This window comes from Pseudorca crassidens, chromosome 18 (genome assembly GCF_039906515.1).
Source record: "Pseudorca crassidens isolate mPseCra1 chromosome 18, mPseCra1.hap1, whole genome shotgun sequence".
Lineage (NCBI taxonomy): Eukaryota > Metazoa > Chordata > Mammalia > Artiodactyla > Delphinidae > Pseudorca > Pseudorca crassidens.
The window spans coordinates 7,925,481-8,502,196 of NC_090313.1; the positions used below are offsets into that span (position 1 = coordinate 7,925,481).

Sequence of the window (576,716 nt, forward strand, 5' to 3'; positions counted from 1 at the left end):
TCGTAGAATTATTCATTCAGTAGCAGCTGAGACTGGCTGATGAATAGCTCTGCACCTTTTTAGAATTATTTTCAAGTAAACTGACATGCTGCTTTCTAAATGTAAACTAGATAGTATATAACCATGATGGCATTTTAGAAGTCATGATAAGGCTGTATAACATATGGAAATCTGTTTTTACCTGCAGTGATGAGATAAAATAGATGATTTCATTAATGGAGCACAAACAAGGTTTAGTACTGCCTGATGTGGAAAATTGTGATTTACCCTGCGCCACCCAGAATGGGATGAATGGATTAATGCCCCGAGGAATCATGTTAAGGGCCAGAAATTTAATATCAAGATGTTCTGGAAGTAGCATGTGAAGGGGAGAAAACTTGGCAAGATGAAAAAGAAAGAGGGGCTATGGAAACACATCCCAGCTCTTCTTTTTCTCTACAACATAACTGCCACATGTTATGGTCAAAAAGAACACTTGTTAAAAAGCAGACAAATGAGCTTGAAAGCAGCCTTCCATAGCTCAGGTAACACATAAATTATTCTTGGAGCCCTCAGGGAAAGTAAACCAGTCCCTCTTTTTAATCGTGTATGGTGTGATAGAAAGAAAATCAAAGCTGTGCTAGTATCAGCTGTGTCATTGAGGGGTGTAGCCTGCAAAACCTCTCCAGGAAGAAAGGAAACAAATGACTATAACTTCATGATATTCTAACCAACACAGAATGATGGTTAGAAATAGGTAGTGGAGAGCAGACATATTACCTATAATACCTGCTAACGAGAAAGTCTTACAAGGAATATTTTTAAAAACTACACTTTCTAAGTCTCTAGGTCTCCGCAAAGAAACTTTTTCTGACTAACCGCTCCGTCCCTGAGATAACCTTCGTATTCGTTTCCTATTTAATTGCCCATTTCCTCCCACAAAAATGAAAGTTCTAGAACACAGTGACATCATATGTTTTCTTCCACCTTTATTGCTCATGCCTAGAATAGTGCCTGATTGCTGAGTAACAGGTACTCAATAAAAAGGTGATGAATAAATATACCCAAGAACAAATTAACTACAAAAATGACTTGTCCTGTCTTTTTCTCAAGTATCTTAAGAATAAATAGAGTGAGCTGTTTGCTTTTTAAAAGTAACACAGAAATGTAATTCATTACACTTGGAGATATCACAAATGATATTGTAGTCTTACTAGTAGCAAAATTAAGTTTTATCACAGAGTTTAATCAGTGAATGCATGGTGCTCAAAATACCTAAATGCATGAAAAGTACGGTTTTGACAATATTTGCATGCCGCGGGTTGAAGCCCAGTGAGCGAGAGTCGCTGGAAAATGCGTTACACGTCATTCCACTTCCGGTTTTTGAATTCGAGAGTAGGGATGATGTAGGTGTATAATCTTGTTCTTGTATTTTGGTGAAAGACTCCTCCTCTCTTAAACAGAACAAACGGTGACCGAAGTCAATGCTTTCTTAAGAACCGGTTTTCATCAGCCCAGCTACCCATCCATTCAGTCAGAAGATGGGAAGGGAGAATAATGTTTTCATTCTTTCTACAAAGGCCTCCTACAGTGACACAAAAGTAGTGGAAGGGTATTCATGATATTTCCTCCTTCCACCAACTGCGTCTGATTCAAGGGGGCCCCCAACTCTCTCCCCAGCTGCAGAGGCATTTTCTTTATTTTGAAAGTTAATTCCACTCACAGCTGGAACTCAAAGCAAAGAGTGAACATGGGGGGAGGGGGGAGGCAAAAGCTTTCCTTGAATTTGATCTTGTACTTGTTACAATGACAAAAAGTAATATTCCTCAAGCCAAAAGGAGCCTCATTGTTTAGTTTCAGGTTACAGGCTTGGAAGCAGTGATCTGACGGGTAGCTCCGTGCTTTAACGCACGCATAAGCATTATTTATCTAGGCAGAGGCCCACTGTGCCAGACAGCTAGTGTCATTTTATAAATACGCTGCCCCCTTCATGGCACCAAGGATAAAATACTATGAAATCTAACCATGATCAGAACCTTACTAGATGTGTTATTGTCATTCTTTCACATTTGTAGTACACACATTGGAATGTTTCCTTCACGTTTAAGACACCAGCCAAAGACCACAGATGTCTACTATATATACAATAGATAACTAATAAGGATGTATAGCACAGGGAACTCTTCTCAATACTCTGTAATGATCTAAATGGGAAAAGAATCTAAAAAGGAGTACATATATGTAGAATTGATTCACTTTGCTGTACTGCAGAAGCTAACGCAAGATTGTAAATCGACTATATGTTAATAAAATTTTTTAAAAAAAAAAGACCACAGATGTGCATGCAAGTTTAAACCTGGTCTTTGTTTTAGTAAGTTCTATGAATTACATACTTTACACTCTTAAGATAATATGAGGGAGAAAAAGTAAATACTGGATATAAATAATAAACTAAAATGAATATTCTCTAAAATGCTCCAAGAGTAATTTCTGTTGATTGCTTTTTCAGAGGAAGCTGTTCTATTTGCTTCCAGATCATATTCCTCAAAAACTCTGATCTTGTTTACCTGGTAGATACGTATAAAACAGCCTCCAAGCAAAGCCTAATTCTCTTTCACCTCTTTAGGAGAGAATTAGGATTAGATATTATTAGGACTAAATATTTTTAATATTGTAGAATTTCCTCTTGCCTCTGTATCATATTAATACAGTTTAGCATGTGTATGAGTTTCCTCTTTTCAAGTATAAAAATTGCAGCAAACTTGATGCAAAACCACACGAATGCATTCATTTACAGTTCTGGAGATTAGAAGCCTGAAATGAGTTTTATGGGCCTAAAATCAAGGTGTCTTCAGGGCTGGTTCCTTTTGGAGACTCCAGGGGAGAATATGTTCTTCATCTTTTCCGGCTTCTAGAAGCTGCCAGCATTCCCTGTCTTATGACCTCACCATTCCAATCTCGGCTTCCTTTTTATCTCTGACCTCCTGCTTCCCTCTTTGATTCCATCAGGTCTATCCAGGACAGTCCAGGATAATGCTCCCATCACAAGATCCTTAATTTAATAAAATCTACAAAGACACTTTTACCATGTAGGGTACCATAGTCACAGGTTCTGGGAATTTGACATCTTGCGGGTACACTTTTCAGTCTACCACTGCATGCAAACCATAAACAGAAAATATATATTACCAAATAATTTTGCAATGCTGGGAAGATCAGACTGTAATTATTAACTATCACTCTGAAAACATATTACTGGGATAAAGTAATATCTAATTTCATCCATAAATATATCTTCATTACATGCATGCTCTTTTGGCAGTGATCTTTAATAAAAATGATCAAATTCAAAATATTGAAAAGAATGCTAAATCTTAATGGCATCACTTCTAATCATAAGTATGAAGAATGTATTTTATTTCTTTGCGAAAGGCTTTTGGAAAAGAGTTGGGTTCTTAAATCTTTTAAAGGATTCTCATGTTGTTGTTTTATGAATTTTCAAAATTCAGCATTTATTGTCTTCCTAAAGAAAGGTATAGTACACAGTGAAGTGACTGTTCATGGACAGAAAATATTAACCATAAGTCCGTACATGCACAGTCAGTAGAATTATATTGTTTATCTTTCATATAGGAGATTTGAAAATTGAATCCTAGAGCCATGGTCATATTAATAGTAATATAACACAGGTTAGGCATAGCAATTAAACTTTTTTGGCAGCAAAAAAAAAGTATGTGGAGATGGAGTTTGCATCATATTTCTAAAACTAAATTTTTAGGCACTACCTTAAATGGTTATCCACAGGATTTTTGAGGGATGTGGTAGAATTAGTTCTCTCCCTTAGACCTGATTTGTCCAAAGACAAATCGACTGGTCTCTGCATCAGGACAGTGAAAACAAAGCCCAAATCGTTAGATGGTACCAAGAAAACTGCATCTTACCAACACTCTAGGTTTATAACTACGATTACCTATTTATCACTTTGGGGGTGTATGTGTGTGTTTGTGAATATAGTTATACAAGAATCATTTCCTTCACATTGGTTTTCATACACCAATCACATCATTTCATTGTCTTGCTTACAGCTCTCCCATGGCTCCTTTATGATGTCTTATCATGTCTCTGTGTGAACTGGTACCGCTTCCTATTCCAGCCGTATCTGCTCCTGTCCTTCCCTTCTTTACCACACCCCATTACACCCAATACACTGCCTCCTACTTGTGCTTCAAAAGCATCCAGGCTGCTTCTGACAGAGGGTTCTGTGCCCTTAACATCACCTTTGTCTGTCACGCTCACTCCCACATCTTCTCATAGGTAATAAGTCTTTTCACCACTGAGATCCGAACCCTACCCAAGCCCTGCCTACTTTCATTCTCTTTTCAATGAAAACTAGGGTTTCATTCCTTCCGAGCACTCATCACCCTCCGAGGTGATTTTTATACTGGTTGTTTTCTGTCTTCCTAACTTGAATAAAAACTCCAGAAATGGAAGAACATTATTGCTGGTTTCATTGTGCTGTCCCAGCATATGGAACAGTGCTTAGCATATGTGACACTGAATAAATACAGCTTTTAATAATGATTTTATATAGTATTCACAAGCTCTCCTGCTTTCCCTAAGCATGAATAGCTGAGACAGTAAAAGTGCCAAATAAACTTTAGAAAACACAACATAGAATAGGTCTTAAATGGTTTTAAAAAGAAGGGAGTATCTATCACTTCTTTTCTTGCAGTTATCTTTCCAATTATTTCACTACAGGTGGAGACATTTCACCGTAACTCATATCTAGGGCATAAAGACATATGGAATACTTTATATGATATCTACAACCTACTACTATTATTGTTGTTATTATCATTACTATTATTATGTAAAATTTATCCTCAACTTTTTTATTATTTTATGTATGTTATCAGAACAAAGGCAGATAATCTTTCTAATCATCCAGTGAGAATTATAGCATGACTCCTTCTTCGGCCCTCCCTACCCCCCACCAAGAACAATTTTAATCAACCTGAAAGGCTTGATCTGGAGCACAATGACAGACATTTATGAGAGGGGTAGAGTCCAGAATGACTGTGAGAGATAAGTATGTATCTGAAATTAGGCATCAATAGAGAAAATTCTCTTTTATTATTGATAACTCAGGAAGTCTGCCTGTCAGCATCCTTTTGATACTCTTGTCTTCATCTCCTGAAACTTGTCTCTGCATTGTACAATAAAAATTCTTGAATTTTTCTTTTTTTAACTCTTCATCATAACGTTTAGTCACAATGAAGAAACAAACGAAAAAGAGAATGAGAGGGAGTGTAAGTTCACCAGTAATCATCGATTCCATTTTGTTCAATAAATACAAAGTTGTAATAAACAGCATGCTTGATATATACTGGGAAATATCCATGTGTTCCTTGTTCTAGTTTTATGGGATAGGCATTATTTGTGTTCCTATTTTAAAGGCAATAATAGGGAGACATATTCATTCAATTCTGCCCTAAAAGAATGACAACTTTGACTTGAGTAAAACACATGAAAATACTACCTTTAACTTAATGGAATGGGAGCTCTTAAAAGCACTAGCTGACTGAGAGTCTTACCCTCAGAGGTGTGCTCACACGTGGGGTCCATGCGAACGATCACCCATGCAGTGACTTGTCAAAGCAACCGCATAGTGTTTGGTTACTCCAGTTCAATGTTATGATGGCCAAGCAGGTAGACAGGCCTGTGGTATCAATGGGAGGATACTAAGGATGCTGCCAGTATCTTGACAATGGCTCAGTTCTTTCCCTCAAATTGAAAGGGAAGTAATTAACCACGAAAATTCACCTATTTTTCAAATTAGTAAATTCGAATAATTCTTCTTTCCTAAGACTCTTTCTCTGGAAGTAATGACCCTGAAATAGGGGGAAAAAATCATTTTAATGCTTAGATAGTATTGGAATTTAAACTCTTCTTTTTTTGAAATTAGTTGAAAATGTGCTAATTGGGCACTGAGAAACAACTTTGGCTAAGGATTTTGGACTTTCTTTTAGTTCTGTATTTTTCCTGCACTAATAAAAAAACCCAGAAATAAACCTATCTAAACAGTATGAGAAAGAAAAATCTAATAAATAACGAAACAGAAAATTAATTTTTAGACTACCTGCAGAACAAATTATAATCATCCTTTGAATGTCACGTACAGAAGTTGAGATATTAACTTCAGACATTTTCTCCACTATGAATCCCAGTTTTATTAAGTTTTCAGTAGTAGATGAAAGTTTCACATTTTATTAAGTCTTCAGAAAATATCCCAGGAAACACTGTGCTTCAGTGAGTATCAAACAGAGCCACATATAAACACTCACACTGTGCATATAAAGCAAATTAATTTTATTTTATTTTAAAATACAATTTGCTTCAGTGCCACTTGCAAAAGATATACTTTTCATTTACGAGAAATTAAATGTGAATCTCCAGAAAATAAAACATAATTATCTCTTAACATTGCAACTCACACACTCATCTGGAGAGGAACATTTCTCATAATTAGAGGAATCGTGAAGAGTATCTGTCACTTGTGGATGCCTTTATTGATTTGGTGCTTATATAACATAAAGAAAGATCTTCAAGAGGTTCTCACGTATGGGCTACAACAGTGAGAGCTTCCAGATGTCATTTTTGTTAAGTCTTTCACAATCCTTGGTCACAATTTTTGTTCGTGTAGGCAAACGCTTTTATTAAAATATGTTTCTTTCTCATTTTATAAGGGACCAAAGTCACTTATATTAAAAAGAACAATTGCAGGTGACTGTCAATGTTTGGAGGGGAAGAAAGTGACAGTAAAGAAAATGATAGAAGATGATAGATTCTTCTCTGAAAGTAGCCAAGTATCTAAGTTCTCATTGGCAGTTTAGCCATGAATTCTAATGCTGAATGCAGTCATCAATACTGACTAAAGTAAGTAAAAAGATGAAACTGTAGTGGTAAACACTTGTTTTATCACAACAAAAATCTTGTCAAACCAAGTCTTGCAAAAAAAAAAAGTTTAAAGTAGCAAATAATAAATCTCACTGTTTGAAGGGATAGAATACCAATAGTTGAATCTTTTGTCCCAAGATAGTAGAAAAATTTGGAATCAGACAGAAAACACGACAAAACTGGCTTGTATTAATATTGGGTCAGCTTATTGTCTTTTTAAGGGATGATCTGGGGATAGGCATCAAAATTTATATAAACTGAGTAATCATGACATAATGATGTCTTAGCTTTCTTTCCTATACTAGTGATAATAATAACATATGTGAAATGTGAAACATTTCCTTTGTCTCATGTCTTGGGTTTCTGAAGATCTTGACATTATCCTGGGAAACATTTCCCTACCTCAAAGCTGAGATCCACACATTTGCTTCTTGCTGAGTCTAAGTCAGAAAAGAATTCAACGGGATTGGGAAATGTGGTCCTCATAAAGATGTCCCTATACTGTCTGTATTTGGGCTCCTTCCAGGTACTGACCGTGTCTAAACAGTCTCCGTATCCCACACAATCCCTCACACTTCATAAAGCAGAACTGGACATAGATCTGTCCTCCGTAACCATCTGCCAAAGGATGAATTTCATCACTTGCACTAATATGCATATGCTCTTGTTCTGTTCATTCCTAGCAACAAGTTCCAAATCTAAGAATATGTGTCAATGAGATTTTAGGTGATTCATTTCTTCCAACCAGACTTAACGTAGTACCTTTATGTAATATAACACCACCATCACCAAGTGATACAAGATTTAAGTACAAAAAAGAAATCTATTAAGTACAAAAAAGAAATCTACAATCTATTGTCATGATTTAAGCCAATAAGTTCCAACCAAAATATAGCTGTCTAAGTCAACCTCTACCTCAAAACCCACACACCAGCCATGTTTTAATTGAAATCATATATTCTAGTGCCAATGGTGTGTGTGTTTTTTACACTGACATAGTTTATTTCCACAACTGTTCCCTTTTAGCTATTCTATGAAATAAAATAAAATAATAAGTCAGATTTGGCACCGAATTTTGGACTTAGTGACATTTATTTCATAGTTTTTGAGCTCTTGCATTTGTAAAATTTATGCTTTCTCACATATTTCAGAAAGGGTGCTGAAAATGAACAAATAAGGATGCTTGATGCTTGGATCTTAGTATTTAAAATGTCTGTTTCACTAAAAAGAGTTACCAAGAACACATCAGATATTTCAGGTTGAAAAGAAGTGAAAGCTATCTGCCTCACATTATTCACAGCCAATCCAAACAGGCTACTGTGGTATTCATAAATCCCTCTGAATTAAGTCAAACATGCATAAAATCAGGCTTCCTTTGTGGTAAAAATTTCTTCCAGCTGAGCCCGAGGAGAGAATAAAAAGTTATCCAAATACCTATTGTTAAACCGAGGACGACTTTACAAAGTAAATGCCTTACCTCTGCTGGAGTCTTCCTGACAATTTCCTAATTTTAATAAATTGAATGTGAGGGCTGTCGTCAGCCTTGTTTCCATTCAGAAATGAAGAAGATCCTTGAAAATGTCATTGTATTAGCTTAAAATAGTGTCAGGGTGTTTAGTGTTTTAAGTGGGAATCTATTTTCTTCAAGATTCAGGTAACTCACTTTGAAGTAAACAAATGACATACCTCCTTCAACAAGGCCTGGTGTTTCCTTGGAAGAAAAAAGTACAATTTGTTATGCTTCTATGAACAGAAAATAAATATGTTTTGCAAAGACAAGGTCCCTGTCTATTAAAAGAATGCACAATATGAGAGTTGCAAGTTAAGTTTTATTTGGGGCAAAATGAGAACTATGGCCTGGGAGACAGCATTTCAGATAGCTCAGAGAAACTCTCCAAAGAAGTTGGGAGACTGGTCAGTATCTATGTGATTTTAGTGAAGAGGGGTACGTGCAGTCAAACACACATTTTGGCAGAGGTTTGCTTCGAGTCACAAGGAGCAGATGTCACAGTAAATGATTTCAGTGCTTTTCTAGATATGAGGACATGCAAGAATTGGGCTCATAAAATCTTCTCCTGAAAATATCTGACTATCTAAAGGCTTGTTCTGCCAGTTTTTCCCAGAACACAGAATGCCTCATTCCTGTTCTCCACTCTGAACTCTTTTTAGGGTGTGTTGATGGCCAGTGGCTGCAGTGGCTAGTGACTTAATGCTTGTAGAGGCAGATGGCAAGTGCCAACTTTTTGTTGGCAGTCCATGCCCCAACATATTTAAAAGAGAATACTGTAACGTTATCTAATATATAATTATTGAAAGGAAGTTGTGTTTCAATTTTGAATTGGACCTAATATGAGAAAGGAGAGGCTATTCTTAATATAAAATTTGGGAGTGAGGACAAAAACAATCACAGTTGCCAAAACAACAGATATCCAAAACATTCATGTTGAGGAAGATTTGTACCCATTACAAGCCAGCAGACAACCACCAAACTTCCTACTAAGACTGGCGCAAAGATAGACCTGATTCATTTTCCGTTTCCAGATATTGTGCCATCTGAACATGTGGCTTATCTGACGGCACTGAAGGAGAGCAGAATTTGTCACCCCAAAATATACCGGTTTGGCATCAGAATTATTTTAGGCTGATTATTTTTAAGAAACAGCAGACACAGAGAAGATCTTAAAATCAAGTAGAAGTTACTCAATTTTAAGAAACATTTATATTTAGAAGAGAAGTCTCCATTCGTAAGGGTATCTCCCTCTCTGTACCAGGAAGAAAAGCATGACTCAATCTCTAGAAACTCTCATTAATGGAGAAGATGACAACTTAGTTCTGCATGACAACCATATCTTTGTTTATTGTGCTTTGCCTGATAAGCTGCCATAACTCTACCCTAACGTCTTCTTTTGTCTTTATCTGAAGACGGTCTTTAAGGTGGTCGTTTGTGTCATTTCAAAGAGTGACTCAAATTTTCCTGGCTGTCTCTCATATGTACAGGAGGTATTATTAAACTTCTGTTTTTCTCCTGTTATGCTATTTTTTTTTTATTACTGGGGAGTCTCAGCCTAGAAGGGTAGAGGGAAAATCATTTTTCCTCCCCTACATCATGGATGAAATCTTTCCACTTCCCTAAGTTACAGGAGAAGAATAAATGACAGTCCAGTAATTTTTTTACCAAACCCGCTGAGTTTGGGATTTGTAGAAGACGGTATCCTCATTTCAGATGTATGGAACACAGCCAACTCCAAAACCCTTTGCCAATGCAACGTTCTGATAATCGCTGAAACCGTGTGCCCTCTAATTGAACATTTAATCCTGGTCTCATTCATTTATACTTTAGCCATGGAGATGTTAATTTGAAAGAACTATTCTTCAGTACAAAGACCTGTCTTCTTTTTTAAGAGGTAGTGCTTTGCTAAAGGTTAGCAACACATCTTTCTAAAGTAGTTAAATTATATTTTTCATTCTAGTGACCTCATTTCTACCTTGTGGTTGCCATTCTTTTTAATATTCAATAGGGCTTTAGAAGAGTGGGATGTTTTATAGCAGGACAGTAAGTATTGCATATTGGTTAATATCAACTAGATGATTTATGAACCTTCCAAGTTAGAGATTCAGATTTCCCACAGTAGTGGAAACCCCACTGTGGAGCATGGAATGAAATGCATTTACTCACAGGTGAGACAGTACCCTGCTAACACTACAACTTCTTTTAGATAAATGTTCTTCACAGTCTAAGATATATGCTGCTGGCCCACAAATGAAAACCATATAAATCTACAAATTGAAATATAGACTTGAGCCATGAGGAAAACAGTAGTTGCTGACTTGGTGTCAAAAATCCCAGATACTGTTGCTCCAGTGGAAGACTCATTAAATTCTTCTGTCCAGGAATGAATATTGAGAAATTCTCCAAATTCACAGAACATCATTGAGTTGATTAAAATACAATGGTATCTAGAGACTTCCTTCCTTGACCTCTGCAATTAAAGGAATGAAAAAGATAATTAAAGGATGGTGTATTGAACAATTAATATATGCAATGTCTAAAGGAAGAAACCAACATTCTTAAGAACTAGTAAAGCTGTCCTGTGGAGGTTTGTAACATAAGGTTGGAGACAAACACATAAATCATTCTGACAGAAGAATCACTTTAAGTGGTGGATAGTTTCAAAGACTGCTTTCAGCACAGGGCATTAAAGATATATTTACTTTTACGCAATAGATGCATGTAGGGTGGTTGATTTTCTAAAAATACCTAGTACCTACAGCACAAATTCAAAAGAAGTTCAGGGTTTTTCACACCTTAGTGGTGTGGGGTGAACGTTACCATTCTTAAAACTGTTTTTAACCCTGCCTGTTTTCTTCTCACTCATCCTCAGCATTCAGTTTACAGTGCCTGGTATATAATATATCTCATTAATTACTTACAAGCTTATAATTACAAGTCATGTTATGTGGAAATTCAAGGGTGCAATTCAGGGTGCATTAAGAAAACAAAGGTCTTATGTCATCCGGGCTAAAACTGAATTCTTAGGTATTAGAGAAGTTTCTTTAAAAGCAGGGACAGGGCTTTCCTGGTGGCGCAGCGGTTGAGCATCCGTCTGCTGATGCAGGGGACACGGGTTCGTGCCCCGGTCCGAGAAAATGACAAAGAAGGAAATTTGGAGAATATATTTAAGGGACAGGAATGGGGAGAGGGAGAGAGAGAGAGAGAGAGAGAAAGAGAGAGAGGAGCGATGTGAAGGGAGTTTTATCACAGAATCTGTTTCAAGAAGAAACAACTTTGAATTCTATAGGGGAGAATTCTACAGCAACTTAAAATACTTCACTTTCCCTAGCTCCATAATCACCTTCTACAGACCTGTTCAACGGTTTCCATGCTAACATGAAACAAAGAAGCTAAACCAGACTAAATTTTCTTCTAATAATGATGACCAAGTAAGCCTCTAATATTTTTGTTCATTTCTTTCTTTTTCTAAATATTAAAAATAACAGCAACAATAATAACAGTATGTCTACACCTGTCTCCAATTCCATGCTTGTTCTTCATTCTTCAACCCCTTTCAACTTGTCTTCTATGTCCACAACTCCGATTTTTCTTTTTTTTTTTTTTTTTTTTTTTTTTTTTTGCGGTACGCGGGCCTCTCCCTGTTGTGGCCTCTCCCGTTGCGGAGCACAGGCTCCGGACGCGCAGGCTCAGCGGCCATGGCTCACGGGCCCAGCCGCTCCGCGGCACGTGGGATCCTCCCGGACCGGGGCACGAACCCGCGTCCCCTGCCTCGGCAGGCGGACTCCCAACCACGGCGCCACCCGGGAAGCCCCGCCACTCCGATTCTGAATGGCCCTCCTGATTAATGATCATCAGCAACTCACCAAATGCAAATTCCTTTTGTATAAATCATCTGCCATTAAATATAAGAAATACTTTGCACATTTTACAGCTACCTCCTTGAAATTTCTCTTTCCTGACTTGGCGTCATGCTCTTAGGTTTCTTCCATTGCTCTGTACATAATCAGTCCTCTCAAGTCTTTACCACAAGATTTTTACCACAATCCTTTTTTCTTATCATTGTGTAACAGGACAAGAATTATACATAGATATTTCAAGTAAGGACATCGCCAGTGCCTGCCCATGAAAAGAAAGTGTTATACTAGAGGTTAAGCTATAAACCTAACTCACTATATTATGGGACAGCCCATTCAAACATGGGCTGCCTGTTTAAATCAATCAGGTAGCTTTAAAATGACCAATTATTGGCCCCTCTCACGATAAATATATTTGTGAGACAAGAGGATATTTTGTATTTCTAAAAGTTCTCCATATGATTCAAATATTCAACCAGAGTTGAGAACCACTGATTTTGTGGGAGAAGGTTCTAAACATAAAATCATATACTAATAGTTAACTTGGGTTAATAATTGACTTCTCCTGGGAGCACAAGGGAACACTTTAGAAAGGGACTAAACATTTGAGGTCTCTGTTTAAATCTATTGATAGAAGGGAAAGGATTAAAATAATAAGTGCTGTTTTTCAGTTTGGCAAGGATTCAGAATTATAATCTGTAAGATGATTGGATGATATAAAGACATATTACAGAAGTAAAAGATGGGTTTAGAGGTGGACCAGTGACATAGTGGGCAAAAGTGTCCCCCAAGAATGAGTAGGGGTGGGAGATGTGAAGAGAATGATTTCCCTGATGTCCAAGTTTCTCAAGCCCTTTGTTCCAAAATAGCTGCTGGTCTTATCTTAAGGTAGTATGCTCTAGTGGCTAGAAACTAGCTAAAAAATCACTGATTCAGAACCCACGCATCGTGAGTTCAATCCTGGCTTTGCTTCTTTTTTGTTCTGTGATTCCAGACAACTTAATTCACGTGTCTTCTTCTGAATATTACCATCTGTGAAATCACAATGACTATACCTAAGATCATGACCATGACTGGATGAGATAATTGATATGAAAATACTAACACATATTAGGAACTCAGTAGAGAGTTGTCTTTTCATGTATTTATTTTCCACTAGAAATAAGGCACTTTGCCTATCCAATCCACCAGCTATTTTTTGAATGTAAATGGTGCATTTCAGTGTCTCTAATTTTTTGTATCTTATTTCCACTTCCTCCTCTAAATATCCTTCTTCTACTCACCACATACGATGCATTTTGTATCCTCAAAGACCCAAATCAAGTGCTGCATTTCCTGATTGTTCTAAATGTCCTGGCTTTGCTAAAGGTAGACATACAAATTCTAAAATCGTTATTTTTTCCCACATAGTAATATAGTACCCACTGATAAATTCTTATTAGATAAATGTTAAACATGCTATTTGTGCTTGACTATTTGAAAACCACAGAATAGGTACGTGTAAAACTGTGGACTATGGAATATTTGTATAAATAAAGATTTCAAAGAATATAAGTTAATAATACTATATACTTTTGCAGGGGCAGCTGACAGGGGAAACAAAAAAGAACAATGAACATCCACCATAAAAATTTGCCACAGTAAACAGAAATCATCATACCTTTCACTTTCAAATTCAGATGTATTTCAAAAGGGGAAGCAGAGGAAAGTGGGTTCAAAAATTCTTGTTTAAAACATGCCTTCCAAGGCCACCCACCCAATATTCTAACCTCAAACTGGCTAATTAGGTACACTTGTTTTATGAGCTTGTGCTTTAAGAACTAGGATAACTTTTAATAGCATAGCCAGGAAAAACAACAGAAGTAGAAAAATATTTTTACAGTTGAAAAACTTGGCACCGGTTTTTCTGCAACTGAGAACATATTTTGGCTATCCGTTATGATGCCTGGAAAGACAAAAAGAATTAAAATGCACACAGAAGGTTTTCGAAAAGAAGTTTTCAGTAATTTGCATATCGGCACAGAAATGAATGCATCCTCTTGACTGTTAATTTAAATAATCAAACATATACAGCATTATAAAAAAAGGAACAATGAACCCTGAGGGATGTATAATGTAGCATAAAATTAAAAAGAGGTTGACCTGATTGACATTAAATTTGATTGAGAAGCTTCTCTCAAAGGGTACCTGAACTTTCAATCCTACAACGATTTACGGGTCAAGTGAATTTCTTATATTAGTGGAAGTCTTTCATGTCAGGAAAAATCCACAATCTCTGAAATAGCCCCCAAACCCATTTATTTATTTGAGTTGAATTAGAACCTAAAAGACTAGGATTATTCTCATATTCCAAATCATTTGTACATAATGTTTAATTACTATGAATTTTACTTAACGGTTAAAATTATTATGGGTTTTGATGGTAACCGGAGGTTTACAGATGTTGGTCAAGTCATTCAGACGGGGTCAGGAAGAGATTTAGATCTTAATTTAGTTTCTATTTAATCTTTAAGACTATAAACCTTAACAACATAGAAAATAACATAGAAAATAAGACATTTAATTCTAGTTGTATTCTGAAAGCCAATTTTTTTATTTAAAATACATACATTTTACTGCTAATATATACATTTGTATATGTAATTTATAATACATAAGATAGACATAAAAATTCTAAAGATGTTATTTTTCCCACATAGTAATGTAGTAGCCGTTTGGTAAATTCTTACTGGATAAACACTAAATACTGTATTCATGCTTGACTATCTTAAAACCACAGAATTGATGTGTGTAAAACTATGGGTTATGGAATATTTGTACAAATAGAGATTTCAAAGTACATATATACATAATATGATATATATAATACATCTAAACATGTACATAATATATATGTTATATATAATGCATTGTATATTATAATATGCATATAAATATAATAGGTAAAATTTGTGTGTATATATATGTACAAACACATGAGCACACATATATCTGTGTATATAAGAGAGAGAAAGAGTTACAGAGAGAGACCTTTTATAGAATTTGGTTCATCCTGTTTGACAGTCATTGTTTCAACCAGATAAAGATGCTCTCTGTGATCTCGGATGGCCTCCGCCTGCAGCGGCTTGAAACAGGATGTCGGTTCCAGGCCAGAGACTGAGGTTAGGCTGCAGCAGGGATAGCGCTGAATCCTAGCCACTAGACCACCAGGGACCAGTGGCCAGTGACAAGGCCCTGGCCCATCAGCTGTGTAGATATGAATTTCCACATAGGGATGGAAAGTAGTGAGACAAGTGTTTATTAGGAGGAAAAAGGGTACGTGTGGATAGACACACGGGAGGACTCAGAGAGAGAGTCACTCTCTTGTGGGAGTTTGAATCACTTATACAGGCCATATCTTCCATGTTTCCTTTGGCCAATCATCTTGCTTTGCCTGGTTCTGAGTCCGTATTTGGCATATCTCAGGGTCCTCCCACATGTGAGCGCACATCTCTTAGCAAAGAGGTTTATGGGTAGGTTGACATCACCTACCAAGGGGTGGTGCCCCCTCCCTTTTTGATCTTCAAGGAGCTTTTCTGCGCATGTGCAGTCGTGAAGGTCCCCTTGACTTCGAGAATGAGGAATACGTGGTCTTTTATCTCTTATCTGGACAGGGCTTAGCTTCTCTTCCCTCCTGCTATTTTGGAGTATCTGTCCACAGGGGATGAACTCCAGTTGCTCAGCCTGGGGCCCATCTATCTAATGCCTCATCGGCACCAGGCTAATGGGATTTGGGCTGTCTGTATCCACACAGGAAGGATCCTGTCGGAGCCCAGCACAGCCCCCCGTCCCATGGAGCACTGTGTGGATTGGAGAGCTCAGGCAGCACCACCAACAAATGCGGGGGGCTGGATAAAGAGGAGGGGTGTCAGGAACCGCACAGGTCGAATCGTTTGACAACACATCGAGAGGAATTAGGAAACAACCAAGAATACTAAAGAGTAAGGAGCTCTGGGGGAGGGTGCTGAAGCCCATTAGTTATAAAACTCAGGGATATGGAGCTGGCAGATCTGAATGTTAATTCTAGCCGTTGACTGATGTGTCCTGGCAACATATGAATTGCTTCAGCAACTAAGTCCATAAAGGAAGAAGTGAGAATCCTGGATGAGCCTAGATTAAACTGAAACTGCTTGGAACAGAAGAATATCTGGACTGGATTAGAACAGACTCTACTCCATGAGCCACTTTGATGGAGAATTACCATCATTGCCTTAGTGATGACAGCCTTGAAATCAATATTACAACTCAGAACCCACCTGCTTTGTGGTTCCGTGTTTGGTAGTAAACTGTGTCAATAGCCCCCCTTCCAAAGGTCTTTTTTTTTGGTTGTTGTTTCTTTGCTCACATATCTTTAGAGTTAATATATTTTTGTCTCTGAGTACTTTTCCTTAATAAATACATTCGTAAAGCAAAACATTAAATAAGCTTTTTTTAATTTTGATTTTTTTAATATATTCCACCAAATTTTTACCAAGAAGTTTTTTAAAAGATTCATTCATAATTTGAAATACTCTAAATGGCAATGTTGGAATTTCAAAATTAAATATTCAGTGCTCTAAGAACTCTCATAATTTAAACAGTTCAGCTACCCTCTTCCTTTTCTTAAGTATTAAGTATCATTTTCTTTGCAAGATTTGTTTTATTAGTTGCAATTAACTAATATTAAATTGTCAAATAGTCATCTCTGGGCACACCCTTTGTGAGAGTAATCATTAACTTTCAACAAAAGTAAATTACAAGGAATATCCTGGTATTGTGATCACCCCCAAAGTGGGCTGCACCTCACAGCCAAAATAAGTTCCAATATTGAGACAGATGGTACCATACGTGCAGCAATAGAGTATGAATATGTGTATTATTCACTTGATGAGGCTTTTTGGAGAGAGCAGGGTCATTTTAAGACCAAGAAGATCCTTAAATTGTTTGAGGATTTGGGGTGGTTAGGAGGTGCGGCTGGGATGAAGTTTCCCTGGTAAAGGCCATGGCTTGTGTGCTTGGAGCATTCAGGGTTCTTATGAGCTGGACAAGATGGGGGCAGAAAGAGAAGCGGGTAGAGGGCTTGAAAGCCATTAGCAGCCAAACATGAGAACTGTAGTCAGACTCTATTATATTTCACTATTCTTCCATAACAAAACCGTGTTTGAGTAGTTCTGACCTGTGTTGTGCACTGAATTGTGTCCGCCCAGATCCTTATGCCAATGTGCTAAGTCCCAGGAGCTCAGAATGTGGCTGCATTTGGAGACAGGACCTTTCGAGTTAAAAGCGAGTCCTTGGGTTGGGGCCTCATTCAATATGACTGATGTCCTTATAAAAAGAGGAGATTGTGACAAAGACAACACAGATGGAAGGACAGCATGTGAGGGCAAAGCAAGAAGGTGGACAACTGCAAACCAAGAAAGAGGCCTCAGAAAAAAAGTAAACCTGCTGACACCTTGATCTTGGGCATCCAGCCTCCGGAATTGTAAGAAATAAATACCCAGTCTGTGGTGTATTGCTATGGTGGCCCCAGCAAGTTAGTGTACCAGGGTTGTCAGACACGCTGGTCTACTAGAAATCAACAACATCCATCAATTATTTAGGAGAAAACTTATTTCTTTTTTGTTTGTTTTATTTTTTTAATTAATTTTTATTGGAGTATAGTTGATTTACAATGCTGTGTTAGCTTCTGCTAAACAGCAAAGTGAATCAGTTATACATATACATATATCTACTCTTTTTTAGGTTCTATTCCCATATAGGTCATTACAGAGTATTGAGTAGAGTTCCCTGCGCTATCCAGAAGGTTTTTTTTTAATTTTTTATACAGCAGATCCTACTAGTTATCTATTTTATACATAGTGTGTATACATGTCAATCCCAATCTCCCAATTCATCCCACCACTACCACCCATCCCCAGCCCCCTTTCCCCCTTGGTGTCCATACATTTGTTCTCTACATCTGTGTCTCTATTTCTGCCTTGCAAACCGGCTCATCTGTACCAGTTTTAAAACTTAACATTTCTGAGGGAAAAAAATATATGGTTCAAAATGCATTCAAGGAAATACAAATAAAAGCCACAATAAGAGACAAATGTCCACCGACTAAAATGGCTCAAATTAAAAACCTTAATATACCAAGGGTCGGCAAGAATCTGGAGCAACTTGAACTCTCTTACACCGCTGGTTAAAAGGAAAATGGTGTAGCCATTGGCTATTAACATAAATTTACATACATATATGTTACATGACCAATCAAGCACATCTCTAGCTATTTCTCTGAGAAAATGAAACATCCATTTCACGAAGACTTGCAGTTGGATTTTCACAGCAGCTTTTTTCATTCTATCAGGAACAGATGAACCGTCCACCTGAGGATAGAATGTAAGGCTGAGAGACTAGAAGGTGGGCCACATTGGGCATTTGATGTCATTTCTTCACTCTAACGACCTCCTTGGAAAGAAAAGTTTGTGTGTAGACTTTCTGTCATGACTCAATACCCTCTGTCCATGGCCACCTCTGCTTCCGTATGATATGGTTAATAGAAGACACTATTGATGCTTCATCTAGTTATTTTAGAGATAACCATTGTCGATCCCTGTTTTACTTCAGTAGTGAGAAAAGGATGATCTCCAAGAGATAAAAGCCATGTTAGATCCCACATGCCACGGAGCGGCTGGGCCCATGAGCCATGGTCGCTGAGCCTGCGCGTCTGGAGCCTGTGCTCCGCAGCGGGAGGGGCCACAACAGTGAGAGGCCTGCGTGCCGCAAAAACAAAAACAAAAACACACAAACAAACAAAAAGCCATGTTAGAGAAAAGCAGAGCGTCTTACAAATGTGTCGTAGTCCGGCAAGAAGGTCCTGGTCATGATGTAGGACTTTAATTTGAGTCCCTGTACAAAACAACCTACCAAAAGTTTTTGATTCTTACTTTAATTCTGTTTTGATTCTATTAGTTGCCTCATTGGGACAGTGTGACAATTTCTTCAGGCCATAATAATGTCAAAATTGTAGCTTTCTAGAATCCATCTGCTTTTGTTACTACCCCATAATAACACAGCTGGGACCTGTTTTGAATGCTACTGACAGTGTGAGGGTCCTGACATATTATTTTGGAAATTTCTGCTAATTTATGTCACCAAAATCACTGATTTGAGACTGAGCATTTGCCCACAGGCATTGCATAATTAACTTTTTATCAATTACTTATTGAATTTGTAGATTGAACTTGTTTTTGCTACCTAATTCTGAGATATACTATTGATAATTAATCATAATCCCCTTAAAATGTAATACAATGGTATAGAGACAATGTGGTTTAAGAATGACATTATATCTTTAACTTTAATTTTCAGAGTTTTAGATAAAAGAATGAGACTGCGTTTAGATAATTCACATCAATGCAGAGAGGTTAGCTACTTCTAGGCAATAAATTAAAGCAGTCTAAAATAACTTTTCACTTTTTAAAAGAAATATTATTTGAAACTTATTTACATGGTATAGATCTTCCAGGTAAAGACTTCATTAATGGATTTATAGCAAAAATACTGACCAGAAGTTAGACTTGTGTTCACATCTAGCCTCTTCTATTTTGACATAAGGCATAACGTTTCTTTGTGCATTCGTTGTCTCCCCAAATCTGAATATAACGATACAACTGACATCATATGGGTTTTGTGAGATTCAAATGAGGTATTACATGCAAAGTATGCAACAAAAATCATATTGACCTTTTTTTTTTTAAACTCCATTCCAAGTATTGTGATACAAATAATTAGATACCAAGGTATTTAAGCTAACACACTGCTAGCTAGATAAACCTATGGCAAATTTCAGTGCAAGAAAATGAGGATGAACAGCCTTAATAAATTGTAAATTCAATATTAAGTGCAGGTCAGAGTACAGAGCTAGCGCCTCTTCATAGGTGAATGCCTGTGTCATGTGATGTGGATGAAGTCAGGAGCAAGGTTACAAGGCAGAGAGGTTAACACTGATGTTTAGGAGGCAATTCCCAGAGTTGATTATATTTGAGTAGAGTATTAGAATATGGAAATAGGGCTTCCCTGGTGGCGCAGTGGTTGAGAGTCCGCCTGCCGATGCAGGGGACACAGGTTCGTGCCCCGGTCCGGGAAGATCCCACATGCCGCGGAGCGGCCGGGCCCGTGAGCCATGGCCGCTGAGCCTGCGCGTCTAGAGCCTGTGCTCCGCCAGCGGGAGAGGCCACAGCAGTGAGAGGCCCGCTTACCGGAGAAAAAAAAAATGGAAGGGAAAAAGGTTGACACCAATCTTGCCATGAACATTCCCGTAGTTAATATTTACATCCGAAATGATAATCACTGTTGACAGGTTTTGTTATGATTTTAGCCATAAGGCAATTCACTTATTGCACCAAGCACTAAATATATATATATATAATTTACATTAAAAATAAAAGGAATTACATCAAAACATATCTGGGAAATTAAAACTTGATGTTCAAGTTGATTTAAGTTCCAAAAATATAGCCACTTGTCAAAATTTCGCAAGATACAGGCTGGACACTGAGAGTGTCTAGAATAGTGTCTTTTTTAGAAACTGGAGTCCAATTTACTTCTTTTTAAACTAAACGTTTCTAAATTCTTACCAAGCAAAACAGCAGACAACAATGACAAATATTTCTCAAGCACCTAGGCAACCCAGGAGAAGCAACATTTTGAGACTTTCAGACTTAAGAGTTCTTACGTATACCACACCGTGTGTTCTCCCAAAGTTCCACTGAAGAAGGGAAAACTAGTATTTTTGTTTTGTTTTGTTTTGCGGTACGCGGGCCTCTTACTGTTGTGGCCTCTCCAGTTGCAGAGCACAGGCTCCGGACGCGCAGGCCCAGCGGCCATGGCTCACAGGCGCAGCCGCTCCGCAGCATGTGGGATCTTCCCGGACCGGGGCACGAACCCGTGTCCCCTGCGTCGGCAGGCGGACTCTCAACCACTGCGCCACCAGGGAAGCCCGAAAACTAGTATTTTTTAATTTGGTTCTTGAAAGTACTCTAAATTAGAATGAGGTATTTCACATGATAAACAAGCAACTTAAAATGTTAAGTACGTTTCGCATTTTACTCATGACTGCGTGTGAATAAGGTCATTTCAGGTCATCCTGAGGATGACTGAGCCTGAGAGGGGCTGGAGGCTTTAACTATAAAGATTTCTTCCTCCACTAGCTTTATACAAAATAATGACTTTTCTCAGGTTGCGTTGGCAATTTTCTAACAGTTGGGCTCATTGACTCAAAGCTAGTCTAAAAGCCAATTTAATAAACTACAAAAATGTCTCTGGCTAAATGATGGCCTTAGATGAAGGCAATGGAAGTTACTCAGGTGGATCTGATGACAATCTTCAATTCACAGTGCTTTGTACCCAGTCCAACTCAAATGCCCTCCGGTTGGAAAACTTCAGGTAACTCAGAAGAAAATCCTTGACTTCAAAAAAGGTTGATATTTACCAAAAAGTAAGGCTTAAAGCATTTCAAGTAAAATTGTTTTCTGTAGCTTTAAAAATATACAAACCAAAAGAGCCACTTTCCCTGCATACAATTATCTATAATGGTCTAGAATTTATATATATAATATATATATTTTTCCCAAGAGGGAGGTCTATGCAATGAACAATACATGTTCTAGAAAGTGCGAAATTATGGCAAGCTAACCAATATAGCAAGCTATAACTTCAATACATAGTATTTCATAACTTTCTAGAATAATTGTTTTCAAATGCATCAATTTTAACTGAAGTAAATGTGCTAGGTTAACCAATCCTGTATAAAAATGCACTCCGATTTTTAGTCGTTTAAAATAGCAATAACTTCTCACCATTCAGTAAATTGCTGGGTGGTCCTGTGGTGCTTTCACCTGCCCTTCCTCACGCAGTTGCTAGGTGACCAGACTGGAAGACGGTTTTTCTAGCAGATCTGGCAGTGAGTGTAGGCAATTCCCTGGAAGCCTTCAGTTCTCTTGCATGAGGCCTCTCACCCTCCAGGAAGCTAGACCAGTTTCCTCCCATGGGTGTCTCAGGGTATCCTCCCAAGACAGGAAGATTGAAAACTGCAAGCATCTTGACATCTGGGCCCAGAATTTGCCTAACATTTTTATCTGGGTAAATCAAGTCACTTATCCAGGCAGACTGAAGGAGAGTAGAGGAACAAAACCGCATTGTAAAAGAGTATGGGAACAATTATACCCACTTTGAGAATAGCATAGTCTTCCTTAATTTCCTCATAAACTGAGAGACAAATGCCTCTATTATATTCCCAAGTACTGGTCCTATTTCCACAATTCTCATAATATTGAATGATATCCATTATGCTTTACATGTATGCCATTATATAAATTTGGAAAAAGTTCTAGACTTTGGAATATATAACTATATTATACCTTTGAAAAAAATATAAGAATAATTTCTATATTCACACTTTAACTTTCTATGGCATTTCAACCAAGACAATAATCTAATTAGTTAATTCTTAGTGCCGTGAACACTGACTGCGACCCCAAATAAATGCTGGTGCATTTGGATTCTAGTAGTTATTTATTATTCTCATTTATCAAATTCTCATTATCAAAAGTTGTATTCAGTATGTTAACTGATATGATCAAGGTTGAAAATGATAAAACTTTATAATGATATGGTTTACAATGAAGAATAAGTAATAGATTTATTATTTATGAAGCATTTATTTATGTATTCATTTATTATGTGTGTACCCTATTGTTTAATAGCTTTATCTGCAACATAATGTTGAACTCTATCTAAGTCAACTCTCTCTGTGGTCCAGGAAAACAGCAATGGTAGAGAAAGCTCCCTACCTACGTTTTTGCCCCCAAGAAGTTACTAACTTCAAAGGATCGTATTGCTCCTGCATATTCTGAGATAAATGCCCACCTCCATCCTTCCTAAATGACTAAGATAAAGCTGTCTCCATTCTTCCTCATAACCTCTTGTGGACTCTTGGGTGATTCTCTTGCTGGCCTGCCTCTATAAGTCCCCAGACCCTTTTCCATTTCTTTGAGAAGTTTCTTATTAATGATCTCCCAATTGCTATAGCCTGAAAAAAAAAATCACCTCCTTAATTGTCTAGAGCATTTTGTCTTTTACATGTGACATAAGTCAATATGAGAAAAATAGCAAAACAGTTTATTTCAATACAATTCAAAGAAACAAACTTTGTAAGTTTAAGCCTTGTGATCCCTTTCAAAGCTCTTAATTATCCATATGGTAAGTATAATCTTCAGTGAATCCAAATATTCACTTGTTCTTTTTTTCCCATTATTTGAAAGCCTTCACTCTTGATCAAATAAAATATGAGGCTCAATGACATGCATAAAGGATATATTCTAGGATTCCTGTAATAGAAAAATTTATGAGAAAATTCTAAAGAAATAACAAAGAGTGGCAGGGAGGAAGTAGGATTTTTGTGACTCACCTATTTTTTGGCTACTGTTCTCAATGGGAACATTAACCTGCCACAGGCTATTTTAACTTTCCCCTCCACAAAAATTTAACAACCATTTTTGGCTCTTTGATTTCTTCTGATTTTTCAATTCCTTAATTTAAGACTTTAATTTTAGAGGTAAAGAGAAAAAATATATATATAAGGGGCATGCTGTGTTTATGTTTGGTGGGGAGGGAGGGTAGCATACAAGGTCCACCATGTGTTTAGGGAAGGAAAGGGTCTTTCATCCTGTCTTAATATCTTTATCAGTTGTCTGCCAACTTTTACTTTAAAGGATTGTACAGTAAATATTTTCAGTTTTTCAGGACCTACAGTCTTCCAGCTACTCCTCAACTCTTCCAGAACAGCAAAAACTCAGACATAAACAATAAGTAAATCAATGGGAATGGCCACGTTCCTGTAAAATTTATCTACGAAAACAAGTAGCTGGCCAGATTTGGGCAACTGCCTGTAGTTTGCCAACCCCTGATCTAGATTTTTGGTTAATTTGAGAGAGAAGAAATAGAACCATATTACAAAGCTCTGTGTGTGTGTGTGTGTGTGTGTGTGTATGTGTGTGTGGTTTCCATAAGCTTTATCCTTGAAGACACAGTAATTGGATGAAATTGCAAAGGAATTTCTGAAAAACGCACATATGGACTATTGATTCTAACTTTTGGACCATCCACCCAGAAGCCCTAACCTGTCAGTTACTTCAGGTTATAATACACATTTTCTCTGTTTACCATCTAATTGATAGAATTGTTTAATTTCAAAAACTTTTAGGCAACGTTCTCTCTGCCGATATCTTAGGTGATTTACTGGAGTAAGCAGCCATCTAACAGTCATTAAATTCATCCTGTCTGATCATTTTTATAGACAACAGTCCATTCTGTTTGGTCTACTTTTGTTTATAAAATAACTAGTTTAAAATGGGTAAAGAGTCCATGGAAGGACAATAACAAGTTTAAATGCTCCTTCCAGTGATTGATTCTACACTCCCTATATTCATGGTAAATGATATAATCTTCATTAAAACTTTGCTTTGACCAACTGAGATAAATAACCAAAGGTAATCAGTTTTGGAATGATATTAATGTACTGCCCATGAGAGGCAATTCCACATTTCCATCCAGTGAGAGTGTTGGCCCAAGATATAGATTTTCCACTTTACCCTAAATTGGAACTAACATCATATTAGGAAACAAAGAAAATAAATTAAATCATGAAAGCAATTGTGCTGAAGTTCAGTAAAACCTACCATACAAGGCAAAATAGAATATATCATCTTCCTTCCTCTCTGAGAATTTGCTCTGTTGCCAAACTGTGTCCACTTTCCCCCAAAGAAATCTTGCTTTGTGTACTAGACATAAAACAAAATTAGTTGTTCCTGTGTACAATCCAGAAATGGAGGATACATACATTTACTGAGTTGGTGCACATCCATGGACAGTTAAATTATTCAGTTTTTTTTTCCCAGTGAAGTTTCAGATAAGGACTCAGTAAAAGATTATCCTTCTAGATAATTGTATTTATTTATTTTTTAATTTACTTTCAATTGATTGAAACATTCTCAACAATATATTTGATATTGGGATAAGCCTGGTTTTCAAAACATAAATCATTTCTTCTTAACTTCTCTTGAATCACTTTACTACTTTCCTTAAGTACTTGAGTCTTATTTTTATGTGAGGTTCACGATTTGGGAGCTTAGGTATATATTTGGTATAGTTTCAAGAAATAAATTTATTTTTCTTTCTCATTTACCCATAGATGTGTCCATACTTTGAAATCATTTTATAGAGGAAGGGGCCACTATTTTCCTGGTACTTTACTGAAATCAGAAGATTTTATTTGCCTGGAGAAACTGAATTTTTTGTTTTGGATCATTTTAGCGAAAGAAATAATTTGGATTTCTAACTTAATAACTATTCAAATAATTCAGTTACACTTTTTAAAAGGTGGTATATAAAATATAATTTTTCTTTTAAAGAGCTCTGTCATTTCCTGTGTGACTATCTCTACTCACCACTAAACATAGATAACTGAGGTTAAAGTGAATGTTTGACTTGAAATGAAGAAATTTTACATATATACATCACTTTACATAATTGATTCCACACACTCCCTGACTGGTGTTTTTAAATAATGTGTATTTTAAAATTAAGCCACATTTTTAAATGACAGTGAAACCTGCTTTCTCCCTGCCAAAGTAAATGGAACAGAGACAGCAGATATTCTCGCATTTGTGGGTTTTTTTTTTTTTTTACATAGTTGTCTCCATAATGTCTTAAAAACAGCCATTGTTATACAAGAACATAGAAAGGTCATAGAAGATTAACTATAAATTTAATTTGACACTTAAAAACTACTATAATTCACTTTAAATTGTTAAAAGGATCCTATAAATTTTAGATTCATAGCAGGAAACATTTAGTAGCTTGAAATAAAGAGTATTATTATTTTTACAGAGACTTTTTTATTGAAGTATAGTTGACTTACAATATTAGATTAGTTTCAGGTGTACAACATAGTTATTCGATATTTTTATAGATTATACCCCACATAAAGTTACAAAATATTGGCTATATTCCCTGTGCTGTACATTACATCCTTGTAACTTATTTATTTTATATCTAGTATTTTTTATCTCTTAATCCCTTTCCCCTTTCACGCCCCACATTCCACACCTCTAACATCTGGTAACCACTAGTGTGTTATCTGTATCCGTGAGTGTATTTTGGTTTTGTCATATTTGTTCTTTTTTTATATTTTTTAGACTACACATGTAAATGAAAAAACACAATGTGATCTTTGACATTGGTCTTAGTAATATTTTTTGGATCTTTTGCCTCAGGCAAGGGAAACAAAAACAAAAATAAACAAATAAGACCTAATCAAATGTAAAATCTTTTGCATAGGGCAGGAAACCATCAACAAAAGAAAAAGGAAACCTACAGAATAGGAGAAGATATTTGCAAATGATATGTCTGATAAGGGGTAATATCTGAAATATATAAAGAACACATAATTTCAATATCAATAAAACAAACAATCTGATTAAAAAATGGGCAGAGGACCTGAATAGGCATTTTTCCAAAGAAGACATATAGACGACAAACAGGAACTTGAAGAGATACTCAGCACCACTAATTGTGCAAATCAAACCACAGTGAGATATATCTCACACCTTTTAGAATCTCTGTCATCAAAAAGACAAAAAATAACAAGTGTTGGAGAGGATGTGGAGAAAAGGGAACCCTAGTACACTGTTAATGGGAATGTAAATTGAAACAGGCACTATGAATTTATTTATTTATTTAATTTATTTATTGGGCTGCATTGGGTCTTCGTTGCGGTGCACGGGATTTTCATTGCAGTGGCTTCTCTTGTTGCAGAGCACAGGCTCTAGGTGCGCAGGCTCAGTAGTTGTGGCGCATGGGCTCAGTTGCTCCACGGCATGTGGGATCTTCCTGAACCAGGGCTCAACCCCATGTCCCCTGCATTGGCAGGCAGATTGTTAACCGCTGCGCCACCAGGGAAGTCCCAGGTACAGTCCCTATGGAAAACAGTATGGAAGTTCCTGAAACAATTGAAAATAGAACTGCCATATGATCCAGTGTTTCTACTCCTGAGTATTTATTCAAAGAAATTGAAAACCCTTATCTGAAAATATATGCACCCCAATGTTCATAGCTGCGTTATTTATAATAGTCAATATACAAAAGAGTACTATTGGGGCTTCCCTGGTGGCGCAGTGGTTGAGAGTCCGCCTGCCGATGCAAGGGACACGGGTTCGTGCCCTGGTCCAGGAAGATCCCACATGCCGCGGAGCGGCTGGGCCCGTGAGCCATGGCCGCTGAGCCTGCGTGTCCGGAGTCTGTGCCCCGCAACGGGAGAGGCCACAACAGTGAGAGGCCCGCGTACCGTGGGAAAAAAAAAAAAAAAAAGAGTACTATTTTTTACAGTAACTAGACATTTGGTTTTTCTCAACTGGAAATGGTTGTCTTAATATTTCAGTTTTAGTAATTCATTCCAAGGGCTGTTTTCTTTAGTCTGAGTCTCTGCTTTGTTTCTCTGCCCAGCACACACACACTTATACTGAATATCAGAACTTTCTGTCCTTCCTCAAGGGATTCTGAAGATCCCGGGTTTTCTCCTAAACTTCAGTCTTCCTTACAAAGGCACCATCATCTGCTGAGACATCATCCTGATCTTAATTGCTATATTCTTTGAGCTCCCTTGTACTATTTTCTTCACCTGTTACACCACTTACTTTCTGGAACTACTATCTCTTGTGATTTAACGCTGATCTCTGATACCTACCTGACCTGTCTGAGCTTCCTAGGACAGCCATGGGTTGATATGGTCCAACAGCAGTAACAATAAATATTTAATATTCAACATTAATAGTAATGACTTGCCTTCATGTGGTATATTAGAGCTTTGTAAAATATTTTTCATAGCATTTCATCCAGCCCTACACCTGCTTTGTGATACAAGTAAAGCATCAATAAGTCTTTAAAATTAGACTGAGTCTCAGAAAATTAAAAGAACTCACCTGGTATTACAGAACAAAAAGATGGAAAAATGGGGGCTCCGCTGAAGTTTTCAAACAAATTTATTCATTCTAATACCTATGCTTATGCTGTCTCTGAGTGGGGAGAGAGACACAGAGTCAGAGACAGAGGAAGAGAGAGAATTTCAGTCTGGCTGACTCTCTTACCAATCATAGTTCATTATTTAAAATCGGTTATTATACACATATATACACATATTTGCAAACACACATGCACACGGAATAGTCACATAACTACTTCAGAGAAACCACCCATTGACCTCACTCTTATATCCTTTTTACTTGCTAAATACACAAAAACTAGACTTTGGAGCTCCAGGGAAGAATTACAGAATATATTATATTTTGGAAGTAATGGAAATACACTATGAATATGTAATTTACTACAAGATGCTAGATATACCAGAGGATCTTTAGAAATCATATTTGAAGTACTAAAAATCAGTTTGCATATCACTGCAGTAAGATATGTGTTGACATGAATTTTTGAATGACAGTGTTGTACTATTGATAACATTATTAAGTATCACCAACATAATGTTCTACTTCATGGCTCAGTGTGCATTGATTTACTCAGTCATTCAGAGATACTAATTAGAAAGCCACACCAAGAAGGAAACGGTTATTTTACTGTGGCAAAATTCTATTTAAGATATTTTTCAAAAATTAGTAACTAAAATGACCTACCGACAAAAAAAGAGGCAAATTCTAATGTATGGAAATATAAGTGATACAGAAATATGAAATGAATTACGTTACCTTACCATTTTATACTAGACTATATCACATCCAGTTGTACTTTCAACCAAATTTGCCTTTGCACAGTTTTAATTCATAAACCACTATTCATTTGAGAAAAGTGACAATTTAATTTTCTCAAATATAAATATTCACTAATTTTAGAAATAATATATTATCAGAATCACAGTCATTGCTTTAGAGATGGAAGCATATGAATGCATAGAAAATGTCTAAAAATAACATGTCATTTTTCAGCTGCTGGCAGATTAAAGAAAATGCCTCAGTACCTTTTAATCTCAACACTAAATGCATTTTGTTATGAACAAAATAAATGAGTATGACTCAATTTGTGTATCAAAAAACATAAATAGTTCTCATAATTTATGTTAACCACAAACCAGATGTTACTTTAGTAATTAGTTGAATTCATTCTAATGGATCTCCTCTATATATAGAAAAATCTTTCGTTAGCATACTGTGTTGTGGTTAACATCCAAGATTAATGTTGTTTTCCATTTGAAGCTACATGAGTTTGTTTTTAGTAAGCTATGCCTTTTTAAAATATAGTCTCCTTACATTTGTAACACTGACTTTTTAATACAGATTAAGAGTAACAACCTGGAAAAAACAAAGGAAAACCTAGGTTCATTAGGTTATTTCACTTAAAAAAAATAATTTTATCATTAGCAGCACAAACTATACACCACACCAAATATCAAGTGTGTTCGTGTTCAGTGTGTTCAATGTCTTCATGGACACATAGACATGTACACACACAAACAACCATTTGAATATCAACACAGAGTTCAACATCTGAAGGATAATGTCATTTGATCCCTTTGTGGTGGATCGTACCATTTCATATCATTTCATCAGTATGATGACAAGTGTATTATAAGATAGCATGCTTCTTTTGCAGTATAATCTATTAATGGCATAAAGTAGTGCTTTGTTATTTTAATAATAGACTTTATTTTTTGAGCAATTTTAGTTTACAGAAAAATTAAGCAGGAAGTACAGAGAATTCCTATAGATCATTTTACCACCCTTCACAATGCGTTCTATTATTGACATCTTGCTTTAATGTGGTACATTTGTTATAATTAGTGAACCAATATTATTATTAACCAAACTCCATAATTACATTCTCTTCTTGTGTTGTACATTCTGTGGGTTTTGACAACTGTGCAATAACTAATGTCTACTATTATCGTACCATACAGAGTATTTTCACTGCCCTGAAAACCCCTCTGCCCTACCAACTCACACCTACCTCCTCGTCTTCCAAACCCCAGACACCACTAATCTTGTTACTATCTCCCAGCTTTGGCTTTTCCACAATGTCATAGAGCTGGAATCATACAGTATGTAACCACTTCAGATTGGCTTCTCTCACTTAGTCATATGCATTTAAGATTCCTCCAAGCCTTTTCATACCTTGATAGCTATTTTTCTCAGTTCTTTTTAGTGCTGAATAAAATTTTATTGTCTGAATGTACCACAAAGAGCTCATATAGCTAGCTCAATAAAAAAAAAAAAAGCCCAATAAAAAAGTGGGCAGAAGATCTAAACAGACATTTCTCCAAAGAAGACATACAGAGGGCCAAGAGGCACATGAAAAGATGCTCAACAACACTAATTATTAGAGAAATATAAATCAAAACTACAATGAGCTATCACCTCATACTAATCAGAATGGCCATCATAAAAATCTCTACAAACAATAAATGTTGGAGAGAGTGTGGAGAAAAGGGAACCCTCCTACACTGTTTGTGGGAATGTAAATTCATACAGACATTATGGAGAACAGTATGGAGGTTCCTTAAAAAGCTAAAGAGCTACCATATGATCCAGCAATCCCACTCCTGGGCATATATTCAGAGGAAAACATGGTTTGAAAGGATACATGTCCCCCAAAGTTCATTGCAATGCTGTTTACAATAGCCAAGACGTGGAAGCAACCTAAGTGTCCAATGACAGAGGAATGGATAAAGAAGATGTATTATGCACGTGCGTGCGCGCACACACACACACACACACACACACACACACACAGGAATATTACTCAGCCATTAAAAAGAATGAAATAATGCCATTTGCAGCAACATGGATAGACCTGGACATTATCATACTAAGTGAAGTAAGTCAGACAGAGAAAGACAAATATCATATGATATTGCTTATATGCAGAATCTAAAAAAAAAAAACAAAAGATACAAATGAACTTATTTACAAAACACAACTAGGCTCAAAGACTTAGAAAACAAACTTATGGTTACCAGTGGGGAAAGGTGGGGGGAGGGATAGATTGGGAGTTGGGGATTGACATGTACACACTGCTATATTTAAAATAGATAATCAACAAAGACGTATTGTACTGTACAGGGAACTCAGCTCAATATTCTATAATAACCTAAATGGGAAAGGAATTTGAAAAAGAATAGATACATGTATACGTATAACTGAATCACTTTGCTGTACACCTGACACTAACACAACATTGTTAATCAACTGTACTCCAATACAAAATAAAATTTTTTTTAAATTCCATAAAGTTCCAAAAAGCAAAACTTGAATTTGCTGTGTCAGCAACTAGTTACATAGCATTTACATTTTATTTACAACGAACTATATAGAATTCACATAATTTTAGGTATTATAAGTAATCTAGAGATGATTTAAGGTGTATGGGCATAAGTATACAGGTTATATGCAAATACTATACCATTTTATGTCAGGGACTCGAGCATCCTCAGATTTTGGAATCCACAGGGGTCCTGGAATCAATCCCCCCCAGATACCAAGGGACAATTGTACTGTCCCTACAGGAAGGTTGTTATAAAGATGTCAAAACATGTACTATAGATTCTTAGATAACCTAAGCAAGTAAGTTAATTCAGGAAACCAATGGGCTTACGTTTACTAAAATCTACTATACAAGGCAAAATAGACTGTATTTTAGATGAAGGGTCATGATCATCCTTCCCCTGTGAGGATTTTTGCTTCACTGCAAACTGAATTCTTCATAGGCTGAATTCAAGTATCAAAATAATGTATGACAATTCTTGCCCTAACCACTGAAAGTGATGAAATCACTTTCCTAAGACATTTGCATCACTTAAATGTAAGTGATAACTAACTCTTCATTATATTAAAATCTGCTTTTGAAGGAAAGAGAAACAGTCCAATGAGACGATTGATATACCATATATTAATGTATTACCATGAAAAGTTAAATGATAGGGTAAAAATGAAGATATAAACTTCTGTCATCAGTATATTCTTACATGGGTAATATAAAGCCACTTCCTGCCTTTCTCTCTCTTTTTCTCCCTAGTATTTTCCTGTCTTTATCCATTAGTAAATAAATGACAAAGGAGAGGATCTCTCACATGATTACTAAGAGACCCGGGCTAAGCCCAGAGATTTCAAATAACTGTGCTATGGAGCTCCACTGAGTTGATTTCTGAAGTCGTGCTCCCTTTGAGGTCCCAAGGTCTCCTTTTAATATGACCCATTTACAGCAAGTTATATATATAAAAGGCATGATGTGCTCACAAATAAACATTTTAATAACTCAGCATGAACTGGAATTGTATAAGATGCTATTTTAAATCACTTCCTCTGGTATCCTACACTGTGCTTCATTTTTCTGTGTTTTCTGCATCTTCCAAACAAACATCTTCCTCTTTAACATGAATTCTATTCTTCTTAATGATTAATTTTCAAGTTTTGTGTTTCAAGTTCTGATTAGCTGTAAGATAGCTCATAAATATTGCCTATCTCCACAGAAGGAGCGTTTTGTGAAAGTGTTAGATTCGGAAAACAAAAAGATCGAGTTAACTTTAGCTTAAATTGTGATCATTAAGCCTAAAGAAAAGCATGCTAAATTTTTGTATATTGGCCATAGCACTCAGCATAGTGCCTACACCCTTGTAGTTTATAAATGTAAATTCACAAAAGGGTGACTTAAGTAAACATTGCGACCTCACGTCTGTAGCAAACGTTTGGCGACTTTTCTCCCCTTCCTTCCTTTCTCCCTCATTCATTCCTTCCCCCACCACGTGACCTACCTTGACAACCTTTTTACATTTTCTATCCTGGGTCCCCTAGACTCGTACTGTGAAGCTATTGACATTTTGTGCCCCATAGTTCTTTGCAGTAGGGGAGTCTGTCCAGTGTATTACAGGATGTTTAGCAGCATCCTTGATCTCTAGTCACTAGAGACCAGTAATACCTGTTACCATTGAAGACAACCAAACGTGTCCAGATATTGTCAATTGCCTCATGGGGGTTGGGGGCAGGTTGAGAATAATTTCTTTAGGGTGTGGTGTTACTTGCTTCACCAAATGACAGAATAAAGTAAGCTTAATGACAAAGAATCAGGGGAAGGTAGAACTTGGAGCAGAGATAGTTTTGGTGTCCAGTTATCTGGATTCCTGGAGGGTGTAGCTGGTTGTTATTTTTAACGTTTGACCAAGGAAACTGGTTACAGACATAACGCATTGTTTTGCATCAGTGCAATCAGTGCCCTGCTTTATTCTTACTTTGGGTGGAATATAGCAGACTGTGCATAAACCATAGTAAGACAATCAGACACTCAACCTATGGCTTGTTGACAGGAGAGAGTAAGAACCTTTGAAAAATAGACGGTGGGGAGAAAAGAGCGTGGTGCCGTCTGCTTTCTGTATCTGTGGTTCCACATCCGCAGATTCAACTAAGGATTGAATTGTTGAATCCCTGGATGTAAACCTGCAGATGTAGAGTGAACTGTGCTGTTTTATATAAGGGACTTGAGTATCTGCAGATCTTGGTAACCAAGGAGGCCCTGGAGCCAATCCCCCGCGGACACTTAGGGATGACTGTTTTTACCCTTTCTTCTTCCTGCTCACACTTGTAACATTCTTCTAAACCACAAAGTTACTTAGCACAAACCAGAGACCAACAAAGCATTCCAATGTTCTTTTGATTCTGAGGATGTTTCTGCACTCTCATCAAATCCATTAAATTTCATTTGACTTGCGAAGTCTTTTGTGCCAAGCTTTCACCTAAGAATCTTTGCTAAATATGTATTAGAGAACACTGGGATACTTAAATCTACCAATGTATTCTCTCGAGTCACTCTCTGGGATATTGCTACACATGTTGGAGAGAATGAATGTATTGTACTTTGCTTCCAAGAAAAACCTTTACGTTAGGTCCCCTGTGAAGGAAAACCCAAAATTTCCTAAATACATCTTACCCTGTGTGAAAATTTTCTTAGCGTATGTATTAAGATCCCTGTATAAATCACTGGGAGATGTGTACATGGTTCAGAGGAATTAATTCGTCTCATACAGTGAAGTATAGATATAACTAGGATTAGTTTTAGGTAATGAAAATCAAACTTCCATATTTAATGTGATGGATGATAATGAAGACTTCCTACAGTTAAGCATAAAATGTGTGTGCATGTGTGTTCGTATGTGTTGTGTGTATGAAATTATATGTATATATTTATATATATAGAGAGAGAGAGGGAGAAAGAGAGAGTTAATTTCTGTTCAGACAATGAAAAAATAGCAACTCTATGCTTAATAAAGTCATGTAAATTCAGTATGTCTAGAAAATATTGCAATTTATTTGGGATTTCTCTCAGGATAAAGTAAAAATTATCCCACTGCCACTGTTTTGAAGTACAGGGGAAAACAAGTTAATTTAATTAGACATGCTAATTGCTGGCTGACACACAGATAATAGAAAAGCATTACTTGAGGACCAGCCGTAATTAAAACAACTAAAGAATGTATTATGCACATACAATGAATGAAGTACCCTTTTTGTTTTTCTGATATGGCGCTTATATCAGAACTCTACACACAGCAGGTCAAACTGTAATAAACAAGTTGACTTTCCTGTTGGAAAAACCTATGCAGTTATGTTAATGAAGGGTGTAGCATCAGTGATACCATCATTACCCTCCCCCCCCCCCAGGACAGGTAAACGGATTCATGTAGGATGATTTAAATAAACAAAAATGGAAAAAGAAATCTTCTCAATCTTTCCTGACAATAGTGATCTGAAGAACTCTTCCATTTTCCACTGAATGCATCTGCCTTTTTCCACCAAAGAATTTCATATCTACTGCTGTAAATCATTATCTAGCATCGCTTCCTTCACTACAAGATAGAAATTTCAGGCTCGATGCATATAGAGTGCTGACATTTATTTGCTGAGATTTATATCCATTTTAAAAAGTCTGTCAACATCTGAGAATCATTTTTGACTGCATATCTGGCTTGAGACTTTGTGCCTTTTTTATATAAAAAAGCCCGTGGCAAACTAAGAAATCTAGCATTTTGTCTAAATGAATACATAATTCTACCTCTTTTTCCTTCTGAAGTCTTAGTTGGTTTCTTAAAATGTGTGTGTGTGTTTGTGTAATGTCAGTGGAAGAAATATGAAGTAGGCAAAAATTAAATTAAAGATTGTTACAATTATTTAGAGCAAATGATAAATTCATTTTTTCATTTGAAATGAACTTGCAGAAATCATTCAGAATTGGTGTTTAAAAATTATCTTTATTTAAAAGAGCATTAATTGTTTAATAAACCTAAAAATAGCACCACTTTAGGTACATCTTGAAGACCACTATATAATTTTTTAAAAATCCAAAATAGTGAAGGCATTGGGTCCTTTGGAAAAAATCCTAGGTGAATATTATTAATTCTGTAGTAACTATATAACAAGCAGCACTACTGAAGTTTTGGTAGCTCATATATAATTTAAAACATATATATAGGGCTTCCCTGCTGGCGCAGTGGTTGAGAATCTGCCTGCTAATGCAGGGCACACGGGTTCAAACCCTGGTCTGGGAGGATCCCGCATGCCGCGGAGCAACTGGGCCCATGAATCACAACTACCGAGCCTGCGCGTCTGGAGCCTGTGCTCCGCAACAAGAGAGGCCGCGATAGTGAGAGGCCCATGCACCGAGATGAAGAGTGGCCCCCGCTTGCCACAACTAGAGAAAGCCCTCGCACAGAAACGAAGACCCAACACGGCAAAAATAAATTAATAAACTCCTATCCCCAACATCTTTAAAAATATATATATATATTTTTAACATCTTTATTGGAGTATAATTGCATTACAATGGTGTGTTAGTTTCTGCTTTATAACAAAGTGAATCAGTTATACATATATGTCCCCATGTCCCCTCCCTCTTGCCTCTCCCTCCCACCCTCCCTATCCCACCCCTCTAGGTGGTCACAAAGCACTGAGCTGATCTCCCAGTGCTATGCGGCTGCTTCCCACTAGCTATCTATTTTACGTTTAGTAGTGTATATATGTCCATGCCACTCTCTCACTTTGTCCCAGCTTACCCTTCCCCCTCCCTGTATCCGCAAGTCCATTCTCTAGCAGGTCTGCATCTTTATTCCCGTCTTGCCCCTAGTTTCTTCTGATCATTTTCTTTTTTTTTTTTTAGATTCCATATATATGTGTTAGCATAAGGTATTTATTTTTCTCTTTCTGACTTACTTCACTCTGTATGACAGTCTCTAGGTCCATCCACCTCACTACAAATAACTCAGTTTCGTTCCTTTTTATGGCTGAGTAATATTCCATTATATATATGTGCCACATCTTCTTTATCCATTCATCTGTCGATGGACACTTAGGTTGCTTCCATGTCCTGGCTATGTAAATAGAGCTGCAATGAACATTTTGGTACATGACTCTTTTTGAATTATGGTTTTCTCAGGGTATATGCCCAGTGGTGGGATTGCTGTGTCGTATGGTAGTTCTATTTTTAGTTTTTTAAGGAACCTCCACACTGTTCTCCATAGTGGCTGTATCAATTTACATTCCCACCAACAGTGCAAGAAGGTTCCCTTTTCTCCACATCCTCTCCAGCATTTATTGTTTGTAGATTTTTTGATGATGGCCATTCTGACCAGTGTGAGATATCTCATTGTAGTTTTGATTTGCATTTCTCTAATGATTAATGATGTTGAGCATTCTTTCATGTGTTTGCTGGCAATCTGTGTATCTTCTTTGGAGAAATGTCTATTTAGGTCTTCTGCCCATTTTTGGATTGGATTGTTTGTTTTCTTGATATTGAGCCACATGAGTTGCTTGTATGTTTTGGAGATTAATCCTTTGTCAGTTGCTTCATTTGCAAATATTTTCTCCCATTCTGAGGGTTGTCTTTTCATATTGTTTATGGATTCCTTTGCTGTGCAAAAGCTGTTAAGTTTCATTACGTCCCAGTTTTTTATTTTTGTTTTTATTTCCATTTCTCTAGGAAGTGGGTCAAAAAGGATCTTGCTATGATTTATGTCATAGAGTGTTCTGTCTATGTTTTCCTCTAAGAGTTTGATGGTTTCTGGCCTTACATTTAGGTCTTTAATCTATTTTGAGTTTATTTTTGTGTATAGTGTTAGAGAGTATAAAATATATTTGGATCATAAACTGCTTCGACAGCTAAAACTGTTGATTACTTTGACAGAGAGTTAGAAACATGCAATAGACCTAATAAGGAAGGAAGAGTTAAATCCACTTGGAGCATGAACATGACGTTATGGAAGAAGTAAGCTGGTAAAAATGTTGTCAAATCAAGACTGAATGGAGAGGGACTCCCCTGGTGGCACAGTGGTTAAGAATCAACCTGCCAATGCAGGGGACATGGGTTCAAGCCCTGGTCCGGGAAGACCCCACATGCTGCAGAGCAACTAAGTCCATGAGCCACAACTACTGAGCCCATGTGCCACAACATCTTAAACCCACGCACCACAACTTCTTAAACCCACACACCTAGAGCCCATGCTCCACAACAAGAGAAGCCACTGCAATGAAAAGCACACTCACTGAATGAAGAGTAGCCCCCACTCACCGCAACCAGAGAAAGCCTGCACACAGCAACAAAGACCCAACACAGCCAAAAATAAATAAATAAATAAAATAAATTTTAAAAATATTTAGAAAAAAAAATACTGAATGGAGGAGAGTTATAGAGGCATATTGAACAGCCCAGAACAATGCAGAAGGTAGTGTGACAGGGCACAGAATGCTGGGAGAAGGACCTTTTGAAAATAAAACGATAGGCTAGGTGACAAATAAATGAAGGAAAGCGTCCTCTAAAAACTCAATCCTGGCTTAACTGACCAAGTGTTGTTGCCAAGATAGAAAGGGGGTAATCTGGAAGATATTGGATAGGTCTGGAGAAAACAACACGTTTTACTTTGACCCAAATTCAATTTAAGTTGAGGAAAGATAGACCTTGGAGCTTGAGAGAGACTAAGAGCTGGAGCTAAATATTTGTTATTCACTTACACTGGTTTTATTTAAAATTTCAGGAATGGAAAGGAGTGCTGAACAAATTAGTTTAGATAAGGGGGTCAAAGGATATCCTAGGGAGAAATGTCTAAGAGGTGGAGAAGAAAATATTGCCATAGGGAACATACAGTCAAAATTTCAGATATTAGAAAAAAATCAGTATCATAGAAACTAGGGAGGAAAACAGTTTAAGAAAGAAGGGATGGTCAACAGTAGTAGTACATGAAGATTTGTCCACAAGGATGAGGGCTAATGAGGAAGAAGAATATGTTGGTCGGTAGGTCATTGGTAATGTTTATGGGTGATTTTATTAAAAATATAGGGCTAAATGCCAGAGAAAAAGTAATTGTGGGATGCCTTGTATGACAAATAAAGACAAAATTAAATTTATAAATAGTAAATACATTTAATGAATATTATCATTAATTTTGCATATGCTATTTTTTTATTGGAAAAGTATTTTCCAAGGAAGAAGAACCATGCCTGTCTAATTCAATTTTATAGTGTCTCTAACACCACATTGGATTACTAGGTGCCATTGATAATCATGTTGAATGACACTGGGAAAAGATTAATATGTTTGGAGAAATTCTTGTGGAATTAGAGTTTGAATATCCTATGGGTTAAGGGTTCAAAACCCAGCTGTTTGGCAACTGTCAGAGCCAACCATCTATGAGTTAGGGTTTAAAATTTGCATTGCAAATAACCACCTGGTAATGATAGTTACTATGTGCCATCGCTTGCTCATTACACATAATGGATTGCCTTGGGAAGGCCAAGCATTCAACAGGCAGACAGCTAAAACTGTGTCTGAATTTTCATGCCAAGAGGAAAAAGGTGCCCATATTTTCAATACCATTTTAAATTATGGAAATCTCCCTCCTATCACATTTTTTAAATGTTTGGTTTTTTATCTTAACCTTAAACTTAAACCTTTCAAGAAATTTTCCAACTCTCTACTAAAGCCCTTTAATAAGAAGTGTTGCTTTTTAATCATTGTTCCAGCTAGGCTTTTCTTTCTAATCATCCCCTTGCCAAAGAATCCAAACAAAATGAATTTCCCCTGAAATTCTTCCTCTCTGCCTTCACTGTCATATTTAGCTCTGAAATGATTAACAGATGCCATTTATGGAAGTTATTCACAAATGAAACTTTGGATGAATTTTAAAATAAATAAGAAGAATTACTTTTCAACTCAGTAAAAACAAATACTGATGCTTGTTTTCACATCTTCCATTAATTTAAAAGAGTCTTGTACTGAGTAGTAACGAAGCCAATTTGGAGGGCCATGTAAGACACACTCTGATCTATCTCATTTCCAATTTCATATTTTTATGACGTGATTGAATTTAAAAGTGATAAAAAGGAATACCTTGAGATTTACTGTCTTAGGAGTTTACTGATAAATCTATGCAAGGTTAAGTACTCATCTGAATAATTGACTCGAAACAATGAGTAAAAAGGTCTAATCCAAAATATTTCCTTGCTCAATACCAATATCAAAAGTCTCTTCTGATTATGTTTAATGATTCTTTTATACTAATTAACAGTATTTAGCCAGTTGGAAACATATGCAGTAAATCTGAAGAAGCCCAGGAAGACTATTTTCTAGAAATGTAATCTTTCATATTTTTAGGCTAAGGGTATTATTCAAGATTCCATCATGTTTTATTTCCCTAGTAAGTTTAGGTAAATTTTATTTACAGATATCATAAACTCATGTGTCAAACAATCCCACTGAGAAATAAAGGAGATTTCCACAATTCAACTTTATTAGCTGGCTATTGGTAGGAAAATAAAATAAAATATGAAAACAGTTATCCTCTTCTTTATGACAGTGTCAGATGATTTGGAAAAACTTAGATAGTTGATTGAGAAAATCATATAAAAAGAACAAACTAACAGTTAAGAATCAGAATTTTGATTACTTATAGCTGAACCATATTCTCTACTTATGTCTTAATGCAATGCTTAATGCCTTAAAGAAATAAGTTAAATAAATTTAGAACAGAAGACATTATTTTATATAAAATGTCATTAGGTTTTTAGGCAAAAATCATGATTTATATAAATTTAGTTTATAGAGCTAGTAGTTCATTTATACAGACTATCAGTTAAGAGACCCATAGAGCATTTAAATAATTTGCCTTACAAAATTTTTATTTCCATAAAAAATTTTATTAAGAGGTTTAAGTTCTAGGAAGTTTAAAATATACTGATTTTTTTTCAAAAATTATTTATTGATAACCTTTAATATACAGTCACTTTGCTATATTCAGAAGAGAAAACATATGGTAAAAGATCTTAAGGTAGTCTGGGGGAAAGGCAACACGAACAATGCAAGACAGATACAATCAAAACTACAATACAGAGCATCGTGGGAATGTAGAAAAAGGAAAAGGCTCCTTTTGGAAAACCAGTCATTTTTGGCTTCTGGCCACATTCCCAAGTATACTTGCTTAAAGATTCCTCTCTCACTGAGGCTTTTCTTCAGTTGGTTCGTCTTTGCTGCTCTGTTCTATCCATTACAGTTCTACAAGAAAGCAAAAATCAAGAGCCACCATGGGCATGTGAAGCAATACCAGGTTTACCAACTGTTCTAAGGTGCTACTAAACAAATGGAACAGGTGATGTTCCTGGAGGTCAGAAGCTACCGTCCCAAGTGGAAGATGAAAAATGGTATCATGGTAGACCTGACCACAGACCTGTGAGCTGACACCTAAAACAAGTAGAGAAGGGCAGACATTCCTGAATGTTCTTCTTTTTTCACTCCAGTTTTTCAACAGTGCCTCCTGTTAACTGCACTCTCCAGACAGTATGAATGGAAGGGAAAAGGAGGTACAGATGGGGGTGGTCAAGGAATCAATGAACTTAAGCACAAACAAGCCAATGAGTCCAATTTTGGTATGTGGACTTAGCTCTCTGGGAGGAAAGATCTGTGATAGACTCTATTTTCTACTGATCATACCAGATACAGAGTGTTTTCTTTTACCCATATGTATATATATTTTTCCTTTCTTTTTCATTTTTTAAGAATTGGTATTGGAGAATTAATAAAAGAGAACTTTCTCTGAGTAGTCTTAGGTTCACAGAAAAATTTAAAAGGAGGCACAGAGATTTTCCAATTACTCCCTGCCCCACACATGCACTGACTACCCACTATCAACATTTGTTACAGCTGAGTAACCTACATTGACACATTCTAATCACCCAAAGTCCACAGTTTACATTAGGTACACTCTTAGTGTTGTACATTCTGTGGGTTTGGACAATGTATAATACGCCTATCCATCATCATAGTATCATAGAGAGTATTTGCACTGTTCTAAAATTGCTCTGTGCTCTGCCTATTCATCACTTCTCTTGTCCTGCAAACCCTGGCAATCACTGATATTTTAATTGTCACCATAATTTTGCCTTTTCCAGAATGTCATCTAGTTAGAATCCTACAATATAGATTTTTCAAACTGGCTGTTTTACTTAGTAATATGTCCTCCATGTCTTTTATGGCATTATAGTTCATTTCTCTTTTAGCATTGAATAATATTCCGTTGTCTGGATGTATCACAGTTTATTCATCCATTCACCAACTGAAGGACATCTTGGTTGTCTCCAAGTTTTGGCAGTTACGAATAAAGCTGCTATAAAATTGGTGTGCACGTTTTTGTGTGGACATATTTTCATCTCCTTTGAATAGATATCAAAGAGTATGGCTGCTGGATCATAGGGTAAGAATATGTTTAGTTTTGTAAGAAACCTCCAAATATTCTTTTTTCCAGTGACTATACCATTTGGCATTCCCATGAGAAAAGAATGAAAATTCCTGTTGCTCCACATTCTTGTTAGCATTTTGTGTTGTCACTGTTCCAAATTTTGGCCATTCTACTAGGTCTTCAGTGGCATCTAATTGTTGTTTTATTTTCATTCCCTAATGACATGTGATGTGGAGCATCTTTCATATGCCATTTGCCACCTATATATCTTCTTTGATGAGGTATCTGTTAAGAATTTAGCCTATTTTCCAATCAGACTTTTGTTGTTGTTAAGTTTTAAGACTCCTTTGTGCATTTTAAATGAAAGTACTGTATCAGATATGTCTTTGCAAATATTTTCCCCTGTCAGGGGCTTATCTCCTCATCCTTTTGGCATTGTCTTTCACAGAACAGAAATTTTTAATTTTAAGGAAGTCCAGCTTATCAGTTATATCTTTCATTGATCATGCATTTGTCATTATATCTAAAAAGTGATCACCATAGTCAAGGCTATCTAGGTTGACTCCTAAATTATCTTCTAGGAGTCTTATAGTTTTGTATTTTACATTTATATTTATGATATATTTTGCATTAATTTTTTGAGAAGAGCATAAGATCTGTGTCTAGATTCATTTCTTTGCTTGTGGATGTCCAGTTGTTCCAGCATCATTTGTTGAAAGAACTATCTTTACTCCAATATGTTGCCTTTCTTCTTTGTCAAAGATCAATTGACTATATTTATGTGGATATATATCTGGGATCACAATTCTATTCCATTAATCTATTTGCCTGTTCTTTTACTAATACCATACTGTCTTGATTATTGTATCTTTATAGTAAGTCTTGAAGTTGTGTAGCATCAGTACTCCAACTTTCTCCTCCTTTAGTGTTGTGTTGGTTATTCTGGGTCTTTTGCCTCTCCTTATGAACTTTAGAATCAGTTTGTCAATATCTATAAAATGACCTGCTGAGGTTCTGACTGGGATTGCATTGAATCTATTGATCAACTTGGGAAGAACTGACATCATGACAAAATTGTGTCTTCCTAATCCAGCAGTATGGAATATCTCTCCATTTATTTAATTCTTTTTTGATTTTGTTCCTTAGAATTTTGTAGTTTTCCTAAAATAGACCTTGCACAGTCTTTGTTAGATTTATGCATAGGTATTTATTTGGGGGGGTTACTAATATAAATGGTATTGTGCTTTAACTTCAATTTCTACTTGTTCTTACTGTTACATAGGAAAGCAAATGACTTTTGTATATTAACCTTTTATCCTGCAAACTTGCTATAATTATTTATTAGTTTCAGGAGTTTTTTGGTCAATTCTTTAGGATTTTTTGACATAGATGATCATGTCATTTGGGAACAAAGATAGTTCTATTTCTTCTTTATCAATCTGTATACTTTTATTTTTTTCTTGTCTTGTTGCATTAGCTAGACCTTCCAGTATGAGGTTGAATACCCCAGCAGGTGAGGCTCCGGTTAAGCAGTTTCCCCTGAGGGCAGATCTTCTTAGTTAGAACAGAGTGCTCTGGTTTATTTTGAAATCTTTCCTTTTCCCCTTCTCCTGCTAAAATCCAGAGGAGATTTTTCTCTGATTTTTAATGTGAGAATCGGGTTGAGCTCCTGGAAGTAAAATTCCCAATATTATGGAGGTCCACCTATGACTGGTCCCTCTGGAGTTTTTAACTCTCAGATTTGTATATGCTGAGCCTCCAGCAATTCATCAATTACAATTCAAGTTTTTCTACCCCAGCACTGGTTCCCATGGCAGTTTCAGCCCATGAGTGTTTGCTCAGGCAAGACTTGGCTCCCTGAATTTGCCTATCTGTCTCTCTAATCTTATGGCCCAAGGTTTGCTCTGTGCCCTCAGTTCTCTTAAGGATCCAAGAACAGTTGCTGATTTTTCAATCTGTTCAGTCTTTACTTGTTAGGATGAAATGGCAATTTCCAAGTTTCTTATATGCAGAACTGGAAACCAGACGTCCTACTAATTTTTTTAAGCTGTTTATTTTGAGATCATTATATATTTACATACAGTTATTAGAATTAATCCAGAAAGATCCCATGTACCCTATACCCAGTTTTTTCAACATGGTAATATCTTGAAAATCTATAATACAATTTATTTTAGTAGTACATTTACTTTTAAATTGTAGTCTCCTTTTCTTCACTCCCTGTGAACAATTCTGCTTCAGCTATGATGCTCTTCCATTTGTAGACTCTCTTCCAGGAAAATTAGGTACAACTGACCAAAAAAAAGCAGAGTCTCCAGCAACACCTGAGTTATTTCTTTCATCAGTTAACCATATATATGTATTTTTTTATGTAATCAACTGAGGGCTACTCAGGATTACATGAAAAAATATAATCAACTCAGGGCTATGTAATCTTTGAAGCCCAGGTCTGGGCTTCATCATAAGAACTTCTAGTTTACAGTTCCTGAAATGCTGCCATCTATTTAACACTTTCCCCCATGGTAACAACTTAATGGGACTAATAATGTAATATCAGCTCCTTTAGGCAAATAAACTGTTGTATTTACTAATATGCATCCAGTGCTAGATCTCTGTCTATCACATGGTTAGGACTCAATATATCTTTGTTAAACAAATAATCATGATTATTATTCAGTCAATAAGTTTCCAACTATATGTGATTCTTATCAGGATACTCATGTATCTCAGTCATTTTTAATATAATTTTGGCATCTGGGGAAATTGACAAAGGGAAAAATTTTGTACTAAATGATGAATTAAAAAGTTAACACACAACAGAATTATTGTATAATTATCAAGTTGAGTTTTAATTTTGTTTTGTTGCAATGTGAATAATTCACTAGGTCTGATATTTAATTTGTATTCCAACTGAATCTATATTATGTCATATTTTGTAGATTTGATGAGTGATCATATGCAGAAAACGTACACCTCCTAAATGTGTGTGCATTTGTGCCTGTATTCATGTTTGTGTGTGTGTTTATACTTACACATACACAAAAACACACACTTTTACTATTTGTAACAAATATATATATATTTACAATTATGAAAATGCTTAAATATGTATAGTATTCAGAAAGAAGTTGTTAATATTAAATGTACAAATTATAATTCTTACCTCACAATATTTTTCCATAATACAGTGTGCTATTTGTGATCATTTGTAAATGTACATCTTTCTTTAACTAACTTAGACTTTCAGAATTAAGGAAATTCCACAAATTTTTATTAGTGAAAATTCTGTTTTAGGAAGATTTTGAATACACAGTCTTGGCATAATTTTAAAAAAAATTTTGTAATGTTTGTCTTTAAAACTTGTTAATAGTCTCATTTCTCATCTGTAATGCATATACAAAGTTTATTTGATGATGCATAGAACTTCAAATCTAAGCAGTCCTCTCACTATTAAACATAATTCTTTTGACAGAAGAGCCAAAAAAATTATATTAAAACTAATGATATTTTGCACTAGATAATAGGAGACCTGATAAAGATTAACTTTGCTGAATATTGCTTCAGGTTGCATTTTTTAGATATTTTTGCACCTAATGAGAAAGAGGCCATAATAGTGATTTGTTCATATGTTCACTCTCATTTAAACATGAGTTCTTCCCACTTCCATATATAAACAAGGTATCCCACTCTAAAGGGGCAGACATGAATTCTTTGAAGCTTTGTGATTCTTTCTGTTTTGATGTTCCTTCTGGGAATGACATGAATGAACTCCACTTAAGAATCAGGTGTGTTGAGCTCTCTACATAGCATCCTGTGGTCAAAGGACATACATGACATCCTCATAAATTAAATGTTTATAGAAGACAATTGTGAAGCCTGAAGGCAAAGATTTATAAAGGATTTAACCTAACAGGTCCACACAAGAATGAAATTTAATATAAAAGTCAAAGGCTAGGATTAATAAAACCTGTATTTTTGCCGCTACTCCTTATGTCCCATGAACTAATTTTATCATCTCAGGCAAAACCTTCACTTTATTTGGCCTTTCTCTATTCAATTATAATATTACAGGAGTTCAGTGGGAGAGTGTCTAAAATTTGTTTCTGCTTCCATATTTTAATATTTTACTTTTCTTTTAAACACCTTTTTTATCTTCCAAAAAGGCAACCTATACATTTCTTTGTCACTTATCTCGTGTTAAACATTCGAGGATTTTTGCTTCCAAAGGTTAACATGAGTTCCTTGAGGGCAGGGGCTGGGTCTTTCCCCAGAGGTGCAACACTGTCCCCAGAAGATGGTGGATTTTAAATAAATGTCTACTTTTAAACTGAATGTTATCCCAAAAATTTCAGCAATGGCACGTTTTGTCTTCCATTTTGAAGGGCAAAGAGAAGACCAAAAGAATGTGATCAATCCATCAGGAACACAGGAAGAAATAGATATGTTCTAAAGGTGTGTCCAAGAAAAGAGTAGATCAAAGAAGATATACAGAAATTTCAACATTTTTAGAGTTATTTTACACTTTTGAAATATAGCAATACAATGGTTATATGGGTATAGCAATAAAATAAGCAGTAGCATTGAGGAAAAAATTCTACATGATTCAAAATGAGTTAAAAATGCTATCACATTTGGATATATAAATAATAAGGTTTATTTGTTGTTTTATAACACATTTCACAGCAATTCTAAAACCATGGATTATATAGTAGGTCATATGTTCACCAGCTTAAACTGCAAGGATGAGTGAAAATACTCTGCTAAGTTTGGCCTCTACTCAAACCTAATGCATTTTATATGTCAAATAGATTCAATGCATTCAAGGATAGAATGCAATTTATTTTTTGGCAAACATATGAGTTCCCAGTTTGAAGAAGATAGTATTGGAAAACATTTTTCAAAGCGATATTTTGATGCATGAGTATAAATCAATCAACCAATATAGTATTTGATTTAAACACTCTGAAATCTTTTTAACATGAGTTAGAAAAGCATTTCAGTGAAATGCATTTAGGTTTGACGTTCTTGCTTTAGATTTTTGGTTTTTCTTAATATAATTTCTAAAAATGTTCATCTAGATTTGTTCTAGCACAAAGATGTTTTCTTTTCAACCTTCACCTAGATTGCACTATAAGATTGGAGGTATAACTGTGATGTGATTGAGAATTTTAAGAAAATAAAGTAAATATTGTGGTTGTTGAGATTAATCCTATGCTCCTTGACAGAGTGGTAAATTTAGGTCTGCAAAGAAGGGTAGACCAATCTCTGCATTGAATCCTTGGCCATGGTTTAATCAAAATTGCCAGGTACTGATTTTCCAAAAGACCACTATATTATCTATTGCTAATGAAAGCCCGGTTCATTCCTACAAGACCAATTACAGTATCACCTTGATGGAGTCTTAGTAGTATCAGAATAGAAAAGTCAGAATAGGATTTCATGTACTGAGTTTGAGTGGCTTAGATCAGGCCTTTCAATCAAGAGATCTGAGCAGGATGGAACAAAGTGCATGAAATATTAGTTCAACATTAGTGCACAGAGTGAAGTGAGGACCTTGAAACAAGCCTGGACAAAAAGCAATGTTTTGATTACTGCATCCTTTGCTCAATTAAGTCATCAATTGTCCCAAGAAATAGGCTTGTAGCTGAAATGAACAAAACAATGCCTTGAAAGGAAGCCATTGAGTAATCTGTCATCAATGGCATTATTGAGTAGTTATAGAGTTATCTTCCTGGCCAAGAAATGCCTGGAACAAAGAGTAAACCCCCGTCTAGGGAGGCAGCTTTCTAAACTTTCATAGTTAAGTCATGTGAAGCCAAGGTCTCTCCACTCTGAAAGTAGAGATGGAGATCATTTCTGATGGCTGGGGAAGCTCTCTCCTGCTCTGGAAGTCGTCATGCAGGGACACCTGAACATTGCTCTTTTTGCTATTGTGAAGGGGGTCAGCCTGAAGTCCACACATGATAAAGAGTGAAGATGGGAAAATCATGCAGAAGACGAGTGAGAGCACTGACAAAACCAGACCCTAAGGTGTCCGTGGCACTTGACTTTTCACATACGTGAACCAATAAATTGACTTTATGGCTTTGGACATCCTACACTGGAGTGTGTTATTTGCCTCTGAAAACATGGTAATTGAGAAACACACTAAATCATTGATAATGGATTCCTTGGCAGGTAGAATTGATGAGTGGAGAAGAGACTGTTCCCTTAAAAATAATGATTGTAAAGAATATTTAAAGATATGCGGAGGCCCTTTAGAATGTAACATGAGGGAAATGAGGAATATATAAAACTTCATTTCATTAATTCAACAAATTTGCTGGCTACCTATTGTGTGTCACATGTAGTTCTAGGTGCTAGAGATATATAAGGAAATAAAATAGAAAAAGAAATCCCTGTCCTCATAATTCCACTTTATTTTTAAATAATATATTCATACTAAAAGAGGAAGTTCAAGGGATTATTAACAGTAGTTACCAATAAATAGTGAGATCATGGCTGCTTTTATTCTTTGTATTTTATATTTTTAAAAATACCTATTTAAAAATTTTCCACAATAAACGCTTATTATCTATATTCCTAAAAATGGCTCTAAAAATACTAAAGAAATGGAAAGGCATTGATAATTTGGAAAAAGATTTCTTTGGCTTTAACCCAATCTGTATACACAAGAAGCATCTAAAGCTACCCAAAATATAACTGACTTAAGATACCAACTGGGAATTTCCAATTCCCATCTCAATTATCTTAACCATGTCCAATAAAGAACTCAGAGATGTAGATAAATGAAAGACAATTTACAGTGTTAGTCCTGAGAAATTACTTACACAACAGAAACAGACCCAAAGACATAGAAAACAAACTTATGGTTACCAAAGGGGAAGTGGGCGGAGAGATAAATTAGGAGGATGGGTTTAACAGATACACAATACTAGGTATAAAATAGATAGCCAACAAGGACCTACTGTATAGCACAGGGAATTCTACTCAATATTTTGTAATAACCTTTAAGGGAAAAGAATCTGAAAATTTTTACATATAAAGTAGTTAAATATATATACACACACACACACACACACACACACACACACACACATATATATATATATATATATATATCCTAATCACTGTGCTGTACACCTGAAACAAACATGACATTGTAAATCAACTATACTTCAATTAAAAATCAACAACACAGTTTATAATTTTTAAAAAGGCTGGTTAAAATTTGTACTAGCCTGTCCTTTTACAATTTCAAACACACTTGTTTACCACAGAAAACTTAGGACACATACTAAAAAGTGAAAAAAATTAACATATAATATTACAACTCATGTAATTATTGTAAGCATCGTTTGTTTCAAAATTTCATATCCTTAGATGCTATTATTGGAAAACTGTATCATTCTGTATATACTGATTTTCAATCTACCTTTTAGTCTATATTTTTATTACCCCTATTTTAACAAGATTTACTCTATTACGAATATCTTGCCTTGCATGACTTCAAAAGAAATGAAGATTTCTAAATGTATTTTTCGTCCATAATTAAAGGTACATTTCTTTTTCAGGAATCTTTTACAGATTAACATGTCTTTGCTTTAATGAAGTTTACTTAATATCTCAAATATTAGAACTGAAAATTAAAATAAACTTATAGCAAGGGAATAAAAAACAATATATCAACTATAATGGTAGAAATTGCTTTTTCAAACAGTGTACAAGGTTAAAGAAAATAGGAAGTAACTTGACAGTTGTGTGTATATATATATATATATATAAAATCAGGTAGAAGAAAAGGTCAATATCTCCGCCACACATCTAAAGTTTTAAGTGGTTTTACTTATTCACTGGTTACATATCAATTTTCATACAGCAAATACAATTTTATGACAAGCGACCTTATCCCTGTCAGTTAGAGATTTGTCTTCCAGCTGCACATCAACCCAAAATATATTATTATTCTTATACTCTTACAGGAACACAATAACACATCTTCATTAAATGTCAAGTGTTTATCTTATAAGACTTAGAGTTCATAAAAATATAATAGAGAATTGTGTCACAATAGTCAATTTAACATGATATAAGTTAACATTTTAGGAAAATAAGTCATACTATAAAATGTGGTATCCATCAGATTTTTAGTATTCTGAAAAGTCTGCCAACTGAAGTTTTTACTATCTATGTAGAATCATAGAAACAATGTATATTTATTTTATATTGTAAATCATTTTGGAAGTATTTTTCTGTATGTTTGTTATGTATAAATACATTCTTTTGTCAAAAGAGCAATAAGAAGACATTTACGCAGCAAACCATATTTTCTTCCCATGTCCTCTTGCTTTAGACCAATAAAAGTGTTGGTTCAAAATCCAGTCATTTGTCTTATATTCTAGTTCATCTTGGGTGGTCTTTGATTTTATTAATATAACAATCAATGCCAGTCTTTACTTGTCCAATCAAGATTCTACATGGATAAATATCTGACATATTTTTCAGTCAGATTTTATTACAATAAAATAGACAGAGCTAACGTTAAACCATTTGAAAATGTGCTTTTGCACTTAAAAACAAATGAAACATTCAGAGAGATTAAAATATAAGAAGTACAATATGTATGAATAATGAATATCCATAGTAAGTCTTGTATTGAGAATCCAAAAAGGGAGATGAACAAAATCACATAATGGAATACTTGTTGGGCAGATCTTACTGTTATTTCCCTCCTCCTCTCCCCCTCCCCTCCCCCTCCCCTCCCCCTCCCCTCCCCCTCCCTCTCTTCTAATCTACTTTAATATTAATGTTGGGGGAGACTTGTAGGAATGTTGCAGCCATATTCAGGTTGTAATTAGATTTTAAGAATCCCTTACAATTTCAGATTCTTCCATAACTTAAAATGGATCATCTGCAAGGCTTGGATTCATAGGCAACCCATGTTATTGCCTTATTACCTTATTTATTAAAATCAAATGATGGATGAAACATTTGAATTTCTGTTGTTCTTTTTGAAACGTATTCCATATGAATATTCCTTAGAATTGATATACACTCCTCTTCCAGCTTCTAGAGGCTGCAGCATTCAACTGGTTCCTAACTGCTTCACTGCAATCTCTGCTTCTATCCTTCTATTGTCTTCTCCTGTTGGCTTTGACCTTGCTTGGAGAAGAAAAGTTTTTCTCTTCCTTCTGCACTTTTTTGGCTGGCCTAATAATTAAATTGACATAAGACAGAAAAACAAATTTAATTTCGTATGAATGGGAGCTCCACAGAGATATGAGAGGCTCCCCAGCAGTCAGGTAATTGAGGTGTATATGCCATCCTGAGCTAAGGAGATGGGGATGGAGATCTGGGGTCTCAAAAGTAAGGAAAACAAGTCTAAGGAAGATGAGAAAAGCAGATGTTTAGTAAACAAATGTTTGCCATACCATGCAGATATCTTCCTAATATAAAGAGTTATTTTTGGTATTAGCTCCTTCTTGGTACAGACCCTCTATCTAAATTTTTCTAGACAGTTAAGAGGAATGTAAAAAGCTCTTATGGAGTCTGTTGGTCCTTGACTGTCTTCCTCTGGAAAGAATACACATGCCAAAGTGGCACATTCTGGGGTGGACAGCCCTGAGCCCTATCACATTCTTTCCTATGTCTTAGGAGAATGCCCTACTACTAATTATTTTCAGATCTGTTCTGCTCTTAAAAGTCATACTTCTAGTTAAAAAGAGACAAACAAATGAAACAAAAACTGTATTTTTGAAGTGAGGGCAAATAAGATATGTTATTTGTCTCTATTTTGTAGAGTGATTATCAACAAACATTTATTAAGCACCTAATATGTGCTGGGAAGTCTGTGAACCACTTGGGATATTTGGGTAAGTAAGATAGAATGCTTATCTAGAAAATGAACACATGGCATATGCACACAAGTATAATCAAATTATCATACACAGTAACCCGGTGATAAAGCATTTGACACATAAAATCACGTAGGCATCCATAGAACCTTTTACTGTGAAAAATGCAACTGGTTAAATATTTAGATATTTCACCATATTTACATGTCGTGTTATATCATTTATGTATTTTACATAACATAATGTTGTACCATATATTTGTAATTTATTTTATTTACCTATAAGCACATTTTGGCAGTAACTTAGACTCTCAGAGAATTTTCAGTAAATTGACAGGAAAATTAAATAAAACAAACTATCAATTCAGCTAAATAATTGGCCAAGGTGTCAATTCTGTCAAGAAATTGTTTCGACTGAAATGGCTTGTTGTTTGATGAAGTTAATTTTTCAGTTTAGTCAATGCATTTAAACCAATTTTATGTGTGTATGAACAGCTTTAAACTGCTGAGGGATTCCGTTTCCAGTCCGAAGTAACTAACCTTAATGGGTCTCTTTGATGGTATTGCCTTAATATTCAGAGAAGTCAGTGGTCGTCCCAATAAGAAATGATAAGCGTAGAAACATGTTTTTGAAGCATGGAGTAGGATAATTTAAGAGCCTAAAAGCCCAGGTACAAATAATTATACAGAAAATTGGTTAATTACAACTCAGAGATAAGTGGAAAGTGTCCAACTGCAACTGGAATTGCTCAATTGTCTGCACAATTATCCAACTGTAGCAATAATTATTGGCTGCTAAATTTTTTCTCTCTAAAATAAATTCAATACCCGTATATGCGTCTTAAATCTCAAGTACACATATTGCACTTCTAAAATTTTCTTCAAAGCATTGCTAGTTTCCATCCTGCAGATTTTCTTGAAAACATTTCCAAGTGTATTATCTAAAATTAGGTATAAGACAAAATTAACAATTAATGGACTCAATATTATACCCACATAATTAATTCTCTTCATCTATATAGCATTTACTGAGGAAGATTATAGGTTAGTTTTAGGTCAAAGGGTGCCTCTAAGAGCTCATTCAACACAGAACATCCATTTTCATCTGGTGAACCAGCATTATGCAGACACTATTCGGCAAAGTTATTCTTGAAAATAGAAATTATTCATAGCATGTATATTGCTCAAGTATAAGACCATGGGGGAGCAATGCCTTACTCAGGAGTAACAGGAGAATTCCAAGTTTGCTTTACAAATATTTTACTGTTTTCACATAGTAGATTCTCAAAATAGTTGATAAACGTAATTGACTTAATTTCCAAAAGATAAGGGTGAATGCATAATAATTTAAAATTAATGACTCCACAGAAGCATACATTGCAGACCTGTATTTTGACGTTGATTGTAACTCTACTTCTCATTGCACCTCCACCATCTTTTGTGGGCTGGGGGATAATATTCAGAATCTAAGGGATAAAAGCAGCTTGAAGAAGAATTGTTAAAGGACAGATTTGTGAGAGATATCTGTCAAAAGAATGAAAAATAAATACACTTTTAAAATAAATGGAGAAGAAGGGAAGGAGAGATGAAGAAAAGGTGGTTTTGCTAAGGTAGTTGAAAGGAAAATTTTGAGGTGAGCATTATAGGTTTTAGGTCTTAATTCCCATAGTAACTTAACAATGTCAATTTTAATGCATTCTCTCCCAGGAAAATGTTGAAGAAAACAATCCCAACATTACCTATTAATCTCTATTTTCAAGCTTGGTAATTACACAAATTTTATTTTTATTTAATCATTCAGCCACTGAGCTGCTTTTAGTGAAAAGGCAGATGGCTGTGGTGCCCATTTTTTAACTGTGAGGGTCACCTGCTTTATTGGAAAGAGTAAATGCCATGAGTTCTAATGTCGGCAGCACCACTTCAAATCTGAAACTTTGGGTGACAGGCTTAATTCCTCTAGCTTTGGCTACTTAATCTCTGAGTTATGGAAATTGTCCTTATTATGGATTGAATTGCGTCCCCTGCACGTTCACATGTTGATGTCCTCACCGCTACACCTCAGAATCTGACCAGTTAGACATAGGGTCTTGGAGATGTAATTAGTTAAGATGAGGTCACACCAGAGTAGGATGGACCTACTAATCCAATATAATTGGTGTCCTTACAAAGGGAGAGACCCGGAGACAGTCATGCACACAGGGAGAAAGCCATGTGAAGATGAGGGAAGAGATTGCAGTGATGCAGCAGAAGCCAAGGGATGCCAAAGACTGCCAGCAAAAACCACCAGAACCTAAAGGAGTGTCATGGACCAGATGTCCCCTCACAGACCTCACAAGGAACTTTTCAACTCTGCCAACATCTGTATCTCTGATTTCTGGCTTTTAAATCTGTGAGAGAATAAGTTTCTGTTGTTTAAGCCACCCAGTTTGTGGTACTTTTTACAGCAACTGAGCAAATCTGCCTATGGTTCTGTCACTCTAAGTGTCTGAGTTCCCACTTACTCATTAAATAGGGGCAGCAAATATAGCACAGGCTAACCCAGCAAGAAGGCCATCAAAAGTGGTTTTAACATATGGTAGTGTTTAATTTCTCTGCCTGTAAATACATATTCAGAAAAGGTTCTCTTACCTATTTCTCCAGCAGAGGGTAGGAAAAACTTTAATCTGCATAATGTAAGGTCTGTTTGAATAGAAGGCTTTTCTATGGATTTGACTAATTGCTGCATTGATTTTTGTTGATATGCATATATAATATACTTTTGTAATAGATTAATTACACAAAACCTTAAATTTTAGAAGGAAAATATGAAAGAAGTTTCTTGAGGGCATCCTCTCCCAAGCCATTCCCACCATCTTTTCCCCCGTGACCCCAGCCCACTCATGTTCCTGTTTCTGGAAAAATGGAAGAATGTGTGGAGGAAAATGTTGCTTGATTCAATAACACTCAAATGGTAAAAAGAACAAAATACTGTTTTATCAATAAATAAAATTTGAAATATATGATCAAAAGTCATAACCAAACAGAATTCTTCAATTCCTCAATTCAAAACTAGCAGTCCATATTATGTAAGAAAATCATCCTTTGAAAACATGAAAATTATGTGATTCCAATGTTCTCATTAAATATAGTTTTATTTCAGAACATAAATTGACTTGATACTTGTTTCATTTAATTTACTAGATTCATTCCTCTGTTATTATTTTTTTCATTAGTTTTGGTTAAGAGTTCCATAGCTTATTTAGTGTAATCTTTAAATTCAAGTTTCAGCAAATGAGTCTGATACATTATGCTTTTGATTCATAGACTCAGTACCTTTGGTACACCACTTGAGAACTAATCGGATATTTCATTATGAAGGACAAACACGGCACCCACTGGAGGGCAAGCTCTCAGACCAAGACATATTGGTTCTCAGTTTCTGAGATAACAGCCTAGAATACACCAAGATGCTCACAGAAAATAAAAGCAGGAAAACCTTCTGTTTTCTCCAGGGAACATTATTTCAAAGCTACCGCTTGCTCACATATTGCCACAAATCGTTGACAGTTTCAGCTTGGCCATCAAGAACACATTACCTCTATCCACTGTGAGAAGAGAACTGTCAACAATATTGATCACAAATATTTTCATGCCAAGAAAAAGCCGAACACCGAATATGAGACACCAAAAAGCCCCAAGGTGTGTGAGTCCAAAGTTATACTGAAGTCTTTTTAAGTTGCTTTCAAAAATGACATGAACTGGTTAAATCAGTTCATGTAATTTCCATAAATGTTTGTTGACCCTTGTTTTCGGGAGCAAATGATTACAAGATTACAATGAGACCTATCTTTACCACCAAACAGCTCAGTCTTCACATAATTGTTTGAAGATGCACTTTGAAAATGTATAGTAAATGGAAAAAAAATAATAAGTAAAAATCATACATCCAATTTTAACCATATATATTTATATACATATATACACACACATTTCTTCATTATTGGTAAAAAAAAAGTTGATAAAGCAACTATTCCAATGAGTACAAAATGTTTACAATATTTCATCAAGTATCCTAAATAATTTATGAGGTAACAGGAAGCATATACCAAATATAGAGATATTCATTGCACTGTAATAGAAATAGTCTGGTGTGACTTAAATCTCTAATAATGGCAAATGTTAACAACATTATTAAAAATCCATTTGAGAGAAAACCTACAGCAATTTGGTTTATATTTAATATTTTCAATATTAACATGTTATACTAGGAAATACAAAAAGTGAAATTAACAGATTATAATGCCCCAAATTAATGCATATGTTTTTAAAAATAATTTGTAAAAGTTATTCACTCATTAGCACAATAATTGTGTAATTACTCTACACTAAATCCACACTATCGATATAGTGTAGAGAAAACATGAAAATTATTTAATGTAAACAAAACCTAGAAAGGCTGCATTTGCTGATTTATTTTAGGGGTTTTCATTTTCTTGGGGATAGAGGTGCTTTATAATTTGTATAATGTAAACACAAAAACTACCAGTTTAAAAACCCCATTTAAGGCATGGTTATGCATCCATCTAGCAAATATTTATACACCATGTCCTCTGCCACTGTATTAGGTGATGGGAACCCATTAGGTGATAGTCAGATTTCCTTCTCAAGGAGCCCAGGGTCAGTAAACAGTGAATTTTGATACAGAGTGATAGATTTTTTGGTGGATTTATACACAGGTGCTATAGGAGCCCACTGCAGGGGACAGCCAATGGGGTTCTGGAGAGTCTCTATGAGGAGGTACTATAAATAAATAGTTTTAAAACACACTTGAGGACTTCCCTGGTGGTCCAGTGGATAAAACTCCACACTTCCAATGCAGAGGGTGTGGGTTCAATCCCTGGTCAGGTGACTAAGATCCCACATGCCTCGCAGCCAAAAAAAATAATACAATTAAAAATTAAAAAAAAAATACTTGTGTTTGGTGTGTTTCTTGCTTTACTAAATCATGACTGTTAATCCATGCTGGGAGAGGACTTCTAGTTTGATTAAATTCATGTTCTGAAAGCGAGACTTTCCAACTTATATTTGTTCGACATATGATTTTTCAACTTTATAGATGGTGAGAAAGCAAAACGCATTCAGTAGAAACCATAGTTCAAATTACGAATTTTGATCTTTTCCTGAGCTAGTGATATGTGGTCTGATGATGGTCTCTCGTGATGCTGGGCAGTGGCAGTGATCTGGAGGGTAGATAGCCAATACACTTACAACCCTTCTTTCTGTGCGTAGACAACCACTACGTTTTTCACTTGCAGAGCATATTCAATAAATTATTTGAGATATTCAAACTTTATTATAAAATAGGCTTTGTGCTAGATGATTTTGCCCAACTGTAAGCTAATATAAATGTTCTGAGCATGTGTAAGGTAGGAGAGGCTAAGCCATATTTGTTCAGTAAGTAAGGGATATTAAATACATTTTTGACTGAACGGTATTCTCAACTTACAATTGGCTTATTGGAGTGTAACCTCATCGTAAGTCAATGAAGAGCTGCAATTAAAAATCAATAAAAATCTACTCACTGAAGTTTTTTTTTTTCCCCCTTATATACCATTATTCTAGAATATTCATCATCATGAACCACTCCCATCTATCCATTCCCTGCTCTGGTAAAGCTAACATGATAAGCAATGGGGTACAAAATGTTGTGTCACTCCTGCATGAGACTTGGAAATTACTTGAGATGCTCTACAGTGTACTAAACAATAAAAGCAATACCATATATAATAGCAATGTTATTAAATAAAAAATAGACAGTAGAAATAATGAGATGCAGGAATTCCATGTTGCTTGTGTGGAGTTGCTTGAGTGTTCACAAAAGGAGACAGAATTTAAATAATACTAGTATTATAAGAATTAAACAAAGGAAAGGAGAATGTAGAGATATTTCTGGGATTTGGGAAATGGAGTTAAATATACAATTTTCATAGAGTTGTTTGTTTTGGATAGAAAGAGTTGCAGAGCAGAGTGAAGTAGAAGACAGGAGAAGACTGCAGACAGCCTGACATAATGAACCATGTGTTTGGACTTCATTTTAGATATCCATAGTATTCAGATTTCTACTTTTCCCTATGGTAATTGGGTGTTGTGAAATTGTATAGTACCTCTAAAAACCATACCTGGAAACCCATCAGGGCTACGTTTTGGAAGCAGCAATAAGGTGATCAGAATCCCATAACTTCTTAACTCGTCTTTTATCTCAGAGCTCCAAGAAGGACAATTTGAACATCTCTGCTTATAGAGACAGAACAAACATCAAAGGGTTAGGGTATGTCTCTGTGTGTTTGATGAGATTTGGGGTGACATTCAAAGAGGGATCAAAAATAATATTATAGATATAGGATTAAGAATGTATTGGACAAAGAGAGATAGGTATAAGGATTCCAATTAGATATTCACAAAAATCCATTAAAATATCCTGAGGGTGCTAAAAATGGGAAATTGAGAAAAAAGTCATAAATTCTCAATATTTCCTTAGCTTTGACAGTGGTGTTAAATGAAATATAAGATCAAGATTTGAAATTGAGATCCATTAACATAATTTTGTGAGAGGAAATAGTGAGTTACTTCAGATAATCTAGTATTTAGATATAAATATTTCATCCAATCAGTTCCCTAAATCTTAAAAAAAATGGTGAAGGTAGAGCTCCATTCTAGGAAACGACATATGCTATAGAAAGAATAAGACAGCAAGGAAGTTTGCATCAAGCCATAAAATACCTAAAAATTTTTATGATTAATGTTGCAATGGTGTAAACTAAATGAATGGAAGAAAATGTTTGGAGAAAAATCATAACAATCAACATTCTCTAGACTACAAAATTAAAACTGCATTTTCAAGAGGAAGATAATTGTGTGAGTGCTTTGACACTTTTTCCATATCTGTGCTAAATAGCTTTTATCTTGAACATTTCCTAAACATGAAAATTTTTGAGAGAACACAAAATAGATGTAGGAGTAGAGTAGACACATTTTTAGTAAAATAATTGAAATTATTACTTTATATATAATTTAATATGTATGAAATCTTATAATTTATGGTAATATATGTGATAATAATTATAACAAATTATTCCTTCCTTTGAATTCCTATCTAAAATATAAAATGTTAAGCATAGAGTTCTTTTTCAATAAGTACTATTGAATTCCAGGATTGTTAGGCTACACGAAACACAAGATTTAGGACTCTGCCTGCTTATATTTAAGGCAAAGATACACCCTTTAAGTAAATAGTTATTATCAACAACAAACCAAAATTAAATTGTAAAATATTTTTTAAAACTGGATTTTCCATAAAGGAAATATATTAGTGATAAACGCTGCAAAATAAAGAACAAAGATGAACTAAAATGCACAATTCACAAAGGAAGTAGTGAACCAGTTCCATAACATTTGAACTGTTCAGCCTGATAAAAAATATAAAAATAGGTCACATTATGGAAAGAGGAGAATATTTTGAAGAGACAATGATTTTAGAATTCTTCACTAAAAACATTTTTTAAATTCTTTTACAATTTACGATGCTTATTGAGAGGAAAGCATTTTAGTATGACTACTTGGAGAGCTTAAATGTGATCAAGATAATTGGAAAAGGGTTTAATTTTGCCCAAAGCAAACAAGAAGATGAAAGACAATTGAACAATTGCTTTGGTGGAGGAACCAGAGGACCTACTGTTGTGTTGGAATTGGATTGAACTCCTAGAATTTTGTCAGGATAAAGGATACATTATGCTCCCCCGAAGAAAGGAACTGGCATGGGATCACCTTAGGTCCTATTAATAGGGTCATTTGAAGCAGGAAGGAAACCTAACAGGAAGGAGCTGCATTTTCAGGCTCATTCTGGCTGTGGTGTGGGAAGTGGACTGTGGCAGAAAGCCTGGAAGCAGCCAGACCAGCAAGAGCTCTACAGGGATTGATGAGGTGACTGGTCCAACTGGGTAGTGCTATACGTGTTAAGAAGCGGTCAGACTGTGCATATCTAAAGAAGGGTGTTCAGTTGTTGGGAACTGAGCAAAAGAGAGGGGTCCAACATGAAACCACAGGGACTTCCCTGGTGGTCCAGTGGTTAGGACTCCAAGCTCCCAATGCAAGGGGCACGGGTTCATCCCTGGTCGGGGAACTAAGATCTCCCCATGCTGCAAGGCGTGGCCAAAAAAAAAAAAAAAAAGATGAAACCACAGGTTCTGGGTTGATGAATGGAGCAATCACTTATTAAGAAGAAAACTGTGGGACAAGCAGGTTTGAGGAGAAAAAATCAGAGTGCTTTTCTTGATTTACTATGCTTGTTATATTTATTACACGTCCAAGAGCAATCATGGGGCGTGCATTTTGTTCTATTCAGTTTTCTCCTCAATTAACGGCAAGATCACTTGGATTAATAAACATAGATGTTAGTTTTATGAATAAATGAAGTCAGTTGCTGCAAAAGAATTATTGATTCTGTGAGTGGATGAAAAAGAGCTTTAAAAAGTTTAGGATTATATAAATGTGCCATAGTGTGTTATTTATTAGTTAGCTCTAGACTAAGGCACCTGCATGCCTTCTGTGGTTCCCACTGCTTGTGTGTTCTTTAAAGCTTAACATAGAGCATTTAAGTAATGCACAATTACATTCTTTCCCAGACTCCATAAAACTCAGTTCCCATGTGGAAGACACACTGAGAGGTAATTGGTGACATAGAAACAAGGGATGATGGTAATTACTGCGGCTCAACAGGAACTCAAACCTACAAGCCACATGACTCAGGTGGTTGACATTAAAAGCCCTCAGTAACATGCCCATTTCCTGCCACTCGGACATGCACTGACTCCTTCCTATTCCAAGTCCCCCAAGAAGAGGATGCTGAGATAGAACTAAATGAACAAGGCTTTTATTAGGGAAAGTGCACGAGAGAAAGTAGAGAGGGAGGGGCTGGTAGAGCACAGTGTGACCCTGAAGGAAGGAGAGACGGGGAAGGCAGGTTATATGCAGCGTAAAGAAGTTTCAGCAAGGCCCTCATGAAGTGCTTGAGCCAAGGTCCGCTGTCAGAGTTGTCCCGTTTCCCAGAAATGTGTTCACCTTAGTATACCTCCAGCACCACTCCATCTTTGAGTGACAGCAGACACAAGAGTTGGGGCCTCAGTACAAATGCAGTGATGGATTTCAATGCTTAATCACTGGGGCCCTTGGCCAATGATCTGCTGAAGTTCTAGAGGAAAGCATTACACAAAGATAGACTTGTATTGAGCATATGTGAGAGGTATTATCTGTAGGTCAAGTGGATGGTCGTTGGAAGGATGCTGACGAGGAGAAGGTAGTCCCCACCATCATATTAGAGTTAATTGTCAAGCATTAGTATTAGCAAAGTAAGAATTTCAAAGAAACCTACTTTCAAGTCTGTTTGGACTGCCATAACAAAATATCATAAACCGGGTGGGTTAGGAACAACAAAAGTTTATTTCTCACAGTTATAGCGACTGAGGGTTCCAACATTAAGGCACTGCCAGATTTGGTGTCTTGTGAGAGCCTACTTCCTCATTCAAGGCTGACTTTTCTCTGGAAGGGAATAAGGAAGTTTTCTCCAGCCTGCTTTATAAGGGTACTAATTCCATTCATAACGGCTCCACCCTTAGGACCTAATCACCTCCCCAAAGCCCGACCACCTAATACCGTCCCCTTGGAGGTTAGGATTTCTGCATATGAATTTTGAGGGGACACAAGCATTCAATCTATAGCACTTATTCACGTGGATTATTGTGAATATATCCATGCATTTCCCCCATGACACTCAGAAACCCAGGCCAATTGGTAATCATTTGGTTCAAGGATAAAACAATAATAATAACAACAATAAGAGTAATAATATAGAGACAATATTAGGTTTTTACACTGCCAGCTATACGCCTTAGGAAATAACATATTCAACTTATTTATGGGATGAGTGTTGTATTATCATAAATATTGTACAAAGGAAGCAGCTGAGGTACAGAGAGGTTACATAACTTCTCTGAGGTCACATAGCTAATAAATTGGAAAAGCTAGTTTCCAAAACAGGCACCCCAACTCAGAACACCGGACTCTTAACCACTAAGGTATCTTGGTTTTCTTTGGGGTTTTAGACCACTCAGAAATCGTTCACAGAAATGATTTACTTACTGTGCCCTTAATATGACTACTCATAGCATTTTGACTACAGCAAATAAAATGAATTATTTTTTTTCAACTTCAAAATCTAGAGTTTTGTAGCAAAGTATTCTCAAAATATTCAACATCATACCTCTTAGAGAAATAAAAATCAAATATTGCAGTAAATGTAGTAGAGCCCAGGTGAGATGAAGCTTTCTTGGGGATTGCTTAATATAAAATTGGATTGGCGCATCATTCAGGCATAGCTTTGAAAATGGTTTGTCGATAATAATACAATTCACGGACTATGGTGAGTGTTAATTTCAAAGGTTTAAAAAAATGTGAATCCTTCTTTGTCAATCTGTTAACAAAATGACCATAAAAACATTATACTCAAAGAACTTCTTACATCCTGCCTGGTTAATTATAATGTTTTTTATGTTGAGCATATCAATTACCTTTCTTTTTTTTTTTTTTTTTTTTGACGGTACGCGGGCCTCTCACTGTTGTGGTCTCTCCCGTTGCGGAGCACAGGCTCCGGACGCGCAGGCTCAGCGGCCATCGCTCACGGGCCCAGCCGCTCCGCGGCATGTGGGATCTTCCCAGACTGGGGCATGAACCCGCGTCCCCTGCATCGGCAGGCGGATTCTCAACCACTGCGCCACCAGGGAAGCCCATATCAATCACCATTGATCTTTGCTCTGAAAGCATTACAAAGTCTTAGGAAGTCCATGAAAGGGTGTAAAGTATGGGTCCCCTGAAGTGCAATATATAACAGTTAATTAAGTAGCTTCTATGTTAACAGAAAAAAAATAGCTAGAAATATGACCACTTCAACTCTCCCTAAGAAAAGTAATCACCCAGTCACTGGTAATATTGGAAAGGATGAGAAATTAGAAATTCATAAAATCTGTATTTGCATGAATCTGTTAGTAAAAAAATTCTTCCAAATATAGTGGGGTTTTTTTTTGTTGTTAATTAAGTGACATTCATCTATCTAAGGACTTGAATCCAAATTGTTACTATCAATCAGAGTCATGAAAATAAACCAACTTTCAGGGCTCAAACTATGTACAGGTGGGGAAGTAGGTGATTTTATAGGGACTTGCCAAGGGCAGACCACAGTGAGCAAAATGCTGTCTACACGTGCTGGTATTTCAGCCCCCAGGAGTCATTTTTGTCTTTAGTGCAATTGCTTAAGAAGAAATAATAAATTCATCTATGAATATTATGTGAATTTATTTTATTAGAGGTTTTTAAGACTTAAAGGTACTAAGAAAAAAAAGACATCCCAGCCAGGTAAGCTAAGATGCAGGAGAAGGGGCGAAAACTTGCACAAAAAGTGGGGTGGGGGATGGAGGTGGGTGGGCAATATGAAGAAGGTAGGACCACACTGGGATAAAAGTGATCAGATGTGGTGATCAGGGGCCATTCCCACACATTTCCTTACAAAAACTCTGGCGCAGTTGTCTGATTTAACTGAAAAGATAAAAACAAATAAGCAGTATAGCAAAGGCATCATTCTGCTGCCTGCGGTGTAAACTCCCCTAGAATATAAGGCTCATGAGGAAAGCAACCATCTCTGTCCTGTCCGCTGTGATATCCTCTGCTCCAGGTCATAGAATGAAATGAATAGGTATTCAATGAGCTTTGGTGACTGACTGAAATGACTGCTGCCAATGACTACTCTTTCCTTGTTGCTCTAAGACGAAAAGGTCACAGGGACAAAGGTGCCTTAAAAGAAGCATCCTCATTCTACGACAATACTCTGTGTCAGGGTTAAATAATTGGTAGAACATCATTTACAGTATCCATGTGACTCCATTTTTCGCTTAATGTATCTTAAATCATATAAAGTCTATCTACTGTCTAGATGATGTTTAGATATACTATGTTCTCTAATAGTCTGTTACAGAAACAAAAAGCACTTCTTGAGGTTTCTACTTTTCAAAACCATGAAGATCTGTGTTTCATTAGGAATTTTCAGGTTATCAAACAAGTATAGTGAATCCATTTTTTTTTCAACAGCACCATCGGAATGATTTTTTCTTCCAGATCATCCTGATTGTAATGTATCATTTTTAAGGGACCTCAGTTTGGCCAACCCATCTCTTTCTCTTGGCCCTGAATGGACAGAGAAAACCCTAGACAAGCTTTTGAATAAGCAGAGGACCTTTGCTTCAAGAACGTTTAATTTTGGTCTTAAAGTTGCCTTACAACGTTCTAGGCGGCCTGCTGAGTTACCTCATTGAATCCTCAGGTTTCCCACTAATATTTAACTTAGAAGACCAAGGATCTCCACTAGTAGCTGGTGTCCAGTAAACATGACTAATAGAACCAGGACAGAGACCTCTACTTCCTCCTATCAAAACACAGTAGAGAACTAAAAGTAATTCAACTCATATCTCATGACAAACTTTTTGACATTCCCTTTCCTATCTACTTGAGTATTTCTCATGTTACAAGCACTACAAAGCCTTTTCTTTGCCAATCTGCCTGAAATTCTATACTCAGTCCAAAGTCACCCTCTCTCTCCTTTATTTCTCTCTTTCTCATCCCACTTATGCATCTCCAGATTCTCCATATATTAACTAATTTAATACTGACAACAATGCTATTAGAGAGTTATGATTATTGTTAACAATGTGATCATTGAAATTGTGGAGATATAAAAACCAAAACTCAGAAGCCAAGAAACTAGCCCAAATATGCAACTGGTAGAGGCAAATTTTGAACCTCACAGTCTGACCTTAGAAAGTACCCCCACTACCCCATTCTCCTTTGCCTACTATTGGGGACACCCTCTGTTTCTCTTGCCCGCTATGACATCCCGTTTATATACACAGAAGAGACTCAGTGCAAATTTGTTGAATGAAGGCAGACGTACACAGTCCTTGTTTCTGTAGGATGAAAAGAGTCACAGGAATGGAAATCTTCTTTTAAAAATAAAAGATAATTCTCAGCTTCTGACAAAACTCCATGTCAATGTTAAATAATTGCAGGAAAATTAATAGAGTCAAGATAAGGAGGAAAGGAAGGAGATGCATTCTGCTGATTCTGGAAGTATAATCCATAAATGTCTACCTCTAGCAGTACCAAAGGAAACATATTGTTACGAGTTGAATTCCCTCCTCCACCCCAAACATATCTTGAAGTCCTCACCCCTAGTGTCTCTGAATGCTACATTATTACGAAACAGGGTCTTTACAAAGATAATCAAGTTAAAGTGAAGTCATTAGTGTGGACCCTAATCCAATATGACTAGTGTCCTTTTAAAGGGGAAATGTGTACACAAAACAAGCACGAACAGAGAGAAGACGACGACGTGACCACACGGGGAGAATGCCATCTACAAACTCAGGAACACCTGAGGCTCTCAGAAGCTAGGAGAGAGGCATGCAACAAATATTTCCTCACAACTTTCTAAAGTCAGCCCTTCTGACACCTTGATTTTAGACTAGCATCCAGAGCCGTGAGACAATACATTCCATTATTTAAGCAACCTGGTTTGCGTGCTTTGTTGTAACAGCCCTAGGAAACTAATGTCCATATCATTTGGAACATAATGCTAATCCTTTCGTCCTAGTTTCAAAAGGCTGAATTAATTAAGTCAGAAAGAGAAAAACAAATACCGTATGCTAACACATATATATGGAATCTAAAAAAAAAAAAAATGTTTCTGAAGAACTTAGGGACAGGACAGGAATAAAGACACAGATGTAGAGAATGGACTTGAGGACACGGGGAGGGGGAAGGGTAAGCTGGGACGAAGTGAGAGAGTGGCATGGAAATATATACACCACCAAATGTAAAATAGATAGCTAGTCGGAAGCAGCCGCATAGCACAGGGAGATCATCTCGGTGCTTTGTGACCACCTAGAGGGGTGGGATAGGGAGGGTGGGAGGGAAATGCAAGAGGGAGGAGATATGGGGATATATGTATAGGTATAGCTGATTCACTTCGTTATACAGCAGAAACTAACACACCATTGTAAAGCAATTATACTCCAATAAAGATGTTTAAAAAAAATAAAAGGCTGAATAATCATTCTTTCACTCACAGGCTAAGTGAGTCTCAAAGCCTCAACCAGTATGTGCTGAATTGAATGACTTCTTTAAGTAATAAGGCCAGAAAAAATGAAAGAAAGAAATTTGTATCTGTTGGCACTTTTATTCGTCCTTGTTTGCTTATATTATCACCACTCCCTTATTATACAAGAGCCTTGAAAGGAATTCACCTTGTGTTTACCCAACAAAACACAAGTAGTTGCATGGTTCATTCAAATGGACACTTTTCGAGTAAGGAATGAGAATTTGTTTGGATAGTTTGTTCTTCTAAGTGAGCGCTTAAGAAATGGGAAAAAAATATATGATCATGTAGCCTTGTGAAGACTCAACTGATTTGATAAAACTTTTAATGAATAAAGTCTGAACTCACATTACGAAGCCTTCTTTAAAATAAATTGTTTGTTCCATTTTAAAATACAAGTAACAATACCAAAAATAAATAAGGCAAACTCAGCAAAGTGGCTATTTGAAGAATATTTCCCCACCGATACATGTAAAATTTTGCTTCATAAATCGTATTACTAGCTGTAGGTTCTTGGAAAAAAGTAGCTGGAAAACGCTTTGATAAAAACAAGCTTCCAACATGGACAGCAACGTGCTGTACAACAAAACAACCATGTTTCAAAAGCAGATGATAATTATCCTTTTTCTCACATGCCCAGCAATAGTATTGCTGAAGTGCTAGGACTTTTAAGTGGGAACCAAATTAATCTTTATTAATCCTTGTCCCTCTGATTGCATAATGTCTGAATTTGAATGTCTGATGTGTGACACTCTCTTTCCTTTTCCTACGGCAATCAGAAGTGTGAAAATAAACCTTACGCTTTAAAAGAAACGTCAAGTTTGAAAAAAAAATAGATATAATCATCTGAACTGAAAAAAGGGGATAAAAAAGACTTTACAGGAGAAAAAATATACACTATGTCAGAGTTCCAGACGTGTTCTTTTATGTTAATATATTCACTGCTATATGTCAGGGTTGTGAAAATAAGCGGCAACACGAGGAGGCAGGTGGCCAAATGCATATAGAGAAATTTTAAAAATTTGTTCATTTGCATTTTTTGAGAATCTCTCTTTAGAACTTAATTAATACCTTTAAAATTACTTCCTAGAATGATCTGTGTATGGGCCCAATTGAAATTGCCACTAGGTGCTAATTAATGAGTAAGGTCAAATCCCATAATAAATAAATAAATGCAAACACAAACACCTCCCAATGAGGCGTAGTGCCTGCCATTCTAAGTGTTTTTCTTTGCTCATCTGCCTTAGGGCCCCAACACACCGACATCTAGTGAATTTTACAGTGTCAAATTAAGCCAAACACCGCAGTGTTTAGTTATGCTTCCCTAAGGTTTGATTCTACTCTGACCTCTGGATCCCAGAACTTACAGACTGACGTCTTAGCACACACCCAGGTCTGGCTGGCTTGCCATGTCTCATTCTGACCTGGCTCCCAAGCATTAGTTATTACACAACCTATTCTGACATCCTAACATCTTCTCTAAGATTACAGATCTCTTTATTTCTTCCTGATGTCTCATTACTTTCTGATCTATTCATTCATCTTTATACAAAAAATCATCAGTCTGTACATTGTTTTAAAGGTTAGAAATTGTATATGTAACGTGAATAAGAACATGATGTCATATTATTTGTCTAAATTCCCTAAAGCAACATTAACATTAAAAACCAGATAGAGGTATTAGTAGCCTGGCGTAGTCCTGACGAGGTTACCACACGGTTCTGGGAGACGAGCTGAACGGGAAGCTGTCTCGGTAGAGGGTAAAACTGCAATGAGCAGAAAATGTGGGCAGCAGGGGTGCCGGCAGGTTCAGCACCACCAGAAACTGCTGCTTTGGACTTTGGGCAGTGCCTTCATTGGGCACCAGTGGTCAGTGGGTGGTCAGCAGTGAGATGGGGGTAACTGCCTGACATAGGGATGACTCTCTCACTCCTCAGCCCAGAAGTGGGCACTTCAATTCGAGATTTTAGAGGAGGCATATTCATCCTAATTACAAAGGGGTAGGTGACCGAGGGTCTGGCTAAGCTGCATCTTTTGGGTATACCTGCAGGGATGATCTATAATACGGCACAGGTGTGTTCTGCTTTTGTAAACCCCACATTTCTGAATTCAGAAACACATCTAGCTCCCGGCACTCTGGCCACTGAACTGTGGCCCTCCATCCCACTACCGATACTTCCTTTCTATCCTCCACCCTGTATCTTTCCTTCCCTTCGGGACACAATGCTTCCAACTATACATGACTGGGTACCTCTCATTTCTCTTCCTTTACCCTTCTCTTATCGTGCTTTCATCTTTATCAAACTAGCTGGATTGAAATCAACCCAAACGACAATGTCATCAGTGTCATTGTTTTGTATACTCATTTTTTGTACCTTTGCCGTGACGTCATGCGCTTCTCCATGCTTAGGTCCCAGGCCTCTGAACTTCTTACTCTGCGGATGTCACCCTGGGTGATCTGCTCTAATCAAGACTTCAAACTCTGCCTGGCAGCTTGCTGATTTACAGCTCTGTGTTGGAAGGAACCCCTGACACACATGTATACACACTCATTTCCTAACACCTCCACGTGGATATCACAGAGGTACCTGAGATTCAGCATATACAAAAATCAAGCTCATGATCTGGACCCCCAAACTGGTACTCATCTTGTATATCACTTTTGAAGGAAGCTTACCATCATCTCTGCAGCTCCACAAGCTATAACTATCGCTGAGTACTTTCTCTCTGTCACCTCCTACACTTTACATGTCACCAGTTTGACTTTACCCCCTCAAAATTGTTTACAACCGTATCCTTCTCTAGGTTTACACAGCTACCACCTAGTTAGTAAAACTAATGCTCACTGAGAACTTGGGAGGTGCCAGGCTCTGTGATAATTGTTTATGAATTGTGTCATATAATCCTCGCAGCAACCTTATCAAGTGTACCCCTACCATCTCCACTGTACCCATGAGGGAAGCGGGAGTTGGCGATGTTATGTGCCGGGACTCTCACAAAGCTAAGTAAAGACAACTTTTATAAGCCTAGAGTGTACGACTCCTTCCGGCACTTCTCGGAGTTATTAAGCTTCACTTCTTACCTGTAGAGCTGATTTAATTCCTAATCAGTCCTCCTCTAACACTCAGCTTATTCCTTTCAAAATATTCTCTACCGTTCCTCTATTCAGACCTTATAAGATTTCCTCTGGCTCGCAGGTGAAAGCAGAGTTCTGATCAGAAACCTACACATCTCTGTGTGACTTGGTTTGACCCCTTGCCCAACCCTACAGAAGGCTGACCCACTGTTTCCCTCCTTCCGCTTCTCTCTGCTACTTCTGAGCATCAGTACATCGGCTTCTCTCTTCTTGACATTAATGTGGGTTTCTGGAATGTTGTTCTCCTGCAAGCATAATTATCTGATTAACCTTTGAATTCCACATACCTCTGTAAAATACAGAGGGGCAAGAACTCATATCTAGATATTTTTCACCATGCCTACACATAGTACTTAATAAATATTTGTCAGGGAAACATATTTTCTTTTGACAACCATATAATTCTACTTATATGAGGGTACTATAAAATAATGCATACCATTTAAAAAATGTGGGGAAAAAAATTTTTTTTAATTAAAAATGTGGGGAATTGGAATAGATTCAAAGGGTTAAATAGAAGAAAGAAAGGAAAAGAAAGAAAAAGAGAAAAATCATCCATTGATCTTCATCCAGAAACAACCATATTTTATTTATATTTTTCCCACTATTTTGCCATTGACAGTTACATATCATATTATTTATACATTTTCTGACTCTGCTTTATTTAACACTTTATTTTAAAAGTTTCTCATAGTACTAACAGCTTTAATGCTCATAATTGTAATGTATGTACTAATCCATTGGGCTTAAATGCTGTAATTTACCAAACATTCATCACATAATTAGCTATTTAGATTACTTCCAAGTCTTGGCAGTATAAATGATGATCTAATAAACATCTCGGCACATAAAGTTTTTCCCCCTATTATATTTTCTTAGAAGAGTTACCTGATAGGACAATTGGTTAAAGAAAGATTCATGACTCTTTCAACATTGTGTGTGCCTATTGCCAAGTTATTTCTGAAATGATTTACCAGTGACTAGGAAAGCCATATTCATTTTTTTTTTAGCCATATTCATTTACTTGCAAGAATTAGTTGTCCTCCATTCCATTTTTGCTAAATTGTTAGATACCAAAATACTATAATTATTAATGTGTGTTTCTTTAAATTTATCGATGAATGCTTTATTACGATAAATTCTTATCTATATGACCTCACTTCTATTTTTGTATTTATCAGTATATGCGTGTGTGTCTATGTATAGATACATTAGTCTATATATTTCTCTAATATCTATTTATCCCATAATTATTTAGATATAAATTTAGATACATATATATGTATATCTCCATATGATGGATAACTTTTTAGATATAGATTTAGATATAGACACAGATAGCAATATGGACATCAATACAGATCTATTCTATGTGTCAGGAAGTGAACTGGACTCTGAAAACACAGGAGTGGAAGAAAGAGCTTTCTGGAAATAATGGAAGAAACCAAGAGTAAATAAGTTTGCTACATATAACATCGCTTTTTTATTTTTTTCCGGAATATCAGAATTTAAGGCATATGGATTCAAGCATTATAATAAAATCCAGGAGTGATTTTTCAAATCCTTTTCTGTCTTACTTAGTGTTTGTAATAATTTTATTGACGTTGATGTCATCTCTCCCCGTGGGTGGAGGGGAGAGACAGTGCATGGTGTGATTTCTCTTTAGATACACACTGGTCTGAAATATCTTGGCACAGCTGGAGTAAACTAAGGGGAATGCTTCCCCATCTGAAGACTCTGATCTGGGTAATTTCAGTCTATTCTAACATTCCTGGCATGTACCTTACCTGAAGTTCATTATTAGCTTCATCAAAGGAATCACATTTCTTGAAATGCCTGCCTATAGCACCCTAGTCCATTGGGAAAACTCATTGGCCAGCCATGCTTTCCCTAATCTCCTGAAAGATCGTAATTTTTAAATTCAAATTAAGATTTCCCCATTATTTTAAGGTTCTTCCTACAGATTAAATCAAGAGCCATAGCATGAGACTTTAGAGCCATAACTTTAGAGCCGTAACTTGTGATCTCTCTAGTTTGTATTAAGTACTTAATAGACAATTTTTTAGTGTGTGTTTTTTTGCACTTATTGCATTGTAAGTGTAGGTGCTTTCTTTAGGTTTTAATGAGACTGAGGATATTAGAATGATTGGGTTTTGCACCATTTTGCTGTCAGTTAATCTTACATTGCCCTAAAAACAGGCGTAAACCATCTACTTCATACTTTCTCATAGTGATTGATCTATTACCCTAGAACTTTGAACTTTGAATTGCATGATCAGCCTACTGAGTACCACTGGGTCTCAAAATCATGTCCTATGGACAAGTCATTGATCCAACTGAAATGAAAAACTGCAGTGTAGCCAAGGTCTAATCTCTCCCAAACATGTCAGGATTTTCAGAATGTTTTTCACGAGGAAATAAAAAACTGCAGAGAATATCAAAGAGCTTTTTGAGGAGTGTTCCACACACCTAATAACTCAGTTGATTGCTCTTCAGTTGAGATGAGAAAATGCTAACATTTATGTAAATCAAATCTAGGTAGAATGATAAGCAGTAGTCACCAAAATTGCTAGAAAGTGAAAACTTAGGGCAGAGATTTGAGTAGTCTTTCTATTTTTTTAGCTTCTTACACATATCAGAAACGTTCCGGTACATATTAACTTGCTATTGGGACTTAAAAATCAAGTCTCATGGGAATTTTATACAAAATTTTAATGTATAGTAATTTTTTACTTAGTTGATTCACCACATCATTCTGACCCACTTTTTGACCTGCAGGAGTTAGATATTAAATGTGAGGGGTTAAACAATGCATTTTTGGTTTATTTTAAATTAACCCATATTTCTCTATATCTCAAAGTCAAGGTATAGACAGTGGAGGTGGAGAACATCATTGGAAAAGGATTTTAAAAATATATTTGTAGAATCCTGTCCTTCTTGTGACTCTTTTTCTCAGAATTTGAAGAAATCAACATCATTATTATTTCCTTTCTCATCATGTAGTTTGTCCTTAACTGTTGTTCCGTTTCACAGACTCTCTCCTAAACTTCTGGAGAGAAGGTAAACCATGCCTGAATATAAAGAATTTTAAAGAACACCTACAGTCAAAATTAAATTACTTGCATTTTTTTCAGAGCATGACCATTTAATTTGGGTGTGGAAGCCAAGCGATAATCAAATTCTTCTAAGATAAGCATTAACCAATCTTCACAGAATTTTCCATGTAAGTTTTAAGTCCTACCGTTCTTTCTTATGGTTCTCGCCCATAGCTATTGTAGATTTAAAATACATTCCCTCCTGTGACTATTTGCATGTTTCTTAAATTTCGATTTTAAAATGTAGGGGAATGTAGGAAAGTCATTAGGTAAAGTTATTAATACCTGAGTTTGTACTATACAGTGTAAAACTTTCGATAATATGGTAATATTAAGAGGGGAAAAATAATCTCAATTTAACACATTTCTAAAAATCTGTCTTTTGTAAAAAGCCAATTTGGATATGAAGTTTTAATTAACGAACATTAATTGGGAATCTATTGTGGAATCAACACTATGGTAAACACTGAGAATGGCTAGTGAATAAGGTTCCTGTCCCCAGCAGGTCCCTGCCTTATGTGCTAGCAAGGGTTGATAGACATACGTGTAGTTGTAAAAAGCAATAAAAAGGATAAATGCTGTAATGGAGTTATCTACAGAAGCGGTAGGAACTTAAATACAGCATAGTTAAATACACCCGAGGGGCTAAAAACAAAACTATGTAAGGGATGTAAACCTTAGGCTGTATCTTGAAGAATGAATAAAACTACTGAGAGTATTTTTGCCAGTGTAGGGGAAAAAGTATTCCACCCAGATGGAATAAAGATTTGATCCTAAACTTTTCTTAGGGTAAAACATTCAGTGCAATGTACCAAAGATTTTGGCAACTTTAACTAATCACATAGTATAAAAAAAAAGTCATTATTAGCTTTCAATAATATGCGAGTATGTTTTGCTTATATACAAAATATAGAGGAAATTTTAGATAAAACTCCAGTGATTGAAGCTCTTGTGAAGTCACAATTCTAAATGTCTCAGTTCAGATAATTACAGTCCGTGGGTAAAATGATGTTTTTGTTTTCTTTGTTTTTTTACGTACAGTTTGAGTCACAGGAAAAAGGGGCCTCCAGCTTCAGGCACAGGGTTTGAATTCAACGTTGCTGCTTTATGAATAGTGGACAGCCTCTTTATCGCTCTGATTAGGTGTCCTTTTTTTACCATTTGCCTGCTAATTAAAACAGGGGTAATAATAGTGACTTTTCCTGACTTTTCTGAATTTCTATACACAATTCTTGAGCCATGTTAAGCCGTCAATGACTATTATTAGTATTATTATTATCACCACTATCATCATCATCATCACACTGTCACTACTTTTCTCATAATTCACTTAGGAAGAGAATGTGATGTTAATATGAATGAATTAAGCAAGAAAAAGTTTATATTTTTAGAAGAGCAAAGCCAACTATCTTTTATTTCCTAAAGAAATCAGTCATGACAGAATAGGAATTTGTTGTTTTACCATTTTTTTTCAAGAAAATTTTATTTTCACATGAAAATTGCATTCAAAATATGTCTTTTGGATTTTTCCTCAAGCAAGTATAAAAATTGCCAAATACCTTTTACTTTATAAGTAAATAACTCATTTTTGGAGACCTACATTATTGCTATTGATATAAATATCTTGAACAAAGGATTTCTGTAAGTTATGGTTGATGACACGTTATCTTTAAGATCTAAAATCAGGGAAGAACATGAACTAAAATAACATTGTATTTGCTTTGCTTTGCAGAAGATCACTATCCCTTCTTTTTAACATCACTGGAACAGAATATTAAGTGCTGGCACACAGAATAACGTCTTTCTATAAGGATTTGGGCGGTAGTTTTGATTTGGGAGAAAGAGCATTGAACTCGGTGCCAGAAAACATATTTAAACCCCAAATCTGTCTCTTACACACTGTGGAATCTTTAATCAATCACTGAATTTCTTTGTAGGTCTTTCCTTAATTGACATTGAAATGATAAAATCAACCATTTGTTTTTCTTGCAAGAATGCTTTGAGAAAAATATTTTACTGACTGCTCTCACATCTACAAACGTAAAGTAATTAATATTACTAATTAATATAGAAGTTGTTGTCATTTAAACTACGAAAAATGTCTCCTGGTCCATTTAATGGGAGAATATATTTTCTAGCAATGGGAAACTTTCTTTTCCTCCGCTCCACAAACAATAACTAATTCATAATGATTATGTGAAATGTCTATGTCAGAAGCCACTGCTGCTCAAAAGTTGAACTGGGGTTTGTGTGTGTGTGTGTGTGTGTGTGTGTGTGTGTGTGTGTGTGTGTGTGTGTTTAGCGAGAGAGAGAGAGATATGGATTTTTAAAGAATTTCTCGTTCTATATGCTTTCATTCGCTAAATGGCATCTGTATTTGCTGTTAATTGCATATAAAAATCAAACCAAACTCTACAGTTCTTTTTTTGAGTTAGCCTTTGTTTGATGTAGGGACTGTAACACAGTTAGGATTCAGAGTTCTCCGTTGTCCCCAGAAACGTTTGGCAATGAGCGCTTCTTTTATCTTCCTTCCCATCTGTAGTGTCTCACCTTCCACCTTTGCAGGCACTATGTAATTATCATGTCCGCGGACCACTTTTCTTTTCTCCATCAGCTTTGACAAGAAGATGGATCCTCTCGCTACAGAGTATGTGTCATTGTTCATGAAGCGCTTGTCCAACAGGATCTTAAATATTAATTGTGAAAAAACGGCATGGGGTAAGGATCTTTGATGAACTAAAATTACTGTTGTGCCATAAGGTGGAGAGCCTTTAATTTTGCCATCTGGCTCTAATTGACAGAGAATGACTAAGAATTGTAACCTGAAGAATTGGTGAACTTTGCATATGGACAATTAACTAGAAAAAGAAAAAGCTAGTTTGGAAAATTGTATCTCTGAAAACGAGGTGTCTGAATACCTTCAGATTATGCAGCCAGTATTCCATCAACGAGACACATTTCTTGCACTGAACAGTAGCTTGGACTGCAATTAAGATGAATGACCATGCAAGGGACCTAAATAAAGATTTCAGTTTTCTCTATAAACCATGCCCCAAGTCACACGATCTCTCAGTGTTTTCCCTGCCCCGTTTCCCTAACACTTCCTATTACAACAAAGATATCATTTTGCCAGATGTCTGACAGGAGGTGTAAATGTCTCAGGCATTTGATTTAGTAGATATTTATCTCTAACAGAAAAAAGATGAAGAAACTTGATCATAAGTGTTTATATTTTAAGTTGAAATTGATTCTGAGTTTATTCACAAGATCAGTTTGTATTTTTTAAAGACACACAAAGGAGAACTGAATTAAAATAAACTACTAGATGCTTTAAAAAAATTAATATACTAGAACAACTTGGAAGAAGAGAGTTATTAACCTGCTGATACCAAATACCAATCTGTTTACAAATTTCATTAATTATCTTTTTCTTTCAAATCAACTTGCTTAGGCTGCTTATTTTTTTCACTGGAAAATCATTGTAAAAACATTTGTTTTTCTTATAAACATTAGCAACAAGAAATGGCTTTAAAAAAATAAACTCTTGAGATTTTGACCATTACATTCAAATAGTAGTATTTGATGTTTACATTTTTTTTAAAGCTCAGGATTTTAAGCATGAAAGTTATGTGTGGGAAAATATTATACTGGATAGATTTTAACATTTCAAATTAGATACAATGAATATTATCATTGTAAGTCTAACAGATACCTTAGATATCACCTAGCGTAATCCTCTCTTTATAAAGATAAAAGAACTGAGACCCAGATCGGCTGCCCTCAGAGTCTATTCTGTTGACATCAGAATCAGGAGGAATTACAAGTACAGTCCCAATGCATAACTTATAGCTTCAAGATCAAGGGCACTTTATGGACAAAAATAATTAGAGAAAAACTATATCAAAAGCTCTGTTTGGGGCCTTCATTTAAGGTTTAGAGGCTACCAAAAGCATCAGCTAACCTTGAACATTGCGAATTTTAATGGAGTGAGGAAAAAAGACAACACATTTTGGGGGGGGGATACATCGGTGTTTCCTATGGAAAATATATCTGGAAGAAGGAAAATAGCAGATAAGATGGTTGTTTTCAATAATTCCTTGGGAAGCTTCATAATATATGAATGAACAAAATTGGGTTTGGCAATCTTTTTTTTTTTTTTTGGCGGTACGCGGGCCTCTCACTGTTGTGGCCTCTCCCGTTGCGGAGCACATGCTCCGGACGCGCAGGCTCAGCGGCCACGGCTCACGGGCCCAGCCGCTCCGCGGCATGTGGGATCTTCCAGGACCGGGGCACAAACCCGCGTCCCCTGCGTCGGCAGGTGGACTCTCAACCACTGCGCCACCAGGGAAGCCTGGGTTTGGCCATCTTGACAGCTAAATAAAGTTTTCAATCCTTATTCACCTCTGTGGCATCATATGGTAGTAAAAGATATATTTCTGTGATTTATTTTATAAGCTCTGTGCTTCTGTTCACCTCTTGAGGTGGTGTTGGCATTGATTTTTAGAAGGAAAATAAGCATTTAGGGGAATGGTATGATATGCCACTGCCTCTGTTTCTGGCCATGATAATGGTTTACATGTGTCGAAAACTGTCATTTCAAAAATAATAAAAATTTTTTAGAAAATATATACAGGCTGCCTAAGAGTTACGCCAAAACGTATTTTCTTTTCATCATTTCAGGATATGCAAATCGAATATCTTCACCAAGTCACTCCACTTTAGACTGCTGAAACACCAGAGGTGGCTGAAATTTTCTCCCCCTTGAATCAGTCAGTTTGATCAAAAGGAGCCTGCCGGTATCACTCCATTTTAATCTTAAATAGTTAATTAGAATAATGTATATATTGGGAAAAAGAGGTGCTTGCCTGTCCTTGGAATAGGCTTCCTTGAAAAGCCGTCTAAGTTAAGGCAACACGTGGACCATACAAACCAATGAACACTTTTCCAATCTTCTTGTTGCTACTTTTGAAAAAAAAAATCAGTATATTTCTCCTGAGCCAGTGCCATTCCCCGTGTGGCTTCTGTACACTTCTACTAATCAGTAATGAGATATTCCATACACTGATACCAAGCTTCTATTTCTCTTCATGCCTGCCAAAACATCCTTTTTTAATAATACCCTAAAATAGGTCTTTCCTGTCTTTTCTCTTATATAAATGTATTCTTGTTCCTGTGTTTTATTAACACTGCCGGTGCAGTCTCCTAGGTAAAAGATTAATTATTGGCTGTGATTCATAGAAATGGAGCAGTAACTAAATTAGTGAGGGAATGTATCAGAAAATCAGTCACTGTTATATCACTGATAAAATTCTTTAAAACGGAAATAAACACTCTTAAGTATAGGAACATGCCCATATGTCTGGGAAAAGCAACTCAAGCCTTTTTATAGAAGTGTATGGATATGCCAAAGAGCATTGATAGGCAACAACCAATGCCTACGTAACGCTGAGAAATGGGTCTGGCTTTATTTTGATGCTGCCCCTTCAGTGGATACCACTTTGTTGCTCATTAATTAAATTTCCGTTAGCTACATTTCTGTGAACCCTCAATAAATAGTGGGTGCTAGGGGAGAATCAAAACCTCACTGCTAATAAAAGTTGTAATTGTGATTTGCAGTCTTTGAAGTTTTGTTTCTTCTTTTTTCCAAAATGCTGTTCCTGAGACCATGTTTTGCTTTCTAGCTTCTTTCGAGAAGTCAGTAACTCTCAACTGGCATTATACGGCAAAGGTTTATTAAAACATAATGGGCTATTGATAGTAATCATTTTGGACCAAAGATTATGAATAATCCAATTTGGTGCACCCAGGAGCCACATTCCATAATAACGATAATAATAATAGTAATACAGATAAAATTGGAGAATGTTAACATGAACAGGAATCATAGCTTCCTTGCTCTTTCTTTTTCTCTTTTACTATCTTTCTCTTTCCAACTTTTCAGCCTAGGTCCCAGCCCTATTTGATTATGGTCTCCGTGAAGCTTGCTGTCAGCTTTTCTGGAACTATCTCATGCTGCAAATATATTAGTGTCTTCTAGTTTGTTTCAATTGAGTTGCTGCATTCACTGAGTGTAGAGATCACCAGAAATACCGATCAGGAAAACGTAAGATTGTGCCATCCCAGGACTGATGGGTTTGACGAAAACTTCTATATCCATTCATTGTTTTTCAAGGTACTGAAAGTATTGTCCTCAAATGTGTCGATAAATCAGTTAGCCAGAAAGTGATTTATTCCAATTATATATTGAATCACGCATAAAGCAAGGTTGAGAAAATTCATTGAGATATAAGCAAATGTCAGAATGTAGCTTCATCTAAAATTTGTAGGATTCATGTTTAATGCACCAGGAACATTATATTAATGATGTTGCATTAAACCAGGATGGACACCCAAACTATTATCACTAATAACATTTAAGGGTTGTAGAACCATATTGAGTTCATCCTTCCATTCCATTTTCATTACACTTGTTCTGAAGCTTTCAGTTTGAGACACTTCTTTTAAGTAAAGAGTTTTTGTTTGATTTTAAAAAAATAAGTAGAAAAATGTGATGAACTTGTTTTTTACCTCAAGGCAAACAGAAACTTTCTATCTTGGTTCATATGTAAATGATATACTATAATTTAAAACAAAGTTACAGAATAACAAATGCAAATGTTAAATATGACAGGATACTTTTGAAGATGTAACTCGTGTCAAAAAGAATGACAGAATTTAGACATGTTTGTTTGGATTTGGGCTTTGTCACAGTGAACCTGCTATTGTCACTTAATTATTTTAACACTCAGGTTTTAAGGTCAAATTGTAGTAACTACCCCTTAGATTTGCTGAGAGATTATATAAAATCATACATGCAAAGCTAGTAGCACAATATTTGGCATAAGGTAAGTGTTCAGTGTGTGGTAGCTATTTAAGATTTGACCATTATGAGTTTTTAAATAAAAACTATTTTAACAAAATACATCTAAAACAACACCAGAAACTGAGGAATATTCTAGTATATTTATATGTATCTTCATGATCTTATGCTTTTTCAATCTATCCTATTAGAGAATTTTCATGGAATTAGCAGCAATGTGGGCAATACAAACACAACAATAATGTCCAAACTTCATTTTAGTTTTATATTTAACTTTTTCATTGAAGTCTTTTACAATATCTGTCATTATGTCCAAAATTGGCCTATATTATATATTTCAATGAAACATCAGCAAAAATAAATCATTGCCGGTTAGCATCAACTTACTTCTAAGATGATGTTTCTCCCGGATTCCCCAGATGTGGTGATGGCTAGATTAAACTCAGTGGTTTTTACATCACTGGTGTCTTATCACGTAATACTTATAGAGATTGAAGTGTAAAGAAAAATAGAAAGTTGTACATGTAGTATATACGTATTAGCAATAATACTAATTTAATATAATTCTTTTTCTTTTTTTAATATATTTATTTTTTTTTGGCTGCGTTCGGTCTTCGTTGCTGCGCGTGGGCTTTCTCTAGCTGTGGCGAGCGGGGGCTACTCTGTTGTGGTGCGCAGGCTTCTCATTGCGGTGGCTTCTCTTATTGCAGAGCACGGGCTCTAGGCACGCAGGCTTCAGTCGTTGTGGCACCTGAGTTCAGTAGCTGTGGCTCGTGGGCTCTAGAGCACAGGCTCAGTAGTTGTGGCACACGGGCTTAGGTACTCCGGGGCATGTGGGATCTTCCTGGACCAGGGTTCGAACCCATGTCCCCTGCATAGGCAGGCAGATTCTTAACCACTGCGCCACCAGGGAAGTCCCAGTTTAATATAAGTCTAATTTATCATTAGTTAAGTGGGTTTTTGTGATCCAAACTAGTGCCTCAATCACCATTAAGCATACACTACATTTGTAAAATTGTTTCAAGTTATTTTGAAAATTTGGCTATCTAAATGAACATTATTATTTTCAAACACTTAGGTATTGGTCAAAAAAGCAAAGCTATTTTATTGGAAAGTAATAACAGATAAAAATGTCTAAATGGTTTATAACTAATTTGGCAATAACGTAATTATTTCAAAACAAGAATTTTGAGCTTTAAGCATGTAGATTTTATTTTATAATGAAAGTGTAATAATTTATTGGACTGTTTTATTTGTGTGTGTGTTTTTCCCCAAACTTCGTTCCTACCCCCCAACCAGAATAAATACTATGTTTTCCAAATTGTATTGGAAATATTGACCTAGTGATTAGGAAAATTAACCTCTAAAGATACACAATAGAAATGACAGGAAGATCTCAAAGCAGGGGTCAGCAAATGACCTCTCACGACGAAACCCATTTTGGTAAATAAAGAGTTATTGGAACAGAGCAATGCCCAGTCATTTAGGCACTCATTGGTTGCTTTTGTGTTACGATAACTGAGCTGAGTATTTGTGAGAGATGTTATGGCCCCCAAAGTAGAAAATATTTATTTGGCCCTTTATAGAAATAGTTTCTAACCTCTGTACAGTATAACTTGCTAATATCTGGAAGAAAGAGTGCTTATAACATTAGAACTAGTTTCCAAAGTTAACATGGAAACTCATTCTACTTATTCTTTAGAAACCTTTGGATTTCACAGGCATTTGTGGAACATATCTTTTTTTTACATAATTTACACATAAAATTCTTACTTTTTCGTAACACAGAAATATAATTACAATCTGCACAGAGCCTTATCTTTCTAATTTTGAAAACAGAGAAAGTGCCTTTTCTCATTTCTCACTCAGCTCTTTTAAACCATAAGCTCAAATAAAGATTAGCAGTTCTGGAAGAATCTTCATTAAACAACACGAATCCCCCTTCTCTGGGCCATGATAAACAGTTTTTTTTGGTTTTTAGTCTGTCCATCTATTTTGCACCAGTTTTCCAGAGCCCCCCCATATCCTTCTAGGTTTTCATTCCCTCTATATTCCTCCCATCAGAAAGAAAAAAGATAATTGTGAAAATAGTTTGAAGTTTATCTAAATAAATTTGCATTGGTTAAAATAATAAATAAATCATATTCTCAACATATGATAATTACTTTTTTCTACTGATCAAAAAATTTTTAATCTTTTTACACTTTACTATTATATTTATTTTTAAAATTATTCTCTGTAAGTTGTGCTGTAAAACCCTAAATGGATTCTTTTTCTCTAATTAGTCAATTATTTTCAGCTTCCTTTCCACATTGTTAGGTATGTATTTCTTTTCCAAATTTCAAGTTCAAATATAGGTCAGGGTGCCTTTCCCTTCAATTTATCATATTCCATGTATCCATCTATAATGGTTTACATAAGTACCATATATTTTAAAATCTTTTTGTTTTCTAAGATGTCTTAATATCTGATTGACCATGATGTACTTATGTATCTTTTAAAAAATTTCTTAAATATTATCTCAATCAATCTTAAAAAACATTCATCATGGACTCGCACTTGTGATATACTAAGCATTTTGATAGACGTGGTAAAAAGGGTGAGCAGAAATATTTAGAGGAAGCCAAGGCCACTGCAGGAAGTGTTGACTTCTGTCTCACATGGGCCTATGGATGTCCTTGCCTGAAATCAGGGGACAAGTTGCCCTTGCTTAGCCTTGCACCCTGCATTTTTTCAGTGCTGCTGGGAACATCCCCATCTTCATCCTCATTTTCTCTTGTGTCTTCAACTACTCTCATGATTGCAAACTGAAGCTTAACGGGGGGCTGTATCGCTGCTTTTCCTTGTCTGGTCGCTGATGCTGGGGCACCACTGCCTGCATACTAGTGCACCGCACAAGAAGTTTTCATCATAGTGAAGTCGCTTCCTTCACTATGTAATTTTTGACATTATTAAGGAAGGTAAAGGATTTGTTTGGAATTAGCATTGAGGTATTTTGTGTGAATTGCTTAACCTTATTTTTTTATTGGCAGAGGTGGCAAGATATAGGATCCCAGGAGAGAAATTATGAGCCTTGGGGATCTGAAAAGGAAAACTCTTCTATTCCAGCCATTACACAGCCATTACTCACCGAAGGAGGGCGCTGGTGAGTGAAGGCAACAAGTACCAAGCCCAGTCTTTCATTAGTGGATAATGAAAGGCAGTTGAGACTCTTTGCAGTGATTTGGGAGTTTTGAAATTTACTTACAACCACTTAAAAACATTCATATCTGGATTGTAAATCAGTAAGTGCTCATTTAGAAGAGATTTGCATATATAAGCCACATAAAAATTAAGGGAATTAAAACTAAGCTGAACCATTTCATATTTCATCTTAATGATAATCTTTTGCTTTTACTTGCTTTTTCCTTACACTCTTATTCCTTGATCCTTTAGATTTATTTTCTAGCACTGGCATGAAAAATCTATAAACTTTATAGATTTTTAAATGTCATATTTTATCAAATATGAGAGGTAGACATTTTCACATTTTGATATACCTTGACTCTGATTGTGTCTTACAATTGTCATCAACCAGGACACAGATAGGACATAATGTTTACTGTTCTTCATGGATATGCATGGATTAGAGCTTGTTAGAGTATGCTCATTTTTAACTGAGTTTTGTGTCTTTAGTTCCATGGGTGGAGATTTAATTGTCAATGAATTTATACTTACAAAGATTACATCATGAATTAGCATTAAAACAAAATGGTACTACATTCACAGGAAAGAATGGAACTCAAACAGCAGAGAGTACATTCAATAACAACATATTAGTCATTGGAGAAATGATTACGATTTCATATTTTCTTGCAAAGTAACTAAAGCGTGTTTTATGAGACCTAAGGAAGTAAGATATCTGAAAGTTGGAAGGTCCACTGCATTTTGCTTGAGTTAGGATTGCATGTAGCACAACAAACAATCAAGTTGACGTCAGGATAAATCGCCAAACATCTAGGAATACATGAAAAAAAAATCAAAGCGAGGAGGTGCTGGTGTGACAGATTTATACCTCAAAGGGGGCGATTGTTAAGGTGTCAAACATTAATTTATCAGGAATTTTCTGCTGATGGTGAGCAAAAGACAACAACAGCACATTCTTTCCAGAAATGTTGTATCATCAGTGCTCTTGCTGGCGCATAGCATGGGATTGTGTGAAAAAAAAGACAGTTATTCTGAGCTGAAGAGTAACTCAGAAGACTTAGACTCTGAATATGAAGTAACATCAAGCTTGAGTCTATTTCACTTTCTTTTTTGTGTGCGCAAGAATGATATAAAAACCTTTAAATTTTAAGAGAGCTGTTTCATTAAATATAAAATAAATATTCTACGTGATAAGGAAAATAGAAACTTAGAAAACTGTCTATATGTGATTTACAATATAATCTCAAACAACTGTAGATGTAAACACAAAGTAAGTACAAAGTATAAAGATGTAAACATAAAGTATAGATGTAAATGGTCCCAGAGCTAGTCTTGGGGGATGATTTAGAAAAATCTTAGCTGGGAAGGGGGAGTTGAGGTGATAGCAGAAGAATGAATGAGAGCTACATCAACATCGAAAAAAAACGTTGAAGTTATCAACGTTGAAGTGTTTTGAACTCTATAGTATTTGAAAATAAACAACTGGATAGATAGTTCAAATTTGATGTCTTGCATGGTGATAGACATTTTGGAAAATAGTCTAGACTTACCTACTATATTTGAAGCTGTCCATACCCTACAATGTAGTAATTGCATTCCTAGCAATCTACATTGGAAAAGTTTGTGGTCTGGAATATTGTACAGAAACATCCATAGAAGCGTGACTTCTATGAATAGTGAAATATTGGGGATGACTTGAATGGTCATCCACAAATTGTGGGACATTCATAAAATGCAGAGTACATAGCAATTAAAATAAATTAATTACAGCTACCACACTCTACAGCTCTGCTCTAGTTTCTTCACCTGGGAGTTCACTATTTACTCATGCACAAAAATGTCCATTCATGTTTTATATAATTTTAAGTATACATGCTGTATTTTATGTTTAATATAGAAATGTTAATTATATATACACACAAAATATACATAAAAAATGCAAGTGCATATGAATATTGATATAAAATAGTAATAAAACCAAGAAATGTCCAAGAACTATGTGAAATAAACATTTTAATGTTTCCTATTGGCACAAAAAATACTTAAAACAAGAGAGAAGGCTTATTGTGATGTTGGCTAGGAAGACTCTTAACATGATGGAATAATTTCTCTCTTTGTTAACTTACCACTTTGACAATATCCTGATAAAATATCAACAGGATTCTTTTTAACTGCGCCATTTGATGTTAAATTTATATGGAAGAAAAGGAACAGATAAAAATACCTAGGGAAACTCTAGAAAAAAACAGAGAATAAGGAGTAGTCACTACAACTTGTAGAAATTGGAACATATTGTGAAGACTAAAACCATAAAGTTCTATGGATCTGGGATAGGAATAGAAAACAAGAACAATGGGAAATACTAGTAATCCAGAGACAGACTAAGTAAATATAGGAATTTAGTATTAGTTGGCTTATGAGTGTGTTGGAAAAAAGAAGAGCTGATAATATCATAAACAGTGCACACAGTACTGTACAGCCTTACATTAAAAAGAAAAAAGTAAACTTGGAAAAAAGTAAACTTCTATACTTCCTACCTTAAAAGATACAATTTTTAATGAATCAGAAAATAAATGTTAAAAAATAAAATGATCAGAGTACTAAATACGTGAAAGAATTATTGTAAGCATTTGGAGTAAGGACAGCTTTTCTCCTATGATTCAACTGAGAAGGAATGGAAACAAGTTTGATAAATACACCACTAACGATTTAAATTTTACCATTTAAAATTCTTTTTGAGGAGGTAACATCAACAAAAGCAAAGTCAAAATACACGTGACAAGTGGGGGAAATCTATTTTCTTCTAATATCAACATCAAAGGGCCAATCTTCCTGAAATATGTATAGCCACTATTGGTGCATAATAAAGGATCAAGAACCACCCAATAGAATAAACAGGAAATGCTGCCAGTTCACACACACACACACACACACACACACACACACTATACAATTAACTACTCTTAAGCATTGTAAAAGATGACCAGACATTCGTAAGAATAACACAAATTACACCCCACACTGATATACACTGATATATACCCCACACTGATGGTTCCCCCCATCAGGTTAGGAAAAATCTAAAAGCTTAATAACATGATCCTGAAGCAGGCGTTTGCCCACATTTTAACCCCATGGCAGCCAGTGTGGTAGTATCTATGAAACTTGGAGTGCATGTGAACTCTAGCAGAAAATAACGCCCCAAAACACGACTGCAGGAGTTCGGGACGCGCCACCTCAAATATGATGCTTTGGCATGTTGATTATTCTGAGCTGTAGGCACTTGAAAAAGAGCAAAGGCAACAAGAGGCTTTCTCTGAACTCCCCTTATCTGCCTAAAGGAGATCCACCAGAAGGAAGTCTATTGTCATAAATCCCTTCCCCAGGAGTTTCTCAACCAGGGAAGTTGACTGGTCACAAGAGAGGAGACTAGAAGTTAGTCAACCCCACACCCAGACAAACTTTGTCACAAACTGTCATACTTCCCATCTGTTCCTTAAGGGTCCATAGATCTTCCCTAAAAACCATTTAGTCTCCCCAAATACGCCTACGTCCCCCTCCCTTTTCCCCATTAAGATGGTAAATAAACTTTTATTTCCTTTCTTTTTCCTTCCCTCCCTCCCACCCTTCTTTTACTTTTTATTTTATTGAACAAAGGACCATCTAGTTGAAAAGCAAAGCATGTGCAGCACTGCTAAACCTAGTTTTCACAACATTGTAGTTTGGGAAATTAAAACTCACAGACTCTGGAATCAGGTTAGATGTCATTTGTAGGTATTATTCTTCTATGATGTGTTATAATTTCTCCTCTCTATCCGTGGATGTTTTAGTGGAAGTTTAGAAGCAGAACATTTGAAGAAGGAAAACGTGGTACATTCTCAAAGGCATAATTCTTAAATTTAAATTATGAAATGTGGTATAATTTTAAAATTTAATTTTGGCCTTTAAATACAGCCAGTATCTTCTTTGAGTTGAATAGTAATAATAGGTATTTGAGTTTATACTTTTTGCAAAGTGTATTAATGACAATTATGTTTTGACATTAGCCATACCTTCCTTTTTCATAAAAACTGTATTATCAAAGAAAAGAACTGATTTAAATAAAATTAAACAAAAAATCTTAATGTTTAGCATTTTTCAAATATAGAAAACTGAAATCGAGCTATTTAAAATATCGGGTTAAGTTCAAATCATACCCTAGAGAGATTTATACATCCTATTTCTGTTCCCCATCATTCTGCCTGCCTCTGTCATACACACACACACACACACACACAGAGGGACAAAGCCAGAGAAAGACTTAGAGAGATTTCTGTATCATGAAGAGAAGTAGTGAGATTGTTTCAACGTTACAATACCACCAACAATACTTTAAAAAGACATTATGCATAGCCTGCTATTTTTATTGAAAAGTTTTAACACTGTAGACTATTAAAAGTATTGATTTGTGGTTCTACTGAAATTAAACTATCAAGTATCCCTGTGTACTTGATAGGTTATTGATTTCCTGCAGGAAGATTTAAAGAAATGTGATGGAACCAAAAGATCTATAGGAAACTAAATAATGTTCAGCACATTGTCTCATAATCAGAAAGGTTTTTTAAATTCCATTAATATTTTCTTAATTACATATATCTTCTTTTATTTAAAATATTCTGATGATTAAGTGATTCTGGGAAATAAATATTTAAATATAATATTGTTGAACATTGGTCATAAAAATATACCAAGAAAAATACACATATTTAAGAAGACAAGACACGAAAAAGTCTTGTTGCCTAAAAGTTTATCGTTATTTTTACTTTCTGACTACAATGCTAGGTGATTATGCTTTTCCTCATCCAGATTCATTTTCATCGTATATTTCAAGTCTGTCGCAAAGGTCCCCTCTGCAAATACTTAACAATTCATTCAGTCATTCATTCCACCCCCAAACCTGTGCTTTTGTACGTCTTCCATTTATCTGGGAGACAGAGAAGAAAGCTCAGCCCTGCATTTCAAAAGCCTGTGGTTCAAGGGAGGAACTGGGAGTCAGGGGGTGGGAGTGAGGGGCACGAATTCAGCACAGGAGCTACTCATTAAATGCTTGCCCACCTTTGCCTGCTATGTGCCATCTGCATTGCAGTACATTGAAACTGAGCGCCCAAGTGAAAAGGGGGTGGCTGCCAGGAGTGCTGTAAGAAGGTCATTCTGGGCAGAGAAAACGTTGCTTTAAAAACCCTGAGGAGTGAAACAGTTTAGCGTTTTTGACAATCTTTAAGGAAACCAAGGAGCAATACTGAGAAGCGTCAGGGCCTGGTCATGTGTGACCTTTGCGGCCATAGGAGGAATTAGGTCCTCACTTTATAGTAATGTAAACAAACGCTGAAGTATATTAAAGGGTAGTGATGATGAGGGAAGGAAATAGAATTATTGAATTAGTTACAAAGTTAGAAACACCGTAAATGTGTCCAGTTTTCAGAGAGTAGCAATGTTGGTCCATATCCTAGTGATCTCGGGTGATCTCAGCCTGCAGCAGCTTGAAGCAGGATTTCGATTCCCGGGCCAGAGATTGAAGTCTGGCCGTGGCAGTGAGAGCGCTGAATCCTAGCCACTAGACCCCAGGGACCAGTGGCCAGTGACAAGGCCCTGGCCCATCGGCTTTGTAGAAATGTAGTTCCACAAGATACGGAAAGTAGTGAAACAAGTAAAGTGTTTATTAGGCGGAAAAAGAGTACGTGTGAATAGGCACACATGGGCAGGCTCAGAGAGAGAGTCGCAACCTCGTGGTAGTTTAGATCACTTTTATGGGGCATTTCTTCCGGGTTTCCTCAGGCCAATCATCTTGCTTTGCCTGGTTCTGAGTCTGTATTTGTTATATCTCAGGGTCCTCCCCATGAGCGTGGGCATCTCTTAGCCAAGATGGATTCTAGCGAAGAGGCCAACAGGTAGGTTGACATCACCTACTATGGGGTGGTCCCCCCTCCCTTTATGACCCCCGAGGGGACTTCCTGTGCATGTGCAGTCGGGAAGGTCTCCTTGTCCTCGAGGATGAGAAATACATGGTCTCTTTATCTTTGATCTGGGCAGGGCTCAGCACCCCTCTGCTCCTGCTCTTATCTCTACCTTGGAGTGTAGGGGACGGACTCTAGCTGCTCGGCCTGGGGCCCATCTATCTCCTGCCTCACTAGTCATGAAATATGATTGATCATTAAATATGATTTTGACTTGAGAATATACTTATAATATATATTAAAGGGCAGAGTAAAAAGCAAAATACCTCTATGACATTTTCGCCAAGTAACCGTTCCAAAAAAGAACGTGAAGATGTGGAAGTAAATTGTCTATGGAGATTTTTTTTATTTGATTTAAAAGTGTGGGTTTGGGGCTTCCCTGGTGGCTCAGTGGTTGGGAGTCCGCCTGCCGATGCAGGGGACGTGGGTTCGTGCCCCGGTCCGGGAAGATCCCACATGCCGCGGAGCGGCTGGGCCCGTGAGCCATGGCCGCTGAGCCTGCGCGTCCGGAGCCTGTGCTCCGCAACGGGAGAGGCCACAACGGTGAGAGGCCCGCGTACTGCAAAAAAGAAAAAAAAAAAAAAAAAGTATGGGTTTTTGTAATTTTATGATTATATTTAATATTACTATTATTTAATTCCTTTTTGCATTTAATTATAATTAAATCCACCACCTTGTATCAAAATTCTCTCATTTAAATTTGAACTTAAATGCTAAACATGTAAACTTTTAAATATTTCATAATAGAAAATTTAACATATTCCTCTGTTCTCTCTTGCTATATTATTATTATTATTCCCCTTAGAATTTCAGTTATCATTATTATTAAAATCAATTTAAACACAAGCACAAACTCTGAATTATTTTTGCTCTTAGGTGGTTTGTTACACAATTCAGTTGTTAGTTTAAAATTGCCATTATTGAATTCAATCACATCAGACTTAGCAGAAGCTTTGACGTTTCTTTTATATGTTAACATATTTCAGCTTTCAAGGGACTCTAAGGCAGGAGCATAAATGTAGTTTTTAACTGATAAGAGTTAATGCGATCAAATTGTAAAAGCAATTGACTTGATTATCAAATGTTTGTTTGCTCGTTAATCAGAGTAAGTAAAGCTTTATTTTGAAACTTCATGAAAACCTAGACAACAATGCTGCAATCCCACATGTTAAAAAGAGTTCCCACGTGTGGAGGAGAAAAAAACAGAACAGCAAGGAGTGACTTCGGAGAGGACTTGGAATTGGACCAACACCAGGAATGAGTATGAAACTATGCAAGTCAGAGGCCAGAGGTCAAAGCTGGTAGATGGAGGAAAGGACTAGGGATCAATTAGGAGATCACAAGGCATTAAATCTATGCTTGGAGTTTTTCATCTCTACTGAAAAACATATTTGGTTATTACTTCTGACCTTGAGGTTACAGTGTGCCAATTATTTCCATTCGTTCATTTTGTAAAATTCGTTGTGATTGACTATATGTTAGATTCGAAAATGTTAGATTTTTCGACTATGAAGAGTAATAAATGTTATTTCTTCGAGAAGTTCTGAAAGATTAGAAAAGGTTAAATGTGATGACGCTCAAGATTAAATAAATGTAAATCCCATGTTTAGAAGAAATTTAGTGTGATATAGCAAGCACTTTGATGCAAGATTAAACACTACATATTCATGTCAATTATTAGCACTATCTAAAGCTTATTGCACTGTGTCTTACGCTGTCTGCACTTACACATTTAACGAAAGGATATGCTTATTCAGTAAGCATTGGGGATTCTTTTTAGTCACTAGTAACTGATTAATGTATTTCATTCATTGAAGTCATCTGGGGTTTTTCAGATTCTATTATGATTCTGGAATTCCTTATGCTAAAACAAACCAAGTTCACAGAGCAAATAGTCCAATAGCAAGTCAAATGTCCTCCAAGTATAAAGGTGCTAGACAATTTATGCCTTAGAAAACCCTCTGATTGCAACTGATATAAGTTTTAAAAATAACCAGACTTTAATAGACTAATTGTGAAAGATTAGTCTATTTATCTGAGCTTGTTAAACACTGCAGTAGACTGGAACCAATTAAATAAATAACTCTAATTCTATATTATTAACTTCAAAAGTCCCCAGTTCCCATCACTGCAGTGCTATGATAGGTAATTTTTTCAAAGCACAATTCTTTCCCCCCACAAAAGGAAGTGTAATTTGGCACATTTTTTAGTGAGTCTGCATATCAGACTAAATATGGTCAGTTGAATTTGCCAGATTAGCCCTTCTTATAAATAGAGCAAAATATCAAATTAAAGTTTTGTTTTTTAGGTGCAAGTCAAACTGCTCCCAGATAAACTACGTCAATGTATTTAGCTCGCCGTGTTCAAATAAATGAAATCTATCTCATTCTTAAAGATGATCCTCTTCAAATTGCATTTCATAACTTAGTTTACAATATGTTCCTGATCTCACCACCACAAAATTGAATAAGAACTCAAAAGTTCTAAAATAGTACAGAAAAGAAAGATTAAAAAGTAGTATTGTTCACCGACTCTGCACCACTCTTTAGCATATATGTCTGATACAAATGCCATGCTTATTTATCTATATTCACCATTGCCCAAATAAGAATATAAACTTTTAATATTTTTATCCCAGAATTAAATGAGAACTCGGGGGCTAAATTCCTGAATTGAAGTTCCTCAGCTCTGGCTTGGTTAGGCCAAAAAACAGTAAAGGGAAATGTAATATATTATAATGGGGATTTAAAAGAAAATGTTCTCCATGGGAGAAATATTTGTTGATTATTTGAATGCTGTGATTAGACATTAAATATTAATGTGAATATCCTTTAAAGGTGACTAATATGATAGTAACTGAAATGTCCCTAGTATTGAACTGAAAAGGGGCTTTGGATATTTGTTGGCTAGATTTATTGTTGCCTAGTTTTTCAAAATTGTCTCCCTCTCTCTCTCTCTCTCTCTCTTCCATCTCACAAATGTGACTTGCATAGCTGCTTTTCCACAAGCTCTTGGGTTGATGATAAATATATTTTATTTTATTTTATTTATTTATTTTTATGCGGTACGCGGGCCTCTCACTGTTGTGGCCTCTCCCGTTGCGGAGCACAGGCTCCGGACGCGCAGGCTCAGCAGCCGTGACTCACGGGCCCAGCCGCTCCGCGGCATGTGGGATCTTCCCGGACCGGGGCACGAAGCCACGTACCCTGCATCGGCAGGCGGACTCTCAACCACTGCGCCACCAGGGAAGCCTGATGATAAATATATTTTAATTGAAATTCTTCCTACTCAGGGAAAGTTTGCAAATCAGAAATCATTCCTACTCAGGGAAAGTTTGCAAATCAGAAATCAAAAGAAAAGTTTCTGGACATTGTAGCTAAAAGCAAGGGCACTTTCTGATACTTCCTTCATTTCTGTGTGTCAACAGGAATTAGATTCCAGATCCAACTGTGATAATATTGAATATGTTCATCCATGTGTCAGAGGCTAACATGGAGTCATTGAAATTTTCTTTCAAGAATCCTAGGCCCTTTGCTACAGAGAACTTTATATTGAAAAAAAGAAAGGAGAAAATGTTGACTGCTAAATTCCTCTTTTGACCTAGGCCAGTGAAATCCTACAGCACTCAGGAAAACCATCCAGGCCTGATGTCAAATGTCCTGTGCCCACAGTCTTCAATAGTCTTGTGAGCTTCCCTAGCCTCCTGGAAGCAGGTAAAGTGATGCAGCCAGAGAGCCTTGTTATCTGGTTCACAATGTTTTCATTCTCCCAAGTGCCGAGCACCTGTAAACATCCAGTAACACTTTTGAAGAAAGGAGCAAGTGAATTTTAATATGCTGACTAAAGATGCAATGTTTTATAATTAAACAAGGTATTTTCTCATGTGTTGACAGACTGGAGCACAAAAAAAAAAATCTGTTTGCTATCAAATGGAAGATCACTGTCCTTTGGAAGCTAAGATGAGCAGAAAAAATGGGATTACAAGAAAAAAGGAAATAGCCTTTAGGGGTTGGGGAAAGCATTATTTAGAAAATGTCATCTCTTAAAGGAACAAGTTCACCTTTTAAGATGAAAACTAATGAGTAGTATAGATAGACTTCTTAAGACTAAGCCCATGACTACTTTGTTTAATGTCCTGATGTTTGCTTGGAGAAAAAGACCAGAGATACTAATTCATGGTCACCATGCCGACCCTTTTATCCCAAATCATATACTTGAAGTGTCATCTAATTAACTCCCTGCTCAGTTGCTAGAGGGGACACTCCAGACATGGGAGCAAGGGAGTGAAGTGGCTTATTGACAGTAATTGGTGGCCGAGACGCTGGGAAACAGATCAACTTTCAACCCAGTCTGTTAATTTTTATTTCAAATATTTATTTATTTATTTATTTTACTATTAGAACTGTTGTTTTTAGACAACTGCTTTTGCATTATTGGACCAGGAATTGGAAATAAACCACAAGGGAAATGTATACATTTAATAATCTACACTGTAAAACTTGCCCTAAGTTCATTTGTAGCTTTTTGATTTCCCTCTTAGACTATGAGTCTGTGTTTAGAATTCAGAGCTAAACTGGTTATGAGTACTTTAATTTGTGCTCTATATTTAGTTTCTAATCAACTTCTTGTTTGTTTATTTATTTATTTATTTATTTTCCCCACTGATTTTATCATTCAATATTTGGGGTCCAAATTTAAAACTCCATATTGTATCAGGTTTTGAACATACTTTCTAGACACTCTGAGCAAATATTTAATTGATCAGTTTCTCTAAATTTGGTTTCCAATCTATAAAATGTACATAGTAATTCTCATTAACATTTTTAGTAAGATTTAAATATAATGAGATGTTTAAAACTGAATGTACATCACAAAGATGAAAATCACTGTAATGCTTTGCATATATTCTTTTGGTGCATGGATTATGGAATTATGGAAACAGAAATGTCTCCCTCTGTGTTCATGGGATTTCTGCTACTGGCAGATAATTGCTGTTAGAGCAGTGTTAATACTCCTATTAATATCCCTTCTTGTCAGTGCTCTTTCTATGATATTTTGCCACTTTTCCAAAGGCAGAATTCTTCCTGAAGAATGTCAAAGCCGTTGAACAAAATTTCTTGTAAGATAGTTGCTCAAAATCACAAGTTTACTGAAACTCATATGTACAATCATTTTTTGAAGAAAGTGAAAGAAGAGAAACTAACATTTATTTTGTGGACGGTTGTAAAAATCTCTGTCCTTACACTTGTTAATGTCCCATAGATGTTTAATTTAGAGAATAGATCGAAGTATTAGAAGACATTTTGTGAGATAAGAGCTGGAAAGGTGATATATAGGCATTTTGGTGTACTGGTTTACTAAGTTAATAAATAGCATCTATCTATCCATTCACCCATATTAAGAGATCCTGAAAGTTACAAAGGCAGAATCCATTATTCAATCATTATTAAGTGATAAGCACCACTTATAATGACTTAAAATGCCAAAATTCACAAACTTTTCTCTTGAGGTAAGTATATTACATGGCCAATCTTTAAGTTTCCAAGTAACATTCCATAAAATTTTTAGAAAAAAACAACTAAATGTAACTAACAATTATTTCCTCTTCAACACTATTGTAATTCTTTTCATTTAGCCCTCACAAGCCTAAAAAATAATTCTCGTTATTCCGATTTTGTAAATGAGAAAACTAAGGCATAAAAAGCTTCAATAAATTTCTTAAAATCACAAAGTTGTTAATTTATCACTTAATCCACAGGAAAATTTAGACCACTCAGTCATTGTTAATTATTTCTAAATGACTTGAGGTTTCCTTAAAATTTTCTGTAATAGACTAGAGAGGAGACCAGACTAAGCTGCTGTGACTTCATTTAGATTTTGTAAAATAAAAGCCTAAAAACATTAAGCTTATATCAAATTGTAATGGCAGAGTTCTATTAAAAAATATAACCTCTTAAGAGGAAGCAAGTGCGTGGATGAAATGTATTTTATATTTTTAGCATGCCAGTGAAAAACTGTAGTTTAAAAATAGGAGAAAAATTAGTTCATCACTTCCCTCCTCTTTCAAGAAAATTGATCAATAGATCTGAAGAGAGGAAATTCCCCAACAAGAAAATAATTATCCTTATTAAGGTTTCCTTTCAATTGCTGTATTTGACATCATCAGAAGATAACATTTATGATGAAAGAACTAGAGTATTATAAAATTTTCGAGCAGATGATTTTTAAAGCTAAAAGATAACAAGGAAATTATTATAATCTGGATTGTCATCATTATTAAAGTCATCAGTGGAATAATTCTGGGTAATTTCAAAGAAAACGAAAGAGAATGATGATTGTCCTGAAGAAATTTGCATGTTACATTTCAAATTCTCAATGTTGAATACATATATTATGGAATGTACTAAAGCCATCTCAGTGTTATCAAACTAAAGCAGGTAGGAAACAGAAAACTACCACAAGTTCCAAGTTAAACTTTGACCTATAAATATACTGATAACATTTCCCCTGAATGTTAAAAAAAGGCATCCATGCTTTTCACAAGGCTACTGATGGGAATGCTGGGGGGTTTTAACTTCTATCTCAATGACATCTGTAAATTACTTCCAAGTTTTCCTTTCCTGAGACAACACACTTATTTCTTGTTTAATTTTTCAGTCATATTCTGCATATTCATGAAATCTCCCACAACAGAATCCCATTCTCTGATTTTCTTTTCCCTACAGAAATGTGAGGATATCATAAACTCTATTCTCCATCCTGCTTTTTTCACTCCTAATATGTCATGGAGATCATTATACAACAGTACACATGAAGAAAGCTAATTCTTTCTAAAGGCTGAGTATACTTGCATAGATATAATATGATTTATATAAGTCTGAAGGTGATAGTCATTTTAGATGTTTTCAATCTTTTACTCCTTTAAACTATGACCATGAATGGCCTTGTGCAAAATCTTTTACTTTGAGGACAAATATATATATATGTGTGTGTGTGTGTATATATATATTTTTTTTAAATGAAATAGAACTGCTAGATCAAAGACTGTGTGCACTTTAAATATATACAAGTAAAACATATAGGTGAAATATACATTCAAATATATATGTAAATTGCCTTCTGTGGATATGCCATTTTCACAACCATCAGTAATGCACGAAAATGCCTCACCAATACACTGTGATTTTGTTTTCATTTTTGCCAATCTTTGCCAAATCTAATTTACTTTTATCTTATTATGAGTGAGGTAGAATAACTTTGCATATAATAAAAGCATATTTGTTTATTTTCTAAAACTTGTTTATTTGTATCTTTTGTTAGTTTTTCTTTTGCATTTAAATTTAATTCTAATGGATTGTAGAAGCTCCTTATGTACAAGAAATGTTCCCTTTTTATACAATATGAATTGCAAATATCAACCTCACTGTCAAAACTGAACTATTAGTCCCAACTTTTCACTTCTCCTAGACAGGATTATGTATCAAAAACCTGGTCCCTGCTGCCTCAAGAGACAGTGTACTTCTCCACCCCTGGAATTTGTCCTTGTCAAAGTAGCTTGTTTGGGCCAAGGATGAGTTTATAGATGTGACAAGAGTGGAGAATTTAAGTTTGTTTACAAGACTGGTCTTGAATTCTGGCATTCTGTGATCCACAATTAGAAGTGGTTCCCTGCAGTTACTGTTGCCCTTTCAACTTGGTCACCACATTGAACACATGCAAAGACCAGAGCTCACCCATGGCCAGCAGACAAATTTAGCTGGCGCTGCAGGCTGAAGCAGAGCCCCCCAGCAACCCAGTCTGGGTTAGCTTATCCAGATGTAACCTGAGGCTGCATAGGCATGAGCACAAATCCTTACTGAGTGAGCTCTGTGATTTGGGGGTAGCTTGTTACACAGCAACAGCTGACAGAGACATTAAATGGTCAATTGTCTCTAATTGTCATGCTCTTTAAAAAGAAAAGTGATATACATATACACTATATAGCTTAAATTTATTAATGATTTTCATATAAACCTTCTAAGATTTGCATGCTGTTGAGGTGGGTCAAACTATAGAAAAAATGAATTAAAATTAGATACTCTTATTTTATTGCATTTTAATGGTATTTTGCTTTCATTTAATTATCCAACACTTTTAGAATTGCTTTTCGTATAAATTATAGAGTAGGAATTAAAAAATATTTTTCAACTTAAGTATTGCCATGCTATTTATTTAATAAACCATATTTTCTTTACTGATTTGAAATGTGTCCCTTAATATACTGAATTTTCCAATGTATTATTATTTATTTCTAAAATTTCTTTTTTTTAATTAAATTTTCTAAAATTTCTTGACTCTCTGTATATGGATATATATATATATCAATTTGAATTTACTAACACTCTTTAATCACCACTTTAATATTTGTTAGATCTAATTTTTTCTTCTTATCTTTCATTCTGAGAAAGATTCTTATTTATTTTATCTAAGAACTTCAAAATTATATTAATATTTTTAAAAAATTCAGTTGGTATTTTCATTAGAATTACATAAAATGTAGAAATGGTTTAGGGAAAAGTTATATCATTTAGGATATACTGAGTCTTCATTTTCAATTATATAATATATTCTTTAATTATTACCCTTTTGTGTCCTTCAGGAGAGTCTTTTAAAGTTCCTTGATGTTATGTCTATTTTTAAAAAGTATATCTTCTAACTTCCTCTTCTATCTCACTGTTGTTTGTCTACACAAAAGATTCATAAACTTTGTATCCAGCCAGTTAAATGAGTTACATTTTAATCTGAAATTCATCTTTATCTTTTCTTGTTTATCATAGATTTCTAGGTGAAATATAATATCTTAAAAAAATCAAGACTTTTTAAACATTTCTCTGGTGACTTTTTAAAAACATTTATTGGGAAATAATTGTAGACTCACAGATTCCCTATATTATCAAGAAATAATATATAGAGACCCTGTGTACACTTTAGTCAGTTTCCCCAAATAGTAGCATCTTCAAAAACACAGCACAATATGTAACACTATATCCCAAGTAGAATATTGACATCCATTCAGTCAAAACACACAAGATTCCCATGACACAAGGATCCTGCAAGTAACCTTTTAAAACCACACCCACTTGTCTCCGATCTCCACTCTCTTCTTAACCCAATTGAAACCACTAAAGGGTTCTCCATTTCTGAATTTTTGTCTTTCTGAGAATGTTGTAGAAATAGAATCAGAGTACAAAGCCTTTTGTGATTGGCTTTTTCACTTAGCAAATTCTCTGGAGATCCATCCAGGTTTTTATGTGTATCTGTAGTCTATTCCTTTGTATTGCTGAGTAGGATTCTATGGTATAGCTAACCTACAGATTGTTTAATCATTTACCCATTGAAGGGCATCTGGATTAATTCCATATTGTGGTTATTATGAATAAAGTTTCTATGAACATTTGTGTATTGGGTTTTGTGCCAACGTAGTCTTCATTTTTCTAGGATAAATACTCAGGAGAACCATTGTAGGGTTGTATATTTAGTGCTTTAAGAAACAGACATACTGTTTTCCAGAGTGGCTCTATCATTCTACATTCTCACTAGCAATATATGAATGATTCAGTTCCTCTCCATCCTTGTCAGCATTAAACATTGTCACTACTTTTTTCCTACTTTAGCCATTCTGTTAGGTGTGTGCTGATACTTCACTGTGATTTTAATTTGCACTTCCCTAACATCTAATGATGCTGAACGTCTTTTCATGAGCTTATCTGCCATCTGAACATCTTCAGTGAAATTGCCCTTCATGACTTCTGCCTTGTTCTAATTGGATAGTTTGCTTTTTTATCATTGAATTTTGAGAGTTCTTTGTATATTTTACATGCTTGTTCATTGTTAGATAAGTGGTTTGCAAATATTTTCCCACTCAGCAGCTTGTTTTTTCATCCTGCTTTCAAGTTTAAGAACTTCTTGCTTAGTCCTATGTCACAGAGATGTCCTCTTATCTTTTAATAAAAGTTTTAGTTTTACATTTAATTCCATGATCCTGTTTGAATTAATTGTTGTATAAGGAGTAGGACTTAGGTCAAGTTTCACTTTTTTTTTTTTTTTTGTCTATGCATGTCTAATTGCTCTAGCACTATTTGTTGAAAAGGTTATTTTACCCTCCTTGAATTGCTTTTGCAACTTCGTAAAAAAATCAGTTGGGAAGGATAGTGTGCGTATATCACTAATTTTGCTAATTTGGTTCTTGACCTAAGTATCCATCCCTCCGCCAGTACCACACTGCCTTAAGTTTTACAGCTGTATAGTAAACCTGAATATTAAGTAGAGTGATTCCTCTACTTCGTTCTTTATTAAGATTGTCTTAGGTATTCTAGGTCCTTTTCTTTCCCTTATTTTAGAATAAACTTGGCAACAGAATTCTTTCAACTTGCCTACCTCTGAAAATGTCTTGATTTCTTTTTCATTCCTGAAGGATACTTTCACTGCATATCGAATTCTGGGTTAAGAGTTCCTTTTTTTCAAGGTTTGAAAATATTGTGCCTCCTTCTTATAACCTCCATGATTTATGATGATAAATCCTCTGCCATTATAATTGTTTTTCTCATACAGTGTAGTTCTTCCCAATTTTCTCTATTTCTCCCAGAGGTCAGTAGAGTAATTTTATGCTTCCCAGGCCATGACCTTTTCAAGGTAGCTTGAGTCAAGCAAAATTCTACATTTTGGGCAATGGGAACTCAGGCATCCTTGTTGTGTTAAAGATAAAACTGTAGATTATTGCTGCTGCTACTGATTATTATTACTATTTAAAATTTTAATCCTGCCACCCCTATTGAATCTGGGCTGTGACCTACAGAGAGAATGAAGGTGCTCTGGGAACCATTCCAGCAGGAATTCATCTCAGAGGTTCTTTTGGACTCTTTCTGTTAAGAGGAAATTAGGGGCGGGGGGACAATATATTCTTCTGTTCTACAACCCCCCAAGGAATCTCTAGAATTATTTATATCTATCAATGTCTAGATTTAGATCAGTAGATCAGTCTCTAAACTGTAGTGTGTGTGCACACACATGTGTATGTGTGTGTGTGACCAGACATTTTTTGCACTAAGTTCTGCTGAGTTCTTTTTGATTTTACTGAGAACCTTCTTCTCACCCGTCCTCCTCAGCTTTTGAATCTCATCTAAACTTTATGCCACAGCAAAGTCCTATTTAACCTTGGTATATCAGTCAAGCACTAGTGACGAAAAGAATGAATTACCTATTCCCTTTTAACTTTCACGAAACAATTTTCGTCTTCCAGGTCAAAAAGTAAAGATAGCAAAGATAGTAGTAAAGATGGTAAAAGTAAAGATAGCAGTGCCAAGCAGGATTGTCTTTTGGTCCATTATGCAAAGTTGCCTATATTGATATTTTTTTGATTTTCCTATTAGAATGTAACTATTCATGTGCCCAGAGTACACACATATCTCTACTAGCTTTCTCATCGTGCCATAGACTTTTGATATTAAAAGTACTCCCTAAGCTTTTTCTACTCCCTACTTCCCTTAAGTACTTTGCAGTAAATCACTTTGCAATTGCTAACATTTTTTGGTGAAAATAGATGCTTAAAATATGTTTGCTTAATTTTGAACTCCTTGTGGCAATTTTTAAACATAATTCCACAATGTTCAGTTCACATATTTTGTGGTTTTCTTAAATAGATATAAGAATAAGGACAGAAATCATTGAAGATATGTCAGAAACTTCAAAAAAATATCAGAAACCCAGAAAGACATTGACTAGATATTGATGATTAGGAAGGAGAAATGATTTGAGTTACACTGAGTTTTTGCAAATGCATACATGGGAAGGTGACAGCAATTTGTACAAAATTATGAGCTTTGGGATAACAGAAATAAAAGGTGGTTACAAAGAAATAAGGCAACTAGCACCGGGCCTGGTGGCTAGCAGGCATTCTGTAAATGCTTTTGGAGTGACTATTAAATTAATTCCATACTAGACACATTGAGTTTGATGTGGAAATTTCGGTAGTAGTGTAACCTTAAACCTGTATGGTGCTTTACCAAGCAATTTCATATGTTGCCCCATTAATCCCCACGATAAACCCATGGAGGAAAATATCATTCAAGCCCTCTTACGGCTGAAGAAATGAGCCTTGGATTTAAGTTTCTTACTTAAAGTTATACAATTAGTGGGCCAGAGATGAGGTTTAAGTCAGAGTGTTTTGGAAACCAAAACCTTGTCTCTTTCTCATACTGCAGAATGTTCCAAATAGAAATAGATTTGCCTACAATGGCAGCTTATCTCAGATGCATTTCAGGATATCATAACGTTTGGAGGACATAACTGGAGAAAAAATTACAGTGCATCACCATTTGGTGGGAGATTCATGAAGGTCAGGACACTGAATCTTTTTCATTGCAGTGTCACTAACACATAGAGAAGCTCAGTATATGTTTATTGAATCAATGATTTGACTAAATCTGAAGCAGGTTGGAAGGCTATAGGGTTGTTTGTAAAAACAAATATTCAAAGGGGATGCCAGAATCATGGTAAAAGAAAAAGAAGAATTATCTGGCACCAAATTTAATGTAATAAGAGTTAAGGATATTGGGGAACCAAAGGAAGGATTCTATAGGATTCTTCTCAAGGAAAATGTCATACATATCAAGTACTGCAAACTGAAGTATTTGAAACAATTAAATTATAAAGCTATTATTCTTTTATAATGATTTTATTTGTATAATATACCTTTTGTGATAGTGTCTTAGATATGGGTTGATTGGTAGTGAAGCACATTACTTGTAGCTAAGAGGCATATTACTGATAGAATATAATGCTTTTGAGAATGTTTTTTAATTTCACAATTTTTGTTTCATTGCCTTAGTTTTTATTTGAGGTCCTCTCTTATAGGCCTATTGGATATTTCTTAAACATACTCTATTTATTAGTCACTTTTTCTTGATTCCTTTTCATTCCTTTCTTTCTTTGTGATTTAAAAAGTGTTCTCCCATAGCTTATTCTGTTTATCTGAAGGCATTATTTACATACCTTCTAAGTTCATCCTCATTTTTGAAATATTGTTATTCATTTATTTCAAATTTATTCTGTGTACTGTCACCTCTTTTCTCAGTTATTCTAATTTAGATTGATGCTCTTATTTTATATCTTCTATCATTTTCTTAATTTATTTTTTTTTTTTGAAACTTTTGACTGCAGTTTCCATCTGTTCTCTGCCATGCTTTCTTGGAGTGCTTTCATTTTCTTCTTCTTTTTTTTTTTTTCTTTTTTGAGGTACGCGGGCCTCTCACTGCTGTGGCCTCTCCCGTTGCGGAGCACAGGCTCCGGATGCGCAGGCTCAGCGGCCATGGCTCACGGGCTCAGCCGCTCCGTGGCATGTGGGATCTTCCCGGACCGGGGCACGAACCCGCGTCCCCTGCATCGGCAGGCGGACTCCCAACCACAGCACCACCAGGGAAGCCCCAATTTATCTTCTTTTTCTTATAACTTAGGATGGAATTTAATTGTTATAAATTTCGTTGTGGTGTTCTTTCTGTCTCTACATGAAATTAGTTTCGTGGCCATTTAGAAAGAAGAGGTGGGTCTGAAGAGTTTTTCTAGTTGAAAGCTGGATCTCTGTCTCCTGGAATTTTCAGCAATACTTTAAGATATGGTTGCTTCCCCTTTGAAATCTCCCAGCAGTTTTCTTTGCTTATTTAGTCATGACTAACTCTTTCTTTTGCCCCTATCTCTCCTCTTCTGATAAATTCAGATTACCTTTCTAGCAGATTATTTTTCAATACAGATACTTTTAAGTATCTATCAAACAGGCACACTCTCCTCAGTGTGGGTCTTCGTTGTGGAAGGGATTTTGAAGATCTCATAGCCTTCAGATCACACCTGCCATTTCATCCTAAACCATGGACCCATGATTATTATCCACAATTTAGAGTATGAAAATAATACTCATAGTTTTAGTAGATTTCTCTCCAATTGTCCGGCCCATGTTCAGTGCATGCCTGGTGGCAATTTGGGGGTTTCCCACTTCTCAAATTCATCATGTGTCACCTTGATCCCTTCTCTTTCCTCCTGAAGAGATGCTGATACCTGTCAAGTCTTGTGCTGTCAGTGATTTGTGCTCCCTGCTCTTATTTCACGATTTCTTGTAGTAAGTAATCCATGGTGGTTTGGCTTTGCTACTCTAGTTTTAGAGGAGCAATTCCAACATTACTGTGCTGTTGCCACCATTTTCCAGCATCTCTTCCCCTGATCTGAAGGTGAGAGCACAAAGCTCAGTCATTAAGGCTTCAAATGCCATAGTCAGCTTCTCCTTGGACTGTGATTTCCAGTGCATTAAAAGAATATATTTCTTAATTTAAAAGAATATAGTAAATATTTACATGTGTTGATGCCTTATTTTCTGAAACTTAAAATTTTCATTTTCTTCTATAAAGCTCTCTCCACACACAAACACACATACTAACTGCTTATAATTGATTTTGATTTTCACAAAACATTCTAAATATTAAGAATATCACTTATCACCAAATTATCTCAAGTCTTTTTTCACCTTTGTAAGTTTTATCAAATTGACTTGGCTGTCCTCATTGTCAGAGTAAAACCACAGAACAGTTTCATTGGTTTGATTTTGCTGTAGAGTCTTTGCTCATTTTTTTTTTAATTTTTTTAGACTGAAGATTTCAAATCATACCTCCTATTCCAATCAGAACTGGAAAAAGAAAGTCTTAGTAAACTAAAAACAAACATTTGCAAGGATGAGATAGGAATGTTTCTGCAGTATCAATGAACTGAAATAATTATTTCTTGAACACTCAACTTTGTGTTTTAATTTTATCAAGAAAGTTAGTAGATTTCAAATATTTGGAAACCGTTCCTGCATTTCTTAACTTTTTGGTGATAAACCGAGGAGTAAACAATCATCTTTGTGGCAATCACTACAATGTTAAAAACTCTCTCATGGAAATCTTTGTAGGCTGGATGTACTTTTTATATTTCAAGGTAAAAAAAATGCCACATTTTCTACCCAGTTATGCTAGGCATCGATTAAGGCCAAGAGGATGTGTTCCTTCGCTGGGGTCTCCGTCTGAACCCTTCCAAAGGTACTCCATGGCAGGTGAACACGCAGCCTCAGTTTTGTGAACAAGCTACCAAGGGATTGTGGCATCTCCATAGTATTCCTAACTACCCATTTTTAATGCAATTTGTTAGTTAATTTAGTCAAATAGAAAACATGTTTGAATTTTTATTTTTTTTAATTCTTATTTTATATTGTAGTAGAGTTGATTAACAATGTTGTGTTAGTTTCAGGTGTACAGCAAAGTGATTCACTTATACATATACATATGTATCTATTCTTTTTCTAATTTTTTTCCCATTTTGGTTATTGCAGAGTATCGAGCAGAGTGCTCTGTGCTATACAGTAGGTCCTTGTTGGTTATCTATTTTAAATATATCAGTGTGTACCTGTCAATCCCAAACTCCCAATCTGTCCCTCCCCTCCACCCTTCCCCTCCCAGTGACCATAAGTTCGTTCTCTAAGTCTGTGAGTTTGTTTCTGTTTTGTAAATAAGTCTGTTTGTATCATTTTTTTTTAGATTCTGCATATAAGCAATACCAATGTATTTTTTAAATACTGCTATTTATTTAGCTAGTTGCTTGTTTGGTTTTACTAATTAATATGATAATTTGAAAATGTTTGTAATTTTTTGGAATGTAATCTTGGTTTTACTACTTGTACAAATGGTAGCTTGTACACTCCACAGGCTCCTGCATGGTGTGGCATATGATTACAAACTCATTTGTGGTTTCTCTTTACTCATGTCTTCCTACCAAAATGTATGCTAAGTCATTTCATACAAAAGAGCTATTTCTAGCAATAAATTTAATACACATTTTAGCTAAATATTTTCAGAGAGTTGTTTAAAACATTTTTTTCCTGGAGCAAAATAACGTAACTTAAATGTTCAAATATGGCTTTTATGTTATTAAAAAAAAAGAAAAAGAAAAGACCTCACACAGGTGTTCCCAAATCGATTTCCACTTGAGTAATTACAGGGGTTTTTTTCTGAGAACAGTAATGACTCAGAGCTTAAAGGATTTGAAGTACCATAGTAAAGGGCAGCTTATTCTCTGTTTAGCCATTGTTATTTGTATTTCTCAATCAGAGTTTAAAAGCTATCTAAAATATTAAATATTTCGCGACTGTTTAGATGTAAGTGGGAGCACAGTGTGGAGGTAACAAAAGGGAAACCACTTTCACCACACCACCAACAGGAACCACAGAACAGTGATGTAAATCTCAAAATACTTGGATTTTAGTCCCTCTCGTTATTCAGTACCATATAAGACAAGTGAGCTACTTAACCTACTATGTTCTTGTTCTTTTTTCTTTCTTCCACCTGAAAATTGGAAGATTCTAAACCTGAGCTTCTCTCAAGTTGCTTTCAATGCCTCTGTTACTGTCTTATTAGCTAAGTAATCTCCTGGTCTTTACAAATGCGTCCTTATCTCTCCTGACTGTAAAAGGGTTAACTCTTCAAATGCAAAGATATCTATTAATTTTATTTCCACAAGGTATTTAGCACCCCCTTTTTTTCCCTCAACTATTTGGATGTCTTTTGACTTAGGATGCAAACTGAAAACACAAGTTTGCTAAATTCTTCATCTTTAAAACTTTTATGCAACTGAAAATCTTAAATATCTATTATCTTACAGAACATAACATGATTACGAATCTGTTTTCCACTTTCAAAAATCTTGTATAAAGTTCCAAATAAAGGAAGTAAAGAAATTAAAATTTATCAGAAGTCTTATATTTGCCAGCCACTGTAACTTTATTTAATTTTACTTACTCTTATTTAATTTACCTACTTCTATTCAAAACTTTAAAATATAGTGGAAAATGGTCAATGAATCATTGTTGAAACTCTATCTCAAAAAAGATTCACTAACCAATTTTTTCAAAAAAATTATAATTTAAAAGATCAAAAATGTAGAGGAAATAAGTTCTATTATCTTAAAAATAATAGATTTTAGTGCATTAGAATATTTTAATGTCTTAAAAATAAAAAGGGGTTTATTGTCTTATTTTACATATGAAGAGACAATAAGATCAAAATCATGACTTAATCATCTACAGGTGTGATATTTGCATACAAGCGTCATGGCCCAATAGTTAGCTTATTCAATTTACCATTCACGTGGCATAAGGTGGGTCTATCGGGAGAGTGAAGCCATTCATGTCGGTAGTGGCTCTGTGCAAAATGATAAGCTTTTTTGTTTTTATGTAAGGTAAAATTGCAAAGGTAGAGTTGAAATAGAGCTATAACATTTACTTGCATAAGTGATACATATTTTATATTATTTGTCATGCTTTAAAGTAAGAGTGCAAGCCAAATAAATAGAGATTGTATATAAATCAACTGTGAGAGGAATTGCACTTGCTTGGAAAGTTAATGATCATATAAAAATGCATGCAATACCGTCATATAATTTTACCAAGAGCTCCTTTACTCATTCTTGAAATTTAAACAGGAACTCTTCTTGTGATTTCTGTAGTCTGCAATAACTTACAAAGAGCATGTTATAGTCAACATGGCTTAGAGCTAAATAAGTGAACAAGAGTACATTCTGGGCTTATGAACAATAGGCAGTTCAGTCATCAAAAAATAATCCACGTGTCTTTACACCTGTTTCTTCATCTGTGGCATGCTAGGAGGATGTTAATATTCCTTATAACTTGTATTATTATTTATCATTGCCTGCAAGTTCTAACTAATTGAATAACACAAGCAACAGATATGTGAGGCATCTCTGCTGGGTAAAACTGTAAAAATACCAAAAAAAACATACGGAAAATATTCTTGATATTGGTCTAGTCAATAATTTTTTGGCTATGACACCAAAAGCACAGGCAACAAAAGCAAAATTAGACAAATGGAACTGAATCAAACTAAAAAGCTCTGCACAGCAAAGGAAACGATCAACAGAATAAAGAGACAATCTATGCATCAGAGAACATTTTTGCAAACCATACATCTGATAAGAGGTTAATACCTAAATCATGTAAGGAAACTCCTACAATTCAAAAACAAGAAAACAACTATTCTGATTTTAAAAATGGGCAAAGGACTTGAATAAACATTTTCTCAACAAAGGCATGCAAATAGCCAATGGGTATTTGAAAAGATACTCAACATCATTCATCATCAAGGAAATGCAGATCAAAATATCAAGGAGAAATCACCTAACACCTGTTAGGATGGTATTATCAAAAAGACAGAAATAACAAGTATTTACTTAAAGATGTGGAAAATTTAGTGCTTTTCTGCTCTGTTGATGGAAAAGTAAAATGGTGCAGCTGCTATGAAAAACAGTATGGTGTTCCTTCAAAAAATACTAACATAGAACTACTTTATAGCTTTGGAAGATACAGATAGGGCCTTCCTCCTGGAGTAAAGAGTAGGTTTTGTCTTTTTTTTTTTTAAACTATTCAATATAATAAAGACAAAGTTTTCTTCTGGGGGAAAATTTGGATAGGTTTACTGCCATTTATAAAAGATTTGCATTCCATACACAGTTTCTATCCCATAACAGAACCCACTGCATTTGTATCACCTGGTCTTCTCTGTGTCTCTGTGTAGTTACTGCTATTGTGGTGAGTAATAAAGTCCTTTGTCTTTGACTCAGGAGCCTGTTGTCCACTGTGAGCATCCAGGAAACTATGTCAAACTAATACATTAGTTTGTAATTAGAGTAGAATCTAAGACCTGTCAGAAGTTTTGATAACTGGGTACAAAAAATTTTAAAAGACTTAACAATATGCATGCCAAAAACCTTCAAGCTCAATAATAAGCAATGAAATTCAGACCAGACAACAAAATAATTTCATTCTTTAACTGTTAAAAGTATTAATAATTTTCCATGCATTTTTGTGAGGTTTTAGGCACTTTCATGTACTACTACTACTACTGCTCAATTCTATGGGGGCAGTTCAATATGTTGAAATGTCTTAAAAATGTACCCCTTAATATAATAAAATTTTTACATCATATATTAATCTAGTTTCTAAGAATTTATGACTCCTGGGTCTCAGCAATGATGAGATGATCAACATTCAGATGATCTGAATGTGTACCCTAGATTTTGGAACAGTATCTTTCTAAGTATTTACATGAGGACATGTAAATACAGACCCTCTTGGTACAAAAGTCTGTCATATAAACAGAAGAATGCAGTACATGAAGGGATATACAGGAAGAAAAACAAACGGGCAAGAGGTAAAGTGAGAAAGTCATCTAGATTCTCACTAATATTTCAATCCTTTTACTCCGGTCGAGTTCTGACTCCTATATATATATATATATATTTTTTTTTTTTTTTGCTGTACGTGGGCCTCTCACTGTTGTGGCCTCTCCCGTTGCAGAGCACAGGCTCCGGACGCGCAGGCTCAGTGGCCATGGCTCATGGGCCCAGCCGCTCCGAGGCATGTGGGATCTTCCCAGACCGGGGCATGAACCCGTGTCCCCTGCATCGGCAGGCGGACTCTCAACCACTGCGCCACCAGGGAAGCCCCTGGATGTATTAATTTTTAAAAGACATACTCTTCATAACATTACTATATCTATAATACACTGAAAATTATAACAATGTAGAAGAGCATTTAAAATGTATTTCTGTTTCTTATTTCCATTATTTTATGGTGATCTTTTCTGTTATAACTTTCTGAGTTCTGATTGCTCTAACCAAATAATCATAAATCAAGAGCAATTCAGCATTCTATAGGGGCTTCCTCATACAATAAAAAGAATAAAAATGCCTCTTAAGTTATAGAAGTCAGTAACCAGTGGTCTCTGTTTCTGACTTACAGTAACAAAACAGGGCTAACTTTACCATGTATGATCTTGTGGATATCTTCACGTAGTGGTGTGAGAGTGCTTTTTCACTGATAAAAGTGATTAAAATCCTATAATCATTGTGATAGGATATCAGAGACTGGAATTAGATCCGCTAAAATAATTGCATGGTAAGTCATTTTTTAAAAATCACAGCAAGTAGTTTTCTTAGCGTAGGATGTCTTTGATGTAATTTAAAATTTTTATCCAGTAAATAAACATGAACATCTGTATTAATTTTCATGCATAATTGATCCATGTAGAACAATCTTGATCTATTGTGTTATTAAAATGATTAGTTTTGTTATAAAAATAAATGTAATACACATTGAAGTAATTTGACAAAATCAGAAACAAACAAAATTGCAGTATTACACTACAAGACCCCACTGTTAACTGTTGGCCTTCTTACCTACATGTTTGTATTTTTATATGCAGATGTTAGCTTATATATAAAATTTGGTCAACAGTTAATTTCTCTGTGGATTTGAATGTCGATAGTACAACTTAGATTAGCAATTATAACAAAACGGTAAAAGAATTAATACTGTAGAAAAATGTTAAAAAGCAAATGAGACTACACTGATTTTGCATTTAAGTTCATTTTTATTATGCACTATTGTGTGCTCATATGGAAGAATCAGTAAACCATTGTCCAAAGGTCAAACTGGATTCTTATTTTTATAGATAAAGTTTTATTGGAACACGTTCATTTGTTTGCAAATTGTCTATAGTGGTTTTGCACTAAAATGGCAGAGTTTAATGATTGTGACAAAGACAATATGGCCCACAAGGCTGGAAATATTTTTTATTTACTCCTGCACAGAAAAAAATGTTTGCTAATTTCTGTTTTAAGATATCAAAGAAATATAATATTCAGTTACTGCATCCAAAAGCTTACAATCTCTTTGAGTGGAAAAATATATGCGTCAAATAAATAACCACCAATTGCTGCATTTTGCCTAATACATTCCCCAAGCAGTGGCCTTCCACTTGAAAAATCTAGTTTGAGATAATCTTTAATGATTTTTGGTTATTCAGGCACACTGACTCTTCTGCATAGACTAGGGTGAATTAAGAATCTAACATTTAAAAATTTGAATTGAAAACAAATGAACAATAATACCTTATATTTCATCTATTTAGATTTTTCAAATTAACATGTTTAATACAATATTGATTTACACTTTGTCTTTTGATTTATCAACTCAAGAGTAAACCGTATCTGGAATTTCCTTTTGAAGTTAAAAAAGGGCCTGCATCTGGTTGAGAATATAGTCACAACTATAGAATTTAAATATTTTCAAGCCCACGTATGGTTTATGCTTTGATAAATGACCTCCATAGAGGTAAACAAAGCCATAGAAAAAAATATTTTGAGGATGAAAGAGTCTTCTATGGTATGAATTTTGCAGTCTGATGTATAGAGAATGAATGTTGTGGATGAAGAACTACGTTTGAAAAAATTATTAGTATGATATTGGGAAAATTTAAGGAATGCTATGCTAGAAAGTTAAGCTGATTGTGCTTCTTCTCTTTTATTTATGTTTCTTATTGTGGTAAGAATAGTTCACGAGACCTACCCTCTTAAATTTTTCAGTTCACAATGCAGTGTTGTTAAATATAGTCACAGTGTCACATAGCAGATATCTAGAATTTATTCATCTTGCATAATCAAACTTTATAGCCATTGAAAAAGTCCCCATTTTCCTCTCCCTTGGCAACCACCATTCTACTCTCTTGCTATAAGTTTGACTGTTTTGGACACCTCATGTAAATGGAATCATGCAGTAGTTATCTTTTTGTGACTCGCTTATTTCACTTAGCATAATGTCCTCCATTTTCATCCATGCTGTTGCATATGGCAGAATTTCCTTCTTTTTAAGAGCCGAACTATATTCCATTTTCCTTTTTTCATTCATCAATCAATAGACACTTAGGTTGCTTTCATATATTGGCTATTATGAATAATGTTGTTATGAACATGGGAGTACAGATATCTCTTTGAGATCCTGATTTCAGTTCTTTAGGGTTTATACCCAGAAGTGTAATTGCTAGATTATATTGTAGTTCTATTTTTTAATTTTTTGAGGAACCTCCATATTATTTTCCATAACGAATGCACCATTTTGCATTCCCACCAACAGTGTACAAGTATTCCAATTTCTCCACATCCTTGTCAATACCTGTTAACGTTTTGTTTGTTTGTTTGTTTTAATTTCAATTCTAAGAGGTGGGATGTAATATCTCATTGTGCATTTTCCTGTGGATTAGTAATCTTGAGCACATTTTCCTATACTGTTCAGACATGTGTGTGTCTTTGTTGGAGAAATGTCTATTCAAGTATTTTGCTCATTTTTATATCGAGTATTGCTATTAGGTATTGTGTTGTAGGATTTCCTTATATGTTGAGGAAATTAACCCCTTATCAGATACATGGTTTGCAAAAGTTTTCTCCTATTTTATATGTTGCATTTTCACTATGCTGATTGTTTTCTGTGTTGTGCAGGGGCTTTTTAGTTTGAGGTAGTCCCACTTGTATGTTTTTGTTTGTCTTTTGGTGTCATATCCAAGAAATCATTGCCAAGACTAATGCCATGAAGGTTTTCCCCTATGTTTTCTTCTAATAGTTTTACAGATTTAGGTCTTATGTTTAAATCTTTCATCTATTTTGAGTTGACTTTCATATATGTTACAAGATAAAGATCCAATTTCATTCTATTTCATGTGGATATCTGGTTTTTCCAACACCATTTGTTGAAGAGACCATCCTTTCCCATTCTGTATTCTTGGCAATTTAGTTGAAGATCAATAGATGATACAGGTGTGTTTATTTCTGGGCTCTCTGTTCTGTTCCATTGGCCTATATGTCAGTTTTTGTGTCCGTACCATATTTTTAAATTACTGTAGCTTTTTAATTCATTGGAAGTCAGGAAATGTGCTATTCCCCAGCTTTGTTCTTTCTCAAGTTAGCTTTGGCTATCTGGAATCTCAAATTATAGCATGGATTCTTCCCTCTTTGATGTGACAATCTCTGGGTCATTTAAACATAAGACTGTGTATTTCATAAATGAAAAAAAGAAATATCAAAAAAGAATTTCTCTTTTCGCATAGAAGAATGAATTTCAAGTACTTCTAATTAACACTGGCAATGCTAAAATTCATAACCTCTTTATTTACTTCAAATAGTAAACTCTGCACTCTGTCTTCTGATATTTGAGATTCATTTTAGATCTGAATACATTACATACTGAACTACAGTGTTTTTAAGTTATAAGCAATCTTAGAGATCACAATTTGAATTTATCCCTTTTTTTAGCTGAGATAATTGGGATTCAATAAGTATATGGAAGTAACTGGGTTAGAGTTATTTTCCATAATAAAATCAGCTTTTATTTTTCCTCAAACACAGTATGTATGTACTGCCTTATGTATGAAAATTGTTTGGTTATTACCTCAATACAAAAACAGTAAATAATAAAGGTAAAATACTAGAGTTACTAATGTAATTCTGATGTATATTATTGTTGCTAGACATACTCACTTAGGGAGAGATTGGTTTCATTGATATTCTAGAGAATTACAGGAGGAATATCCACACACACTAATGTCAGTTATGTATGTAAATCCTCTGTACAATGATGGGAGAATAACCCCAAAGTGTTTGACTTAATTAATCTTTTCTGAGGCCCTTCACTACAGAACTAAAAATCTAAATAACGAGTAGGGACGAGGTATTAAGTATCTTTCTGCACTTAGAGGATGATTAATTATAATGGCTAAACCCCTCAACATTAAGTTGAATACTAATCTGATGACAGAATTTGGAGTTAAGCCAATGCTATGCATACCTCTGGGTGATTTCTACCCTTTTGACAGAGTAATAAAAAAAAAAGAGGAATATATTAATAGTTTATACTCATCCCACTTAACACAGTCTCCTTTAAATGTGTCCATAAGTTAAGTGAAAAAGTAAATTTCTCATACCTTCTTGGCCATAAACGTAAGATGCATATTTATCTGTTATCGATCTGATGCTCTTCTCTGGGTATTGAGATATATAATGTGGACCTTCTTCAAATACAAGTGAGGAAAGGAAACAACAAAGAAGAAATAACCTGAACCTATAATTTACACTTACATCTTTCTGTTGCGCTTGCCTGTTGACTGAAGACAGCTTGGAGAAAAAGTACACTCCTGTATCGTTGCAAACTGCTTTGAGATGGTTTTGATTTACAGACCAGATACTCGCTAAATTGCTCTGTACCACATGGATTCACAGGGCTGGCACAAATAAACTAAAAGGGCAAATGGGTAGAAGGTCAAAGATAAACGTTATTAAACACTTTTGGCAACAGACGATAGAAATAGGGAAACCACTTTCACAAAGAGTTGGAAAAACAAGAAGCTCTTTCAAACTTATTTTCATTGTTCCAAGGGACTAAGCTTACCCCAGTGATAATAGATGGAAAAAAGCCTTCTAGATATTTATTTCTAAATCCCCCTTCTCTAACTTTGGTGTTTAGAAATAGAGAAGAATATGAGGTCTAGTGTCAACCTCCTGAGCACTAATAAATTTCTTCTTTCTTCAATGTGGATCGATTTCGTCATGCCACCATTCTTCAGATCATTCACCTTGCTCCATTCAGTTGGAATAAAGCACCATACGGCTGCTGTGTGCTAGGATTTTTTTCTCCATTAACTCACAGCTATTGTCCATTTCCCTCTCCTTATATGTGACCTGAAAGTAGATACATATCATATCTTAAAAAGTTCATATTACTTATTTTGAATAAATGGAATTTAAAAATTCATATGAGTTCCACTTAAGTCTTTTTTTTAAGGGAAGATATCTGCTCATACTAGCAACTGTATGTGGCTACATGTGACCAAAATAACACTGGGTTCCTGCTTCTATGTCGTGCCTCATCATAGCACAAGGTTACATTCGCAAGAAGTACTGAAAAGTAGAGAAACATTATTGAGTTTTCTCAGTGATATAATGACAGGGTACACTGTTTGATGTAAAGAAAATAAATGTTTTCACATTTGTCTTTTAAATAACCACAAGGGCTGATTTGGAGTCTACCTCTCTGATCTCTATACTTTCCTCCAAAAATTCTATGCCAGAAACCTTTGCCTAAGTGTCATCTTATTTTCTCTTCTCTCCCTTTCTGTCCTAATTCAGTAAATCAGTACTGAGCAGATCAACTTATCTTCTGTGCCCTTTTTTCCACTATTTCTGTAATTTTATCCATTACCTGTATTTATTTCACAAAGCCTTGATCTACATGCAGAAATGCCTTAGATAGTTTTTGAAAGAACAGAAAGGCATTAATCTGCCAACATGCAGACTTCACTCTATTATAGATTTAATTTTATTTCATGATATCCTATGGAATATGTTTAAATATAGTCATATATTTATTAATATAAATTTTTCTTTTGCTTTCCCTTTGCATATCAGAAGGAAAGCCTAGGAAGTCTAAATTATAATTAAGAAATACTAGAGAAAGACTTTTCCAGGAAATCCACTTATGAAGGAATAGTAGAGAAAGTCTTCTCTGTCCAGTTTAGGGGTCAGGGAAGATTTTAGGACTGGTGGAAGGAAAGCAAAGGAGTCAGAAGCCAGCCCCCTCAGACTGGAAACATGACACCACAAACGTAAAACCTTGCAGTGGCTAATCCTCTGCAGATGTAGTGGGGCAGGTTACAGCCATCCAAGAGAATCCCACACAGATGATGTAGGAGCAAAACCACAGCACTGGGGATGGTAAGTCAAAATATAGCCTTGCCTAAGGTGGCAATTCTGATTACCCATAGCCACTATGTGGCATGAAGGATGGTCAGAATTTTCTCTTTCCACATGGAGAGATGGAATCCTGGGGCTGGATAGGGCTTGCGTCTGTTCAGAGTCTCAGTTCTTCAGTAGAAAACCAGGGTCAGGACAAAGAAAACAAAGTGTGTGGGTGATTCTGTATTAGAGTTGAATGGACAGGACTGTGGACTTCCACAGCAGGTGTCATGGTGACAACCCGAAAACCAAAGAGACCAGCTACATGTATGCAGACACCAAGATGGCAGGGGTCATATTCACCTAGTAGACACTTCATGTCAGAGATAAGCACAAGCTCAAGAATAAGTAGAGGTCCCCCTGGCATGCCAACTGTTCTTCTCTACTTCTTAGAGCAACACACAGACACAGTCTTAGAAAGGCAGAGGGAAGAGAAACCCTAAAAGCCTGAACACAGACATCACCTTCTGTCCAAGACAGAGTAGCAGAAAATAGATATACAATCCCATATGCAGCAAAAAAAAACCAACAACAAGACAAATCATAAGAGACAATGAGATTTTCAAGTCACTGGACATCAGACAAAAAAAAAGGACAGCGATTGCTGAGTGGGATAGCCAGAATTCTGAAGACGACCCTCCAAGATTACCATCCTCTGATTACTCGTTCAAACTCTAACATAGTGAAAGAACTCCGTGGATAGAATTAAAGTTACTAATCAGCTGACTTTCAGATAGAGAGATCATCTTGCATGATCCAGGAATTCCAATGTGATCACAGAGGAATAGGCAGAGGAGTCCTTAGAAGCAATGCAGCAGCAGAGGAGCAGAGGGGGCAGTAGGAGAGATCGCAGAGATTAGGAGCCTGGAAAAACCTGACTAGCCCTTGTTGGCTTTGAAGGTGACTTCTAGTCGGAAGATATAAGCATCCTCTTCAATCTGAGAACCACCCCTGTCCTTAGCCACAGAGAAATGAACTCTGCCAATGACCTGAATGAGCCTGGGAACAGATTGTCCCCTAGAGCTTCTGGAAGGGAATGCAGCTATCTGCACCTTTATTTTAGCCTTTGAGGCTGTAGGCAGAGAACTAGCTGAGCCACACAGTGTCTGACCTAAATAACTGAGAAGGTAAGTGGGTGTTGTTTTAAGTCTCTAAGATTTTATTAATTTGTTATGGCAGCTATCAAAAGCAAACACACTGACGGGCAGGAAATGAACAAGGTGAGCCCTACATGAGTCCCAGCTCTCTGTCTTAAAGGGAGGGAGAGTCCAGGCAGCCCCTGGCACACTCCCTCCTTTGATCAGACAGAAATGAGATTTAAGGGGGGAACGAGGTAGAAAGAGTCAAGATGGCAGGTTTGAACATAATTATATCACTAGTCAGGTTAAATGTAAGTGGTCTTAACACCCTAAATTTTGTCAGTTGTATAAAAAATGTAAGACCTGACTATAGGCTGCCTACAAGTAACGTAATTTAAATACAAAGACAAAAATAGGTTAAAAGTAAAAGGATGGGAAAAGATTAGATTAATCAGTATCCAATCTGGAGACAGAAGCCACACAGTAAAGGAAATTTTAATGTAAATAATATTATGCATCATAAAATTGATATATATATATCCATTATTTATGCAATACAAATAATTTAATATAGAACAATCATAGGGGGCAAGTAAAAACACAGAGAGAAAACTCTACGAGGTCCACCAAGGCTAGGAAAGAACATCTGTGGAAGAGAACCCTTGGAAGAAAAGATCAGTCCTTGTTGAAGAAGGTGGAGTTGCAGCCAATTGGTTGGAAGTTTGCTAGGTTGACTGGGCCAGAGCCGGTCCAGAGTCTCCAGGCTGAGAGAGATGGGAGCCACTGTGGATGGGCTGGGACTCAGAGGACGTCGGTGTGCTACAGTAGGTGCTGCTGAGACCAGGGGCTGGAGAGGAACCGCCCCTGCAGGAGCTGGGACACTCTGCAGGAACCAGCTTTGGCCCCCAGCAAAGATCCTGACATGTGAGAGTGGGGCTGGGCAAGGAATGGAATCAGAAGGCAACAACCCAGGTTGGGGCTCAGGTCTGCACTATCTAGGTCTCCTGATGCTGCTGCTGCTACCACCTGGGTCATCAGCTGAAGAAAACAGATGACCAAGACAGTGCTGAATTCTTTGCAAATATTTTCCCCCATTCCATAGGTTGTGTTTTTGTTTCGTAGATAGTTTCCTTTGCTGTGCAAAAGCTTTTAAGTTTTGTTAGTTTATTTTGGCTTTTTCTTCTTTTGCCTTAGGAGACATATCCAAAAAAATATTGCTACAATTTATGCCAATGAGGGTTCTGCCTATGTTCTCTTCTAGGAGTTTTGTGGTTTCAGGTCTGAATTTCTTTTAGGTCTTTAATCCATTTTGAGTTTATTTTTGTTTGTAGTATGAGGAAATGTTCTAATCTCATTCTTTTACATGGAGCTATCCCAGAACCACTTATTGATACGAAAAGTACTATCCATAAGAGAAGAAACTGATAAACTGTTTCTTTTATTACAATTTAAAATGTATGCTCTTTGAAAGATACTGTTAAGAAAAGGAAAATAAAAAACTACAGACTGGGAGAAAATACTTGGAAATCATATATCTGATGAAGGACTTGGGTCCAGGGTATATAAAGAACTCTCAAACCTCAATAATAGGAAAAAAAAAAAACTTAGTTGAAAGGGGAGGGGAAGCTAATAATTGAAATACTTCACAAAAAAGATATACAAGATAATAAATAAGCATATAAAAGATGCTCGATATTAATAGTCATTAGGAGTATCCAAATTAAAACCAAAATGGGATACTACTATACATCTGTAGGGAGAGCTAAAATTTAAGACAGACCATGCCAAATATTGATGAAGATGCGAAAGACCTGGAACTCTCATACACAACTCCTGGGGGTGCAAATGGTACAAACACTTTGAAAAACAGTTCCACCATTTCTTAAAAACTTAATCATACACTGACCCTGCCATTACACAACTAGGTAAATTTCACTCTGTAGTTTCCTCAGATAAATGAAAGCATCTGGACAGTTTTGAAGTGGATAAAACAAAGATATCTTTAATGGGTGACATTAAAATCTTCTCCATCTGTGCTCACTCCTCGTCATGTCTTCTGGTACAGGTGGAAGTTGAAAATACAATATCAGAGAAAAACAATTTTTTTTTTCAAATCTGAGTTTTAGGTATAAACATTTAATTTCATTAGTATAACTACTTTTAGTTATGAACAACATTTCTTTCTCTTTTTTTTATGAACAATATTTCTTATAAGATTCATTGACCTTTAAATAGATCACTCTGCACTTTCCTGGCGCTCAGCTTAATAAGCACTTTTATCCTGCCCTCTGCTTGAGGGAATACTGCATGTATATAATGCAAACATCTTTACTAAGCTGCATCACAGTGTACTGAGTTAAATAGACTTCATTCATATCCTTGGAATCTTGATAATGCAAATGTCTACACTGCATAAATTGTATGTTTCTTATGTATCTGTCCTGAGCATTTCTTTGAGAAGAAAACTGGTAGCAATCATTTAATTCGGATGCTTAACCTTCCATACAGTTCCTCGTGGTACTTTTCAGGAAAAGATAACACGTTGACAAAGCCATAACCAAAAAATCCATTAGCGTAAAAAACTAACCCTGCTAACTGGTTAATTGGGTAAGACATTTAGCAAGGCCACAGTTTGTGACAAGAAGCTGGTCTGAAAAGACCATTTAAATAAAGCATGACTGAAGTAAGTACAAACACTCATATTTTGATGGGAAAACAAAATACACAAACGAAGTACATTTACTACGAATACTAAATTAATTTGCAAAAATAATCTCATATCTCACCAGATGTTTTACCAAATGAAAGGAAAATATAGTCAGCAATTTTTCTAAATGTCACGGATCACTGTGATTCATTAGGCTACTGATTTACTCTACCCTCCATTTACTCTCCAAGTCCTGCTGGTGGTATAGCCCCTATGATTTCCCTATAAATGCACTGGACTTTGTCAATACTGCTTATTGAAGGAAAGCCCTCAAGAAAGATCCATAATGAATGAGGAAGCAGGCTAGAGAAGGGCAAATAGGTACTCGAAAACGTGGTGTTAGATGAAGTCCAGCTTGCAGCCAGACCCAGAAGGGGCTCCTTAGAGCTGCCTTGCCTTGATACAAGGGACTTGAGTTTTATAGGGCCTGGGGCAAACTTCTAGTCTCCTCCTTAATAAAGAGGCTTTAATCACCCCAAAGGCAAGCGCTTGGAGGGAATAGATAGGAGCAAAGAGTGAAAGCACCAACAGCACAGAGGGAAAGGGCAGACCAAGGATCTAAGGTACCTGGTCCTGAACCAGCAGCATCTGATACAAGGGTGTTTTAACTTATTTAATCCTAGAAATAACCCGCCAGGTAGATATTAATTTTGTGTCTGTTTTCCATAAGAAACTGATGCACAGAGAGGCTACTTAGCCTGCCAATTTTACATAGCAAGTAAGTAGCCTCACCCATACTTGCAGAAAATAAAGGGAAGGTGGGAGAGATGAAGGAGCAAAGGAGAGAAGGGGAGAGAGAGGGTGAGAGTAAGGAAATCTGCAAAATATGCTTATGATCTCCAACTTTTCAGAGGTTCCTACCGAAATTGCGAAATACAAATAAATTGGTGTCAACAACATTCGAGGTTCTTTACCTGGTTCTCACTTTACAGAGGAACTTGGGTAAGGACAAATAAAGCCTATGACACCAGTCAAGTGACACACATTTTAAAAATCCACTTTTTCATTCAAAATTGCAATGAAAATTACAATCTCTAACTTAACCAGGAAACTCTTTACTCTATTTTTTTCCAGGATGTTTACATGGATATTTCACTTCTCTTTCTTTTGTTTCGTAATACAGGGATTGAATACTTACAAATACAATCCCTGCTTCTTGCAGATGATCTAGGTGAGTGACACATAAACAAGATTAAGTCATGTTATCTTTAGGTGACTTGGTTTCCATTTTTTGTAATGTGAATATATTAAGATATATTACATGGTTTAGATTTTAAAATACAGTGTATTTCAAAAGACATTTAAAATAAAAATATACTATAGAAAAATATGCTTGTTTGAATACTTTTCAAAATGACATTATTTTTGTAACCTGATAGTTACAAAAATCCATATCTACAATAGCAAACTCCTTTGTTCTTCATTCATAATATATTTCTGTCCATTAATTTAACTTTATGCTTATTTCTACAGCCTCAGTTGCACCCTTGGTACTTCCTACCTAGAACCACAAAGGAGCTACCTTACATATTTTTGGTAATACCAAATTATTTCATCCTTTTTTTCTATATATATGATTATATCAACACAATCCACCTAAGTCATATGACATTAATTTAATGACTTATGAAGGTAATTTATTAAATCTAAAATCTCATTTCTTTAGCCAACATGCTTTATATGTACCCTTTCTCTTCATGTATCTCTTTATCCCTTCAAACTCATCTAGATCCCTATTCTTTTTAATCCTACACCGAAAACTGAGCTTTCTTTAAGTTGTCTTGCATAGGTTTCTAAATTATGTATAAAGTTTTATACCTTGAAATTTCCCTGAACATCTCAAGTCATCATTGCCTGTATGTCGAGCTGGATGTCCAATAAAAACACTAGATGTATCTAGGTACTTTTGTCTTTTGCATCACATTGCATTATTAATTTTGATGGTCAAAGTGTTTTTAAGATAAAACCTAAAGCACCATATTATATAGTTGTATGTTTCATATTATAATTTGCAAAAGATTAATATGATTTCAATAACATAGTGAAAATATTGTGCCATTGTGATGCTAATTTGAGTACCATCTAGGAGGTATTTCCTTTTTTGTGTACTTGTATACTTCATTTGCAGCTTTTCTCTCTCAGAGGTCCCTGAGGAACTTTGCTACTGCTCCCAGTTTCTGCCAGGCACAACTTATATGGGTTTCACAGATAATCCAGCAAAGTCTTGACACAGGCGGTCAGAGAGGGAGCAAAGAAGGAGAAGTGACTCTCTACATCAAAGAGAGTACAACCCACTCGGCACAGTTTTATCCCAAGGTGTATAACACGCATTATCCATGCATCCTGAAAACATCCTTTTCATTCTAGGGCTATGGTGAGTCCTTCCAAGCAATCTGAAATTGTACTTGCAAATATAATTCCTAGTTCTCGTAATATGACCTAGGCGAACGATGCATAAACAAGCATGTCTCTTATCATCCAATGCCTGGGAAGACAAATGGAATTCAGGTAGTGTATTCTGAGCAATTATAAAGAGACTACTCCCAGCGGCACTGCCCCGCATCCTACACATACCTCACTGCTTATATAAAACAATCGCTGTCTGATGAATGGTTTCAACAAAGCAGCAAAGAAACAACACTGTAAATGGCATAAAGAAGTAACACTTGACCTAACACTCTAACAGCTTATGATAATAGGATTTGAAAAGGAAGTGCAGACATAACAAATTGTAAACATCAAACCTATTTTGACACAAAGGAGGGAGCGTCATAATGCAGTTAGCATGGTCAATTTTTTTAAGTGAAATCAGTGATAGCCACACTCACTTAGGAGGAAAGAGCTGGTGGAAAAAGAAAAGCTCTTAAATGGCTTGAGGACTTTTTCTCTCTCGTGTCAAGGGCAGTAGTCTACATAGCATAGGGACTTAATATATACTGAGAGCATGAAATTTGAAAATCAAATCAGATAATCTTTGGTATCAATTTAAGACACAGACTACCAATCATCAGTGCAGAAAGAAAAGTCACTTACCTGATGTTAAAATTCATATGCCTCTTTTGAGCTATGTTATACAATAATATGACCTTATGCAGTTTTTCTTATTAACGGGTAGCCTGTGAAAGAAATAAAAGTAATGAAAGGTAAAGATATTCAGTACATAGAGACATTAAATTATCCCATTTAGGGTCACATATTTCTAAGAAAAATCACACACACACATACTCTCATACACTCTAGAAATGCTTAAGTGTAAATTCTCCTTCATAGAGCACTGACTTTTAGGCACCTCTCTCTGGAATTCAAACAAATTAAATAAACTCAATGTTATGCAGGTGCGTGCTTCCTGTTATACCAATGCATATTCAGGTCAAACTCACTGGATATGTATCTGAGAGCAGAAATTTCTCTTTTACTAAAGAACATACAGAGAAAACAAAATTAGTTCCTTAAGTAAATATCTGTCAGACTTTTGATAGACTGCTCCATTTAGCCATTTAAATAAATTCCCTTGATATTTTCATTCTTAAAATTCTTTGATAAAAAATTAAGTCATTAACTTAGTCCCAATATTGTTAATTAATTAATAATACTCATTTTCATTGTTTGTTGATACAATCTTCAGTCTACGCCTGAGTAAATAGTCTTCGTTCAGAAAGTCACTGGTTAAATTATCCTGTGTCATTTATCACTAAAGGCACAGGCATGTTTGTACTGTGAAGTTCCTTCTCTGCTAAAAAATAATTGAGGCTTTGAGCTTCCAAAAGGTTAACTAACCTATGAATGACCAAATAGTTCCATCTCAGAGGGTCATTGTTCTTAAAAGTCACAGTCATTAGAAGTGATTACAGCTTAACTACCTACCTTGGACTTGTTTTTAAATCTTGAAGAATTAGAAAGCAAAATAAAAATTCTCACTTTTATCAGGGGTTAGATTACCACAGGGTCAGCACCTACAAGGTGAGAATGTCAGTGGCTGGGCACAATTTTGTACTCGGTCCTAAAGAGACCCTAAACTGCTTAGAAGAAAAAAACGGATCCCCAACCCCTTTTGCAGGGGAGGGGATTTTCCATAAATGCTACTACGAAAAAACAAACTAAAATTTTTTGCAGAGTTTTGTTGTTGTTGTTTTACTGTTAGAGATGATATTTGCAGACCTCAAATCATAACCATAAAGTCACATGTAATTTTAAGAAGTTCCAGATATTTGTATATAAGGAGAAGAAAAAATTTAAAGGAGCTGGTCTCTTCTTCCACGTCTCCATCCAGAGCAAGACTGGTAAAAGGGCAATAATACAACAGCTCTGCTTTACCCATCTCAGGATTCAGGGATGAAGGGTAAGGATGTTTTATAAATGGAAGAAATTTCCGTATTACCGACTTCTATTTATGCATGATATACTGAGCTTTCCCTGATTGTATTTCTTATAAATGTTGGTTAAAAGGGATGATGGGGCTTCCCTGGTGGCGCAGTGGTTGAGAGTCCGCCTGTCGATGCAGGGGACACGGGTTCGTGCCCCGGTCCGGGAGGATCCCACATGCCGCGGAGCGGCTGGGCCCGTGAGCCATGGCCGCTGAGCCTGCGCGTCCGGAGTCTGTGCTCCGCAACGGGAGAGGCCACAGCAGTGAGAGGCCCGCGTACCGAAAAAAAAAAAAAAAAAAAAAGGGATGATGAATGAGTGAATTACAGTTGAAAAAAGAAATAAATAATATGATCAATAAGAACCGTTTCTTCTTCTTTCCAAAACAGATGAACTGGTGAAGTTATCATTGAAAGTCTGCGTGAGTGTGTGTTAGCTACACAACAAGAGCATGCTGTTACATGTTCATGTGTAATTGTGAAGGAAAAATTTACCCAGACTAGTTAAAAGGACAAGAAAGATTTATTTAAGACTATAGCAGTAGGAAAGAGAGATTGATGTCAACTCCACTGAAAGAAAAGGTGAAAGAGATTTTAAGCATGAGAGTGAACAGTGAAAAAGTACAGGAGGACATTGGAGGGAGGCTGGTCAGGGTGATGAGGTATCCGTGTTTGCTAATTGACACTTAGGAAGTCAGGCTCCCACCGTCCCACAGACACTACGAAATGGGGCACCATCTTGTTGATTTCATTTCAATGGAAAGCCTCTCAGGTCCTTGAGAAAGACATTCCTGGATTGTAGAAGGTTTATATCTCAAAGGAACAGAGAAAGAATTTACGACGGATGGCTACTTTTCTCAAGTAAATGCTCTAAGAAAAGGGAAGTCAGGGGGTTGTAGTCAGAAGGAAATCTATCTAAATTTTAACCAAGTTAAAAGCTGTGACAAAGCAAGAGAGAGGCATGGACATATATACACTACCAAACGTAAGGTAGATAGCTAGTGGGAAGCAGCCGCATCGCACAGGGAGATCAGCTCGGTGCTTTGTGACCGCCTGGAGGGGTGGGATAGGGAGGGTGGGAGGGAGGGAGATGCAAGAGGGAAGAGATATGGGAACATATGTATATGTATAACTGATTCACTTTGTTGTAAAGCAGAAACTAACACACCATTGTAAAGCAATTATACTCCAATAAAGATGTTAAAAAATAAAAGAGAATGTTAAAGCCATCTTAGTCAATGCCTAACCATGTTTATACATTTTGTTAAACTTGCCTATTCATATATTATCCTTATGCATGTGAAAATGATATTGACCTGGTCTATAGCAGTGAGAAGTAGACATGTTCCTATGCCCAAAGTGCTTGCAATGTATTAGCCAATAATATAGTCTCTTCAAAAAGGAAATTATAGAATACCTATTTGTGTGTTATAATTATCAAATACATGCTGTAGGCACCCAATTACAAAGACAGCATATTTTTATACCAGGCTAAATAAATATCAGGTGAAAGAAAACTATGTGCTAGTTGCTTATTTCCAAGAAAAAGTTCATTTTACATTTACTGATTCAACAATTCACTTTCTAGCTATTGAAAATGCCATTTGAAACAATGAATTAAACTTTCAAAAGCAGATGAAGAGAAGATTTGCATGGGTAGCCTGAATATTAACATTTTAAATAATTACTGATACATTTATTTAACTTGGGATTTGTCAGGGGCAGACATGTCAGGGTGAAGGAAACGTCAGTGGTCCGTAAAAAATTGAAAAACTGCTGTGCTGGAACCCTGACTTGCCTTGGATCAGACCTTCCCGTATCTTCCCTGACTGTTGAGCATGCTCCTTTTCTGGTTCCCTTTCTTTCAAACCTAAAGAATCATTTTATTTATGCTCCATTAGGAGTCCAACTGGTCTTTCTAAAATGCCAAAATGCACACCTACCACATCCTCTTCCTGAAAATCACCCTTTAACATCTTCCAAAGCCTGTCCCACAGTCCAAACACCAGGCTCCATATTGAGCCAAAGGACTGTGTCTCTTCTCAACCACTCTATGTCCCAACCCCAATGCCACTACATTACATCTCTGCCCAAATCACCTTACCCTGAAAACAAGGGGTTTCATACTCCACTGTGTTTTAAGAATAGGGTGCTTGTCTGAAATGCAGATTCCAGGGCTCCACACCCAGAGATTCAAATTCAGCATGTCTGCACCAGAGCCAGAAGTCTGAATATTTACAGCACTACCACGACTGTGTCTGAGAAAGATGTATGATACCTTCTTCAGATTCGGCGTCAAAGCTGAATTCTCTGTGGGGTGGTAGGTCTCAGGACAGCGATAGAAGTTATATTTTTTCTGAATTTACTTGTTGTTTATTTACTTTTGATGTTGCAACTATGAAGATACTGTGTAAATAATTAAAATATTAAAAAGGAGTAGAATCGTTAAAATTTTATAAAGTCAGTTTCTGAAAAGCCTCCCCTGACATAGACCTTACCCCTAACATCGTCTGCATTTCTTCTTCATCTATGCTGCCTCTAGACCGGGCACATGGCATACACATCACATTGGATTGCCATTCTGTTCTTTAAAGCTGAATAAGTTATGAGGCTTATTGAGAGGACGAGCATTAACTTGTCATCCTTGTGGCTCCAGCTTTTAGCACATTTGACACCTTATGATTCTTTAATAAATGCCAAAGTATTTATTTATTAAGCTACATAAGCATTCTCTCCCAGGGCTACAGAGCAAAGTGGGCATGCCCTAAATCTTGATCCTTTTAAGATGTTTTAGTTTAGACTAGTAACACAGAGGCAGAGGTTTTTGTATGGTTTGTTCACTGTAATATCCCCAGTACCTAAGACAATGTCTAGCACATAGTAGGCTCACAGTAAATTTTTATTGACTGGTTAATGAATAGCACAGTCATGTGCCTACACTGCCGACATATAACGATGCATCCGACTCATTCACTATGTGAATTCTAATGGTCCTTCTATTTCTCTATTGACCTGTTTACGTACTAAGACAATAATGTTCCCTTGGAAAAATTCCAAGGTATATTGGAGGAAAAAAAAAGACATTTGTAAAGAAGCATGCTGTAGCATAAAGAAGGCTGACAGTGAAACAGGAGGGAAGGGGGCAGGGCACAACCTCTACAAGAATGACATAGTCCGATGACACGACATAAACTGGTTAGAACCAACGAGGTCCAAGATGGAGGAAGATTCGACTTCCAGTGGACCTTGAGCCCCATTATTCGCTCATGGTAATGCATTAGCATGCAAACTGACACAGTTATCCTTGCCATGACAGCTCCGAGGCTGACTATAAAAGGGCAAAAGTGGGCAGTGGCCCAATTCCTGGAAATCTCCACCCCTTCTCCAAAATAGTTGGAATAACCCTCCCACTCAGTAGCCTGTGAAATTACCCAGCCCATAAAAATTAACCACTCCATATTTTGGGGCCTCTCTCCTTCTGAGGTGGCCCACACTGTTCTGTGGAGTGTGTATCTCTCTAAATAAATCCACTTCTTACCTATCATTCTGTCTCTCACTGAATTCTTTCTGCAATGAGACATAAAGAACCTGAGCTTCCGTAAATCCTGAAACTAGGTGTGTGACCTCAATTAAAAGACGGTGGGTTCAAGCCTCCCAATCTGGGTTTAGGCTGGGTTTGTGTCCCGGCACGTGGGCTCAAGTCCCAGTCTGATGTGTGAGGTCTCAACATGACACATAGTGACACACACTTTCAAGTTCTTCCATTAAAAGGGCCTCTGTGAGAACTGTGGTCTTACTGAAAAATGGATGACCACACAGTTTTCAAGGACCGTTTGTGAGCTTATTATAATTAAAAATAACAACTCTTTTCTGCCGTTGTTTAAGAAGAGCTATTAAGAAGAACTTTGATTTGAGAAGCAGTTATCTTGTAAAAATAAAAATTTTAGATGGGTTTCTGGTGTGAACAGATTGGCCTTAATTTTCCAATCAACCTTAGAAATGATTGACTTCAGTGCTTCTTTTTAGAAAGAGTTATATAAGAAGGACCCAATTTAGAAATAGTTTTTTTTTTTCTGAACAAGCTAAGTTATTTCATTAATAAACCAAGAATGTCATTTAGATTTTTGTCTAGATATTTATGTTTAGACCTTTGCCTTTAATATCTTTTTTACCTCCTCATTCTGAGAGTTCTGCCCAGGGATTTCCCAAATTTTCAGATTATCCATGACAAATTTCCACGATTTTGCAGCAAAAGGAGAAAAATACCATTGTATCTATCTCCGTGTCTCTATAAAAGTTGACAATCCTATATTGGGTTCCAATTAGAAAAAAAAGAAAAAATGTCCCATGGAAATCTAACATCTATGCCTGCTCATTCTTACCTCATTACCCAGGAGGCCACGAGAATGATCACTTATCACCCCTCTCCCACCATAAACTCATAATTCTTCTGACACCATTTCATAACCCTAGCCCTTAGCTTGTGCTGTCCTCCATTGTCTCAGAGCCTTGCTAAGTGATGACCTATGTCATATGATAAAATCAGATGTGGTTCCTCTGTTTTCTTCTTCCACATGAGCAGAGACAAAAGAATATCTGATATATAAGCAGTGAGCTTTTCTCACTACAAGATTTTGAAAGATGTTGTTGGAAGCACATGAGTAATACTGATTAAAAGAATATTTATTAGCTTGGAAAGTAAAAATGCATCAGCGTGACACCTCCTTCACATTTCCTTGTCTGAGTAAAACTAGAATATGTGAAATGAGGAAATTCATTAAGCTTGTACCAGTCATCAAGATGTAAGAAATCAGATAAGGGAAAGAAGAGTAGAGACTAAAAAATAATCAAAATTTGTGTCAATATCAGGCGTGCAGGTGAGGCAGGCACAAAGCTGGTTTTGCCCAAATACTCTAGTGGGAACAGTTGAAATGAAAATGCACATGTCCTGCTCCTGGTAGATGGATTCTTTATCCTCACGAGAATGATATTAAAGGGAAAGAAGCCAAGTAGATGAGGTAAGTAGTATCAAAGAAGTACCTGGTTGTCCAAATAGATCCTCCTTGTAGAGTATGGAACAAGAATTGAAGAACTAGAAAGAGATTTGCATTGGAGTAAAGCGTGAGACCAAGAGAAGGCAAATGGGCTTGCATTGCTGGAGGTGGCTCACGTGAACACCAGAGGATTCACGTTTGGAAACTTCTCTGGTAAACTGCTGTGTTGGAGTGAATCTCCTGGTGCTGGCTGAGTGAATATGAAGGAGGTAAATGTTCTAAGTAGGTTACCTTCACCACGCTGAGGTCCTGGCTTTTATGACTTCTGCATGGATAGACCCTTTAGGGAGCCGGGAGTTGAGTCAACACCACTTATATACTAGTTTGATGTATTTTTCTGTTCCTCGAGGAAAGATTCTGAGCCTTATTCATCTATACCTATGCATAGGCAATAGCTAAAAGAGCGACTGGTATATAGTAGGTCTTTAAAATCTTCTTGGATGTAATTTAATTAATTGACTAATAAAGTTGCACATAAGATTAACATGTTTTAAGCAAGAAAAACGAATTAGAATCTGGAAATTTTGCATATAATAAGTTTTGGGGTGCACACTGGTGTTTTATTTTCCCTGAGACTACAACTGTAGGAAATAGCAGACTCCACCTTTGCATAGATCTAGGACTTGGTCGGTGGTTATGTCAATAGTGGAAAACATAAAAGTTTGTTTTTTTCAGTAATGGATTGTTTCATATTGCAGTGGCTTTCATGGAGTGATGGAGGTATATACAAGTAGACAAAATGAATAAGATGGGGCTTAGGCACATTTTTTTTTTTTTTTTTTGCAGTACGCAGGCCTCTCATTGCTGTGGCCTCTCCTGTTGTGGAGCACAGGCTCCGGATGCGCAGGCTCAGCGTCCATGGCTCACGGGCCCAGCCGCTCCACGGCATGTGGGATCTTCCCGGACCAGGGCACGAACCCGTGTCCCCTGCATTGGCAGGCGGACTCTCAACCACTGCGCCACCAGGGAAGCCCCCAGGCACATTTTTAAAAGAACTTCCCAGGTGATGTCAAGATATCGGTTTTAAAGAGCAAGGATTTCAATGGAAAAAAGTCTGATCTATATAGGAAGTAGTAAAACATTTTAATCTTGCCTCTGCTATCAATTCTTTGTATAACTTGGTCCATTATGGTTTATCAGGGTCCCAGCTTCCTCATTTATTAACTAATGAGTTGAGAGTCGGGATATTTGGATGCATGGATGTTTGGGTACAGGATTAGGTAACCTTTAAGACTCCTTTCTGTGCAAATGTTTCAGCATTTTATGAGTAAGAAGTAAGCAAAATGAAAGCAAAGTGGTATTCAGCCCATCTCCAAAGAGGAACCCATTATCTAATGGCTCATTTCTTTGAAATGAGACCTATGCACCCAAGCCCTGGCTCCAGGGTATTGTGTGCTGAGACCCTCATTACTGTCAAGTCACCTTTGAGACTGATGACTACATATTTCCAGTATATGTAAGAAGATTGAGATGACTTGGGCAATGGGCCAAAAAGATCAGATTTCCTGAATAATTTCCTGGTTTATTGATATCCTTTGGCCACTAAGAGGCTCACGTGAAGACAAAACACGACAAATATTATAAGGAAAATACATAATTGTCAGTTTAGGTGGTAATGAACAACCCCCAATCTCAGAGTTTTACAAAAAGTAGCCTTCATTTCTCTCCAACCCTGTGTGTAAACTGTAGGGTGACCGTGGCCATGCTTCAGGCTGTGGTTCTTTCCAACATGTCTTCTCTTTCACTGACCCAGGCTGAAAAAGCAGTCTCCATCCTGGGCATTAACTCCTATGATAGAGGCCAAGGCAAAACCAATAAACTGCATTAAAATCTTTTCATAGACGAGATATTTGTCATATTCCACTGCCCAAAACAAGCTATGGGACGATTGCTGACAATGGACAGGAAGTACATTCTAACCAAGGGTTGGGGAGCTCTGGAGATGGCTGGGCCAGGGCAAGGATGCTCACTGCTATGGCAACAGAGGAAGTGCAAAGTAGTGAACAGTCACCTTGGACCTGGTACCCAGGATCTCACTGTGCAATTGATTAGTGACCCCAAACACTGTTTCTCACATATGGTCTCCTCACTTCTTTAACACGGAGTGGCCACTTCCAGCAAGAGTTGACTTCACACAGATTCTGGAGATGGGGTCCGGTAAGAGAGAAAAGAAAGAGGAAGAATAAGAAAGAGCGAAAACAGTCATCAGAATTTAGTGTATTTTAGAGGCAGACAGGAATTTGGGGTAATTTATTTCAACCCTTTAATCTGTCATATGAAGAAATTTTTTTAAAAAAGGATGAAAAACACAGACACAAAGTTTTAAAGATGGTACTAGTTTCAAGGTTGATGTCAGGATTTTGAGCACAACTATTGTTTTGATCAAAAAACAACCATGATCCTCGTCAGTTCCATCGCATAGAATAGGACCAGAGATTCCTTTCTTCTCCATTTCTGAATAATAGTGACTTTCAGTAAAGAATAATATACACTTCTCTCTCTGAGATGCGTTTATTTATGCAATTATTGGAAATATACAATTTGGAAAACTAATCCACCACCCGTTCAAATCCCACCATTCCACTTAAGCAGCTGAAAATGTGTTCAGCTCTGTGGAACTCCTCAAGGGCCTCAGACAAATTTCACTGAACTGTCATTCAATATTTTTATTCCAATCCACACAACTATATGTATTGGTGAGACTGGACACTCTCAACACCACAGTGAACTGCAGTGTCTCATCTCTGACTTAAATTTAAATTGAATTTGAAAAGACTTGCCAGCACATAAAAGAAAGATCAGGGGAAATGCCTCATTTCTCTCCAGCTTAGAAACTGAAGGGAATAGGTTGCTGAGTGTTTTATCATCCAAAGTTCGTATTCTGTAAATCTGAATTGGGAAATGTGAAAAAATCAAGCCATTTAAAATTTATTAGGAGAAGGAGGAGGAAAGACCAGTTAAGATGTGCAGCTCATTTTCAGTGATTAGCTGACTATATTCTGATTTAAGAAGCACTCGCAAAAAATCATTCCCCATTCTTTCCTCAACTGCGCTGTGAAAGGATACATTTTTAAATATATCTCTTGCTCCTTAAAAAAAAATAGCTGGCTTGTCAAAATAAGAGCTGCCTTTCAAACTTCCAGAGTACACGTGTTCCCCGTGATAAAATTAACTTAAATGACTGTCTTTCTGCCACGATGACAAAGGTGGGACAATTTATGTAACTACTATCCATCTTGTACAGAGTTTATAAAGCCCTTACTCATGATTGGCTTCACACACTGATTAATAGACGCATTTTATTTCAGACTTTAATTAAAAGCAATAAAAGCAGTCAACTGTAGGCCATGAATGTGTTGGTGACAAAAGAGAAAGAGCCATTAGAGAGATGGGAGATCAAGCAACGAACAAATTTAGTGTGAGACCTTGTAAGTAGATCCATATGCCTGCGTGTGCAGCCTCTGAGATGGCCGTACAAAAAAACAGCAATGAAGAGTCGAACACTCAGTTTTAAGCTCAATCTGCTTTAATTTAAGAGAAATTTGCACCATATTCTTTCCATATTTATATTAATATCAAAGTTAGTGGAAACAAAAAAAAAGGAAGAAAGAAAACTTTCGAATGAGCAAACTCTAGCCTGCAGGTTTTGTTATAAAATACAAATTGCTAAATTAATTCTGCTGCATCTGAAGAGTAATTTAATATAAATCATTGAACAGATGCCATGGACTGTTGTAACTCAGAGAAAATTCAAACAAATGGTTATTGAGTCCTATAGTATTATACTAATTATTCACTTACACTCTATCGTAAATATATTGTTTCACTGAGTATAGAAGGCTTTATTTTTCATTTTTTTTCCTTTGAGCTTTATTTTTTAATTTATTTTTTATTGAAGTACAGTTGAATTACAATGTTGTGTTAATTACTGCTGTACAGCAAAGTGACTCAGTTATACATATATATACATTCTTTTTCACATTCTTTTCCATTATACTTTATCACAGGATATTGAATACAGTTCCCTGCGCTCTACAGTGGGACCTTGTTGTTTATCCATCCTATGAATAATAGTTTGCATCTGCTAATCCCAAACTCCCACTCCAACCTTCTTCCACCACCCTCTCCCTTGGCAACCACCAGTTTATTCTCTGTGTCCGTGAGTATGTTTATGTTTTGTAGATAGGTTCATTTACATCATATTTTAGATTCCACATAATATTTACCTGGACGTTAAGCCATATGATATATAGAGAGCTGGCAAGTAAAAGTGTCATATTAGCAATTCACGGGAAGATGTGAGTTGTGTGATTTTTTCTTTCTACCCGCATTTCTACAGCCATCTCTAAGCACTTGAGCGACAGGGCAGCAACTCAGAGGAATTTCTTAACACCTGATGCATACATCTGGATATTTACAGACACAAGTGCATCCTCAGTTTTCCAAGGTTCTGAGGGACATTCTCTACTGGAATGCCTGGATCGAAACCAAATAAGAGTTCAAAAAGCGTCTGAGCTCAGTTTATCTTTCAAAGGAAGGCATCTTTCTCCATCCCACTGGGACAGCCCTGCGGTGTTCTGGCATGATGTAAGGCCCCAGCTTTTCAGGGCTCAGTGTTTTGGCACAGAAAGCAGACAGATACCAACTTAGCAATTTACGAGGGCAGTGTTACAAAGGTTTGAAAAATGAAATCTAGTGTGACAGCGAAAACATTAACATATGAGCTTCATAGACTCTCCCCTTTCATTCCCCATTAAAGATAATTCTATTTTTGCCAGTTTTATGCAGGGTCTTATGTGCAGAATGGCAAAATTGGGGTGGCGGTGATTTGGAAGGGTACAAATTAAAGAAGGCAAACACAAATTGATTGTGTTGGAAAAGGCAGAGAAGTACTCCTAGAGAATAAACCATGTAGAGAGTGGAGCTGGAGATCAACATAAGAGCAGACCTGCTGTGCTTTAGAGGGGCAAGCGGGCGTCAGGGAGGTTGAAAGAGATAACACAGGTTTGCCAAAGAGAGAGGAGGATGGAGGACAGAGGAGGCAAGAGGGCTTTCCAAAAAATTTTATTAACATTCCTTTGTGTCTGTGATCTTCTCAGAGACAACAGTAAATATTTAGTTTTTAACAATTCTTTAGATATAGGATTGGGATTTTATTTTAAGGCAGTGTTTTATCAATGTATCCAAAATGGGCAATAATTTATACAGATTTTGCTAATATAAAATTAAGTGCAAAGTTCCTTTTCAAACACATGTGTCTAAAGATCTAGCCAGTTCTTAAAGCTATCACAGGCCTATTAAATCCAGTCACTCGAAATATGAGACAAGTTTAAAGTATATTTTAGTGTGACTTCTTAAGACGTTGAAACATACTGACATCAGATATTTAGGGATAGATTACTTTTCCTGCTAAGGCAAGGAGAACTATATCTTCTTCCTGCTATTTCAGTAATAAAAATCAGAATTAGAAATGTCTGAAACACACACACACACACCAGACACACATACCCTTATATATGTGCTGACAATTTTCTCCTGGAATGTATGTTATTCTATTTTGTACTATCTATAACTTTTAGATCAGTTATAAAATACTACGGGTTGATTCTCCTGAAACACAGAAGGGGCCATTTTTTTCCTCACTGTATTCAGATAAATGATAATAAAATTGTACAAATCTTGTGGATTATTTTACCATAGGTCCACAAGTTTATTAAAATCTCAATGTTAACTATCAGTTTTTTGTAATTAAAATTTATCTCTTGGTTCTTTACATTTTATTGGTAAACAGATCTTACTTGCTTAAAAATTCACTGGGATATGAATTGTGAGCAATTAGTGGTAAGAATCCTAGACCTAGTCTTTCTACTTGAAATTTGTCCAAATTCTAACTTGTGAGCATATTCAAACTCACACATATACCATTTCCACCAAGCCCAAATCAATCCAGAGACTTAACTAAACTCTTTTCTGTGTTACATTTTCTTTGTTACTTATGCAAATTTTGAGGATGTTCCATGGAGTCAGAAGACCAGAGTTGAGTCTTGGCCCTTTCCCTTAATTTCTGAATATGCCTGTACAGTCAATATAAATTATCTAAGTTTTCTTATCTGTGAATTGGAGATTAAACTTGCACATGCCTCCTCTGTATTTTGCCAAGTTTCTACAAAACTGTGCATGGAAAGCGCCCAGAATTCAGCACAGGGACCAGCACATAGCAAACTCCAATAAAATGGAGCCATTGTTTTCATAATAAAGTTGGTGTTTGCATTCTTTTCCTGAGCCTCATAGAATGAGGCGCGGCACTTCAATACTTATGCTTCTAGCAACATAAACAATCATCAATGTAAAAAAGTGCAGGGTGCTTGCTCTATGTGACACGAAAGCCCCTGCCCTAGCCTACAATTAGAATGTCTTGACTTTCCCACCGATTTACGTATTCTGCTCCACAGAAAACATTCATGGCAACACTTGCGTGAATTTCGATTTTGGACCTAGACCCTAAATACGATTCTCATTCTTTCATTCTCTCTGCCTCTCTCTGTCTCTCTGTCTCTCTGTGTCTCTCCCATACAAACTGAATTTTGGAAAAATTAGGCATTTGTTTAAAATCTATTTTTTTTGTTGTTGTTGAGCAGATGAAGATATTCTGTGTTCTTATCGTAACTATCACTTTGAGGTGTTGAGATCAAATGCAGTGGTTACTTCAATCAGGAAAATATTGATTACTATAAACTCAGGTCTAACTATCACTGTTGTTATTGCCTCAGCGGGAGCCATTCTTTAATAAGATGGACATGTTTTCTCTTTTCTGGGGTTGGTATCAATGATTCCTTCCCCCTTTATGTGAGACAAGAAGGCTAGTAGAGGCTGCAGTTGGGGAATAGGTTAGGAGGGGAATGCCCTTCCCTGGGAGCTGAGGCTGTGGTAAAGTTGTTTCTCCTGGAGAATTGTCCTTGGTGATGGAGAATCACCGGGCGTATTGAATTATGGTTTCTTCCACTGGCTACTTTCCATCTTTAATGCTAGATCCATAGAGGGATCTTGTTTGGCCCCTCCCCAGAAGAACCTGGTGGGGTTCTATATATAAACCATGCAAATATAGATGCCCCTCGAAGAGTTTCTCACTCCCACGCTAGTCCACACTCAGCCTCCAGAAAATTGTCAAAATTGCCATTTAACGTCCCTACCAGTTTGTCACTGCAGAGGCAGCATACGCTCCTGCTGTGACTCTGGATTTGTCCATCTATTCAGATTTCAGGACAATGGCTGCCCTCAGAACTCGGCTCTCTGATGTGCTAAGGAAAGTCAATTTTCAGATTGTCCAGTGTTTTTTCCCTGTTATAGGGTCACAATTGATGATTTCCAAGCTCTTTACAAGTCAGAGCTGAAATGAGAAGTCTTCTCAATCAAAGCATTTTAAAAGTATATTTTAAAATTTTTGTTTTGGGTAGTTTTCTTTGAATTTTAGAAAGTGACATAATTTCATCTGGTCGATTTTCATGTGGTTCATTGCAAACTTACATGCTTGAATTTTATCCAAACCTATACTTATCAACATTGTCAGGATTAAGGTATTGAGTTCAAATTTTAAAATAAATGAGTAAATATACTTCATCATTTTGAAAAGTCAAATCATAAATTATGTCTTAAATGAATTTACTATTTACATATTGCTGATTTATTCAGGCCTGATAATATAAAATTATAAATATTTTAGCCTAGTATTAATAGAAAAATATTCTATTGCTTAATTCCTCTGAGAATGTCAACCCAATAGTAATTTACCAAGCATTCTAATGACAACCAAAAATACTATATTTATAGTTTATTTCCAGAGTGAAAAATGTCTCCAAACCTATTTTACATACAAATATAAATACATGATATAATATACATGAATCATAATATACTTTAAAAATCAATTATTTTTTTTTAACTCTTGAATTCTTTTAGAAGAGCAAAGACTTATTCTCTCTTTCTCTCCCCCTTGCTCTCACTCTCTGAAAATCTAAAAGTATCAAATAGTTCATTTTTAAAATCTATGTACATATGAAAAATCAGAGAAAAGAGAAAAGAAAATGAAAGCGAAACAAACAATGATACATAAGAATTGTTTTTAAAAAGTCATTGCTCCAAAATACTCATTTTGTTTCACCTCAAAATGTCTAATAATGTCAATGGTAAGAAAGATGAAGGACATTTGCTATTTAAAGCCAACGGAGGCACAAAATGTTCATTGTAACAGCCCCTGCTTCTCTTCAAGGGGCTTGACATACTCCCTAAATTTGGAGAAGAAATCTCTAAATGGCTTCTGTCCACTTATGAAGAATGTTTCTAATAGAATGCAGAGATTTCATTATTATCATTATTATTATTGTTATTACTATTGTTATCATCATCATCTTCTTCTCCTTGGACTTTGAGTCCATTTCCTATATCTGGGAGCTTCCCCACTTTGAGCATTTGGGGGTGCTGAGCCTGCACCCCACTAGAGAAGGGTAACATCAAAGACCAGACATTACTTCCCCACTATCTCTTGCAGCAAAGGTGCTGGAAGATGACCTCGGCTCAGCCTGGACTTCTACCTAGAGTTTCAAACCAGAATTTAGTGACACACTGCAGGAGACATGATAACAAAAGTGGGGACTCAGCGGAAGTGATGTCAAGGAACTCAGAGGGAGGTCTAGTTCCAGTGCCCTGTGGCAGCGGCAGTGGTGGTGAAGCTATGACACCCAGATGTGAGTGAAAAAAGCAGCAGTTTTCTCACTGAACTAGTTCGGGGCTTTGACGTTGGCTGTGCTTCTGCCTGCAAAAATTCCCTATGCTCCTCCTTGTTTTCAACCTGCTTCTCCAGCTCTCCTTGTGATATGGTGCTGTCCAAACATCATTTTTTTAAATCAGCCTGAACTATGCTCACAACTAAGAAGCCTGGCTGGTATTCAGATCCTAATAATTCAATACTTTTAAAACAAACAAAAGTTCTCATTTTGAATCAGTGGCCACATCTTTTGAGGTACCAAATGAGTAAGTTTTCCTTGACAATATATATTAATGAAATTTTAGAGCACCAAGGGAAGCCAACATTTTCATTAGGGGTAAGAAAAAAAGAAAGATGTATGCTTGGAGTACTTGCAGTAAAAGAGTTTATGAATTGCTCCTGGGATGATTCAGGAGAGAGAGAGAGAGAAAGAAAGTTCCTAGTAAAAGAAATAATCAAGTAACTTTCTCTAGGTCCACCTATGTTGCTGCAAATGACATTATTTTGGGGTTTTTTTATGGCTGAATAATATCCCTTGTATATATGTACCACATCTTCTTTATCCATTCCTCTGCCAATGGACATTTAGGTTGCTTCCATGTCCTGGCTATATATACGGGAAAAGAATCTTAAAAAGGGAGGATATATGTATACATGTATAACTGATTCACTTTGCTGTACAGCAGAAACTAATACAACATTTTAACTATATTCCAATAAAAATTTTTAAAAGGTAATCAAGGGGTTTTACAGAACAAAGATACCTTGCTCTAAAATTTAGCATGGTGTTGCAGTGCAAACACACCTCTCTCCAATTTCCAACCCTCGTACATAGAGCTTTATAGAACAAAGACATTAGGAAGAAATTCTGTGAAGATTGATGCTGTGGAGAAAAGGTAAATTCATTATTAACGGAGATCAATAATTCACCCCCAGGGACTTACCTGGTGGTCCAGCAGTTAAGACTTTGCCTTCCAGTGCACGAGTGCAGAGTCGATCCCTAGTTGGGGAGCTAAGATCCCACATGCCTCATGGCCAAAAAATCAAAACATAAAAACAGAAGCAATATTGTAACAAATTCAATAAAGATTTAAAAAATGGCCCACATCAAAAAAAATATCTTAAAAGAAAAAAATAATTCACCACCAGAAGGAGATCAGAACCAAGAGTGACCAGGAAATATATGAGATTTCTCAAAAATTTCAGAGATTTTTTTGCAGTAGAGGAGCCAGTGTTTCCACAATATTTGGAATGCAGGATTTAGTGATTTTCCTTCAGACGTTAAACAAAAACAGAAGCCACATTTTGCAGTAATTCTAAAGAATACCATGCAGCTGAAATCTGTGTTACATTTATAATAATTGCAACAGAGAAATTCCTTTACAGCTTGTATGTTCTAGGCCATTTCATCTTAGTGGTAAGAATAAGATGATAATAGAGTCTGAATAGATATTTTCTGGTTCTATATGCACCAAATTTACAGGAATCCCAGTCCCAAATAATTGTTCTCAAGTAGCTGCCTGAAAGGTATGGGAAGGGAAATGGTAACATCAAGAACATTGTTTACCATGGACATCAGTAGACAATTTGGTGGGTCCTAGTGGCCCAGTGAGACTGTTCTTACTGCCTCTTGAGACAAGCATTGGGATTAAAGGCCAGAAAATGATCAAATATCAGAGCTAAGAAATGGATATTTATTCCTACAAAGTGATGTGATTAAAAGTCTGGTTTGCTGGAATGTGATTCTCCCATCTTTGTAGAAGTCTTTTCTTTCCGAGGGGACTGGTATATCAGGATGGCCTGGGTGAAAGTCATCAAAACATAGAGAAAGCATCTAATTTGCCTTGACCATGAGGAAATGCTTTGCTCAGGAATCATTTGGCCTGAGACTTGGAGATTATTTGTTGATGCACCGAGTAGTAATGAGGAGGCATACCATGCGTTCATTCATTCCACAATATCTACTGAGTGCCATAGCCAGGCGCTATGAGGTAGAGTAGAAGAAAGACGATAGTACTTTCCCTCTAGGTCTACGACTCTAGTGGACACAATAAATTTTACACACATAATTACACACAACTATAATACTTTTGTAACTACTAAATGCCTTGAGTAATATGATAGAAAAGTTCAGGTTGCTATAAGATAATATAATTAGGAAATGACTCAATGTTGGGACCATGAAGGAAGATTCTATTGAAAAAAGGGTCTTAAATATAAGATAAGATCTAGTTAAGTGAAGGGTGATTGGAAGAATGTTCCAAGGACAGCAAAGAGCAAATGTGAAGCCCTTGGAGATTTTGTGTTCATCCTAGGAACTAGAGAAGACTCATGTGAAGACACAGCTGGAAGGTGGTTATCTGTAAGCCAAAGAGAGATGTCAGAAGGAACCAATGCTGTTAGCATCTTGATCTTGGACGTCCAGCCTCCAAAAGTGTGAGAAAATTAATGTGTGTACGTAAGTCACCATTCCATGGTATCTTGCGAAGTTAGCTATAATGAACTAGTACAAGTACCAAAGTGCTTTCCCAAGAGATGAAAACAAGATCTACCCTAAATAAGATCATATTAATTTTAAAAATGAAAGCTGATGATACATTAGATTTAACTTATAGAAAAAGTGGGATGATCAGTGGGAAATTTTCTAGAACTAAGGGACACAGGAGGTGGAGACCTCATGAATTGAGATTAAAATAGTCTCAAAATTGATCAGGGTCTGAATCAGTGCAGTGGTAGTTAGGAGAGGAAAGAATAGATTCAAGAAGTATTCAGAAATCGGAATCTAACGGACTTGATGAAGACTGTTTTTTTTTTTTTTAAATTGATCAACAACTTGCCTTTATCACATAGATTAATAGAAATTTCCTTAACTGTCTCTGGGGGGGAGAGAATCATAAGAGGTTAGTTCAGCTTTGGCCCTTCAGTTGAATTATCAAGGGACCATCTAATGGAGATGTCCGGTAAGGACTTGTAATATCCAGTAAGGATTTGTCAATGGAACTTGTAGTTTGAGGAGAAAAGAGTTTGCTATAAATATAGAACTGTGGTTACCCATGTATATTTAGAAGAATACTTCAAGAAAAATTTTGCATAGTATTTCCTCATCCTGCCAGAGGAAAATATTTTCCCAAAATTGTGTCATTATCGCCTTTAAAGTTTGGATGAAAATATTCTTTTTGGTATAGTTTGTCAGTAATCAAAATCAAAAAATGCGTTACATGCTCTGATGGACACACACACACACACACACACACACACACACACACACTACATTAAATGAAGATTTTGCCCTAGGAGTAACCAAAACAAAACAAAGTAACCACCACCACAAAACACAGTAAAGTAACAGAGAAGACCAGAGAGAGACGTGTTGCCAGGGAAGGTCAAGGGAGCAGCGGTCATGGAGGACTAATGTGAACAGAGGAACCCTCCAGGATTAGGCTGCATTTCACATGAATTTGGATAATATTCAGTTCGTCCTAGAAAATGAAACATCTAGAAAGCAGGAAGAGAATATCCTAGGTGGCCATAGTGAAATCATAATGCTGAAAGGAAATAGGAGATACGGTTTGGGAGAGATTGTGAAAGATTTAAAGTTATAAGACCTTTCTCAAGAGAAATTATACACAATAAGTAGTTGAGGGAAGCTTGAGATGGCAGAGCTCTGCTTTTTAGCTCAGAATGTGTGAACTTAAGGAGAACACTCATGTATAATTCTGTCTTGTTTGCTGTCTTGCTGAGCAGAATGATATTATTTAAGCCATATAAATAGTTGGAAGGGTAACTAGTAATCCACAGATGACTACAGTTATATTTGCTTGAAGTAATACTATATGGGCCAGTGATTGCAACCTCTGTTAAAATATTTGTTTTAAACAGACATTGGCTGGAATATATGGAGCCAAACTCTATATATTATAAGGCATTTCCAAAAGGAGGAATGTACTGAGAAGTTGCTACATTTGATCAATACCTAAGGAGTTAATTCAATTGGCATCTATCCAATTGACTATAGAGTTGGAGTTGTGGGATTTAGAAGCACAGATCATTCAGAAGTTTCATAAGAGCCAATGCCGTGTTGGGTAAATGGTCTAGAAGAAAGTTGAACTTAGTAACATTAGGACAGTTCATGTTCCAGGCATTATATCATTGCATTGCACAGAATTATCACACATTTCCAAGGTCATGTAGGTTTGCCTCTGAAAGAAACAATGTATTTCTTTTTCTTTAGTAAATTTTAGTCATAAAATAAATAAACAAATATTTCAAGCTTACCTAGCATGAACTCTTCTGTTCATACGAACTGAGAAACAGGGTCCAAAATGCTGCCAAAAAAAAAAAACATTAAAGGCAATGTCATTCAAAAGTGACACAGGAGGGTCAAAACTTCAACAGGTGGCTACAAGATTGAAATTTTGCTTTAAACTTTGGTTTAAAGTTTGTTGACATGTCTCCTGCTCTTAGCACTGGAAACAAACTTAAGTTATTGGAGTTCTTTCCCCCTTTAATATTTCCTTGATATTCAAGGCCTACATGTTGCATGGTACATTTTAAATTTATGTAAATGTGACCATCAAAGATAGTAAAGCCATATATATATATTATATATATATATATATACACACACACACACACACACATAGGCCCAGGTGAAATTTGAGGGCAAGCCCAGGTGAAATTTGTAGGTGACCTGCAACCTGCAGTAGCACCAGTAAATAGATCCCAGCCTAGATCAGTTAAACCATGGCTGATTTGCAGATGCAAGATCATGAGATAAATATCTGTTGCCTTATTTCATTCAGATTTGTGATGATTGTTACGCAGCATTATTGTGGCAATAGCCAATTAACATTGGAGTCAATGACTGAAGAAAACTTCGGTAAATCTGAAATGAGAATAGAATTCTCAGACTGTTAAACAATTAGACCATGCAATAATTAGACCATGCAAAGAAAGAAAGAAAGAAAGAAAGAAAGAAAGAAAGAAAGAAAGAAGAAAGAAAGAAAGAAAGAAAGAAAGAAAGAAAGAAAGAGAAAGAAAGAGAAAGAAAAAGAAGGAAGGAAAGAAAGAAAGAAGGAAGAAAGGAAGGAAATTAGAATAATTTGAATAAAAAATTGTTTGCTTAAAGTAATAAAATTACACTGAATAAAAGCTCAAATCAGTGTGTTGAGCTATTGCATGCGTCAAGAAAGTAGACTTCTTTAAAACAAACTAGCAAAAAATGGTTCATCTGTGTGCCAGAAACACCACGAGCAGACTTGCCCAAGTTCCAACACATTTACACTGTTATTCATACCTATAGCCCCTCTAACACTCATAAATTGACTCCTTACGTTTGTCCCAAAATAAGCAACATGGCTCTGAGATTTGTTAGGCAGAGCATGAACTGAAATTGAGGAGTCCATCTTAACTAGGCTGAATCCTATAAAGAAGCAGGAAAGTGGCAAAAACATAAGAGCTGGCGAATCTTACCTGAAGAATATAAACCTGTTTCTTTTACACAAAAAACCCCTCCTCATAGCCTGACTCTGCGTGGCTAGCTGATCCATTCGATATCTTGACATACCTCACTATGGAAGTTCATCATTGCCTTTTTTTTTTTTTTTACTTTTTTTAAATTTATTTTTTACTTTTTAAAAATTTATTTAATTTTTTTACAGTCAGGTCTGTTTTCTTTCCACCCATCATGCCATGAATTCATAGGGAATGGGCTCCAACAGTTCAGGCTCCTTTCCGTTGGTTCTCCCGAAGTGTGCTTCTCTGGGTAGAGCAGGCTGGTGCTTCAGTTGAACCAAAGTGCCTTCCTCTTTGGCTTCCTTCTTATGAAGCTGCCAATATTTTTAAAACTGCAACATGAGTTAAGCAAAGTGGATCCTAAACAATTTGGCTGGATTAAAATTCTTGTCTCAAAAACATGTTACCTTTCAGTTAAGAAATTTATTATTAGCTCTAATCTCAAGAATTGAATATCTTTCTCATATTTTGTACAGCTAGATCAAAACCTGGTGGGTAGACACCCTAATCCTGGATAACAAGGATCCTGGTTTCTCTGGAAAATAATGTGCTTCCAGGAAATAAACCACACTCAATATCTACTTTACTGCCTTGTGAGAGGATTCATTCACTGTTTACATGACCCTGGGGAACACTTTGAAGGCCAAATAAAGCCATTCATTTTTCCTTGAGTTTAGTCAGAATATTAAAGATAAGTGACATATAGAGAGAATAAAGGCATGAAGATAAAGCATCTAAGACAAAGGCTCCAATATGATATCTCACTGAGGAATTCTCAGTGCGAAGAGGGAAGTAAGCCTAGACTCGGAGTTACACCTATCCATCACAGCTGGTGCCGAGAGGAGGGTGAGAACTGCTGAGTGTTTGCAAGATGGCCTAGGGGGCTGGGTCTCCCTGCACAAATCCTGTGTCCTGCTGGGGATTCTGGGTGCTGACCCCACAACCAAATTGGCTTCAGTAACATCAAGAAGTAGAACATCAGGGATGTAAAGAATGGTGAAGAGTGGCAGGCTATACTCTCAGGTCTAGGAACTGGATGCTACCAGTATGGTTTGGACAGATCAGCAGGAAAAGAAATTAATAAGTAAACATCCTGAACAAGTGACCACATTTCCATGCAATCTTTGCCTGAGAAAATGGACATGAATCACAGAGACATCAGGGTTGAAAAGTACTTGATAAGAGAATTGCTTTTGAAAATAAGAGGAGAGGGTTAGGTGTCAAATGTCTGTTTTGTTGCTTCTGCATATGAATTTTCTCATGTACCTACTGGACCACTGCATGAGCCCAGATGCTATAATATCCTTCCCCATCACAACACAACAATTAATTAGAGAAGAGATTTGGGTATGATTTTCTGTGTCTGCTTCAAAGTAGCTCTTCACCTCAAAGATATCTCGCCAAAGAGGATTTGAAGGGGAGTAACCTCCCTCACCTAGACTGTGTTCTCTGTTTTCTAACGTTCCATCGCTGCTTCCTAGTAGGGAGGAAACAGACATGAGTCAGCGAGAACGTATGTGGGTGTCCATTTGTCTGTCCACCCATGCTTTGCCTTCAAAGCAAGAGGATCTACAATTTCCTCCCACACAATTATTCCCCAGATCTTCTTCCTTCCATCAAATGGACAGCTAAGTGTGGGTTACTGTATATTTTCCATTGTGAGTTCAGTAATTCCTCCTCCCCTGAGTTCCAGACAATAATTATATATTTTTCCTTTCTCTCCAGGGCTGTTTTGCACTTTGAACTAGCTCTCGAAGTTTCCCAAGCAAACATCAGATCACCAACATCTATCTCAAGACAACTGATGCTATGGCTGTGCAGATTTGAGGGAGAGAAGCCGATAGCACCAGAGGTCATTAGCTTTCTTTTCCAAAATCACCTTTCTCATTAGATTTGAAAAATGTGCTTGCGGACAGCAGCTTATGGTAGTTGACTAGATAAAACTTCAGAAAGATAGTACACACAAGGAAAGGTGAAACAAATTGTAATGATAAGGTATGTCAGCAGAGGGCTGATGCTGCAAGAATATAGTGTCTTGGTATCTGTAGCCATTCATTTAAGCAAGGTTGTGTCAGTGCTGTTGGCATAGAAAAATGAAGACTCCCGTATACCCAGAAGCGGCAGAACATAATCACTGGTACCTTCTGGACTTCTATATCCTTCCCTTAGGCTACTCATTGGCACTGATATGTTCATTTGAAAAATACATATGCCAGAAAAATTATTTTGAGAATAGTCATTTTCAGTACTTTAATAAACAATTCATAATCTGCAAATATCAATAATTACCTGTCCACACTGTGATATGAAAAAATACATATGCCAGAAAAATTATTTTGAGAATAGTCATTTTCAGTACTTTAATAAACAATTCATAATCTGCAAATATCAATAATTACCTGTCCACACTGCCTCAGAAAAAAATCTGATGATTAAGCCTGAATAAACATGAAAGTCTAAAGGTGTCCTGTTAGCTTAGGAAATATAGTCATGTTTCCCTGGAGTGGGGTCAGAGAAAAAAGAAAGACACTTAAAATGAAAAAAAGAAAATTCCTGTTTTCAATTTTAATTTACTATCACTATATATCTGAACATATTCTTTTGCAATAATGTCAGTGTTCAATTCCTCATTTTTACCGAGGAAACACTGGCAGGTTTCTGCTGGTATGGGAAATGTCTCCATAATCCACAAAAAGTGATACTTTTTATTCCTTTAGGTAGGGCTGGTTCTTGCCTGAGAGGGTCTTCCAATCTTTGTGTCCTATACCTGAAGGATGATTAGAATCTCTGTCTATGAACTTTCTCTTGGAAAAGGAACTACTTTCAGACTAAACATTAACCGTAGGAATCTGAGGTAAAAGAATTCCATTTGAGATCAAAATTCTCAAGTGTGATTATGGACAAATCAGAAAAGAACTTCCCCACCCTCCCCCAGTACGACCCCCTCCCAGTTGTACACGCATGTATTCTGACTCTGAGTGGGTCTCTCTACTCGTATTTCAGGCTAAGGTCTCTGCTTTTTGCAGTGGCTCCCATACTTTTGCACCAAAAGTCAAAAAACTTGCTTCTGCAAATGAGCTTTCTCGTGTACCTACTGAATCGTTACAGAAGTGCACGAAGATACTATAATATCCTTCACCATCACAATACACAGATAAAAAACAACACAAATTATCTTGACCCACCTCTCTCTCAAGCTAATGTTCTATTTCTCTGCTTTCTTTGAAAGATGCCATCACCTGACGGAAAATGGAAACTGAAGCAAAACTCAAAGGTTAGTGTTTTCATGGGAGATGCAGTCTCAGGCAAGGGAGGGGAGGAAGAAATGTGGCAAAGAAAGGGAAACAAATAGAAGATTATAGATTATAAAGCAGCTTCCTAAGGAGATATAGCTGACTCTTTGGTCGCATAGGATATCTCCAGCTGGCCAGAAAGAAACACCTTATCTGAGAACCATCCATTAGAAGGAGGATGGGGGAGGGATTTATTTATGGGTTCCCTTACATCTTCTACTCATCAATGACCAAGATTGTTCTCACAGAGAATTAATGCCAATGTACGTTTGTGTCATGTCATTTGGACCTTTGGGAAGCCGCTGGAGAATCAGACATCACTCCTGAACTAGGGGACTTCATCTGGATCCCAATGTAATGGCAGGAGTCAGGGTCACGGCCCGTCCCTTCAGGTAGAGTCAGGTGGCAGCATCGCCTCTGCTCCCTCTGCATCAGGGGTGAAGAGAACCTTTCCCATACATGGCACTTACCCTGGTAGAAGACCTAATGGCGTTGACCCCTGGTAAATGAGCCAGGAGACTGTGACCACAGTGTGGGTTATCGAAGACCAAGCTGGCGAGAGCCCAAGAAACAGGTAAGGCAAAGGCAATTGAAAGGTGTGCATAAATTGGGCTTGCTTAAAAAGAAAATTCACTCATTAAACTCCATCCCTCCATAAAATTGATCCTGTCAATTTTCAATGTTCTTCAAAATGGCAGCTCCAATGGTCAACTTTTACTTCTCGTCTTTCTTATCCTCTCAGCAGGGTCTTATCCGAAAGATTGGTTCCTCATCCCTGAATCACTGTCTTGCCTTCTCTAAGATCACACTCTCCTCATTTTTTGACTATCTGGTCTATTTCTGTCCCCTGGTGGACTCTTCCTCCTTTTCTGGGATTTCCAAATATTCACGTATTGAGGCGGAATCCTTGTGTCTCTTCTCTTTTCTCCCTACTCATTCTTGGCGTGACATCGCTTGTATTGTAGTAAATGCCTCCTATATGCTGAAGATGCCTACATTAATTCTTCTGATTTTAACCAGAATCCAAATTCACTTCCCATTGATTGAACTATTCACTCAACATTTTCTCTTGACTCCTTTCAGAGGACTCCTTAACTTAAATAAATAAATGAATATGCTCATGGAAGAGGAATATTGAACAACTAATAGGAAAGATTCTCAACTTTCATAGTAACCAGGAAGATACAAATTAAATCACTAATTATATTACATGTCACAACCTTTCCAGTGAGAGAATTTTTTTTTAAAGTAAGCAGGTAAACTGGCATATAAAGAGATGGTGTCAGTATAAAGAAAAGGAAACTCAAAGAGGTCCTTTATTAATACTGGGGCGTGCAGTCAGGGGACAGCTGGTCAACTGGAAAATACACATACACTTTAACACAGCAGACTCACTTTCACCTGTCTACTCTGGAGAAATGTTCCAGCAGAAAGATGTACTAAGTGACTACATACACCCTGTGCCTAAAACGTATTTATTCTTTTAATAGCTTTGTTGAAGTATAATTGGTATACAAAAAAACTTCACACTTCTAATGTATAAAATTGGATGAGTTTGGATACAGGCATACACCCATGAAAACATCACCACAATCAAAATAATAAACATGTCCATACCTTCCAAAAGCTTTCTCCTGCCTCTCCCTTTTTTTGTGTGGCAAAAGCACTTAACGTGAAATCTACCCTCTTAGCAAATTTTAAGTGTATAACACAGTATTGTTAAAAATAGGCACTATTTTGTATAGCAAATGTATAGAACTTATTCATCTTATATGTGTTCATTACAAAATCAGTTGCGACAGTAAACTATAGAAACAATCTAATTTTATATTAATTCTCAAATGAATGTTTTAATATATTTATACAACTAAATATAGAACAACTTGGGTAAATCTTAAGGATGTAATGATAAATGAAAAAAAGCAATTTGAAGAATACATATGTTTTCTAATGCACTATGGATGGTCATAAACAATGATACTCAAATTGTAATAAATTGGCCTGGAAAGAAATGCACCATATTTAACATAACATTACTTCTGTGTATTGACAGTGAGAAACAGGTGCAGGTAGACAGCAAATAGAATTAAACTGTACCTGTAACATTTTATTTCATTAAAAATAACCTTGGAAGGAAAAGGATCTTGCTTTAAAAAGCATTTTTTAAAATCTGTACAAGTAGAAAGAAACAGTTATCAATGGCTTATTACGTGCCAACTTTCTGATTTCAGACCATAGACTCCAGAGCCAGGATGCCTGGGTTTGAATCCTGGTTCTGCCATTTACTAGATGGATTGCTTTGAACAAGTTAGGTAGCTTTTCTAAGATCTGATCTGTTTGTCTGTAAAATAATGGTAGTAACAGCACCAACCTCCTAGTACTGTTGTGATAATTTAATTACATGATTTATTTATAAAGTGTTCTATATAGTGCCCAGTGGTAATAATGATTCAGTAAATGTGAATTGTTATCATTAAACTCAACTCAGACAGTCTCTCTCCAGAGCCTCACTATGGTAGCTAAGGAGAAAATCAGACTGAAAAGAATTATAATCAGGCTGCACCTTTTATTTTTTCCATCTTAAAAATACACCCACTGCTGATGAGGTCATTAGCAGGAGTAGCTGCGTCTATTCTTGATTAATTATCACAGGGCCTTAAGCATAGGTCAAGCCTGGGGAGCTGTTTTCCATCAACTGACACATAATATCATGTCCATAAATCTAAGCACATTTAAATGGAATATTTAATCAGACATTCTTGCAAATCAGAACATAAAAAGTTAAGATATTATTCCAAAACCACTCGTGAATGCAGTTATATCATTGCATAGTCTAAATTATACAGAAACTAAGATAAATTATCACTAAGATAAATTATCAAACTGAAAATGAAAACATCAATTACCTGTCATATCAGCATGAAGACTGTACAGTTACCAGTTGAAGAAATTGCAGCTAAAGGCTCTATAAATATGCAAAATAAAATTTGCTGAATTTGAGTCCGTTTCCTAAATTTATAGTTAATTTTTTTTTCGTGCACGTTTGAATATACAGCAGAATTGAAGGTTAAGAAAGAGGGAAGGTTTTTGCAAGACTCATTTAAACTAGGAAGACTGTTCTCTGCCTGGCCTAGTTACCAGATTCTGCTGAGGTGTCATTCCTTGGAGTGCTCGCCCTTGCGAACACACGCTTTTGTATTTATTCTCCCAATTTTTCTCATTTTAACTTTTACACAGTTTCCTTCTCTAATTCCTCAGGGGCCACCTGGCCTCCTTTCAGAGTAAATGCTTGGGTTGCTACTGAAGGCGAGCTGGTAGCCACCTGTGCTCAGAGACACTCTCCCTTGCCTCCAAAACATGCTGAGGGGCCCACAGGGCAATAAAACACAGTCCCTGGTGGGTTCAGGCTTCTTGTTATCTCCATTTCACTAGCATAGTCCGATTAGGTAAAAATGCTCTCACTTTTTTGCAATGTTTCTTTTTTGATAAAACTGGAGAAGTGAAGGATGTCCAGTAGGGATTTATAAATTTATTTATTTATTTTTGGCTGTGTTGGATCTTCATTGCTGTGCACGGGCTTTCTTTAGTTGTGGCTAGCGGGGGCTACTCTTTGTTGCAGTGTGTGGGCTGCTCATTGCGGTGACTTCTTTTGTTGCGGAGCACAGGCTCTGGGCACGTGGGCTCAGTAGTTGTGGCGCATGGGCTTAGTTGCTCCATGGCATGTGGGATCTTCCCGGACCAGGGTTCGAGCACATATCCCCTGCATTGGAAGGCAGATTCTTAACCACTGCGCCACCAGGGAAGCCCTCCAGGAGGGATTTAAATTGCCTCAGACACAACAAAATTTCAGACACAACTCATTTTGATTTGAGAGTGAAATCCATTTAGATTGTTTTTCTCATCTCTGTATGGATCTCTACATCAACAAAGGATGAAAAACACAATAGAAGCTCGCTGAATGTCAGGCATTATACTATTATCAAATAACCTATGAAGATATTTTGAAGACATCTCCATAGATGTAGTATTTTAATGTTTAAATTTTGCACCAATTAATTTACTTTGGAATATTTCAATAGCGGGTTATCATTTTAAGGCATGTAAATAAAGTGATCTATAGAGCAAAAAAGACTGAACTGCCTTTATTTTGAAATATATGTAAAGAAAATAACATGTGTAGCAGAATGTTTAATGTTTGCTTTAAGAAAAAATCCCCAAAACTATAACTCTGGAAAGTAACCCAACTATTTCAGAAAGTCACTTTGTGAGTTTCTATAAAAAACTATTAAAATGGAGAAAGGCAGGGACACCATTATTAGAAATCATAGTTGATGAATAAAAATGTGAATTGTCCCAGGCTTCCCTGGTGGTGCAGTGGTTGAGAGTCCGCCTGCAGATGCAGGGGACGCGGGTTCGTGCCCTGGTCCGGGAAGATCCCACATGCCACGGAGGGATGGGCCCGTGAGCCATGGCCACTGAGCCTGCGCGTCCGGAGCCTGTGCTCCACAACGGGAGAGGCCACAGCAGTGAGAAGCCTGCGTACCATACACAAAAAAAAGACATCTGAGTAGAGGAATGGCATTTTAGTTGAATCCTTCTGGCTGCTTTTTTTTTTTTCTTTGTTTTTTTGAGAAGAGACTGCAAGGAACCCAGATTGGAGGTTATTGAGGTGCCTATGGCATTTTGATGAGAGATGACAGTAAGATAGGAGGTGAAAAGTGCCTGAATTTTGTATACTTGAAGCTACCAGAATTTACAAACAAATTGGAATAAGTAACTGGGGATGATAAAATAGGCAAGTCATGCTGACATCAAGTTTGAGACCTTAAAACCTTCAAGAATGTGGGTGCACATAACTAAGAAAGGGAAACTACAGGAGGAGCTGACCTGTGAAACTCAGGGACTCAGTACTGGACACTGTAGATATGGACAAACCAATGTGGAATTCAGGGGAATATCTGGGTTAGAAATACCAACTCGGGGATCATCAGCATGGGGAGCGTTTATCCACCCGTGAGACTGGGTGAAGTAAGTTAGGGAGTAAGGATAGGAGACGCTCAAGGACTGAGTGCAGGGGTAATGCAACATTAAAAGGACAAGGAGGGGCTTCCCTGGTGGCGCAGTGGTTGAGAGTCCGCCTGCCGATGCAGGGGACACGGGTTCGTGCTCCGGTCCGGGAAGATCCTACATGCCGTAGAGCGGCTGGGCCCGTGAGACATGGCCTCTGAGCCTGCGCCTCCGGAGCCTGTGCTCCGCAACGGGAGAGGCCACAACAGTGAGAGGCCCGCGTACCACAACAACAACAAAAAAAAATGTGATGAAAGATCTTGTCTACAACAGTTATTTCTAAGGCCAAACAGTGATCATAGTTCAATTCTAAACTTTTAGGCAAAGACACCAATCTTGAGCTTGAATTTTGTCAATGATGCTGTTGGATCTCTAGGTGAACTGAGAGCTGAACTGAAATTCTTTGTGAGTCTAACTAAGCAGTCAGTCTTTCTGAGAACTGAAGTGGGTTTTCAGTAAGATGAGGCCAGAAACTGTGGCCAAGACAGTTTTCTCTCCAAATGACCACGTATGCATAATGGGAAACCATTTTGCATAATCTACTCTAAAAATTGGCCTTGTTCTTATGAACTGTAAACTACCACAGTTATTGAAAACAGAAAACCCAATCAAGCACTGTTACCAAACCACTGTTTCTGAGTAGCTAACAAGATATTTCATGCTATTTATACCACCTTCATCTTCATTGTTTTCATTACAACTTGTTTTGATTTATACATATATTAAGTTGGGCCAAATCAAGAAATAGGAAGACATAAAAAAATGTATTAGTTTGGGAAGTAGATCTATGCCCATAGATGCTCTTTAATGACCGTCAATATTATTGAATCTTAAAAGCGCTTATAATGCAACAGACAATGTGCAGATTACTAAACTCACGTTTTCTATTTTAGTTCTCACAAAAAATACATATAAGGTATTATACAATAGTATCTATAAGGTACTACTATGGATAATTTATTGTGGAATGAATTGAGGTTTAGAGAGGTTAGATAGCATAACAGCAATCGCTTCACTGCTAAAATATGAGAGAGTCAGGATATAAACTCAGGCCCCCTGTACCAGACTTCTCACTTCTACATTGAATTTCTTCCATCTAAAGTGTCTTATATTTTCTATTCATTGATCACACCATACTCTTTACTGGAATGTGATCCCTGACCCATTTTCACTTATTAGATTCCTACTTATGTTTCAAAGTCCAATTAAAATAAATATGCTGATAATTTTTGTGGCAGAGGCTGGCTAATTTTTTTTTAACTGTTCGTGAAAACTTGTTCACTAATTGTTAACCAGCATAGAAAATATCTATGTTGGAAGTGATGAATTAGGAGATTGGGAATGATATATACACACTACTATATATAAAACAGATAACTACTATGAACCTACCGTATAGTACCGGGAACCCTACTCAATATTTGTAACAAACTGTATGGGAAAAGAATATGAAAAGGAAAGCATGTATATAGAACTGATTCACTTTGCTGTACACCTGAAACTAACACAACACTGTAAATCAGCTATACTCCAATCAAATTTTTTTTAAAAAAGATCTATGTTCTCATTTTGTAGTTCACCAGTAAATATTACCCAGCCTACTCATATCTTGTCAGGACCTTTAGACTAGTCTTCACCAATGGAAAGTGGGTGAAATGGTAGCTGCCAGTTTTATGCCTGATCCCAGAAATTTCTTCTCTAGGCATTTCACACTATCTTCCTTCATCTCTTGGCTGGAAGCACAGATCCCAGTGGAGGTCACCAAGACACTAGAAAGTAATAGAAGGCACCTGTGTCCTCAATTTAGCATGCCTGACTGTGGACATCCACACTGGATTTTTCATGATTTTGTAATACACCTTCATTGTCTTAAGAAGCCCCTGAGATTTATTTGCTCTGGGAGTTGGTCTTTATAGAAACTGCCTAACCCACCATTTAACCTGTGTTAATCATTTTCAGTTTACAATGTACTTTACAGACAGTATCATATTCTAACATTATAACAGTCACATGACACAGGTATTATTAGTTGCTATTTTGCACTGATTTTTGTCCCCCCAAAATTCATATGTTGAAGCACTAATCCCCAGTACATCAGAATGTGACTGTATTTGGAGATAGCTCTTTAAAGAGGTTATTTAGGTAAAGTGAGATCATTAGGGAGAGCTCTAACCCAATACAGCTGTTTTTTTTAATGAGAAGAGGACTTAGATACACACAGAGGAAAGAGCATGTGAAGATACAGGGAGGAGAAGATGAACACCTCGAACAGAAGAAAAAGACAATCCTGCCAATACCTTGATCTTGGACTTCCAGCCTCCAGAATTGTGAGAAAATAATGTTCTGTTGTTTAAGCCACATAGTCTGTGGTACATTGTTAGAGCAGGCCTAGAAAACTAATACAGTTTCTCTCCAGATAAATTAAGCTTAGAGAAAAAAACTGAACTTTATAAATGACAAAATGATAATAGGTAGCAGAATCAGAAGTCAAGTCCATTCTTGAGATGAAACGTGTAAAACCTTTTCTATTCTCTCTGACCTTTACTATGAAGATTCTAGCTTGATAAAGTCATCTGAATTCCTACGATGCTTACCGCTTGTGCCATCAATTTGGAAAGTTTATACCTCCATAATTGTTTTTATTTGTATTATTTCCTCATTATATTTTAAGCTCATAGTAGCGAAAGACTACATTCTAAATCTTTATATCCCTTATAGAATCTGGAACCATGACTTAAAGTTGAGAAGCGTTCAACGTAATGTTTATTAAACCCTTCTCAATTTTAAGGCATGGTAAAATATAATGAGGATGTTCAAAGTTATTCACGTCACAAGGAAAATGTGTGAGGAATGTGGTTTGGCTCCCTGTAAAGATGCTTTAATTTAGTTTGATCGTAAAAAATGTTGTCAAACATACTTCTCTTCAATTTCTTAATGTGATTTCTTTTTTCTTTCTTTTATATTCTTTTTTTTTTTTTTTTTTTTGCGGTATGCGGGCCTCTCACTGTTGTGGCCTCTCCCGTTGTGGAGCACAGGCTCCAGACGTGCAGGCTCAGCGGCCATGGCTCACGGGCCCAGCCGCTCCGTGGCATGTGGGATCTTCCCGGGCCGTGGCACGAACCCGTGTCCCCTGCATCGGCAGGCGGACTCTCAACCACTGCGCCACCAGGAAAGCCCTATATTCTTTTTCAACAAAGATTTTCCTGCAAACAGATTTTAAGGTGCATATATAGATTGAGTCTGAACTGTGTTTGCAGCTCACATGCATATAACCTTATAATAATACCTTAGATCTTTTTTAATAACCCAGTTACTGACATTATTCTAGATATTAGTATAGCCCCATATGTAAACATAAACTTCACACTTATCCTTTTGCTTCTTTGTGTGTGATATAAGAAGCTCTATTCAAACATTTATTTGACTACTTACCTTGATTCATTTCTGCATCTTATTTGCCTGATAATATCCCACTAAAAGGTCTTAGGTATAATTCCTTAAAATTGTGATTGTCATGGTAACTACCAGCAGTCACGTACCAGTGCCACTGACAGTTTCCTTTAAAATATTCAGGACTGAAACAGCAAAATAAGGACATAAAATAACATCATACCCAAATAAATTAATAAAAAATAACAGACTTGTAAAGCCTCATATTCCTGTTTGACACTTGGAACATTGTTAGCTTGCAAGACATAAAAAAAATTAAATAAAAATATATGCATGCTGAAATAAATTGGATTTCAAACGCATCATTTTTAATAAAGGTTTTTAACTGCCTCAGTCTGGAAATAGTCTGCAATCTGGTTGATAAATATGCAGCAAATGACAAATTAATATGTGTTGGCCCTCATCAACGTCGGAGACAAATGTTATTATAATGTTTTGGGCTCTGCTCAGTTTTGTTTGTCTGGGGAAATGCTGAAAAAGTGGCAGAAAATCTGCAATTCAGAGGGATGAAGCTGCCCTCTATGTGAAAAGTGTGTGTGCTGCACCACACAATAATAAGTGAAAAGTTACAAGATTTAGAGGGAAACACATGCTATTATCTGCAAAATCTATTAAAACTCTTAAATATTGAAAAAAAAAAAAAAAAGGACCTTGGGACTTATGTCCCATCAGGACCTGTAAAATTCCAGTGGAACTAGCAACAGTTTCCCCAATGGATTATATATTTCCAGAGGCGAAATAGTCAACTTAACTTCTTTAACTTTAAATTTGTCATTTATAAGTTCTTAACAATGTAACAAAACCACTTTAACAAAATCAAAAATGCAGAATAATTTTAGGTAATTAAAATTACTTTAGACATTCCTGCTAGATTATATAAATACACAATAAAATATCCAAATGTTTTCTTATACTCAGGATATTTCCATAAAACAAATGTTAGTGAGTTTCCTAAGATCTACCCCAAGGTGAAAAAAACAGTTCAATTATAACAGATTGTGTAACTTTGGGAGTCTAGAAATGTAGATAAGCCTTAAGTTGCTGATAATAAGTATTATTCTTTATGTTTTTTATTATTTATATTATTATTCTCTCTTATATTTAGATCATCAAGAAATGATTACTAGGACTTTATATGAAAAATACTATATCGTATTAATTAATGACTGTGAAGTTATAATGTATTTCAGTCCCAGATCTGTCTATTAATAGTTATATTATCTTGGGCAAGACTGGAAAAATTAATAATATTAAGAAACAGACTTTTCAATAGTTAAATAAAATATACATGTAAAACATTTATCTCAATAAAAGGCACATAGTAAGTGATTAATAAATATTGTGTGTTCTTATTATTAAGATTGCTATGATGCAATTTCTGTCTTTGACTTTGGAATATCATCATAATAACAGTACTCTTTCCACGACTATGGTCTTGTTTGCCCTCCACCCCAGCATGTCAAAGCAATAGCAGTCAGTATATTGTGCCACAAATATTAAACTGTGTTTGACTCCTACCATATTCAATTCTGATTTCCACCTAGTGTGAGATCACTACTACATTTGGCTCCAGGTCTACCTTCTCCCTTTCTGCTTACAAATTGCTCAGGGAGTTTGGGAATTGAGTCTGTTCAGGCTTAGAGAAAGCCCAAAGCTAGTAATATTCTAAAAGTGCATTCCTGTGTAAATACCATTACGACAAATTTTAAAACATTCCCTGTATAACAAAGATTTCCAAATTCTTGCCAACAGCACTTTCGGTATGAGCTACAGTCTAACTTCCAGTGTATGGAAACATTTGGGGGAAATTTTGGAAGTATTTGGTTACTGTATAAGAATATGACCTGCTGTTCATTTCAAAATTGACCATCCATTTTTATTGAGCACTTGCTTTGTGATTCGTATAAAATGTACATCATGTAAAATATATTTTAAAGAGCATGAGAGAGAATCCTAGTGCTCATGGTGATTTCAAATGATATAGCTAAGCCATAGTTTAGAGCAAAGTTAAGAAGGTTCAAATTTTTCATACTCTAAGAAGATTATTATTGCTGATATATGTCCCATACACACATAAGAACACAAAAAGAATGAAAATTCTTTGGTGTGGTATGGCAGAAAAAAATAGTAATTAGTGTGCAGAGTTTTCTACATGATTCTGCTGTAGATCATTGGGTCTAATACTTATGGATAAAATAAGACATGTTTAATTAGCCCATCCTATGGCTATGGTGGTCTCAGATGAGAGAGAATGGATAGAAAGCCCCCAGAGCTCCTGTGGCAGGTACACATATTTGGACTGAAGGTACCTGGGCTCTAATCCAAGATCCACGAGTATCATCTGTGTGAGCTCAAACTATATAATCTTTTCTCTCAATGCTAGAAGGAAGTTCATAATGCCTTTCATTATCCTTATATCGTACTGTTGAGAGTGAAACATAAGCTTGACTTACAAGAGATGAATAACAACATCTTTGTAAATAAGATTTTAACTGTAGTGTTTATATGCTTAGAGGAGCTAGAAATATAATGTAGGTTTAATGACATTTTATTTTTATCCTCTGAGTAACTTAGGTATCAGGGAGAATCTGAATATTTAAATGAAGTGGGAAAAAATGAGTGAGACTAAGAGTTTTAACCAATGAATTAAGACTTGACTCTTCTGTTTAGGGTGAAATTTGGGGAGGAAATGAAGAAACAATCTAATATGTACTAATGTTAAATTGCCATACATCATCCTGTACTTAGTATTTTTTTCTCATTTTATAAACGTGTAACTGGAGGCACAAGGAGGTTGTATGTATCATATGGCCAAAGTCAACCCACTTGAGTCCTGTACAACAGGAATTTAATATGATATAAGTCACTGAAATTTGTGCTCTTTCTTCTATGAATTACTAGGCCAGAAGTCATCACCTTGTAATGCTCTGAATTTATTAAGCTACTTAATGTTAATAATTCTTTGGAACTCCTCTCTTCAAATTCTCTCTAAAATGTGTCATAAGCTACATACACATGCACACACACACTCACTCAAATTATTCTCATACATCTGTCATATCTCAGATAACATCTTATTTCACAATAGTAAATAGATTTTTTATTGTCCTTTGGGTGACTTAACATTAACATCATGTCATTCCTATCCCACTATCAACCATGGATAGATCATCCAGACCAAGAATCAATAAGGGAACATCAGATTTGAATAGCATTATAGGTCAAATGGGCCCAACAGACATACACTGAATGTTCTAGTCAACAACAGCAGAATGTTCTATCCAACAATGAGCAGAAACATTATTCTCAGGTGCACATGGAACATTTCCTAAGATAAACCATATTTTAGGCCACAAAACAAGTCTTAACAAATTCAAGAAGATTGAAATAATACCAAGTATCTTCTCTGAGCACAGTGTTACAAAACTAGAAATTAATAACAAGAGGAAAACTGGAAAATTTGCAAACACATGAAAATTAAACAATACTCTCCTGAACAACCAATGGATCAAAGAAGAAATTAAAGGGGAAATAAACAAGTTTCTTGAGACAAACAAAAATGGAAACACAACATACCTGAGTGTGTGTGATGCAGCAAAATCAGTTCTAAGAGGTAAGTTTATAGCAATAAGACCTACATAAAAAAGCAAGAAAGATCCCAAATAAACAACCTAACTCTACACCTTGAGGAAATAGAAAAATGTGAAACAACTGAACCCAAGGTTAGCAGAAGAAAGGAAATAATAAGGATCAGAGCAGAAATAAATGAAATAGTGAACAGATAAAACAATAGAGAAGATTAACAAAACTAAGAATTGGTTCTTTGAAAAAATAAGCAAAACTGACAAACTCTTAATTAGACCTAACCAAGAAAAAAGGAGAAAGCAACCAAATCGACACAATTATAAATAAAAAAGGGGACGTTACAGCTGATACCACAGAAAGGCAATGGATCGTAAAAGGCTACGATGAATAATCATACGCCAATGAACAGGACAACCTAGAAGACATGGGAAAATTCTTAGAAACATACAACTTACCAAGACTGAATCAGGAAGAAATAGAAAACTTGAATAGATCAATTACTAGTAAGGAGATGAAATCAGTAATTAAAAATGTTCCCAAAAATAAAAACCTAGGACTAGATGGCTTCACTGGTCACTTTTACATCAATTCTTCTCAAATTCTTCCCTCCCAAAACATAATGTTATTCCTGTAAAATCTGTCTGAACAATATTTTATTCCAGGGTGGCACAGGGAGAAGTTTAAATATTAGGTAGAAATAGAAGAAAGAACAAGTTTTTCTCATCCAGCAGCCTAGATCAATGTACCTTGGTCCTGCATACTTAAAAAAATACATGCTTTGGGACTTCCGTGGTGGTCCAGTGGTTGAGAACCTGCCTTCCAATGCAGAGGACGCGGCTTCAATCCCTGGTAAGGGAACTGGGATCCCACATGCCGTGGGGCACCTAGGCCCTTGCACTGCAACTACTGAGCCTGAGCGCTCTGGAGTCCACACGCCACAGCTAGACAGAAGCCCGCACGCCGCAACGAAGGATCCCCCATGCCGCAACTAAGACCTGACGCAGCCAAATAAGTGAATGAATGAATGATCAAATAAATAAATAAAATAAAAATACATGTTTTGAGATGGATCTGAATTTGATCACATTAGTACACTGTATCTTTGAACTCTAAATTGTTCATCGTATATTAGACAAAGCTAAGGTGCTTTCAACAAGTTAATGGATGTCATTGCTATCCTACTGAGACTGAGACTGGTCTTACATATATGCATGAATCTTATGTTTACTACGTACCTTATTTACAAAATGAAATGGTCATATATTGTAGAAAAAATGTTATTAAAAAGTAAAACAGGGGCTTCCCTGGTGGCGCAGTGGTTGAGAGTCCACCTGCCGATGCAGGGGACACGGGTTCGTGCCCCGGTCCAGGAGGATCCCACATGCCGCGGAGCGGCTGGGCCCGTGAGCCATGGCCGCTGAGCCTGCGCATCTGGAGCCTGTGCTCCGCAGCGGGAGAGGCCACAACAGTGAGAGGCCCGCTTACAGTTAAAAAAAAAAAAAAAAGTAAAACAGCAACAACCAAAACCTTCTTAAAGGGGAATGATCCACTACTATATATAAAAGAGATAACTAATAAGGACCTATTGTGTAGCACAGGGAACTCTACTCAATACTCTGTAATGGCCTATATGGGAAAATCCAAAAAAGCGTGAATATATGTATATGTATAACTGATTCGCTCTGCTGTACAGCAGCAACTAACAAAACATTGTAAATCAACTATACTCCAATAAAATTTTTTTAAGTTAAAAAAGGTAATGAAATGGGCAGAAGACCTAAATAGACATTTCTCCAAAGAAGATATACAGACTGCCAACAAACACATGAAAGAATGCTCAACATCATTAATCATTAGAGAAATGCAAATCAAAACTACAATGAGATATCATCTCACACCAGTCAGAATGGCCATCATCAAAAAATCTAGAAACAATAAATGCTGGAGAGGGTGTGGAGAAAAGGGAACACTCTTGCACTGCTGGTGGGAATGTGAATTGGTTCAGCCACTATGGAGAACAGTATGGAGGTTCCTTAAAAAACTACAAATAGAACTACCATATGACCCAGCAATCCCACTACTGGGCATATACCCTGAGAAAACCATAATTCCAAAAGAGTCATGTACCAAAATGTTCATTGCAGCTCTATTTACAATAGCCCGGAGATGGAAACAACCTAAGTGTCCATCATTGGATGAATGGATAAAGAAGATGTGGCACATATATACAATGGAATATTACTCAGCCATAAAAAGAAAAGAACTTGAGCTATTTGTAATGAGGTGGATAGACCTAGAGTCTGTCATACAGAGTGAAGTAAGTCAGAAAGAAAAAGACAAATACCGTATGCTAACACATATATATGGAATTTAAGGAAAAAAATGTCATGAAGAACCTAGGGGTAAAGCAGGAATAAAGACGCAGACCTCCTAGAGAACGGACTTGAGGTTATGGGGAGGGGGAAGGGTGAGCTGTGACAGGGCGAGAGAGAGTCATGGGCATATACACACTAACAAACGTAGTAAGGTAGATAGCTAGTGAGAAGCAGCCGCATGGCACAGGGATATTGGCTCGGTGCTTTGTGACAGCCTGGAGGGGTGGGATAGGGAGGGTGGGAGGGAGGGAGTCGCAACAGGGAAGACATATGGGAACATATGTTTATGTATGACTGATTCACTTTGTTATAAAGCAGAAACTAACACACCATTGTAAAGCAATTATACCCCAATAAAGATGTTAAAATAAATAAATAAATAAATAATATGTACAAAGGCTGAGAACCAAAAAAAAAAAGGTAATGATCCAAACAGTTTTATCTGTTTATAATTTACAGTTTATCTGACATTGAGAAAGAATGAGTGGATAGTAAGGTGGGAAAGCAGTGTTTTCTTTCCCATACTCAGTCTCTATTCCGAATAAAAATGTCATTATTTTCAAATAAACAAAATTTAATTTTTCTTTAAATTATACAGATCAAACTAAATAAAGGCCCTACACATTTCACAGAACATAAACTATAGCTTCAAATGGAAAGCCTAGGGGAACAAAACCACACAATTATCCTTGGCAGCACTAAGAAAAATCTATGCAGCGAAACACAGATATAGTGCATTTAACAGAGATAGATGCTTTCTTAGTAATTAAGTAATTTGGAGAGTATAGCAGTAGAATTAAAAAAAAAAAAAGCAAATGAACTTCATGTTTATGAAAAATAGGTGGTTGCCTAAACAGGAACCCAGTACAGACAGAGCCAATTAATTGAATTTTAAAATCCTGAAATAAGTAGATAATTAAGGAAAATTTAGTGTGAGAGAAGAAACTGTGCTCAAAACTAAAGAAAAAATGAGGGCATTTTAGCTAAATAAAATTAAAGAAAAAGTACGTTCATACTTAAACATTCTTATAATGTGAGCAATTTATTAAAAATAAATGTCCATTATTTATTTTTCTTAGTAAATGCAGTAGACGTAGATGACTGATGGTTTTAACAACCATTGACTAATTTATCCTTTTCTACGATTTGAAAATTTAACCTTATCATATAATAAATTCCAATAGTTTCTAAGTCTCACATAGAATCTGTATTCTCTTTCATTAATCTATTAGTCCACAAAATAATAGCTCTGTAATTACCCACTTTAATAGCATGTTTTGATATTTCCAAAGTCATGTAAACTCCCCCTTGTTATTTTTAAAAGTTACTCAATTTTTGTATAGTACTACTGATAAAATCAGCACCTCAAATTTATGGGAAAAAAATCCAGGTTTTAGTTTGGTTTCAAATTTAATTTATAGCTTGACTTGAGAATTTTCACGTCTACTATATTTTGTCTTTCCATTACTTTATACAATAAAGTCTCTGATAATATAGGGCTTCCCTAGTGTCCCTTACTAAAGTTTCACTGATTTTACTATACTGTCCTTGAACGTTTCTTGTTAGAATTATTTCCTATTTCTCTATGTTTTCTTGCCATTACAAATCAGTGCATTGTTTACTTAATTTTCCATCTGTTTATTGTTGAAAAGAATAGACAGTTTATATGTTAGTCTTGAACAAACGAATATTTTAAGTTCAGTTTTTGTTCTAAGAATTTATAGTCTTAGAATTTTGGGGTTGAAAATTCTTGTCTATGCCTTTCTAATGCTTATGATACTATGCAATTCTTATATATTTTCTCCCTTTCTCTTAGTTTATGCTTTAAAATAATTCTGGTAAAACAAAGATTAGCAGTGACAGTAGTAGACACCCCTAATTTTTATGTAAAAATTTTTCACTGGAATGCCATCTAACATAAAGTATTTACTGTTTGTTTCTGGTAGTTAACTGTTGTACAATTGTATCAGTTTTATTCCATTGCTCAGAGGATTATCATGAAGGGGTAATAAATTTAATCTTTATTGTCAGTATAATCAACAAATATTTATGAAATGTTTACTTGGTGTTAAGCACGGTTAAAGAGGTTTTTTTAAAGAGCTTTCCTTGAACATAATGAATTATAGTGATAGATAGTCTAATGTTTACTTTTTGCATCGCTGCAGTGAAATGTATTAAATTATGCTGTATTTTAAAGACTAACGATGGTAGTTTTTTATTTTTTACATGTGTACTTATAAGTATGATTAAAGAATAATTTTTTTCTTATTATATTTTGTAATGGTTTTTTATTATTAGTTCTTCCATAAATTGATCTGAATCTCTCAAATATTTTCCTGTGTTTGGGGTTAATGTGAAATATGAAAATTATATTAAGGAGTCTGGCTTGCCTTTTTAGTTCCTTAATATTCTTTGGGGACTTCCCTGGCCGTCCAGTGGTCCAATGGTTAAGGCTCTGAGCTTCCAATGCAGGGGGTGCAGTTTTGATCCCTGGTCGGGGAACTAAGATCCCACATCCCACATGGCGTGGCCAAAAAAATAAAAAATTTTTTAAAAACTCTCATTAAAAAGTCATCTATGATGAGCATAATTTTCTGATTTTGATGAAATCCAATTTTTTTAACTTTCTCTCTTATAGTTAGCTCCGCATGGGTCCTTTGCCTACTCACTAGAGCAACTCTCTTCATCAATTTTCATGAAGACATTCTATTTTTTCATCTAGACACTCCATAGTTTTAGTTCTTAACTTAATGATCTCCCTCAAAATACATTTGGTTATGGGGCAGTGAGGATTATGTTTCCTTTCTTCAGATAATTATTCAATTGCTCCAATACCATTTGTTGGAAAAAAAAAAACTCCTTTCTTCACTGAATTTCTTTGCCATAGCTGTTAAAAATCATTTGACAATCACCAAAAAAAAAGGTAAGTATGCAAAGTCATGGGTGTGTTAATTAACTCAAAGGGGGAAATCCTTCATTCACAAGTATATTTTTTTCATATTGATTTCTCTACCTGTGAATTGAGAGTCAAAATGATAGGAAAGGCTGAGTAGAAACCCTTGAAACCGGAGATTCTGTCCCTGGGCAAGAAAATAAATTGGAATCAATCTGAATACTGGATGCAATGGCAGAGATTTATAGCCCCTCAAAGACTCACAGGGCTCAGGTGATCCCCATCACAGCCCTGGGTAATTCACTGTCTGGTCCCTGGTGACACCAAATGGATGATGTCAGATGCCAGGGAGTAACCGTAAATTCAACAACGTGGTGGCCTGAAGAAGCGCTACTAGCAAGATGCACTCTCTTGACCACACTGGATCCACACGACCACTGTACTTAGGATGTAGCTATTGATCTGGCAAATGTATTCTCTCTAATCTCGATCAAGAGGAGAGCCAGAAGCAGTTTCTATCCCCTCGGAATAGATAGTATGATACATTCATGTCCTCAGCCTCCCAAGGAAAAACCACAGAGAGCTAGAACAGCTGAAATTCTGGACACAGGTGGGTCTAGGGTGGAAAGCAAGGGAGGAAGATGGTGAGTATCAACTACGGTAACAGGGACTGTCATTTGTGTCACAAAAGTTCCTGCCATAAGTGTGTTTTTTAAACCTGACTGACTCTTGACGAAATAGGTGACAGGGTTTGGGGAATACAATGTGGGAATGAGTTCTCTCATTAGAAGAAGCAGGTGGTTAAGAAGGGGATAACTTTGAAGTGCGGTTTCATGCTGACTTCTGAATTCCCTACAAGGATTCAAAGCTCCTTTACCCACTGGGATAAAGCTTTGCTTAAAAGAAACCCATTTGGGGCTTCTTTTCCTTCCCTGTCTCACTAACAACCCTTTAACTTCACTAACTGCTGTTACCTGGGATCACTTCTAAAATCAACTACTTCCTTTTGAATCCTTGTCTCAGGGTCTGCTTCTGATGGGACCAAAACTAAAGAAGCCACAGGATCAGCAAAGAAGAGTAAGGAACTGAGGATGGATACATGTGAACCTGAAAACCTCATTTTGAAAAAAACAAAAAACGTCAGCGACGTGTTCCCATAACCACCTTCAACCCAAGTGAGGCAACTATAACCCTCTATTACAGTTACCTGCTTTCTGGCCTGAATTCCTAGTTATACCAAGACCTTAAAATAATTAATATTTAATATACTTTTTACAAATATTGATTAACTGAGTCAATGATCAGAAGTTTCTGAAAATATTTCAAAAAGCTGTAAAGTTCCAGCAAAATCAAAGAAGCTTGGGAGACAAGGTAGGAAGAAGACCTCTTCAGATTTATAGAAATAGTGCAGGCATTGGCACATCTATCTGGCTCCGATGTTTTGTGAAATTTTGTTCACACTGTTGCCATGTACCCTCCATTCATTTCTCATGTGCTTGGATTCCCTAGTTGTGCCCCTGAATTCTTTAAATGGATTTAATCCTCTTTCTTTCAGGGCTTCAAAGCACTTCTAAAACAGAGTTTAATGATAAAGAATAAAAACTTCATGAAATGGTTATACTTGTAAGATAACTCTAGAACACATTCTCGTCACTCCTGTATCCTTGGAGGCAAGCTGTCATCCCAGCCCAGTGACTTTCTTGCTTTGTAACCTCATCCTGGTCTTGGTCTTGGTCAGCTTATCCGCCCTGTGGTTACCAGGAGGACTGAGCTCACAGATGCCCCCAGTACACTGGCTGCTACAGCACACAGATCTGCATCCAAGTTCGACTTTTCCCCTTATCCTTCCTTTCTTGATACTAAATATTTGTGATCATTTTACAAGATCTTAGTTTGAATATTGAATCATAGCTCTCAATTTCTAAGAGAGGATTTATTCAAACAGGAGCCAAAAGCGATAACAGAGCTTTGGTTTAAATATGAACTGACTTGGTAAGGAGCTACCTAATTTTTGGACTACATTTTCTATAGAAAAATTCTTTGCCGAGCTAAGGTGTGGAAATGAACTCACTCTCCTATTCACATCGTGAAACAGTTTTTTTTTTTTTTTCTAAGCAGTCTTTGCACTCATCCCATACAATCTTAAAGCCATTACCCTTCACATATCATAGGCTAGCCCTGTGTTTTGACGCAAATCCAGGAAGAGTTAAAAAAGAATACATTTGATGAAGAGCCTTCTGATGGTGATGATTCTGCTCTGTGTAACCATAGGGAACTGAACACAGTAGAAAAACATCTTTTGCTGTATTTATTTCAATTGAATAGGCACAATTTTGACATGAATCCATTAAAAAACTACTTCAGTTCTGGAAAACTGAGTATTAGAAATACGATCATATTGGAGTATGTTCAAAACTGAACACCAGGAGTAATTAAGGGGATGGAGAGATTGATTTATGAGAAAAGATTAAAAGAGCTCAATCTGTTTAGCTTGGCTAACAGACAACTAAGTAGGGGATATGGTAATTGTTTACAAGTACTTATAGGATGTAAACATCAAGGCTGGAGCAGACATGTTCAGGCTGAGATCAGAAAGCCCGAATCACTACAAGTTAATAAAGAGAAAATTTAGGTTGACTGCCATCCAAAATTTGGTGATACTTAAGGCCTTTCAGCAGGAATTGTCTCTTAGGGAAAATGGAAAAACAAACTCTTTGGGATATTTAAATGTGAGACAGCCTTCGTGAATTTATAGCTGCTATACATTTATCATCAGCAATATTTGAGAAGTACTGAAATTGCATCATTATGTGCACCGAGATGGCTTTCTATGCTGTTCAAATGAACCAGAGTGCTTCAGAAAAATACTTTATAAAGATAAAATTCTAACACATATAGATGAACACAATATGTGTAGAGAGACATTATTATTTTTCAAAAGAAGGAGGGTATTTTCTTCTTTTTTTACACCTTTCTTTACCCCAAACAAATCATGATTTGGTATTGTAATTACACAAACTTCTTGCAACTTAATATGTATCTATTAAAATATGAGTATTATTATCATGTTTATTCACATAAATGTGTAATTCCTGAAAACATATTCACATAAGATTATTCGTGTTATTAAGGTACCAATGTATTTTAAAAATTAGTAGAAATTAAAAATTTTACAGCAATTCATATATGTGTTTAAAGTTTGCTTTATAGAAAAAAATTAATGAGTATTATGCTATTGAAATAACTCACAAAAGCATATACAGTGATTAAGTGATTTAAATATGAAAATAATCATAATCACTATAAAACAAAATAAATAAACGTTACTTTTATAACATTACTAGAGATCATATATATACTTACTTTTCTACATTATACCTATTATCATACCTCGCTCTCCCCCACCCCTGTGGAGAACGTAATTTTATTTACTCTATATTTCTCCACAAACCAAGCACAGTGGTGCAACCGTTTTTATTTCTTATACTCCTGGTTGTGTTAGGTTTTGTAGGAAATAAGTTAATTTGAAGACATTATCTCCATTCTTTACGCTTTTTATTATTATTTAGAAAAATTAGAATTAAATATGTATGCAAGTTGAAGGAGCAGCTGAAATGAAATACAAATTCTACCATTTGGGTATAGATTGGCTTTTAAATGGATGATTTCATTACAAGTGTGTCACTCATTTACAATGAGCTATTCAATGATTGACCCTTGAGTCTATCTGGAAGCATTAATTTGAACTAAACAATCTATTGCACTTATATCCATTGTCTAAGAGTTATTGTACCTCTGAATCTATGTATGTCCTGCTGAACTAATAGTTGCTCAGGGAAATCAGAGGAATTAAGATATACACACACATGCACACAAACACGCGCAAACATGCACAAACACAAATATACACAGGCAAACACTACACAAACACTCAAGCACACAAATACAGAAACACACAAAACACACACCAGAAACACACACACATAAGCACATACAAATGCACACACAAACACACACACTCTAGTTTGAATCCTGGCTACCCTTGAGATTATTTTCTCCCTAATTGAAAATGTATTAATTTTCAAAATAGACACAGAATATGGAAGTATATTGGTGCATATGATTTGTAAAAGAATGAAAGTAAACGAAGTGGTTTGTGTAATGCACACAATCATTCTTTTAGGAAAACTGTGTATAGATAAAAAGGATCATTGCAATTTTATATAAAATAAATCATAATTTAGGTTCTAATTTGTGACATTGCCATAGAAAATATATTACTGATCTTTTGAGTACTCATGATGTTTATAGTAAACATGAGTATATTTATCTAATTATACAATTAGATATATATATTTCTTATAGATGAATGTATAAATTAAACAGCACAATGAGAAAAGAGTATATATATATATAATGACAAAATGATGACTTATGAATATGTTTGACATATGCCAGTATTATATTAGAATAGGAAAGGGCAAGAACTAGCAAAATTTGTAAATGTAAATGAAGACCCCTAGAAATTCATTTTTCTCATAAACTATAGACATTTTACTAATTTGGATGCATTAAATGGGTATTTAACATATTCATAATATTACCAGGCCAACTGATCTCACTTCTTACATGTCCCTGGGCGCCTTTTCCCACAGTGTTACACAAAACTCAACTCTCTACAATTAGGGATGTGTTTTTGAAGTATCATCATCACTCTATTTAAGCTAATACTTTCATAATGTCCAATCAAAACTTGAGTTATGTTCAATTATGTGTGCGCCATCATGCTTTCTAGAAGATTCTGGAATCCTTTTGGATTAATTGATCTTCATGGGTGGGAAACAAAGTATATCTTTTTTACTCCAAGGGATGAAGCTTATAACTCTAAATCTGGGCATACTTGTTGCCGGACTAAAATTAGAACACTGCCTCATTTCCATCTCTTGCTCCCAAGAATCTATAATGATTTTTTTTAAATGAAAATATTCTTGGGACTTCCCTGGCAGTCTAGTGGTTAACACTCGATACTCCCAATGCAGGGGGCACGGGTTTGATCCCTGGTCGGGGAACTAAGATCTCACATGCTGCATGACAGGGCCAAAAAAAAGACATGTGTATTTAAACAAAATAAGCAAATATATATTTTAAAAAATTAATAAAAATGAAAATATTCTTTCCTAGAATAGAGTTAACCCCTGAGTATTGGACAATGTCTAATATTATTACATTAAAGACAAATATTCTAGGGCTGTCCACTAGTTATGACCATTGCTGGGCCATAATGAAAGAGGCAGGATTGTCTAAAAATCACTCTGGGTTGCCTAGACCATGAACCAACAAGAACTAGGGGCTTCCACCTTCTCCCAGCATAAGGGCCAGCACCCAAAGCCGACATCCTACAGGATAGTGGCTTTAATCGTCTATTGTGGGGGAGGAGGTTTCCCCATGAGCTCCATGTTTCCCAGGTGCTGGAAGATTGCTTTCTGTGATAATACAAGTGAACAACGGTCATGAAAAGCCAAGCCATGTACTGGTGAAAGAGTCCTTTCAAATTCCTACTGGCAGGTCGCTCCCATGATTTCCTCGTAAGTGCAGAAAGCAATGGGGTGACATATACAGCTGAGTGTCAAGATCTGAGTGTGCCCCTCCATTGATAAAATGAGAAATGAGGCAAGGACCTATACCTTGTCTCCTCTTGCTGGCCCTTTTCTCGTTATGTTTTCTAATGTACCTTGTTTCTTAATCCATACCGTGTGACATTGTAGAAATTATTTCAAGTTATTTTGCTGATGACTACAAGGTCATTAGCAACGACAAAAATTAAGATCTCGTAACAAATATATGTGGAAGAGGTATGGTTGGGAAAGCACTGCTGTTGTAAAAGAACATCATGTAAGTTGGAATGCGAACCTGACGTGCAGAAGAATGACGAGTGCTATCAATAGATATCCAGTTGCTGTTTTATGATTTGACTACAAAAATACACATATCTCCTTTATATTCCCCTTCAGGTCAGAGCGACATCTATTATTTCTCAAGGAGGAAATGTTTCCTAGAACGCATCCTGCAGATGCAATTTACTCCAGTTACCTGCGAGGCCAGAACTGGGTCACATGGCCAAACCTATCAACATAAGAGTCTGAGAAACATATCTTTCATTTGTTATCCTCTATTGTGGAATGGAGTAAGTGTAAAAGACATAGACATAACTGTTTTGTTGCTGGTCATCACTATTCACTTCTTGTACTAATATTTTAACTGGGTTTCTGGAGGGAACAGAGATAAATTCACGTTTATTCTGCCATGTTTAACCTGGGTCATGGATCTGAATACACTTCCTGAGATACATCATCCCTGCCTTTTTTTTTTTTTTTTTTTTTTTTGCGGTACACGCGCCTCTCACTATTGTGGCCTCTCCCGTTGCAGAGCACAGGCTCTGGACGCTCAGGCTCAGCGGCCATGGCTCATGGGCCCAGCCGCTCCACGGCATGTGGGATCTTCTTGGACCGGGGCACGAACCCGTGTCCCCTGCATCGGCAGGCGGACTCTCAACCACTGCGCCATCAGGGAAGCCCCTGCCTACCCTTTGACCAACCTTTCTGCCCTCCCACTCCCCAGCCTTCAGTAACCATCATTTCACTCTCTGCTAACATTGATTAGTCAGTCCCTTATGCCAAGCAGATTCACTATATGCTTTTGGAATTGCTTAATTATTTGGCTATAAAGCAATTAGAACTATGATTGTGAAGCAAAACTATTGGAACACAGAAAAATTATGTAATACAATATTTTAGTTCAATAGTACAGAAAACATGAGAGCAAGTCAAAGAAAAATAAGAGCAAATAAAAAAGGTGAGTAAATGAACACGTCTCCCCTGTTCCACAAGTTCTAACCACCATGGAGGTAGACAGCTGTGAAAAGGACATTGCAATTGGAACTAGATTTGTGTGGTCATCCTTATATCACCCTGTGCGTGATATTGGACACATCATTTCAACTTTCTGAGCCTCCTATCCTACTGGACTTTCTGGGATTTGAGCTAATGCACATAAAAGAGATTTGTAAACCAAAGTTTTATACATCTGTAATGTATTATAATACACTTCTGAGTTCTTTCAACCTGCCAAGATGATATCGTATCTTCTGAACCTACTTTCCCTCAGGGATTAAAGGAAAATAATTTCTCTTCTTTTACCAAGATTCAAGAAATAAAGTTATAAAAGAGAGAAAAAGTGAAGAAAAAATATATTTTTAAAAGAGTAAATGCACATCTGCAGGAAAAAAGGCCAAAATACAAGAAAGATAAAGCACTTCGGATTATTGCTTCTACTCTTGGAGGGTGAGAATAAGGTCAAACCTTGGCCAAGGCTTCCTCAGGGACTGACAGGCCAGCCAAACTCTCACGTCTGGTTAAGTTCAGTGGCTCTTGTGGCTGCAGTATATTGACAAGTTTTCAAAACTATGAAACAGAAATGAATCTGTTGCAGCTAAGTCTGGATAATAGCATGTGGATTACCCTTTTGCTGATTATACTTCGTTGACATGAACAGTGCTATAGTTTACACTGGCCCAGCAGGAGCTAGCAAGGGGGAAAAAAGGAACTTTTAAGTTTATTAATTACTTCCTTTCTCTGAGAAGGTATGTACACCAAGGCAGACCTCTTGTAATTCAGACAGACTCACTGCATTAGTGGAAGGGAAAATAAGGGGAATTCACGAGCACAGAACGTGCTGAGTGGAAGCTAACAATTGGATGACACAGACTGGATCTTCAGATCTGTAAAACACAATATATGAATCAAGTTTTAGTAATCACTTTAATATTAGTTAATTGGATATTATTCTCCTATACAAAGTAAATATGTAACTAGATCCGGCAATTAAAACATTAGAGCTTCATCACGTGGGATTCCAATACAATGTGGGTGGTCTTACGAAGTTTGGGAGGAGAATATACTTTCAGAAGGAAAAGGTTAACAAAGAAAGTAATTCTGACTTGTCATGAGAAAATTAACAGCAGCAGCAGCAAACAATTATTCAGTGGCAAATACAAATCGCTACTGGGCATCAAATGATTAAGCCATTGTCACCATCCTTACAGAGATTATAATCTATTCTGAGGGAGAAAAGGATGTTTGATGGTGCTGGTTTTTACTGTTCAACATTCATTTGCTCACCTCCTGGTTAAGAGCCCTCCAAGATTTCCCTGTCAAGACCAAACCTTCATAATTTTAGCTACATGTTCTTTGAGGGGTTAACCCAAAGACTTCTCAGAATGGCCCTAATTGAATAAGTCATTCATAAAATTCATCGTTTGAGCAGGAGAATTTACGTGTAGGACAGCTGCAGTCACGGTCAATGAAGTACCACAGGATACTTATCAGTGACTCTGAAAGTTAACCTTACTCTTTCTCCCAAAGCAGCTCCTGAAGGAGATGCTCACTCTTATCCTGGACATTATGATGGGAGCACCTGAGATCAGGGATTTGAACACCCATGTGGCTCCTTTGAGGAGGAAAACCTGAAGATGGCCTTGAACCATACAAAGGCAAAAATAGAAGACTGCAAAACTGGAGCTTACATCCAAATGATATAACTGGAAGTTCTGAAAAGAAAAGTAAAACGAATACTCTCCATGAACTATTTAAATAAAAGAGACAGTAAATTCCTTTTTTCATTTTTCAGTTTTATTAGATTCTTTGATTTTTTCTTCACCAGCATTATACATCGTCCTATGATGTCACTCAGGGATACGCACATAACAAAAATGTTCAGTTGACTGTGTTTATAGAAATTGGGTTCTACTTCCACCTCTATCATGAATTTGTGGCAATGCTAGAAATTTATTTAACCTCTTTTTTGGCATAGGTTTCTTTTCTCCCTATTTCTTCCTGTCCTTTTCCTTTCTTTTCTTTCTTCTATAACCATTTTTGATGCAATTACAAAGGGCTATGAGCCGAGATTTCAAGTATAAAAGAAACCGCCTTCTGATCTTAAAGGGCTTACAGAAGAGTAAAAGTGACATCCAAATAGACAATTTAATAAAGCAACGTTACCAGTACTACAGTCTTCAGTCTGGTAAAGTGCTGTGGGAGCTCAGGGAATCATTACATTATAAAGTCTGTCTACAGAATCAGAGGAGCTCTAGAGAACTGTGATAATTACTGTGGTTTCTCCCAGTCCAAAATGTAACCACTTCCTTTTCTCTTCTTGTAACAAATATGTCTTTCGTGTGGGATGTTCAGTCCTTACCTCATTTAGTTCAGGTGAGGTCGACCGCATCTCCCACACCCCAACCCAGGGTGGGCACATAATCCAAGCCTGGTCAATCTTCAACAACCTCATCTCATCCAAAAGTCGTCAGAACCTGACCTAGAACGTTAGCCAAGAGCACGCGGAACGATGTGATTTTGTTTTAATTGTTTATACCTGTGATCATTATTTATAAAGAAAATGGGTGTATAGTGTCACTTGTGAAAATGTGACACCAAATAGGGAAAAACCATACTAAGACACCAACTCAGAGAGAAGAGACAAAAGAACAAAGGAAAAGATAGACTCCTAATCATGTCACATGAATGCTTTGGTAAAACGGTGCCTTACGTTGTTCAAACTAACCAGTTTCGTAATCCAATATGATGCCTATCCAAGTAGGGAATTTTGACAGTTGGTCATACCCTAATTTTAAAAATAAATATGGATTCAAAAATGAAATATGTGAAATAAATCATAAACTATAAATGAGATCTCTCTTTATTCTGGTAATGTGATAAAATACATAAACTGAAATAGTTGTATGTCTAACAAGAGATACTCGTGGAGAATAAAAAAACATACCGAAGGAATAAAGGAGATCCAAAGCGCCACAAAAGCAGAAGTATCTTAGCTGAAAAAGAGTGCATGTGAGTGTATACTGTGGCTGCCCTAGATGTGTGTGTATGTGTGTGAGCGCATGTGTGTGTGGCTGTAGTTAGTGATGTGGGTAAGTCTCAGCAATGAAGGGCTTGGGTTTTAACAGGAATAAATGAACAGAAATTAAGACCTTGAAGTTACATGAGATGGTGAGTTGCAGAAATCTCCAAATAAATACTGGTCCTTAAATGTTACACCTTTCTAGAAATAATAGGCCAGAAAAAAATAACCTCACAAGTAAGAAAATCAAAAGACTAATTGGTACCGATTGAAACCCAGGTGGGGAAAAAAATCTCTTATGATAAATTTAAAATTTGGGTTACTATCACCTTTTTGTTTTGGAGTTTAAAGTTATATTACTTGCATGGTTCAAAAACTCCCAAATAAGGAATGCAAGCTAGAAATTCACAAAGCCACTCCCGTAGAGGAAATAGGTTGAATCTGAGAAATATTTATGATCTATCTTGATCTATGTTGAATTTGAGAAATATTTAACAGGTACAACTACTACAAGAATGTGAATCCACATTCTTAAATAATAGACAATCTGAAAAAATTATAAAATATAGATATTGAAAATAATTGAAAATGTAAAAGAAAGAATCACATGTATAAGAACAGAAGAGATGCTATGGAAAAAATGAATAGGCATATACGAAAAAGAAGCGGAATTTGTAGAAATGAAAAATTAAAGGCTAATTAGAAAATTCAATACGGCACATTAAAAAGTTCAAGTAAAGGGCCAAGAATAGCACAGAGAATTCTGAAAGTGAATGAAAAAGAATAAGTCAAAAAGTTACTCAGCATCATACGTCATTAGGGAATTGCAAATGAAAACAATGAGAGACCACGATACAACTGTCAGAGCAGCCAAAATCTAAAACATTGACAACACCAAATCCTGGCAAGAATACTGAACAACAGGAACTTTCATGCATCGCTGGGAATGCAGAATGCTACAGCCGCTTTGGAAGACAGTCTGGCAGAGTCTTACAAAACTAAACATACTCTTACCATCCAACGACATCACTTCAAATGATTGGAAGATTTATGTCCATAAAAAAACCTGTACATGGAAGTTTATAGCAGCTTTTTTTCATTATTGCCAAGTTTGGAAGCAGCCAAAATGTCCTTCAGTAGGTGAATAGATAAACTGGTCCATCCAGACAATGAAATTCTATCAAGCACTAAAGAGAATTGAGCTATCAAGCCATGAAGAAAACTTAAATGCATATTACTAAGTGAAAGAAGCCAATCTGAAAGGCTATATGCTTTATGATTCCAAATATATAAACGTCTGGAAAAGACAAAACTGTGTGGACAGATCAGCGGTTTCCAGGAGGTCTGGAGAAAGAGGGATGAATAGGTAAAGCACAGAGGATTTTTAGGGTAGTGACATTTTCTGTATGATACTGCAATGGTGGAGACATGTCCCTAAACATTAGTCAATACCCATAGAATGTACAACTCCAAGAGTGAATCCTAACATAAACTAAGGACTTCGGGTGACAATGATATGTCAATATAGGCTCATCCTTTGTAACAAATGCACTACTTTGGCGGAGGATGTTGACAGTGCTGAAGTCTATGAGTGTCGGTCCAGGGGGCATGCGGGAACTCTGTATTTTCAGCTCAATTTGGCTATGCACAAACAACATAAAACAAAAAACAAAAAAACCCCGCCCACATTGATTTCAATTTATAGACCAAGGAAACTGAATGGTAACTTGACATACGAAAATCTTTTTAAACTCACTGGGAGACAAATATGATAAACAAATATCAAAGCCATAGTTTTCCATAGGAATCAGATGATTTCTTTTAAATACTCAAATAACACCAAATTGTGAGAGAATACAGGAGTACGAGTTAGCCCAACCACACTGGAAAACAGTTTGACGGTATTAAGTAGCATAAAACATTCTACTTACAGGTGCCTCTGCTAGGGAAACTGCCTGTCAGCAAGGGGAGAGTTTCACACTGTTGTTTATTGCAGCATCCCTTATAATAACCAAAAACGTAGAAATTCCTTAACTAATTCTAAATAGATTTTGGGTAAATGAATTTTTTTAATGATCTAGAAGATTCCAGAGGAGTTAAATTAAAAAATGATATGTGTCAATATGCATAGGATCTAACAACAACACAATGTTGAGTGAAAAAATCAAATTGTAAATGAATCTGTATCTTAATCTCTATTTTATACTAAGAGAGATAAAAGCTATGATCTATACAGTTTATAAAGAATAAATATCAACTTAGGTGCTCATCTGGGGATGCTGGCAGAGATAGAAGATGATGGCGCTCTAGTAGGGTCTGTAATGTTTCATTTCTCTAAAAAATGAAAAGAGAAACTAAAAACAAATACAGCGCAATGTTGACATCTGGTTAATCTTGGGAGTTGGAGTACAGGGGTCTGTTCTGTTATTTTCCGTTTCTTTCCATATGTTTAAAGTGGTTTGTAATTAAAATAAACACGGATGAGTAGGAGTTAGTCTGGTAGAAAAGGACTGAAAATGCATTGCAGGCAGAAGGAAGCAAAGGAATTAAAAAACTCTAAAAGGCGAAGATGGCTTCAGAGAACTGCCAACAATTTGGCGTGGCTTTGTTCTAAAACGCTGGTAACGAATTCGGGGATGACAGAGATGGATAAAGTAGATTAGAGTTTGATAATAAAAGGGTCTTGGGTATTATTCTATCAAATCTGGACTTCTTCCTATGGACCAGTGTGGTAGGCAGAATAACGGTCTCCCAAAGGCACTCACCTGCTAATCCCAGAACCTGGGAATATGTGACATTATATGACAAAAGAGATTTTGCAGATGGGATTAAGTTAAGGATACTGTAATAGGGGAATTTCCCTGGATTTTCTGGATGGGACCAATGTAATCACAAGAGTCCTTATAAGAGGGAAAGGAGAAGTCAGAGAAGGAGATGTAATGATGGAAGTAGAGGCCAGAATGATGCAGGACCATGAGCTAAGGGATGAGGGCCGCCTCTAGAAGCTGGAGAAGAAAAGGAGATGCTTTTCCCTCTAGAGCCTTCAGAAAGCATCCCTGACAACTCATTTTAGACTTCTTACCCTGGAACAGTAAGATAATACATTTCTGTTGTGTTAAACCACTAGTCTGTGGTTATTTGTGGCAGCAGAAATAGAAAACCAGTACAGCAGGGATGATGAAATCTTGTTCATGGAGGGAGAAGTAGAAGGTCCTGCACTCTGTGTGTGGACACGGAGGAAACAACCCCATCGCAGCGCTGTTACTTATGGGTACAGCAAAGCAGTAATATCTACCCTACGAGCATCGTTAGAGAGAAACCAGAGGATGATATTCTCAATATCCACCCACTTTGCTGCAGGACAATTACTGCCTGATTCCATTTACATGAAGAATCGAAAATAGTCAAAAACATATAAACACAGAGTAGAACAGCTGTGGCCAGGGGCTCATGGGAAGGACAGAGGAAGAGCTGTCCAAGGGCTATAAAGTTTCAGTGATGCAAGATGATTAAGTTCTAAAGATCTGCTGCACAACACTGTGCCCATAGGTAACGATGTGGTATTTACACTTAAAATTTTGTTAAAGAGGGTAGAACTCATAGTAAGTGATATTACCACAAAAATCAGTCAATAAATCTATCAATCAGAGGAGAGAGCAAGCAAAGAAACCAAATTAAACTTAAACTCCTCAGTTGTGTGTAGAAAGAATTTGTTAAAAAAAAAAAATGTAACGGAAAAAATGTGGCGGTTTCTCAGCCTTATTAAGAGAATGTCAGAGAAAAGGCCATGGCTGTGGGGGACAGCCATAAAGAAAAATGAAGAAAAAAAGAAAATTGTGCAAGTTCATTGTGTATTACTTCATAATGAATTTATCAAAAATATAAAACTTATTTCTATATTTTTCTAAAAAGAGTTAAAATTTATACAAGATAAGTTATAAACTCAAATTAATATATTTCTCTCCTTTTATTCTGGGCAAATGTGAAGGCCACACACGAATTTGTCACTGAACCCCCAAACCCCTGGAACCTTTTGAAACATGGAGGGTATTTGGGGGTAGTACTTTAATCATTATTTCTTTAAAATATCATACAGCCCTAAACATGAATAAAGCATTATGAATACTACTTTTGGCATAAATTTCTCACATATGATTTAATTATTTTGTTCAAAGTTGTATGAATTTCCATAGCAAACCCACCAAAATGAAAGTATGTTTTGAAAAATAGAACAGCTACAGCCAAAAAGCAGCAAGTAAAATGTGTATGTATGTGTGTATGTGTGAGTGTGTGTGTACTTTTTTATTAGAGCTACTATATCTTCTTGTGAGGCAAATTACATAATCCAGGGAAAATCGCACCTCTTTTAAATATACTTATGTCCAATTTTAACCTGAAATAGTTTAGCAAATTAAGAGACTACATCAAAATACAACACTTGTATGCCAAACTGAAAAACTCCTCAACCTTCCAACAAACAAAATAAAATAATATCAAATATATCACCAAATCAAAAGGTTAGCTCTCACAAATAGTAAAACAGAAACTAAATCACTAGGTTTGAAATCATAATATGAGTTAGTTAGAACCTTGAGTTAGCTGGTTCTCGTTTAAGAAGTCACCTAATGTCTAATGTATTGTATGGGGGTTATAAATTTTTGCTGCTGTAAGAATTAAATAAGGCATTTTGATGTGAGATCACTAAACTACAAAATGGTTTATGGTTGTAATGATTATATTACAATCTACCAATGAAGATACAAGCACCATTAAAGATACAAGCACCATTAAAGAAAACTGAGAATAGATTTGCAGAGACTCGTTAAAAAATTAGAGATTAGAATACATATCATACTTCCAAAGCTACAGCTTTAACACTTTAAAAATTGTTCTTGATGTCAAGCTGGACAAGATATCTTGCAAGAAAAATAACGCCAGGATCCACAAGAATAACTTAACTTGGGACAATGTGATAGAAGTTAAAGGGCAGACTTTTTTCACTGCTTAGAAGAATCCACTTATTTTCTGGTGTTGAGTGTTCAGTTTCATCAGCATTCTTATAAGCTGGTTCCCTTGGGCTAAATTTTTCTAACTAAAGTAAAATCTCTCAAAAGTTCAAGTTTTCTTTGCATGTATAAGTTATAACTTTTCACCATAAACTATTTTGGGGGGAAAAATTAGGTTCAGACAGATTTAATGAAAAGTGAATTTAAAAACTCTGTGTAAGATTCCTTACCATTGACACAAAAGATCCAAAGGTGGACATGACCCCAAAGCAGACATTCATATAAATTTTGAGATTCTTTTCTTGTGCTATTTCATTATTCAATACTCAGTAGCTTAAAATACAGAACAACAAGAAAAAATTAGTAAAAAAAATAAAGATTGAAATGTACCTCTCTGGCACATCGAAAAACAATGGTTTTATGTTTTTATTCACTTTTTCAGAGACTTCAAAAATCCCAGCTGTTAAAACTGCCCATATTGTGGAGTAACTGTAGATATACAAAAAGTTGCAAACATAGCACAGAGAGGTCTCACATACACTTAACCCCATTTTTCCTAAGGTTAACACTGTGAAAAGTCATGATGCATTGGCCCAAACTAAGAAATTAATATTGACATAATGCTACTGTACTAATTAGTACAGTACCTCAGAGGCACTATTAGAACAATACCATCAACTAAACTCTAGATTTTACTCAGAATTCACCAGTTTTTCCACTAATGTATTTTGTTTGTTTCAGGATCCAATCTAGGATACCACATCACATTTAGAACAATATTTTAAAACTGTAGAAAATCTTCAACTGCCTTTGATGCATTCTCAGAAATGCACAGAACTTAGGGTGGTTCTGATTCATGCTGCCCATGGATGCTAGCATTCCAGACGCAAATACATTGTATCAGCCATTGTATCCTTGAGTTAAAGCTATTTGTAAACTTTAAACAGATGTTTCTTACATCTGCTTCAACTGCCAGCCTTTGAAAAATCATGAAGTATGCATTTGGCATTTTTAAGACTGCCTTCCTTCAAATATCCCACAAGTGCTTTGAAATAAACACTGTTCCCTAAACCAGATCAGCCAATGCCCTCCCTCCCACTGTCCGAAGTCTGTCCTGGCCCACTTCACCTGATCCTGTATTTCATACCTTCCTTATTTCCACATATTTCCTGTTTACCATATTAAAATTTATCTGAGCTATTTTCCTCTCCTTAGGATCCTTCTCTCTGCTTATCAAATAAGTCAACATTGTATAAAGAAGTAGTAAGATAAAGCATCTGGGTCCTCCTAATGCAGAAGCTTCAATTCATCCTCCTCTGATTATATCTGCTGCCACTTCTCAAAGATACAGATGTTGATTCCTGAAATCAATATCTTTCTATAGTTCCCTTCAAAGCACTCCTTATGCAGTGAGGCCACATGCCCAGCTCAGAAGGCGGCAGTATGGGGATGTTTCTATCAATAGCAGTAAAAAAAATAACATTAAAAATAGGCGAGAGTTATATGCTGTTCTAATACTGCAGATGTAACTGTAATGTACCCATTTAGGAAATGAGAAGACAGAGGCTGACCATAGTTAAGTATGTAGCATTCAGCCTTCAAGCTAATTGAAATAACTTCTCATTGTGGCATCCTCTGTGTTATTACCACAAGGCAGTGATGTTTCTTTGCTAAATTGTTTATCAGACCCAGAGCGAGGCATAACCATTGCAAGGGACACGCCCTATTTGGACTCTCTCCCCACTGGCAATGTCTTTCATCTGGCACTGAGTGCTCTTCCTAAAGGACGATGGCCGAGCTGATCTCCCTGTGCTATGCGGCTGCTTCCCACTAGCTATCTACCTTATGTCTGGTAGTGTATATATGTCCATGCCTCTCTCCCGCTTTGTCACAGCTTCCCCTTCCCCCTCCCCATATCCTCAGGGGTGGGATAGGGAGGATGGGAGGGAGGGAGACGCAAGAGGGAAGAGATATGGGAACATATGTATATGTATAACTGATTCACTTCGTTATAAAGCAGAAACTAACACACCATTGTAAAGCAATTATACTCCAATAAAGATGTAAAAAAAAAAAATAACAAAAAAAAAAAAGACGATGGCCTTGTGCCCTGTCCCTAATTGGGGCAGATCGCTATCTCTGGCAAGACTGACGAAAGATCACAGCCGGCTCCAGGCAACTGAAGTCACTGTCCTTCTTCCTAGATGATCTAATACGAGCTACTATTTCTACTTCTTTTTATTGTAGCAGCTCAGTTTTCTTCTCCATTCACGTGTTTTCCTTTCATCAGTTTTTAAAACTGACTCTGTATCCGCTTCTTTCTCCTGCTGTAAGTATCCCCACTTGGAATGATTCCACTCTCTTGAATCAAGCTAGTGGATTTCTGCCCTGTCACGCAACGGCGTCACAAAGAACCAAACTGACAATGAGCTGGTACAGCCCTGCCTTCTCCGGAATACAAGAAACAAATACTTGTAAACTGGAACTATTTATTGTAGATTGAGCTCACGCGGTCATCCTAAGCAGAGGAGAAATGTGTCTTTTAATAAGATCTCTTTGAAAAGAATTTCTTTACTTAGAGGAGTAATTTGCAAGATGGTGATATAGGTCTGATAATTTATCTGGGAGAAAAGAGGGCAAAGATCCACCTGAAGCCAGCACTTCCACTAGAGCACAACTCCAGGTCATCAAAATATCATGGGATTTTCTAACGTTCTAATGTATTGTTGAAAACACACTGTATAATAGTAATTCAAAAATTTCAAGTTCAGTCCTCTAATATCAGTTACCTGTATTACAAAAATAGTACATTTTAAGTATTTCTAAAACAGCGGCACATTTAATTTAAAATGCAATTTTATAAATAAAAATTAACACCAAATGGAACACAAATGTTCAATTAAAAATTATGTGGGTCTATATACATAGATGGTGTCTACATGTATATAATCATTGCATTAATTAATAGTAATAGTATAAGTATTATTTATATAATAATGCATATGTTTATATGTGTATCTTATGTGTTTATTTTATATGTGCATACGTATTAAGGCCATTCACATGCCCTATATTATTTGTCAGTGCTTTGTAAATATAGATTGTAATGAAAATTATCCAGTACCTATTTCAAAAGTTTTTTAGCCTGCTGGTCTATTTTATTTTAAGAACCGGACAAAGAGAGATATTCGATAACCTTTCCAAACTCCAGCTTTCTTCAAGGTATAGCTCTCAGTTCTATTGCAAACCCTTTACTTAAAATAATTCTCTTAAATCAATGTGACAAAGCTATTTCGATTGCTTCCAAAAGCTTCATCCCTCTTATAATTTTCCATTTATTATTTTTTTGTTAACTTTGTGGTTTTGGTTGGGGGGAGTGTTCTTTCTGTCTTTGTGGCTTTTTTTTCCCTTCTTTCTCTCACTGGATCTGCTGTGCTGCCTTTCCCTCAGGTGCCCGTTGAAGAACCTTTTCTAAATGCTCATGCAAACAAGAGGAAAAATGTCAGCTTCTGCACTTGGCAAGACAACGAGGCCCAGAGGGTAGGAAGAAGCTTTGCAGCAGGCACTAGGCATCCACGGTGGGGAGGGGCAAAGGAGAACTGGTCCATTTTCAACAGGTGCAAAGGGTTCTGAAAGAGCCCATCTTTCCTAAAACTTTATATCTCTGTTGATACTTTATATACAGCTGTTCCACATGGATTGTCACTCCACTATATTTCTCTAAAGTTAGAGTCAAGCCAAGTTGGAGAATTCAATACAGCAGAGACAGGAGAGCACCCGTATAAATGTGCTATTTGTGCAGCCACATTATTTATAATATTGTGGCTTATCTAGTGCTCATGATGATTCGCTCTATCTAGAACTCATGAAATTTGCTTCAAAAACGTATCATACTGTAGTTTGTAGTATAGTTCCTAGACTTGTCCGATAGGCTTCTTTCCCTCAGTAATATGCATTTACGGTTCCTCCATGTTTTTTCATGGCTTGATAACCCTGAATAATATTCCCTTGTCTGGATGTGCCACAGTTTATTTATCCATTGACCTACTGAAGGACATCTTGTTTGCTTCCAAGAAAACTAGGTCCCTTGTAACAAAGAGCCAAGTTGTGAATGCAAAGGAAGAGTTCTTGAAGGAAATTAAGAGTGTTACTCCAGTGAACACACAAATGATAAGAAAGAAAAACAGACTTCTTACTGATATGGAGAACATTTTAGTAGCCTGGATAGAAGATCAAATCAGCCACAACGTTCCCTTAAATCAAAGCCTAATCCAGAGCAAAGCCCTAACTCCTTTAATCTGTTGAGCCTGAGAGAGGTAAGAAAGCTGCAGGGGAAGAGTTCGAACCTAGCAGAAGTTGGTTCATGAGGTTTAAGGAAAGAAGCCACCCTCCATAACATAAAAGTGCAAGGTAAAGGACTGAGTGCTGATGTAGAAAATGCAACAAGTTACCCAGAACATTTAGCTAAGATAATTAATGAAGATGGCTACATTAAACAACATATTTTCAGTGTAGAAGAAACAGCCTTATATTGGAGAAGATACCAGCTAGCAATTTCATAGCTAGAGAGGAGAAGTCAATGCCTGGCTTCAAAGCTTCAAAGGACAGGATGACTCTTTTGTTAGGGGCTAATGCAGTTGGTGATTTAAAGTTGAAGCCGATGTTCATTTACCATTCCAAAAAACCAAGAGCCCTTAAGAATTATGCTAAATCTACTCTGTCTGTGCTCTATAAACGGAATAACAAACCCTGGATGACAGCACATCTATTTACAACATGGTTTGCGAATATATTTTAAGCCCAGTGTTGAGAACTACTGCTCAGAAAAAAAATTCCTTCCAAAATATCGGTGCTCTTTGGCAAAACACCTTGTCACCCAAGAGCTCTGATGGAGATGTACAATGAGATTAATGTTGTTTTCATGCCTGTTAACACAGCATCCATTCTGCAGTCCATGGGTCAAGAAGTAATTTCAACTTTCAAGTCTCACTACTTAAGAAATGCATTTCATAAGGCTATAGCTGCCATAGATAGTATTCCCCTGAGGGAACTGGGCAAAATAAATTGAAAACCTTCTAGAAAGAATTCACCACTCTAGATACCATTTACAACATTCATGATTCATGGGAAGAGGTAAAAATATCAATATTAACAGGAGTTTGGAAGAAGTTGATTCCAGCCCTCATGGATGACTTTGAAGTTTTTAAGACTTCAGTGGAGGAAGTAACAGCAGATGTGGTGGAAATAGAAAGAACTAGAATTAGAAATGGAGCCTGAAGATGTGACTGAATTGCTGCAATCTCATGATCAAACTTTCATGGGTCAGGAGTCATTTCTTATGCTTGCGCACAGAAAGTGGTTTCTGGAGATGGAATCTACCACTGACAATGCTGGGAAGATTGTTGAAATGACAACAGAGGATTTAGAATATTACATAAACTTGATTGATACAGCAAAGGCAAGTTTTGAGAAGGTTGACTCAAATTTTGAACGACATTTCACTGTGGGAAAATGCTATCAAACTGCATTGCATTCTACAGAGGAATTGTACATGAAAGGAAGATTTCATCCATGTGGCAAACTTCAGTGTTGTCTTATTTTAAGAAATGGCCTTAGCCACTCCAATCTTCAACAAACACCACCCTGTGCAGTCAGCAGCCATCAACACTGAGACAAGACTTACCCTCAGCAAAAAGATTATGAGTCACTAAAGGCTCAGATGATGGTTAGCAGTTTTTAGGAAGAAAAATTTTGTAAATTAAAGGTATGTAAATTATTTTTAGACATATGCTGTGGCACATTTAATAGACTATAATGTAGTGTAAACATAACTTTTATATGCACTGGGAAACCAAAAATTTATGTGACTTCCTTTATTGTGATATTTTCACTATTGCAGTAGTATGGAACAGAACATGCAAGATCTCTGAGGTATGCCTGTATTTGTATTTTAGGTATATATGTATGTATGATATGTTCTTTTCTGTCTGTTTTATTTCAAACAAAGCTTGAAGTTGGAATAATAGGTGAATCTGTTTATCTGGTGGCCAATTTTAAAGGACTCTCTATCAGTGTCATAACAAAATCAAGGGTTGTTTTTAAATTCTAGAATATGCCTCATCCTGAAGATGGTTATTCACTAGTCACAGTTGGCAGAGGTAGAAAACAGAATGTATATTCATGGAAACTGCTCAAACAATCTGTAGATATCATGAGGGCTACAAGAATCCTGCTGTGAAGGACCTAAAACTTGATTCTGCAAAAATTTAGTAAAAAATCACGTGACCTCATTGACCTAGAAGAACCCCTCACTGATAATACTTGGTCATCATTCAAAACAACCTTTAGTTTTTTGTAGCCACCTCTGGGAGTTTCCTCTCCTCTGTGCAAATGTCCTGTTGAAGCCCTCCTGAAACACTACCCTAGCCTTAATTATGATATTAAAGCTTACATTGTTTTATTTCTCACTAAGGAAAAATTTGTTGGTAATTTGGATTCTGAAACCATAACTAAAATGTCATTATCAGGGATATTTTTTCTTCCTCTCTAAGGGGTACTGTGTCCACACCAAGGATTGGCTTTGGGCCATGGTCCCACCAGCCGCGAATGGACACTGCCCTCTTGGAGCCAACATGTTGTATTTGGTACATTTGAACAAAAGGCTTGGCTATAGCTCCCTACTCAGCTAAGTTTCCAGACACTCTCAGAGGTACACTGTTTGAAAGGCCATGGGCTAGGGCTGCAACTTGTGAAAAACCTCTCAGGCTAAATTAATTATACTCCTGGAAATTATGGAAGGAAAGAAAAAAAGGCAACAAAGTGTGAGATCTGGGGAAGTCATTTACTTTTGAATTATTTCTTGGGAATTCTTAGCTGATACTAGAGCATCAAAGAAGGAAATATTACCACTGATAACTAACTTTAAATGAGGACCTCACTGAAGTGTAACTATGACCTAATATAAAATTTAGGGCTGCAAAGAATACAGAAGATCTATAAGGTATGATCCCTACTTCAAGGATTTTATACCCATTGAGGAAATGAATTACCTTACAAAATTAAACTTTGAGCAATTAGGGCATGAACTGTGTCTTTTTCATATTGTTCTAGTAGACAGTCTGGAGCTGGGACCATAATCCAGGGTAAAGTCATGTACTTTAAAGTCATTGCTCTTTCTGAATTTTAGAGGGAACCACAGGTGGGAAAAAGTCACACTCAAGAACTGTGCAAGATCAAAGATTTTATTCTATTTGAAAGTTAACAAGTTTGCCTGCCACCATTTCTTAGGTGCTGGCAGAAGACACCTGGCACCTGATTACGAGGCAAACAGCAAAGCCAGAGGTTCCTGTCTGTTTCTGTCAGCTTTCCACGTCACTCAGGTCCTAGGGGGTGATACAGGCAGTCCATGATGGATGCTGGTACACGCAGCAGCAGGTTGCATTGAGAAGAGCAACACTGAGCTTGAGGAATCTACTGCTTTCATCAAACGAGAAGTTAGTTGGCCCATTGTTTGGGGGAATATTTCCTTCATCCTTCAGAGTCTCTCATTGAAAACACAACCCAAAGAAATTCCCTGGGGAAAGAGTGGTCATAGCTTTAAACTCCTGACATACTTAGTAAGAATACACAGTGCAATCCACGGCAGATGCCTCTTTCTCAACAGTCACCCAGGGAGAAGTTATGGAGGAAAAATAAATGCCTAGGAGCAAACTGTAAGAAACACCAATATTTAAAAATATTTGGAGGAGACTAGAAAGGAGTAATGAGAGGAACGGGGGAAAAGTCAGAAGAAAAAAATGTAACAAGAGATAAGGATGAAAAGAATATACAGGAGGGAACAGTGACTTACAGGTCAGATATGTCCACAATCTTCCCTACAAATATACAACAGAGAATTGTTTGAAGCAGTGGTGTGCAGATGTTTTTGTCTCAATATGGTTTTATACCATTAAATAGATTTGATGATCTAAGAGCTTTTGCTTACGTGACTTACATCCATCAATAGTTACTACTGTATTAAAAGGTGAGTGTGAGGAACTTCCCTGGCGGTCCAGTGGTTAAGACTCTGCACTGCCAATGCCAGGGGTGTGGGTTTGATCCCTGATCTGGGAAGTAAGATCCCACATGCCGCACGGCGTGCGCAAAAGATAAAGAAACAACAAGAAATGTATATATATATAAGGAACAAATCGGGAAGAAATATATAACATATATAATAAAAAAATATTTTTAATTGAGTGTGAGAAAATTTTAAATATTTATGAATTAAGTCTTTTGAAATAACAATTACTTGTTTTACGAAAAAAATATTAAAATTACTAAATTTTCTAAAACTAAACAATAATAAGAACATTGTTTTATATTTTTGCAAATCTATGTAATGTCTGCCTTTAGATAGGTTAATTTTTATACCTGGTTCTGTATTCTTTGTTTTGCCATAGATTGTTTAGACTAAAGCCTATGGACAAAATTCTTCTCAAAAACATGTGTAGTTGGTAAAAGGGGCGATGGTATGAATTACCTTTTTCAGATAATTGGGGATATTCTTCTTTAATACTATACCAAAATTTGACAAGTGGTCATTTTAAAATATAAATTGAAATCAGAAAACATCATTTTTTTGCCCTTTTACATTCAAATTGATTGGTCTGTCTTGCATTCTAAATGGGTCTTTTAATCATACACGATTATGTGACATCATGCATGCACAGATCATTTGGAAAGTATTGTTTTATTAAATTATGCTAATCTTTCAAATATTGACACATCTTATTTTATAATATTAAGTGTCACATTAATTTCATCACCAGTCCACTAGAAAAGCATTTAAGAATTAAGTAGTGTCAGTGTTACAATGGTTAATACAAGTTTTCCAAATTTCTAATTTTCATTTGAAAGCTCAAATTTCATCAGTGGCAACAAATGCTATCAGATGTTTTTCTTAAAGAGGCAGGTTCAATGTCTTTGTTCACCGTCAAAGAAATGTCCACCAAACACTCAGCTCTAAATAAACACAGCTTTTTTGTCAGTCTTTCAAGTAAAATAAAAATGGTGCTTCATGAAAAAAAATGAACTAGTTTGGCTTGCAATGCAGACAATTACACAAGCTAGGGAGCCATCACCATACTTTGATATGCAGTGGGAATGCTTTATAAACGCTTCCATTTCATCACTCAGTAAATTAAAACAGCATTACTGGAGAGTTAAGATTTAACAAAAGTAACAATATTTATGGTTCACCTAGGAAAGTGTTGTATACATTTTCTTTTTTTCTTTTCCTTACCAAGGTCCTGGCTAAATCCATGGTTACCTGTGGTGTGGGGCCACTCCCTTGATTTGTGCCAAGAAACCAGCAGTTTTACCCAAACTGGTTTACAAGGTTAGTGCATATGTCAACACCATAAGAAAGACAAATAACATCTCAGTACTATTATGAAAATAGTTTGACTATTACAATGAATGTATCTAGGGGACCCCAAGAGTCTGAAAACTAGATTTTCAACTGCTACTTTCAAAAATGAAGTAAAGGCTGTGGTCTCTTCCTTCCTTCAATTACTAATCTAGTTTTCTGTTTGTTTGTTTTTTATGTTTATTTTAACCTCTCTGTTTTCATCCTTTCCCTCTGTGTGTGTACGTGTGTGCACATTCGCACGTGTACACACGCATATGGGAGTTCTACCACTGACTATTTAGAGTCTAATTACAAATTGAAGAAATACTTCATTTTCTTATTGCAGAATATTTTCAGAAATTCCTTGTCTTTTTCAATAGTTTTTTTGTTTGTTTTTACTTTAGATCAGTAGAGTAGGTTTGTTTGTTTGTGTGTGTGTGTGTGTGGTACGCGGGCCTCTCACTGTTGTGGCCTCTCCCGTTGCGGAGCACAGGCTCCGGACGCGCAGGCTCAGCGGCCATGGCTCACGGGCCCAGCCGCTCCACGGCATGTGGGATCATCCCGGACCGGGGCACGAACCCGTGTCCCCTGCATCGGCAGGCGGACTCTCAACCACTGTGCCACCAGGGAAGCTCAGTAGAGTAGTTTTTTTTAAAATCTGTGTTAAGACTTCATATTTTAGAGCAGTTTTAGATTCACAGCATGACTGAGGTGAAGGTTCTCCCCACACATGTAAAGCAGCCTATTCTCAACATCCCCCATCAAATAGTACATGTGTTACAAGCAATGAACTTACACTGCATAACATCATCAACCAAAGTCCGTAGCTTATATTATGGGCTCTCTTTTGAGGCTCCAAGAAGCTGTGACTCTCTTTATTCACCTGTCTCTCCAGTCTTGGAGATAGTGGTTTGTCCTGTGTCATTCTTTTTTTTATAGATTAAAAAAAAGTTGTTGATGTTTCAATCTGTTCATCTTTTTATATGTGGTTAGGAAGGAATAGTGAATTTCAATCTCCTTACATGTGGAACCGGAAACCTGAAGTCGTTAATAGAATATTTTTGAGTATGTTTCTCCTCTGCTTTAGAGAAAAATCTTCTAAAAACTTCTCAGTTTCTGATTATACTAAACAACACTCTCAAAGTCTATAGCTATAACTATCTTCCCTGTGTTTAATTATCTACTTAAAATTATTACAGAAACTTCATGCATGCATATCATCTAATCATTTTTATGCCATTATTTTAGAGAGGGGCAAAACAATCAATTAACAAAGCCAGGATAAGTCTCATAATTTTCTACTATGAGAACTTGACAACTAATTGACATTTATTTTTTAGTATAAACACATCCAATTGGCAAGGCATACATTATATCTATTAGTTGGATTTAAACATTACATTTTCACATAGTTAGAAAATGCCATAACATATAGTAACACAACAAATAGAAGTTGCGGGCTTCCTTGGTGGTGCAGGGTTTGAGAGTCCGCCTGTCGATGCAGGGGACGCGGGTTCGTGCCCCGGTCCGGGAAGATCCCACATGCCGCGGAGCGGCTGGGCCCGTGAGCCATGGCCGCTGAGCCTGCGCGTCTGGAGCCTGTGCTCCGCAACGGGAGAGACCACAGCAGTGAGAGGCCCGCGTACCGCAAAAAAACAAAACAAAAAGAAGTTGCATCAAATTAGAGTGTAAAAAGTTGAGTTAAGGCAAAAAGCAAACCTTACGAAATATTTTTGGGTTTCCTTGGAATCTGGTACAACCTATATTTACACAAGTTAGAGATTATTTTATTACATAATAAACAATTAAAAATATAAAGGATAATTGGAAATTTTACATGTCTCAGGATTAGATTAATATATTTTAGAATGACTTACTCATAATGAATATTACATTAGGAAGCTTACCCATTACCAAATAGGATTGGAAATATAATGGTCAATCTAGATTATGGTCTTTGCAAATGTTGCAGAATGGTATTTTGAAATACTATCCAGCTGATTTTTTTTCCCTTTCTCAGTTCTGTTTTACTCTGAGTTACCTCTATCATTAAAATAATACCGAGTTGGGCTTCCCTGGTGGTGTGGTGGTTGAGAGTCCACCTGCCGATGCAGGGGACACGGGTTCGTGCCCCGGTCCGGGAAGATCCCACATGCTGCGGAGCAGGTGGGCCCGTGAGCCGTGGCCGCTAAGCCTGCATGTCCGGAGCCTGTGCTCCGCAACGGGAGAGGCCGCAACAGTGAGAGGCCCGTGTACCGCAAAAAAAAAAAAAAATAATAATAATAATAATACTGAGTTATTGCCCTGGGAAGGGAAGCCACACAGAATAGAATATGAAGAAGTAGTCAAATAATTGGCTTCGACTTCCAAAATAAGCCTTAAAAATCCAAAGCTAGATAAGCCTCGCAGGTACTCTTGATTTAGGTAAGTGTAGATTCGGAGGAAAGCAAAATGACTTAAAGATTCCAACGATCCAAACAGTAAACATTTACAACACAGAAAAAAGGTAACTAAGGAGTATTAGAGTAAGAAAGGCAATATGAAGATACATTAGTCATTTTCCCAAACAGATGAATAAAGGTCTCAATAGTTAAGCAGGTAGAGGAAAGCTAGAGAAGTTACTGGTCTTTAGAGGCTGCTGGAACCTGAGAAGGAGTCCAACACACCCACCCCTCTGCTCTGTCCAGGGGAAAGAGCTAGTCCCCATTTAAGTTTAAGGGAAATCTGAGAGTAGAGGAGAAGCCTTCTCTATTCCCACGTGTAGCCCATGGATGTTCAGACCTTGTAGAACATATCATGGTGCTGAACCAGTAAAAGAGATACAGGCTGTGGGCTTGAAGGCAGCTTCAGAAAATTCTGATAATCTTGGCCTGGTGCAGATAAGGAATAAAGTTCCCCATAAGGTGGGTGTGACAGGTGGTACTTTCAAAAGACAACTGCAACAATTACTCTTATTCCGTGTGCTATTTTTACTACATGACTTTGACAGTCCTACCATCAAGAGGTGGGTTTGTGTTTCTCCCTGAATCCGGTGGGCTTACAAACAGTAGAAGTGACATTACGTGATTCCAGTGCCCATTTCTGGATTTTCTTTTCTTCTTGGAACCCAGCCATCCATGCTATGAAGAAGCCCAAGCAGCCGAGATAAGCTGCACGTAGGTTTTGGGCCAACAGGGCCCAGCTGAGGTTGCAACCAACAGCTAGCACCACCCTTCAGACACGTGAGTGAAGGAAACGTGCCTTTAGATGACTCAGATGTCTCCAGACGTCATGTGTTCCAGATGAAGCCCAAAATAGCTCAGCGTAGAAACAAGCTGTCCCCACTGGGCCTTTTCTGGATTCCTTCTCCTCAGAATCCAAGAATCTGATAAAATAGTTGTTACGCCACTAAATGTGGTTTGTCATGAAGGCTAGATAACTGCAACGGTGGGGAGGGGAAACGAGGAGTAGATCTAAGGGGGCCCGTGGAGTAGAAGCATCTGCTCTTAGGAGAACTAAGCGTAGTGTCCGAGGGCCGAGGCCCCACGCCCAGAAGCCGTGGCACAGTTCTTCGGCATCAGGACCAGATTCCATGTCAGGTGCCCCAAGGCTTGGCTAAATTAAATGACATCTCAGTAAGTGTCGTCAGAGACAAAAGCTGGCAATGGAACGGACACCTCTTCCTGGAATGCCATGACACTAGCACAGTTTCCTAGGAACTTAGAGAAACCACGGAAGAATGAAAGGAAATTGTGACATGGGAAGAATCATGAATTGGCCAAGCTTCATCCTCAAACACCCAACACTGAAATCACATATCTGAATCGGGATGATTTAGACTTCCTCTGCCACTTCTGGATTATTTTAAATTTAGTCAAAGAGAAATCAAGTCCCATTTTACCTATCTTGAATATTAACTTTATAAAATGTCCAAAGTGATGGCTAACTATTTCTTCAGGCATGCTTGTAGAAACGGACATTGCTCTGAGCAGATGATATATATATTATCACATATCCCTTTGCAAAGTTTTAAATTTCAACTGGAAACTTGTGAAAGTTGGCAGATTGAAACCAAACCTTCATGTCATCATGGAGTTACTTTGAACAGAAATTAACAGCTCTTTCTGATGTCACTCTTTTTAGTTTAGTTTGGATTAACTGTAGTAAAATAAAAGTAACATAAAATTGATTTTCTTAACTGATTTTAACTGTACAATTCATAGTTTCTGTTTCCATTTTCAATGATGCATTCTGTCCTTTAGACGTGTCTAGAGGTCTAAAGACCTCTCTAATATAAATTTTCAAAGAGGGATCTTACGAACATTAAGTATTGTTCATAATGACATGCTCTAAGTTTCTGCCAGTGATAATTGGCCGACACCCAACTAATCAGACTCCCCTCATGAATACTTTTGGAGGCTTGTGGTACATTTTGTAAGATAAATGGCCTTAATTGAGATGCATCTGTGGCCTCATTCCAGAATGGAGTTAACTGGCCTGAATGGGAGATGAATCCACAGCCACATGTTCTAAGAAGCTCAATAGATCTTACACAATCAGATAATAAAATATTATCAGGGGAGCTTTCCTGACTAAAATTTATAAAACTTCAGATTTGTGTAATCAAAAGTGTGGGATTCGGGGTTTCGGTTTCTGTGGCATCAGTGTTTCTCAGACTGGAGTTGTGCGACCAGTGAAAGAAAAACAAGTGGGAGATTTAACCTGATGGTGTACAAAACCATCAGCTATGTAGAACTCTAAAGAACCTGGACCTTTGGAGGAAGTATACACGTTCTGAGCAGATACGGTAGCATTTATTGCTTTGTAGACAATACGATGGAAGTTCAGTTCAGTGGCTTATAAAAATGTAGGTAAAGACTCAATATTAGCTATTCAAGTAGTTAATACACACCTTCTCTATTTTGTGATGAATGAATTATTAATGATTGCTTGAGTTCAGTTCTTAGAGAAAAGAAGAGCGAGAGATAGCAGTTCACATTTCTGTTTCCTATCCAACTTTGAAAGAATATTTGGTCAAGTTCAGGGCACTGATCACACTTTGGGTTCATTTTTAGTAAGTCTAGAAAGAAATAAACATGCATGGAGAATTCCAAATATTTCATTTTAGTAGTTTTTCGAGCCATGGATCCCTTTGACAACCCAGTGGAGCTCACAGACTTCTAAGATTTTTATACATGTAAAATAACCAAATAGGATAACAAAGGAAAACGCATTATTGAAATGTAGTTAACATATTAATAACTTCCATAATTTCAAAGTAGTGGTGAGTGTACACAGTGTTTTTTTGATATATTCAAATAACTTGAATGTAAAATGAAAGTTTTTGATTTCTATTGGTGACAAAGTTAACACCTCATCCAAGTTCATGAACCCCCCAAAGTCTATCCACAAATCCCTTAGGGTTCAGTGCAGCCGAGCTTAGGAACACCTGAGTTAAGATTAGGCTACAACTTTACGCTACCGTGGAACGAATTGCTACAGGTTTCTTATTAATGTCAAGAAAGGTTGTTTACCATAAAGTTCCAGCTAAAGTCCAAAATCAAAACAAAAGAACAGAAAGAACAAAAAGTTCTACCTGTATTCACCAGGAGTAAGCCAGCAACCATAGCCTGGCTTGGTCTCAAGAGATAAAATGCTGTACGCAGAAGACTTCAAAAGGATTTTGGAAAATGTGTCATATTAAGCTTAGGGTGATTCCATTTTTGATTAGAGTTAAACACAAGTGAAGAAAATGTGTAGACATATCAGGAGAGCAAGATACCATCTGTGTTTAATCATATATTCTTTTTCTACTGGTCCTCCAAGTGAAGTTTCTTCTCTGGTTAATTTTCTGTGTAAGTTTAGCTCTGCCAATTACAGAGGAAAGGGCAAGTTACTTAAACATTCAGCTCCTCGGTTTTCTCTTGTGTAAAATAAATGGGTTAAGCGAAATGATCCTTTCGGTGGACTTTAGTGGAAAGAGAATGTTTTGAAGAAGTTAAACATTAGTTAAAATGCCTACTGTAATATTATTGAATAAAATTTGATTTAAGAGAGTTGAGACCTGGGACTCAGGTTAAGACTGAGGGGCTGAGACGTCGCCCTCCAACGTAGGGTGTGCAGGTTTGATCCCTGGTCAGGGAGCTAAGATCCCACATGCCAAAAACCAAAACCATAAACATAAAACAAAAGCAATATTGTAGCAAATTCAATAAAGGCGTTAAAAATGGGCCACATCAGAAAAAAAAATTCTTTAAAAGAAAAAAGAAAGAAAATTGAGACCTGGCTCATTATAGAGCTATGAGGATCAAATAAGATAACATAATATTTCTATAAGGCACATTGAAAGCACTAAATAAGGTGACTTCATGCCCAGACTCTAATACACTTGAAGCAGAAATGCCTGTCCCATGTATATGAAATCCCAATTATTGCTTTCAAATGAACGCTTGTTATTGAAAGTACTATGCACATTGGGCTACAAAATGTTTGTATGTTACAGAAAAGTAAAACTACCAATATCTCTCTAAATTGCTTACTTCAGAAATGCTGCAGTATATAATCATGGCACCCTCACCCCTGCCTCAGTCCTGCCCAGTGGTGACACTCACCTCAGCACATCTGTAAGCCACCTGTGGTCCCTTCCAGAGCACAGCAGTTGGGCCTCTTGTCTCATACCTACAAAATAATTCGATAAGGGTGACTTGTCAGACTAATAGGATAGAGCACATCACTTTCAGCTTTTTAAAGCAGGTTCCTGCCAGTTAAAACTATTATTTGAAAACATCTACACTGGGGTCCCAAGCAAGAGAATTCCTCCAAATTCCAACTTATTTCCATGGTAAGGCAATAGGGATAAAGAGTGTGACACAAACAAGAGACATTCTAAGCTAAAAGCTAAAACTCAGAGTGCTCGGATGGTAGAGGGTAGATGTGAGGGGAATTTAAGGTCTAGGTTAATTTGAACTTGCTGTTATCTACCTGCGTGCGGTACACAGAATGATGTGTCTCCCACCCCTCAAGACATCCAAGTACTGATCCCTGGGACCTGTGAATATGTTACCTTACATGGCAAGAGGGGTTTTGCAGAGGTGATTAAATTAGAGGTGTATCTTGAGATGGACAGATTATCCTGGATTATCCAAGAGCCTCAATGTGATCACAGAAGTCCTTTTATAAGAGGGAGGCTGGAAGGTGAGTCACAGATGGACATGTGACAAAGGGAACAGAGGTGTTGGGGGAAGAGAGAGAGAGATTGAGATTTGAAGATGCTATGCTACCACTTAAGTTGGAGGAGAGGCCAAGAGACAAGGGACACAGGTGGCCTACAGAAGCTGGAAAAGGCAAGGAAGCCAGTTCTCCCCTAGAGCCTCCAGAGGGAACATGACTCTGCTGACTCCTTGGTTTTAGGGTGTCTACCTACAAACTGAATATGTGTTGATTTAACCCGCTTGATTTGTTGTAATTTTCTTCAGTACTATAGGAAACTAATACGTCAATTATCTATTTTTTTTACATCCAATTTTTACACGTTTTCCTCCCTCTGCTTGCCATATGAGCCATAGTATTGAACCAAGTAAATACATATTGAATCACCATGTGTAGAAGTACAGTTCTCACACAGAACCCTCATCTCCCACCTTCACAAAGACCCTTGGGAAGAGAGTTGAGGACTTGTATTTTTTCCAGTACTTTATTAAGCATTTACACTAAAATGTTATGAAATATCAGCAAAACCTTAAAAATCACTAAATATCTCATGTTTAAAACTCTTCCTACATGATACTGATAGTTTGTTTTAATAAAATGCACTACTCATCACATTCGCTTTGGAATATCAATGATTTCTTAATAGTTGCTATATGATCTTTTCTGGTTAATGCTATATCTAGATTTTAAAATGGCACAAGGAGAATAGACATGAAAAGAGAGATACTCTGATAATGTGCAGGACGCATGTATGTGTGTGTGTGTGTGTGTGTGTAACAGACGTCACACTGCCTACCTCAAGACCCTTGGCTTTTCTAATTCTGGGACGTTGAAAGCTAACTACTTCCTCTGTACCACAGTTTTCTTGAAATTAGAACTACTAATACTACCTCATAAGATTAGTGGAAATAATAAAATAAATTAAATTAAATGTACATAAAATGCTAAGAACAGCACTTAGCACATAGTATTCACTCTGAAAACATTAGTTATTACTGTTATTAGTATGATCACCACTATTATTCCCGCTAAACTACATTAAGTGTCCAAGAAAAAGCTCTTTCATTGCCCTGGTAGTTGTTGAGACACTGCAATGGCCATTGGTGTCCACCTGTCCTGCTGTATTGGGTCGATGGCCTGCCTGGTACCCCACCTGGCCACTTACAGCCCTGTTGATTACATCAATGCCACACACTGCCCACTATAGCAAATTGTTCTGCCATTTCAATAGTCTTGTTTCAACAATGCAGGATATGAAAAATATTTTTCCAGAAAAGTGAGTTGTTTGGATGCTTTTGGGATTCCCTTGGCAAAATTAAGATCACATTTAGGCTTCTGAGTTGGATGGTAAGAATCTGAAACCAACAAAAGGCTGAGGCCCTTTACATCAGGTTCTATCCATTGACCTCTATATTCAATCTAAGAAGAAGTTCACTTATTGGAGCCAAGCATTCATCATGTCATAACTGTGTTGAATAGATATTTTTCTCCCTTAGAAACGAAAATCTCAATGTCATGCTAACATTGTGATTTCTGAATAGGGTGGGTAAATATCCAGTAACCAGGGCAATAGATAACAATTTCCAGGATAAGAATGTGGAATGTTCATTAAGAAGCCACTTCCAATTCTACCAGAAATGGCAATCAATTGTTTCTTGAACGATCCCCTAAGCTTCTACAGTCTTGACATAGAATCAATAAGACATCACCTGGCAATTACAAAGTATGCTGCAAGTATATAATTAGCTAAACAATTTAGTAGCCAAATATAATCCACTCAAGTACTTGCCTCTTTATAGCCTTTGAACACAACTGTGGACCACTATAACCTCTCATTTCTCCAGATGCATGGCATCCGTTTAATACATCTCCTCATTTGAATATTATTTTGTCATCTAATGACACTTTTTAATTTACTTTTCTTTTTCAAAATTATATGTCTTTTCTCCCATCTAGAGTATACAGTTTTAACTGCACATATCAACTCTGCACATATTAGGTACTAGCTCCCCAGACATTTATTTTTATCAGATTGCTTTAATGTATTATTGACTCTATGTTAGTAGGCTTAATTTTCATATGTTCTAGTTAATTTCCTACACAGTACAAGCCAGAATACAATGTATCCGTTCCATCAGAGGCAGAAGGAGAGACAAGATATATCACGATGAAACTAATATCTGTTCCTCAATAATTGTAGCCTGAAGCTTCGGCTTTCTTATCAACCAGATATCAGCAGCGTTCTCACAAGGTACAGAATATTTGGTTGACTTAATTCTTTCACTAATTCAATAAACATTTCCAGAAGATCTCAAACATCTGACACTGTTTCAGTTGTTGGCAATATAAATAACTATTCTATTTGCCATATTTTATAAAGGGGAAAATGGAAAAGTGATTTTAACATAGACACGTTTCTTTTTAGTGGTCTATTACTGCATTAGCACAGAATCAGTTTTAAGAAGGGAATTTAGAAATGATCCAATTGTTTTCCTATTTTTGACATGCCTTATAAAATTTTTCTCTATGTCTCTGCATTTGTAATGAGGGGAAAAATAAAGATGGGGCTTTTGTTCAGATTCTGGGCTGCTACATGCACATCTGGGGAAACATTTTCAGAGGTAGGGAAGCCACTGATGAGGGGAAGAAGTGAAAAGTGAAGAGCCATTCCTTGGTGTCGTGTGGGTGTGGTGCAGAGTGGACTCCTGCAGGAATGGGTGTGAAGAAAGTTGCGTGCTGTATAGGTGACACCTATCTTTTCTGATCATTCTTGTTAACAGAAGGTTAGACTACGGTTGTCAATTGCACCCTTTGATAAAACTGGAAAGGGTTCTTCAAGCCAGGACTGAGGTCTTAAAACAGCAACAAAAGCTTTCCTTGGGAATGACTAAAACATGATATTAGAACTACATGCAGTTTATTAAATGATTAACAGAATCAGAATTATTTATACATCAAAACACAGGTAACATATAAAGCGATTCTGATTAACCTTTGGTCCTTCTCACTTGGAAATGGATGCAGTTCTTAGTGTATCATGACCAGCCAGTATGCGATCCGCTCCTTCACACACCCTGCTTTCTTTTATTTTCTCATACTCTCTTGTGTGTACACTGTCCATATCCCAAATTGTTAGCTTTATAAAGATTGATATCAATACAAACTGCAGAGGGCTCGATTTATACTATTTGCTAAGGTTCAAAGTTCAAAAAAGATGAGCCTATTTTTCAGTTTTTTACATAAGGCTAGCTAAGCCTGTTACTACTATCTACTGCACTGGTCTGTGCGATACAATAACATAGGAGCATGTACGCTCCTTCGATAGGTTTCCTATGAATTCATGGCACAGTTGCCTGCTTCTTTAACTGAGAAATGTACCACTGTCATAGCTCCCTAAGTTTTGTTTCCTCGACTGAAATCTGATTTGGGCTGGGGCAGTAAGAGAGATTTTATAGTTCACTTGAGTTTGGGGTCTGAAGAAAACGAGTGCCAGGTTTACATCCTGATCAAGTCACCCCACAGCATCTTTGACGCTATGATACTTTCTGGATCCTAGCAGCAAATACCTCTCCTGGCTACTGCAGGCAAAGTGTCTAGGAGTTTTCTCTTTAACTGTTTCATTCTCACTTGTCTCTGGTATTTAATACTAAGCATTTACCATTATGTCTTAAATAAAAGAGTGATGAATGAATATACCAGTTATTTAAAAATAAATGCATGAATTAAATAGATTATTTCAAGAAGATAAAGTATGAAACATTATTACTATGCAAATAAATATGCTATTCCTCTTTTTATCAAAAGAAAACTGTTCTTTGCTACATAAATATTGAGATGCATAGATAGACAAACATATAGGCATAGTAGATATCTCATTTTATCTTCCCCTTAAACCTAATTGATTATTTTGATTTGCAAACAAAATTTTAAAAATTCTATCAGGTATACATAAGACTGAGACCTTTTAAATAAAAAGGGGCATTTTTCTCATTGCTGCTTGAACAGAAACTGAACAATAGATTCTACTAAGGCTAACTGACATCAGTTCTATTATCACTTTAATTCAATTTTCATTAAGCGCCATGGTGCTAAGCCTTGTGTTACACCAACCGCTCATTACCACAGGAAGACTTGCTATATTATATTAAATGAAATATAGGATTTGTTCAAAATAGAATGATAGATACTATCTGGGAGTTAATATGTAATACATTATCCACCAGGTTTAGAAGATAAAAATTTTTTGAATGTGCATATCCTTAGTGATGTAAATATAAATTTAGACTAATAGTAATTTTTTTCAATAAAAACCTTCAAAAATTTTATGTTTAACTAACAGTAATTAAAAGACATTAATTTGTTTTCTGCTTCTGTAGAATTTATTCAGAGCATAGTTCAGGATGCTATCTTCCTCTAAGAATTGTGTTTTTGTGTTACTAATTCCTTTAGAGAGTTCACTAACTTTAGACAAATGCTGTATACTGTGTAAACGGCCTTTTATGTCTCAAAACTGTCTATTTTCTGAACACACTGAAAAGGCTACTTCCCCTTCTCATGTATCATGGTAAAGTCTGTAAGACAACAGTAACGAGGTCAAAAGGACCTTAAAGCAGCAGGATACTTCAATTAATAAGACAAGATAAATATTTGAGCAGCTTTAAAGGTTCACTTCTCATAAAGATTTAGATAACCATCATATGTTATATAATGACTTCATTTTCATAATCATCTGAAATTCCCTTCAAATTAAATATATATATTACATGTAGATATTTTTTTATTTGACATATCCTCCCAATGAAACAATTACTTCGGTGAATTTAATGGCCCTTCTCCTAAGTGATAGAGCTGTACAATGTTCACCATCCTGCTATTAAAATATTCTAATTAAATCAGTCACCCTGGTCCCATCTGTTATATACGGATCTCATGTGGAGAAGCTGCTGGAATCTCTCCAGGGCAGTGAATGTACTTCGTTCCTTTCACGGCTCATTGGATGTCACGTGCACGAGGACCTTGTTCTTGGTTTGAAGTTATAACTGAGACTCCGGGTAGACAATAAACCACAGTGAATGCTATGAAGATTAAATCAGCTCTTTTTTCGTACTCTCAGAATGCTTGCAAAGTAAAAACAGTTGTGGCCCATGACAATATTTAGCAATCTACTCTTAATCATGTTCTAGGCATGTGCAGAAACGCTGGACATTCTCCCCAGTCCTAAGCATGAGGTGATGGTCCCAGGAACCCATGTCTGTAGGAACATTGGAGACCTGGGGAGTCCACCCCAAGGCTGGACCTGACCAGGATACCAAAGTCAAAGTCAGGGCTGAAGCTTGATTTATAAGTGCAGACCTCTGTTCTCCCAAAGATCATGGCACATTCGATAACCATTTTCCAACAAACGTAATGGTTTTCAAATTTTACTTTCTTGGGCATGAACAATGGTTTGATGGGGGTTGGGAGGTGGGGTTTAATTCATACAACTTCACGTGTATAACCTTCTTGTTAAAAGATGATAATAACTAAGGCCTTGATATGTTAATCAGGGGAAATTTGTTGACAACATGTAAGATTTCGTAAATGAGAGACGAGAAAACTGCATTGTTCTCTGCATTTGTCACTGCTGTTTTTCAGCTCTAACTATTTGATTCATGAGTTGTCAGATGACTTTCACAAGGAAAAAAATCTTAGTTTTAATGCCATGTTTTAATAATTAAGTGGGTTAGTCTAGCTGAAACTACTGTTCCCTGAAATGCACAGCTACACACTATTAATTGTGACGATGCTTCATTATAGAGATGGCAAATCTGCTTACATCGCAGATCCTTTTTGGCATTAAGAAGGCCATGAAGTGTAAACAAATAAATACATGCGTTATTTATTCAAGCAGCTAACTGTACAGCTTATCTATACATATATACATACACACACACAAATGGGCATGTACTTTTTTTCTCCCTTTTCCTATTCCTTCTTCAATATTTCAAATAGTAAATATTTTCAAATGTGATTTATATGAAAGCTATTCATGCATATAAAGAATTAAGTAGTTCCACCAGCTCTAGAAATAAAATGCAGTCCTTTTAACAGGAAACCACTTAGCTCTTGAATCTGGTTCGTTGAGAATTCACCTCTTTTTATACAAATTGCATGTGCGTTAGTATCTATTAACCTTCTGCTATGGTTCTTTTCTACTTAGCTCTGTTTTCTCTCCTTGCCTTCTCTCACACACATGGACCTTCCTCTTCAACGTTTTCTCCTGATGAGCTCAGAGTCTACTTTGGGTCTGATCAGTACTCAGTGCTGGTGTCTCTATTACTCTACATTCTACCCAAAACTCAGGTCAAGGTGACTTGGCCCACTCACTTTCCCACGCCCATGCAACCACCATTTCAAATGTTCCCCTGCTCCAAGCTTCTAACATCTTCTCCCCACCTTGCTTCTATTTTCCTGAGAAAATTGACACAAGTAGGAGAGAGGCCTTCCCCCAGCTCTCAGATATGACACATCGACCCCACGTCTGCCATGCCTCCACCTCGTCTCCTGTAAAGACAGATGTGCCACCTGGGTTCCTAGTACTTCCTGCTTTCCTCCTGCTGACACATCCTTCTGGCCCACACTTGGCATTTGCTGTAGCTCTTCTCCCTTCCCTGCATTTCTACTGAATCAGTATTAGCATCAAACACTTTTTCTATCATTTTCAAAAAGAAAAATCCCTCTCTTAATACATTTAGCATCCGTTCCCACATTTCTTCTGCAATTCTCTACTCCTCCCCCCTTCCCTCCCCCGCAACCCACCATTAAGGCAAATCTACACCAAGTATTGTCTGAACAGACTCACTCTCTTCAACTGAACTCTTCACGTTTTCTCTTGAACCCTCCTCAATCAGGACTGCATTCTCACCCTGCTTGCAAGCCATTAACAAGAAGACTAATTCCTGTTCTCCATCTGACTTGAATATCAACATTTGACATAATTGCACCCTGAAACATTTTCTTCGCTTGGATTCCAGGAAACACCTGGTGTTCTAGCCTTTTTTTTCTCAGTCTGCTTTCACGAACTTGACTCCTCTCTCTGACCTCTAAATGCTGGTAAGCCCAGGGCTGTCTTCTATTCGCACTCAAACCCCTCATGATGTCACCTCATCGCATGCTTCCCGTTTATATCTACTGTCTGAGTTCTTCCTCTGAATCCCAGAGTGTTAGATTCAACTGCCTGTTGAACGTTTCTTCCCGGATGTCTAATCTACATTTCGAGCTCACCATGTTGAAAACAACACCCTCACCCCCACCCCCACCCCCCCCCCAAAAAAAAAGAGAAAAGAAAGGAAAGAAAAACCAACTCTGTTTCTACCACTAGTAAAAATTTTGTCGTAGGGTTACCTTGCATTCAATCTAGCAGCAAATCCTATTAGCTTTACCTCCAAATTATATTTAAATATTAAATTTAAATACAGGTTCCCACCACTCTCTTCACCTTTGCTGCTACCACCCAGGTCAAAACCCCTTCCTTTCCTCATCTCTACCTTATCACAAGTGCTACAAATGGATAGGTTTGCTCTCTCTTTGCCTTCTTTTCTGTTGTTCTCGGATTGATCAAGTTAAACTAACAGACGATGTCATTTCTCTACTCAAAACACAGCAGTCGTTTCCCATCTACCCCAGTAAAAGCCTGAGCCATCACTGATGCCTATCGATTACTGAAAGATTTGACTCTTTCCTCTCTGTGTTCAACTTTGAACATGGTCTTCCTTGCACATGGCACTCAGGGAACACTGGCTGACTGTTCCCAGGACCTAGGAGGCACGTACCCTCCAGTCAGTACACAGGGCACTTAGAAAGCCATTCTAATCTAGACTCATGCCCTTTCTCTTTAGCAAGTTTCCATGAATTATCTAACTCATGGTGCTCTCATGTCTGTTCTCTCTGTTACTCTTTGTGAATTTCTAGAACTTAAATTAGAATAATTTTTATTTTAATATTTTCTCGTGTTTTCCATCTTTGTCTTTCTGCCCTACTTACTGGAGCTTTTTTTTTTTCAACTTTATCTTCCAAAACTTCTACTGAGTTTTACTTCTGCTCTCTTGAGTTAATTTCCCCAAGATATTTAGTGTGTGTGTGTGTGTGTGTGTGTGTGTGTGATGTATGAATGTGTGTGTGTAGCTTTCAGATTGCTCTTTTTTTCTAGTATATTTTTCTTACTTCAAGCTTTCAATATATTTTCTTATCTGTCTGAGGATATCCAGGGTAGTGTTTTAGTATTTTTGAAGTTTTCTACTCCCTGGTGAGTCCCTATTTCCTCTAAATTCTTTCTCCATTTCTCTCTTTTTCTTTCTTTCTTTTTCTTTCTTTCTCTCTTTCTTCCTTCTCTCTCTCTCTCTCTCTTTCTTTCTTTTTTCTTTCTTTGTTTTGTTTTCCCTTTACTTCAAACCTCTTGTTTGAGAGGCTCTGGTTGACTCCGTTGATTCTGCTCCTTGTAAGGAGGCAAAGTAAGAAGCTGTTTAGAGGTTCCAAGTGTATGTCCCCTACCATCTTCTCCAAGTGGTGATTCAGCCAGGCCATTTGATGGGGAACTGACAATCAGTATCCTCAGGAGTCTTCTCTTAGAGTCGTTTTCTTTTGCAAAAAAAATTCCTCTGACATCCTGCATGGAGGATAAGTGTCTGGGAGTTCAGTGGAAGAAGAGATTTAGGACATCAGAAAGTTTCCTCCACAACTTTAGTTTTATTTCTCCCCTTTCGATCTCATTCTACATAATCACCCTTCTCTCTCTGTGGAGTGACCAGCTAATACTAGTAGTCTTGGAAATTCGAAAACCTGCTGGAAATGTTTCATTCTATCTCATTTTGGCTCTCAACCCACTGCCACTCCACTCCCCACCTCCACCCCCAACAGTATTTTGTCATCTTGGGTCTATTAAGAAAACTTTTCACTATTTGCCTTACATCTTCGAAAACGGTGTTGCTCTTTTCTCTTCTAACATTTGTTTTCCTTAATAATTCTGTTTATTTCTTTTAAAATATCTCTTCACTGTAGCTTTCGAGCAGTTTCAAGAGGGAGCAAAAAAAGAGATGTATGTATTCATCCTCTGTTCCAAATGCACTATACATCCAAGGAACATGTTATCAGAATCGGTGTCGAGATTTCTCATTAGAGTCCCTACCCGGGGCGGCTGCTCTGTGGTCTGGCTGGGCGCGATGGGCACGGGGTGGGGAGCTCACTGCGAGGATGCTGGGGAGGGAGCCCTGTGGACCACGCACCTGTCCATCCGAGCGCGTGGATGGCGAAGCCCTTGGAGAGTTGCTGCTGAAGCTGAAACAGGCCACAAGTGACCAGGCATCCCTGAGTCAACCTCCACCTCCTTCTCCGCTGCCAGGAGGAGTGACACTGGGAGGGCAATGTCGCCCCCAGAGGGCAAGATAGGTCCCTGTGCTGTCAGTTTCCAGGGAGCAGGTGAACCGAGTGCTTCCAGCCTCCTGCCCGTCTCCTGCGCCTGCTTTTCAGGAGGGGGCCCTATCCGGAAGAGATGGGATAAAGGATAAGCACGGTGTATTTTCATGGTCCCTTGACTTCCTTTGCAGATTTTAGGAGACACGCCTTTGGGAATGGCCTCCAGGTCTTGGCTAAGTGTCTTCTCCTTCCTCTGTGGGTCAGCAGTCAGCTTTCCCTTATATTCTCAGCTATTTAATATGATTTCGGGAGAGTGGGGTGACCCACAGCCTATTCTTCACAATGAGCTTCATGATAAGGGGCGCAAGCATCTAGAAAGAGAGATGGGCTTTAACACAGGTGCCAGCTGGCGTGCAGGTGAGAACGCAGACAGAGCTGAACAACTCTTGTTGGAGGGTTAAAAATCTTTGCTGGGTTATGATGACCTGGCTTCAAAAATCTAAAGAAAAGAACCAAACATGTCAAATCTACTTGGGCCCAGCATTGGACTAAAGTGTTGTTCATGAGTTCAGAAGGAAATACAGACTTCCTTACTGTGGGATTAAACACCAAAGAAGGCAGGGGCCAATTCTACTGGGAAAAAATGAAAGCTTCTCAGTGCATTCCTGAGCTTTGACTAGAAGATACTGATTGGTTCTTGACATCAGGTGACGATGCTTGTGTCATACAAGAGAACCTGAGATGGCTTCTGGCAGACTAACCCTGAAGAACCCATACACTTAGGGAGAAGACTTAAGCCCTATATAAGGTAGGGCTACATGAGTGAAGAAGCAGGAGATGTACCAAGCAAAGGAGCGTTGAAATGTGTTGATGCAGCCAAGACAGACAGATGTACACACAGTTCTTCCATGGGACACAGCCCTGGGGAGACACATGGAAATCACGAATGTAGAAGCAGGGATTCTAAGGACCCCACTGGAAAAGAAATTTTCCATCTTTTGGACCAGAACACCACTGAAAGTTTATCTCACCAGAAACTTTTGGTGCTGGGGCTACACCTATTATCCTCCTGCAGAGGGTCCTGTTTGCTGTTTTGAACTTGCAGTTTATCTTCACTATGTTGACTCCACAGCAGTGTATGTGTTAGAATACCTTGTTTACCATCTTCATCCACATGGTTGTGTTTACAGACAGCGATCTACCTTGCCTGCGATTAGACTAAAGGAAACAGTGAGGCATACAAACATGAAGATCCAAAGGAAAAATTATAAAACTCTAGGAGGAAAAACATGAGTGAATGGAGACATAAAGTGTTCAGCATTACACTGAATAAAGTCTTCTGCGTTTCTGTTGTAGGATCTTGGAACCTCAGGGAGCACTTCTTCTAAGTGAACATTCCATGGTATAGTACCATAAATCTTTCTTATGTATGACTGTCGACTGAAGCTTTAAATACACTGTGCAGTATGTTAAAATGGGCTTTGGCCACATTGAGGAACTAGAGATTTTGTTTCCTTTTCCTGACCATGTGTATTATTGTTTAACCAAACTAGTTAAATTTGCTAAAACTTCATCACACCATTTTGTAACATATACACAATGCTAAATAAAACCTGTCCTTAAAGTATTTTAGAAGGAAATATTTTTGCTCAGTGTTATTTGTAAACTCAAGCCTTGAATCTGTAATTGCAGTGATAACTTATAATTGGTAGTATTTCTTCCAGAATAAAGAATAAAAAAGGCACTTGTTCTAAAGGTGCATTCAGGAAACCACAATTCAAAATAAAAATCCTATCGGTGTTTTCCAAGATCCTACCAGAACACAGCATTACTTTTCTAATACTAAATAACAAGATCTCCATGGTGAAAAATGATTCAATTAGATAATCACTTACTAATAATAGTTATTATTATTTGTACCAAATTTCCAAGATCTGTGCTGGGGGTTGTGCAAGTCAAAAATAAGGCATGGATTTTACATTCAAGTTATTTGTTATTCCATTAATACCTATTTCCATATGACCAATATGAACAAATCGGAGAAAATCTCACTGCCAAAATGTGTGGTTCTAAACGTAAGATGAGAGGTAAGAAGAAGGAACAAGTACTGTTGTCTGGAGAATGCAGACAAGACGTTCTGTGAGGGGTGGAGGAATGGCTAAGACTTGGGGGGTAGGGCCATGTTCCAGAAGTGGCAAGATGCTTTCCAAGTCAAGCTGGCAGAATGACTTCGTAACATCTCATACAAGAACAGAGTAGGTATTTGGGAATTGATTACTGAATAAAGGGATATTGAAATGGGAATTCATTTCTGAGAGGGCTATGAAGCATGTCCAATTGAAACAAATGCTATGTGTTGTTGAACAGTGAGAAGACACAATTCTCCAGGCAGGCTTTCAAATCAGACTCCAGTCCTGGTCAAAATGGTATGGAAGTTCCTTAAAAAACTAAAAATAGAGCTACGATATGATCTTGCAATCACACTACTGGGCATGTATCCAGAGAAAACCATAATTTGAAAGGATACATGCACCCCAATATTCATTGCAGCACTATTTGCAATAGCCAAGACATGGAAGCAACGGAACTGTCCATCAGCAGATGAATGGATGAAGAAGATGTGGTACATATACAATGGAATATTACTCAGCCATTAAAAAGAATAAAATAATGCCATTTGCAGCAACATGGATGGACCTAGAGGTGATCATACTAAGTGAAGTAAGTCAGACAAAGACAAATATCATGTAATATGGCTTTTATGTGGAATCTAAAATATGATACAAATGAACTTATTTACAAAACAGAAACAGACTCACAGACAGAAAACAAACTTATCATTGCCAAAGGGAAAAGGGGGAGGGATAAATTAGGAGTTTGGGATTAAAATACACACACTACTTTATATAAAAGAGATAACCAACAAGGACCTATAGCACAAGGAACTATACTCAATATCTTGTAATAACCTATAAGGGAAAAGAATCTGAAAAAGAATGTATATCTCTCTATATATAACTGAATCACTTTGCTATACACTTGAAAGTAACACACCATTGTAAATCAACGATACTTCAATAAGGTACAAAAAAACACCTTGTTTGCAACCTTGTGAGAGATTCTGGAGCAGGGGACCCAGCTAAGCTGTGTCCAGAACCCTGACCCTTTGAAACCGTGAGATATTAAAGATGTGTCATTTTATGCCACACATTACACAGCAGCAATAGATTAATAACAAAATGTGAATTTGAGATGATAGACAAAGGATAACAACAGTGTTCAGCAGAGAAAAAGATTGCACAAGTAATATCAAGTTGGTGTGTCATTCTTCTAACAGTAGAAGAATCAGAGGAAAGTTGTACATTTTGAAGCTTGTGGAACTATTTAGACTTGAAACATTGAGCCCCTAACTGTATTAAAATCCACGGGAATTAAGACATTACTCCTGCTGCTACTACGAGTCATACATTAAGGAATTTGTTCAGCGCTAGACACACTTCTAAGCACCTTATGTGTATTGATTCAGTTAAAAATGATAATTACCTTATGTGATACGTTTCTTTATCATCCCATGTTGCAGGTGGTGAATCATAATGGGGCAAAACTAATGGGTGGGAGATCCAGGCAATGTATTCCTGAAACCCATGTTCTCAGAGATAAGGTGCTCTTCAAACACTTAGGATCCAAAGAATACAGAGAGGGACACTCCACCTGAGAGCAGAGAGGGTGGCCGACTCCAGGGTTTAATTGTATCAAAAAATGTGCACTGCCAATATAAACAAAATATGTTGCAGTGTATTTGAGTCTGACCCTAAAAACCCAAGGATATTATAGTGCCTTTGGTCGTAAAAGGGGGGTTTGGTTACTAATTCATTAAGAAACAGTAACAACCGGATCTATTTAATATTTAAGAATTTATTTTTAGGTTGAAATCTAACTGTAGAGATGTTATAGAAGATCCTCTGAATAGAATTTATATGGCTTATGAGCAAAAATAAAATTGCATGCTCTTCCCAAATGTATGTTTTGTGCCAGAAGAGATTCCCAGATGGTTTTATGGTTTGAGACAGCGAAAGCTAGGAGGGAGAGGGAATAACTTAATAGCGTAATGGTTGCATAATTGCAACATAACTTTTATCCTAATGACAAGTATACCATAACAATAATAAAAGTTTTAGAAATGATGATGGGGCACTTATTCCTTCAGTGACCATATAATTAGTTTATATTATATTTGGCACAGGATACGATCTTATAGTTTATCATGAACAAGCCACTGTTGTTTGTTGTAGACTTTGAAAACCTTTTGTTTATTGGACTGCACTATTCATTTATCTATTCATTTCAAAATAAGTATTGAGAACATTTTGTGTATAACACAGATTTTTAAAATAAGCATACGCACAGGACCAGATCATCTAGAAGAAAATCAGCAGTGTTATGGGCTCGTCTGCATTTGGTAAATTGAGATAGAACCCTACGTCCAGGGACTAAAATGCAAGCCATATCACCATCAATAGATGTGGGAAAGTGAGGGAATTACAGGGGTCAAGGGCAGTGAAGATTCCTAACTAGGGGGAAATGGTGATGGAATTTATAGGGAAAAAGACAATGAATTTTGTTGCATGAAACTGAGATCCTATAAGCTATACCCATATTTAAAGGTAAAAAGTGTACAAATATTCCACTAAGTAAAGAGTCAAAAAATATTCCTGATTCTTTTAAACCTCAGTTCTAGATAGAAGGGGAAAATTTTCCCTGAAAATTCAGTTACAAATCATGCCTCATGTGGTTTTGATGTATATATTCGTTAAACCTATATATCCCCAAAATCCTCAAGAAAAGTATTTAATTTATAGTTGACTAAGATTGTTATTATCCTCAGGCATTTTCAGAAGAAAACGCAAACCTTTAAAGAAAAACAAACAAACTTCAACCTAGGCCTCAAAGAATTTGGGACTCACAGTGACAGATCATAAAATACCCAGGGCAGCTTGGTACCATGAATGAGCACTGACACACACAATACAGAGACTTCAGGTTTTGGAGTTATCACTCACAAAATATAGAATAAGTATGTTTAATATGCTTTTAGGAAGGCAATTATGAAAACATGAGCAACATTTAAGAAATAAACCAACAGGTTTTAAAAATAATGAAAAGAATACCTGGAAATGAAAACTACAATTGAAAAATTGCAACTCAATGGATTAGACATAGATGGAGAGATATCCTCAAAGCTATCAGAATACAGTCCAGAGAGAAAAAGACATATCGGAATACAGTCCAGAGAGAAAAAGACATGGAACTGTGAAAGAAATGTTAAAAACTGTGTAGAAAATAGAAACATTTTAATATACATTTAGTTAATTTTCCAAAAGGAAAGAAGGGGAAACCAACTTTAAGGGGCACTATTCAAAGAAATAGTGTCTGAAAGTTTTCCAGCTAGTAGACAGTAAACTTCAGATCCAGGAAGCATAGAAATTACAAGCAAAAGGTAATCCACACCTAGAGATTTCACACTGAAGGGAAGGGACTTTGAAGAAAAAATAAATTTAAACCATTCAGGGAGAAAAGACAAATGCGAAGAGCCATTAGGCTGACCGTTGACTAAGTGATGGCAACAATGATAGAAAGCCAGAAAGCAGTGAGATAATAATTGTCATGTTCTAAGAGAAAATAGAACTTAAAATTCAAAATTCCAATCAAGAATGAAATTTTACAATTTTTGACATCTAAAACTCAGAAGTTTTTATCACCAACATACTTTCACTAAGCAAATTGTGAAAGACACATTTCAGGAATGAGGAAAATGATTTTAGAGTGTAGATTTGATGCATAAAAACACTGGTTAAAAGTGTGATTTAACTATATGGGTAAATATAAATGAACACTAGTTCTATATAACTATAATAGGTGATATCTAGTTTGAGAGATTGGAATAAAGCAGAACATGGGTTGGAGAAGAATACTTAAATCTAAGTGGTCAATTTCTCAATTAAACTAGGGGGATAAACAAGAGTTTTTAGGGAACAAGAAAGAGGGGTGTGCAGAGGAGCTCAGGGGTCAGAGGGATAGGAGATGATCAAAGAATGTCTCTGGGTTTGTAGGCTGAGGAAAGAGGAAGTAGTCCCTGAAGGCTGAATCTACCATTAAGGAAATGTAAATTCTTGGCAAAGCAATATAAACACCCAAGTCAAAGTGCCTTTACAATTGGAAGTCCATATGGTCTTTTATGTGTTACAAAAATGCATGGAGGCTAACAAGTGAAGGAAACTCTCCGCACAATCATGAAGAATAAAAGTTCTTTACATCCTGGCGCTGCCTCTACTCCCTTCTCTCATTAACATATCATTCTTAACCCGTGGTTTGCCTGGTGTCATTAAAGGTAAAAGAAGCTGTAAGCCTCATGCCACAATGCAAGGTTTTATGTTCGAATGTATTTATTTAAAGAAGGCAGAAGGGAGGAGGTTATTATTACTCAGCTTAATTTCACTTTGAAAGGAAAGCTCTAGCATCAGATGCTAATGTGTTCCGTTTCCTAAACAAGTTCCCTTTGAACAGTAAAAGCATTTCTTTGTCAAAGCCTTCTTCCATTTTTTTTCCTCTCTCCATCAAAGGAATAGAAAAAAAATAATGTTGACTTTCTTTTTAATTCATACTATATCAATTAATTATAAAAGCTTTTTACAGATAATTTTGATTTTCCCAGATATGTTTAAATCTGAAACAGTCGTGCAATTAATTCATCTTCTGTAAAGATGAGTCTGCAATGTGTATTTATAACAGGGAAGAAGACAAAGAATAATAAATAGAGTTGGCCATCTTATTTATACCTATTTGAAATTTCTCCGCATTTCTGCATTCAGTCTTGTTTCAGGTAGCCTTTAGCCATAAAGACTGTAGACTTGTTTACGTCCTTCTACCTTTTTAAACTCCACCTTGTGACATAACCACTGAAACTTACTTTGTGGCCCTGATCCTGTGGGTCTAGCAATCATGCCCTCAGAGGGCTAAGAGCCTTTTTATTCTTATATATCAAGTCATCATCCTCTGTTAGATAACGCTTTCAATTCTTAAAGAGCATCGTACACTGATTTTCCTGCTCTTTACCTCTATCTTCACTAGAATAAATAATTATATTTCTTTCCCTTTTCTATATAATTTTCTAACTCATTTATCTTACATTCCTTTTACCTTCTCTGTTTCTTAACCATGTGTGCTTTCCAGGATATGGTCCTTGATCATCTGCTTCTCTCTACCATCTCATCCCTGGCTATGCTTGTCTTGTCTTAAACAATCCTCTCTGTAGTTGTGTAATGTCCAAGGTAGATTATAGGGCTCCCTGAAAAAGATAAAATTTTACCCACAAATTAGGTTTGTGCTTAAGCAGTTAGCCTGGACTGTTTCTTTGAAAATTTGAAACAGTAGTTACATCATAATCTATCAAGCTTGAGCATATAATTAGGAGAAAAAATAAACATATCTGATACTTTAGAATAAAGTGATACAGTAAGATATTAGACATTATTCATGCCTATGTTCTATATTTACTTACTTAAGAGTTTGACAAATAATATAAGCATATAACCCCGTATTAAATCACCCGTCCATGATCTTTTTCTCTTGCCCCTTAACTCCTGACATTAACTGAATCATTTTGGATAATGATGCCAAGTGCAAAACCCAGGATGGTAAAAGGAATTCATTAACCCAAAATTCCATGAGTCTCATAATTCTCTCTTTCCCTGACTCCACCAAAATATTAGTTCAGTGAACCTCAGAGCAGGTTCAAGAAGAATCGATTTTAGTTTAGTCTTTTCTTGATTGGTGTGTTGAGTCCTGTTGTGAGACTGGCTTTGTTGTTTAAGCTTTGTTTTGATAATTTTGTAACATATTGGCAACGAAAATCAATGTCAGTATTTTTTTTATTATCAAAAGTCAAGAAAAACATATATTTTGATAATTAAAATTTAAGTTATTTCTTATCTTACATAAAGTCTGGATAATTAAACAGACTTCTAGAATCAATGTTCTTTTGGGAAGAAAACAAACCTCCGGTAAAATACTTTAAGATCCCATTCAATTTTATAATATATACTAATAAATAAATATATACTAATAAATAAATTCAATAGTTTTCTTTTCTGAAATTATTAAGGATTATCAATTCCATTTTTTCTGACGTTACCTTTGTCACTTTCATTGCCTGTGCTGTACTCTTTTTTTTCTCAATTACCACTATAATTATCACTGCAAAATTTATAAATAATGCTTCAAGAAATTATACGACTATGCAGCTGTTTTTGTGTCACTGACTCATTATAAAAGAGCTTCCTAGTCGGAAGCATTTCTTACATAGTTGAAAATAAGGCTTTGGATTTATTTTTTCTTAAGCTTGACGGTACTATTTCTACGTTAATTGGGAGGCCACTTAGTGAAAATCCACGTGGGTAAAATCAGGATGTACACAAAGATAGAGCAAATATAAAGTGACCCAGAGATTCAGGAAAGCAGGCAAATGTGAAGGAAAAGTCATGAAAAAGTGTGCAAGATTGAATTAATTATCAATATTTTAGTAACTACATTGAATCTTTTAGTAAATATAAATCTTTTATTGAGATCAAGGTTCCTTTCTCTCTTCAGTAGACCACAGTTAATCCTGCATCATATGTTTAGCTCTCTTTTATCTTTACTACAATTTCCACATTGGCTCTCATCTGATATTTAGACTTATATGTTGTACAAATAGTCTGTATTATTTAAGAGTATAGCAGACTCACTTATGTATGCACAGAATTTAATTACTTTTAAAATCTCTGATGGTATAGCTTATTTGCTTGGTTTTTCAGTAATTTTTTTTTTAATTTAAACAAGGTAACATTTGGAATATTGTTTCTCTGAATGAATTATTAAAGAGATAAAAATTGAGAAGCACTTAAAAAGACTGCTCTATCTACTGAATTATCCCAAATTAAAATTAATTATATGGTTATATTAAAAAATGCTATATATGCTGAATGTAGCTTCTGCTCAATTTTGATGTGAATCTGCTCTAAAAAAATATATTAAAATATTTTTAAATTCAGAGTATAAAATTATATGTAGATTTGGGTGGCAAATGCAAAAAACAAAATCCATAGGTGCTGACAAATTTTATTTTATTTTAATTTATTTTTTAAAATATTTATTTATTTGTTTTTGGCTGTGCCAGGTCTTAGTTGCGGTATGTGGGATCTAGTTCCCCGACCAGAGATGGAACCCGGGCCCCCTGCATTGGGAGTGTGGAGTCTTAACCACTGGATCCCCAGGGAAGTCCCTGAAAAATTTTAATATGTGGAAGTAAGAATAATAAAAATAGTTTTGTTAGGTTTGTTAATTTTTGAGAACCAACTATACAAATCCACAATTATCGTAAACAATATGATTAAACATGCAAACATGATTTAAAATGTAATATTCAAGGATCTATTGATATCACTGAGGAATAGATATGGAATTTAAGAAACCAGAGCCCAGTTGGATTCAGTGACGACTGCTTTCACTTGCCACCACACACACACACACACAAAGATGCAAATTACTGTTTATAGATGGAGAAGGGATAAGAATAAGAAAATAAATCATTTGTTTACATGTTTAAGGAAGTATCACAGTAAGCAATCCAATGGGGGAAAAATTCCAAATAAAAATAAAATCCCAAAGGTTTTGTTTTAATGTTATTTGCTTGTAGTAAAAAACATATTTCTATAAGGAAGAAGTAAACAAGAAGATGTTTCTAGAAAGGAAGGGAAGAAGGAAAAAAGGGAGGAAGGGGTAGAGGGAAGAAAGAAGGGGGAAGGAAATAAGGAAGAAACATTTCAGAACATTTATCTCTGACAATTTTTCTCTAAGACAAAACAAAAACAGGAACAAATCAAAGCAACAAAACCTCATTTCAAATATATATGTTACACATAAGCAACACTAATGAATGAATGAATGAATCAATCAATCAATCAATAATTAAATGAACAAAATAACATGCTCCTTTTTCCTTTGATTCATTTTTTCCAGTTTCACTGATGGCTACACTCCAAACAACAGAGAAACGAACATCATGGTTTTTACTGTGCGTGGGCCTCTTCCATTGTATGCATGCGTAAGTGCCAGCGAAACATTTTAAATTCAGTCAGAATTCTTCCCCATGTGGTAGAAATGATGATTCTTTTTTAGCTACACTTTTTTTTTTTTACACTTTCAAGGTACTTTAAAACTAATTCATTTACTGTAAAGTATCTTAGAGGTGGAAAAAATGAGTTTCTATTTTCTTTGACAAGCCATGCCTTCCTGGCTACACAGAGCTTTTATATCAATAGCTTCATCTTTTCGGTCTGGACTCAAAAGGGTGTTTTTTCATGTAACCATGCAACCCTTTTTTTTTTTTTTAAATATTGAAGAGTTTTTCCTTGGGATAGTATGAGAACTAATTTGCTCAAAAAGATCTGCAGTTGTCCTGTGGCCTTCTGTCACGTCATCCATTGGACTCTCCAGAGGAGCTTGCTCTCCCCCTAGCCACTGGAGAACGACATTTACTTTGTCTAAATGCCCAAGTTTTCACTCAGTTTTGCTACAGGTTGCTGCCTTCCTTCATTCAGGCACAACAGCCCCCTGCAAAAGCCTTTGCTCCCCTCTCCTGCCAAGTGCTGTTATACGAATTCCTGCCATTAATATTCTGGGCTCCTACCTCTTTGGGAAAATAAATTAAGCAGATACTTTCCATTTTAGGAACTCAGAACCTGAGGGATAGTCACGCATGCGATCTCATTCCAGAGTCCTTGGTCTTTAGACTTAAGGCACTAAACAGCCTCAAATACTCATTCATTAATTCACGTATCCAATTATTCATAAACTCTTGTATCAAGAAATAAGAACTGAGCTCATTCTCTGTGCCTAGAATTGGACTAGACGATGTCTGCTCCCCTTTTAACTTTAAAAAACAACCTATCCAATATTTTTAAAACATCCAAATTCAAACAACACAGACTGAATAACCGATTATGCAATGCTGTGTTGAATCAAGGGCTTTACCACTTGCAATCAGATGGAGAAGATGCTGGAAATATTATGTGATCCTACCAATAAATTTACATTTTAGCATCTCACAGTCTGTTTTCTGATTCTTTTTGGCACACATTTTCACTGTAGAGCATAGAGAAATGTGTAATCTATTATCCAAATAAGTTATCAGTTAGTTTTTGAGGTATTAAAAATACTTAAGGGGCTTCCCTGTTGGCGCAGTGGTTGAGAGTCCGCCTGCCGAGGCAGGGAACACGGGTTCGTGCCCCGGTCCGGGAAAATCCCACATGCCGCGAAGCAGCTGGGCCCGTGAGCCATGGCCGCTGAGCCTGCACGGGAGAGGCCACAACAGTGAGAGGCCCACGTACCGAAAAAAAAAAAAAGAAAAAAAAAAAAAACTTAAGAAAAGAGATATCTAGTGGTTCCTATCCAGTACTCTCAAACACTCTTCTTTATAAATATCTGTTCTTAGATGCCTCCGTAAAATTTTACATGACTAGTATAACTATTTTGCTCCTTGAAGATTTAGGAAAAAATGCTCTGAGATGATCAAATCTCTATAGTTGCAAAAAAGAGTGATATCGCTTGGAATTAAGAGACAAAGTATTTCATTTCTCTTCCATTTCTTCAGTACTCATGATTATGTAGAAATATGGTCATTTTAACATCAAATTCAGTGTTATAATTTCATAAATAAAAATTTCTAATTATGAAAATAGATCTTTCCATGGCCAGGAATTATGTGCCATAGGTTGACTACTGCACACGTCTCTGTACCTTAGCGTTAAGCAGGTCTTGAAGACTAATCCAACCAATTAGGAATTGCAAATCTGACCATTTCTTACATCAGAAACAATATTACAAAGTGCCACTCTTACTGATGAAAATGTAGCCTATCACTCAAAGGTATTGCGACAGAAGGGTGTTTGGAATTTATTGATTTAGTGAAATGAACTTGCTTTTTTTGCAGGTTTTATGTGGGCTATATGTGGAAATCTCAAACTCTGTGTGACCAGTTTTAATGTTATATTGACTTTATTGAAGTCAACATTTTTAAACAGAAAATTCCATATCATTGAGCTACGTTCTTAAATGATTGTTGGAACACAATCACAAGAATAAGCAAATCATCAAACAAAAAAATACTCAAACAAAACTTATAAATCAATCGTAAAAATGTGTTTAGCAACTATCAGATTCATAGTATATGTTGACTGACGATCATGAAATATGAGTATAAACGTAATAGAAACATAACATGGGGAAATCTTAGGAACTATAGATATAAAGTATGTGAAAAGCAGAGCTTCTCCAGATGAAATGGAGATGGTTTGTTCCTCGTATTATTTGGGCCTGACTTCTTTGAGACACTTCTGCAGAACTATGAGCGTTCAGGGAAGAATTTTACAGGAAAGAAAACGGAAATTAAAAAAAAAAAAAATTTGCTCAAGACCCTAATTTATGAGTAGGTAGTACTTGACCTTGGGACTTGTGACTGCAATGCCAGGGCTTTAGTTCATTTTTATCCCTGGGATTTAAGTAATGCTGCATTTTCAAATTTAGTAATTTAATTATCTCATCTTCTAGATGGACCCTGGGACAAACAATAGAAAACAGGAACAGCACATGAATGTCTCATTACTGAGAACTTGATAGTTACAATTTGTTAAAATCACTGAAAGGAAAAAGAAAGTGAAATTACCATACATAGTTTCTTTAATAATATCTGTTTATAACCCAGAAAAATGCTTCCTATATAGTATAAAACTTTAGTGGGGGATTTTAAATATGTATTACTAATAGTCATTATCATCACCAATAACAACAAAATAAATGTCTCTATGTATGAAGTGTGAGGAAAATCACTCTATATTCAGAAAAATAGCATTAAAATGTCTGTGCATTCAGCTGAGAAAAACATGATAATATCTTTGTTTCGGTAGTTATGGTAGTTTCGGTTTATAATACTTAATATGAAAAAAAACTAAATAAAAATGAATAGTAAGATTCTGTGAAGGGTCTCATTTAGGATGAATGTTCTGATTATAAATACTGAACACATGAGTGATTACCAGAATAATGCACACAGATAGCCTACTTCAATGTGTCAAAATTTGCAAAAATAGCACTTTATTAATAGATGACATGATAATATTCTAATTTTTGTCATCAGGAAACTGCTTGGCTGCAAATCACCTCCACTAGAAGCATTTGGTTATGAGATATGTGAAATTTTCCATCAAGCACTCAGTTAAAAATAATATCTCAGAAATGCAATGGTCCTGGTATGTTCTAATAAACCATCCTAGAGATACTCATATACGTGAAAATCTGTTTCTATAGTTATAAAACACTCATAAAAGTTCCAAGAGGTAGATTTTGTCCTAATTTTTTTATGTGCTATAAGCAATTGAGCTACAAGAATAAAAGAACTCACCAAAAATTTAGTTTAATGGAGGTTAAGTCTATGAATACACAAAAGTAACATTACTAATCACACTGATTTTAAAAATAAAAAGAGAATCATTCAAATCAGTGCTAAGTACAAAGATAATTCACATTCAGTTCCTAACCTTTCATATAATAGTTTAATGTTTCAAAAAAGTGTTTTTCTACAGTTAGTTTTTCAAATCCTCCATCCATCCTTTTTAAAATACTCCATATCTTTAAAGAATATTGACAAAGGATGCAGAAAAATTTGACTGCAATATAACCTGTCTGCAGTGGGAAGATATGATATTCATTTGTTTATTTATTCCTTCAACAAATACGTGTTAAATGCTTTATAATGCCAAGCAAGGTTTCCTGCAAAAAATCTTTCCCTTGTGTGTACTTCATGATCTAGTGGAGAAGCGAGTAGTAACAAAAATAAGAAAAATAGCACGTTAAATGCTAAGTACTAGAAAGGAAAAAAACATGTTGCTTTGTGAGACTGGAAATGCCTGAGGGAGGGCTATCCATCGGAAGGCCCTCAGAGAGGGTGGATTTTGAATAAAGTGTTGAGGGAGCAAGTTAGCCGATACTAGCAGAAGGAATTTCCTGTTGCTTGGATGAGGGCCTGCCTGATGTATTCAAGAAACACACCAGAGCTCTGTGTGGCGGACCAAAGAGAACAAAGAAAGGGATACTAGATGTCAGGCAGTAATGAGAAGCCAGCCTATGTTGAGTCTGAGAGGGCATAGGAGGGGTTTTGGCTTTTGCTGGGAATGAGATAGAAGCCATTGGAGGGTTTCACTTGAACATTAACAGGATTCCTCCAATCGCTGTGTCAAGGAGACTCTACAGGAAGCAAGGCCAGAAGTAGGGCTGATTCAAATTGTTTTCCATATGATTCTTAAGTCAGAAAACATCAATCTTTTGTTGCTTGAAGATGTATTCTGAAGAACTCTACATTATGTATTTTTATATATCCTAAGTAATAATAATATGTTATTGTGTTAATTTCAGATATGCAACATTGTATAAAATAGTCTGTAAAAATTACCCACGCCCCTACAAATTAGGTTAGGTAATCAAGAATAGCTGACATAGGGCTTCCCTGGTGGCGCAGTGGTTGGGAGTCTGCCTGCCGACGCAGGGGACACGGGTTCGTGCCCCGGTCCGGGAAGATCCCACATGCCACGGAGCGGCTGGGCCCGTGGGCCATGGCCGCTGGGCCTGCGCGTCCGGAGCCTGTGCTCCGCAACGGGAGAGGCCACAGCAATGAGAGGCCCGCGTACCGCAAAAACAAACAAACAAAATAGTCGACATAGCTGGAATTGGCTTTAAAGATTGCCCTGTCTCACCTCAATTACCACAATTTCTTCTTCCTCATCCTAGATACCATCGCTATCATACGTTTATGGTTCTACAATTGCTCCGTATTTCACATTTTTCCCAAGCAGATCTAAGAATATAAGTGTATTTCCCTTTCATCAGTTAACAGTGTGTCAGGAAAACAGAACTTTAAGTATTTCAGATGGAGTGAAAGTAATGCAGGGCATTATTTAGAAAATATTGGAAAGATGAGGAAGTAAAAACAGACAACAACTCTTAACCCAGAGTCACGAGAGCTTTAACGCTTTAACGTGGAAGCTGCTGCCACGGCTCTTGTAAGAACGGCTGATGTGCAAAGCCTGTATCCCTGCCTGCGTCTTAGGAGGAGCCCAGGAGGTTGGAGTCTCCTGATGATGACACTTCCCTCGGAGAAACAGGCCACGGACGCGAGCTGCTATGCAGCTACTGAATTTTGGCTACTGCCATGGAAGAAAGAAACACGATAAAGGAAAAATGGAAACTAGCAGGTAATGAAATCTGGGAAATACCGTTTTCAGACTTCTAGCTCTCTGCCTTACAGAGAAAAACCATAGAAGGTTGGAATACAGTAGGGAGAAATTTGACAAATAACCTGCACACTTCCATATAATCTTCTAAATTTTTACAGTTATTTTTCCTCCACGTGTAAATCTCTTAAATTGCCTGGAATTAATTTCTGTGTTTGGTGTAGAGAGCCGATCTTACTTTTTCTAAACTAAAGTAGAGTTGCCATATGATCTAGCAGTCCCACTCCTGGGCATATATCCTGGATAAACTCTAATTCAAGGGGATGCATGCACCCCAGTGTTCATGGCAGCACTGTTTACAGTGGCCAGGGCATGGAAGCAACCTAGACAGATGCCCATCAACAGATGAATAAAGAAAATGTGGTACATATTGTATATATGTGGTACATATATACAATAGAATACTACTCAGCCATAAAAAAGAATGGAATAATGCCATTTGTAGCAACATGGATGTAGCTAGAGATTGTCATTCAGAGTGAAGTGGGTCAGAAGGAGAAGAACAAATACCATAAGATATCACTTATATGTGGAATCTAAAATGTGACGCAGGTGAACCTATCTATGAAGTAGAAACGGAGTCACGGACATGGAGAGCAGGCTGATGGTTGCCAAGGGAAGGGGGTTGAGGGCATGGGAGGTTAGGGTTGGCATATGTGAGGTTTTATGTATGGAGTGGATGGAGAGCAGGGTCCTCCTGTAGAGCACAGAGAACTATATTTAGCATCCTGTGATAGACCATAATGGAAAAGAATACAAAAAAAGAGTATATATATATATACATATATATATATGTATATATATATATATAACTGAATCACTTTGCTGTACAGCAGTGATTAGCACAACATTCTAAATCAACTGTACTTCAATAAAAAATAAATACATTTTACTTTTTCTGAATGTATTACTAATGATTCCTATTGATACCATAGGTGCACTAAAGACCAATGCTGACTTCATGATATTTTGCACATTTTCTTATGTGAAGTTCTTTTTCAGGACTCTGTTTGCTATTGCATAAATAAATATGTTTAATTATCTCTGCATCAGTAACTATAGCTTATAGGCCTTAGATCCGGTCGGAAAAATTTCCCCACATTAATCTTTAATAGTCCTAGCTATTCTTGGCAACTCTCTCTTTTAAATACAATTTAAGATAGTCAAGTTTTCTAGTAAATTATGTAGAAAACATTAAATTAAATTCATACAGTAATTTTGGGGAAATGATACCTTTATATTAGTGAGACTTAACCTACAAATGTGATATATCCTTAATATCTCTTAATAAAGTTTATGTGTCTCCACACAAAAGACTTTGTCATTTGTTAGATTTGTACCTGAATATTTTTTGTTATTGCTATTTTGTTTTGTTTGTTTTTGTTTTTATCTTTGAATTTTATTTTATTTATTTTTATACAGCAGGTTCTTATTAGTTATCTATTTTATATATATTAGTGTATATATGTCAATCCCAGTCTTCCAATTCATCCCGTGCACCCCCGTTATTGCTATTATAATTAGTAACTTCCTTTTAATTACTTCTAAAAAAAATCAATCTGTGACTAGCATATAGGAATATAATTGATTTTTAAAATATGTATAATATCTAGCTACTCATCTTAAAGACTTGTAGATTCTTTGGGTATAAGCAATAATAGATATTAATTATTATTTTCATGTCCCAATTTGAAGCAATAACCTAATTTTTTTCTACTAAATATTTGTAGTAAGTGACACAAGCTTATTTGTTCAATTTATTTTTGTCAGTTCTATTGAGACATAATTGATATTCATCACTGTATGAGTTGCAGGTGTGCAACACTTGTATTTTTCCTTATTTGAGTGAACAAATTTAAGTACGTGAGGAAGTTTTTAGTTTAGAAAATTTCATTAAAGAAGCCCTGGCCACCTGAGAATTTATAATAAGGTTGTTCTTACCTTTCTTGAGTTAAAATTAATATTTCCTGGTTATAGAAACCCAAAAGGCAAGAAATTAAATGCATGTTCTAGGTTGCTACTTCCCAGCAGCACATTATAAAGGCAAATATAAATTCTTCTAAGGGGACAGTTTTATAAATTAGAACTTTAATATTCATACACAAGGAAACGAGTCACCATGAGTGAGGAATAGCAAAAATAAAATAACTAATTCAGATAGCCAAGTAACTTAGACTGCAATAATCAGATAAAACACACAACAACTATATATGAAATGTTTCATGAATTCTCGTTGGTATTTCCCCAGACACACTTTTCCACGCTTTCTGGGTACCCAAATAAAGTGGAGCCAGAAAAGTTTATCAAAGAGAGAGAAAAACAAAAGGAACTTCTGGGGATAAAAAAAAAATCTTGTAAGTTTAAAATTCAATAGATGGATTAGGCACAACTTGAGGGAGAGGTAAAGACATAGAAATGACACAGAACACAGCAAAATAGATGGTATAATATAAACTGAGTGATCAAAAGACACTGGACATGGAATAGGGCCTCTGAGATGCCTGGCAGAAACCAAATCTCTCCAGCAGAGACCTGCACTTGCTTCTGCCAGGCCCAGCTCGGAGCTATCAACTTGGGATCTGTTATCTTAATTTCTCAACTCTAGCATCTCCTGGACGGTGACCATAGTATAAATAATACAGATACAAATCCTGAACCTATCGGAAAGAAATGAAAGCACTCTAAGTATCTGTAGAGAGGTTTCCCATTTTGAGATCCTAGGCTTCTGCAGATAAAAATTCCCCTTTTAATAGAAAACCTATTTTTTTCCTATTGCTCCTTTTTACCAAGGGTATAGTACCGTGAGTGTTCCAGACTTTTGTGTGTGGCGGGGGGAGGAATTCAACTGCAGGAGCATAGACTCCTGTCTCTTGCCTCCCATACTGGTATTTTCCTGCAAGCACTGGGGTGAGCACATGTGGCACACACGCCCGGAACACGACGCTTCAGTGACTGTCTACAATGCCAGTTTCATGCTCCTTGCTGGCTCTCTGACCTCCACATTCTCTCAGAAGCTCACTAAATAATTTACAGGGAAGTTCTAGAGACTTTTCAGTGTAGAGTTTTTAGGATATCTAGCATGCCACAGTGTAGAAATACAAATATTTAAATATGTGCTTTATACTTTGATGATGATCTATGAAAAACAGGATATAAGCATATTCTGATGAAATGGGCGATCATACTTATCTAATTCTATCTCAAAATTTCATTGTCCATCATTGCAACACATAATGTTATGTTTAATGTTATGGGCTAATCAGACATAAATCACATTGACACAGCACATGAATGATTTATTTGCATCAAGGGAAGACTAAATGACATGTTTTACTGTGGGTGTTCAAATAAAGAAAACTACTGTGATCTGAGTAGATCACAAAGACGGGGAGCACATGAAAAGAGATCCTTTTATGCTTAATCAAAATCCACTGTACGGGGCTTCCCTGGTGGCGCAATGGTTGAGAGTCCGCCTGCCGATGCAGGGGACACGGGTTCGTGCCCCGGTCTGGGAAGATCCCACATGCCTCGGAGTGGCTGGGCCCACGAGCCACGGCCGCTGAGCCTGCGCGTCCGGAGCCTGTGCTCCGCAACGGGAGAGGCCACGGCAGTGAGAGGCCCGCGTACCACAAAAAAAAAAAAAAAAAAATCCCCTGTATGGAACTCACAGTAATGAGCTATGGGTTGCCCTGTTTTATTAATTAATATCTGTTAATAATTCTACAGTTAAAAATATTCCTAATAAACCAAACTTTCTTTAAAGTTCATGTTACAGTCATATTAATCTTCTGTTTTCATGCTGATATATAAAAAACAGATGATAAAAATATATAGAAACATATGTAGTGATTTAAGTGTTTAAAAGAACATTTATATTACAGACATGAATATTCTTTAATATTCTAATTGTATGTGCGTCAATTAAAACTTGGTGCTTTTTAAAGGATGATTTTGTTTCCTCTGTTGTCTGAGATTATTTCCTCTGAACCAATAAGACTTCCAGAATAATCCCAATTAAGTAAAGCTGATTTCAGAAACAGTTTTATAAATATTTAGGAGCCAAAACCTTTCATTCTAAACCATGGAAAGTGACTCTGCACTAATATTGTCTGACAGTGACCTAATTAGAGTCATTTGCATACTAATGAGAGTTTGAAGGCGATAAGCAATGGCATGCTTGTAATAGATAATTAATTTGTATTTCAAAATAAGCTAAGGCTATTTAACAACAACTCAAATGACACATTGAATTAAAGGAGCTGTTCAAGTTGCTTCTTAACAATAAACTCCTGTTCACAGCTTTTCCATTTTGCTTAAACTTCAAGCTGATGCCCGGATCCCAAGAACCAATTTATATTCATAAGGTGACTCCTCATTAAGTGCTTAATTCTCAAATTCACCTTCAAAATAATATCTCCCTTTGCTAAGAAATTCAGAGTCATTTATGTAGCATTACTTAAAATATCTTCTACTTATGGAACAATGTGCATCTGAATAGTACAATGCACTTTTCAAATCATCTTACATCATCTCCCAGGATCATAATTCCCATGTTTCAGTTGTTGAAATGGTTGCACTGAGAGTTATAGAGATTTGGGCAGATCAAAATGAGTCAGGGTGCCGCGGCAGCCTTCTTCACTTTTCATTTTGTCTCCTAATATGAAGTAAGATGTACAGAACCTTGAATAAACTGACCAAGACAACTAATAAACTAGTTCCATACATCCAATATACTCTCCTTTAATGATCACTGAAAGCATAAAATATCTAGAATCACTCACCAATCACTGCAATTGGTAATGGATAAGTGAGTTGGGGTGATTTATAGAATGCTTTCTCCTCTAACCCATTAATTTTTCTTTCATGTAAGTTTCAAACTATAACTGTGGTTTATTTTCATAAAGATAAGTCACTCTACGGTATAGCTGTTCTGTTATCAATTACTCTATCCCTAGCAGTCCTGAAAAAGAAAGCACTGATGACATAATTGTGGGTGAATTATGAAAATAATACAGGCCTTTATCCAAGAGAAAGTTCAAATTTTCACATGAAAAACATTTCTCCATTGACCCCAGAGGGCACATTCAACCCAGACAGGCACTAGCGTTATTTATGTAGCCTCTGACAAGAAGATTAAGAATAACCATTGTTGGAATTTCAGGTAAGTAGGGAAGAAGTAACAGGGCAGCACAAAGGGGAGGAAGAAAAAGAAGTGGGTCACATATTAGAAACATGAGGTTTGTTGTCAATCAGACAATCTTGAAAACTCAGGATAATCTTAAAGGTCTGAAATACTTTTTTATAATTATATAAGTATTATTTTTATAGTCTTTTTATATTATAAAACAAAAATTATTTCACTGGAGAGTTTGAGGTTCGGCATTATTTATATGCCATTGTTCTAAAAACCAATAGAATCATAGACACCAGAGCTAGACGAAACCTCTAGCGATTTTATATATTATATTCTTTTTAACCCCCAAATATTTTGAGATTTTATTTATATTTTACGTGGGGAAATCACTAAAAAGTATTAGATGGCATTCTTGAGGTTACAGATATTAAGCAGTGGATTACAAAGTAATATAAGCTTATACATATTAAGGTATCAAATACCTGGGGATTTTTTCAACTTTAAAATCACCTAGAAATGCCAGAATGAGACACTTCCATGATTTATGTTTTTCCGATGAATCACATTTTTTGAGGTTCAGTTTATGGGTCACAATTTGGATGTCTACGTGTATTGCGAGGAGGCCCTTCTAGGTTCCATATTTTTGCTAACCCTGACTTTGAAATCCATACATAACCCTTTATCTGAGGAGGTACATTCTAATCTTCTTATTGCAAAATTCCATTTGAATGTCTGCATTTGAAGGTTATTGATCACACAAACATTATAGGTAAGATTGAATTTAAAAGAAAACAAAACAAGAACATTTAATCAATTTTGGCAAGGCCTGTTTACTGATATTTCAACTCTTAAAAATAGAATTACCATGCTAAAATAGCCCATCTATTTCCAAACATAAAAATAATCTGAGTTTGATTTTCTGACACAGATAGAGCTGAACCTATACTACTCTGAAGTGATCGATCTTTTCCCCCAACTGACATCAGCGTTTCCTATGCTTCTATGTTTAGATTTTGGGATCCTAAGTCATTTCGTGCCTTGTTCAGAATTTATACACCCTGTTTCATTGATACACACTTACAGATAGATACTCAGCTGGCTCTGCTGAGCATTTATTAGAATTGTACAGCTGTGCGTGAAAAACAATGCTGTGTGGTCTAGCATCTGAAGAAATATTGTCTTAATCATTAAGATTCTTTCAGGGTGCTGAAAATTCTGAGTTTCTGACTTTGGGCACTTTAAAGTACTGTTCTAAAAGTCACCTTGTGCATGTGATAGTAGCTGGCAACACATCACCAAAATGACATTTCCTTTAAAAAAAAAGACTCATACTTTCTGCGCACTTCAGATAAAAATAGCAGGGACCTCCAGCACTGTTCCACATTTTATGGTCTCGGGGACAAGCATAAGAAGTTTCATTTAAAAACAACAAAACCCATGGAGTGTTCATTTAATTGTACAGAATGTCAGAGTTTTCCAGAGTTATCCCCTTCAGTCTAAATTAGATCTGCACTGTTGATGTGTATCTGCATTTTGCGATGGTAGTCATGAGGCCGAGCAGATATTACGTACACTTAAGCAAGTACTGTTGGGCAAGCCTGCCTCTACAGTTTGGTAAATTTTATAATTTGGGACATTAATGTCAAATGACTCTACAAGAAAGAGAAAAAGAGATTCAAAGATGGAAGTGCTTCTTTTCTGTTATTCATAAAGGTAGGATAGATTTTTATCAGCAATAGCTTTGAATTCCCAACCATATTAAAAGATTGAAGTGTCATGTACTCATTCAAGACTTCTCTTGAAGCCCCCCAGACAGTTAAGCATGCTTTGCTTCCCACCACCATCATAGTTTGTACAGGCTTTGTCATTTGCTTGCTCCATTGCATTGCAAATATATTTCTCTTTTTATTTCTGTCAACCCTTCAGACTCCAAGGTGCAAAATGGAGTTTACTTCTTATTCACCATTTTACTTACAGAGACTAGCCCATCAGACCCTCAGTAAGTCTGGATGCTCTTCCCTGCCTACACAGCTCACTCCTAGCTTGAAGCTCAGTGCTGCCAATAGCTAAAGGGAAAGGCTAAAGGGAGATGAAGGCGTGGTGAGAAGAATCAAGAGGTCTTCTGGGGTTTACGTTCCTCCCAAGTAGTTCTTCCCAACCAGCAATTAAAGGGCTACTGAGTCCAGCACTGGACTGGACACAACGTGGTTAGCCATGGTTTACTTTATCTACAATATGTTGGTAATAGGTAACCTCTCCCTCGAGTCCCCCGAGGTAGAGTTTTCAGCAGCCTTGAGATAATAGCCATCACTAATATACCTCCCAGAGGTATCTGAGTCACTTAACCTCTCTGGTCCTGTCATCATCCAATCATTTGTGCTGATAGATCTAAGGAAGCTCTACTGAGGTCATACCCAGACTAGAACGCTGCTCAAGATAAGTAGTAAGAAAAAAGCAACGAAGGCATTAGCCACAGTGTAGAAATGCTTCCTGGTCCAAATGCTTCCGGGGTCCAAAGATCTCGCGGAATTATTCCCCTCACCTGAGCTTCCCAGGTTTCAGTGAAGTGAGATTGGGGGTCATCCATTCAGGTAAATAAACTTGTCTCTAAGAGAACCATCTAAGAACCATCTAACCATATATCCTTCAATGGATTGTAGACGGTTGGTGGGTTCCACCAAATCTATGGAAATTCTGATCATCAAAACCTCAGTTGAGATGATGAATTCCAGTGCTGTGAATATGGGAGAGAAAAAGAGAAGACATACACAAGCACACAGCTTGCAGCCTAACGTGTGACTGTTAGTGTCAGGACACATCACGTCGCATTAGTCAGGAACTGGATCAGGAGGCAGGCGGTCTACTCCTGCCTCTACTTCACAGTAGAGCCATAGCAGGTGGCTCTTCTTACAGGGTTCATACCCAAAGTCAAGAACAACTCCACACTCTTCCAAAACTTCAGGGGGTTCTTTGAATTTGTCTCTTTTACATGAATGCATTCGTGTTTATGTTGTTTCCCTTAACAGAAAAGTTTTGTCTCCCTTTTTCATAATAAACATGGATAAACAAAAAGAAGTGAGAGTATGTAGGTGTAAAAGGAAGAAAAAACCACATGCGAGAACACGATAGTGAGAAGTTATTAAACAGTGAAAAGAAACCTAGAGGCAAGATATATTTAGACAGGGCTCATGCTGTTTCCATACAGATATGAACACTATTTATTAAAAGTTCTAATAGATCAAAAAGCAGCTTCTCATTAAAAAAGTGAGAATACACTGACTATTTGGGCAATACGTGTGCCATAATGGGAATGAATCAATGCAGTTGAAATTAATTCACCTCCAAGGGTCTCTTATTTTCTCCTTCCTAGACTCAATTATGCCTTTGAAATCGACAAGCCTGAATTAGTAACCTAAGTGCAGATTCTGACGTTAAATATCTTATTCTAACTCTGGATCCACTCATTTACTAGCAATATGATTTTATCAAGTTTCTTAATTTCTCTAAGCCTCTGTCTTCTTTTGAGAAAAATAGGTATTATATTAGTAGTGACCACAGGACCCTTTGGTGATAGATAAAATAGAATGTAGGCAAGTTGCTTTGCACATGCCAAATAAATGCTCTAAACAAAGAAATTAGTTCCAAACAGAAGCCACAGATCTAGTTCCAGTCACGATCTTGTGAAGGTCAGCGGCTTCCACACTCATTTATCTTCAGAAGATCCATCCTCTCCACTCGACTGTCATCTGGCTATCTTTAATAACTATCCTCTCTCTCTCTCTCTCTCTCTGTCTCTCTCATACAACCCCCCCTCCCCCCCCACACGCACAGTTAGTATGCAATGAGATCAATGTTAATCATCACACACATATAGTTAATACACATGGGACAATGATTTGCATTAATGTTTTCAATCATTTACAGTTTGTTACAGAAACATACAGTAGCAGTAACCTCTTACAATGACCGTTTCTACATTTTCAATGTATCTTTGTCGGATGTGTTTTCTATGTATACTGCTCTGAGAAAATGTTAGTTTATGCAGTTGATGACATTAGCTTATTATTTAAAAAGCAATGTTGTTCTATTTCTGATATTTTTTTATGGTCTTAGTGCTCAGAATACTTGCGATATCAGCCAGTTTCCTAAAGTTTTCATCTTTCAGTGTTGAGAGGGAACTTCTTATTCTTCACAGTTGAGAAAGGATTAAAACTGAGCCAACAATGAAATCGCTAAAAATCACCTTTGATCTGATTTTGTATCTGATATTTTATTTAAAAACTAAGAGAGAGGAAAGAAACAGTATAGAATAAAATATACAAATATGTATTGACTTATGAATAGCATTTGACAATGATTGTCACACATATAGATATATTAATACTCTAATATTAATGTGTGGTATACCCAGGGTGGCCCCACGGGTTTCACTTCCTTGCTGTTCACAACCTATACTCTCTTCCCTTTGTGTAATCCAAGGACCCTGTGATTTGCTTTTAGAGTATGGCAAAAGTGCAGGGATTTAGTGATTAAGTCGTTAAACAGTTAATCTTTCCATTGCATTTTATATTAATTTTCTTTTTTTTTTTTTTTTGCGGTACGCGGGCCTCTCACTGTTGTGGCCTCTCCCGTTGCGGAGCAGAGGCTCCGGACGCGCAGGCCCAGCTGCCATGGCTCACGGGCCCAGCCGCTCCGCGGCATGTGGGATCTTCCCGGACCGGGGCACGAACCCGTGTCCCCTGCATCGGCAGGCGGACTCTCAACCACTGCGCCACGAGGGAAGCCCTTATATTAATTTTTATTGGAGCACAGTTGATTTACAATATTGTGTTAGTTTATGCTGCACAACAAAGTGAATCAGCTCTACGTATACATATATCCCCTCTTTTTTGTATGTCCTTCTCATTTAGGTCACCACAGAGCATTGAGTAGAGCACAGCTGATTTACAGTGTTGTGTTAGTATCTGCTGTGCAGTAAAGTGAATCAGTTATCCATATACATATATCCACTCTTTTTCAGATTCTTTTCCCATATAGGTCATTACAGAGTACTGAGTAGAGTTCCCTGTGCTATACAGTAGGTTCTTAGTAGTTATCTGTTTTATATATTGTAGTGTGTATATGTCAATCCCAATCTCCCAGTTTACCCCTTCCCCCCTTTTCCCCTTGGTTGCATTTTCACAATTAGCTGTGCCCCGCTTTGTAGGGGCTTTGGGTTTCAGTGGGAGTGGACATATGAGCTGATTCAGGGCTCTTTGAAGAAGGCAACCACTCTTTTACAGTGAGGAGGCTTGAGAAAACCATGAACTGCCTGATTCCAGATGTGGAGGGAGCCCATGCAGTCACCAGGGTGTGGTAGAAAGAAAGGGTTCAGTGGTCTACCTGATGGAGCACAGGAAGCTGGTACAGTGGATGCTGGTGAGGAGAAATGTCATAGAGGAGCTCCCTCAGGTTCCAACTTCCAGATCTGGCCTGGCAAAGTGACCCTCCGCTTCAGACAGCTCACACGTTTCGTTGCATACTAAGCAACTCTCATTGATGAAACGGATGTAAACTAATTAGATAAATCTCAAGCCATGATGTTATTGAATAAGTAATGTAAACAGCACACAGAACTCAAGAATTAATTGTGCCCTTTGGAATGACTCAAGGGTAACTGGTATCTCTTGCTGATATCCAGAATACCACTGCTCTCCAGGCTTTCATTTCATTGTTCATACTGCAAATGGGCTTGACATTATTTTCTCCATGAAGTTTTTACTACTCTATACCAAGAAGAAGAAAAAAAAATGGAGATGTCACAGTTTTTAGATGTTGAGATCTAAATACACTAATACAGCACTTCATGAAGAAATCAAATATTGTCTTTGGTGTTCTGAAATAATTTAAATAGCTTGTTTCAATAACCTACTTCCCCTAAAGTTTGTGAAACTCAAAAGAAAAGTAAATATTTTGGTTGGTTTGCTTTTGCTAGTTTTGAAAGACCAGATATAAACTAATAATAATAATAATAATACAGAGGTTACCTTAAATTAAGAGATTCTATATAACAGCATATATAAGCATCACTGAGGGTTGTGCCAGCTTTTCTAGAAGTTTCTTTGACATATTTAATAACATTCAACATTTTTCTAATGACAAAAATGATATGCAATCATAAGAAAATATTCATCGAATACAGGCTTTTATTCAAAACTATCTAGAACATACTTTTTAAAAATAATAAGTGAAAAAAATTACACTCAAAAATTTAATTGTATCTGTGGAAAATAAAATAATTATACAAGTAACAATTAGGAAATATAACCAAATTATACCAGTCCGGAAACAAAAGCTGGCTTTTTGAGATTGGGTAGAAAAAATGAGAAGAGAGTTTAAAATAGGTGGAAATTAACATAGACAGAAGGTCATACAAAATTCAGGTTTTCAGATACATATGAGGAGTACAGCCCAATAGGGGAGGATATTGGGAAATTTTGGAAAGCAAAATGACAGTAGATTCTGGATGACCTTGTCATGTAGGTGAGAGAAGATTTCGGTTGACGAGTAAACAATAATGAAGTTTGAGTTTGTTCATTTCAGTTGAAACGTTGTTCTAACAAAGGTGCTAAAGCTCTAGCGCACTGATTTTCAAAAATCTATACCAGCTGGCTTCCCTGGTGGCGCAGTGGTTGAGAGTCCGCCTGCCGATGCAGGGGACGCGGGTTCGTGCCCCGGTCTGGGAGGATCCCACATGCCGCGGAGCGGCTGGGCCCGTGAGCGATGGCCGCTGAGCCTGCGCGTCCGGAGCCTGTGCTCCGCAACGGGAGAGGCCACAACAATGAGAGGGGCCCGCGTACCACAAAAAAAAAAAAAAATCTATACCAGCAAAGTGTACCAATTCTTTAAATGATTCTTGTTGGAAAACCAAATGGACCACTAACGAAAGTGAAACGATTTTGTTAAGGGGGAGAGTTCCCCTTGTCATCCTCAGCAACTCCTAAGGCAAGTTTCCCCAGACCCGATTTTGCCATCCACCACAGCCCATCAGACGAGCAGGCTATTTGACAAGTATGCCAATATCTGGTGAGTTAGAGGAAGGAATGACAGCCCTACTGTTAAAGCCCTAATGGAGTTGCTTTTAAATATTTGATTTCAACTTTCCTGCATAGGGGCTGAATAAATAAGTAATGTGTATGAACAGATCCTAATTTGACAAGACCATTTTGACAATGCAATTCTGAAGAGCAGCTGTTTTGAAACATAATAAGGATAAATTTTCCATGTTGGTTAATTATTACCAAGTAATGCATGCCATAGACATCTTTACTTCAGACTTGAGGTACTGAGTGCCTACCTGTCACGCCATCAGTGATCTCAGATTCGTGTCCCATCCCATCACTGAGGAACAACTTATCCTTTGTCCTAAAGCAAAGGTATAGGGTAAAGTAGAGGGTCATGGGACTCTGTGCTGTTACAGAGTCTGTGCTGTTACAGAGTTTGGTGCATAAGTTCTGGCCCTGCTCTATCAAAATGTTTACCTCAGACGTCAGCAATCTAGGGCTCACCCTTGTTTTTGTATGAGCAGCGAGCTAAGAATGAGTTTTGCCTATTTAAGAGGTTGGAAAATTGAGAAAAGAATTATATTTCCTGACACGTGAAATCATATAAAATTCAAATCTCAGTGCCCACAAATTAGTTTTACTGGTACACAGCCACCTTCACTTGATTACATATTGCCTGCTTTCGCATTATGACACTGTTGACTAATTTGATGGAGACCCCAAGCCTCTCAAAGCCAAAAATGTTTACTATCCGCCACTTTATAGAAAAAAGTGTGTCCACTCCTGAGAGGCAATATCAAATTAGCTACATTAAAATGCCTTGCTTTGGGAATATCATCATATTCTAGCTATTAAGAATTTCTCTTTATGAAATCATCATTTTTCACCATGACTTAAGAGAAAAAATACAGTACTACAAGTTATACATATTTTCCACTTATTCTTCCATGCAGACTTTAAATTTAGCTATAAACTTTATAGTTTTTTACAAAACTGAAAAACATCAGGAATCACCTGTATGTTGCATGTATTTTATACAGCTGTTTAGGATTAGCGGTGATTTCCTATTTTCCTAAAAAAGCAACTGAGAAACATCTTGTCTTATACCATGGCCATATCTAATCATTACTTCAATCTGCTTGAATAAATAAGCAATATTTAAACAATAACTACAACATCCTGCCCAATTTTTGCCTGTTAAAATTTTTTAAATGGTGAATTTTTATACATTTGTGAAAGAAATACCACATGATAATCAACATGACAGGAATATAAGTATTGCAAACTTTACTATAGAAATATGGGCCAAACTAAGTGCCAGGTGACTGCACTAAAATAAAGATTTACAGATTACATGCAACCATTCTCGAAACAAGAAGCTTCAATGACAAGAAAATTACTCAACTAACCTTCATTCATAAATATGTTCCGTTTCTACTCTACCCTTACTCTTCACAAAACTTAGCTCAATTAAAACAAAATAATTACATAATTATCCTTCTGGAAGAAGATATGGACATATTACAGTTACTTAAAATTAAAACTCAGAAATTTTATTTAATTTTGTGAATCAACGTAATTCTTCTTACCTTTAATAACACTACCCAGTATTATACATGAGTGGACAAAAATATTAAACCACATATTCCAAATGCAATCTATTTTCAATAAACACAAATTTGAAGGCTGAAATAAAATGGCAAACTATTACATGTGTGTATTAATACTGTCTTTCAATAGAGAGATTCTATAGGAACATTTATGATTCTTCTAAATCAATTAGGCTAAAGTTAATTTAAAATATGATACATTTGAGCACTAAAACATTAATTTTGAAATTTAATCCTTCACTTATTTTCCTTTATTTCAAGTATCTTGTCATATTGAGAGAAATGAAGTTAATAACCACGTAGGAAAATCAACCCTTGGTAGAAATACAATAACTTCAAAAGGTTAAAATTCAATTTCTGTCCTAAGTAAGGATTATCTCATTTCATAATGGAAAGAGCATGTTTTGCAAGTGTGAATGTAAATCTTGATTTGCATATAACAATTTCATGATGCAGAGAAAAGGTGGATGGGTTGTATATTTATACACATTGAATAAATGCTATAGTATAGTCCTTATTTTGTTCATGTAAGTGGCAAATAATAAGAGGAATTGATGATTCTAAGTTCTCATTTTTTCCTGATATTTTTATTTAAGATTGCTCATTTCAAACTGGCATGATTTTTCTTTTCTCAGAAGCAAATATTAAATCAATATTTTTTATGAGTTTTCTCTCATATGATTAACTACTCTGTTTTCAGTCCTGTGCAATTTGTACTAATGAATACCTAATAGAAGCTAATTTATTTTCCTGAATAAAAGAATGAACATCTATAGTATTCCATTAAATCAATAACCTTAAAAATAGAATTTATGTTGGTGACATAATAATGCCTCACCACTTAAAGGCGATGGCAAAGGAAATCTAATTTTCATGTGCATTAACTTTACTAAATTGATATACCAGAAAATCAAAAGAAGGAAAATGTCACTTTAAGTTTCAAAGAAAAGAACAGTATTTTTTCTAATGAGATATTATAAAAGTCTATTTTAATTTTTTTAGCTTTAGTAATGTCAAGTGTTTTAAGGGGAACTTTGCTTTAACTAAAAGTTGTCTGGCAATTTGTTTTAACTATAAGAAGCAAAATTCTACTTAGTCTTTTTTTTTTTTAATGAACTGACTAATGGACTACTTCATTGGCTTTTTCACTGGAGAGATAAATTATATGCAGGATAGTTTACAGAAGACTTATATCAATATCACACCTATGGGAAAGTATCCACCAAGTATTTAAGAAGAGAGAAGTTTGTAACACTCAAAGACACTCATTCTGCCACGAAGTTTTCCCTCTAAACCTATGCATTCATTTAAGGGTTGTGCCGTACTCTAGACATGTGATTTCTTTGCCACCAAAGAGAAGCAGCCCATTGCATCTCCAAGGCAGACAGGCCATTGCAATAAAGAATCCCTCTGCAAAAAGTTTAGTATGTGGCTTATTCGCTCTCTATACCAAGAGATGGAAGATGTCAATAGTGTGCAATATTTTGGAAGTTTAAATGTCAAAAGCCTTGAATTGCAGGCAGGGAAATTTTTGAACACATGATTCTGTCATAAAGATCCAATTCATTGTAGCTGCTAGTGGAAATGCCATAACTCAGAAACACTGTTTATCAGCAATAATTATATAATTGTATTGAGAAGGCTGGACCCTAACCTGGAAATAGTCACAAAGGAAAAGAGAATTGAACAAAAAGCAATAGCAGTAAATTGAACAATGTGTTTAATACATGGAGGCTGGCAAACAGCTGGGATATTATAATATTATGGTTCTTGATTATGTATATCTGTTATACATAGGAGTCAAGAATCTTAATCAACATGTATTTCTCACATAGCAAGCTTTTTTGATAATAATTTTCAAACAGTCTTACCCTAAGCCTCCTGCACATCATAACTAGAGTTTCTGGGAAGGGGATGGAGTAATTTCAAAAATGACAACTTTCGATATATATACAGAATTTCTATAAAATCAAAACATTGGTAGCTGAGTGGGCCAAAATCTCATTTATTTACATCAATAAAATATGCACCTCAAGACAAATGGTCTCAGTTGAGTAACGTATTGCATTTTCCACTGTTTTTAGAAGGAATGAGTAATGACAGTGAAAAGGCTTAGTTTCATTAAAGAAAAACAAATTTAATGTACTTGAGTCCTTTATTTAGAAGGAGTCTGTGATGTGAGTTGACAGTTGCTTTGTTTAGACAAGTGTCATAGTTTTATTCCATTGACCACATTTTCTAAAGTCAAATAGGGCAATCATTCTATCAGCATCCAACTTGGACATCCAACATCAACAGGAAAACAATGGCTTCAAACTAAAAAACTAAACCATTCAAAATCAAATAACTACTTTTTTTTCAATAATGGCAACATTTTACGTAATTTGACCCATATGGGCCTAGATCATCAATGGGTTGTTGAGGTGAAATCTAACCCCACATTCTCATTCCAGAAGTTTTAGGAAAATATTTTAAAATAAACAAGAGATTTGTTGTTAATTAATTAATGAAAGCTAAATATGCTATTTTGAAGTTTAACTGTAATATAACTCATACTCTACTGAATATTCTTTGATTTTGAACAACCACATGCCACTTTGTCAGAAAGATTAGAAAACAAAATCAGATACTTCCTGTCTCTCGTAAAGGTGATACCAATTGTCCTTAAATTGTTCTAGCATCTAAGAAGCATCAAAAAGTAAACACACTGGAAGTGGCAAAGAAAGGCTACATTCAGGGTAGAATGGTCTTTAAAATTCTCAGTAAAATTAACTATTATTTTACTGAATTATTTTATTTGCAAGTAGAATTCATCTATTGGAAAAACAGATTTGAGAAAAAGTACACTAATAATATAAAATTTAGAAAAATTATATGTCTTTGGTGTTTAAAAATATAATTTAAGAATCAGTTTAACCTATAAGTCCACCTTAAATTTTTATTAGTGATTTCCAAGATTTTGCTTTCTAGTGGAAATCATCATTTTTATTAAGGATGCTTGTAGCTTCAGCCACATTCAGAATATTGGAAACCACCATTTCTGCTATACAGTTTGTGTTCTTCAATAAAGGTTTAAAAAGATGACAATCTTCTTATTGTGTATCTCAAGACATAAAATTGATCCACAGAACTGAGGTAACTGCCCACATGATTTTGGCTGAAAAATAATGTAGTTAAATTATCTAAAATATGGGAACCAAGAGTTTCATTTAGTTATATTATGCCAACACTATCTTTCATTATTTAATTTGCTTTTGTACATAATAAAATTTTCTGCAGCCAAAGATCAAACAAGTTATATGTAATACCCTATGATCTCTAAGTAGCCTTACCACAAAACATAATGATTAATTAAAAAAAAAAAGCAAACTCTACGAAAAATATTTGAAGACTGTACAAATAACTGACAGTAAGGAAAGGGAGATGATTCAATTCAAGTACCCTCTGGCTCTTTTCAAAAATAATTTTACTTTGTGTCGTGAAAAATACAACATGAAGTATTGAATATTGATTAAACCCAGATTTAATATAAAATCTGCTTCCCAAACAGATTGTTTGACATAAATTAAAGCCATTGCTCTCCCATTTGGAGTTTGCAGAAAATGCATACACTTGAAGGTACATTAGTTCCAAACTATTTATTTCAAAACCATTATACATTAAGAAAAATCAACTGATTTAGTAGAACATATATTGTCTATTAGATAATGTAAAATTGCAGTGTAGAAAAAAGCCTATACTACATAAAATATTAATGTCCTATATGTACTACATAAAATATTGTACGTATTATTATTTCCTTTCTCAATGTGTAGTGAGTATAGTGTTGAATATACAGGAGAGTCTTGTCAAAGCAATGTAAAAACTTAGTAGTAGGGCTTCCCTGGTGGCGCAGTGGTTGAGAGTCCACCTGCCGATGCAGGGGACACTGGTTCGTGTCCCGGTCCGGGAGGATCCCACATGCCATGGAGCGGCTGGGCCCGTGAGCCATGGCCGCTGAGCCTGCGCGTCCGGAGCCTGTGCTCCGCAACGGGAGAGGCCACAACAGTGAGAGGCCCGCGTACAGCAAAAACTAACAAACAAACAAACAAAAAAAAAACAACTTAGTAGTCAAAAAGGTGAGGTGTATGTACCTAATTCTTCTAGTAGATAACGGAGAGACAAAATCACTAGGTGTCATTGGCCCTAAGCTGCTTGTCTGAAAACCCGGCCTTGGAAGGCAGCGAGCTCTAAGTTTCTTTAATATTATATGATCTTGTGATCCATGTTACTTAACTTTCTGTGATTACCTAATTTGGGCTCAGGTACAAATTTTGGACTTTCTTGAGGGCATTGCTGATAGTGTTAAAGGGAATAACTAGCAGGCTTGAGGACCTCTCTGGCTGGAACCCATCCTCAAAGTGGATTCTACTTCAGACATCTTTCTCTATAACAGATATGATGGTTGCACATTTCAAATTGAGTGGTAAAGGGAAACGCTAAAGGACTGATAACCCACAGTCATGTACGTCAGGACGATGGCTTCTTTACGTGGGCAGATTTATAATGAACTACCTCAAAGTCCTGGGAAGGGGGTTAGTAAAGTGTTCACATGGTTTTATGTATTTTTAAAATTTGAAAAATTAAATTATTTTGACTATGATTCTTGAAGATCACTGTCTCTTTCTGCCCTGATTTTCCCTCTGTTACAACACTCCTTATTTTAGTTGACCATTAAGATGCTCTTGTGATTAGGTAAGTTGTTTTGGGAATTATTTTCATTTGGATTTGGTGATTCAGGTTTATTTTATCCTTTGTCATCACTCCCATGGTAAGGTTTTGCGGGCCCACCCACAGAACAGGAAGGACTTTCAGGAAAACATCCACTGTCCTTCGTACTGACCTGTCCAGTCTGAAGATTCTGATACAGGGCCAGAAGTCGTGTCGCGTGATAAACAGGTACCATAACCTTGACATCAAAGCCCTCACATCAGCCCTGATGAGAGAAGTGTAGTGGCCACAAAAGGCATGGGATAGGTGAGGACTAGTTTTGCTTTTGCTGTAAATGCGAATTGAGAGAGGAAGATTCATTTTTCTTTGACACTTAATCAAAATGGAAATTCAACACCTCCTGCTAGGGATACACACAAATATGTGTGTGTGTGTCTGTGTGTGTATGTTTATGCATATATATGTGTATGTGTATATATATATATAATATATATTTATATACACACACATATCATAGTAACCATAAAGGGAACATAGATTTTATTTCTTTTTTGATGGGAATTGCTTGGGATAGAATTGATGCACATTCCTGTATCTACGGGGCACTGCAAAGCTCTGGAGTACCTGTGTGGGCAGTTACAGGTTCTATATTTTCCAATCTACCAAATTATGTCTTAGTGTATCTGATGCATTTTTCCTGATGAAAACTGGCAGTGCCATACCAAATAGCGCTCAAAATTTCTACCAATTCAGCAAATAGAATGAAGAAACAAGTACAATGGTAACAGAGCACCTACACGTATTAATCAATAGATCAGTGTAAGATGAGACTAATTTGATTACATAAAAATGTAACTCAATGTACAGAGCAGAGATTTAAAATGTGTTTGAATTGATCTTGTGTATGCCTTAATTTCAGTTTACTTTTGTGTATTTTTTGAGAAATATTAATCAAACCAGTAACTGAAAGAAATATACAAATGTGTCAGGCAGCTAATTAATCAAGATAGCTTGCTTTTTTTTTTCTTTCTAGATTTTATGTTTGTGATATTTGCCAGTTTTTTCTCAATTTAAACACTCAATTTCTTACCTAATTTTGGATTTATAAATTTTATTCATTTCTATAGGAGGTCTTTGCAAATCATAAAAAAATATAAAATTATAAAAGTTTCAGCTCTCATAAAACTTGATCTGTCCCTGCCTATTGTATATGTCAATATTGATAGAACAGCTTAAAAGACTGAAACCCACCGGGGAGCATCAATTGTTCTAATGGTCTGTCTTGTCTAACACACTTGGATTCTTTATAACTTATGTGTAATTATGTTTCCGTTTTATATTCACTGCCATCATTTTACTAGGTTAGGTTCTGCCAATGCAAGTATTTAAAAAAAATTTTTTTTTCCAGTCTCAATGCAGGAGGATTTATCCTGGCTTAAACATTCAAGGTTTCACAGTTTCCACAAAATCTATTGACACCTTATCCTATTGTTTTACACTAAGAAAACTAGGAAAACAAGATAAGTTCTGTCTCTACCAAGTACCAGAGCATGACAGGCATTTGTACAAGTTTTTTCGCTCAATTACGCCAGTCTTTCTTAGGTAAATAGTATTTTCCCCATTTTGTAGCTGTAGAGCATGAAGGCCAGTGAGGCTCAATTTACCTATGGAATTGAAAAATGGTAGAAAATTTTAAGCCAGGTCCATGAGACTACCAAACTTACTCGCTTAAGCGTCATGCCAGGTGGATTTGAAATTCCTTCTCACACATAGAATTATCAGTCACATTTCCATACACGGATAGCTACGCTGTAAGTCTATACACCTCTCTAGGGTTATGGTTATATTTAGACGGCATCAAAATATTAGATAAATTTACCATCTAAATGTTTCATTTGCTCAGTAGCAAACGATCAGTTTTACATTTAAGTGATTGGGTGCTTCAATAATGCATAAGCACACACCAAGTCTATTTTCATATTTTAAAATGTAGTTTGAGGAATTGAAGAGCAAAGGCAAAAAGTAGCTGCAGAGGTGGTAGAAAATTATACACACAAAAAATCAACTGCCTGCCTTGTGGTTTGAGATACTGGTTAGTATTTTATACATTTCCAGGTAAGACAGAAGAAATACCAGTAGCCACCTGACATTATTAAGCCTAACTGCTGGCCGACTATCTTGAGAAGTTATCTAAATTATATTTTTGAATGTATTTTAAAGTGATTTTTAATCAGTATAAAATTTTCAGTATTTGGAATAAAATATATTCCGCCATTTACCTATTGCCCAAATTCATCAAGGTTGAGTTTTAAACTCTTTTCTAAGCATAGTTCACAAAAAGGTTCTTCTCCAGGCTATATAAAGTCCACAGATACATTCAGTGTAGCTTAGGCCCACTGTGTTTTAAAAACCAATGTAACGGGCTTCCCTGGTGGCGCAGTGGTTGAGAGTCCACCTGCCTATGCAGGGGACACAGGTTCGTGCCCCGGTACGGGAAGATCCCACATGCCGCAGAGCGGCTGGGCCCGTGAGCCATGGCCACTGAGCCTGTGCGTCTGGAGCCTGTGCTCCGCAACGGGAGAGGCCAAAACAGTGAGGGGCCCGTGTACCGCAAAAAAAAAACAAAAACAAAACAAAAAAAACCCAATGTAACAAGACCGGTCTCTATGCAAACTTTAAAGTGTCTAATTTTATTTCTTGGCCCCTTCAAGAGTTTATATTAACCACAAACATCTCAGTTTGCAGGCCTGTCCTACATTCTCTCCCACTGTTTTCATGCACACTAATGCTACTACTCACTTCTGGATGGCCACCAAGTCCAAATGTAAATTTCTATCCAGAGCTCACCTCGAAGTTCTAGACCCATATATCAAAGGCACTTCAAGGGTGTCCTATTTTAATAAACAACATTATTACACAGTTACTCATGTAAGAAATAAATTTAAAATCATCCACAATGCCCTCCTATCCATCACACGCCGTAATCAGTCAGGCACCAAACTTTCCATTTTTTTTTCCCCAAATGTCTCTGAAACCTGATCATTTCTGTTCACTTCTCCTTACTCCCTGGTGTATGTTGTCAGAGTGCCTTGTACTATTTTTACATGTGGTTTATAATTATATAGACTTCGGTGGAAGTATTTATAAACACCAGTTTCTCCCATTAGATTCTAAACTTCTTGTGGAGAATGACAATGTATGATTCAGTCTCCATTTTATCCCCAGAGACTACCATCAGTCTTGATAACCATTTCAGTGAAAAATGAATGTGGAACCTTGAGATTACTGCGTTTTTACTTTATGAAATCAAAGAGTTATTAATATCATTATATATAAATTTTTAATGCCTCTTAGATTCTTCCCTAAGATAATTTTATGCAAGTAAAAGTATTGTTTCAAACACTAGGAAGTACCAGAAAATCTTTCAAAAAAGCTTTTATCATTTTACATTACCCAAGCTGAGTATAAAATCACTTCTACGATGCTTGCCCAAGCATTTACAACTGTGAGGCTTATTCTTTGTAAATTTAATAAAGATCTTTAAAAATTATTTCTCTAATTTTTATAAATTTGACTTCTTGCATGGTTCAACTTTTTTAATTTATTGGAAATTTATATTATTTCTATAAATTGTCTTTTAGAGCCATTTCTAATTATACTGATGTATTAATATTTCCTTATCCAATAAAAAGCTATTTATATGTTAGGATAATAATAATTTGCTAAAAGGTAGTAGCTTGTTAATTGTATTTGTGACATTTTGACATGCCACGTATTTTACACTGTATTTAACCAAAGGTGAACTGTGTTTTTGTCTGTTTCTATGATAAGTAAGCCTTTGCCCATTCTAAAACTGAGACAGATATAAATTTATATTGGTGTCTATTGGCTTTGTATTTTAATTTTTTAGAAGTAATTTTTTAATTTACCAAGTTTTTGTAGTTTACAAAAATAATACATGAAACTAATGGTATTATAAAACAATTATTATAGATAAAATAAAAGTCCCCTTTGATCCTCACTGCTAAATCCATTGGGTAGGCATTGGGTTAAATAAGGCAAGAATTTATCCAATTGTGTATGGTGAGGGAAAGACAGCAGGGATAATTTATAGATATAAAGTGAAGTAATCCCATAAACCAGCAAGAGTGTGAAGATCTCTGGTATTTTATCTTGTGAAAACAAAAGAGCAAATAATTCAACAGAGCTGAAGAATGGTTTATATTCTTAGGGCCACAACATGAAGAAGAGTTGAAACAGTGGGAGTTTAGCCAAGCAGAGCCTAACTCTCACTAAAAGTGGAAACACACCCACTCTGGCACAGAACCCACATCTTATGGTAATGGAAAGAGCACCATAAGGAGAAAAATAACCCCAACTCCAATAAATAGTATTTAGAGATGGTGTTCCATCTTGGCAGGTATTTGAGGACACATTTACATTTTATTTATTTATTTTATTTATATATTTACCATAGGAAAAGAGTCAAGTCATAAGTCATTTAAAGGTATAGTGCTCAAGAGATTTTAGATATATTTTTGGACATGCACAGTACTAATAAATTATTCCTTCCATTGAATTTCATCAGAGTCAGTACAGATAATAGATTCAGTAGTTGCACATCTAATCTGTCACCTTTTCCACTGGTTTGGCATCACTGCCTGGAAGAATCCTTGGACTGGGAAGAAGCTGAAGCCCCCTCCTGAGTCCCTCTGTGTAATTCAGCCTAGTCCTGCAGCAATCAGAGCAGCTCACTATTGGACACGTGTATAATTTTAAAATTATGTTAGGTACGTCCTCTTTATGCTCCTGTCCCTCTCTATTACTGTATTTGTGATAGCTCTTAATTTATTAGACTTCTTAGTGAACATTTTAGGTTTTATTAATCAGTACTAATTTGTTGGTGATGGATTTTGTAATTTCTACTGTATTCCTTTTTTTTTTTTGCGCTACGCGGGCCTCTCACTGCTGTGGCCTCTCCCGTTGCCGAGCACAGGCTTCGTACACGCAGGCTCAGCGGCCATGGCTCATGGGCCCAGCCGCTCCACGGCATGTGGGATCTTCCCGGACCGGGGCACGAACCCGTGTCCCCTGCATTGGCAGGCGGACTCTCAACCACTACGCCACCAGGGAAGCCCCTCTACTGTATTTCTTATTAATTCTTTTCTTCTTTTATTAATCTTGGTTTTTAGTTTTATTTTGCTGTTTGTTCTTGTTTTCTTCATGTAGTCTACTTGAGCTAAAACTTACTTCATTTATTTAAAAACTTTTATGTTGACAGTAAATGCATTTGAAATATAACTGTTTTGTGTTGTTTTATCTATATTCACATATTTAGTGTTGTTGTCATTCGATTCAAATTATTTTTAAAGTTTAATTTGTTTCTTCTCTATTTCCTCATGTTTATGAAAAATGTTGTTTTTTAAATTTCTATGTTATTTGTTGTTACTTTCAAAGTTAATTGAATTGAGGTCAATAATTATGGTTTTAATAATATAAAACTAAGAAATTTCCTGAAATTTCCCTTGTGATTTACTGCATAGTTATTTTTATAACAGTTCACTGTATATATTCACTGTTTTAAAAATAGATTTTACACATATTTAGTTCAAGTTTGTTAATTGTTTTATTTATTTCTTCTTTAGAGTTATTTATTTTCTGCCTGGGGAACTTTCCATTTTCTTCCAAAGTATATTAAAAATTTCTAAACATTTTTTAGACATGTGTCAATACTCCTGGTAGTTTTATCAGTCTTTTGCCATAAATATTTGGAGGTTCTTAGTTGTTTAAATACAACAAGTTATTTTCCTTTCCAAAAATAAAACAACTCTGTTTTCTTTTGTAATGGTTTGACTTAAATTTCATTTTGTCTCAGAGTAACATTGCTATATAACATTTTTAATTAATATTTTCTGGTACATTTATATACAGCCACTTATTTTCAATTATTTTCTTTGATAGGTTGCAGCTCAAATTTTAGGCAGCATAATCTTTTAAATCTATCCTGACACAGTTATTGTAAAACCTTATAATTCTGAATTTAATCTTACCATCTTATTTTGCTTTTTATTTTTGCCTTGTGTCATTGATAAATAAATGTCTACTTTAGCTATCTAAAAATTAAAGGGTATTTCTTCCTTATGCAGTAATTCAAGTGTATTCTTGGACATCAGTTGGATCTTCTGCCTCCACAGCCAAAAGGCTCATCCCTCTGGTGGTCCCAGGTTTACATTCACAAAAGGGGTTTATATTCGCAAAATTTTTCCATACTCAAGATGTCCAAACTTTTTAACCTTATTTGAATTAGGCTGTTTCTTCTAAAATCCCACGAAAAAGAATTCATTAAGGTCACCATTGACATTCCTGTTGCTAACTGCAGTGATCAATTTACCGTCCTCATCTTTGACACAGGTAATCATTCCTTCCTCTTGGAAATATTTATTTATTTTTTTTACTTCCTTGGCAAAAACCCCACTTCACTTGTTTTCATTCTAACTGCCTGGCCACTTTAGTCAGTTTTGCAGAGGCTTCCTTTGTTTCCTGAATTTTTGCCCCTTCAGTGGCTCAAGTTTCAGTTCTCGGCCTCTTTTTTAATCTAAATTCTCTCTCATAGCTCCTCAATCAGATTCGCAGGGCTTTATTAATTGTAAGGTTGCAGGTTTATAATGTTATGCATATAAATAAATCATCTGGAAATAGTTACTATTTCTGTATCTCATTAAAAACTGCATGTAGTATTTCTCTTTGTTGCATTAGCACTGTGGCCAGAACTTATAGAAAATTGTGTCTGACAAGGATTCTCCATGAGTTGTTATGTATAAATATGCTTTACTCTTTTGATAAAAAAGGTCTACATTCATTATAAATAAAGGAATATAATATGTAAAGAATGAAGTAAAAACAGTCACCCAGTAAAACCACTGTTAACGTTATCTACACATCATTATAGATATCATGACACACATAGCGTGGGCAAAAGTTAACAAGACCTTTTGCCTTTCTGCATGAGAATTTGGCTTTTGATTAACTTCCTAGTTTTGTTCTCCTTCTAACCTGGTAAGATGGAATATGTCAACTATGGTACTAGGCAATGTTACTTAGAGTGGGACGCCTATAAAGAACTAAAAATAAACTATAAATATTTGATGGGGAGATATAGCTTCCTTGACTGTGGTGGAATATAATAATTGGGCATAATCTCTGAGGGAACATTAGAAACTATGCCTGTAGGATTGTTGCAAGAAAGATTGGATACTATGAGGTTCCTACTAAATCCTCCCCGGAAACCTCCTACGGACCCAACCTAATGTCCTAAGTCACTACTTTCCTTCATACCCTGATGCATAAAAGTAGTTTGTTCTAATGGTCTCCATTCTCACTTTTTACTTATGCCTTATCTTACAGTTTGAATTCAAGCTAGACCATCCCATGTTAATTTCTGTGTCAAGCGTGGCTGCGTCCTCCACCGCATCTCTGTGCTCATCCTCCTGGAGGTCTCTGTAACATCTGATACCATTTAATCTTTGAGCTTCATTGGCTTCACCATCCTCTCCTTGGATGGATTCTCTGTTCAATCAGACCCATTCTTTTCAGCTCTTCTCACTTCTCTCTTTCTGTTTTCCCCACTAAATGTAGGCATTATGCAAAACAGTATCCTATTTCCAGTTTTACTCAGTTCTGTTGTTTCAGTGATCACCTCAATTTCACACCTGTCAATCTTTCATGGAAATATTCTGACATGTTTCAACAGCTTGGGTGTGGAAATATAATTTCATCTTTCCTCCAAAACTAGCAACCCCTTTGATACTCAAAGTCTACTCACAGCACTTCCATTTTCCCCTCATTTGGGCTCAAAATATCAATGGCATTTAGAAACTTTCCGTTTCCTCTCAACCTCATCTAAATAGGAGAACCAGATAAGTCTACATTACCTTTAAATTATACTTGAATTGCTTTTTCTCTCCTTATTTTATCATTACTACAGCCACAAACTCATTATTTCCCATATACACTATCCCAGTAACCTAAAATTAATTCCATAAATGACAAATAATGGAATCTTGAAGCTACCTACCACCCACTACCAAAAATGTCTATGGCCTACTGAAATGAACCTCACTTCTTTAATCTTCTCTTGAAGAGTTTACACCAAGAATCACAAATGCAGACTCCTCCCAGGGTGAGGGAGATTGGGTAGAAGCTGAAATGTACCCCATGGAGGTTACACACCCCGTGTAGAGGAAGCAGCTGCTACTCAGCGTCATCATGATGCTCCCTGTGGAAATGTGGTTCATTGATTCAAGATCTTCAGTCTATTAAAAGAATCCAGAAATCCAAACTTGGCAAATGTGGTAAATCTCCTGATTTGATAAGTTTGGCCTTTATTTTTTTTAAAACTATTTGTATGAGTCAAGCAATAAAGGGTTTGCTAGCCAGATCTGGTCTACTGTCAATTGTCCATAGTCAATCTCTGCTTAACTGCCGTTGCTCCAACCTTTTTTCCCAGTCGTTTTATTTAGCATGGATTCCAAAGAGATTAACTCACTATTTGCACAATGTGTACTATTAATTTTCACTTTAGGACCACTCTTCTTCACTGTAACTCCTCTCAAACATCTCCAGTTTCTATCAAATCGCCGCTTGAAGTGAATGTGTCTTTATTCTTTTATGTTGTCTCTACCTCCTATGAACCAACTTTCTTTGATTTATTTCTATATAACCTAGGCTAAAGAATGATTAGGGATAAAAGAAAAGCTTTTGTTCAATAGTTCTAGGCAACTAAACCAAATCTAATGTCTTTATGACTGTGGTTCTCAATGAAGGTGGCACTGTTCCCTAGGGGAACACTGGAAAATAGAGGAGATGATCTTGTCGGTCACGACAGCTTTGGTGGTTGAGATGTACTGTCATTTACTAGATGTAGTCAAAGGATACTAGTTATTCTGTAATACGTGTGAGAGTTAGCCCATGCCATTGTCCTATGTCCCTTCCGTCTTGGTAAAATCCTATTAGACATTTATTTTGGCTAAAAACTTGTTTAAATCATCTGAGCCTAGAACCTAATGCTCTTTCACAGAGAAACCAGTATTTTTGCAAGATTTAAATAAACATCATTTTTTTAGGAATGTAACTACTATGTAAATTGAAGGGATATTTTACTTTGTTTTATTTGGATCTTTCACTAAGATTGTCACCACTTTGGAAAATCACATCAGTGGAAGTTGTTTAATGTATTTGGAGTTGCCATTAAAATGCATGTGTATAATTCTGTCTTTTTAGCTGCCATATTCATCTTGATTCTGTGTGGATTTGTAAACATCTAATAAATTTATCATGTTCTAGTGCAGTCATACCTCAGCCTGTTCATATCAATATACATATTACTGTTTTCTAAATTACTTAACCTAGTTCCTCCTTTTTACCACAAAGTATTATTGATTTTGTTTTAAATTTTTCTAAAAAGGTAAGATATTATCTATAAAATTATTTTCTGGATATTAAAGGGGCCATTACAGAACAATTTTTATTATTAAAAAAGGGGGAACTGGGACCTCCTTTCTATGGTAAGCATGGTCCTAAGTGGGCTTTGGCTTCCTCAGGGTAACTTTGATGGTGGAGATAACCAAGAGTGGTGAGATGAGATGTGCAACTTTAAAAAAAATTTTTATTTATTTATTTTCTTTGTTTTTTTGGCTAGTTGGTTAGTTATGGCATGCGGGATCTTTTGTTGCAGCATGGGTTTCTCTCTAGTTGTGGCACATGGGCTCCAGGGCACGTGGGCTCTGTAGTTTGCAGCACTCAGGCTCTCTCGTTTGGGCACGCGAGCTCAGTAGTTGTGGCGCGAGGACTTAGCTGCCCTGAGGCATGTGGGATCTTAGTGCCATGACCAGGGATCGAACCTGCATCCCCTGCAGTGGAGGGCGATTCTTTACCACTGGACCACCAGGGAAGTCCCTAGATGTGCAGTTTAAAATGAAGTAACATTTCAGGTCAATTTCATCATGTTTAATGATGTGACAAAGAAAGGAAAGTAGAAGAATTTAGTTCCCTCGTACCCTTGTTTCCTGTCAAACGAGACTGGTTAAAAAGTCTGCCCAGATGACTCCCAGGGAACCCAAGATTTACTCTTGCCTTAGCAATTAATTTTCTCATGTTTTTGCAAATGATGATTGACTTGTCTCCACTGAATTGCATGATCCTTGATCATACTGACTCTCTTACTCATTTTTTAACATGCCCATTTCCTAGCACATAATAGACAATAACCCTTTTAATTAGAAGCAATAGAAACAAATTCTAACATGAGAAAAACTGGGGTTGTAGGCTTTACTGATGGGGATCACTGAGCCCCATATAATTTAAAGAAGAACTAAACAACCCAGCCTCACGGAAACTACAAAAACCAGAATAGCACCAACCATGTTCAGTGTCTGTGTTATGGGGGAGTTGAATAGGATAGTTCTAGTTTGCATCATGTTTTCTGTCTTGGTAACAATCAGTCATGCCTGAGGAAAAGGACAAGTAGCACAGTCTTTGGAGAAACTGATGGGTGCTGGTTAGTCACTCCAATTTGTGTCTATCATAAGCACTGATAATATCTGTTTAACAGCTAAGTAGATAAAAGGAAAAAAACTGTTGTCAAAAACATTTTCCACAATATTTTACAATTTTTCTCTAGTCCAGCTCAAGAAAACGAAATTTGTAATGCTAACATTGAACTAAATTATTTTATTTATACTTTGTAAATTTTACATTCACATTAAAATCCATCTATCGTGACTGAAAAGTGGAAAGAAAATATTTTGAATACATAAAGGAAGTATTTTTCAGAACTTGGACCTTTCATTCTAAATTGATAAATGAAAATATTTTACAAGTGACTATGCATTATTTTCCTCCAAATATCAGGTTGTATTCCCACATTATTATGATAAACACTTCTCAAAAGTCCTATTAGGAAGTGAGTTGGCTCATATTTTGTCTAACATACTCTAAGACCAAATGACAATCTATTTCTTCCTTATCTAAAGCAGTCTTCAAAACCTTATATATCATAGTTGTGTAACTCATTCTAGTAGGATATTTCTATCAAGTGGAATATCTTATTCGATCAGACTGAATGTTATTCTTACTGGGTTATATGGTATTCTAATTTGAAATTGTAGCAATATTTAGGATTAAACAAAAAGGTAATTAAAACCTTAAATAGCCAATAGATTTAAAATTCACATTAAAATGGAAAAGTGCCAATTATGATGTCTAATTTTGAAAAGATAATTCAAACTTAAATCTACATGGTTTTATTTTTATTACAAAACTTTGTGTCCCATTGGATAAAGCAGAGAATAAAATTTCTACAAAATAAAAGGGTCATTGGGCAAATTATTTACAACCAATGTCAAAGTAAACTTTGTCAATTGTTGTGAAGGGTGTGAGATTTTACTGTTGTTGAAAGATAACAATTTAACCTGCCATAGCTTCATGAGTGCTATAGAAGACGAGGCTCCTGAGTAAGAGAAAAAGCATATTTTATTATTCACGGTAGCCCCAAATCATCATTTTTGCTCCAGTTCCTTGAGCTCTAATTCCCATGAGGTGATGCACAGAGGCCCAAGTAACACCTTCACATGTGGTGCATTATGTGAAAGCAGAGCAACCCTGAGCTTAGGGCACCCACATATTTTATTATAGGCAGTAGATTGCCTGACTGGTGCTAAGAGGAAGACCCCATCTCTATACTCCAGGGGTATTGACTATGCACACGCCATTGAAAAGATACTCTATACCAGGGCAGTCGGTGCCTCTGTTCATAAGAATGCAGAAATGTTAAAAACTTATAAAGAACAGTTTCCCAACAGACTACTGAAAACTCCCCAAAGGCTGCCCAGGTGTCCAAAGTAAGGTTGCCAAAGTGCGCCTGAGACCAGAAAATTCACTTGGTTTAATTCTGACTTGTTAGTCCCCTTTTCTTCTTACATAAATGATGTAATGCTGCTCAACCCCTAACAGATAGGCTGACTGTGAGTCAAAAAAACCACTGTTAGAAAAACAGTTCTGTCTGCAGACAACTGAGAATCTTGTAGTTTCCTACAAAATGCAGGAGGAGTAAACAGATGACCAGTAAGATTATTTCTTCACAGCTTATACTTTTATTCACCTGTTCCCCAAATCTCAAATGCCCTTTGCTTTTTATATCGCCTTGATTAATGTTAGAATTACTTCCTCTCTTGCTTTACTAAGATTTACTTTTGCATTAATACCAAAAAAGTTCTTTAGACTTAATTTTGTACACGTTTGCTCTATTGATCTGAATAATGTTTCAGTTTAAGAATTTCCCCCTCACCAAATGGAGAATATGAATTTGTATTGTAAAGCTTCATATATGATGCTACCCAACTAAAAATGTCCAAACTCACTTGTGCTTTGATTTATTTAACCTTAAACACTAATTTGAAAATATTAATTTTGGAAACTTGTGCTAGCTAATCCTCAGTGCTGTTTCTCCTTGGCTTTGAAAATAGATTTTTGAAAGGGGTGTACCAGATAAATCATCTGTTGAATATGGTAGCCATTAATCCCATTGCTATGAATTTTGAATGTGGCTAGTACAAATGAGCAACTGAATTTTTAATTTTATTGAACTTTAATTAATGAGAACGTAAAAAAAACGAATGGTCAATTTGGTTATTTGAAAACTTTTAAGTATGTTTGGAATACCTGGTGTGTACGAATCTGCTTTCTGACAGTAAATTTAATGAAAGCTAAATACAGATCAAGTATTTCCCATGAAAACTGAGCATCAAAACTAGATGTGATTTAAGAGTGGAATTCAGAACAGACTTTAAAAGAAGATATTTTTACATTACACATAAGGTTTGCACTACATTGGACAGAGCTAGAAACTTTCAATTGTGTGTATTCTTCAAACTGCTGGTAACTTTTAATGTCCATATTTTCTAATAAGATCTCTGTGTGACTGCATTCAATTACCAGAAATCCAGTCATATGTGTTAAAGACTTTTGTTAAAGTAATCATAAGTGTCTGTCAGTTTTATTAAATATTTCTTTACATACTTTGGAAATACTTTCAGTGATAAGTGATTCAAAGCATAAGTGATTTAAACTAATCCAATTTAATGAATCTGTGTTTAACCTGATTAGGATTCTTGTTGAGCCTCACGTTGCTAGCTTTGCTCATTATATTTAAATCTGTTTCTACACGGAAGCATCAAAACTATTTCTATGTGAAAACCGGTAGCGTTATTAAGCCACAGGATAGTGCTACCCCGAGAGCATTTTGGTGGCAGGTTTAACCTAATCCACTGATTCCATTTTAAAAATATCAAAAACAGAGAACCATTTGAAAATGTTATTTTCCGTCTGGAGAAAATTCTGCATTCTCTACCCAACTGGATAGTGTATCAAATTGATTTAGAATTGTGCCAACACAAATGCAGCTGTTTAGAAATGGAAATGTTTACTATGTAGAAACTCCAAACTGCATCCCATAATATGTTTAAGGTCAAGTTCACCCAGGGAGAAAAGCCTAGGGCACAAGCTGAGGGACAAAGGCTCCATTTGCCCCTCACCCAGAATCCATCACTCCTTCTTCTCTTGGTCTTCATTTCCTTTCTCACTGTAATGCCAAGAGAAACATCTGACCCAAATACAGGAATGCCAGAGCAGTAGATCAAAAGTGTGATGTCTCTGATTACCCTGATTTGTGTGTGTGTGTGTTGTGCAAATATCTGAGGACAGAAGTATTAGCAAAAGGAAAGACAAAGAGACACAACCAAAGCTAGTCCATCAGTGTATATTTGCTTTTTCTCTTCACCACCGTGCTCTGCCTTCTACACGTTTTGAAGTTCATTTTAAACTACTTTTTTCCTACTACCTCTGTTTACTTCCAAGTTAGCTGTAACTCCTGTGTTTGCCTTTGTTTTTCATTCTGACTGACTTCATTTAGCTTCCGCCTGACACATATGATTTACACATATGTTTCAATAATGTGGTGGACTCATTTTTAAATTATTTTATTCGTGAACATCTTTAATGGGCATTAAACTCACTGCTATATTTATGTGCAGAAATCTGATCATTACTACGTTGTAAGGAGAAAAAGATAAAAAGAAATATAACTTTGTTTATCTCCTCTAATTAGTTGAAGTTGTCATAATAGAGAAGCTCACTGCTGATAGCCTTCAGATATTAAAGTTAGATCATCTCGGTCTTCGGTGGAGAATGCCAAGTTTAAAAATCTTCAATATTTTCTTTAATAAATTGTGGACATTTGATGGCTTAGGAAGTATTTTCTCTTTCTTCTGTTTAATATGCTAGAATACTATTCATCCTGTTCTAGCTTTAAATAGACTTAAGTGTGAAATAAACAGTAAGATGTCTTTAAATATCATTAATTCTCTGAAAGCTTTAAAATATTACGAGGTTATGTAGACATTGTTTCCCTTCACTTGTTCGAAGGCTAATTCAAACCAGCAGTAAAAGTTATGATTGAATATTGATTCTGAAAGAATTAAAACTTGAATGCATTCCACTTCATTTTGATAATTAAAATATAGACAATGAAATTATACAGAGTTGTAATTGTATTTCTATGTAAAAATATCCACCAAATTAAAGGGAAAAAATAAATGCATCACACGTCCTCTGAGCAAGGAGAAGCTCTTGCATGCACATGCAATTTTAGCCAGTAAAACTATTATTAAAGGTCTTGGAGATGAACCAAATCACAACTCATTCTCAAACTTTAAAAGTTTTAGAAGCTTTGCACATTTTTCCATTTAGCCTTCACAGCAATGCTATGAGGCAGGTGTTATCCTCATGATAAAAATGATGAAGCCAACTTCCAATTGCAAGATAGTGCAACAAAGAATTTTCTGACCCCTATTCTCTGGCAAATATCCCTTAAACTGCACATAGAATGAGCATCAGTGTGCAATTTCTATCTTCAGGAGAAGAGATCTTCAATCTCACACATCATATAGGCAGAGAGCATGCAGAGGGAAGATGACTGATGCAATGAGGGGAAGAAATCAAGGTCTAAAACCAAATACGGAGGCCACAAAAGACAAGGACCAGCTGCTCTAGAAGTGACAGAAAGAGAGTGCTGTTTGCCAGAAGTCTACCTGAGGGACTGTGGGGTCATCATGGCCACCCTGGACAGACTGAGGTTTACACCTTCACGGAAGCCCGAAGAGTCATCGCTGAAGAAATGGGATGGGTCAGCACTATTGAAAACAGGGAGTGGGAGGTGGAATTAGAGAAACCCTACATTCTGAAGGGCGAAACCCCCTGCGCCATCCTGTTTTCTGAACCCCAACTGCCCAATTGCAAGTTGTTCCATGCAAATGTTTGGAAGAGCCTTATCCGAAGACATTGAAAGTTTCCAAATGAATCCGTTGCTGTCAGCTTGATCACCACGCAATTCTTTTTTTTTTTTTTCTTTTTTTTGGCTGCACCTTGAGACTTGCAGGATCTTAGTTCAATCCCCCAACCACGGATTGAACCTGGAACTGGAAGTGAAAGCTCTGAGTCCTAACCACTGGACTGCCAGGCAATTCCCCCCATGCAATTCTTAGAAAAGAGGAAGGTGATGGTGAGCTGCTGTTTTTTTCCAGTTATTATAATTACATTGATTTTAGTATCTTTTAGCTTTTTCAAAAGTATGTCAATTTGTTATCTTGATAAAAAGTAGGTCAGATAAAAATAAAAATGAGAATCACAAAGGTTAAATAACATGCAAGTGGACCCATGACGAGAAGCAGTGAGAGACAGAATGTCCGCTCACCCCTGATATTCTAAAGCTAACACTCTTCTAGCATAAGAGATTGGTGCCTGGATACCTTTCGCTGTATGCACAAACAATAAAGAATAAAAAATTATTAGATTAAAAATGCAACGTTCAAAAGTGCATTTGGCATTTTAAAAGAATAATGTGATTCACAACAAAAAAATATGTAACAGCCTAAACACTTGACATTTCAGGAAATTATTGCCAATTTATCACTGAGCCTTACTCACAGAAAAATAATCTTCAACTGTTCTCACTATGTGGAAGGCTAGGAAATAATTATCTATTATTACCAGAAAATAGGCACTATATTTCAGCCAGCAGTAAGGCAAAGCTATTTTAATTTTTTTTAAATTATAACACAAGTGTTTTTGAAGTCTGTTTTACTCTTTGTAGTTTTTTTAACTTTGATGCTACAAAGTTGATATGGCAATAACTTAGACATACAAAACCACTTAGTGATCATCTGAAATGAGGTGGACACTGGGTAAATTCATTTTTTGTGGCAGACTGATAGACATATAATCACAAAACAATGTATAATTAAGGGGGCATTTTGCCCAGCAGAGACCAGGGAACTGGGAATGGTAGAGGTGATGATATCAGAACTGAAATGTGGAAGATGGATTGACGCAAGTTCTGAAGAAGGTAGAGTGTGAAAAGGCAATCAGGATCATATGACACCTGGGCATAAGAGACCATGGTGTTTTCAAATAACTGCAAGTTATTCATTTGAGGTGAAATTTTGTGTTTGGGGGAAAAAGTGATATCGCTAAAATAGGCAGGAGACAGGTCATAAAGACGCTTCTAGGGCGAGGTAAAAAAGTCTAGTCATTTTTCAGGCAGTGGATCCATTGAGTTATGTTTTAAAATAAGAAAACAATTTTAAGAGAAAATATACATTATCAGTTTGGAGAATAAATTAAGACTGGAAAATTGAAGTGGTAACATTGAAGAGAAAGGATTGGATAGATCTGAAAGCTCTTTAGTCCAACAGAATGTGATGACCAAGGGGATAAAGAAGGTGAAGAAGAAAGCCCTCGGGAGTCTGGCAAAGGCAACCATGTGCATCTTAGTGGAATTCTCAAAGAAAGCAAATATTGGCTGTCAAGTGAGGCTTTATGTCTAGTGTGTTTGTGGAATATATTTATGAGTTCACTTTTAGACTTCCATTCATCTATTCTAAAGTATCTACTGGACATTTTCTATATACCATGATTTGTTTATATAGATGGTTATGTCCCTTTCTTTTGGGTGAGTGTGAAATATCTCAATGAAGGTGGGCAAAAATACACTTTGAACTCCATCCTGGACAGAAGTATTAAATGTTTTGTTCATACTACCACGTATAAGTTCATGAGACTGGGATGAGTTTTTTGGAGAAAACATAACAGTTAAGGCAAATACTTGTTAATTGAAGATTCAGGTTGATAAAGCATACATGCGTACTGGTAAGAAGGGTAAGAAATTTGAACGGAGCGCATGAAGGACATATTGCGCGGAGAAACCTTGCCTTTTATAACTACAGATCTGTCACTAACATTGCACTAACAAAGCAAGTAAAAAATCGGGTGCATTGTAAACTTAAAACTCAGGCAGACTTTTAATGAAAAATGCAATTCATAATTATAATTTATTTCAGAAATATAGATTGTGCTACCTCTGAATAATTTTTGAGTATTCAAGATGCATCATATTTCAATCTATGACCATTATTTTGTGTTCAGATATACTAGAGCTGGTATGAGTAAAGATACTTCCTTGTGCATAAAAACATAATTGAATAGAGAAGGTCATCAGCAAAATGTTCTTCCTACTTCTTTATAATGAGAGGAATTGCTAAATGGGAGAAAGGCACCGTATGATTCCCTCCATGACAAGCTCTATGGCATGACAGCTGTTCAGATAGCTACTGCTATGATCAAGTTTGCATAGTAGTTTATCAAGGAGGATTTTATTCCAAACAAAGCAGCAGTCCTTTGTGTCTGATAGGTTGAAGATCCAGTGGAGAATCCGATGGTGGAAATGGATGGCTCTTTTCTAGGGATGGGATAGAGGGGATTTTTTTTTCAAGTGACCCAAATGGCCGATGACTCTCTTGTTCTCCAGGCTATGGCTCAAAGGAGTGAGTCACCGCCCAGGCAAGAGAGCACTGCATTGCTGTCTTGGAGCAGAGCATCACCAAGGCCACCAGCCAAGAGGCTGGGACATTGACACACAGAGTGTTTTGGCACCTCAGCCAGCAGGGAGCGCATGACCTTCTCCCAATGCTGAGTTCTGAGCATCCTGCTAAGCCCTCAATGAGAAACGAAGGCAGATTTTACCAAGTAGAGATAATAGGCACTCAGTATTTCATTTATCACGTGCAAACTGGGTGTGAATGTCATGTACACTGGACCTCACGTGGAGGCCCAAGTTTTATTTAAATAACAGTTTCAGTGGAGCACATGGAGAACATAAACTCTCATGTGAAACAAATCCAATATTTAGTTATCAGAAACTGTACGGAAAATGTAATTAGTTAAAGCCTCATTCTTTTTCTTTCCCAAATAAGCCATGAAGCAATATTATTTGTACTTAAAAAGTAAGGTTTTAATGAGTGTCACAAAGCGCTGTTTTATGTAACTATGAAGGATATTATATAGTCCAAAACAGCAAAAGGCACATCATAAAAATATTCTTAGCTCTCTGTAACCTACATTTACTGCAACAGACAGCAGCCCTCCTATTTCACAAAATGCAGAGTAAACTTTTTTAGGTGTAAAACCACTTCAATGAAAGGCCAGGAACTAGATATGAACAGTTTGAAAAATACGTATTTTTAAATTAAATGATATTGATACGTTTTTGCTCTTCAACATCCTTGAACCCTGAACTTTGGTCAAAAACTCAGATATTAAATGCCTATATTCTATGTAATTACCTGCAGGAAATCAACTTGAAATGGAAATATTCATGAAAATGAACTATTAGGCTATAAGCAGGCATTCAAAACGGAGTGTAAGTTTAAGATAATTTTACCAATGTTAATTTTGCTATGAATATCAAGCACAATTTCATGGAATCATTACAGAATAAAGGAATGCAATTCTGTCTCCATCTTTTTCCAGATGCTTGTCTTTGGATGTTACTGGCTTTTTACTTTTAATATTGAAAAATGAAACTACTTTACTTGGTTCTTTTGAGGAATGATTGAGATTAAGTGAATGAAAGTGCTTGTAAACGAGAGAGACAAATAATAAATGTGATTACATGGAAGGTACTAGAAGTAGCAGTAGACATAAGAGATTGCCTGATACAATTTCCACATTCGAAATTAAAGAGAGAGAGGCAAGAAACGTGACTTGCCTAAAGTCACTCAGAGATGAGATTGGAAACTGAATCTTGCCCTCACTTCCCTAACTTTTCCATTTTCATCTGTGGATTCTTTTACAAGATACCATGATCCTAGAGAGAAGATTGGTATTGTGATTTTTATGATAATACCTTTCAATAGAGCCCCTTAACGTTTTAACTGGGCACATTACTGCTCAGCTAAAGGATGATTTTTTCATAGCTTCCCCCAGACATCCGTGTAGCCAAGTGGCTAAGCTCCTCCCCAGAGGTGGGACGAGCATATTGTGGAACTTCGGTAAAGTTTCCAGAAAAAAAGTACAAACAATCTTCTTATGTCTTTCTTCTGCTCTGCCGTTTGGAACATGGAGATACTGATTGAGGTTCTAGAGCAATTCTGGATGAAGCTAATGAGAATGACATGCTACCCTTTGGCCAAGTAGGAAGCTGTCATGGGGTTCCTGGAGACCATGAAGAAGCCATAGCAGAACTGGGTTGCCGCTTCTGGATTATTTTACTGGAAAAAAAATTGAAGTTTTATATTGCTCAGTTTTTCTTATGTGGGGTTTTTCGTTTTCATGCTGCTGCAACTTCTCTAATTGAAAAGTGAATTAAATGAAATGTAGGGATTGCATTAAAAGAAGAGAGAAAATGGGTATTGGGATAGGGAATTAAAACTTTCTGACACATTAATTTAATGAGCTCCCTATATATTCATTCAATCCTTTATTAGAAATTAACAAAATATTTATCAGAGATTCACTGAGTACCAATCAATCTGCTGGCTGGCCTGAATCTCAAGCTGAGTAAAGGCAGCCTTATGAGGTGCTGGACCACAGTAACACAAACCAGTGTAATTGACGTGTGATCTGCAAACGGCCTGTTACCCATCTACAAAGAAATACGTATGGAAATTGAGAGTGCATCTTAATTTCTGTTGTAGTTTGGCAGAGTAATTTACATCTGTTAAATCCTACAACAAATTGTTTAGGCATATATTTCATGGTTTTAAATGGCAGTTTTACCAAATTTTTCTTATATTTAACAAAGTATTAGTTCAAGATGGTGTGCAAATAAAACAAAAACCCAGTGTGAAGATACAAACAGCAGAGACAGTGTTGAATGAGAACACGTTTGATGGTGAGGACCCTATTCAGACTTCCTGAAGTGCGAGCAGAATCACATTTTGAGGATGTGTATGAGCTTAACTGAATCTTTCGTGTCAGATGGATGACAACCCAACATGAGTGATTTGATAGTCCTTCAAAAAGAGAAGTTCAAAAAGAGAAAATTTTAGCCTTCATCAAGCAAGAAGTACCCAGAATAATTGTGGCATCAGGCTTCCCAGCTTTTTTGTGTCTCCACCTACACTGAAATCTTTTGTCTCCTGTGATTGTTGCTTCCATGTCTCTGCTTGGGGCAGAGAGTTTCACACACTTTTCTAAAGCTGCAAGGTACATTATTATGGTTTTTAGATGTACTGGTTGCTGACTACTGGCCAAAAGTGCTTCTGGAAGTATTTTCTTTCTTCTCTTATTTCTGGTGGCCTCTTTGGCTAATGCTCATTTTCTCGTTGGATCTCACCTAAGGCTGGAAATAGTAGGCAGCACATTTCAACGTCCCAATTTTTTTCCCTTTTTACCCAGCCCCCTAACGCTATGGTCATGAAGGGCCCATTACGTGAGTCTAAGATACAACAGGTATTAGAGCATCTACATTTATGTGACAGGATTGACTACTTATCTTTCTTAACTTTCATGTCTTACCAGCTTTATTTTCTGGCAGGTCTCTTTCCCCACAGAGAACAGATCTGGCCGGGGAGTGGGGAGTGGAAGACAGAGGGTTAAAAAAAAAAAAAAAGAACCCTGAATGGACCAGTTTAACTGCCCCTGGACTAATGAACTTTCCTGAAAAGATAGGTTACTTCAGTTACCCTAAGTCATATCCCCATCCCAGAGGTGGGCAACGTCAAGCTGAAGCAGGGCCTCAGAGCGATGTAGGGTAGGGAAGGGCGTGGGATAGACTGACAAAAATTGGGGGAAGTCCCAAAACAGAGGCTTAACTTCAACTCAAGAGATGTAATGAAACACAAGGTAATTGAAAGTACTATAAACATTAAGCATTTACGAGTTATCATTATGCATTTACAAGTTTTCACTTTTGTTGTAATATAAATTTTTACATATTTGTTTTAATAATATGGATTAATGCATGAGAAAAATGAATTTCAAATTTAACCTTTTCCAAAAAAAATTTTTTTTGAAGCTTTTGCATGGAAAACATAACCAGGAAAAGAGCCACAGAAAAAACTGAAAGCAAGTCTTTGGCTAAAGGTCTCTCATGTCAGTCTCCATCCTGCTTATCTCCAAAGCTGAAAATTGTTAACTTACATTAATTCAGCACTGTATCACTACAAAAGCCCTGTATATACGACAATCATATTACCTGAGCATAAGGAGAGATATATTTCCCACATTTTAATTGTTTGTATGATTTTTAGTACTTTTTTTCCATAGGAACCCAAACAATTTAATAAGCAAGTCTGAATAGTGATTGCATGTGCCGCATACCTAGAAATTCAGGCATGGGCTAAGGCTGGGCAGAGGCAGTTAAAAAGCGGGAGCTGTGAGCTGCCGTGGACTGGATATTTGGGATGTGTGCTGGATATCACAGAAATAAAAACTCATCCATTTTTCAGTCCAGCCACTGGCTGGCTGTGGTAAGCAGTGTGCAAGGTCCTGTGGGCATATTAACTGGCAAAGCTTAAGCCCAGCTTCGTACCCTGCACTCATAGAATAATGAATAGAGATGAGTGAGCCTAGCAACAGTTATTTTCCTGGAAAACATCAGCCATTTTTTAAATGTTTGGAAATAGCAAATCCTTGATTAAGACCAAGAACAATCACCCTCCTAATGTCTAGACCCAGGCATATTGTAATATGGAATTAACGTATCATTTCTGATTCATTTAATCTTATCTCATCACAATGTTATAATAACAGTGCTATTTTATAGGTCAAATTGCTGTTCAGCTTTTAAATTAGGCATTTAAAAGAATCCAGAAATAACATTTTAACCAGGTGTAAAAACAACTTGAAATCTGCATGGTCCAAGCTAGTTGAAAACACGGATTTCATGATTTCACATGGGCTCCATACCACACATTCCTCTGTAACTACAGGACATAATCTTGCCAATCAACGGTAGGGATCTCCTTCAGGATCTTACCTTTACAACTTGTATAATGCCTATGTACACTACAGTCTAATTATTATAAAGATTTGGCTGTTTAAATAGTAAATATTTACCCAAATTTTCCCCATAAATAAATTACTGTCTGGGATGTTAGGCTCCTTGGGACATCCATAAAATATTTCAGGGATCTCTGGTTCATTTAGTAAAATAGTTCACTCCAAGATACACAAGTACTCTGGAAAGTGGCATACCTTAGTTACTGTTGGGCAGTAGTATATATACTAGCAGGCATAGGAAGTGATTCTATTCTTCAAAAAAGCTCTCAAATTCCAAAATTACTGATTTTCTGTCTTTCCAGTGATAGGTAGGAGAACTAGACCATTTAATGAATGTTATTAAAAGTATATTAATATGGGGTATGTTTTATGGTAGAAAGAGTAATTCTGAGCTGATCCCAAATTATGTTACTGTCACTGAATGTAGATTAAATTGCCTTGTAGGATTTATACAGGTAAAGGAAAGGCCATTGCAAGTAGTAAAAAAGAAATGTTTCTGATGCATTCATTCATTGTGTATATGCATCATTCATTCAAACTGGGCAGTCAACAAGCGCTTATTGATTTTCTACAATAAGCGCTTGTTGTGTGTTTGTCAACATGCTTCAGAGACACACATAGAAGCAATGAATTATAACAAATTGTGATAGGATTTAGGAGAAATGTATGGTATTATAAGGAAACAAATAACGAGAACTGAATGGTTCAGAAAAGTCTTCATAAAATGATGACATTTTGCCGAACCTTGTGAAATTTGAGTAGGTTGTCAGCAAGGATGTGTGAGAAAGGAATTCCACTAAGGTACTAACATCTGCAGAGGCTCTGCAGGTGAGGCATACTGGAAGAGCAGGCATGCAAGTTCTTTGATGAATTCATCAATGTCCAAGTCCATAAAATGAACTCCCTTGCTCTATGTCTGTGATTTTTATCTAAGCCATTGTGCTGGAGAATTTTACATTGAGGAGCCAGTCAAAGAAGAGGGAGAAAATTGGGATTTTGTAAAACAAGAGAGTCATCGAGGAAGAGTGGATTTGGGATTTATCCCACACAGGGGAGGGTGATCTTCTGTGGTTAGCCCAGGAACACAAAATAGAGGGGGTAGCTTTCTTACCTTTGCTGTTTTCCCAGAGTGCTGGGCTCAGACAAATTTTTGTCAGTCCCTAAGACTCTGGGATATTGACCTAAAGTAGTAAAACTCTAACAGACAAATATCAGATGACCTGCAGATATTAAAAAAAAAAAAATCCTAGTCCAGGGAAATAAAAGCAATTACTGAAAACAAATAAAAACAAAAGAACCACAGAACTGAAGACATAAAATTCTATATTATCATTTGAAAAATCCTGATTGAAAAATAAAATTCACATATCTATGTGTATATATATATATATATATATATATATATAAAATCATGCATTAGTATGAAAGCGATACAAATTTTGCAAAACATTATGACGCTTATTAATTTTACATTTGTCAAAATTATTTCAGAATTATATACAGACTTCTTTCATGAATGCAAGGACATGAAGGGATTTTAGTGTTTTGAACAGTGCTTGAACTCAGTAGTGAAACAATATATGTGGTACAATGAAAAAAATAATACTTTTTCTTTAACATTTAATATTGAGAAAACACACTAAGAAACATACGTTAATAAATGTCTGCATGCATGCATGAATTAAAGAATGAAGAAATTTGAAATTTAAAAATTTGAGGGATATATATACTTATATTTTTAAATTATGAATTAGAAATAGAATATTACCTCCGCATTTTAAAATTTAGTCTTAAATTTAATTTCTATTCTGCTCATTTCAGAATGGCAACTGGTATAAATTTAGAGGGGAATATCTAGCAACCTTATGTACATGTGTGTATACAAGGATAGATAGATAGATAGATAGATGATAGATACTATAAAACAAGAAACTTCACTTGCCATCTGGTTCTATAAGGATTAAGTCATTAACCACTGCAGTTGCTGACCTACAGTTATACCCTGAAAGGAACTGAGGATGAAGAAGAGATAAGGCACTCTGTGCTCTGGGAAAACAGGTAAAACAGAAACATAGATAGTTTGATATATTTCAGGGGAAATTTCTAATGAACCCGGATTCTAGCATCTTCCCATACTTAGAAAAGCACTAAAATCATTAACTGAGGTATCTATTCCTCCTGACTGGCAGTAACCTTCTACTGAGCTTGCATGTGCTTCTTAGCCAGCACCGCATGTATACTGGCCTGGCCCCCTGCCTCTTCAGAGCTGAGAGGCTGTCTCCCAGACTACAGTCCTCAGTATGACATTGAATAAAACTCAACTCACAACTCTTTTTGAGTCTTTTTTTTCCTCGTCCACTATACATACCTACATACATGTTTAGAGATCGACGTGTGTATACGTATGCATACATACATATATACATACATGTAGTTTGTACAGTAGATCGTTTGTTTGATAGGTGCTCTGAATAATTATCTCCCTTGACCATCCTTTTCTGATAATTTGCAGGTTAGTTCGTACTCCTCCCCAATTCCCATCTTGCTCAGATTTCCCTGAATTCCTATATTCTTTCTTTAGATATGCTAATATATTTAATAATTTAGAGTTAAAGCCTGCTGGCCCTGGGGGCTTTCAGTCTCTTTAAATTGAATTGTCTTCTCTACATGTTGATTTTACAGTTCAATCTCCCAGGACAATTTTATGTCCCTCTTTTACTGGTGCTTGGGGGATTCTTCATGTCTAACTCTTGTGCCAGTTACAGCATGTTGGCATAAAAATTCATTGTGTGTTTGAGGAATAGCAAGTAGCCTCCTGGAATTACAAACCAGAGGTACTGGGGCAGGAGGGAGGAAGGAATGGGAATATTATGTCAAGGACTTATTCAAGGACAAAGATCCTTTGTCATGAACATTTGGCACTAGTATATATTGGGCTTGGTCAAGTCAGGGCACTCCTGTAGTGCACAGCATAAGGACATTCATCTTTACTACATTGTCAAAGCTCTCATCCAGCAAATCCAAGGTTACCTTGCATTTAGCTCTATAGAAGTTCATTATCTGTCATGATCTTCTTGTGGAGATAAAGCTAAAAGTCATTGCTCTTTTATTATTATTATTACAATTTTTTTTTTTTGAACTGTGACATTTTATGTATGTCTTGTCCCTCCACTCCATTGTTTTTTAAGCATTAGAGACACTCGTTTCCCAATGACGGTAGCTTGAAGACAATGCTCAGTGTAATCGAAATAACTTGATGATCAGGTAGATAAGAAATAGCTTTGTCTTGACTTTCAACATGTAACTTAGACTATGGCTCAAGGAATAGTTCATAAAAATCTTAAAAATAAGAACATTAAATGAATGGATAAATCATAAAAGCACTGAGAATCTAAATTTTTCTCAAAATATTCATTGGTATTTTTATGGAATACAATAACACAAATATAAGTTAAATTTATTTTAATCATAGTCAAGATTTTTGTATGATTAAGGACAGGTGCTTAGAGTAGTTCTGAACTTTAAACACTAAGTATTTACATGAAAATAAAGAGCCTCCTTTAGGGGATTGAAATCGACTGAATAAATCCATTGCCATTTCTAGCAGATGGAAGGAAAATTCAGTAACTCAGTCATTCCATATGATCAACCTGGTAAAAAACTCTGAAAGAGCTTTACTAATTTTTACTTGAAAAAGTATGTGATGGATGGAGGGACGGAGAACACCCACATCTATTACCTTGAAAAGTGTTTGGAGTTGCAACACGGATTCCTTGCCGTTAGGATTCAACAATTGTGCCAGTGCAAGAACTGAAGAAAAAACCGTGAGAGACACACAGAATATCAGTATGAAGGAAGGAAAAAGAAGTATTTCTCCAAGTTCAGTTAGAGCCAAGAAAGTACTCCAGTGAAAATATGATTGTGAGGGTCTGTACTGATTATTTTTCAATGACTTTTACAGTAATGTTTTACATTTGTATAGAAAAAAAAGGTGATTTCAACAACTGCGAGCGCTAGACTCAGTCTGGGTCCCTAAAATCAAGCTGTTCTTTCTGCTTCTCACACAGGGAATAACAGTAAAGCTTCTGAGGAATTACTTCATTGACAATTTAGTTCATGATGTGCAAAGAGGGGTACAATTCAACTCACTCTGCTGTAACTATATTGACTCGAGTTTTGCAGCAGCAAAAACAGCTTGTTTTTTTTTAACCTCTTTATTGGAGTATAATTGCTTTACAATGCTATGTTAGTTTCTGCTGTATAACAATCAGCTCTATGTATACATATATCCTCATATCCCCTCCCTCTTGCATCTCCCTCCCACCCTCTAGGTGATCACAAAGCACTGAGCTGATCTCCCTGTGCTATGCAGCTGCTTCCCACTAGGTACCTATTTTACATTTGGTAGTGTATATATGTCACTGCTACTACGGATAAAGAAGATGTGACACATGTATCCAATGGAATATTACTCAGCCATAAAAAGAAAGGAAATTGAGTTATTTGTAGTGAGGTGGAGGGACCTAGAGTCTGTCACGCAGAACAGCTTGTTCTTGTGTAGACTTAATGACGCAAAATAACACCAATAACAGATACACTGAGAATGAAAGTGTCAATTTCATATAGTTTCTTTTCCTCATAAAACTGCACTTATAGGCCATCTGATACATTTTATTTCTCAGTGATACAAAATAATATGTAAGATTCAATAGCGCATCATTGAGCCCCAGCAAAGGCAGAATAAAAATAAAACCTCTGTCAAAACAAGATAGTTTGAAACTTATTTTCTCTGTGTCTTAGTTGCTCCCCAGATTTAAATTTGTTACCCCAAAAATAGAAAGAAAAGAAGAGGAAAAAGAGGAATTATTGGCACTTTCTTGATAACATCATGGACTCACACACTTTAATTTTTTTTTAATTTGAAAATCTAGAGCAAAATTTAGATGTATTTTGAGTATTAAATACGTGCAACTTATAAAAATTTTAATACTCAGTGATGATGAAGATGAATGTGTTACACACTCTCCTTAGAAGGGTATTTTGATATATTTGTTGCAAAAATAATTGCCTTATATATTTTTAAAGCGATACAAATCTAGAAATGCATCCTAATTAAAATTGAAATGCAGATCAATAGTTACTGGATAAGCTTCATTAAAGAATTACATATAAAGGTGAAAACCTATAATTTACATGTCAAATACTAGAAGGATCACAAATTAGATTAATTTATATAATTTCTGGAATTTTAATTTTTAAAAAAGTTTCCTGAATTAGGTAACTATACTAATTAACTACCTATATTTCTTCTCTCAATTTCCATTACACCTATTAATTAATAAAACCTGTCAGTGTCTGTTCTAAATGGTTACTAAACTGCAGATGAATGCTGCTGCTTCTTTTTCTTCTTCCTCTCTTTCTCCTTCCCCTCCTTTTTCTTCCTTGCTAAGATTTCAATCTTTTCTTTTAGCTTTCCTAAAATAAAATGTTTCAATAATTTTATTTAGTAACTTCTTGATTGCTAAAGGCTTAGGTTGCCTCTGATAATGCAGTATAATAAACAAAGGTGTAAAGGATGTCATATATATAACATGTGGGGGGGGTGGGGGGGTGTATAGTATGGACTTAATTCTCTACTTGAGTTACATCCCTAAATGTGGAATTGCAAAGTGAAAATTTTTAGAGTTTTTGTTGTAAATGGCTAACTGCTCTTTCAGAAATGCTGTGACAGCATACTCTACCACCATCATAGGAGTATAAATCTCTTATTGACTTTTCAATTCTTGTCCTGAACCCTCCATCTACTTTTTCTTAATCTAATCATGAAAATTCTTATCACGTCCCATTTTATCTTTCAGCTTTATTTACAGTGATTTTTGTCACAGCTTTAAACTTTTTATAAAGTCAATGTCTTCCTTTAGAGATGTTGTGGTTTTAGAAGTTTTGTCATCTCAAAAAACATTTTTGAAAAATCCCTACATTTGTGTTACATTATTTCAGATTTTACATGTACACCAATTTCCTGTGGAACTTATTTTGATGTCAGATATATATTAGGAATTTAAGTATGCTAGTTCCAAATGATTAATGGTTGTTCCATTGTCTTTTCTTAAATAATCTTTCTCTAATGGCCTACTTGTCTCACTAGCATCGTATTTTAAATTCTTAATTATAATTTAGCAAGCTTCTGACCTCTCTAAAATATGTGAGTATTCTACCTCAGTGGTACTTAATCTTACCAGATCAAATTGTTTCTTGTAATATTCCCTTTACAATCTTGGAATGAAAGCAATATTTAATATAACCTACTACACACATATTTTTTAAAAATCAATAAACTGATAAAATTCTAATATAAATGAAAAAATAGACTCATTAAAATTATATATGTATATATATAATTATATATATAATTATATATATAAATATATATATATATATTTCAGTGCTTCAGCCCTCCTATCCTAACGGCCATAGGAAGTAATTAGAATCTTACATCTACTTGAAATGAATAAGATAGGTATGAGAAGAGAAGGAAAACACATTTAACTTAATATTGTCAACATTTCCTTTAATTTATGTACACACACACACACACACACACACACACACACACACACACACACACACAGAGTTGATTCTCATCATCCGTGGTAGGTATGTTCTATGAAGTTCCTGTGAACACTGAATTAGTGTATACTAACCTATTGCCCCTAAGGGAAATGTAAGGTTAGGTTCCTGCAACCCTCTGAGAACAAAGTTTTATAACTGAAACCCCATTTGTGTTCTATAGGTTTGCTTGTCAATTTCCTTGTAAGACGAGCCAGTCTCACCAACTTTGAAAACCTGCTCTTACACATAACCTTTCCTGTATAACCCTTAAGCAGGCATATTAAAAATTATTTCACAGACTCCTGATCTGTCTTACCTGCCTCATATATATTTTATGTGTTTATTAATTTAATAAGCAAAACATAGTGAGCCAACTGCTTTGGTCATTTACACTTTCTCACTATAATTTTGTATGTCTGGCACACAACTGTTTACTTATTTTATTTCATCTTTGGTGAAGTGTCTGTACAGTTATAGCATCTATAAGAAACTTTTTCAATAAATATCTTAATGCACCATCTCTATAAATCAGGACAACTCTGATGTATTTGTGCCTGTCTATTCAACTACCACTAAAAAGAAAATTTACAAAATGACTTTTTATAAAAAAAAATTGTAATGACAATTTTTGAGACAATGACAATGACAAATGTAAGACATTCTAATAATAAATTACTAAAAACTAGATTGAGGAAAGTCTAACCAATAGATTAGAAAAAATCTCAATAGTAGTTAAAAAAAAGCGCCAAAATCTTGAAGAAATGATTTTAGGTAAAGAAGCAACATAATTAAGAAAATCTAACTGGGAAAGAGTTTGGTAGAGAAGAACAATTTTAAGTATATAAAATTGATGAAATGGAATTTTGTTTTTACTTCACTTGTAATTTAAATTATAGAAAACTCTCCTCTGGTAGTAGGCAAATAAGCATGCAAATACCATATAAATTGTTTAAGTCTATCTGTAAAATGTAAAAGTTATCCTTAGCCTGATCAGTCTTTTGAAATGTGTCATACGCCACGAACCATTCAGCATAAAAATTACATGCAAAAATGAGGCAATTGTTCAGATAATTGTTAATGAAAATATATTTGCTGCATCTGGATAATTTAATGCAAGATATAAAAGACTGATTTTTTTGGTGGGGGAAAGATTATAGATATTTGACAATGGACATTTGATGCTTATGGACTTTGTAGAGGATTTAAGAAGACATTTTGTTAATAGTTAACGAGTCTCAGAAAATCCATTGGCACTGAGTGTGATAAAGCTTGCTGTGACATATGATAAGATCTTTATGCGCAGGTGGACACATTTCATTATACTTCCTTGCTATCTGAACTCACAGAGAACAAAACCCACTTGGGCGTGCTCATGGAACCAACAAATGGAATCAATCAAAAGACTCACATAGCATCTACAAACATCAGAGAATACAAACAAAGAAAGTGCAAGCAAATGCATCTCAAGGGCTCTGTTTGCAGAGGTCTGGCCTCTCTAAGATCCAGACATGCTCAGTGCACTAGCTAGAGAAGCCTTCTTAATGCACTGCCTAATGGCTCGTCTCTTCATACCCGACACACGCCATTACAGCGCATATGTTATACTGCCTGTGTACAGACTCCAAGCTAGAACTGAAGCAACGATCACACTCCCAACTCAAACAAACTTAAAAATTAATGCTGCGAAGGGGAGAAGTGTATTCTGCATCTCCATGAGCTAGTATCTGTGCCAAATTCAAGGACTATCAGAGGGGCAATGAAGAAGCATTGTAGGAAATAGAAAAGAGGAAAAGCTCCTTTAGAGTTGAGTACTTTAATGGAGGGAAGAACACTTTCTATCCAACAGCGTACTCACAGTCATGTACAGGAGTCACAGGTGTGCCCTCAATCACTTACTCAATCCCTTGCAAATTGTTGACCTTTACAAAATTGAAGGCAATTCTCTAGTCAAGGTGAAGTATAAGTAGAGGTGTATGAAATGGCCCCTGATTTCAGTGAGTTTGGAGGCTTGTAGGGAAATCAAGACACATGCTTAGTGTTAATAATACAAGGTGACATCATTACACAAGAATTTTTTAGAGTAGGAAAACGTGCTATTTGAGTTTACAGGTGGAAAAATGAAGAATAAATCTTTAACATGATAACGCCCTTTTTCACTATTTGTAATATAGTATTTTGCCCACAAAATAAAACAAAGCAAAAAATCTAAAATTATGCATGTACCATATCTTATGGAATAAATTACGATACGGTTAAGAGACCCGAAAATGTCGATATCGCTAATAAGTATGTGTTTGTTCCTTATAGAAGCACATATTTAGCCAGTATTTCTAATCGTATGGCGGTGATGTGTAAATACTACCAATTACATCATAACGCTGGTCGTACGTGTACCATTGTTTGGGTTTTCAGTAAAAGAATGACAACCAGGGGGAAAAATGGATGGTGCTAAACTATATTGTGCTGCCTATTGGGAATTTTACACGGTGTTCAAAACCTTTCACTGGTTTTCAAATGTAATTACTTTTTTCAATTCCATGGTTCACAAATGCATAAGTACCCAAGTATGTGATTCTATTCAATCCATGTGATTTATAAAAAGTCCTAGTGTTACAAGATTCAGGTGGAAACATTCTACCCGATATAACTTGAAAAAGCTCTGGAGGTACAAATATACTTAAGAGTCTCAAAAATACTCATTCTCTTTTAAGGGCCTATATGAGGCATGGGCTCAGTGTATTTGAATATATTATTACCTTCAGCTCATATCTTCTTACCTTTTTAAAAAATTTTATTGAAGTATAGTTGATTTACAATGTTGTGTTAATTCTTACCTTTTAATTCTTGAAAAAGTCAGATGTGTGTTATTACAGAATAAGATATGGAAAATCTGTGTTAAAGAAAATTCATATATGTTTATCCACTAAAAATTATTTAAGTTTAAATGCATGTACTTATAATGTTAAGTTCCCTTTTCTCTCTAACAATATAAATCTTTTTAAACACTTTTAGTGGAGGCTTTAATAGGATGCTATGCACAGTGGTGTTTATTATTACTTCCAAGAATATATTTTTGCATTCATATGACATTCTTTCTTCACAATTTATACTTCTATGGTTATTTTAATTTGAGAGGAAGAATGAAGCAGTATCAACAATCATTAAATCCAGCCACCATATTTTTGCTTAAGTTCAGGAAAGAGAAACCTCTTAGGGCAATAGACAGATTCCCCAAATTATTGTATGTGATTAGCCAAAGATGAGCAGCATTCTTTTTGTCTCACTGTAAAAGACTAGTGAAGCTTTAATTAATTTACTGCCATTGAACTTCTAGGAAATTATAAATCTTTAGGAAAGCAAAATCTTTGAAACACTTTCATTAGGATAGATTCTCAGAGACACTAAGCAAGAGAGACAATAACTGAAAAACATATTAGTAGTTTTCCCCTTTGTGCTGGTGTTTTGGACTAGAAGAGAAATAAGACTGCTTATCGCATGCTTATTTCTTCCCAGATTGACTCTTAACACTACAGAATAGGTGTCGTTGATTCCATTTTACAGAAGAGGAAACTGAAGTTTTGAAAGCAAAGTAACAGAATCGGATTCATGCAGAAAAGGTGGAATTTGGATGTAAGGACATTGTGATTATACCTGTCTTAATCACTTACACAAACCCAAAGGACTTTATTAGGGTAATAAAAAATAAGAGGTCATGGGGAAGTGCTGGGCAGAGAACTCCAAGAAGAGAGGATCTAAGAAGATTACATAGAAAGTTGAGGCACCTGCAACTGAAGTGTGCACTTTCTCAGAAATGCCAAGACAAGGAGGCATGGAGACCATCTAGGAGAAAGGAGTACGTAGAATAGCACTTGCCCCTACCCTGAGTCCATGAAAAGTCTGGTATTGTAAATAAAGAAAGCAGATTACATTCATAAGGGAGGTTTTCTTATCTAGAACAAACAGGAAATGAAGCCATTCCTCTGGTAACTTCCTTAGCAGGAGAACACGTTCAGAGATGAGAAGTAGATTCCATCCCCTGTGCCATCTTTGCTCACTTGGTGGTTGAGAGCATGAGTGGAAAAGATTGAAGCTTTCCACTCTAGAACTAGATAAATCCACTGACCTTTAAAATCTCTTGGGAAGAGATATTCAGTAAGAATAAATTGATGATGATGACTCTCAAATCGTTTTGATATATACAGTATGCAGTTAAATCTATGCATCTGACACCTTTAATAGAGAAGATGTTTGTGTTGTTGAACTGGGTGATTCTTATGTTGCACTGTTCATGTGTATCTCCAGAGGCACTCGCAGATATCTGAGCCTCCTTTCCCACGGTTTCAGTAAAAAATAAGGGTTGGACTCATGAGCCTGCATTTTAGAAGGGCTTAGGACATTCCATTTCAAGCATGAATTAACAGAATAACAATATTGAGGAACACTGTTTTAATATTTTTCCTCTTAAAATGAGTCAAAATACATACAACAACCAAGAAAACTCAGCAGCTCTCTGTTGACCCCATATATGTTCCTCCACCTGCTAGCATTTCTTTGTTCTCGTTCAAAGGAAAATGAAAACATTCTTGAAGGACTGTCTTCCCAGGTTGGTCCCTTTTCTCACATTCCACTCACTGTTAATCAATTCTAGTTTGATTTCTGACTTCACTGCTCTATTGAAATCCTCTAGTCAAGCTCACAACAGGGCACTTGTTCTTAAATTTTTTGAATCCAATTGACATCTCCTCATGAAACCTCTCAAGGCATGTCATAGTTTTGACAATGTCTCCTTTCAAAAACACGTTTCTCTGTTTGTTTTATGGAAACTATATTCTGCTACTCTCTTATTTCCCCATCATTTATTTAAATTTAAATTTAAATTTATTCCTTGTCTAATTTTCTCTGTTTACTTCCTATCTTTTATCTATAAATGATATTGTTATTTCATATTCTAGAATTTCTGAAAATGAACCATCTTTGCAACCACAATGTAAAGGCACAGCTTATTCATATATTTTATATGTAAAATAGAATACAGAAATGTATATGATAAAGGGTTTTTAATAAGTATACTAATGAATACTATGCCCATGTTTACAGTACTTACATAAATGTCATATGTGGTACTAAAGAGTTGCTTATTTACGATTATTCTTTCTTAAAGGATCACTAATATTTTGTGGATATAAACCAAATTATTCTACATCCTTTAGACATTTCTTAGTATAATTTTTTAGGCATATTGTTGGCTCTGTGAAGTTTCTAGGGTTTGTAGATATGTATAAGATCCTTCAAAAAGGAAACATATTGTGATGGAACAAATTTAGGCTTTACATTCAGAAAAACCTAACTTTTCTTCATACCTCCTTGAATACCTTGGTATATAAATCTGGAGAAGTAACCTGGGCTCCTTGAACCTGATTATCAGTATTTGGAAGAAGGAGGACATTACAGTTTCCAGTAAGGACATTGTCTAGAACAGAGAGAATGTATGCATAGAAATTATCCAGCTCATGAAATGTCAATAAGCAATCACTGTCGTTACCATTCATCACTCATCAGGAATGTTTTAAAAGAAAAGGAAAGGTTAAATAACAATTAGCTAGGTCACTAGTGGTGGGAACAAGACAGATTCCAACCAGTGGTGAAAAAAATACACCACAGTTGCTGGAGCACCCCCAATCGACCAGGAAGTAATCGACTTTTCACTGGGAGTACTATAACAGTATCTTCTTTTCTGCGTACCTTCTCAATCTGTATGCAATCACTCATTTGCTCTGTGGTCTTGGGCAAGAAAACAAACCTCTCTGGGTCTCAGTTTTCTCATAGATAAAATAGAGTTAATAGTCATGTTATGGTTAAGGTTAAATTATTTGATTCACGAAAAGTAGTTAGTCTAGTATCTGGGAAATACTGTGTGCTTAATACATGTTAGCTATCCTTGTTCTTATTATAATTATGGGTTGAGCACTAAGCCATATTCCTTATGTACACTGTCATTAATTCTCACTGACTTTCTATAGAAAAGTAATTTTTTCCCCATTTCAAGATGAGAAAATTGAGGTGTAAAGAGACCAAGCATTTTACTCAGGAACATAGAGCAAAAAAATAACAGAGTTGGGATTTGAAGCTAAGTCTGTATTATTTCCAAGCCTGTGCTAATGAATTCTCAGGGTAACTTGTTATTGTTATAAATGTCAATATTCAGCCCTTTAAATAACTTCTTTAAACTTTTGCGATCATGTGTCCTTTTCAGTATTTAAAAATACACATATCTACTCTTGAGGCTTAGGAACTATAAGTACAACTGTTGCCTCATTTAATCTTCACTCACAACCATAACTTATGAACGTGGTGTAGTGATTTCATTTTGTACATGTGGAACTGAAGCTTGGATGAATTAAGTGACTTTCCCACAGTTGGATGATTGTAGTTGTAATGAAAACATCAATAAAAGCTACAACTTAGTTCCTTATTGTCAAACATTTTACTAAAAGTTTCCATACATTAACTCATGTCACACTTCTAATGAAGTTTGTCAAAGGATGAGTCACACTTTACAGAGAAAGGAACAGACAGAATCAAGACTCAGATCTGGATTTGCCTAGTCGCAATGCCCCTGCTTTCACAGTTTTGCAAAACGGCTTCCTGCCTACGTCTTTGAGACTCAAAACGTCCTGTAGCCCAGCCCATAGATAGGCTGATTCTTGCTTGGAAACTTTTAGGGACAGGTATTAAACCGTCAGCATCTTGGGTCATAAACTAACTTCAGTGTGGTCCCCATAGAAAGTCTGATTTAGAGCACCTCTCCCTGTTAATGGGCCTTCCGAGAAGAGTCAATTGCCTATGGCCTGCCAAGTACTTAAATGAATTAACTTGCTGGATGAACTTATTTTCTAATGTCAAGGTGTCCTGGAGGAAGAAATGAGGTAGAAAATGATAATGCTTAACCCTTGCATAAAAGCTGTCACAGTGACATTAGACCCTATCTTAGAGCAATGGTTTAAAGATTTGGGTTTATAAAATAGTGTCACTTACTGTTCTTTCCATGAAAGACGAAGGTGATAACTTTTTACGGGCAAGGGAGAGAAATACAAGAAAAGAGGAAAAAATAACTTCTCTATTACATTGACGCATAACAGGATGAGTCTTTTTAAACCTGAGAATACCAGCACTGAAAGGCTGGTTGCAATCTGAGACATTTAGTAAGACCATTAATTTTATATTTCATGCTTTCTAATTGACTTACTGATGCTATAAATTTGGCTAGGCACCATAAATTTTAAAAATTAAAAATACCGATGGGATTTTATTAGTTAAAATGCTTGGACCATAAGGGCCTCTCTCTAAGTGTTTTCTTTCCCCTGGTACTAAAGTGAAGTAGTTTTTCAGATAAACATCAAAATGGTAAATTGCAGCCTCTTTTTCAGAAACCTTTTCTCTAACGTCTCTGTGTACCCTGCCTCCATTTATATTAAATCAAGTCCACTTCCTCTAAAGGCGTAGTTTGCTAAAAGCACTCGGGGAAGGACCAACCTGTAAAATGAAAGAAACTATTCATTACTTTCAAGCGTAAGTTCGAATAGCATTGAGAAAATGCACTAAATTAGGGGTGAAAAGTCAACATACACACAGCTAACAGCTCGTCTTCATGTTAGCAAAAAGATTTTTATATTCTTTTCTTTGGTGGGGGGGGGGTAACCAGTATTTCTTTCCCAAGTATAATGAATCATGTATATCCAAGTAGACTTTAAAATATATTCAAGTAAGACAGTTTTAGAAAATCAGTATAACACATTTTATAGGAACATTGATTGGGTAAGTAAACAAATCAAAAGGCAAAAATGGTAAAGAACTAAAGTGGAACTCAAAACTCAGAGAGGTGTCTATTCTGAAGCAAATTCATTATACACCGTAAATACATTATAAAGAAACTGCGTGTAAATATCAATGTTGAGAATTTCTTGGAGGAACTGGGAAAGCAGACTTTCTGAGTGTGTTATGAGCCCACAGAACATGTGCGTGTGCCCAAATCCTTAGGAGACAGGAAAGGGAAATGTTCCCTTATTCTGCTCCCTTCCAATGCTAATTCTATTTCATACGTCTCCGGGCTGTGCAATACTCCAAATGTGCATGATTATAGATGCATTTCAGCTGTTTTCTGCATTACAGACATGACAGGTGATGTCATCTACTTGACACACTCCAGTCGCTCCCGGCTCTAGTATAAGTAGAATTCTCTATACTAGCTCTAACTGCAATTCGTCCCTACCTCTCGGAAAAAAATACATCAGAATGAAAATGAGTTGATATTTTGGTAGGGATAACCTTACATTTACTGCAATTATTTTAAAAAGTTAAAAGGAGATGGATTCTTAGTGGAAATAAATTATTTTTTGCTACACCAAGTGGTCAAATGTGACTCACTCCTGTGCTGGGCCACCAAAGTTGTAACCAGAGAGCTGATCTAGGGTCTTCAGCAGGATAAAGGCTGTCAGTGTCCCCTCATCCCTGCCCGCAGATGAAAACCTTAACGCTAGACTTGAATCAGGGTTAGTTTTTGAACGATAAGGGGATCTTGGGATATCTACAACTCAGATGTGAGGGTCAAGTTCCCCACAAAATTGGTATAAAGAGCCTTGTGTTAATACTAATTTGTGTTGATCTTTATGGATAAAAGCCAATATTCATAGGTCATAATAAAACATCTTTAAACATGCATTTTTTTCCCTAAGCAAAATTGGACTACAGACATCATGATACCTAGGAGGACAATATTCCTTCTGAAATGGTCTTCCTGCTCTAGTCAGGACCATGTCCCAAGAAGATCTGTTTCCTTAAGCCACTCCTTAAAATAAACATAGGCTATGCGAGAGCAGAGACAAGTCACTAGGAAGACAGGGGAATTTAAGATAGGAAAATGTAGCAAAAGACTCCAAGCCGCAGAAACAACATTTTTAAAAAATTCAATGTCTGATGGAAATGTTCAATTTTACGCTGATTTGTTGATAAGAAAACATGTAAGGTCAAGGTCTTCAATAAAGTGACTACTGAATTTCCCAGTGCAACATATATAGTATTACAGATTATTTCCAAGAATCTCACAATTTTTGAAAATACTTAAAATTGGCTTATTTATCATTCATGATTTAATATCTTGAAAAGTAATTACTCACATAATATAACTAAGGAAGAAAGTACATACTAAATTTCAACAAAGAAAGATTTTTGATAAATGAGTAAGATTGTTTTAGTCATTGGTACAAAGGACACAAGTCTTTAAAATATTTCAGATGTATTATGTTTTATAAATAGTCAGCATGCATTTTATTTGCATTAAAATATTTAAACATATGATTATTTTCAGGGACAAACCTTTTACACACTGTTTTGATGGACAGCAACAATTATAGTTTAGCCCCTAAGTTCACTATTATTCACTGTTCCTTACCCTGGGCTGTTATTCACAGCCTTTAAGGACTGAAAATTTGAAGCTTTTTCTCTCCAAGTTCTCAACATTACAGTAAATAAATGGAAATTCCTTCTTTGGTCCACAATTTCCTCCTATTTTACAATCCTGCGGCTATGAAGCTTTCAAGTATAAAAAGGATTTATTTCTTTAGTAGCTAGTGTAATATTTATGGTCATTCATTCACTTTTCAGCTGTGAAAATATTGGATTTAAGATCAATCCAGTTACTAGGCTGGTTTTGACGAAACTGATGAGTACGTTTTGAAAATAATTTATATAAAATATAAAAATGGGCCTTTCATTGTGTGTCAGTTTTTTGGTTGCTTCATGTTTGTTTTGTTTTGTTTTTATTTATTTTAAAAAGAATGTTTACTTGACAAGTAAATAATTATTATTTACTTAATTAATAATTAAAGAAATAATATTCTCTCCGGGCTGCTTTTTCCCTTTCCTTCTTCTTTTTGTTTTTTAATTGGAGTACAGTTGCTTTACAATGTTGTGTTAGTTTCTACTGTACAGCAAAGTGAATCAGCTATATGTATACATATATCCCCTCTTTTTTGGATTTCCTTCCCTTTTAGGTCACCATAGAGCATTGAGTAGAGTTCCCTGTACTATACAGTAGGTTCTCATTACTTGTCTATTTTATACATAGTATCAATAGTGTATATATGTCAATCCCAATCTCCCAATTCATCCCGCTCCTACCTCTTCTCCCCTTGGTAACCATAAGTTTGTTCTCTACATCTGTGACACTATTTCTGCTTTGCAAATAAGTACATCTTTGAAAGAAATAAGAAAATGTAACATTTAGGGAAGAAATAAATGTTATGGTTCAGGGAAAAGTAGACTATTTGTAATTTAAATTATTCAGAATTATCTTTCCACTTGGATTAGGTTTATTTAAAAAAACTATTAACTAGTCCTTTCAAATTGCTTTTATTTGTGGAAGAACTTACAGATAAATTTGTTACCTAGCACATTTCTTCTTTACCAAAAATTATATAATTATATGTATATATACACACACACGAGAATGAGACTAAATATTCTATTAATTTATCAATTAAAACTAATAGCTATGAAGATTAACATTTCTTTAAAATTTTTTAAATGAAATATTTCTTACTAATCTACACAGGCTAATTTTGCCTGTTCTAAGACTGCTTTTAAGATCAATTTTCAACCCTGTTTTTCATTTACATTTGCTCTCTAAGCCACAGGTCACCAGACGGTATTTCCTTCATGTACATCACTTTAGAGAACTTCCGTGCCCTTTAAATCTGGGCACGATATGTATCTAATTCTAACCCATCGATTTCTCTATGAATGAATAACTCGAGACACAGAATATTATTTCATCATTGCATTTATAACTTATTTGTATATAAGACTTGGAGCTCCTCAACCCCAACCACGTGTTAATCTTTTCTAATTTCACAGTATTAGCACCTAGTAGTTGCTCCGTAAGAAGCGTAGTGTTGGTAATAAGGTTCCCTTGAGCTGACAGTGGGATCTACGCAGATATGTGTGTATAGATTTATGAATGGACAAATAAAGGAATGAGTGAAAGTATCTGGATTTAACCAGAGAAGAGAAATTTTACACAGAAAACAGAAATAATCTTCTAAAAGTGGTCTTAAAAAAGGTTTAATCTAGTTCACTGTGAAATCTTTTAAACTGAAATCAGATTTCTATCTCAACAACAGCTTGTCCCCTAGACTTACTGTTCTTTGAAATGTCAGATCAAATTTCTTAGAAGGCATTTGTTTGTTTGCTGTGAGTCAGAGCGCTTTTCCTGTGCACCTGTTGTCAACCATCTTGTTTTGGTGGACAGTTGTCACCCCTTATCTGTGGGGCATGCGTTCCAAGACCCCCAGTGGATGCCTGAAACCAGGGATAGTACCAAACCCTATATACACTATGTGTTTTCCTATACGTACATACCTATGGTAAAGTTGAATTTATAAATTAGGCACTGTAAGAGACTCACAACAATAACAAATAATAAAATAGAACAATTATAACAATATACTGTAATAAAAGTTATGTGAATGCAAAATATCTTGTTCTACAAATTTAATGCCTTGTCCATCTTAACTAAGCACTTATCAAGCACTGTGGCCATAACTTTTGCAGTTTAGATGGGACACCAAAACTAGAACAAATTTTTTTCCTTCTTCACAATTTCATGGATAGAAGATTAATTCTTACTGTAGATATTAGCAACCTCAACATACTTCTTTTTTTATTCCTGTGAAGTCTAGAACTTTCAACTTTTCACTTAAAGGAAGCATTTTACAGCTTCTCTTTGGCATATCTGAATTGCTGGCATCACTACTCTTGCACTTTGGAGCCATTATTAAGTAATAAAATAAGTTCACTTGAACACTAGCACTGCAACAGTTGATCCGCTGATTTATCGAGCAACTACTAAGTGACTATGAGGCAGGATGTGCTGGACAAAGTGTTGACTGACATCCTGTACAAAAAGGAGCAGGTAACGCAAGATTTCATCACACTACACAGAATGGCTCACAATTTAAAGTTTATGAATTGTTTAGTTATTGGACTTTCCATTTAATACTTTTGAACTGCAGTTGACCATGGGTAACTGAAACTGCAGAAAGTGATACCAAGGTTAAAGGGGGGATGACTATACTTGCTTAATTCCAAGTATCTGAACATATATTCTCATCTCCATATGTTAACTTAAGTATTAAATGTATTATTGATGTTTGAGACATAGTTTGCCTGAAGAATGACTCCCATTCTTCAGTTTGATAGAAATAAAATTTTTTTCTGCTACAATAAAAAGATCTGACATATTAATCATATTTTTGGTTAAGTCTCAATAATACAAAGAATAACTTGAACCTGAGCTGGTTCTGTGTAGAGTTATAAAATAAAACATAAACTTTAAAAAGTAAAATGACATTACTTCTTTAAAAAAATCCTATTTACTTGTTACAGTGATGGAACTAAAGTCACTCAAATACAAAAAAAAAAAAAAAAGTTTAACAGTCATTAAATAAATAAAACTTTTGAATCTGAAGAAGCCAGGTTCCAATCCAGCATCACTCTTTTACTATCATTGTGGCCTCAGTCAAGTTACTTGACTTCAGCTCATTAATCTGTAAAACGATTTGAATAATTCCTTCCTCCCAGGATTGTGAAAATCAAGTGGAATAATGCAGCACAGTCTCTGTCTGGAGATGGAATAAATGATGAGTATGAAAAATGTTTTTATAAGACAGTATTTGACAAAAACCAGAGTTAAAATGTAAACGTATTATGGGGAGAGGATAACTTGTTAAGAGTCATGAACACAGTAAACTGTATCTATTTAGCATTTTTCCACCTCAGAACAAAGACCCTGGTGAGGACAGAGGACAGTTGATTTTTGATAGTATCCTTGAGGATTGGTGACGGGAGGACAAATAGACTCCATGAGTTACTTGATGTTTGGTCCTGTCACGACACCCCCTCAATCTCTGGAGCCTGAAAAGAAGACACATAGTGACAGGTTTCAACAACCTCACCTGTAGGGTCATGCAGTTTAGTGAGGGCAGACCCACCTTGACATAGTTATTCCCTTATATAGTCCACTAACAAGGATCACTCCCAAGGTAAAACTTTGAATGGTAGAGAGAAGGAATCTAAGATTATCATCAAGGCTGAAAAAAAGAGAACAGACATCCTATAGAAGCATGATTGTTACAGAAACGGAACAGACACCCTATAAAAAGCATGTCTTGTCCCACTAAAGACTGACTATCCTCATTACTTAAGGCCAAATTAGATGTTAGTTCAGCAGTGGTACTAGGGCACACTTCAAATATTTTTCAAAGGGCTAATATATATTAAAAGTACAGTAGTGTTTTGTATTTTTATGGCTTCTTTACACTTGTTTATTTTTGGGTTTTTTTGTTTTGTTTTTACTAATGCATATAAGATGCATTCCATGAATGACTTGTCACAAGATACTCCACTTCAGATTGATGCTATATTTCCAACGGAGACAATCGTAATCACTGATTGTATAAAAGCTCAGAGGACACTTGAAGGAGCACAGAATTGCTTTTCCTTTTTATGAAAAATGTAGTAGGACTGTGGAATATTTTTTTGCTAGATCAACGTCAATTCCACACCTCAAGTCACACTAAAAGAGGTTCCATTCTAAAACCATAGGTTTCATATCACGCAAGTTTTATGTATTCGATTTACTATATTTTTTCAAGATTGGATCACCACAAATAGGTCTTTTATGGACAAAATTCCTTCAGTGCCCACCGACCACACACGCACACAGGCTACGAGATAAAGCCATACTCCTTAGCTAAGAACAGAGTAGCTAACCCAGCTTGGATCTAAATGTGTTTATTCAACTATGTCTACTTCTATTTATCTACAGAAAAGTCTAGAATACATTGGTTTGTTTACTCATTTTCTCTTGAAAATATGTCTTCCTTTGTTAGAGCCTCTTTTACTTTCCCTCAGGGTGCAACTCATCTGTAATTCCTGCCTTTCTTTCTACTCCTGCTTTGTCTCTCACTGCCCCCTTCCTCCTTCCCTTCAGGCATCAGTCACTTATTTTTTGATGAAATGTTTCATACATTAAAAAGTATCCAAAATAGTAGAACTTGCACATTACTCATCACAAATTTTAAGAACTATAATGTTACAAATATCTCAGAAATCCTTTGTTTATCCCTCCCTGATGGTATTTCTCTCCGTCTTTGCCTCTCGCCCAACCCAGAGGTCACTACTATTCTGAATTTATTTTCCGCCATGAAGAAAAGACCCAGCCCTGTGCTTGGGCTGGTGGAAGGCATCATCCAAGGTCTTGCCATGAATAACGTGTTGTAGTTGCTGGGATTACACTGTGTGGAGAGTCTTCGGCTATGAGTCCCTTCATGGCATTGCTGGTCCTCATGTGGCCACCTTGTTTGGGTCATTAGAGTGTGACGGGTATTAAGAGCTGGCCATTTCAACCTCATGGGGAAGAACTTTGGAGGATCATTCTGCCTCCGGATTTCTTTGTGAGAATGGCCAGGCTGGTTGGTAAATCGGCTTCCCAGATTAACTTCTCTGTAGTCCCAATTACTTCAGGTTGGACTGAGGCTCTTCATTGCAGTGTGGAATAAAAGTACCAAGGAGAGGCATTATGTTTCACTGCTTTTATTTCACCCTTCAGTATGATAATTGGGAATGTTTATTGGAAGGCTTTGGAGCAGTGCCATCCACTAATCACGTGTTGTTATCGATCACTTGAAATATGGCGGCTGCAAACTGATGTGTATCACCAAGTATACTAGAAGTAAAAGAGTATGAAAAAGAATGCAGAATATCTCATGAGAGATCTTTTTTTGACAATTTGTTGAAATAATAATATTTTGTATTTGGATTGAATAAAATATATTATCATATTAATTTCATCTGTTTCTCTTTTTAAGTTTTTTTAATATGGCTACTAGAAAGTTTAATATTGAAGAAATTCTTATTTGCTGAATATCTTTTTATGTGAATGGGTATGGAGGTCTTATAAAATTCTTTCTTTTTGCATTTATGATAAAATCTTTTATCTTCTTGGATTAATCAGTTAATGAAGTGAGTTACATTGATAGATTTTTCTAAGGGTCAGTCTTCCTTACTCTTGAGTGATTCAATCCAACATAATCATATGTATTTTTTAACTATAATACAGGATTCGTCCATTAATATTTTACTTAGGTCTAATGACTGTTAACTGATGTTATTGGTGTGTAATTTTTCCTTCTGGTTCTGTCCTTGTCAGGTGTTGATGTGAAGGTAACACTAGACCAACAAAATGAGAAGTGAGTCTGATGAATTTCAAGGGTAGGTTTTTTGCTCAAGATAACAGTTTTTAAACAATCTTAGAAACATTAATATTTTTCAATTTTACTTGTATTAATTTTGGTAATCGCAAATTTTGTATTTATTATTTATTTTCTTCTACATCCTTCGAGTGACTCTTGTCCTTTCAAGGATTTCTTAATCTAAAATTAGCTAATATCCTATGTTAAACCATAAATGGAAAAGAATAGATAAAAACGAATGTGTATATATATATATATATATATATATATATAACTGAATCACTTTGTTGTACAGCAGTAATTAACACAATATTGTAAATCAACTATACTTCAATAAAAAATAAAATAAAATTAGCTAATTCTTTTCCAGTATACTCCTTTTAGCTAGAAATTTTCTCCCCATTAATACCTTATATATCAAATAAACTAAACTTTTCAGTATTTTGTTTTTGTTCAATTGTATTTTCTGATATGTTGTCAGATCTTCATTGTTCATGATGCTGTGTATTTAAAAATCCAACTATATAAGTTATCTTTAGTAAACTTTTTATTACTTGTAATAATATTATTACGGTTAGAGAATGTGGTATTTCTACTATATGCCTAGACAATACAATTTTCACAAATGTTCCCTGGCCTCATAGGTGTTGTCTTAATATTTTAGTCAAATATTCTTTTTTAACTCCCAGAATTAGTCATTATCATATTTATTATTATCTTATTAAGTCAGTGTCTAGAATTGTCTCCAATTTTTTATTGGTAAAGTGTTTTGATTCCAATTTCTGTTTTTTAACTTACTTAATATTGTGTATATACGTATTTATATGCACTAATGGAAAAATCTACTATATTAATTTTTAATAGTAATTTTGATTTTTTTCCACTGATTTTTGCTCATGGTGGATTTTTTCTCCTCGTGTGTTAGCTAAGAGCCTTTTACTGGAGAGATATCTGTGTTAGTTTCTGTTGGGCTCCCATGTGTTACGTATTTTTATGCTAATTGCTCTGCTTGACATTTCCTGGACTACTCAGATACTATAAACGCCAAGTCCAAAGTCAAGCCTGGGGAAATATATTTTTGAGAAGTGTATTTTATTTCATATCATCTCTTGTGCCTACAGCAGGAAAGACATGTTCCTTGCTTTGTCCCTGTTCAGTGGAGGGACTTTTTTAGAAATGCTAGTGACCACTTCACTCTCCCTCCTTTGGGGGTTAAAGACCTTCTCTCTATTTCTCATTCCAAAAACCTTTGAATGTTTAAATATCCTGAGAATAGCCAAACAGAGATCCACCTTAACACTCTTTTTACAGTTTCCTTTTCATTTTTGTCCCTTAGGGATTTTCCTCGTTTTTTGTGTCAGCTCAGTTAATCCTTTAAAGGATCATTTATTAAAGTTTACCCAGCATGTTTTAGATGTTTTATTATGGTATATAGTCTGTCTTTTTGCAAGAACCTTACTTTGTTGATTTTCGTTCCATTTACTCTTCTTACTATCTTTAAAAATCAGAGCCATGACACATGTTTTCTCTAAAGATTTCCAAAATGGCTCCCAGGATGATTAATTTTATGTGTCACCTTGACTAGGCCAACGGTACCCAGATATTTGGTCAATCACGTCTGGATGTCACTGTGAAGAAATTTTAAGGTGAGCTTAACATTTAAATCATTAGACTTTGAGAAAACAGATTGTCTTCCATGATGTGGGTCTTCATGCAAACGCTTGAAGACCTTAAGAAAAACACTGATGTTCCCCAGAAAAAGAGCAGATTCTGCCAGCAGACTGCCTTGGATTCAAGCTGTAACATCTCTTCCTCCCTGGGTCTCCAGGCTCATGGCCTACCCTGAAGATTTTGGACTTGCCCATCCCGCAGTCATGTAAGTCAATTCCTTAAAATCAATCTCTCTCTCTCAGGATGTGTGTGTGTATAAAAAATATTGCATTGGCCAAAAAGTTCGTTTGGGTTTTTCCCTTACATCTTACAGAAAAGCCCAAACGAAATTTGTGGCCAACGAACTTTGTAGCCTATATATACACACACACACACACACACACACATATATATATATATATATATATATATATATATATATATATATATACCCCTGACTGATACAGCTCTACCCTAAATTCAACTTTCCTTTCTGAAATTCATAAAATCATAGAATGAATGTGGAAAACACCTATGCCTTCATAATTCTGCTGTTTTAACAATATTTTTATCTCTCAGCACACTTCCTCAAGTCATAAAATTCCAGAATTGATGGTTGAATCAAATGTTCAGGGTAGTTATTTTAATTCTACCTCCCTGAATTTGAAACACTGTTTCTATATTTTCTAGCCTGCTTCATCTCTCACTTTTGCTGACTTTTTCCATTCTCATTGGCATATGTGTTTTCAACTAGATGTTGCTTATTAAATTTTTTAAAAGGACATCAATTGACAAGCAACGGAGTGCTTAACCCAGTCGTATTTGATATGCTTAACACCAGATCGAGTTTTTCGTGTACAAAAATGCGGTTAAACCATCAAATCTAATTTGCATAAATCTTAGAAAAACTACTGAAAAAGCATAGCATAACAATGGTATTAATAATATAGAAATAAAAACATATTCTATTTTCAAATATGTGTCAATAAATCATTGGTTTTTTTCACAGCAGTTTTCTGCATCCATTTTACTTTCTTTTGTTCAAAAATGCTCTTATTTGTGTTTAAGGGCAATTGCATTTATATATTTGGGATAACTGTTAATGAATATAGCATCTAATACAGGTTTAGGTGTCCTTTTAGCATCTGATTTTGTATGATTATGATAATGTGTAAATGTTATTTTAATTTATTTTTTAGGTGTAACTCTATTTTCCTTGCCAAAATCTATATTATAAGCCACAAAATGTTGACTCTATTTTTTTCACTGTTTCAGGATGTGTGCAGTTTGACAGTTTTCACTTAAACTATATGAGTAGCATAGAAACAGTCATTCAAAAAAGGAAGTTTGGGGCTTCCCTGGTGGCGCAGTGGTTGAGAGTCTACCTGCCGATGCAGGGGACGCGGGTTTGTGCCCCGGTCTGGGAGGATCCCACATGCCGAGGAGCGGCTGGGCCCGTGAGCCATGGCTGCTGAGCCTGCGCGTCCGCTCCGCAACGGGAGAGGCCACAACAGTGAGAGGCCCGCGTACCGCAAAAAAAAAAAAACGCAAAAAAAAAAAAAAAGGAAGTTTGGGGACTTCCCTGGTGGTCCAGTGGTAAAGAATCCACCTTACAATGCAGGGGACGCGGGTTCGATCCCTGGTCTGGGAACTAAGATCCTACATGCCGCAGGGCAACTAAGCCCATGTGCCACAACCATTGAGCTCGCATGCCTCAGCTAGAGCCCATGTGCCCTGGAACCTGTGTGCCACGACTAGAGAGAGAAAACCCGCATGTCACTAGAGAAAACCCTGCACACCACAACAAAGATCCCACATGCCACAACTAAGACCTGACGCAGCCAAAAATAAATTAAATAAATAATAAATAAATCTTTAAAAAAAAAAAGAAAGAAAAAGGAAGTTTTTGGTAATAATTTAACTTTATTTCTTGTGCTTCTATGTAAAACTTAAATTCTCAGCAGTGATTCTTATGTGCCAAATGGTAGTTTTAAAGCTTGTGTACGGGTTACCATTATTAACAAGCTATAATGGTTAACTTTTTTCCCTAATTCATACCTGGGGGGTAAAGATTTCAAATTAAATTAGTCATAATTTGAAAGTAATTAAAAATTGTATCCATTTCCAGCTGGAGATCCAAAGGTTTTCTCATCTTTCAATGCTGGTTTCTTAAAGAAAATGGTAAGTGCTAGAACAGCTTTGGTAAATATCTTTTGTAAAATCTGACAATTGTTTAGATAAACCAAGTTCTTTCCCTGGCAAAAGTCAAACTCCATTTAAGTAAATGAAGTGCAGAGATAAATGGAGAAAGACCCCCAAACAAGCTAGTCGTGTCTTTAAAACGAACAGAGAAGAAATCCCACTCACTTATTTGTAAAACATTCAAATATCCAGAAAATTACTTTTTTTTCAACTGCTTTTTTTACATTACATAAGAAAGAATTTTAACTTCTGTTCCAAGAGTTACCCAATACCTAGTGACCCCCCTCCATCAGTTGCACAAAGATTGAAAAAAAGAAAGGGAAAAAACCCACCCTGAGTCAGTTGTTTTCTGCCTCCTTGAAGCACCTAAGGACTAAAAGTCATGGGCGTTCATGTCAGTGAAATGTTGAGGTAGAATAGTCCTTCTCAATCCATATGGTTTAATGTTTTTTGTGTGTGTGTGTGTGTGACTCTGCCAAATACACCAGAGTTTTGCATTGTAACCCAGAGAAGGGGAAAAGTACCTCATATTTGAAAACCAATAAGAGAACAGTGGGGAGCTCTGTTTTCTCTCACTGTTCCTTTGTAACCTGATGAGGTCTAAGAATTTGTCAAGTTTTCACTGACTATACGCAGCCCAGAATATCCTCTCCTTCTTTTCCTTGAAGGGATTTGGTGAATCCTAAAGTTTTATTTTAAAATATAATTTGGAGATAGCACGTCCTGTTTATCAACTCAAACTTATCTACAGGCATTTGTCCTGGGACCTCATTATAAGAGTTTGCTACATGTGAAATTTAACATTACAGACACCTTCTTAAGATTGTGTAGAATCATAAGATGTTAGAGCAGAAAGGGACCATGGTGAATTATTTAATTCAACTCCTAAAATTTACCTGAGGAAACAGATTCCAAGAGGTCGAGTTAGGGTTGAGATAGGTTTTGAAGGAGTCCAGGCTAGCCAGCAAAAGAGCTGGGGTAACACAAGACAGGCCTTCAAGAAACAACCATTTGAATGAACCAATGAATGACTGTGTGAATGGAACTTAATGCCCCTGATTTAGAGTCTACTGTTCTTGTGCATTGGTTTGCTCTGTTTTCAATATCTCATGTTGCCTTCTACAGAGATCATTTCCACTTACACCTTCATTCTTCAGCAGAATATGATTATTAAGGAATATTGAATTAAAATCTACAACTTGGTTATAGTCACAAATTAAGCTTCTAAAGTATTTTTGCTTTTTAATATTTTCAAAATTTAACAGCTCATTGCTAGTGTGTGTTAGAAATATAGATATCTTTCGTGGAGATACTGGTTTCGGTAATCCACATGACCCTTCATTTTTAAAGCCCTTTCTTAAAATGCTAAAAATTTTACCACTGTTTCTAATATGAGATCATGTAAAAGGGAAATAAATATTTATATGCATTTTTAAACTTTATATCACTTATATACATATTCCAAATATCACATCTACAGTCCATTAAAAAAACAAAACAAGCAGGAAGAGATATTTTATTTTGGAAGAGGGAAGGCCTATATTTAAACACAGCATAGAACTGTTACTGTTTGTGGAGCTTTCTCTTAAAACAAACATTGATTTCTTATGTCTCATATTTTCAAGTCTTATCTTAAAGGGTTTTGCCTATTAAACTTCAGATAAAATGCAGTTAAGTGTACTACTCCCATTAGTACACCATTAATACTATTCCAACTAGTTTTAAAATTACTAGTCATGCTAACATCATCATTTATTGAGATCTTAACACAAGCAGGCACTGGTCAAAGTGTTTTACATGTAATAACATATTTAATCATCACAGACACCCTAGGAAGCAAGTATTATTTTTCTTCTTTTTTTTTTCTTCTAATAGCTCTTTATTGGAGTACAATTGCTTCACATTAGTGTTAGTTTCTGTTGCACAACAAAATGAATCAGCCATGTGCCTACACGTGTCCCCATATCCCCTCTCTCTTGAGTCTCCCTATCCCACCCCTCTAGGTCATCTCAAAGTACCGAGCCGATCTCCCTGTGCTATGCTGCTGCTTCCCACCAGCGAACTATTTTATATTCGGTAGTGTAAAATATGCTACTCGCACTTCACCCCAGCTTCGCCCTCCGACCCGCATGTCCTCAAGTCTATTTTGTATGTCTACCTCTTTATTCCTGCCCTGTAACTAGGTTTGTCAGCACAACTTTTTTTTTTTTTTTTAGATTCCATATATATGCGTTAGCAAATGGTATTTGTTTTTCTCTTTCTGACTTACTTCACTCTGTATGACAGACTCTAGGTCCATCCACCTCACTACAAATAATTTAATTTCTTTTCTTTTTTATGGCTGAGTAATATTCCATTGTATATATGTGAATCAGTCTCCCTGACTTCAAACTATACCACAAGGCTACAGTAATCAAGACAGTATGGTACTGGCACAAAAACAGAAATATAGGTCAATGTTACAGGATAGAATGCCCAGAGGTAAACCCACACATATATGGGCACCTAATTTACAACAAAGGAGGCAAATATTATTTTTATCTCAACTCTCCTGATGCAGAAATTCGAGGCCCAGAGAGATTAAGTAATTTTGGCAAAATGTCACACAGCTGCTAAGCAGAAGAGATATAAAGTTCAAACCCTGGCAATCTGGTGCTCTCTTGTCATTGTATTGATATTAGTTACAGTTTGATCAGCAAGGTAGAATCACTATGAGTGATACAGGATAAAGGACACATTAAAATAATTAGCCCTTATCACATTGTGGCAGCTGGTTAAACAGTCTATGTATGGTTGTGGCTTTTGCAACTAGCATTGGACCTGAAGTTGGCAGGACCAAGATCAGGAAGGGAAGTAAAGGAGAGCACGGAAAAAATGGCGCCCATGTCTGTCTCTGTGACTTCAGCCCTGAAGATGTGGATGACCCACAGAATAAGCTGGTGTCCTTCACAAGAAGATACAGGCACAAGCTTATTCCAGGATTTGGAAGATTGAAGGAGGACATTAGGGTTCTCAAGAGCAATAGAATCAATAGGATAGAAATAGATATAGTTAAGAGGAGATTTATTATAGGAATTGACTCTTGGGATTATGGAGGCAGAGAAGTCCAGAGTCCGTGTCTGTAAGCTGGAGAACCAGGGAAGCCAGGGGTACAATTCAATCTTAGTCTGAAGGCTTAAGAACTAGGGAAGTCAATGGTATAAGTCTCAGTCCAAGTTCAAAGGCTTAAGACTGAGGGTGGGGTGGTAATGGTATAAATCCTGTTCGAGTCCAATGGCCTGAGAACCGAGAAAGCCAATGTCTGCGGGCAGGAGAACATGGATGTCCCAACTCAAGCAAAAAGAACAAATTCTCCCTTCCTCTGCCTTTTTGTTCTATTTAAGCCCTCAATGAACTGGACGAGGCACCCCTGCATTGCTGAGGGTGATCTTCTTTACTTAGTCTATCAATTTAAATGTTAGTCTCTTCCAGAAACATTCTCACAGGCACACCAAGAAATAATGTTTTACCAGTTGTCTGGGCCTCCCTTAGCAAGTTAGCAACAGTCAAGTTCACACATAAAATTAACCATCACAGAGGAGGCCCAGCTGCTTCCCCACACCAACCAGGTGAGCCACAGGACAGAACAAAGTACATGAGCTACAGCAGCCGCAGGACCTGAAGCAGCCCCAGAGCTTCATACGGTCTTGGCTCTATCACAGGCAAGGGCATTCTGGGAAATGTAGTTCTCAGTTACTCAATTTGACAAAGTACAACATGTCCCCTGTACTAAACTTCCTGTAACTAAGCAAGACATGGAAATATCAGTAACTGTGTTTAACTTCACGTGAATGGAAGCACCAAATCCTTTTATGACAGCAGTTCATTTAACACAGGTGTGATCAGGAGAGACTATATTGTCCATGCAAGAAGACGAACTGGATAAAAAAATTTGAGCCAGAATCAAGAAAAATGACTGAAAAGATAGGAAAATGTAGAAAAAGAAGATTTTGCTTTGTTGATTCCATAATGTGTCTGAAGTTGATTCTATTAACAGGAAAATATTTCTCAAATTTTGTTAGTGAGTTATGTGAATATCTATCAATTATGCAGAATTGGACACTTGCCAATTATTTTCTGAAATGAAATGTAGATGTTACATAAAGTCTTCCATTTAGACCAATATGGCAGATAAGTACCCAGCAAAACCTTCTGGCTGAACCTGTTTAAAGTGTTGGATAAAAGTGTAAAAATGACCTGGTAAGAATTTGACAGATATTCAGATAAAAAATATAATTCAAAGAGGAACCAAGAAATATGAGAAAAGCTATGAGTCAGGCAGAAACACAAGAATCAAGTTACCATGGGTGAGATCTAGCAGAAACTAAACCTCAATTATGCAATTATTTGGAATTAATAAAAATAAAATATTGATATTTGAATATTTAGCATGTTTAAATCAATTAGCAAAGAGATTAAAAGTGTGAGTCTTGGTCATTTGTTATTCTTCAAGATAAATTTAGAAGAGGGCTCATAAATACTTCTAGAAATGAAAAATGTAATAACTATAATTATATACAAATTGGAACAGTTTAAGAGCAGATAAATACTGCTAGATAAAAGTTTAGTGAATTGTAAAAGAGAACATAAGAAATTATCCCCCAAATGACAGGAAGTCAAATAGGTGGAAATTATGAAAAGTTATGAGACTATAGATGAAATGTTGGACTTCCCCGGTGGTCCAGTGGTTAAGACTCCATGCTTCTACTGCAGGGGCACAGGTTCCTTCCCTGGTCAGAGAAACAACTTGACTTTGTTAATTTCATTTATTTATTTTAAATGTCATTTTCTGATATTCTCTCTCTTTTTTTTAAATTTATTTATTTATTTTGGCTGCCTTGGGTCTTTGTTGCCGTGCATGGGCTTTCTCTAGTTGCAGAGAGTGGAGGTTACTCTTCATTGCGGTGTGTGGGTTTCTCATTTCAGTGGCTTCTCTTGTTGCAGAGCACAGGGCTCTAGGTGCACCGGCTTCAGTAGTTGTGGCTTGTGGGCCCTAGAGTGCAGGCTCAGTAGTTGTGGCGCACGAGCTTAGTTGCTCCGCGGCATGTGGGATCCTCCCAGACCAGGGCTTGAACCCGTGTCCCCTGCATTGGCAGGCGGATTCTTAACCACTGCACCACCAAGGAATTCCCTGATATTTTCTTAGTTATCTCTGCTCATCCACATTCCAATAACATTTCAAAGCAATCTTTCATCACCTCCTCTGTCCTCTGTAGCTCACTCTGTAGCTTTATTCACAGAATTGAATGATCCATTTAAAATGCAGACCTTCTGAACCTTCTAAAGGATTTCCGTCTCTGAGTAAGTGCTAAAGTCCTTATCTGACCTTCAAAGTCCTACACAATCTAGCCTTAGCCTCTTGTCATCTCTTTGACCCCATCCCTTTAATCACCGTCTTCCCTGACTTCCTTTGTTTTCATGTTACTCCAGCCATCTCACTGCTTCCTGACTTCTCCAGGCAATTCCTGCCACAGGGCCTTTGCCCTCACTGTTTTCTTTGCCTGGAACCCACTTCTCCTCCCTATATACATGTAACCTTCCTCACTTCCTTCAGATTTCCTTCATAGCACTAATTAATAACTAACATTATGTATTTGTTTACTTGTTAAAAGCTCATCTTGTATCACGTCTAATTGCCTCTTCACATAAATGGAGGATTTCTTATTTTATTCAATATTGCACTCCTAATGTCTGGGCAATTCTTGGCAAATATTATTCACTCCTATAAATATTTAATGAATAAATGAATGAACAAATAAAGAAATGAAAGTAATAGGTCTCAAAGGTTTTCAAACTGAAAACATTCCACTAATTGGATTTCTCAAAATTGTAGACAACCATTTTCTCCAGTTGCAATAAGCAAGGGGAGTGCAGCGGTGAGTTAATGGTGCTGCTTTCGTTTTTAAGAAGACCTTTAAAGGAGGCAATGGTAAAAATACAGAATGACACTTTCTCATTACCTTGAAGTCTACCATCTGCTTTGAACAATTTCTACATGACAGTAATTATGTTTTCAAAATATCTCATAAATTATAATTGGAAAAAACATTTCTCCCTGTCTCTCACTGAAACTTTAAGATAATTCTTCTTTTTCTACTTAATGAGCTGACTGCATCTGTGTATTACTGTTGAACCTCATATTTGCTTGACTATAGAATTCAAAGATATTGATTTTGGCCTGTAAGATAGTTAAATCCCTAGTTACTTCAGAGACTACTTACTTACCTTCATGATATCCACCTTTGGAGAAAAGAGATCAATAGGGCACTCCTGTCTGATCTCAGAGTTGAACTTCTGCCGTTTTCCCCAAAGGACACACTTATCTGGAACTCATTTCCTCTTCATTACAACAAAGCTAAGGTCCTTGGCCTTCGGGAAACTACTCAATATTAATTTGTTTAGTTAAGCTTTTACCTAATTGATGAGGTGGAAAGAGTAATTGAATTGGTAGGAAATCTCAATACATATTCATATTTCTATACTTCTGAACATATTCATACATTTCCATAAGTTTCATTTTATTACTTAAATTTAACAATGATAACTACTCACAGTTTCCTTAAAACCTGCTGTGAATTTATTTCTCACTTCTGAAATTCTATTTTTCAAATATCCTATGTAGATTTTACAAGGTAGAGCTAGGTTATTAAGATTTATGCTGTGATATGCATTTAAATATAACATGGGATATTTTATTCACTTGCCACAGTAAACAAAAATTGATGGGACAAGATTGTTCTATCAAATAATAGCCATGATGCCCTGAAAACATAGTATGACTATAATACTTCACTATATTTAAAAATACAATAGGAACCAAAATGATATTTATTTCAGTATAAAGAAAATAAACATGCAGTCAAGCATGATTTCATTAAAAATATATAGAGAACAAGCGTATGGATACCAAGGGGGAAAGGGGGTTGGGATGAACTGGGAGATTGGGATTGACATATATACACTATTGATACTATGTATAAAATAGATAACTAATGAGAACATACTGTATAGCACAGGGAACTCTACTCAATGCTCTGTGGTGACCTAAATGGGAAGGAAATCCAGAAAGAAGGGATATATGTATACATATAGCTGATTCACTTTGCTGTACAGTAGAAACTAACACAATATTGTAAAGCAATTATACTCCAATAAAAAATTTTTTAAATTAAATTAAAAAAAATAATTTATTAGATGTACAGTTGTTGTAAAGTGAGTAAACGCCAATAAAAATTTTTTAAAATAAAAAATATTTATTAGATGTATAGGGAGGTCAGTTGGTTTATTCTTTACCTGTTAAGTGAATAGAATTGGCAAAAATGGAATATATTAAATTTGTAGATTTCACGGAGGTAAATGTATTTGATTAGGTTACTAAATTATGTTACTAAAATATACAATTTTAATAAACACTTCAAAGTAAATGTTTATGTGTTTTAAACATTTAAATTAATACTCAGGGTGGAGCTTTCAATTTATGTGGTACAATGATGCTTTGTGTATAATGACATTACCCCAAACCTTTTGTTTATTTTCCACAAATGTCTAAAGAGTTACACCACTTGCCTGGCTAAGTAAAATCCAAAAAAAAAAAAAGAGGCTGGAATTCTCACAGAAATGATTCCCCATATGATACTTTGCTGATGTCATGGAATGTCATTCAACCTATTGAATCATCATTTCCCAATTATGTTTTCCTCTATTTTATAGTTAACATAGGAAAATAATAAAGGTGTATTTCTTTGACTTAATATGAATATCAAAAGAACTATCTTGCAATAGAGTCTTATTAAATCCAGTTGAAGTAAAAACTAATGATTTCCTGCTAAGCTGTTAAAAAAAAAAATGCCTTGACATACATGCAATGTCTACATAATATTATTTTCTTTTGCCAACTCTTGACAGAAAAATTATGCCCAGAATTTTGGAAATCTCGCCTGGGGTTCACATGTCCCTAATAAATAATGACAGAGAATTGGGCAAACCTAGTGGTATACATGACTGAATAATATTTACTTAAACCAGAACATTTATGTGTCCCTTTTTTCCCCCCGAGCTGAATAACTCACAACACAATGGGCACTGACCCGTTCTCACAGGAGTCCTGAGTCTGCCATCTGTGTGCAGCTGAAAGTGGCTGAGTCTTCCTTTGTTGTGCCTGTATGATGTTATGCCGTAGTTAATAACGGAGAATTCAGGTTGAAAAGAAGGACGGATCCCTCTGATGTCATTCTCTTTATTGTGTCTGCAGAACTGTGCTCCACCACCCACCAGGCTTTCCCGGACTGACCCATGTTTACCTTCTGTCGGTGCCACTTCCCACTGGGTTATTGATGTGCTTCTTTGCCCAGGAGGCCAGCGCTCTCAAAGCCCTTTGTTAAGCTGACACCAGGGCACACACAGGCTTTTGTTGTACTGTTTGGAGGGGGATGCTGATTAGCACAGTTAAACTCTTTTAGAGAAGCGAGAGAGACAGACAGACGTCTTATTACACATTCTCTTTATTCAGATGATACCTGAAAGCTGATTCTGTTCTGAGGGAAGGCAAAGGTCAATGCTTGCCTATGATCAGGAGCCCTTTTTATATATTATAATATGAGACTGGTGACTTAAGACGACTCCCAAAGTAAAAACAACTCTGCCTTGATTAAACAGCAAATGAAAATTTACATTATTAATTGTGTTTCCTGTCTTACATAATGATAAATATTGCTCTTAGTTTTGTTTAGATTGAACAGGCATTTATCCAGTCATCCTTTTTGGTTTCTCATAGGAAAAAAAAAACAAATATCAAAGTGGAAATTGATTACGTATTTTAGAAAAATTTAGATAGCATTGCTGACTACGTGAAAATGTCCTTTGGCATTTTCACTATTTTATGCCCCCCACGAAAAAAGACAGATTTAAAGAAAACAAGGATATCTTCAAAATGGAGTTCCCAGTTATTTTTTAAAATTCTATGTAAAAGTCTTTACCATAATAGGCTAATATTTAACTAGATATATGAATATTATGCATTGCAATGCAGATATGAACACAAAGCAGAAAATACTCATGAGATTTGGAGTCACACAAAATATGGTAGAATGAACACTACCGTTTGTAAAAATCTGAATGAGATTGTTTTCTGACTAAATATCGATGTGTTCTTTACCTTTTGAGTGTGCAGTTTTCTTATTTGTAAAATGGTTTAACTATATCACTTCTAATGCCCTGTTTAACCCATGCAACACAATGCAACAAAGACAAGATTTATAATATAATTCAGGAAGTAAAAGTTAAAATTAACTTCATATTAAAAATTGAGGGATGCTTAATCATTTCCCTTGTTATTGATACTCCAGTTTTCAGAAAGTTTATTATAGGTCAACCATAGATCTACCTGTTTGGGGTCATGTAGAGCCTGTATGATCTCTGCATTTTGCTCATAAATTTGAAGCCAGAAAGAGAGGGTAGAAAAGGAAACTTCAAGTAATACTCAAAATCTTTCAAACTAAACACAAGGCAACAAAATGAAGTGCTTCTATTTCCATTATTTGCGTTGTTTGGTCAAAATAAATTGTTTTCTTTAATTGATCTCAGACCATTCCCTTGATTCTCCAATTTATTTTCTTGTGAAGTGATGGCCTTCCTTTTGCATAGATGGAAATGGAAGTAATTTTGTCATCTTAGTTAATTTTGAAGGGTTATTACTGGTACCACCTCACAACTGCTAAATTTTATTTCACCACTGATAATATATTACTATGTTTAAAAATCACTATGGAAGGACAAGTACACGATCCATAGTGTAGTCAAAACTGCCTTATCAGTGTAGTAATGTGTACTTAATTATGATTGATAATAAGATCTTAGAAATAATTCATTTCTTGTTCGTTCAATAAATTATATCATTTTAACAGATTAGATTAGAATGAACAAAACTATTCCCCATAAATAATTCTGATTTTTAAAGAAGTGTTTTCCATTTTACCAAGAATTTGTTTCTAGACAAAAAAAGCAAATGTAAACTTTTAGAATAATTAATAAGTGCCAATAAATATGTCCTCAAGAATCATTGTCCTAAAAAATACTTTCAACATTTACAATCATAAACATTGGAAATTTACACACACACACATCAAAACCTTATGACCAATCCATCTATCAGAATATATACATGGATTTTTTACAGAAATGTTTAACAGTTTTGTTGTAGCATTGGTATATATTTCCTAAAACACAAGAAAAGTCACTTTCAAGAGAATTAAATAACCTGAGCTTTGGAATACTAAGCGAAAGTGATTTCCAGATGAGTTTTGGCAAAGAAAAAAGAAATATATATATATAAAGAAAGAGAGAGAGACCTGTCCTGCTGTTTTCCAAAAGGACAAGATTCATTTGCAAACAAGATGATACAGGATGTTATGTCAGCCAGGCTTCAAATTCATATGGCCGTGCCCTATGGGTGTTCATCTTATTACATTTCAGCATAAATGAATATCCTTTTGGTGTAGAAACAAAAAGAGAGATCCAAATATACCACAATGTACTAAAAGAGAGATATTTTAAATGTGGCCATAATGGAAGATATGACTAATCCAGAGCATTTCCATCTGAAAGAGAAATGACTAATAATTGATTGGCCTGAATCCAAAGTCACAGTGGGGTTCAAAAAGCTGGTAAGTGGCCTCATAAATATAGAAGCTGTATCAACCAATTGAATTTAATTATATATGAAGGTGATGATGGAACTAAACTGCCTGTAATTGGAGTCCAATTACTCAGCTGGTCTCCCATAAAATTAATTCATCTGAAAGTTTGCCATTGTCCTGTGCTCCAGGTCTGCGGCTGGTTTAATTAGTTAACACTGAGGAATCCTGAAACAGTAAATTATTTTGTCTTTATTACCAATTACTGGTTAACGAAAATTGTGTATTAAATATTAACATCTGCTTCCAGCACAAATAGGAAAGAGCAGAATGAAGACATTTTTTGATTTCCACCTAAAAGAGGCTGAAGCATAGGAGAGCAAACAAGTATATCAGATTCAGGTAAGAGAACTTTGAACTTTAAGCTGTTGAATATGCCGCACACACTATCCACAGGCAATGATTTCATAAATATACACGTAGGCCTCTCATGGTGTACACATGTAAAAATTAAGTTTAATATCAATGGGAAAAATTATGGGCAGATGACATTTCTGAAGAAATCCTCTTCAGGGCTTTAAATTACTTTGAGCAATATTTGAAAATGCTTTAGCAGAGTTTTAAAATGATACTGGCTGACTCCTGAGGTTTGATAAAAGTAATCTATATTAGATTTTTTACAATTATCTGAATTGCGTATTAAGTTAATCACTGAGCAGTGGAAAACAATTGAAAACATTGATCTAATGGCTTAAATACTCATGCCTAATTAGTGTTCTTTGTAATACAACAAAATGAAATATATTGCCCATTGGGCTGAAATCACTGACACCATTCCGAAGCTGTCCCCTACTGATATCATGTCCCCTACTGATATCAGATATAGCTCATTGATATTTAATAGTCTTCATCATACTGTGATTTAATTTAGAAAGAATCACAATTCACAACATTTTATTCTTTAATTCCATGTCCAATAACTAATTCAAAATGGAACATAAATGGGAATATTTAATAATAAGAGAGTCAATTTGATTTATCTATGAGAGGTATCACAAGAAGAGAACTAGTATGATCAGATCAAAAATAAAATAATCTCTTTAAAAGCCATAATGGAGTAAACATTACAGTTCTCTCCAAATATACCACTAATTTAGAAAGAAAATAAATAATTAGCTTGCATAAATTTTTAAAAAAATTTTTACATATTTTTCCTCTACGAATATAGAAGTCCTTATGGCAAGGTAAGGTTGTGATTAATTATAACACTATCAATTTTAAGACATAATTTTAAGTGTTAAATCAGACATGAATAGTTTTTGTCCAGCTTTCATAGGTAGATGTGTCTCTTCAGATTTGTAACATTTACAATTAATAACTCTCTCACTACATCCTGCAATTAACGCAAGAATTGTTACTTTTTCTATATTTCTTCCAAAAATAACACCACAAGAAACAATTACCATTTAAAACCCTTGAATTCAATCCAAAATGTCAAAATAAAATTAAACTTTTACAAGAAAACTGAAGTCAATCCTTTTAAAAGAAAGTGCCGGGGGAGATCTTCAAGATGGCAGAGGAGTCAGACATGGAGATCACCTTCCTCCCCACAAATATACGAAATATACACCGTGATTTAATTTAGAAAGAATCACAATTCACAACATTCTATTCTAAAATCATAATAAGGTCACAAACACCCCAAAACACACCACCGGATGTGGTCCTGCCCACCAGAAAAACAAGATCCAGCCTAATCCACCAGAACACAGGCACCAGTCCCATCCACCAGGAAGCCTACACAACCCACTGAACCAACCTTACACACTGGGGACAGACACCAAAAACAACGGGAGCTACGAACCTGCAGCCTGCGAAAATGAGACCCCAAGCACAGTAAGTTAAGAAAATGAGAAGACAGAGAAACACACAGCAGATGAAGGAGCAAGATAAAAACCCACCAGACCAAACAAATGAAGAGGAAATAGGAAGTCTACCTGAAAAAGAATTCAGAGTAATAATAGTAAAGATGATCCAAAATCTTGGAAATAGAATGGAAAAAATACAAGAAACGTTTAACAAGGAGCTAGAAGAACGAAAAAGGAAACAAACAATGATGAACAACACAATAAATGAAATTTAAAATTCTCTAGAAGGAATCAATAGCAGAATAACTGAGACAGAAGAACGGATAAGGGACCTGGAAGATAAAATAGTGGAAATAACTACTGCAGAGCAGAATAAGGAAAAAAGAATGAAAAGAATTGAGAACAGTCTCAGAGACCTCTGGGACAACATTAAACGCACAAACATTCGAATTATAGGGGTCCTAGAAGAAGAAGAGAAAAAGAAAGGGACTGAGAAACTATTAGAAAAGATTATAGCTGAAAACTTCTCTAATATGGGAAAGGAAATAGTCAATAAAGTCCAGGAAGTGCAGAGAGTCCCATACAGGATAAATCCAAGCAGAAACACAGCAAGACACATATTACTCAAACTATCAAAAATTAAATACAAAGAAAAGATATTAAAAGCAGTAAGGGAAAAACAACAAATTACAAACAAGGGAATCCCCATAAGGTTAACAGCTGATCTTGCAGCAGAAACTCTGCAAGGCAGAAGGGAGTGACAGGACATATGTAAAGCGATGAAAGGAAAAAACCTACAATGAATCTTACTCGATCCAGCAAGGATTTGATGGAGAAAATAAAACTTCACAGACAAGCCAAAGCTAAGAGCATCCAGCACCACCAAACCAGCTTTACAACAAATGCTAAAGGAAGTTCTCCAGGCAGGAAACACAAGAGAAGCAAAAGACCTACAATAACAAACCCAAAACAATTAAGAAAATGGTAATAGGAACATATATATCAATAACTACCTTAAATGTAAATGGACTAAATGCTCCCACCAAAAGACACAGACTGGCTGAATGGATACAAAAACAAGATCCTATATATGCTGTCTACAAGAGACCCACTTCAGACCTAGTGACACATACAGACTGAAAGTTAGAGGATGGAAAAAGATATTCCAGGCAAATGGAAATCAAAAGAAAGCAGGAGTAACAATTCTCATATCAGACAAAATACACTTTAAAATAAAGACAATTACAAGAGACAAAGAAAGACACTACATAATGATCAAGGAATCAATCCAAGAAAACGATATAACAATTGTAAATATTTATGTATCCAACATAGGAGCACCTCAATACATAAGGCAAATGCTAACAGCCATAATAGGGAAAGTTAACAGTAACACAAAGTAGGGGACTTCAACACCCCACTTCACCATTGGACAGATCATCCAAAATGAAAATAAATAAGGAAACACAAGCTTTAAATGATAAACAAAAAGGACTTCATTGATATTTATAGGATATTCCATCCAAAAACAACAGAATACACTTTCTTCTCAAGTGCTCATGGATCATTCTCCAGGATAGATCATATCTTGGGTCACAAATAAAGCCTTGGTAAATTTAAGAAAACTGAAATCGTATCAAGTATCTTTTCCGACCACAACGCTATGACACTAGATATCAGCTACAGGAAAAAAATCTGTAAAAAATACAAAAATAGGGAGGCTAAACAGTACACTACTTAGTAACCAAGAGATCACTGAAGAAATCAAAGAGGAAATCAAAAATTACCTAGAAACAAATAACAATGAAAATACGACGACCCAAAAACTGTGGGATGCAGCAAAAGCAGTTGTAAGAGGGAAGTTTATAGCAATACAATCCTACCTCAAGAAACAAGAAACATCCCAAATAAACAACCTAACCTTATACCTAAAGCAATTAGAGAAAGAAGAACAAAAACACCCCAAAGTTAGCAGAAGGAAAGAAATCATAAAGATCAGATCAGAAAAAAATGAAAAAGAAATGAAGGAAACAATAACAAAGATGAATAAAACTAAAAGCTGGTTCTTTGAGAAGATAAACAAAATTGATTAACCATTAGCCAGACTCATAAGAAAAAAAAGGAGACTCAAATCAATAGAACTAGCAATGAAAAAGGAGAAGTAACAACTGACACTGCAGAAATACAAAGGCTTATGAGAGATTACCTCAAGCAACTCTATGCCAATAAAATGGACAACCTGGAAGAAGTGGACAAATTCTTAGAAAAACACAATGTTCCAAGAACGAACCAGGATAGAAAATATAAACAGAGCAATCACAAGCACTGAAATTGAGACTGTGATTAAAAATCTTCAAACAAAAGCCCAAGACCAGATGGCTTCACATGCGAATTCTATCAAATATTTAGAGAAGATTTAATACCTATCCTTCTCAAACTCTTCCAAAATATAGCAGACGGAGGAACACTCCCAAACTCATTCTATGAGGCCACCATCACCCTGATACCAAAACCAGACAAAGGTGTCACAATGAAAGAAAACTACAGACAAATATCACTGATGAACATACATGCAAATATCCTCAACAAAATACTGGCAAACAGAATTCAACAGCACATTAAAAGGATCATACACCAAGATCAAGTGGGGTTTATCCCAGGAATGCAAGGATTCTTCAATATATGCAAATCGATCTATGTGATAAACCAAATTAACAAATTGACGGAGAAAAACCATATGACCATCTCAGTAAATGCCGAAAAAGCTTTTGACAAATTTTATCACCCATTTATGATAAAAATCTTCCAGAAGTAGGCATAGAGGGAACTTATCTCAACATAATAAAGGCCATATATGCCAAACCCACAGCCAACACCATTCTCAATGGTGAAAAACTGAAAGCATTTCCACTAAGATCAGGAATGAGACAAGGTTGTCCACTCTCACCACTGTTATTCAACATAGTTTTGGAAGTTTTAGCAACTGCAATCAGAGAAGAAAAAGAAACAAAAGGATTCTAAATCGGAAAAGAAAAAGTAAAGCTGTCACTCTTTGCAGATGATGTGATACTGTACATAGAGAATGCTAAAGAGGCTACCAGAAAAATACTAGAGCTAATCAACGAATTTGGTAAAGTAGCAGGATACAAAATTAATGCACAGAACTCTCTTGCATTCCTATACACTAATGATGAAAAATATGAAAGAGAAATTAAGGAAACACTCCCATTTACCATTGCAACAAAAAGAATAAAATACCTAGGAATAAACCTACCTAAGGAGACAAAAGACCTATAGGCAGAAAATTTTAAGACACTGATGAAAGAAGTTAAAGATGATAAAAACAGATGGAGAGATATACCATGTTCTTGGATTGGTAGAATCAACACTGTGAAAATGACTACACTATCCGAAGCAATCTACAGATTCAATGCAATCCCTATCAAACTACCAATTGCATTTTTCACAGAGCTAGAACAAAAAATTTCACAATTTGTAGGGAAACACAAAAGACCCTGAACAGCCAAAGCAATCTTGAGAAAGAAAAACGGAGCTGGAGGAATATGGCTCCAGACTTCAGACTATACTACAAAGCTACAGTAATCAAGATAGTATGGTACTGGCACAAAAACAGACATATAGATCAATGGAAAAGGATAGAAAGCCCAGAGATAAACCCATGCACATATGGTCACCTTATTTTTGATAGAGGAGGCAAGAATAGACAATGGAGAAAAGACAGCCTCTTCAGTAAGTGGTGCTGGGAAAACTGGACAGCTACATGTAAAGGAATGAAATTAGAACACTCCCTAACACCGTACAAAAAATAAACTCAAAATGGCTTAAAGACCTAAATGTAAGGCCAGACACTACAAAACCCTTAGAGAAAAACATAGGCAGAACACTCTTTGACATAAATCACAGCAAGATCCTTTTTGACCCACTTCCTAGAGAAATGGAAATAAAACCCAAAATAAACAAATGGGACCTAATGAAACGTCAAAGCTTTTGCACAGCAAAGGAAACCATTAACAAGATGAAAAGACAACCCTCAGAATGGGAGAAAATATTTGCAAATGAAGCAACTGACAAAGGATTAACCTCCAAAATTTACAAGCAGCACATGCCGCTCAAGAAAACAAAAAACCCAATCCAAAAATGGGCAGAAGACCTAAATAGACATTTTTCCAAAGAAGATATACAGATTGCCAACAAACACATGAAAGAATGCTCAACATCACTAATCATTAGAGAAATGCAAATCAAAACTACAATGAGGCATCACCTCACACCAGTCAGAATGGCCATCATCAAAAAAATCTACAAACAATAAATGCTGGAGAGGGTGTGGAGAAAAGGGAACCCTCTTGCACTGTTGGTGGGAATGTAAATTGATGCAGCCACTATGGAGAACAGTATGGAGTTTCCTTATAAAACTAAAAATAGAACTACCATACGACCCAGCAATCCCACTACTGGTCATATACCCTGAGAAAACCATAATTCCAAAAGAGTCATGTACCTCAATGTTCATTGCAGCTCTATTTACAATAGCCCAGAGATGGAAACAACCCCAGTGTCCATCATCGGATGAATGGATAAAGATGTGGCACATATATACAATGGAATATTACTCAGCCATAAAAAGAAACGAAATTGAGGTATTTGTAATGAGGCAGATGGACCTAGAGTCTGTCATACAGAGTGAAGTAAGTCAGAAAGGGAAAAACTAATACCATATGCCAACATATATATATGGAATCTAAAAAAAAAAAACAAAGTTCTGAAGAGCCTAGGGGAACAACAGGAATAAAGACACAGATGTAGAGAATGGACTTGAGGACACGGGGAGGGGGAAGGGGAAGCTGGGACGAAGTGAGAGAGTGGCATGGACATATATACACTACCAAATGGAAAACAGATAGCTAGTGGGAAGCAGCCGCATAGCACAGGGAGATCAGCTCGGTGCTTTGTGACCACCTAGAGGGGTGGGATAGGGACGGTGGGAGAGAGACACAAGAGGGAGGGGAAATGGGGATGTATATATATGTATAGCTGGTTCACTTTGTTACAAAGCAGAAACTAACACACCATTGTAAAGCAATTATACTCCAATAAAGATGTTAAAAAAAAAAAAGAAGTGCTTTAGCAAGAGAAGCAAGATAAAAAATGATCCTGGAAATTGTGCTACTCTTTGCAGGATTTCACTGAAGCTTTAAAAAGGAAATGCTTTATTCAACGTATGAGTAATTATAAGTCAATTTATCTTGGTTTTACCAAGTTGATAGAATGTTGGCAGATGCTTTATATAGTTAGATTGTTTTCTTCTATTCTATGCTATTTCAGCTTACATCTGTATATTCTGGGAGAATCCAGATTCACCAACTACTATTAAGCTGGTTAACATCTATATTTAGCCACATCTATGATTATTCGCATCCGTTTTGGGAAAACCTTGCAGCAAATGTCACTGTCAAACAAATACGCTCCCCAAAGCAAGGAGAGCAGAGATTCTTTCATTTCAGTTTTTAAAGAGATATTTGCCAAAATATTTGTTTCTAATACATCCATAGGTAAGAAAAGACTAGAAGGAGCCTTAAATTTTTCTTCCTGTGTAAGATTTTTGGGAAACATTTCACACCAGGTGGTTGCCTAGTGTTACTAAGGGGTGGAAAGTAATATTGAAGTGTTCCCCATGGAGCCCAGTGGCAGGATATGGGCTCGAGATGCCACTGAGCAGCCTAGGCAGGAAATGTGAGGGCTCACGCAGGCTCTTTCGTTAGGGCTCTGAGTCCTCTCTATGAAAAGAAGTAAACACACACTATGCAAAAAGTGGAGGTTTTCTCACTTTACACAAATAACACTTTTAAGAGGACATAACCCATAATGAGAACGATGAACCTCTGGTCTCCTACTTTCCCAGTAGCTTTTTTCAAGGCAATAGCTTGCTATGAGGACCACATGCACTCAGCTGAAATAAACATAGAAGGTGTTATTATTTTTCTAACTAATTATAATAAATTATGAGAAAGAGAAGTTTCCTCTCTGTTTTAAGGCACCCATTATCTTGTTTCTGAGATGACTTAATAATTGCCTTACACCTTGTTTTGCATAGTCAAACTCTAAAGAGGAACGACTCTTTCTTTTTGCTGTATCTACCAGATCTATCGGATTGCTTTGTCACTGGGCACGCACACACATGCACACGTGTGTACACCCATGAAGAGGCTGGCCACCAAGGAAGAAAAAATTGTCTTAGAAGAAGGCAACTTTCTGCAGATAAGGGCTGTAGCACACTCATAGTTTTCATAAGTCCCCTAGAGTCTTAACTTTACTACAAGGATGTACAAAACGTTCCTGAGAATGATCCTAAAGGCACATATAAACGTGGCTTTATGATGACAATTTGAATTGTTTACTACTTAAGTGTTAGAAAGAATCATCTCCTCCATCTCTATTGAATTTTCAGAAGGTATGGCTCTGGCAATGCAGAGGGTATTAGGAAATGCAACCTCGATCAAGAAAAGCAAGTAGCAGCAGCGTGGAAGCCCCGAAATGCTGCCAGAGCTCCAAATATCACTGAGGAATTTCGAGTGCTTTGATTGCTTTTTTTCCTCATGAGGAAAAAGTAGCTTTCCCCCCCCCCAGTCTTAGTTATTCTCCAGAGAAAGATGGAAAAAGATGCCGGTCCTGTTCTGACAGGCCTTCGCTTCTGAACAGTAGGATTCTTTTTCACATCAAACCCCAAGTAGCATAAGACTTGCACATCCTGGGGTAGCAAATCTGCAGAATCTTGACTTGAGAAAGTCAGAACTGGAAACAGAACTGCTGGAATGGCGAAGCCGGCTTGCTCAGCTCTCGAAATAAATTCTCGAGGTTCTGCAGGAACAAAATCTGCAAATTGATTGTCTTTCTTTGCAGGCACATGGTCATAGCCCAGAGGCCTCCCCACCGGCAGCCCAAGGACATCATCTTCCTACTTCACTTTTGAAATGTGTTTGCACGTTTTCTTTTTAATGAAAAAAATAGTAAACCGAGTATGCAAAAGATTCCCATTTGACATGAAAGTTTTTTAAATGAAAATGTAAGTCAGGAAATTTCAGTGAAAAAAGTGTTTAATTTTTTCTGCTATGTTTCTGACATTTGGAGGTACTTTTCATTTTATTCAGTTGGAAACGTATAGCCAGGATAAGCAGTTTATTATTTCTAGGTCACTTGTACTTGAAATTGTTGTAACAAACACCAGATAGTCTTGGGTTATTAGGGTAAAGGCCTAGGTAATGAACGCCATCATCAGGGGAATCAGAGGTGTATCCAAAAACCTTCATTCACTTGTAGATTCATTTCTTCACTAACAAAGTTTCCAGCGCCCATTACCACCGAACCGGCGGTACACTCCATGCAGCCCCTATATTACAGAGAACTGTGAATCGATTACACATCATTTGTCAGTGTTTAAATTCATATGTGTGTCCCAGAAATACTGATGGACCACTTATCATGTGGGCGCAGTTCTAGTACCTTACCATGATATCAATCAACAATCCCAAACAAGCAGCAATTCCCGCCCTGGTGGAGTTTGCACCCCTCTACAAACAGGATTCCCATTGACAGCAGTCTCCTGCCTCTGTTGATGGACCCACTGTTTCCTTGGCATCTCTGACCTGTGCACACACAGCCTAGAAACACTTTTGAGCCCTCAGGTCCATGTCCGCCCACATCTTTACATTCCAGGCCCCCACTTCATGATCTGTACCATCCACCCATAAGCTCTCATGCTCACTCAGATGTCTGTTGAAACCTCTTTGTTAACCACAAGGTCCCCTCTCTTTTCCTTGGCTGTGTGATTCCTCACTTCATATTTTTTAATGAGGTCTAGGGAAGGAAAAGAAACAAACACTCAAGCTAAGCTAAGGATCTTTCATGCAGCATCTGCTCTGTAACATGTGAGCTAGAACAACTGGACACAGACTGAAGAACTGTGGTATTTTAGCATCTAACTGCATGGGTTCAGTTGAGTTATAATTACAAAAAGAAAGATCACTTTCCTCTATTTTTCCCAGATACGCCATGTGGCAGAAAGACGCAAGAGTGACCTCCAATAATTCCCGCCCCAAGTGTTCAGGCTTCTGTGGCATCCCCTCTTCTGGATTGCAGGTGGGACCTGTGATCTGCTTCTAATAGAACTTGGCAAAAGGTGATGGGTATCACCCCTTTGATGAGGTACATTATATGGAGCGTACGTATGGTACGTTACACGGAAACAGTTAAGAGAGGCTCCTTACATGATTCCATCCTCTTAGACTGCAGACTTTGGACTAGCATGAAAGATTCCTTTGTTGACCTCATGATCAAACTGCTGTGATGTGACTGCCCATGGAGAGTCCCTCATGGTAAGGAGCTCTGAGCAGGCAGCCTCCATGGGCTGAGGGCCTCAGCCTTACAGCTGCCACGTGGAACTGAATTCTGATAAAAGAACCAGAGTTTGGAAGAGGACCCTAGTGCTAGACGAGAATGTGGACTGGCAATAACGTGACTGCAGCCTTGGGAGACACCAAGCAGAGCACGCAGCTAAGCCATGTCCCGCTGATACACAGGAACTATGAAATCATAAGCAGGTGCTGTTTTAAGTCACTAGCTTTCTAGGAAATTATTTCACACCAATAGAAAACAATACAGCCCATCATAACTGCTTTAGCAATTTTTTTCACAAAACCCAACAGAAAATGCTCTGTTACCTTGGGACCTGAGGTGTCTGGGTTTCAGGGCCACACCTCTCCTTCCTGATCAGGAACTCATTTGCATTTTTTTTTTTTTTTTTTTTTTTGCGGTACACGGGCCTCTCACTCTTGTGGCCTCTCCCGTTGCGGAGCACAGGCTCCGGACGCGCAGGCTCAGCGGCCATGGCTCACGGGCCCAGCCGCTCCACGGCATGTGGGATCCTCCCGGACCAGGGCACGAACCCGCGTCCCCTGCATCGGCAGGCGGACTCTCAACCACTGCGCCACCAGGGAAACCCCACTCATTTGCATTTTGCATCCTCTTCTCTAGTAGAGATTTGACAGTTATCATATGCATTTTCCAACTAAAAGCTCAAGCTTACTGAAATATTACACTGACTATTAAATACCACCAAAACATATTTTAAACATACAGGGACATTTTGTCTTCATTATGCAGGATAGATTCCCTGCGCTCACATGAGTGCTTTTCCCTTTTACATTAATCACTGCCTGAAATGATACATGTTACTTATTAATTATCATCTGTTAGAAATTTAGGTCCAACAAGGCAGGGTTTCATCTGTCATGTTCACTACTGTTTCCCAGTGCCTCAAACAGTGACAGGCACACAACCAATACTGAATACACAATGATGGATTATGCCTAATAATAATTTCTGAGTGGAAATTAACTGAAGCCTCGAAAGCCACAGGAAGAAAGCAGGTTAGAAAGCAAGGGATCCACTCAAAAAGTCTGCTGTCTTGAGACTGAGACACGTAAAGTTAACTTTCAGGACTGCCTACATCCCAGGAGGAAATGAGAAGACAAATGGCAAGGACAGGAAAACTGAAAGAGAAAGTCAGAGACCAGAGCCATGTGTCTAGAGCTTCCCAGGAACTCTCCTCCCACTGACCTTCCAGACTGACCTTTCTGCCCACAGCAGCCTCAATGTCAGCTCAATAACAAAAGAAGCCCCACCCACAAGACCAGCAGGGACAGTGAAATTGCAGGAAGAGGTAGTATTTTGGCCTGTGAGGCTGACATAGATACCATGAGAAAACCCAAAAGAGAAAGCAAGTTTCTCAACAGTCTGGTAATAAACAATGCTGTCTCTTTAAACTAAATCCTCCATCCACGTTTCTCTTAGAACATCCTGAGTGTGTCTCTCTTCCTTGCACCCAGAAAACTTTTCTAAAACACTAGGCTTCCTGTGAATGGCTCACTTTTTAAGCCCATTCATATATCTCCCTGCAAATGGAAGCCAGAAAATGTCTAGAAATTCAGAAATGTCTAGAAATCTAAGATAAGCAGGGGACAATATAATAGGAAGATAAGCAAGGTCTTTGTATTATTGGTGCTTTGCTTCCCTGCCAGTTACATCTACCATGTGTGGGCATGAAACATGTGCCGTCAGCAGAAGACTGACATAATCCCGTTGGAGTAGTGGGAAGCTTGCCCTCTCTCTACCCATGACCCTCAGAAAACTGCCGAGAATATCTGTCCCGGGCTTTCTGGGAGAAAATTGAGGCTAAGTGTGAATCTCTCTGGAGACAAGATGGTGATGGTCATAATTTTTCTCACATTGTATATGATTGCATACCATTTGTGCTCTTTAAAATTACATACAGTGGAAAAGCTTTTAGTTATACAGTCCTCTGTAGGGTGCTTTGAGGAAAATGCAGACAAGACAGATGATGAATGTGCAGATGATCACAGAGCGGGAACCTGTTTCTTGTCCTTTGCCCTCAATGAAAACCCCAATGTTTAGAGCTGTCTGAAACTACCAATTTTCACTTTCCATCCATTCACTTCAAAACTTGGGTTTTGCAACAATTTGAAAATTTAATCCCACGTGTAATATTTCCATCAGCAAAGAGATTAAACAGGGACTATAATTCTGTGTTTTTGTGAGCTCTCACTAACATTGCTCATGGAACATACCTAAATAAGCCCCTGAATATTTATTTCAATTAATTATGTGAGCTTGAGTTACATTTTAAATTCAGTTGGGTTCCAGCTACTAAAGAATTTTTATTGTCAATTTCAAGTGAGTCTAATGCCATTTACAGCAACATGGATGGACCTAGAGATTGTCCTACCGAGTGAAGTAAATCAGACAGAAAAAGACAAATATCATATGATATTGCTTATATGTGGAATCTGAAAAAGTGGTACAAATGAACTTATTTACAAGACAGAAACAGAGCTACAGATGTAGAAAACAAACATGGTTACCAGGGGAAGGGGATGGAGAGATAAACTGGGAGATTGGGATTGACATATACACACTACTATATATAAAATAGATAACTAATAAGAACCTACTGTGTAGCACAGGGAACTCTATTCAATACTCTGTAATGACCTATATGGGAAAAGAATCTAAAGAGTGGGTATTTGTATATGTATAACTGATTCACTTTGTTGTACACCTGAAACTAACACAACATTGTAAATCACCTATATTGCAATAAAAATTAATTTAAAAAAATTTCAAGTGAGTCATATATCCTTGATTTATCAATATTTCCACAATGGGTTATTCACTTTATACACATATACTCAGAGTTTTTTGACTCTATACATAATCCTTCTTTCTTCTTTTACTTTCTCTATGGTGCTAAAGAAAGAATGAGTCTCCATACTTGACATTCGTGTTCTCTAATCCTATTGAAATTAGACCCATGTGCCTATTTTCCCTTTGGTAGTTAATAAAAAATCTCTACATGAGGTTATAGGGAGAATGTCAAGGCATAACATCCTACACGCTTCCGTGCACGTTTCTTTTCATGATATTGTGGTTCCTCAGAGACCCCTGTCTTGAATGACATGATGACACGTTCCTTTTGGTGAGTCACAGTATTGTGTAGCATGGGTGAAGAAAGAACAGGGAGGATAAAGAATAACATGAACTAGGCAATGAGTTGCTCAAGATGAAAGTCTGGAGTAATCTTTAAGTATTTCAGTCACCTAGCTGCCATATCTAATGTATTCTAAGAGTTAAGACTCTAACCCCCAAATTTTCTTAACTATCTACTTCTGGTCTTCTCTACTTACTCAATTTGCCACCATGGTACCAGATGCTACTCCAGTAGCATGCTACTGGAGTTTCTAACAGGCCTCCTGGCTTTCCCCTTATCTCCATACAATCCGCCATTTATTTTCAATAATAGCATTATTTTACCATCTAATTTGAACCAACGAACACTGCCCTGTTGTAAAAATGAGATGGGATATCACAAGACAATGCTTTGTAAAAAAACGGTATTATATAAATATTTTTGTACTTTATTCTCAGAAGAAATCAATTTTATTTCACGGAAGCCTCAGGCAAAACTTCTCAGACTACATTTTGAATGTGTTTGCACTTACTGAAATCTTCAGTGTTATCCAGATCATTTTCATCATGTACAATAAAAACAAGAGAATGGACTTAAGTTACTTTACTTTAAAAAATGTTGTCAAAGAGCAGGAATTCTACTCTGTGGATAATATAATATGGTTTTACAGATTATATCTGTGTTCAGGTATTTGGGATAGTATTAATGCCACGATAAAGTAAAAGCAAACTAACGGTGCCAACATAATTAAATCTGATTTTTAAGGAAGAATGACACCCTCTTTCGTAAGAACACACTGGACTTCTGAAGTATGAAATTCCTCTTATACCAAAGATTTCTGAATGCTGTGCACCATTGAATTTGTCAGACAATACAGCTTTATAGAAGCTCTTGTTTGTAAATCAACCCTCTCCTTTTATGTTTATGAAAATGTCTTGATAATATACTAAGTTTTGATAATATATTAAACGTTGTCTCAAATGTCTGTATTTCTCACAGCATCGAGCACCATGTAATACAAAAAAGGCAGTTCCTTAAATTCTGTTTTTGATTGGATGATGGCATCTTTTTTTTCTCTAAATACAGGGTTTTTTAAATTATTGTTTCTTTGTCTTCTTTTATCCCTTTGATAATTTTGAATTTACTTATATTATATTCTTCTTGTTATTATTTTTTTATCTCCACTTATGGGAATGCAAAATATTCTGTTACATCTTATAATTAAACCTCTTGAGTATCCTTTTTCCTGCAATTTCATTTTCTTTCCAGGGGCGGTGGGGGGTATTCTCCCCCCCAGAGTATTGTGTACCACTTGCCCTATATTGTCAAAGTATCTAAATAGAAGGGTTTTTGTGGTTTTGTTTGTTTGTTTCTGCCTGCGTTGACAAAGGATTTCTCTGCTCATGTTGATTTCTTGGTTTAAGGTCGCAGACATGTATAAAGCATCAGTAGAATCACTGAGCATGGCTGAAACAGGGCTTGGGTTTTCATTGTTTGTAGTTGAATGTTTACTGTTATTGTTCTTTTCTCTAACCATGACCCTAGGCAGAAAGTGAGCATCTTTGCAGCTTTTCTATGCTGATGGGCAGAACTTTTCTAAACACAGAAATTCTTGCATATTTCAGGCTTTGAAAAAGGATCCCTACCATGAAACATACTTGTTTCCAAGAAGGACTATAAACTTTTTCTTTTAACTTTACATATATATGTATATATATATATATATTTTTTTTTTTGCAGTACACGGGCTTCTCACTGTTGTAGCCTCTCCCGCCGTGGAGCACAGGCTCCGGACGCGCAGGCTCAGCGGCCATGGCTCACGGGCCCAGCCGCTCCGCGGCATGTGGGATCCTCCCAGACCGGGGCACGAACCCGTGTCCCCCGCATCGGCAGGCAGACTCTCAACCACTGCGCCACCAGGGAAGCCCCTACAAATATATTTTTAATGCATTATTTCCATAGGTTTTTAGTTGGGCAGAAGGGGAAGCAGTCAATGCTAGTTTAGATGAACATATAGAGATGCTTCTCTCCAGGTTTTATAAAAATTGTTACTGTTATTTTAAAAAAAGGAAATAAATTTTCCAAATTATTAGTAGGAATACAATATAGAGAGGTAGAAAAAATTGCTCCAATGGACAGTAGACTTTTTCAGAGTTTCAATAATTTTAAGGTTAAAAAAAACAATTTTATGATTATAAAAATTATCTCATGTCACAAAATTTTTTCCTGAATAATTTTTTACATTAGATCTGTTTGGTGTGGTCCTAGTATATTATATCTCATTACAATCTAATCTTCTATGCTTTGCAACAGAGTTCTGATGAAATAATACAGAATCTGACACAAAGCTTTATTGTATGCTTCATAGAATTACAAGTGTCTTGGGAAGTATATAATGTTAAATAACATTTAAGATATTTGCATAAAACCTCCTAATGCTTTTTTATATTTAGAAGATACTAGTCTGCAGAAATAACATGAATAAATGAATACATATATAAATACATAAATTTATTAAATAAATTTATATATATATTCAGTACTTGAATATTAAAATAATCCATCATTTAAAACCATATTTATAAAATTCTTAAAAAAGAAATCTTATCTCTAAACTGGTACAATACTGCTATAAATTAATGCCTTTAAAAAGCCACTTACTCATAAAAGAAATATTTCAAGGATTATTGTCTTTAAAAGTTATATTGTCTCTGGATATAACTGATATGTTATCAACTTTAAAAAAAAAGGTGAATTTTCCCTCTAAGCTAATGTAGTGGTATTTCCATGTTATGTCACTAAAGGCCTTAGTCCAAATCCTGAACTTTTCAACTCACATGTTCATCTTGGCTAAGATCATGTACACATTGAGGGCTTCTGAAATATGTGATGTGCCCATACGGTTTGTAGCAGAGAGAAACTCTCAAACAGAATTTCAATTGCCTAGCAATATTAGGAATATTTGTACAGTGTAAGTTATTAAGTAATATCTTAATAAAATTTGTATTGAAATAATGTCATCATGAAAAATAGTCTCTCAAGTGAGAGCAGTAACAGCTTTTATTTATCCTTCATTTTTGAGAAATTATCAGGTAATTATGATTTGAGAAAATACTCAATGAAAACAAGTTGGGAGACTGTTAACAAAAGACCTAAACATATTTCAAATATAGTTTAATATATGATGTGAATAATTTATTAGTTAAATATGTATGCTCTCGAGTGTTTGTCATTTGACATGTTTTATACTGGCTTGACATTGAAAATTTTATGATTAACATGGTCAACATTAGGCAAACTTTACAGAATGGGAAACAACTTTCTAAGTATAACAACTGGCTATAGAATCTCACTGCCATAATCGTTATGGTATGTTTATGTATACAATACTACTTTTATAACCTGAAAAATATTAGGTTCCTAATGGGTTCTGAAAAAAATAACTGTTGAAACATTCTGAGGTTGAACACTATAAGGCACAAAATTTCTCTTAGTTTATCAAGTAGGATGGTGACAAGCCCCAGGACCCGTTCCAGCCATGTTAAGTTGAGCTGGAAGAACGCAGAGTATAGAGTATGAAGTAGTGGAAATTTTATTTAACCAGGGTTGTTAACCAGGGGAGTTTGACAAAGTGAGAGCAGGGTAAAAGCTAATGCAACTGAGTTATTATAATGATTGACCACTGAGTTAAAGTTGGGTAGAAGAGGGAAGGAAGTTAGGACAAGAGGGAGGTAAGGAGCAGTGAAAAAATGGTGGATCTTATTAGGTATGAAATACGTGAAGAGTCATCATGCAATTGTGAGTGAGTCTGTAGAGAGTAGGGGCCTTAAAATTAAGGTTATGGAGGGTTTGCAACCCTTGTAATGACAAGATCTAAGGTATGACAATTTGTTTTTCTTAAAACAAAGACATGAAATACTGTGTCCTACCACTCCCGTATGAAAATATTGTTTGCTCTAGTAAAAGTAAAACCTTTACATTCACCACCCACTGATCACACTATCCCTTCTCCCCTGTGCTGGACTTCTTGTTTCCCCATGTTGCAGAATCCTGCTTGAGCGATTCTTAGTTTTACATCTCCTCCTTGAGCTATTTCTCTGTGACACTGGTCTTAACCTACCTCTCGCATCTCATCAATTACATTACTAATGTTAATACAAATCTTTGTAAGTTTCAAAGTGATTTTCCCATAAATTAACTAACATGAGCTTTACTTATAATTATGAACTTATTTATGATATAGATATCAAGTAATACAATAGTGAATACATTAACCAATGAAAGTCACTGTTTTCTTCTAAAATTTTCCAGATACCACTAAGATACCCAGACACTGGATTGACTAATTATTGATCTGATGGAGTTTGATATTTTAATATTATTACTTGTTACATCCTCACTTGGGTTATGTAGTAGACTGAAATAAGATATAGAAGACCAGAATATGACACTTAGCATTATTATTTTTTTTTTAATTAATTTATTTGCTTTTGGCTGTGTTGGGTCTTCGTTGCTGCACGCGGGCTTTCTCTAGCTGCGGTGAGCAGGGGCTACTCTTCGTTGCGGTGCGCTGGCTTCTCATTGCGGTGGCTTCTCTCGTTGCGGAGCACGGGCTCTAGGCGAGCAGGCCTCAGTAGTTGTGGCATGTGGGCTCAGTAGTTGTGGCGCACAGGCTTAGTTGCTCTGCGGCATGTGGGATCTTCCTGGACCCGTGTTTCCTGCGTTGGCAGGTGGATTCTTAACCACTGCGCTACCAGGGAAGTCCCCAGCTCTATTATTTAATTAATGATATACTTCAAAAAATCATGTAATTCATATGGATACTAATCTCCCTGTTCTTGAAAAAGTGCATTACTAATCAATGTAATGGAGACATGAGCACTAAATTAAAAATATTTGTATTCTGTACTAGCAGTTACCAAATATGAGATCTTGGTCAATCTACCCAAAACTCTTCTTACTTATGCATTTTTGTTAACTATTAATCTCATAGCTATTAGGAAGTTAAAATAATGTGAAGACCTCTTCTATATTATAATACTAAATTTTCTGATAATCTCATCGTAATAATTTTGGGTGAATTGATGTTTTTACTTGCATTCTCTAGTGCTTATATTAATTATCCTCATTTAAACTTAGCAAAACCCAAATATCACATGTCAACTTAAGCTAGATTGTATAAATACTGGTAATTAATATACAAAAGCTCTAATATACCTAAGTATATAAACATTTTTATGATCCTATTGGTTTCTTAATATTTTACTGTTAATATTTGCCAGTTTTAAAATTCTGTCTTATTTCTAGTGTGGAAAAAGAAACTTTCCTTTATGTTTCCTGACTTTGCTGGCAAACATTATATATTCCTTTCCTTCTTTTTGGTATGTGGTAATTATTTACTTTATCTCAGTGACATAAAAATATAGGTTTCACAACATTATTTATTATTCAATTATATCCACCACTATATTACATGAAGCTGCACTTTAACTGAGATGGTTTATTACTAAAGACTCTGTACAAATAATCTCACCATATCTATATCAAAAGCAGAGCAAATTGATTATTTGTAAGAGAAAGAATAAATATAGGTCACCCTCAGTGCTGGTGGTCGAGAGCCAAAGGTTGAAAACAACAGACCCCACGTTAAAAATCACTCTGAACCTCATAGAATATTTCAGTATTAGTTGTGAGATCATTTAGACTCAAATTTGCTACATCATGGTATCCAGATACTTCATTTAAAAGGGCCATTCATTTTTTCAGTCACTTGTTTAATAATCTTAAAATAAACAATGCCTATGTGTCAGATATTTAGCTGGCTTTTAGTTAATGAGTTAGTTTAACCCAGAATTTCTAAGCCTAGTTAGTAAAATACATGTGAAAAAGAATTCCCATAGAAAATGATAAGACCTATAACACATGAAATAAAGAAAATACTAGAGAATATGAATATGGAGAGAAGTCTGGAGTTCAGAAACATTTCACGTTTAATAGAAAAAAATTAATGTTTTAATTAGGTCTTGCAGGAAGAGAAGGTTAGAGATTTTTCTGCCCATAACAATGGCATGTAAAATTCAGGAGGGACACTGATTTAGATCTTGCAAGAGTCTTAAGTGAGAGGCTCTGAAAATGACCATTCATACAGCTGAAATCATCTCGGTAGGTCGGCCATGTGGAAAGGATGGTTGGGAAGTGGTTGGCATTTATAGCAAGACGATCCTGACATTTGCAGGGAGGAATCATTTCCTATATGTAAATACAAATACTAAAAAGTCTTTAAGTGTCATATTGAATTTAATTAGTTAATGTGTTTTTTACTTTACTGTATTTGGAAATTGGTACACTTCTCTAAGTAGATGTTCATTCCTTTGGGGAAATTTATAGGATTTCTCCCTCTTTTTAGAATCTATATCAGAAGGCCGCCATATTCTGTACTACTATCAGCTGAATCTATGAGGTAGAAAGGCTTAGAATAGGGTCCAAGCTGCACCCTGCAACAATCGTGATTGCTCAGCTTTTCAGGGCCAAAGGTATCCTACCAATAAAATACAGTAGGACAGAATAAAGATATCTATCCTCCACCCGCCCGGAGATGTTATAAGACAAAATGAAGCAATCAGGGAATTAAAAAATAGGCCTGATTGGGACTTCCAAAGCCTGAGTCCATTTTTTTTTTCCTTTCCTTTCCTTTAAAATATTGTCTTATTTGAAAAATAAAATAAAATGAAGAAATAACTTCATTGGATATAAGAATAACAGGCTCAATCTGCTCTAATATCAAGCTATTATCATTAAATTGATGTTTTATATGCTTCATATTAATAACATTTCATTTTTTAAAGTGTTTTGAGTTCCTTTTGCATGTGTATTCACATACTCTCATAGGAAAGTTATTGGTATTCCATGAATACCCAATCAGATATAATTTATTTCTATATATCTTGTTACACAAGATCACACTTTGGTTCTGCTACTTCCTTCATGTGACTCTATGGGAAAAGCTGGGTTAGGACACTTGATTTACTGTTTTGCCACTACTGTCCCACTGGGTCTAGTTGGCAATTGCGATTTCCTCCTGGTGTTCTAGCAGTTGGATAGAAAACTTAGTGTCACACTTGTTTTCTCCCATTTTGGTCATCATGCTATTGACTAGGCCTGGAGGGGAAGAAGCCGTTATGGAAATTGGTTTTGCTGCTCAGCTTCTGCTGAAATTCATATACCTGGTGTGATTCTCCCTGTACTGTATGTCAACATAGCCTGATATTTATTAACAGAGCTTCCTTCTAGGTAACCATAAAAATAGATGAACTCCAAATATCCCTTAGTAAATCAGAAAACTTAAAAAGGCATGTAGCATGCTTATGTTGCTACAGGAGTACTTAAACATTGTTTTTGTGCTTCTAGTTGCAATATATTTAACAATATAAATACTATTATAGTTGCACAAATATTAGAGGTTCAAGTCTAATTAGCTCAACATTCTGGACTTGTGCTCTTTTATTTTATATTATTGTCCTTAGAGTTTTATTTCCAATTTTATATTTTTAAAAGTCCAATGGATGTAGGAAAAGAAGGAAAAACATATGGGCAATACAATCAGATTTCTAATTTTAGAAGACTACAAAATTATGAATTTGAGGTTCCTTCTATAGTGAATCTATACTTTTTTCAGTCCATATTCATATAATTCTTTTTCTATGGAACATAACATGGAAGATTGCATTTATTAAACTCTTTTTTTTTTTCTATCCTTGACTGTGTTCTGTCTTAAAATTTAGCCATATGGTATAGCATCTGTTGAAAAATATACTTATCTTTCTTAGGTTCTGGCTATAGTTATAATTAATTTGTCCTTCAAGACACCATTTTACCTGATACAGATAAATATAATTTTCTATAGCCCAAAATACAAAAAACAAACAATAAGAATTTGTTGAAAAGTCAGTCATGATGACTTTCACTTGCAGTTAGGGTACAAAGATCACAAGGACTGTTGTTCCCACCGTCATTCCAAGACCAGGAAATCTAGGTAGGCTTTATATATATGTATATATTTGTTTAACCCATCAGAGAGAAGCAAGTACCGGAAATCTAAATGAACTATAATGCAGACGGTGAAGAGCCCTTTTCAGATAGAGAAGACCCATCACTGTTTGTACCACTGCTAGACAAGGAATGTGCCATAGATGAGAGGAAGGAGAACCAGAATCTTTGGGAATACAGAGTTATCAGCCTTGCAAAGACTGGCTTGTGAGATTAATACCCAGAGAAGTGCTAGTTCCACCACAATCCATTCACACCCACACCCAGATCTTACCACTGACCTCCATCAAGGGGGTCACTCTTCTAAAAAATCTAAAAAATTAAGGATGAGTCAGGATTGCTTAGGACGTGCTCTATGTGTAAAGCAGTGCTGTTGACCCTGGGCGTAGGGAACAGGGGCTGTGGGACATCTCTTTGAGGACTTTGTTGACACAGGGTCTGCAAAGACTGCATGAGGGGGCTTCCCTGGTGGCTCAGTGGTTACGAATCCGCCTGCCAATGCAGGGGACACGGGTTCAAGCCCTGACCCGGGAAGATCCCACATGCCACGGAGCAACTCAGCCCGTGCGCCACAACTACTGAGCCCATGTGCCACAGCTACTGAAGCCCGCGTGCCTGGAGCCAGTGCTCCGCAACAAAAGAAGCCACCGCAAAGAGAAACCCGCGCTCTGCAAGGAAGAGTAGCCCCTGCTTGCCACAACTAGAGAAAGCCCGTAAGCAGCAACGAAGACCCAACACAGCCATTAATTAATTAATTAATTATTTTTTTTAAAAAAGAAAGACTGCATGAGGGCAGGGAAAGCAGAGCTTTCTTGAGGCAAAAAAAGTGAGAGAGCAAAGAGAACTCCCCAATGATGCAAAATGCTGGCAGCCTTATTTTAAGGAAAAGTCTCAAATGGTTTGAAAAGCTGCCCTCTACATCTCAATGGCATCTCCAGTTTTGCTGGGGCTTCAGTTTCAAGCAGTGTTGAAGAGAATGTCCTGATTCTGCCTTCAGAATATTTGGAGTTGTTACTGAGCTGAATCTAAAAATGCTGCAACAAACTTCCAAACTAGCTCGTCTAGAAAATGAATTCACTCAATTCCCCCTCTGGGATAACAACAGAAGGAGCCCTGGGGCCTCTTCTGGTATAAATATCAGATTCTTAATACTTTGTGTACTTTTACTGTTCTTTTATCCAAAGTGTTTTGTATGTACTACTAAAAAAAAAAAATACAAGTGAAGAAGCAGGAAATGTGACCTATGATCAAAAAAAAAAAAAAAAGTCACTACAAGCAAAGCCAGAGATCACCAAGATATTAAAATAGTAATAAAAATATTTTAAAGTAATAATTATAAATATATTAAAAAATCTGATGTAGAAGATAAACAACATGTTTGAACACATGGGAAATTTCAGCACTGATACAAAAACTATAAAAAAAGAATCAAAGGTAAGAAATAAAACTGTCTCCATTCACAAATGACGTGATTACTTAGGCAAAGATCCTAAAGAACCTACCTAGGAAATAATTCTAGAGCTAATAAGTGCATTTACTAGAGCTGTTCAATCCAGGGTCTATGGAGAAAACTCAACAGCATTTCTAAATACAGAAAGCAAACAACGGGACACTAAAATAAATGACCACTTACAATAAAAACATAATTTTCTTAGGAAAAAATATCAAATGACATGTAAGACATTTGCACTAAAAATTATAAAATATCCCTGAGAATAGACTCACACACATAAGGCCAATTATTTTTGAAAATGTGCCAAAGTAATTCAATGGAAAAAAAGAATTGTCTTTTCATCAAGTGATGCTAGAACAACTGGACATCTCCACATGAAAAAAACAGTACCTCTTTCCTTACTCATAAATTGATCTGAGCTGGAGCATAGACGTAAATATAAAAGATAAAACTGTAGACATTCCAGAAGAAAACATAGGAGAATATTTCTGTGATCTTGAGGTAGGCAAAGATTTTTTAGAGTTTGTAAAAAGCACAAACCATGTAAAAATTGATTAAACTTCATTAAAACTCATATGTTCTACTTATTAGAAAATGACATCAGTATTATAGGCAAACCATCAGCTGGGGAAAAGTATCTGCAAACCTTGCATCCAGAATATATAAAGGAAATATAACAGTCCAATTAAAAGTGGGCAAAAGACTCAAACAGATACCTCAAAAAAGAAGTTATACAAATGGTCAGCACACAAAAATATCAATGCTCAACATCTTTATCATCTGGGAAATGTAAGTTCAAACCAAAATAAAATATAATTTTTCAATGGCTAGAATAACTAAATTTAAAATGTTTGAAAATAATAAATGTTGGTGAGGACATAGACACTGGTGATGTGTTTGTAAAATAAATTACATCAACCTTGGAGAACTGTATGTGGTTTTGCGGAAAGTTAACCATACATCTACCTGTGACCCTACGACTTCACTACTAGGTATTTATCCAAGAAAAATGAAAACATATGTTCTAAAATAAAGTCTGTACAAGAACGTTCTTGGTGGCCTAGTGCATATTAGCCCCAGACTGGAAAGAACCCAAATGTCCATCAATATATAAATGAATAATCAAATTGTCCTATATTTTATACAATGAAATACCACTAAAGAATTTTTTAAAAAATAGCTACTAATCCAACCAAAATCATGGATGATCTCACAAGCATTATACTGAGCAAAATGACTCTCTAAATATGGGCTTCCCTGATGGCACAGTGGTTGAGAGTCCGCCTGCCGATGCAGGGGCCACGGGTTCGTGCCCCGGTCCGGGAAGATCCCACATGCCGCGGAGCGGCTGGGCCCGTGAGCCATGGCCGCTGAGCCTGTGCGTCCGGAGCCTGTGCTCTGCCAGGGAGAGGCCACAACAATGAGAGGTCCGCGCACCGCGGAAAAAAAAAAAAAAAAATATATATATATATAGTATGATTCTATTTTTATAATATGCCAGAAAAAGCAAAACCAATCTTGAGTGATAGAAATCAGAACAGATGATAAATGGTGAGAGACTGACGGAGAAAAAGGCCAAGGCAAATTTTCTGGCTGCTGTTGTATATCTTGACTGGGGTGGTGGTTACACAGAGAGTGTTCACCTATCAAAATTCATTGAACATTTTGATTCTGTTATATATAAATGACACCTTAAAACAGAAAATATAATATTTAAAAGAATATTTTCAATGTCTAAGTCAAGCACCAAAAATTTACACATTGCCAATGAATTCGTATCTAAGGTTTGTTTGCCAATGAATTCATATCTAAGGTTTGTTTATATAGTAATGAAAAATCCAAAAAATGAGAAATATTCATGTTGTATAGTACAGGACTTTAATTCTTTAAGGGTGAATACAGTTCCTTTGAATTATTTTTTTGCTCTAGGTGCCATCATCACACAATATTTCATATCTAACCTATGGTTATTTTAAATGTCTTGTAGGAAACGAACCAAAGCAGTACATAGCATACCAATAAGAAGACAAAAATTGATAGAAAAACTTAACACGTTATTTTTTTTACTCTTCCAAACTACAGAATAGAATTGAAGAAATGAAAATTCTAAATGAAAACAGAATTTAAGAAATGATAGCTTTATAGAAATTTTAAAAAGTTCTTATTCATGCAATGTAAATGTTATATCCTGGGTAGAATTGTTTTACCTTACGAACGTTCTTATTCTACCTTGCCTTACCAAACTAATTGGCTTGAGAAGCAGCAGAGTAATGAAAAAAATAAATTTACCACATTAGCACCTATGAAATTCAAATAAGACACTTAGGAAAGTTCAAAACACTTGTCATTCCATTTGTTCCTATGCTCAACAAATGCTTTCTATATAGTGCATCTCTCCCTCCCCACTTGTTACAATCTCTACTAAAAGTTCTTACTGTAAACTTGCTAAACTTCCCTCCCCTCTTTTAAAATTCCAAGATTAACTCTTTGGACATACCTATGTCAATGGAGGCTGCATTACCCTACTTTTCCACAATAATTTCACCAATCAAATCCCATAAAAAACCCTGAGTAGCGTTTTTGCCATATATGTGGGCTACTCGGAACTTAGTGTGCACTAAGTTCAGTGCTATTCCAAAAAGACACACCAACTGCAATGTCTTAGGGAAGAAATAATAGCAGTATTTCCAAAGAGCCATTCAGACCAGGGACCAACAGTACGTATATGCTTAAATCCAGCAAAGTAACAGCCGTCTCCGAATTTCATCTTTATTATCAACTGCCCTCAGGGATTAAAAAGAAATCATAATCTCTCTGCATTTTTAGTGTTGTGATTGCTTCATCCAAATTAGACAGCTTAAAACAATGCTGAAGGGACCCAGGAGCAGCTGGGAGAAAGTTCAAACACAGGTCAGCATGCAGCCTAACTGAGCTAAGGTTTCTGCATCTTTAGCCTAAATTAGAAGAGCATTAAAAACCAATGTACGGTGATGTGAAATGGCAGTTCTGAGTCTTGTACACAAACAATGTGGAGAAACGTAGACAGGGTGTTGCCTTGCAGATATGATGTATTTTGAAAGCCCTGACAAAAGCTTGCAAAAATAAAACATGAAGACTTCAATGCTCTCATACCACCCCTTCCTCAAAGCCTCAGATAAGATGTAGGTAGTAAAATGCCCTTGTACTGAACTCAATATAGCCTATAAAATCCATACGATTTGTAAAGAGGTACTTTATATGATAACTCCTCTGATAAGGGCTAGGGGGCAGGGAGAATGAGACAGAGCACGCAAGTGAGAGAAAGACAGAACAAGGCAATGATTAGGGAATTGGGTCTGTCAAAAAACAGATGAAAGGAATCTTTCTTTCGGGGCTTTACTTTGTGCGTCCTGTCATGTCAACCTTGTTTATATGTGTTTTCTGAAATGTGAACGTTTTTATACTATATTTCATTAAAGCTAATCATTCAGGAATAAAATCCTTTCACTGACCCAAATTTCATTTTGATTTCGCTATGTGTATCTGAATGATGCCTATAGGTCTAATGTCATCTGACTCCATTTACAAAAACATCTCCACGGGAAAAAAAGGACTCTAAACAGAAATAATGATTTCTTATGCTTTATATGAGCATAATAGAGGTGTCTCAAGATTAAATAATTAAAAACGTGTATCAAAGGTGAAGCGAAAATACAATTTGTTTCTGCAATTATTATTCAACCGAATATCAAATTTATCTTGGAGACTTCTGTTACCCAAGGTAAAAAAAAGACAAAGCAAAAGTATCACACTGTATAGAGTATCATTAATTAATACCAAATATGCTGTTTATATCAAAAGAGATTAGGTTTTCCTGGATTTAAATTCCTAAAGGAATTTGTCACTATAGGTCCCTATATTAGATACTAATTAATTAGTGGGAAATAGTAGTTTGCAGAGTAGTCAAAAGTAGTTTACAGAGGAGCATAGATTGGAACTTCCCTGGTGGCGCAGTGGTTAAGAATCCGCCTGCCGATGAAGGGGACACGGGTTCGAGCCGTGGTGCCAGAAGATCCCACGTGCCGCGGAGCAACTAAGCCCATGCACCACAACTAATGACCCTGTGTGCCAAAACTACTGAGCCCACATGCCACAACTACTGAAGCCCGCATGCCTAGAGCCCGTGCTCCGCACCAAGAGAAGCCACCACAATGAGACACCTGCGCACAGCAACGAAGACCCAAAGCAGACAAAAATAAATAAATAAATAAATGGAATTGAAGAGAACAAAAGGAAAGCATAGATTTTCTTAAGCTGGCCTCTTCTTGTGTCAATCTTTCATAATATTCAAAGCTTACAGGTTTAATGAAGGCCATTCTCTCCAGGCTTATACTAATTTTAGGTATATCCAAAGTTTTACCATATTCTATGTTGCAACATAAAAAGATCGATATTCTGTAATTATAAGATATGCGGATGTCAAGTTCAAACATTTGAACTTTCTCGGTGTCTAGTCTCTCTTATTATCTCCTTTTCACTCTTCAAATCCACCAAGTGATAATTTGGTTATAATAATAATTAATCATTATAGGATAGAAATATTTAATACAAATATATTTCTAAAACTCTGGGAGGAAACAGTTTCGAATCAGAAGCTTCAGGCAATTTCATGAATAATAAGATTACCTTTGGCATTTCTAAACTTTATTTGAAAAATAATCTTAAAAGTAGAGCACATGAGGGAGGGAGAGACACACCTGGGCCTCATCTGTTGATATCAATCAATATAATAATGTACACGTCTATTATGCTGTGATCTGTAGTTTTGATATACCTAAAACATTTATGATAGCAAAATATAAACACAAAAATTGTGTGTAAGTGCCTACATACAATGCTTGCATTAGAAATCTTGTTTCTAAATCACAGAAAGTTAGAGTATGTAAAGTGTCTTTATCTGAAAAAAAATGGGATTCACGTGAAATATACTCTCAACAGATTAGAATATTTCTAATTAAACTTTCCTTTGGGACAATACTGAACTCCTGCTCTATTTAGCCAGTCACAACAATTGAACATTTTCGAATGAAACTGATGTAGAATTCTGAAGAGGGAGCGCAGACTCAACATGCATCATGGACTTATGAAATCACTAGTTATCAATCATTAAAATATCACAACTAAATATTTTTTCAAGTGATTTCAGAAAATATTGTCTTAGACACCATGGCCCTCTGTGCCAATGGATTTTAATCTATTTCAATCTTTATTATATCAAATGTTGTTTTCCTCCCTCATAATTGAAATTTTCACCACAAAGACTACTGGCTGTACTGACTCATTACATGATGATCGTATGCCTTTGGATCACCTCTCCGTCTGAGTACAGTTGACCCTGAACAACATGGGTTTGAACTGCGAAGGTCCACTTATCAGTGGATTTTTTCCAATAAATACAGTACTACGTGATCTGAGGTTGAGTGAATCCATGGATTTGGAACCCAAAATATGCAAGGCTGAATACGGAACTTGCGTATCCAAGGATTCGAGTGTCCCTGGAGGGTCCTGGAACCAATCCCTCACGGATATAAAGTGATGGCTATAGACTGAAGCTAGATGTAAACAGAGCTCCTGACTGACATGGATCAGAATTCACTGATGTCTGCCTTATTTTTCCTCCTGCAATATGAGATGTGTCTTTGAAACATTCAGCTGTTTCAAAGGCCTGCTCTTGGTCGCACGTAGAAGTTCCTTAAACTACTCAGATCGTGGATCACAAATATCTGTTAGCTGTGAAGACCTTTCTTAAATCACTCATTTGGAAAAGCTTGTCTGTGTATCGCCTCTAGTTTCTCAAAAGTCAAAGTAGCTTCCTTAATGCTATGGGAGGCTCCTCCCATGCCTTGTTACTATTCTCAGAAGTGAGTCAAACCGAAAAACAACAAAACCTAATAATTAAATTATGTTCTTACAAGTAATAATGTTATATAAATACATTTTTTTCTTGCAGGGACTGTGAACAATTTTGAATAATGTGAACTAGTCATTGAGAGATTTATGCCTCAGGAATGGACCCATTTTTTCATTTTGGAAGGACCGAGAGGGTGTAACCTGAAAGTTCGAGAGGGAATAGTTGAAAGGAAGTATGTTTGAAGTGTTAACTGCAGATTTTCAAATTGTGATGGCATTGGGGAAAAATTCTATTTTTCCAAACCGTTTAGACAGTACTAGTACTGAGAGTTTGTATTTTATTTTACTTTTCATTTATTTTCTTATATGAAGTATAGTTGATTCAGGCGTACAGCAAAGTAATTCAGTTATACATATGCATATGTATATATATACACGTGTGTGTGTGTATATATATATATATATATATATATATATTCGGATTCTTTTCCATTATAGGTTATTACAAGGTATTGAATATAGTTTCCGGTGCTTTACAGAAGGACCTTGTTGTTTACCTATTACGTTTATAGTACATACTGTGTATCTGAAAGTTGGTATTTTAGAAAGGGTGTGTGTATGTGTGTTTGTGTGTTTGCAAGCATGCATGTACATATCTTATTCAACAGTTACACATCAGGCAAAATAACAAAATAGTGAGTCTGCAATATACACACTGATGGAGAACTTCTAATGCGGCCACACTCACTAGACTGCTTCGAGGAACTGCAGGTCCAACAACAGAGGTGCCCTTCTCCAGAACTTGGGATGCTGAAGGCTCCTACAGGCCTTCTTGCCAAAGCCAGGTAACCTCTATACACATCTCACACCTACAGGGACTCAGGAAATGAAGTCTGGTGACCTAGTGGGTTTCCAAAAAGGTGGGTTGAATGCCATATGATTGACTTTAAGAGAAAAAAAAGTGTTTTCTCAAAGAGCTAGGGAGCAGAGGGCAGGGTAGTCCAGTCAGAAACTGGTGGTTTCCCCAGAGAATTCCATTTGAAGGATGTCTTTCCATAGATGCTTCCTCCATGGTGTATGGGAAAAGTTCTCCATAGCAAATGAATAAACATCTTTCATTTCATCTTCATAATCTTTTACTTTGAAAAGTAAAATCTGACAAACTCACATAGTTTTGTGGGTGGTATTGTAGGAAACAAAAAAGAAAAGAAGGAGAAAGGGTGACCTCTCTTTCTGTCTTTCTTTCTCTCTCTCTCTCTCTCTCCCTCTCTCTTAATGTCCATGGCCAGGACCTCTTTTCAAGACCTGTATCCAGGACCCCTGGGGGGAGCCCCCAGGATAGGAAGAGATGCCCATGGAGGGATTGAGAAGAGTATCAGACGAAGTAGAGAAACAACGAACTGGACAAGCCAGGAGCCAATATGGAACAACTCCATGTCCATTTCCCCCCATGTAGTGAGGGGTATTCCTTAAAAGCAGGGAAACAGTAAATTTTGGAGTCTATGTGTGAAACATGGAACCCATAATAACACTATTTTCTAAATGTAAAGATTTCTTACTTGATTTCAAACACATTATTATTATTATTATTTTGCCTTGTAACAGTATTTTGAGGCTCATGGTTTAACCTAATATTTTCACTTCTGCTCCAGCTCCATATTTAAAATGTAAATTTTGTGAAATGAGAAATGTTTTCATCGTGCCTCTTATGAACACTAATTCAAAAACTCGCTCAGAGATGAATGAACTGGTTCTCCCTCCAGTGGCACACGTGGGCCTTGAGTGGGGACACAGCTGCCAAAGCCCGCACCTGCGGGAGCTGGGAAGGTGGGCTGGGAAGATGGCTTTGAACTGACTGGCTTCCTAGTGGAAACAAAGAAAATAATTTGCTCGATTAGATCATGGCTTGTCTTGGAAATAATCCAGCTTAATATCTGCCAGCATTCTGAAGAGATCATCAGTGAAAGACGGTACTGTGTGCACGGGCGATTCAGGAATTAAAAGAACAATGACAAATAACACACTGGCTCTCCACTGCAAAGCGTGTGAAATATTCCAAAAGGAAATGTTTGAGAAGTATAACCGTACCTCTCACACTGAAAACATCACTTAAGTGATCGTATCAACCAAGAATTAGGAAGCTACCCAGAGGTATCAGCATTGTTTTAGGAGGAGATTAAATCACATATTTATCTAGGAAATGAAAACTTGATGCCTCATTTTCACTGTCCATTTGTTCATATTGATTTTTTATCATAATTTAGAAACAGAGCCAAACACTCCCAAACACAAAAGCAGAATAAACCTCACTTTCTTATTACACCAGAGAGCTTCTAAGTAGCGAAGGATTTTGATTTAGATTCAGGCATTAAAATTAAATCACACATCCTAAGGAAAAATGATCTGTAATAATGAAAGCCACACACATGGGATATGAAAGTGGTCTTGAGTAATGAAACTAACTACAGTTGCAGTGTGTGAGGCCAGTGTGATTTAATGAAGAGTGCTTTTGAAAACCAATTTCTTCTCTGCTGTCATCTATCGATTGCTGGCATATTAGCAAACAAATTACTGGAAGAGATGAATATCATACATTAGAAAGGAATTATTCCTCCTCAATTAAGGTAGCTTCATTTTATGGATGCCCTGTGGAGGCTGTTAGGACTGGGCCTGTAGGTACCATTTCAGGGCATAGCAGAAGCATCAGCTGGACAAGGTTATAAAGGATGCCCTTTCTCTAACTGTTACTCAGTGACACTAGCCACCAGGGAATGAGAAAGTGTGTGGTACTGATATTGACAATTCTTTCATTACCTGAGCTCCTTGACGCGCTTGTTTTAATGCCACCTGAGGTAATGACCGAGGTCAAGATTTTTCTGCATTCATACTGAGCTGCCTTGAAAGCTCTGAGTTGGCACTTTTTTCTTTTCTCTTCTTTTAAAATCAACATCTTTATCTTGTTTGGTCCATTTTAAGATTTTCTGACTAAAATGTTTATCAGTGATAGTTTAACCAGGTTACAGAATTTTATGACATTTTTTTAAAAAGTACTTTTTTTTGGTGGGCAATAAAGATCATTATAGTAAATACTTTTTTATGAGCAGATTAAACAGATGAGGATTGAAATCCAGTGAACTCATGAAAAGGGCTTTATCTACCCGTCTCATTTTTTTGTGAGTGATTTGTATGTCATTAATGTTTTGGGAAAACACTGATATGGTTTCAATCGCTTTGATTTAAATCACAAAAAGAATGCATTTTTCAGTTGGTCCTCATAAACCAGAAGCATTCTTACTTGGTAGTGGGAAGAAAAAGAGCCTGTGCAGCTATTATCAAAGCCCTTTCTGACCTATGTTACGTGACTCTGCATTGATTTTACTTCTCTATTTGACTTCTAAGGAATTTTAAGTACGTAACATTAAACTAATGTCTAGCAAGAATCATTACGAGATACGTTAAAAGGGAATTAAATATTTTTATTCATATTTATAGGAAATAAGAGAGAAAAAGGACAGGAAGAAAGAAGGAGAAAGAAAAAGTTTTCATGGTTGGAAAACTGTGAAAAGAATCCCTAAAATTCCCTAAGAGAGAAAAAAATCTCTACCTTATATGTTTGGGATGGAAATAATACATGTGCAACATGTGCAAAAGGACTTTGTAAGTATGAAGCTTTCTGTAAAGGAGAGAGCTGAGTGCTACAGGAACCAAGTGCCATGATCTCCAATAGTGACTGAACAAAAATTCTCACCAATCACCTGGGTCTTGAGATTTTGAATAAGAAGTTGTTGGAAAGGTCTTCTGAGATAGCACTTGAAAAAATGGCTTCTTCCTCAACGTGTAGAATGAAAAACTAATGCTAAAACATCATAGAACATTGTTTGGTGGCTCACACCTGGTCTTCCTAGATGGAATGAATACACAAGTTGCTGGCGCTACTCAGCAAGTTAAAGAAAATCAAGGACAATGACACAGACTCGTTATTTCTTTCTTTCCTTTTTGCTACTATAAATACCTGTCTTCTCTTTTCATGTTATGGATGCTTTTATACAAAAACCGGCAGGTAAAAAGAAGGCAACATTATCAGGTTAAATAAGTAGTTTCTATAGCATTTTAGGATATCTCCTAGATAAATTAAGACAAGTAATTATAAGAGAAAAAAAATGCATGAAAACTTACATTTTTAAAAAGCCTGAGGCCATAGATAGACTTATCCCATGCATATTCATATGCACCTATAAAAATGTCATAGTTTTAAAATTCAAGTGCTTTTACTCCAGTGTCATAATCCTGGGACTAATATATATACACTACTATATATAAAATAGATAACAAACAAGGACCTACTGTATAGGGAACTATACTCAATATTTTTTAATAACCTATAAGGGAAAAGAATCTGAAAAAAATATATATATATGTACACATATATATATTTATATCTGAATCACTTTGCCGTACACCTGAAACCAGCACAACGTTGTAAATCAACTATATTTCATTTTAAAATAATAAACAAATAAATAAAAATACAATTCTTAAATTGGAAACTCTTTCTTCAAATAATAGCTGTAAAGGAAGCCCAGTATTAAAATATATATGTATACACACACACATAGGTGTGTGTGTGCGTGTATATACATATAAACTAAGCTCTCTATTTTAAGATACACGAGGGTGAAGAGGGTACCTTGGAACGCTGTCTGCTGTCTCCCGCCTGCACCCTGTTTTTCTATAACCATAATTTAAAGATTATTGAAATAGCTCTGCAAAAGTAAAGTGAGATTTCTAAACTTGGGCTTTAAGTCATGAAATAAAGTGAAAGCTACAGAAGCCTTGTGTCACCATGGGAAATTTTTATTGTTAAAACTACTTGTCAAAAATTAACCTTTTTTTCCTACATTTATTAGAAGTAATATCATCTACTTATTAGAAGTCATAAGCTTTGTAGCATTGTGTGTAAGTTGTTCTGAATAAAGTTAAGGGGATGTGAATTTGAAAGAAAAAGAAGTCTGATTGAATTATGCAGCCTGAATCATCTCCCATGATATTAAAAAATATCAAGATATTTTTATTAGCGACAAATCTGAAAACTAATTTATCCAGTAAATGACACCAGCACTGCCCAACCCCTTTCTATATTTCTTAACTCTTTTATTATCAGCCAACCACGTCCATAAGTTCACAAAGAATTTCCATTAAAAATGAGCCTTACAGAATACATAAACCATGAAATTATTGTCAACAGTGCTACAATTCCCTCAAACATAAAGTCCAATAAAAATACTCTTGGTGTAGATAAAGTCTCTGAATACGCTATAATGTGGAGATAACACACTGAATGGACATTTATTAATCACAGTAAAATACCCATTAAAACTAAATTGCATGTGTGTTAAGCAGAAGCAGTCAGGATATCATAAGACAAATCACAGTATTAGGTTTAGCCCCAGTTGGAGTTGTAACCTGACCTCAGCAATCTGAGATCCCTGGGTTCACAGTTCTTTCTGTGACTGGTCTGCTTGTGCAGGCTCACACTGGCCGGTCTGTGGCCCCTTTTAATTTTTTTTTTTTGCGGTACGCGGACCTCTCACCATTGCGGCCTCTCCCGCTGCGGAGCACAGGCTCCGAACACGCAGGCCCAGCGGCCATGGCTCACGGGCCCAGCCGCTCCGCGGCATGTGGGATCTTCCCGGACCGGGGCACGAACCCGAGTCCCCTGCATCGGCAGGCAGACTCTCAACCACTGCGCCACCAGGGAAGCCCTGTGGCCCCTTTTCACAGAGGAAAATGTCTCCTCATTAGCCATGTTAACAGTGAATAACTGCTGACAAAAATTACCCTATTTTATTTGACCCTGCTCACTTTGGGGGAAATAAAATGAAAGCCAACAACAAAGGGGATATGGAGTAATTTTTGCAGTTCCTTGAAATCCAGGCAAAGGAGAGAGGGATGCTTTCTAAAAGTGAGAGCAATGGTTGTCAAGAGTGGCAGGTAGGCACCATTCACTGAATGACCTGGCATAACAGGACTCCAAGGCCAGATGGGTGTGATGGCGGCATTGAGTTCAGCTGTGACAATTCAGTGTGACCTTGACTCTGCTGTTCTAAAAGACCTTGCAGAAGAGTTAAGGCGAGACAGTTTTTTGTTTTGATTTTGTTTTTGTTTTGTTTCTCCTTGCATTTTCCCGAGTCTATGAGACCCAAATCCAATAATCTTCATGTTATACTACCACAGTATACTCACCTCTGCACTGGGCATCATTTTGTTTATTTATTTATACTTATCACCATGGTATCAGAAATAGAATCCAAAAATCATACTTAGTTTGTAAATGAACATATAGAGCCTCTGGGTTAAAATAATATACAGATAATAATACACAAAATAGTCTATGTGTAACAACCTAAGACTGTCTATTGGGTATTTTCTGGTATTACACATATGTTTGCCACTATTAATGCTGACCAACTATTCGGGTTTGCTCCAAATGAGAGTTTTCCCAAGATGCGGGACTACATCTGGGAATCCCCAGGCAAATTGGCATGAGTTGGCTACCCTAATTTCCCTTTCCTCATTTTAAAAATTTGTTCACTTATTTTAGTTATTCAAAAGTAAAGGGATTTTTTGTTGTGGTTCAAATACCTGATGTTGTCAGGAGGGAAAAAAAGTGATGGCAAGTTGAAATAGGACTCTTGGGTTGAAGGAGAAGTATAATGAAGATTAAAAATATTTTGACAATGTAGAATTAAAGAGTTACAGTGTCAGGATATAGGTTCATGGTGAATCATTTCACAAATGAAGGAAAAAACTGCTGTTGGAAGAGAAATAGCAATAATGTTGTCATTTCTTTTAAATTCTAGTTCAATTAGAATCATGCTGAGGAAAGAATGATGTGTAAAGAGAACAGGTATTTGTTGAGTGCCTGTGATGTGCCTCTGGAATCATAGCCCATTTATTCCTCCCATGAACACTTTCACTCTGCACTACATTTTCTACTTGAAGATAAGATATAACTTCAGAGCAATTAAGAGTCATAACCAAGCTTAAATTGCTGGTAAATGAAAGACAGTGATTTGAATTCAGATCTGTCTGTTTCTAAAGTTATTGCTGTAGGAACCAACACTGGTTCCATAGTCACTGCCATGCTTCCCTGGGGTGGGGTAGACTAGGGGTTCCCTATTCCAAGTGATCAGAAATGAGCTTAGTTCTAGTGGCTTCTGCAGAAAGACAGAATTACAAAATTATAAATTTAAGTAAAATTACAATGGAAAGCAGGAATATGTGAAAGCACTGCTTGTCTTAAAAAAATAATCTTTCAAACCTGAGTTAGTTAGATTTCTTCTAGGCAGCCAGAATATCTCCTCTCGCCTCTTCCATTTCCCACTTATTCCATCTCTTCTAACTTCCCTCCCTCTCTCTTTCTTATAATTTGGCTTTTAAAATTTTGTCCAAAGGTTTTTACTACTTGCTGTAGAAAATGTAATCCAATTCAAAAAGAGTATGAAAGTGAATATCCTCCAAATGCCCCAAACCCCAGAAACAAAACTTTTGATTACCTTTCAGTCTGTCTCTATCTCCGCACAGGTGTAATTGTCAAACTCTCTCCCTCTCTCTCTCCCTCTCTCTCTCTCTCTCTCTCTATATATATATATATACACACACACACATTCATATATATGTGTATGTAAAAAATATGCTCACAAGGCGTATTTTTTATTCAGGTCATTAACATATAGTGTAGTTTCATGCACCAGTGTATCATACATTTTAATGCTACTTAATGATGGAAGTACAGATGGTTTCTAAATATTTCAATAGTTTTAAAGACAGTATAATTAATAACTTTGCATTAACATCTTTATGCACCTTGTCCAATGGGCTTCTTGCAATAAAAAGAGTAAGATTGCTGGGTTAAAAGGTATGCTCATTGCTCATTTAAATTTGATGTATTGCCAAACTTCTCTATCAGGAGCGAATATGAAAATAAACTTCCATATTTCATACTGTGGGCAATAATTTGTTTTATGTACACACATATACAAACACAGGGTATATGCTAAAACAGGTAACAAAGGTCATGACATCATTATTACTGACATTGATGTCATTATTATTCTGGTTTTCTAAATATAATATTTAGTAATATGCAGTAACATCCATTCTTCTATAATGTGTAATGTTTTACTTATAGAGAATATGTGATTACTGAAGGTTTGAAATAGTTTAATTACCTTTAATCCTATCTAAACTACTATTATGTGGAGTAATTCTCAGAGAACTCTATTTTTCTCAAAGCTACTAGAAACACGCTAGTATTTTCCTATTACTTCTTGGGTCATATATGTTGTCCTATTTTCCTTTACATTTTACTTATTTTTCATTTATCCATTTGTTCATTAAGCAAATTTGTGTTTGGGTGCCACCCTTGTGGCAGGCACAGTTCTATATTCTTAGTGAACCAGAGTCAAAGATTTCTGGCCACATGGAGTTTCCATTCTAGCACAACAGACATTTTCTCTAGAGAGAAAATAAAAAATAAATAGAATACACAAATCTTTGAGTATGTCAGAATTTGACCCATACTAAAAGGAAGATAAAAAGTAGAGCAGTTTAAAGAACATCTGAAGTGTTCAAGCATATTCAAGTAGGAAGGATCAGTTGGCAGTGTTAAATAGGGTCTTCAGGGTGGTTTTATTGAAAAGTTAAGATTGGAGGAAAGAAAAAGACTGATGGAATGAGGAAGTTAAAAAACATAGCTAGTGAAAGACATTTCTCAGAAGGAGTGATTGGAGCAAAATTCCTGTGTCAGGAGTGTGCTTCATGGGGTCTAGGATTGGCAAGAGTCCCGTATCACTGAACAGAGTTCAGATTATTATCATACAATTATTTGCATTCATGTAGATCCTCAGTAGCTCTCTGTGTTCTAATTCAGCTCTCGCACTTACTGGGGCTTCCTGACTATAAGAGACTTTACCTCTCTATGTCTCAGTTTTCATTTAGAAAATGAAGGTATTAAAATACTGACCTCGCTGTGTTGATGAGAGCAATGAATGAATAAGTACTTGTCACACATTTAAAGCAATGCCTAGCACATCATAAGAACTAAAAGTGGCTTAGCTCTTATCATTGTCATCACCACCACCAACAGCAGCACCGTCAATACCATCATTTCTCACCCAAGAGAAATTAATTTTGTAAATATCAAGTCATTGGGATTTTTGTAGTTTTAGCCAATTGTTTGCCCCAACATTTAGTCTAGGTTGGTTGCCATCAAAGATTTGTAATTTTCTTTCCAGCCGTTCCGATGTCCAAGGTGGTAAAAAGGTAACCATATATAAAGGTAATATATATTATATTCCATATTGTATACGTCTTAATAATCAAGGTTTTTGGCTTGTGAGTCTTCTCATGTTGCATACAGTAGCTCATTTAAATCTTCCTACATAAATATAGGATTATAAATCCTAAGAATATGTTTCAATATTATTCCTAAATCATTGTTTAACTTCCTGAAATTTCTTGGGAGGTAGAACATTCATTCTGTGCTTTCTAAACTACTTTTTCGTCTTCTAGATGATAAGAATCTCATGGGCACAAAGCTGCAAATTTTTCTCCAAATTTTATTTTGCCATTAGTACATAGCTACACAATGACAAGCAGATGTTTTAGAGGAAAATATACATTTTTGACTTGCGTTTTTCTTTAGTAAGAATTGGATATTCTCCTCTGAAATATTTCATTAACTAGTTTGATGGTATATTTACCTTTATTGGCAGAGGGAGCACCAGTGGGAAGGTGTTCAGTCAACACCAGGACACTGGTAGCTTTCCTGGCCTAGCAAGTGGTCCAGGTTGACCAGCTGTCATCAAACAAGGAGGAGGCTTGCTGTAGGAATCTGGAGCCTTGAGTTAGATTCTCGTTTGTTTAGTCTTTAAATTTCTCAGCTATAAAGTTAAACAAAAATTAAAAGTTGTCCCCAGGTCTTTACTATAGAGTACCCTAATCCTCTTATTCTAAAATATAGTAGAGCTCAGTTTATCAGGAATCTCATTTGAATTAACCAGAATGTCTATTTGGCGACCTTTAATTCCATTTCTAGCTAAGCGTGCAGGCAGGCCAAAAAAGCAACCAAGTTGTTGCCATCTGAGGTCTCCCCAAAGACCTGTTTGCCTAAAAGCATCACACTTCTTCTGTCTATAATTAGACCACTTCATATAGACGTCTAGTGACTTACAGACTTTAACTTTCATTTGGAGGCTGCCTTGGTGGCAGGCATCTAACAGATTACATAGCACATAGTAGCTACTTCATAAATATGGAAGGAATGGAAAAATGGATCAAGATGGAACTGTTAAATAACAACAACTCTATAACACTAGACTCCAGTAGTTTAAATTATCACACTTGCTAACACAAGTTACTTCCCAAACAGAAATAGAGGTCATCAATTTGTTAGTACTGAGAAATTAAACTTAAAAAAAGGAGCTGTTTTTATTTTTTACTCAGTTATTTTTAGAAAATATATAGTCTGTGACATTATTTACAAGAGAAGCTATTAGGATTTTCCACTTCGTTATATAATTAACCATAAAATGAAAGTAAATTCTGCAAAAATTGCTGAATGCTTTTTTTAGGCATGATCTATTATTATGTCACTATTTCCTTCAAACCATTTTGTGTGTGTGTGTTGCTTTTGATGCTTAAAATACTTCTTCTAAAATGGGAAATGAGATAGCTTTTTCAGCTGTCATGATTTAAAGACAATTTTTTATAGTTCCTTTTATAAAGTTTCCTTTTCCTAAATATCTGTGTCTACCTCCAAAGTCTCTATCTATAACTAATGTACCTTTTCAGAAGTTAGAAAAAATAAATCTAATATTATCCTGTATATTCTAGATAATATAATTTATTGAGCACTCTTTGAAATATTTTGTGTTATTATTTTAAATGAACATATCTTAATTTTAAAAGAGAGTGAGTATGATCAGACAGGCCATAAATAATTAAGGAGTGGCTCAATAAGATAATAAGATAATGGTAGACATATTTAATACGCACATTATCAATAAACTCTAGATAATCATATTTAGTATATTAAGTTGGAGGAAAATAAGTTTACTTCTGAACATAGTACATGATTCATAAATCAATCTTCAGGCTTTTTTTGAGTATATATGTGCTTTGAGTAAACAATGACTAAGTAAGAAGGATTAGAGACAAATTCTGGTATTGTTCAAACCAAATGTTTCTTATGTGATGTTCGACAAGTCACTTAAATTTTCTGATATTAGTTTTGTCTATATATATATTGGGTACAGTAATATCTGATCTTGCTGACATTGAAGGATTGTTTTATGATCAGATATAATAATAATAGTACAGTGATTTTAAAACTTTAAAGCATTTATCTATGTACAAAGTATCAATAATTGACAACTGACCGACCAGGAAGGTAGAAGTCCAGCTCCTAACCACTCCATTGAGTTCTCTAGAGGTGAGTTATAATTACTGATTGTCTTATTAAGTATTGTTTTTATTGATTAGATACTTACTTTCCAGTAGCTAACATTCTAAAGGATAAAAATAGACAATAGATTATAGACAAGCACACACACACACACACACACACACACACACAAAATAGACAATAGACAAGCACACAAATAGAGCTGATGTATCTTGATGGTGAAAAGTGCAATGATGGTCACCAGACCTTCTGAGGAGTACATAACTGAGTGGATTAGCTGTTTGATGGGGTGCAGTTACTGTAAACAGTGTACTCATGGGAAGCTTCTGAGAAGATGAAGTTTGAGATGAGATCTGTAGAATAAGAAGAAGCTAGGCCGTACACCAGTGAGAGTTATAAATGATAGTATACATGGCCTTAAGGAATGAGATGGGTGGGTGAATCTTGAAAATATATGGCAAGAAGACTTGGCTATATTTGTTGATAGATTGAATATGGAGGATGAGAAAAAGAGAGTCTGAGTAAAAGATTTTTGGTTTGAGGAATTGGGTAAATAATAGTGTCACTTACTGTGATTAGAAAGAATGTAGGAAGAACAAATACAGAGCAGGAGAACAAGAGGTCAGTTTCGGACATGTTGCATTTGACATATATGTGAAACACTCAAGTGGAGATGTCAAAAAGGATATATGCTTTTGGAGTTTAGAGGAAAGATAAATGTCAGGGATGTAAATTCTGTAATCGTCAGTGTGTGGAGCCTTTCTGAAAGCAAAGAAAAGAATGAGTTCATGTAGAGTTTGTAGACAGATAACACGGTATGAAAGAAAGAGAGAGAAATTGATGATAAGAAAAAGCAAGACGGATACTCAGTGTTTGGCGTCCACTTTTATGATCCATGCTTGTGTCATAACCAATTGGTAAATATGTTAAATAATAGCAAAAAACTGAAACAGCATTGAGTAACCCAGATAAGAAAGAATCCGGAGTGTACATGGGAGGATGACATTTTACCAAAGATGTGCTTTCGGTTGCACCATTGAGAAAAGACTTAGAATACAAACAGAGTTTGCAGAAGGTTTGGAGTTTTAAGGGTGAAATATTGATGGAGTTCCTATAAGATTGATTTTTATATCCTAGTGATTCATAAGCAAGGTTTTCAGAAATGGGAGAATGTTTTTATTGAGATATGGGAAGAAAAGAGACAGAAAGAAATATTTGTCTGGTAGAGTGGAAAAACAATCTTTCTAGAGCCAAATAATAAGATTGTTAATGAGGGAGTTTTGTAATTTTAGGACCTAGAGGAGAAACAAAGTTTGAACAACACTGAAACAAGATACGAATACTATTCTTGTTCTTGTTCTATAAGCAGGAGTGAGGATCTGTGTAGTAATTCTCACTACTTTACAAAGTCCCTTTAGTCCTATAGCCTCCACACGTGTTTTTGTTACCCTCAAACTGAGATTTAACCAGAGTATATTAGATCTGGCAATGACCTTAAGGATCATTCTTTCCAACTATGGTATTTTATACATAAGACAAGCGAGGCCCCTGGGAGTTTAACGATCTAAACAATTGTATGACTGTGCTGTGGCAGTCAGGAGGCCCTTCCTCTGCTGTTCAGATTTCTTTTATTGGGTGATTTTTAATCACTGAATTCCCCTAACAGTCGATTATAGATACAAAGATACTTTTCCTATACTATGGGTACATGTGATATAAGAAATTAACTGGGAAAGAAGAGACACATTAAAAAAATACATCATTGTTCTAATGCTTCCTTTGTGAAGGTTTTCTTTGTGAAGATAAAAAAAAAAACTTGGAAATATATATTACCATTCTGGTAATGTGATTGTCATACATTATTAGAACTTTTCAAGCTAAATGGTTTATTATTGCATAAAAAGGAACTGTATTTTCCACATTATCTTATAGATTTTCTTTCACCCTTTCGACAGAATATTCTAAACAACTCATATTCATAAAACAGAAATGAGGCACACAAATATGGATAAAATGTATCTACACAATTAGGAAATTTAACGAATGGTATTTTCTATTGACTTCTATTTTATACACTTGAACTGTCTATAAACGCAATTGTAAAGTTCCCAAGTGTAGCAAGTAGGCACAGATATGAATTTAAAGAGTCTCATTAGTAAAAATCATCTTTGAAGCTGTAAATTAAAAAAACATTTATTTGCATATAGGATCTTTCCAACAGAGGATCTCAAAGCATATTTAATTGTGACATGATTTATATAAAGCAAGAAGAGTGCCAAGAAAAGTCTTTATTTTTTCTTTATACAAGAGCATGCTACGAGGATAAACAGTCACTGAATATCTGCTTCACAAACTACTAGCATAGTTTAAAAAATATTTTTCACTCCAGGAAATCCGTACTATAATACTTAATGTTTCCTTCTCTTCTCATTTATGATTTTTTTCCATAACTCATGAGACATCTGATGAAACTATACATGGCATAAAGTGGCTGTGTGTCTTCCCTCATATTAAATAATAATCAAGGTCATTTGCCTAGATTATTTTTGCTACCAATCAATATTTCTTGTGAAATTCTAAACAATGAAGAAACTCAGACTATGGGTATGATTTTCAAAACAAAACTCATACAATTTTTTTCACTGATACAATATCTTATATATAGTTTATTTTCCTTTTTGTGTTCTAACATAGAATGTTTTTTAAAAGTATTCAATTAACATTTTTGAAATAGCAATATAGTGTTGAGTTATTAAATTAGGAAATTAAGGATCACTAATCCAAGGAGAATGTTTCTAGAGGGATAGAATTGAAAACTATGAACCACACACAAATAAAGTAAATGTACTGACAGGTTTTGTTGATTGTATTTAGTTGAGTAAATTTACAAAAGAAAAGTAAGGTTGAGATGAAACTGTACTTATATCATGTATATTTTTTTATAGATAATATTTCTGCATTATACATGAATATTAAGTGAAGAGTAAATAGAATGAATGGAACTTGTTATGTAAGTGCTAAGTTAAGTTTTTTTACAGCAACATTCTGCAAAGAAAACTTCACAAAAGTCCAAAGCTAATAAACCAGGTGAACAAATCTCTAGTATTGGGAAGTGGATTGGGATAAAGAGAGGGGAAAAAAGGCTTTCTTAATGTCTCAAATTTATTGGCAAAGAGAGAGAGTGCTAAAGGTATCTTGATGCAGAGATCTGTGTTTGTTAAAAATAACAGAAAATATGTTTAACTATGAAGGTGTACTTAAAATATATTCCATTTAATTTTATATGATTACATATATTTAATTATTATAATTTCTTGCTGGATAGAGAAAGCAAAATTAAGCCAGCATTTTTAAAAGCATTGGTTTAAAGTATATAAGTACATGTCTTTCTCATAAACACTCAAGAAGTAGGTGGTCCAGAGCTAGCATACCCAATCCCGTGTATTTCAAATCTTTTTATCAGGAAAGCTTTCAAAAGCATACGAATTAAATAGAATAGTATAACTAATCCCTCATTGATCCACACTAATTTTGGACAGTTGTTCTTAAGTTCTGCCATTCCTGTTTCATTATACCACCACACACAACCCACACCATAACATTCCCTTGTTAGTATTTTTTACAAATGTGTATCTATAAAAGTAGAAAATGTCCGTCGCCCCAGAACATTTGTTTTCATTTGCTAATGCGCCATCCAAATACCTTTGAGGAAGTGTCTGGATCTTTTAACCACTTATTTCTATTGAATTCTTCGCTTTTTTTTTTTTTTTTTTAGTGGATTACACTTTGACAATTCTTTATATATCCTGGAAAAAAACCCTTTATCAGATATTTTATTTGCAAAATTTCTCCCATTCTGTTCATTTTCTTTCCATAATTTTACTAGTGTCTTCTGAGGAGCAGAAGGTTTTAATTTTAATGAAGATCAGTTCATCAATACCTTCTCTTATGGATCATTCTTCTGATGGAAATGTCCAAGAAATATTTGCCTAACCAAAAGTCCTAGAGATTTCTTCCACTAGAAATTTTAGAATTTTAAGCTTTATACTTGGCTCTTTGTATTTTATTGAGATCATGTGTGTGCATGGTACATGCTATTGATAAAATTTTGTTTTCTTAAATAAGATATACCATTGTTTCAGTGTCATTTACTGACAAGACTATTCACTGAATTGCCCTTACACGTTTGTCAAAAATCAAATGACTACATATGTTTGCATCTAGAAACACTTCGATTACCCATTGGCCTCTCTGGACACCAACTGGCCTCTCTGGACACCTCACTCTAGTGATTCTGCAGCTTTATAGTAGTGCTGAAGTCAGGTCCTGCAACTCCTCAAACTTCATTCTTCATATTCGAATTTGTTTTGACCATTTTAGGTTAGTTGCATTTTAACATGTATTTTATTTTTTTATTTTTTTAATATCTTTATTGGAGTATAATTGCTTCACAATGGTGTGTTAGTTTCTGCTTTATAACAAAGTGAATCAGTTATACATATACATATATCCCCACATCTCTACCATCGTGCATCTCCCTCCCTCCCAGCCTCCCTATCCCACCCCTCTAGGTGGCCACAAAGCACTGAGCTGATCTCCCCGTGCTATGCAACTGTTTCCCACTAGCTATCTATTTTACATTTGGTAGTGTATATGTGTCCATGCCACTCTCTCACTTTGTCCCACCTTAACTTTCCCCTTCCCCATGTCCTCAAGTCCATTCTCTAGTAGGTCTGCATCTTTATACCCATCTTGCCCCTAGGTTCTTCGTGACCTTTTTTTTTTTTTTTTAAGATTCCATATATATGTGTTAGCATACAGTATTTGTTTTTCTCTTTCTGACTTACTTCGCTCTGTATGACAGACTCTATCTAGGTCCATCCACCTCACTACAAATAACACAATTTCATTTCTTTTTATGGCTGAGTAATATTCCATTGTATATATGTGCCACATCTTCTTTATCCATTCATCTGTCAATGGACACTTAGGTTGCTTCCATCTGCAATCTGCAAACAGAGACAGCTTTACTTCTTCTTTTCCGATTTGGATTCCTTTTATTTCTTTTTCTTCTCTGATTGCTGTGACTGAAACTTCCAAAACAATGTTGAATAATAGTGGTGAGAGAGAGCAACCTTGTCTTATTCCTGATCTCAGAGGAAATGGTTTCAGTTTTTCACCACTGAGAACGATGTTGGCTGTGGGTTTATCATATATGGCCTTTATTATGTTGAGGTAAGTTCCATCTGTGCCTACTTTCTGGTGGGTTTTTATCATAAATGGGTGTTGAATTTTGTTGAAAGCTTTTTCTGTATCTATTGAGAATATCATAGGGTTTTTATCCTTCAGTTTGTTAATATGGCGTATAACATTGATTGATTAGAATATATTGAAGAATCCTTGAATTCCTGGAATAAATCCCACTTGATCCTGGTGTATGATCCTTTTAATGTGCTGTTGGATTCTGTTTGCTAGTATTTTCTTGAGGATTTTTGCATCTATGTTCATCAGTGATATTGGCCTGTAGTTTTCTTTCTTTGTGACATCTCTGTCTGGTTTTGGTGTCAGGGTGATGGTGGCCTCATAGAATGAGTTTGGGAGTGTTCCAAACTCAGAATAAAAGGGAGAAAAATTAGAAAGAAAGAATTACTAGAAGTAGAAAGAAAGGAGGGAGGGAGGGAGGGAGGGAGGAAGGAAGGAGGGAAGGAAGGAAAGAAAGAAAGAAGTTAAAGTAAAATAAAATAAAGATAAAATATAATAAAGTTATTACAATAAAAAAATAATTATTGAGAAAAAAAGAAAAAAAATTAAAAAACGGACGGATAGAACCCTAGGACAAATGGTGGAAGCAAAGCTATACAGACAAAATCTCACACAGAAGCATACACATACACACTCACAAAAAGAGGAAAAGGGGAAAAAAATCATAAATCTTGCTCTCAAAGTCCACCTCCTCAATTTAGGATGATTCTTTGTCTATTCAGGTATTCCACAGGTGCAGGTACATCAAGTTGATTGTGGAGCTTTAATCTGCTGCTCCTGAGGCTGCTGGGAGAGATTCCCTTTCTCTTCTTTGTTCGCACAGCTCCCAGGGCTCAGCTTTAGATTTGGCCCTGCCTCTGCATGTAGGTTGCCCTCAGGCTTCTTTTCTTGCCCAGACAGGAGGGGGTTAAAGCAGCGGCTGATTCAGGAGCTCTGGCTCACTCATGCCACGGGGAGGGAGAATTATGGTATTTATAATTGGAATGCAGGGCCAGCCTGTGGCAGCAGAGGCCAGTGTGACGTTGCAACAGCCTGAGGCATGCCCTGTGTTCTCCCGGGGAAGTTGTCCCTGCATCACAGGAACCCGGCAGTGGCGGGCTGCACAGGGTCCCAGAGGTGGTGGTGTGTGGATAGTGACCTGTGCTTGCACACAGGGTTCTTGGTGGCTGCAGCAGCAGCATTACCGTTTTACGCCTGTCTCTGGAATCCAAGTTGATAGCCACGGCTTGCACCCATCTCTGGAGCTCGTTTAGGCAGTGCTCTGTCTCCTGTGGGCAGATGGGGAAGGAATCCCTTCTCCTCGCACACTCCGAAACAATGGTCTCTTGTCTCTTCAGCATTTCCAGACTTTTTCCTGGAGTCCCTCCCAGCTAGCTGTGGTGCACTAGCCCCCTTCAGGCTGTGTTCATGCAGCCAGCCCTAGTCCGATCCCTGGGATTTGACCTCCGAAGCCCAAGCCTCAGCTCTCAGTCCCCACCCGCCCCAGCGGGTGAGCAGACAAGCCTCTCAGGCTGGTGAGTGCCGGTCAGCACCAATCCTCTTTGCAGGAATCTCTCTGCTTTGCCCTCCGCATCCCTGTTGCTGTGCTCTCCTCTGTGGCTCTGAAGCTTCCCCCTCTGCCACCCTTCTGTCTCCACCAATGAAGGGGCTTCCTAGTGTGTGGAAACCTTTCCTCCTTCACGGCTCCCTCCCAGAGGTGCAGGTCCCATCCCTATTCTTTTGTCTCTATTTTTTCTTTTGCCCTACCCAGGTACGTGGGGAGTTTCTTGCCTTTTGGGAGGTCTGAGGTCTGCCAGCTTCCAGTAGGTGTTCTGTAGGAGTAGTTCCACATTTAGATGTAGTTTTGATGTATTTGTGGGGAGGAAGGTGATCTCCACGTCTTACTCCTCTGCCATCTTGAAGGTCCAACCCCTTAATATGTATTTTAGAAGGAGCTTGTCAATTTTCACAAAAATTTGTGCTAGGATTTTGATTGAGATTATATTGAGCTTAGAGATGATTATGGGGAAAGTTAGCAATATTGAGTTTCTCAATTAAATAAGCACAATACATTTCTCCATTTATTTACATATTTACTTTCTATTATCAGTGTTTTACAGATTTCAGGATAGATGCATTCCCATCTTTTGTCAGAGTTGTCCCTAAATATTATTTATTTTTGATGCTACTCTAAATTACATTTTATTTACATATTTGATTGCTTATCACTAACATATAAGAAGGCAATTAATTTTCATGTATTGACCTTTTATCTTCCATTGTTGGTAAACTCTTGTATTGGTTCTGGAAGGTTTTTTTGTGCACTTCATAGAATTTGCTAATAGATAATCATACTGTGTGACTACAGAGAACCTCTTAATTTGCAATCTGGCTGACTTTTATTTCATTTTCTTGCCTTATTTCACTGGCTAGATACACAGTCCAATGCTGAAAGATACAGAGAAATTAACATCATTATCTTGTTCCTGATCTTAGAAAGCGCTTAGGTTTTCACTATTATGTATGATTTGTGATGCAGGGATTTTGCAGATGCTATTTCCAGGATGAGGAAGTTGACTTTAATACCTAGTTTTTTAAGAGTTTTTATTAGTAATGGATGCTAGATTTTGAGAAATGCTTTTATAGTCTATCAAAATGATCATATGCTTTTTGAGATTTGGTCATTTTTGTTCAGCTTATCCTAAGTTATAGAAATTATGAGTAGCGTGCTGTCTGTAGTTTTCATGATTATTATAGGTAGAGGATTAAAAATTTATTAGTCTTCTCAAAGAACCAGATTTATTGATTTTCCTGTTTTCTATTTCATCAATTCCAGTTCCAATCTAATCCTTATTATTTTTTCCCCTTACTTTTGGTTTAGTTTGTTTCTTTTTTTTTTCTAATTTCTTAGGGTGGAATCTGAGATCATTGATTTTCATTTCTAGTATGGGCAATAATGTTATAAATTTAAGTACCACTTTATCTGCATCTCATTCATTCAAATATGCCATGATTTTATTTCTATTCATTTCTAAATATTTTCCAATTTCCTTTTGATTTGTTCTTTGCCACATGTGTTACTTTTGAAACCACTATATTGAGGTACTACTGACATACAAAAAGCTGTACATATTTAGTGTATACAACTTTATGGGTTTGGAAATACGTATATACGCATATAATCATCACTATAGTCTATCCCAGAAACATATCCATCACCTCCAAAAGTCTTTATCTCATATCATATTAAGAAAGACTCATTATTAATAAAAAGTCTATTATGGTGAATTTATAGTCAAAAAGTGAGTCTATTGTTAAAGTAGAAAAATCTAAACTACTAAAGAAGTTCCCTTTATTTAAATCTTAAAAAGAATTATCCATGAAAGGCAAAGTGTTATTTTTGTTTTGTATCATTAGCCAATACACATTTTTATGATTTTGCACAGATTGTTGTTTTGAAATTATTTTTACTTCCTTGAAGAGCTCTTTTTGAAAAAAAAAATGCTGTACATTGAAGCTTAAGGCTTGAGGAAAATAATTTTGTCAAATTAGAAAAAGACTGGTTTTATGACATCAAGTAATAATAGTTTGAACTGTAAGAACTGCATACACTTAAAACCATGATGACCTTCAAAATGGCAATGTCATATGCTTCCACCTAACACTTATTATACCTTGAGGAATGCATGGTCACTGGATTTTTCTTGTGTATCCTAGAGACTCCTTGAATCCTCTCAAAGAGGCTTTAGTCATTTTTCAAGGAAACAAAGCATGTTTTATTAAACATGCCCTTGTTTAAAGAACATGTATTACATCACTCCAGGAAAAGCACAGGAGCTAATGTAAGATTTTTCTCAGATCTTCACCACATGGAGAAAGTGCTAATTAGTGACAGTACATAATTTGAACAATTGCTACTGACAACGTTCTTCATAAACCTATATTTCAAGGTTCCAACAAGTTCCCTTGATTTGAAATTAAATCAATTTCATCCAAAGGCACTCAGAATAATGGAAATCCCCAACAATTAATGTAAAAATAGGTAGCTTGGTCAGACACAGATTACATCTCATTACCAGCTAGTCTTTCTTTGGGGTCAAGTATGCCATTTATATTTTATTAAAGTAACATACTTCCGCACAAACTAGATTTTTCTTATTTTAAAAGTGGTATTAACTTAAAGACATACATTAAACCAATATACATGCAAAGAACAATGTTTAAAATAACAACTTTCTTTCCTCCTTGTCACCTGGCCTAGATTCAAACACTGCTGCTATAGATATCAAGTCATAATAATTTAAAATATATTAAGTTTATTCTTTAAAGTGTAGTGTATAATGCAGGACAGTGCGCACAGTAAATGTTTTGGGAAAGGAATAAACAATAAAAGATTAAAGAAAAGACACAAGAAAGAAAGAAAAGATGTTTGAAATTTCCTGTTTACTCTGTCTATAAGGAAACAACATTCACAGACAAATTAAGAGTGTACAATGTGGGTATGATGCCTGATTTCCCATTCCTTATTTTTTAAAATTCTACATTATGGTATTTCATCTTAGGTGTGATATCTTTGAAGCAACTGCAACAACTACCAATATATTGAGGAATCTCCTTTCTCACAATGACCTTTAAACAGCATTCTTTCAACATAAAGGAAACAAAAATGTGCTTATTGAAAATAAAGTTAATTATCTTTGCCATCAAAAATATTCATCAAATTATGTATGTCACAGTGCTGTGTGCTCTACATTAAGAATTTTTTAAAAATATATGCACATCCTAAGAATCAGTAGTCTAAAATAAATAACCCTGATATTGAATAAAAAAGAATTAGGCTTGAAGTTTTTGGAAAATAGGACAAAAATTAAAAATTTAAAAAAACATACAGAGTTGTGCTTTAAGTTTATTTTTTCATTAAAAAAAGTAAAGATGTTCTTCCTATTGACATCACCAGAGAAGAAGGTGAATGCAGGTATAATCCACAAGTCCAATTTGGTATAAGCTCCAGTTTGAAAAATGCTGTTAACCGTTATAATTATAAAGAAAACCATTTGTTTGTGTGTGTGTGTGTGTGTGTGTGTGTGTGTAAAGAAGCATTGATCTTATACTAGGCACATTCTGTGGAAACGTTTCTCCCAAGTCCCTATGATTGCCAATAGAGATATGTTCTTACAGGATTATAAATTTTATAGCCAAGCAAAACTTTAGATGAGCTGTTTTGCTGTCGTTTTTTTTTCATTTCTCTATTATTATATTATTCCCTTGGTACTTTAAGGCAGTCACCAAAATGTCAGAGGATTTATTAAACATTTTCATATTCCAACCAAAATGTTTTACCAGTGAAGGGAAAAGGGCATGGTACTAATTTTAACCTAAACTTTGGGAGAAACCCTATGATATTCTCTCACAAAGCATAAATATTTGCACAATGGATTACTAACAAGACCTTCAGTTATATATATTCCTTTGCGAACACGGGAGAAAACTAAATACCAAAATACTTGGAGGCGCCAAAACCAATATTTTATATATATATACATATATATATATAAATTTATATTTCACTGTTTTAAAAATTATTTTGAACCAGTTATCCAGTTTGAGGCAAAACAATATCACAGGTCAAAATTCCATCTCTTAATTAAATAAGAAAGATCACTGAGTAACACCCCATGATAATTATTAATATTTTCAAACTTGATATTTTCAGGAGAAAATTAAATAGGGACTCTAATTCTCCACACATGGAGTCCAGAAATAGGCTAACGCAAATACATACAAGCTTCACTCTCTCAGTTTACTTCTCTATTTGATTATTTTTCTGGAAACATAATTGTTTAAAGCATCCCTCATTAGAATTTCACTCAGAAGAAACGGAACATGTGTTGCAGGTTATAAACACTTGCTCTGGTGATCAGTAACTTACAACAAAAAATGCAGGATTTCCTGCCCTCTCCCAAACTCAGATAATCTCTATCATTATAATTATAAATAAATTATAAAGCCCAATTTTCTTTCTTTTTAAAATGTAATGTTCATAAATGTTTGCAATGTTAACATTTTAATTAGTTAATATGATCTCACCATAGGAAAATATGTTTGTAGTGGTAGAAAAAATTACAAACATTTCCCACCATCTAGAGATTCTAACAACTTATTAGCAAAGCTACTTGTGGTCTTTTCCCTTTACTGGTTACACACTGAAACTCTTTCTGTATGTGGAAACGATATATGAAAACCATTTGCACATGTTTTCAGAGGCTGTTCTTCAACTTTATTCTTAATGGTGGCATGATATTTATATAAATGCTTCATGATTTATAAAATTTCTTATTACTTCAAGTTTAACTTATGTCCAACTCGCTATTATAAATTACAATTAGTGCACATACTTAGTCATAAATCTAATTATAATTATAAAACATATAACTTAATATTTTAAGAAAAAGTTTAGAAATTTCAAAAAGATAACTTATTTTAATTTTGAAATGGGGTACTGAATACATTGACTATTTTAATACAGTGGAAACACTGAATGATATTGAACTGACATTCATTTAATAACTCCCTGGTTAATAATGCCCTTGATACGTATACTCTATATGTGTATTTTGATAATTTAACAGAGCACGAAGCAATATAGTAGAGAGCTTAACTGCACTGTCTACTCAGTTTACCTGTGTTACAAACTCAGTTGTGTCACACGCTAGGTGTATAACCTTGGGCAAATTATTTAGCCTATTTTCTCCTTTCCTCATTTATAAAATGAAGTGATGGTAACAGTATACCTATTTCAAAGAGTATCTGTGAGGATTAGTGAGTGAATATAAGTTATTAGAACAGTACTTAGTACATAGTAAATCACACGTATGTGTTAACTCTTATGGTAGGAAAACATTAGGTTACTGAAGCTTTTCTAATCCTTCCAAGTTTTCCTTTTCTCATGCATACAAGTATCTGCTTACTCTATGTCTTTATGTCTTTGGGGCTTGTACAACATCTATTAAAACAGAACTAGAGAAATATATTCAGAGACCAGAGGAGATCAGAAAAGTGTCTGACCAGTCAGAGCAATACCGAGTTATCAAGTCACTGAGTTTAACGGATTGCAGCTGGCAGGATGAAGATGGCTCTTATCCCAACTTGCCCAATCCCTGGATTAACCATCCTTTCCATTCCTATTCTAAATCATACTCTGGGGAATGCTGGGGAACCAGTTCCTCACTGGTAGGTGGCCCCCCTATTGGACACCCATTCCCACTGCCAGAGTACTTTCACCTATGCTTTCCAAATGTTTAAGGCTGTGCCAGTTGTCACTTTAATTATATAATTTAAAAACCTTTAATAATTGATAACATGTACACACGAAAGGAAAGAAAACAGATGTTTTCAAAAGAGAGTTGACAATGTTTGCTGAGATTTGAAGTTGAATCTCTAAAACTAACAACAGAAGCTACCAGGGAATTAGGTATATGTAAGGTGACGGTAAAAAATGTGGAAAAATCATAATCGAATAGGTTTTACACACACTTGGCTTTTCAAATGTCATCAAATTCTTACTCTAAAGAATAGAAACACAATTACAGAGTATGTGTTATAGATTTTATCCAACTAAAACCATCAGGAAATTAGTCATAAATAAATGTATTAAAAATGTAAATTGGTTGCATTCCCCGCTCCCAACAAATTATGCTGGTTATTTATTTATTCATTTATGATACAGTTTAGTTTTTAGCAGTCATAGCAAAATTGAGCTGAAAGTACATATTTCTCATATAGCCCCAGTCCTCACATGTGCACTGCATCCCCCACTAGCAAAATCCTGCATATGTTTTTTAAAACTATATGTTTTGTGATAATTGGAAATTTACATGCAGTGTATGAAATAATACAGAGAGATCCCCCTGCGCCCAACACGTATTTTCCCCCAGCCATTTTGTACAACTACAGCACGCGATCATAACCAGGATTATGACATTGATACAATGCACTGACCCGATTCACATTTCAAAAGCAAGCAGACATGCTTGTTTGTATGTGCACTTAGCTGTATGCAATTTTATCACGTGTAGATTTTTGTGGTAACCATCGCAATCAAGATACAGGGCGTTTCCATCACAAAAATCCCCTTTCATAGCCACAGAGCGGCTGTGATGGCCATATTTATTTTAACAAATTTATGTAACATGAGCCAGGCAGGGTTCTAGGAAAACTTTTTTTCCGGACGCGCAGGCTCAGCGGCCATGGCTCACGGGCCCAGCTGCTCTGCGGCATGTGGGATCTTCCCGGACCGGGGCACGAACCCGTGTTCCCTGCATCGGCAGGTGAACTCTCAACCACTGCGCCACCAGGGAAGCCCTAGGAAAACTTTTAAAAAGCTAACTCATTTAAAATTCTTCTTCCCAGTTTTACACATGAGGAACATTAAGAGACAGAGAAATGAGTAAATTTCTCTAAGTCACAGAGCTGATAATATCATGGTTTATTATGAGGTTTGAACCCAGGACACCAGGATCCACAGTCTGTGCTTCAGATTCTTTGTTGGCTCACACATCAGTTGATGAGAGAACTCCTATGTGTTTATATTTTTAGTTAAAATAAAATATTTAATGTATATTTATGTATTTTTATGACTCACGACATTAATCATCCTTTTGAATTATCGAATCAAATACCACCCTAAGATGGTCTGATGAGAAGACTGACTTACATAGTTAAAACATGCATAGTTTTCTGAGCCCAGATATAATAAAAATGCAAAATTATATGCAGATTATTTTTTCATAAAACAGAATCCAAAAAGCAATCTAATATGTACTTATAATTTATCTTAGAACTATAAAATTGGTCCTCAATATAAAACCATTCAAAATCCATGAAATTGAATGCTATAATTAAATAGGTTTCACTTTACTTTTCACATGTCCCTAGAGTAGATGTGAGACCGTCTTCTGTGTCAATAGGAATTAATTCCTTGGTACAGAGATATTTCACCCACTTATATAACAAGGAATGTTTATTGAAGCACATACTATGTACCAGGGATTTTTCACATGGATTATGACTTTAGTCCTCATCTTTATTCTAGCTGAGTCTATAGTCCAGGAGGTATATACTGATAAATGATAATGCATTGGGATAAATGCAACCTGGAAAGGCAGGTGAAACTAACTTGGCTTAGGGAAGTAGGGGGTAGTAGTGAAGGCTACGTCACAGGAGAGATGGCACCTGGTGGCAGCTATGCAGCGCAAGCAGCAAAGGCAGGAATGGCTTCAGCAGAGTGAGTGATACAAGCCAAGTGGCAGTCATGAAAGTACATACATTTTTTGGAATAAAACTGAAGCAAGACCCAATGCGGAGTGAGGTGTCAGATGATGAAATCACCTCCAATGTAGAAATGGAAAGACTGAAGATCTGGAGGTAGGGGAATGCCATGCACTGGAAACGACAAAAAGTCATGTTGAAGTTGCATGGAGACTGGCAAGACAGAGGGCCACAGTTAGTACCAATAGGGCTACATTTTGCCATGCGTACCAGATTACATTAAACATAGCAGGGAGCAAATAACGGAATTTCACCTCTGACCTCTAGAGCCACTGACGTTGCCTCCGTTTTGCCGGATTTTACATTCTGTCTGTTGGGGTCTACAGTAAACATTGCCTGGGAAGCTGCAGTGGGCAATGGTTATGGGCATGGGTTTTTGATCAAGATATACCTGGTCTTGAATTCTATAACTATTACTTTTTAGATGTGCGAATTAGGCAAAAGCCTGGTTCCCTATAAATTCCTCCTGTAGGGAAATCAGGAGATGTTGGAGCCCACGCAGGGCAGCCTGGGCAGTGTGTGTGATCAGGGCAAGGGGACGGCAGGTGGGGACCCCATTGAGCGTGGTTGGGCAGTCTCCGACCAGCAGGTTTGCTCGGCCCAGGAGACTCCGGCTGGGCTTGTTTTTGTGCAGCTCGGGGAAGTGACCCTGGACAAGCAGGCTCTCTCCTGGACAAAACAAAGAACTGCCAGAACGAGGCAACAGCTGCAGAGACACCACCTTAAAATGGGACTCAGATTAGGCTCATGACACCAGGAACTGCGTTTCACCCTGATAATAAAACAAGGGGGAGAAGGGAGAACTGACCTCTACTAGGTAGCCTGTCTTTGAGATAAGATGCTTTTAAACATTAAACATTGGCAGGGCCTTTCTCCTTGCTAACACAAGCAGCACACAATTTCCAAGCCAGCTTTAAAAGCCATTGTTATCTTTGTTATCTGTTATTATTTGGATCTTGGACAAAATTGATGGAGTAGGGGCCAGTAGAGGAATCCTGTTTGATCTGGAAATTCTCTGTGGAGAGTCCAGAAGGCCAGAGCACCAAGTTCCCAAGATCTTTTAGTTTACCTAACATCTCTGCCTTTGGTCTTTCATTATGTTCTGCAGTTTGCTTAGGTAATCTCAGACAAGCTTCCCTTGCTTGACGTATCCCCAGCAACTCTCAGAGAAGGTTATGTGGAACCACCAAGAGTCACTGCCACTGATGGACCTTTTTCTAGTATGGTTCCTAGCACTGTATTTTAGAAAATGTAGTTGATCACTGACTCTGTCTTACACTGACTCTGTCTTACAAGTTTGCTGTTAAATCTCAATAAAATTACATCTACAAAATACAGTGCCTAGAACTTAGTAAGTCCTCAAATAACGGTAGCTATTATTATTATCTCCTCCTAGCAATAGCTGACTCTTTTTTGTCTATACTTGGATTTATCATGCGTTGCTGAAATTTTAGCCTGAACTCTGCTGATCTGATTTGCTCCATTGCTGACGGTGACTTAACTGGCAAAGGGATATATTTTTTTATCTAATTCAGCTTGTTGCATGTGTGTGCCACCATGAAGAAGCAGTGGTTTGGTTTGAGTTGGCTTTGCTGTGAATTCAACCCTGAGAAATGGTTGGGGCAAACCGAGATAAGGGCCTTGCATTCTTGGCATGAAAGGTGTGTGAGAGCAAGAGCTCTCAACGGAGAAATGTCTCTCAATAAGCATGATTTCTGAAGGATAATATCAGATAATTAACTCAATTTATATATATTTATGACATGCCTACTCTGTATCAGGTACTTGCTGAATGTGCAAAATAGACATGATTTCCGTAACAATTCAGTGAAGAGACAAAAATAAAGAAATCAGGGCATAAACAAATACATAATTTCTGATTTTCATAAGGACTCTGAGTAAAACAAAAATGAGAACGTGAAGCTGGAAGTAAGGACAACATTTAATGTAGTTTCAAAAATCAGGGAAGGGGCTTCCCTGGTGGCGCAGTGATTGAGAGTCCGCCTGCCGATGCAGGGGACACGGGTTCGTGCCCTGGTCCGGGAAGATCCCACATGCCGCGGAGCGGCTGGGCCCGTGAGCCATGGCCGCTGAGCCTGCGCGTCCGGAGAATGTGCTCCGCAGCGGGAGAGGCCACAACAGTGAGAGGCCCGCGTAACGCCAAAAAAAAAAATCAGGGAAGGCCTCTCTCAGAAAGTGACAGGTAAGTAACCACATAAATACCCAAATGAGCATCCTGCCACACGCTAGGTCCTTGAATCGTTCTGTTTTAGAGCACATGCTAAAATACAAAATGCCCTTATCTTCATTCAAAATTCTTCCAAGCCATTCACTCGATGGTCAGAATTTAAAAATGAAAAGAGAGAGTTCTATATATCCCACTCCCACCTGCATTGAGAGGGCACGATTGAACATTCTGCAACGAGAAGCTGCTGTTTCTTCAGACCTCTACACTACTCCATGGACACACTTTCCTTTATTGAGTCCTGCTTTTATAAGAAGATCTATAAATTTTAAGAAGCAAATCAAATGGGAATTGCACATTTGGAAGAACATACACATTTTGGCTGTGTGAAAGATAAATGCACTGTGTCTTCCTTTGATCAGAGAAGAGCCTCTGAAGAACTAACTCTACAGTCAGCACAGAGGGATAATTCGTTCAGCATCTTTGAATTTCATTCTGACTTTTTAAATGATGTACGTACGCTCCTCTGATATTTTAAAGATCACTTGTCATTACGTGTTCCTAATTTGTCATTTGATAGATTCAAACAGCCCTAAAGAAGCATCGCTGATTCAAAAGAATGAGTCTTTAATTCTAGGCTCCCCTCTACTTTCTGTCAATGCGGCAGGGCATCCCAGTTGAGCTCAAACCAAGATTCCGTTTGAATGTTTGTGAAACTGGTAGGCTGTGCATCTCTCTGGCATATGTTTTTGTGATTTTCTCGAGGGCTTTTAGGAGTGTTTGTTGGATGTAGGGGTAGAAACAGATGGAGATGAGAGTGGGTGGGAGAACAGAGAGATAACCAAGCAGAGACAGAGAGAGGCAGAGAGAGAAGAAAGTGATGAAATGGCTTTTGACTGCCCACATGGAAGATTCCTTTTGAGAGAGCTGAGCAGTGAGAGTTGATGTATTAAGGTTCTCCAGAGAATTGGCTCTTGCAAGTTTGGAGACTGCGAAGTTCCCTGAACTGCTGTCTGCAAGATGAAGACCCAGGGAAGCCAGTGCTGTGATTCAGTCTGAGTCCAAAGTCCTAAGGGCCAGCAAGCCAATGGTTTACATCCAAGTCCAAGAACCAGAGAAGGTGAGACAAGATGTCCCAATTAAAACAGGTAGGCAGGAAGCAAAAAGGGATTAAATCAGCCTTCCTCTAACTTTTGTTCCATTCATATTCTCAACAGATTAAATGATACCCACCCACATCGGAGAAGGCAATCTACTGAGTCCACAGATGCAGATGCTAATCTAATCTAGAAAAATCCCTCACAAGCACACCCAGAAATAATGTTTAATCTGTGTACTTCATGGCCAATTATGTTGACACATAAAATTAACCACAGTGGTGTTAGAATCAGAAGCTAAAGAAGTCATTCTAATAGCTGTAATTAACAACTGAAAAACCTTTTCAGAAGATGTTAGGTCAGGATTACAAGAACAAGTGAAATCTAAATTCAGGTTGGGGGGTCAATGCTTCTTTTCTCCATCTCAGAAACACTGCCACTGTGCTTCATGGACTTCTGTACTCTGAGGGCTCATATATGTTCCCAGGAGAGGCAGAGGAAGGTACCTCGATGAAGAAGCCAGAGCAGATGAAACTGTGTGGAAATTACTGGAAACACATGGAAGTATCCCCAGCAACTCTCAGAGATTATGCGGAACCACCAAGAGTCACTGCCACTGAGTTCCTATAGTTATAAAAGGTGGGATCTAAAAGTCGTACTAATTAGCTCATAATGTTTATGTAAGCACTGCTCCTTCATACATTGATGGTAAGACTTTAAAGGGACAAACATATTCCCAAGACCTTGATTTGGGTCACTGTGGCACCAAACTTCACCATCACACCCAAGAGTTAATAAGGAATAAGGAGGAAGATTTCAATAAGTTAATGATGAATCAACAACAAAATCCAGTTAGTTTGAGTCACTGCAGTTTTCACTCTTAAAGTAGTTTGTTGAGTTTTTACAGGCGCAGTCATAATTTTAAAATAAAATATGATGTGTGGAGTAATCGTCCCATGCACTATTTTCATGCCACATCATTGAGTTTTTTTTAATGAAATTATAAAGAGATGGTTCCAGTATTGTATTTATAACTAAAAATGGTAGGATCTAAGCTTTGTCTCCTATTTCACTCTTATCGTATTAAAGCCACAAACCTGAAAATCACCAGTTAATTAGGTAACGCTTTTAAGTTACGTGTACTCTCGACTTCCTTGAAATAATTGGGTCATTTTATTTTACCACCTGTCTATTCAAAAAGCTGACTTAGCCTCTGTCACATGTTCAGTAAGCAAATACTCACCTAGTGGCACATATGAAAGGAAACAAAAAAACTAAAAACAAAACCCTCCAAACCCAAACAAGTTGTGAAAGAATATATATTTTTTAAATGTTCTCAGCATTTTCTGTCATCCCTCCTTTACTTCCAGAACCTTGTCACTCCTCCATCAAGTGGTGGAATCTATGTCTCCTCTTCTTGAACGTGGTGAGTCTGATTGCTACAACTAATAGAATAAGAAAGAAATGATGCTATGTGATTGAAGCTAGACAATAAAATGGGATAGAACTTTTCTCTCTGTCTCTTATATTCCTTGTGAAGTTTAAGACACATGGAGAAACCCATGGGGGGAGGAACTGAATTCTCAGCCCTCACCTTTAGCTGTTCTCCTGGCTAACAGCCAGCCAAAACTCTACAGCCATGTGAGAAATGGACCATCTTGGAAATGGACCCTCCAGCCTTCAGGGGAGGTGTCTCAGCTGATGTTCCATGCAGTACCACCAAGCCAATACCAATTTTAACATGCGATATATGCTACATATCACTTATATATAACACATACTACTATATAAGCATGTATCACAAGGTTTATAATGTTATAAGCACTGGTAAAATTTTCTGCTGGGTGTGGCTGGAGAAATGCTTCTGAGTTTTTGCAGAATCTTTTCTTCCATCACCACATTCCTCATTGATCTTTTCTGTCCCCTGCCAGCAACCTTCTTTGTATCTCATCAGTTTACACAAGCTGACTGCTGTGCTCTATTACCATGCATTTTAAATGTTAAATTTCAGGAAAAGGAAGGGAATTGATTGTATACGCTATGTACCAAGCACCACCATTGGGTGGTGCAAAATATTGGGTTCTTTGCAAAATATTTTATTATTTAATTGAAATTACTTTTTACTGTCCTTTGTTTTGTTGCTGTGGGTTGCTTTGTTTGTTTATCTGTTTTTGTTGACACACAAATTTTGTAGATCTTTTGAGTGCAGAACAAGGGCTTTTTTTTCTTAGTGTTTGTTCTGCAACATTCCTGCAATAAAATTCTGCTAGTAGATGTGGCAGCGGGGGATGTACTACAGTGCAGTCAAGCTTAAGAAACGGTACTAATAAGAAATTGAAGACAGGGTACTCAGTGAAATATTAACATATGCCGCTTCCCATTGCTTACAGAAGTAGTCTTAAAACAACCTGGTCCCAGGGCTTCCCTGGTGGCGCAGTGGTTGAGAGTTTGCCTGCCGATGCAGGGGACACGGGTTCGTGCCCCGGTCTGGGAAGATCCCACATGCCGCAGAGTGGCTGGGCCCGTGAGCCATGGTCGCTGGGCCTGCGCGTCCGGAGCCTGTGCTCCGCAACGGGAGAGGCCACAACAGTGAGAGGCCCGCGTACCACAAAAAAAAAACAAAACAGAAACAACTTGGTCCTGTCACCACAGCAGGACATAAACAGAATTTACGTGGTCCCTGCACTATCAGTAAATAAGAATTTGAACAATCGTTGTATATTTAGTTACACACTTACAAATAGGTTGCCACCAATTCAAATATCTATTAGTGACTATTAATTCTTTCATCATTATGTAAGTATATAAAAGGAATGTGTAATATTTTCTTCCCATGCTCCAATAAGGAGCACACTACAACTTGGTTGAGAGAAACCCTGTGTTGCTTGCTGGCTGTGGTTACAATGCTGTGTCATCTGTAAATAAAGTTTTCTCCTTTATTTCTCATCATATGTGAGCTGACATAAATCATATATATTTATGTAATATATGTTTTATATGTTAAATATATATATAATATATTTATGTTTCACATATATATATGGAACAGAACATAAATATTCTGTTTCTCTAAAATATTAATGTATTCTCAATCTACACTGAGATCGCAGTGACTTTGGAACATTCCCCTGGATAAACAAACGATTTAGTCTATAATCAAAGTTATTGTTATTTAGCTTACAGAAATAACATATGGCATGAAAATTCTCCTTATATTCTTTCGATACCATTCTATCTTTCTATCTAGGAAGGCTCATAATAGTACAGATGATGCTGTCAGATGTGGTATTTCAATGGCATTAGCCATTTCTAACACCGTTCAAATTCAGTCTTAACATGTATATGAAAATATCACATAGAAAAAGAAAAAGAATTCTTTTAAACTCTTTCTGCAAGCCGATGCTCATCCTTCTGGCCAAAGTAATCCTAATATTTTGCTTATAATGCCATAAAATTAGATTTGCCCTTCTTTCACTAATTCTATATTGTTTATAGCTTCCTTTTAGTGGTTGTTCTAGTGTGTATGCAGTTTTGATCATTTGAATTACAGACACATGCAAATTATTTTCAAGAATTAGAACCTATTTTTCCTCTTTCTAATATATTATTTTGTGTTTCATATTTGAACTTTGTAAAATTACTATGGAAATTGAGGCAACTTCTTAGATTCATATAGTGGATAATATTTTATATTTATTTCAGTAGCACTGACTTTCAACTGCTATAATTTTAATCCCATCTAAAAGCAACAATCAAGAACGATGTGAGTCGAAAAAGAAAACAAATAGTTTAAAATCTCAGATGTGGCGTACGTATCTTTTTCAATTCAGCTTCGGTGAATTTGTCATCTAATCTTTTCTAAAACGCTCAGCAGGAAGTTTACAAAGGCCCATTAGAAGCAAACACTGCATGATGGAACGTGAGGAAGAAAAAGGAGCTTTGTATTTTCAAACAAGAAATAGGATTTAAAAAATAACCTGTGGGGCTTCCCTGGTGGTGCAGTGGTTGAGAGTCCACCTGCCATTGCCGGGGACGAGGGTTCGTGCCCCAGTCCGGGAAGATCCCACATGCCGCGGAGGGGCTGGGCCCGTGAGCCATGGCCGCTGAGCCTGCGCGTCCGGAGCCTGTGCTCCGCAACGGAAGAGGCCACAATGGTGAGAGGCCCGCGTACCAAAAAGAAATAAAATAAAAATACCCTGTGATCAATGGTTTGTTATTTTTCTTTGGGCCTTAAACTTTGGTTTCTCTTATGAAGTCTTATGCTGTTAAATTTCAGATGCTTATTTGACTAAGTCACTAAAGTGTAGAAAATTAGCACGGAGAGTGTTCTGAATAATTTAAATATTTTTCCAAGATTTTTTAAATTGAAAAGAGGAATAGGATTAAAGTTTATTAAAGAGAAAACATATTTTAAGTAGTTAAGGAAGACAATATTGCTCAAAGATTGTTTAGTATGGTTAATAATTTAGTATTTTCAAAATGGAGACATCACCAGAAATTCTATCCCTACATGTGTGAAAGGCAATATATGTTAGCTCTAAAAAGTAAATAAGAATGCAGATTAGCAAAAAGATTTAATTGTGATCATAATCCCACTACAGTGTGTATCTGGGCATATTTTCTATATATTCCTCTACTTCTCTCTGCCTATCTATCATTTATCTATCTATCTATGTATCTATCATCTATCTATCTAGTCTATCAATCAATCATCTATCATCTATCTCTTATCTATCTGTCTTTTTTCTATCTATTCATCGTCGTATCTATATCATCTGGCTTACTATATGAGAATGATACCATTTTATAATCTAAATTTTGCCATTTAACTCTACAGCATACCCTTAGATGGATGTAGTCTAAAATAAGTTGGCTTTACTCAATAATTGTATTGTGTGTTGATAATATGTCGGTATGTTGTGATGCAACATATACTTATTTTGAGGAATCTAGACGTTTTATATAATAGTAAAAAAATGTAATGATTGAATCAAGAATTTAAGTGGGATCACTGTCATGTTAAATCTGGATTAAAGTCATTAATATAGATTTAAGATTTATAATTCAAGAGTAAATATATAGCCTAACCTCATCCACTGAAATGCACAGAAGAAATGCCACTTACACAATGTTATTCTTGCAACAAAATTCCGGTCTCTAATATAAGTTTTCACCAAAAGGAAGAAGAGTTCCTTGGAGAAATAGCTAGTTTCATGTCTTGGGGAGGAATATGCAAACTAAATGTGAAACATCTTTAGTCAGAAAACTTGTCAGCTTTCAAAGATTAATGGTACATATTAAACTGACAAAAGAGCCAATCTACGAGAACCTGCCACAGGCCAAATTTGAGACAACTTGAGCCTAAAAGGAGACTATTGACTGAGGTCAACTGACATACAGATAATATGAAAGGTTTCAGTACTGATATTAAAAAAGCATTTACTAATAGGCAAAAATGAAAGAGTTAACATAAGACATTCAACAGAAGATGAATATGTTTCTATTGTGATTTGTGTTGGTATTATTGACTCATTCATTGTCTTGGAAAATACAAGATCTACTACACGTAAATACATCATTAATAAAACTCTGTTTGACCCAAAGGGAACAACAGTAACTTCATGTGTCGTGACCTTTAGGCAAACAAAGCTAATTAAAATATCCAGAATTCAATGAGATAGGATATATGGAAGTACTATATAGCCATAATGATTAGTTGAATTTGGTCCTGTTCAAACATCCTTTGAGACATTTGATCCATGTCCAAATGTCCTTGATATTTGGTCCTGTCAAAAAGTCCATGCTTAGAAAACATCCCTAGGTTCAAATAGTCCATATAGTTTATTTATATTCTTGGTTTACAGGATTAATACCTAAAACTACTATCATGTTTTATTAGTCCCGTAATTGTGCTGTGGCTGTACTGCCAATAATGACCATTCTTGCCTCCGAAGCCTAGCTGGTAATGGTACACGAGGCGAAATAGGTGGATTGGGATTCAAATCTTGCAGAAGAGCAGGATTGGCAGAGGCGTATTTTGAAGATATTTTGAGCTTGGTTCCAGACCGTGACAATAAAGCAATAAAGCTTGGCAATAAAGCTTGGTTCCAGACTGTCACAATAAAATGAGTCATGTGCATTTTTTGCTTTCCCAGGGCATAAAAAAGTTCTGTTTACATTATACTGTAGACTATTACATGTGTGATAGCATTATGTCTAAAAAAATGTATATACCTTAATTTAAAAATACTTTACTGCTTCTCATCATCTGAGCCTTCAGTGCATTGTAATCTTTAGCTGGTGGAGGGTCTTGCCTCTTTGCTGATGGCTGCTGACTAGTCAGGGCTGCTGAAGCTTGGGGTGACTGTAGCAATTTCTTAAAAGAAGACAGCAATAAAGTTTGCACATCAGGTGGCTCCTCCTTTCACTTGAACACTTGGAGGTCATTTTAGGGTTATTAATTGGCTTAATTTCAATATTGCTGTGTTTCAGGAAATAGGGAGGCCCAAGAAGAAAGATGGAAATGGGGAAAGGCAGGTTGGTGGAGCAATCACAACACACACATTTACTGACTAAGTTCGCTGTCTTAGATGCACTCAGTTGGCACGTGACCCCACCAAAACAACTACAATAGTAACGTCAAAGATCACCAATCACAGATGACTCTAACAAATATAGTAATAATGAAAAAGTTTGAAATTTAAAAGACATTGATGTTTACTTCTTCACATGTCCAATTAAACCAGCTTTATCTACAGTCGAGACGGGATAAAAAGACTGTAGATTAACAATTTTCTTAAATAAGACGTTTTCTTTTTACTCATTTATTCAACATCTAGGTTAAAAATATTGGTTCTGACAGTGGTTTACCTAAAGATCCTCTGAGGACAAAGTCTGAGCTCTTAAATACAGTAATTAGTTTTATGTATACATAAAATACAACACAGACAGATGATGTCAAATATCAAATTGATTATAATACAGATCTTTTCATTTGCAAGTCTTGTTTCTCAGAACTAAGGGAGTTTCCTCAGAGGCATTGTGATTTTTTGTTCTGGTGCCTATTATACAAATTGTGGAATGGGAGGATAGGGAAGGGGTGAAAGGCAAGTCCTATAAGTTCAGGAGGAAAATTCGGAATGTAAGATTCTCAGTTGCATGCTGATTTTACTCAGATACCTCCTGTTAGTTTTTGCACAACCATCTGTAATTACTTGAGGGGTGTGTGTGTGTGTGTGTGTGTGTGTGTGTGTGTGTGTGTGTAAGGTGAGACTTTGGAATGTACAGTCTTTCTGTCCCATGTATTATCTAGTTCTTACCAGACCATATTTATGTGGCTGAATTTTACAGACACAAACACATCTAAAAATGTCTCCATCTCAAGTGAATTCAATGACAGAGAAAATGGTCTCTGTACTGCATTTTCTTCGTCCATAACGAATGCAAACTGGGTCAGTTCTAGTCACCAAGTATAAGCCTTTTATCTTAAATTTAGTATATGACAGGGATTCAGTTTATCTCCAGAAATGTGATGCTAAATATTGACCATTTAAAACCTAATAAGATGCTGAGTGGTAAAGATTAATAAATCAAATGCATTAACACTGCAAACGTCTCTGAATGTTGCAGGTTGCCATGATAGCACAGATTTTATTTGACTCCATAGTACCATTACACTAGCTGCTGCTCTAAATTTAGCTCATTGAATGCCTGATGAAATGTCATATACTGAGAGTCCATTATAAGCACATCAACTCTTGCATCTGTAGTTTTCAAGTCTAGACAGTTACTCTTTGAAAAAACTCTTAATGGGTTTTTAGCATTAGCATTTGATAAACTATGAACTATTTCACCTAGGACAAGGCTCTCCTAGTCAAAACAAATGTATTTCCTCTTCTAATTTAAAGATCACAGAAAATTAAAATAAAACAGTAGCACTTATATCAAACCCTTATTATATATTTATAGACATCCAATATAAAAATCCATTCAATCAAATAAAGCATAAAAACATAAAGTCAGTGGTATTTATTTTAAAATATAGTAGTAGTAGGACCAGTAGTAGTAGCAGTAGCAGGTGTCCTTATGGAATACTTACGTTAAACGGAAGACTGGCGTACTTCAAGACACTAAACCTCACAGTAACTCTCTGTGTAGGTATTATTTCCCTTCTTACAATTGCGGAGACTAAATTTCAAGGAAATTAATTACTTTTGAAAGAGTCACAGGATTAATCAAAGCAGAGTCACATTTGGAGACCAGAAATAACTAGTTCCAAAGCCACCCTGCTACTTGACCATCCTAATAGAGATGTGTAGTTTGTTACTCCTTTCTGCTCTCCTAATTTTAGTTGTTGTCAGCTATGGACTATCATTTAGACTGTGCAAATAAGAATATATTTGAGGTAAGACTGCCAATGTTGGAGCAATTGCCTAGATGTTCACTTCCTTGGACACCATGTAGCAACTTCCCACTACATTCAGGAAAATGCTTTCTTATGCTAAATGAAGAGTGAAAGGAAGTAAAGACACACTGTGATTTTGAAATACTGTCTTGGTCTCAGTCACTTCTGGAAGAGGTAGATCCCAGGGGAAAACAAATTCTTCTTTTATGATCTCAGTATTCCAAGTAATGCAATATGTTCAACCACCTACCCATTTAACATAGGTTCATAATCAATGCGCGTTCCATTTATGATGCAATAACTCGAAAAATTCTACAACTAATTATACGTAAATTGCAGTTTCAGTCTTTAGATTTCAATTCCTTTGCTTTTTCGAGACCATGTTTTCTCTTACGTACAAATATCTGGAATGCATCCTCAAGGTTTTCCTTCTCCATTTTTTAACAGAATCAACTTGAGTGATGTGACAATCCATTTATGCCCTTAGGCGGCAATTTTTCTTATTCTTATGTTTTATTTAAGTCTTTTTTTTCCCCATAGGGCAGACAGGGAAAATATGTCTGGGCAGATTTAGGCAGAGGCAGCTGTTCCCCAACCCCAGGCACTACAAAGCGTGAGCTTTCAGAATTCTCCCTGATCTTCCCTTTGAGCATCTGGTGTAAAATCTACAATAGGGTGCCAAGCTCCCTAGGTCTGCGGCCCTCAAGGGTTTCATCCTCTCTCTCTAGCCCATAGTTGGCCTTCTACAGTGCACTGTAACTTTCTAGCTGAATCTTACCAGCTTTTATGGTGTTCAGGGGTGTCTCTCCCAGATAAGCAAATGCTCAGGTCTTGCTTCTCCCTGCAGGAGTGTGACTCTCAAGATTTAGGGATATTTGATTGCCCTGAGATCTCAATTATTTGTTGGTTTTAAGGAAAGTTGATTACTTAATTAAGAATTACTTAATTACAACTTGTTGATTCCTTAAAGCTTGCCCCCCTCCCATTTTTCCTGTGGTAACGGGATGAGCAATACTTTCCTGCTCTTCATATTCCCAATCTTTCAGTCTGTGGCAGGCACAGGTACACAACTATAATACAACCTTTTAATAGCAAGAATGGGTTGATGGTAGCACAGAGAAGGGACATTCACCCCAGTCTCCAGCACTCAGGGAAAACTCTAGGAATTGATTTTAAAAGGAAAAAATGGGATTCCAGAAAAGGAGAATTCCCGAGAAGAAGGTCTGCACATGGAAACCACATTTTGTGATAAAGGGAACCGTAAACAGATTGGGATCATTACAGCTTAAATTCAGAAGGAAAGAAGTGCCTAGAAGTAATTCTGGAAAGGGAGATAGTCCCAGATACCAGATGCCATTTTACGAAGCTTAGACTGTGTTCTCCTGGTCATAAGAAGCTGTGAAAGCGTTCTACAGGTAGTTAATGGGGTGAGCTTCATATCTTCCATAAATCTCGAGTATATGTGCAAGTGGTTGACTCAAGAGACTTGTCAATGCATGCAGGATGGCTGTTCAGTACTTTATAACAGTAGCACAGAAATAAGATGATAAGAGAATGTGGGTGCTACAGCTGTCATTAGCAAGGGTAGAGAATAAGGGCCAATTTGTTAAACCTTAGGAAGTAACACAAAATTTAGAAATTGCCTGGAGGTAGGGGGTAAGGTGACAAATGCTAAATGGAGGTATCAGACAGAGAAAAAACGATGAGCAGGTTTATACAAGAAAAGGATGGATTTGGGTTTTGACATATGGAACTTGAGATGTTCGTGGAACATCAAGGGCTGTATTCAACAGGTGGTCAAGTACATGATTCAGAAGCTCAAATAAGGTGCTTAGCTTGGAAACAGAGACTTCCCAGTCTCTAGCATAAAAGTGGTTGATTGAAAGGTATAAACAGATGGGATGATTGAGAGATGATGGGTCAGGAGGAAAGAGTGGAAAATTAGGACACCACCTTGTGAATTCCTGAAGCAGCTAAAGGGAGTCACTCAGGAACTAGTCTGAAAGAAACAGTGATAAAGTCCTAAATATGACCAGAACGCTTCTGAGGAAACCCAAGGAACAGAGCTTTACAATACAGTTTACAAAATAGATGACATATATCCCAACATCTCCTCCCTCTTGCATCTCCTTCCCACCCAGAGATCTTTAACAAAGGATAGACTGAAGAAAAAAAGAAAGAAAAAGAAACTGAAAAAGCCATTGCACCCAACAAGTAGGGGGCCAAATGAGAAAAGGCAGTTTTAGTAGCGTGCTGTGGGCAGGAGTCAAATTTCAAAGCATAGACGGTAGACCAGAAATTGAGTCAGTGAGGACAGACTGTATTTAAGAGTAATTTTGAAAAAGATGATGAGGCTAGAAGAGAAACTCAACTGCCCTCAGAGAATACTGCAAATAATGATGTATTAAAGGACAAATGTCAGAAGTGTCAACGACTAAAATTCATTTGTATGCACGTGCATAAACATTCCAACCTGAATTCAAGTCCTGGGTTAATCTGAAAAGTCAAACAATGTCTCTCCCCCTAATGTGTCTCTTCCTAAGAATTCCCCTCTTACTGTTCACTCTTCTTTCCTTCTCTGCCTTCCTTCCTGTCTTCTCTCCTCCTTTTACTGCTCTTCCTCTCATTGGTTTCATTATTCCTTTCCCTTTCCCTATGACATACCTATACAATTAATACATATTTTAAAATAAATTCTTAAAAGTTAAGGAAATCAAAGGAAAATGTACACAAACTTATGTGGATTGGTTCATTAAAAAGTCAATTGCAGGGCTTCCCTGGTGGCGCAGTGGTTGAGAGTCCGCCTGCCGATGCAGGAGACGCGGGTTCGTGGCCCGGTCCCAGGTCCGGGAAGATCCCACATGCCGCGAGGCGGCTGGGCCCGTGAGCCATGGCCGCTGAGCCTGCGCGTCCGGAGTCTGTGCTCCGCAACGGGAGAGGCCACAGCAGTGAGAGGCCCGCGTATCGTAAAGAAAAAAAAAGTCAATTGCAAAAGGAGGTAAGGACTAATAAAGTGTTCTTTGAGGCCAGATAGTATCAGTCATGTGGAATGTTTTCCTCTCCTGGGAAGAGATGACTTTGATGAACCATCACCATTTTTTCCCGAAGCTTTGTAGTACAAGGCTATAACATTCCATCTGATGACAAGAAGGAAAGGTGCCAGAAACCAGTACTACTTTGCAAAATTCCTATGATATCTTTCTCTATCCAGAAATTTTGTATGCTTAGTATCTTGATGTTTCTATTAAAAAATAGAAAGCGAAGGACACACACACCCTTTCTTCTCAAGCCTCAAGAGAACATCTGTAAGTGTAGTCTTTAAATTTTTAATCTAATTTTAAAGGCTACACTCCATTGGAATTATTAGAAAATACTGGCTATATTCCCTAAGTGTATTTTTTAAAATATCTGCCATTTCTGCCACAGGAGAGATTATGAACAAATCAGAACCCCAGCACGTCCTCGAAATAGTTTTGCCCATGACACACCTGTGTCCTTGTCCATCCATATGTCTTTGAGTGAGTCTAGAATATAACCAAGAGTCAGAGTGTAATGTCTACCTATAGACTAGCCAAAAAGGGTAAGGATTAGGTAGCCAGTTCCCAGCCCAGGGTTGACATCACCTCCACCCTGCTGTGTACCAGGCACAGACAGATCCTCTCACTGATATTATAGGATGCTGCACTCACACTGGTCCAGGTACCATCTGAACATGACAGAGGCAGGCAGAGATGAAATATCCCTTCAGGAGAATTAATTGTACTATTTTGCTTTGTTTCTAAGTTTTCTCTTTGGACATTGTATGCTTATTTCTGCTTCAAGTTTCACTCATGTATTTATTTATTGCTTTTTGCATAGAAATTTTATATCAGTAGACCAAGGAATTTCTTGAAGTACTGAGAAAGGAAAGAAAAATATGCAAAAGGAGATAGGAGTACTTGGTTCCCAGTTGTTCTTGGATTGATATTAATTTCCACTTACAAAAATGATTAATCATTTACATTTATTTTATGCCATATCTGGATATTCTATGTAACATATGTGAATAATGAAGCATACTAAAACAATTAAAACCATATAGTTTGGGGACAAGAAGAGTGTATATAAGTATACACACATATGTATGCCAGACATACATATATGTACGTACATATGATTCAGTACAGGTATCAGAATGTATAACCAGATTCCCTTGGAAGACTGATTTTGTCACATGCCCACAAGCTCATAATATTATTACAATCAGTTTTATGTACTTTATCACTATACTAAATCTTATGAAGTAAAATTTTAAGATTTACACTAGGCAGAATTCTAAGATGACCTGCATCCCACACTCTTGAATAAACTGCTCCCCTTGAGTGTGGGTAGAACCTTGATCCTAGCCAATAGAGTATGGAAAGGTAAGGAGTAGTTACTTTCTTCCTTATCTTATATGGCAAAGGTGATGGAATAATTACTCACAGAATATATTATATGTAACACTTTGTCTTAGCGGTCTTGAGAAAGAGAGACTCTCCTGCTGGACTTGGAGAAGCCACCATGTTTTGAAAGGACACATGGGCAGCTTCTATGAGCGGAGTTCAGTTGTTAACCAACAGCTGGCAAAAAAAAAAGGAGGGGGGGACTTTGGTCATATAACCTCAGGAAATAAATTCTGCCAACAACCTGAATAAGCTTAAAAGCTGATTCTTCACCAGAAAGGCTCCCAAACACAAATGCCACCTAACCTACGTTTAGATTACAGCCTGTGAGACCCTGAGCATATGCCCAACTGCTCTCCCACAGAAACGAGAAAATAAATGTTTGTTGCTTTAAGCTACTAAGTTTTGTTAATTTTTTACACAGCAATTTATACAAGATGGATGGAAATGTATTATGTAAACAAGTGGTCATAAGTTTATACAATTCTTGTAAATTGTCTCAAATACCTGATTACCTGTCAATTTCAACATCTCTAAAACAACAATCATGGTTTATACAAGATGTCTAGATGCATGTACATGTCATATATGGGTCATGCCCAGATAAATTTCAAGAAGAAATGCATATGGGATGGTCAGTGTGTTAGGCATTATTGTTATACAGTGATCTAATTGGTGACCATGAACAGAACCAAACCCGTGCCAATAAAGAGTAAGCCTGGAACCAAGTCTGCTTATGGGTTTGGAGATGTAGTGTGTTCAGTCTGTGTTCTCTGGGTAGGTTTTCTTAGGGTGAGATATGAAAGGCAAGCTTGTCAAGGACACACGTATTGTTTGAGTGGCCCATACACCTGGGTCTATAATTGTGTCTGAGCAAATGAGTTTGTATTTCTGGGTTGATTATTTCCTTTCATTAAAAATAAGTGATTAAATTTGTTGAGATGTCATGTGAGTAAAGGTAATTTGTGCACTCTTTGTTTATATTCTTAAAAAGAAAGTTGCCTTCCCTTCATCTTTTTTTCTTATTCCTGTTAACTAGAAAATGGCAAAACTGGAGTCGCTAACATGGACCCAGAGGTGAAAGCCATTATATTGAGAATGGCAGAGAAGTCCCGCCCTCCTGAACAGTTTGGGAATAAACCTGAGAGAGTAGTAAACTTCCATTTTGTTTAATTCATTGGATTTTGAGTTTCTTTTGTTTGAAGACCTAAAGGATTCTTACTTTGAACCCTAACTACTAGATTAATTATAGAGTGGTCACCTAGACCAATCTTGCCTGTTTTTCTCCCTGGTCACCAGGTACCTTGGTAACATTTCCACCTCATAACTCCCTGTTGCTTACTCCAAACTTTCAAAATACGCAGACCTGTAAGAAGTTCCAGAGCCCAGACTTTTGAAGTCTTGACATCTTCCTGCTCATGACTCTCTGTTTTTATGTTTTACTTATTTATTTTTTAATAGTTATTTTATTTATTTATTTGGTTGTGCCAGGTCTTAGTTGCAACTCGCAGGTTCCTTAGTTGGGGCATGTGAACTTTTAGTTGTAGCGTACATGTGGGATCTAGTTTTTAAAAATGTATTTTGAGTCACAATATAGGGTAATAATTAAAAACATAAGACAAAGTAAAAGTCATATATGAAGAGAATGTTGAGTGAGAAGAGAAAAGCACAGAAAAGAATGAACAGATGCTATGGATTGACATTTGAGGAAAGGTAAAGGAAAAGTTTCAATAAAGGACATTGGAGATGTATCCAGAGGTTAGAAGGAGATCTCTGAGAGAACGATGCTATGGAAGCAAAGGAAGAGACAAAGGAAAGTGAAGGGATGGGAGGGAAATGTTAAAGTTGGCTTGTAACCTAGTCATTCCTTTCATCAGAGATTCAACTCGGGAGAAAGAAAAGGATGCAGATGGGCAGGTGGCCTGGTCTACTCTCTTTGTCACCTGGTCCTCTGATAATCTGCCCTGAGGAAGACCTCATCTCTGAGATACCCTTAGCAGGATGTTGATGGCTAAGATAACCTATAGGCAATTGGATCCAGTATCTAGGAGGAATAGCAGCCTAGGGAATGTGACATAAGCTGCACAACACTTAACTGGTTATAAAATGGAGATATTTATAATTTAAATAATCCCACTCTGCTAGGTGACCACGGACCTCATTAGAGACCTCATCTATTACTCTGAATCAGAGGTGCATGACTGATGCAGGAAGACAGGACCCCAAGGAGCTGCCCTTGAAGTCCCAGACTCCTCTCTACTTCAACTAAGCACTGATATTACTGGTAATACTAAACATTATCAGGAAAATACCTGATCCTATTAGTCTGATTTGACAATAAGGTCCTATGTGTTCGTGCACAGTCAATATTGTCAAAATGTTTCATGGAATCCAGAAAAATAATGCTTAAAAATATTGGTTGGATTTAGTTTTTAATTTGGGCAAGCATCAGTGGGCAATCACTGGTGACCTTTGCTGTGGGCAAGATTTTAGTTGACTGTGGATGAAATAAGGAATGATAAAGTAGAGAGGGTCATTCTAGCATCATCCATTAAGTAGGTGAACTGAGAATGAAAGGGAGGAAGCATATTTTCTCTGGGAAAATATCCAAAGAAGAATGGATTTTTTTCTTTCCTTCCTTCCTCCCTTCCTTCCTTCCTTCCTTCCATCCTTCCTTCCTTCCTTTTTTCCTTCCTTCCTTCCCTCTTTAGTTAATGAGAGAAGGGGAGAGGGCACCAGATCGAGAGCATAGATTAAGGGTTTTTCTATGGACAGAAAGAGGAGCATCTCTTACTCTGAGATCAGCAGGAAGTAGCAAAGACAAATACGGATCCTGGGAACTTTTGAAACTGCAGTAAGTTGGAGGATGTCATTTCTGATGACCTCTAGTGTTTCAGTCACATAAGTGACAAAGATGGGGTTAAATTTCGGCTGTGAAATTAGGAGCATAAGACTAAAATTTCAGTCGAGCAAATGAACACAATCAGGGGATTAAAAAATAAATCAATGAAAGTCATCTGAAATGCATTCATTATTGGATTTCATGACATTAAAGCCTTATATATAACAGAATTATTCTACCTCCTAGTACTCCTTTCTTATACACTGAGACCACTGTAACTTGTCCATATGAAATCCAATGTAAAAAGTTCTCTCCTTTGAACTTCTTTATGCAATTAAACCAAACTATTAGTATTTATTTTGGACTTTGAAAATTCAGCAAGCTAATTTTCTGTCTCTAAACTTCTGGCGTGTCAGTTCTTGTGGGACTTTTCCAAAGTCTAATTTTCAATAACGGCTACCCTCTCTTGTTTTGTGGCTTTTGCTAAAAGTATCTTAAAAATATTTTATTAATCTCACTCTGCCTGCCACATCCTGGAAGCTAGGTCATGGAGGTTTTCTTTTATTTTTTTCCTTGTCTTAGTTTCAAAAAGTGACATTTTATATTTTATAAGAAAGAGAAGACAAAAACCTCTATTCCTTTACAACATTTTATAATACCCTCTCCTACTCCCAATGAAAGCTTCTTCTCCCTCTTTCTCCACAACCAAGATAATAGAGCATCACATCAAGAGATATAAGAGCAGGCAGTCAATTTGTAAGGAGGCCTGAAACATTATACCAAATACATCGGTGTAATATAAATCAGTCCCAAACAAGCACTCTCATGTATACACATCTATATTTATGGAATACTTTTCCATTTACATAATGCAGTCTCAGTGGTTGAAAATTCTGTAACAGAGGAATGCAGGGCCTAATGCTATTTCCCAGAATAAGTTATATTTAATTTAAACTTTAAATCCTTCAAAGATCTCATAACAATTTGTCCATTTTAGGAAAAAAAAGAAAAAGTAAAACAAACTGAACAGAATTACAATTAGGTAAAATGGAGAAAGACATCAATTTTTTTTTATCATTGTCTACTTTTGTTAGTGTAAAGAAATCTGGTTTTATTTGGAATTAAAATATAGTATATAATGTAATAATTCATAAATAAGTAGTGATAGAAAATAATATAATGATTAAAAAATAAATTAGAAGTAATACGTATCAATACAAAGTGAGTTTCTTCCCATTTTCTCTAAATAAATTTTAATCATTTAAAATTTTTAGATTTAAAAGAAATAATTTATTATACTCTCTGGTGACTCCTTGCTTCAAGGTGTCAGATATTGATCCTGATATCTCTTCTATTTCTCTAAGTGGCCAATTACCCTTATGAAATATCCAATTCAGCTAAATATTTAGGGCTTGGATGACACCCACTTCTCTAATCTGCCCACCCTTCTCCCAAGGCCATTATTAGTTGAACAGAATGACACCAATTTATTTTCATTCAGCAAACAAAATGGGGGAAGTGGAGACAAAATATTATAAGGAAAACGAGATCACAAAGCATTACCTTATAATGATGTTTGGTGAGTTTAAGAAAATATAGGAGAGCTATAGAGTATTTGATCTGGGAAAAATAGTAGAGATAACATGACATTGATTTTAGACCATGTTACTTAGGAAGATAACTGGAGTTTCTTGATCAATATCTGTAGCCCTCTTTATATTCCTTAGTGCTATTGACCTCTGAAGTAGTCCGTGGAGTGTCCAAACAAATGAGGGCATTTTCAATGTATAGCAATTCAATCCAGCATACAATTTTATTCACTCATTTGGAGCCCCTCTGTGTCATTGATAATCCAAGATCAATATTAGACATAATTCCTACCCTCCAAAAATAAACAAATGGGACCTAATGAAACTTCAAAGCTTTTGCACAGCAAAGGAAACCATAAACAAGACCAAAAGACAACCCTCAGAATGGGAGAAAATATTTGCAAATGAAGCAACTGACAAAGGATTAATCTCCAAAATTTATAAGCAGCTAATGCAGCTCAAAAACAAAAAAACAACAACCCAATCCAAAAATGGGCAGAAGACCTAAACAGACATTTCTTCAAAGAAGATATACAGACTGCCAACAAACACATGAAAGAATGCTCAACATCATTAATCATTAGAGAAATGCAAATCAAAACTACAATGAGATATCATCTCACACCGGTCAGAATGGCCATCATCAAAAAATCTAGAAACAATAAATGCTGGAGAGGGTGTGGAGAAAAGGGAACACTCTTGCACTGCTGGTAGGAATGTAAATTGATACAGCCACTGTGGAGAACAGTATGGAGGTTCCTTAAAAAACTACAAATAGAACTACCATATGACCCAGCAATCCCACTACTGGGCATATACCCTGAGAAAACCATAATTCAAAAAGAGTCATGTACCAAAATATTCATTGCAGCTCTATTTACAATAGCCCGGAGATGGAAACAACCTAAGTGTCCATCATCGGATGAATGGATAAAGAAGATGTGGCACATATATACAATGGAATATTACTCAGCCATAAAAAGAAACGAAATTGAGCTATTTGTAATGAGGTGGATAGACCTAGAGTCTGTCATACAGAGTGAAGTAAGTCAGAAAGAGAAAGACAAATACCGTATGCTAACACATATATATGGAATCTAAGAAAAAAAATGTCATGAAGATCCTAGGGGTTAGACAGGAATAAAGACACAGACCTACTAGAGAATGGACTTGAGGATATGGGGAGGCAGAAGGGTAAGCTGTGACAAAGCAAGAGAGAGGCATGGACATATATACACTACCAAACGTAAGGTAGATAGCTAGTGGGAAGCAGCCACATAGCACAGGGAGCTATGTGTGGCCGCCTGGAGTGGTGGGATAGGGAGGGTGGGAGGGAGGGAGATGCAAGAGGGAAGAGATATGGGAACATATGTATATGTGTAACTGATTCACTTTGTTATAAAGCAGAAACTAACACACCATTGTAAAGCAATTATACTCCAATAAAGATGTTAAAAAAAAAAAAATTCCTACCCTCCATGATCTTCCTGTAGTATTAGGAAAGTGGCACATAAGCTCTATGAAGGCCGTGACAATGAGTCACTCGCACTTCCTTCGAATGTCTAATCCCTTCTTGGTGTGTTCTCAGAGAACACAAACATGTGTGAAATCAAGAGTAATAAAACAGGAGGTAAGATGTGGCACACCTGTCAGCTGGTCACTTGGTAAGCAAAGAGGACCACATGTTGAGGGATGTCCGGGAAGAGATAGTTGCTGGTATACGATGGCAGCCTTACTAATGAATATTTCACTTATAGTGACCTGGGAAACATTTTGGTGGAGAGAAACAGGTGATTTAGGCATTTGAAATCTATGCAAGAAACAATGTACCCAAGGAGTTGACTGGGTATTGAAAAAGTGTGGTAACCTCCTATCTTAGTCAGCTCAGGCTGTCACAACAGAACACCATGGACTGGGTGACTTGCACAGAAATTTCTGTCTCACAGCTCTGGAAGCTGGGAAGTCCAAGATCAAGGTGCCAGCTGATATTGTTCCTGATGAAAACTTCCTTCCTGGTTCGCAAATGACCTCCTTCTTGCTGTGTCATCACATGACAGAGTTAGAGAGAGCTCTGGTATCCCTTCCTCTTCTTAGAAGAGTACCAGCCCTACTGGATTAGGGTGTCATCCTTATGACCTCATTTAACCTCCATCATCTCATAGACCCTACCTTCAAATATTAGGGCTTCAACAAGTGAATTTGAGCAAGGGGAAAGACACAAACATTCCATCCAAAAGACTGAATGTGGTCTCTCTAGAGAGAGACAATGAGAAACTGAGTGCCATTACCAAGTACTTAAAGGCTGACCTTGAAAACTAGAAGTCCTCTTTGGAAATTCATTAAGAGACCCTCATCTCCTTTAGTGAAACGGGGGCGGGGGGGGGGGAGATGAAGAGCAGACTTAGAACCTAAAATTCATAGATCTCCAAGAGATATTTAAATATTCAGTCAAAGCCAGTCTTTGGACTAAGTTTAGGACCCTGCTTAGAAAAACCTGAGAACTGGAAACATGGAGTAGGCCATCTGGATGGATGCCCCAGTGGGTTGTCTTTGCAGATCCCCTGAGCTGTCATGGCTTACAGAAGTGGCCCACCTCTCCTTAGCAAATCCTTCCCCTGTGATGAAAGATAATGTACAAGGGAACGGAACCCCACCGCAGGAGCCCACAAGCTGATAACCATGATTTAACCCCAGCAAGTATAATCTGGCTAGGGGCATGCTGGGACTGCTAAAAGAGGAATAAAATTATACAACAAAAGGAGCTACAAGAACTATTGAGCGTGTACTTGCAGGAGAATCATTGGGGTTAAATTTTGAGTATGCTTAAGAGGTCTGAAACTGAAGACTCGAAAAGTAACAATTCATTGACCTGGTGGCAGTTTCTTAGGACACAGGATTTTACAACCTGACAAAGGCCCTAAGGATGAGCCTGACACACTGGTAGCATGGCTATTAGAAACTTGGTGAAAGTGGGGGCCAATGCTTAGTAAGATATACAAATCCGAGTTGTTGTAACAGATGGTAGTGGAAGGTAGATAGAGGCTGACAGAGGGGGACATGATGGAATAGATATATTATGTGATGCCAGAGGACCCACTCGAGGATTATGTTCCCTAGAGCCACAAAGAGAATGTACCATTCATCAAGGCCAGAAAGAATGCTGTGGTGAGAAAGATACCCAAGTTCAGAGACTGCTGTCCTCTGCAGGCTAGGGTTAATGTTAAAATGCTTCTCTAAAATAATAGGGTCAGGGTCATTGTTAACATATACTGGAAGAATTCATATATATTTGGATTTCACAGAACAGTACAATTCAAAATATATATAGGAGAATTGTAATTGGGTTGTCATTTTTTTTTCTAATAAGGGTATAAAAAGTCAAAACAAAACTAGACTTTACCACCCAAAGTAGAACTTTTCCTCAAGTCATTTCATGAAAGGAACAGTATTTCAATACCAAAAATTAGGAAAGAAATAACCTCAACTCAATTTAAAATCCTTAACAATGAAGAAATTTGGCTTTAGGAAAATTTTACTGCATTAACCTTGTTTCTTACATTTTGACATGGCCCAATAAAATCTCATTATGGAGGAAGACTGGTTTGCTGACCAGAACTTGGAAACAGCTAAGTAAGATTTTGTTCCAAAACAAACCATATTTACCCAGGATAGAGAGCAACCCAGTGCCAAGCGCTTAGTTGTGGTTGAGAAGACTCAGATTGGAAGGTCTGAGACTTAATGTATTTGCTCTCTATTAAAGACTCTTACATCTGCTGGGGAAAAGCTGCCACTCAGCTCTTGCTTGAGCTGGTAAAGCAAGACTTCACTGGACACAGGTGAGTGGAAATTCAAATTGGATAAGCTGGCAACAGATAAAAATTAAGACAAGTGAAATTGTCATTACATCTTGAGGATATAACCTGTTTGACTTCTCCTTGTGTGTAAATCAAGGGTTTCTCTTTTCATTGCTAATCAGGATAATATGCTGAAGAAGTATCACTGCACTATTTATGGGGGAGTAGGCTGTTTCTCACCAACCTCAACTAAATAAACTTAGTCTTAAATATGGGTTGCCCATGAAAAGGGGGAAGACAATAAGATAGTGATAGGGTAGCTTAAATGGAATTTAACCTGTTTCAGGACTCAGCTATCAAAATTGCTTGTGGGCAAAGGATTCCAAACAGTTGCATTATTGCCATATTCTAGTGCTATCCATTGCTCCATACATTACATTCTTCTGGGATTCCTAATTTTTGTATATGCATCCTGTGTCTTTATGTGTTTCAGAAACCTCAGTCCTGTAGATGTGTTCTGAATCTATTTTCCAGTTCATTAACCTTAGCTTTGTGTTTGAATCTCCATTTAATTTACTCTCTGGGTTTCAACATCTGTGGATTTCCATAATTATAATAGCAAATACCATAGACTTGCATAGATTTTTTTTATATATCAGGCACAAATAAAGTGCCAAATCCCATTTCTACCTGCTTGTATCACAGAACGTTTTGCAGCAAGGCCAACACTGTGGTTCAAGAACCGGAATGTTGGGGTCAGATAGAAAACAAATTTTGACTCCATGCTGATGAGTTTGGATTTTGTCCAGTAATGAGCCAACAGGGAGCTGTCCTGATAAAATTAATTTAAAACAGCAACCTTGGTGACAAGGTAGGTGATAAATTAGAAGGGATTAAGACATGAGTGAAGTTAAAAAAAATAGTACAATCTTCTGGGTAAGGGATTTTTGAGAGGCTGAGATAGGAAAATTTCACTGGGACTAGAGAGGAAGGCATAGATTAAAGAGACATTTTGAGGTAGAACTGACTTAACTATGGTAAGCAATGTAGATGGGGGAGAAGTAGTGGCTAAACTCCAAGACTACTGGGGTTTCCATTGTGGAGACAGCCAGAGAGAAATATGCTGAAAGAAATTACAAGAAACAAAGTTAGAAAGTAAATATCATGCTTTGGACAGATAGGGTATCTACAGGACATACTGGCTGCTCTGAAGAATAACCATTTTATAGATGAATACCTGGTCATCATACTTCCCAGAAAAAAAAACCATTATTAATCTTTCCATTGTTCTCAAAGTCCAGCGTATGTGCTAACAGTCTCTAAATATGACCGCACTCTCATCTCTCTGTGAGCATCAACGGCCTATCTTCATGACTTCCTTTAGCCATACCTAAATGTTCTGCCTTGTTTATTTCATATCTCCTTTTGCAAAGTTGCTTCTTCTACAAGAAAAGTACTCACCTCAGGTAGGCTGAACCCTTATTTATCAGGATTCACACTAACAGTCACTTACTCTTACTCTGAAGTTTTAAATTTTTTTCTTTCTCCCAAGCATCCCCACCCTCAAGATCAAATCACAAATTAATTTTACATGTTCTGAATACATCCCCTATATATTTTTCTCATAACAGAGTTGAATTCAATGTTTTCACCGGTGTTTCCCTCAATACAGGGTAGATACTGTATTGCATTTGGTTTTCTAGTCCAATAGCCCCTGTAGCTAGGAAAGAATAATGTTTGTTGAATGAATAAATGAATGATTAGTTGAACCAACATTACCCATTAGGCGGTTGTAATTATCAATCAGGTATCCTGAAGATAGGTTGTTAATTAAGAGAGGTATTTGAGTGGCACCCAAGGAGATAGACGAGAATTTCAATGGGAAAGGAGTTGGTTAAGGGTTTCAGATGTTGAGGGGAGATCTAGAGGATGAAGACTGAGAAAAGGCTGAGTTTGTTTAAAGAAGCAATAAAGACAGAAATCATGGTTGAAAGGTGATAACTAGGGTGAGCAAAGCACTGGCAGTTCTGTAGCAAGAATAGCAGATTATCTATCTATTTACCTCTCTATCATTTATCTAATCATCTATTTATGTAGTTAGTTTAGTACTCCTTGCTCTTTTTATGAAGCATTTATAGGATATACACAGGGACAGAGACAATTAAAATAACCCAAACTGGGAATTCCCTGGCCATCCAGTGGTTAGGGCTCTGCACTCCCAATGCAGGGGGCAGGGGTTCGATCCCTGGTCAGGGAACTAAGATCCCACATGCTGCACAGGCGTGGCCAAAAAACTAAAAAAAAAAAAAAACCTAAACGATATACTGAGAATGAATGTTCTTTTACAGCTAAAGTTCAAACCAGGAAAATAACCTAATATTATGCAACCTGGACCTCTGCGATCTCATACTAGACAGACTAGTGCCTGAGATAAGTGTGTTGTGTATATATGTGTGTGTGTATATATATATATATATATATATATTCAATTTAATTACTGTATTCCTAAAAGACATTAACATATCATCTTCTTCTTCCTTCATTTTACAGGACACTTTCACATAGAAAAACAAAACCGCTTGAATATGGATGTATTTTGTTATAAAAAAAGATAATATTGAGATATTTCAGTCAAGCATCCAGGAGAACGAGTTTTTGAACATACTGCATCAGTTCATTTATTTTTATGGTTTAAATTTTGAACTGATCAACCGACCTATGTAATAAAACTAATTTTTCATATAACGACTTTTTAAATTAAAACCAAAATAAACACATATTCTCATGAGGCCTAGTATGAAATAAACATTTATATGAAATAACAACATCTTAAAAGTCTATATAAACTAAGAAATTAGTGACGTGTTCATTTTAATTCATTAGGTTAATTGATCTATTTAATTGTATTTCTCTTGAAATATTATATTGATTGTAACAGAATACCTTTAAACCTACAATTACAGAGATTTACCAAATTATAAATTCTCTGTTCTCATAATTAATTTCATAATATAAAATATCAGGCTTCTAATCATAGCTATGATGTAGCTCACAGCAGCTGAATGTTTCAAAATAGTTTAGATGACCTGCTACTCGTTGTAGCAAAAAAACTTCAAGAGCTTCTGAAATAGGTCAGATCATAATGGTGATACTGAACTTTTCAACTGAGAATAATTAGGTTTTATTTTCAGTGTTCACTGACCTGGCCTGAAATTTAAGGTAATACAGGAAGAGTTTAGCTACACTTGGCCTTACTTAGAAGCAGTTGTTCGCTCTGTGTCCTATTAGGATGGTTATCAGCCCTGAAACTTTTGCTGACATCTGCATCGGCAACACTTTGCCACAGTTTAGGAAGCCGAAGTGATCAGTGGCAAAAAAAAAAATGGTTACTATCACTTTCTTCAAAACAAGAATTAACTATTAAATCATTTTAGCTTCAGTGTTCCTGCATATAACCACAAAAGCTCTAGTGATAGTGTTTCTGAAAAAAATTTTTTAAATTAATCATGATAGCGTGGAGCATGGTGGCATTATAATTTCTAGTTTAATATTCAGTGCAATATTAAGAAAACATTTTTTTAGCCTGATTTCTCTTTTATCCCATGACTCAAGAGAAAGCATCTATTAGGTCAAATAACATTTATCCTTTATATCAGGACATGTATGCAGTTCAGACTGTAAGGTTTAGCAATATGATATCCTTTTCCACGATTGGGGCAGAATATTTTACCTGCCACAATAGTTAGTGCAGCAAACAATTTACCATCTGCTTTCATTCTGAATGTGTTTTCATAGGTGTGAGGGCAGCTTGCTACCCCGTGTCAGCATCCATTATAAGGCACCATGCAACTTGACATGACACAATATGACAGATGAAACCCAACTCAATATGGCATCCGTGAAGCTGATACAGATGAGGAATTGCAGTGCATGTGCTTTCACACTTTAGCAGAGAAATAATGCAGAGATGCTCAGGTATTTTGTTTCACTTATTTCTGCCAACCTAATTTTTGAAAGAAACACAACGTGTTCAGTTGATTTTTCTCAAAATTTCCAAAGCAGAATCTATATGATCAAGGAGAACTAGACATCTTCATTCAGACCGTCATTTCTTCTGAGAAAATGTTCAATAAGCAGAAGATAAAATTATTCCAAGTAAAATGGCAATAAAATCACATGAGTTTATATTCTGAACATATTTTCAATTGTACATATTTTCTGACATCAAACCTATAAGATAGCAATAAATATTACACCCTCAATACTTAGGCATACAGTGTATTGACAGTTCTGCTATTTTGATGTACAAAAACTTTGTAATGATTCTTATCTTGTCTTACGTGCCTATTTTTTTGCTCCAAATAGATTGTAATCTTAATGAGCAGATATATCACATCTCATAGCCTAGAATAAGAGAGAGATAAGTAAATACCCTATAATACCTAAGATATACAACTTGTTATAAAGGTATATACTTTGAACCTCATGGTAATAAATACCAGTTCTTATAAATCTTGGCAAAGTGAAATAAAACAAGTAGTTTCTTTAATATAAAAGCTCAAATTCATTACACAGTATTTTAAGTTTTCAAGAAAATATGGAGTTTAAGTTGATTTTTGAAAAAAATGTATTTTTAAAAATTTTGGTAAGCATAATATAAAACGAAACACTTTTTAAAAGGTTTTCGATTTCAAAAGTCACACAGCAATATCTTATTTTTATGTTTCAATGACACAATAAGCCACAGGATATACTATCAATACCTTCATTTTTGGAAGACTCATACAAATAGATTAATATTTTTGCCTCTTACAAAGCAGAAAGAAAGATACCCAAGCTGAAAACCAGAAGATCTAGGTCTTGTCCATATGTCCCTCTGATTATACGATTTTTGTAAGTTTGTTAGATTCTTTTAGTCACATCTTCTTGCCTCCTGAATAACATAATCATTATAATATGATCTGATTTCTATTACATCTACGTAGCACAAGGACAATTTCTAATTTTATTTAACTCTAACAGAGTAAATGTTTGAGTTGATACTATATGAGAATCTTAAAGCAATTTCACATATGCAATTGAAAATCTGTCTTTTTGTCTCTCTGTCACTCTCTCTCTCTCTCTCTCTATATATATATATAATATATGTATATGTATGCATATATTTCTACACATATATGCCTGTGTACACACACATATATATATATATATATATAAATAATTGGGTTTTAGAAATAAAAATAAAACCTAACTCTAAGATAGTTGGTAGGAGGAAAAGTTTAAAGTTTTAGTATAGGTTTCTTATTGAATATAGGTTCATATAGGTTCAACATATTCTTATTGAATATATTGAATATAGGTTTTTATAAGTTTTTAATAAGGGCTTTTAATATAATATCATAGAATTTTATGATGCATTATGAGGCATTTCCTTAGATTTGCATTCCTTATATAGGTTAAGTCAGGGCCTAAATAACACAGTATTTATGTCATTAATATATACATATACAGATAGTGTGCACATTTGGGTGTATTTTAGGGGAGGTGTCAGCAGTGTGTTTTGTGTCATAAATATAAATGTGAGTATATGTGTGACTGACCAAGAAATATCAACCTTCTCTTTGATCACTGCTGAAAACGGATATTTAAGATGAAAGGGAATCTTTATAACTCTCCACTCCTCCCAAATTAAAAATGTACATCACACTGAAGTACTATTGACGGTATTAACATCCTTCTAATGGGCCAGCTGAGTTACGTTTTAATCTCATTTTTTCCTTTGATGCTGATATGTAGTCTTTTGCAGGATCAACTTTTTTCCCTTTATTTCTAGTCTCTAGCCTAACTCACTGTGATGTAAGAACATGCATGAAAACGACTGCTCTCACTTCTGCTTTTCTCAAATGTGTAATCTACCTATTAGGACAAAAGGCTAGCACCATTTTCATCCTGCCTCTCCCTTGTTCACCAAGTCCCCCACCCCCCAAAAAAGTGTTCACATTTTCACACTGTGTTTAATTCAAACTCTTAGAATAAAGTTTCACATTCTCTGTGGACAAATGATCAAGTAATATTTGAATCCTTTTTTTCTGTTGCAGCAATTCTGTGCTCTCAGTTTTAGGAGAAATCAGACTATATGTTGCTCCTCCAAAGTTAAAGCAAATTCACACTAAAGTTGGCTCTTTATCCAAAGATGTCATATTATGTATACGTTTTCAGGATTCAGGCCATTTAACCTTATTTGAATGACTTCCTTGGTAAGTTTGCACACCTTGTTCATGACTCATATATTAAATAGTTCCTTGTGACAAGCCATTTTATAATCTCTCTTGAAACATCATAATTGTGTATATTTTATTAAGTAACATTTATAAAAAATTAAAGTGTTCAATAACAATATGCCACTGAAGACATTTTTCATTTCTTTATAGTCTCTCTTACTGCTTAGAGTTTTCCAGAGTTGAAAAAATAAAGTATGGTTCTGTGATCTCTTTGTGGACATAACAATGTTATGAGAAACATTTTCAAATGATTATATAATCAAAACAGTTATCCTTTTGGTGATCACAATCAAAAACAATTTTACTTGCAGTTGGACTACATACTGTACACAGTATCTCATTTAATCTCCTTATAAAATTTATGATTTGGTGTTATTATTTCCATTTTATGCACAAGAAAAATTTTAAGTTCAAGATATTAAGGGATTTGCCAAAGATTATACCCAGCTAGCAAATGGACAGCCCAGGTGTTTCGGATTCTCCATTAATGTAATAGGAAAGAACAAATCTGACTCCATATTGGATCTGTTTCTTTTACTTTAACCTTTGTATTCTACTGCTTTTGCTACAAGTTAATCACTAAAGGGATGTTGCCTATAACTTCAAGGGTACATAGTGGCCCATATCCTAGAACCCTGCCTCCCATACCTGAATATTAAATACCTTTGTTCAGCTCACAGGAAACATCCTGACCCAGCCCACCTGTGAATGGCTGCAGGAGAAAAGAAATTAACATATCCTATCCAGAGACTGGCCAAAACCAGGAAATACTGGCAACAATTTATGGTCCTTTTACATTATATCCTCTTTGTTCTGTAAAAGAAATTAGCATCCAGACCTTGACAAGATGGTTCTTTAGGACGCTAGTACGCCATCTTCTCGGTCTCCCGGCTTTCCAAATAAAGTCCCTAGTCCTTGCCCCTACATCTTGTCTCCTGCTTTATTGACCTGTCGTGTGAGAAGCAGTATGAGCTTGGACTTGGTAGCATTAATAGAGGTGCTCATGCACTGTTATTTCTTATTCCACAATGTTTCCTCAAGGGAATTTATTAACAACTAGTATGGTTTTACTTTCTGTTTTTGGTTCTAGGCTCCTGAGAAATAACCTGTAACTTGCATATTTTTGAAAGGAAATGTTATGGTTTATAATATGGGTTCAGGTCTACATTAACAAGTAAGTTTTGTTTTCAAGTAACTTTAGTTTGGTCAGTAAATCGCAACTTCTGTCATCTCATCAGTAAAATAAAAATAATTAAGCCAAACTCATTGGGTTTGCTTCGTATTTGAATAAGACACTGTCCACAAGCATAGCTCAGGGAATGAAATGTAGTAGGCATTTCATAACTTTAATAGTTATAAAATAACAATAGCCTTTCGTTTATGAATGATGTTAAGATTGACAATTATACTTAATGTAGCAAACTGATAAATAAAAATGGAATAAAAATCCTAAACACTGATTGATACTACATCAACTATTTTACTTAATGAAAGAAGACTAGTTCCTTCCTCCTTCCTTCCTCCCTTCCTTCCTTCCTCCCTTCCTTCCTCCTTCCTTCCTTCCTCCTTCCTTCCTTCCATCCTTCCTTCCTTCCTCCCTTCCTTCCTCCCTTCCTTCCTCCTTCCTTCCTTCTTCCTTCCTTCCTTCCTTCCATCCTTCCTTCCTCCTTCCTTCCTTCCTCCTTCCTTCCTTCCATCCTTTCTTCCTTCCTTCCTTCCTTCCTTCCTTCCTGCCTCCTCCCCTCTCTCCTCCCTCCATCCTTCCTTCCTCCCATCCTCTTTTTTTCAATCTCTCCTTACTGCTCCTTGTCTTCCTTTTCTACTCTTTTTCCTTCTTCTTCAATTTCTTTTCAGTTTACAAAACGTTCTGGGCATCAGATATTTGTATTCAAGATGTTAATTTGTATAAATGTTATGGCTATTCATATTTTAATAAGTATTTTCATATTGTTTTCCCTTTATTGTATATAACTGTGGTTAAGGAGGGTTAAATAGTTGATTATCTCTTATAAACCATGCACCATGATCTGTATGTAACAGCCCAGGCAAATTTCACGATAATCATGTCTTATTGCCCCCTTTTACAGAATGGGAAATGTATGTGATCAGGGTCAGTGCTGGAATTGGGACCTAGTGTTTTTTTTTTTTTTTTTTTTACTCTACATTTTTTTATTGAAGTATAGTTGATTTACAATATTGTGTTAATTTCAGGTGTACAGCAAAGTGATTCCATTATATATTTTTTCAGATTATATTCCATCGTAGGTTATTACAAGGTATTGAATAAATTTCCCTGTGCCATATAGTAAATCCTTCTTGCTTATCTATTTTATGTATAGTAGTTTGTATCTGTTAATCCCATATTCCTAATTTTCCCTCCCTCTCTCCCCTTTGGTAATGTAAGCTTGTTTTTATGTCTGTGAGTCTGTTTCTGTTTTGTACATAGATTCATTTGCATTATTTCTTAGATTTCACATATAAGTGATATCATAAAATACCTGTATTTCTCTGTCTGATTTACTTCACTAAGTATAATATTCTCTAGGCCTCTATATGAAATATTGTGGTGCATGTATCTTTTTGAATTAAAGTTTTCATTTTTTCCAGATATATATCCAAGAGTGGGATTGCTAGATCATATGGTAGCTCTAATTTTAGTTTTTGAGAAACTCCATACTGTTTTCTATAGAAGCTGCACCAATTTACCTTCTTACCAACAGTGTACAAGGGTTCCCTTCTCTCTGCACTCCCTCCAGAATGTATTATTTGTAGACTTTTTGATGATGGCCATTCTGACTGGCTTGAGGTGATACCTTACTATAGTTTTGAATTACATTTCTCTAATAATTAGCGATGTTGAACATCTTTTCATGTCCTTTTTTTTTGGTCATCTGTTTGTTTTCTTTGGAAAAATGTCTACTTAACTCTTCTGCCCATTTTTTGATTGGGTTGTTTGTTTTTGATATTGAGTTGTATGAGCTGTTAGTATATTTTGGATATTAACCCCTTGTCAGTCACATCATTTGCAAATATTTTCTCCCTAGTTCTGTCAAACCCAAAAGCCTGTATATTTTTCCTTTCAGCATTTCAAAAAGAGACTCTTAGGTCACATAGCCATAGGTTTGAATATGTTTGCATTTTAATATTAAAAAGAGAAATTGAAACTCTAAAGATGTCATGTGTAATGAAGATTTTTATCAGAAGAATATTTTAAAATGAGAAAAATAATAAAATGTTATTTCTTTAAATTTTGAAGTGATAAAGTAAAAAATTTGAAAGCTGCTGCACATTAGTGTGTAAATATAAATAACTATCTAGGTATTTGTTTCTGTACCATCTAGCTGCATACAGATATTTTCTTAAATTCAGCGCTTCATAACACAGGAAATGTATGCCTATAGTTTTAATAGTTTTCAATAAATAAAGTGAAAAAATATGCTACTCTCAAGTAACCACTCCCATACATTTAATTATTCAGATAAGACCCTGGGCCATTTTTTACCTGCTAGGAGCATGTTCAAAATTTTAGCAAAATATCAAGGAGGAAACTATTAACTGTTCTGAAAATTGCATTACAAATTTAAACATATAATGTGTCAATAAACATCTTGGTGTAATATGTGTACATCAGGGTGTACAAAATTATCTAATTTTTAAAGCTCCATTTTGAAATGATTTTAACTTCATTTCATATATGCTTGCATTCTCTGTCAACTAGTTTGTAATATTTCCAAGAATAAATATTTGTTTATTTATAAATATATACTTTAATGATTAAGGTAAATTAAGGATATTAATAACTAATTGTTGAATTTTAATACAGAGAATAGTTAACGAAAACATAGGCTATATTTCATAGTATACCTCTACATGGTCCATCTCTTAATAAATACACTACTAATGCCACTGAAGTTCTAGGATTGATAACCATAGATGGATAACAGTGGCAGACAGTTCATTCTTCTGAGCAAACAAATTAAATGGCTTTAGGAATGGAATCCTTCCCCAAGTACTACATTTCAGCTATTCTAGAAGCACATTTCCCCCAGTATATCAACTCTAAGTTCAAGACACATCATCTAGGAATTGATGGCATCTTTCAATCTCTGCCAGCAAATGTTAGCCATTGGAGGAATGACTGCAATTCCATTGATTTTCTTGCAAAGCAAAAATAAAGTGCTTTATTGTACCTAAGAATGGGAAAAACCCACAGGTAGATCACCATGTGTTCCATTTTGCAAGTGAGTTATGTGCAAAATGATTGCCCATCACCTGCAAACAATAAAAAAGAAAAAAGATGACATCTTCCTTGAAACATATTAAAGATATTTTCAAGTTTCCAAAGGCTAGTGTGATGAATATATATGCTGTGTAAATTATTCCTAAGCATGCATTATAGTTTATAATTTTATTTTCTGTCTGAGTGGTACATAAAACAGTGGTACGTTTAAGTACATTTAATAATCAATGGCTTGTCGGATTTGAGTGAAAACAATATCTTTTTATATCTGCCACACAGCCTGCAATTCCATTATTTAGACTTTTAAGCGCTTTGTTCAATGTAAGTTGTATAAGAAAATACTTCACTGGATTGACCTAAAGGCTTCTGCAAGCAGGTACACACAAGTAATGCTTAGAATATTGGGAGGAAATGGAAAATACTAAGAGGAAGTACAGAGGTCCTTATGAAAAAAGATTCATGCAATTTTGACTGGTGTCTGACCTCTCAGAAAATTGGAGTAGGACATTTATTCCACAAGCAAGCAAACTGATGTCAAAATATTTACTTAGTTTCTTCATTAGTAAATATTTGCCATTTATCCACAATATTGAAAAAGATGAAGTAAAATAAAGGTTTTTTGAAAAGTTGATACATAGAAAACATTATTTCCTGATAAACTGAGGAATGAAAACATTTTATTCATCCAGGTGCTTCTGAAACATTCTAGGCTAATGACTTCATTCATGTATTTTTTTCTCATCAGCTCTTGTCACTATGAAAATTATCCTACAAGACTTAAGTAATTGAAGAGCCTTAGTAAATCTTCCAGGAAACTATGATACTGTTAAATAAGTTATTCCGACCAGAGTAGTAACATGATTAATGTACTCCCCACATTGTTCTGCTTTCTTTAGAAAATATGAATGAAGGCACAAGAACACTCAAACAGAAACACATCATTAGGTTGGCTTCCCATTAAACATTTCATTAACATCAAATGGCCCTGTTTTATCCATCTTAAACCTTCACCTGGGAGATGATTTTATAAATCATAGCCTGATCCTAAAGTTATGCTTCCTAGAAAACAGGTCACGATGTTCCAGAACCACAGGGCTGACACCACATTCCTCTTGAGTGGACACATACATCACTCCAGTTCTCAGGGATTACTATTTTTCAATGGGTTTCGCCAATTCTGTTTACCAAATGCTTACAAAACACAATCCGTTCTTTGGAGTCAACTCACTTAATATGCTACTTACAACTACTCATGTAAGAGGCAGCCAGCCGTAGACGTCTGTGTTTCCTCTCTCGATAGCCTAGCCTGTTGGTTCCACCAGATCAAAGCATATTCAAAGATAAGGCATTACATTGCTTTAACTCTCCCTGTGGAAAATGTGACAAACTCGGCCATACACATTTATGTATGTATTACTGGATTATTTTATGAAAAAAACCCTTTAATTTTTAAAGCCAGAATATTGGGATTCATTGATAACACCTTCATATCCTCATTTATATAATTTTTGCAGTATTTTATTTTAATTGGGTGAACAGTTTCCAGAGCGCCTCTTACCCGCCCCCCCCATATACTTGCTGACATAATAATACTGACAAGGAAATAAATGCTTAAAGACCTGCAGGCTGGGAGTGAACTTTTCGTGTCCTTAACCACTTAATTAGCCACAGTAATGAAGCACCAAAAAACAAATCCACCAGTTAGGTTTTGTAAAGTGAAGCAGAAACAATGCTTAGTTCAACTTGTTATTTATAGAAGCACAACACATTCAAAATAAAGATGAGCCTTTTTTTTTCCCTATAGGACAACATCATAACCCAGCTGTGTTTAGAATTCTGGCTTCCAGAGCTCTGCTAAGGAATGCTGTCAGGGATGCATGCTCTCTGTACCCTGCACTCCTGCACAAAGAAGACATTCACTCCAGTTCCAGATAAATATGCCATATTCCAGTAGTTGGTTTTTATTTTACTTATTTATTTTGCGCTACGCGGGCCTCTCACTGCTGTGGCGTCTCCCCTTGCGGAGCACAGGCTCCGGACGCGCAGGCTCTGCGGCCATGGCTCACGGGCCCAGCCGCTCCGCGGCATGTGGGATCTTCCCGGACCGGGGCACGAACCTGTGTCTCCTGCATCGGCAGGCGGACTCTCAACCACTGCGCCACCAGGGAAGCCCAGTTTCTGCTTTTTAACAAAGTGAATCAGTTATACATATACATATGTTCCCATATATCTTCCCTCTTGCATCTCCCTGCCTCCCACCCTCCCTATCCCACCTCTCTAGGTAGTCACAAAGCACCGAGCTTATCTCCCTGAGCTATGCGACTGCTTCCCACTAGCTATCTATTCTACGTTTGGTAGTGTATATATGTCCATGCCACTCTCTCACTTTGTCACAGCTTACCCTTCCCCCTCCCCATATCCTCAAGTCCATTCTCTAGTAGGTCTGTGTCTTTATTCCTGTCTTACCCCTAGGTTCTTCATGACATTTTTTCCCTTAGATTCCATATACATGTGTTAGCATATGGTATTTGTCTTTCTCTTTCTGACTTACTTCACTCTGTATGACAGACTCTAGGTCCATCCACCTCACTACAAATAACTCAATTTTGTTTCTTTTTATGGCTGAGTAATATTCCATTGTATATATGTGCCACATCTTCTTTATCCATTCATCCGATGATGGACACTTAGGTTGTTGCCATCTTCTGGCTATTGTCAATAGAGCTGCAATGAACATTTTGGTACATGACTCTTTTGAATTATGGTTTTCTCAGGGTATATGCCCAGTAGTGGGATTGCTGGGTCATATGGTAGTTCTATTTGTAGTTTTTTAAGGAACCTCCATACTGTTCTCCACAACTCTATGACATAAATCACAGCAAGATCCTTTTTGACCCACCTCCTAGAGAAATGGAAATAAAAACGAAAATAAACAAATGGGACCTAATGAAACTTCAAAGCTTTTGCACAGCAAAGGAAACCATAAACAAGACCAAAAGACAGCCCTCAGAATGGGAGAAAATATTTGCAAATGAAGCAACTGACAAAGGATTAATCTCCAAAATTTATAAGCAGCTCATGCAGCTCAAAAACAAAAAATCAAACAACCCAATCCAAAAATGGGCAGAAGACCTAAATAGACATTTCTCCAAAGAAGATATACAGACTGCCAACAAACACATGAAAGAATGCTCAACATCACTAATCATTAGAGAAATGCAAATCAAAACTACAATGAGATATCATCTCACACCTGTCAGAATGGCCATCATCAAAAAACCTACAAACAATAAATGCTGGAGAGGGTGTGGAGAAAAGGGAACACTCTTGCACTGCTGGTGGGAATGTGAGTTGGTACACCCATGCTAATCCTGATGAGAGATGGTACAGCTCCTGGGATCACTGCTTTCCTCTATGTTGCTCTGGAAGACAGGAAGCTCAACTCCAACCTTAAATTCATCTAACCATGTTTAAATTAATCAAACTTGTTATCCAGAAATAGAGCATTTGTCCACAACTGGAAATATCTGATGCCTGGGGGTTTCAGGGGGTTTTTGTTTGTTTCTGCCCTTCCCTTCTTTTTTTTAAAAAAAAATTTGTATTGGGGTATAGTTGTTTTACAATGCTGTGTTAGTTTCTGCTTTCTGAAGAACCTAGGGGCAGGACAGGAATGAAGGCGCCCCTTACCTTTTAAGCACTCATTCTCTCCTCCTTCAAACTTGGAAGAATTCATGAGCACAAATTCCCAGACCAGTTTGGAAGGAGATTACTCAGTTGCTCTGTCCAAGGTCATCCACTGGAGCCGATTTCTCACTTGGCTGCATCCAGAGGCTCACATGTCTGACCCTTAAAGTCACGCCGTCCTTTACCAGGGTTCTGGGACCGAAGGGCGGCCTCCAGGGCTTTAGCGCGACAGAAGCCTGCTCACATGACACTAGGGGAACCTGGGGAGGACAGGCTGGAGGCCCTTCATTCAACACCTTGTTAACTTCTTATTTTAACAAGTTGACCTCAAGCCACTGGCCCCAAAAATAAATAAAAGGAGGGAGTGGAGGAGAGGAATTAATTGCATTGTCCGAGGAAACACGTCAAAACAGATTCAGGTTGCTTCTGATCTATTTATTCTATATCTGTATCTGTACCAGTATCAGTATCTGTATCTACCAATATCTCTCTATATATCTTGATATAGTTATATAAAATCAATTTATATCTATTAATACAAGATATAAATATAGATAGATAGATAGTTATGGAAAAAAATTAAAATTTAAAGCATAATATTTAACACAATCTTGAAGCCCCCCCAGAAAGATCTCGATCTACATACAGCAAAGCCATCTGGACAGAATTAAAATAAACTAGGCATAAAATCAGTAAGTAAGAATGAAAAGGCCTACAACATCCCAACAACAGAAAAATAAATTAATAAAGAATAAGACTCATATTGATATAGATAACTGAAAAAATAAAAACTATAAACAATAAAATTCATCCTCTAAAATAATATTTAATAGATTTTTTAAAGAATAAAAGACTAAATCAGAACTATCAAACATAGGAATAAATATGGTATAAAATAAGACCATGTACTCTATGATGCGGATGTGGTGTTTTAGTGCTGTTTCTCCGGCACTTTGAAAAGTGATGTGATTAGAGTTTAGTGAAAACTCTGTTTTGATTGTAGATTTTCTTTAACTGATATAAAAGCCTGTGAAAAAATTATCTTTGCAGATTTAATTTACTACGTAGATAAGCCAAGGGAATACAATTAATATATATTAAGAATCATAGAAATCAAATTCCAAAATTTCCAAAATCTAGCAATAGTAACTAAGAAGCATATGGATGCAAAGCCTTCATTTACACCTACCATAAAAATGCACATCATCTAAAAATTAACTTGGTATGTATGTATATCTCTATCTATGCATCTATGTATGCATCTATGTATCTATGTAAGTATGTATGTATGTATGTATGTATCTCTAGAGAGAGAGAGACAATTTTTCTAAAGTTGTATGAATAAACATAAAAATATTTTTAAATGCAACTTATCCCTAAGCAAAATATAAATGTAAATAACGATATTACTTTGGGCTACGTAACAGAAGTATGATGAAATGGTTTGGGAAGCAATACTGGGAGAAAATTTGTCAATTTCTTTTAATTTAATTAAATTATAACGAGAGAACTTGCTGTGCTAAAAAATAAAATACATTTTAAATAGCCATGTGACTGAAACGGTGTCCTCTTGAGTTGGAAAGACAGAATTTAATCAAACAGAGCCAAAGAACAGAAATAGACTTTAGTGTCTAGTTTTTAGTACATACATGCTAAAGATGACACTCTGAAATCAATGGAAGAGAGACATTATTTAATAATAGTTCCAGGGTAACTGTTTACTAAAAAAATAAAATAAAATTAGTTCTTCTACCCTACCATGTGTTCAAACATATTACATATAGATAATATGAGATAATATTCAAAACAAAGAGAACAAAAAATACAGGTAGATATTTCCATAACTTAAAGAGATTTTGTAAGCACTCACACAAAGGCATAAACTATAACAGAATGTTACATTTAATTTTATACATTTGGAATTATACATATGCAAAAAATGAATCCTTTAAGCTTGCTAAAAATATAAAAAGAAAAATATTGGTAATATATGATGAGTGATTATATAAAAGATATTAATCTTAATTGGAAAAAAACATAAAAACAGAATTTTCTTAATTGGAAAAAACATAAAAATAGAATTTATGCTTAAAAATCATATAAATATTTATTTATGATTGTTATTCTTAGAAGAGTCCAAAAATGCAATTTAAAACATTGAAAATACATTTTTCTTATAATTTGAGAAATTTTATTTAAGACATTTGTATTAGATTCTGTGAAATGGATAGATTAAAAAATTACCATGCATCAACTTTATAAACAGAATAAATAAATAAACAGCTTAGGGCTGTTGTATTAAGAGGATAAAGGAAATAACCTAAATACTCAAAAACCCTTATCGATCAACTAGACTGTGCTGTATCTATAACATGGAGACTTTCCAAAGGGTACTAGCTGACATGGTAAATATTCAAGATTTGATCTTATGTGATAGCATAAAACAGATTCAAAAATAAGCAGCAAAATCTCCCATTTGTATTTACCGCTGTCTATATAACTGTGTCTATACTATGTGGTTCACTGACAGCAATCCAACTCGGAAAGATACACAGCAAAACGTTAGGATCTATAAGTAGCCTGTGATAGGATTATTTTTCCTTCTTTACTATGTATGTATGTAGAATTGTCTTTTTAGAAAATCATTATGCCGTTTTATAATTAACAAATTATTTGAAAGTAAAAATCATTAAAAAATCATTTTTACTACATAGATTTGAAGCTTTATAAAATTGTTGTTTTATAATTACCAAACAATAATCATGCAAATCAATTAAATTCATTATCTTGTATCCAAAAATGGGCTAATTAAGTTATCTTAAATGTTTGCATTATTATATCTGCATTATTTTTCTCAAGACCAAAGGTTTATTTTAATAGCAGATTCCCCACAGACATTAAGATAAAGTTTCCAAATTACAATTCTTGCTGAGGCCTTTAGTCAGGGTTAGATGATCTTTGTTTGCTTTATTTAACTTCCTTTTCCAATGTCTATTTTTAGAACTCAGGAATATATAATTATTGTTCAAATGAATAAGAACTGAAACAGGAAGTGTTCCAGAATTAAAACTCTGGACAGGGTATTTGGACAGGGGATACATTTAGAACAATATGATTATTATTTTAACAGGTCAAACAATGGAGATCACATGCCATATAGATGCATCGCTTTAAAATGAGAATCTTTCACACAACCAACAGAAATCTGCACAGATGCCAATATCAACTTTGACACATTCAATACAGGATATTTATACTTCCTCACAGTACTATCCATGGCTTATATTCTACAAACTACAAAAGTTTCAATTTTTCTTGATCTAATTACCTCTTTCATTCTCCTAATCATTTTTTTCAAGCCTTTCATTAAGTAATAAAGAATCTGGGCCAGTCTGAAGGAGGGCATACTTTTCTCCCTTACTCACTTTATTTTGAGGATTAACAAGATTTATGGACGGGTGCTTATTCGGTGGGGCTTTGGGGCTGTTTTATTTTACTGTAGTCATTCTAGCCTTCCGTTGTCTCTGCTCTTCCTCATGAATTGAACTTTTTACCTCCAAGAGTCCATATGCTCGCTCAGTGGACCACAGAAAATGCCAAATGCTGCCTAATCGTATTTCTACCTTAAAACCGGTAACCGGTTATTTTCATCTCAAACTTTATGGCCAGTGCAAAAGCTCAGGAAAGGAAAGAAGCACTGTATGCTGAGAACACACGAAGTCTCATTAATAATTTAAACTAAACAGAAATAGAAAAAGGTTGCGGGTGTTCCCAAACTTTAAATGCACTTCATTTTTCTGTATTTTTCTAAATTTTATTTTGAAAAATATTCTCTGGCTTCTTGTAAATCTACAACCTAATAGATCGGGCATTTTGCTAACGTGCAACATTCTTGCAAACGATGCTCAAAAACATCAATGAACATGAACTCAAGTCCTACATTTACTGTGAAGCTTTTATTGCATGGTGTTTCCAAAGTAAATCCACTGAAGAAAATACTAACTTCCTAGATTGCTCTGTTCTTCATTTGCTCACATTTTGTCCCCTGTTAAGGCTCCACCTTTAAGAAAATTAAGAATGATAATATGTACTATTCTATGTAGGAACTTTAGTCGGAGTTCCTACTAAATGATGATATATATTGGCACTGACTTGCTAGTTTGATCATAAAAATCTGACCTGTCATCTTTGACCCAAATATTTGTAAATATTATGCTTCTGGGATTATTACTGTGGCGTGCAAAGAGCAAATCCAGAGCAAAGAGAACTCAAACCTGGCAGCCTTTGGTGGAAGTCATTTGACGGCCTTATCAGCAAAGCAACAATTTTACCAGCACCCTCCTTTATTTGTCTGTTTCCAGTGCTTTTTACGCAAGGGATGATTTTGAATTTGCTGATTTGCAGCATCTCTTAGTGTGTGGTGTCTTTTTTAAAAGCTATTTTTAAAACCTTTTATAGTAACAGAAGAGCCAAATTTCCCCATCTCTATAGATGTGTCCTTATAAAAATAAAACTCCCTTGGAAAACGTACAGTAGGCTTAATCCTAAATTAAAGTAGTTGCTGAAATGCTATTACTTAACCCCTAGGCGTACATGATTTCTAAAGAAACAAATTCCGCGTTTAATTAACTCTGAAATCCTCCTGTAAATGGAACTTATGCGTTGTGTGTAAAGTTCAAGGCAGGATGCATTTAGAGGAGAAAACCGCTTGGAGGGCTGGCTGTCCTACAGCATCCCACCTGCCCTATCTGAGGCGGACAGATTCCGCACATGGCTACATGTTCTAAATTAGGGAGTGCAGGGGCTCATCTAGAGTGCACAGATTAAAATTTTCAGTAGACCTAAAAATGTCTCGAAGGCATGAATGAGCCTGTCACTTTTTCTCTGCCTCTCCAGCACATGATGGATTCACTTTATCCCCACCATCTAACCCACGAGATCTGCCAGCTTTCAGCCGTTATTCTTTGGCCCCAGTCATGCTGAAATACACAGGTTGCCTTTAAACAAATCTGCTTTTATGGAGCAAAGCGCTGTGAAACAGAGCTGATTAGGGTCTGACACATCGAATTAGACCAGGCTGTAAAGTTGCCTGATGACTCTATTGTTTCAGGGGACCTGGTTCTAGCTTTGCCATTCTTTCTAACCACGCGTGGAACTTTGTTTCATTTGAATTTAGGGGAGAAAACCTTTGCAAGAGTGAAATTACCATGATTGCAATCATAAATATTTGATTTCTAAACATATTGGATGCAGTGTTTTTTCTTGGCACCTTGAAACCCAGGTTCTTGCCAACTAGACACTAAACAAATCAGCTAAGAAACATGAAAAATTACCATTGGAGGGTGTTTTAAAATATTATTGTGTGAGAAATAGCAAGGCAAATGACCAATAAAGTATACAATATGTGTGAAACGTTCTGAAGTATTTTTTCAATAAAACCATCTTTGTAAATATAACTAAGACTATTGTTTAGTATCTGTCACAGATGAACACTATTAAAAAAACTACTAATCATTTTATAAGAGGATGATTGCTATCATATTAGCATAAATTCTCATATACTTCCTGGATCCATTCATGTGTGTATATACATTTACCCATCACGATAAATCCAGGACATTTATCAGGAATTTACTCAAAGTTTTGAGCAAATATTCCCCCAAAGATGCTTACCTTTAAACACATCATTATTGCTTTTTATGCAAATGTGTTATACTTTCTTTTTCCGACTCTAGAGAATTTTCTAAGGTTACTCTCATGTTTTTATCTGGAATCCTGAAACTAATACCTTTTCAGCAGTCTTATTTGCTTGAGATAGTAATTCACCTTAGGAAGAGGATAATATAAAGAATACTAGTTAGGAAGTAATGGGTTTTTAAGCCATCGGTTAGTTGCATGTAGCATCTTTTTGCATCTCAGTTCAACAGGTTGAAGTTTAGATTATAGAGAAGAGATGGATTTGATATGAGGTCAAGTTTTATGTAAGCAGAGTTCCCTGGCCCTGACCTCCTCCCTCAAAATGCCAGTGTTAATCTCTCTGCAGCCTGTGTGGCCCACAAGCCACCAGTCTGTGCTGTACCCACAGGAGGGACCCTCTGTTCTGAGTTCTATTTGCCACCTTCCCAGGGCAGGTGATAGAAGTAGCTGATCTTAGACATTTTTCAGATATTTGAGTGATGTGCTAATGCCAAACAGAATGTAACATACAAAAACAATTGTTCATGAAATTGTTATTTTTCCTTGACGTCTTTTGTAGCTTTTCAAGTTCAGACAGTTCAGAGAGGGTTTGAGATTGTTCCAGATTTCTAAAATTTGAAAAAAAAGATTGAGCAAAACCTGTGTTTTATCGTTAGTATTTAGAGATTCTTACAATTGATAACCTCGGCCTGGACTAGTCTGATGGTCACTGTGAAATGTCAGTGTGATAGAATAACTTAACCTCAAAAACCAGATTGCTCTTTCTATTACGTGTACGTCACAGACCACATGTGTGTGGGCTGGTTTGGGGTTTTCTTCCTCTGCATAATGTCTGATACTGCAGGAAAGAAAGAATGTTTTTTCTTAGCACTTCTAGATGTGGTCAGGGCACTCAGGATCACCCAAAATCTTTATATGGTGTACATGGATAGGAAAAAACAAGTTCTCATAACTTGTTGTTATGATTTCATTACTTTTGTGGTTACATTTATAATAGAAACTTGGGTTGAGGAGACCCTCAGGGGCTTCCCAGAGGGTAGGGCTTGAGTAATGTGTTTCCTGAGCTGGAGTTCAGAGGATCCAGGAATCAGGAGCTTTGGCTGACTTGATGATCTATCTCTTTGATGACTACATCTGCTGGTCCTTTCTGATTCTGCTATCATGAGAGGCAAGAGGGCATTTCTGGAACCTTGCATTTGCATCTGAACTTGTTTTTTTCTTGATACATTTAAAAATTACTCCACACATAATCATACATATGCATGTCTACCCACAGTTACACATCTCAGACTGTAAATTCCACCAGTGATAACAGGAGATGGTTATGAAACACAGCTACAGTTGTGAAGTCATTTTTGGTTAATTCTCAGATTAGATAGAACTGTTACTTTAAATTAAATCTTGAAATAATTTACCTAAGGTCATTTTCACTCAATATGTTAATAAAACCAGTTATCTTTTCCCAACGCATTTCAGTTAAACAAAATACATGGGATTAAAAGTACTATATGGAGAAAGTCTCCTTAAATTCACCTGAATGAATTTAATAAAATACCCAAATATCAAAAAAGTGGGAGAATACTGTTCTCGAACAAGCTGAAACTAAGCAGTAATAATAACAATAAAAATCTTACCAAATAAGAAATTTGTCAGTTACAAAACCATTTTCTCTTAGCATCTATATAGGTTTTATAATTCTTTATGCACTTAAATAATACTTGGGATATTAGAAGAAAAAAATCTCTAACTTCAAGAGTTTTACATATGGACATAATTCTCTTAAAATAATTTTTCTCCTGCAATGCCTACCAAATGTTACATATTAGCTACAAGCAAAATAGATGGAACAATAATTATAGGCATTTTGGCCTCTGTATATTTACATTTCCATTATTGTAGTTGAACAGTTTAACACTTGAGTAAAATTCATTCTGTATTGTTAAGAAAAAATTATATTTCCATAATTAAAAGAAGGTTAATTATATATTAGCTGGAATACCTAAAGTTACATATATTTAAACATATAGTATTTACACACAAATGGTAAGAGGTAAAATAAAGATAATAAAATACAGAAATATCATTACAATTGATTCAAGTTGCAATATGACAGTATTTTTCTAGATTAATATGTAAATGATTCAATGATTGAAATATGTTTATTTCTCAGAATTTATAAATTTTCACATGTACATATTGCAATTTAAAGTATTGATATAAATCTTTTTATTTATGAGTTTCTAAATTGGCAAGTATTTGCCCTATTATTTTGTGATACCTTATTGTAACACTGCCTTATGATTTTCATTGTCAGAATGACATATTGAAGTGAGATTGTCATCCCAGAAAGCAGAAAAGGTCATTTAGCAGAGAAATGGAGTCGCATTATCCTAGAGTGTTGAGAGCCTATTTGAGATCAGTGATCATAAATGTGAACTGAGTCCATCCAGCAAGTTTGTGGGATTTTTTTCTCCATCAACGTTCAGCTGCTTGAGTCTGTGCAGTGGGTGGAGCTTCTGAAGCAGTGGTATTTTGACATGTGAGTATGCCCCCTGACCCCCCCACCCCGCCAACAAAAAAAACCCCGGAAGGACAAGCAAGTTAATGATATTTGTAAGAGAGTGATTACAGTGCTAAGTGGGAAAATACAAAGGAGGTTGGGACAATAAGAGGGTGAGGATAGAGTAAAAATGAGGTAGGGTTTGATGCATTCATTGGAGGTTGTTATGGGCAGTAAAGTAAGTCAGCGGGAAATAAACAGAGACAGATTAATAAAAACAAACATTTCAAATCACGATTTAAAGGTGACATAGATAGTGGTCATGAGAAGATATACAGTAGAATGACTAGAGCGAATTTGAGAAAAAAGATAGAGCAAAGTAGGTCAAGAAACTGATGAGCCAGTGACACCTGTTGGTGGATGATCCTTGTGGATGTTGAGGTTTCCAAGAAGGATGCAAAGCTGCAGGGAAGAGGAAGGAGGAGAGTACCCTTGTGCTAAAGCTGATAGCTCAAAAGAACTAGTACCTGGGAGGCCATTCGGTAATGCTCACTATCACAGGTAATGGCAAGAATGATCCCATGGAAGGTACTTCAACGGTATTGAGATTTGTGAATAAAGAAATGAATAAATGGTTTAGAACAGCAATGAGAGAGCTGCAAAGGAAGTGAGGTCTACAGGCAACAATTCATGTTTAGGTCTTTGGATCTAGGAAGAAAAAGTTTAATTATAACTTACAGTTTGTAGTGTATAGCTTATATTATGAATGGATTAGAAATGCAAAATGCCATGTGAATTCTGAAGAGGCATATAACCCTGGAAAGAGAGGGGCACACTTGTTAAGGATGCTGAAATTGAGTTTTGCAGTTACTGAAAGCATTATCTAGATTCAGAAATTTTAAGTAACTATTGTAGATGAGAAATTGAATAATTATATCAATCCTAAGAACTAGATTTGTTAAAAAGAGCAGAAAACACTGAAAAAGACATTTAGTTCAAAATATTTCTCTATTTTTAAAAAATGGTAAGGAACTATACAGATGTATGCTAATATGGATGGTTGCCTTAATTTTGACAATAGGTACAATAGCTCATTACGGGCTAAGTTCAACTTGAAGAGTGTGTGTGTGTGTGTGTGTGTGTGTGTGTGTGTGTGTGTGTGTAGTAACAGTATTTAGGTATGCTTTGAGTAACATTACATTTAAACATATTCGAGGCTCTAGAATTTGTTCTGGAAAGTCAGAAATTAAAAAATAGTTTCAATACAAAGAAAAGTAATAAAGCTACTTACTCTGAAATTAAGTATTTTTTAAAATCTAGGGATTATTGAATTGATATTTATATTATAAATTATCTACACTGTTTCATTACAGATTTGTGTATTGAATAAGAATGCTAGTGGTCATAGTTCTAAATATTTTACAGTAAGGCCTACTATGAATCTTGATAAGTATATTCATTATTAGATAAGTTTTCTGGGTAGAGACTTTACTACAAGAAATCTGGATTGAGACAATCTTTAGAGAGAAAATAATGGGTTAGGAGTTTATATTACATTTAATTCACTCAACAAAATTGTCTTATTCTATACACTCATATTGCAATTGGCATTTAATTGAGTTGACTTCTTCATGAGTATTAGTTGGTTAAATATAAATTTAATGATATGTGGACATTAATTCAATAGAAATATCATAGGTATATAACTAATCGAAATATTGATTTAATATAGGTGTGCCACATTTGTTCATATTTTATGTGGTCATAAAATGTGTTAATTATAGCATGATTTTATTTTTGATACATTTCATTGCTGGAAGTTTGGATAAAATAATTGAAATTAAAACACTGTGCTGGTTCTTGGATTTTTCCATGAAATGCAAAGTTAGGAAACAAAAGTAGACATGTTTATTAACTCCATGTGATTAAATTTTAGCCTACACATCCAGATTAAGGGATGGTAGTTGCTAATACATTTTAATTTGAACGCTTTTATTTAGATCACTGAGTGTAAATGTGGCTATTAGAATATCTAGAATGTTAGGTCACTGAATTTGGGTGACTTTTCCTCCTTGAGAAGGAAATAGAATGAGATTGGAAAGGCTGATATGTAATTCCAAGAAGAATAGGAATTGAGATTGGATCTATTTCTCCAAATAATTATAAAAACATGTAAATTTGGGGTAATGAACCTGTTCATGCAACACTATTAATCTCATTATTTTAAGACTGACATTTATCTACCCGCCTATATCCCCAGCTCTGTTTCCATTTCACCTCTGGAATCTGGACAGAGAGAAAGAAAAGACATAACAAATGTGTTTCTTCTCTGATTAGTTACTTGACAGAGGCTAGTTCAGGTAAGTATTAATTCCTGGAAGGAAACACAGCATTTCATTTAATAAGAATGAATACAGAAAGATCTGTAAGATCTGAAAGATCATACAAATTCTAAGATTTTTTGTTCTAGTTCTGTAAAAAATGCCACTGGTAATTTGACACGGATTGCATTGAATCTGTAGATTGCTTTGGGTAGTATAGTCATTTTCACAATATTGATTCTTCCAACCCGAGAACATGGTATATCTCTCCATCTGTTTGTGTCATCTTTGATTTCTTTCATCAGTGTCTTATAGTTTCTGAGAACAGGTCTTTTACCTCCTTAGGCAGGTTTATTCCTAGGTATTTTATTCTTTTTGTTGCAATGGTGAATGGGATTGTTTCCTTAATTTCTCTTTCTGATCTTTCGTTGTTAGTGTATAGGAACACAAGAGATTTCTGTGCATTAATTTTGTATCCTGCAACCCTACCAAATCCATTGATTAGCTCTAGTAGTTTTCTGGTGGTCTCTTTAGGATTCTCTATGTATAGTATCGTCATCTGCAAACAGTAACAGTTTTACTTCTTCTTTTCCAACTTGTATTCCTTTTATTTCTTTTTTATCTCTGATTGCCCTGGCTAGGACTTCCAAAAGTATGTTGAATAATAGTGGCAAGAGTGGCCATCCTTGTCTTCTTGCTGATCTTAGAGGAAATGCTTTCAGTTTTTCACCGTTGAGAACAATGTTGGCTGTGGGTTTGTCATATATGCCCTTTATTATGTTGAGGTAGGTTCCCTCTATGCCCAGTTTCTGGAGAGTTTTATCATAAATGGGTGTTGAATTTTGTCAAAAGCTTTTCCTGCATCTATTGAGATGATCATATGGTTTTTCTTCTTCCATTTGTTAATATGGTGTATCACATTGATTGATTTGCATATATTGAAGAATCCTTGCATCCCTGGGGTAAATCCCACTTGATCATGGTGTATGATTCTTTTAATGTGTTGTTGGATTCTGTTTCCTAGTATTTTGTTGAGGATTTTTGCATCTGTATTCATCAGTGATATTGGTCTGTACTTTTCCTTTTTTGTAGTATCTTTGTCTGGTTTTGGTATCAGGGTGATGGTGGCCTCGTAGAATGAGTTTGGGCATGTGTCTTCCTCTGCAATTTTTGGGAAGAGCTTGAGAAGGATGGGTGTTAGCTCTTCTCTAATTGTTTGATAGAATTCACCAGTGATAACAAAATATTTTAAATCCACTATATTTCAACAAATATTTTAAAAAATTAAAAAATTGAATGTCAAAACAATAGTTGGAATAAAATGTATAAAAGATTAAAATACCACAAATAACACGTTTTTATTTAATATAGCATCAATAACAGACAATTTTAAAAATATGTCACCTCCCATAACCTTCATGTATAAATCATACCTGTCATGCTATTTTGGTTTGCAGTAGATTTGATCTAATATTTCCCCACTTGTTTAATTTGGGGATCAAATGCATCTAATTGTTTATATACCCAATGCCACAATGATGATGGTAATTTCTAGTTTGTGCTCTATGTCGCCTTTTAATTGACATTAAACAGTTGTTGAAAAAAAGCTTTTTAAATCAGCTAAAACGGATCTTTCTGAAAACTGATTATTCTGGATCATATAAATAATTTAAAAAACCTCGTTTTATTGAAATTAAACATTTCCATCAAACTCAATTCAGGGAAGCCACATATGTAATTAAGCACATTAGCCAAACAGCCCTTTATTACATACCAATTTATTAGGAAAGAAATTTACGTGGGGAAGGAAGGTGTTGACCTTTACAGAGCACGTACTATATTGAAATTAAACAGCCCAATAGAGACTCTTATTGAATTTCATCAACTTCAATGAATTTCACAAAATGTGCTGGAGGAATGCTAACTATAGATTTAGGGGAAAACATTTTATTTCACCAACAGAGTGCTAAAATGATGAAGGCTTCACCACTGTGGGTCCTTGGGGTCTTAGGAGGGTCTGCCTGTGAGCAAAGACGTGGGTGTGAAAGATGGCCATGAATGATCAGTTAGTTAATGGACAGACCACAGAGATGAAACTAAAAGCCAGAAAAGGGGCACCTGGTGGCAGGCTAAAGTGAGTGACTCTTTCAATAAGTGAATCAGGTTGAAAGTTCAAGGGGAGAGGGAGAGGCAAGGAAAGCGCTTCCATTACAGAGCCACCTCCCATTTGAAAGGCACTGGACTGTAAAGTTTATTATCCCATGTCCTCCCATGAACCTTATGAAGTATTAATGGCCCATTTTATAGGAAAAGTTCCTTGAATCTGAGAGCATTTATATAGGTTATCCAAGGTTCCCCTGCCAGTAAGTAGTGAAACCAGAGTCCAAAATGCAAACAAACTCACTCAATAATCCGTGGTTTGTCAACTAAATTCTTCCTCCACAGACTGATCTGTGTCTTGGGACCAGCAGTGTCTTCATGTGGGAGCTCGTTGGAAATGAAAGGTTCACACCCCCCGCCAGAACCACAGAAGCAGAATCTGCATTGTAACAAGATCTCCAGGTGATTCTCATCTACGTTAAAGTTTGAAGAGCACCAAACTAAAACCGTCTCGTGAAGCAACACAAGACGATAAGCAGAACCAATGACGGGCACTCCAGACGTGGAATGAGCCAGAAAGTACGCAAATACAAAGAGAGTTGCCGCCTCTATCACAGAGCACCTGCTGGGGGTCTGTGATGGGAAGGCTGGCTACCTGCTGTCTCGGACAGAGGCAGAGGATTAAGTTGCCCAGACATGGCCAGACTGTGGCCAAATTAGGAATCAAAAACAAAAACCAACCCATATCAAAATGTGAACTGAAATAGCTTTACGAATTATCTGCTCCCAACCCCTCATTTTCCACTTCAGGTGCTGACTTATGCAAGGTAGACTGAAACCAGAACTGACTCCTACTCGCCAGACCCGAGTCACGCCTTCAGAAAAGGAAGTGCTATTAGCTCCCCGCATAAGAAATCATATCTCCTGCGTTTTTCAGGATACCTCTGATTTCACATATTGGATAATGATTAGACCACACATATCAATGTAATGAAATACTTGGATATATAAAGCTTACGTTTTCAAAGTGTTGATTTGCTAGCAATTTTGATAAATCTAGGCTGAATGCTCTAATACTAGCATTACGATGTTATATAAATTCAGTATTAGGGCAAAGCAAAAATCTATTGATTTATGTTTATATGGTTTATATGAAAGTTGTTAAATTGATGTCACTTTTTCATGTTTATTAATAATCTTGAATTTCAGCATGTTTACATTATTGCTAAGTTTTAGTTATTCATTTATTAATGTTTATTGAGTGTTTAAGAGATGCTAGATATTATTTTAGTTATAGGGTTTAAAAAGGCCTCTGATGTGGCTCAGTAAACAGAGGCATGAAGATAAAGAGTATCAAGGTTCACTGTTAGCTGTATTTTAGAAGTTCATTGTTAGTTGTATTATCATGCCTCTGATTTGGCTCAGAAAACAGAGGCATGAAGATAAAAAGTATCAAGGTTCATTGTTAGCTGTATTTTAGAAGCACAGAAGATTCAATGGACACAAAAAGAGAGATTCAATTCAACTTGCAATGAGGTTGAATCCTTCAAACAAGGTATGAAGCTTCAGATGAATAGAGTAGATGGTTACTATGTGAAAAAGCTGGTTGGAATAAATCCCAGGGGAAGGCACCACGGTAAACAAAGGGATGGGCTAAAAGGCAGGAATATCTTTGACAAACATACAAGTAGTTCAGGATGAACTACTACTGTGTAAGTTGTGAACTGGATTTTGTTGAGAAATGAGCCTACATGTCTGATGTCCAGGAGGTTGGACTTTGCTCTTCAGATGATGGTGGAGCCCTGGAAGGAGGGAATAAAGTGATCACTCTGGCAGTTTTGAAAGACCGTTCTAGTGCTGGTGTTCGGGGGCTACATTACACCAAGGGAATCGATTAAGAGAGGACAGACTTGATGGGAACTGGAATTAAGAAAACATATGGTGATTTAATGTCGTTTTGCATCAAGTATGTTATCTGAGATTAGTGTGCATGTTTGGGCATTGGAGCAAAAAAATAAATTAATTAAACATTCACCTGGGTTGGGGGGAGCCTTGGAAAAAAATTTAGTAAGATACTTGAATTTGAATGGGAAGTAAGACCCTGAGCATGTGAATTTAAAAAAAAGGAAGTGTTTGCTCTGCTTTAGAAATGGTCAGGAAAATCATGGCGAGGCAGTGCAAAGAGGAGAGGGGGGGGCCGGAGAAAATGAGTAAAGGTACAGCAACATGGAATACTGGACGGTTCCATTTTTAGGATCACAGATGTCTCTTGTTAAGCTTGCTTTACATACAAAGGCTGATGTGAAAGTTCTACTACGTCAATGTATCTGTATGCCAAGTATCTGTATATGTATTAAATTTAGGAGGAGCTAAATTTAATATCTGGGTCTATATAATAGGAAAATAGGGGGATTAAGTAATGAATAGCAAAAAGTAGAAGTTATCCTCAGGGTATGAATGGGAACCCCAGCCAACTGAAGTCAGGTCAGTTGTAAATTAGCAGTTACAATCAACAGAAATAAGAAACTAGACATGTAAGAGACATGTGAAGGGTGACATTCAACACACTGAAAACCCTCTGTGGCAGGTGTTCCAACCTATGAGAAAAAATATATATCTATAGACAACCAATATGGCCATACAAGCGTTATTCTCTGAATACAAGTCCTGCTGAAATTATTGGCAAATGTTTGCTTAATTTGGAGCTCAGCTAAATAGGACAAAGGAAACACTCATGGTAAGGAATGACTTTACTCCTCCCTTAGGGAGCCATTTGTATTCATGAAATCTGTGGACTTATGCAGTTAACATAGGGTAGGAATCACGCCAAGCCAATTAAGTACTGAGTCTTCTTTACGTTTGGGCGTGTGGTTCCAACCTAAGAAGCCATGCCGCTAGTATTCGAGCCCCAATATTTGCTCAGATCTACTTTGCAGGATCTGGATCTAGATTTTCTAGTTGAGCCATCTAGACTAGGGTTTCCAAGCTAATATATGGGCTCTTTGTATGGCTTAAGGGCCTTTGTAAAACCCAAAAGTCAAAGGAAAGAAATATATTTAAAAATGTCCACCAGACTTCCAATCATTCTGAAACAGCCACTGTTGATCTGCAACAATCTTTCCCCATATCTCTTGCAAGAACATGGAAACCTATCGTGCATAGGCTGTCACTACAGGCACAGTTAAAAGTGTTCTTATTAGCTGTGTTCTGCTTGTTTTATTTTTATTTACCTTGTTATCCCCTCATCCACTCCTTATACCAACACCCAAGGCCCTACAAGCAACGGTAACAACCAGATGGGTCTGCTTTCTAAGAAGTTCTGCACTGAAAATTTCAAAATATTAGTTGAGAAAGTTAGATTTTCAGGCCAAACAATTTTTGTCTTTATCAGATAGAAATAACAAAAATAAAATGAAAATAACCTGGGGCAGACAAATAACATTTGATTGTAATATTTGATACTATGTTCAAATGCATTAGAGTGACAGTATGTTGGAGTGACTCTGAAGGCTGGCTCCAGAGATAACCTGTTTGCATTTGTGTCCTGATTATTCTTTTTTATTTCTAGCTGTGTGATGCTGAGCAGTTACTTAACCTCTCTGTGTTTCAGTTTCATCATCTAAAAATAAGGGTAAAAATAAAAGGTTATGGAGCGGTTTGGGAATTACACTGGTTAATACATGTAAAGCGATTTGAATTATGCTTGGTACTCAATGCAGGAAAAAACGAAACAAAACCCTCATTTTTTTTTTTTTTTTTTTTTTTGTGGTACGCGGGCCTCTCACTGTTGTGGCCTCTCCCCGTTGCGGAGCACAGGCTCCAGTCGCGCAGGCTCAGCGGCCATGGCTCACGGGTCCAGCCGCTCCGCAGCATGTGGGATCTTCCCGGACCGGGGCACGAACCCGTGTCCCCTGCATCGGCAGGCAGACTCTCAACCACTGCGCCACCAGGGAAGCCCAAAACCCTCATTTTTTGTTTACTGCTATTATTGTATTTACCAGAGTTATTACTATTCCATTCTTCACTCTAGAACCGTGTGTAACTCCCACTTGACCTTGGCTATGTTTGTATGTCCCTGAAGTACCCAAGGATCTCTTTTATGATGTACCATATACGTTCAGGTGGTGGGGTGAGAAGGGTGTGGTATCTTTGTCCATCAAAGTTTTGTTGGAATAATCGTGGCCCCATGAGATGATGTCACAGGTCAGAGTTTCATTTCATAAGAGAGCGCCCGTCTTGGTTATAGGCATTTTGCACTAGGTCTCCCTTGACCCTAACTCCACTCGCGAGTTTACCCAAAAGGGCAGTATTGGGGAGCACCTGCGGAGCCCTTATGGGGCCTGCAACCCGCCTCCTCGCCCCCCTCCCTACGCTGCGGATGAGTAGAGGGAAGAAGGCAGTCCCACTGCAGGCGTCCAATGGAAAAATCGCTATAACATTAATGAAAACAACAAAGAACGTTGGAGGATACTTAGCAGCCGGACAGCCCCACAAGGCATTGGCAAATAAGCCCACTAAATGCTGTGTTCAAGTTGTCTTATCTTACGATTCATCTGCAGGCTTTAATTAATGTGTGGCTCCATAATTTACCCGATTTCAAGTATTATCAGTATTTCTTCAAGGGCTTTTGCCTTGATGGCTACCCGAACTCACAATAAACAGATTACATTTTAATTGAACACCCTTGTAGTCTGACTTAGTAAGTCATCATTCCAGATATTTTTAAAAATCTCATCTGAATTTTAATAAAGATCAGCGTATATGTGATAAAGGGTCTCAGGTTTCTCTTATGAGAACTATATCTACAGTTCTTTGAATTCATATAGCCTAAAGTTGTGGTTACTTTTCACATGAAATTCATATTTCCAGAAATGTTTAGGATGTTATTTGCTGTGGATAAGTTAGGATTTGATGGTAAATAATAATTGTTTTCACTGATTAACAATCAAAAGGAAAGTTTTGTGGGTTTTTTGTTTTTTAGGAAAGTTATTAATGTGTAATTTGATTTTGGCTATTTCCTGTATCAATTACTGAAACTTACTGGAATCTAGGAAAGTGATTTTAAATGAGAGGTAGCTTACAGAGAAGATTGACTTATTCTCCTTGAAACATGACTAAATTAGTGATTATGTACCTTGGGGCTTACAAATTTAGATAGTCAGTAAATCAATGGATCTAACCATTTCTATCAGGGACAAAAGATATAACTTTTGAAGGAAGCTGACTGGGAAATTCAGATATTTAGGATAAAGCTTTAATCTATTATAGAGACTTAGAACTACAAATTACAAATCTGTTCTCAATTTAAAATAAGCAAGAAAACAGTAAAAGTTATAAATAGTAAAAGAACATAAATATGAATATATTATATCCCTTCAATTTAGTATTCTTTCAAATATGAAGTCTTAACCAAAATGCAGAATGGCTTTGTTCTCTTCAACAGAGTTTAAGTCAATATAAAAGAACAAAAACAAACTTTTATTTGAATTCAAATTACTAAGCACTTTAATTGCTAAGTAAAATTTCTTTCACACATAGTGAAGAAACATATTCAGAGTTATTTCGAATAACAACAGCTAGAGAAAGGTGTTAAAGACTAGCATACTCTTGGAAAAATCACTTTATCACTTAGTCTATTAAAACTATGTATGCTCTATTTTCATTTGTAGCTGAATAATTTCAGCCATATTTAACATTCTTGTTATTACTACCCTGTATAATGATAAACTAACATGAGACATCAAGTTGCAGATGCGTATTCATTAAAGTTGCTTATTGGCTAAAAAATGTTTATAAGTTAATATTTTTAAATGACTGAAAATTATTAAATTGTTTCCCCTGTGATGTCAAATATGCTATGTGCCCCAGTTAAAGGGGAGGCAGCGATTACAGGATGTAGGGGAATATTCCCCAGCCAATATGAATACAATATTTAATATAAAGTCAGGAAATGTAAGTGCTGCAGGCCCTTGATAGCTAACCTAGAGACCTCTGGGTGCCGAGCTAGAAAAAATGAAGTCTGATTTTGACTTCATCATATAAACAGAATGTCATCCACACATCAAATTCCACCCACAGAGAACCCCTGGCATGGTTAATGATTATAATCTTCACATTTAATCATGGGAACTCAGTGACAGGCAAACAAAGGTTAGCTAAACTGACAGTTCAGATGGTTTCAACAGAGAACTCCACAAGTTTTATTTCTAAATGTGTATGTACAATTCCAATGGCATTTTGCAACAATGTAGTTGAATTTGTACAAAGCATACCTACATGAAAGAATTGACCGTTTGCCTATCTTTTATATGGTAAGAACTATACGGAAATTTGTTAGATTTCTTTCCAATGCCTGTTTTCCCAATACTACTTTCCCTGTTGAAATAAGTGGTGGGTTCTTAAATCTGAAACAATGATCTGGACGAAGACTGGATTCTTTTAACTGAAAATGTTCTTAAGTTCTCATCTTTCTTCAAATCCTTGGATTCATTTTACTAAATAATCTCATTTTAACATGTTTCATTCCTTCACAGAATATGCACCCAAATCATGTATAATCTAATAAAATGTGTTAAAGAACTCGAGATATGTTCTATAATAGCATGCATTCAGAATTCCTTGAAATGACAATGATTTAAAGTTTTTAGAATTTTACACAAACACACCATGAAAATAAAATTAGCTTATTGTATTTTAATTGGATAATCATGACAATTCAATGAATACATATTTAACCAGTGATCAATACTATTTACCTACTAAAAAATCAAAAGTGAGCATTATTTAATTATTTTAAATTTAATGAAAGTTTTATAAAAATCATGTTTTAATATGTAATGTATGCCATTATATATACATGACATATTTGTTTTTATAATTTTTGTACCTTTTCCAATATTATGCTTTTCCTTAAATGATAAGATATACTTTAAAATGTATTAAAAATTACTTGAGGATTTTCATTTTATTTGGAACTTATTACCTCACACAGACAAAATATATATATATTGCTTCTCCTCATAAATTTTTAATATGAGATAATTTTAATAAATATTTTATAGTATTTAATGCATTGTTCTACTCAAGTAGCTTTTTTAGTTACTTTGTATTATTTTTTTCCAAAAAATGAATTTATTGTCCTTATTCACCAGGCAACAATAACATAAGAATGTTATGATGCTTAAGAAATCATAAGAATCTTATGATTTCCTAATTTTATTTGTTAAAAAAAAATAAAACTTATCTTCAAAATAACTACAAATAAAAAAGAGAAAGAGAGAGTGAAAATCAAAGAATAAATGCAGGTACAATCAGAGTTGAGTGGGGTCTGCTGCTTACACAATTTAGGGTCCCATTTTAAGAAAGATGACACAAACTCATGAATAAAAATGTGTGTAAAAAGCAGATCTCATGTACAGCATGATGACGATAGCTAACAATACGTATTGTATACTGGAAATTTGCTAAGAGGATAGTTCTTAAATTAAATCTCAAAACATACACACATACTTGGTAATCATGTGAGGTGATGGGTATATTGTTTAGCTTGAGTGTGTTGATCTTTTCACAGTGTAGACATATCATCAAAAGTACATCTTAGATATATACAATTTTATATGTCAAGGATATCTCAATAAAGTTGTTAAAAAATAAGCACAATCAGAATGAAAATAAATCGCAACAAAAAATTAATGAAAAAATCTCAAATTACAAAATCTAGGGAAAAAAACGCATTTTCATTAACTGACTACTTGACAAACTATAATACTTCCTTAGCTTTCAGTTACTTATATTTAGATCACCTTTCATATGACAGAATAATATTTGCACTATTTTCTGTAGAGACAAGAAAAAGATAATTCAGTCTTCCTTTTAGCCCAACTAATTAAATTTTGCTTTGCATTATTGATTTTAAAAAGTTCAGAAAAGTTGCTTTCAGCTTCACAATTGTAGGATTTTTATCTAATTTGGGGATATTTCAGTCAGATTCTCCCGTACCTGAGCTGTTCCAAATATATCCACTTTTTGTAGTGCTGCCACAGGTTATGCTCTGCAGACGTAAGAATTCTGATAAATTCTATTTTGCATGATACTCATCAAAGAAAAAATAAAATGTACATCAAATATATTATTTTGTTCAATGCCTTATTAAGAATGTCACTGACTAGGGCTTCCCTGGTGGTGCAGTGGTTGAGTGTCTGCCTGCGGATGCAGGGGACACGGGTTCGTGCCCCGGTTCTGGGAAAATCCCACATGCCGCGGAGCGGCTGGGCCCGTGAGCCACGGCCGCTGAGCCTGCGCGCCCGGAGCCTGTGCTCCACAACGGGAGAGGCCACAACAGTGAGAGGCCCGTGTACCGCAAAAAAAAAAAAAAAGAATGTCACTGACGAGAAAGAACTTCCAGTTGACAAGTTACCCATGAGCACAATAACAACAGTCTCCACATGATGTTTTGAGAATTCTTCTACAGATTAGATTTTGGCTCCATACATTGTCGACCTTGTTTTTCCTCCTAGGCCTACATGCTTTGAGGATATAGTTCTAGAATACCTTCAAATCCATTGACTGCAGGCCCTGGACCTTTGAGTTGAGACACAGAGTATTTATTGCAGGATAGGGAGAAGCAGGAATATTCTTGGAAATTATTTCCACCCCAGAGCAGCTGGCAATAAGTGAGCTGTACACCTAAGTGATATAAACCACAAAGCTATATCCATTACATGTATTCTCACTCAGCTTCTCCTTAAGAGGATCCAGAAAAGCCTGTATCCACTCCTATCTACTCCAGTCACCCTAGGGAAAACGTGACGGAGGGGAAATTTAAATGGAAAGAAAGAGTGATCCTAACAAAATATCTTGCTTTTGCAGATTTTACAGACATATGAACATGGGAATACGTCACTTGTCCAGGGTCTTAGAAAGGCCCGTGCAAGTGAGGAGGGCCCTGGAGCTTAAGGTACTTTAGGTTCATGGAAAATTCCCCTGTTGGTAGATTATAGATAATACAATCTTGATTCAGGAAACATGTTTGAGGCTCTTTGATACTGCAGGTTTCTTTTCATGGTTCACGTTAAAAGTATAAATTTGTTGAATTATATAGCCATGAAATATATAGATTCATTTTTATAAAATTTCTCTCTTACCCTCTTGCCTCTCATATGCTCATAGGGGCTCAGGTACAGGCACACATACACCTCACATTTAAAATCTTAGAGGCATTACTCAGCCATGAATAAAGAATGAAATAATGCCATTTGTGGCAACATGGATGGGCCTAGAGATTATCATACTAAGTGAAGTAAGTCTGGCAGAGAGAAACAAATACCTTATGATATCACTTATATGAGGAATCTAAAAAGATGATACAAATGAACTTATTTACAAAACAGACATAGACTCACAGACATAGAAAACAAACTTATGGTCACCAAGAGGGAAAAGGGAGAGGGATAAACTAGGAGTCTGGGATGAACATATACACACCACTATATCTAAAACAGATAACCAACAAGGACCCACTTATAGCACAGGGAACTATACTCAATATCTTATAATAATCTATAATGGAAAAGAATCTGAAAAAGAATATATATATCTCTCTCTCTATATATATATATATCTATATCTCCAAATCACACTGCTGTACACCTGAAAATAATACATTGTAAGTCAACTATACTTCAATAAAAATTACAAAAAAAAACTTAGAGGCAATAAATAGCCATGATGGAGAATCTATATTTCCTTAACAAATTTCCCCTTTAGTCAAGTAAGAAGTTATAATAATCAAGAATTTTGAGAAAAAAGGACTTTAAAATCAGGGTCAGTTTAAATCCTCCGGATTTTATCAACTATGAGTAGACCAAGAAAGAATTAATTACATCCAAGGAATAATTAGCAATAACAACTGAGATATAAACTCACAACCTAGTGTTAGTTCCTAAAATCAGGAATAAATTAAAAAGCAGCAATTGGGATAGTAAAACAATTGGGAAGATTCACACTTTATTTATAAAAATTAAAATAATTTCAGCAGAGAGAGAAATCCAGAAATGATTTTCTTTCATTGTCAAATAAAAGTATATACCTCTTCTTCACATTTATGAGGAAGAATTTATAGCATGGGTGTTACTAATTGTATAGATGCACTTCAACACTGTAAAGAATGTTAAATGTTACTTTGATAATCTATCTCAGACATTTTTCATATTCTAATGTTTCACAATTATGTAATAAGAAAATAATAAAAATTATGTTAGATTAACACATGTACTTCAAAAAAATAAAAATATACGTTTTAATCCATCATTCATAATGTAATAAAAGTCATTTCATAAATATTGTCACAAACTTTTTAACCACAAACGAATATTCTATTCTACATTACCTTCCCCATCCAATCAAACTTTGAGCACACAGTTTCGCCAATTTTCTCCTGAGAAATGTTACTATTACATGAGTTGTTCACAATTAAGGTAACTTGACCTTATCTGATGTATATTTGCAATAACAAAGATTTTCCATTCTAAGTGTTAAGATTATGAAACACTCCATCTGAGATCAGGCTATCTATCCATTTTAGCAAATTACTTGTCAAATGCTGTTGTACCTCATCAGAATATTTTAAATAGAATTGTACTTCAAATAAAGTCTCAAGCGTTTTTTTGTTTTGTTTTGTTTTTTTAAACTTCTTTATTGGAGTATAATTGCTTACAATGTTGTGTCAGTTGCTGCTGTATAACAAAGTGAATCAGCTATACATATACATATGTCCCCATGTCCCCTCCCTCTTGCATCTCCCTCCCACCCTCCCTATCCCACCCCTCTAGGTGGTCACAAAGCACTGAGCTGATCTCCCTGTGCTATGTGGCTGCTTCCCACTAGCTATCTGTTTTACATTTGGTAGTGTAATGTCCATGCCACTCTCTCACTTTGTCCCAGCTTACCCTTCCCCCTCCCCGTGTCTTCAAGTCCATTCTCTACGTCTGCATCTTTATTCCTGTCCTGCCCCTAGGTTCTTCAGAACCTTTTTTTTTAGATTCCATTTATATGTGTTAGCATACGGTATTTGTTTTTCTCTTTCTGACTTACTTCACTCTGTATGACAGACTCTAGGTCCATCCACCTCACTACAAATAACTCAAGTTTCATTTCTTTTTATGGCTGAGTAATATTCCATTGTATATATGTGCCACATCTTCTTTATCGATTCATCTGTCAATGGACACTTAGGTAGTCAAGCGTTTTTTTAATGTAAAAATTAGGAACAGTAAGAACGCTAAGAAAAGTTAGTGATAATTTTACATGTAGATGAAGATTAGGAGAGGTTGAGTGGGAATAGATATTTTTTAATCTATTTCCAATGTTACATAACACAATGCTTGCGCTGTCAAGAATTTATTAAAGAGGGAAAGAAATGAGAAGAAAAATGATGCTGGGTTTTAAGCCTGAAATGATAGCGTGATGGTACCAGAAGAGATTAGAAGTGTTGTTTATCCTCACATTTTTGATTCTGGCTGATAGACATTTAAACCGATGGCAACAAACAAGCTGAGAATAAATGGGTAACCCGTATAACTCTTTCAATTTTATAGCCACAGAAGCAGGGCACGGTGACTTATAATCCTGAAACATCTGCTGTCTACCCAATGGGGAGGAGCATCTTTGAGGAACAGACTGGTCAATTTCTAGAATCAGTAAGAAGGAAAGATCTGTGAAGGACACGGAGACCCCAAAGAAACAAACGAGTATGAACATGAGCTCAGAGCTCCACAATCAGCGTGTGTTCACATGGGTATGTCTAGCTAAGAAAAGAAAAGAAAAGAAAAAAACTACAACATCCTAGTGAAAAGAAATTAGAACCAAAATATAGCTACTGTGAAATATGAGTCCTAAGGGAGGTCTTTAGGCAAGTATGTTTTTTAATCTTTAAAATAGGGATAATGCCACATGTAGGTCCCGTATAAATTATAAAAAATGATCTGTGTAACAGCACTTTTAAATTATCAAGTGTCATATAAATAGCAGCTCGATAAGCCCTGCAGAGAAGCGTGAGATGATGAAAGGAGATATTTGATGTGCTCTCGTCCCAGGCAGTCTTCATTTCCGACTGCCTCTCACAGATCCAGGGCCTCAGCTCACTGGTTAGGTTATCTTGATGGTATACACTTTCACTTCCCATGCTGATTTTAGAACCCAACCACCCCATATAAGAGAGTCAACGTCATGTGGATTTCATCTGAGTGCAGAAGTGAAGTGTGAGATAGAAAATAAGTCCCAAGGTCTATTGGGGAAGTGTTTTCCCAGTGGACGGCGTTTCTCTGTTGAATCAGTCTTTTTGTGGGATATTGTCCAAGTGAATTCAGTGCCCAGAGAATAATGGTAAACAACATTACGAGACCCTAGTGGATAAGCATCTGTTATCCCCAGCTCTATGGAGGTTAAATATAAAATGGCTGCTGTGTTTCCCAAAAATGTGGTGAGTGCAACTACCAATTTCCAACTACTACCAGTTTGTGCTATTCTCATCAGAATTTCCATCCTGTTGCCCTTGCAAGCACAGAGAAGCCAAATGTTTGTTTCACTGATTCTCCTTGAGTGCACAGAAGGGCATCACTGGACAGGAAAGGATGGTGAAACTCTGCCTACAGCCAGATTATCATGATGTTTGTGCCAAGCTACTTGATATCATACAAAGAGTGGCTTTTCCTGTCAATCTTTATTTCACTTCAAAATTCACTGATATAGCATCCTCACAGATGTAGCAGGATTGGACACTGTTTATTACACGTGAGTCGTATACCCAAACTCTTAGAGAGTTACATGCTACAACCACAGCAAATGAAGCTACACAAAAGCTGAGCAAAAATTAAACTCGAGATAAACAGTTGATATGAATTTAGCTAAATGAAACATATTAGCGAAAGCGATCTCCCCACTGGAGAACAAAAACTGAAAAAACTTCCGTTACTTCCTTACTTTCACTCCATCAATGTTTATAGCTAACAAACCATAAAAAAGTGTGTGTGTAATATACATAGTACATGCGAATTCATCATTTCAAGGTGTCCTAGGAGGACAAAGCCATGATCCACTCTTTGCTAAAGCTGCTGTTAATCGTCAGTTTCATAGTGTTCCATGGCCCTGTGCGCTCTGTGCAAAGTCCAAATCCCCTCTTGAGAAAAGACTAAAGTTGCAATTACAAAATGACAATTAATTACTGCTTGCTCTTAAAAGTGTGCCTTTTTTAAAAGATAAATTCCTCGAGGTACTGGATCATGGTATGGTAATCATTGGAAGAATACTTAACTATCAACATAAGTACTGACATTTTGAAAATACTTAAAATTGAAATTCTCTAGTACTGAGGTTTGGGCCTAATGAATCATATCTGAGAATGAGCCAGTCACTTATATCCCAGCCTCGAAACAAAAGTCTACAAAACAGCAACAATTACTAGCCCCATTTTAGAGACAACAAAACTGCAGGAAAGAGAGAACATGTTTTACAAACGTCCCAATACCCAGTGGTGTGTAGGTACGGAATAGTCTCATACCGGGCCCAGGCACTAAATCATGAGGGCGTCTTTCCACCAACAGGGAGAAATGGAAATGGAATGGATCCCCTAAAAACCCAACTCATCCTTCAAAATCTCCATTTTCGTTCAGCATACCCACTTCAAATTTAGAATCTAAAAAACAAAGCATGCTTACGAACACCTTCTTCTGTTGTTCAGATATAAATATCATAAAGCATTCAATGCATATATTCATTTTTAACAAAGCCCAAAACATTCATGTCACATTTCTAAGGTCTCTTATGTAAATTGTTATTTTATTGCAGTTATTTCTATAATTGAAGATACACATGCCACAAACTACAATCCAACAAGAACTGATCTCAGGTCACGTCATGCTCTCCTGCTGGGCATGTTGAAGGAGCAAATACAAGAGACTCTGTGATTGCCAGAAGACAACATAAACTATATTTCTTTGGAATGGATTTTACCTTTCTTTTGGTCAAATATGTAACAGCTAAGCAAACAAAAAAACAAAAAAACAAAACCAAGACCCCAGTCCCATTTTTATCCTTTCTTTTTTCTAATTAAGATAGTATTGCCACTAACAAAATTAACAAAGTAACACTGATAAACTACTACCATCTAATCCTTACACCTCATTCATGTTTCACTGCATGTCCCAATAGTATCTTATGACGAAAGAATTAGTTCAGAATTGCTGTATTTAGTTTTCATCTTGTTCTAGAGCCTTTCGCTTTGTAAAAGGCCCAGATTTCTACCTATCATGCATGGCCTTAGCACCTGCTAAAACTTGGCAGGAGACTGAGACAACATCTCACTCTATTTGCTGGTAATATGAAGCTATTTGAGGCATAAGTGTATTCTATAAATGTATAATGATAATTACGATGAGCACAAGAGAAACATAAACTACCACAAATATCAGAAGGGGTTCATGTAAATGAAATATCAAGCGAACAAAATGTCATATAACAAATTAGAATTACAAAATAAAAACATAAACGTAATGTAACTTGTTAGAAAATCAAGCCATGTCCATCATAAGTACTGGTGGGAGGAAAAGAGAATTTGGTGACCAAATGCTTCAACTCACTTCTCTCAGCCTCTGATTAAAAAATACATTAGTATATATGTAAAAACATAGGACTGATTCTTAAATATGTCAAACACTTGACACACAAAATTATTTTCCAAGTGTCTATGTTATATTCATAAATACTGACCGTATTTTATGGTCATGATCAAAATTCAACAAGTAAAAAATGGAATTAGTATAGCAATGCTATCTGATTATAATACGAAAAAATGTTAATAAATATTAGAAAAAAGACCTTCATTCTGGCAATTAACTTAAGAAATCTTTAACTAATACTTGAGTGGAAAACAAAGCAGAAATAATTGTAAAACTTATCAAATCTATATCCTGAAAATAGAACTTATGTGATATTCGTAAGGCAATGATCAGAGATATAGCTACCTGATACTGTGTAATGAAATCTGTCAACAATTAGAATATGGGTAAATCATTGAACAAAGATTTTCCAAATGACCAATGCAAGATGTTACAAAATTATGTATGGACAGAAGGTGCATTAAAATTACAAAATGGATTTTAATATTACAGAGTAAGAAAAATTCGTGACTATTGTTTCAGATTCTATATTGCAACTAGCTTTGTAAGAAAATAGTACTTGTCAAGTTTTGGTGTAGCATAAAAGAAGAATATGCACTATTATCTGAAAAGTTCATTAAAATACTCCTCCCATTTCCAACTACATATATGAATGTGAAGCCAGATATTTTTCATATATTACAACCTGAACTCATATAGCAAGAGTTGAATGCAAAAGTAGTTGTGGAAACCCACTGGGTTCAATTAAATCAAATTTTAAGGGAGATTTACAAAATATAAAACCATCCCAGTATTTTCATCTTTTTAAAAAAATATGGTTATTCTTACAAAGTATGTTATTTATGTTAACATATGTGGTTTTATTCTATTAAAATGAATTGATAGATACATATTTCAAAAACTTTTATTTTAATTTCAAATACAGTGAATATCAATAAACTAACCTATTTAAACAAACGATCTTTGAAATCCTCCATAATTATTTAATGTTTAAAGGGATTTCCACACCAAAAAGATTAGACTCAACAGCCTCTGCCTTAATTGATGAGTTTAACTCATTCAATGGAATTACTGATATGATTGCAATTATCTGTATCTTATTGTTTTCTGTTTTTCTCTTCTATATTTTTTTCCTCTACATCCTTCCTACTTTTTAAAATTATTTCTGTTTTTTTAGTAACCCACTTCATTTTCATTTATCTTTCAAGTTTGGGTTTTTTTTTTAATATTTTTGTTTGTTTTCAGTAGCTTTTTTTGTGATTGCTCTAAGGAAGATTACAATATACATACTAAATTTTCCCCCAGTAATTTAAAAGTTGGAGGAAAATAAAATGGGAGTCTTGCTACCAATTCAGCTGTACTTAGAGTTCTGGTTTCTTTCTCCAAACTTCCTGCTACCACTTACCAGAGTCCTAACATACTTGCTTCATGCATTCCATCTGAAGTATTCACTTGCATTTAGTGAGAGAGATGGTGGAAGGAGCCTATGTCCTCCTGAGTGAAACAGCAGGGGTGTGGAATTATGACTACTGCTTTTCCTGCATCTACCTAGATAATCATAGAGTCTTCTGCTAATATCATGAATTGCACTGATTATTGATTGTTACACAAACCTTGCTTTCCTGGATTAAACCTCAGTAAGTCCTGTTCCTTCCTACAATATTAAGTTGGATTTTATAGTATTTAACTTGGATTTTTGCATCCATAGCCCTGACAGAGATGATCTGTAACTTTCCTTCTATAATATCTTTTTCATGTTTGAGTATCAAAGTTATGCTGGCTTAACAATTCAGTCAGGAAGTCTACCGTCTTTATTCTTAAAGCCATCTAAGTCTGGGTTATATTGTTTTTGTGGAACAGTTTTAATATCGGTTTGCTGTTTAAAATTTTTTAATCGTGAGAAAAAAAATATAAAACTTATCATCTTAACACCACCTTACAGTTCAGCGGTGTTAGATATCTTCATATTGTTTTGAAACAGATCTCTAGAACTTTTTCATCTTGCAAAACTGAAACTCTATACTCATTAAATCAAATCTCCCTTTCTCCTCTCTCCTCCCAGCCCCTGGCCACCTCCATTCTCCTTTCTGTTTCTGTAAGTTTGACTACTTTAAGACACCTCATATAATGGAATTATATAGTATTTATCCTTTTGTAACTGGCAGATTTGTTCAAAATATTTCGGTACATTTAGGAGTAATTGTATTCTGTATTTCTCTTTGTGATATTTTAAACTGGTATTATTTTTCAATGAATTGGTCAATTTCAAATTGTTAATTTGCAGCATAAAACTGTTCACCATAATTTATTATTTTTAACGTCTACAGAATCTATAGTGAAATATTTTCCCATTCTGATATATTTTATTACTCTTTTTTCTCTCCCTACACTCCTTTTTACATTTTATTAGTCTTAATAAGAGATTATCTTTAATCATCTTTTTAACCAGTGCTTGACTTGTTCATTGCTTGCCTTAGAGGATTAAAATCCACATTCTCAGGCTTATTTTCTTTTATATTTTTAAAATTTATTTATTTTTGGCTGCGTTGGGTCTTCGTTGCTGCGTGTGGGCTTTCTCTAGTTGCAGTGAGCGGGGCCTACTCCTTGTTGGGGTGCACGGGCTTCTCACTGCGGTGGCTTCTCTTTTTGCGGAGCACGGGCTGTAGGCCCACGGGCTTCAGTAGTTGTGGCTCGTGGGCTCAGTAGTTGTGGCTTGCGGGCTCTAGAGCACAGGCTCAGCAGTTGTGGCGCACGGGCTTATTTGCTCCGCAGCATGTGGGATCTTCCCAGACCAGGGCTCAAACCCGTGTCCCCTGCATTGGCAGGTGGATTCTGCACCACTGCGCCACCAGGGAAGTCCTCTCAGGCTTATTTTCTAGTAGATTTGTTTGAGGTTATAAATTATATTTCTAGCACCGTTCTATCTGCTGTCTATCTATCTATCTATCTATCTATCATTCAGTTCGATATATTTTCTAATTTCCATTGTGATTTGCATTAGTTAGAAGCATATTGCTTGTTTTCCAAAATAGTGGGGCTGTTTTTAGCTCCCTTTTGATCACTGATTTCTACCTTAATTCTGTTATGGTCAGAAGATCTACTCTGAGTGAATTGAGTCTTCGGAAATTTCATCAGTTTTGCCTACTGACCCCGTTATGGTCATGTTGGTATATGTTGACTGTGTATTTGAAGAGAACGTGTTTCATGATGTTGCTAGGGGCAGTTTCTTTATGTCAGTTAGGTAAACTTAATTAATTGTGATATCAAGTCTTTTATATCATTACAGAATCTTTGTCTTTTTCTTCTGTCGGCTCGTGAGAAAGATACGTTAAAGTCTTTCACTAAGATTGTGCAATTTTCTGTTTCTCCTTTGACTCTCTCTTGGAAGGGCATCTAGAGTCAGGCTGACCACAGTTCTGACCAATCAGAAACAATACTTGCTTTCTGCGGTTTGTCCCTAAGCATCAACGGTCTTTATCAGAGTCTTGTGTATTCTGCATGCCTCTTAACTCAGCCACATCCAATCATGTCTCACCAGACTGCAGAAAAACTCCAGTCTGCTTTTCAAAAGCTTTCTGCTTGGGCTGTTAGTCTGCTGACCTTGGTGTCATGGCAGCATCCCCTCCCAACCCAGTACCTGTAAATGTCCTAGGGGAAAACGGTCCAGGTGATTGAAGCCCACTGGTCCCTGCCAAAGCTCTGGGGTTTTGCTGTTGTTTTTTTGTCCTCCTGACCCCCAGCTTCTTTCTATGTAACACCTAATGCTTATCCACTTTCTCTCAGAATAAGTCAGCCCGAGTGAAATTTCGGCCAAGTCGCTAACCCGAACAAGATTTTCCCCTTCAGATTCTTAGCTCTCTGCCTCACTTGTCTTTGCATCATTCTGCACGCTTCAGATGATTCACCATTTTTTATTCCATCTTTTCTAGCTGTTTAGGCAGAAGTTCCCATCTGCCATCAGCTATTCTATGCTACTTACAATCAGAAGACACTTGAGTTGAAACTATTAGATTAGTTCCTTTTTTTCTTTTGTTGTCTTAGCTTTATACAAGCAGGCTTTTCCTGGATCAGCTATATCTACAGGTCTTTGGTGCTTTTCTCATTTATTGTTTTTATTTTGAGACTGGGGTTGTGTGAGTAGGGGCAAGAAAATGTTTCTGATCACCTTGAATTTTTCCCTAGTAGTCCAAAATTTATGGGTAAATTAGTTTGTTATTTGCTTCTCCCTAACCAAGAGGAAATGAAATCTGTAGGATTTTTTTTTCTTATTTTTTCATTTATATTTTTATTTTAAATGCAAAGACTGGATTTTTGCACTCCACAGGGACAGGCTATATTCTACAAATATGGATTTTTTCATGCAATTCTTTATTAGTCTGCAGAATCACTTTCTGAAATCAAACAGCAATTCAGTGGTTCTCTGCTATCATCCTACTAAGTCCTTTTTCCCTCTGTTTTAAACCAGTGGTTTGGATTTCACACCTAGCCCTTGAGAATGGGATTTAACTGGGTCTTTTTTTGACCACTGGGTCCTCTTTTCCTGATATCTTCCTCATGATACGCTGGTCCCTTCACACATCCTGGAGGGTCTTCCAACTAGTCTTCATATGGAGGCTCTAACTTTTTATTAGTTTTATTTTTTTTAGAAAAGAGAGAAAATAAAAATAATATTTCATTTTTGTTTTACTTCTCCTTGTTGCTTCTAGGACAGAAGGAGGAAATACCAGATTTATACATCTTCAAAAAGAATGAGCAAGCACCACTCTTAATTCCCGTATTTTAAGGGTGAAATATATAATCAAAGGGGTTGGCTCTGCAAAATATTTTCCTAAATCCTCAAGCTCTTTTATAAGAAAGGGACAACTGGCTGCCCATATGTTACATTTTAATTTGAATACTTAAGTTAGTATCTTATTTACATAATAGCCAAGGATTAAAACATGTGGGACTAAATCAGAAATATAGCAAAAGAGGTAAGGCAATAATTCCCGTGAATGGAAATTAAAATACATACACATATGGATAAACACAGAAGAGATGCTATAACAATATGGCAATAACCAGTATGTTTCTAAATTAATGATCTAAAGTAAAACTCAGAGGATCCTTAGAACCTACTGCAACAAACCACTTAGTTAAAATCTCCTATAGAATTGTAGTGATTCAGAAGAGAAAGGACGCCTAATAAAATTCAACTGCTTTTCCAAATTAAAGACGAGTAACACTAAAGTGTTTAATCGTGTCAAATTTTGTTTCCAAATATTGTAAATACTCGGTAAATAGACACTGACTGACCTAAACTGATGTATCAGAAAGTCAGGAGAAACCACACAGTTCTAGTCTTCGATTCTTTCAAATCCACAAAATACTAAAAACAATGAGGAAATTCCAAAATATTTATCTTTATTGTAATTTAGACCACTTTTCTGGCAGTCCTTTAAATCTTTCAGTACATCAATCCAGGTAAGACATAAAAGGGAAGATACTATGTTACCTTCAGGAATGTTTACAATCTCATGTAGCAATTAACTGAATTTTTTAAAACTGTATTCCTCATGTGTGTCTCACCTCAGAATGTTCAATATCTACTTAATGACCTTGTTTGCTGTATCATTACAACTTCTGGCAAGCTCTTGCTAAAGGAACTTTAAAAAATTAACAATAGTTAAAAAGCAGGAGGAGATCATTATGCTCATTAATGAGGTTGTTTACCCGATTCCACAACAGTCCCTTGCATGGCAGGAGAGCCAGGCTATTTTTATGTCACATATACTTATCCTTGACATTCCTTAATTACTTTTCTTAGTTTTCCTTGACTCACCTTAACCACCACAAGTGTGCGCCCCAAACCCACCATCAATCAAAGGTAATTCAGATGACAATGACCCACTAGCAGACTTGATGTAACACTGGACCTGAAAAGGTTAAGCTTGTTTTACAGAAATTAAAACCACAAATTCTTGTTAGATCTCAACACTTATGTTTATTTTTAACACTGAGAGTAGAAATTTAAAAACTTTGAATGAAAGATTGTCTTTCATGTACTCAATTAAAAAGGTAAATATTATGAAGTCTACTATAAGCAATGATACTCACAAGGGGTAAGTGAGAGGACTTTGGAAGAATCATTACAGTCACAAAATTACTGAGTACTGAAGATTTCTACGTGGTCAGTTATTTTAATGTTATTATATTAAATTTATACAACACTCTGAGGCAATTAAAAATGAATCAGTTGATTATTAAGATTCTTGATGACTTAAGACAGGATGAATAACTTGCTTAAATGCCAGGACCTGGAATAGATCTGATAAAATTGAGAAATTATTTTCATGCAATGGAATGTTTTGGGGGGTAAACCTGTTCTTTTCTAAACTAAAAATGTTAATGATATTTGACAATAAAACAGAATAAAAGCAAGAGGTGATCTGGTATAAATTTTGCACTATAGAGGGGTTTCTTTTTGTTTATTTGTGTAGAAGTGGGAAATCCCTGATGTTTGCCAAAGTAAAGTAATAGTAGTAAAATGGAGTGGGTTCCTAGAAAAAAAGAAATTCAAATAAGATGTTTCAAAACACCTTAAATGACTCTGTATGAATCACTGTTGCCATATAAAGTTGTAAAGCAAGTTAGTAGAGACCTTCAAGTGATTTAAAGTGGTGACCAAGGGTGATGGAGCTGGGGAGAAATAGGCAGAGGCAGCTTTCAGGGATCCCAATGCAATCAGTGCCTCGCTCACGGTCCTTGTTTGCCACAATTGAATTTAGACGTGCCATTTTACATACATCACCTACGATCTCTAAGGAATTATTCACAATCTCTTAAAGCACATCCATTAAATTTATTTCCTAGGATTAGGAACGGTTTGGCATACTTGTTATCACTACTAGCTACTGCCTCCTGAGAGGAGAATTAATAAGTAATATTAAAAATAATGAGAATATATGTCTCAAAGACCGATTAAATAAGATTGTGACCACAGGGTGACAGAGCTATTCTCGATGATCGGATGTCATGGCCATGGGTGCGTATTTGAGACACATTCATGTAGAATAATGCTGGCACCAGTTGTTGTGAAGTAGTCACTTTGTCCAAGTGAAACATATTGACTGACATAGATACTGATGCTGTCATTGTCTGTCTGAACATCGTGGCTCTAAATAACTGCTTTTACCAAAATGCCTCAACCTTGATATTTGTCCACAAAATCCTTCACGTAAAAACTAAAGTACAAAGAGGAAATCAACAATTTAGCCGTTAAGTTTCTTCCCCGCCACGGATTTTTAAGTTTCAAGTTTTTGATTCTTGTACAAGAGAAACACTTGTACAGACAGTGTTTCTCTTATCTTTTGATCCTTTGATAATTGTCTCTCCTGTACCTAAGTGTCCCTCAGTACAGAGTAAAATCTATTTTAATGGAAAGAACATGAAATTTGTACTCATGAAGAACTGGATTTATGTCCTGATGTTGGTAAGTAATCTAATGTACATCCTAATCGTATTTATGAGCTACAGTTTCTGTATAGTGAATAAAATATCTCTGCTCCAGAATTATATTTAGAATATGCAAACCTTACATAGTACCGGTAGCATTTTTGTCTCTCAGTAAATAGAGTGTTTATTTCATTATCCACCGTGTGATTAATTTATACTCTCACACCCCCAGGTAACTCATTGGCAAGGTGGGTAGTTTCTATTTTCCCCATCCTCATTTCCTTGCTACTCTCTTAACATACACACTCTCTCCTATAAAACAAAACTCTCATCTTTTCAGGATTACATATGTAATTTTTTTACACTATAATTCCTCTTCCTTGTTGCTGAATTATGTCAACTCACAAATCGTACCTTCTCTTTCATTAATTTTATTGCCATTTTATATTATCATGATTATGTATTTACCTTTATAGACAATGTACTCTTTAACAAAACTGAGAAAATAGATGCTATTTTTATTATTTTCCTGTTTCTTGAAATAGATTTCATAGTTTTAAATTTTTTATTATATTTATTAATTTTATTTTATTAGTTGTATTTAATTATTTTATTTTTATTCTTTGGGTTGTTCCTCCTTTGGATTTCAGCATTTTCTCACAAATTACCTCCTTTCTCTTTTTTTCCTTTTTTGCTCATTGGATAAATACCCCTGCCATACAGATTGACTACTCTTTCCAAAGTCTTGGTGTAAGGTTTCTTTGGGACACCTGCCCCCAAAATGCAATCACCCTAACATTAGGTTTCTCTTTGTCCAGTCATCGAACCCAAGTCTATCTTCGTATCTCTGAATTAGTGGGTTTCTTTCAGTCTCCAGAGACTCTTGAATCAATGCTTTCACAAGGAGAGAATTCACGAGATATACTCTCCATGCTTTTATTTCTATTTACTTATTCCCTTATAGCTTCTGGCATTTCTCTTTAATATGCATATCTGATGACAGATGATGCCTCCCTTCACCTTCTTCCCTCCCCTTTTTCTTTCTTTCAAGTTTTGTCATTTTCTTCAGATTCTGGGAATAGAGTAGGCACTTGACTGCACCTCGAAAAATAATAGGGAATAATTTTAAGAGATATAACTTCTGATCAAATTAGATAATGATGAACTTCTTTAAATTAACATCTTCTTTAGGAAGCAGATGACAAAATAAGATTTATCTCTTAGGGATTTTTGGTTTTGTTTCCCTTTGCTTTATAACAGTAAAAAGTTGTCTTAAAACATGGTTACAGAAATTATAAAAAAAGAGACAGACTACATGATCGATATTCATGATCATACTAATATCTGGCTTGACGCTGAGTCTCAGTTAAGAAAACTTAGAAGAAAAGAGTCATGTGATTTTTACTTGAGTAATTATTGCAAAGATTTATTTTTAGTGTATTGCTGTATAGCACTTAGCGGAGTAAACATTTTCTCTTTTTCTTCTGCCCTTTCCTCCATCATGGTTTACCATTTGGTGATCCTAAGAATGATTTTAATCTCTAAGGAATGCAAATAACTATGATTATCAATGCCATTTATTAAGCAATATACTTTTTGCACTGAGTTATAAGAAATAAAAGATGGTTTAAATACAAACAGCCCTTGTCCTGTAGGAATTTACAATGTCAGCCGATGGTACAAATCCACGTTAAGAATACAGACATAAATAAACAATTCCAAAAGTAAAATATATGCATTTTAAATCTGAGTGACATGAAAGGGAAGAGTGTTTCCTGGAAGTTGGAGGAATAACTGAGATATTGAAAGTAAAACTTTAAAAGCAGCTCAGCTTCTGGCCAAACCCTTACTGCAAACTCCTTTGAGTATTGCTGGAGGGAATGTTGATTGGCAAGCTTACACTGGTGGCCACAGATGCTGCTGAGGATTCACTGAAAGGCCTCCTGGGGTAAAGACCCTTCAGTTTTTTCAAAATAAATGGAAAGTTATACTTCATTAGAACCAAAATCTGTTGCATTTTTCTGGCAGCAATACCAGCAAATGGAGGTTACCATGTAGTTGATATTAGTCTATAGCAAAAGGAAAAAAAACTTGAAAATAAAAAATTGGAAGCAGTCTTGTATGAGCTCTGAGGTCAGACATCCTGGGTTTGCGTCCTGGTGCTAGCCTACTAAACTTTCCAAACATTAATTCATCTAAATCTCAGTTCATCTAAATTTCTATCACCCTTATGGTTGTAGCTAGACCTTGTCATTACCAATAAGGGCCACCACACCTACCTAAATTCCTTGCATCTCTCTCTGGGATCCCTTCCACCTTCCTTTTCAGCTCTCTCTATCTTGTACCATATTTTTGTCAACTTTTCAACTTTACCAATGACCTCCAGTTCATTGACTCTACCAAATTTTTACTGTCTAGTATTCCCTTGATTATCTATACCCTCCTTCTTACCCAAGTTAAATCCATGATAAATTATTATATCCACTCCTTTCCCTTACAAACTTTACTACATTACTCATTTGCACCCCTCCCTCTCTCCCTCCCTCATTTCCTCCCTCCTGCCTGCCCTTAACACTAGGCAAATGTAAAACCTTGATTAAATCTAAACTTCTGTCTACTCCACACTACACACATGCAGCTGGAAAAGAAACATAGCCTAGGTGGCTGGCTTTGTTTTCATTGGGTAACAGCAGACCTCAAGCGTGCCCTCAGTGCTGTCAGGCAGTCATGTTCCCCCTTAGTTTCTAGAGTATTTACTCATTCCTTTTCCAAGGTAAGACTTCAATTTCCATTATTTTCTCAAATCATAGCGTCCCCCTTTCCACTCCCACTTTTAACCGGTTACCTGGACAAGAGCCACACACGTCTACCCAGCTACCAACACCTGCACCCCTTAACTCTGCTGTCTTTCATATCAGTATAGATGAGCCATCGTTAAGCCCAGCTCGCACGACTCCCTCTGCTTCTGCACCGTCTCCTGTTTTCTTCCCCTTACACTAGACATAACTTCAGTTCTCCACTCATCCAGTATCAACTGTTCTTTGCTCTCTAATGGACAATTTCCATCAGTATCCCAAGAAACCACTTCTATGTCTCTCATTAAAATATAAAGTTACCAGAAGACTTCCTTTGAACCCACTTACCCATTTGGATGTTTCTAATTGTCTGTATTACTGTCTCTGACTTCTTCCCACCCATTCTCACAATTACCCAACAAGCTTTGGTTTCCACCATCCCAACAAAACTGCTTGCCTTCATGCAACCAATGACGACTTTGTTGTTGAATCCAGTGGTAAATTCTCGGCACGTGACTACTCTTCCTTCTTAAAACATTTTCATTTGATTCCAAGGGCATCTTACTCCCCTTGTTTTTCCACTTTCCTCATTTGGTGCCCATTAATCTTCTTTACTGATTTCTCCTACTTCTCTGTTTCTATATGAGAGTCCCAGGACACTTCTCTTGTTTATCTATACTCATGTCCCTGGCGATCTCCTCCAACTCAAGGTTTTAAATATTAATTACATATTAACTACGTCCAAATGTATTTCTCTGTCCTGGGCTTCTATGCCAAACTTCAGATTACCATATATGATAGCAAATATATCTCATCCTGGATGTCTAATCTCAATCTGAATATGTTCAAAGATGAATATCTGATTACCCACCCTCCCAAATCTATTCTACTCACAACTTTCCCCATTTATGTTGATGACACCTCCATTCTAACAATTCCATGGATCAGGCCCAGAAGGTTATCCTCATCTGCTCACTTACCTAACAATTGACATTCAATCTGACGGGAAATCCAGTTAACTCTACCTTTAAAATATATTCAGAATCAGATCTATTCTCATCTTCTTCTACCGTATCTGAGAAACATCACTTCTATTATATTTTATCTCAACAGTCTAACAGTTCTGTGTTTTCATCCGTCCTTTCATCACAGTGTCTTCTATACCAGAAGGATCCTTTAAAAATGTAAGTCAGAGTATGTCACTTTTCTGTTCAGAACTTTCTCATAACCCCTCCCTTCCGCACTTGCCCACGTTACTCAGTAAAAGCCCTAATTCCTTCTGCTTGGAATGCTTTTCCCAAATACCTTCTCTGCTATCTCCATTTGCCCAAGTGTCACCTTCACAATGACGTTTACGTTCACCAGTATTTAATACTCTGCCCCCTTGAACTCTGCTCCACACAGACCAACCCAATCCTTGTTACTCTGCTGTACATTTTTGGTAGTCCAAATTCCACAGAACTTATCACTTCCTTATGGCCTATATAATGTAGTTATAAATTTATTTACGAGTATTACTGTGTACTGTCTATCTCCCAGATAGAAAGCATGTTCCAATAGAGTAGGGATCTTTATACATATATCTCAATGATACATAGTGTTGGTCAATAAATGTACTTTAATGAAATAAATAAATAAAGCTGTTAAATATTGCTATTATGTATATCATGCAATAGGTTTATGATAAGAGCTAAATGAAAGATTGAATAATTTGCTTAGCTGAGCAGCTAGCACAAATTAAGCCTTCAATAAATGTTACTATTATCATTATTTTATGTCAGCTTAGATTGTCTTATTGTTTAGACAGTGCTGAGAAAATACTAATCAAATAGCTTTTTAAACTTTATGGCTATTAAAATTATTTGGGCAAAAGAATTTTCATTCTAATTTTATACCAATTAAAATTGTTTAATTGCACCAATATAGTATTGATATTTGTGTTCTATTTAGCATAGCAGTAATTTTAAAGTCTACCAGAAACAAATATTTTAAAACTTGACATATCTATTTGTATACATATGTAACATATATGTGTACGTATATAAGATGTATACATGTATATTAATATATATGTGCATATGCATACATATGTTGTGTATTAAATATACAAATAATATTAAAAAAACTAACAATTTAATTCAAATTTGTTAGAGTTTATTGTAAACAAAACAAAAATAAAATAATATTTGAGAATGTGAGATTTGGTTCTGCATTGGATTTCCCAACAAATCATGGAAAAAATTCAAGACAAGAATGACACAGTAAATTACTACAATGTTAAATAACTGTGTTTTATGTGTGCATCTGTTTTATTTTCCCATGCTCATTTTCTTCTAAAATTGCCTTTGCATTGTCAATATTCCTAAAAGAAGTATTTTTGAGGTTACATACTGCTTGTATTTTGTTCTTTTTATTTTCATAAACGTTGCAAATACAATAGCACACTGACAAGTCTTTCCGAATGTACTAGAACCCTGGCAAATACCTCTCAGATCAGTCTATTTTTATCTATCTCCCCGTCCAATGAATCCTTTACAATGTTCAGAGTATAAAATCAAATCCTCTTATGTCCTTCCCTTGCTTAATAGCTCTTTTCTGCAGAATAAAGTTCAAATCCCTTTTCCTGGTAAGTGAGGTCCTCCATGAGCTGCTTTTGTTTGCCTATCTTCCCACAAGCCTCGCCTTTACATCCCCATTTTCACAAGGACTGCAGCCATATTAACTACTTAAAATCCCCTAATACGCCACATTCATCTCTGAAGCACTGTACATGTGTCTCTCACTGTGTAAAATTTCAAAAATATATAAAAATGCTTTCTTTATTCCAGAGATTCTGTTCATTGACTTTGATGGCTCCAACTTACCCTTCAAAACTCCTACAGACTTAGTTCCAAGGGGAGTCTTTGTTGATTGCACACGATTGAGTCTGTAGGCCCGCCTCTGTGTTCCCACAGCACGTTTCACATTTTTTCCAGTTATAGCACTTTCCATGTCCACAATTCCTAGCTTGTTTACTTGTTTATCTCCCCTAAGATGCCATTAAATTCTTGAAGCAGGAGCAAAAGCATACCATATTCTCAACCTAGATAGCACTTGATACAGGGGAAGTACTCAGTTAAGGTTTGCTGATTGCATAATAGCGCACAGATGGGTAGTACAGTCTAGCCTCAGGAGTGACAAAGACGTTAGAAGACATGACTGAGCAATGACCTCAGTGCATGCAGTTCTGGTCCAAAAGCAACCTAGCATCAAGATGCCATCTGGAATTGCAAGACTAGGTAGTTCTAGCCATGCCTCTATCCTTCACGTCTGTGGGTAAAATTTAAAACTTTTCTTCGCCCCCACACTTCGTTGTTTTCTATTCCACTGTCTCATTCTCCGACATCGACTCAAACGTTACAGCTAATATTCTTACCAAACATTTTCACTTTGTTTTTAGTTCTTGCTATTTCTTAGTTTCACCCATGAATTTCCCTCTCCCTGCTGACTTTATTATCTCCCCTCAGCCTGCAGCTTCTATCATTGCCTCTTTGGGTTAAATCTGCTCATTTTCTCATATTATCTATGTTTCCAATGAGGGTTCATGGCAAGGTTGTTTTCAAAGCTTTTCACTGCAGACTTTTAAATTTATCATTTATCCTGCAAAAACTCTTCTTTAACATCCATTTTACTTAACAATTTTACTCTTAAAACATATATGTCATTGACTTTTACAAAGTTCCAAGTCCCTCTCAACCTTATTTAATTATCTCCTACACTCTATCTGAATTACTGCCAATATATGGGTCATAATTAGTAGACAAAAACATTATACCCGGCCTTATAGATTTTTAATCTACTCTATCTCAGTGACTGTCCTTTACTTCTCTTTTGACTTTTATAACCTGGCCTGAGGTTTCATTTCTTCAATAATTTCTACAACATCTTAAGAGTACTTCTAATTTCTGTTCTTCCACTGCATATACTTAGTACACCCAATGCATGAATGTATACAAACTTCCAAATTCTCTACTCATATACCTGGAGTTTGAGCAATTCTAAACAACATTGACCAGGTGCCACATGGAGAATAATTTGACTTTAGTTAAGGAGCTGAAGTGGTCTCTGAAAGAATTTACAGCCTGGGTCTGTCAGAGTAACCACTTTCTTTGCACCTGGGCAGTGATTCCTTCTTGAGGAGAATGTGAACATCATGAGTTTGTTCCTTCCACAATCACTGACGTGGAAGTAAAAGATACACAGCACAGCTGAGATGAGGGGCTGTCAGACTACCTGTGCACACACGATGCCCTAGCAATGGTCAGAACAAGAATGTGGGCCAAGAGCATTTGACAGAAGAATGAGATACTGCTAACTCAATAGACATCTTTATTTTCATTGTGTGATGTGGCCATTTGTGACTTTATTGCCCAGCATTTGTTTCTCATCTGCCTCATGAGAGTACTATAATTTTTTTTTTTAATTAAAAGCAGCCACCTCCCTGGCTCTCAGTTTCTGTGGTTGGAAGGAGTCACCCAATCTAAAATTTCAAGGCAGTCATCGTATGAGTCAGTTAGTAAACCCCAATCTCCCAACCAAACGATTGGTCCAGGGATGTGCAACTAATCCCATTTAGGCCAATGGGATCCAGAACTAGAGCTTTTACATAACTCTTAGGAATCAGCATCTCTTCCTCATCTATTGGACTTGAGAAGAGGATGCAGTCCTGGGGCTCCAGGAGCCTGCTGTGTAGATGTTACTTCTTCAGGGATGGTGCTTACAGAGATGTGAATAGAGCTGAAATGGAGAAACACCAGCTTCTGGTGACACATTGAGTCCCTGAATCAAGTCACTTCCGACATTCTCTTGGATGTTATTTCACATGACATGATGCATTCCTTTTCCATTATGCAAGTTTGAGTTGGTTTCTTGTCACTTAAAATCGAATCCTCTCAAGTAATAGTTATACCCAGTTTCCAGGTAAGAAAATTCAGATGCTGAGAGGTAAGGTACTTTGTCTAGGATCAGGTAGGACAGGGAACAGTCTGAGACCTTTATGCCACATGTACTTGAATTCAGATATACTAGTTGCATTCCATTGGGTTATATACCTCTAGAGCTTATCTAATCAGTACTTTAATTTGAATAGCTTTTTTTTCTTTTTTAAAGTTTTTAATGCAATTTTTAAAGGTTAGTTTCCATTTACAGTTATTACAAAATATTGGCTATATTCCCCGTGTGGTACAGTATACCCTTGAGCCTATCTTACACCCAGTAGTTTGTACCTCCCCACTCCCTCCCCTCAATGGTAACCAGTAGTTTTTTCTCTCTATCTGTGAGTCTGCTTCTTTTTTGTTATATTCACTAGTTCGTTGTATTTTTTAGATTCCACATATAAGAGATAACATACAGTATTTGTCTTTCTCTGTTTGAATTATTTCATTTAGTACAATGCCCTCCAAGTCCATGCCTCTTGCTGCAAATGGCAAAATTTCATTGCTTTTTATGTCTGAGTACTATTCCATTATGTGTGTATATACATATATATATACACACATATAGAGTATATATTTTATATATATATATATATATATATATATATATATATCACCTTCTTTATCCATTCATCTGTTGATGGACACTTAGGTTGCTTCCATATCCTGGCAATTGTAAATAATGCTGCTATGAACACTGGGGTGCACGTATCTTTTCGAATTAGTCTTTTGGTTTTTTTTTTTCGAATATATACGCAGGAGTGGAATTGCTTTTAAAGTAGCTTGCCTTCTTTCTATTTTGCCAGTTCTCTCTCAGTTTAAGCATTTGGCATTTCCATACCACAGTTTTCTTTCTAAAACATACATATGATCACATTTTTCCTATTTAGTAAACGACTATTTTTCCCTATAGTCTCCAGGATAAAGCCCTAATTTAGTGGATGACATGTAAACTCTATTATTGAGTCACGCCAAACGTGCCCTGCTCTATTTTTGCCCCATTTCTAGTAAGACCTTTCCCCTAGACTAGATCTCTGCTCCCAAGTCTTCCCCAGACTAAGAGTCGTATCTTGTCTGAATTCATACCTCTCAGCAATGCCATGAATCTTCATACAATGAACTGTGCTCCTCGAGGGCAGGGACTATCTTTTACCCCAATCCTGTCCCTTTGTAAGAGAACACTCCTTAGTAAATGATGTGCCCCCAACTGATTTTGAATTAACTAATTGTTTTAATAGCTGTCACTTTGGTTGTGAGACTTCAAAGACTGAAAAACAAAGTTTGCACAGGTTTGTCAGTGTCAGCTAAATCAAGGGGGTGTAAATTTTTTAAAAATCAGTCTGTTTTCATCAATAAGGTATTATTTTCTTCTTCATAGAAGTGAACAATCGCTGATGAAATATTCTTGACAGAAAAAAAAAAAAATAGAACCTTACTCTGACCAAACATCTACAGAAAAACAGGGGACAGAGAACGTGAAACGTGACACCAATAAAATAATTTTAGACTATGAGAAACTCTATGGGACTAATCCCTCTGTATCATTTACAAACGCATTGCAAAAGGAAAACACGACAGCAAGGAGGACACTACATAATAAAAGAAACTTGCAATTTATCAACCAATTACAATATATAGCTTTTTGAATCCCGATTTAAAACCCAAGCATTCATTCAGGCAACTGGGGGAAATAAACACTGACTGGATATTTGATAATTTTGAGGGATATTTTAAATAATGATAATGCTATGATGGGTATTTTTTTTTTAATTTTCTCTCTTAGAAATAGATATTGAAATAGCTTTCAATACTATGAAATGATACCAGGATTTATTTAAAATGGGTTCCCAAGGAATGGGTGGTGTTACAGATGAAATGATATTGGATAGGAGTATACAATATTTGATGCAGGGTAATGAGTACATCTGGGTTCATTATACTGTGCCTTTTATTTTTATACATGTTGGAGGTTTTTCATATGAAAACATTTTAAATCACACTTGGCACGTAGTACTCACGTATGTTTCATCTGTATCTGAGTGGAGAGGATCTCGGAACTTATTTAAAATGAACTCAGTTTTTCTGACCTCAATACACATACGGACAACACCTTAACCTGGCAGTGACGTATTGATGACCATAGTGAAATTCAGATTATTTCAGCATGATCATTGTAAAAGGCAAAAGCAAGTTTAACAGATTCCATGAATTACTTTTCCCACCCCTCATCCCTTCCACAAAGGCAAGTATACTTATTATTTCTATAGAAGCCAGTTTCCTGGCAGCTGTTTCTTTAGAAGTGTTAGGGCTACATTTTGGCATCCAGTCATGCATAGGTACACTTAAGATTCAAAAGGGAGCTGAGTCTTGGTCCTTGATGGACATTTAGGTATGAGCATCAAATCAACAGTGAAAAGTAGCGCAAAAAAATCATTTTGTAAGCAGTTTGCACATACAGTGTTTATTCCCATTCTTGTAAAACAACTGATATTTCTTGAGATAATGGCCACGTTCTGCAATGGCTTTAACTCTAAAATTAATTCTGTTCCATCCATCATCCAATGAAGGGGCTGGTTTATCTCTATTTACCAGCCTGATATCAGATTACCAAGTTATAGCTATTGCTGGTGTTTGTTTAGAAGTAATTCAGCTCCATTTCCCTTTAGAGAGGAACTGCTGAAGTAAAACTGAAAAAAAATTAAAGCACTGTGCTCCTTAACATTTATGAATCAACATCCTAAATGCTTCTCTCATGCCTTTAAAACCAGTGGCTAAATTAAACAAAAACAGCATGGCATTAGATCACGGGATCCAAATTCCTCTGGGATTCTACTTAATGCAAATTCCACTTTTGGAGTTGAAAGGAAATTAGAGAAGTTTAGTGTGGATAAAATGTTTCCATTCAGGCATTTAAAAGAAACTGGATAAACTATTGAGCATCTGCTCGACGTAATAACATTGGGGAATACAACATCTTGAAATGAAGCTCTGAAAAAATAAATAATAAAATAGCTATTTTCCCCAAAGCCTAGCACCCAGTGTAAGCTATTTTCTAACGACTTCCGTTGGTTAAGCAATTTTTCAAAAACGGTTGAAACAAAATCGAGTCTTTACCGTATGAAATTTTAGATATTGCCTGGATGCCGAAATTAACAGATACTTAACCATGGCGGAACCAGTCTTTGAAGTTCTAGTATCTTCTTTCTGGATGAAAGTGACTCTATTTGCAAGTATTCTATCCTTATCCGGCTCACTTCTCCCTGATGGCTGACGGGATAATGGTTAGGTCACTTGGTGGTCTGAAACATATATAGGGCACCACTTTTTCTCCTAAGTCTTAATCTGGCTCATATAAGGGAAAATCCATTTACAAGTGTGCTCTTTTCTATAGCTGTACTTGGTCACCTGATCCAAAGAACACTGGCAGTGGAAGGAGTAATGACAGGCAGATAGCATCAGTCAGCTATTGATAGCTGCCAGCCTTTGAAGCTCCTCTCAGCTAAGATGTAAATCATACACAATGAAGGCACAGAACATTAAAGGCAGAAATTCTGTAAAAACCAGTTGAGCTGATTAGTACTAAATTACTGATGTTACATCTGCTGGGGTGGTAGTATTTTTTTTTAACTGCCTGACTGAAAAGCTTCATTTCACAAAGAATCCATGTTCAGTAGTCCCCGGAGATGTACTTTATGGATGTACAAAAGAAGGAGATGGTGACAAATATGCAATCATTGCATGAGGATTTAATGCCACCATTAAGAAAACTAACAACCCATATATGAAGGAATTAGGAAAATATGTTTCCAATAATGTGCAAATGTATATTTTTCCATCAGAGTGCTGAATGGAAAGTTAGGACTGGAGCCTTCAGATTTTCATACACGTATATAAACGTATGAATAAACAGATGAGGATTTATGTCACATCGTACTAATATTAGTGCAGATGTTAAGGGTAGTATCCAACCATGAGCTGTCCAGGGGAGAGAGAACCAATCAGCTTCGAGTAGTTCACACCTGCTGAAGTCATTCAATATCAAGGATGACTGCATCTTAGCCCATTGCAAATAAGCATTTGATTTCCCTAAAATATTGTATAATGATTCCATGCTTTCCAGGCAGTATTTTCATCACGGTTTATCTTTCCTTGTAGATTTGCTTATAAGCACAGATATAAGTACTTGGAGTCTTGACATCCCAGCAGTGATATTTCTCTGTAAATTATACATGTTGTTGAGAGAATAAAATGCTGGAAATCTAGTGTTATATATTATTTACAGATTCTGTGTATGAGAGATGAATCCATAATCAGTATACTGACAAATCATGTTGCTAGCTTGCAATTATTTTGAAGGTAACAGAAAATGTAAATTAGGCAATTTTTCATGGAATGGTTATTAGTAAACAAGAACTTGTTCTGATAACTTTATATATCATACAGCTCAGACTTAGTAATATTACGGAACCAAACAACCCTTACACCTCAGGAGTTCACTCGAGCTAAGACTGGTTGCACATTTATTTATATGTCCTTAAACATGAGCTATGATTCTCTGTGCTGTCTTCGTGCCAGGATGCAGCCTGGAGGAGCAGCCTCTATCAGCAATCTCACAGGCTTCAGAGCAGAGGCAAAAGAACGATGGGGTAGAAGACATGGTGGTCTCAGAGCTTTTCCTCATAACAGATATCACTTCTACTCACTGATCAAAATAAGACCCAGACCAAGTTGATCAGTGTGGAGATGAATCATCACTTCTGAGAAAATTAAAAACAGCACTGCTTGCAGCCAGTACGAGGTGTTCCCAACTGAACACACACGACATCCAATGAGGCCAAGCTGCAAGCATGCTTGGAACAAGATGAGGACACACCAAACCCGCCGCCCTGACAGCGACTGAGCAAACCTTGCATCTGATTAACGTGGATGCTGCTTTTTTTTTTTTTTTTAACCAGTGACTATCCTAGCTGACTCTGATACTCTTTCCCCGTAGCTAAAGTGTTTAAGGTACACAATATCTGAATTCCCTCTGCTTCCAGAAAATATCCAATTAAGAACCAGCCACAGCTTCCTGAATTCCTATCAAGAATCATTTGGCACAAGCCTGAATTCTATAAATTCTATAAAATGTTCCTCCAAACAGTCCTTTTTGAGGTGTTGCCATGATGCCTCTGGGAAGCATTTGCCCTTATTGAGCTAAATTAGCCTAACTTTTGGACTACAGGTGTATCCCCAGTGAGTCTTTGGTCAGTGACTTCTAACGCCGGATAGGGACAGGGCTCACTTTCAACAATGATGCCAGTGACATACTTGTAAATTACGTCTCCAGTTGTAGCTGCACACCAACACGGGGACATATGCTCTCAACACTGTGCCATTCACACATCATCATGAATTACTAACTGAACACTGCTTTGAAAATATATCTACCCAGATTAATTTTAAATCTGTCTTCATGTTTACAAACACTTTTCTAAATCATTCCTTCATATTGCTTCCTTTTTAATAAAGTCCAATTATTTGAGTGAATTTATTTTCTCTACCTTGGTACCGAGTAAAGCATAAACAATGAAAAGGAATAAAGGCCCTGGATTCTCTGATGGTAGACATAAATTGTTAAAAAGTAACATATACAAATTAACTTACTAATAACTAATATTAAGAAATTACCTCATGAGAGCTTAAGACAACATCAATCAGTTGTTTTCTACAATGGCTGGATGAAGCGTTATCACCTATCTATGAAACAGAAACAGACTCACAGGCATAGAGAACAGACCTGTGGTTGCCAAGGGGGAGATGGGGTGGGGGAGGGATGGATTGGAAGTTTGGGATTAGCAGACGCAAGTTATTATACATAGGATGGATAAACAATAAGGTCCTACTGTAGAGCACAGGGAACTGTATTCAATATCCTGTGATAAACCATAATGGAAAAGAATATGGAGTCACTTTGCTGTACAGCAGAAATCAACACATTGTAAATTAACTATACTTCAATAAAATTTTTTAAAAATTAAAGATACGACAACAAAAAAAAAGAGGTGTTGGACAAATTCTTCCATAAAGAAAGATATAAAGGCAGAAATTCTCATTGTTTGGGTACAGCAGGTTAACATCTGAAAGAATATATTTTTATCTCTGCTTTCCAACCAAAAAAAAGGGCAAGTCTTTGTGTTTCTTTGCCTGGAGTCCTTTAACATTGCAGTACAATACTATTAGCAAGGAAAAGGGGTAGGGAGAGTAAAAAGGGAATCGATGCTTTGAAATGAGAGGTGAACATCCGTGGAAGGGCATGAGGCAAGATAGAGTATTGCATATTGAAGAAATTGATACACGCTCAGTATCAGAATAGAGTGCTGGTGAAGAGGGATAAGAGAAGAGTAAGAAAGGTAAGCAGAAACCAGACCACAAGAGCTCCAATGAGCATCTTAAGGAGTGTAAACTTGATCCCAAGAGCAAAAGGAGGCATCGGAGAATCTTCATCAGTGGAGGACATTGTGATATTATTGGTACAATAGAAGCACAATACTGGGCGAAATATGGAGTATAGCTTGGCAGATATCAAACTGAAGAGAGGAAAACAATGAATATATTATGGCAGAAATCCATGTGCAAAAAATGGGAATAACCTGAAACAGAAAATGGCAGTGGTTTTTGGAGGAAAGGAGCAGCTGGTATAATAGTTAAAAGGTGGAATATGCACGATTTGGTGAACATTACTGGTGTAATGAAGGCCAAAGAAGAGTCTAAAACACATCCAAGTCCATGTATGATGGAGACATTTATCACATGAAGGAGGACAGGCAGGAAGTGGGAAGTTTGACGGAAAAAACAAGTTTAACAGTGGGCATAGTACAGCTGAAAAGCCTGTGAAACATCTACATACATGTGCCCAGAGATGAGTTACATGTATGCATCTGATATTTAGAAAAGAGCCTGCACTGAAGATAGTGACTCTATACTCACTTTCATTTACATGGTACTAGAAATATGGGAATGGATATGACTGCATAGGAAAAGTGTCTAAAATGAGGGGTTAAGTCTTGCTAAAGCAGAACCCCAATGGACATCTACGTTTATTATACAAAATTAGATAGAAAAGCCCACAAATGAAACTGAGGAAAAGCAAAAATGGGCAAATTTTTGGAAGTCAAGGGAGGAGAGCTTTAAAGATGATGTCATTTATATTGTCATTCATTTTTTTCCATGAGACTGAAAAAACTAAGGGTTGATGAGCTGGACCATGCTAACATCAGAGAATTCAGTCTCAATGTAATGTGGTTTAAAAAAAAAAAAAGCAGAATGGTGTAAATGAGCGTGTGACTGTATTTATCTGAGCTGATGTTGGTGAGAGAAACTTAGTTTGAATATCTACATCAAACCAAGAGATTTATTAACATTAAATAGAGTGCACTTGTGGCTGGACTTCAGAAATAGCTGGAATCAGGGTCTTGGAGTTAAGGAGGACACTTTCTGCATTTAATCCCTGACTTTTGTGTGTATATAAGCATTATTCTTTCCAATGTGATTTCTCTAATTTTAGGAGAAAGGACAGCCAGGGGAGGTTGACCAAAACTCAGATTATCAGCAATGGACTGAATCTCTTACTAAACTTTGTTTGAAAAATAATAGGCGAGAACAGTGACCCAGTTTTGGTCTGAATGCATATGCCACACCCATGCGGTTTGACTTAGGTGTCTGCCCCTAAATTGACAAACCCTTTCCGGTGAGTATGAGGGTATTAGATTGCATTATCTTTCCAAAAGCTCCAACCCCTCCCCCTACATCCTGGGATGGTCTCGACCATGTGACTGTGATGGTGGAGCCGTGTCTTCCCTGGCTTGGCATCAGCCATAGAACTTGCCTTGGCTAACAGTTCTCAGTGGCCCTGACATGTGCTAGCTTTGTCCAGCTTGTTCTCTCACTCCAGCCATCAGGACTGGAGAAGTTTCTTCTGAGGAGTGGTTGTCCCTAATCCACAATACGGACGTAAGTAGAGCAAACCAAAGCCCACGTGCAGGAAGAGCCAAGCCCAGCCCGACTGCAGCCTAAAGCAGATCTAAAGCAGCAACATGGGGCCAACCTGTGGTCATGGTGAACAAATGGTTATTAATGAAAACTCCTGAATTTGGGGATCATTCTTTGTCACATCACCTTTATGAGGCAACAGCCAAATGATACAGGTGGGGTATTATGTTTTTCATTTTCCTCCAGAAAAAAAAAAAAAAAAACAACTCATGTTTTTAGTTAAGGAAAAATAATTCCCCAGGAATGAGAAAGAAAAGCTATGCAGGATAAAGAACGGGCAGTAGAAAACCAAACGGCCAATACCCACCAATGTTCAAAAATGAGTGGGGCTGTCACGTTGAGAAGTTAGAGTGAAAACAAGAAATATGGGCAGGAGAGCAAGGAACGACTGAAGGCAGTAGCTGGAGGGCGTTGTGAAGCTGAGTTTTGTTTTAGATTCTATTTTGTGTTTTGTTTGTTTTTCCAACTGGAGAACTTATTAATATATAAAAGCTGATAAAATGGAGTGAACAAAGCAGGAACCTTTGAAAATATCAGAGATGGAGAGTGATTGGAGTATAAGGTCCCTGAGAAGGCTGAAGACCACGTGGCCCAGAATGAAATGGCGGGTCGCAGAGGACAGGCAACAGATGTTTACTAAACAGAAAGGAAAAAGGAAAATCTGTGCTTGGAGAAAATAATTGAGAAGAGTCTATGATGGAAAGTTGAGGCAGGTAGGTTTACTTTGATCATGACAAGTTATTTCTGTGATGCAGATACTAAGTGCTTTTGCTAGAAGTTTGGGAGTGCACACAGGGTTAGCGATATGAAGAGAGGGAAGAAGAGTTGAAATAACTGCTATGTAGACTAAAGAAAAACAGAAATAATGAAGGCTCACATCACCACACCAGCTAGAACTTATAATAAAGCCATTTACAGGATACAGAGGAATTTTCTCCTGTAAGTGTAGTGCAACCATTGAGAAACAAAATGTGAACCCCTGTCATTTTTATTTGCTAGGACTGCTATAATCCCACTGTCAAGACACAAGTCAGAAAAACACATTTCTACTGTTTGACCCCAAACCGAGAGTCATAATATCTGCCCCTCCACCACAAACAAAAAACAAGGCAAAACAATGAAAACAAGCGAGTAATAACGACCTGATCTCCTCTGCTGCTCTTCGAAGAAGCTACAGGAATGTTAATCCAGCCCCACCAGCAACTCTCTCTTTGAAAAATCTCACTTTACAAGAGTGGAGAAATACACAACCAAAAAGTGTAAAATGATCCATTTGACCGAACACAGCAGAAAACCAAATCCCTCACTTCTGAGAACTATTGTAAACCGATTAAACCCCGTTTTGATGCTCAGATTAATTAGAGATATTAAACCCAAATAGATACTACTTTGAAGAGACACATTTAAAATGAAATTTGACATGAAACTTTTAAACAAAGGTGGACAAAGTGATGTGGACAAAGGACACAAAAACAGTGCACTTGTGGCAAATTAATTGTGGGCAAAGAGGGATTTAAAGGAAAAGTCTTTCACCAAGGCAAATAGGGTTGGTTCAAATTGACAAAATGTCCAATCCACAATGAGTAATCACTCATGAATGCTTCTGTAATAAATAGGATGGCAACAAAATATATAAGCCAGAACCCTGTTAGAATAACAATGATAAACTAAGAGAAACATAATTGTTCTGTGATTTTGACGGGTCTCTTCCTTGCTCCATTGGTCTTACAGATCCCAAGATAAATAAATAGATGACTTAATAAAATGTAAAAATAAAAGACATGTAGAAAATTTTACTTGCTCAAACAGTGGAAAACTGTCTAAGTATTAAATCAGAGGAAACAATCACAAAGTAAAATATTATGTTAGCATAAAATACATTTCACACTGCAAAGAAAAAATATGTTAAAATATAAAAAGAAAATGTTTGTGACAAATATGGCTAATAAATAACTCTTAACCTTTGTACAAACACTTATGTTTCAAATGAATAAGCAAAATTCTAGCTCTCTAATTAAAATCTTTAAAATGCAACGTGTCTTCAATTCCATTAATAATATAATAGGAAGATAAAATGTTTATTGAAACTGATTATCAAATAGATGTACATTAAATTAAACACCATTTTTAAAATATGATACTCTGATACTATAATCTTCATTGCCAGTGAGCATCTGGTAAGAAAACTTATTTTTGCAAATGGTGCATATTGCTAGTCAAAATATGGCAGTAAACATTAGACCCACCTATGCTATAATGTATAAGTGGTAAACCTAAGCTCAGCAGGGTACTGGAGAACTTTAAAACCCATTTTTTAAGTAAAATGATGTATGTTTTCAGAAATGTCTATACTATAAGTGAATTAAAGGACTACAAATCTTACATGCAGAATGAACAGACTTGTGACACATGTAGACCAAAACAGAGATTAATATTAGAAGGAAAACAACCACCTCCTAACAATACTTTCAGGGATTATTCGTCTATGTATTCTTTTTAATAGTTTCCAAAGATATTATAAAATATTATTTATTTTACATTAAAAGTGTATGTTGTAATAAACATAAATAAGACAATGTACAGAAGAGGGCATTTAAACCCGACCTGTTAACACCCTTGTTATCAAGTCTTTGGTCCCATGATGGAGATTCCATTATCTATTTCACTAAAAAGCATGTATGGCTGGAAAATTATTCTAACCAGTTCTTCATGTCCTGCACATGTGAAATTCATAGGTTTCTTTACTAGAGCTCTTCCTCTGCTCTGCTTTCTCTGAATACCCCATCTCTTGGATAAGAGTATGGAAACTGGCAGTGTCTCCAAGAACCTTGGGTTGAGATTTGTTTTCAGCACTGCAACTGCTGCTCTTGACTTCAGGTGTTTGTGTATCACTGTATCTATGAGACTAAGTTGGAAGTCGTAGTCCTAGTAGTGATAATTATGTTTCAATGAGTACCCAGTTTGGGTTGCAACAAGTAGTAGAGTTGATAAATGATACAATAAATAAAAATGACTCTAATTAATGTGAGCTCTTTTGTGGGGTCCATTAGAAGACAAATAATACAAAATATTCTTAGAGAAGTTCCCAAAGCTAAATGCCATCAATGCAGCAAGCAATATAAATCAGAAAATTCTGTTTGAAGTTTTGCAAATATGGTGACTTGAATACTGAATAACGTAGGTAAGAGAGCAACAGGGAGAATAACAAGCTAGTCTGGATAAGACAACATTCTGTAAAGTGTGCTGCTTATCCATTTTAATTTTCTCTACCTCCAAATCAAAACAAGTCAGGCAGGAATAATTTGCTGTAAAAATCTACCCATAAAATGATTTGAAATGTGTTTCTAAAAATAACATGGGTATCATTAAAGCACTGAATATACATTTTATGATCTAGCATTCTAAAGCATACTTATAATGAGTTTCTGCTATTAAAAATTCAAGTAACATATTTACTAAGTAAGTATTTACCCATCAACCTCTAAAAGTATTTTCTTCGTGTTCAGTCCAGTTGACTCATTTTGTTCTTTCTGAATCTTGTTCAGTTTGACTTACTTTTACTGTTCACACTTTGGCGGCACCTCACTCTTTCTAAAATTCTGGAATAGATTCCTTCACCTGTGTACACCCTAAGTATTTAGATTCTCGCTCAAAATTCATTTTAAGTGCAGAGTCTTGAAGAATTACCTTACTACTAGCACTTAATTTTCAATCACTGTGTTTTGCAAACTGCATGACTAGCTATTAATTTGTGAACTGCGATTCTTTCATTTGAATTTCTTCGCAAACGAATCGTATGCATTTGTTGTCATATTAAAATCTGATCACCTGAATCTTGCTGTTTGAAGTACTCTACCTTAGTTTTCTGTCCCAGTGACATATTTATTTATTCAGTCTTTTTCATTCATTAAATCATCAAATATTTGGAAACATCCATTCTGTGCTCTGTCATCTGTGAGGTGTTCAAAATAGAAAATGATTTACAGAAAAGCAGTACTTTGTAGGAAAGCCAGAGAATTGTGCCAAACCTTTTATTAACGTGTGATATTATCTCTCTTGAAGCCTCCCTCCTTGAAATTTAGACTTTCATATCTTTACGTTTATGTCGCTGTGCTCTTTGTTGGAGAAAGGACTCGAACTTCAAGTGACACCATATTTCAGACCACATTTCATCGACCATCAGGTCTTTTTCCCCTCAGGCATTGGTACCTTATCACAACTGCCACCTTTCAGCATTTTCAATTATCACTCTACTGATTGACACTCTTGAACATTTGTCAACATGTTTACTTTCTTTTGGATGACATGCAAATATTCTGAAGCAAATATTCAGGCAACTCAATTACTGTGGACTGTTGGGAAGCATCATTATTGACAGCCAACAACAGGACAAGCTGGTCAGCAAATGAAAAGCCATGTGTCAGTACCTTCTATTTAGCAAATGTGTGGTGTGGACCAGGAGGTGAAATATCCATGGTTGTTTTAGCAAAAAAGTTGACAAGTGAAAACAAAACAACAGTATAAAATGTACAACTGGCCAGGTGCACAGATCAGCACTGTGTGTGTGTGTGTGTGTGTGTGTGTGTGTGTGCAAAGTAGATCTTCGCAGTTGTATGGTATTAGCCCTCTCATCACAGGTGGTAATACTGATATCCAAAAGAGAGTCAAAACTTTTCTAAGCCCACGAGATGGTGAAGATCAGAATATGAACTCACAGCATCCTTTCCAGTGCCTCCAGTGCCTCTTAGGCACTAGTAAGAGTTGCAAATCAACATGTACGTTCAGGTTAGAAATAGCTCTGCTATTGGTCTCATGTTACACATATACATGTACTCTTGTCCATAATACTAGCATAATATGTTGTATCTTCACACATTTATTTTCCAAGTTTTAAGGGTGAACTTGGTACCTGATGGCATTTACAAATAAAATGCCTGTATAAAAGTTTATAAGGCCTGAATAGGCAAATTATAAACTACAGTGCTAGACATAAATATTGAAACGACTTTGTTAGTTAATTGCCAAATAAAGTCTTATTGAATTTGAGATGAAGTGGCTAATAAACAGAGAGATAGATGATATACAGATGGATGGATGGATGGATGGATACTTAGGTAGGTAGATACATAGGTCATTATTTCTTACTTTTGTAAATGCTACATTATTTTCTAGAAAAAATATCATGAATGGAATATTTAAAATTAAAAGGAATATTAATATTAATGGACTTTTCTGCATTTTCACTAGTAATATTAAATATTTTCATTAATCTCTAATGATACCCACTTAAGGTGGAATTTATACACCATACTCATCTTTCAATCTGATTTAAACCATCTTATTAGAGTCAATATTCTATGCTTTGTAACAGGAGACAAGTCAGCTATTTCTCATGTTTGAGACTCAAATATATTTGAATACTAATTACCATAAGTTTAGACATCTAGATCTTATGATAAATAAAAAATTCCCAGCACAGAAAGGGAAAAGTCTGCTTAGGATATATTAAAGTGTTTGAGCCATTGACTTTCTAGTTTGCTCAAATACAACACTACATAGAAGGCAAAAAATCAATTACCTTAGTAGAATCACAGAAGTGGAACTAGTTTTTGTTGTGATGAGAAGTTGCTTTTAAATTGAATTAGTTTTGAATTAACCCAATTACACATCACTATTCAACTGTGATATTAAATTTAGGAAATTTAATGATGTGAAAATACTTTTACAGGAATATCTTGGTGACAACAGAACATTTGAAATGTTCATATTTAGAAAATATTAACTACACATATTGAATTATTTAAGGAATGTTTCTCATAAAGTATCATTTAAGAGAAGAAAATATTTAATTGCATAATATATGATTAGTAAAGCAAAACAGTTTCAGAATATCATGGCAAAAAAAGAGTATTACAGAGCACGTAAAATTCTTTGGCAAAATTTTTTCATGATCTGGAAAAGGAAGATATGTTTTCAGAATGGAAATTAAATGACGTCAGTTTTACCAGTTTTCAATATATTCTGGAAGGAAATGAAAATTCCTTGGAACATATTACTAAAACACCTTTTACCCTAAGTTTTATCAATAAGCGAAACTTGAATGGACATAATTTATTTTTCCAAATGCCTTTTTAAATGTAATAACAAAAAGACACAAAATTGTGTCTAAAATATCACTGGCCTAGTTTCAAATCTATACTTTGTGCAAAAAAAAATGTAGTTAAATATTATTTTTAAATGAGAAAAAAACATGGAGAAAGATAAAGTCATATATCTTAGGCTACTACAAAATAATAATATTCTCTTGTAAAATTCTATAAACTCTGTACATATTTTCATTTTGAATGAACTGAGTACCCTGCATCTTAATCCAATGAAACTAGTAAAGCAAATTATACCATTGTGATGTAAATCCTTTTTGGACTACAAATATATACATTTGTAAAGAAAATGTACAAACCAATCGGCTTGTTGATAGGTATAAAGGGAAAACATGTAAAAATGCTTTGCATACTTACAATAAAATATCTTTATGATTAAATCTTAACAAGCCATAAGGGCTCACTCCAAAAGGGTTTTATCAGGACATAACATTTTATCGTAAGGTTGAAATTAATAATTTGAGAAAACTAGAAATATTTCTTATGATGTACATTGAATTGCGTCTTACACTCTGGCTAATTAACAAATATCAATTTAAAAAAACTATAATATTTTAGAATGTATTAACTGAAAGGGCAGTGACCTAGAAATAATAAGATTTCACTCACTATCACTCTATTGGCTATCCCCTTCACTTCTCTATACAAGTAATACTAAAACAAAATTATCAAATATGCTTCATTCTGATAGATGTGAATGGAACTGTACACCAAATCATTCTTTTCCTAGGTTATAACTATAGTAGTTGCTAAATCCTATTCCTCTGTCATTAGACTAAGATACCTTTACAAAAAAAATGTATTCTCTCCTCATTAAAGTAGATAAACTTCTTCCTTGAAATAGTTCATTAAGTCTCTGCTATGAAAAACAAATTTTGTTAAACGATATGATCCAACATGAGTCTGATGACAGCATAGCTTTAATTTGTTAGGGGATTTTACATACTTTTTTGCTAAATCACACATAAATCAGCTTAAATAATGAACTCTAGAGTAAGTCCAAATGAAAACAAAAAGATTAAGAATAAAAAATCTTGGCACTATACTTTGTCAAGATCCCATATTAAAACCAGTGCTTCCCTGCTGGCGCAGTCGTTAAGAATCCACCTGCCAATGCAGGGGACACGGGTTCAAGCCCTGGTGCGGGAAGATCCCACATGCCGCAGAGCAACTAAGCCCATGCACCACAACTACTGAGCCTGTACTCTACAGCCCGCAAGCCACAACTACGGAGCCCACGTGCTACAACTACTGAAGCCCGCGCACCTAGAGCCCGTGCTCCGCAACAAGAGAAGCCACTGCAATGAGAAGCCCGAGCACCACAACAAAGAGTAGCCCCCATTCTCTGCAACTAGAGAAAGCCCACGTGCAGCAACGAAAACCCAAAACAGCCAAAAATAAATAAAATAAATAAATAAATTTAAAAAGAAAAACAATTACAAAAATGGAAGGAAGTGCAGTCATTAACAAAGTAAGCAGTCATTAACAAAAGCTTTAGCTACTGTTACTTAGTGATTTCATATTCCTTAATCTTTCAGATTTGTCTCTCTGTCCTCCATGACAAAACTGTATTTCCTTATTTTAAATAAATACTACTGTAAAATGTGTTTTAATCTTTACAGTAATAAACATGCTTTGTAATTTAAAATTTTCACCCCCAAATCATTTTAGAGAAAACTCCATATGAGAATTACCACAAGGTTTTCGAATTCCACTATGGACAGGCAATAATAAGTATAACTGATTGAATGCTAACTATATGCTATTTACTGGATGTTTTGCATGTTTTACCTTATTTACCACCTTCAAAAACCCTTTGAGATAGTTTTAATTTCCCCAATTTTACAGGTGGGAAATCCAAGTTTCAGAGGAAATTTGCCCAAGTTCACTCAGCTACTACATGAAGTATTACAATCCAAGTCTGTTTGACTCATATAACATTACTCTAAGTCATTACCCAATTCTTTCTAAAACACTGACTCCATCAAGTCTTTTTTAGATTTTGTAACCGAGGATGTTTGCCCTTAAGCCAATGAGAAACATTACTAATCAACAGTCTCACCTATTTTCAGAAGCCTCTCTTCAGGGAGTTATTCTCCTTGAAAAGCATGTAGCATTAATTCAATTTTCAATATTTTTGATATTGCCTACCAACACAAAAGTAGAATTCTTTTTTTTAAATTGTATCTTTAGTTAGTTTCATAGAGTATCTTCCTCCTCTCTCTTTTCTCTTTTTTTTTTTTTTGTCTGTGTTTGAGGAAAAGACCTACTTTAAAATATGTAATAGATCCGAGTTAAAAAAAAAAAGTCAAAGTATCTTGTAGTACAATTCTCAACCATCCAATATGATATTGTTCAAAAAACTAAATGGAAAGAAAAACCTCCAGAATTGGTCCTATCTCAAACTTCAGCACATTAATGTCATAGTAAGATTATAGTAAAATGAAAGTATAATATTATCTCTTTACTCCCAGGGCTCCCAAACTCTTATCACTAGTTTGAAAATTATTTATTTAGAGTTTTCTGAAATCTCCTTTTAGAAGTAGTTGTTTTGTTTTGTTCATCTTGAAGATGGAAGATAATAGGGTGTTATATCCTCTATATAGTGAAAAAAATACTGTTAAGTAATTACAGAATTGCTCCTTATATTGGCTTAATTATACTCTTTAGATACATGTATTTTGACTGAAATAAATATATTAATATATAGGTGAGCATCAACCTCAAAGAAAAAGTATGGAAAAGCATGGCCTTTGTTTAACTTTAAGCAGAGATTATTAAATTTTAATTAGATCTTTACACTGTCTCTCTTAAGTCAGTAAAAGTTGGCTCCAATATATACTCCTTCTCCAGCCCAACCACCATCTAACTGTAGTCCCAGAGGAAACTCTAAGTGAAAATTACCTAGCAGAGCCTAGCAAACCCAAAGACACATAAGAGGAAATAATACATACTTTTTCTTTTCAAGCTACAGATACATAAAAGAAAATAATATATTTTTTTGTTTTAAGCCACTAAATTTTAGAAAGTTTTTTTATGTAGCAATAAAAAACTGGAACAGACTTAAGGAAACTAATCAATTATGATACATAAAATACATTAGAAACCCTGTTATAGGACAATTTGGAAAACGAAATCGGGTATTTGCACACGTCAAATAATTACCGGTAACTTTCAAGGTGTGAAAATGGTAACCTGGGGTGTAACCGATGGAGATTCGCTAAACTTCCTTCAGCTTAGTTCCTTCATGTATTAAACATGAGAAACAATATAGGGAATTAAATTGAAAACAATGTGCATAATGTATACTGTAACTAGCACAGTAACTGGGTCATATTACTTTCTTGGTAAATTTTAGTCCCCTTGTACTCATTATTTTAATGAAATATTTACCTAAAATAATATCAAAAATTTGAAAAATGAGTGAAACAGAATCAGGAAGGGCCATATCAGAACATAGGACACTTTTGACAAAAGCATAGGAAGAAGCAGCCTAGTCTTTGTTGAGCATCTATCAAGAGTCTGTCCCTAAAAATCAACAATGAAATGTTCATATTTAATCATATTTAACGCTAACCACCAACCACGATAAAAAAAAGCAGGACTGGGACAATAACAGTAATTAGAATATGTTGTTTATGAATAAGTTGCAATTGAAAATTATATGACTAAAGATAATCAAGTGACAACTCTATTGCAGAGAAGAAAAGAAACATACTACAGACGCTGAGCAATAAGTAGGTACATTGAATGGTACCTTTGTTTTCTGTTCTCTGGGTTGAAGGAAATTCCTGAAGGGTTGTGTTTGTAAAGGAACACTAACTTCTTTTTTATTGTCAGACTGCTTTTGCAAGAGTCTGTGAGAGAACCAGTGTAAATGTACTGTTATTAACAAGCAGTTTATTTTCTATTTAAATATATTGCATTTAAATATATTTAAATGCAAAGAACAGACATTTCTAATGTACTCCTGTTAATAACTAAATGCATTCACTGCTGTCCAATTACCAAGAAATATTTGAGGTGACTTATGAAGCAGAACATATATAATAAGATGAACATTTTGAAATGAAAAATTACGTCCAAGGGGAAAGAAATGGAAAGCAATATAAATATATAAATAAAATATATAGAAATATATATAAATATATATAAATACTGGCATCTATAGTAACATCTGATGAAAATTAAATGTGTGATGTTCACTAGCTGATATGGATTAGCTGGTGGTAGGTGGGTCCTCCTTCCTCACCAAGTAGAAAAACAGCATTAAAATGAAAAAAAAAAAAGTATATAAGAAGGCAATGAGAGTGTCTGAAGCAAAGAGAACTAGACTAAGACTGCTAAGAGGAAAGAACCTTCTAGAAGGAAGTGAACCTCCTGTCAACAATTCTACCATGGAGCCATTTTCTAATTCTGAGTGATTACAGTAGGCTGATGATTCTGCTTACATACCCATGGAGGACAACTGCTGAGAGAAACAGAGAATTGGCAAATGTTTTTGCAAAGATTTGAGGGGCCACAAACATACAGCCAGTTTTTCCCTAACTACATTTGCTGAATATGAGGATTCTATGGGGTTGAGACTAAACACATAAGTTGAAAGCCCAGGCAAAGCAAAACAGAGCATTTTGTTAGTTTTCTGAGATAAGGGTAAGATTGCTTTATGGAGAAAGGCCCCAGAGGACCCACTGTGACCTTATTTTAAAACCCTAAAGGACCAAGGAGATCATGGATAGAGTTGGCCTTTCCAGGACTGCAACACAGCTGAGATATAGCCAGTCCCTGATTAGATTAAGATGATCAGAACCTACTTTATCTGCTGAGAGCTGGGGGCATACTTTTTCCGTAAAGGTCCAGATAGTAAATAGTTTTTGCTTTGCAGGCCATGCAGTCTCCTCCTGCAACTTCTCAGGTATGCCAATGTATTGTGCATGCAATCATAAACAATATGTAGATAAATGAGTGTGCCTATGTTCCAATAAAACATTATTTACAAAAACAGGAAACTAGCCAGATTTGGCCCATGAGCTATATAGTTTGCCAACCCCAGGTCTAGAGGATGCTAACGTTAGCTGAAGGCTTCACAGTTTTTATATGCAATGTCAATGTATGGCATTCAATCAAAAAATGCTAGCTGTACCAAGAGATAGGACTGAAAACCAAGAAAGCAAAAGGAAAATGAAGCAGACTGATAGGTGAGGCAGAAATTGAAGTTAGCTGACTAGGGTTTGAAAATGAATACTATGATTTTTTTTTTTTTTTTAAGGATGGGTGGACAAGTTAGACAAAAACATAAAGACTTTCACGAATTAATTAGAATCAGTAAAGGGAAATATATGGACTCTCTAAAGGTAAAAAACAGAACTCCTGAAATTAAGAACTATTTAGGTCATATTAACAGAAGATTAGACACAGAACACAAGGAGAAATGGAAGTTAAGTTAATAGAATGTATGCAAATGGAAGGAAAAAGTTTTAAAAAAATGAGAAAAAAATCAGACATAATTCCTTCAAATGGGCAAGCATCAGATTGACAAGTAACTTCTCCATAGAAATCACAAAAATCACAGGACAATGGGTAGAGTTCTTTACAATATTAAAAGAAACAACCAAGAATCCTGAACCCAAGAAAAATATCCTTGAAAAAAAGGCAAAAAATATTTTGAAGCAACTTGTAAAAATCCTATTGATCTTGGTGTTAGTAACATGTAAATTCATCTAATTGTACATACATTTCCTTGTGCTTTTCTTTATTTATATATACATTAATAAAAGATACATTAACATTAAAATATAGTAAAAATAAACACACACACACACAAAGAATATTCTGTAAGGGTTAAGTTAATATAGTTTAAAAGGTTAGTCAGATGGATTCACAGGCAGAACTCAGGCCATATAGAGGAGTGAATATATACTCTATCACATGGATTGTATTATCTCTATAACATTTCTCTCAACTAGATTCCTGGTGAGATACCAATTCAGGATTTTCTCCCTAAAGAGGCTCTGGAATGCTGGTAACTTATTTTGCTGGAGGAAGGGATCTACTTGCTCTAGGATTCAGACAAGGATGTAGTAGGGAAACATTTCTTATGGAAATCTAGACATATCAGTGATTTTGTGTTTGGAATCCTTCAGAACTAATCTCAATTGCTAGCCAAATCCACTCAATAGAAATTAGAAATATCAAAACTGCATTGTTATTGAAATAATGGATAATATTTAAAAATTTATGTTGGATTGATTTTATGCTTTATTGATTTAATAGAAATCAATATAAAAAATAAGAGAAAATGGTACTGATACAATTAAATATAGTTTAAGAGCACAAGACAAAATATACATTTTATATCCTTTCTTGAGCAGCCTACTCACTTTGTAAATACATTATCCATATGCCCACTACATAAATGAAAATCCAAAACATGCTAAGTGCTCAGGATATAAATGAAATGTAGCTTCTGCCTTGCAGGGTTATGAATTGGTTTTGATGGATAGCTAGATATGATAAATAGAAGAGAACAGATATACTTGGTGGAGGGTGTGTGATGCCAACTTGATAAATACTGAAAACCAAAGGCTATTTTTAAAGAAAAGTATAATGTTGCAAGGTTGCCTCTCTCTCCCTATCCACAAAATTGTTAAGGACTGCAGTCATGTCTTAGCCAAATAAGTTCTACCAAATTCTTATAATTGATATCTCTCCTCTGTGCTATATTTTAGGTTGCCTGGAGGTGAAGGGGGTCTCTAAAATTTCCACATTGTTATTGTTCTCGGATCCTCTAATCATATCATAATCCATATTTGTACTACAATTTCCAATGTTCTAATCATTTCTCAGAGTAAATACTTGGTCTTAAATTAGAATATTCAGCAAAATATGTGGCTTTTTTATATTCTCTGTTTCTATGTGAGCCTTTTTATTATAATCAATTCACATTCCCCTAAGATGCTAGCAAGTGAAATTCATTGGTGCTTTTTGGTTTATTAAACCAAAGGTTGTATGAATTTTGATGACCCTCTCATGTTTAGCTCCTATTTACCTCTACTGTTGACAATAATTTGTGCTTCACTGAGTCAATCATCCCAGTGTGATGATATCTGATTCTGATACTGGCTCTCAAAAGCATCCTCAAAGACTATTAAAATGTTTTTTTTAATTGGGGTATAGTTGCTTTACAATGTCGTTTTAGTTTCTGCGGTACAACAAAGTGAATCAGCTATATGTATACATAGATCCCCTCCCTCTTAGACCTCCCTCCACCCCCCCATCCCACCCATCTAGTCACCACAGAGCACTGAGCTGAGCTCCCTGTGCTATACAGCAGGTTCCCACAGCTATCTGTTTTACACATGGTAGCGTATATATGTCAAGCCCAATCTCCCAGTTCATCCCACCCCTCCTTCCCCACCCCCGTGTCAAAAAAAACAAAAAAGACTATTAAAATGTTGCTTCGTTTCAGCCAATGGCAAACTCTGATGCCATTCATTTTTGAAAATGAAGATATAATTTTGTAAATTATTTTCAAACAAATATTATAATATGTGTGTATATTTGGGTATTATCTGATCCAACATTTCCATTGGAATTTTGCCCAAGTTTTTGCCTGTCATTAACTGTTATACAAAGGGTTTTCTTTGAAGCCATTCTATTTCCTGAAATAGCAACAGGAAAATAGGAAACAGAGTTAATATATATTGTGAAAATTGAGCTGTTATTATTTTATTATTCTAGTTGTTTTATAATTTAGATATATGTATAAATATATATGATACCATATTAATAATTATAATTTCTAGTTTTCCAGAACATCATGATAAGAAAATTTACACAGCTTAAGAAATTTCAATTAATTAAGATTTTATGAATTTTTGATAGGATATTTTTGGCTTTTATTAAGTAAAAATTTCTCTATGGCTAGTGAAAACAATGAACAATTTTCAACATTCTTTAGGAAACTTTATTATTTAAATCACTTTCATTTGGCATATTAACTGTAGGATATGTGTCCAATATTTTACTTTAATCAATTAAACATCAAAGAAAAAAATTGAATATTAAAATATCCCATGAAATATTTTCTTAGCTGGTAAAAAGACTGACTCTGTTTTGAAGTTGGAAAATACTGAACAAAAGAAAATCTTTTTGAATGGCTGAATAAATACCAAAGTGCTGGCAATAGCCATGGAATCGTTAAGAGACCAAAAATGACCCAAGTGTGTTTTGCTTAGATGTAAAATAACAAAAAGGAATAGGGTTATCTTACTTTGATATTATTACTCCCAAGCTTTTGTTTTTTCTAGCAATCCCTAAGAACCAAGAGAACCATGAACCAAGAAATTTCAGTGCGTGTTAAAAGAAAAAGATTAGCACTGAGAAGACATGAAGAGACACAGAATCAAACGGAATCTGTTTGAATTCCCATGGACATTCACTGCTGCAGAAGAACTGTTAGCTCCTTGTGGAGACGTCGAGTGCATTACACCTCTGAGGAGTCTGTGACTGCAGACTATTTGAAGTCAATGAAGCAGTCAGACAGTTAGACCCAGTTTTCCATCTGGCTTAAGTGAGTAATCATCTCATTTCCTTTATACTATTTCTTGACATCTACAACCATTTCATACCCTGCTTCTAGAAAAAAAAAAGAAAATAATCCTCGACCTGGAGCAGTAATTCTATGCTTGTGTTGATTCTGGAGGTCACTTTCAGCAGTGGGCATCATTATAAATATATTTTTTAATAGGTCTTTGCTGGAGTATAATTGCTTTACAATACTGTGTTAGTTTCATTATATTTTTAAATGAAAAGCAAGTGAAAAATATTAATATGCTTGTTTTCTTTTAAAACTTTTTTTTCACTTGCTGGTTTCTGCACTTTATGATTTATAAATATTTACAGATATTTATACATTTGTTATTTACATATAAGTAATAAAATCTAAAATAAAATATTTGTCAAAATCAAATAACTTAACTTTTCCTTAGTTAACACTGTTTGAGATTTTGTGCTTTGTCCATAATCATATTATCATTTCTGGTTCTTGTAAAGTCAAATAGCTTCTCGAAACTGGGACTTCACCAATAAGATTGTGTTTGGAAGAATTCAAGTGCATAGCAAAGTATTAATACTTAATCAAAATTGCCTACATTAATATTGCTAAAATTGTATTTTTAGTACTAATAGTAATAGTTTACTTTTGTGTGTATTTTTCTCAGTCCTTTATTTTTAAACTTTCTGAGGTATTTGATCAATTCAACTTTATCTCTGGCAATGTATGCCAAAGAATTTATTGTAGATGTGCCCAAGGATTTTATACAAGAATGTTGATAGCAGCATCATTTTTAATCGTGAGCTATTGGGAGCAATATAATTACCAACAATGAGGCTTCTGTTAAAGACATCCATTTATGAACACGGAATAGAGGCAGTAATTAAAATAAAATTTTAGAATATTTAGTGACATTGGGACAAGTTAATAATTTCTTTTCAGAAAAATCAGGCTACATAGCTGTAAGAAACAATTTGGTCCACTTTTAAAATTAGTGTGCTTTTGTGTTTGAACAGAATATACAACTGAACTAACTGTAACAAACTGCAACAAATATCATTACTTTGCTGGCTGATTAAATGTGATTTTTACATTCCATTCATGTGTTTTATTGGGTTCAGTGTTATATGCCTTATGAATGTTATCAGATAAATATAAAAATATTATGAAAGTAGAAAATTACATTAAGTAACTGGACTGGAATTTGAGGAGTGAGGATATTAGGAAAATATTAATAAGCGTATGTGTCTAATCAGAAAGGCATCTTATGAGAGAAAGTACTGAAAATGTGACTTAGAGAGAAAACAGTTGAAAGGACAATTACTGTATAGTACCTTAGAAAGAACAACAAAGAGAGAAGTAAGTAGATTATATATATAGTGTATGATAATTGCTATGACCTTCACTGGTCACCTAAGATGTGACCAGAAGGAAGTAAAGGGATTTGGAGTTGGGTGAGTGATGGACAGGAATAAAGGGAGAGTGATAGGGTGAAGAGGTGACCGAGGGAGAAAGTTATGGTTAGGATGACATAGAGATGTTCTAGACATGGGCACAAAACAGTCCACAGTCAGATGGCTTCTAAAAATACATAAAAATGAAGTATTCGCCTCCTATAGTGAACCCTTTACATATCATGGGTAATTATGCTGCAGAATAGAAAGAAGCTTTTGCATATGGATATACCCAAGACGTGTCCTGGTTTTTCGGAGTATTTATAGACAAAATGTTATAGTGCAAGAGATGTGTGCTAAGCATTACTGTGCAATTGCTTGAGGTCTATGAAGGTAGTAAAGTGAGGAAGCGATTTGCACCTGTAAAAGGATCAGGTCAAAAATCAATTGTCCTTCGACAGATGAATGGATAAGAAGATGTGGTACATATATACAATGGAATATTACTCAGCCATAGAAAGGAACGAAATAGTGCCATTTGCAGATATATGGATGGACCTAGGGACTGTCATACAGAGTGAAGTAAGTCAGAAAGAGAAAAACAAATATCATATATTAATGCATATATGTGGAATCTAGAAAAATGGTATAGAAGATCTTACTTGCAAAGCAGAAACAGAGACACAGACATAGCGAACAAATGTATGGATACCAGGGGGGAATGGAAGGGTGGTGGGATGAAATGGAGGATTGGGATTGACATATATACACTATTGATACTATGTATAAAATAGATAACAAGTGAGAATCTACTGTATAGCACAGGGAACTCTACTCAATGCTCTGTGGTGACCTAAATGGGAAGGAAATCCAGAGAAGAGAGGATATATGTATATGTATAGCTGATTCACTTTTCTGTACAGTAGAAACTAACACAACATTGTAAAGCAACTGTGCTCCAATAAAAATTTTAAGAAATATATCAATTGTGTGTTCTCTGCTCCCTCTCTATCAACACTCATCAGGCTGGATTTTATAACACATTCCTTTGTTAGTTCTCCCTCCAGGAACAAAACTATGAACTTCTTGGTCTTTATATTCCTAAACCCTAGCAAGGTGCTCAATATAAATTTTAATGAGTAAATGGATGGATGGAACATACATAAACAAAAATCCTTAAAGGATAGCAAAATTGCAAAGCTATATCTATGAGAAGAAATTATAGGTAAAATGTAATTCCATCACATTGTGGATTTTAGAGAAGAAAGACACCATGGAAAAAAGAAGAAAGGTCTATGAACAGTCACCAAAAAATAACTGAGTAGAAAAAAATTCTCTTCAGGAAAGTTTACTTAACTAATCTGTCAAATTTATTTTTATTTAATGATAGTGGAAAATCAAATGACTACATATATTGATAGGTAATAATCATGCATTTTGAAGTAATGGGTCATTTATGGCTAAACGTATTTTAATTTGAAAATTTTACCCATCAACCTTAAAGTCAAGTTATATCTATAAGTGCCTACGTTGCCTTAAAATTAAGATTTAATAACTAAGTATCCTTACGTGAGAATACTCACTACTATTTCAATGATTTTAAAATGTAGATACTGCTTATCACTTGCATTAATTAGATTTATGTGATTTTCACAAAATCTGTTCATTTCACAGACCTAACACAAAATTATGGGACTTTTTGTAGTCTTGATTTGTTTGAGAAATAACAGAGATAAATAAACTTAGGTGTAAAAATGATGAAATATTAAGATACACCTCAGATATATGCAAAATATTTTTCCCTAGAATGCAAGTGAAAAATAAACAAGCTTTTCTATATAATATTTTTTTTTCTTGGCAAATTTGTTAATTCATAAATAAACATAGGCATGAATAGAAGAATATTTTAAGAAATGATTTCATATTTTACTGTGTTTCAGTTTCATAAATTAAGCAACCCACCTCCTTTCACTAAAGTATGTTGGCCCCATAAGCTTTGGAAAATATTGATTTGCTCCCAACTGTACCTAAAGACATAATTTATGAATAAAGAAATGAGATTAAATCATCAAAATCTTACAAACTAATTGAGTTCTCACTTTTAAAAATTTAATAAGAAAGTTAAAGAAATAGATTTTCTTTAATTATTCATTTAATGGTTCTTGGCATTGAAAAATATGAGACTTTCCACATTTGACGTATCCTCCATGTAATTTTAAATATATTTGTAAAACTTCTAATAATTGAATCATGTCATTTCCTTGCTTGAGCATCTCATATACCTATGATAGTTCCTCATTACTTCAAGAAAAAAACCTAAACACCTCAACATTGCACACAATGCCCTCCACAGTCTGCTGAGTTCCACTCCTCCAAGCTCATCTCTTGAAGTCCTGTCCACTGACTCTGATTTACCGGCCATAGCTGGGCTCTGAACACATGCTACTTTCACACCTCTATTTCTGACTATGCTAGCTTGTTTCCAGGGATACAATTTAAAGACAATGCAAAGAAGTTTATTTGCACCATTTTTTTAGATTCCACATATAAGTGACATCAATGAATTTATTTACAAAACAGTCACAGATGTAGAAAACAAACTTATGGTTACCAAGGGGGAAGGAAGGAGGATAAATAGTAGATCAGGATTGACATATACACACTACTATATATAAAATAGATAACTAATAAGGACCTACTGTATAGCACAGGGAACTCTACTCAATACTCTGTAATGACCTATATGGGAAAAGAATCTAAAAAAGAGTGGATACATGTATGTACAACTGATTCCCTTTGCTGTACAGCAGAAACTAACACAACAATGTAAATCAACTATACTCCAATAAAAATGAATTTAAGAAAAATCTCTATCTTCAGACTAAAAAAATAAAATAAACAATTAAGTAACATCTTCTTCAAGTCCCTGCTCTTCAATCATAACTGAATACTGAACTTATCTCTTCCATAACACTAACTATATGTTTCTCTTTCCTTACCCATCACAGTCATCTATATTAATGTCTGTATATACATGATTATGTTTCAACATATTTACATATTTCAAGACCTAGAAATGCCTTCCACATTGCAATAGGTACTCAGCAACTGATTATAAGTGGATCAAATCATAAGAGGAAGAGAAGACCAAACTTATTCAGGAGACCAAAGGCCTAATTCTGGATTTTTTTACTAATAAGTACATTTCATCATGACACAACCAAAACAGTGATGCAGAATGATACAAATCTGAGCATGTATTCAGACTGAAATTGGCTCCATCACTTATGAGTATCTTATTTAATCTTGCTTATGTCTAGCTTGAGGTTAATTGTGTAGATGAACAATGAATGGACCTGCATGAAGTACTTAGAAAATAATAGAACACAATAAATACAAAGATTATTTCATACATTTTCACTCTTACATTAAAAAAAATGCTTAACTCTTTTATGAATCAGTTCATTCATCTTGAAGGAGGATTTTGAAATGGTTTCTAAATTTCTACTTATCTCTGATATTCTAATCCAATAATGACTTCACAGCGTTCAGTAGCATTAGTCTGTGTACATGTGAAACTCCTCTTATGGGTCTGGAACCACGTCATATACAAACACACGAATTAATCATATTTAATGCATGCCATAGTTTTTCAACTTGATTTGCTTAAGGCTTGTAATGTCTAGTATCCTCTGCTTCCTTTTTTGTAAGCAAATTTGCAGCGAAAGTTTCTTCCCTGCCTAATCTACAAAGTTGCTGAGGGATCAAATGACAACACATATGTGAACATCCTTAAAATAGAGGAAGGTGTGAAATAAGTATGGAGTATTTTTGTATCTTACATTTATAGTTTGAACATTATTTTTATTATCTAGATACTTACAAAACTCCTGATCAGTGGCTATCTATTTACAGCACATCCATTCATAGGTAAGGAATCTGAGGTTCAGAGTGCAAGCGGCTTGCCCCAGGTCTCCTAGCCAAGGAGTGGAATTCTGATTCAAACCCAGATTTTCTCACTCCTGATCCAGTTCCCTTTTCCCTACACTAAAATGTTTTCAACAATTATCTTTACTGTGAGGCTGTAGGAAATAAAGCAACATATCTATAGAGTCCTCCAATCTATGAATAAATTAGCTGTAACTGAAATACCAAGAAGACTTTATCAATTCAGACATCAGCAAGGTAAAGCATTAATAACAAGATGGTGTATAAATTTACATCTCAATTTTATAGTGTAGAACTGCTTTATTATTGCTACCTAAATTCATTTTTCATGATGCCTGCTGAGCCAACATAGGTTAAAAGTCACATGAAAAAAATTATCCCTACAATAATTTCCCTCCTCTGGACTTTACAGTTTCAGCAGTCATATTACCAGCACATCACATTTGCCTAACGAGAGTATCACAGACCCTACTGTCAAAACTAGAACATTTTTGAAAGTAAAAAAGGGCTCCATGTATAATTACTTCAAGACATAAGGTCACTCTATGCCTAACCAACCACTCTCTTTACTTTATTATAACTTTTAATAAAAGAATGGGAGAATAAGATAGAAGTAAGGTTGAAATATAGAGATTATCAGAGAAAATCAAAATATTAAATTTGAATGTAGGTCTTGAACCTAATGATTTTTTTTTTTTTTTTTTTTTATGCGGTACGCGGGCCTCTCACTGTTGTGGCCTCTCCCGTTGCGGAGCACAGGCTCCGGACGTGCAGGCTCAGCGGCCATGGCTCACGGGCCCAGCCGCTCCGCGGCATGTGGGATCTTCCCAGACCAGGGCACGAACCCGTGTCCCCTGCATCGGCAGGCGGACTCTCAACCACTGCGCCACCAGGGAAGCCCTAATGATGTTATTAATGAACCTTTGGCACATATAATTAGAATAAAGGAAAAATACTTTTAAGTGCTTATTTGCTCATGAATTTAGTCATTCACACTTTCACTTAATCAAAAATAGTATTTTACCATCAAGAACCTTCTTTCAAAAGGTATACATTTCCAAGTAGAAGATGGATAATTTCTGGAGATCTAATATAGTGAATATAGTTAACAAATATTATATATTAAAAATTGCTAAGAAAGTAGATCTTAAGTATTCTCACCACGAAAAAGAAATGGAGTTATGTGACTTGATGGTGTTAGCTAACTGTACAGTGGTAGTCGTATACAGTATATGGGTATCAAATCAAGATATTGCACACCTTAAACCTATACAAAGTCATATGTCAATCATATCTCAATAAGGCTGGAAATTAAAAAAAAAGAACCTTAATTACCTCCTTCATCAGCAATTACTCCTTTCATTTACCTTGCTTTGTACCAAAATTCCTTATATGAATCACTGGTTCTCATGATCTTTTCAACTCTTTTTACTATTGCTTCTTAGACTCATTCCAGTTGGCCTCTTTCCTCATTGAATGAATGCATGATAATGCTTCTGCCAACGTCTTCATTTAACTTTCTGGGATCAGGACCTCTCTTTGTGTTATGCAACAGATTACTCTTTTTTTTTTGGCCATACCGCACAACATGCGGGATCTTAGTTCTTCCACCAGGGATCAAACCTGCTCTCTCTGCAGTGGAAGCGCAGTCTTAACCACTGGACCTCCAGGGAAGTCCCAGATTACTCAGCATTTATACTAATGAGGGTGCCATTGTAAATTCTCATTGAGGTTAATAAAAGTTTATTCCTTATCTCTATTTTAAAAACATATACATGGACTAACACCCCTTGAAATAAAATAAACATTCTTAAATCCATGCTGATATAAATAAACTGAGTAAATAAATAAATGGAAAAATAAAGAAACCACTTTCCTCATGGAAGCATTTCAATCAATACATGCAGTAGGAAAAAGAACCTAGAAAATCACCAGACATAGAGAATGGACTTGAGGACACGGGGAGAGGGAAGGGTAAGCTGGGATGAAGTGAGAGAGTGGCATGGTCATATATCCACTCCCAAATGTAAAATAGATAGCTAGTGGGAAGCAGCCGCATAGCGCAGGGAGCTCAGCTCGGTGCTTTGTGATCACCTAGAGAGGTGGGATAGGGAGGGTGGGAGGGAGACGCAAGAGGGAGGGGTTATGGGGATATATGTATATGTATAGCTGATTCACTTTGTTATACAGCAGAAACTAACACACCATTGTAAAGCAATTATACTCCAATAAAGATGTTGAAAAAGAAAAAAAAAATCTCAGTAATTCTAGCTACAGGAAAGATTCACTAATGCATGCTAAAATTAGTGGGAAAAAGAAAGGTGTCTGTCAATCTATCTATCTATCATCTATCTATCTATCTACCTACCTACCTACCTACCTACCTATCTATCTATCCTAGTGTCCTAGTATAGGAGCCCAGCAACTTTAGCAGGAGAGCTGTAGCTAAGCAAGCACTAGCCAGAGCTTCTCCTGGGTGCACTGGAAGCCATCTCCTGAGGTGGGAGCGCTGGAGCCAGAATCCAGCACAGGTCACAGCTTTTCCCTGGGCACATCAGAAGCTGCCATCTTGAAGGGGTGGCTGGTTCCGGAGGCGCTAGAGTCAGAGCCCAGCATGGGCTGGGGCTTCTCTGAGGGCACACATGGGGTCCCTGGGTCGGCAGGGATGTTGGAGCTGGACTTGTTTGTGGGATGGGAGGCATGGAGGGCAACCTTGGCAGGCTGGCTAGAGTCCCCACCGCTCTTCAATCCTCTGCCCCTGTGCAGGGTCTTGGAGAGGTAAGAGTACAGTTTGTTTCTTACTGTAAGAGTAAGAGTGTCAGTTTGCAGAGCCCTCTGGCTTTCCTGGTTGTAGTCCCCATTTTTTTTCAAAACTAGTGAAGGGGGCTTGTCTTCCCAGTGTTGGTCTCCAGAGTGGGGTGCCCGCTGTGGGGCTTGAGCCCCTTGCTCCTTAAGGAGGACCTCTGAGTTTGTGACACACCCCTCCTCTTTTGGGTTGCCTGATGGGGGCGTGGGTCCTAACTAGGTCCCTTCTCTTGCCCTCCTACCTGTCCCGATGTTTTTTGTTTTGTTTTGTTCATTTTGTTCTTATCCTTACTTGTAAAAGAGCTATTGTGCTAATCTTCACGTTGTTCTCAGAGAGAGTTGTTCTATGTGTAGCTGTAGTTTAGGTGTGTTCGTGGGAGAAGTTGAGTTGGGGGTCTTCCTACTCCGCCATCTCCATCTTGCTGCCTATAGTGTAACTTTAAAATCTCTTTCTCATTATTTACTATTCACATGTGGGTGAACAGAGTAGTTATCCCCTCTTATTAATTACACTAAAGATAGTTCAGTCACAAAATACGATTGAGCATCTGGAAATATAACACTTTAGAAAACATATTAATAAGTTACTTAAGTTTTTTAAGCATATCTAACTTGCTGGATCAGTTAGTTAATGCTAATACTTCAAGCTTCTCTTTGATATTATTGATTTCAATTAATATTTTGAATGTCCTTCCATTTCTTAGCTGTGGAATACTAGGAACTATACCTTCTATTAAGTCTTGAAGTTCGTAAGTTAAATTTCTTTAAATTTCAAAGATTTCAAAGGTATTTGCAGAGATAAAAATCCCACTTGTGGAAGAATAGTGTGTCATTTCATTCAGTAATTCAATAAATTATTAGTACCTACCATGTGCCAGACATAATATTCTAAGATTATCTGTTATTTTACTGAGCATATTATAGGTATAATACATGCTCAGTTGGAACAGGTCAAAAATATTTACCTTTGATGCTGTAATACAGCTTTCAATATAGCTTGTGCTATTGTTATTTTTCTAGAAGTATTGTCTTCTTTTCTCCAAAGAGAAGATTATAGATGTTCTGTAAACTTTTAACCTCATCTGTTGTAAAAATTTGAAGACAAACAATAATACATGAAACAACTGAAGCCACATATGTCATCATTATTGATTTTTATCTTAAAATATGCAAAGGACTTTGGATATTCTATTGATTCATTGTCTGGCTTTGTTTCAATTTTAAAATTAAAATTGATTTTTAGGTCTTTGATTTGTTTGGGGTCAAAGTGTTAAAATGTGTATTCTGTAAGGAGAAAGAGATGTACATACAAAGAAGAGAGTGTTTATGAAGATCAACCTTTTCCAGGATAATTCCAGAACAATACTTTTACCATTCTGAACATTATCAGGAGGATTCTAGAGCTGGAAATTGTGTTATTAAGTATACAGCAATCATCTGTTAAATTGGGAGAGTCTTCATTTCACATCAGGAACCACATGGTTACTATAACCATTATTTATGTTTTTATGATTGTACATATTTATTTTGAGGGATGCTTGAGGAGCAAGTAACAGAATCACTCCAAGAATTTAAGATGTATTTGCCAAGTCAACATTCTTTAGGATATTACTTCCCAGGAAGCTGGGAGAGAAGAAGCACTTTCTTTTTTGAGACTGTGTAACCACCAAATATGGGCCAGGAATGCACATGAGAATCAGGTTAGTGCTAGACATAATTCCTTACATGTGATTCCTTTATTCCATTCCCAACGCTCAACCTAAAATCAGGCACTTTCAGAAAGTCCCGTAAAAATCATTGAGTTTTCCAGGTCTGGAGCTGGCCCAAAAAACATAAATATGACCACAGGTCATATCCGTAGTCATATATCAGGATCCTCTGAATTCCTGGGAGAATACTGTTTAAAGGATACAGTCAAGGGGAAAATTAGTGGCATAATCAGTGGCGAATTGACATATTCTCAAAAATCATTGCAAAACTTTCTTGGATATGAATAGTTTAATTATTTATATATTACGCTTTCAGAGAAATGTTGAAAAAGTTAAAGTGATTATAATAAGTATATGCATGGGAAAGGTGTAATCTATAGCATGGAGCCAATATACAAGGTAATCTTAGCAATCAATGTAATCTTGAAGTTGAGGGAGATTATTTATTCGACATGCACTCACTCAATTTTGGCACCTTTGTTTCCCATAGGGGTTAAATAGGTAGAATTCATTCTCTCAGGCAGGAACCTCAGGCTATAGCTCCTGTGCTAGGGAGGCCCAAGGAATTCATACCATTACAATGCACCCCGAAGAAAGCAGTGAGTCATTAAGAGATCCAATTCATAGAATGTATAAAGTGGCCATACAGAACAGTATTAACAGAAACAAGAATATGAGTTTATGATAAGTTCCATAAGCTCTTTATCACAGAACCCATTACAGGAATAAACGGAGAGAAATCAATGTTATTAGTAAAGCTATCCTTTGTAATATCACAGCTAATAAAATAACAAAAAATGTACCATGCAATCAAAGGCAAATTGATTTTCTTTTAACGTTGAGTATGTATGTCTATATTTCTCATGTGTACTCTTTCCAAGTGGTAGTGAAGATAATAACTTCTTTCACAAATATCTTTAGTGGAAATATGCAACATAATTTCAACGTCAAGAAATTGGCTCTTGATTACTTGAAAACTCAAACAGAAAGTGCTCTTTTGAGTATAGCTGTGTGGTTTTTTAATTAAATTAGTTTAATGGAATTTTGAGTATCTTAGAACAATAATGTTTTTACCTAGAATTGTTAATATATGATACTCCATGGACTTAAAATGTAATAAAAAGAATAATTTCAGAATTAAGTTCTCAGGAGAAAAACATTCAGTAAAATGTTTTTGAGCATTTCTAGATCTAAAAAGAAGAGATGGGGGAGTAAGGGATTTAACATTTTGGAGCCAGTCGGGTGGGATTAGGACCCACCCCATCAGCCTCATTTTAAATTAATTTTCTTTTTTAAAGGCCCCATCACCAAATACAGTCATATGCTGAGGTAGCAGGGTTAGGGTTTCGACATATGAATTCGGGGGGACACAGTTCAGTCCATGACAACTTGCAGAAAGGAATGACCAAGCCCATGAAAGAAATAAGTCAGAGACTGTCAAAAGGCTTTTGGTGTGTCTCAGAATAAACACTTTTTTTGCTCATGACTGAATTAACTATCAACCCATCCAAGAAACAACTCCTCTTGGAAAATGAGGTTTGGAAATTGTGAAAAACAACATCTTGCAAAAATAAAAATTGTCATGTCCTTATTGACTCAACCAAATGGAAATATCTCATAGTCTGGCAAAACAAGCTTTACTTTAAATCGAAATAAAAAGTCAGAACCACATTATGTATTTAAAACTTTGAAAAAAATGTCATCATCATAGTGTCCTGTCATCATATACAAATCCAATGAAAACCCTCAGAACCATATAAAGATGAGTATATTCCTTCTGTAATCTTACTTGTGAAAGGGACTCTCCAGCTTGTGAAACACACTCACTTTCCCTGAATCTGGCAACATCCCCAATAAATTATGCAGTTCCATATGGTCTGGAAATAGCTCCTATTACTTTCCTTATCTTTCCAAAATGAGGCCTATTTGGATAAATAATGGACATTATGAGCAATTTAATTTGTTCTTGTCTGCATATGTACATATATTAGCTGTAGTTGGTTTCTTCTTTCCTATTATTTCATCAGACACAGTAAGTCAAGAAGGTATTCATCTATTCCTAAACACTAAATCATAATTCTTTGTAAAAGCAAAAGAACTACTGCCTTGCCAAGAATACAAAAACTGTAATTTGAGTAAATGCTAGCTTCCATAATGGGTTTTGGATAAATAGATCATTTATTACAAATACATAAATGAATGTTAACATCCAAATGCCAGTATGCCTCTAGATTGAGAAGGCTGTTTTCAAATGGAGAAGCTGGCTTAGTTAGGCTTATCCAGAAAGCTCCCACCACACGTTGATTAAATATATACTTGAGAGAGTGCATGTTTTGTTCTGAGTTGTGGCCTACTCAGCCGTGAGTCTGATTACCAAGATTCAGCTTCTATCTGAAATAGACTAGAGTCACTAAGAGATTCTATCGGACTGGGAACACAGTCTTTAAGAATTCTCATCAGCAATTCTGTTTTAGTCTTTAATTGCCTCTATCCTAACCCTAATCCTAGTCAACAACAACTTCATGCTTCATTCTCCTGCCATGCAGAAACTAACAGCTCTCACTGAGATGTAAATCAGATAAGCCATTTCTATGCCACTTGTAGAAGTTTCTTTTTATTATCCTTTTACTTATTTTCATTTGTTTGTCACCTCATCTACTTTTTAACATCTTTTCCTTTTAAAACTTGAGAACAAAAAATTTAAGAGTTTAAGAAAAGAGTGATGGATACAATCTGTGCCCTACATAAAGTCAGAATGTTCCCTTCCTTGCCCCCGAAAGAGCTCTTAGTGAATTCTGAGAACACAGTATTACTTGACATAAGAATCCTCTTTCTCATTCAAAATGAATGCCTTGAAAGAAACTCAACCCAGTGACAATTTGACGACATTGCTTTAAAACCACAAAACTGCAAGTCAGGGAACCACAAGCCAGATTTCCTCTGGGAGGCATAATGATATCAGTAGTAGAAAGTTCCAAGAAAAGGGCTAGGAAAACGCAGCATCAAGGATTCTTTTCAGCAATTAAACATGATGGGGGGGGGGAATTATTGTCTTGTACATTATCCAGAGTAACATTTTTCCTGCCACACTCTATTCTTGTACTTATTTTTTTATTAAATTGCATACAGAAAACAGTACATGTTGTAATTATGCATCTGGAATGCTCACAAAGGGATCTCACCTGTATAACCATCTCCAGTAGATCAAGAACACGTCCAACGCTCAGATATTCCTCTTGTGCCCTCTTCCAGTCACTGCCCCTCCTCCTGACATTTACCAGCAGAGTAGTTTTGTTTGGTTTTGTTCTTTATGTACATCAAATCATACAGTGTGTGCTCTGTGTCTGGTTTCATTCACCCTGGTGTGGACAGTTGTCCATTGTGCATTCACATTGTCATCTAGAATACCATGGTGTGAATAAACCTCTATACTGATCATGGGCATTTGGGTAGGTTCCAGTTTGTTGCTGTCACAAATATCGCCATTGTAAACATTCTATCTAGTGTGTGCTTTTGGTTCACATATGTATGCATTTTTGTGGGTTTACATCTACGAGTAGAATTGCTGGAATATAAGCTATGCTTTGCAACATTACCAGAATTTTCCAAAGTGGTTCGAAGGGGTTGTTACCCATTAATATTTCTGCCAGCAGTGCCAGAAGCTTTCAGTTTTCCCAGTCTTGCGAACATTTTGTATAATTCTTTATTTTATAATGTTTAGCTTTGTTTATTGTTGCTTCCTCTTTTAAGTCATTTGGTAGTGCATGGTATTATTGTATTATAAGTCTAATTTACTTTTCCTTGATGAATAAGGATCTACTTTGACAATTACCTCCCTGTTTTCCCCTCCCCCCTCCCAGCCTCTGACAACCATCAATCCACTCCCTGCTTCTGTGAGTCTGACTACTTTAGATTCCTCATATAAGGAGTATCATATAGTGTTTGTCTTTCTGTATTTGGCTTATTTCGCTTAGTATAATGTTCTCCAAATCCATCCATGTTGTTGCAAATGGCAGGACTTCCTTCATTTTTGAAGGCTGATTATCCTATTATATATATGTATATAACGCAAGCTGAGGAATATGTTTATGACATAGTGGTGGTGATGGTTTCACAGATGTATACTGATCTCCAAACTCGTCAAAGTGTATACATTAAATATGTAAAGCTTTTTGTATGCCAATCATGGCTCAATAAAAATGCACAAAAATCCAAAGAATCTATGGATACTTTCATATATTTATTGATCATGTGTTTACATTTTTGGCAACATGTCTGCTGAAGTCTTTTGATATTTTTCTGTTAGGTTGTCTGCCTTTTTCTTATCGATTTGTATTTGAATTTTTTTAATATTCTAGATATATGCATTTGTTGAAGGAACGCACTGGAAATATTTTCCCTCACTGTGGGTTGCTTTTTCAGGAGTGATTTTGAGCTCCTATTGAAGAAATGTTTGCCAACTTTGGGACTGAAAGATGTTTCACATTTTTATGTTTTTAGGTTACCTTTCACATGAATATCTTTATGCCATCTGGAAATAATTTTGTGTGTGTGATTGAGGTATATCTGATTGACTCAATATCATTTATATTAAAGATCATATTATGTCCACTGTATTGAAGTGTTATCGTAGATAAGCCCAGGCAAATATTTATAAATATTATATATGAACAGGTTTGGTTCTGGCCTCTACTCTAGTCCATAGACCATTTTTTCTATTCATGTTACAATACTGCATTATCTTAATTATTTAGATTTATAATGATGTTTAGTATCTGGAAACGCACATACTACAGCTCTTTTGTTCTCGTCAATATGTCCATGGCTATTCCTAACCCCCTGCATTTACACTTGAGTTTTAGATTTGATCTTCATTATAATACTTTATTTTTAAATACAGATTTTATTTTGATTTATTTTGAAGCCACTTATTACTCGATTCAATAAATTATGCAGCTACTTAATAATGTTATTTCTATAAGCTCCAAAAATTAAATTTGTCTTTCCTTACTATTTTTATAATATATATAATGTACATATATGTTTTATATAGGATATATATATTATATATATTATTTCTTTAAATGGCTAATTCTTATTATTGCAGGATATCATGTTTTTGAAAAGCTAAAACCAAAACTTCGTATGTGGGGTTATTCTACCTCCATAGCAAAAAGAATACAATGAAAAACCCACATACTTAATGGTAAAAATATGAAAGCTTTCCCACTAAGATCGAAATAAGACAAGGATGTCCACTCTCAACACTGCAATTCAGCATTGCACTGGAGGTTCTAGTCAGGGAAATCAAGCTAAAAAAGAAGTAGGAATCATTCATATTGAGAAAAAAATAAGTAAAATTATCAGTATTTGCACAGGATATATAACCTTGTATAAAGATAACCCTAAGGAATCCATTAAAAACTATTATACCTTAATAGTTGAGTTCAGGAAGTTTTCAGAATGTAAGATTAACATTTTAAAAAATCAATTGTATTTCTATACACTGCATATAAACTATCTGAAAACAAAACTAAGAAAATCATTTATTATAACACTATAAAGAATAAAATGCATGGGAATAAATTTAACAAAAAAAGTGCAAGTCTTGTATATTAGAAACTGCAAGATATTATTGAAAGATATTAAATAATATCTCAATATATAGAAAGGTATTTAATGTACATGGATAGGAAGACTTAATATTGTCAAGATGACAGTGCTCCCGAAATTGATCTATAGATTAAACACAATCCCTTTCAAAATCCCAGCTTGTTCTTTTGCAGAAATTTACTTGTTAATCCTAAAATTTATATGAAATTACTAGGGACCCTGAATAGCAAAATAATTCTTAAAGAAAAAGAACAAATTTTCAGGTTTTAGATTTCTTGATTTTAAACTGAATATAAACCTGCAATAATCAAAACTATATGGTATTGGTATAATGCTAAGCATATAGATCAGTGAAGAAGAATTGAGAGTCTTGTAATAAAACATTGTGTCTATGGTCAATTGATTTTGACAAGGGTACTAAGAAAATCCAATTAAGAAAGAATAAACTTTTCCAAAAATGGTGCCAGACAACTGGATATTCACATGCAAAAGAATGAAGTTTGATCTCTAAGTTATGTAACAAACAAATTTGACTCAAAATTTATTTAAAAGATCTAAATGTGTGAATTAAAACTCAAGTACTCTTAGAAGAAAACATGGAAGCAAATATTCTTGACATTGGTTAGGCAATGCTTTCTTAGGATGCCAAAGGCACAAACAACTAAAGATAAAATAAAAATGTGAACTTCATCAAAACTAAAAACTTCTGTATTAGAAATTAAAACATCAAGAAAGTGACAATACACGAATTAGAATGGAAAACATTTCCAAATCATATATCTGATAAGGGACTTGTATCCAGAATATATAAAAAATTTGGGAGCTCAGTAAAAGAAAGGAAAGAGAGGAAGGAAGGAGAGGAAAGAGAGGAAAGAGAGGAAAGAGAGGAAAGAGAGGAAAGAGGAAAGAGGAAGGAAGGAAGGAAGGAAGGAAGGAAGGAAGGAAGGAAGGAAGGAAGGGAGGAAGGGAGGAAGGGAGGAAGGGAGGAAGGAAGGAAAAAATAACCCAATTTAACTAAGGTAAACAATTTCCCTGGGTATTTCTCCAAAGAAGATATACAAATGACTGTCAGACACGTGAAAATATGCTCAACATCATTAGGTATTACAGAAATGTAAATCAAAATCACAATAAGATCTCACTTCACATACAATAGGATGACTACAAAAAAAAGGTGCGGGTTTCCCTGGTGGTCCAGTGGTTAAGAATCTACCTTCCAATGCTGGGGATGTAGGTTCAATCCCTGGTTGGGGAACTAAGATCCCACATGCCTCGGGGCAACTAAGCCTGTGTGCCGCAGCTACAGAGCCCACATGCGCCACAACCAGAGAGAAGCCCGTGTGCCACAACTAAGACCCGCTGCAGCCAAAAATAAGTAAATAAATAACTAAATATTTTTTAAAAAAGATGGACTATAACAAGTGTTGACTAAGATGTGGAGAAATTAGAAACCTTATATAATGCTGTCAAGAACATAAAATTCTGAAACTACTTTGGAAAACATCTAGCAGTTCCTCAAAATGGCAAACATAGTTGCCATATAACCCAGCAATTCCATCCCTTGGTATCTATCAATAAAAATATATGCCCACACAAAAACTTATACAAGGATATCCATAGCGACATTATTCAAAACAGCCTCCAAGTGAAAAGAACTTTAATATCCATTAACTAACGAATGGATAAACAGAGTGTAAAGTATCCATATCATAGAATATTATTTAATAATAAAAAAGAATGAAGTACAGATGCATGCTACAACATGGATGAACCTCAAGAATATCTTGCAAAGTGAGATAAGGCAATCTCGAAGACCATATATTGTGTGATCCATTTTTATAAAATGTCCCTATACGCTAACAGAGAAAGAATGACAAATTAGCAGTTTTGGGGATCAGGGTGGGCAGTGTGGAGTGATTGTTAATGTCTACAGTGTTTCTTTTGTAGTGAGAAAAATATTCTAAAATTAGAGTGTGATAATAGTTGCACACCTCTGGGAATACACTAAAAACACTGCACTTTACATTTTAAATAGGTAAATTTTACATGTGAATTATACCTTACTAAAGCTAATAAAAATATATGAGGCAAAAAGTGATCAAATAAATGAAGTAAACAAATTTACAGTTATTAAAGATTTTAAGACTCAGTAATTGATAGAATAAGCAAATGATAAACAATTTAAAATATAAAAGTCTTAAAATACTCTTACCCAATTTGGCCTAATTGACATTTATAGAAGAAGCTACCAGAACACATTAGATTTACACATTTTTTTCAAGCTAATGAAGAGCATGTGTCCTAAGATAAACTGTATTCTAGGATATAAAATAAGTTTGAATATACAGATTTTCTTCAAATTAAGATGGGGTTAAGTCCTGATAAATCCACGGTATGTAGACAATGTATTTAATATACCTAATCTACTCAACATCATGGCTTAGCCTAGCCTAACTTAAATGTGCTCACAACAATTACATGAGCCCATAGGGGGGCAAAATCATCTAACACAAAGCCAATTTTATAATAAACTGTTGAATATCTTATGTAATTTATTGACTATTATACTATATATATATAAAGTGAAAAACATATATAACATATATAAGTGAAAAACAGAATGGCTGTATGGACCAGAATATAGTTGTTACCGTATATCACTAGCCCAGGAAAAGATCGAATTCGGAATTCCAAGTACAGTTCTACTGAGTGCATATGGCTTTTGTACTATTGTAAAGTGGAAAAAATCCTAAGTCAAACAAACCATCATAAGTCAGGGACCTCCTTTATTTAAAAGTATGCACGTCATATTTCATTAGTTTTATTTATGTTGAATTTCATCAAAATTAAGAACTGCTTTTTTGAAAGACAGTCTTAAGAAACTGAAGAGACTAGTTATTTACTAGGATAAAATATTTACAATTTATACACACACAGTATATAAAAAACTCACAAGCCCAATCATTAAACAAGAAATCCAATTAAACACGGAAGAAGGATTGAACACATATTTAACCCAAGAGTAGATAAGCATATGAAAAGATGCTCAATGTCATTATTCTTTAGTTGTTTGCAAATATATTAAACCTACAATGAGATATCCACCTATTAGAATGTCTTGAAATTTAAAAGTCTGACCATCTTAAGTTTTTGTCATGCTGTTGAGTAACTAGAACATTCATACAATGCTGATGGGAATATAAAAATGGTACACTAAGGAATATAGTTTGGTAGTTTTAAAATTTTTTTAATAAGTTTAGCATCCTCCTGACATTTGATGCAAGCATTTCATTTCCAGCATTTTGTTGTTCACGATAAATGACAACTTACATCGATATAAAGACTTGTTTACAAATGTTCCTAGATGTTTTAGTATCATCCCTAACATCCATTATTAGGTGAATTGAAAAACTCATAGTATGATGGAGTACTACTCAGCAATAAAAAGGTCACTGTTGATACACAACATGGGCAAGTCTCAAAATAATTATGCTGAGGGAAAGAAGCCAAAAAGAAGAATGCATACTGTGTGGTTTCATTTCAATAAAAGTTTAGAAAATACAAGCTACCTAAAGTGAAAGAATGCAAATCACTGCATTGCCTGAGGATGGCCAGGAGGCAGGGGCAACTGTGGGAAGGAGAATCACAAAGGGGCATGAGAAAGCTAGGAGGAGTGATGAATATGCTCATTAAAAAAAAAAAGGATACATATATTTGCAGATTTCTGTTATTTCCTGTTAATGTGTATTAATATGTTCATAGTAAATTAGCAAGCTACTGTCCAGGAGGCACACACTAATTACTCCATTTTACAGCCAAACATATGGCATAGCTAATGTTGAGGCCATCATGTCAGTGTGAATTGATTATGATTTCAGTGGGATTGCCTCTTTGGTTTCTTTCATTTGAAACAAAAAGAAAAATTAGTATTGTACAAATATCTTAGAAAATATATGTTTAAGAAATTTTTGTCTACTATTACCAGGCAAAGGAAAACAATGATTTTAGACTGCATTTGAAAATATTTAAAAATTGGTTTTATAACCTAGTCAGTTATTAAAGCCAAATCACATTTTGGTTTTTTTTTTTGTATTTCTAATGAATTAGTGACATTATACTTTATGTATCTAGATACCATTGCATGCTAATTTATGATGAAGTAATAAGTTCAAATGATCAACTCAAATTTTCCTTGTATAATTCCAATTTTATCAACATTTAATTGAGGTTCAAGTTGATTAATAGAATCATCTAAGTTTGTATAGCTCATAAGAAATTATTCATAATATATGTGCTAAAAATAACATTACTTGATGCTAGATATTTAATGTATTCTGGCTGAAAGTGTAATTTACCTTAAGTAAAAGCTATCTTGGCACAGAAAGCTTTCTTACTGTGTGCTGAACTAAAGGAAATAGTTTCTGTTTCTTTTCAAATAATAAGAGAATGTGAACTTATTGCTAGCATATATTTTGATATGATAAGAGAATAAAATTCATGGGCAAAATTGAACAGTTTATTTTCTCAAATCATATCTAAAATATATTATATGTAACACTGCTCAGGCATTAAAAATGATATTTTCCTGACTTCAAAAGAGACAAATTATTCACTGTGTGTTATTCCCTCCTATACCACAGTGGTATTTACCCCCTTTTCTATAATCTTTTCTTTCATATGCCCCTCGACATGCTTATACAACAACAAACTTCTCTTTTCATGTGTAAAAATCATAGAAAAAATAATGAAGATGCAGGACAGGTAGTTGAATAATTTTACCAAACCTTCTAATGAAATATTAAAAATCTTTCACCTAGCCCCTAGCCCCCCGCACACACACAAAAAAAAAGCAAAGGAAAAAACTATAGAAACACAAATTGTACTTATTTTCAAACTGAAAAGAATCTAAAAATTGGTTGTGCTAAAGGTTTAAATTTGCAGCCTCTTTCTCTAAAACCTGTCTAGGCTATTCTTTCTGTTCTGAGCCTTTCTCTTCTTTTAGACACTTCTTTTGCTATTTACTTGCATTTTTCTTAATAATATACTTAGGTAGCAATTTCTTGATACAATTAATTATAGACAAGACCTTTTAACCACCTGTCACAGTGGCTGAGGGCTCATTTTTTCTAAATTCCCCACATCCTGCCTAAAACAACCCATTTTAAAGACATTTTAAAAATATATAAATAGCAAATATTTACATACTATAACTACTTGAATATTTGCACTGCCAAGTAAAGTAATGTGTTATTATTATAATTATGTTTCTTTTCCTAGGTTTCCTGAATTTAATCATTCATTCACGTATTTTCATCTGACTGGTATTCTGTGTCTGAGTTTAGATATTCTCCCCAAATTCTAAAATACATCCACAGATCTGTCCAACTCCTAGCTATTTTCCTACCTAGCTAAACATTCTAGAGAATCCATACACTATACACAAATTTACAATTTGCTTTGTTCTGCTAACTTTAACTTAATAACCTAGGTATAACCAAAGCATATGAGATTTAGTTCTTTCTTGTTCTTTTTCATTGATTCACATTTAAATTGTCTCAATTTTCAATTTTCAAAGAGCAGTGTTGCAACGAACATCCTAGTGCACTTTTAGCCATTCGTGTTATGTGTTTCCATGGGATTGATTTTAGATGTGAGATACCTGGGGTAGAGAATGTGCATAGTTAATATCTGATTGAACTGATTATATTTGAGAATCAACCATGTGCTAGTTAGTGTTAGTCACTATTCTAGGAGTACAAGGCACAGCAGAAGACGTGGGAGGCATGTTTGTTTTATGATGATACCATATTTGCTGGTGGATATTGTTATGTCTCTCCTCAAAGCTGACAAAGCGAACAATCTCACCAATAGCTGATGATGCTGTTAAATTCCATGAACCATGCACAGAGTTACTGGCAATCTTTTAAATTTTTACTTAATTTTATAAATCTGATGGGAAAAGGGAAAATTCCATTGTTATTTTGTTTTATCTTGATCACAAAAGACGTTCAATATAATTTTATATATTTATTGGCCATTAATAGTTCTTGTTCATTTCCTGTTCATATATCATGTTGATTTTTAATATTAGTCTCATTGATTTGTAGCAGCTTAATTGTGTCTTTATGTTTTAATTAAATATTGCTGAACTGTTAATGATAATATCACCTTATATATTTTTTCCAAATACTTCACCCGAGACTATTTCTTGCTTTTTCAACTTTGTTTAGGAACTATGAAACTATGAAAGTTAACATATATAAGGCATAGTAAGTCTCACAGTATTTGACCATTGCCAAGTTTCCTCATTATATCTCAAATCCAGAAAATTATAAGTCCTATGCAAAAAACTGAGAGTGATTTTACTATAAGCAAATGACTATACACTATATTTGTGTGTGTTTCAATAAGAAATGTTTTCCTAGAAAGTGAGGCCTATATTCAGAGGCACTAATTTTACACTGCTGATTTAGTTTCTTCAATGCTAAAATAAAATGAAATAAAATAAAATATAAATAAAATAAAATAACATCTTAGTTATGCATTAAAAGTTTCCCAATCTCCCCACTTCCACAGTGCTACTGTAACATTCACTACCACTAATCATTTAATAAGAACTCATTATTCTTATAATGAGTTAGTATGAAAGGATATATATGATATTAGTAGGCTAATACTCCAACCTTACTATGAAACTGAGGCCATGTATAAATTATAATCCAAAGCAGACACAGTGACAGTAAGATGTGTATATTTCATTCCAACCTGCATCATACTAATTGCCAAATGAGTTTTTCACCTCTTTGTGAAGGTTTATTTTTTATAAATAGGAGGATACTATTATGGAAAACTATACTCTGTATGCCTACCATGCGCTATGGCTTGCCTGGAATACAATGATACAAAATGTCCATCGTAGTATAAAGAAATAAAGACTAAAAACTTCTATGTTTTACATATAGAAGAAAATTGTCCACTTTTATAACAGAATAGAAAGCATACTTTTTCAAGCCTGAGGGAGGAGGGTGCAGCATTGTTTGTGGTGACAGCTGTTTTTGTGACGATGTGGGTAATGGTGTTGGTGATGGTAACAATGATGGTGGTTCCTGGAAGGAAGGCAATTGAGCCAATCCATGAATAGTGAGTAGGGTTGGGCTGGTTCTCCAAAGAAGACGTACAGATGGCAAAAAAACACACGAAAGGATGCTCAGCATCACTAATCATTAGAGACATGCAACTCAAAACTACAGTGACGTATCACCTCACACCGGTCAGAATGGCCATCACCAAAAAGTCTACAAAGAGGCTTCCGGGAAGACGGCGGAAGAGTAATACGCGGAGATCACCTTCCTCCCCACAGATACACCAGAAATACATCTACACGTGGAACAACTCCTACAGAACACCTACTGAACGCTGGCAGAAGACCTCAGACCTCCCAAAAGGCAAGAAACCCCCCACGTACCTGGGTACGGCAAAAGAAAAAAGAATAAACAGAGACAAAAGAATAGGTACGGTACCTGCACCAGTGGGAGGGGGCCGTGAAGGATGAAACGTTTCCACACGCTAGGAAGCCCCTTCGCGGGCGGAGACTGCGGGTGGCAGAGGTGGGGAAGCTTCGGAGCCGCAGAGGAGACCACAGCCACAGGGGTGCGGAGGGCAAAGCGGAGAAATTCCCGCACAGAGGATCAGGGCCGACCAGCACTAACCAGCCCGAGAGGCTTGTCTGCTCACACGCTGGGGCGGGCGGGGCTGGGAGCTGAGGCTCGGGCTTCGGTCGGAGCGCAGGAAGCGGACTGGGGTTGGCGGCGTGAACACAGCCTGCAGGGGGTTAGTGCACCACGGCTAGCCGGGAGTCCGGGGAAAAGTCTGGAGCTGCCGAAGAGGCAAGAGACTTTTTCTTCCCTCTTTGTTTCCTGGTGCGCGAGGAGAGGGGATTAACAGCGCTGCTTAAAGGAGCTCCAGAGACGGGTGCAAGCCGCGGCTAAAAGCGTGGACCCCAGAGACGGGGATGAGACGCTAAGGCTGCTGCTGCCGCCACCAAGAAGCCTGTGTGCGAGCACAGGTCACTCTCCACACCCCCCTTCCGGGGAGCCTGTGCAGCCCGCCACTGCCAGGGTCCCGGGATCCAGGAACAACTTCCCCGGGAGAACGCACGGCGCGCCTCAGGCTGGCGCAACGTCACGCCGGCGCAACGTCACGCCGGCCTCTGCCACCGCAGGCCCGCCCCGCACTCCGTGCCCCTCCCTCCCCGAATCAGCGGCTCCTTTAACCCCGTCCTGTCTGAGCGAAGAACAGACGCCCTCCAGGGACCTACACGCAGAGGCGGGGCCAAATCCAAAGCTGAGCCGCAGGAGCTGTGCGAACAAAGAAGAGAAAGGGAAATCTTGCCCAGCAGCTTCAGAAGAAGCAGATTAAAGCTCCACAATCAACTTGATGTACCTGCATCTGTGGAATACCTGAATAGACAATGAATCATTCCCAAATTGAGGCGGTGGACTTTGAGAGCAAGATTTATGATTTTTTCCCCTTTTCCTCTTTTTGTGAGTGTGTATGTGTATGCTTCTCTGTGAGATTTTGTCTGTATAGCTTTGCTTCCACCATTTGTCCTAGGGTTCTATCCGTCCGTTTTTTTTTAATTTTTTTTCTTTTTTTTCCCCTTAATTATTTTTTATTTTAATAACTTTATTATATTTTATCATATTTTATTTTACTTTATCTTCTTTCTTTTTTTCCTTCCTTCCCTCCTTCCTCCCTCCCTCCCTCCCTCCTTTCTTTCTTTCTTTCTACTTCTACTAATTCTTTCTTTCTACTTTTTCTCCCTTTTATTCTGAGCCGTGTGGATGAAAGGCTCTTGGTGCTGCGGCCAGGAGTCAGTGCTGTGCCTCTGAGATGGGAGAGCCAACTTCAGGACACTGGTCCACAAGAGACCTCCCAGCTCCACATAATATCAAACAGCGAAAAACTCCCAGAGATCTCCATCTCAACACCAGCACCCAGCTTCACTCAACGACCAGAAAGCTACAGTGCTGAACATCCTATACCAAACAACTAGCAAGACAGGAACACAACCCCACCCATTAGCAGAGAGGCTGCCTAAAATCATAATAAGTCCACAGACACCCCAAAACACACCACCAGACGTGGACCTGCCCACCAGAAAGACAAGATCCAGCCTCATCCACCAGAACACAGGCACCAGTCTCCTCCACCAGGAAGCGTACACAACCCACTGAACCAACCTTAGCCACTGGGGACAGACACCAAAAACAACAGGAACTACGAACCTGCAGCCTGCAAAAAGGAGACCCCAAACACAGTAAGATAAGCAAAATGAGAAGACAGAAAAACACACAGCAGATGAAGGAGCAAGATAAAAACCCACCAGACCTAACAAATGAAGAGGAAATAGGCAGTCTACCTGAAAAATAATTCAGAATACTGATAGTAAAGATGATCCAAAATCTTGGAATTAGAACAGACAAGATGCAAGAAACATTTAACAAGGACCTAGAAGAACTAAAGATGAAACAAACAACGATGAACAACATAATAAATGAAATGAAAAATACTCTAGATGGGGACTTCCCTGGTGGCGCAGTGGTTGAGAGTCCGCCTGCCGATGCAGGGGACAAGGGTTCGTGCCCCGGTCCGGGAAGATCCCATGTGCCACGGAGCGGCTGGGCCCGTGAGCCATGGCTGCTGAGCCTGCGCGTCCAGAGCCTGTGCTCCACAATGGGAGAGGCCACAACAGTGAGAGGCCCGCATACTGCAAAAAAAAAAAAAAAAAAAATACTCCAGATGGGATCAATAGCAGAATAACTGAGGCAGAAGAATGGATAAGTGACCTGGAAGATAAAATAGTGGAAATAACTACTGCAGAGCAGAATAAAGAAAAAAGAATGAAAAGAACAGAGGACAGTCTCAGAGACATCTGGGACAACATTAAACACACCAACATTCGAATTATAGGGGTTCCAGAAGAAGAAGAGAAAAAGAAAGGGACTGAGAAAATATTTGAAGGATTATAGTTGAAAACTTCCCTAATATGGGAACGGAAATAGTTAATCAAGTCCAGGAAGCACAGAGAGTCCCACACAGGATAAATCCAAGGAGAAATACACCAAGACACATATTAATCAAACTGTCAAAAATTAAATACTAAGAAAACATATTAAAAGCAGCAAGGGAAAAACAACAAATAACACACAAGGGAATCCCCATAAGGTTAACAGCTGATCTTTCAGCAGAAACTCTCCAAGCCAGAAGGGACTGGCAGGACATATTTAAAGTGATGAAGGAGAAAAACCTGCAACCAAGATTATTCTACCCAGCAAGGATCCCATTCAGATTTGATGGCGAAATTAAAACCTTTACAGACAAGCAAAAGCTGAGAGAGTCCAGCACCACCAAACCAGCTTTACAACAACCGCTAAAGGAACTTCTCTAGGCAAGAAACACAAGAGAAGGAAAAGACCTACAATAACGAACCCAAAACAATTAAGAAAATGGGAATAGGAACATACATATCGATAATTACCTAAAATGTAAATGGACTAAATGCTCCCACCAAAAGACACAGATTAGCTGAATAGATACAAAAACAAGACCCATATTTTTGCTCTCTACAAGAGACCCATTTCAGACCTAGAGACATATACAGACAAAGTAAGGGGATGGAAAAAGATATTCCATGCAAACAGAAACCAAAAGAAAGCTGGAGTAGCAATTCTCATATCAGACAAAATAGACTTTAAAATAAAGACTATTAGAAGAGACAAAGAAGGACACTACATAATGATCAAGGGATCGATCCAAGAAGAAGATATAACAATTGTAAATATTTATGCACCCAACATAGGAGCACCTCAATACATAAGGCAAATACTAACAGCCAAAAAAGGGGAAATCAACAGTAACACATTCATAGTAGGGGACTTTAACACCCCACTTTCACCAATGGACAGATCATCCAAAATGAAAATAAATAAGGAAACACAACCTTTAAATGATACATTAAACAAGATGGACTTAATTGATATTTATAGGACATTCCATCCAAAAACAACAGAATACACATTTTTCTCAAGTGCTCATGGAACATTCTCCAGGATAGATCATATCTTGGGTCATAAATCAAGCCTTGGTAAATTTAAGAAAATTGAAATTGTATCAAGTATCTTTTCCGACCACAAGGCTATGAGACTAGATATCAATTACAGAACAATTTGCAGGTCTTCAGACTGAATTACACCACTGGCTCTCCTTGTTCTCCAGCTTGCAGAGAGTAGATCATGGGACTTCCAAGCCTCCATAATTATGTGAGCCAATTCCTATCATAAGTCTCTTCTGTATATCTCCCATTGGTTCTGTTTCTCTGGAGAAACCCCGACTAACACAACCCCCAAGCAATATTTGAGGTATCTCACAAGTAAACATACAGATCATAAACATAAAATTTCTTAAATGGTGTAATAATAAAACTGGAAACCAAAAATTTGAAAATTAAGATGATATTGAAGCATAATGAACAAATAGTATTTCAAAGACCATACATATATGTATTTCCTTTATGTAGGTTTTGCTCTAGGATTTATAAATCTATAAATTTAGCTGCCCATAAAATCAATCAAATAATTGTTGTATATTTATTAAAAAGTATGTGCATCTTCTAGATGTTACAAAACTGTGTCATGACAATATTTTAGGCAGATTTTCTTTTTAGTCCAGTTAGCACAAGGCAGTATCATGGACAGCCCAGTTGGAGGAGCCAAACCCAACATGGCTATTTTCACTAAATCTCAGTAAGTCGCAATTTGTTCTCTGGCCCTATTGAAGGACAATTAAGATGAAAGACAAAATGAGAATAGTTGGTGAGATGCTAGAGCTTATAGGGGAAAATAGAGAAAAAAATGGAAAAGGGGAGAAGGGGAAAACATGAATACATTTAAAAATAAAGAAAAAAGTAGAGTAGAATAAAATACTTATATTGTTGGCTTCCAGGGATAGTTGTGTACAAATATCATCTCTGAAAAATTTATTCCTTCTTTGTTCTGTGACCATAGTTTCTTAGTTTCATAGAAAGTATTGTTTGCCTTGGTGACAGACATTATAGAGTTTTTCTTTTACTTTTTCTGAGTAACTGTCTTCTTCGAATATTTTCACCCAGAAACTAATTTCTGACAACAATTCTTCAGGAAGATGACGGCATCCGGCTCAAAATTTTAAAAATCTTCTTAGGAGACATATGGCAAGTTTACCACAGATATTTATAATGTTCCCTCCTGAAACCAAGTTTAAATTTTAAAAATAAAATAAAATTTATATAATCCCATATCAGCAAAAGAACAGGGCAGACTTCAGCAGAAAAGAAATTTCCAAAATTTTAGTAAGAAGGCAAGCTGAGCGGTAATCATTGATTAATGAGGGTAAGCTGATCTTAATATGATCCAATCTCTCAGCAAGGTGCCAGAACCTCAGTGAGGTGTGGCTTCCATATATAAGATGCAAATGAAGGATCGTGTGGAGGACATTTAGTATCTCAAACCAGATCACATTGTCTCAATACTAAGCTGAAGTAGTATAGCCAGGTGATCACACCCAAGGCTAAAAGGGAGGTTTGCTTTGGAAAGAAATTGAAGAAAATGTCAAAAGACAATTACAATACCTAGCTGGACACCCCACAATAAAGCTTTTCTATTCTTGCATATGAGTAGTCTCCAGCAGAATGTCTGGTTCTGTTCAATGATGTACCTTGTCCACCTTCACTGAGTTAGTAGCTTACAATATTCTATGGCCACATTTTAAAATGTTGTGAACTAAGAATGCCACCTGCCATATCAGTGAACAAAGGATGTTGCGGCCATCAAGCCATCAGCCACTACAGTTCCCCCAAAAAGGTGAGCCCTAAAGGGACTCAGGATGAGAAAGCATGGGATACTAACCCTAGACAGCTGAGGTGCATATCAAAGGAATGATTTCGATAAGCCCAGATTTTGCATCTTTCCCTACATAGGAAAGTGCTAAATTCATTATCTTGAGATGTCTGGTTTTCTTTAATTAACTGTAATCTTTTGATGTTTGGACTGCACGGGTTTTTGTTACATCAGCTCCTATATATCACGGCTCCTCCCTCAGCTCTTCGGAGCTGTCCCTCAGAGCCATCTGAGAGTCCTGTCCACTGGGTATGAAGTCCTGAGAAAATCCACCAAATAAAACATAACTGTCAACTTTTAGGTTGTGTGTTTTTTTAAGTCAACAATATCTATAGGAAAACAAATTAAGGCATACCTTTAAAGAAAACCTGCAATAGGGAGACATAAGTCTTAGGAAAACAATAAATTTCTAGTGATATAATTAAGAAAAAGATACAAAAATGAAAGCAAAAAGTGTTCAAAATAGTATTTTCCATGGAAAATGTGGAGATTACATATTCATAAATTAAAATCAGAGTGGTATCAAAAAAGAGAAAAACAAGATCTCTTGAAAACTAAAGATAAACATAAACAAAATTTCACGGCACATTCTACAATATAGAGTTTAGAGATAGTCTTTGATTTGTTCAATAAAAAGGATACATAAAATATGAGGAAAAAAGACAAATGAAATAACTCATAAAACAGAGAAACTGATGATCCAATTAATATGAGTTCCAGAAAGAAGAAACAGTAAAAATGGAGTAGAAGAAATTATCAAAGAAATATGAGAGAATTTCTCAGATTTAAAATGGCATAGACCTTTTCAAATTACATAAAGGTTACTGAATAAAATTATGCAGAAAAACATACTAGGATACAGAATTTCAAAATATCAGAAAACATAGGAATAAAGTAGAAATTAAAAGCTTTCAGTGTGCTGTGGGTTGAACAGCATTTCCCCTAAAGGATAGGTTCAAATCCTAAACTCCCAGTATTTATGAAAGTGATCTTAATTGGAAATAGGGTCGTTTTTTAAAAATATTTTTATTGGAGTATAATTGCTTTACAATGGTGTGTTAGTTTCTGCTGTATAACAAAGTGAATCAGCTATACATATACATATATCCCCATATCTCCCCTCTCTTGCATCTCCCTCCCACCTTCCCTATCCCACCCCTCTAGGTGGTCACAAAGCACCTAGCGGATCTCCCTGTGCTATGCAGCTGCTTCCCACTAGCTATCTATTTTATTTTTGGTAGTGTATATATGCCCATGCCACTCTCTCACATCGTCCCAGCTTACCCTTCCCACTTCCCGTGTCCTCAAGTCCATTCTCTATATCTGCATCTTTATTCCTCTCCTGCCCCTAGGTTCTTCAGAACCATTTTTTTCTTTTAGATTCCAGATATATGTGTTAGCATACGGTATTTGTTTTTCTCTTTCTGACTTACTTCACTCTGTATGACACACTCTAGGTCCACCCACCACACTACAAATAACCCAATTTCATTTCTTTTTATGGCTGCATAATATTCCATTGTATATATGTGCCACATCTTCTTTATCCATTCATCTGTCGATGGACACTTAGGTTGCTTCCATGTCCTGGCTATTGTAAATAGAGCTGCAATGAACACTGTGGTACGTGACTCCTTTTGAATTATGGTTTTCTCAGGGTATATGCCCAGTAGTGGGACAATTGGGTCATATGGTAATTCTATTTGTAGTTTTTTAAGGAATCTCCATACTTATCTCCATAGTGCCTATATCAATTTACATTCCCACCAACAGTGCAAGAGCGTTCCTTTTTTATTCCACACTCTCTCCAGCATTTATTGTTTGTAGATTTTTTGATGATGGCCATTCTGACAGGTGTGAGGTGATACCTCATTGTAGTTTTGATTTGCATTTCTCTAATGATTAGTGATGTTGACCATCCTTTCATGTGTTTGTTGGCAATCTGTATATCTTCCTTGGAGAAATCTCTATTTAGGTCTTCTGCCCATTTTTGGATTGGGTTGCTTGTTTTTTTGATATTGAGCTGCATGAGCTGCTTGTAAATTTTGGAGATTAATCCTTTGTCAGTTGCTTCATTTGCAAATATTTTCTCCCATTCTGAGGGTTGTCTTTTCATCTTATGTTTTCCTTTGTTGTCCAAAAGCTTTGAAGTTTCATTAGGTCCCATTTGTTTATGTTTTGTTTTTATTTCCATTTCTCCAGGAAGTGGGTGAAAAAGGATCTTGCTGTGATTTATGTCATAGAGTGTTCTGCCTATGTTTTCCTCTAAGAGTTTGATAGTGTCTGGCCCTACATTTAGCTATTTAATCCATTTTGAGTTTATTTTTCTGTATGATGTTAGGAGTGTTCTAATTTCATTCTTTTACATGTAGCTGTCCAGTTTTCCCAGCACCACTTATTGAAGAGACTGTCTTTTCTCCATTGTATATTCTTGCCTCCTTTATCAAAAATAAGGTGACCATATGTGCAAGGGTTTATCTCTGGGCTTTCTATCCTGTTCCATTGATCTATATTTCTGCTTTTGTGACACTACCATACTGTCCTGATTACTGTAGCTTTGTAGTATAGTCTGAAGTCAGGGAGCCTGATTCCTCCAGCTCCATTTTTCTTTCTCAAGATTGCTTGGCTATTCGGGGTCTTTTGTGTTTCCATATAAATTGTGAAATTTTTTTGTTCTAGTTCTCTGAAAAGTGCCATTGGTAGTTTGATAGGGATTGCATTGAATCTGTAGATTGCTTTGGGTAGTGCAGTCATTTTCACAATGGTGAATCCAAGAACATAATATATCAGTCCACCTATTTGTATCATCTTTAATTTCTTTCATCAGTGTCTTATAGTTTTCTGCATACAAGAATTTTGTCTCCTTAGGTAGGTTTATTCCTAGGTATATTATTGTATTTATTGCAGTGGTAAATGGGAGTGTTTCCTTAATATCTCTTTCAGATTTTTCATCACTAGTCTATAGGAATGCAAGATATTTCTGTGCATTAATTTTGTATCCTGCTACTTTACCAAATTCATTGATTAGCTCTAGTAGTTTTCTGGTAGCATCTTTAGGATTCTCTATGTATAGTATCATGTCATCTGCAAACAGTGACAGCTTTACTTCTTCTTTTCCAATTTAGATTCCTTTTATTTCTTTTTCTTCTCTGATTGCTGTGGCTAAAACTTCCAAAACTATGTTGAATAATAGTAGTGAGAGTGGACAACGTTGTCTTGTTCCTGATCTTAGAAGAAAGGGTTTCAGTTTTTCACCATTGAGAACGATGTTGACTGTGGGTTTGTCATATATAGCCTTTATTATGTTGAGGTAAGTTCCCTCTATGCCTACTTTCTGGAGGACTTTTATCATACATTGTTGTTGAATTTTGTCAAAAGCTTTTTCTACATCTATTGAGATGATCATATGGTTTTTCTCCTTCAATTTGTTAATATGGTTTAGCACATTGATTTGTGTATATTGAACAATCCTTGCACTCCTGGGCTAAACCCCACTTGGTCATGGTGTATGATCCTTTTAATGTGCTGTTGGATTCTGTTTGCTAGTATTTTGTTGAGGATTTTTGCATTTATGCTCATCAGTGATATTGGCCTGTAGTTTTCTTTCTTTGTGACATCTTTGTCTGGTTTTGGCATCAGGGTGATGGTGGCCTCGTAGAATGAGTTTGGGAGTGTTCCTCCCTCTGCTATATTTTGGAAGCCTTTGAGAAGGATATGTGTTAGCTCTTCTCTAAATGTTTGATAGAATTGGCCTGTGAAGCCATCTGATCCTGGGCTTTTGTTTGTTAGAAGATTTTTAAACACAGTCTCAATTTCAGTGCTTGTGATTGGTCTCTTTATATTTTCTATTTCTTCCTGGTTCAGTCTCAGAACGTTGTGCTTTTCTAAGAGTTTGTCCATTTCTTCCAGGTTGTCCATTTTATTGGCATATTGTTGCTTGTAGTAATCTCTCATGAGCCTTTGTATTTCTGCAGTGTCAGCTTTACTTCTCCTTTTTCATTTCTAATTCTATTGATTTGAGTCTTCTCCCTTTTTTTCTTGATGAGTCTGGCTAATGGTTTATCAATTCTGTTTATCTTCTCAAAGAATCAGCTTTTAGTTTTATTAATCTTTGCTATCATTTCCTTCATTTCTTTTTCATTTATTTCTGATCTGATCTTTATTATTTCTTTCCTTCTGCTAACTTTGGGGGTTTTTTGTTCTTCTTTCTCTAATTGCTTTAGGTGCAAGGTTAGGTATTTACTCGAGATGTTTCCTGTTTCTTAAGGTAGGATTGTATTGCTATAAACTTCCCTCTTACAACTGCTTTTGCTGCATCCCATAGATTTTGGGTCATCGTGTCTCCATTGTCATTTGTTTCTAGGTATTTTTTTATTTCCTCTTTGATTTCTTCAGTGATCTCTTGGCTGCTCTGTAGTGTGTTCTTTAGCCTCCATGTGTTTGTATTTTTTACAGATTTTTTTCCTGTAATTGATATCTAGTCTCATAGAGTTGTGGTTAGAAAAGATACTTGATACAATTTCAATTTTCTTAAATTTACCAAGGCTTGATTTATGACCCAAGATATAATCTATCCTGGAGAATGTTCCTTGAGCACTTGAGAAGAAAGTGTATTCTGTTGTTTTTGAATGGAATGTCCTATAGATATCAATTAAGTCCATCTTGTTTATTGTATCATTTAAAGGTTGTGTTTCCTTATTTATTTTCATTTTGGATGATCTGTCCATTGGTGAAAGTGGGTTGTTAAAGTGCCTTACTATGATTGTATCAATTTCCCCTTTTATGGCTGCTAGCATTTGCCTTATGTATTGTGGTGATTCTATGTTGGGTGCATAAATATTTACAATTGTTATATCTTCTGGGATAGATCCCTTGATCATTATGTAGTGTCCTTCTTTGTCTCTTGTAATAGTCTTTATTTTAAAATCTATTTTGTCTGATATGAGAATTGCTACTCCAGCCTTCTTTTGATTTCCATTTGCATGGTATATTTTTTGCCATCCCATCACTTTCAGTCTGTATGTGTCCCTAGGTCTGAAGTGGGTCTCTTGTAGACAGCATATACACGGGTCTTATTTTTGTATTCATTCAGCCAGTCTATATCTTTTGGTGGGAGCATTTAATCCATTTACATTTTAGGTAATTATCAATATATATGTTCTTATTACCATTTTCTTAATTGTTTTTGGTTTGTTATTCATCTTTTCCTTCTCTTGTGTTTCCTGCCCAGAGAAGTTCCTTAAAATCTGTTGTAAAGCTGGTTTGGTGGTGCTGAATTCTCTTAGCTTTTGCTTGTCTGTAAAGGTTTTAATTTACAGACAAGAATCTACAGAATCTGAATGAGATCCTTGCTGGGTAGAGTAATTGTTGTTTTAGGTTTTTCTCCTTCATCACTTTAAATATGTCCTGCCTCTCTCTTCTGGCTTGCAGAGTTTCTGCTGAAAGATCAGCTGTTAACCTTATGGGGATTCTCTTGTATCTTATTTGTTGTTTTTCCCTTGCTGCTTTTAATATTTTTTCTTTGTATTTAATTTTGTTAGTTTGATTAATATGTGTCTTGGTGTGTTTCTCCTTGGTTTTATCCTGAATGGGATCCTCTGCGCTTTCTGGACTTGATTGATATTTCCTTTCCCATATTAGGGAAGTGTTGACCTATAATCTCTTCAAATATTTTCTCAGTCCCTTTGTTTTTCTCTTCTTCTTCTTCTGGGACCCCTATAATTCGAATGTTGGTGCGTTTAATGTTGTCCCAGAGGTCTCTGAGCCTGTCCTCAATTCTTTTCATTCTTTTTACTTTATTCTGCTCTGCGGTAGTTATTTCCACTATTTTATCTTCCAGGACACTTATCCGTTCTTCTGCCTCAGTTTTTCTGCTATTGCTTCCTTCTAGAGAATTTTTAATTTCATTTATTGTGCTGTTCATCATTGTTTGCTCTTTAGTTCTTCTAGGTCCTTGTTAAACATTTCTTGTATTTTCTCCATTCTCTTTCCAAGATTTTGGCTCATCTTTACTATCACTACTCTGGATTTTTTTTCAGGTAGACTGCCTCTTTCCTCTTCATATGTTTGGTCTGGTGGGTTTTTACCTTGCTCCCTCATATGCTGTGTGTTTCTCTGTCTTCTCATTTTGCTTAACTTACTGTGCTTGGGGTCTCCTTTTTGCAGGCTGCAGGTTCGTAGTTCCCATTGTTTTTCGTGTCTGCCCCCGGTGGCTAAGGTTGGTTCAGTGGGTTGTGTAGGCTTCCTGGTGGAGGGGACTAGTGCCTGTGTTCTGGTGGATGAGGCTGGATCTTGTCTTTGTGGTGGGCAGGACCACATCCGGTGGTGTGTTTTGGGGTGTCTGTGACCTAATTATGATTTTAGGCAGCCTCTCTGCTAATGGGTGGGTTTGTGTTCCTGTCTTGCTAGTTGTTTGGCAAACGGTGTCCAGCATTGTAGCTTGCTGGTCGTTGAGTGGACCTGGGTCTCAGTGTTGAGATGGAGATCTCTGGGAGAGCTTTCACCATTTGATATTACATGGAACTCGGAAGTCTCTGGTGGACCAATGTCCTGACCTTTGCTCTCCCACCTGAGAGGCACAGGCCTGACACCTGGCCGGGAACACCCAGACCCTGCCAGCCACATGGCTCAGAAGAAAAGGGAGAACAAAGAAAGAAAGAAAGAAAAGAAAAGAAAGTTATTAAAATAAAAAAAATTTAATTATTAAAAATAAAAAAATTAAAAGTAATAAAAAAGAAAAAAAAAAGGACAGACAGTACCCTAGGACAAATGGTAAAAGCAAAGCTATACAGACAAAATCACACACAGAAGCATACACGTACACAATCATAAAAAGAGAAAAAGGAAAAAAAAAATCTATATATATAAAAAAAGGAAGAGAGCAACCAAATCAATAAACAAATCTACCAATGGTAATAAACTCTAAATACTAAACTAAGATAAACATAAACCCAGAAATATATTACGTGCAGAAAGCAAACCCCAAGGCGTTTGTTCTTCGCTCAGACAGGACGGGCTTAAAGGAGCCGCTGACTCGGGGTCTCTGGCTCACTCAGGCCGGAGCGGGGGGGGGGGGGGGGGGGGGGGGGGGGGGGGGAGGGAGGGGCACGGAGTGCGGGGCGGGCCTGCGGCGGCAGAGGCCGGCGTGACGTTGCGCCGGCGTGACGTTGCAGGAGCCTGAGGCGCGCCGTGCATTCTCCCGGAGGAGTTGACCCTAGATCCCGGGACCCTGGCAGTGGCGGGCTGCACAGGCTCCCCGGAAGGGGGGTGTGGACAGTGACCTGTGCTCGCACACAGGCTTCTTGGTGGCGGCAGCAGCAGCCTTAGCGTCTCATCCCCGTCTCTGGGGTCCGCGCTTTTAGCCGCGGCTCGCGCCCGTCTCTGGAGCTCCTTTAAGCAGCGCTCTCAATCCCCTCTCCTCACGCACCAGGAAACAAAGAGGGAAGAAAAAGTCTCTTGCCTCTTCGGCAGGTCCAGACTTTTCCCCGGACTCCCGGCTAGCCGTGGCGCAGTAACCCTCTGCAGGCTGTGTTCACGCCGCCAACCCCAGTCCTCTCCCTGCGCTCCGACCGAAGCCCGAGCCTCAGCTCGCAGCGCCGCCCGCCCCGGCGTGTGAGCAGACAAGCCTCGGGCTGGTGAGTGCTGGTCGGCACCGATCCTCTGTGCGGGAATTTCTCCGCTTTGCCCTCCGCACCCCTGTGGCTGTGCTCTCCTCCGCGGCTCCGAAGATTTCCCCCTCCGCCACCCGCAGTCTCCGCCCGCGAAGGGGCTCCTAGTGTGTGGAAATCTTTCATCCTTCACGGCTCCCTTCCGCTGGTACAGGTACCGTCCCTATTCTTTTGTCTCTATTTATTCTTTTTTCTTTTGCCGTACCCAGGTACGTGGGGGGTTTCTTGCCTTTTGGGAGGTCTGAGGTCTTCTGCCAGCATTCAGTAGGTGTTCTGTAGGAGTTGTTCCACGTGTAGATGTATTTCTGATGTATTTGTGGGGAGGAAGGTGATCTCCACGTCTTGCTCCTCCGCTATCTTGAAGGTCTCTGGAAATAGGGTCTTAATCAAGTTGATATGAGGTCATGCTGCATTAGAATGGACCCTAATCCAATGACTGGTTTCCCTTTAAGAGGAGGGTGATGTGAACAAAAAGACACAGGGACGTGTAAGGGGAATGTCATGTGACAACAGAGGCAATGTTTGGAGTGACACCGCTACAAGCCAAGGAACACCAAGGATAGCTGCAACCCCAAAAGCTAGGAAGAGGCAAGGAATGATGCTTCCCTACAACCTGCAGAGGGGCAGGGTCCTGCTGACACCGTGATTTCAGACTTCTGGTCTTTAGCACTGTGAAAGAATACATTTCTCCTATTTTTAAGCCACAAAGTTTCTGGCACGTTTTTATGACATCCCTAGGAAACTAGTACACATGGTGTCAAGAGGTGGGAAACAAGGCAATCTCAAAACAAACAAACAAGCAAACAAAAAAACGGGGAATAAACAGAAATAGTCAGTGGTGCTGGATGATTCAAAGAGAAAATGTCTTAATTTCTGTACATAATGCTTTTCTACCTAGCATTCTTCACTGAGACAAATTAAGTTAGGCAGAATAAGGATATTTTTAAACAATCAATGATTCATAAACCCTATGTACCATTCCTTAGTTGAGGATGTACTTCAAACAAATGAAGAATTAAACCATTAAATGGAAAGATATGATGTCTAGAAAATAATATACCATATTCAGCAAGCAAATGATGGGATATCTCAGGAGGACAGCTTTGTACAGGCTTATAAAGCAACCAGCGTAGATTTTAGAAAAATGGAAACCATCAGAATAAAAGTCTCTTTGGGAAAAAAAAAAAAAGATTTGTCAGTCTTCTTAAAATGTTTACACAAAGTTGAAATTGGATACTTTGATAATGAAAAGAGCAGAACAGATGGCAAATAGAAACTCTCAGACAAACAAAATGCACAACAAGGCATTAGATATAATCATAATATACTCTTTAGATATGTACTGACCAGAATTAACATAGCATTATGTAAGTATATATGTATATATTTATATATATATTCATATTTTTTATATATAGTAGATTTATATATTTGCATTACTTTAATTTTAAAGGAGAAGAGACACAGGACAATATAGTTATTTAAGTAGATAACTTGTCATTTATCAAGTCAAAAGTTCATAAGTTAATATATAGCAGTAAATCAATTTTTGGTGTAGTTAAAACCAGACTAACAAAGAGGGTGTGTGTGTGTGTGCATTTGGTGGGAGATTTCAATTGACAATATTTCATTGCTTTAGACATACAAAAATAACAATTTCCTATGATTCAACCTTGTAGTTTTTGACATGGTTTGAATTAATCAGATCTAAATCCAGGTCTAATGACAAAGGGTCTTAATATTGCCTTCAAATTGCTATAAACTAGCTAATGTTGGGAGAATTTAAAAGATATTTCTTTTAGTTCATGGTAATCTGAGGATCCAAGTTGTACTTTACTCACAGATCTTCTTTCATGGGCTATCAAAGATCGTCCTTATGTAATTAAGCCTAGTCTGGGTGCTTGGTGACTCAAGGAATAATTAATGTATCACAGAAAGGAAGTTCTATTCGGATAAAAAGGAAAAAGGAATCCTGACCCTGCTGGTCTGTTGGGGTCCAATTTGAAATCCCAGTGGACAAGTTCGAGACTGAGGAGAAATAGAAATACACAAATAAACATGTGATAACCAAGAAAGTTTTTCCTGTTTTAAAAACCAAGTCTCCAGTTTAAGTCCCATATGGAGCAATGTCCAACATTATGTTAATTACACAGCAGAGGAGAGAGTTTGCTAACTAGGTGATGAAGATAGCATACTACTACTTGTTCCTGGCATTCAGGAAATCAAGAAGTTTCTGTGTGCCCTGGGAAGGACATATGTAGGTGCTGAAAACCTCATTTAGTTGACAGAGACCTGGGATGGGTTTGCATGTGGTCAGCTGTCAGCAGCAGTGGTTTTTATGTCATATCAAGAGACAGATGAATGCATTCATCTCAGCGGATGCCAGTACAGAGACTAATCAAGCCAACATCTAATGGCAGTGACCAGGCAAAAAGACAGTACTAGGTACCTACTCTTACCTTCTTACAGAGAAGGATGGTCAGATTTCCTCTACTTCCCCTTGAATATGAGAAAATACAAAAACTTAGTTGGATTCAGAATGAACTGAAATTTAACCAAGGGAGATTTTTTAAAGAAGATAAAAAATCAAGATAAAATTAAGAGATGGGCTTCCCTGGTGGCGCAGTCGTTGAGAGTCCGCCTGCCGATGCAGGGGACACGGGTTCGTGCCCCGGTCCGGGAAGATCCCACATGCCACGGAGCGGCTGGACCCGTGAGCCATGGCCGCTGAGCCTGCGCGTCCAGAGCCTGTGCTCCGAAACGGTAGAGGCCACAACAGTGAGAGGCCCGCGTACCGCAAAAAAAAAAAAAACCCAAAACAAAACCAAACAAACAAACAAAAATTAAGAGATGAGTCTAAATTTATTTTCTATAAAGTAGGCTGGGGACTTATAAGGAAGATTAAATGACTTCTAGAAAATCAGAAAAAAAATTGACCTTGTATAACAGATTTGTGTGATTAAATTTTTGACCTTGACTACAATATAATTTGTATAAATTTGAGTTAAAGGTTTTAAACAAATTTTTCTCTAAGCTTACAATACTTAAAAGATCACAAGGAGAAGATAAAGGAAAGTCTCAATTTCTCTTTTCTATTCCCTTTGTTATTAATCTGTGGTTTATGAGTCAAGCAAGTGAAATGTCTCAAGTTTAAGACATAATCATAAAGAAAGTAGAAAGTACTTCTTTGTATGTCGTCAGAAGTTTAACTGGTCAAAAGTAGATGAACTGACATTTGGAACTTCAACTAAATTGAGCTGTTATCTAGGGACAACCACCCTGAATCTTTGAAGAGGCAGAAATTCAATTTGCATATGGAACATACATATTTCAATGATTATCACTAACCAAACCTTGGAGGAACATCTGTTCAGCCCAACCACATCTTAAATCTCATGCTTATTTCACTTTATTGTAATAATCCCTCTACACAAAGTTAATCATTTTCCCTGAATGAGATAAGACCAATCCTTCTAAAAAAAAGTACAGAAGACAAAACTTACTAAAATTGCACGAGTGAATCTTAAGGTCTGCTATGTAATGCAATAAATAATCCTAGGAACAAAAGCTGAATTTACATTAAAACATGCCATCACAGCCTAAGTAAACACAATGATTATCTTATGCATTACGGTGACATAACTAAAATAAACTATCGGGACAAACTAATTTGCCTAAATATTAACAGCCTGCCTATGAATAACAATTACCGCCCTTAACGTGTTAGGAAATGAATCTATACGAACTCAGAAGTAGGTGGAAAGGGGGCCAAAATTTAGATAAGTGCTTATCACTGCAATAATTTTTCCTCCGTTATGGACTCAACTATGCACCTGACATGCTTATAACTCAGCTGCTAAAGTGCTGTATACTGACAACCAGGGCAGTTCTCTCCTGAGGCAGTTAAGGAGGTGATCTGCCATAAAATTCTTTCCTATATTTTATCATCCATTAGATGACAGAGAGAGAGTTTAACCTAAGACTACTGCTTAAGATTTGTGAGAACAGAAGGGAATGTGCAAATGTCCCCACTAGCTATTAGAACCAGACTGATATGATTATGGGATACAAATAGTGCCACAGAGGAATTCGTTAGAGGTTTGGTATTTTTTAACTTGTAATTACTGTAGTATGGATTATACAGTGTAGGAAATAGATCTCAATATTATAGCGTCTTTGGGAAAGAATCCAGGAAGGGAAATTTGGTACAAATGTTTCAAGTAATAATAAAAATGAATAAGCTGAAAACAGTTGAAAATAATATTTGCAAAGACACAAAAAGAATAGTGCTTCCGTTTACTAAAATTCTAAATGGGAATCAAGAATCACTCAAACATGATTCTTGCGGAGTCCGGTTTCGATTCCTGGTCAGGGAACTAAGACCCCGCAAGCCGTGCAGCATGGACAACAACAACAACAGCACCAACAAAAACAAAGAATGACTCAAACATACTTTAATGTTTAGTATTAACATTTTATTGAAAAATTAGCTGATTAAAAGCTGCATGTTGGCAAGAGCAAAAATTTGTACAGACTAATGGGAGCTAGTAAAGGCCATGTTTTCTGTTTATATTGATTATTCACAAAGTAACGAAACAAAACACTAACAAGCAAAAAGATAACCAGGGACATGCATAATTATTTTCCTGTATGGGTTATCTTCACTTCTGCTTTTACCATGAAATTTAAAAAGAAAATCTTTAAAGTGCTCATATCCATTTCCATAGTCCTGCAAATGACATTCAAAAACTAAAATAAGAAGAGCATAATTCTGATATTACGTTGCATGAGAGAGTGTGATAATAGCAATGACCAATATATTTCACTAATCTAGAACTGAACTTACAGTACAGACTTTCCTTATTCTACCTTAAACCTACTATCCCAAAGAATCTCTCTATAAACCAAATGCTGATCACATAGTCAGTAGTAGCCAGAGGCCAACAATTCTTTTATAAATCAAAACTATTTGAATTATGTTTTGATACTTATTTTCTTTACTTCTTTGAAATATGATTTTAAAAATACACAAGCAAAACATCATTCAAGATGACTGACTCAAGACTCAGATCTTAGATTTTTTTTTTTTTTTTTTTTGAGGTACGCGGGCCTCTCACTGCTGTGGCCTCTCCTGTTGTGGAGCACAGCCTCCGGACGCACAGGCTCAGCGGCCATGGCTGCTCCGCGGCATGTGGGATCCTCCCGGACCGGGGCACGAACCCGCGCCCCCTGCATCGGCAGGAGGACTCTCAACCACTGCGCCCCTGGGGAAGCCCAGATCTTAGATTTTGAAGTGGATATTATTTGCCCATAGACTCATGTCTACTCTTTGCCTTCCCAATAAGAAGATAGAAAGAAAGAACTCTCTATTTTGAGGCACTTGAAATGAAGTTTTTACTCCTCTGACTGATTAAATGGTTTGCTCTTCTAACACAAATCTCATCCCACATAGGACATTAAATATGTTTTTCTTTCTGATTGAAATACCTTTCTCTTCCAGGTAATTTGGTAACCTGGATTTATTCAGTCAATGTTCCTACAAAAATAGGATTATTTGAATTTGTTTTATATATCTGCAAGATTTAATATAACCCTCATATACACGGGGATCAGATCAAGTCTTGCTTTTTCTCCCTGTCTGTTTTTATGTGATCAATCATGTGGCTTACAGCATAAATTTCAATTGGTATCAAAAGAGATCAAACTCTGGCAGCTATATAAAACCAATGAGGTTAAGTAGGCAGTAAAAAAATAAATGCTGAAGTGTTCATTTCTCTGTCTGCTTTACTACCAGTGATTCTGTTTCCTACCTTGCCTATTTTACTGCCATTTCTTCAGAAAAGAAGTTGTAAGTATTTCTGAAAGAAGTAAAAATAAAACCAAGAAAACTTGAAGCCAAATGCAGTCTCTGTACACCGACACCAAACTCAGTCTCGGAGACAGAGTTTTGGGTGAAGTAGAAAAGAATAGCTTTATTGCTTTCCCAGGCAAAGGGGGCCACAGAGGGCTAATGCCCTCAAAACTGTTGATCCCAACACTGAGGGGCTAGTGAGGAGTTTCATAGGAATGGTTCAAAGTAGGAGTGATCAGCTCGTGGACATTCTTCTGATGGGTTGGTGGGGAGGTAAGTGGGAGTTGGCATCACCAGCCTTTTGGTTCCAACCAGTCTGGAGTCTATATGCTGTGGGTAGCAAACCCTTAAGTTCTCCCACCTGGTAGGGGTTTCAGAATCTGCAAAACAGCTCAAAGATATTGTTCTGTGTATCCCTTGAGGGGGAACCAGGACCCTGCCCCAAGGCTGCACTATTGTTTCCTGACTGCTCCTCTCTTGTCTCACATCCCCTCCCTTCCCTAATTAGCCACCGTTTGAACCTGCCCGTTGGAACTCAGGGAAGGTCTTGGAGGCTGAATGAAGCCCATTTCCTGTAATCAAGAGATGGCAGACGCAGAAAGGCTTTGGTGCTCAGGAACCCCACAGGGTCCTGCTGGGTATCAAACTCAGCTGCCACCTGTAGAGTCTATAGAGAGATCAAAATGAGCTAAGTGGCAATATAATTGTATGTAAGGCAGTGAAAATGCCTTTATTGACATTCCTATACATTTAATACAACATAAAGCTGACAGGATCCATACATTTTTCCATAATTAGTTTCGTGCTCCAATTTCTATTCTCTGCAGAGCTCAAATAGTTCTAAAATAAGTGTAGAGGTAAGCAGTTCTTTGAGTACTAAACAGTTATTAAAGATACAACAGCATTTGATCTCAATCTCATGCCATAAATGACTTTGAATTATAGAATTTTACAGTTGGCTGTTACAGAAGAGGCATCTGCTATACAGAGAAGTAAGTGACTCATCTTTGTGGCCTGGGAGAGTTTGACATCAAAATAATCTGTAACTTTGAACAAGAAGGTTGTATAAACTATTTCTCAATGAAATAGCGCTTGTATCATATTGTATTTTTTTCTCATGTCTAGGGCTACGCTCTCCTCGTATTGATTTTTTTTTTCTCTCAAACACTAACATAGCCATGTTTCCCACAGAGCATCCCGGTGCCCTCTCTTTTTCCGGGCTGCTCGTGGTTAGCTCTGTCGATGTGTGGTTCTGCTGTAATTCTGACCAGTAGGTGATAAATGGAAGAGATTGTCTATCAACTCTAAGCTAAAACAGAGAAAAGCAGAGGCGGTTCTGTCCTCTTGCTCTGCTCTGATGGTGTAGGAGGTCACATGATATGGTAGACAGAGTCCAGAGCCATCAGGGAAGAGGGGGCCCTGGGGAGTCACCCAACTTCCTCCAGACTTTGCATGAGCCAGAAATAAATATGTTAAACGTCTGTGGTTTATTGATTAAATTAATACTGCAACACAGCTTAGTCTGATCTGGGGTGGCCTCGGCCTTCAGCTGCTTGAAGCAGGGTTTTAGTTCCCAGCCAGAGACTGAGGTCGGGCCATGGCAGGGAGAGCACCGAACCCTAGCCACTAGACCAGTGGTCAGTGACAAGGCCCTGGCCTTACGGTTTTGCAGAAAAGAATCCCCACAGAGACGGAGAGTAGTGAAACAAGTAAACTGTTTATTGGGATAAAAAGAAGTACAATACGTGTGGAGAGAGTCACGCGCTCATGGCGGTTTAAGTCACTTCTACGGTGCGTTTCTTCCAAGTTTCCAAGTATCTCAGGATTTTCCCACATGTGCGTGTGCATCTCTTAGCCAAGACAGATTCTACCGAGGAGGCCTATGGGTAGGTTTGGCCACTTGGCAACTCCCCTTTTGACCTCCAAGGAGCCTTTCTGCACATGAGTAGTCGGGGAGGTCTCCTGACTTCGAGAATGAGGAATATGTAGTCTCTTATCTTCTATCTGGATGGGGCCAGCCTCCTCTTTCAATTGTCCTGTTATTCCCATCTCAGAGTACAGGTCCCCAAGAATGAACTCAAACCGTTTGCCCTGAGGGCCCATCTATCTCCTGCCTCAAGACCGTCCTTACTAACTCATTCCACAAGGTCTTGCCTCTACCTTTCTACTCCCTGGAGCTGCTATTCTACGCTCTATGTTCCTTTTACCATCAAGCTCATCCCTAGTGTAGATTACTTCACTGTTTTCAATGTCAGCCAATCCTAATTCCCTTTCACTTCTCAATTTCTTTTTATCAATGTATTTATTTTGTTGAAATTGTTGTTGTTCAAACATTATCTCATAATTAGGAAATCTGTTTCATCCTCTGTATCTTGTGAGACCAGTTGACATTATTGAGCTCTTTCTCCTTTAAAGGTATTTCTAGCGTCCATTACTAGAGATAGTAGAGATATCTTCTACTCGTTCTCTCCTTCTGCAAAACTGCCTCTTTCCTGTCCTTTAAAGCAAATAAACACAGACCTTTCCACAAAGACCTGATGTCAGCCTTATTTTCCTTCTTTCTTTACAAAAATAATATACTTATTTTATTTTGTATATAGCATTCTCTTGAATTTCATATCTACATATAAAATAAATTATGAAAGCTCCACTAGAGTATTTGGCCATTATCTCAAACTCAGATGCCTTACACTGGGCTCATGGCTTTCTCCACCATTTTCCTTCCAAACCTGTTTTGTAGGAATGAACATCTATTCATCATCTAGACTTTAAAACTAGAATTAGTTCTCTCAACTTCTCCACACTCCATCCCTGGTCTCCGTCCCATTAGTTCTGCTTCCATCTGTCTCTTACCATGTCAGTTTCTGCTTTTCCCAGTCCCACTTAGCTAGGCACTGGTAGTAGCTCCATTCAGAGGCCAAGACAATTTGAATTAAAATAGACAATAAGACTAGATAAAAGAGTTTGTGCATTTTAAAACTAGTTGTAGTCCCATGAGCTAAGAACAAAATGCGTCTAAAAACTTACTTACTTAGTCAGCAGGAAACACTATGGCCTTCGCTAGTCCCCATAGGTCTGTACAAACTATTTTATAGGGTTCATGCTTCACTTTGCTGAATATAATTTTTGTTCTATATAAGACCACTTATCCAAGGCTCCAAAAGTCTTTCCAACCTGTTCATTCCTCTCGCCATGGTGGAAAAAGGGGTAGCTTAACTCTCTCCTTTCTATTATTAGCTGTTGGCATTCTAATGCACATAGAAGCCCTACACTGTTTAACTCATTGGATTCAAAAATCAACACCCTGGTTTTCTTTATGCCACCATTTTCAGAGTTTAATCGTCTTTCTCATAGACTATAATAACCTCTTAATTGCATACCTCACTCTTCCAAATTTAACATGGCTTTGTAATTAGGCTCAAACCTAAATACTAAATTACAGATATTACATAAGCATTCTTTGCATCCGTTTGCATATATAAATAGGGTAACTATACCATATAGTGTATTATAAAAACTAGAAAACTACTGAGAAAAACAGGTGATAGAGCATAGGGCTAATAAACATAAATCAAGTCTGTCCCTGGAAAACTGAGATCTATAGCCAACCTGACACATACTTTTTATCTTGCCGCATAATTTTCTACTTGTGCACAATTGATCATCCCTCCCCTGGAATAATCCGTATTGGAATACTGATCACAATTGATTCTAGCGTATGTGTAACTTTCTTTGCATTCTTTCGTCCTCCAAGCATTAAGCTCATTATTTAGATCTTTTTAGGTTGTAAATAACAGAAACCCAACTCAAATGAACTTACCGGGAAGTCCCGAGGTGAACTGAGATGCAGACACGAATGGGTAGAATCGTGGGCCCTCCTGCACTGAGCTCCAGCTTCTTTCCCTTTAACTATAGCTAGATCTTCCATGCAGCAAGAGGAGGAGGGACATAGCTTCAGAAGGCAACAGCTTACGTGATAACAAATAGAAATCCAGGAGGAAAGAGAGAGGATCCTTCTCCCAACATAGGTACAAGAACCACAAAGAAGGGATTTTACTCATTTGGTTTTGGCCCTTTGTATATTTCTGAGCCAACTATGGTGGCTTGGAGGCCTGGGTCACATTTCCACCCTCACAGGTAGGAGGACAGGGTACCACCTAGCTGGCTTCCACCATAACCACAATGAAGGAAGGCTTTCACCAGAAAATGGGAACAGGAGTTTAGACAGGGTGCAAAGAGCCGCTGGAGCAGAATTACGTAGTGACAACAGATCTTTAAGTTTGTTTTATGTGTGTTTTATGTTTTAAGTATGTTTTATGTTTTAAGTTTGTTTTATATGTGTTTGAATCTTTACCCTATGACTTGCCAGCCACCTTCCTAAGCTTTATCTATAAAATATGTTGCTAGGGAGATACAAGATCACTTCTTTCAACAGCTCAGAGTTGAAGCACTCTTTTTGTTATTGACGTGATCACTGCTCCTTTTTCTCTTGATGTGTCATTGACCGTGTTGTCTTATTTCTCTCATTGCACTAAGCTTCTTGCAGTCGGGGTCCATATCTTTTTCATCTTCTTATCCCCATAATACCTAGCATGACTTCCTGCTCTCATTCGGCACTCACTACATAACCCTTGACGGCACTTTGCCTTTTCATATACCATACATCACTCATGATTATCTTTTTTCCCTGAAAAATGGTCAGCTCCCCAGAAGCAGAGGTTCTTGCCTCATTCTTTGTATCTCTTAAAAGAGTTTAGGGAATATGTTGTGTACTTTGGATATATAATAAACTTATGAATAAACTCAGATGAAAACATGATGTATATAACATGGTGGGTCACCCAGTATCACTCCCTTCAATGGAAACCTTACCAGAATAAGCAACATCTCTGCTTATAAAGGATGTATATGCCCTAAACATCCTCTGATGTGTGCCTGTTAGTTCTGTACCCTCTCTATATGATATTCGTATGCCTTAAAGAGTGAGAAAGAGCTTTACAGTAAGAGCATTACAAACCTAAGGTCATTTTGATTAAAAAAAATTTAACCAATCTGAGTTCATATTTTTACTGAAGGCAATTTTTTTTCTAATTTCCAAATTTCTACAGCCTCCTCCTTTCCATTCCCACCATCAAAAAGCTGCTAACACTCTTCTAATTTTGATTTGTTTAAAGGAAAAAAGGGGTGAAGAGTTCATGCAATCATTTTTATACGCCACAAATAAAATAACTCTGCTTCTCTTTCGGCACATGCAGGAGTATGAAAAGCCTCTCAGATTCCTGACAGAACTGTCATTGTTTACCATGAGCACTGTCATAGCTGTGTGCCTTGTCATTCTATACAGCAGGGCATGGGCTGGCACCCTGCCTCATGCTGATTTGCGGAAGGGAAGCCTCTTATCTTACTTCCCAGGATAATTCCTGGGGAAAGTGTGCTCCCTAGTGTTAGGAGAGGCTTAATGGCTAGAGGGTTCCAGCTGACCACACAGGAAGAAGGTGGATGTTCATTTCTCAACACTCTCTACTTACACCTTGTGTAGTTGTCAGGCTGTCCATCCTTCTAACTAGTTGTGTTGCAGATTCGACATTCCACTGCAACAAAAGACATAAACAGAATTTCTATATGCCTTCCAGAAATCATCTGAATCTTAGATGTCTTGGTGATTTTCAAGAAGGTTGACATCTTCATGGAAGACATTAATAATTATTACATTTATGACACCCAAATACAAATCCCAACTTATTCTCCTCCTTCCTTAACCTGCTTTAAAATTGTATCCATAGTGTGGAAGTAAAAAACTCTCTTTCCCGCTTACATTTTTGTATAAAATCAATGTTTCTCTTTTGTTGAATTGTAACTTTTTGTAAATAAGTTATTTCACATATATGAAAATGAAAGAAGTAATAACTGATAAAGAAATTAGTCATGGGGCTATATGTATACATATAGCTGATTCACTCTGTTATACAGCAGAAACTAACACAACATTGTAAAGCAATTATACTCTAATAAAAATGTTAAAAAAAAAAAAGAAATTAGTCATTAAGAGGCAGAAGTGAGTTATACATCCCACTCTTTTTCTAATTAAAAGTTATTTAGGGCTTCCCTGGTGGCGCATTGGTTGAGAACCTGCCAATGCAGGGGACACAGGTTCGAGCCCTGGTCTGGGAAGATCCCACATGCCACGGAGCAACTAGGCCCGTGAGCCACAACTACTGAGCCTGTGCGTCTGGAGCCTGTGCTCCGCAACAAGAGAAGCTGCGATAGTGCGAGGCCCACGCACCGTGATGAAGAGTGGCCCCCGCTTGCCACAACTAGAGAAAGCCCTCGCACAGAAACGAAGACCCAACACAGCCAAAAATAAAAATAAATTAATTAAAAATATTTTTTAAAATTTATTTAATTCAAAGTATTTTCACTGAAAGATTTATTTTGCTGGAATAATTACAGATTATAGCTCCTAGAAGTAAAGTTTTCTTTTATTTTTCTCTAGAAAAATATCTGCCGAAATGTTTTGGATTCTTTTCAATGTTATCTTTAATAACTATGCTGGAGTTATTTATTTCTCCATGCACCTGCACGTATGCATTTTGCTTACAGAGTAGTTTGAAGATGGAGATCCCATCTCACACCTCGGGAATTTACGTCCACGCTTCAGCATTACGTTGTTAGTGTTGGTATTTATAAAACAAAACAAAAACAGAATAAAACCTAAAAACACCTTAATAAAAAGGCTAAAGATTTTTCTTTAAGTCATTGGTATTAGTTGGTTATGTATTTTAATGATCTGATAGTCACCTTTTAAAAAGTCATTCTAATAAGCATCACTATTCTCCAAGATTCTTTGGCAAATATGTTTGTCCCAGGACATACACTATACCGTAATTTAGGGTTTATCAAAGTAATTGTGATGTCAAATACAGATACATGACTGTCAGAAACATTCTCGCTGTTATAAAATGAGGAGAAAGTTAGTCTGTTTCAGGTAAATAAATGTTTCCTAGGTATCTGATATAACAAGTTTTGCTATCCAAGAAAAAAAAACTGAAAATATTAAATAACATTAAGAATACTCTAATATTTTGTAGAATCATATGCTGAATATTATAGAAATAGGGACAAAATTGAAATAATTAAATTCTACTGGGTCCCTATGGCTAATCCTACTTTATTCAAGGACCCTGGAAAAAAGACACAAATAAATCCGTATGGAATTTTCTGCATTTACTGCAAGTGGACAAAAATTACAATTATTTACTTGTTACATATTAGAAGGGGCTATGAAAGGAGTGCCTACAACTTTTATCTTTAGCTCTCAGACTGACTTATGTAGTTATTTACATAGGCTCTCCAGTCTTAGGAATTTGCAATACCCTCTCCATACTTGTTAAACAAACTGTACATGATATAACAGTGTGAGTATATATTAGATGAAAATAATCTAATATTATTTTGAGATCAGTAAAATGACCATACTGTTTTAGAATCTATCAAAGTAAGGCAACGTTTGCATGTAGAACTTTGTTAGATGTATATCTGTGCACAAGAAGTTATTAAATTAAGCTCATTTTCAGCCACAACTCTCAGTTCTAGGGATCTGTGATTTGTGAGTTAAAAAAAATAAGGAGAACTTACAGAAAATACTATAATTAGTGAATAAAATGTTTGGCCATTCCAAAATGAAGCCAAATATATTACTTGCATCCAGTGTCTGGCCCTTGCCCACCCCTCAAAGTTACATTAGTGAGTTGATGATGGATGGTGGGAATACTTAAAAATCATACTTATAGGATTAATCCATTTTTGCTTAAACGTGTACTTCTTTTATAATCTTGTGTACCTAACTGGAATTATTTTTGTTACCTCTTTTAGGGAGAGGGAAGGGGGAGGGGCTATACAGGGTTAGGGGACAAAAAAGTACAAACTATTAGGTATAAAATAAGCTACAAGTATATATTGCACAACACGGAGAATATAGCGAATATTTTATAATAACTATAAATGGAGTATATAACCTTTAAAAATTGTGAATCACTATATCGTACGCCTGTAACATACAATATTGTATATCAACTATACTTCAATGAGTAAGTAAGTAAATAAATAAAACCAACAAAAAAAGGAAAAAAATCAATAAAATGTTGTAGTTTGGGGGGGGCAGCTAAATACATGACAACCTTGTTTTTCAATTAGAGATAATCCCAGGAGTTAGACAGATCGAGACTAAATATTACCTTTATTACCTAAAAAAGTCTATGTTGGAGAAGGTGAATTTTCTGATACGCACTCAAGCCTTAGGTATTCTCCTCCAAAGCGACACAGTAGAACAGCAGAGAATGAATGCCCTCCTCCGTAGGTAAGACCATACCAGAAAGATGAAGACAAGAACCACTCAGCCAGGGAGCTAACCCTAACCCCCAACACTCACCCGTGAGATATGTCACATCTTCGAGCAGCAGAAGGGAGCCAGGGATGCTGTTGCTCTAATGGATCTCCCGCCTTATTATAGGAAAGAAGCCTGCCCCCTCCCCATCCTCAACAACAAAAAATAACATTCCCCAGCGGAAACTGAAATAACTTGGATTTCTTGAAACCACTACACCTTCTCTTTAAAGCTGGTCACAAACCTTTTTTGGTGTTCAAAAAATTCCACAAATAATCTTGGAAATTAGTTCCGATTCGTAACAACCAAATCTAGAGATGACTTTGCTTGCCAAATATACTGTTCTAAAGCAAATTAATCACTTGACTATCAGAGAGCTTCTTTGGGTCTGACAGTTTTGCTAAATCCCAGGAAAATTCAAATGGCATATTGTGAGAGTTAAATAGAATCTCTCTCTTTTTTTGCTTTCAACTTAATTTATTTTAGAAAATAGGCAGTATTTGAGATTTAGGTTAATGTTTTCCCATAAATGCAATGAAACTAATATTTGCATAAAGTATCTATAATCCCATATACAAACATTGTGTGGTTTCCTTTTTTCTATCCCATATTTCAAAAGCATTACAATTTAGCTGTAGATATTAAATCACATTAAAATCTGCATAGTAACATCAAATTTCAGTCTGCCTGTTCATTTCATATCCATATGATACCATGGGAGACTTTTGTCAAGAGTGAAGTTGAAACTGTTTAAATATTTCCTGTTTGGGAAAGAGAGCTCTTGGAATTAGGCAATAGTCTATGCTTACTGACATGGATCAATTAGCTTCAGCTGTAAGGAAAAGACAGGGTGTGGATCATGAACCAGGCTGAACGTGTCACTTTCCAAATTTGAGATGATACAAAACCAGGAGGAATAAGCAATATAACAGTTGATGACAAGATTGAGATTCAGGTTATCTCAAAAGACTGGAATGCTGGATGAATACCAAGAATATGAAATTTGATCAGATGAATCTTAAGCCTTGCTTTGGGTTAAAACAAGAGAAAAAGAAATGGAAAGTAGTGGATAGTGCAGACAGTAGTTCATGGTTATAAGATCTGACTTGGCCATAACTCAATAATCACCAACAGTGCAAAGAGGCTGCTAAAAACAAAAGCATATGTTGCATTAGAAGAAGCTGACTGTACAGAACTGTGGATAGCATAGACCTCATTTTGGAATGTTATGTGTACACATCTGAAATACTAGGTTTGATATGTGAAACAGGAGGTTAATGAGTAAAGGCAGAATTTTATGGTAAAACAACTGAAAGCGTTAGATTGTTAACTTGAAAAAAAGAATATTTTTGAAAAAAAGAGCATGGTGACCAATTTCAAGTATTTAATGGCTTCCCTGCAGAAACATAAAGGACTACCTTTGTCCTAATACTTTAAAGAACAGGACTGAAAATTAGTAATCAAGTTAGATTTCAGTACATTACATTTCAGTACTTACTACATAGTAATAGCACAGTTAACAGCGTTGAATGAATTAATGACCAAACAAAGAATTTTGTCCCACTTTAGTTTATGAAACAATGAAACAGGCTGCTTAATAAGATAGTGAATTTTCATTCACAGAGGGATATTCAAGTATAATATTATTAATGTTTCAAATTTTGTTGATTTGGTCAACGGGTTATTCCAATATCCTTCCTTATTTCCTCTAATTCTATTCTCTATAACTACTTCATTTTTCACCATAAAACAGCTCTATATAAATCTATGTTTGTTTCCATTTCTTGAAGAGTCTTAGGAGGCATGCTTAAAATGGAGAAAATAAGTAACTCTCCAATAAAGGATTCTTAGTGATGATAATTTTATAATAGCCAAGACCAATTAATTGGAAATCTAGTAATCTTTACTATAAAATCTTCAGTCAAGAGAAAGACATGTTCTCCTGTCATTTACCCAGCACATTTATGCCTTAGCAGTGGAAGGATACATTTCATATGGAAGGTTCCTGATTTTGTGTGTATGACAGTCTGTGTGGGTGACATCATTAAAATTTTTGACCAATGTTACTATCAGCTCATCATCACAATTCACCAAAGTCTCATTTGCTGTGTATCTTTAAAATTTGCCTTCTTTTTTCCTGGTCTAGTGTTCTGCTAGTACAGAAGTTCTGAGGCCAAATATCTACTCCTCTCTTCATTGAGAGGATGACTTCTGTCCATCTCTGGTAAAAATACACACGGATATCAGCAAGTGAATAGGAGCTTAAAATTAGAAAGACAAAGAGTATGTTTATAAATCTGGGGTAAAATCCTTTAAGTTTTTTCACTGTTAATAGTCAACTATGCATAATGGATTAGACTCTCTCTGCTGTCTTTCTAATTGGCAATTAAGATGGCTTAAACCACTGATTTCAGTACATTAAGTTTGATGGGTTTTTTTTTTTTTTTGGACGTCTTGAAATTGCCCAAGGTGAAAAGGGCTCAGGTATACATAATTTATGAATTGATTATCATACTCTCCAGATAAACTTATCTGGCCTCCAGGCTATTTAGATGTTACCATATCAAGTGAACCTTATTTAAATTCATCAACTTTCTCCCACTAGGTTCCTGGTCTGCCATACTACATGAAATATTTTAAAGTAAATACAATAATGAAATAAAGGAAGTAAAGCGGTCAAGAGTAAGGGAACAAACCATAATATGCTGAATTATTTTACTTATCAAAATAATAATTTTACTTATCTTTTTTATATTAGAAAGAGAAATATCTTCTATAAGTGATTAAAATATATTGATGCCCTTTCTAAAATAAAAATAATTGCAAGCATAATGATTAATTTGATGAACTTTTTCCTGCATAAAAATAATTAACACAAAAAGAGACAATATATTTGTAATGAGAACTAGACATAAAATTAACACTAAAAAGTTTTTGCTTTGAGGAAGGTTCCGTAATTGAAGGAAACTTAATTCCAATTGGGGAAGAGAAAAGAATCACTTATTATTCTCTTCCCAACTTCTTCATGTGCCAGCACTTATGCAAATATTTTGTTAGACTCTCCTGAATGTCAAAAAGAAAACTCTCTTGGAAATATGAAAGAGTTGCCATGTTGTATTCTTCTGCAGGCTGACATCAGCAAGTGCTTTTTAAAGTATGGGAAAGCAGGATTAATAGTCCAACTCGATTCATATGTTGGTCCCTAGAATGTCTGTTGGGAGAGCCTAAGACCACCTGAAAAATCTGTAAAGGAGAAGAAACAAAAACAAAAGCAAAAGCCAGGGCTCTGTAAAAACCAGAATTCTGTAATGGCACATGAGTTCGCCAACATTACAATGAAAAACCAATACAAGAATTCTGACTTACCTTGAGATTTCATGTTCCCCTCATTTTTATTTCTTAATTGTTTGGGGAGGTCTCATCATTCTATGCATGCAATTGACATCTAAACTCTATGTAGAGCAAAGTCCATTAATATCAGTAAAGGACAAATGTGGCTATGTGGTCTAGGTGAAGGATTTTTTTAAAAGGAGAGAAACATATATTTATACAAGGATTTCATCAAACCTGTAATCACCTGTGCTATTCATTAGATTAAGATACTTCTTTGTGGCTGCCATCTGTAGTTACCTACCTTCTTCCTTTCTAAAAGAACCCTATTTTTGTTCTCAATGACAGTGTGTCTGGTCAACATGACACACCTCCTCTCAGACTCGCTTAAGGCGAAGGATAATTATGACCCAGTTCTGGCCAATGGGATGTAACTGCAATTTAATAAATTGGGGTTACTGTAACATAATGCTTTTGAGTAAAACTGATTCAGTGAATATACGCCTTTAGTTTTTTGTCCATTCCCGCTTTTTTACTGCCTGTGATGCTGACAGAAAACTGGAGCTGGGGGACCATGTGGCAAAGATGAAGACAAAACAGCCATAAGTAGCTGTAGAGGAAATGCAGAGGAGGAAATGCAGAGGTGGAAATGAGGAGGACCCTGGGCCTACAGTCATTTCTGTGTGAACATTCTTCATACTTCTTGGTACCCAGTGAGGTGGTGAGAACCCCCTATCTGGTTAAGCCATGAGACCTGAAGATTTTAGATTTTCTGAACCATAATAATTAGGCTTTTAAAATAATTTTTCTTTAGATATGAATACTTAGATAATCTGAGCCTTGGGAAGAATAATGTGTTTATAGGTGGTGAGAATTCTCAGGGAAGAATTGAGAAGAGGTGCTATAAAGTAATAGTACTGCTTCAGAAATAAAATTTTACTTGGAGATGTATATGAAATGTGGAGAATTTTACAGTTACTGCCTAGAAGTGTTAAAAATGTGAAGATTATTGGAGAACAAACCAAATACCATGACAAATCCAAGGGATGAAAGAAATTTAACACAAGGAAAAGAAAGTGTAACGTAATTGGAGAAAAATTGAACAAATGAACTTACCCAAATAAGAAAGTTCTGTTGGGTATCACAACCTATTTTTTTTTATTTCACCAATAAATTGAAGTATTTTGGGAAATTAATAAAATATATAGGACTCCAGATAATATTTCAAGTCATACAATACAAGGACCATGTGTGTGTTATCAACATAGGGTTAGCTTTATTTAAAATTTATTTATTTATGAACAAATTCATTCACCTCATTCATAAAGTTTCCATTCACAAATACTAAACATTTATTAACTGTCACAGACTATTCTAGGCCATAGGGCCATAGAAAGAAACAATATAAGCAATATTCATGCCCCCACTTAACAAGTATTCCAACAAAAATAAATCAAAATAAATGTGGGACCTGATATAGGCTAGGTTAGATAGATTGATCAGGAAATCTTTCTCTGAGGAGGTGACTTTTTATAGCATGTAATGATATGTTAGAATAGGTGTATCTAAATTAAACTGCACATGTTATAGATACAGAAAAACATATAATGCTGTGTATACATACTTTCCAATGTGTGTATGTTTCTCTGTCTCTCATATCTATATCCATATTTATATGAATATATATATATATATATGAATAAGTGACTGTCATCAGAAACTTGTGCAAAACACCAAATTCCCGTTTCAGACCCTTATCACTGGACAATTAATTTGCCATCTCAACCACAAATGTTGCCTACTCACTCTGTGGCAAACATTGTGAGACACCAATGATTTAAAAAAATGAACAAAAACTGAGTAGCTCACGTCCCAGAGAGGAAGTAGCTCACATCTCTGGGATGTGAGCTAGAGTAGCTCACATCCCAGAGAGGAAGAAAGGCAAGTAGCAGTGGTAAAAAATATATATATATATGTACTTAAAACAGATGATATTTTAAAAAATGATAACACCCCTTAGAAAGAAGACTATCTTTTATTAAGCTGAATCCCTTGGTTGGTCATTTTGATTGGCTTTAATTGAAAGGCTACATGACAAAGAGACTTAATTTGTCATGCAGAATAAAATAAAAAGAAATGTGGAGTTTCATTGGGAATCCAGAGACATGGGATGAAGTAGGTGAGATTGGCAAAACAGGGGACAAGGACACAGCAATGTGGATTGGTAATTGAGGATAAAGTCCTTCTGGGTAAGGACAGGGATGGTGCACCTGTCGATTTAAAGGTTTAACTGATGTGTTATCAACAGCCACTCTCCCAATTTTCTCTAGCAAGAGCGGCCATAAGAATCAATTGTTTCAACATAGATTTGGGGGTCCCACCCCCAGAGTGTCTGACTCAGAACATCCAAGATAGAGTCTGAGAATCTGCGTTATTAACATGCTTCCTGGTGATGGGTACTGCTGATCTAGGGAGTACACAGCTGTAGAATAAGGAAGATCTTAATAGGATTTGTAAAGCACTTTGTCTTTCTGGTAAGTTTCTCCACCATAGATACATAGTCCATGCCGTTCTATATTCTATTACATAGCTGCTTAATACATTTCTTTGAGCTGTTTAATACAAATGTATTAATATATTTAACACATTTCTTTGGAATTGTCCTTTAGCCATTTCATTTATACTTATATAGATATAGATCATTTTCAATATATATTCATTTTCTCTCTAGCACAGTGGTCGTCTAACTTAAGTGGTTAACAGAATATGAATATATATTATAGGTATATAGAGAGGGAACACTTTCATTACTCTTTATGGCTTCTCCTATTTGTATTTAAGTTACAATGATAGAGGCATTGCAAGTTTAAAACTTGTTTAGCCTAAAAAAAAGTAAACAGATGACTACTATGATGAAATACACTGGAAATTGAAATTAGGTGTTCTGACTGCAGAAAACTTTTCTAAATCACCCTATACTTTACTGACCTTTATGCGAAATCTTTTCCCCTGAAATTCTGCCTTAATTTCATTATTCCCATTTTAGTGTCAATTTTAATGCTATTTAGACCAGTTTTTGTTTGCTTGTTTGTTTTGCTTGTGTTTTGTTTTGTTTTTATAACCAAGACAAATGTAAAGCAACGATGAGGTGTTGGGGCCTTTCCAAGCACCAGAATTTTCCAAGAGCTGAGGGAATGTGCTTTCTTTCTCCCTACTTGGCTCTGCAGCACCATGTGACAACAGTCTGCCATGGAAAAGATCTTCATTTATTCTCCTAGTTGTTAAGTCCTGTCATCTACTTGGTACTAACCATACTGATTATGGTAAATACCATTTAGCGAATGCTTGCTATTGCTATTGTCTAATTCAATCCAAACCACACAAAGATGTAAGAAACATTCTTACTTAGCAGATGAGGAAACTGCAGGAAAAAAAAAATCACGCTCCAGTTTATACAGCTCTTCCCAATACCATATAATTAGCACTGTGATTTCTTAGCATAACTGACAGCTAAAAATGTTTCCTGAATTAAAAGTAAAATACACGAATGCAAAAATTATGACTCAAATGCAAAACCTACTGGAAACCATCACACTTGCTTCCAGTAACTAAAGGTGATATAGATGTTGGCTACAAGATGTAGTATGACCAAGAGACTTCACCATTTGGAAACACTTATTGAACAAGACCCTAAGGAAACCTGGTGTTTACATTTAAGGAGAGAGAAGCAATGCCATCCTCAGTCCCTCCGTCTTTTCAGTGCTGATAGAACATGCCTTTCTGAAGTGTTGTCTCATCAGTGTAACCTTAAAAGCATGGAGTATTACTATTAAACATCTTTCTATGCAATTTATTTCAGAGATAATTATTTTTAAAATGCTAACATTGGCAAATTGCTGATTCAGTTGATGGCCTCCAGTATTCCAAGTGTTTAGAGTTCTTTCTAGGTGTATATATATTTTGAATTTTGCATAAACCCAGCAGTAGAAGCCTAAAGATTGATACTATGCATATTTACTGTGATGAAAATGTTGTTTAATTTTGACATTATAAGGATATATTGTATCGTTTTGAGGCTGTCTAGATAATACTGTGCAAACGAGGAGAAGCCCAATACTCCAGTCTAATGCTCAGGGGTAGCCTGCATGATTTCGAAGTGACCATAAGGCGGACGATCCCTTTTTTATACTACCTGTCTCTCACCTTTAAACATATTATGCAAGGCAAGATCTCCCAAATAACAATCCCTTCTATTTCACTTGTTTCATCTATATTCTAAAGAAACGGTAAACAAATAAATAAATGAAACAATACAGAGACACCACAAAGTTAAATTATGGCCGCAGAAGCAAGATCTCGAAAGAGTATTCAATTTGTGAAACTTTAAAATTAAAAAAAAATGATAGTAATTATCACATGTTTGATAGTACCTCAGGATCGGAGGGGACTCCAAAGACCCTATTATAACTTGTAATTCTTCAGTTTAAATCTCCTACAAACTATTCTTAAAGACTTCCAGATTTGAGGATTCATCGCCCAATTAAATTTCTAAAAAAGAAATTTAATTATCGTTACCACTGAAATGAATGGCCAAGTCAGATGTGTGCGTGAGTGAAACGAATGCTGTTTTCTCTATTTGTACAGTAGCAGACATTGGTTATCTGTGCCCCGACTTCATTCCTCCCTTCTGTCACAGAAGGGTTCCTGATTTCAAGATATCTACACTTTGGCCGATATAGCGCTTTTAAGAGTGAATGATTCAAGGTATATCTCTTAATTCGGACCAATGAGGCCAAGGAGAATTCTTCTGTGGACTTCTGGAAAAGTCTGAGCTTGCTCTACCTTGCTCCTACCAAGTGGTACCGTTTATAAATATGTGACCTGATAGTGCCTTAGACGTCAGGCTACCAGATGGAAAAATCAGGCACTGGAAAGAAAGCGGAGCCTGGAAAACCGGCGCAATTCCTGCTCGTAACTGCAGCAGTAAACTGCAGATCATGGAAATATAAATTCCGGTTCCTTTAAGAGCCAGTTTCATTTGGGTGAGGCAAATACAACTTGGTATGTTCCTGAAAAAAGTTTTAAAGTATGCAAGATAGAAAATATATGACATGCTATAAGGCTGATTCTAGCTACATAAAGTCAAAAGTCAAATTCCAAATGACACGTGAACTGACAGTTCTTCTGACATTTTTTCATGTTCTGAAAATGTGTCCCTTTGACTCACCATTAAGCACAAGAGTCATTCGTTTAAGTTCATTGAGCATCCAATCGAGATTAAAGGTTCCTGACAGTAGTTTGCTTAATAATTTCCAACTCTGACTCATTGATATTATATGCATGAGACTCCCAACTGAATCAGTATTTCAGTCTGTCTTTCTTTGTAGAGAAAGGAGTAAATACACTGGAAGTATTCTGAAAATGAGCAAACAAGTTAAGCAGCTAAAAAGGGAATACTGCAAAAATTGGACTTTGGGCTCTTTTATTCAGTAGGTAGACAGAGTTAAATGAGCGTCTGGACATCAGTAGATAAATTTACTGTACTGTAAACTCACTGAGGGCAAAGAGGGTGTATTTGTTTACATCCTGTTAATGTATCCTACGTGCCTCTGCTTTTCCCTAAAATGTAGAAGTCACTTAAGATATATTTGTTTAATGAATAAATGGTTTTCCAAAGCCCTGATTAAAAAATTTAATGTCCGGGCTTCCCTGGTGGCGCAGTGGTTGAGAGTCCGCCTGCCGATGCAGGGGACACGGGTTCGTGCCCCGGTCTGGGAGGATCCCACATGCTGCGGAGCGGCTGGGCGCGTGAGCCATGGCCTCTGAGCCTGCGCGTCCGGAGCCTGTGCTCCGCAAAGGGAGAGGCCACAACAGTGAGAGGCCCGCGTACAGCAGAAAAAAAAAAAAAAAAAAAAAAAAAAAAATTTAATGTCCGTCGTCAAGACTACGATATCCTTCATTTTAATAGAGAGCAACAGAAAAGTGTGAAAGTTCAGTAGGGCTGCTCCATTTGGGTTTTTATGATTTTGCCATGACAAATATCAGAGACATTCCTAAAACAGAAGTTCCACCAATTCAGTTTAATACCCAAATATTTACTTAAGCCTTTCAAGTATTTGGACTAAAAACATTTTCTTAAATGAGTTGGACTGAGCCTAATGTAAATTAAACCTTCTGCTTTTCCGCCCCTCCTCCTACCCTTACATCTCATTTAGGGCATCTTTCATTATCCTCCGCTCAGTGACATCTCTGAAAGGGTGGGTGAGTCTTACAGTCACTCTCACCAAGTTAAAACTCCTCGCTTCTCTCTCAAGCATGAAAGCATCTGCATCACATAGTTCTTTCTTGACTAACGGAAAATTATTTATTTTTAAAACTTATGACTTATTCTGCACAAGATGCTTAAGTAGGGCTGCCCCCAGAGGAAAAGCAGCACGTGGGTAGCTTCTTCCTTTTTCCTTTACTTGCCTCCGCCCCACTCCATACCTCCTATTCTTGACCCCTCTATGTGAGAGACCAGAGCAGAGAAGATCAGAGGCCAAGGATGTAATTGATCAGGACTGCACAGCAGTGCTTCCGCACCAGTGCCTTTGGGAGTGGCCGGTGTGTGATGCTGACTCCTAATTTCCTGGGGTGTTTTGGTGAGTCACTCGCGTGCAACCCACTGGAAATTTTGAGGTTGGCACCAGTATCTTAGCTTGGGCTGTGTGATTCCTCCAGATACCCCATTTCAAAGAAAAGCACCCAATAACCTAAATGACAACCCTCATTATCAATTCACCCTCAAATTCCTTCTTTTACCTCATCCCATATCTACTTGGATTACAAAGTCCTGTGGTCTGCAGCTCTTATAACTTGTATTCCACCATTATGTAATATCCCAAATCTTCCTTGGATTACTTTTTTCCCAAAGTATACTTTAGTCTAAAGTTAACGTTGCTGTGACAGATTTATTTCATTCTTCTAGGATAATATTTTTACCCTTTTGATTTGAACATTTTCATATCTTTATATGTATCTGATTCCCTAGTAAACCATCTAGATTTTATTTTAATTCAGGATGACTGTTTAGGTCTTGTAAAGTATGTCTCATCTATTACGATGATGGATGTATGTGAGTTTTGGTACAATATAGTATCATGCATTTTCTACTTACCTTTCTTACTTCATTTGGCTACTTTTGTCTTTGTCTACTTTCTATTGAATTGACCCATTTTTATTATTTCCTTTTATTGCCAACACTATCTGAAAATTTTACATTCTGTAATTTTAATGGTTACTGTGAAATTGTCTATGTGCCTCTTGATTTGGTAAAACCCTTATTCAAGTAACATTTGCATTTAAAGAAGCAGTCCAAATTCCAGTCACTCTCTAGCCTGTTAAAGATACATAATTTCCCTTCCTAACGCCATCTGATCTTATGTTAAATGTTTCTGTTCATCATTTATTTCATCCTATTAGAGTGTAAGTTCCAGAATTCTTGTCTGGCATCGGCATTGCATATTCCCAGTGCCTAGGCATTGCCTGACATATTCTAGGCACCTAATCAGTAGATTTTTAATGACTACTTAGGAAATACTGCTTGGTGTCATTAAAGTAGCTTCGTCACATGGATTTAACAGTACCAACCAGTCAGCTTTCCTCTTCCTTCCGTTTCTAGGTAAACAGAGTTGGAACATTCGTTCATGTGTTTTGGTGGCAGCTAGTTTGGTCATTAAGGAGAAATCAAGAGGAGAAAAAAATGGTACAATTATAATTTAACTATTTTTTTTCTTAGAGTGACCAGGTATTCCATATGTAACAATCTGTTGAAACACGTTCTTTGGAACAAAATTAATCTCTGGGATTTTTAACCAATACTGACTTGGTGTTGGCCTATCCCATCGAGTCTGTGGTCTTTTGGACTCAGAAATGAATAAGACACTCTTTTTGACTTTGAGGAATGCACATTCTAGTAGGAAAGATAGGCCTGTAAACCTGATCAGTTATTCCCCATCTTTGCCCTTTAATACTATGAGCTCTGCAGACCATTCATTGGGATCTCAGAAATGTTTTTGAAACTGCCTTACAAAACTGTTCTGTGCTTTTCACATGGCCTTAAAAACACTGTACACACTTCATGTTTGTGTTCTTCCAAAATTCATATGTTGAAACTTGACCCCCAATGTGATGATATTTAGAGGAGAGTCCTTGGGGACATGATTAGGTCCTGATGGTGAAGTCCTCAGGAATGGGATAAGTACCCTATAAAAGAGGCCTCATAGAGCTCCCTCATCTCTTCCAACATGTGAGGTTACAGCAAGAAGACAGACATTCACAAATCAGGGAGAGGGTCCTCACCAGATACCTAATCTCCCAGCGACTTCCCAGCCCCAAAACTGTAGGAAATATATTTCTGTTGTTCATAAGCCACCCAGCCTATGGTAATTTCATTATAGCAGCTGGAACGCACTAAAACAACCTCGTGTAATAACTATGCATAATCTTATCATTGAGGTATAATGTGCATTCTTACCACTTCTGAGTCTTACAACTTTCTATTCCTCGGTTAAAAAACTCTTCTGTAAATGATTACAACCTTATTCCCCCTGTTCTCATGAGCTTCTTCTCTGTCAGTCCTTGGTCACAGAGGCCTTCCGTGACCACTCTCTATGACACCATCATCCCTGCCAAATCACCCGCATCTAATACCCATTTCACTACCTGAAATGATGCCTCTTAGCCATTTACTTTTTTAGCAGTAAGGTGTCAGTTTCCCTGATGGAATAAGTCTCATGGAAGCAGAGTCTTCACTCTCTTGGTCAACCTGTGATATTAGTGATCAGGGTAGTGCCTGATATATAGTAGGCGTTCACTGTATGTGTAAAATGAATGAATAAGAAATCCAAATTTCTTTGTCCTTATGGTCTATTACAGGATGCTGAATATAGTGCCCTGTGCTCTATAGTAGGACCTTGCAGTTTATCCGTTCTATATCTAAGAGTTTGCATCTGCTAGTCCCAAACTCCCAATCCATCTCCCACCCACTTGGCAACCGCAAGTCTGTTCTCTATCTCTGTGAGTCTCTTTCTGGTTGGTAGATAAGTTCATTCATGTCATATTTTAGATTCCACATATAAGTGATATCATATGGTATTTGTCTTTCTCTTTCTGACTTACTTCGCTTTGTATGATAATCTCTAGGTCCATGCATGTAGCTGCAAATGGCATTAAGAAATACAAATTTCTGACATTTTTGTAATAATCACAAAGGTTTTATGGTATCTACATAATCTGGATGTTTGGGGAAGCTGTTAGAAGAATAAGCTCACCAAAGCAAATATTTACTCTTTAACACATTTCATTAAACACTCCGGAATTAAGCAAAACAGAACTTGGAAATGGTGCTGTAGGCCAAAGCACATAGGATATTTGGCCTGAGGGATTATGGCCAGAGAGCACTCCTGTCTGTTCATTTCAAAATACTATCCCCAGACTTTGTTCTCTACTCTAGGACTCTTTAAAAGTTCAGAAATGTTTAAAAGTTTCAATATGTTTTGAGGTTTCCTTTTTCATTATATTCTACACACTTTTATATTCTATCTGGAACCATAACTTCAATTATTTGAATACCACTAGTGTATTGAATAGAAAGAAGTTTGGCTAATTTTGACAGACTGCCATTAAATTGTGCAGACATAAGGAAAATTAGACACCACACTTTTCATCCCTATATCAGCTGGCTCATTAAAGCCCTCCCGCAATATGTCTTGTAGTACTGCCAAACATAAAATTAGTGAATTTTATAAAAGATAAAATTCCCAGGAACTTTTAAGTTTAATTGTTGATTCTTACAAATATTTATTTTAAATATTAATTCAAACATCTGCGTTTGAACTTCCAAATGGTTATAAAAATAAAATCAATAAGAAAAATTATTAGACAATATCAGTATATTCAAGCATGAACATTTAACTAACAAGAGAAGAACTTCAACAAGTTAACAAACATAATGTTTAATCTTGGTGGCCAAGGGGGAATTCCCTGGTGGTCCAGTGGTTAGAACTCTGCGCTTCCACTGCAGGGGACACAGGTTCAAGCTCTGGTCGAGGAACTAAGATCCCGCATGCTGTGTGGCATGGCCAAAGAAAAATTTAAAAAATTAAAAGATCTTGGTGGCCAAGATCATGCAAATTATAATAATAGCTAACGTTTATTGAAAAGGTACTGTGTGTCAGACGTGTTTCTAAGAACTTGGCATGAATTAACTAATTCAATCATCACAATGAACCTATTGAAATAACATCATTATCATTATAATCTCCATTTTATTAATGAGGTCCCCATCAGTAGTAAACAGTGAATCTTGTATATAAAACCAAGACATGCTGGTCTCAGAGAACACATACTGACCCAACACACAATTCTGCCCCATTCAGCACTGTCTACTTCTGTCTGTTTGCATAAATTCCCTTATAAAACTACCCATACAATTGAGCAAATGAACTTTTGCATTTATCTCAGAGACATGCAAACTAATGTCGACCCCAGATCTCATGCTTATTGGCTTTGTTTATAACAGTCAAATACTGAGAACAACCCAGATTTCTCTCAATAGGTGAATGGCTAAATATACTGGGGCACATACATACCATGGTACGTGGCAATAAAAAGGAATGAACTATTGATACACAACTTGGATGGCTCTTTCAAGGACATTCTGTTGTGTGAAAAGCTAATCTCAAAAGGCATGTTTGAGTCATACTGTATGACTGCATTTATATAACATTCTCAAACTGACAAAACTATACAAATGGCAAATAGATTAGCGGTGGCCAGTAGTTGGGGGATGGTGGTGGACGGGTAGCCCGAGGGAGCCTTATGGGGAGGGACGGTTTTATATCTTGATTCTGGTGGTGTCACAGGAGTCTACACATGGGAGAAAATTGCACAGAATTACACGCCCACTGCCACAAGCTCATCCCCACCTCACACATAAACAAGTACGTATGAAACTGGCGGAATCTGGATAAGCTCTGTATGCTATACCAAAGTCAGTTTGCTGCTGTTGATACTGCAGGATGGCTAGGCAGGATATTATTATATTAGAGGACGTTCTGGGGAGGGTATAAGGGACCACAGTCTGTGGAGTTTTGTAACTTCCTGTGAATCTATACATAGGTAAAAGTAAAAAGTTAAGAAAAAATCCTGGATCTGTTTGACTTTGCTCCCAAATTCCAACTTGTATTATAGTCACTTAACCTCTTTAGGCCTTTCTACCAGTAGACTGGGGAAAATAACGTTTTTCTTCATAGGAACATTGCTAATTTGCCAAACTATATGACATATTACACACGAAAGTACTTTATTTCTTTGAAAGTGGGGAGCTATCGATGACAAGTGATATTGGCCTAATCATTACCATAGCCACTCTTCTGCTACACAAAGACAAGTGATATTCTTATGGAAACTATAATGCAATGTACTTTACAAGGCAATGAGTTCAGCGAATTTATATAAATCTAGATGATAAAGTCCATGAGCAGAAACCATCTAAAATCTGTTTTACTTTATCCCCAAAGATGATTCTCTTCGTGACTGTGGCACCTTTAATTAGCAACACCCAAATAGTGCTTTCATGAGCAAACAGTATATAATGTTTAAACTAGAATGCATTCACACTCCTTTAAAAAAAATCCCAGTTAATTGAATTTGCCTCTCAAAATCATGCAGTTGTAGTAATTTTCATAATGAAATTACTACTATATTTGATACCTTGTCCATGACAACATATTTACCACAAACAAGAGAAAGACTTTTAGAGGATAATTTTCACACAGGAAACTTGCAAAGGGAGCTTTTTGAACAATGTGCTTGTCTTCATGGAATAAAAGTTTGTTGAATTCCAGTGGTTTCTGATCAAAAAGTACAAATACGTTGAATTATTAGCTCAGCGTTTTTCTTCTTAAGGTCATTTACCAAGAGGCTGGACAGTAGTCAAGATTTATATTTATAATGAAAGTGTGTTAGTAAAATATGAATTAAAGCATGCCTGATGCAAAATATATGCATGAGTATTCAAGCATGAACATTTAACCAGGCATCAAGTGTACTAAGTCATATCCACCATGATTTTCTTAGTTTTGAACCATAAAATGGTCTGAAAAATATCAGAACTGGACACAAAACGATTTTCCTTCTTATGTTTTGGTGGGAATGGGTTGATTCTATTTACTCTGACTTCAAAATAAATATTGTTGGAAATATAAATGAGGTGAAATTTGCCTTGGTGTTTGTTAATATAGAGCAAGTTTCTGAAAGCTCATGGTAAACTGGGCAATTTTTAAATGGAAAATATTACTATGGTAACTTCACAAAGCTTTATTTTTCTCCTGTCGTTATTTTCCATGCCCTTTCATTTTACGGAAACGCATCCACTTATTGAACCAAAAACTAATCTGAAAATACCCCGGGCAGATGATTTACTTGTGAATAAAGTTGTCAGCTTAGTTAGCGATTAAGAAAAGAAAAGTCTTAATAGCTTTTAAAGAAAATTCTTTTGTTAACCTTTGACAGTTGAGATAATTGCTCCTGTAAGTGATTAAGAGGAGGAAAGACCTATGTGTTGCAAGGCCAGTAGACAGAGACACAGTGATGCTGCACATACGTGACAAGCATAAACCTTGCTAATTTGGGTGGCACTCGTAGGAAATGCTTTTTAGGAAAATACAATGGCCTCTCTCTTTACTTCACCACGTCCTTTTCTAGTAGCACTTCCCCATATACTGGACATCAGAATTACCTTGGAAGGTGTTACAAGGTTCAGATGCCCAGGCCCCATCCATAGAGATGTGTTTTGTGTGGATTGAAATTCAAGTCTGGACAATAGAATTAATTTCAAAACAGACAAACAACAACTGTTAACAACAGCAAAACACCCAGGTGATCTGAAAGTACTTCTCTGTAGTTTCTCCTCACTTAACTGCAAATATGAATACTTCCATTGAGTAGTGTGTGCTTTGGCTTTTCACCTAAGGTGTATGATAGACTTTGAAGAGAATGATCTGCTTCAATGAAAACAAGAGGAAATTGGCAAGGGAACCAATACTGGTCTGTCCTCAAATTGATGGGTTCAATCAATATGTGAACGGAGCGGTAAGGAAATTAGAAGAGCTAACACCATTTAGAAAGAGAAGAAAGGTAAAGAAATTATGCTAAACAGTTTTAAGACTGGTTAAAAAGCTATTGCAATCAACACAGTGTGCTATTGGAGTGAAGCCAGACAAATTAGTATCAAAAGAATGGATTAGAGAATCCAGATATCCACACAAATGTAGCAAATTGATTTTTTTAACATCTTTATTGGAGTATAATTGCTTTACAATGTTGTGTTAGTTTCTGCTTTATAACGAAGTGAATCAGCTATACATATACATATATCGCCATATTCACTCCCTCTTGCGTCTCTTTCCCACCCTCCCTATCCCACCCCTCTAGGTGGACACAAATCACGGAGCTGATCTCCCTGTGCTATACGGCTGCTTCCCACTAGCTATCTGTTTTACATTTGGAAGTATATATAAGTTCATGCCACTCTCTAACTTCGTCCCAGCTTTCCCTTCCCCCTCCCTGTGTCCTCACCATTCTCTACGTCTGCATCTTTATTCCTATCCAGCCCCTAGGCTTGTCAGAACCTTCTTTTTTTTTAGATTCCATATATATGTGTTAGCATATGGTATTTGTTTTTCTCTTTCTGACTTACTTCACTCTGTATGACAGACCTGAGGTCCAAACACCTCACTACAAATAACTCAATTTCATTTCTTTTTATGGCTGAGTAATATTCCATTGTATATATGTGCCACATCTTCTTTATCCATTCATCTGTCGATGGACATTTAGGGTGTTTCCATGTCCTGGCTATTGTAAATAGTGCTGCAATGAACACTGTGGTACATGACTCTTTTTGAATTATGGTTTTCTCAGGGTTTGCCCAGTGGTGGGATTGCTGGGTCCTATGGTAGTTCTAGTTTTAGTTTTTTAAGGAACCTCCATACTGTTCTCCATAGTGGCTGTATCAATTTACATTCCCACCAACAGTGCAAGAGGGTTCCCTTTTCTCCACACCCTCTCCAGCATTTATTGTTTGTAGTTTTTTGATGATGGCCATTCTGACTGGTGTGAGGTGATACCTCATTGTAGCTTTGATTTGCATTTCTCTCATGATTAGTGATATTGAGCATCCTTTCATGTGTTTGTTAGCAGTCTGTATATCTTCTTTGGAGAAATGTCTGTTTAGGTCTTCTGCCCAATTTTGGATTGGGTTGTTTGCTTTTTTGATATTGAGCTGCATGAGCTGCTTATAAATTTTGGAGATTAATCCTTTGTCAGTTGCTTCATTTGCAAATATTTTCTCCCATTCTGAGTGTTGTCTTTTCATCTTGTTTATGGTTTCCTTTGTTGTGTAAAAGCTTTTAAGTTTCATTAGGTCCCATTTGTTTATTTTTTTTTTATTTCCATTTCTCTAGGAGGTGGGTCAAAAAGGATCTTGCTGTGATTTATGTCAAAGAGTATTCTGCCTATGTTTTCCTCTAAGAGTTTTATAGTGTCTGGCCTTACACTTAGGTCTTTAATCCATTTTGAATTTATTTTCTGTATGGAGTTAGGTAGTGTTCTAATATCATTCTTTTACATTTACCTGTCCAGTTTTCCCAGCACCACTTACTGAAGAGACTGTCTTCTCCATTGTATATTCTTGCCTCCTTTATCAAAAATAAGGTGACCATACGCGCATGGGTTTATCTCTGGGCTTTCTATCCTGTTCCATTGATCTATATTTCTGTTTTTGTGCCAGTACCACACTGTCTTGATTACTGTAGCTTTGCAGTATAGTCTGAAGTCAGGGAGCCTGATTGTTCCAGTTTTCTTTCTCAAGATTGCTTTGGTTATTTGGGGTCTTTTGTGTTTCCATACAAATTGTGTAATTTTTTGTTCTAGTTCTGTGAAAAATGCCACTGGTAGTTTGATAGGGATCACATTGAATCTGTAGATTGCCTTGGGTAGTAGGGTCATTTTCACAATGTTGATTCTTCCAATCCAAGAATATAGTATATCTCTCCACCTATTTGTATTGCCTTTAATTTCTTTCATCAGTGTCTTATAGTTTTCTGCATACAGGTCTTTTGTCTCCTTAGGTAGTTTTATTCCTAGATATTTTATTCTTTTTGTTGCAGTGGTAAGTGGGAGTGTTCCCCTAATTTCTCCTTCAGATTTTTCATCATTAGTATATAGGAATACAAGAGATTTCTGTGCATTAATTTTGTATCCTGCTACTTTACCAAATTCAATGATTAGCTCTAGTAGTTTTCTGGTAGCATCTTTAGGATTCTCTATGTATAGTATCATGTCATCTGCAAACAGTGACAGCTTTACTTCTTCTTTTCTGATTTGGATTCCTTTTATTTCTTTTTCTTCTCTGATTGCTGTGGCTAAAACTTCTAAAACTATGTTTAATAATAGTGGTGAGAATGGGCAGCCTTGTCTTGCTCTTGATCTTAGAGGAAATGGTTTCAGTTTTTCACCATTGAGAACAATGTTGGCTGTGGGTTTGTCATATATGGCCTTTATTATGTTGAGTTAGGTTCCCTCTATGCCCACTTTCTGGAGAGTTTTTATCATAAATAGGTGTTGAGTTTCGTCGAAAGCTTTTTCTGCATCTATTGAGATGATAATATGGTTTTTATTCCTTAATTTGTTAATGTGTTGTATCACATTGATTGATTTGCATATATTAAAGAATCCTTGCATTCCTGGGATAAACCCCATTTGATCATGGTGCATGATCCTTTTAATGTGCTGCTGGAATCTGTTTGCTAGTATTTTGTTGAGGATTTTTTTCATCTATGTTCATCAGTGATATTGGCCTGTAGTTTTCTTTCTTTGTGACATCTTTTTCTTGTTTTGGTATCAGAGTGATGGTGGCCTCGTAGAATGAGTTTGGGAGTGTTCCTCCCTCTGCTATATTTTGGAAGAGTTTGAGAAGGATAGGTGTTAGCTCTTCACTAAATGTTTGATAGAAGCCATCTGGTCCTGGGCTTTTGTTTGTAGGAAGATTTTTAAACACAGTTTCAATTTCAGTGCTTGTGATTGGTCTCTTTATATTTTCTTGATTGGTCTGTTTATATTTTCTATCTCTTCTGGCTTCAGTTTCAGAAGGTTGTGCTTTTCTAAGAATTTGTCGCTTTCTTCCAGGTTGTCCATTTTATTGCATATGGGTGCTTGTAGTAATCTCTCATGATCATATGTATTTCTGCAGTGCCTGTTGTTATTTCTCCTTTTTCATTTCTAATTCTGTTGATTTGAATCTTCTCTCTTTTGTTCTTGATGAGTCTGGCTAATGGTTTATCAATTTTGGTTATCGTCTCAGAGACCCAGCTTTTAGTTTTATTGATCTTTGTTATCATTTCCTTCATTTCTTTTTCATTTATTTCTGATCTGATCTCCATATTAGAAAATTTGTGGGACATCATTATGGAAGGCTACAAATCTCATCTGATAAATGACTTATACCCAGATTACATACAGAATTCTCAAAATTCAATTATGTGTAACAAAATACATCAGCAAAAGTTTGAATAGACATTTCATGAAAACTACGAAGACAGCAAATAAGCACATGGAAAGATGCTTAACATCTTGGATAATAGGGAAATGCAAATTACAACCACAACAAGATACAAGTAGATGTCTGCTATAACGGCTACATTTTTTAAATTGACTATCCTTGTTTTAGTGATATTTGCAGGATTAGGAACACTCATACATAGCAGATGTGGATATAAAATGGTGCAATCACTTTGGAATGCAATTTGGCATTACATCACTTCACTCCTATATAATTCAGGAAGAGAAAATTAATATATGTCCATACAAAGCTGTATACCTGAATTTCATAAAAGATTTTCTTATAATACCCCAAAACTCTAAATCACCCAAATACCCATAAGTAGGGTGAACAGATAAACCAATTGTTATAGATCTATACAACAGAATGATACCCAGAAATTTAAAAAAATAATAGACTACTGGTGCATGCTACAACATGGATGGATCTCAAGACAGTTATGCCAGTGCAAGATGTCAGACAAGAAAGAGTCACTGATGTTTACCATGACAAATTCTGGGGGGACTGGTATGCTCACAGTTTTTATCATAGTGATGTTTTTACAAATGATTATTTATGCTACAACATCAAATTTTATACTTTCAATTTTTTCAGTTTCCTAAATAAAGCTGTTTAAAAAAGAAAAAGAAAAAAAGAAGTTTGAGATGTATGCTGAAAATCAGTGTTCTAATTGAGAGTCTGCTATTTCCTTGATAAGTTTGTGACTCTAGTCAAGTGACTTGCTATTTATGTACTTCAGGTTTCTCACCCATAGAATAAGCCAAACAATATTTTTCTTGTATTTGGGGGTCACATAAGAGTAGCACTTAATATAGAGTAAGTTCAAGATGTGCCAGGCTTCACCATCTTAGTCATTTCGAATTATTTTCCTCTCCATCTCACATTCCTGGTTAGAAGAAGTGTATTGCTTCATTAAGTATGATATATTTTTAGAGTTAGTTTCTATGTTAATGGTGCTTTCAAACATAATACACATGGCTTCTTTCAAAATGGGTCTACAGTCACATCTGTAATTTTTTTAATCCTTATACACCAGTGGAAAAAAATAAATTTTATACAAAAATCTTCTCGATCAAGCCCGAGAGCCAACAGTAGTCATATGTATGCTGATTTTGTGTCAATATTTATAAACATACAGTTTGTATTTTACATATTAGGAACTCATTAATATATATCTGGCTGCATGTGTGGATGAATGACAGCACCGTTTTTTGTGCTTTCTATTGTGATTTGATCACTAAGTCTCAAAACCTCTTTAGTAAACAGCATTCAGCAGAATGTGGTTAATCTAAACATCTTTGAAACCTTTACTGAACGTGCATGTTGTGAATGTGAAATTTCTGGAACCTGAATCTCTAGCCTGTTGGAGCAATGGCGGGACAGATGGCCAGTTGTTACATAAGACAGTAGTTGAAGAATTTCCCTCTCAGCAACCCTCTTAGAGCTAAGAGGAAGCATCTGGTGGGTATGCACGAGGTATTAAGCGGACTACAGAGTCTGGGAGGAAAGCCACTTGGCTGCTCTGCGTTATCCAGGCTTTCTTAAAGACAGCACCATATGGATCTATATTGGGAGAAGGGTAGGTCCAATGGAAACTGAAGAGAGAAACAAGCTAAAGTAAATGAGAAACAGAAGTTCAGTAGATTTGTCAGGAGCTAAAATCAGAGGGCTAAACTTGAGTTCATAGTTTTTTCCATTTATTACACAACTTACTTCATGACATTTCTCTGCCAAGGCAGCGCCATTTAAGGACGACATAGTGTGATTCATATATTCCTACACGCAGAGCTATTTTAGGATCGTTTCGTATATCAGGGTCCATTTGTATATTTAGTTCTCTGCATACATGTGTCATTCTGAGATCAACCATTTTGTTTATTGCCTTTTTTTGACAGACAACGAGCTACCATTTTTGTTAAGAACAATGCTTGGCAATCAAAATAACATGCTTCAGGTTGGCGAGTCAGTGACACGCAGATGTGTCACTTGGTCTGATTCAAATGCCTGTTGAGCGTTTACCGGGAAGAGCATTTCCATATTCCTTTAAATTTCTTCTTCTCAGTAAACTTTTACTGAGCCCTTACTACAGATGGGGTTCTGTGCTAGGAGATGAAAATACAATACTGAACCATAATGTTTTAACTCTAGGATCTGGGAGTCACTTATGATAGAAAAATATGTAAAGAGATGTATCTGACATGCTGGTGGCTAATTCAATAATGACAACATGTATATGATCCTGGAGAAGCAAATGGGATACCTATCCAAGCCTGGGGTGACTGATAGTGGAGCTCAGAGAGGGCTTCCTGGAAGAGTGGGCATCCCAGTTCACAGTAGTTAGCCAAGTCAAATGTGGTGAGGAAGGAGGAAATGCATGGAAGTAAAACATTGCATCATTTGCAGAGACGCAGAAGCTTGAAAGAGCTAAGCACTTGGGGAAATTTGGTGGGTTACAAAGTTATTAGAGAAGGAACAGGGATTGAGTTTGGTGAGGTAGGTGGAGACTAGCTCATAACAAAAACATTCATGCTCTGTTCTGCTAATCTTGACTATGACAGAAGGACATTAATTGTTTTTAATCAGGGGGAAAATAGAAACAGAATGATAGTGTTGGTAGCATGGTAGAGAGAGGATCTCAAAAGATTAGGGTGTGAATATGAAATATTAGTTTAGCTGGCCTTCCTGTCTTGGTGTCCTCTCTAGAGAAACGAACACTCCCCTTGCACTTTCTTATTGGGGGCAGGTAACATCCAGTAATGCAGAAAAAGAAGTGGCTGTGAGGATGCCAGTATCCTCAGGCCCCCTGGGTATAATGTTTCCAGTCCCAGACTGGGCTGTCAAACACATCTTTCTCCACAAAAGCTGATACACAGCTCAGCAGGCAAAAAGTGACTGACCACAAGATTCAATCTGAGCTCCAGACTCTGTCATTAGTCTGTGTGAGTACGTAAATCTCTTTTCCAAACTAAATCTTTATATATATATATAAACTCTGAGGCAAATATGTTAATCAGAGAACACTGCCCCCTACTATGCATTATGTATATTTAAGTTAATAATTGTAAGCTCACTTTTAGATTTAGGCGTGGGCTACCTATCACACTGGCCCATTTCTCCCCACCCTCCCTCTGGAGGAGCTGCACCGGTCACAGACATGGACAGTCAGGGCAACCTAGCTCTCACAGTTGTCAGTGTGGATTGCCCGGTGTCCTGAATACTCAACCTGCAGGGGTTCCTCCACCCTTTGGTAGGATGTCCAGCCAACTGAGGCCAGCCTTTCTGTTGTAAACCTCATTCCTCAAAAGATAATCTTCTAAATCTCCTTCTCAAGGGATGTCCCACGCTTTTCCTTGTTCTGGCTGCCTCACCTGATACTAGCTAGTTTTCTGTATAAACCCTTCTTTAGACATAAGTACCATAAGTATGGTGAGGGCCGTTGAGATGAAAAGACTGACCTCTGTTCCCCTCAGAGCATTTCCATTGCCCCCAAGAGCACTGCCATGCAGTAGAAATACGATGCAAGCCACACAGGAGATTTCAAATTGTCTAGAAGCCACATTAAACAAAGAAAAAGAAACAAGCAAAATTAATTCTAATGATATGTTTAATTCAACCCAATATATCTAAAATGGTATCATTTCAATAGGTCATCCATAGAAAATTAAGGGTGAGAGATTTTGCTTTCAATTTTTTGCACTGTATTTGAAGTCTGCTGTGCATCTCACAACTGCTGCCCTTCTCAATTTGGAATCACATCCAAGGGTCCAATAGCCATGCTCTAGAGGAAAAATAACCTAGGAGGACATATTTTTTAATGGTTCACCTAGCTTTGCCTCCCATGCTCTTTGCCCCTCCCAGTGCCCCCTCAAGGCTTCTCTGAGCCTCTGCCCGCAGGTGACACTGGCCATGGTACATCTGCATGGAAGCACACATGCTAAAATGTCTGTTGCTGTCCCTGCCCTGGTGATTTGCATTTTTAGGGCTTTAAGCTTGTAAAGTTCTTGGGCATTGCATTGACCCTCTGCTGGTGAGTCATTTATTTTGAAGACTTTTCTGAAATCATACCATTTTTGAACACATTTACTATAAGTTCAGGTCAGTCTTGTGAGAGGGACAAAGGTGGGAACTCTGAGCAAACAGACAGCTGTCTTGGAGTTTGCAGAGTGACTACAACCTCACCATGTGAAAATGACATATTGAAGATATTTGAGTATCTTCAATGTCCTTATTTTCTTAACTCACTTTCCTTTCACCTCGGAGAGGAGCTCTGCTTTTTGTTCTTTAATCCTCGTGATTGGTATTCAGAACAGGGCTGCCACGTGGGGCTCACCAACGGGAGTTAAACCTGAACATCCACTTGCTACCTGCTTGCTTGAGGCACTTTAAAATTTTCTCTCAGCTCAGCACGGGGCAAATGAGAGCAGTATTGTCAGCTGAGAAGAGTTTATTAACCGGAGTTCAAACTTCCAGTAAACAGCACCCAGGAGCTCCCCTCAATCATGACATCCAGAGGCAGATTTCTGAACTAATATACATGGGCTTCTGCACAGAAACGGAAGCATCAGATCCTACTTCCCACTTTGCCCTGTAACTCAGTTTAGCTGCTCGGCTAAGAGATGTGCCAGACTAGAAAGGACCCCACAGCCTCAGCCTGTGAGCCTTTTAGTTGGGAGAGGTTTGGACCTGGTATACTTCACCTCAGTGAACGGGATTAATTAAGAGCACATCATCACTTCCCTTCAACATTCGAAGGATCTTTGCAGCCCAACATGTCTTTTTGATTATAGGTACTTAAAAGTTAATTTTCAAAAAGCACAGCCCCGGAGAAGGAAAGAGTATACTGTTTACTGAACAAGAGCCTTCTAGAATATCCATATTTGATTTAGAGAAATGTGGTTTACTTATAGTATATCAAACAACTGAAACAATCTAGAAAGAGACATCGGGCAAAGATCTCTGGTATTGATAACAGATTATATTCCAAATAAGACATACACTGTTCCTAAAAATTTTACTGTGGCGAAAAAGAAATATTATAAAGGAAATGTGGACAATCTAATGGTTTATAAATACACAGAACTTCCCTCTGTCACTTCCATAGTTTATAACATAATATTTTAAATGTATAATTTTAATAGAAAAGTACAAAGATATCTTTAACATTTACATATATATGTACAAACATATGTTTTGATATATTTAACTGAAGGCTTGTTTGATGTGGGTTATGAATAGAACAAGTAGTTTATAAAATGTCTACTTTTCTAAATTGGAGATTAGAAGCGAGTTGCCTTAAATCTTTTGCATGCGAACTTCTGTAGGTTTACATACATTGTTCATGGTGGCAAAGGGTAGTATTTTCTTTACTTTCTTTACTCTAAGACAACTGTAACGACCATGTGTCATTCTTAACACCAATCGCCCCTCCTTTGTAAAATGATTTCAGAGTAGGAGGATCCAGAGGTCTTGGATGTGAAGGAATTCAATCCAAGGCTGCATTGCCCCACTCTCCACCCTGACCGAAATTCTAATCCCGTGTAACACTGAGGCATTGTCATCAGAGGAGACCAAGCACCAAGGGATGTGTTGCAGGAATTCAGAAAGACAGAGCAAAGTATGGGCATGGGTGAGGTCAGCGTTTCAGACTATTGCACACACCGAGAGAATTCATGAAGTGACCTTCCCGAAAGAAAGCACATGGAGACCTATAATGACCCTCATTAGAGTGTCCTGGCTTCCCCCTTCACCAGCCTCGGCCTTGGGTAAGTCACTTAACCATTAAGAACTTCAAACTTTCCTCACACGTAAAGTGGTCAAAATAATAGCTTCCATATATTGAATATATTCTAGGGTTCTCTTATCATGTTTGATACCTTACATACTGTACCTTTTATTCTTTCACCAACTAGTTGGGACTATTATCCCCATTTTACAGGAGAAATAAATCAAATTCATAAAGGTTAAATGACTGATCCAAGTCCAAATTGCTCTTAAGTGGCAGAGCCAGAATTCAACTATACATACTTGCAAATTTTCTACAGTATATATAGCTTATTACATCCCAAAGAGTATGATTTCAGCATGCTACCCAAGCTTCATATCAAGTACAGATGGCTAGTTACCAAGGTACTGAATGTATCATTCTCTTACCATTCTCCATAAAAGACTTAATCTCCATAATCACCATGACTTTGGTTATTCACACTCCATCTGCCTGAGCATCTAACATCACCAAATCCAGATTTTCATAAAATCTTACATATTTTGGAGGACTTCAGCCTCAATCAAAATTCCACAGGTTCCCCAGATTCTCTGGCATGAATTCTTCTCTTTCAACTACTTCCTCATTGTATTTTGTGGTTCTTTTCCACACTAAACCTATACTTTTTTAGAATTATAATTGTTTTTACATTCATCACGGTCACCAACTAGACTGTGAGTTATTGGCAGCTACAAGCTGGGCCTCACCGATCTATGTTTACTTATACAATCCTCAGTATGATGCCTTATATGTAGTGGGTAATCAGTAACTGTCAAAGGAATCAAATTGCCAGATAAGGAGAAAACAGTAACACATGTTTGAAAAATGATCAAATTTTAGTGTATGTTATTTGTTTGATGAATCTAATGCCTAGATTTAGATGTTATTTTAAGACTGATATCCATGGTGAGGCCAAACGTTTTCTGATGTATTTACCTTTTAGGACACGCACACACACACAAAAAGAGGCCACAAATAAACTGTTTGAGGATTCTACTGCTAGCATCCAAATTTACATCTGAAAATCCATTATTTATGTTCTTCATAAGCGCATGTATATTTATTTTGGTAGCCTACTCATAACTTCATCATCTGAAATGACATTTTGCGATGGCTGCATTATGCTAGGTAATGGAAATGACATCTATGGAAAGTAATTGCAAATGGATCGAGCAATCCACATATTAAGAAATGAATACAAAAATAATAAGCAACAAACCAGTAAATAGCTTATAATTTCACCTCACACAAAGGAATGCCATAATTTTTATGGCCGTTGAATGTAAAAAGTATAACTATTCACATATATTCCTTGTTATGGAACCAAATGGAAAAATGAAAAAAGATTTTTCAATCAACAAGAAACAGTGAATCAAGCAAATACAATGGTATTTTGATGTCAACTGTATTTTAAATCATCTTTTTAGGTAGAACTCACAGCAGTCTTTCCTACAGGCATGCATTGAAGATGTACTTTTGCTTTTTCATTAAATCAAGATGCTCCTTTTACACTAGAACTTAGGCTTTTTAAAGTTAAGAAACAAATATAAGCTGCTTTAGAGCTGACCTTTAATTGTATAGTTGACATCAACACCACGGAAAAACAGATATGAACACATTATAGTAATAGAAATCACTTTAACTTTCCCATGGTTTATAGTATTACACATAAAAATACAACAGAGATGATAAAATGTAGAATATGATTAATGGAACAAGAAGTACCTATTACTTTTCCAGTTACAGATGGCCATTGTTAAAACTATGGACATATTTCCAGTTTCTTGCATTTGTGTGGTAAGGTATGTGTACGGTTTCTCTGTGGCACTGAAAGAAAAGTGTCCTATGGTGATCAGAGTATTATTTGGTATAGCCCTCCAAATTTTCAAATATTTTTCATATTTCCAAATTATGTTTATAGTATTTTTATAGTAGATGTGAAGGGGGTATTTTTTAATACAAGGTCTACATATGTCTCTAACCATATTTCTAAATATCTAGACTGTTTTAGTTCAGTTTTTGGTGTTGTTGAGATTATTTTTATCCTCATGCCCCTCAATTGGTCTTTGCTATCACATGTAAAAGAACAGTATTTTTGTATACACCTATGCACTCAGTTACTTTCTTAACTTTTCCTTAAATATGCTATGACCTTCCCCTATTTTCTCTTTAATTATTTGTTGTTATATTTTGAGTAGATACATAGGCACAGAACATTAAAAATTCAAATTATTTTAGATGATTATGGAAAGAAGAGTCGGTCCTCTCTCCTCCCAGTTTGTACCAGCTCACAGAATTAATTTCTTTGAAAAATGTTCTAATCTGTGTCAAGCATTTAACTCCACACCTCAATATCATTTGTGTACCACTAGCTCTTGATTATTCAGGTTGTGACGTGACAATGATTTCAAATTATGGAAAGTGAGAATTTGTCCCTGTCACATCAACGACATGAATAACGCACTTCCTCTTCTCCATCATCCAAACCGGTTTTCTTAATTTTGACCAGACAGTATGTGGTGTTTACATATTGACGAGTTATGCATCATCTCAGGTAAGACAGGTGGTATTCTCTATGACGTAAAACACAGCAAGATCCTTTTTGACCCACCTCCTAGAGAAATGGAAATAAAACCAAAAATACACAAATGGGACCTAACAAAACTTAAAAGCTTTTGCACAGCAAAGGAAACCATAGACAAGACAAAAAGACAACCCTCAGAATGGGAGAAAGTATTTGCAAATGAAGCAACTGACAAAGGATTAATCTCCAAAATTTACAAGCAGCTCATGCAGCTCGATATCAAAAAAACAAACAACCCAATCCAAAAATGGACAGAAGACCTAAACAGACATTTCTCCAAAGAAGATATACAGATTGCCAACAAACACATGAAAGAATGCTCAACATCACTAATCATTAGAGAAATGCAAATCAAACTTACAATGAGGTATCACCTCACACCAGTCAGAATGGCCATCATCAAAATGTCTACAAACAATAAATGCTGGAGAGGGTGTGGAGAAAAGGGAACCCTCTTGCACTGTTGGTGGGAATGTAAATTGATACAGCCACTATGGAGAACAGTATGGAGGTTCCTTAAAAAACTAAAACTAGAACTACCATATGACCCAGCAATCCCACCACTGGGCATATACCCTGAGAAAACCCTAATTCAAAAAGAGTCATGTACCACAATGTTCACTGCAGCTCTATTTACAATAGCCAGGACATGGAAGCAACCTAAGTGTCCATCAACAGATGAATGGATAAAGAAGATGTGGCACATATATACAATGGAGTATTACTCAGCCATAAAAAGAAACGAAATTGAGTTATTTGTAGTGAGGTAGATGGGCTTAGAGTGTGTCATACAGAGTGAAGTAAGTCAGCAAGAGAAAAACAAATACCACATGCTAATACATATATAAGGAATCTAAAAAGAAAAAATGGTTCTGAAGAACCTAGGGGCAGGACAGGAATAAAGATGCAGATGTAGAGAATGGACTTAAGGACACAGGGAGGGGGAAGGGTAAGCTTAGACGAAGTGAGAGAGTGGCATGGACATATATACACTACCAAATGTAAAATAGAGAGCTAGTGGGAAGCAGCCGCATAGCATAGGGAGATCAGCTCGGTGCTTTGGGATAGGGAGGGTGGGAGGGAGACTCAAGAGGGAGGGGATATGGGGATAGACTTATACATATAGCTGATTCACTCTGTTATACAGCAGAAACTAACACACCACTGTAAAGCAATTATACTACAATAAAGATGTTAAAAAAATTTAAAAAGACAGGTGGTATTCTAAGATCACATGCCGCTTGCATCCCTTTGTGTTTCCTGGAGTTAATAATGGTCTAACGATTTTATTTGTTTAAATTTTATGCACTTTCCATTAAATCATCTCTTTGCACTCATCACTTTTAAATAATTTCAGACACATGGACATTTTCTTCTTTCTTGTATGTAAAGTTCTCCATTAAATGGATCTCGTATCTTCCTGATCCTTGGTTTGCTCCTTTTTTTGGATGGAGGACATCTTGAGAATAAAGGTGAAAATTTGAGGAAGTGCATATATGAAATTATGTTTATTGTAGACTCATGCTTAATTGACTGACTATAGAATCAGTGTTGGGAAATCCTTTTCTTCAGTAAGACGTGTTCTTTTGAAGGTATTATTTCCCTTATATCTAGTTTCAAATTTTGCTTTTGAAATATTGATATTTAGTTATGTTAATATTTTCTCTGGAAGCCTTTAGGGATTATCTTTGATCCCATTGAACTGAAGTTGGGAACGATGGCCTTATTATAAATCTATTTTCATTAATTGACTGAGAACTAGGTGACCTTAGCAGTCAGACAATTCATGTCCTTCAATTTGCAGAAATTTCCTAGACTTACTGACCTGATAATATCTTCACCTCTATTTTCTCTATTCTTTTGGTGAATCTGCAATTTGAGTTTTGGGAACTAGTGGACTGATTCTTTAAAAATATAGTATATTCCTTCTCATTTGATCTTTTTGGTCTTTTTATTATACTTTCTGTATTGCTTTCTCAATCTTATCTTCCAGTCATTTTCCTTTTTTAAAAAAATTAACTGTTATTACTTTCCAATGGTTATTCTTTATTTTCAAAATGCCCTCTTTCATCCTTATTAAAAACATTGATGACTTACTTATCTAAGGATATTTTTCCCTTTTATTTTACTGTTCCTTCTAAGTTATGTGAATGAGCGTGTGTGTTTGTGTGTGTGTATGTAAGTATTTAGGAAAGTGTGAGGTTGGTTTTTGAAATTGTACTTATCAAAAAGCAGCCACAGTAAAAGAACTGCAATGTTTTTCCAATAATTTTACTTCGCTGAGCAGGAAATTGAGGATAGGTATGGGTAAATAATCCCCTAAGCTTATTTTATTATATAATAGTATAATATGTGGGTATGTTAATTTTTTTTCAATCCAGCTTTATAAGCATTATAGTTAGCAAAAATTAATCTAGAAATCTGAAAGTGATTTTGTTAAATTTACCATTTGAGGAGTGCTGGTGATTTACGTTGTAGTTTTTAAAGCCATATAGATTTATTTTATTTTATTGTTTTATCATTTCACTTTATTTCCCAAACAGGGAAAGTAGCAATATGGCATGCACCATTCTGGTTCACACAATTCCTACTCTGAAAATGTTTGCTGAAGATTTAAACACAGTTATTTCTTTGAATGTTTCAACCATATTATCATAATAGTATTTAACCTTTGCTTACAAATGTTTAGGTATTTTTAACATAGACTGTGTTGGTCGCTTACATTTCATGGGTGTATTTTTTTAATTACATTCATTTTTCCATGATTCTGAGAAATTAAAATTTCCATTTCTATAATAGTGAAGAGATACGAACTGCTTGTAAGGAAACAACGAGCTAGAAAAGGTATCTAATTACTGGCAAGCAATGCTGCTTTAAAGCGTGTGAAGATTGTTTCAAGTGGAGATGTTTTTATCTGGAGAGATTCTCTATGTGTATTTATAGACAATAAAATTATTTTAATATTTTTCATTTGATCTTGATTGAAGTTTGCTGATAGATATTTCTATTTGTAAACAGATAAAGGGTCAAAATTTCTTGTAAGAGAACAACCACTGAAAAGAATGCAAAGATGTTTTTCAAAATGTCCCACCTCCTTGAAAATGGAAATGGGAAGATTACAACACTCCCCATGCTCAACAACGACTCCAGAGAAGGAAGTCCCAACCACTTCTTACTACCCTTGGATAAAATTTTCTTGAGGGCTCAGAATATAGTCAGTTTTGTCAAATGATCCAGGTGATCTTGCAAACTGCACATCTCTGAGTAGAACTAAATCTGTTCATGTCTAACGTGTTAATAGTATCATCCTAACATCCCATAATCTTACACATCTGATTCATTTATCGATTACTGAGGTAGGTGTGATAAAACCCCTCACTATCAATATGGATTTGCCTACTTCTTGAAGTTATTCTATTTTGTGCTTTATCTCTATTGGATATGTATTATTATGTACATACTAATTATACTGGTTGAGTTGACCCTTCAGCCTTATGATGTATCTTCTTTCTCTCTAATAATACTTTTTTGCCTTAAATTATCTTTTATCGAAAGTGATTAGAGATATGCCACTTTATTTTTATGTTTGTATGCTACATTTTTTCGGTCCTTATGATTCCAAAAGTTCTGCATTCTTATATTAAATATCTGTCTCTTGTAAACAAAATGGTTGTCTTTGTTTTGTCTTGTTTTGCCTCCTTTTTGTCTAGTCTGACAGTGTTTGCTGTTCATTGCAGTATTTAGCCCATTTACATGTAAACTAAATACTAACATATTTGGGGTTAAATCTACCACCTAATTATTTACTGTCATCTTATTAGTTTACTGGAATTGCTTGTTCTGTGTCTTTTCTCTTTTGCCTTTTTCTCTTTGAGTGACTACAGAATATCTTATCACATCTCAGACGTACCATTTCACATCTTTGTGACCTCACCTCTCACTCCATCACTGCTGAAGCAAACAGCTCTGCTTCATGTAGGTACAACGTGACAGCACCTTGAGTCAGATGTGTGCTTCATTCTTCTTCCTGCCTGGGGCACTCAGAGACGATGCATAAACCACCTGGAAACAGGGATTGGTTAGACCCCACAGGGCTACATTTGACCACTGACAAGACAATATTTCCCCAAATTTTCTCTCATGGATGGAGGTCTTTGTTGTTACATTAAGAAAGCAACACAGACTAGTCAAAGTTCTTGCTGTGGGTGAAAAAAAATCTACATGAATGGTAGAAGATGAAGAAGATTGATACAAATTCTTGTAAAAGAAGTTACAGCAGCCAAGACATGGAAGCAACCTAAATGTCCATCGACAGATGAATGGATAAAGAAGATGTGGTGTGTACTTACAATGGAATATTACTCAGCCATAAAAATGAATGAAATAATGACATTTGCAGGATCATGGATGGACCTAGAGATTATCATACTAAGTGAAGTAAGTCAGACAGAGACAAATATCATATGATAATGCTTATATGTGTAATGATACAAATGAACTTATTTACAAAACAGAAATAGACTCACAGACATAGAAAACAAACTTATGGCTACCAAAGGGGAAAGAGGGGGGCATAAATTGGGAATTTGGGATTAATAGATGCACACCACTATATATAAAATAGATAAACAACAAGGACCTACTGTATAGCACAGGGAACTATACTCAATATTTTGTAATAACCTATATATGTATATATATATATATATCTACATCTATATCTATATCTATATATATATAAAACTGAATCACTTTGCTATATACCTGAAACTAACACAACATTGTAAATCAACTATACTTCAATTAAGAAATTCTTCTAAAAGAAACTAGTAAATTATAGGCAGTATTGTTAGCAGTCTTATGTACAAAATAGAGAAGTAAAGATTTTACTATATTTTAAATTAGTCAGTAAACCCCTTGACTTTTTCATTAAAACTTGTGCCTCACATTTTAAGAATTTGAATGAGTGTATGTAGATCTAGGCATCTAATACTACATGATTTTTTGTTGTCATTGGAAAAATAATTGAAGAAACACAGGGCATCTAACTCAATGAAACAAGACCATAAGAAGTCTTGGTTAAAAGCAATACAATTCAAATATTTTATTAATTTCTTAAACAGAGTTATAAAGTGAAAGAGAATGAGTTAGTATATCACACAGAGAAAAAGCAAACTATTTAAGAGGGAGCACAAATGAATCTTTCCTAAACCATTTAATCAAAGTGAATTTGCTTTGACCATTTTATACTCACTCGATTATTGCATTATAAAAAGAAATATTAATATTGTTCAAGTATGTGATTCTTCAATTAAATGTTGAGATCATCATGGGTAGTTTTGTTCCCCACACTTGCTGCTATTGCCAGATTCTAGTATTGTACTTGGAGTTTAGTGGAAACTAACTAATTTCATACTGAATGTCGAAATGAATGAACCAATATTATTAATCCATCAAAAACTGTGCATCAGACTGATTTTGAACTGAGCCTCAAAATTTAACTTTACCCTATCACTGAGAAGATAAGGTTGTATAATATTATGACTATTATGTATTGAATAAAATAGAAAGCAAAAAAATTTTTTTAAATAGTAAAGCAAGTAAAAGTGAGGAAAATCTAAATAAAAATGGTTCTAAAGAGAACAGCTGGAAAGGAAGAAATACATGGAAAATTTTTGTTCTTATTTTTAAAAAGTTATTTTGGCATTTTCCCCATATATCAGTGATTTTATGAATTGGATACATAGATAAATGTTGCTAATTAAAAGACTAAAATGTGTTCTTAAAGGGACTAACTTTCATGTGCATCTAATTGACAAGTTCCTCTGCACACATTAAACTCACTGGAATCTCTATTTAGATGTCAAAATTAATGAATATTTAATGGTACCAATAAGTCATTAAATGAAATTGATTGCATGAGACTCAAGCAAAAAAAAAACAACAACCCATAAAAAACAAAAAGAAAACAATGAAGGAACATAGAAGCATGTTTAAATGAAGCATAAAATAGCCAAGAAATATTACAAAAATAACACAGGGATTATCAAAGATAAAACACGTCTCTACAAAAACTCTATGTAATCTTTCTTTATCATCAAGACTCTCTCACTAAAGGCTGGCATCTCAAGCTGGCTTGATAAAACCTAACTAAATGGAAACTCCATGTGCAAAAGCTCCTGGCATCTTCCTTTGAGCATTGAGAACTTTTCCTTTGCACAGCATCTGTTTCTGCCATTTTGGGAGGAAACAATATAAGAAATAGCACAATATTCTTCAAAATGATTTGGTAGAGAAAACAAACTAACTCTCAACTGCATTTTAAAAATTTTGATAAAAAGTACTAAGAAATTAAAGTGCTTGATATTTACATTGACTATCTTCACTTAAAAAAGTGTTCACATTCAGGGACTAAAAGCTATAAAAGTATTGTTTTTCCTTAGTTTGAACAAACTAACATTTTAAGTAAGCCTTTTAAAATTAGAATAAAAAGACAACTCTTTAAGTCTCAAAATAAATGAAATCTGTTGTCCCCAATTCTACACTGTTCAGACTCAGAAAAAATCTGATTATTTTTGAAGTACAAGGAAAGTCAACACAAAGTGAAAGAAGTGTGAGCCAACACCTGTCCATCACAAAAGAACAGTCTTCCTTCCAAACCGTACTTAATTTTGATTGAAGAAGAATTAGCATCATCATTAACTGCTTTTACTTTAGTCATTTTCCTGTCTGTCCATCAAATGAAGAAAAACTCCTGTGTCTACCACTGAAACTCACAAATAGGTAAGGCCTCTGACCTTGCCAAGCACTGACATCTTTGTCTCCCATTTGTCATTTGATCTGAGGTTGTCAGCAAACAGATGTCTCCTTTAGCCTAAGGCATCCTCAGAGTTACTAGGACAGCTGTTGCCATGACATTTGATGAAGGTATGGAAAGTGATGATTATGTGATTTGTAGGTCCATCCGCAGTAAGTGCTTGAGAGTGTAAGATGGGAATGATGCATTGCCTGCTAATTTGTTAATGCTTATTTTATTATTTATTTATTTATTTTTTTGTTGTTGTTAATACTTATTTTAAAAAGTGCTTTTAGTTAAATGTATTTTCCTGGGCCAAACATATTTTTTCCTTTAAAGTGCCTCCTCAAATAATTTATAAGGAGGCAACCTATGCCTGGGCAATGCCTCTATTTAATGTCTGAACTTGCAATGTTATTTGCACGAGAGAATATCCAATAGTCTTGCTACTTTAAAGGCAAATGTGTGCTAATTATCACTGTGCCTTCGCATAATGAATGTATATACAAACGGGATAGTTTCTTATACCAATATGAGCAGAGGGATTCTAACGTGCTTAGCGAACTTAGAAGACTCAATAGAAATCTGGGGGTTGAGGGGGGAGATCACCTCCACATAGTGTGTGAATTTCCATTTGCCATGCATAGGTATCACATTTACCTAACGAGCATTTCTAATGGGTACATAACTGTGCTTCAAGCAAAGTACTAAGTGTCCTGTTTCTTCAGTCTTAGGATTTTTTAAAAAAACGTATTTTACGTTTTTATTATTTATTTATTTATTGGCCACGCCACACGGTTTGTGGCATATTAGTTCCCCGACCAGGGATTGAACCCAGGCCCACGGCAGTGAAAGCGTGGAGTCTTAACCACTGGACCGCCAGGGAATTCCCATATTTTACATTTTTAAAATTGTTTACATCTACATTGGAAAATGCAGATTAATTATGTATGTAAAAGCAATATTTCAGGGTAATGGTAAAATTTATTTTTCCTTCTATGAACAGTAATTTATTATTTAATACATTCACATGAGTGATTGAAATGGCTGCTAGTTATGATCAGAAAACATGGCTATGATAACTAGTTAAAAACTGGAGTACTATGATTGTGTTTAACATAGTTATCAGAAATCTATGGGGAGAAAATGTGGAGTTTGAAACTCAGCCAACGTGATCTCCAGAACGTTGGTAAGGGCAAGTCCCATGATCTCTTTAAGTCTTAGTTTCTTGAAATATAAAGTGAGACGAATGATAACTATTTTGAAAGATTATTGCCATCACTGAAATTAATATTTATGAATCATCCAATACCATTGCTTCCTCTATAGTATATGAAACAGTGTTACACACATAACAAATGAGTACTACATTATTATTTTCATACTAAGTCTATACAGTCCCAAAGAGAAAAGTGTGTGCTAGTGTGTGTATATGAGTGCATGTGTGTATTTTTGTGCATGATGAATAAATAGAAACCCTTATTGTATTTTATAAGCCTACTTGAGTTCTCAGGAAAGAAGTTTATAAACCTACTTGACTTTTCCTAGGTTAAAAGTAGTCAAACTTTAGGCTCTTTCCTTACAGTAAATTAGTGATATTTCTTGAATCCATTGCAAATATTCCCCTCTTAATTCTACTGGGTCAAAGGCGAGGATTGTTAAGTCTTTGTAAGAGAGAGATAGAACCATGCAAGTAGTGCCCTGCTGTGTAGCAGGCCTCATGGTGCTTTGCAAAAATGGTCACAGAAGTGTTACTGCATTTTGTAGTCAACAGTAGGCCCTTGCTACTTCCAGGAGAAATCTAAAGTAAAATTTTCTAGGACACCTTTTTGAAAAGGGCTAATTGAACGGTAGCTCAATTACGAACCACTAGCGTGCTCAGACTGCACTCTTTTGTAAAGCAAGTTCATTATTTGATTTTATTTTTTTTAAGTTCATTATTTTAAATGAATAAGGCTTGCTTTACCTCAGTGGGGTTTTTTTGTTTGTTTTAAATTTCCATGACATAATCATCAAATACGTTTATTGATCTTTTCTGTAAACTAATTTTCCTCTAAATATGTGTTCATTTTAAACAGCTCCACGTAACAGCTATTGGTTTAAAATAATTTATTCTTTTAAATAATTACTTAAATACATGCTTTAAATAATTTATTTAAATATCCAATTGTATATGACCCTTCTGACTGATACGTTTTGTTAAAGTTCACTCCAATGTATGTAAAACAGTTGCAAATTATCCAAACTGATCTAGTGAGAATACAAATATGAATACTATATAGGTGTCAAAGACTTTCTTTTTTTTGAGCGAGGATAGGATGAGTAACCATGTAAACTGTTATTTGACACCAAAAACTATTAAGGAAAATTACTCTCAATTAAAAATCCTTGTGAGCAAAAACAAATAAAATTGGAAGGCACATTTTTAAATGGAAGAATTTCACGCTCTTTAAAATTTACTGATTTAAGTTCATCAGAACATGTTCGTGTTTGGGCTGAAATAAAGGGGAAACTTGATTTATAGAATTGTCAGTGACTTTAAAATTTAATAATTAAAAATTAGAATAAGAGATTCCATACAATTGTCATGAATGACATTTTAAAGTTTTAATTGGACTTTATAGTGAGCACTGAAAGGCTCAATTACATCCACAGGTTTTATTGACTCTCCAGCCAAGGACATTAAGAATGCAATCTCATGAAGTTGAATACACATTGGATTAGCAATGTATTCAGAACCTTACAAAGCAGTAATGATGGAGCAGAAAGCAGAAGGTTAATTCAGAACAAATTTGGCTAGAAACAGTATCGTTATCTTGGAGGTAAGAATGCTTGAAAAATTGTGCTAGTTTCTACTGAGAAGAACAACCCAGGGACTGTGTGCTTGGCACTGATTTCACGTCTGTTATGATAGTACACATCGGATTCACAACAACATTTGCAATATTTAGTAATTGGGCGTTACATGACCCTTGATGTAATGAGCATAGAGAAAATCATGATCAACCACATGGTGAGAAGTTTAATGGAGAAGCATCAGGAAAATGATTATGGCATCAATGAAAAAAAAATGCTCTAGATAATCTCTTATTGTTGATAAGTGATATAAAACTCACCAAAAATGGCACAACAGAAATCTTAACAGATGGTAAGTCATCTTAATCTAGCAAATGAAGGGATCATACATTAAAACAATAAAATAGTAGGTTATTTGACATGCACTGTAATTACATTGGATATATTGCTTTCAATAAACGTTAAAGGACAAATTAGCATTAGTCGTGCCAACTACATTGCCAAATCTGCTTTTCAAGCTTATAATTAAAATCCTAAATTATTGCTGCCGCAAATTAACAGTTTTAACATAATGCAGACATTGTAATCATCAGCTCTTTGTTGTTTTTTAAAGGGATTGTCTCATGCAAATTTAAACAATATTCACCTCAGTAAACACTAAATACTAATAGCCTTTTCAGTGTTGCAGGAGAAAACTATGAAACAGACTTCTCTGCTGGAGACCTTTCTCAACCAAGAAAAAAAGCTTGACTCACAAGAGGAATGGTGCAATCCTTAATAAAACAATCGTGTCGGCCTCACCCAAAGCAGTGACAGGCTTGGAATACAGTTGTTTAGAATCTTCCGCCTTACGAAAAGCAACGGAGACTACACTATCTCGTCTGGCTCATGAGTGCTATGATGTCACTCCATGGGAGTCCTTTAGCCAGAGGATGAGGCTGTAGGAGGCCAGATCTTCATATTCCAAAAGGATTCTGATACTCGCATTGAACAAGGCGCTCCGTTAGTTCTCACAACTTTCTAAGTGATTTTATTACAGCAGATTATAGGGAAGTAAACTTTAAGACAGTTATTACACGTTTGGAGTCTTGTCAAATTCCACTCGAAGCTCTCGCTGTTTAACTGTATTGATGCAAACTGATGTCTTGTGACATCTGACCGCATTCATCTGTCTCATATTGTATGTCTCCTGAGTCAATGGTTTGGGACTCAACAATTAAAGAAATGCTGCAGTTGAAAAGTGTAATCACAAACAGCAAGGTGTCATTCAGTCAGGCTGATCGTATGAAGTTTGGGATCATAAAATTTCCTCTTTAACTATTATGTAATTGATGAGGACTTGAGTGTGAAATAGGCAAATGGAAGATTATGTATAAAGGTAGTGTTTTCTCTTTAAAGTAGGAGAAATGAATAAGAAATATTTGTAAATTTTAGATTTAAATGAGTATGGGTGATAGCCTCAGGAGTCACAGTTATGAGGGAACTACGCGCACACACACGCACACACAGTTATCTGTATTATTATCAATTGTTCTTTGCATAGATTATTTTACTCACAGAAGACTACAAATCCAGTGTACTGTTAATCTTCGATACAATTTTAATTGAAATAATCTCAGTATAAATCAACATTAGGTTATTTCCAGGACATTTTGTTTTTCATTCTATGGTTGGAACCACAGGAAAAATCTTTACTAACTTAAAGAGCCACTTAGAATTCTAAAGAGAAAATTTGTAATTGTGTTGTCAATTATATTTGCCATATTAGAATTCGAAATAATATAGTGCTTTATGAAAAGAAAAACTCATCAGCCTCTTTCTAAGCCCTCTTATTTATCTACTCTCTGCATTAGTAGTTCCACCATTCTTAAACTCAAAGACATCTTTACTTTGTTAGTAATTACCCATCCTTCTGAAAATGAAGGGGGAATGATGAAGGTGATGATAATGATGTTGATCTCACTTATTATGAAGGATTTTGGTGAGCATAAAATGAGAAAAATGAAAGTGTCTTTCAAACTACAAAATACACGACAAATCTAATGTATTAGATTTGTACTAGTTATTAGAAGTTGAAATTGTTCTCTTAATTTCTTGTTACTTGAGGGTCACTGGGATGAAATTAACTCCTTTTTAATCTCAGCTGTAGCATGAATTTATGTCTTTGTTGAAAATATTTTATAATTTTTGTAACCCTAGTGCCTATATAAAAGGCTGCCGATTAATTTCTTTTTCCTTAGAAATAAACTCATAAACCTGGGAAAATAACTGTGTTGTACATTCTTTCCTGCAATCACTCAAACCTTTATCTTGGAAAACTTTTAATTCAAATAGCTGTGCAGCAGACTTGAACCCCAGACACAAATATTGCCCTTGTTCCTTTCCTCCCATGGTTTGAGACTCCCAAGGCTATTTAGACCACATCCTAGAATTGTACATTAGCCATTCTACATCCAATAAATTGACAAGTGTCACGCCATGTTTTTGCCGACTGCTTACGGTACCACATTTCATCTAGTGGATCAATCCTCTGAAGTAAGCTCTCCCTGCCGAGCGTCACCTTGGTGGATTCTATATACCATGTGCTGAACTTCTGGCACAATTCCTAGATCTCCAACATTTTCTGATTGGCCCTTCTTTCCACATTTTGGAGGCCTCTCTGAGACACCCTGAATCGTACACAAAAGGAAACGGGAAGCACCCACTCTAACCTTCAAGAAAATTCTGGGCTCCTGTGGCTCACATGCTCACTTCCACATGAGCTTTCACGGTTTTTTTATTTTAATGAGAACTTTTAACAACTATTTAACAACTTTGGTTATTACTTAGTGACTATTAAGTAATAGTGATTACTAATGGCTATTACTAACTCAAATAACCAAATTTTAGTTTAATTTGGTTCTCCCCACTTCATGACCCCTCTTTCCACACACATACAAAGAATACTCATTCCTCTTCACCAGAGCAACCTTTATTCTTACTTCTGTCCATTGGCCAACAACCTAGACTATCTAATTCAATTCAAAACTTATATATATAAACAATTCCCCCCTTAGTCTTACATTTACGGAGAGAAATTGTAGTTCAGTCACATGCCTAAGTAGGCATCCTAGATCCTCAGGCAGGGGTTGATGGATCCGCACGGCTATCCCTCAGTCCCATCAATGAAGAGCACGTATACATACGTGAACACTAGCATACACAAATCATACCAAGTACTATGAAATACAGATTAAATGTGCAAACTCATTTACAGCTACAGGAATTAAGAACACATATTCTACAGTGAAAAGGTGTGTGCTCAGATTCTGACATTGATGGTGGGACAGTGTCTTTTGCCTCTCTTAATTCCACACGTGATCTGTATTTCCAACTACGGCTGCCCGCCATTTGGTTCCTCACGTGACACCCTCCACTTCACAACCCTTGCCACAGTATCCTGGACTTGGCAAAGGGCTCGTCATTCTTCTACTTAGAGATTTGGAATGACTTTCTAGTGTCTTTTGTTTACAGGCCAAACCTTTCCAAATAAGTCGGAGGCTTCTTTTTTTTTTAATGCTAATTTTTCAAAAAGCCTTAAGTAACTGTGAAAAGTGTCAGTCAGGAAGGTGATAGCTGAAAGGAAGCCAGACACAATGCTGACATGGCTGACAATTTGTTGGAAGTGGCAACAGCAATGAACCGAGAATGACAGAAAGATAACAATGAAATTTTGTTGACTAATAGACTTTAATGGCAAAGAAAAGTAGACAAAGAGACCAAGATGAAAATGAGAAACTCCATCCAAATATACTATTATTATTTATATGGTATTGATTATAATATTTTAAATATTTATTCACAGCATGAAAGACCTGCCTCATCATACCATTAGAAAGAGAATGTAATTTTTAAGAGGTCTTCATAATGAACTCTGGTCCTGTCATCAACTTCATTATGGAGACTTATATAAGAATGAATGAGTGTAAGAGGCTACACAAAGTATTTAGAAAGAGTGGTACACACTGATAACCGTAGCTCAAATAAGCAAACAACAGTAAGAAAAGCAAAGAGCAAATTTTAAAATGGGTTTAAATATCTTATTTACATAAAGCATTGTTACTCCCTTATCCTTTGTACTGGAAAATTAATATTGCCTAAAAATATAAGTGTGAAAATGTCATATATTTATTATAAAGTATGTAAAAAGGCAGAGGAAGGGAGAATTTGATCTCTTTTTGAGCTGGGACACCCATCTTCTCCTGCCATCGCACATCAGAGTTCCTGGTTCTTAGGCCTTCAGACTTGAACTAAATCATTACACCATTTGCTTTTCTGGTTTTCCAGTTTGCAGATGGCAGATCATGGGACTTCTTGGCCTGCATAATCAAGTGAGCCAATTTCTATAACAAATCTGCCTCTCTTTCTCTCTTCGTCTCTGTCTCTGTCCCTCGCTTCTCTTCAGTATGGATGTATCTATAATGAATACATATATTCAGTATACATCCCCCATTGGTTCTGTTTCTTAGGAGGACACTGACTAATACACAAGGGTGTCCTGATGAATAAAAGCTCTGTAAACTTGAATTTATTTATTTTTGGATTAAAAATACAAACTCTAGGAAGTATTGGATGCATGGAGCTCAAAAATGAGCTATATTATAAGTTTCATGTGCCTCATTTTTTTGTCATTAGAAATCTTTATGTAAATCTATAACTGGAAATACAATCATGTATTCATTTTTCATTTACGTTAAATTGACAAAGATCATATTCTATTTGACACGTATGCTAGACTTCCAAGAGAAAACTTCCTTAAAACATGAAGTGATGAAGCATGAAAGCATACTATTCTGTTCCCTAAATGCACAGTCACATTAGGTGTACATTATTCCTAAGTTCAGCACTGATGCTGGTACTACCTTTTCTTCACCAAACGTGAATAGCAGTTTCAGAAATTTGATATATTCAATGGGTACTTGGACTCTCCCATGCTTCATTTATTGAAATATCATTGCAAGTATTTCTATCATGATCATCTAAGTGCAATTACATACCCATTTTTCCTCTGAGAAAATTTCACTGTTTCTGTTTGTAATATAAGATATATGAGTTCTTAGCTTGAGATCTTACCATTATAAAATGTTCGAATCTGCCTTATCAACTTTTGTTTCATATATTTGATAATATAATGTAGGAGAAAGGCAACATATTTTTCTTGGATGGGGGCAACCACAAAACCAGTCAACATGCTATGAAAACTTTGATAATTTTATCTTTAGGTCAAATATCTTAACTTTTAAAAGAAGCGTTCATTATCTCAAAGGTTTGATTTTGATATAATATTATCCGAGATTTTATTTTTTGTTCCATTTGGTCTTGTGACAAAAGTACATAACAAAAAATAGCAGAATAGATAAAATGCAAACTTCCTACAAGAATTGAATGATACACAGACAACTGTGAGACAATTATAATGTATATCTGCATGTGACAATAACAATTGAAACAAAAGTTTTGTGATTTTCTCATGACCTTAAAACTATTCATTTTGCCTGAATACTGTTCCCTAAAAATAAATCACCTTATGATTTTATATTTGTACTTGTTTTGAATATAGCTTTTAAACTAATGGAATAATTATTTAAATTTTTGGAGAAATATAAATAAAACAAAAATATATAAACAGGGCTTGAGAGTCCGCCTGCCGATGCAGGGGACACGGGTTCATGCCTCGGCCTGGGAGGATCCCACATGCCGCGGAGCGGCTGGGCCCGTGAGCCATGGCCGCTGAGCCTGCGCGTCCAGAGCCTGTGCTCCACGACGGGAGAGGCCACAACAGTGAGAGGCCCGCGTACCGCAACAACAACAACAACAAATATATATATATATATATATATATATATATAAACAAAAATACTTAATTTAAATGTTTCTCATCCTTTTAAGCCAAACATTCAGCTAACAGTTTTATAACACTGTGTATCTATTATATTTGAGGGACACAATACATCACAATACTCAAGCCATTTCTATAGTAAGTAGTATGCTTTCAGATGAGGGAAGTAGGAATCCTAGGTATTAATGACTTAAGTAAAAAATGATTTATTACCTTGCATAATGTGCAGTTATCAATTTATTGGCTCTCATCTCCAAATTCACCCTTTCAGAACCGCTTAAAAATAACTGATAGATTTATTCCAAGGACACAAGGATGGTTTGACATTTACAAATCAAGGAATGTGACACACCATATTAATAAAAGGAAGGGTAAAAATCATATGATCATCTCAATAGACACAGAAGAAGCATTTGACAAAATTCAACATCCATTCATGGTAAACATTCTCATCAAAGTAGATACAGACGGAACATACCTCAACATAATAAAGGCCATTTATGATAAACCCACAGCTAATGTCATACTCAATGGTCAAAAGCTAAAAGCCTTTCCTCTAAATTCAGGAACAAGACAAGGATGCCCTCTCTTGCCACTTCTGTTGAACATAGTACTGGAAGTCCTAGACACAGCAATCAGACAAGAGAAAGAAATAAAAGGCATTCAAATTGGAAAGGAGGAATTTAAATTGTCACTATTTGCAGAAGACATGGTATTTTATATAGAAAACACCAAAGTCTCTACCCAAAAGCTCTTAGAACTAATAAATGAATTCAGCAAAGTTGTAGGATACAAGATTAGTATACATAAATCTGTTACCTTTCCATACACAAATAATGAACTATCAGAGAGAGAAATTTTTTAAAAAATCAGTTAAAATCACATCAAAAAGAATAAACTGCCTTGGAATAAACTTAACTAAGGAGGTTAAAGACCTATACTCTGAAAACTATAAAATATTGATGAAGGAAATTGAAGATGATAAAAACAATTCAAATTTATCTCATGCTCTTGGATTGGAAGAATTAATATTGTTTAAACCATACTACCCCAAGCAATCTGCAGATTTAATACAGTCCTTATCAAAATACCCAGGACATTTTTCACAGAGCTAGAACAAATAATCCTAAAACTTATATGGAACCACAAAAGCCAGAATTGCCAAAGTAATGTTGAGACAAAAGGACAAAGCTGGAGGTATCACCCTCCCAGACTTCAGACTATATTATGAAGCTACAGTAATCAAAACAGCATGGTACTTGCACAAAAACAGACACATAGATCAGTGGATCAGAACAGATAGCCCAGAAATAAACCCATGCACCTATGATCAACTAATCTATAACAAAGGAGGCAAGAATATACAATGGAGAAAAGACAATCTCTTCAATAAGTGGTGCAGGGAAAATTGGACAGCTACATGTAAAACAATAAGTTCAGAACATTTTCTCACACCATATACAAAAAGACTTAAAGATAAGACCTGAAACCATAAAACTAGAAGAGAGCATTAGGCAGACCACTCTTTGAAATGAATTATAGCAATATATTTTTGGATCTATCTCTTAAGGCAAAATAAATGAAAGCAAAAATAAACAAATAGGACCTAATTAAATTTAAAAGCTTTTGCACAGCAAAGGAAACAGTCAACAAAATGAAAATACAACCAAGAGAATGGAAAAAAATATTTGCAAATGATGTGACTGACAAGGGGTTAATATACAAAATATAGCAACAGCTCATACAACTTAATGTCAAAAAAACCCAATCAAAAAATTAGCAGAAGACCTGAACAGAAATTTTTTCCAAAGAAGACATACAGATGGCTAACAGGCACAGGAAAAGATGCTCAACATTGCTAAGTATTAGAGAAATGTAAATCAAAACAACAATGAGATGTCACCTCACATCTGTCAGAATGGCTACCATCAAAAAGTCTGCAAATAACAAATATTGGAGAGAATGTGGAGAAAGGGATCCCTTAAACACTGTTGGTGGGAATGTAAATTGGTGTAGCCACTATGGAAAACAGTATAGAGGCTCCTAAAAACTTAAAATAGAACTACCATATGATCCAGCAATTCCATTCCTGAGTATATATCTGGGAAAAATGGAAACACTAATTCAAGACTATACATGCAACCCAATGCTCATAGAAGCACTATCTACAATAGCCCAGATATGAAAGCAACCCAAGTGCCCATCAACAGATGAATGGATATAGAAGATGTGGTATATATATATATATATATATATATATATACACACACACACATACCATGGAATATTACTCAGCCATAAAAATGAATGAAATTCTGCCGTTTGCAGCAATGTGGGTGGACCTACAGGATATTATGCTTATGAAATAAGTCAAACAGAGAAAGACAAATACTTTACAATATCACTTACATATGGACTCTAAAACATAATACAAACACATGTATATAGCAAAACAGAAATAGACTCACAGATATAGAAAACAAAATTAGTAGTTACCAGTGAGGAGAGGGAAGGGGAGAGGAGCAAGTCAGGGTTATGGGATTAAGAGATACAAACTACTGTGTATAAAATAGATAAGCAACAAGAATATATTGTATAGCACAGGGGATTTTAGGAGAGAGAAATAGATAAATATAGGGAGAGAAATAGAGGAATAAATGTAACATGTGATATATATGTGTATATACGCATGTGTATATATATATATATTTTTTATGCAGGAGAGATGCTTAGAAGTTGGATTGCGGGATCATAGCTATGTGCAGTGAAAACAGTAATAGATGTTATCAATTTATATTGCAAAAATTTAGCCGTGTACATTTCCACTGACATTATGAGAGAATATCATATCGCCCATAATTATAAAAGAATTCTATTTTGTCAACTCTTTCAGTAGGAGAGATATAGTGTCTTATTGCTTTAATTTGCATTCCCCTGATTAGTCATGAAGTGGAGTATATTTTCACAAGTTTATTGACAAGCTATGTTTTTTCTTCTGTGGTTTGCCTATTTACATCCTCTGTCAAAATACGTTCCTTTTTATTTGTTTCTTCTAGGAGCTCCTTGTGAATAATGACTATTGATTAAGTGCTAAAACTAATTCACCTCAAATTGCTTTGACATCTCTTAAAAAGACATTGAAAGATACCGATATTTTCAGTTGATGGTTTATCATTAAATCTCTCTGACTCTCCAAGTATTTGTTTCCACGACCTCTGCGGGTTTCCTCAACCACTCTCCTTATCAAAATGATTACCTGACTTCAAACTTCAAATAAATCCTATCATCTCTCTGCAATCTTATTTGCAGCTTTCCTTGATTTTTTCCATTTCTCTGAATAACTCATTTAAAGATGACTCTCTTTAGCATTTATTCTGTAGCCATTATGTTCCATTTTGACATCTGGCACCACATAAAATGTATTTCCAACATTATTAAGCCATTTGGCTTATTAGGCACAGGTACCCAATAAAGTTAAATAAAAGAGCCTACTATCCCTTGCCCCAGTGGAAGGGCACATCTTACTACAGAGCTCCCTGTGGGATCAGGTCCACTCTCAACTGCACGAGAGATCACAATCTTGCTTGGATTTTTCCAGTGCTCTATTCTTCCCTCTTGTGCTTTCTCCTAGGAGCACATCCTCAGTCACTCATACACACAAGAATTCCTGTCTCAGGCTGTCACAGTAGAAAACAAACCTGAGAGAAAATGCAATAAGCATGAAAACTAGAAAGAGATTTTCTGTTTCTTATTACAATTTTGCCTGGCAAATGAAAGAAAACAATTCTCCTTGCCTGCGTTATGAAATGTGAAGTCAAGACTTTATTTTGAGTTAACTGGATAATTCTCTAACTACACACAGGTAAACATAACCTGTATACTTGATATTGTCCCAGAATTAAACTTTTCTTTCCATCCCCAAGACAGCACATACTAGCAAAATCTCAAACCTAAAAGAAAAGGACATGTAATATTACAAATACAGTTAGATGGATAAGGTTGTATCAAAGTTTATTTAAAATACAAAATCATATGGATGTATATATGCATGTGATGAAAAAGCTAATGTTTGTATAAAATCTATTTTCTTGACACTATGCTAAATATTTTACATAATATATCTATTGTGACTGTATTATTTAACCAACTTAATTCTCTGAATAATTTCACCCTCATATATATTTCTAAATTCAACATAGACCTGACTGATTTGCTAATAAAAAAATGAGTGTTTAAGGCTCAATTCTGAGAATTCATAGGATATTGTTATTTTCTCACCATTAGACTATTTTTCTCTTCAATAAACACAAGATATTTATAAAACCTTCAAAATTTATTTGAACAAGTGATGTTATCAAAAATTAATAAAGAAGAGGCTGACTCAATTACTTAATATTTTATTTTCCATGAATGTATTTTTTAACTGAATAGACCACACTGAACAGCTAATTTTGGCAACAAAATACTGTGGACACAAAAGGACACAAATACTGTGTTGAATACAATGCAGAATATTGCAAAGGGTTTGGAACAGAACCAAGAATAACCTTACTAAGGTCCATGAGGACCAAAGGGCAAGTGTCTCAGTATTCATTGTAAAGCACATTTTTATTCCGAGTAGCTTGTGTTCCTTAATGGCCCTGCCGGTGAGAAATTCCTCATATTATAACAGCATATGGGCTTTCTTTTTCAAGCAAAATGTAAGTAAGTAAAGAAAATACAATGTGTGTTCATTGAAAGAAGTATGTTGCCCTATATCTGGTTGAGCCTTTCTCTATCTTTCTCTCATCTATGTATTTTGCTAATCTACCCTTAACTGCTTTCCTTAATGCATTTTCGTCTGCATTCGTATTCATCTCCCAGAAAAGTTGATTATGTGAACCTCTTATCTGAAAAGCTCCACTCTCTGAATTAGGCCATGTTTCTCTACATGCATCATTTACGTTAAGAACTTCCCATTCTTATCTGAAACCTTCATTATCCAAATTAAGTCTCTGAACTTTTTCCATCTTGCTAATTGCGGTTTAATAATATCAGAATTCATATTTTCTGATTTAAGAGAATAAGGGGGAAAAGTTTCCTATGTCACTGGACCAAAATATAATAATTACTCACCTGCATGAAATGGTTTGTTTTGTAGCTGTGTTGCAAGTTTCCAGTTCAGATCTATTTTTTTAATCAAAGAGCACTGGTTTTAGGAGGTAACAAGTTTTCTTTTACTTTCTTTTTATTTTTAATTGAACTATAGTTGATTTACAATGTTGTGTTAATTTCTGCTGTACAGCAAAGTGATTTGGTTATAATATGTACATTCTTTTCCATTATGGTCTGTCACAGGATATTGAATATAGCTCTCCGTGTTATACAGTAGGACCTCGTTGTTAATCTATTCTATTGGGTTGGTCAAAAAGTTCGTCCGGGTTTTTCCATAACATCACCACTTAGTGATGAGATCTACATCAGGTTAGTCAGATAGTCAGATATGTACTTAACACTTATATGTACTTAACACAGTTTTATTTTTTTAATTTTATTGAAGTATAGTTGATTTACAAGGTTATGTTAATTTCTGTTGTACAGCAAAGTGACTCAGTTATAGATATATATACTCCTTTTCATATTCTTTTCCGTTATGGTTTATCCCAAGATATTAAATACAGTTCCCTGTGCTATATGGTAGGACCTTGCTGTTTATCCATCCTATATATAATAGTTTGCACCTGATAATCCCAAACTCTCGATCCATCCCTCCCCTCCCCCTTCCCCCCTTGGCAACCAGAAGTCTGTTGTCTATGCCTGTGACTCTACAACAAGTTTCAGTGTAACATGTGAGTAACAGGTGGATTTTCCTCCAGACACAGGAGAAATCAGTAACAAAGTGGTACTAAGTCCACTGGAGAAAGGTGAGGGAAAGAGAAGACACTGGAGGAAAGCTTAATAGTTTAGATCTTTTCAGGTCTTCACGTTGGCTCAGGGCTTCCAAGGAAAAGGAAGCCAGGAGCCTCAGGAGAGACCATGAAAGGGAAATCCGAGTAACGGGGCAATAGTGAGGCCTTCAAACTTCGATCTGTGCAGTCGTGAGATGACAGAGATGCTGGGCACTGCTTCATGTTTTCACTGTGCCCACTTCTCATTTCTTACACTGATTTTAAACTTTTACATAATTATCAGTAAGGGATTAAAGAAAGTTATAGATGCCCACTAATTATAATATTTAAGGTGTGCAAGATATAACGGACCTAAGATGGATAGACATAAATCTATCTCTCTCTATATTTATATAAATATCTAGTTACATCTGTATATACAATGTGTATATATATCTAAACAAAAATCTCTATATCTGTACAAATATCTCTCTATATATCTGTATGTTACATAGCTATCTATATAAATAGAGTTAGATAATAGATATATAGTTGAATTATAAATAAATTCAAACTTTTTGTTTTTGCGGTATGCGGGCCTCTCACTGTTGTGGCCTCTCCGTTTGCGGAGCACAGGCTCCGGACGCGCAGGCTCAGCGGCCATGGCTCACGGGCCCAGCCGCTCCGCGGCACGTGGGATCCTCCCGGACCGGGGCACAAACCCGTGTCCCCTGCATCGGCAGGCGGACTCTCAACCACTGCGCCACCAGGGAAGCCCTAAATTCAAACTTTTAAAAATTAACTTTTATTGAAGTATACTTGATTTACAATGTTGTATCAAACTTTCATGTTAATATTTATTTTCTATTTTTATTTATATTATTTTATATTGTATTTATTTACCTTAGGGCCTGGAAAAATGCTAACATAAATAAAGGAAAAAAACCCATCAGGATGCCTGTCAGATGTTTTTATATATTGTAATGTATTCTCTTGATCACAAATATTGTTTTGATTTGTATTAAACAATATGACATCCATTATTTCTAATTATGCTGACAGGATTATATAGCAGAACCAAAGGTTGGGTTTACTAATGATGAGAAATTTATCTAAAGAAAAAAGGCCTGATTATATAGTTAGAATAAGGCACTGTCCAAGTATTAGGATTTCAGAGGTTATATAGCCTGAGGACGAGTTTTTTTCTCATTGGTTTCCTGAAATAACAATTTATTTTAAGTGGGGAACCATCATTGTATTCCTCAGTTAGCTAGACTAAAATGAAAATACCATTATTAGCATTTACATCAAGGTCCTTTATGGAGAGATTTTTTAATGGCAGAGTGAGGCAGTAAAATGGCATGAAAGGCCTGATCCAGATTTGCTCGGAAAATTGAGTTCAGGTTGTTGTTATTATCTCTTCAAACAGCAAAACTTCTGTAATAGAGACTTGACTTAAACATTATGTATCATGCACAAGAAAAGTAGGGAAATATTTAAATAATGGCTAAGTACCCTCATCTACCCTAAATGTCTGTATAATCGAGGCTTCAAAATTTCCCACCTCCCATTTCTGCCCCAAAGTTCCACTTTCATTTTCAACAGTCATGCAATTATTGATCTGAAAACTCAACCAGATAATGTAATAACTCTTTCTTGTACTTATAACATTTCAAGTAATTTATTGGACATCTTTTCATGCTGAGAGATGGGGAAGTTGTAATTTTTGTAGGACGATATAGTCAGTGACGTAGCCGGCACCTAGTTCCCTGACAGCATTCCCATTGGTATTTTCACCACATCATGGACCATTTTCCTTCTTTTTGAAATTTGGCAGGGAGAGGATCACATAAATGAGATTGAGGTCAGTGGTTCTCAATCCTTGTTTCATTTTAAAATGTGAACTATTAAAAAAAAATACTAGCCAAGCCTCATCGGTGGAGACCTGAGGCCATTGGCTAAGGGGTGGGCTGAGTTGGAGCTACACAAAAGCCCTTTTTCAAAGTTGTTTTCAAAAATTACCCCAGGTGATTTTTTTATGAATAGTAAGAGGTAGAAATAAAATGAACTATTTTTTCCCACTTATCTATTGTTTTCTGAGACTATCACTTCTAGACATCTTTACTAAAAATAAAAACATAAGCCCAAATTTCTTGTGTTTCTGTTTCCCTTTCTTTCAGAAGTTACTTCAATTCTATTCGTAAAAGAATATGTTAAGGTGAATTAATAATGACGATGAGGATGCTGAGGATATTAGTTATGATTCGCTGGGCACTGATTTTGTACTAGGGACTCTGTTGAATATCTTTCCTACCTCGTATCATTTAATCTTCTTACGAAGACGCAAAGTAGGAATGATTATAATCCCTGATTGCATATAAAGAAATCGAAATAGGGATGGGAATTAAACTGCTTCCCTAAAATCACACATCCCATCCAAGGGTTGGTATAAGACCTAAACATTCCTGGTTCTGCTGCGCATCTTCTTAAGCACAATCTAGCCTCTAGGTTTTAATTCAAGCCGTGGGAGAGGGAGAATATTGCTTATGAAAGTAGGGAGATGAAAGATATTTGATGACCGATGTCTTCTAAGTTTTTCCTTCCTTAGTCCTTAATCATATTCACCCCACTTTACAGAATATTTTCTCACCTTTGAACACTGGCAAAAGGGGAGTCATGACAACATTGGCCACTTGTCATTCACCACGTGCATTTAGTGCACCAAGCTCTTTGCATGCAGTGTGCCATCGAATCCTTACAAGAAGTTGGAATTATCACTTCCATTTGAAATGAGGCATCCGGAGTTAGAGCAGACAGCTCACCTGCCCAAGGCCACCAGAGGGCGGGACACCGCCAAGGTCTCTGTCCTTACCACTGAAGGATGCTGCCCTGAAGCGAACTAGGAAAATCTGGGGATTCTGAGAAATACAAGATTTGTGATTGACTCTGAAAAGAAAATATCTCACTGATCCATACTTATCATAGAGGCCCTGGCTGAGGAGAAAAACAGAGTCATCTGGAAAATGGACAAATTTGTTGGGAAAAAACTTTTTTAACAAAGGGAAAATGCCGTGAAGCCTAGGAGACCCGTATTAATCAAGACTCCTCTGACAGCACGTGACAGAAACTAAACATGAGCTGTCCTAGATGAAAGGCTGACTTCACAGAGTCTAGCAAGAGATAAACAAATTATGTAAAATGCTGCAAGGGACACTGGCCTCAGGGACAAATGAATGTATGATTCTTAGATCCCTTCAAATCTCTCTCTGCTCAGTCTCTGGTTCTCAGCGAGCCTGGGGAGTTGGCAGTAGCATCCTGGAACTTCCCTGAGAGACACCCACCTTGTCCCCAGAAGCATCAGTGATGCGGGTGCAATTTCTGTATCCGCGGTGCCCAGATTCTGTTAATGACAGTGGTGGAGTGGAGAGCTGGTGGTGGCTTTCTCTGACCTTTACTCCTTCCAGAAGTCTTGCCAACACATAATCCCCCTGCTTAAGTGCAGTTCCACTTAAAATAATTAGAGTAGTTTCTACTTTCCTGATAAAACACCAATGATACAGCCCCTTAATAACATAAGCTATATTTTTGAGTAAATGACTATTGGTACCATTTTACAAATCACATTTTATTCTCAGTATCAGCCTGTCAAAGGCCATGGAGGGTGATTTTAATTCCCTGATGCATTTCAGAATTAGGTTCTTGTTTCTCCCTAAATTCAATAGGACTCTCTCCCTTTACTTCCATTGAAGCATTTACCCAACTTAACCTTATATTACAGTTAGGTAATTGACATAGCAACTGTTAGTAAATTATGTTCTTAGAAGGCAGGTCTTGTGTTTTATTTATTTTTTATCTTACCAGTAATTATTCCTATAGTAAGAACCTTTGCAGATATTGTTTGGAATTTCACTAAATTGGATTAAAATGATATTTCACAATAACATAATAGCAAAATAAAATATAATTTTATTTATTCATTCACAAATTATTAAAAGTCCTACATATTTTTTCTAATAAAATTTATGAAATAAGCTGTTCTAGTTCTTTCTTTAAAAAAAAAAAAAAGGTCGTTTGGGTCGGGAAAACCACTTTTTATTCAACTATTTATAGCTTCTTACATGGGAAAATAGACCTGAAATCTGAATATCTAGTTATTTTATGTACTGTATGTTCATAACCTTGTGCTTTTCTCTGATCATTTAATTTTCTTTTTGATTTGTAAGAGCTCTTCAAAAAATGGAGATAAAAGCCTTTCTCTGTCATACGGGTTACAAAGAGTTTTCAGTGTTTTTTTGTTTTTTTTTTTTACTTTTGCTTTGATATTTTTGCCACTCTGTTTTGATGTGGTTCAATTTATCAAGTAGTTAAATTTATTCATATTTCACTTTATGTTGTCTTATGTTTGTGTCATGTTTAGAAAAGATATTCTTGCTTAAAGGCTTTCTAAATCATCCACTATCTCTTCAAGTCATAGTAGCTTTATAACATAATTTAATTATAATAATTAGTTCTATCTTCAGAATATACTATCTTCCTTCTTCTACTTTCTGTGAGGAGGAATTGAGGAGATGGGGGAGGAATCAAATCCTGGTAGATTCCTTTATGTCGCTGGTAAGTTACTAGGTGGGCTTTTGTCTCCTTCTCATCCTTCTAGAGAATTTCCCCCAAACTTCAAAAATTTTAAAGGATTTTGTCCATTCACCACATTAAATTTATTATTCGTCAAATTACGTTTTTAGATTTGGGGTTCAAATTATGGAGATGCAGATTGGAGATAAGAGCTGAGGTTACCCTGGTGATCAGGAGACCGACTAGAAGAAAGCTGCTGTGATGAAGGCTAAAGGTACTGGGGCCTGGAGTAGGACAGAGTGGTGGGGGGCAGGGATTGGCTGTGTGCATAGCTGCCCGAGTCCTTCCTCTGTGATATGACCACCAGATCAATACCTTAGATGATAGCAGTGGTTGGATACAGCGTGCGTTGCCCATGCTCCCTTGGATACAATAATTATTATTGGCGGCCCCTTTTCTGGCAACTAGATCTGACTTTATGCTTATTTAAGTTCTATGAAAGCCAATTTATTCTCCTTTCTCCTTGGATCCGTGGTTCTTTCCATCATGGCAGCACTCAGCTGGTATATGGAGCTTCCTAAAAATTCTGGGTTATAGTGATAGTAAGACTACTTACGTTACATCTCCCCCTGCATTAGAAGTATTTGTCCACTGCTGTGGGTGTTGATTTTGTTAATATATGTTTAATTTTGTGAATAATCTCTTCTGTAGATATAAGGTAAAACACTAGAATGGATGTTGATAATTAAGTGAACTCTAATCATCAGAAGGGATGGAAAAAGCGCGACCTGAGCCATTATGCTAATTCGGTTTGTTAAAACACAAGGAAGTTACAGTGAATAAATGCTTGCAAATGTTCTTTTACGTAACATAAGTAAGCTAACAGCCAACACTTTTACAATGACTTACTAAAGCAGTAGCTAGGGAGCTACATGCATGACTGAAAATCTAATTTCTTAAATTCAAACTGCTAAAATGTATTTAGAGAATATGAAAAGAGGCTTAAGTTTATGCTATTGCTACAAAAAAGAAATCAGGTACAGTTGCCTCAAAATCAGGATCTCAATGCTATAACAGTTTTAAGTAAGATCTAGTCACTGGTAAGAAACTACTTTGGAATATTTGAGTGCCACTGTATTTCAGTATTCATATTGCCAGAAATAATTGTTTATGATACATAAATTCTCTAAGCTGAGCATGTGAAAAATCTTATTAGACATAAAGATTTCAAAATTTAATTTAAAAGAATGGCAGACATATAATTCCTAAAGATAAATCAGTTCTTACTTTGTAGTAAATCAAGTTGTTGAGGTTTTGTGTGGTTTTTTTTTTGGTTGTTGTTTTTTACTAAGTATATGTTTAGTTTTTCTTTTTGCATTTATTAAGGTGGTGTTTTCTCTGCTTAAGCCTCTGCTAAAAACGCAAAATTGCTTTGCAGCAATCCTTTGCAATCTTCCATAAGGCAGAGTTTTTTCAGTACTCTTTAAAAGTCAAAAATTACTGTCAGGACCAGAGGGAAGAATACAGGATCATACACAGAATTTTGCAAGATCATACCAACACACTAAAATCTTAGCCTCATGTGATCCTGGTACTTTGTATATCTGTGAATAAGTAACTGGCCTAATTGAAAATTGCTTTCATGACATTTATTTGGTATAGACTAATAAAGGTAGAAAAAATGTTTAAGCCTGAAAATATGAATAAAAAGACTTTTTAATATCTAAATAACAATCTGCACATTTGCACATTTTTATTAAGAGTCCTGTGTTTTGTTTCCTTTTATTTATCATTTGGCTACTCAAACTATCAGTGTACATTAGGGTTAGAATATCTTGGCATTTTCACTAATAACAACATAAAAGCATAACCAAGTCATTAAGACTAAAACAGATTTGAATAGTCTCTTGAAATTTTCAGAAACAAAAATCCTCATTCAGAAGATTAATCCCAGCATTTCTAGTTGTTTTGTTATTTTCGTTGGTTTGTTTTTAGTCTTTGAGACTTTATATTTTCTTAAAACTCAGAAAGCATTTTCTCCCTTCATTTTCTTGAAAGGTATATCTACTTAGGTCTCAATAAATGTTAAGTGAATTTAATCATGCTTTCATATACTTTTAATTACATAAACATCTCAAAAATTTTGTTGTAAACATACATAGCAACAGAGTAAGAAATGCATTATTATTGCTATACTTAGAACTGATATTCTCAATGCTTCTATATAAAATACTCGGAAATATATTTATGAAAATTTATATCACCTAAACAGTGAAAAAAGGACTAATTTTCCGAAATGGTTGTTCAAAGATATTTGATTTCTTTGTTGTTCAAATTCTTTGTTAATTATTAAATGACTTCAACGTTATCTGTTTCAAACTGAAATAGAGATAATATTCTAAATAGAGGATCATATATCATAATGAACATGAGCTTTTTAGTCAGACCAATCTGGGTTCCAGATCCAACTCTGTCATTTATTATTAGCTCTTTGAATTGGGAAAATTAAAACACTTTAAGCATCAGTTTCCTCAATTAAAAAATTCATTGTAGAACTATCCACGTCTCACGGTCTTTGAATAAATTATGTGAAATAAACTATATAAAATATATGACATTTCTGAAGTGCTCAGTACATAAAATCTATTACTAAGAGTCATTATTGTTTATCTTTAATATGAAATGATGGACATTGATGGTTCCTTTTTTTTTTTTATTTTCACATGTGAAATTGGATGTCAATACATTTCTGGGTAGATATAAATTTAATTGTTATAAAACTTTGGATCGAACTACCAGCATCAGAGCAAGATGTGATTACCTCTGATAAGCTGTATGTTTGATTCTCTTTCCTACACCCAGGTTCTTCAGGCAAAAATAATTCCATCACTGAGACTTAAGGTATAAAACATCTGAGAAAATGATTGAAGAGGTAGTTCTGTGTCCACGTTTGATTGACACCCAAAAGTTTTACCATTAAATTTGTTGAGGTCAAGTTCCCCACTATCCTTTTATGATAAAGTGCTGTAAGGTCAGAGGCAGCAGTGGGAGAAAATTTTTTATAATCATAGCAATTAAAAATAACCACTGCTACTGCAAATATACAGTGATTTAAAATATACCAGAATCACAAGGAATGGTTTTCTGATTATATGAAAATCTATTTGAATGCAAGTGACAGGAGCATACCTTGAAATCATTTAGAATCTGCAATCAGGTCATCTGGGTTTTGCAAATTAAAGGAATATATATTTTTGTCTCATATAAAAGTGAAGTATTTGATCCCACTCTAAAATTCTTAGAATAGCGTTCCTCCCACGATCAGGTGCACTTTAAATATATAACATTTTTGTAACAAGAAAAAAGGCAATCACCACTTACTGAGACAGAAAGAGTTCGGATCCCAAAATTAATAAAACTTGCACTGTACTATTAGCTGTGCTTTTTCGACAGACTAGCAAATATTTTAACAAGTGGAGATAAAGCTCAGGTCCAATCCTACATGTTAGCAGCACCTCATGGAAATGTGGAGAAAGGGGGTTATGCAGAGTTCAAATGCAGGCCAGCCCTCTCCCCCCAACCAGATTAAAAGCAAAGGTAAAAGAGAAGGTCTTTCATATTTTGAAAAAAAAATAAATGCACATGAAACAGGAACTAAAAATATTATGTGTGTAACAGTTACTTGAAAGATTGAGTATAACATTTCAGGGACGATGAAGGCTGTAATAAATTCAGTCAAATTGGTTCAAATATAATTATGTCAATTATACTTCACAGAAGCCTGTGCTCCAGTCCCATGGTCAGTGGCTTTATTGTTTGTAATAGGCCAGTCTGTGCTTTATCTCTGTTACACAAGTGGAAATTCTCTTCAGGATCTCATAAAGCAAATTCACACTAAAGTTGCATTCCTTAAACTATAACCCAGTGGGCCTACATCACCTTAAACCTAGGCTGATTCATAAGTAATCTGTTTTGATTTTGCATTATATTTGAGGATCTTAGAAAATAATAATCATGATTCAACATGATATCATGTTTTTGTCTCATTCCCATGAGTTGAGTCACGAGGCATAGATGCCATTAAGCCGCTAAGAAGCAGGAAACTGAAGGACACGCTCAAACAAAACTAGTTTTACTTTGAAACTATTTCCTTTAGCACTAATTTTAACTTTTTTCATCTTAAAGCAAAGTAAATTAATAACTAGGGCAAGTGGAAAGGTTTTTTGCTACTACTAATATTTCATACTATTGCAATGCCCTTATTTTTTGAGATCCTTTAAGCATCTTCTTATCTACCTATATCAATATTCTAGGAAAAATTGCTAAAGGAGTAATGTGCTCAAGTTACAAAGTGAGAAGATAAAGATACGTCTTGAAATCACCAGAAGCATCATTTGCTGAACTAGAATTGTTTTGTTTCTCTTGCTGCCATCTTACATTAAGTAGATTTTATAGGGAAAGCTGGACAAAAGAATGAAAAACAATTAGCCATAATACTATTTCAGGAATTAGATTTTAAACCTGACATAGCCTACTAGGTTCAGTTTATACATATATATCCCATATCCAGTGTTGTTATTGAGTAAATAGAGAAAAAAATATATATTCTCATGTCCATGAATTTCAGCTGTGTAACCTTGAACAATAAACATTAATATTTATCTTGGTCTTAAATGCAATAGTACCCATACAGGTACTAATCCAAATGGTCATACATAAGATATTCTACAAAGCTTAGTTTCTTTTTACTTTCCATAGGGAAAAAAAAATGATACTTTTATCTATGGTTTTCTAAACACCAGGAAATGGACACTACCAACAAATCAAAATCTCAGTCCTTCACATGGCTTCCACTTTTATTCATTAGAAATGGCCCACCTCATGTTGAGCAAGGGAAGATTCATTTTAACCCAAGAATTGCTTGAATAAGCTTCAGTGTGCTTCTTTTCTCTGCTATCATTTATTTTTGGTCATCTTAAAGTTAAAAAAAAAAAAACTGAGCATGATCTTAAGTTTGTCCCCCTGCCGCATTCCCATCCCAATCCCACCAGAGTCTAGGTCTTTACAATCTTCCTCTTTACTTGGCTTTGGGGATTGGAAACAAGAGAAAGAAAGTGCATTTAGTTCCTTTTAAAAGCGTACGCCATAGGATCAATCTACGCTGCTTTTATTCTTTTAGCAACAACATAAATTTATTAGGGAAAATGGCAGCAAGGAAATTGATTTCACCATTAGCATGGAGCCTTCCTCGCAATTGCCCCATTGCGTTTCTCAGTATCAATGAATTCCGGCGCTCTCCTAAGTCAGCTGTCTCCAAAAACTGGGGTAAAAGTAAATGTGTTTCCAGCGAAGCTTCCGAACTAGATAGTGATTGAAAACTCTACACGCAGACCCATAACATCCCCTCATTTACACACCCCAGAAGTGGGGAACGGAGAGCTCAGAGCCACGTGCTGAAAGCTCAGCGAGAGCCTCACCCTGTGCACCTTGACCTCCTGAACCAAAGCTGACGGCCAGTCACTCGTAAGCCTTCAGTTGTGCTCCAGTCTAAGAGCTGACATGTGAGCCTGAGAGGCAGTGACAGGCTGCTCTGACGTGGCTGTCATCTGGCTCATTTTCTACACAAACCATCAACATAATTCACTCTAAAGGGCTCTCCGAGAGGACCTAATGCTTTTTTCTTTCTTCCCTTGTACAGTGCAGAATTTAGGACAGCTTATTTTAATTCGATGACCTGCACTATGATCTAATAAGGGACAGCTGTGGCAGCTAAATCCCCAAGCTATTTATTGTCAATTAGAATGAATCCTAAATAAACTCCCTTCATTCTAAACGTGACCCATTCTTGAACGGTAGACGAAAATGACACTTAGAAAAGGAAACGTGGAGGAGTGGAAGTAAGAGCCAGTGGAATGTAAAAAACTGTGAGAATGATCACTCTTCAAACAAAATTAGAAGGAGGAACAGTGATAGTGACATTTTGATGTCAAATAATTGCAACTGAAATGTTGGTATTGGGGAGGGTATCCACGGGGGGAACACAAAGGAATAATATCAAGGTGTCAAAGAAAATGTACCATGTTATTAGAGTTAAGCTAAAAATAGATGCATTCTATTTGAAGAAAAAAGTCTTTACTCAAATACAGGAGTTAAAATGGCCTAGAGCAGTGAATTATAATCTTTTCCTGTCTGGTATTCATAATAGATAAACATTTTCCAGCAAGACCCTGGACGCCAGTACACAAATCTATCTGTATATGTATGTTAAAAGAAAGTCTCCTGAAGTCATATTTACTTTGCCACATGTGATGCACTCTCAGTCTGTGTTCTGTTCTGTTTTTTTCATATTCAAAGAAATGCTAAACACAGCTCATCAAGTTCACTTCACCATCCCCTCAATGGTCAGGACCTACCCTTTGAAAAATTGTATTCCAGAACCAAGAAACAAAACACAAAAAGGAAATATCTGAAGAAAATTGGAAGCATTTGGAAAAACTGATAATCGGAGAGAATCTAACAGCTCAGTGAAGAGCCAAGTACACTGTGGGCCTAAGCAAATTAATTCATTATATCATTGTTTACTGCTTCTTGAGTGTGGAGGACATGGTGGAGAACATAAGGAAGGGAACATCGGAGTGTGAGACTGTTATCCTTAAGTGTGGCTGTCCATTAATTTCTAAGCTTTTCTCACTTAAGTATATAAAACATGAAATGATTTCTTAGTGTCCTTGGAAACCCTCATACGGATAAATCCTAGAAGTGATAATGATGCCACGTCAAATCAAGACACAAGAGAACTCAGGCCTTGAGTAGAGAAAGCCGGATGATTCCCCCTGTTTTGGGGGAAATAAAAGACTTTTAAAGGGGCTCAGATTGCTAGAATTGTATTGAGATTGCATGACAGTTTTGAAAGTGTAAGGGCAAACTTGACAAGTAGAGTTGTTTAAAGGGATCGGCTCTCCCTCCTGGAGGACCATCTCTCTCGAAGAATGTTGTCAGTTTGTATCTCTTGCTCTGTACCTTTCTCTGACTGTCAGGCAGACCCAGGAATAAGCTGAAATTGGGCTGGCTGTTGTGAGGGGCCTTCTACCTATGGGTAAAAAAGACACCACGGATGCTGGACTTCCTGCAGAGAAACCCATTCTCCCCAGCCTGCTGGGGCTGAGGACCTAGAATTTATTTGTAGTTTCTTCGGCCCAAAGGATCTCCAGTGCCCTTATTAATGAGCTGGGTCTTAAACTCTGAACTCTCCAAATTTCTTCACATGCCTGTAAGTTACTATATCAGTTTTTTTGCTTTCTTTCACATTAAAAAGTGTTAAAACTGTCAAGAAATAAGAAAATGTGTCATATCTAAGCAGTAAAGTCTAAATATGGTTTTTAAAAATCCTAATCCTGGGCTTCCCTGGTGGTGCAGTAGTTGAGAGTCTACCTGCCGATGCAGGGGACACGGGTTCGTGCCCCGGTCTGGGAAGATCCCACATGCCACGGAGCGGCTGGGCCCGTGAGCCATGGCCGCTGAGCCTGCACGTCTGGAGCCTGTGCTCCACAATGGGAGAGGCCACAACAGTGAGAGGCCCACGCACCGCAAAAAAAAAAAAAAAAAACCTAATCTTAATTAGTTTTCTCCAAATTATAGACTCCACCAGAAAGATGTCTTTAGTGTCTCAGTCATATGCCAAAGTGGAAATGTCTGGAGAAGGCAATGTATTTTATGATATTCCTCCCTAGATTGCAAATGGAACTCATATTTCATAAGCAAAGCTAGAGGCAAGCTATCACCACTTGCATGTGCTAATGTGACTTTTCCATGCCATCAAAAGGCAACAGAAAAAAAGAAGAGGAGATGAAATAAATCTGGTTCTCAACTAACATACTGACTGCAGTGATGCCTGTAACAATGAAAGGATTATACATACTGCAGTCAGAAATGGTGTTGTCTATAGTTGGAATTCACAGTCATGTCATAGTGAGATTAGCTCGTGACCATGGCTACACGTGAGCCGTGTAGATGTCCACAGCCACCCTGAGACTTTGAGAAGTCGATGCTCTGACTTAACCTCATACAGAGAAAGGAAAGTATGACAACTTAGTGAGACATTGCCTAACATTGCTGTTCTCGCCAGCTGTTTATACCGTTAACCCCACAGTTCGCTGCTCATCTTGGGACCTCAGTCAAAGTGATGAGAACTTTAGTCCTTCACATTTCCTCAAATCTGAACCAAAGTAAAGCCTGGGGATTAAGAAGCACCTCATGCAACTATTATCTATTTTGCTAACTTGGTATCAGGGATGGAAATAAAAACGTAAATTTGATGCTTTAATTTATGAACGAGGGCAATGGGTCAAGCTAGATATTTCATTATTTGTGATAATTAATAATAAGTAGAAGAAACTCAAAACCTTGCTGCTCATTCTTATTTAGGGCTGTTCAAAAGTAGATTACACACACACACACACACACACACACACACACACACGTTAAAATAAGAAGCCAGAACCTATTTTCAAGCTGTGAATTACCCTCTGTATTTGTTTTGTTTTGTTTTCTTCCTTTTTAAAAGAAATCTAAGGTAAAAATAACCATAACTTTAGGTGTCAGGAAAAAAGCCTTTAATATAAAAACCTAGACTCACCCTATAGAACAACAGGAGAGTGGTTAAGAATTACAGTGTACCTTCCTAATGAAATCTTACTTAGCCATGATATACAATAAACCATCGTATTTAGAGTGATTTAATACTTACGATAGGATGATACCTATGATATAAAGTTAAGTGGACGTTAAAACTAAAAATAATATGGTCTCACATTGTAAAACAATGCATTAAAGGATCAAAATACATCAACCTGTTTAATTGAACCCTCCGTGTGGTAACATAATGGGTGATTTGACTTGTTTAACAATACTAAAAGTATTTTACTTCCAAGTGTATTGTCATATATACATATTGCTATTCATATATAAGATATTTTATAATCAAAGTAATACACATTTAAAGTTTGATGATGTTCATACCTTTGTATGCAAGCATGTATACAGTTATATTTTTCAACAAAATATAAGGCTAATGAACATAGATCTAAAATATGATGTAACCCCATAAATAATCAGACACATGTTACTTTAAAAAGTGCTATGATAACCATCTGATGGGTAGAATATTAAGGCTGATGATTTCAAGTTTTGACAGCGATACGGGGTTACAGAAATCCATACAATTGCTAGTTCAAGTATAATTTGCTAAAATCATTTTGGAGAGAAAGTTGATAATACTTGGGAAAGTTGAAAATATAACAATTCCACTTTTAGGAATATATTCTAGGAAAGTGATCCCACATATGCAGAATGAAAACTTGGAAATTCCAAATTGTACCTCATTAAGAGAGAGTGAATAAGGTACAATAAATTCATACAAAGGAAAGCACTTAAAATGAGTGAATTGGATCTTCATATCAAAGTGAATAAATTTTGAAAACAATATTGATTGTAAAAACAGGTTTCAAGAAGATATTTATATCATGATAGCATTTATATTAAACTTTTAAAAAAATACTACATATTTTTATAGATACCAATAAAAAATATGGGCAAAGACAAAATCAACATAAGAATGGAGTCTACATCTAGGAAAGGAGGGAACGGAGTGGAAAAAGATAAATCTACAAAGAATTGACTGCATAAAAAAGCTGAGATAATCGCCTTAAGAATTCAGTCTTTATTTTGTCTGAGCTAAAACTGTGTGGGCATCTGGTATGCTACTCTCTCTGCTTTTCTGTAGGTTTGAGATAGTTTGTAATAAAATATATATTCATACAACAAAACTTTAAAAGTTTACAGTTAAAACTAATCCAGTATTCATTTTTAAATATCAGTTTACCGGGAAAGTTTAGTCCCATATATCACAAGAGCATTATATTGGTTAGGTCACATATGCGAAGAATCTGTTTACAGTAAGTGCTATAAAATGACATGCCGTTTCTACTCATATATAAATTCATCCAAAATGTTTCCTCATGTTTCCTTTTGTTTTCTGAACGAGAAACATAACTGGTGCAGGTGCACCCAGTTACAGGCCTTGCAAGTCCTGTGAAGCTAACATCTAACAGTGCGCTGCGAAGCGTACCTTCCGTGCTCAGAAATGTGCCTTTTATAAAGGACTTCCTTTACCAGGACTCTCCTTGCCTGGTCTGTGACCTTTCAACAACTGGACCGAAGCTAAACCTGTCTGCTTCACAGAGAGAAAGTCAACCTAGTGTGATGATGATAAAAGAAAAGAAAATCATTTGACAGTGATATCATAGTTTCCTAAATTACTTCAGATTTTAAAACAAGATAATACTGCAGACAGTCCAGTAAATGCATTATTGTGAGTGCTGGCATCATTTAATCTCCCTTTTGACTTAAGAATTTTATTTTAAATGCAGAAGTACATTATAAAAACTGCTTTTGACAGAGGCCTTTCCCAAAATAGCCAATTATAAAGATCTGAAAGGTAATCATTTTCCAACTCCTGTATATAATCAATTTCTCAAAGAAAATGCTCTCACTTCATTTCTTGTTATGTAAACATTATCAGTACATTTGCTTATGCTTATATCAGCTGGGAATCTTGCTTGTTTCAGGCTGGCACTATCCCCAAAGTTACTTTCAAAATACAAAAGTTTTATAGAAAAGGGACTTGAAACTTAGAGGAATTTAGCTCTTTGCACAAAGATTCTATAGCTGTAAGTGGCCCGCAGGGAATCAGCATCCAGCATGGTTAGCAGGATGGCCATTGTCTTAACTTATATTCTGTTAAGAAGAGCTGGTTCCAGGAGACCAAGGTCGGGCACAGCCTGTGTTCATCTGCCTTGTCTGTACTTCTGGTCCTAGAGAGTCCAAAATCAACTGATGTACTCTTGGTAGAGCACAGTTGGGTGGACCATCTCTCTCTAATCTCTATGTGGGCCTATAAATAGATAAAAGAAAAAAAGACGACTGACCAGTGACCTGACCATCTCTCCAGTCATGATGAATCTGTGAGACTGCATTTCTTCTAGTTTTGTTATCATAACACAATTTACAACACATATTCTGTCATTGCTATGGAACCGCTATTTGATAGAGAGTGCAATAATAGATTGATAGAAAGATAGATTTAGATATTAAATTTTATCTAATTATATATGTATGCATTTACATTATCTATCTATCTATCTACCTATGATGTCAACCACATTTATGTATTAAACAGGCCCAACAGATACTATAAATGCATATCTCTTCTAAAATCTAAGGCCATTTTATTAGTTTTGCTAAAGCTGCATTTTCTAAGCAATTGTATTTAAGAAAATAAATTGTTATCCTTTGTACATCATATCTGTACCAATCTACACTACACTACTTGCTCTACAAGTCCACGATCACCATTATTTTCCTAATGCATGTGAACAGACCATATAAATAGCCATTGCTATTGTGAAAGATCACATACAAAAGAATTGTGAGAAAACTATTATCTTTAAAAAATTAACTTTGAAACCAAGGATTTTAGCTCACATTGGTTTCTATGTGCCATGGCATATTCTAAAGACCTTATAGTGTGAAATAATGAATGTATCATATACTGAGATAGTTTGCTAAAAGTTGTTACTTTAGCCTTGCTTTAAAAAATCATATTCAAATAGTAACAGATATTATAAGGTCTCTTCCACAGTATCTGTTCTCAAGCGCCTTCTTCTATACCTTTCACTACTTAAAAGCTAGAATCTAAATACCATTTCTAGCCACCCTCTAGGGCAGGGCTGGCCACTTGATTAAACTCTGCTCCAGAATTTGTAAATGGAAGTTTGCTGGGAGGAACATCCTTTTGCAGATAGAAAGTCCAGTAGAGGGAGACACTTCAGGCCCTCCCACACCTACTCTATCAGGACCCCTGGAGGTTTGGCAGGAAACATGAGGACTAGAGCAGGAAGATAGGAGAAGTCTGGCTCTGAAATGATATTCTTAACTAGCTGCACCTTCTTTGGTCTGCCTCCTTAAGGCTTCCAGTTAGAAGAGAGAGAATAAGCTCATGTATTTGTGAAGGACCAGCCATCTCCTGCAACAAAGGAACCACAGTTCTCTGCCACATGGTGTTTTATCCTCTTTCATCTGGTTGGGAGTTGAGCCTGACACAGTCTCAGGAGCAATGGGCTCAGGTGGAAGAGGTAGGGCAAACATTTCAAGGCTTCACTTCTTTCCTTCTCCTCCTTTTACTCTATCTTCTTCCTTCATTTCTCAGAGAAATGGACTCTTTATTTTTTCCCTTTTTTAACAACATTAACACACCTTAATTTTCTCAATCTTCCCATTAAAACCTAGGTGGAAGTTTCCAAGTCCTAACTTGGAAAAATTAACGGTGTGGAGGGAAAGAAATAGCAAGAGAGGAAGGGCAAACTCTTTTTCTTACACCACCAATACGAAGACATACATTTTATGATGCACTTCAATAAAACGAAACTTTCAAAACATCTGCAAAAATTTAAATGCAAATAATTATCATTGCTTTTGAACACATTCATGTTTAACTAAAAAGCATATTCTTTACCATTCACTTTATAATTGGTTATTCCTTTTTAAAAAAAATTATGAGAAAAATGTCAGGCATCTAAAAATCTCAAACTTTCCACTGAAATAGTGGTATTATATTTTTATTTAACAACTTTTGCTTTATATCTCTTTCTATTTTTAAATCAATTAAGTATGCTGCATAGGGATAGATGGACTGAGATATACACACAGACAGCACCAGAGCAACCCTGTGAATTAGATATCAGCTCTCTTCTCAAAGTCTTTGAGTAAGTATATTCCTAGCTCCCAGAATAAAAGCTAAAAACCTACAAGGCCCATCATAATCTTCTCTCTCCCACCTCCCACGGCCCCCCCTTAACTCAGCAATTTCATCTGCTCCTACTGCACTCCCCCAGGTCAGGACACCGATCGTGACCTTTAACTTAAGCACAGCCAGGTCAGTCCCACTCCGTGCATTGGTCCTGAGCTGTACTCCTCCTGTCACACTTCCTCACCTCCTTCAACTCCTACTTCAAGTGCTCCATTCTGAATGAAGCACTTCCAACCACCCTACTTTTTCTTTTTTTGCGGTACGCGGGCCTCTCACTGTTGTGGCGTCTCCCGTTGAGGAGCACACGCTCCGGACGCGCAGGCTCAGCGGCCATGGCTCATGGACCCAGCCGCTCCGCGGCATGTGGGATCTTCCCGGACCGGGGTACGATCCCGTGTCCCCTGCATCGGCAGGCGGACTCTCAACCACTGCGCCACCAGGGAAGCCCCACCCTACTTTAAATTTGAATATCCTTCCACACTCTTTAGGATGCCTAACCTCCTAGGAGCTTTCATTGTTTCCCTATAGAACTTACATGTGTTTGTGGATCAGTCCTGCTGTTTTCCATCAAAGCAAGATGACTCAGACTCACAAATGTCTCCGTTGGAGAAAAAATTATATGGCCATCCTCCTTATAACCAATATAATTGACTTATTGTTGAAATATAAAGTGTTTTTCTTCAAATAAAGTCAAAAATGAAAACTCCTAAATGACATAAGTATTGAGCGATAATCATGTGTGCATATCACTAAATTTTAATTGAATAAAATCACCCAAAAACATGGAATCCTAGGCAACGATCATGTCTTTCTCTGTCACTTAGCCTTTTGCCTGCAGTTCATTTAGGGATAATTACAGGACAATTATCCACCTGCATCAAATTTGAGGCTCCTGCCTAATGTTTACCAGAAGATTTTACAAAGGATATTCAACTCATGATTGACGGCATAGTAATTATCAAACATTTCAATCTTGTTCAAAATAAATAAAAGCCCAAATAAACAAACATCCAAAAACTGGAGTCAGTTCCTGCTAACTACAGGTAAATGGAAAAGTCTTGGCACAAACAATACACTTCAATTAACAAAAGATAATTTTTAAAAGGTCTTCAAATATACTTAAAACCAATCATAATTTCTATTTTTATTCTGTAACTCCAGTGTCTATGAAATTATTAAGCTGGAAAAAAATCAATCAAGAATTTAGCTAACAGAATATTATAGAATTCTCTAAACAAATCTGTGTAGTATTATATATAAAACTCTCCTAAAATGCAAATTTAATATATACCTAATAACTCAAGGATGTCATTTTTCACAATCCAAAAATAGACTGGGATGGAAAAACTTTAATAACACTTGTTATGACTCCAGGAGGGCTCACGCCAAGGAGTACTTACTTCCCAGAACTTCTGCTGCCAGTGTTCTTGTCCCCGCAGTGAGCCATAGCCACCTTCTGCCTCTGGAGGAGACCCTCCAAGACTAGCAGAAAGGGATTGAAGACATGACCCTCACAAATCACCATCAGTCCTAGGATACTGTGACACATGTCAAAACATGTGTGTCGGGCTTCCCTGGTGGCGCAGTGGTTGAGAGTCCGCCTGCCGATGCAGGGGACAAGGGTTTGTGCCCCGGTCTGGGAAGATCCCACATGCCGCGGAGCGGCTGGGCCCGTGAGCCATGGCTGCTGAGCCTGCGCGTCCGGAGCCTGTGCCCCGCAACGAGAGAGGCCACAGTAGTGGGAGGTCCGCGTACCACACACATACAAAAAAATGTGTGTCTTCTTCCATTGTTGAAAGCATTCCAGAAATTACATAGCAAATCATTCATGGTGAATTTGAGGATATTTGTTTCTGAAGCTTTCATTATTATTATCATCCCTGGAAGAGGAAATTGTAAAGCTGCTGCACCCTTTACTCAAATGAGAGAGGCAATATCATTTAAAACTACATGCTGAATCCTGCAGCCTGTGGAACGAAAACCACATTCACATAAAGAGAGACAAAATGAAAAGGCAGAGGGCTATGTACCAGATGAAGAAACAAGATAAAATCCCAGGAAAACAACTAAATGGAGATAGGCAACCTTCCAGAAAAAGAATTCAGAATAATGATAGTGAAGATGATCCAGGACCTCAGAAAAAGAAGGGAGGCAAAGATCGAGAAGATGCAAGAAATGTTTAACAAAGACCTAGAAGAATTAAAGAGCAAACAAACAGAGTTGAACAATACAATAACTGAAATGAAAGATAAACTAGAAGGAATCAATAGCAGAATAACTGAGGCAGAAGAACACATAAGTGACGTGGAAAACAGAATGGTGGAATTCACTGCTGCAGAACAAAGTAAAGAGAAAAGAATGAAAAGAAATGAAGACCGCCCAAGAGACCTCTGGGACAACATTAAACACACCAGCATTCACACTATAGTGGTCCCAGAAGGAGAAGACAGAGAGAAAGGACCTGAGAAAATATTTGAAGAGATTATAGTCGAAAACTTCCCTAACATGGGAAAGGAAATAGCCAACCAAGTCCAGGAAGCGCAGAAAGTCCCAGACAGGATAAACCCAAGGAAAAACAAACCGAGATACACAGTAAACAAATTGACAAAAATTAAAGACAAAGAAAAATTATTAAAGCAACAAGGGAAAAACAAGAAATAACACACAAGGGAAACACAGAAGGTTAACAGCTGATTTCTCAGCAGAAACTCTAAAGCTAGAAGGCAGTGGCATGATATATTTAAAGTGATGAAAGGGAAGAACATACAACCAAGATTACTCTACCCCGCAAGGAAATCATTCAGATTCGATGGAGAAATACAAAGCTTTACAGACAAGCAAAAGCTAAGAGAATTCAGCGCCACCAAACCAGCTCTACAACAAATGCTAAAGGAACTTCTCTAAGTGAGAAACACAAGAGAAGAAAAGGACCTACAAAAACAAACCCAAAACAATTAAGAAAATGGAAATAGAAACATACATATCGATAATACGAATGGATTAAATGCTCCAACCAAAAGACACAGGCTTGCTGAATGGATACAAAAGCAAGACCCATATATATGCTGTCTACAGGAGACCCACTTCAGACATAGGGACACATACAGATTGAAAGTGGGGGGATAGAAAAAGATATTCCATGCAAATGGATATCAAAAGAAAGCTGGAGTAGCAATACTCATATCAGATAAAATAGACTTCAAAATAAAGAATGTTACAAGAGACAAGGAAGGACACTACATAATGATCATGGGATCAATCCAAGAAGAAGATATAACAATTATAAATACATATGCACCCAACATAGGAGCAACTTAATACATAAGGCAAATGCTAACAGCTCTAAAAGAGGAAATCGACAGAAACACAATAATAGTGGCATACTTTAACACCTCACTTAACACCAGTGGACAGATCATCCAGACAGAAAATTAATAAGGAAACACAAGCTTTAAATGACACAATAGACCAGATAGATTTCATTCATATTTATAGAACATTCCATCTGAAAACAGCAGATTACACTTTCTTCTCAAGTGCAAATGGAACATTCTCCAGGATAGATCACATCTTGGGTCACAAATCAAGCCTCAGTAAATTTAAGAAAATTGAAATCATATCAAATATCTTTTCCAACCACAACACTGTGAGGTTAGAAATCAATTACAGGGAAAGAAACGTAAAAAACACAAACACATGGAGGCTAAACAATGCATTACTAAACAACCAAGAGATCACTAAAGAAATCAAAGAGGAAATCAAAAAATACCTAGAGGGCTTCCCTGGTGGCTCAGTGGTTAAGAATCTGCAGGGGACATGGGTTCGAGCCCTGGTCCGGGAAGATCCCACATGCCGTGGAGCAACTGAGCCCATGCGCCACAACTACTGAGCCTGCACTCTAGAGCCCTCGAGCCACAACTGCTGAGCCTGCATGCCACAACTAATGAAGCCCGAGCACCTAGAGCCTGTGCTCTGCAACAAGAGAAGCCACCTCAATGAGAAGCCCGCGCACCGCAACGAAGACCCAACGCAGCCAAAATTAATTTAAAAAAAATACCTAGAGACAAATGACAATGAAAACACAACAATTCAAAACCTATGGGATGCAGCAAAAGCAGTTCTAAGAGGGAAGTTTACATAAATACAATCCTACCTCAAGAAACAACATCTCAAATAAACAATCTAAACTTTACACCTAAAGAGAAAGAAGAACAAACAAAACCCAAAGTTAGTAGAAGAAAAGAAATCATAAAGATCAGAGCAGAAATAAATGAAATAGAAACAAAGAAAACAATAGCAAAGATCAATAAAACTAAAAGCTCGTTCTTTGAGAAGATAAACAAAACTGATAAACCTATAGCCAGATTCATCAAGAAAAAGAGGGAGAGGACGCAAATCAATAAAATTAGAAATGAAAAAGAAGTTACAATGGACACCACAGAAATACAAAGTATCATAGACTACTACAAGCAACTCTATGCCAATAAAATGGGCAACCTGGAAGAAATGGACAAATTCTTAGAAAGGTATAACCTTCCAAGACTGAACCAGGAAGAAATAGAAAATATGAAGAGACCAATCACAAGTAATGAAATTGAAACTGTGATTAAAAATCTTCCAACAAACAAAAGTCCTGGACCAGATGGCTTCACAGGCGAATTTTATCAAACATTTAGAAAAGAACTAACACCCATCCTTCTCAAACTCTTCCAAAACGTTTCAGAGGAAGGAAAACTCCCAAATTCATTCTACAAGGCCACCA

The 576,716-nt window shown here is 36.2% G+C and overlaps 1 long non-coding RNA gene and 1 pseudogene across 2 annotated transcripts; one reads left to right on the forward strand and one right to left on the reverse strand.

The window, feature by feature from the left end:
* Positions 1-58,140: 58,140 nt before the first annotated feature.
* Positions 58,141-467,648, reverse strand: LOC137211123 (uncharacterized). Of its 2 annotated transcripts, none has more exons than XR_010936916.1 (7): positions 467,579-467,648; positions 193,210-193,276; positions 140,409-140,458; positions 137,078-137,161; positions 129,384-129,513; positions 120,991-121,073; positions 58,141-58,253 (listed from the first exon to the last, which is right to left on the reverse strand). It is a non-coding gene; the product is annotated as an uncharacterized lncRNA (long non-coding RNA). The 2 variants fall into 2 exon arrangements; XR_010936917.1 differs by lacking the exon at positions 58,141-58,253 and adding an exon at positions 112,556-113,118.
* Positions 203,413-204,468, forward strand: LOC137211282 (glycoprotein-N-acetylgalactosamine 3-beta-galactosyltransferase 1 pseudogene; annotated as a pseudogene).
* Positions 467,649-576,716: the final 109,068 nt, after the last annotated feature.